Consider the following 487,587-nt stretch of genomic DNA (forward strand, 5'->3'; position numbering starts at 1 on the left):
TGTACCAGTAACAGAAAGAGAGATAAAAAGTTAAAACTTCAACTTTTAACAGTAAAAACTGAAAAAGAGAGGATGCCATTTGCGTTAGAATCTTTTTAAAAAAACCCAAAACTCAAATCTCCAGAACGACGTGAAAGGCCATACACTGAGGACTACAAAGCAGCGCTGAGAAATTGAAGGACTTGTAGCTGAATTGAGGAGATGCCTCATTTTGGATTAAAAGTCTCAAAGTTGTAAAAAGATGACAGTTATCTTCAAATTGATCTATAGATTTCATGCAGTCCCAGTAAAAATCCCCCCGAAATTTCTCCAGTTGAAATTGACGAGCTGATTCTAAAATGTATAGCCCCCCAACCCCCACTGGGGAGGAGCCAAGAATAACCAAGTCAAACGTGAAGAAAAAGAGTAAGCACGGAGGATTCACTGCCACATATCAAAGTATATGAAAAAGCTGCAGTAATTACACGTATTAGTGGAGGAATAGACAAATGGGCGATGGAACAAAATAAGGAGTCCAAAAAGGATGAACATAGGCAGAGCGATGGTAGACAGACAGACAGACAGACAAATTTGGTTTATGAAAAGGGTGACATTGCAGAGGGGACACTCTGGTCTTTTCAGTAAATGGTGGGTGCTGGTTAATTTCACACCCATCAGAAAAGAATGAATGTTGACCCATATCTCATACCATAAATAAAAATCAGTTCTGGTTGGACTGTAAAGCAATAAAAACTAAAACAGTAAAGGGTAAAACAATAAAGCGTCTGGGATTAAACAGGAGGCTACCTTCATGACCTTGGAATAGGCAAACGGTGCCTAAATGGAAAATTAAAACTGTACTGTGGGAAAACAGACACATCAGACATCAGAATAAAGACCGTCTCTTCATCAAAAGACACTGTTAAGAGAATGAAAGGCAAGTCCAGAAATCAGGACACTTACGCAGTAAACAAGAACAGAGGGCATGTCCCCAGAATGAGAACTCCTGCCCGCTAGAAAGGAAAGCAGCTCGATGTAAACAGGCAAAGGACGTGACATTAAGGGAGTTAAAGCTACGGTGAGAACTTCTGCAAACCCAGGAGAACGGTGAGAAGAAAAATGCTTTGAGTGCCCAGTCGAAAAGGACACAGAGCTACTGGTGGGGGTGGGAGTTGGTGCCCTGCTGGGGAAGATGGTCTTCTTGTCTCTCCTGAGCCCGAACATACAGGAACCTCTTGTTGCAGCCGCCGTAGGTGTCGCCTGCGTGTACCTAGGCCCAGCCTCGCACAGAGCACACAAATCTGTACGATGTCGATGAGAAGACGTGAACCAGAATGTTCACTGCAGTGCTGTCTGTGACAGGCAGTGTGCACACCACTACCCCAGCAGGAACACGTGAAGGCATCGTGATGTATTTGTGGGTTGGACTGTTACACGTTCTATGCGTGGATTCTCACTACATGCAGAGACATCAAGGATCCACTCAGACATCACAGCGGATGAAGCAAGCCGGACATGAAAGCGTCCTTCGTGACTTCATTCACAAAACCCTCAGAACCATCAAAACTAGTATCTGGTGTTAGAAGTCAGGACAGTGCACATTTTGGGGTCGGGGGTGTGAGGGGGGCCTTTGACTCTTGATCTGGGTGCTGGTGACAGGAGTGTAGTCCTTTTGTGAAAACAGATCCAGGTGAAGGCTTATGATTTGCACACACTTCTGGAGGTTTGCTAAATGTCATTGAAAAATTTACTTTGAAAAACACAAAGTGCCATATTAATGTTATTTTATTATCACCACAAATTGGGTTTTAGGACGTTTAATTGTGCTCCTGTTAAAGTCGACCTAAGCCCTTTCGAAAGGCGTCCTTAAATTCTTTGTTCCTCAGACAGTAGATCAGGGGGTTCAAAATAGGGGTGAGGACAGTGTTCACAGCAGAGATGAGCTTGTTGGAGGTGCGGGAGTCAATGGCCTGGGGCCGGACATACATGAAGATCATGGCCGTGTAGAAGATGGTGACCACGGTGAGGTGGGAGGCACAGGTGGAGAAGGCTCTCCACCGGCCGGTAGTCGAGGGCACACGCAGGACGGCCAGGGTGATGTGTCCGTAGGAGAACACGGTGACTGAGCGGGGACACCAGGATGATGAAGGCCAGGATGAAGTCAACCAGCTCCGCCGTCGAGAAGTCTGCAGGCCAGTTTGAGGATGGGGGAGATGTCACAGAAGAAGTGGTTCAGGACGTTGGAGCCACAGAACGTGGCGCTGGAGATGAAGCAGACCTTGATCACGGAGACGGAGAAGCCACTGACGAAGGAGAAGGCCACCAGCTGGACGCACAGCCCCGTGGTCACGATGACTCGGTAGCGCAGGGGGTGGCAGATGGCCACATAGCGGTCGTAGGCCATGCAGGCCAGGAGCACACACTCGGTGCACACCAGGGAGCTGAAGAAGTAGAGCTGAGTCATGCACCTGACGAAGGAGATGTGTCTGCGCTGCAGGAGGAAGCCGTCCAGCATCTTGGGGATGATGTCACACACGTACCAGATCTCCAGGGAGGACATGGTGCCCAGGAAGTAGTACATGGGCCGGCGGAGGGAGGGGCTGGCCCAGACGGTGAGGATGACGGCCAGGTTCTCCAGCAGCACAAAGAGGTAGGTGAGCAGGAAGAGCAGGTGCTGCAGCTGCGGGGCCGTGGGGAAGCCCGCCAGGACGAAGGCGCTGACCCTGCTCACGTTCTCGCCCCTCATCCTTCTGTGCCAGGAGCCCAGGGCTGCAGGACAAGTTCGTGCCAGGCGGGGGCGAGGGCGGCTGGGGAGAGGAAGCGGAGCTCAACCTGGGGGCGTTGTGGCCCAGGATGGGGCCCTGGCTCCACCAGCAGCAGGGGTTGGGGCAGAAAGTGTCTCCAAGTGAAGCCTTTACCGTCTGAATGTGGAGGTTAGGTCTCCTGGGGCCCGTGACTCTTAAGAGTGCCCACTGCCTCCCCCAGCTCTCCCACAGTGGTCCTGAAACTGCCCAGTTGCTTTTAGAACCTGGAATTTTCCAGGGACTCTAAGAGCAATGATGGACGAGCACAGCTCTGCACAACCAGGGCCGTCTGGTCCGTAGATAATCATCATTTTAATCACCTGGTTCCAGAGAGGACTTTATAAGAAGAAGGGACACCAGTCGGGCTCACGGGATGGTTGGGGGACGGGACCCAGGTTAGCCAGACCCCAGACCCAGGCTCTGCACGGGGCCGGAGGTGGGGCTGCAGGAGCCTCCAGGCTGAGAGAGGAGGTGGTCACATGTCTCCCTCTGTGACATCTCAAGTCCCCCTTAAAATAATCTAAAGGAGTGAAAAATTAAACCCCATAACAGCAAAAAGATCCGGAGGGGCTATCAGCAATGGGGCCGTCAACACAGTTCTGGAGGAGAGAAAAGAGAAGGCAGGGGGTGGCTAAGGCATCAGAGGAGGGTGTCTAGAATGTCCTCAAGGGGCCTGTAGCTGAGGGAGGGGCCAGGTGCCCCGCACGGGGCAGGTGTGAAGGAGACTGTGAGGGGGACATGAAAGCAGGGCTCCTGCGTGCAGTGTTTCCAGAACTGTGCTGCCCCGGCACACTCTCCATCCTGCGGGTGGGACCTTAGAGTCAGAAAGGACCACGTCGCCTTTATTCCGTGTCACGTGTACTCACATAAATCACTCCCTGTAGTCCTCACTGTGGCCCCGGGAAAACAAGGCTCACAGCTCCATTTCCAGATGAAAATCTGAGGCTCGCAGTGAAGGAGTCACGGACTTACCCAAGGTCACACGGGTCTTCAAACGCCGAGGCTGCGGCTCTTCCCGTGGGATGTCACCAAGAGAAAACATGAACCCATCTGGGTGTGGCTGGGAATTCGGAGTTCTTAGGGTGGGCAGAGTCTGTGGTTGCCCTCTGTCACTACCCTAACAGGTGACAAGAACAAAAGTCACAAAATAAACAGAATTACTGTGAAGAAAAGGCAGAGGTGTAGGCAGTGTTCACTTACGGCTTCATCATGCAGATGAGGAAGACCACGGCAGGAGCTTAGACCGCGACTGGAGGTAGGCACGTTAGAGCCTCAGAGTGACGACTTTCTGAGAAAACTGACACAGGAAGACAAGAAGCTCCACGTGACCGTGATGGGAGTACAGGGATGGTCGGAGTTGCTCCAGAGAAAGCCGGTGGCCCCCAGACACTTCACTGGCATGAGTCTTCCATTTCCATCACGTTTTGTAAACTGTCACAGAGCATGGAAATGTCTCCCCAGTTCATTTCACAAAGCGGCAAATTCCTTTGCGCAGAAGGGAGCTATATGCCAACGATCTATTTTTTTTTTTTCACTGTAGTTAGAAAGCTCAGGTAAAAGCAGCGGGCAGCACCCGCAGCACAGGAAGGGCATGTGCCACGTGCAAGCCTGGTTTATCTCGGGGGTCCAGGGGGTGGTCAGGCCAGTGGAGCTGCTAAAATGATCGCATGAGAGCCTAGCCGCTGTGGAAAAGGCTTTGGTTTAAAACGATTCCAATTTTTTGTACATTTTTCATCCCAAATAAGTGACTCATTTTAATATATAAATCTCTGACTCAGTCAACAGCCGGTAACAGCTCCACAGTTAATACCAGAGTCACTCCCAGCCACCGAGGTCAGGAGGAAGACGGGTCCCCTCTCGAAACCGCTGCTGTGTAACAACACTGCCCTCGACTACCTACTGCAAGATGGATAAAGAAACAGACAAAATTGTCATTATTTCCAGATAGCATGGCTTCTCATCTAGAAAATCTGGAATTACTATAACTGACTGTGGGATTTCAGATGGACGTGAACTCTGTAGTCTGCCTGTATTCCTGCAGTTAATAATTAGAATGTTCCTTGATGAAAAAAAGATACAGCAAAGCTGTCAGTATCTCCAAATAGATTTTAAAATTTAGCTCGATTATGGTTGAATCTCACCAAACTTTATTTTTCTTAAAACAATGCAATAATTCCTAAAATCGTCTGCAAGTATGAACAGATGGGAAGAGTGAAGAAAGCTCAGAAAAAAGAAAGCAGATTAATGAAGAGGAATGTGCCGTTTTGGAGACAGGAAACTGTGAAACCGATAGTTCAACAAATTAAGTATTAGGAATGACGAGGGCTGCCGTTTAATCAACGGCGCAGTGTGGAAGCAGTATAGGGAGCCCTAAGTCAGAGCTCCCCTGATACAATTAGGGAGGAAAGGGTGGATCGCTTAATCAGTGATGCACAGTCGTTGGTGAAACATTCGTTAAGAAAAAAAAAAGCCTCTTCTTCGTGTGTCACATCAGAAGACAAGGCTGCGACGGCCAAAGCGCCCGTGCGCGCGGGCCCCGCGGGGGGAGAAGAGTGAGAACTGAACGAGCCTGAGGGCCCCTCCCGGCCCCGCTCCGTTTTACGCCCCCGTCTCATCCTACATTTCATTTCAGAAAATTCTTTTTTTTTTTTTAACGGAGGCACTGGGGAGTTGAACCCGGGACCTTGTGCGCCCTGAGCATGCGCTCTACCGCTGCGCAGTCTCCTTCCTCACCCCAGAAAACTCTTTATAGCCTCACTTTGACCATCGTTTTGGAAAATCAGAACATTCCACACAGAAGCACAGATTTCCGGTTTCTCTTGAAAAAATGCAAGATCTGGGGCAACACAGGGGGGCGTCCCCGCGCACCCCGAGAGGCGGGCCCTTTGGACGCGGTGAGAACCGCTCCGGCTCCCCAGGCCGCCCCTCAGTTGGCCTGGCACCTGCCAACTCCTGTGTCACCTGGTTCCAGCTGTGGGTGCGGGGTCCCGCGGTGATGCGCCTCCTCCTCAGGCCCAGCCTCCCGCGCCGCTCCGGCCCCGCAGCCCCGCTTTTCTCCCCCTGTGTCTCCTCCCCGTTGCTGTTGGCTCCGCTGAGCCGTCATCCGTCTCTGAGACTGCGTCTTGCAAGCGAAGAGCAGTCTCCCCGTCAAGCCCTCCTCCGTCTCATCCTTAGAGAGACGCCCTCTCTCAGCCCCGCCCCTGGTCGCCGCCCCGCGGCCACGCCCCTGGCTCCTGACCCGCAGCCCCGCCCCCGGCTCTGCCCCACGCGCCTGGACCTGAGGTCCCGCAGACGCCCGTGACCAGCCCGTCACTAGTGCTTCAGTCCTTTGTCCACGTGCCTTTCCGCCACACTAGGTGCTGTGGCCCCAGCCTTCCGCTCTCACTGTCCTCACTCGGCAAAGGCACCCACCCCGAGTCTCCACCTGAGATGCCCCGTCCCCTCCTCGGCTCTCTGCGGGTCACGTGTCCAGCCAATGACAAGAGTCCTCCCCGCTGGCCGCGGAGCCCACGCCCTCCCGGTGTTCACCTCAGGCCAGGGCACCACTGTCCCCCCCGCTGCCCGGGCCAGGAGCCCGGCTCCGCCCTTCCCACCCCCTGGCTAAACAGCGGCTGGGTCCTGTGCCTTCCACGTCCTCCGCGTCTCCGGAATCAGCTCCCCGGTGTCCGTCCCCTCGGGCTTCTGCCCAGCCGCCCCTCGCTCAGGCTCAGGCTCAGGCTCAGGCTCAGGCTCCTCACTCCGGCGGTCCTCGCCTGCTGTTCCCCACTCCATCTGCTCCATCCTCCACGCAGCAGGGAACTGAGTGCAAATCCCTCTCCCAGCCCCATCCGCCTGCTGCCCTTAGCACAGACCCCCTGCTGCTCCTCACGCCTGTCCCCTTGTGAAGGACAGAACCCTGCCCGAGGAACCACCCGGCCCTGAGAGCACCTTGCTGAGCTCGGGTCACTGCCGCCCCATCACCGGCGGAACTCGGTCGTCCGTCAGGCCTCAGACGTGATGCCCCCCGAGGGCTCACTGAGCTCCCAGCACTGCTACGAGATGCCCCCCAAAGGGAGGTTTCAGGGCGTGGGTGCAGAGGTGAGAGCACGTCTGTGAGCGAGAGGAGGATGCGAGCTCTGGGATGTCCTGGGTCTGAGGGGAGACCCGGTGAACAAGGCCATGATGTCTGGGTCTCACGGAGGAGGCGGGGAGGGCTCCCCACTTACCCGCCCACCTGATCCGACGGAGTGCCCACCACCGGGCAGTCACTGCTTCAGGGCACTGGGGGTCAGTGGGAGAGAGAACAGCCCGAGACCCCGGCCCTCATGAAATCTAGGCTCTAGTGAAGGAGGGGGTTTGCGTCCAGTTCTCTGCTATGTGGAGGATGGAGCAGACAGAGTCGGGACGGCAGGTGAGGACCACTTGGAGCGCGGAGACGCAGCCTGGACGAGGGCTGTGGGGGATGTCTGCGAGGGTGGAGTCCAGGGAGCTGATTCTGGAGACACCGAGGATGTGGAAGGAACAGGACTCAATAGGAACAGGACAGAAAAGTGAACAACATTCATAACATGCAAGTAAACTCCCAGTATGTCTAGTGGCCGCATTGGGGGCCACGCTCCAGCCCCAGGCGTGAGCTGCGGGAGAGGGACGGGCCGGGGGGCGGAGGGACCCAGCACAAGGTGCAGCTGAGAACGTGTCCCCGCTCCAAATCACCAGACGCACAGAGTCCAGCCCAGACTGAAGGTGTGCAGCCCGGACCACCTGCTGGCGGGGGTGGATTTGGGTTCTGTCTGGGATTCGAGCCTGGTGTTGGAGATGTTAGAGCTTGGTCTTCGTAGTGTGGGCACCGTATGTGGCGGTTTGGGGCCACAGCTGCCCGGGGAGTCAGCTCAGGGGGACTGGTGGCACCAGGACTGGCTCTGAGAATGGACACCGCCCAGACCCCCCGTCCGCTGGGCTGGAGCAGTGTGATTAAGGCAAGTGACTCCCCGCGTTCCTGTGCGTTCCTTATAGCTCTCAAACTTCCCCGTTGTGAGGCAAGTGCGAGCTCATCTCTGGCCTCATCCAAGAGGGACTGAGTGGAAGTTTACACGAGGGAGGACAGAAGTGGAGCGCGGAGGATGGTGGAGGGGGGCGGTGGGGGCAGCCCTCCCCCCAGGCAGAGGCCCCTTTTGTTGAGCCTCGTGGGCACCCCCGATGGGGGTGTGGGCAAAGTGGGGGCGTCTGGAGGCAGCAGCAGCCTGTGCGCCCTTCTCCAGCTCCGGCTTTGCAGCAAACCGGGGCAGACACAGAAAAGCGCCGCATCTGAAAGGTCCATCCGCGCCCACTTGCGGAGACACCACGCGAGATGCAGGGCGCAGGGAGGGCGGGCAGCACCCTGAGAGCACCTTGGGGCAGAGAGCAGGGACAAGGGGACCTTCGGCAGGGGTCTCTCCCAGGTCCCCAGAGTCAGTGGGGGGCGGGGGCAGCTCCCTGGGGCAAAGCGGGTGGTGGGAGTCGTGCCTGAGCCCCCCGTAGGGAGCTTCAGAGCTCAGAGGGGGAGGATGCTGGACACGCGGATGGGAAGGAGGCGACGCTGAGGGAGGAAGTCCTCACCTGTGAGACCAGGGCCAGCAGACAGTGGTGGTGACGGGGCATCTCGATCCCGGCCTTGCTCCCACCATTCCCCTGGAGGGACCAGGTCCAGAGGCTGCAGGACCAGCCACTTCAGCCAAAGGAAGGGGGCCACGGGAACCTACCTGGTGAACTGCAGGCACTCCTGGCCTCTCGCAGGCCAGGAGCCCCTCCTCTCTGCCCACTGACCCCTGAGTGGCGGCCTCCGGGGTAGCCTGAGGGGTCCTGAGAGGTGGCCAGCCGAGCTTTGAGTGATGCTGGTTTAAAGGAGGCGCCGGGAAGAACGGCTGTTGGCTCCTTCCCCCTCGTGCACAGACGTGGGGCTCCAAGGTCCAATTATCACCCCCCAAGGAGCTGTAACTGCCAATTAGCAGGAATCTCCCTTCCAGTTACTCCCCTGCCCCCACGGAGCCGTGACTGCCCCACATTGCCAGTTTGAAGGGATCTCCTGTCCAGGGCCTCTGGGCCCTGCTGCTGACGCCTGGCTGAGGTTTCCCCGCTGACCATCTCCGTGCCCCGCCCAGGTGTCCAGGCTCTTCACCAAGCTTCCTCCCCTGTCCACTCAGTCTCCAGCCACACAGCACTGTCCCCATCATGACCCCTGCTACCCCGTTCCCTTTGGGGCCAGAGAGGGGCATGGCCCCTGCTGGGGGACAAGGGACTGTCACAGGTGGTCTGGTCCAGGGTGACGGACTTGGTGGGGACCCCGCTCTATCTCAGGGCTCCTGAATGTGGCTATGCACAAGGGGCAGGGAAATCCCAGTTTCTGGCACAAGATAACTTTTGCCCCATTTACAGTCAACGCGCACGCCTTTGTATGAGCCTCAGCCTAAGCAGATCCGCCTTGCAAACATTTCCAAAAGATGGTCTCTGTTGGCGGGAGGCGCACCACCTAGAGGCCTGTGCTGGCTGCGGGGGGGGCGCCCTGCTCCTGCTGGAAGAGTCGCTGTGTTTGGGGCCCGGGGGGGGGGGGAGAGGTGACGTGCAGCAGGGAGGTCGTCCTTCTTGTGCACAAGTACCCGGACCTGCCAGCATCTCTCCTGCTCTCGGGAAAGCCAGTGGAACGAACAAAGGATGCACTGATTACAACACGGGCAGGCAGACACTTCAGCAAAGGTAGAAGGATGTCCAAAAGCACAGAAAAGACAGGCAACACCACTCACCGTCGGGAAATGCAGTCAAACCATGATGAGGCAGCCCTGCACACTGGTCAGAACGGCTCAACTAAAAGCCAGTGACAAAGGGACTCACAGCCAGAAAACAAACTTATGGTGACCGGAGGGACGGAGGGGTAAACTGGGAGTTTGGGATTTGCAGATGCTAACTACTATACACAAAATAGATAAACAACAAGGCCTTATTGTCCAGCACAGGGAACTCTATTCGATACCTCGTAGTAACCTATAGTGAAAAACAATATACGTGTGTGTGCGCGCGCGCGCGCGTATAACCGAATGACTGTGCTGAGCACCAGACACTAATGCAACATTGTAAATGGACTATACCTCAGTTTAAAAACAAAAACAAAAACAAAAGCCAAAGCAAACCAGTGCCAACACTCAGTGCTGGCCGGGATGCAAGGAAACGGGACTCCGGGGCACTGTCAGTCACTCCAGAAAACAGCTCAGCAGTTGCTTACGAAGCTAAGTGTGTACTCACACAAAACCTGTGCGCGAACGTTTACAGCAGCTCTTGTCATAATTATAAAAGCTGGAAATGACTTGAGGGTCCTTCAGCGAGTGAACAGACAAGTCTACTGCAGGACATCTATACAACAGAATCTTATTCCACAATAAAAACCAGCCAACCGATGAACCTTGTGGATACAGCTCAGGGTTTTGTGTTCCCGCCCCTTTGGATATCTTCAGATGTTTTCAGTGGGCACCCCCCCCAGGTGCTGAAACAACCGGCCCCCGTTCATACACCTAGTGTCCAGTTGGCTCCTCCTTGAGAAGCAGCTATGTGACTCTTCTGTTTTTAATTGGACTTGCTGTCTTTCTTCCATTGATTCAAAATCTTTATTCATAACTCGAGGGGTTTTTTTTTTTTGTAATTTATATGTATTACAAGCTTTTCTCCACTCCTCCTCCTCCTCTCACTAATTTCTACTGATGAGCAGAATTGCTGGGCACCAACTCGTCTGGGTGTCCTCTCTTTCCCCGCTGAGTCCATGAGACTTGGGGCAAGACCAGCCACTCCTAACTCCCGGGGAGAGTGCTGACTGTGCAAACCCGTGTGCTAAGCGTGGCTCTCACACCCGTTTGCCCTCGGTAGACCACAGGACCCAGAATTCGGAGAACCAGCTCACAGTATTGCCCTGGAAGGAGTTCACGGTTCTGGGTAGACGGGTGACCTATGTTGGCCAGTCATGCTGATGGAAAGAGGTTCCCCCTTACTGACGGAGAGATGCCTCTATGCCGTTAGTCTCGTTGCGTCATTTCCCCTTAGGCTGGCACTGTTTAAGACGTGTTTGTTTTCTCAAAGTCACAAGGGGCGTCCCATGGCCTGAGTGGGAGGCTGTCTGCGCTTCCCTCCTTGCCAACCCCCGTTCTGCATTCCGTACCCTCGGGTGTTCTCTCTCTTTGTCTCCATTTGTTGTTGATTTCAGCCCAAATTGTGCCACCTTTGGAAGGGACATGAGCTTCAGCGCCGGCGCTGGTCCAAGAACCCTGGCCGGGACGCAGGGAAACAGGAGCCCCTGCATCCCGGCCGCAGTGCCGGTCCAGAGAGTGCCTCCCGCTCCGCCCACATAGCCCCCCGGGGCCGCACAGCCGCGATCCCCCCCACTCCAGTGTTTCCAGGTAGGAGGAGGCGTAATTCCTATCAACCCTCAGAAATCCTGGCCTGAGGGTTTAAAGCACGGTTATATTTTCTCGCTGAAGGGCTGGCTCTGCTTCCAACACCTGTGGTTGCAGCCCCGGTCCCAGGACCACTGCGCAGGACGAGGAAAGCTGAGATCTGTATCTACCCCATCCCCCCACCCCACCAGCAAAGAGGGGCTATTGAGGGAGGACCCTCTCTCGGCCTCCCTCCTGCTGGGTGTGAGCGCACGCCTGTGGAGGCCTGTGCGCCTGTCTCCCAGCACCGTAAGCCAGCGTTTCAACGGCCACTCCAATCCTGTCGAACCGCTACTCTGAGGATGAAATGCAGCAGCGATGCGTCCACTGGATGCGGCATCTCTGCGCCGATCGCGGGCTGTCGAGCAAGTTCCCCGGCTGGAAGGCCTGTGGCCGCGCGGCCCAGGCTGGCCCAGTGTCTCTACCCGGGCCTTTCACAGAATTTAAGCCTCCATGCCCCCTCCCTCCATCAGGTAGCAAAACCTAGTCCGGAGTGTCCATTCCCGTCGGGACCCTTTCACAGCCGCCCAGGTGCCGGGCAGTATGTGGTCTACCTGCCTGCTCTGTGCCGGGCCTCCCCCAGGGAACCTGTCCATAGCTGTCTGCGCTCTCCCTCTCCACTGGCTCAGAGGGGGCAGGGGGGACACGTCCGTGGTCACTCTGTCTCTGCACAGCTGCAGCCCCTCCGTCCACTCATTCCATGGACCCAGGTGGTCACCTCCTAGTGACATTCACCTGCAGGTTCACACCACCGTCTGATCCTGGAAGCGGCTCTTCTGATGGGCACTGAAGGGTCCCTTACCGGGCCCCCCAGGTCCCACAGTATTTCCCGTAGGACTGCGCCACAGACCAGCAGCCCTCTCACAGGCCAGGTTCCCTCTGCCGGTCTGCCCAGGCACAGAGCCAGGCTGTTGGCCCCCGAGGGAGTAAACACCCAAATCGAGGGGCCCGTCCGCCCACTTCATCCGCCACTGAGAAACGCAGCGCGCACGGCAGCCACGGAGCTGATTGGTTCTCGCCTCCTTCAGCCAGGGCTCTGCGTCAGCTGGTCACAGGGTGGGAGAACTTCCAAACAGGGTGCTGTGCGCCCACCTGGAGCTGCCCTTCCCAAACCAAGAAGCTATGGCTGGTCAGTCAAGAGCCGCTCCCAGGACACTGCCCACGTGGCAGTAGGATCTCCGCTCCGATGATGGTTCTGAAGTCAGCTGTAGAGGAGGAGCCCCGCGAGATGGTCCTCACCCCTGGCAGCGTGCCCCGGTGGCCGCTTTCGTGTTACCACGGAACTCCCTCCTTCTCACAGCGGCTTTCTGACATCGCCCACACATTATGGGTATTTCCAGTCTCAGGATGGTTTTATGCTGTCAGTCTTAGGGACCCTCGCAATCAATGCCCAACAGCAGCTCGTAATTGTCTCTCAGATGGCGTCCGCCGTCACCGCCAGGCCTGGGGACATCCTGGCCCCAAATCCCAGTGTTGGCCACCGGGTGGCACTCACGCGCTGTAGCCATGAGCCCTGGCCGCAAGAGTGTAACTCACAGGTTGAGTTTTCCAGAGTCACACTGGCATGCAGGCCATCAGGGCCAAGGGCAGGACAGAGCGACTGCTTTGTGCGATTCGGACACGGCCTGCTCTTGTTCAGCCCCATTCAAAGGCGGCCTTCTCTGGGGTACGGGTAGGAGCCAGCAGTATCCCTGACGTGCCGTTGGCATCCTCTGAACGGCCCAGCCGGGCACCGCGCTTCTCCTTAGTTTAGGGGATGGGCAAGGACTGCAGCTGACACGGTTTCCTGTGGGACGCCAAGGGTGGCTTCTGCCCCATCACCCCTAAGAAGTTCGCTGTCGGGGCGGGCCCTTCCGTCTCCTCTGGGTTCATCCACCAGCCTCTGTTGGTCACACGCACAGAACTGTGCTCAGGTCAGTCCCGGCTGCGCCTCAGCTTGTCGTGGCACTGTAACCAGCAGGACCCTGTGGGACCCTCCCGGAACATGTCCTCAGCTTGCCTCTTGTTTGGAGAAAAACTCTAGTCTCCTAGGCTCCCCCGAGTTCAAAAGAGCACATTTAACCAGAGAAGGGAGAAAGACGCAGAAAGAAAGGAAAACCGTCGAGCGAGACGTGTAATCACAGTTCGGCTGTTAAGCCGAGTCGAGGGCCTCCGGCTCCTCCGCAGGGGCTGTAGGTGATGCTCTGAGCCTCGTCCTTCCGGCCCCCACCAGGTGGAGATGCTAACTGTGCGGTCCCCACACGCAGGCGGACCCAGAGGGTCGGGACCGGAAGGTGGATGATGCCGACTCTCGATGACCTCACCACTAGCCCATCAGAAGAACGTCCACAGGCCGATCACAGGCCCCTCCCGCACCCTGAAAGCCATCAGGGAGTTGGGTCTTTCCCGTACCAGCTGCCTGGACTCCCTGCCGGGCGCGGCCCGGGGCGGGAGACCGGCCCCACTGCGCGCGGCCAGCGGACCGTGCCTGGTCGGGCGGCAGTGTCGGCCTAGTGCTTGTCACACTCGGCCCCTGCACCGAGTCCAGATCCTCTCACCCAGACTCCGACGGGCAGCGGGTGACTTCAGAGGACGCCGTGGCTGCGGTGAACGTGAACTGGGAGCCCTTCCACACGAAGACTGGCGCGGCGGGCTCCTCCCTGAGGCCGAGTTAAGGACCGAGTGCCCGTCCCCAGCCTGCTGTGTCACCTGCCGCCGGAGCCACGGCGCCAACCGCCTGCGCTGCTGGAGGCTTGGTGCTCCGCGTGGGTCCCCACAGCCATCGGCCTTCCTCACCGCCGCACAGGCCTGTTACATAGAAAGTTGTTTACCAGCGCTCCGGTGTCCACCGCGTTATTAATTAAAGTCATGGTTACTTTTGTCCACCCTTTTTGTCCAGCAGAGAATTTGTCCATAATTCTGCATGGTTTCAAATTAATGACCCGCATGGGCTCAGACATTCCGTGGTTCCCATGCAGCCCGTGCTGCTAATCGTGACCGGAGGGCGGCTCACGCGTCTTCTGCGCCAACACACCGAGGCAGGCGCGTGCTCCCCGGACACGCCTCCCCCGACAACCCTGTCAGGCGGAAGAGGTGCGGCCGCTCCAGTGAGGTCCACTCAGGCCTCCCGGTCTTCATCCACACTTTCACCTTAATCCAGTCCAGCTTCCAGTCCAGCTCCATGTCCTCCCCGTCTAACCGTGGCTGCCATTAAGGTTTACCAACAGATTTTGGAACCGCACTGGGCTCCCATGTCAAGGATTCCCAGAAAAGCTTCTTCCCTACTCTCTGGCCATTTTCCCCACACACATGCGTACAAATTTGGGTCCCCAACTAATGGTGGGGCCCGAAGACCATGACCCCTTGTCAATCCTCATCCCAAAGACGGAAAAATATTGAGAAGAGAAACACTGAATATTACAACACACTGCTGAAAGAAAATAACGAAAGTTAAATGGAGAGAGACATCACATTCATGGGTTAAAGCCATCAATGTTGTTAAGATCTTAATTCTCCCCAGGTTGATTCACAGATCCAATACAGTCACAGTCAAAAGCCCCGCAGGCTTTGGAAACTGTAAGCCTCACTCTAACATTTCCATAGAAAAGGGGAAGCCCTAGAGGAGCCCAAACGACTGAAAAAAGAAAACAGAATTGGAGGGCGTCTACTGCCCGGTCTCAGGGATTACTCTGAAGTTGCAGTAAACAAGTCGGTGTGAGATTGACACACAGTCCAATGGGACAGATTATCTGATAGCCCAGAAACTGACCACGTGTAAATGGTAAACTGGTCTTTGAGAAAAGTACCAGGTTGGGGAAGGATGGCCTTTTCAACAAATAATCCTGTCACAATGGAAATAAAAAGAAGTTAACTTAGAGTGAATGTGTGTGTGTTCGGGGGAAGCATGTAAACCTGACTTTATGGTTCTAGAATTTCCCTCTTTATTTCTTGAAACGCTTCCTGCTTTCAAGCAGCCTCACCGGGTACTAGTGCAGGCACACAAGGTTTCTTCTGGTTAATCTGACATGACCTTGATTTTCCCCTTACTGCTGCTTTCATCTTTTCTGTGTCCTTATGCTTATAGCATGTCTCTTGTAAGAAGTATACAGAGTTCTTTCCATAAACAAAACAAGAAGAAAACCTACAGAATGGGAGAAAATATTTGCAAATGATGAGGCCAACGAGAGATTAATTTCCAAAATATACAAACAGCTCATACAGCTTAATATAAAAAAAAGCAAATAATCAAAAAATGGGCAGAAGACTTAAGTAAACATTTCTTCAAAGAAGACATACAGACAGCCAGCAGGTTCATGAAATGCTCAGTATCGCTAATTATCAGAGAAATGCAAATCAAAGCTACAATGAGGTATCACCTCACACCAGTCAGAATGGCCATCACTAAAAAGTCCACAAAGGATAAATGCTGGAGAGGCTGTGGAGAAAAGGGAACCCTCCTACACTGCTGGTGGGAATGCAGTTTGGTACAGCCACTGTGGAAAATAGTATGGAGTTTCCTTAAAAAAATAAAAACAGACTTATCATATGATCCAGCAATCCCACTCCTGGGCATATATCTGGAGGGAACTCTAATTTGAAAAGACACATGCGCCCCAATGTTCACAGCAGCACTATTTACAGTAGCCAAGACATGGAAACAATCTAAATGTCCATTGACAGATGATTGGATAAAGAAGTTGTGGTATATTTATATAATGGAATATTACTCAGCCATAAAAATAATAAAATAACACCATTTGCAGCAACATAGACGGACCTGGAGATTGTCATTCTAAGTGAAGTAAGTCACACAGAGAAAGACAAATATCATATGTAATCACTTACACGTAGAATTGAAAAAAATGATATTAATGTACTTATTCACAAAACAAAAATAGATTTACAGCCACAGAAAACAAACTTGTGGTTAACAAAGGGGAAGGGGGATGGAGAGGGATAAATTAAAATAAATTAGGGATTAAAGATACACACTCCTACACATAAAATAGATAAACAACAAGGTCCTACTGTGCAGCACAGGAAACTATATTCAGTATCTTGTAATAACCTATAATGAAAAGGAATCTGAAAAAGAATATATATACACATGTGTAACTGCATCACTTGGCTGTACACCTGAAACGAACACAACATTATAAGTCAACTACATTTTAATAAAAATAAATAAGATAATACAAAAAAGTATATAGGGTTTTTTATTTAGACAATCTGATACTAGTCTTTTAAATAAAATATTTAGTCCATTAAAGTTTAATGTAAATGATAGATAATTTTATTGACATGTATTGCTTATATTTTTTTATTTGACCACTCTGTTTATATTTTTTATCTACCTGCAATTGAATGAAGCAATTCAAGTAATTTTTTTAGCTTTCTATTTTTCCTTTATTACATCATTACACATTTTAAACTATTATTTCCTTGTTATCTTATGAGAGACAACATGTTTTATTTTCTCCTTACAGTTTAAAGGGGACTATTGCTCTGTAACAGCTGTGACAACGCTAGATCTTTAAAACAGTTCAAATTCATTTACTCTCCCCTGACTTTTGCAAAATTCTACATAAATCTTAAAGTCCAGATGTCATTTCTCTTGCTGTTTATATAACCGATAGTAATTAGTCTTATTTATGCTTCAACCACTTTCCATTGATCTCTGTATCTCGATGTTTCCGTCTGGCACCATTTAGGGGAATTTGCTGTTCAGATTTGAACAGTATGCACACAGTTCATTTCTCTGTTTACTTAGGTCTGCTTCAGTTTCCCTTATCAAGGTTTTGTAGTTTTTAGTGCAGACATCTCACATGTCTTCTATTAAACTTATTCCTTATTTTTTTACTGACATTATTATAAATGGATTTTACCTTGTAAATTTTTCTGTTATTTGTGGCTATTATATAGAAAAAAAGTTCACTTTGTATATGATCTACAGCCTAATCAAGCCCACTTCCTAGACTGAGCAGCCACATTGGAGACTCCTGAGTACTTGATACGTAGAAGGTCATGTTATTTGTGAAGAAACAGCATCTTAGACTTTTTGTCCAGTCTCTGTGTCTTTTCCATATTTTCCTTGTCTTCCTGACCCGCTGAGACCTCCAGCAGGAAGTTAAAGTAGTAGCAGCAGGTGTCCCTGCCGGCTCTCGATCTTTGTTGAAAACATTCCATTTTTCACTGTCATGAGTGGTATTAGCTGTAAGTTTAGAGATGCCTTTTCTGGCTCAAGGACATTTTCTTAAATTCTCTTCCTACTTTCTCAAATATTAACTTTGAATGGTGATGGACTTTGTCAAGGTTTTCTTTTTTCTGCATTTATTGACTTGGTCATGTTTTTTTCTCTTTTATTCTATTAATATGGTGAATTTTAATACTGAGGTTTTGAACGTCCTCCATTCTGGAACTGACGGAATGAGCCCCACCTGGTCGTGATGTGGCACCGTTTCCACGTTGCTGAGTTATGTGGTTACTACTTGGAGACCTCCCCGACCGTGTCAGTGAGGAACGGGCTGCAGGCTTCTGATCTTGCACTGCCTGTGTTTTGAAAGCAGGGTTTTATTAGTTTCAACCACAAATTTTCCTGCAGTTTCTGTAAGATTGGTATTATTTTTCATTACATTTTAGTAGCAATTTCTGTGAAACTATATGGACCTAGAATTTTCTTTGTAGGAAGATTAGGTTTACAGATTCCATGTTTAATTGAAGTCTAGCTATAAGTGCTTCTTACTGTGCCTTGAAAAAGTGGATTTTTAATATGTGTAGATTTTTCATCTACATTGTCAAATTTGTGGACATAATACTGTTATAACTCCAGACATCTTCAAGAACACTTTTGTCATTGACAGAGTTAAAAAAATTTCTTCCACTTGTAAAAATTGCCTTAATTAAAGAAACCATATAACAATTTTTGCCACATCTGGAAACCGTGCTGCAGATGAGAGCAGTGTGATTGCTGATTATGAGCTAAAGCTGAGAGTTCACATCATGTCCTACAGGCAGATCACAGCTCGAGCCTTCCACTCTAATTGGACTAACAGTGAGCTCCCTGGAGAAGAATCAGTTCTGTGGTGGTTTGGGGAAGATTCTCCCACGAGAAAAGGAAAAAAAAAAGATATATTCTATATTGAAAGGCTAGGAGTGCAACCACAACAAAGACATGAAAAGTGGGGATTTGTTGGGTGATTTACGGAAGGACAGGCAGAGCAGGTGACCAGCTGGTCTCAGGGGTCCCGGGCCCCGGGCTCAGGGCCCGTCTTGCTCTTCCCAGGCTCTTGTTTCCCTTTGTTCATTGGCCATTTTGGCCCAGAAGGTCTTTCTCTGCACAGCAGAAGACCACAGTTTTTGTGTTCCATGTGCCCTGTTTCACCTCTTTGTTGGGGTTGTGAGCTGCTCTTCTGGTCAGATTGAAAATGCGCCCCACTTCTGTTGGGTGCCTTCTCCCGACCAGACCAGAGTGACCAAGATTCTGAACATGTAAGAAGGTGGCAGCATCCATTCGGGCCACACAGAGTCACAGAAGCACACACTTTCAGAAAGGTAAGGCATGCTAACAAAATCACAGGTAAGGGCCACGCACTGTCTGGGGCAGTTTCCTTGGAAAATACTGTCAGCTAACTTTAGATGTTGTTAGGTTCCCAGGACCTAGAAGAGGAGAGACTCTTACTGGGGCTTCCTTTCAAAGCAGCGTGATACCAGCAGTAGCCACGCAGGTCCCATTAGGTCGTTAGGCCTGGCCGTAGAGTCTTTGCGTTTTGGAGGTACTTGCAGAAGGAGAATTGTTTTTGACAATTCAGCCTGCGCTGGGCTGGGAATTTCACAGCCAGAGGTGTTTGGAGAACGTTCCTGCTTTACTGGGCCTGCACTCCCCCTTCTTCCTGGAAGAGGGAGAATGCTAACCTAGCATTCTTCAGTCTTCACAGTGGATATTTATTTGAGGAGAAATATGCTTGGTCCTATCTATTGGAGCTCAGGAAACCACTAAGGAAAGGAGGCTGGCCTCTGGGAATTCTTGGACAAGCATAGGGAAGCTGAGTGAACAGAACTTTCAGAAAATATCTGCCTTTTAAAAGCAAGGTGATTGATCTTAAAATTAGAACATGCTTTAAAAAGGTAACGGCTGCTCTCTGTCTTTTATTTGGAGGATTTACTTCATTTACACTTAATATAATCAATGACATGTTTTGCTTTAAGTCTCCCATATTAGCATCTGTCTTCCATCTGTTCCCTTTGTTCTTTGCTTCTCTGTTTCTGTTTCCTCTCCTCAACTGGGCAAATTATGTATTTTTAAATATTTCAGTTTATATTCCATTTTGAGATTTTAGCTGTACATCTTCGGTTAGTGTGGTAGGCAGAATAACAGCCTCCTCCCCGGCCAGTGGCATCCACATCCTAACTCCTGGAATCTGTGGACACTACCTCGCAGGCAAAGGGGCGTTGCAGACCTGAGATGGGGAGATTATCAGGGTGGGTCCGGGGTGATCACAGGAGTCCTTAAAAGGTAGAAGAGGGAAACAGAAGAGTCAGGGAAGGAGATGTGATGGAGGAAGCATGGGTCGGGGCGATGCAGCCTCTGAAAGCAGGAAACGGCGAGGAATTGATGCCTTGGGAGCTTCCACATGTGCAGCCACTCTTGCATCCTGGTTCAGCCTGGGTTCCCTCCACGAGGCCCAACTGGGCTCCTGTCATGAGGTAATAGTTCTGTGTTGTTTTGAGCCACTAATTTTGTGGTAATTTGTTACAGCAGTCGAAGGAAACAAATATGACTAGTTTGGGGGATTATTCTAGAAACTGAAATGTGCACCTCCTTCACTAAAGATCCAAGGCTGTTTCAGGCACGCATTTCCTTTCTGCTGGGAGGTCTTCTTTTAGAATTTCTCATAGTGCAGGTGTGCGAGCTCCAAATTATCTCCGTTTCTCTCTGCTTGAGAATGTGTTCACTTCTGCATTCATTTTGAGGAATATTTTTGCTGGATACGGAACTCTACATTTGGTGCAGCCATTATGGAAAACAGTATGGAGATTCCTTAAAAAACTAAAGATAGACTTACCATATGATCCAACAATCCTACTCCTGAGCATATATCCAGAGAGAATTTTAATTCAAAAAGATACATGCACCCCAATGTTCACAGCAGCACTATTTACAGTAGCCAAGACATGGAAGCAACCCAAATTTCCATTGACAGACGATTGGATAAAGATTTTGTGGTATATTTATATAATGGAATACTACTCAGCCATAAAAAAGAATAAAATAATGCCATTTGCAGCAACATGGATGGACCTGGATATTATCATACTAAGTGAAGTAAGCCAGAAAGAGAATAAAAATACTGTATGATATCACTTATATGTGGAATCTAAAAAAATAACACAAATGAACTTATTTACAAAACAGAAACGGACTTCACAGACAGAGAGAACAAACATGGTTATGGGTGGGGGAAGTATAAATCGGGAGTCTGGGATTTGCAGACACTGACTACCATATATAACACAGATAAACAGCAAGGCCCTACTGTAGAGCACAGGGAACTAGATTCAATATCTTGCAGTAACCTGTAATGAAAAAGACTATGAAAAGGAACATATATACATACACATGTATAACTGAATCACTTCGTTGTACACCAGAAGTTAACACAACATTGTAAACTGACTATACTTCAATTAAAAAAAGGAATTAATAACTCAAAAAAAGAATTCTGCATTGACAGTGTTTTCCTTTCAGTATCTTAGAGATGCTGTTCCATTGTCCTCTAGACGCCACTGCTCACAAGGAAAGGCAGATGCATTTTCAGTGTTATTCCAGCGCATGCCACGTGTCTTTTCTCAGGCTGCGGCTAAGGTTGCCTTGACTGTGCTGGGCTGAAGTGGGATTTCTTTGCACTGGGTGAGCACTGAGTCGGTCTGGCTGCAGCTGGGCTGCGTATGGCTCTGAGGCGGGTTAGTCTGATCCATTTCACCGCCAGCTTCAGGTGCTTGGAGTGGGGATGACTTCCTGCAGCAGCATCAAGGACCAGCATCCGTGAGCTCGCAGGGACCTGAAATTCGAGCCACCTCCTCGAGGAGCTGTGAGCGAGCGCTTCACGCTTGTACCTCGGCGCCCAGGACTCCAGGTAACGGGATCTGCTTTGCTCTCCAGCCACGTACCTGTTCTCTGTGCACAAGAGCTCTCTCGGCCCTGTTGCTTTCCACGCACCTGCACGGGAGGAACCGGCTTTCCTGGCACCTCCTCGGGTCCCTGGCTGGGTCTGAAAACTGAACTGACAAAGGCGGGATCAGGAGAAAAGCACACACATTTGACTGAACTTTTACATGAATCTGGGATCCTTCACAAGACTGAAGACGGAAAGAAGTAACCAGAGCAAGAAGCTATGTACCTTTTAGACAAAGAAACAGTAAATCTGGGACCAATTGACAGGATAGAGGGGTTTGGGCCGGGGGTGGTAAGTGAAGAAGTGACTTGGACGATAAGGTTTATCTGCACAGATTTCTGGCTCCGAACCCCCCGTCTCTGGTGATGAGAATGTCTCCCTCCTCCCGGGGCCGGGAGGCAGCTCTCGCGGCAGTGCCTGGGCCCTGTCTCAGGGAGAAGGGGTGAGGGAGGAGGGAGAAGGGGCCTTCCTGCTTCCCCTCATCTCAGACTCACTCGGCTTAAGACAGCCAGTGTGCCAAGGAGCCGTATCTTGGGGTAGCGAGTCCCGAACCCCACCAAGCCCGTTCTGTGAATGTCAGCTATGACTCGAGGGGTTTCTCAGTTTTCCTGCCCCGCCCGCAGGAAATACAGGATATCTGCAGGGCCTCTCTCAGTGTGGCTGCCACACTCTGAACCCTTTGTAGCCGAGAGCTGGGAGTGCCTCTGATGGATGTAACTCAGGTGCCCACACACACGGTGCATCTGCGCCCACGACCTAGGAGGGACCTCATTTGCCTCAACGGTGTCTCTGTCAACTCAGTCTCTGTCCACCCCTCCCCGGGGGCTCCTCCCCCCACACCAGGCGAGGATCGTGACTAAGGGGCACAATCCTGCCACCGTCTGGGGTCCTGCCAGGGTCCTGCCAGGGTCTACCGTCTCCTGCCAGCCAGGGAGATGGCTAACAGCTCAGTGAAGGTTTGCCCATTTGTCTTCTCTCCTCTCCTGCGGATCCTTTTCCTCGAGAAGTTACGTCAAGGATGGGGACAGCTGTGGGATGTTTTTATCCTATGAGACGTCTGGCACTTTCTAGAGCTCAGTTCATTTAGGTTGTGTTTTGTCCTCAAGCTCACTGACAACTTTTATAAATTAGATCTTTATTTTGAAATAGTCATAGGGTGACATGTGGTTGTAGAAACAATACAGAGCTTTACAGGTTTACATTTTACACTGAAGTCCACGATCCATTTGTGTTAATTTTTATGTAAGGTGCGAAATTTAGGCTGAAGCTTTGTTTTTCGTAGGCTTTGCAATAAAGGCTGTTTAAATAGCAGCACAATTGCCCTTACTCATAATAAATGCGAACATCTGGTTGAAAAAAAATGTGCTTTTTCAAAGGTTTCTCTGTTATTCTTGCAGCTTTTCTCTCTGTGACTGACGTCTGAGTTTACACAGCCTGTAAAATCCCGGGTGTTTCGGCCCCAGGAAATGATGGGATTTGGCTAAACGAGCTTTCGGGTATTTCCAGGCGCTCTGACTCTGGTCCCACGAGACAGTGCGTTGCCCAGAGCCCGGAGCTCCGAGGCTCAGACCCGCGAGGCGCCGTGCGAGGACCTGGGCGTGCGGGGCGCGGCTGCGCAGGTGCTGGTTTGGCAGCGAGACCCCCCGAGGAGGCAGCTGGCCAGGCTGGCCCCCCGGAGGCTGGGTGGGAAGCCCTGCTCGTCACCACGCGCTGCCTGGGAGCTGGAGGCGAGCCGGCCTGGCTCCCTAGGGTTCCCCAGTCAAGGCTGAGGCCTCGGGGGTGTGCGCCCTGCGCTCCCGGTGCCGCAGCCCCCGGTCTCCAGGGGCCCTTCCCGCGCCGAACTCACCCGTGTTTGATTAGCTCATTAGAAACTTTTTAATGAGGCAAGAGCTGCAGGCCTGTCAGCAGCGAGTTAGTCCGAAGGCAGAGCCCAGGGGAGCACTTGACTTCAGGGCCGGGAAAGCAGGCTCCGGCGTTACCAGTGAGCAGCCCCGGGGGACGCGAGCGCGGCGACAGCGCCGGGCGACAGCGCGCAGGGAAGGGCCGCCCCCGCGGGAGCTGGCGCCGGGCTCGCGTCCCAGCGCAGCCGCTAGCAGGGGGCTCTCTAAAAAGACGCTGAACGCTGCGGAGCACTGTTCATATTTGCCTCGCAGTGTTGTCACAATGTATTTAAGTAAGCACGTGAATGCATTTTAGCTGCACAGCGTAGCGTAAGAACGGGGTGATTAACGTTATCATATTGAAATACGCATTTGAGTATAGAACGTAAAACACATGGCAGCCGTGTGCTCAGAAATTCTTACATACTTCTTTTATCCTTTGAATCTTTTTTGAACCTCTTCTTTATTGGATAAAATTAATTTGAAAGTTTATAAAAATTCATAATAAAAATCCAAATACATAGGTGTCACTTATTACATTGTCATACAAATTAGATGTGGTATGTATGTTTTATATATATATAATACATCTACACAATGGAATACTACTCAGCCTTGAAAAAGAATGGAATAATGCCATTTGCAGCAACATGGATAGACCTAGAGATGACCATACTAAGTGAAATAGAGAAAGATATATTATATGATGTCACTTATGTGTGAAATCTAAAAAATAGCACAAATTAACTTATTTATAAAAAAGAAACAGACTCCCAGGCATAGAAAACAAACTTATGGTTACCAAAGGGGAAGGGGTGGGGAGGTTAAACTGGGAGTATGGGATTGACAGAAGCACACGACCATATATAAAACAAATAAACAACAGGATCTCCTGTGCAGCACAGGAAACTGTATTCAATATCTTGTAATAAGCTATAGTGGCAAAGAATTTTAAAAGAATATATACACATATATGTATAAATGAATCACTTTGCGGTACACCTGAAACCAACACAACATTGTGAATCAACTGTACTTCAATTAAAAAAAAACCAATATTGGATCAATATGGCTGACTAAGCACATCTGCCTTTTCTCTTGTCCACTCCTGATTCCATTAAGTGTTGGAAAAGATAGTTCCTGAAATGTAAAACTCCATAGGAATTTGGAAAATCAGAAGCAATGTCATCAGTGAGCAGACATTTTTAAAGAACACTTCAGAAAGGAAAGATCTGTGGAATAACTAATGCGGTGCAGATCAAACCCGCCAAGTCCGCAGGAGGAGAGCTCTAGCGGGGAGCGTGGTCGGTGCTCCAGCAATGAGGCAAGAAGCAGAGACTCAGAGGCCCCAGGGCTTTGCCCAGTGATTGACTTGGGAGCTACTTTTGAACCAGTCTACACCAACCAGTTCCTCCCCAGTTTTCTTAGGGTGCACAGTAGGGCATTTGTGCACAGGTTAAAATTGCTATTTGTGGAAATTGGAACCAAAGTGGTCCGGCCCTGTATAGGGAGCCACAGACCCCAAAAGGCGGGATTCCGGCACATCCTGCTTATTAAGTAGACGAGACAGTTGTGTATGAGGTACTGCAGCAAAGTAAGTGGCTTAAAATTAGAAAGATAAGGCATGAAAGAAATCGCGGTGAAATATAAAAATGTAAAATGTATTTTTAAGCCTCATGTCTTTTGATACAGATGTAATGCAATGTTTACTTTTTAAATACAATTTGGTTTCAAAGTGTTAAAGGATGTTAATGTTAGAGTGGGGGTTATAGGGAAGACCATGCGAATGTTCTTGGCTTCTTGAGGAAGGAGATTCTGACTCACTCTGGGCATCAATACAAGATATATGTTTAATGTATGTATTGAAAATATAAGAGTAGAAATAAATGTGAAATTTCTAAAATGCTGAGTAAAAAGTGGAAGAAAAAAACCAATAATTTGTACAACAGATAGATAAAAGGTAAGAAAAATGGCCCAATTTTAAATGGCAAAATAACAGAAAATACATGGGTTATAAATTTAAACATATCAAGACTTACAACAAAGGAAAAAGTAATAAATTAAACTTTTCAGAGAAAATTGCTCTTACAATGATAAGAGAAAAACCTGCATTTTTTTGATGCTTTATACATAAGCTACATCTTAAAAAAAGGCAGAGGTAGATCAAAGGGGAAACACTAGATGGGAGAAAATATTTGCAAATGGTATGACCGATACGGGTTAATATCCAAAATAAATAAACAGCCCATACAACTCAACATCAAAAAAACAAACAACTCAATTAAAGAATGGGCAGAAGAGCTGAACAGACATTTTTCCAAAGAAGACATACAGATGGCCAATAGCCACATGAGAAGATGCTCCACATTGCCAGTCATCAGGGAAATGCAAATCAAAACCACCTCACACCTGTCAGAATGTCTATCATCAAAAAGAACACAAACAACAATTATTAGTGAGGATGTGGTGAAAAGGGAACCCTCGTGCACTGTTGGTGGGAATGTAATTTGGTACAGCCACTGTGGAAAATAGGATGAAAGTTTCTCAAAAAAACTAAAAATAGAACTGCCATATGACCCAGAAATTCCACTCCTCAGTATATATCCCCCCAAAACACAAAACACTAATTCAAACAGATCATGTACCCCAATATTCATAGCAGCATTATCAAAATTGCCAAGATATGGAAGCAATCTAAGTGTCCATCAACAGATGAATGGATTATGGTGTTGGGAAAACTGGACAGCAGCATGTAAATCAGTGAAGCTAGAACACTCCCTTACACCATACACAAAAATAAACTCAAAATGGATCAAAGGCTTAAACATAAGACAAGATACAATAAATCTTCTAGAAGAAAACATAGGCAAAACATTATTTCACATACATCTCAAAAATGTTCTCCTAGGGCAGTCTACCCAAGCAATAGAAATAAAAGCAAGAATAAACAAATGGGACCTAATGAAATTTACAAGCTTCTGCACAGCAAAGGAAACCACCAGCAATACAAAATGACAACCTACGGAATGGGAGAAAATTTTGCAAAACATAAAACCAACAATCTTGATCTCCAGAATATATAAGCAGCTCATATGACTTTACAAGAAAAAAACAAACAACCCAATCCAAAAATGGGCAGAAGACCTAAAACAAGCAATTCTCCAAGGAAGAAACACAAATGATTAATAAGCACATGAAAAAATGCTCAGTATCACTAATTATCAGAGAAATGCAAATCAAAACTACAATGAGGTGTCACCTCACACCAGTCAGAATGGCCATCATTCTAAAGTCCACAAATTACAAATGCTGGAGAGGCTGTGGAGAAAGGGGAACCCTCCCACACTGCTGGTGGGAATGCAGTTTGGTGCAGCCACTGTGGAAAACCGTATGGAGATTCCTCAAAAGACTAGGAACAGACTTACCATATGACCCAGTCATCCCACTCCTGGGCATATATCCAGAAGGAACCCTACTTCAAAATGACACCTGCACCCCAATGTTCATAGCAGCACTATTTACAATAGCCAAAACATGGAAACAGCTTAAATGTCCATTGACAGATGACTGGATAAAGAAGATGTGGTATATTTATACAATGGAATATTATTCAGCCACAAAATGACAACATAATGCCATTTGCAGCAACATGGATGTCCCTGGAGAATGTCATTCTAAGTGAAGTAAGCCAGAAAAAGAAAAATACCATATGAGATTGCTCATATGTGGAATCTAAAAAAAAAAAAAAAAAAAAAAAAAGAACATAAATGCAAAACAGAAATAGACTCATAGACATAGAATACAAACTTGTGGTTGCCAGAGGGGAGTGGGGTGGGAAGGGACAGACTGGGAGTTCAAAATTTGTAGATACTGACAGGCATATGCAAAATAGATAAACAAGACTATACTGTATAGCACAGGGAAATATATACAAGATCTTGTGGTAGCTCACAGTGAAAAAGAATGTGAAAATAAATATATTCGTGTATAACTGAAAAATTGAGCTCTACACTGGAAATTGACACAACATTGTAAGCTGACTATAACTCAATAAAAAAAAGCATTACATTGAATATCAAAAAAAACAAGTGAATGGATAAAGAAGATATGGCATACATATGCAATGGACTACTACTCAGCCATGAAAGGATGGAATTTTGCCACTTACAACAACATAAATGGACTTGGGGGCTATTATGCTAAGAGAAATAAGTCAGACAGAGAAAGATAAATACTGTATGATATCACTTAAAACATAAAATAAACTAGAATATAAAAAAAAAGAAACAGACACAGATATAGAGAACAAACTAGTGGTTACCAGTGGGGAGAGGGAAAGGGGAGGGGCACTATAGGGGCAGGAGATTAAGAGTTATGCACTATTACATATAAGCTAAGCTACAAGGACAAATTGTACAGCACAGGGAATAGAGCCAATATTTTATAATAACTAAATAGAGCATAATCTTTAAAAATTGTGAATCACTATATTGTACACCTGTAACTTATGTAATATTGCATATCAACTACAATCAACTATACTTCAATTAAAAAAAGATTTTGTTTGTTCATAGAATGCTCCAAAAGTAGATCTTGGCTAGGCCATAAATTGAAATCTTTATAAGTTTAAAAAACAGGTTTTTTTTTCAATGAGACTCTTTCGTCATATACAATAAAATTTAAAATGTTTATTAAAAGGGATAAAAATCCAAACTTCGGAGATTTGGAAACATATTTCTAAATGTGCTTTACATAGGTCAAAGAGAAAATTAAAAAAAGAATTGCAAATTACATGGAAAGTAATAAAATAAAATCTTCTACTAACTCTGGGCTTAGTTTGGTCTTTTTCTAGTTCCTTGAAGTATATAGTTAGGTTGTTTATTTTAGGTCATTCTTATTTCTTAATATAGGGGTACGTTATCATAAACTTCCCTCTTAAAACTGCTTTTGCTGCACCTCACAAGCTTTGCTATGCTGTATTTTCATTTGGCTCAATATACTTTTTTATTTTTCTCTTGATTTCTTCTTTGATCAGTTGGTTGTTCAGTAGCATGGTGTTTAATCTCCATATACTTGTGAATTATCCAGTTTTCTACTCATATTTGATTTTTACTTTCATACTATTGTGGTCAGAATAAATATTTGACATGATTTCAATCTTTTTAAATTTATTAAGTCTTGTTTCGTGACCTAATGTATAATCTATCCTGGAGAGCATTTCATGTGTGCTTGAGAAGAATTCTGCTGCTGTTGGATGGAATGTTTAGCAAATGTCTAAGTTCATCTGGTCTAATATGTAATTTAAGTCTGATATTTCCTTACTGACTTTCTGCCTGGATAATTTATTCATTGTTGAAAGTGGAGCATTGAAATCCCTTACTACTGTATTGTCTGTTTCTCCCTTCAGGACTGTTAATATTTATTTTATATATTTCGGTGAACCTATGTTCGGTGCATAAATACTTAAAAATGTCATATCCTCTTGTTAGATTGATTCCTTTATCATTATTTAATGACCTTCTTTGTCTCTTATTATAATCTTTAACTTAAAGTCTATTTTGTCTGAAATAAGTAAAGCTATTGCTTTCTTTCAGTTTGCATTTGCATGAAATAACTTCTGTCCCTTCGCTTTCAGTCTGTGTGTGCCTTTACGTGTTGTGTTTCTTTTTTGAAATTAAAAAAATTGTTTGTGTGGAGGAGGTAATTAGGTGTTTGTTTGGTTTTTTGTTTGTTTGTTTGTTTTAATGGAGCTACTGGGGATTGAATCCAGGACTTTGTGCATGCTGGGCATGCATTCTACCACTGAGCTATACCGTCCCCTGTAAGTGAGTCTTTTATAGGCAGCACATTGTTATGTCTTAAAAAAAAAAATCCATTCAGCCACTCTGTTCTTTTGATTAAAGAATTTAGTCCATTTACATTTAGAGATATTATTTTAGGTAGGACTTACCACTGTGATTTTTTTAATTGTGTTCTGGCTATTTTGTAATTCATTGGTTTAATAATCTTTATCTTTTGTGTATCTACTATGGATTTTTGCCTTGTAGTTATGATGAGGATTACATAAAACATCTTATATTTACAATAGTTTATTTTAAGCTGATAACAATCTAACTTCAAATACGTACTAATGTTCTACATTTTTACTCTCCTCCTCCCTACATTTTATGGTTTTGATGTCATAATTTGCATATTTTTATCTTGTGTATCCATTAACAAATTATTTTAAAGTTTTAAAAATACTGTTGGCTTTTAACCTTCATACTAGATTTATAAGTGACTTACCCATCACCATGACTCCATTAGGGTATCCTGAATTTAGTTGTATATTTACCTTTACCAGTGAGATTCATACTTTCATGTTTTCCTCTTGCTAATTAGCATACTTTAATTTCAGTTTGAAGAGGGCTCTTTGACACCTCTTGTAAGGCTGATCTAGTGGTAATGAGTTCTTTCAGCTGTTGTTTGTCTGTAAAGCTCATTATCTGTTCCTCAGTTCTGAAGGACAGCTTTCCCAGGTGGAGTACTCTTGGTTGGATTTTTTTTCTTTCAGCTCTTTGACTATATCGTGCCACTCTCTTCTGGCCTGCAAAGGTTCTGCTGAAAAATCTGCTGGTAGTTTTATTGGCAGTCCCTTGTGTGTAACAAGTTGTTTTTCTCTTGCTGCTTTTAGGATTCTCTCTTTGCCCTTAACTTTTGACAATTTAATTGTAACGTGTCTCTGTGTAGGTCTCTTTGGATCCATCTTATTTGAAATTTATAGGCATTCTGGGTCTGTATGTCTGTTTCTTTCCCCAGGTTAGGAAAGTTTTCAGCCATTATTTCTTTGAATAAGCCTTCTGTCCTCTTTCTCTGTTCTTCTTCTAGGGCCTCCATAATGCAAATATTGGTCTGCTTGATGGTGTTGCATTAGTCTCTTACACTATCTTCACTCTTTTTTCCTTCTTTTTTCTCTTTGCTTCTCTAATTGATTGAATTCCACTGTTCTGTCTTCAAGTTCACTGACCCTTCTTCCACTTGATCTGGTCTGCTGCTGAACCCCTCTATTGAATTTTTCAGTTCAGTAACCGTAGTCTTTGGCTCTGTGATTTCTGTTTGATACTCTCATATACCTTCTATCACTTTGCTGAAGTTCCCACTTTATGCATTGTTCTTCAGACCTTGGTGATCAGCTTTATTACCATTATTTTGACCATTCATTTTATTAAGGTCTGTTTCTGGAGTTTTATCTTGTTCTTTTGCTTAGAACATACTCTTTTGTTTCTTCATTTTCCTTGACCTTCTGTGTTGGTTTCTGTGCATTAGATGAACCAACTATCTCTCCTCCCAGACTTGACGCGGTGCTTTTATGTAGGAGATGAAACTTTTTTAGCCTGGCCTGAGTTCTTGATTGTCCCTCAGCTCTAGTGACAGCCTAAACTGCCTTCTTTGTTCTTAATGGCTCCCAAAGCTTGAGTATGTGCCAGTGTCCCAAAGGGGGGAACCTCAGTCAGCACAAGATGCGGGCTAATTGTAAATCAGACCCTCAGAAAACAGCTTCTAAAGTATGCAAATAGGCTTTTTTCAGGGAAAGATTGAGAGATGGACATTTCTCTCTGCTCCCTCTGCACTGAGCCCTAGGGGAAGAGCTGGTTAAGAACTGTTTCTTTATTTGCTACAATCCTATGGGACCTGAAAACACAAGACCTACTGGCCACTAGAACCAGGCAATCAAGAGGTGCATGTGCTGGGGGCACCCACAAAAGCCAGAGTGTCAGATGTGTGTACAAGCTCCTTCTGGGGGCGATGTTGGCAAGTGGAGGTGGCTACAGGGAGAATGCAGCAATGGCATCTGCTGCTTCCCTGTATCTAGGGATGATTGCAGCCATCCCTTTGATGTGTGCTGGGACACCTGACCCTTGAGTAGCAGCTTTTAAGGTATACAAATAGGTCTCTTTCACAGGAAGACTGGGAAATGGGTATTTTGTCTGTTCCCCCTCTGCTGAGGCCTGGAAGAATAGCCACAGTGAGTTCTTGTGAGTCCACTGAGAACTGATTCTTTGTTGACTGTCGTCTTGTGGGTCTTGTGTCTGCAAGCCCATTTGGCTTTCAGAGCTAGGTGTTTTGAGGGACCCATCTCTCAGGTGAAGTCTTAAAGGCTGGGGTGCTACAGGTTGGGTCCAAGTTGTTTGTTCCTAAGGGAGAAGCTGGGAATTGTGAGTCTCCACTTAATCATTACGTTGCTACGCCCGGAGTAGGGGTGGATTTATGGTGAGACTGTGTTTCAGCCTTCCCTACCCATTTAATGTGGTGTTTTCTCATTTACCCAGTGTGTAGGAGTTGCTCAGCTAGTTATGGATTTCTTTCAGAAGAATTTATTCCATGTGTAGCTATAGACTTTGTGTGTCTGTGGGAAGAGGTGAGTTTTAGAATTTCTTATGTCACCAAGGAAAGAAAATTACAGGCTAATATTTCTGATGAACATGGATGCAATATCCTTAAAAATATTAGAAAACCAAATTCAAAAATACATAAGAAGGATCATACACCATGATCAAGTGGAATTTAAGATAGTTCAACATCCACAAATCAATCAATACAATATAGCACATTAACTAAATAAAGGATAAAAATCATACAATTATCTCAGTAGATGCAGAAAAATTTGACAAAATTCAACTCCCATTCGTGATAAAAAAAAAAGTCTTGACAAACGGGATATAGAGGGAGTGTATCTCAACATAATAAAGGCCATGTGTGACAAGCCCAGAGTTAACACCATATTCAATAAAAATTTGAAAGCTGTTCCTCTAATATCAGGAAAAAGACAGGATGCCAACTCTTGCTACTTTTATTCAACATAGTACTGAAATTCCTAGAAAGAGAAATTAGTCAGGAAAAGAAACAAAAGGCATCCAAATAAGAAAGGAATAAGTAAGAACTTTCTATATACAGAGGACAAAAATCTCATACACAGAAGGCCCTGATATTACCCCCCAAATGGTTAAAACTAATAAAGGAATTTAGTAAATTTGCAGAATACAAAATCAGTAAACAAAAATCAGTTGCATTTCTATACACTAATAATGGACTAACAGAAAGAGAAATTAAGAAAACAATTTCATTTACAAATGCATCCAAAGAATAAAATACCTAGGAATAAATTTAAGCAAAGAGGTTAAAGATCTCTGCACTGAAAACTACAAAGATACAAATAAATGGAAAGACACCCTCTGCTAATGGATTGGAAGGATTAATATTGTTAAAGTGTCCACACTACCTGCAGAAATTCAATTCAACTCCTAATAAAATTCCAATGACACTTTTTCACAAAAATAGAAAAAAAATCCTTCGATTCGTATGAAGCCACAAAAGAGACTAAATAACTGAAGCAATATTGAAAAAGAAGAACAAATTTGGAGACATCACACTTTCTTATTTCAAACTATATTACAAAGCTGTAGCACTCAAAGCAGTGTGATATTGGCATAAAAACACACACAGATCAATGGAACAGAACAGAGAATCCAGAAATAAACGTACACATATATGGTCAATTCATTTACAGCAGAGGAACCTAGACTTAAATGTCATTAAATAGATGTTAATAAATAATAAAACTAAAAAAATCTTAAATATCTGGAAATATAAGACAGATTCTTGTAAGTAACTCACAGATTAAAAAAAAAGAAATAATAATGAAAAGTTGAGTAGGTATAACCGAATGATACTAAAACTTTGCATATCAAAACTTGGTAATGCAGCTAAAGCAGTATTTATATGACATTTTATGGCAATGTTCTCACTTGATGAAATGCATCTATTAGCATTCTATAGTAAACAATGCGTTTGATATTAAAATATTGATGTAGTTCTCACTAAAGATTTAATATTGTTAAAATGTCTATACCACCTAAAGCGATCTACAGATTCAACATAATCTCTTATCACAATCTCAAAGGTATTTTTTTTTTACAGAAATAGAAAAAGCAATTCTAAAATTTATTTTAGAAACCACAAAGGACTATGAATAGCCAAATCAATCTAAGAAAGAAGAACAAAGCTGGAAATAATACACTTCCTGGTTTCAAAATATATTAGAGAGCTACAATAATCAAAACAGTATGATGTTTAGCAAAACTTATCAAATTGTGCATCTGGAATATGTGTGGTTTTCTGCACAGGAACCATACCATAATAAAGGTGTCAAACACAAAACAAAACAAAACAAAACAAAACAAAAGGATGATGCTGGCATACACACAGATACACAGATCAGTGGTGCAGAACAGGGAGCCCAGAAGTAAATCCATGCATGTATGTCCACTGACCTTTGACAAGAGCGCCAAGAACACACAGTCTCTTCAACAAGTAGCAGTGGAAAAATCGTGTGTCCACGTGCAAACGGATGAAACTGGCCCCTTATACCACGTGCAAAATCAACTCAAAATAGATTAAAGGCTCAAACATAGACCTGAAACAGTGAAACTCCTGGAAGAAAATATAAGCGAAAAGCTTCAAGGCTTTGGTCTTGGCACAGACAACAAAAGCAAAAATAAACAAGTGGGACTTTATCAAACTAAAAAGCTCCTGCATAGGAAAGGAAACACCCAACAGGGTAGACAGTAATTGGGATAGAATAGTTTCAAACAATATATCCGATAAAGGGTTTATCTCCAAGTGTATGAGGAGTTCCTACAACTCAAATGTTTAAGAAAATTAAAATGGCTTAAGGACTTGAATAGACAATTCTCCAAAGAAGATACACAAATGGTATATTAAAAAAATGCTCAGTGTCACTAATCATCAGGGAAATGCAAGTCAAAACCACAATGAGATACCACCTCATGCCTGTCAGAATGGCTATTTTCAAAAAATGAAAAATAAAAGACAAGTGTTGTTGAGGATGTGGAGAAACTGGAACACTTGTGCGCTGTTGGTGGGAATGCAAAATGATGCAGCTCTATTGAAAAAGTACAGAAGTTTCTCAAAAAATTAAAAATAGAACTACCATATGATCCAGCAATCCCATTTCTGAGTACTTATCCCAAGGAATCAAAATGAGGATCTCAAAGAGATATTAGTACTCCTGTGTTCACTGATGCACTATTCATAATAGTTCAGATGTGGGAACAACCCAACTGTCCATTGACAGGTGAATGACTGAAGAAACTGTGGTCTATACATACAGTGGAATACTATACAGCCTTTAAAAAGAAGGAGATTTTGCAATATGCAAAAACATGGGTGAACCTGGAGTCCATTATGCTAAGTGAAATAAGCCGATCACAGATAGACAAAAAAAATGTAGGATTCCACTCATATGAGGTATCTAAAGGAGTCAAATTCTTAGACTCAAACAGTGGAATGGTGGTTGCCAGGGCTGAGCACAGTTATTAATTAACAAGGATAAAGTTTTAGTCAAACGAGATGAATACTTTCTTCTGCTGCACAATGCTGTACCTACAGTCAGCACTTTATAGTTTGTTACACAGTAGGTCTCATGTTAAATGGTCTTTTCATAACAAAAATTGTAATGCAATAGCCTAAATATCCATTTACATAGAGTTAAATGAATGAATTACGTATTCCCATACATTGGAGACATTGGAAGTCTGGCTTTACAACACTTACACAGTATTTAGTTAAAAGAAAATTGCAAACCTGGTGTAGAATGTGATCGTGTTTTTGTGAGGAAAAATCAGATTAAAATGCACATGCACACCAGTGCCTCCTCCCGTGACAGCCTCCTCCCAAAGTGCCGGCAGAGGTCGGGTCGGTGACGGGTAAGCGCAGGGCACCCTCACGGTGGGCTCCGAGCGCCTCCTGTTTGCTTGCCGTTGTCTGCGTTGTCTGCGCTTCACCCGACCCCGTCCTCCTCCGGGGACGGCAGCATGCTTCTGGTGGTCGTCTCTCACTCATAAGTGACCCGCGCAAGGTCAGGACCTGCCGGGGGGAGGGCCAGGAGGAGCACGGCCGGGGGGGGGGGGGAGGCAGAGCAGGACTCGCCTCGCCGCCCGCGCCCCCTCTGCGCGCGCGCCCCGCGGGCAAGGCTGTCCGCGGGGAGGGGAGGGGAGGGGAGGGGAGGGCAGCGCTGCGAGGCCCTCGCGGGCGGGAGACGCTGCTGGGAGGGAGCTTGGTGGACGGCAACACCAAAGGAGCGGCATTTTAACAATTTAACAGGGTTTTATTGCTAATGTGAATAAAGTAATGATGCTGCTGTAAAACAGAATTGTGTATTAAGTTTAAAATATTCCCACTCGGCTCCGTTAATAAGAAACAGAGATGACTGACACACGTGACGGTGTTTATTTAACCTCGCTCAAAATTTTAAAATGCAAATCAAAATAAAAAGATACGACTTTTCACCTATCAGACTAAAAACGTCGTAAGTTTTGCAACTTCTATTGTCAGCGAGAGTGCGGAGGAGCGAGGCAGCTGCATGTGCTTTTGCAGAAGGTGTGAGGCGGCGGACAGGCTACTGCTGAAGGCGCCGTGGCAGGGCCGGTCACCGCGTTGAGAGCGCCGGCGGTCTCCGCAGTAAGCCCGCGCTTCAGCGGGCGCCTGCAGGCACACTCACAGGCCCGCGCAGAGACGGAGGCCCGGGGACACGCACCGCAGTGCTGCCGTTAATAATAGTGACACCGGGGCCAGCAAGCGTCACTCAGCAAGCCAGCAGTCTGCATTCTGGTGTGTCCTTCTGAGTGCATAGTTCGTATGACAAACATGACGCGTTAGAGCGATGACGCTGTTCCACGTGACGCTGCAGCGGCGGCTGCGTGTCGGCTGCACACGCCAGACCCCTGGCGTGCACGCCACGAGCAGCGAGCCCGGTGGGAGCCCCAGCACCAGCCAGCAGGGCGTCCGTGCGGGGTGACGGGGAGGCGTACTTCCTGCCGCACTGTTTAACAAACCTAGTAAGAAAGCTAATCATTGCTCTAAATAATGAACCATGTTAATTTCTTTAAACACCCACCGTGATGTGACGCGACATGCTGGAGGGACAGTGTGATCTGCTAATTCATTTTAAATGTCTGTTGAGCATGAACCTGGTGCCGGGCACCATTCCGGCGCTGGGGACGGAGCAGCGAGCAGACACGGATGGAAGCCTGTCCTCGCGGAGACGCCCGCTAGCGAAGGAGACAGAATAAGCCAACAGACACACAAGACGGACGTATCACGTGGGGGGAAGCGCCGAGCAGGAGAATGAAGTGCAGACCAAGGAAAGGGGAGGAGGGAGCAGGCGCCCTCTTGTCCGGAGGACAGCGGTTCGCACGCTCGCACGTTTGCACGCTGACTTAGAAGTGACTTCCCTTTCCTTTCCTGAGACGGAGCTCCAGGGGCTCCGCGCAGGGGCTGGGCGGGGGGTCGCACGAGGGCTGGTGGAGGCAGTTGGAGAGGAGCTGCCATGACAAAATTACCGACGCTATTAGCAATAACACCAGCAAAGTGAGCCAGAGAGGGGCGTGCGACCTGTGCGCAGTCTCACGGCAGCTCGCGGGAGATGGTCACAGTGAGGCCTTTTCTCTCCTGCATGCTTGCAGGGCTGCTGAAGCTTGCTGCCTTGTTCATTTGTTGTTTCATTGTTTAAAGTTAACAGACGATAATCTGAGTTACTGCTTTTCTCATCATTCTGCCTTCCTGTGTTGAGAAGCCATAATTACAAATAAAGGTAATTACAGAGAGGTCACAGTATTCAGCAAACTCTGACTTCCTACTTGGGAAAAAAACTACCACCCACTGCACAGAACAGACACACATTCTCAATGTGTGAACAGCGTCCCTTCTTTGTTCTTAGAGCCCTGTGAGAGATGGTCACTTCGAATTTTTTTAAGTGAAGAATTTTAAACATGTTTATTGGCAACAAAAAATGTAAAAAGAAACTTGGAGATGATCTTGATTAATTGTCTGATACATTATATTACAAGGAGAGAGGGATCTGCGCAAAGTCACGGGCCTCTAGGAAGGAGGGCCTGGACGGGAGGGAGGGGCCCACTTCCCCGGCGGGACTGTCTCCCACGAGGTCACTTCTCAACCGGAATCGAATCGGGGGAATGCGGCCGAGGGGCCCGTTAGGAGGGGGGCCTGTGGGCCAGGCTGTGGCGAGCGCTGCCCCGGGAGGCACAGTCCACTGCCGGCCGTGGGGTCTGCTGTTGCCTTATGCACGTACCCCCTGTTCGTCCCTCTGCGGATCAGAGAAATTATGGGCTTTGGTCCCCAGCCCTGCAGGTGAGCGGGCATCAGAAAGAGGGTGGCCACAGGAGATACAGTGGAAGGGAAGTCCCAGTGCAGCTCGGGATCAGATCACAAACAGCCTCACCTAATTGGCCATTCGAGGCCCAGGTCCTGCTGTGCCAGGGGAGAGAGCTCCCTGGCAGTGTGACCCCAAGGCACAGGCACCTCGACGTGCTGCCTGACCAGTGGACAGCGTGGAGGGGCAGGTGAGCTGGGTTTTTTCCCTCCTCTGCTTCCATCAGGACCCAGGACCTCCTGCTGCCAGAACCAGGGCCCCCCCCATCCCCTCCCCACTCCCACTTCACTGCACAGGGAACCAGCTGACCCAGAGAGAGAGGGTGTCCTCCATGCCCCTGGTCATCATCGGCACAGACAGGGTCAGGAGCCCGGCCCCCCTGGAGCACCGGGTCTCGGGTGAGCCGTGCCCCTCATGGCGTCACAGGAGCAGCGCAGTCGTCACCCAGCAGGACGCGGGGCAGTGATCCCCGCCAGGCGAGTCCTGGGCGCCGGGAGCCTGAGCGCACCCCCCGCCCCACTGCACTGGGCCCGGGCCAGTTAGGGCCGCAGGTCCGAGCTCTCGTGAGAGTAGAACTAATCAGGGGGTCTCGTATGAATGTGGGTTTAAACTCAGCGGCCTGAGACACCGCGCGTCTGACTCCCCCGGGTGGTGCTGCTGCTGGGGGGGCCTCAGACCGCGCTTGACTAGTGAGCTCGCTGTCAGTGAGAGGACGCAGGACGCGCTCAGGAGGCTCGCAGACAGCCAGGGCTCTCCTGCCTCACCCGGGGAGGGATTGCTCGGGCTCAACTCGAACGCAGGTTTGCGGAAGCCGCCGCCATAGACCCGCTGGGTCTCAACAAGGCAGAGGTGAGGTGAGTTTGTTTTTCAAAAACCAAACCAGGAGCTGGGCTCCCCAGATGAAAATGCCGATCGCACCTCAGGTGTCCCCAAGGCCTCCTGGGGGAAGAGCTGTGATGACCCAAGACCCCAGGCGGGTGGAAGAGGGTGTTCTGTCCCGGGAAACAAACAGAAACATGAAGCTGGGAACCCACTGAGGCACAGGAGCAAGGACGGCCAGCCTGGGGGCGGGGGGTGGAGGATGACACCCTGGTCACGGTGGCTCCCTGCGTGCAGGGGCAGTGGGTGGGCAGAGATGGTCGGCTGCGGCGTGGCCATCATGAATGTGAGTACGTGCAGGACCGGGCTGGGGGCACAGGGGTGGGAGGCCAAGTAGGGCAGGGCAGCTCCCTGACTCCACCCTCAGCACCCAGCTCCAACCCAGAATTGGAGGGCACCCACCTGGGCATCCCAGGTCAGACTGTCCCCCTCTGCTGTCACGTGAGGGTTGGAGTCAGTCTCCCAGGAGAGGAGGGCTGGATTACCTCCACTGCCATCCACCCGCTCTTCTGTTGGAAAGTGTGAGCTCTCAGAGACCAGCCTCTAAGAGAAACTCAGGCTGAGAGGTAGCATGGGTCATCGCTCCTGCCCGTGCACCACCGAGCAAGCAGCCTCTGCCTGCACACCTCCAGCCCCTCCAAAGACAGCCAGCCCCATCACGTCCCAGATCTGACCTCTAGGAACCATGGAATCTGCTCTGAAACCAGCTTCCTCCTTCCCACGAACCCTCCTTCCCTTCCTGGGAAGCCCTGTGGTTCGGTGCCACCTTCCTACACCCTGCGCCCCCATCAGGCAGGGCCTCCCCAGGTCGTTCCTCTGGGCATCCCACAGCTGGTTCCCACGTTCCACGTTTGCGTGATGGTCAGTCCTCCTCGTGGCTGACAAGTGAGGTCTGGGCAGTGATGGGACCAGAAAGCAGCACCCAACAACAAGACCAGGACATTGAGGAAGAAGAGACAGCGTTAGGGGCTCCCTTTGCTCAAAGAGGTCACCCCACAGGGTATGATGAGCGGGGCAAGGAAGCAAGAGCGGGGAGGACATGCGGCGCCACAGCCCCTGTCCTGCTGCTTCTCAGACCATGGAGATGGACTGTCCCTTCTCCGTGAATTGCCCAACATCTGGACACTGGCAGGAAGCCCCCTGAGAGCCTCAAGGAGGCAGAGCTGGTCCAGGCCCAGACAGGAAGACGATGAGGTGGGGCTGAGCACGTGAGGGAGACAGACAGGACACGCTCACAGCAGCCTGGTGAGGGCTGCTCCCCGCTCCGCTGCCGGCCTCGCCTGGCAGGGCACCATCACGAGGTCAGTCCTGAAACAGAAAGTGCTTAATGGTGTTTCTGAGGCTGACAAATTAGTAAAATAAGGCGCAGAAAGGGCCGGAGTAGGGATCTGAGCACGGCGTGAAACGGACAGCCCAAGAGCAGTCCCGTGTGGGGGAACTACCTCCTTGAAAGGAGGGACGGGGGCTGCATGGCTGCTCTGCACGGGAGGCTCTGAGCTCAGGGAGACCCTGCCATCGGCCCCCGGAGGCCTGGCGACAACCCCTGCAGCGGGATGCTCTGTGCGCACTGACGAGTCAGCGCCTCGCGGGAAACGCTGCCGCCGCAGGGCAGCCGGAGCTCATCTGGGAGGAGGACTGGGCGGCGGCTGGTCTCCGGGTCAGTGGGCAGCAAGGCGCTGACACGTCCCTGTGCTCCAAGGGAGGACGACCTTGCGACCTTGACCTGCTCCCTCTCTCTGCCTCCCAGCTGCCCTCTGCCCCTGTCACCCAGCCCAGAGCCATGCCGCCCCACGGAGCTGGAAACCTGTCAGCGATGCCGTGGCAGGAGTTTGTGCTGGAGGGGTTCCAGGGTGGCCTGCAGACCCAGGCCCTGCTCTCTGCGCTGTTCCTGGCTCTGTACGTGGCGGCCGTCCTGGGCAACCTCACCATGATCGTGGTCATCACCCTGGATGCCCGTCTGCACTCCCCAATGTACTTCTTCCTCAAGAACCTGTCCCTCCTGGACCTGTGCTACACAAGCGTCATCTACCCCAAGGCCCTGGCCACCTTCCTGTCCTCGTCCAGGGTCATCACCCTTGCAGGTTGTACCTCTCAGTTCTTCTTCTTCTCCCTACTAATCACCACTGAGGGATTCCTCCTGGCTGTGATGGCCTATGACCGCTTCACGGCCATCTGCAGCCCCCTGCACTACCCCGTCACCATGTGCCCCTCGGCCTGTGCCCGCCTGGTGCTGGGCTCCTACTGTGGAGGCTGCCTCAACTCCATCGTGCAGACCAGCCTCACTTTCAGCCTCCCGTTCTGCGGCTCCAACCACATCAACCATTTCTTCTGTGATGTGCCTCCCCTGCTCCGGCTTGCCTGCACCAACACGGCCATCAATGAACTCCTCTTGTTCGGCATCTGTGGCCTCATCATCGTGGGCACCACACTTCTGGTCCTCATCTCCTACGGCTACATCACAGTGACCATCCTGAGGATGCGCTCAGGAGCAGGGAGACACAAGCTCTTCTCCACCTGTGGCTCCCACATGACAGCCGTGTCCCTCTTTTATGGGACAGTCTTTGTCATGTATGCCCAGCCGGGAGCTGTGGAGTCCCTGCAGCAGGGCAAGGTGGTCTCTGTGTTCTACACCCTGGTCATCCCCATGCTCAACCCCCTCATCTACAGTCTGAGGAACAAGGACGTGCAGGAGGCCCTGCGGACGCTGGGCCAGAAGCTCAGAGCCACGTGAAGGAGGGTGGCCAGAGAGACAGAGGGCTAGATGGGGAGCTCAGAGATACAGTGGACAATGGGGAGCCCCTCAAACCTCTTCCGCTTCCAAATGGAATGGGATACGTTGAGGACGCACTTATCTGTTGGTCAATCATTGCCTGATGGCATTTCTGAACCACACATTCACTAAGTGTGAGATGCAGAGATGAACAAGGATATTCTGCACCCAGATTTCTAAAGTGTTCAAAGGAGCAATGGCTCAAATTAATGAAAACTGACTGAACAGAGCATAAGGCAAGGGTGGGTCTGCTGCCTCTTATGTATCATGGTTCTCTGGGTCATTCTATGGGTTTTAGTTGCAAAGAAGTCAGATATTTGTGCATTAATCAAACTTGGAAGAAAAAAACGTTTACATGCAATGTACAGCCATCCTTCCTGACCCTACCCAGATGCAGCGCCTTGACATCTCCTGTCGGCAATACGTGAGCATCATCTGACAGGGCCCCCTGCCTACACTTTGCCCCTTTTCAGCTCATCTTCAACACCATCACCAAAGTCATCTGTTCAAAATGATCATTTGAACACAGGGCCAAAGCATTCCCCATAGTGAGTCTGGTGTCAGTAGGAACTGGCTTGGCTTGAGTGGCTCAGGTCTGACAAACAGTGCCTCTCAGGGAGGATTCAGGTCAGTGGTCTGATGCGAATATGGTGGTTCCACTGGGAGCAGAAGCAACTTTGGGCTCTTGCTCCGTCACACCAAGGGCAGGGATGACGCCACAAGAGAAGATGACCCAGACTTCCAGTCACAGCATCCACTGTCCAGGTCACAGGATAGAAGACACAAAGTATAAACATACAGATATAATTTCTAAGTACCTACAGAAAAAATACTCAAATCATATCCATTCAGGCAGTTCATCACCACTCAGGTCAAGAATGAGAAACCCACCCAGTTTCCACGATACCCCCTTCCCTCATTCTAGCCATTGCCTTCCAAGGCTAACCCACACCCTGCTTCTAACTCAAAGATTAGTTTTTCCTGCTATAAACTTGCAATGCATAGAACCAGTTTGTGCTTTTTTTTTTTTTTTGCTAACATTGTGTTTGTGAGACCAATCCATGTGATTCCATAAAATAGTAGTTTTAATTTTTTCAAGATTAAAAAAAATTTTAATGGAGATACTGGGGCTTGAACCCAGGACCCCATGCATTCTAGGCATGTGCCCTACCACTGAGCTATTCCCCACCCCCAATAATAGTTTAAAATTCCTCATCACTATGTAAGATTCCATTACATTAAGATACCATAATTTATCCATCCTTCCATCGATAGACATTCGGGTTGTTTCCAGTTATTGGCTTTTATAATAATGCTTCTGTAAAATTTTTTTACACATCTTTTGCTGCGTGAATTCCTGTTGGCATTCTTAAGAGCTGGATTGTTCTCTTTTTGGTTGATTCTAAACAGTTTGACCAAAATGCAACAGCAATTTTTGCTCTCACAAGCAGCGCGTGGGAGTTCCCATTGCTGCATGGTGTCGTGAACAAGCCGTGGTATCTGTTTCACCCACTTCAGCTGCTCCGGTGGGTATGCAGTCATGTGTCGCTCCGACTCTCGTTTTTCTTTCTCTAATGGCTTAATGAGTTTGGCCGTATCTTCACATACTTAGCAGCAATCTGAATGTTCTTCTTGGGGAAGTATATATGTTTTGCCTTTTTTCTTTTCTTTTTCACATTGATCATAGAAATTCTTCATGTATTTTGGATACATGCCCCTTGTTGGTTATATGATTTGCAAATATCTTCTCCTACTCTGTGGCTTCCACATTTACACTTGTATTGACCTTTTTTTTTTTTTTAATTGACAGAAGTTCTTAAACTTAATAAGGTTAGTTATTAGTCACTTCCTCCATGGCTACTTCATTCTTTGGCATAAAAGAAACACTGCCTATGCTAGATCCAAAAATATTTCTTTAATGTTATCTTGCAGAAGTATTTTTTTAGTCTTTTATGTTAGAATCTGTAATTCTATAGAATTAGTTTTGTGACATTTTGATGTATGATGGATTGTTTCATTTTTTCTGTATGGTTATCTTACTGACCATTTAAAAAAATATTTTTCCCCTACTTTATCATAAAGTAAGTGTCTCTGTATATGCAGGTCTGTCTCTAGTGTCTTATTCTGTCCCATTTGGCTGTTGTCTATTCTTGTGCTATTTTAGAATTATTATTGAATGTTTAAAAAGTGAAATACCATAATATAAACTCTTTTATATATATGAATAAATATAACAAATGATGTAAAATATCTTCAGAAGTATAATCTTAAATGTTATTGAAAGGCATAAAAGGAGAACTGAAAAAAATGCAGAGATATACCACATTCATGGATGGAAAGTTTTAAAATTATAAAAATCCTTATGCAACACAGGCAACACACTCAGTGCTATCTCAATCCTAACAAGAATTTTTATAGTGCTGTACAAATGATTCTAAAATCTCTATGTAGAAGTCAGTTATAATAATCAAAACATGAAAAATTAGAAAAAGAGAAGGAATGTGCCCTTCTTAGCTGGAATACTCTAACTGAAGAGCACACCAGTTTGGATGATAAATGGACACCAGCCAGAGCCCTGATATTTCTGGCCTCAACATCCCCTTGGTCTGTTCCAAGCTCCCACTGACCACTGCGCCTGCCACTGACCAGGGAGTTTATCAAAGCCCCCGGAAGACTGCTAACTGTGCCTCTTCTTAGGCTCAGATGAGATAACCCTTATGGTGAGGCTTGTAAGATCAAGCCAAGAGAAGTCTGGCTTCCTCTTGGTCCCTCCCTTGTCCTAGAAAGCCAGCGTTCCTCTTGTAACAAGTCTACCATCATGTCCAGAGTGAATCTCTTCATAAAGCTTGCTGGCTGCACCTCTGTCATATACCCCTCTCCTCTCCTCCAGTACATTCCAGGTGTCAGTCCCAGGACAGATCTACGTACTCTTCTAGCACGCCTTTCCTCCACTGTGGATGCGTTTACTAAAGCATTTCCCACGTTACAATGATGGCAGGTGTGTGTGTGTGTGTGTGTGTGTGTGTGTGTCTCAAGGACAGACTGCATCTCAGTTATCTCTGTAGCCTCAGCTCACGGCACCTAGTGGCTGCTGAATATATACTGAATTTAACTAAGTCACCCGAACTGTTTCACTGATCTGCAAACCAGCTTATCGTGAACTTCAGTAAAGACACCAGACAGAAATGCCTTCACCTTCTTGCCCCCATGGCACTCTCATCTTTACCTGCTTCCTTCCAGCCTCACAAGATGAATCATCCCCATCACACTTAAGACTGAACGGGACTCTGCGCTCGGAATCCCACCACGTCCATTCCCCCGGGCCCCTCCAGAACTCCCTGCGAACAAGGACCCTCTCATTGAATCCGCCCTTTCTCTTCCCTAACCTGTTGTCTTCAGCCTTCAAGCGTCCCTCATCCCTCCCCTTCGCTCAGACACCTCTGCAGCCTCTTTATTCCTCTCGTGTCTCGTGAAGCTTTATTAAACCCGTGCTTGCCACTCGCCGTCTCTGCTGGTGCTGCGCGCCAGCCCTTGGCAATCACGCCTCTGCGCCCATCACTGGAGATTGCTGCTCATGCTGGTGCCACCAAGTCTATTGGACACTTTCCAGTTCTCATCAGTGATGCCTTCTGAGTGGATCTGACCGCCGCCAGCCCTTTCCTCTATGACAGCTCCTCCTCCTTTACTATCTGGGACCTTTGGCAAACCCTGTTCTTTTCCTGTTCTGATCGTTCCTACCCAGACACTTTTGGTGGCCGGTACTCCCTAGGGGACTGTTCTTGTCCTTCATCTCTCTTAGTCTATTTGCCCTCCCTCAGTGACCTGCAAGGTCACTATCTCCATGTGAGATCCTCCAATTCCACTCGTCCCCATCCATAATGCACAAATACTAAGTGTGCAGCTCCATGACTTTCATATATGAAAATCCCCATGAAACTGCCACTCACATCAAGATTGAAAACATTTTCAGAACCACAGAAGGCCCACTTGTGTTCCTTTCCCAGGGTGACAACTACTCTGATGTCTAATAACATATATTAGTTTTGTCTGCTTTTGAAAGTTATAAAAATGGAATTATATAATGTGTACATTTTTGTCTGACTTATTTGTCTCAACACAGTGCCTCTGAAAGTCATCCATGCTGTTGCAAGTAGCAGTGGTCCATTCTTTTCCATGCTGCCTAGTATTCTATCACATAAATATACCACAATCATTTATTCTCTCTACTGTTGATGGTCACTTGAGTTGTTCCACTTTGCGGGCTATTATAACACAAGTTGCTATGAACAATCTTTTGCATAGTTTTTGATGGTCATAAGCACTGATTTATATTGCAAATATACCAAGTAAACTAAAAGTGCTGGGTCACATTTTTAAATTTAGTAGATAATGCCAGCTAAGAAGACTTCATGATTGTACAGAAAGTTTCAAAGAATCTACAAAATATCTCTTAAAACAATGAATAAGCTTATCAAGGTTTCAGGATACAAAGTAGACATACAAAATTAATAGTATTTCTATATACTAGCAATAAACAGTGGAAATTGACATTTTAAAAGTATCATTTACAACAGCACCAAAGAAATAAAAAGCTTTGGTATGAATCTAACAAAATAAGCACAAGACAGATCTGTGTAAAAGTATGAACACTGATTTTTAAAATTAAAGAAAGCCTGAATAAACGGAGAGATAAACTTTGGTCATGAATTTGAATATTCTATACTGCTAAGGTATCAATTCACCCTAATTTGATCAAACCCAATCAAAATCCCAATAGGCTTTTTTTGTACATATGAATGAGCTAATTCTGAAATGTACATGGAAAGACAAAGGAATTAGAATAGTTCTAGTAGTTATCTATTACTGATTAATAAATTATTAATAAATTAATAAACGAGAGGCTAAAAAGTCAAAAACAAAACAAAAAACAAAACACTTACCACCTCAGTTTCTGTGGATCAGCAATGTGGAAGCAGCTTAGCAGTCATTCTGGCTCAAGGTCTCTCTTGAGGCAGAAATTAGTATCATTCTGAGCTGTGGTCACCTAAAAGCTCAACTGGAAGAGTATCCACTCCCAAGGTCATTCATGTGTCCACAGGTGGGACTCAAAAGATCTACTTCCAAACTCATTTTTGCATCTTTTCCACAGCACTGACCAACAACATTATAGCTGACTTCCTCCAGAATCAGCAGTTAGAGACAGAGACAGAGACAGAAAGAGATGGGACAGGGAGGAGAAAACCCCAAGATGGAAGCCAGAGTTGTTCTATAATCTAATCGCAGAAAAACACCCCATTTTTGTATTCTATTCATTGGATTCATTTCTATCCCACATGAATAATACACTCCTCATTCCTTCCCAATGTTCCCCAAAATTTCATCCAATTAGTGCATCAGCTCAAAGTGTAGAATCTTATCACTTTTATCAGGCTCAAGTGTGGATGAGGCCCCTTGGGTACAGTTCCTTGAGTATTTTACTTTGGGAGTGGTAATGTAAATGGTACTATGTTTTAAATTTCAAATTACACTTGGTCATTGCTGATATGTAGGGGAGAGATTTTTCTTTTGAATATTAACCTTTTATCCTGCAACTTGCTACAATTACTTTTTAGTTCCAAGATGTTTGATGATTCTTTTGAGTTTTCCACATGGACAATCTTGTCATCTGTGAACAAAGACATTTTTATTTCTTCTTCCCAATCTATATATCTTTTTTTTTTTTTTTTTTTTGGTCTTACTGCAGTAGCTAGGACTTCTAGTATGACGCTGAAAAGGAGTTGTAAGTGGGACATCCTTGCCTTGTAACTTCTCTCAGTGAGGAAGCTTCAAGTTTCTCACCACTAAATATGATGTTAACTCTAAGTTTTTTTATACATTCTCTATCAAGTTAAGGAAGTGTCCCTCTACTCCTGGGTTGGTTTTTATTTTTTTCCCCGTGAATGAATGCTAGATTTTTTCAAATGCTTTTTCTGCATCTATTGATACAATCATGTGGTTTCTCGTTTTTAGTCTATGTAAGTAATGAATTACACAAACTGATTTTTTAATGTTTAGCCAGCTTTGCATACCTAAGATATATCTCCCCTAGTTGTAGTGTTTCTTTTTATACATTGTTGGATTCAGTTTGCTAAGAGCCAAAACAATTTTGAGAAAGGAAAATAGGGCTACAGTAATATCAAGACATTGAAATATCTGCCTAAGAATATACATATAGATCAATAAAGCAGAGTAGACAGCCCAGAGGTAAACCTATCCATACTTGGTGAGATGACTTTTTTAAAAGGTGCTAAGAAATTTCAATGGGAAAGGAGACGAGATTCTTTTCAACAAATAAATGGTGCTGGTCAAACTGGATATCCATGTAGAAATATAAAATGATCCTCAACCCTTGCCCTTACTGTGCATAAATATTAATCTGAAATGGATCATTGATGTAAAACTATAAAACTTCCAGGAAAAATTATAGAAGAAAATCTTCACAACTTTGCAGTAGGCAAAGATTATAAAAACCCAAAATACCAACCAAAACAGGGGAAAGAATAAAAAATAGACTCCATCAAATTTTAAAACTTCTGTTCCTCCAAAGACACTGTTAAGAAAATAGAAAGGCAAGCCACAGACTGGAAGAAGATATTTGCACCACGCACATCTGACAAAGGGCTTGCACGAAACTAGATGAAGAACTCTCAGAACTCAAGACAAGCAACTCCCCCACCGCACCCCCCCCTCCATGGGCCAACACTGTAATAGACAGTGCACCAAAGAAGATGCACAGAAGGTCAAGGAACAAGCAAGACACGCAACATCACAAGTCGTCAGGGAAACACATTAATGCTGCAATGTGACACCCCCTCTGACAACATGAACGCTGGAGAATGTGTGGAGCTGCTGGAACTTGGCCTTTACCACTGGAGCTGTGCACTTACGCAATCACCCTGGAAAAGTGCTTACCAGGTTTTTGGAAAGTCAGACATACACTTCCAATATGACCCAGCAATTCTAAAGTATTTAACCAAGAGAGATGAAAACATGTTTGCAAAAAGACTTGTACATAATGTCCATACCAACTTTATACGTAGTATCCAAAACCTGAAAACCATTCAAATGTCCTTGGCAGATGAGTGGCTAAAAACTTGAGGGGTGAGGGTAGAGCTCAGTGGTAGAGTACATGCTTAGCACGCACAAGGTCCTGGGTTCCATCCCAGTACCTCTATTACAATAAACAAACAAACAAAGCTAATCACCCAACAAACATTTTTTTAATTAGACATTAAAATAAAAACTGATATATCCATAAAATGACATAGTGCTCAGCAACAGAAAAGAACCAGCTATTGATCGCTGAACCACTGATTAGTAAAAAAGAATGTACTGTACTGATTAATGACTGTATCATGGTTGAATATTAAAAACACTCTCTCAGCAAAATACGCCAGATGCAAAAGGCTACGATCTCATTTGTATGAGATGCTAGAACAGCAGAACTATGCTACGTTCCACAGAGGTCAGAGGCTGCGGGCGGGGAGGCCTGGCTGCAAAGGAACAGGAGGGCGTGTTTTGGGTCTGAGGGGAAGGGAAATGTCCAATGCCTTGTATGTGACAGAAGTCACATGGATGCCTGTATCTGTCAACACATCGCCTGCACACTTGAAATGAGCACTGCATGTAAACTACACCTTGATAAAGTCAGTTAAAAAGAAATAGCCTCTTGAAAATCCTGTTTTTCTGCCTTGTGAACAGAGCAAGAGAAGCTTTTCCCTCAATTAGGTTGTTGAATATGCACATCTGGAGCAGGACAAAATTATAACTCTATCCGCTTTATTTTTCCTTAAATATCCAAATTTTTCCATAGATCACAATCTCAGGTTTTAACAACGCTTTTGCCTTTTGTTTCCAGGCGTGAGAGCCAGAAGTTCCCAGACCAAGCATGCCTGGGCTACCACCCTTCCTCTCGTCTATGACTGGGGACAATGCCCTTTATTAGCAACTAGACTTTGGAACCAAAGTGCACGCAGAGGCTAACTCATCGATGAAGTGCTCCTCCCTGCCGCAGGCACTTCATCTCAGTACGAGCTAGGGCCCACACACGTTACTGGTTAACAGTCCCCAAAAGTGTAGTCAAAGCCACATGGCCATACGCTCCAAGTAACAAAACAAAAAACCTGGCAGTGAAAAGCTAGCTGGGAGGACAGTGGCCAGCCCCCGCATGGGTGGGGCTCCAGCTCAGACCTGCACCTCATTTTACCACTTACTTCTTCCAACCACTCAGCACGGCAGGTGTTACTATATTTTTCTTTTTAAAACTCTTTTGGACTGAACTTTGCACCACCACCCCCAATTCATATACTGAAGTCCTAACCCCCACGGTGACTGTATGTGGAGACGGGGACTTGAAGGAAGAAATTAAGGCTAAATGAAGTCATTAGGGTGGGGCCCTAATGCAATAGGACGGTGTCCCTTTAAGAGGAGGAGACACCAGGGGAACATGCACAGGGAAGAGGTCCCGTGAGGACACGGAGAGAAGACGGTCTGCGAGCCAAGGGGAGCAGTCTCAGCAGAAACCAGCCCTGCCAGCACCTGGTCCTGGACTCCCAGCCTCCACAAGTGTGAGAACACTAACCTCTGTTGTTTAAGTCCTCCAGCGTGTGGTTGTCTGCTACAGCAGCCCGAGCAGAACTAACTTTTCTTTTTAAGAACTGTATTGAGGTACAATTTACATACAACCAGACGCACAGATCCTAAGTGCTCACTCTGAAGAGTGCTGACAGTTAAGGGCAACCATGTGACTATCAACCACAGACGAGACAGGAAAATCCATCACCCCAGAAGTTCCTTCCTCACTTCCAGTCAATTCCACCTGCTACGCACCTCCACTTTCTGACTTGCATCCCCCGGCGGAGCTTCGTCTGCACTCGGACTTCACATAAATGCAACCATAATCATGGGCTCTCGTGTCTGGGCGATCTCTTTCAGCACTACGGTTTCAAGATGCACCCACGCTGCTGTGTGCGCCTGTACCCCATGTCATCCTGCCGGCACAACACAGCTTGTTCCCTCTCCACTGGGGGCACTTGGGTCAGAGGCCAGTTTGAGGCTGTTATAGAGGCGGCTGTTAAATGTTCTTGTACAAGTGTTTTTGTTTGGGGGTTTTGGGTTTTTTCTGTTTCGGTGCACACGCATTCCCTTTACTTAGGCAAATACCTAAAAGCGGAATTTGCAAGAGAATGATCTATAAGAAAGACGTAGGCTGAACTTTTTAAGACACTGCCCACTTGTTTCCCGTGGTGGGCAGCCCCTACTGCCCCACCCCAGAGGAGGTTCCAGAGGAGGCTCCACAACCTAGAGGGCATCTTCTGTCTGTAGTTTGACTCTAGACACTGGTCATCAATTCCATGAGAAATGACACCGCGTGTCATCTCCCTGATGGCCGAGTATCTTGCCAGGCGCTCGCTGGCCATCTGCAGGTCTCCGTGTACAAACTTTCCACTCCCATCGTTTGCCCATATCTTCATTAGACTGCCTGTGTTGTGCTGCTGATTTGTAGTTCTCTACATTTTCTGAATGAAGCCTTTGCAGCCACGTGTACCGTGACACGCCTCCGTCCACAGCTTGACTTGTCCTCAAAGGCACCTTTGCTGAGCAGACATTTTTCATTTTTTCTTGATTTGGGTTTCTTTGTAAACTTTATCTGTGCAGATGGGAAATGGAGGCAGGGATGTTATCTGTTGACGAAAATTCAACTCTCAAGAAGAAAAAGGGGAATTTTATTCAAGGCAAACTGAGGATTCTAAGCCCGGAAGCAGATTCTCAGAAAGCTCTGGGACTGGTCCACCTGTCAGAAGCTGAAGGCACAGCCGCACACATTTCTGAGACAAGGGTCGTACATCAAAACAACACAATGACATTTTACACAGAGGTCCCCGCACACACAGTCCAGGTGAGCAGTGCAGGGCGAGCAGCAAGCAGCCAGGCCCCTTCAGCTGGGAGAGAACACTATTTCTTAAAAAAGTTACGTTGCTCGCATCACAGGAAAGAAAAAAAGTGCTGTTTATGGTGGAGCAGGCCTTCCCAGCCTTGAGTTCTCGCCAACGTGACACAGAACCACGTGAACGCTAGGGGGAGGGGAGGAGGCCCAGACAGATGTTATGGTTACTTTTTTCTTGTCCTGCCTTAAAATATATATTTTATTTCATCAAATCAAAATTCCTGCGGGTCACACATCTTAGAAGGTAGAACCGTGAACTGGGCCCGAGTGTCCTCAGCAAGGACTCCAGGACAAAGGCTGCCCCGCCCACCCTCGGAGGGTCAGTCCGGGCAGGTCCTGTCACCCCTGTGACCCTCAGCTTACTCATCTGCAAACCAAGCATGCTACTCACCGCTCTGGAACATCCTGAGGGCTCGGTGGGATATAAATGCTGGGCTCAAAGCTGTCTTTCAATCAAAGGCATCTTTTGGGATTATGATGATGATCAGCAGGATGCTAAGTAAAGAAAAATACAGCCAACTGTTCCAAATGTTCTTTTCATAGCAGGTTTCGTGGTTTTCCCACCTCAGCAAGGGTTCCAGCAGGTTCTTTCAACATTTATTTAACTGCACTGGGCACAGCTGGGGACAGAAGTGAGCCTTCCAAGTGACAGGATAAATTAAGTCTCAGCAAAATTAATTTTAAAATTCAAAGAGTCAAAGGAAAAAAACAAAGCAAAACAAAACGAACAGCACCGTCCAGGGACTGTCAGCGGGAGCGGTCACCCTGGGTCCCACACAGGCCCCTCCCCAGGAAGACTCAGCCCACTGACCCCAGTGACCCTCGGATGGTATGGAGTCCTCTCTTAACTGTCACGACGAGGCCAACCCTCAGCTGAGCAGGAAACCGGCCCGGCAGGCAGGCTCCAGCTGCAGACAGACGCCCCCTCTGATGGCCTAGCAGGCCTCCCTCCAGGCAGACGCCTGCCCAGTCGCAGGGCTCGGCCAGGCCCTCTGCTGACAGGCTCTCCCAGCTCAGGGCTTCAGCCAGGGAATCAGTGTCTCCTTTAGAATTAATGGCCCTTGACCTTGAAGGCCAGGCCTTCCCTCTCTGCTTCAGCTGCAAACGGGGAACCAAAGAAAACTGAACAAGGCCTAAGCTTGGGGCAGACCCAGGAGTCTGGAAGGAAAGCCTGAGCGCGGCCCTCCACCCCAGCACCCCCTCACTGCTGCTGGGGACCCCCTCGCCCACCCTGCTGGCCACCCACCCTCCTCCCACCTCCGGGCCCTGCACACCCTGGGCCGCATCCCTCCCCCAACCCATGCTCCTTCTCCTACACTGAAGGCACTCACCTCCACAGCTGCCTCCAGACTGGGGCTCCCCCGGCCTGCCAGCCCCACGCCCGCCAGCGTCCTCTTGTTCTGCCCAGTTCCCAGTCGTCATCCACGCCGCATTGTTTTCAGAAAGACCGAGACATCCCACGGTGACCCCCTCCCCACGGGCAGTCTTTCTTTCTTAAAGCTTTGCCCTCCAGTGAGTCAAGCGCTGTCCTGACGCTGTGACTGACACTTGATCAACTTCCTGATTCTGAGCACATGCGAGCACCTCCTGGACACCTGCACTGGCTCTGGGAACCGTCCCTTCAGTACCCTGTGTCCACCATTGTCCACGTGTCGCTTCTTGTACCACTTTGCGGAAGTTCTCAACACTGGCAAATACTAATCCTTCAGCTTTCTGTCTGCGACCCAGGTGTCCCGCACTCCTTCCAAACCTGCCACTTGCCTCCCGGCTTTGTTCATGGCCCCTGAGAGAACGCAGCCCTTGACCAAGGACCAGGGGCTGCGCCTCCCTGCCTCCCAGATGCTGAGTGACCTGGGGCAGATCTCTTGTGCAATGAGAGGGCAGTGTCTCCCCAAGGACAGGAACTGAAGGAAGCGGAGACAGCCAAGTGCAGAGGACACGGCGTTGCTGGGACTCCTGACGCACACACCCCTCCAGCAGCCGGCGTGCAGAGCGCTGCGCTGCGGTGTGCAGGGCCGTCCTGAATTAACCAGCTGACTCCCCTCCCACCCAAGGGGAAGGTGTCAGTGCCACCCCGCCTCACAGGCTCTGACTTCAGGAGCCCCCAAGACCACCCGAGGGAACTCAAGCTCCAGGGACCCCGCTCATCACGGCCCTGAATGGAGAGCTCCCTCTCCCCCACCTCTCCCTCTCTCCGTCTCGTTTAGGCCCATGTGCAGTCGGGATGTTTGGGGGGGGTGGTCTTATTCTGTGCGGCCTGTCTGGCCCAGGGGAGGCCTGGCCTGTCCGCTTCTGGGGTCTCTGAACTGAGGGTCTCCCAGGGCAGCATCTCTCTGGCCAGGTGCGACCCAAGAACAAATCGCAGCAGAGTCCCCGCCTTTCCCTGGGCGACTCCTGAGACCCGGGCCCTCCCCACCCAGCCAGCCTGCCTTCGAGGCCCCAGGCCCCCGCCTGAGATGCCTGGAGCCGCGAGGCACGCGGTGTGGGGCCCTGGCTGGTGCTCAGCACCTCTCGGGCTGGCCTTCTCCCCTCCCAGCAGCACCACGTCGGATACACCGTCGTCTGTTTGCATTTAACACACTGAGTGCCTCCCGTGTGGCAGACACTCTGCCCGACTGCGGAGACAAAGGGACCGGCTGTCCCTCTGGTGCGGTCATCCTGCAGGTCAGCTGACTGTCCTGGATGTCACCACCCCGCCCCTCCAGAGGACACGCTCTCTGACTACGGAGCACTCACTGTTTCCACAGAATCGCAGTCCCTCAGACGTTACACAGCAGGGGTAAAAGCCACTAAAGCCACCCTCACGAGCAGTCTGCTCTGTGACCTGCCAGAGTACGATTCACACAGCACCCGGGCACCTGAAAGACCCCTCAGCGCCCTCGGTGCGGCTGTGGCCACTCAGGGCTGGCCTGGGCTCGGCGCCAGGGGCGGACGGGGACCCCGAGGCCTCAGGATGCCGGCGAAGAAGCCGCCCGCCCCATGAGCCTGTCCCGGGAGGGGCTCGGGCCGCTGCTCTGCGCTGGGACCTGATCCCCTGAGACCCCTTGGGCTCCAGGAGCCAGAGGGAAGGCCCGGCCCCGGGAGGCCCGCCTCTGGCGTCCTGAGAGACAAAGGGGCTTTCACTTCAACACCCCTTTCAGCGCTTTCTCTTCCTGGCTCCACTCAGAGGCCAGTGTTGCTTCCCTAAAAATGCGGTTTGTTTTGGAAGCGCCCCTAGCCCAGCTGCCCAGGGTTTGTCCAAGAATCCAGAGGCCTGCCTCCTCTCCTGAGCAGTTTCCTGAGCCCCAGTGAAGGCTGCAAGCACCTTTCTGCTCAAACAGGCGGCCAGTGCAAAGACTGCCCATGAGATGAGTGCCTTCCCTGTCCAGGAAGTCGAAATCCAAGGGCAGGAAAGGAGACAGTTCCTTCAAAGGCCTGGACTGAAGTCCTCAAACACAGCTCAAAACATCTCAAGAGTTTTATTCCAGTTATCTCCCCAAACCCAAAAACTCAAGAGCCAAACCCCATGTGACCCACGTGCTTGATCACATGGTTAGAAAGGGCTCCTCCCTTCGTTAGGGTCTCACTTCCAAGAACCAGCAGCCTAACAAGGACCCAAGCACCTCAGCCTGGCAGGCGGCAGACAACACTCTCCGAGCCCCCATCAAGGCCACCAAGCTGTAGTCGTCCACCTCTTTGTGCCTTCCTCTTTGTAGAAAAGGTCCCTCCCCAACTCTGTGAGGTTTGAGCGAACACTGCTGATGGCTCCTGGTGACGGGCTGAATGCAAGGACAATGTGGGTCCACCGCCCGTCAGAGCTGTAGCCATGCCCTTCACATCGCAGTGCAGGAGCCGCGGGGCTCTATTACTGTAAACCCCAGCTGTCGATGGCTGCAGGTAACCACCTGATCGCTCAAGAATTCACCCTAGTGCCTAGCTGTTCCCCATGGAATCTCCTGGGCCTGGTCTGAGGAACCCTGAGGAAACCGTAAAAACTAGTCATAATTTAACCTCGAACACCAGCGGGGAGGAACGCCGCTCTCTGAAGTCGGCCAGTGCGCAGCTCGCCTGCTGCAGGGCCTGTCACCGGCCTGCTGACCTGAGCTGAGTATGACACAGAAGCAGCCTCGACCCCCACCCAGGACAGAGCTTCAGACGTTTACCCTAACCTGGGCTTCCCAGGGATGCTGCCTCGTTTCAGCCCCCCAGAACCCGCTGGTCCTCCCTCCCAGGGCCGAGCTCCGTCAGGACAGGTGCAGTGCGAGGCTACCGGACACCTACTTGGCACTCACAAGAAAACAGGCCAAGGTGATGTCTCATTCTGTTTAAAATCTCACCTGGTTCAGTGAAGACGTCTTTCAGACAGGCCACCATGGCGCTCCGCTCAGCGAGCTCTCACGGTGGAGTCGCACATCCCGATTCATCGACCAAGTGGCTCTCCTTAACTCCGACCTAGGGATGGCTGACGTCACCGGCCTGGGCCCTTCCTGGCAGAGGAACATCCTTCACTTTGAGATGGACATGCAAGAGTAATCTTAATGTTTACAGTCATTATCAACTGCTGAGCTGGACCAGTAAGAAACTTAAAAAAACCTTAGGGGAGGAAGGTACAGCTCAGTGGTAGAGTGCATGCCTAGTATGTTTAAGATCCTGGGTTAAATCCTCAGTACCTCCATCAAATAAATAAATAAATAAACAAACAAACCCTTCTCTTTCAGGTGTCATACTCTCCCTGGAAATGGATAAACGTACACATTTCTCAGGTAGAAGGCATCTCTTTCAGAGTCATTATCAAGTTGCCGGGACCCTCTGAGCCTCAGCTGTTGGGACAGCGGCTGCTCTGACTTCGGGCAGGAGAAGAACACAAGGCCCCACGACGGGGGGGACACCTGTGCCCTGGGGGAGTGATGGGATCAAGGTAAGGTCTCACAGGCGCTCCCAGGATGCCCACCTGCACGATGCATGCTGCTTCCTGGTCTAAGACAAACACCGCCGTAGCAAACCGTGAGCCGTCAGTTACTTAAGGCCACACGTCGCAAAGAGTGCACCAGGCGTGTCCACGTGGGACGTGTTTCTCTTGGCACACCAGCACACGTGCAGCACAGGCACACAGAGACCTCTCGGGATTGTAAAAGCCACTCAAAAATGCAAGAATTAAAGTCACCCTGCAAGTGATGACATCACTTTTCTTTAATTGAAGTTAAGGACAGAGGCTGGTCATGTTCAGAGAGCAACAGGCCCACCCAGATGTTAAAATTGTCCTCCTCTTTCTTGGTCAGCCATCTCCTAACTTCAAGTCATTTCCACAAGTTCTCTGGAACCATCTGAAACTGTCCTTTGAGGAGATCCACCACATCACCAGGGGACAAGGGCTTGACCAGACGCACGGCCGGACACACGTCACTGGATGTCATCATCATCAAAGAGGTCTTCAAAATCTACAAAAGTGCACAAACCAGAGACTGGTAGGGCGCATGGGGCAAGCAGCTGAGGAAAAGCTTTAAAATGAGTTACTTGGTCATTCGAGGGAAAATTAAAGAAAAAACAGTGAAGGACTTTTCCCAGGACTCAATTCTAACCAACTGGAGCTCATGCAGTCCAAGGGGACAGAGGAGCCTAGAGTCCACCTGTAATCTTGTTCCTACTTTGATGACAATCTTGAGACAATGCATGAAGGAGCACTCTGGAGCACGTGGGCAAGCCCCTCAGAGCCGTGCCCGCCCCCTCTCCCGCCCACGCCCACGTGGAGGTGAGGCTACAGCCTCATGGCTGGCAGCAGTGGTGAGGATAAAAAGGCAGATGGTGGGCAGGAGAAAGGTGGTGAGGGTGGAGCCATGTGAGGATGACTCGCTCTAAGGGAGTCTGACCACCAGCTAAGACTGCAAAACAGCCTGAGCCCCTTTCCCACTGGAAGGAGTTCACGGTACACTGTCTCCTGCGAGGTGGGGGGTCAAAGCCAAACTCACGGTCATTTTGTCCTTCTGTTTACTTCTTTGCATATTTTCTAAATTCCCACCGCGGGCATGTGTTACTTGCACAGTGGGAAAAGGAAAACTAAAAATCTGTTCATGCGTACTGTGCACTGAGAGCGTGCGGAGTAAACAATGAACCAGAAAGAGGACAGGCCGGCCACAGGGGGCAGCAGCCCCGCTCACGCCCCCGTCCCTGCTTTGCCCCAGGCACCTTCTGCCCTGCACAGGGCCCTGGCTCCCCCGCCCCATGCCTGTCCCACCAGGGCCAGCCTTCTCTGGCCGCTTGGCCTCGCCTGCAGCCTGAAGCTTGGCCCCCCTCTCCCCAGCTAACACCCCTCACCTGCAGGGCCAGCTCCTGAGATCTCCCCTCTGATGCGCCCGAGAATAACATGCCCACCTGTCAGCCACCCCGTCTAATGCTCCACTGTTTTGCAAAACAGTGAGTGAAGAGAGGGGCCTGGCTCAGGGCTAGCACCCCACTGCCCAGGGGACAACAGGCCATGGAACCTATCTGTTCAGTGAGTAAGAAGGACTCGGGAGAAGCCATGATCAAAAGCCACAGGCTCTCTCGCAGGAACAGCTCCCCACACGCGTGGGCTGTCACAACCTGCCGGACGCAGAGGGAGAAGCTCAGTGCTCACCTGGCAGAGCAGCCTGGGCCCCTCTCACAGACGCTTTGTCAGAATGACAGGGTTGCTGTTGGAAATCACCCTAGACCATGGCCAGCTGTCTCTAAGCCCACAGGCTGACAGAGGATAAGTGGGGCTTCCAAGGAGAGCGTCAAAGTGTAAGTGGATGGTGCAGGGTTAGGGCCGCAGGGCCGCCCGGGTCAGCGGGCACCTCTGTACACTGTTGTCCCCTAGAGAACTGAAGAAACGCTACCAGTGCCCAGGGCTCAACCGTCACCTCCCTCGGTTCTGTCCACGTTGGCAGCAGCCAGGACACCACCTGGGGAGCATGGCTGGGCCCGGGGACTGCTCCTCAGCAAGCAGCCTGGCCTCTTTTCAGGCAACGACTGGCTGATGAGAAGCCAGATAAACATCAGGGGCTCGGATTTCAGTGGGGTTTGGGTTCATTAAACCCAACGCGGCAAGATAACATCCTCGCTGCCACTAATGAGTGACAGAAGTTCTCTGTAGTGGCAGGCCCCTGGGTGAAAGAGGATGGCAAAGCAGAAAGCACCACTTACTTCTCCCAAGAAAACCATCCTGTGTTTCTACCTAGGATGTAACCCATGGTAAGGATTAATCTGATCTGCCGGAACAAGGCCCTGAGAAATCAGACGGGAACAAGGGAAATATCCCCTCATATATGTATGAAAATTTCCTCTACAGTTAGTTTTTCACCGTTGATGTGGCAGAACTCCACCCATGTTCTTGTAATTAGCATTAAACTCTGAAACACGAATGGTTCCTGGCTTCAGAGAGAAGACCAGATCTGCTACAGTCTCAGGTGTGCAGGTGCGAGTCCACCGCTCACATTCAAAAACCGAAATGAAAACTGGGAGCTTTTCCCTCCTCAAAGACAGGGCTGCCCATTTACACAGACTGCACCGCGTTCCAAGAACAGCACGGGATTCGGGCTTCGGGCTTCAATGGCCTAAGATCCAAGTCATTCATGTCACAAAGCTGCTCCACTGCATAACTTGTGGAGGAAACACAGATTGAAACCAGCACCCCTAATCCTGGCATCCTTACCATTAAAAAAGTCTGCATGAACTGCCTTTTCATTGGCTGCCAAGTCCATCAGGAGCCCGGTGCTGCCTCCTGCCTGGGGAAGGAAAGTAAGGTTACGTCAGTCAGCTGTGTTTCTGGAGAGAACCAGGCTCCACACCGCTCCCCAGCAGAAGTGTCAGGTCAGAGACAAACTTTAGTTCCAGGGGAAGGAAGTGGGTGGGAGTAGGAATAGGGAGGCAGCATTCTAAGGAATTATTTTGAAGTTCTTCTCAGGTCTCATGTTCTTAGATTCCTCCCTGCCTTTTAAACAGAACCCTGTCATCGCCGAGAACAGCACCACTTCTCCATGAACCTTGAGAAGAGGCTCCAATTCCCTGCTGGGCGTTGACACAGAGGCCCCCAAACACATGCAAGACTGAGCCTGATGACCTCTCTGCTCTGGGCTGCTCCCTACTTCTAAGGATTAAACCATTTCCCTTAACAAACTGACCTGCTGACCTGGGGTTCTGGTGGGGGTGCCAGCACAGGGCTTCCCACAGCCACAACTCTACCACAATGCCACCGCCCAAGCTGGGCAACCTGATGAAGTCTGAGTCTCTCAGAATCACTCGGTGACGGCTCAGTGAAGGCTTGATGACGCTGCCTCTGGTGGCAGCGCCCTGGACAGCTGGCCACAGGTCCTGCTGCTACTCTGTCTCCCAACATCCCCGCAGCCCTCTCTGCTCACACCGTTGATCACCTCCTGCGCCCTTTCACGACTGCTCTTAGTAAGCAGGATCCTGGGACCCCTCTTCTTTTCAGACTCCCTCCCCTCTCCCCATCCCCACAGTGAGCCATTGGGATTCCACCGGCAACACACTGGGTGGAGACATACTGAGTGGAGTTTGTCACTACTCCCACCTGTAGGTGCTGCCTTCACTCAGACCCTCTTCAAGTCTCCTGTTGCCCTGTTCCACTCTCTCACCCCCAAACCCTCCACAGTGACCTGCTAGGAGCCAGTCAGAGCCCATCACTGCCGCTGTAAAGCCCTCCAGTGACCCCACACTTGCCAGAGACGGCAGGGCTGTAGCCCAGGACTGAGAAGCGGGGGTGAGTGGAGTGCCTCAGGAGTGGGGTGCACAGAGCCCACCGGTCCCAGCACCGCCACAGGCCGCTTGATGCCTGCCCTGCCACGCCACCGTCTCCAGCTCCATCCCCCCCGCCCCGTTGGTCAGGCACCTTCAAGCCCGCGGTGTCGACCCACAGATCCCCTTCATGAAGGACTCGCTCCTGGCAGGCCTTCCCTCTGCCCCACCCTGTCCACCTGGCAGACGCCAGCTCTGCCTTCGGCACCTGGCTGCAGTCAGCTGCTTCAAGCCTCTGCTGGGCCGCCCCGAAGCCCAGAGGGCTTCTATCAACTCGCACGGCCAACCTCCTACTACACTCGTATCTGCAACCAGCCGCTCCCGGCTACAGCACGATCTCCACGGCCCTCGGACCGGGTCTGAGCCCAGCTCTGAGGAGACGAGGAGGCCCTGATTCGGGGGGCTGGCCAGGCACTCCCGCCTGGCCGGGGGGTTACCAGCCCACAGACCCAACAGCTGGCAGGGCCGCCCTGTGACCGCAGGGCGGAGGGAGACAAGACGCCGGGCGGCTCCCCGCCGCCGTCCCCCCGCGGGGGAGAAGCCGACACCCGGCCCCCCGGCCGGCCGCCGCTCCTCTCCCCGCTGCCGTCTGTCGGCCGGTGTCGTCCCCCCTCCTCCCAGAGAGGTGCTTTACGACCCCCACAGCCCGGCAGCTCGCGGCCCAGGGCGGGGCCCATTGCCTCCGCGTCGCCTGACGCGAGCTCAGCCCGGCCCGGGGTCCCCCGCGCTCCGCCGCGGGCGCGGCCTCTACCCGGGGAGAGACACCGCCCTCCCGAGCCGCCCGCCCTGCAGGCCGCGGGCACCGAGGCTCACGCGACCCCGGCCCGCAGGCACCCGGCGTCACCTCGCCGGGTCTGAGCCCCCGTTCCCTCTCCTCAGGCAGGAGTCGCCGCGAGGGCGCGCAGGGCCGCGCAGGCCGCCGCCCTCTCCCGCCCCACACCCGGCGCGCGCCCGAGAGCTGCCCTGGCTCCGCTCCCGCCAGGCCCGCGGCCACCCGCCTACCTCGTCCAGGTCCACGTAGGGCCCGGCGCCCTCCGGGAACATCTCGTCCACCGCCGGCTTCATCTCTGCCTGAGGCCCCGGCGTCCCCGACCCACTTCCGGCCCGCCGACCGCCTCTTCCGGTGCACGCCCCGCTGTGGCAAATCTAGACGCGGGAGGACGGCCGACTCTATGGTTTCCTCTTCGCCCTCTCGCCGGTCTAGACTCCGGAGGACCTCCAACTCTATGGTCCCCTCCGGCTATTAGTAGGCGGGCAGGAGCCCGCGGTTCTGACTGTCCTGATCCTGGCTGCCCCCGGTCCTGGGTGCCCCCGGTCCTGACAGTCCCCGGTCCTGGCTGTTCCCGGTCCTGGCTGCCCCTGGTCCTGACTGTTCCCGGTCCTGGCTGCCCCCGGTCCTGGCTGCCCCCAGTACTGACTGCCCCCGGTCCTGGCTGCCCCCAGTACTGACTGACCCCGGTCCTGGCTGGGGTGGACAGCCTCTCCGCCTGCCTGTCAACACGCAAGGGAAGCTGTTCGCTGACTTCATTGTGACTGGCCCTAAGGACCTGGCACAGACAGGTGCCCAAGAAATACCCAATAAAGAATGTTAGCAGTCAACAGAGTGAAAAGGCAACCCACAGAATGGGAGAAAATATTTGAAAATCATATATCTGATAAGGGGTTAATATCCAGAATGCGTAGATAATCCTAAAAATCAACAGCAAAAACCAAGCAGCCTAATTTAAAAAATCAGCAAAGGACTTGAGTAGACATTTCTCAAAACAGTTATATAAATGGCCAGTAAACCCATGAAAAGATGCTCAACGTCACCGATCTTTAGAAAAATGCAAACCACACCACCAGGAGCTACCACGGCACACCCATCAGGGTGGCCACCACCAAAACCTCCGGTTAGTAGCAAATGTTGGTGGGGAGACCGGAACTCTTGTGCACTGTTGGTCGGAAGGTAAAGCGGTGCAGCTGTTGTTGAAAACAGCACAGAAGTTCCTTAAAATTAAACGTGGACTTACTGTGTGATCTGGTAAATCCACTTCTGGGCATGTATCCAAAGGAACTGAAAGCAGGGTCTCGAGGACATATTTGTATACTTACGTTCACAGCAACATTTGTCACAACAGCCAAAATGTAGAAGCGATTCAGGTAGACATCCGGCAACATCTGAATAGTTAAGCCAAATGTGGTCCATCCATACAATCGAGTATTATTCTGCCTTTAGAAGGAAGGAAGTCTGACACTGGCTACAAAATGGATCAACTTTGAAGACATGCTTAGTGAAATGAGCTAGTCACAAAAGGAGAAACACTGCATGCGTCCACTTACATGAGGTTCTTGGGGTGGTCAAACTCAGAGACAGAAAGTCGAATGGGCCTGGGGAGTGGGGATGAGGAGCTAGTGTTTTAACGGGCACGTTGGGGAAGATGGCAGAGTCTGGATCGGCTACGTCACGGATTGTGCATTGATACATCACAATGGTTGCATTACAATGTGAATGCACTTAATGCCTCTTAAAAATAGTTAAGATAGTAAATTCATGTTATATGTATTTTATCATAAGTTTTCCAAAAAGAATGTGAATGAGGGAGAAGGGAGGGCAGGAAGGAGGGGGAAAGAAGGGTGGGGAAGGAAAGCATGAGACAGCTGAGCTAGACTGTTAGGAGTAGGTAGGCTTGGAGGCTGGGCTGCTATAGAAATGGAGGGGGGGAGGGGGCTCCAGGGAGACCGGGATTGAGCCGAGATGGAGCATGAACTGTGGCCTGGGTCAGGTGCGGGTGGACAGTGCAGGGCCCAGGAAGAAGGGAAAAGTAAGCCTCCGACGTCACCAAGACACGAGTCACCCAGCTGCCTGGGTGAAAGTCAGACCAATGAAAGCAGAGTCCATGGCACCGACAGGCTCCTCTTCTGCGCGGTTTCAAAACATGGGGCCCCTGTCCTCGTGGAGGGGAGAGCAGGGAGCAGGGCCAGCCCCAGGGGACACTGATGTTTATGGAGGAGGAGAGCCAGGGACGGCGATGTCACAGAGGTGACAGGACAGGGTGGATCGGGGGTGCCCTTGAGAGCGCCGGGGGGTTGGGGTTGTCACCGGGTGGTCACATCCAGGCCACGTCCTTTGAGAGTGAAAGGGCCCTATTCGTGACTGCGCCGGTACAGGTGTAGACGAGGAATGTCACCTGCCATCTCAGTAAACAAAGGACGCTGAGGCCATCAAGCCATCAGCCACTGCAGCCCTGGACTGCGCCCCCTGAGGGGACCCAGGATGGAGAAGGCAGGACACTGGCCCCAAGCAGCTAAGGTGCACGTGGAAGGAATGATTCAGTGAGTCCAGACTCTTGCATCTTCCTACACATAGAAAATTGCTAAGTTCACGTCTGATTTTCTTTAATTAGCAGTAATCTTTAATGTTCCAGCTACCTGGGGTGTTTTTGCAAAAATTCCTGTGTACCCCAGTTCCTTCCTTGCCTCTCCGGAGCTGAGAGGCTGTGTCCCGGGAGTCAGCCCTCAGTGAGTCCGCCAGGTGGAGCGGAATGCTCAACTCTTAGCTCGTGCTTTTCTCTCTTTCTTTTTTTTTTTTTCAGTTGACTCAGGCATCGGCTGCTGGGCACCGTGGGCGTGTGGTCCCCCAGGCCACCCCTGACCAAGGCCGGGAGGAGAAGACCTTGGCTGTGGGTGATGCTTGCTGGACTCCAGGGAGGAGGGCTGAGGGGCGAAGGGGCTGAGGATGTGGACGGGAGGTGGAGGGGTCCCCCACCAGGTCTGACTTTGAGGGGAAACCAGGAGGGGGTGCACAGCAGAGAACTGAGGCTGTGTGTACGGAGGTGAACGGGGTGGGTGACGGCCAAGTCGGAGTCCTGAACACGGAGTGAGGCGTCCCTGGGGCCACGGGGCAGGCAGGGCGTCTGCGGACGGCTGCTTGGGGCGGGCATTTCTTCTGAGAAAAGAGGGGGGACGACTGGGCCTGTGAAGACACCGAGTGCAGCTGTGTGTCCCTGGCAGCTGTGAGAGTCACTGAGGGGACAGAGTTCTGGCCAGGACTCCCTGGGGCTTCCCCTGAAGGCATGCAGGGTTGCGGTCCCCTGAGCAGCCTGTGGGGAAGCTGGGCTGTCCATTCTCTGATGCTTGATGTAACTTGGGTTGTGAAAAGCCAAGTGGCGTGTAAATGTCCACACACACACACTCACAGGGCAACACCATGGAAACCTGCGGTCCAGGTAGTGAGGGAGCCTTTGGTCTGACACCTTCGGCTGAGGCCCAGCTGCCCGCCGTGGGCCTGTGTGAGACAGGACCTTTTAGGTTTGGTTGTTACACAGTGAATTTACAGAAGCAAATTCAAACTAGCTCAAGGGGAAAGGAGACAACGAATGCAGTGGTTTTCCCCAAAGCGACTGGCTAAGCCAGCGGAGTCTTCCTCTTGAGAATCTGAGCTGGGACATGGGGAGGGACCTGCCCGTTGGCCACAGGAGGTGGAGGTGAGGGCGGAGGGCTGGAGCCAGGGGGCGGCCATGGGGGCCACTGAGGTCAGTGCCTGGACGCTCAGGCCCTCCGCCTCCCCGGGTCCCTCCCAGCCCGGCCGGGTGTCTGTGCCGGGGTCCCAGGAGGGTACCCCCCGACCCCTCCCGTCGCTCTGAGAGCCCTCAGAATAACCCCTTGTGGCTTGACACCTGCGAGGCCGGCCTGCAGGCCCTCGGGACCGGCCGCAGGACGAGCGCCAGCCCCTCCCGGGTCCCCAGCACGCAACACGCCGCACCCGAGTTCCACAAAGCCGTGCACGCTTCTTGCCCGGCGTGACAGTTTCTGTCGTTCGGTGTCAGGGCAACTATTAGTGTCTCTAGTTAAATAGGGAGCGTTTCTATCATTTTATTTTTAAAGAAAAGCTGGCTGCGGCCCCTGGAACCGATTTCGTCACCATGTGCCGGGGTGTGAGCTGCAGCCGGCAGAGCGCGGTCCCAGGGAGGAAGGACAGTCCCCGAGACCCCGTCCGGCTCCCTGCCATCCTTCACCTCCCACGGGCCGGGGCGGGCAGCCCCCCCCCCCCAAGTCCCCGAACCCGCAGCGCTGGCAGGCGTGTTCCCGGGACCGTCAGCCTGCAGACCCCGCACCCAGGGCCCCGGCGTCCTCACCGCCGGCTCTGACCCTGCTGTGCACTGACTCGGGAGGGCACCGGGGGTGAGGGGTGGTGCCTCCAGCCCAGGGTGGCTGCTGTGGGTCTGGCTGCTGCCCAGCCAGGTGGCCAAGGGTGGGGGCTCCGGGACACGGCTGCCTGGACAGGGTCCAGGTCCCCTCAACAAGCCGGGCAGTTCCCTGGTGTCTGTTTCCCCCACCTACACGCCGGGGCGCCCTCCTAGGCTCGGTGTGAGGATTAGAGGGGAGGGCAGCTGGTGCCCTGTGGACAGAAGTCGCACACAAGCCTGTCCAGGAAGCGTTCCCTGACAGTCATGGGGGCCAGGCTGACTCGCAAATGAGAGAGTAAATACAGCTTCTGGAAAGAAAACCAGGGTGTGTGTCATGCACTTGAGTCAGGAGTTTATTGAGTGCGAGGCTGGCCTGGCTCCCCCGGGGTGGGGGCTCTGCCCGCCCGGGACCTCACTCCTCCCGGTAGGGGACGTGGAAGCCCAGGGTGGTCCCCAGGGGGAAGTGGGCGAAGAAGGTGCGGGCCATGTCCTCCAGCTGGGGGTAGGCCCCCAGGGCCTGGAGTTGCTGCACGTAGTTCCAGAAGTCGGAGGTGGAGAAAGGCCAGTAGGGCATGGCCGGCAGCTCCGCGTAGGGGTCTGGAGGGCAGGACAGCCTGGCTCAGGGGCTGGGCCATCCCGTCGCATCCCGCCCGGAGGCACCTGAGCCTGGTCATCTGAGATACAGTGGGGGTAACCCAGGCCCTGCCCCTCAGGACCCCTGGTCTGGGGGACAAAGAGGGGAGAAGGAGGGGAGTCTGGCCCCTGGCCTGGGGATACTGAGCTGGGAAACACCCTGGTGGGGATGTGGGGGCATCCAGGTGGGATTTCAGAGGAGACCACAGCTCCCAGCCTTGGAGTCTGATGCTCTGCACTGAGGTGGGGCTAGGGGTCTGCGCAGGGGAATGCCCCAGGTCCTCGGAGGCTCAGGGGGCCCTTCCTGCCCCATATGTCCCCCGTGGCTGGAGGACGGGGCCCAGGGAAGAGGCTCCAATCCCTCTGCCTGTGTGGCTCCTGGTGCCGCCCAACCCCTCCCCTTCCCCACTCCCACCCCACCCTGGACATGCGCAAGACCAGAAGTGGGAGAGCAGTTCGTACCTCCTTCCTCCTGCACAGGCTTGGCCCCTGCGACAGAAGGGGAGAGCAGTCACCCCAGAGGGCCCCCAGGGCAGGACCCCCCTGCCCAGTGGTGCCCCAGTGCCCCGGGGGATGATGGGAGAGCAACAGGAACAGCACAGGTGGACAGAGCAGCCCCTCACCTGCCAGAGGCCCCAGCAGGAGGCAGAGGGCCAGCCCAGGCACCAGGCAGGACCTCATCTTCCCAGGCCTGTCCCCCACTGACCGACGGCACTCAGGTCCACCTGCAGCAGGAGGAACCCAGACAGGCGAGACCACCCAGCCCTCAGGTCCCCAGCTTCTTCCCGCCATGCCTCAGTGGGCAGCTCCCGGGAAAACAGCCCGAGCAGCAGACAAGTTCTTAGTGTTTTTATGGCAACGTCGACTTCAGTGGCGTCAAACCATCCTTCTGAGGCTAAACCCACAATTCAGTTGGCCTTGTTTAATGTCACTATTTTTAAGGGACGTCCCCGGCATCTGCCCGAGGGTACAGTCTGCCCGCCCCGAGGTTACCTGCAGCTCCGGCCCCTCAGCCTCCTCTGGGCAGCCTGATGGACGTCTGCTGCCAACACACGGGCGCCTCTTTTATAACAGGCCGGGGACGGGGGCGGGGGGAGCAGGGTACCACCTCTGTGAACTGTCACACTGAATGTTTCATCCCCAGCCAGAGGACTGAGGACTTCTGTGACCCTGCTGGCAGCAGGCAACCACTTCTGGGAATCTGATCCAAAGATCAAATGAAGAGAAAAACATCTTTGCACAGGCCTAAGGTTTTTAGGACTGAATTCAACACTGGCACTCAAAATAAACCCGCTTTCCTGTTCACCGGGAGAGGCTGTTTCTGGCAAAGAAGACCCAGCAGAATGTAGGGCTTCGGACCTCAGCTCCACCAGGACCTGCTCACGTGTCCGCACCCAGGTGACGAGGGCTGCTCTTCCCTGAAAATGCCCTGACCTCCAGGGAGGGTCCCTGCGAGGTCATCTGTCCACCCACGCTGCTGCCCCGTGCCAGATTGAATGTTGGGTTTTATTTTCGGAAATCTGGATCCTATGCCTACAAAAGGCAAATTACTTTAAGGGAGCTGTACTGGGGTCCTCAGGTGGGCACTGGGTAACTGTGTCAGGGTCCCCAAGACCACTGGGGCTCGATTCACTCGGGGCCCCCAGGACCCAGCGGAGGCCGCACTCAGGCTGCGTTCAGGACGGAGAGCGGGAACAAGGCAGCCTCAGTGACAGGAAGAGGAGCACGGCGGGGCGGGCGGGGGGAGAAGTCGGGGACCAGGCTGAGCTTCCAGAGCCCCCTCCCCGCACACGACACGCTCAGTGCCCGCCACCAGCTGTGTGACACGGGAGGTGCCGTCCACCCCGCAGGGCCCCGGGGCTGTCCTGGGGGTGGTCCCGGGCACCCGTGCCTGGTGGGGACCCACTCCCAGGAGGAAGCGGCTCTCACACGAGCCACAGTTGCACCAACCTTTAGGGGCAGCCGGGCGCTCCCAGCCCCCCCCCCCCCCCGGCCCCGGCCAGCCTCGCGGGCCAGCCTTTCTGAGGGGGCAGGCGGGCCTGCTCGCTAACCCTCTTCTGCACAGCCTAGAACTTTCTGGTTTCTTATCTGCTCCCGGGCTGGAAATTTTAAGCTCCGAGCACATCATTTTCTTTTCCCAAATTCTCCAGCGCTTTTTGAAAACCGCCAAGCAAGCCCGCAGTCCTTACCCCTTGTTTCCACTAGAGGGGGCTGTGGCAGCGGCTGCCTGGTCTCCCGCAGCTGCACCTCCTGTCGGCGCTTGGCTTCGGGGCTGGAGTTTGCTCTCGCTGCTGCGGCCGACGCAGGCCCTTGAGCCCTGCAAATGGCACCACTGATGTCAGGCCTGAGAACCGGTTCCCGATGCCATCCTGACGGCTGAAATCCCCCGGGCCCCTCCCGGCTCCCACGCCCTACCCAGCGGGGCCGCTAGGTGTGCTACGGGACGCAGGGCGCGCGGTCTGTGTGGGACCAGACCGTATGCAGTGGAGGAGGCCGGGGCGGAGCAGAGGCAGTGAATTCCGGCCGCGGCGAAGGACCCCTGCGTGGGTCTCCAGCCTGCACGGTGCGGCCCAGCGTCCCGGTGTCCTGCAGGGGGGGTGCGGCGCTGGGCCGGGCACCGGGCGGCGAGGACCAGCCGGGCCCCGCCCCCACCGGGACCGCGCAGCGCGCGCTGTGAGCGACTCCACGTCGGAGGACGATGTGCCCACGTTCCTACGGTGACAGGAACAGCGACGTGAAGTCACAAGTGCTGTGTCTTTCTATTTACTTACCAAAAACACTACATGGAGAAGAACCTACAGGCGATGAGCAGTAACGGTGTTGGGGTGGGGCTGTGGGCACGTATGTTTCTCCTTCTTTCTGGTTATAGATTTTCCGTAATTTATGACTTTCATGTAGGGGAAAATCTTTTTTAAAAATAGCACCATAGCTCCCTGTCACTTAGCATTCTGACGGCTGTCCGGGGTCAGCCTCCTGGACCTTTCACCCGCGCACCTCCCCACCCCCACGTCCACCCCCGCACCCCCCGCACCTCTTCTCTCTTCCTGAGTTCTTCAGGCCGCTCTCCCTGCTGGCCTGCACACAGACTCTCCTGGGCCCCACCTGGAGGGCTCTGCCTGGAGGGACCCCACCTGGGGAACCTCCCCTGGGGAAGTGCACCAGGAGAGTCCCATCACCTGGGCCCAGTCCTTGCCCCTGGGAGCACGGCCCCTGGCCCTGCAGTGACCCCTGCTGGGGCCCCGCACAGCCGGCCTCGTCTCGTTCCTGTCCCGTGAGGCCCCAGAGCAGCGGCTCTCACACTCTGGACAGATGGCCCAGGGGTCCCATTTCTGCAGTTCTGGCTGAGCAGGCTGCGGGCAGAGCCTAGGGTTCTGCACTCCCCGCAAGCCCCCAGGCGCTGTCTGCCCTGTGGCCCAGAACACACTAGGGTAGTGAGGCATGTCTCCCCCTGGGCAGTGTCAGAATCACCCGTGGGGCAGGTCAGAATGCAGGCCCTGGGCCCCCACCTCTCAGAATCCTGATCCAGGAGCTCAGGGGTGGAGCCAGGACTCTGCCTTTCCATCCTGTTACCAGGAGTGCTGAGCAGATCCGGGGCAAGGCTGTGAGAGCTGCTGCCCAAAGACATTCTGAACCCTGGGAGCACGTGGGGGCACCTGCAGGGCTTCGGAGCAGTGGGGGGTCCAGCCCCGCCTCTAACACAGGGCTCCAAGGTGATGGGTCAGGGGTGGGACCCAGGTTGGTGTTTGTGTGTCTCCTGGGCAACTCCGATCTGAAGTCTGGTTGACGGCCACCCCGTCTGGTGGGTCAGGACCCCTCGCCCCTGCTTTGCACAGGACCCTCCCTGTGGACACATCCGAGGCCTCTGAAGGCCCCGCCTTCCCGTGGTGAGAAGCCCTGGTTGCACAAGACGGGTCTTGGTGACAAGTGGACAAGAGCTGCCTGTCTGCCTCGGGTGCTAACTGTGCGGAGGGCAGTAGCCGGCTGCGGGGTCCTGCCAGCCGCGCGGGAAGGGGGAGCCGGGCGGCTGACCCGGGGAGCTTCCCTGCTGCTCCCCCTGCACCAGGTGAGGCCTAGGGCCTGTCCTCCCCGGCCTGGGCCGCAGATGCTCCCATTAGGAGGTCTCAGGGCGCCCCCTGCTGCCAGCTCAGGAACACCAAGCATAGCCTCTGGCTAAGGTGGCTGAGCCCTGCACACACCCGGCCCGCGGCCCGTGCCCTGAGGACGAGTGCCCCGCACACCTCGCGTCTCCTGGAAGGGTGGGCGGACGCTCAGGTCACAGCCCTTCCAGCTGTCCCATCACAAGCCAGACCTTTGTTCACAACTAAGTCCTAAAGCCACAGGTCCTCCCGGACACGGGCTGCCCTGTACTGTGCTCCCTGGAGGGTCCTCCTCCCTGAACCCCTCCCAAGGCCACCATCAGTCCAGGCCCCCACCGGTGGTCTTGATCGCACTGCTCAGCCAGTCCAGCCTGGAAGCCTCACCCCGGCCGCTGGCTGGCTCCCAGGGACCCTCTGGCCAGCTCGCCTTTGGGCATCTGGACTGTGCCCGCTGCTTGAGCGCTGGGGGCCTTACTCACGGCCCCCTCCCCTCCTCTCTCCTCCTCTGGAGCCTTCGCCGTCTCCCATCCATGGTCACTTTGTCCCACATCTGCACTCCCAGCAGGTGACCCTGCCCTCCTGCTTGGCCACTTCCTTTCTGAGCTCAAAGCTCACCTGGAACAGCTCCAGGCCCGGGTGGGTGGGGCTGGCTGAGAGCGGACTCAACACCTGCGCACGGGCAGTGGGTCCACCTCGTTAGTGTGAGAGCCGCGTCCTGCCAGCCGTGTTCCACAGCTGGGATCTTGGGCGGCACATCCTGGGAATGGGCTGCAGGGGGCGCCGCTCTCGCTGAAATGCAAGGCTGGACAGCCGGTCAAAGCCGCCAAGGCACAGCTTAGATCTGAAGTTAAGTGCCTAGGGCCCATGTGATTCTTCTCAAAAGTCTTTCCTTCCTTTCGCCGATTTGTGAGAATTTCTGTCCAGGTCCTGGGTCGGTCCACGAGAAGGCGTCTCCTGAGCCGAGGGACCCTGGCCTGGGGTGGACTGAGGCCGCGGCAGTGGGGACCCACCCAGAGCCCGGGGTGGACAGATGAAGTGCAGGACACCCGGAAGCTGCAAAGTAGTCACTGGCTACTTGAAGCCCTAACCTAGCCAGGCCTGTGTTTGTCCTTGTAACTGTCAGTCCCGCGCAGCCAGAGCCCTGTGGCCCTGCCTGGCCCCTGGCGCCGAGCGCAGGCCCTGGCCATGAGCCAAGGTTTTGGGCTCAGGCGGGAAGTGAGAGGGGGCTCCAGCCCCGGAGGTGGAGCAGACACAAGAGGGGCTTTTCCGAGATGCTTCCCCCTGGAGCATCACAAGGTTCGTGGTCACCATGAGGGCCGGGCTGGTGCGCTGCAGCCCTGAGCTCCCCCATCAGCAAAGCTCCAGCCTAGCACACTGGTGTCTGAGCAGCTGGCTAGAGCTGGCCCTGCTGAGCTCGTCACAGAGCGAGCCGGACAGAGCTGGAGAGCTGGGGCGGACTGTGCTGGCCGAGTCCCCCTTCTCTCAAGCTTGGGGCCTGGGGGCCTCAGGGCTGGGATGGGGACATGGGGAGGCCATGCCCCAAAGTCCCAGGACTCCAGGCAGGAGAAGCACTGGTGTTAGACGTGAGCTGTGACAGTGCCAGGACTTCTGACGTGCCCACACGGTTCAGGCTGTGCCCCCAGGTGCCACAGACTCCTGTGCACCAGGTCATTCTACTGGAAATACTGCCTCAGAAGGCAGCCTGGGGCCTCAGCACCATGGTGGTACAGGAATCGTGTCCAGGCCGTAGGTGGGGCCCCAGCTGGGTGGGAGGAAAGGGACCTGGAGGGAGAGACCCGTGGTCCCCAACCATGAGAGCAAAAGGAAGCAGAGAGCGTGGGGGCCGCCCAGTCCTCCTCCTCCATGGGCTCACACCCCAACACCGCAGGGCACCGTCAGCGTTGCCTTAGGGTGGGTGAGCGCCAGCACGCTGTCTGGGACGTGGTCCCACGGAGCCCAGTGGGAGTCTGGGCGGAGCTGTGAACAGCAGGGGGGCAGATGCAGGAACAGGTATGTACTGCTGCCCACCCGGGGGGCTTCCGAGACCCCAGACCAGAGGAGGCGCTGATCTGTGGTCTTCTGTGTGCACTGGTTGGGGGTTATCCTTGGGGGATGACTTCCCCAATTCCAGGTGTGGAGGGCCCCTTGGGCTCCTGCAGGCGTCAGAGCTGGGGTCTCCGAGAAGCTTGGGGAGCGGGGAGCAGGGGGAGGGCGCTGCAGGGCAGGTGAGGCCTGGACAGAGCTCGGCGCTGTGGCTGAGGCTGAGCCGGGGGTGGGAGGGGCGCAGTGGGCTGGGGCCGCCCCAGACCTTCAATTCCCCCAGCACGCATGTCCCCTGAGGACACGGCGCAGTGCCCCAAGGCCTGACCAGAGCTGAGTCTGGGTCCGAACTCCACCTGTGTCAGAGCCAGACTCAGTGATCTGGGTGCAGGAAGGCACGGTGAGCCTCAGTGGGCAAGCAGCTCACCTCTATGATAAAACACTGCGACACTCAGGTGACGCCATTCCTGGGGGTGTCTTCCTTCCGGCTTCATCTGCTAAGGGCTTGGCGTGGTCGCAGTGTTCTCCGTGCCAGACCCTCTGTGGACCATCCACCGAGATCCTCCGCTCCTGGTGCGGTGGGATCGGCTCCTATTGCCCAACTCACTGGGGAGAAAACCAAGGCTATCAGGGTTGGAGACCAGCCGGAGCCGACAGTAAACAGTGGCAGCGCGGCCACTCTCCTTCCTGTGCCATCACACACCATGACCCCGTGTGCACACCTGCCCCCTCTGCAGTCTCATTCAGAAGGCCCTGCCCTGGAGCCTCAGCATTCCAAACGCATTTCCGGGCATCACCATGTGGCTGGTTTGCTGAGGGCCCCTGGGTTGCAAGAAGCTGATGTGTCCAGTGGCTGCCCAGACAGAACCGTCTGGCCTGTCCCAGGAGCCACGTGCTCCCAGGTTCTGCCGCAGATTCACTGCTGTGGCTCGAGGCCAGCCCGGCCAGGTCTCTGTCCTCAAGAAGCCCAGAGGACTTTTTAAACTGTGGCTTTTTGAAGACAGCCCACGGGCTCCTGAGACTGACCGGAGCAGAAGGACAGCAGCTTACTGGACAGTTGCCTACGTTTAAATGTGTCCAGCACTGTGGGGTCCAGGCCACAGGGCTAGCATGCCTGCTTCAGGCCGGCCTCTCTGAGGGGAGGAGCCAGCGAGGTCCTGGGTCAGAGAGGATGCCCTCCCCTCTGGCCTGGCTCAGATGCCCCAGCCCACTCCCCAGCCCTCTTCTTCCAGGCTCTCTCGCAGCAAAGCCAAAGGAAGGGGCTCCCTGACACCCCTCAGGGTGGATCCAGCCAGGATGTGCAGCCCTCAAAGGTAAGTATTTTCTTTCATTGGATTTGGGCATCTGGGGGTCGGGGGTGCAGGCAGGCTCCAGTCCTCTGCAGGCCGCATGTGCCCAGCCCTCCCGTGCCCTCCAAGGTCTGAGATTTGCATTGCCCACTGGCCTCCACAGGCGGGTGAATGGAGTGTGGGGTCCTGCCTTCCCGATGCTGGAGGAAAGAAGGATTTCCCCAGGAACTCAGGGCTCAGGGCTGCCGTCTCAGTGGCCCAGGTGGGGGCTGGGCAGGAGGAGGAGGCGGGGCAGGGCACTAGAGAGCAGTGTGGTCAGAAGCAGGCTGGGGTCCGTGTGCAAAGCTGGGGAAAGTGGGGATGGGGGACAGGACAAGATGACCCTGGGGGACTCAGCCAGGGGGCCTGGAGTCTGGGGCGTGGGGACAGTCCGGGTCAGTAGACAGGCATCTGCTCAGCCCCTTTCCAGTGGGCAGGGTCTGCCAGCTACTTGGGGTCACTTGGGGCAGGGGCACTTCCATGGTGTGCCCTGGGTCTCTGCTCTCCAGGCCTCCTGCCCTCGACAGGGGTGCACGGGTGGGCCTGGGGCCTGTGCTGGCAGGTCCGGCAGGGGGCGCCGAGAGTGAGTGGGAGCCCAGGGCCATCCTCTAGGCCTGGGCCGTGGGGGGATTGTGGTGGGGGTGAGCTGGAGGGTGGTCAAGGGAAACAGCGGGGGCCCTGGGGAGCCGGCGGAGGACAGTGAGCTCTGAGCCTCCTGTGGAATGTGGGATCCCCCCCCGGCCCCGGGACATAGACTAATCGACCAGTATTACAAAGTGGAGGACTTCAGAACTCCGCTGTTCTGTTTCGTTAACTCTGATTGGGGCAAAGCACACCTGTCTCTGGGACGCGGCTCACTGACTTCACGTGTGCACCCACGTGGCAGGGGGGCCGTGCCCAGTGCCCGAGGTCCCCGGTGCCAGCACCGCACGTGTCCTCCAAACACCCCAAGGGCAGGGCCTTCCTTGGTCGTGCGAGTCTGCCTTCTGTGTCCAGGGAGGGCCAGTGTCCTCGGTCACGGGGCCCTGGCTGAAGGAGACTCCTCCTTCCTCCCCGTGGTCTGCTGGGGAAAGCAGGGCCGGCAGGAGAGGTCCATCCGGGGGCGGAGGCAGGGTGTGAGGCTTGGGGGCGCATGCGCGGGGCGCCCTCCCGCCCCTGCACCCCAGGTTCAGGCCCTGGGAGGCAGGTGGCCTGCATTGCCCAGGCCCGCTGTGCAGCCCGGGCGGCCCACCCTGACTGTTCCTGCTTTGAAATGGGAAACGGAGGCTCAGAGGGGTGAGAAGCTGCTCAGGAGGAGAGCTCTGTCCAGAGCCTGCCTGTCCCTCCCTCTTGGGGAGGTGCCCTGTCCTGCTCTGACCAAAGACATCAAACCCGCCCCCACCAGGCCCCTCTCACAAGGTTGCTCGTCCAGCCCCTGAAGAATTACTTGTCTCCTTCTTTCCAGACCTGTTCCAGTTCAGGATCTTGGGGGTGAGACTGGCTCCTTGGGGGATCTTAGGTCACCCCTGCCCAGGTCACATCGCCCCTGGCACCCAGGGCTGCAGCCTGGAAGGCTGCAGGCCTACCTCCAAGACCCAGGAAGGGCCGAAGGGTCCTTGGGCTGGGGCCCCCTCCAGCCCCAGCCGGTCCTTCCAGGCTCAGGGGCTGGGACGTCTGACCCTGGGCAGGTCCCAGGTCACAGCTGTCTCCTAAAGGTGAGAGCATCTGGGCTTCCAGCCCTGCCCCTTATTAGCCGTGGGACCCTGGGCACTTACTTAGCACCTGTGTGCCTCAGTTTCTTCATCTGTAAAATGGCGACTCAGGCACTGATGTCGTAAGGCTGTAAGGGGCCCGAGGGGGAAGGGTCCCTCCACTCAGGGGGCTCTAACCTACACCAGCTTCCCTCTCACCTGAGCCTCAGGTCACGGCCCCCGCCACCCCCGGACAGTGACTGCCGGCGCTGAGCACGGGCAGCTGGTCCTCCCCAGCTCTGTGATGCTCCCCACAGGGGTCAGTGCCACCGCCCGGAGGTCTGCATGCTTCTGTACAGGCCCATGGCTCAGCCCCTGCGCCCCTCCAGGCTGGCTGGAAGGACTTGTGCTCAGGAGAGGCAGGGAACAGGCCTCAGGGAGAGGTGGCTCAGGGAGAACCATCCATCCTGCCAAACAGGTGTGCAGGAGCGAGGGGCTCCGTCTCCCTGGCTGGCCCCTGCCTGAGGCAGGGTGGCTCCGTGGTCAGGGCTCAGGCTCGGAGGGGATCCCACCACCTGAGTCTGGCCTGACCTCTGACAGACTATGAGCTGGGGCTGGGCACACACCCTCTCTGTGCCTCAGTTTCTCATCTGAGAAATGGGCAAAACAGCGGGGAAGCACGCTTCTGGCATTTGATGACAGCAGTGACTGACATTAGCAGTATCGAAGGTGTGAGCCTAAATTCAAGGGAGCAGGAAAGAAAAAAAAGGCTTCAAACACTAGTATTATTAGCGCTAGATGAGATACTGCGTCCATGAAACAAAATGGGACGTCCCAGCGAAAGCAGCACTCTGAAAACAGGAAGCATCACTGGCAATTAAAAAATATCAGTTGAAATTTTTGAAAATCAACAGAAATGTAGGAGTTTTGAGTAATGAAACTCTCCCATAAAATAGAACAGAAAGACAGAAACATAGGAAATAGCGGAGGGAAGACGGGACAGGAGAGGACTGAGCTGGGGGTCAGACCTGAAGGACAGCGGTGCTGATGCAAGACCGTGTCCCAGGGGGAGGACGAGAGCCTCCAGGCCTCGGCCCCACTGGCTCCGTGGAGGAGGGGGCCCCACGCAGCACAGCTTTGGATATTTCAGCGCTGGAGTCGGGGAGGAGAGCCCACCAGTTTCCAAGCTGTAAGGGCAAATCGCGTAAAAAGAATCGGATCTCTCTGGCCACACTGGAAGCTGGGAGACACAGAAAGATGCCCCCGGCCTTCAGAGGGGAACCAGGACATCGCACCTGAAAGATCAGGTCAGTCACCGCTGGGAGAGAACACGGGCATTCTGGACCCACACGGACTCAGCGTCTTATCTTCCAGCTCCCTTTTGTGCGTCCTGGAGTTGTGGGATACGAGGAACTGTAGGACACGGGAAACTGGTCGCACACCTCCAAAGGGAGGTGAAGGGAAGCCTCTAGGTGACAGGTGGGCTGCAGGCCCGGGGAACAGGACTCCAGGGATCGGACGAGATTGTCAGAAAGAAAGGAAAGTGGAAACAGGAGATTATCTGACGCACATGAAGATTCCGTCAGAGCACGGGAGTTAAGCAGGTACACTGCGGCCACTTTTTAATTTATTTTTTCATATATAGAGCAAATTTCTTTTCATTTACAAGTCTCTTTTTTATTTTTTTTTTGTTGAAGTACAGTCAGTTTACAGTGTCGTGTCAGTTTCTGGTGTAGCGCATCATGTCTCAGTCGTACATATATGTACATACATTTGTTTTCATATTCTTTTTCCTTACGGGTTACTAAAAGATATCGAATGTAGTTCCCTGTGCTCTACAGTAGAAATCCGTTGTTTATCTATTTTATATATAGTAGTGTGTATCTGCAAATCTCAAGCTCCCAGTTTATCCCTCCCCCACCTCCCTTTCCCCTGGTAACCATAAGTTTGTTTTCTATGTCTGTGAGTCTGTTTCTGTTTTGTAAATAAGTTCATTTGTGTCAGGTTTTTTAGATTCCACGTATAAGTGATAATCATATGACATTTTTCTTTCTTTTTCTGACTTACTTCACTCAGTATGACAATCTCCAGGTCTATCCATGTTGCTGTAAATGGCATTATTTTATTCTTTTTATGGCTGAGTAGTATTCCATCATATAAATATACCATATCTTTATCTAGTCATTGTTGGTGGACATTTAGGTTGTTTCAATGTCTTGGTTCCCCTCACCTTTAGTTAGTTAGTTAGTTAGTTAGTTAGTTAGTTAGTAAGTTATGGTGTCGAGGTCCCTCTGCCATATCTGTCCCGTCTGATGTCCTCACCTAGGGGGTGCCGGGGGTACTAGGGGCAGGGTGATGAAAGTCTGGAGAACATTCACTCTGCAGGGATACTCGCCTGGGGGAGGGAGGCCTGGGGTGGGGGTCCTGGGCCACCTTGGACCGTGTCGGGAGTGGGGAGGGAGGGCTGTTATATAAAAGTGTGCAACTAGCACCACTGGCCTTACTGAGCTCGCACACAGGGTCCACCCTGGGGGTGAGCTAAGCAAGGCAATGAGGTGGTTCCTGAGATGTCTGGGGGGTGGGCTTGCTTCCGCAGGAGTGGAGGGGTCGGGCAGAGGTTGGGCACCACGTGAGAGAGGGCAGTGGATGGGGGCAGCTGGGGGACACCGCCCAGGGCCAAAGGCCGCCTCTGTGCTCTCGGAGATAGGGCGATGGGGTGGTGACCACCAGCCGGGGCTGCCAGCAGCACTTCCTCCCGTGGTTGGGGAGGGGGCCCTGCCAGCAGCAGACCCCAGGGGATGGCGGCATCTCCTCCCCCAAACCCAAGCAGGGCCTGTCTTTGTGAGGCTCACACACCAGCCAGGGATTCCAGGACCCACCATGCTGAGGCTCCTAATTGCAGGAGGGGGACTCAGGCTGGGCCAGTTTCTCTGCGGCCGAAAATAGATCCATTGTTTACCCCATTCATTGCCACATAAAAGCCAGATTTATGGGAACCGGGGCCCGGCGTGTTTCTCAGCCGGGCTGAGGCGCCCGGGCAGCACAGCCTGGTCCTGCCGCCGTCGGGGGGCTCCCGGGCGCTGCTGCCTTTTAGGGTCTCTGCCGGGAGCTGCGCCCCAGCCGTCCTGCTCCCCGGGACGCCGCCCACCGGCCTCCTCCCTCTGCCCTTTTGGCTTTTCCTTCCTTGATGTTGGTGGAAACAGGTTGATAAAAGAGCAGGTTGCCCTAGATTCGCTGATTCACCCGCGGAGCGAGCGCTGCGAGCCGGCACCGCGGGCGGCTGCGCCGCCGGACAGCGGGCCTCGGAATTAAAGGGCTGGAGGCGCCTTTGGAAGCGGCTAAATCCGGCTCCTCGGCCGGCCGGAGGCCGCCTGCGGGCCTTGAAAGCAAAGCCTCCCCTCCTGCTTTGCGCCCAGGGAGGCGCCGGCCCGGGCCACCAGACTGGCCGAACAATGGGCGCGGCCGCGCACAGAGAAGCGCTTTCAAAGTGAGAGCGAGCCGAGGCGCCGCGCCCCGCCTCCCCGCTCCGAGCCAGCCCGCGAGCCGGCGCCCGGCCTGGGCAGGCCCGCCCCCGGGCCCGGGGCGTGTCCCGCTGCACGGCAGGCTCGGACGCCCCCCCCCCGCCCCCCGCCGCACCCTCCCTCTGCGCGAGGCGCCGGGGCCTCGGCCAGCTCTCCCTGTATCAGACTCCTCCGTTCTTTCCAGCAGCTGCTCATGCTCCAGCGCGGAGCGCCCCGGCCTCGCCCCGCGGACGCTGCGGTGGAATAGCTCTCCGCGCGAGGCCGTCCTGTGCCCTGTGGGACGGTGTGCAGCGTCCCTGGCCTCCACCCGGTGGGTGCCGGTGGCATCCCCCGGCAAGACAAGCCCAAATGTCTCCAGGCATCGTCGCAAGTCCCTGGGGGCAGACTTGCCTGAGAGACCCTTGGTCCCCTGTCTCCTGGAGCCACATCTGGCCAGCGGTTCCCTGGGTTCCAGGACCTTACCCTGCCCCCAGCGATGCAGGAGGCACCGTGAGCTGCATCCTGTACTCATGATTTTACTTTACATGGATGATTCCCCAAACAGGATTTGCCTCCAGAGGCAAACTTACTTGAATTCATGCAACTCAGGCATCAGAACTTGCGTGAACCTGTTCCGAAGCTCTGAAAAGCCCCAGCACTGGGTTCATAGCTTCCCAGTGTTTTGTAAATTTTGCGAAAAACAAACAACCAGCAGAACTCCGATATTTTACCAACAGCCAGTGAAGCCTGTGTCCAGGGTCGGGGTGGCCGTGGGCCCTTGGGGACACAGAGGGGCAGGCATGCAGCCTGGGTCTCGGGGTACACGGTCATGGGTCTGCCGCCCCTGAGCCGTCCTGGGGTGGAGGGAGCTTAAAGCAGCAGTCCTGCCGCCACCGCCGCTTCGCCTGGAATCGTGGCAGCAAGGGGCGTTTGAGGCAGGGATGCTGTTCTCAGCGATTCCCAGGCGGGACGCAGGTCCTCTCCTGCCACGGGGCGGCTGTTGGCTCAGCAAGGGAGCCCAGAGGGCCGGCGCCGTTCTTCCCAGCAGCGCACCTGCGAGGGTGTCTCAGGAGAGATTAGCATTTGAATCACGGGGCACTGAATAAAGGCGCCTTCATCCACGTGGGCGGCATCAGAACAAAAAAGCGGAGGAGGGGGGATTTGCTCTCTTCTGGAGCAGGGCCACCCATCTCCTCCTGCCCTTGGACGTCGGTGCCCCTGGGTCTGCGGCTTTGCACTCAGACTGAACTGACTGATACTGCGGCACACAGTTACAAACTCCCGATGCGCTTTTTTCTTTATTGAAAAATGTGCAATATACAATTTCAGAATCCCTGTCTCAGAGCAGCTTACAGCAGGCACTCTGGAGGCACAGACAGCGGTGCACGAGGCTGCTCGTGGGGGGCACCCCTCCCGTGGCACCCCATCCTGGCCTGTCTGACACGTCTTGTCCCGAATGGGTCTGGTGGTTCCAGCGGCAGGTGAGAGAGGATGCGGAGTTCACCCAGGGATGAGGTGGGGCTCCTGGTCAGGCCGCACCTCCAATAACCCATCTTGGAAAAGGCATCTCGGAAAGAGGCTGCCCCCAAATCCGTCTGCCTCTGTCCCCCTGCTGCACCCCTGCACAGAGAAGCCGCCCTCCCGTGTACCTGGAGAGCCGGCTTCTGACTCCAGGCCTCCCATCAATGCCACTAACACTCCCGCCCCGCGCTGAGCCCCTCCACCTCTGCCCTGCCCGCCCCTCCAGCCTCCGGGTGCCTCCTAGGCTCTGTAGATTTCAGACCCCAAGAGCTTCTATCCGAAGCAGACTTTTTGAGAGGTTGAGGGAGCTCGCGCAGGGTTCCGATCTCCGCCCCTGGTGCATGTCAGGAGCCCAGCCCCATCCCGACAGGGCTACGCTCACCAGCGCCAGGAGGGTCACTGTCCTGCCCAAAGACACCCGCCGGGTCATGGGACACGGGGAGGGAGCTTAAGTGAAGGCAGTTTGGGGGTGTTTGGTAATAAGTTGTGCAGAATACTTCGGGTTGATTTGTGATTTTGTGTGAGATATTGTCCATAATATGTTGCATGTGTACCTAAGTCATCCTGTCTGACTCAGGATGAAGTGGTGTCCACTGGCCTCAGTGGTGAGAGTGTCCACAGCGGGTTCTTCCCTGGAGGGAGCCGGGGGCAGAGGAGGCCCCTCCTGGCTCTCCCCCGCCCTCAAGCCCCCGGGGCACCAGTCCTACCCAAGTCACGAGTTCTTCCCAGTTCTTCCAGTTCACAGTTGTGATTCTACTTACTTCATTTTATGAGAGCATCTCTTGTCTTTTATGGAGAATCTTGCTTTTCAGTGTTAACGTAATCACTCATCTGGCTTCTCCTGCAACACACACCCAGCGGCGTCCACCAGCAGTACTGATGTTCTTACCAGCACTACAGGCAGTGACCGGCTCTCGGCCTCACCCCCACCCCCTCTGGGCCACCTCCCTGCCTGGCCCTGCTCCACGCCCAGAGGCACGGATGGGAGGCGTCTCTTCCTGCTTTCCCCACCCTACCCCAGGCCCCTGCCCGGCGGCCAGCCTCCCTCCCTCTTGGCCGGTCCTCTTCCCGGGGCAGGGGTTGGCGGGGGGCGCTCAGCTTCGTACCAGGCCCCAGCTTCCTGCTGTTGGATGTGCCTCCACGTTCTAGGCTCCTCCAGCCTGCTCACCACCCTGTGCTGGGCTGGTCTCTTCCTTGTCCCCCGGAATAACCACCCCCCACCCCCACCCTCACATCTGTCCACACTGCGTCCACCTCTCCAGGCCCAGGTTAACTCTTCGTCTGCCAGGCACCTCTCACTTCTCCGCAGACCCTCCTGTTCCCTCCTGGGGATGTCTTCCCCCGGCAGGCGGGCAGTCAGGCAGGCGGGCAGGCAGGCGGGTAGGCGGGCAGCGGCAAGGGCTGTGCAGCTGGGTGGGCGAGTGAGAGTGCCTTTCTCCCCGGTCCCCAGAGCCCCGGCATGAGGAGTGCGCCCCGGCCCTGTGCCGTCAACCCCATCCCACATGTGAGCCTGGGACGCTGGCTCGTGGCTGGTTACTTGTCCAGACACACACCTTTCCCCAGCCCTGGAGCCGGTGGGGAGAGCCACCTGAGCAGGCCATCACCTGCAGGTCACAATGAATGAGGCTAACGATGGCGCAGCAGAACACCGTGCGTCCTGGTTCCTGTGGGCTGGACCATTTTAATACGTCACAGTCATACGTTTGCCCAAGGACAAGGCTCCTAAGCCTTCACTAAAGCCGGCGTGTTAACTGACCCCACATCTTTGCAAAGTGCGGAGCCGGGACGTGCAGAGACAGTTTGGGATGAGGACAGGTTATCCTTCCGTGGTTTTGTGGACAAAAGCACTTAGAGCAGACACTCACAGTGGGCGGTAACACTGCAAACGGGTGGGGCCTGGGGCCGCTAACTGACCCTGAGGGCGAGGGCCCTGCTGTGTCCGGCCCCCTGTGGCTGGAGGGGCCCAGCCTGGACACCAGCAGCCTGCTTTCATCTGGGAGGCTGCTTCTCAGACGGGGCCCCACTAGTGTCTCTGGGCCTGGCCAGTGGGGGCGCTCCCATCCTTGCTCTCTCCTTGTGGGGCTGTCACAGGCCTGGACAGGACCCCTCAGGTGCCTCCTGCTCTAAGGCTGTAAGAAAACCCCAGGGCTGAGCTGGGCCGGGGGCTGAGGGGCCGGGGGCTGAGGAGCCGGCGGCGTGGGAAGGGGCCTGACGCGGGCAGGGCGGAGGCAGGGACCCCGGTGTCCTGATCCAGGGCTCAGAGCTCTGGTCTGGAGGCCGCTCCCCACCCCCAGCACCCAGCCCACAGCCGCTGCAGGAGTGGCTGGCCCTCCCTCCAGCTGGGCCGGCCCCACAGGTGCCTGCGTGTAGAGCAGAACAGCCCCCGGCCAGCGGCCTCCTCCAGGCTGGCATCACTCCTGCTCTAAGAGGAGGCCTGGGTTCGCTTCCTTGGACCTTCGAACTCAGAGGCTTAAAACAATACATCTATTATCTCACAGTTTGAGGGTTCAGAAGTCTGACTCGGGGCTTCCGGGCTAAATCAGGATGCAGACGAGGCAAGATCCTGCAGGAGGCCCTGGGGAAGTGCTTCACGGAGCTTCTGGAAGACCCGGCACTTGGCCCGGGACCCCTCACCCACTTCAAAGAAGTGATGTCCAGTGAGTCCTCACTGTGTCCCTGACCTGCTTCCCTCGTCACGTCTCCTCTGACTCCTACTCCTGTCGCCCCTCCCTCATCCAAGGACCTCGTAAGGACGTCGGGCCCCCGAACAATCCAGGATAGCCCCCCTCTACCGGCCTTAACTTAATCGCAGTGGCGAAGCCCCTTGGCCATGTCACCCATGCAGTCTCAGTTCCCAAGGGTCAGGACGCGCACATCCCAGGGCCGTTATCCCGACCACAGGGCCCGACTCTGTGCCAGGGTGGCTTCAAGATTCAGATACGATGCAGACAGAGTGGGGCTGGGGGTACACGGAGGGAGGCCGCTGGCCTTGGCTGGAAGGTGCTGTGGTCAGCTCAGCTGGGTCCTGGATTTGGGGATGGGGTATCGGCCTGTAGGGAGGGGATGAAGGATGAGAAGGGCAGGGCCAGCCCAGGAGGAGCCCCTGAGGACACGGCAGCAGGGGTCAGCTGTGGGTGGAGTGGGCGATGGGAGGAGGAGCAGCCGGCTGGCCACCCTGGGGGGCCTCTCGAGGCGGTGGGGGGGCACATCTCTGGATGAGGTTTCCAGGAGGAAAGCAGAGGTGGGCCAACCAGAGCAGTCAGGAGGGAGATGGGCTTCCCTGGGTGGGGGGCTTCCAGAGGGGCCTGGGGAGGGGGTCAAAGTGGAGGGGAGGGGAGCTGGGGGTGGACATGGTGCTCGGACCACCAGGAGATGGAGGGTTTGGGGTTGATGGGCTCAGGAGGGAAGTGCTGTGTGTTGTTTCAGGGTGGGGGGGCCACTGGGGTTGACCCAGGGAAGGGCTGTGACTTGGGCTGGGGTGGGAGGGGTGGGGATGCACGGGCGGGGTGTGACCTTCTGTGGAGAGATGGGAGAGAGGTGCACGTAGGGGAGGACAGCACCTTCCCGGACGGGCTGGGGGCCTCGAGGATCCCAGGAGCCTCCTCCTGGGAGTGAGGTCAGCGTTACTGAGGGCCTGAGCCTCCCCAGCGCCCCTGCTGCAAGCAAGCCCGTCCTCGGAGCACACACGGGCCAGCGCAGAGCCTTTCCGCTGTGTGTGTGTGTGTGTGTGTGTGTGCTCTCTCTGCCTCCTGTCCCCCATCCACCCCCACCCCGTCCCCATCTGCGGGAGAGTTTGGTGGCTCTCAGCCATCAATCGCTTACTTGGCCATCAGCAAATTGCCTTTCAGGGAATTGATTTTTGGTGAATTTACCTAAAGTGGTCAGGTGGCATGGTGACTGATGGCCTCATTTCTGGATGAAGCCTGAGCCTGGCCTTCTTCCTGGAGTGACCAGGCCGGGGTGGGGGTGGGGGTCTGGGATGGGGCATCGTGTCTGGAGGATCTCTGCCTAGCTGCCATCAGCACCATCTTCCCCACCCATCTAGTGATTCTGGGCATCTGTCCCAATGTGAGTCACAGATGGTCCACCACGGAATTCAGGATGGGGGCTCGGAGCCAGAGGGGCTGCTGAGGGCCAAGGCCGGGTCCCAGAGGAGCTGCAGAGCAGAGAGGGTGGGCGCCGGAGACAGGAGAGAGTTCGCAGAGATGGCTCCTGGAGTTTAAGGCGCCTGAGGCCAAAACTCCTGGGCACTGCCGTGGGGCGGGGCAGCAGAGAGGGGCCTGCTGCTGGGAGACCGGATTCGTAGGGCAGGAGGCCGGCTTCGGAGGGCGAGGGCCAGAGCAGACCCTGGTGGAAGACGGGCACAGAGGGGGTGGGGCGCTGCCTGACCCTGTAGAGTGGCCGTGTCCCCGAGGCCCCTGGCAGGAGGGCAGGGCCTCCCTGTTAGGAGTTGAATTGTGTCTCCCAGAAAGATATGTTGCGATCCTAGCCCCCAGGACCCCAGCGTGCGACTTTACTCGGGAAGAACGTTGTCACAGATGTGATCAGTTAAGCCGAGGGGAGGTCACGCTGGAGGAGGAGGGGCCCAGAGGGAACACGACTGGTGTCCTTACAAGAAGAGGGGTGTTTGGACTTGACACACAGGGGAGGGGCCGTGTGGAGCCGGAGGCAGAGATGGGAGGGGTGGGGCCACAGCCACGGGCCACCTGGGCCACCAGGAGCTGGAACAGGCAGGCAGGACACCCCCACCGCCCAGCCTTCGGAAGAAGCATGCTCTTGCCAGCACCTCGATTTCGTACTTCTGGCCTCAGAACTGTGAGCTGCGAGCTCAGGCTGGGGCCCCAGGAGACGGAGCACCCCAGTTCCTCAGGGGGCCTGTGTTTAGGAGAGCTGCATGGCCCTGGGGGTGGGGGCCTCTCAAGGTGACTGAGATGGGCCACTTTCTCGGAGATGCCAGATGCGGCTTGGTGCCTGGCCATCTCAGCAGGAACGGAGTGCGTCCAGCAATCAGGCAGCAATCAGGCTGCTGCTTCCACCTGCTCTGAGGGGAGGGGGACAGGGTTCCCACAGTGACTGTCCCCGGGACCCTCCTCGGCCTCCCTGGCCCTTGGGAACTCTGGTCCAGACACCCCAGCCCTGGAGGCTCTTCCCCCTTGCCTCCCCCCACCCCCTCCCACCCCCTAAATTCCAGCCGCCCAGGGACACGGCAGCACCTGGGTGGCCACGGCCTTCCGAGGAGCCACGCTGCTCCCTCCGTCCCTGGTGCTACGGCCACACAAGCTGTCCTCCTGAAAGACCGCTGCCCCCTCGAGAGTCACTCAAGCTTCCTCCTCTAAGAACCTCCTGCCCCTCCTCCGGCTGAATCTGAAACTGCTTTGCATCAAAATGAGCAGCAGCGGATGAGAACTCCTGGAGAGACAGGAAACCACAGGCCCGGCGCGACATGCGTTCGGGAGGCCGCGGCGAGCCTGCGAGGACAGGGCCCCGGCCGCAGCTTCACAGCCTCTCCTGCAGCGCGTGCTTTCGCTGCGTAAGGAAAAGCGCGGTTACACAGACACTTGACCGTTCGGAAGCCCCCCGGACGCCAGCTCGGTCAGCAACCGAAGTGCACGGCATCAGTGACGGGAGAGCCAGAGCCAGGCGCCCGCCGACGGCACACAGCTGAGGACGGGCGGGCCCGTGGGGGACCGGCCCCAGCGCGGCGCCGGGCCCGCCGCCGGGAGGAAACGCAGATGAGCCCACGCGGGGGGCGGCTTCGGTGAGCCTGCCTGTGCCCGGAAAGCAGCAAGGTCACCAAGTCCAGACAAGACGGAGAAGCTCGGGTGGAAGGAGACTCGAGACATGACAGCTGGACGCAGCCCATGACGTGACGGGGTCCTTGGGCTGTGGGGACATCTGGGGACAGCAGCAAACTGAATAGTGGGAGTTTGGGTGGCAGCAACGTGCCAATGTAATAGCCCTGGCCAGGTGGCTCCCATGGTGATGTCCTCTGGCTGTACCGTTGTCCTGAGGGGACTGCCAGTGCCCGTCTGCCGTGGGATGGTGGCCAGCAAACCCGCAGAGACACAAAGTGAACAGAGGAGCCTGGACCGCGAGGCAGGAGGCGGGCTTCCAGGATGGCTGTGTCCCCACTGGCTGGCCTTCCGGGGCCCCTTTCAAAAGTGTGCTGGTTGGGGGGTTAACTGTGTGCTGTCCCGAGACCCTGGGCACTTGGGACATGGAATTTAACCTTGACGGACTGGTGAGGACCTGCTGTGGGGAGCGAGGAGTGAAGCCAGCTGCCTCCCCCGTTCCTGCCCTCCTCGCCCTCCCCTCGTGCCCGGGGTTGGAAATTCCACCTCCTCCCAGGCGAGCTCTGCCCTCTCAGAGGGGCGGTGGGCTCCAAGCTGGCAGCAGAGGGGACGAGCTGTCCGGGCTGTCTGCGGCCCAGCTCTGTCGACGACCTGTCTGCCGGGGCCATGTGCCTTCTGCTCGGAGAAGAGATGCTGAGCAATCACAGAGACTTTCTGAAGAGGCAGAATGCTCAGTTTTCTTCAGCCTCAAGTGGCAAGTGGTTAAAAATATGATTACAGGATTGTTTATTAAATTGAGGTTTATTTTTCTGCTTTATTAAGTCAACACTATTGAGTCAACTGAGAATTTGATCTTCAGGGCTGACGCAGAAGCTTGTTTATGTAACTAAGTTGATCATGAAAGAAGTGAATCAGTTATCCACATGTGTTCATTCACTTACTTTTGGTTAATAGATTAATGATTCAGCTGTGATCAAATTTCGTTTTGGTTGCTGGTGGCAGTTCCCTTAATCTCACCTCGATAAATCAAATAATGGAACCTCATATGGGTTCTGAAGAGAAAATGATGTTCTTAATTGTGCATGAAGTGGTAAGTCCTCTTTTATTCAGCAGAGGGTGACTGGGGCAGGTGTCTGTCCTGTGCGAACCACACGCATGGCCAGCCAATCCCAGTTGCCACGCTGATGGCTGGAAGTGTTGCCTGAAGGAAAAGCTGAGAGTTATGTCTGGTTTGGTGGGCTTTCTGAGGACTGGAGCCTGGGATAACAGCCTCTCAGATCGCTCTGAGGGACGGCTCCGAAGGTGCGGGGGAGGAGCCAGGATGGACTGGGGTCTTTCCAACAGAGACCAGGTAGTTGGAACATCAGAAGATGACTGTTAATTAAAGGAAACCAGGCATCTCGTCAGGGAACTGAGCGCTTCCCTGCGTCTGGGAAGGTGCAAAGGTCTGGGTTCACTGAAGTCATTCCTTTGATGTGCACCTTGGCTCTGCAGGGCCAGTGTCCTGTCCTCCACACCCCGAGTCCCCTCAGGGGGCAACACCAGGGGTGGCAGCTGAGGCAGGGCCGAGTGCTTGTCTGCATCTGACTTCGCTCGGCTCTCTGTCAGGGTTGGGAGCAGCGGCTGATGGCTCGGTGGCTGCAGATCCTTTGTTACTGACATGGCTGGCAATACTTCTCATTCACAGAAGCAAGGAACAGTTCCAGCCACACTCAAGGGGAGGGAATTCTGCAAAGGTGTGACTCACTGGGAGTCACATTAGGCTGTGTGACACCCAGGAAGGGAGATGGGTTGAGTAAAGGGATGTTTCTGGCCAGGAGGGCAGGTAGATTCCACACCAGCGAGGAGGGCGTTGGGGCGGCCAGGAGCTTGAGGGCAGGAGGCCTGGGGACAGCGGTGAGTGAGGCTGAAAACATGACGGTGCCAGGCTGAGGAAGCCTGGCTTCATCCCATAAAGAGTGGGAGCGAGTCATGTCTAGAACTTTCCTGTGAAGGTGTGTAGACAATGGGAGGGGGCCAGTAACCCGGCTTCCCCATGTTCTGGAACCTCCAAAGGGTGAGCCCCCCACCCCTGCCCATGGAGTCCAGCTGGCCCAAAGCGGCCTGAGAAGCCCCCTGGCCTGGCCTGGCCACCCTCTCGCAGTAGTCATGCTGGGCAGGACCCCTGGCTTCAGGTGACTTCCCCGGCACACCCAGACCTCAGGGAAGGGAGCTAGCGAGAGCCCGGCGGCACCCGCGTGTTCCGGCCCCCCTTGGATGGGTTCTATCATTTACCCGATGAGGTTTCCATCCCACATGGCAGTGTTTAGGTTCATGGCACATCAAGGAGCTCCCGTCACCCTGGGGTCTACTGCCTTGTGCCCTCTGTGCCCGCCCCCGACAGGCTTCGCTCCCAAGGACAGCAGCCGTCAGCCACACACGCCTGCGGCAGAGAGATGCCCTTGGGCGACGCTGTTCTCCTGGCCGCGGCGGGAAGGGAGCGGGCTTTCCTCCTGGTCCCAAGTGTATCTTTGGCGCACACCTTCATCCACTGGCCAGCCAAACGCACGCCAGCATTTGGAGAGGTGGGGTAAGCTGAGGTGATGTCAGTGCTTATTTTTTAAGCGTCCCTAAAATGAAAAAAAAAAAAAGAGAGAGAGGTCTTAGGAACAAAAACAAGAATCTTCTAGTTCTTTGTTTATTCTTACAAGTTGCCTACTTGGAATATTTAGAAGGTCCAGAATGGCTGAAAACATGCCCTTCCTCTTGTTCATTCTTGGTGATAAATACTACATATGCTTGACCAAAAACATGGTCAAACTTTACAGAAGTGAATATAACATAAAACAGTGCAATTCCTCCACCATTCCACCCTTACCTACTTAACCACAATGAACAACTGTCCATATGTTCTTTTGTGTAAGTGTAATTCGTTTTACATATATATATATATATTTCATTTTATTAATTGAAATACAGTCAGTTACAATGTGACAGCCTCTGGGGTAAAGCACAATTTCCCAGTCGTGCATGTACATGCATATATTCGTTTTCATGTTCTTTTTCGTTAAAGGTTATTACAAGATACCAACCATAGCTCCCTGTTCTCTACAGAAAAAAACTTTATCTGTTTTTATATAAAGCAGTTAATATTTTATAAAATTAAAATCCTCTCTGCATATATTCTGCAAACTACTTAACTTACTTCCTGTATCTTGGACATCTTTCTACATGCAGAGATGGCATTTTAAATTTCCATTTTGGCATTAACTAAACTTGGAGCTGAAATAAAACTTAGGAAAGTGGATTTCTACCTGATGATGGGAAATTTTTCCTTTAGATTTTATTTCCTCTTGTTGTTCAGAATTCTGAGAAACAGAGGATACAGGTTGACTGCAAATGAATGAATATAACTCATAGGATATTAGTGGGCGCCATGGGTGAGAGTGTGTGTGTGTGTGTGTGTGTGTGTGTGTGTGTGTGTGTGTGTTGGGGGAGGTGGAGGGTGTTGATTTTATTTTTCACTTATTTATTTATTCGGAGTTTTTTGTGTGTGAGGGGGAATAATTAGATTTTATTTTACTTATTAATTGATTACTTTTTTAAATGGAAACACTGCGGATTAACCCAGGACCTTGTGTATGCTAAGCATGCAGTCTACCACTGAGCTATACCCTCCCCCCAGAGGGTGTTGATTTTAAATAGGACGGCCAGAGAAAGCCTGTGAGTGGCCACATTTGAGCCAAGACCTAGGAGGCTGTGGTGATGAGAGAGTGAGACAGTGGGCTCTGGGAGAAAAGGACCCCAGACATAGGAAAGAGCACGAGCAAAGGCCCTGAGGCCAAAATACAGCAAACAGTCCTCTGTGGTCGGGGTGAGCGAGGGGCAGAGTTGAAGGAGTTAAGGTCAAAGGGTAAATGGAAGACAGGTCACATAGGGTCTTAAGGGCAATTTCTGACATATAATAAACTCATAACTTGCAAAATCATCACCACAATTAAGAGACAGACATATCCTTCCTCCACCTCCCCAGGGCCCCCTGGAACCACCCAGCGGACCCACCGATGGCTCCTTCGCTCCCCTCCCCGCACCGCCCTGGTCCAGGCTCTTAGCTGTTGGTGCCACCTGTGAGCTGACCCTGATGGAATCCCTGCCGGGGGTGGGGGGGAGGCGTGGGCACCTGGGAGTGTGGCGGGGATGCGACCCTGTGGAGGGAGGCACGCTGTGGCCCCAGGACGCTGGTGCTCACCGCCCTCTCTTCTGCTCTCATCCTTGTGACCGTGGGAAGCCATCCCACCTCCCTGAGCCTCGGCCCCCTTGCCTGTCATGTGGGGTAGGCACACCCCCTCCTGGCCTCCTTATCTTTCTCATGAAGGCTCTCTGAATCTGCCTGATGCCGGCACATTTAGGAGACTCAGTCTGAAGTGCTTTCCTCAGTGGGAGTGGCTCTTACTTAGGGCCTTCATGCCTGCAGAGGAGGGTGAGCGGGGAAGGGCTGGGCGGTGGGGGGCAGGCATCCCCTGGGAGCAGGGCAGGGTCTGGGCGGGGCTGCAGCCTGAGGCCCCGGTCCCAGGCTCACATGGGTGGCCCCCCCGGACCAGGTGCTCTGCTCCACCAAGCGGGGACTGTTCTTTCCAGCCTGAGGCCTTGCCAGAAACGGTGTTTTTCATGGTGTGTTATTTCAAGTGGACTCACATGTGTGCAGCAGACAAGAAGTTGGGTCTAGAATTCCAGCACACACGTGGGGCCTCTGGGCTGTGGGCACCCTGGGTGGTTGCCCCGGGGCCCCGAGGAGGAGCTCAGGGATGCAGCTGCTCAGGGGGCTCGGGGTGGGGGTACGGATGCACTTCTCCTCCTCGAGGCCGAGCGCTCAGCCTGGGTGTCAGTGCTCCCCTCCCAGAAGGCAGTCAAGCCCGGCCCCTGTGCCCTCCACCAAGTCCCAGGAGCCCTGAGCACTTACCCCCGAGACAGCCACTCCTTCAGCCTCCATCCCCAGGGGGCTCAGGGGAGGCACTCATAAAAGGCTGAAAATGCGATTTTTTTCTCTCTTTCTCACTCCTCAGGGCTACAACACCTCTGAGGGCAGCTTGGAGGTCTGGTTGGTGAACAAGGAGTCCCGGTGCTGTGGCTGCATTTGGGGTCTGATGGGCGGGTGGGAGTGGCATCTGTGCACTCTCTTCTGTCAATCAGCTCTGCCTGGGCTGCCCTCCACCCCCTCCCCCCGCCCCCTGCCCCACCCAGTGGGCTGCATCTGCGCAGGGCAAGCCAGCGCATCACATCCCTCTGCATTCTGGCCCATCCTAAGTCTAAACTCTGCCTGCAAAGGAGAGCCCAGCGCTGTGCCCTGGGGCTGCAGAGGAGACCTTAGAGGACAGCTTCCACACCAAGGTGATGTGTCCAGAAGCAGAGGGGCGGCCCCCAGGCTGGGAGAGGTCGGGAGGACCCTCAGATCGACTGGGGCAGGGGCTGAGGGAGGGGAGGGGTGGAGGAGACGGAAAGCAGACTGGGCCCCGAGGACAGGCCCTGCGGGGCGGCGCGCGGAGCCTCGAGACACGTGCTGAATCGCTGCTGTGACCTGAGCGGCTGCTCCGCGGGGCGGCGGCTGCCAGGCGGTTCCCTGTCGCTGGTGTGGTCCCCGCTGTGTTTTCACAGGTTTAATCAAGTCTCCCCAGGGTCCGGACTTGTCAAGCGCTCCTCGGAACGACCTGGCAGGTCTTCCCCGGCGGATGCCGCCCTGATTGAAAGGGAAAGTGAACATCTTCGCACCTCCCGCCGCAGGGCAGTGGAGACCGCCAGCCCTGGAAGTCTTCCAGCTTGAACTTGGGCAGAGCCCCACGTCCCACAGCCTTTCACAGGGCGGGCCCTGCGGGTGGAGGTGGGGGGGGGGCAAGGGCCGCCTGCTGACAGGCAGGAGCCTTGAGCCCGTGTCCGTCTTCCCCGGGCAGGGTGACGCCGCACACCCGAGGTGTCCGGGGCCCTCTGTGCCCGCAGCCTGCGTCGGCCTTGTCAACGCCAGTCCCTCAGTAAGTCGGCCGGGGTTGAGGGTTTTCTCAGTTACGAACTGTTTAAATCGTGGTGAGATGCTCTCTCTCAGCCTGCTCGGGCTGCTACGCCACCACCACAGGTGCTTCTCACAGTTCTTGAGGCTGGAAGTCCAAGATCCAGCTGGACAGACTCCCCTGTCCGGGAGCCCCACTCCCTGGTTCTCGGTCTGGGGCCTCCCATGGGGGAGGGGAGAGGGAGGGGGCCCCCTGGGGTCTGGGTTTCAAGGGCACTAGTTTCCTTCGTGGGCTCCGCCCTCAGGACTAGCCACCTCCCAGAGACCCCGCCTCCTGACACCGCCAGCCTGAGGGTTGGGTGCAAACGGGTGAACTTAGAGGCGTGGAAACGTTTAGTTCACAGTGTGCGCGTAACGTACCGTTTGCCACTTTTAGCATTTCTAAGTGCAGTTCAGCAGAGTGAAGCACATTCGCACTGCTGTGCGGCCGTCACCGCCGTCCCCCTGCGGGACTCCGTCCATCTCCCCAGGCTGACACTCTGTCCCCATTAAACACTGCCCGCCCCCAGCCCCTTCTGCTCTGGGTCTCTGGGAGGCTGACTCCTCTAGTACCTCACATGAGTGGAACCATTTGTGCTCTCATGGCTGGCTTATTCCACTGAGCAGTGTCCTCAAGGTTCGCCCGTGTTGTAGCCTGCGTCGGGATTTCCTTCTCCTTAAGGCTGACTGGTGTCCCCATGTGTGGATGGACCACATGTGGCTCGCCCACTTTTTCTGCCACTGGACACTTGGGTGGCTCCCACCTCTTGGCTACTGTGAACACTGCTGCTGTGAACCACGGGGAGCAAATACCCGCTCCAGACCCTGCTTTCTCACTTCCTCTGGGTGCATGCCCAGAAGAGGGGTTGCTGGATCCTGTGATCAACCTATGGCTATTTTTCGCGGAGCCGCCATGCTGTTTTCCACAGTGGCTGAACCATTCATTTTCCCACCAGCAGCGCACAAGGGCTCCCATTTCTCCACATCCTTGCTCAGTTCTTTGTTTGTTTGACAGTAGCCACCCTAATGGGTGTGATGCAGGAAAACGTACGTGGGGCACGAGGAGGGCCGTGTCCCAGGTCTCGGCCGAGCCCCTGGGACGTGCCCCGCCAAGTGTGGGTCCTCGGCTTCGCGCAGGAAAGAATTCAAGAGCGGCCACAGTTCAGTGAAGGTAGATTTATTCAGATACTTTGAAAGGCAAGAGAAAGGCTGCGAGATATGGGGTTAGGTGCTCAGATTAAAAGTAGGTACACACTCCATAGACAGAGTGCGGGCCCAGCGGTCTCCGAAGAGGGAGAGAGACGGGGGAAGCAGCCAAGCGCCGTGTTGCTGGTTTTTATGGGCTTGGTGGCTTCATACGCTAATAAGTGGAAGGACCAGTCTAAGGGGAAGGGGCTGGGGCTCCCAGGAAGCTGGCCATTTCCCACCCTTTGACCTTCTGTGGCCAGCCTCGGGACGGCCCTGGTGCCTGTGGGCGTGTCATTCACCACGTTAATATGTCACAATGGGCGTGTAATGAAGCTCTAGATCTGCTGGAAGTTAAATCTCCCACCGTCCTGAGCCCCAAGGCCTCCTGGGGGTTGAACCTTTCACCATGTTGATGTTAATTGCTGTGGCATTCCTAGAGTGGCTGTGCCCCGCCGCCTTCCTGTCTCAGGTGTGTTGAAGTTCTGACATGTCTTGGGGCAGGTGTCCCTAAAGCAGAGCCTGAGATGGTGTTCTTGTGATTCTGCAGAGACGGGGAGCGAGGGAAGCGGAAGGGACAGAAGGGGCTGAGCAGGAGGTGGTCCCGGCAGGCGTCCGCCCCTCGCTGACCCCTCCCGGGCAGCTCCAGAGCATGAGCAGCACGCGCAGTCACTTCCATCGCGAGGCAGGGCCTGGCCTGGCAGTCGAGCCTCCACGCCGTAGTCACTGAGCCCAGCCGGCCCGGGCGAGGTGGTGTCTGCTGGGCCTCAGGTGATTCTCTGGGGAAGAGGCTCCTGTGAGTTGTCGGCCAGTGCGGGCTGCAGCCAGGGGGTCAGTAAAGGGGCCCTGGGCTGGGACCACAGTGGCTGCTGCAGTTCAGAGTTCTGTGATGCCGGGCGGAGGGTGCACCTGCACCCCCACGACGCATCCGCCGTGGGACCTGCTGTCCCCTGAGCATCTGTTCAAGTCTTCTGTCCACGTTCAGATTTGTTCTTTACATATTCTCTGCATTGTAACTGTTCCACACAGTGCAAACATCTTCTTCCCGCTTTGGCTTGGTACTGGCTTCTAACCTGCAGGCCGGATCCGTCTCATTATTAAAGGCGCCCTCCCCTTTCTTTCCTGGAACCAAGGAGGGGATGTGGAGCCCCCAATCTCCTTCTGCGTCCATGTCCATGGAGCAAACAGAGCCTTTCCGTCAGCACATTCACTCCAATATTATGAATTCTGATTACAATAAGAAGGGAGAAAACATTTTCCACAAGACTTTCGGCTGGAAAATCATTGTTAAAGTAATTGAGTGTGAGGCAGATTCAATTAAGATTGGATTGCTCGTACTGGAAATGGTATTAGTATTCAGCATTTGGCCTTTTGGAAACTCACTGAATGGGACAGTTAAAATTTAGGGGATGCAGAATGATTTTGGGGGGCTTTGTTTTGCAGGGCTAGGCTGTCATGTGGCTATTAATTTGATAAATTTCAGAAGTTATTTGCATCCCCTCTGAGTTTCTGCTTTCACCATGTCAGTGGAGGGAGGAACCTCCCCCTTCACGGAGCTGCTGGCTGGAGCATCCCGAGAGCAGGGGGCTGGGCGGACCCCTCGGCCAGGCCTTGGCCTGCTTTTTAGCTTGCCCAGGCCCCTGGCTCCTGGGCCTCTCTCTGCTCCAAACGCTGAAGCCCTGAGGCCAAGCTTGCTGCCCAGAGCCCTGCCCAGGCCTTGGCCACAGAGTGGGGTGCAGGCTTCCCCCTCACCAAGCTCACGGTCCCCAGAATTCTCACGAGAATATATGTTGGGAAGGTCCAGGCAGGTGCACTCCCTGTGGCACCTCTGTCCCGGGGTGTGTGGTTTTCCTGATCACAGCCTTTGGCCGTTCAGGGAACGTGACCACAAAACAGCATCATCCGTGGAGGATTCCCCGCTCACTTCTAAGCCAGGCCGGCTTTGCCCAGTTGTAAAGGGTTGGTTCTCAACCTTGGGTGGCGCCTGGAGTCACAACTCGGGGGAGGGTGTTTGGCGTAGTGTGCAGGGGCCAGGGGTGCACAGGACAGCCCCCAAGGCAAGAACAGTACGCCCAGGAGGCCATGGGCTCAGGTGGGGAGGCCCGCTCCAGGCCTGTCACAGCCACCCAGACTCTGGCGGCTGCTTCTTGCCCTGGCCACCCCCCACCCCCTGGACTCATGGCCACAAGCCTCTGTGAAGTGTTCCCAGAGCCAGAGGGGTTTTCTAGGCTTTTCCCCTCTCCCCATCCTAGACTGAACCGGCAGGTAAAAAGGAGCCACGTGGGGGCCCGGCGGCTGGCAAAGCTGGACAATTGATGCGGCTTGAATCTAGGGACTCCTGCCGCACCCCAAGTCTCCACCTTGGGACCCTTGTGGGGAGAGCTGGGGCGCTGGTGCAGACTCTAAGTGGCGGCCACGTGGCCACATTCCAGGGACTCTCACGGTTCCCCTGAGAGCAGTGGGCGTGCAGTGGCGGGCCATGGCTTTACAGTCATGTAACTAGGGGACCCTAACTTTAACGGGGTGGGGGAGGGGCACGAGAGCCTTCTCCCCCAGAACAAAACTAGTCTTTTCTGCTGAAGAGAAGGGGCCCCTCCTCCCTCCCACCTTCTTCCATTCTCCCGTGCATGTGAACACATAAGTCAAACTAATAAAATTTAAGCCGTGGCTTTAGTCAGGTTCCACCCATCCCCGAGACCTTGTCTGAGCCCACATCGTTACCCCACCTGGCTTCTGATCACACGGCACAGAGTCCGTATCACATCAGGAAAGACGTCTTCATATCCTGCTTGTCATGAGAAGTTTTGCCACCCACAGCTGCTGTGGGTTAAAGTGTGTCTGCACCTTCTCCGAGACAAGACTCCCCCCGGGTGTGTGGGCTGCCCCGGGTCCACACCCACCCAGTAGCGACCAGCAAAGTGGAGGGGAGTCCCGCGCAGGTGGTTGTAAGAACTGCGTGTGGCTGCAGACCCCCGCCAGCGCCCTCCCTTCCCCCCAGCCCCTCAGCCCCTTGTGCTGGGAGGAGCCTTCCTTTCCTATGGAAAGGCCTGCCCAGTCAAGAACTGAGGGTGGCCTCTGGCCGACAGCCCACGAGGCCCGCCAGCAACCACGAGAGTGAGCTGGGACGTGGGTCCTCCCCGTTGACTCTTCAAATGAGAACGCAGCCCAGCAGCAGCCTTGTGAGACTTTGAGGCCGGGGCACCTGCTGAGCTACGCCAGGTCCTGACCACAGAAGCTGTGAGATAATGAAAACCTCTGGTATTAAGCTGCTAAGTTGTGGGGTGACTCGCTACACAGCCACTGATAACTGATACCGCTGTCCAGTATCACCGAATGCCTTTGGCACATCTGTATAAAATATCCTTTTCTTTCCTTTATGCTATTAATGCAATGAGGGGTTCCCCCATATTTCCTGGACTGAAGGCTGTTTTGCACGGACGAGCTTCGGGTCCTAAAGGGCCCACTTTCATCGGGGCACTCTGTCCCTGTCATCGCCCACCTGGTCACGTGCATCTTCACCAGCTCCAGTGGGGGAGGGGCCACACCCTCGTCCGAAGGCCAAGCCTCACTGGCAAGAGTGGGTCACAGGCCAGCCCTAACCGCACGGGACACAGGAAGGCAGGCTGGCAGGGGCCGAGGAAAGCCAGGACTGGGAGATGCAGGCTCTGGTGAGACCAGCGGCCCCCGACCACCCCTCCCCACCAGCTGGCTCCCCGCTGCCCTCTCTCAGCCCCGTCGCAGATGCTGGTTCCACAGCAGCACTGTTGCGTGTCCCACGTCAGGCACCATCCACTGCCACTTCACTCGGGAAGCTGCAGGTTTGGCCACGTGGGGCCCCCTGCCCTCCCCGACCCCCGCCGAGTTACACCGCGGTTGTCTCCATTCCGCACTCACCGTCCATGCTGCGACCGCCGTGTAAATGTTCTTCACCGCTGACCCACGGGCCGAATCGGGGTTCCGCAGCCTTTCTGGGCTTGCTGGCTTAGTTTTCGACACTTCTCTGTTTCACAAATGCTTCCCCAGCTCAGACAGACCCTTATACCCCCTCCTAAGGGCCCATCAGAGATGCGCCGGTTCCACGTTACGGTTTTCCTGGCCCATCTGCCCTCCCGTCCAGCTGGTCTCTAGAGCCACCGCCCTGGGCCACCGTCATCCCAGGAAGCCTCTCCACGTTCGTCCGAGATGCCGCGAGCCCTCGTTTCCATGGTGTCCGTTTTCCTCTTGGATTGTTCCTCCATTTGGCGACGTGTGCTCTGCCCAAAAAGGGATAAAAGAAGCTATTTTATGTCGTCGACTGCATGGTCATGTCCCTTGGCCATATATTCTGATGGGTTTTCACAACTTTTCTTCTAACCTTGTAATTCTGTATCAGTTTGTGTTTTGTAGTAGAATCTTTCCCCATCTTGCTGTGTCTTCTTGAGCTTCTTTCTAACGCCTTGGACAGTACTGAATTTTAAATGCAGTCAAACTTGTGCATTAAAAAATACTTTCTGGCCTTTTTATGCTAAGAAGACTTTCTCCCTTCACCGTTACACTACATAACATTACTTCTATGAATGTTCAAAATAGAGAAATCTTTTATCCACTTGAAACGAATTTTTATGAGGGAGCAAACCTTTTTCTTTTAACTTCTCAAGCCATAAAATACAGCCAATAAACATGTGAAAACATTACCATCTCATAATAATTTAAAAACTCACACTGAGGTAACGAGCAGACACTTCTGCCACCCAGATGGGCCCACATGACAGAAGCTGGTGTCATCTGACGCTGACAAGGCGAGAGGCCCCACAAGCCTTGCACGATGGACGGAAACAGGACCTGACAGTGCCCATCAAGCTTTAATTTATGCATGTTCTTGACCCAGCAATGCCACTGCCAGAAGTGTTATCTCTAGAAACATTCGCACAAGAACACAAAGGTGCTCCTTGTTGCATTATTTTTGATTTTAAGTAGAACCAAGCCACGCGTCCATCAAAAGAAAGCCGATTAAAGAAACCACTGCACACTCACAGTGGAATGCAGCTCTTCAAATGGGTGGAAACACATGATACGCGTGTGCGTTTGCATATATATTACACAGAGCGTGTGTTTGCAAAAGCACCACACATAATACATTTTACATGGTGTAAATATACCTATAGTATCTATTTGATAAACGTATATGACTTCCTTTATGATTTAGCAACGTGGAAAACTATCCAAGCTGTTTCTGTGCAAACATGAGTTGATAAGCTAGTGCCAGTGACAAAGCCCCATTCCTCCAAACGACGATGCCTCCGTGCCGCAGCGCGGGGTCGAAAAGGAGACACGGCAGCCTCTGCTCTCTGGCGGGTGGCATTTCTGCTGATTTTTCCCCTTTTATTCTTACACTTTCTGAATTTGCAACTTTTAAAGCATTGTGATGAGCAAGGTTCTTTTTCCAAATAAAAGTAACACAGCTTTCTCAACGGAGCCGTTAAATTTTAAATCAGAGAAACAAGAGACGCGACAGACACCGAGTAAGCAGGCTTTCTCCACCTCATGGAGAAGCTGCATCCTGGCAGAGGAGGAAAGGGGGACTGTGCCCGGCGCTGTCTCTCCAGCTGTGCTGGGTCCCCTCGCCTCCCAGAGGACGCTGACCTCCGGACCTCCGTCCCTCTGTCCCTCGGGACCGCTGCTGTGGTCAGGGACGTCTGAGAACAGGAGGTTGGGGGTGGAGCCATCCACACTCACTGAGGCCACTTCCCTCACATGCGTCCACATCCCGAGTCCATCCATCATTTGCCTTCACCAGGCCTCTGAGGAAGAGATGGGCCCCTCCACTCAATAGCCATTCACCAAGGGCCAGCACCGTGCAGGCAGGGACCCGCAGCTGCCCGGAGAGGCGTGGCCGCCTGGTGGGGAGAGATCAGGGGAGAGGCGTGGTCGGGGGGTGCAGTGAGGACACCTGCGGGCTTTGGGGGTGCAGGGCCGGCGTGGGCCTGCGCTGGGGTCAGCAGAGCTTTCAGGGGTGGGGGTGTGGCAGGTGAATTAAGTCGGGGGTGGAGCAGGTGGGCGAGATCAAGGCGCGTGAGAGTCGCGGGGTGGGGTGCTCCTGCTCGCCACTAGGGTGTGCTGCTCAGCAAGCCCGCCCCCTGTGCAGGGACCCAGTGACTGCCGGGGTGTGTGTGGCGGGGGGGGGGGAGGGGGCGGGGGGCGGCACAGGACTCACCCCCCCACCCTCGCTGAGCCGATGTGCCGGGGACAGACGCCCAGCACCTGGGTGACCTTGGGCGGCTGCAGGTGAGGGGTGTCCACCCTGGGCACAGAGAAGGCCTGAAGCAGGAGCACAACCCTGGCAGGTGCCGAGGGTCCCAGGCAGCTGTCCGTCTCCGCCCCCCAGCCCATGTGGTCCACGAGGATGTGAGGACTGGCAGGACATCTGGAGGGAGGGTGTGGAGAGGCTGCGAGAGCCTGGAGAAGCATGTCGGGGAATCTTAATGAACCACATTGCGAACTGCTATTAATTACACATAATTAGATTGGTGGTAACTCGGGCAGAAACTTTCATTTGACACCTCTGCTGGCTCCCCACTAAGGAGCTGCCTGGTTCTTAATGAGCACAAGGGTTCTGCTCTGTCCTTGGTCCTCGCTGTCCCAGCTCACTGCTCTGGCTCTGCCCAGGTCTTAGCTCCCTCAGGGCCCCCGGGCTCACTTGCCCTGAAGAGTGAGGTCAGAAACCTGCCAATTCAAAGTCCAGCCAAATTTGGAAATCCCAGAACATCAAAGGACGACATCCAAGCTGCGGACGAGGTGGGACAGAAGCGTGGCTCAGCGGGGGCCATGGCGTGGATGGCGCTTGGAGGTCTCTGAAATACTTACCATTTGGAGCTGCCCTGCCTCGGGCCAGCCTGGGTCTTGGAAATTGGTTTACACTTGGGGGGACTTCTGGAATATTCCCTAACATGGTGCCCTGAGGGGCAGGTGGGGCTGCAGGGTTACAGGACGGCCTGCCCGGCTCCAGCAGTGGACGCAGGAACTCCTCCCTCCACACCTGGCGGTGGACACTGCTCCTCAGAGGGCACTCAACACGCAAGCCGGTGTTGCCTCCTGCCTGGAAGGAAGGCGCTTCCTCACCGGGACAGCGTCTCCGCTGTGTTGTGCGAGGCGGGGCGGGGCGGTGCTCTCCCCTGTGCTGGATGCGGTCCTGGCCCAGAGACGGGTGGTGTGGGGGGTGAGGGGGAGAGAGGTGGGAGGAGGGAAGGGAATGGGGGAGGGAGGGAGACGAAGACAGAAGCAGAGGAGGGAGGGTCAGAGGGAGGGAGGGACGGAGCACCGGCTACACGGGACACCTGTCGTTTAGCCCGGGTCGTCCTCCTTCTCCTTCATGTGAACAGCTTGTGAACCAGCATCTCTGCTTCTACAAACCCAGAGGGGACCCCAGGCTGCACCAAAGTGGCGGTAATGCCCTGTGGCTCCGCACGCCCGCCGCAGGCGCAGAGCGGGCCAGGCGGGAGACAGCCCACAGCCCACCGCCGCCCCCGCGCCGCCCCGCCCCGGCATGCACGCACGCCCAGTCTGTGCGCCCAGGCGCGGGAGGGACTCCGTGGGGGGAGACCACGTTGTCCAGGGGCCACGCTGGCGTCACAGTGGCGGGGCACAGCCAGTCACTGCTCAGAGCAAAGGCGGCTCCCAGCCAGGAGGGGCTCGCTGGCAGTCTTGAAGTTAAAAATTTCCACCCACCGTTTTCATTTTGGATTCTGCATGTAAATGATGTGATAAGGTATTTGTTTCTCCTCTGGCTGACTTCACTTAGGACAGCGATCTCCAGGCCCATCCATGTTGCTGCAAATGGCATAATTTTATTCTTTTTTATGGCTGAGTAGTGTTCCATTGTATACATATGCCATAACTTCTTTATCCAGTCATCTGTCGAATCTTGAAAAAAAAAAACCACAACGACCTTACTTACAAAATAGACACAGACTCACTGACAGAAAACAAACTCAGAGTCACCAGGGGAGAAAGGGGGTGAGAAGGGAAAAATTGGGAGTTTGAGATTTGCAGATACAAACTATTACATAGAAAATAAATAAACAAGTTTCTTCTGTACAGCACAGGCAACTATATTCAATACCCTGTGGTAACCTATAATGAAATGAATATGAAAGCGAATATATGTACGTATATGTATGACTGAGACATGATGCGCTACGCCAGAAACTGACACAACACTATAAACTGAGGGTACTTCAATAAAATAAATAAATATTTTTAAAAGAAAAAAAGTGCCCACCCCTTTAGGAGGATAAATTTACCATCCACAATGAGGACTGTCCATACAGCATCAGAGAGTGCCACCCCAGTGTGATTGTTCCCAAACGTCAGGCAAGGTGAACCGCTCTTTACCATGGGAGAAATGGCAGGGCTCGGATGGTCGTGTCAGGTTAATGTGCATTGAAAGAAGGAAAAAAAAAGCATTCAACAGGGTAAGAGGTCACTTTATAATGACCAAGATTACAATCCATTTCAAAACTATTATTCACAAGCAAAATACAACAAATTAATGGCATTAAGCTATAAAAACAGCTGGAAGCTATACAAAGAAAACCCAACAAAACTCCAGTAGGAATGAGAGGTGTCTCTCAGTCTTTTAACAAATCAAGCAGATTAAAAATAATGAGGAATTTGGAATATGAGCATAATACAATTAATGAGAAATAAATGTCTTGTGTTAAGTATGCATCCCGAATTCAGAAAAAAAACACTCACTTAAGTACCCAGGAAATATTCAGGAAAACCGATCGTGTGTGCACCAGTGGTGTCTAAACATTCTCCATCATGCTCCCCATCAATAAAAACCTTTTCATCATGCACCTCGATATATGGCTCCCTATGCCTTCTTTCTAAATTATAAGTCATAGTGTGTGATATGGAAATGTAACACATCATGTCCATTATAAAACACACAGAAAAGCAGATATTGTGCAAAGCTGTGATAATAATGTATGTAAGTAGAAGTTTCCGTATTTCCACCCTCCTGTGGATTGACATGTGCACCTGGTGGGACAGAAACACCTCACCTTGGAGGTTTATATCACAGACAGAGCCTCAAAATCAGCAATGATAAAGTGTGCATACCTTGATCACTGTGTAAAAATTAAACAAAACAACAAACTGGAAATCACTGACAAAATTAGAACCAACTAATAAAAATAATATCAAAGTCTGGAAGAAAAAAATGCTTAGAAATTTTTTGATGTTCGTTGAAACCAACACGGGGTCACAATGAATGACAAATTACAAAAGAGCCAGAAAACACGAATTATAAAACCACCACCTAGGAAAACCTCAGAGGCGGAGCTGAAGTAGTGAGACTCTGATGGGGTCCATTCCATACGTGACTGTGAACAAAAAGAATAATCACAATAAATAAACTCAAACTTCTAGCTCAAGAAGTTAAAAAAAGAGCAACAAAACGATGTTAAAGAAAACTGGAAAACTGAAGTTATACAATCAGAAAGTAATGAATTAGAAGCATGCATCTGAATTGATAACGAAATCTAGGTGCTAATTCATTGAAAAAATTAGTAAAATAGATAAACCACTTTTTTTTTGCAGGCAGCACAACACTGTTGTAAAAGCTTTTAAGCACATGATGGAAAAAGAAATACTATGGACTTTTAATACAACCACTGTAAACAAAATAATAGGAAGTAGAATTTATTGGCACAGTGAGAAACACAGGACCCGTGTTATTCACTCTGAGAATGCAAGGATGGCTTGATGCTAAGACATCTATTAATTTCACATATTAATAGATAAAAAGAGAAAATCATGTTTGTTGCAGCACTCTGTACAATGGGGAAAAATTGGACATGAACGAAACACCCATCAAAGGTAGACTGGCTGAATAAATCATAGGCCATCCTCACAACGGCCTGCCTTGTAACCATCTAGAAGGATTAGATAAATCCGCATGTCCTGGGTGGAAAGAATTGCAACATAAATTATTAAGTGAAAATAGAAAGTAGAAAAGCTGTGTGAGTCTATTAATATATTAGTACATGAAGCATAAATATGGAAAAAACACTTTCTGTATTTATATAGAAATGTGATGTATAATTTACATATAAATCGTGTGTGTGTAATTCACAACCAGTTGATATAAAATATGAGACATAATTTACATGCATAATTTACATATACATATACAGGTTTATATTCCAGGCATCAATAGCCTGGGAATAAAAGAGAAATCTGCATTTAGTGCTGTACACAAACTATGATTGATCCCCGGGGCCCCTGCAGGATGCCTTCCCTGGCAAGCTGCCCTCCCACCTTGTCCAAGACATCCCAGGCCACTTGGTGAGCACTGTGGATTGAGTTCCTAGGGTTTCTGCTGTCCGGCTCTGCAGCCTCTGAGCAGAGCTTGGCTCTCAGTGGTGGGGGTGGGGGACCTGCTCCTGCCCAGCTGGTCTTCGTGGTCCCTGCACCTGCCCTGCTGGAAGGGCTGGCTTGCAGGGAGCCCCCTGGAGGTGGCAGCTCAACCCTGCTGCAGCGCAGGGTCCACCCTCTGCTTTTCTGTCCTGCCACCAGGATGCAGGTTCCTCTGGCCCGCCTCACGGGGACAGGGCAGACCACACCCATCCCTGGGGCCAGCCAAGGCTTTGCCGGAGTTCTCCGCAGCCCAGAGGAAGGAGGAAGTTTGTCTATTAATTGAAAGGCATTCATGGGGCCCCCCTCAGATGTTGTTTCCACCTGGGCCTGCATCTGTGTGTGTGAGCCACGCCTCTCCTGCCTTCCTGCAGCTCCCAACAGCCCCCACAGAGCTAAGGACACAATGACCGCTGAGTCACAATAGAAAGGCCTCCTGGAGGGGCGAGGAGACCTGTGCTTGGAGCAGCCCCTCAGGTGCAGCCAGGGGCAGCGGTCAGACTGCCAGACCACCTGGCCAAGCTCAGGGCACAAGCTGGGAGCTGGTGGCCCGGCTTGGGCTCCTTCCTGCAGCCAGCTGCCCAGCAGGGCCCTGCTCCTGGATCTCCATCAGCTGAGACATGAACACCTGTGCCAGAGGGAAACCCCAAGTCCCCAAGGCTGCACTGCCCACCTGCCACCAGCGAGTCTCAGAGCAAGCCAGCTTCCCCACTGGGCATGCTGGAGCTGGTGGCTTTGGCCAGGGTGGTCAGCACAGCCCGGCCAGGCCCGCGAGCGCACGCACTGGCCTGCTCTCCCTCCTGCAGCCCTCGCCTGCCCAGGGCCCATTCGTGTCAGCAGGTGACTATTTAGGACCAGCCCCATGGGGACCCAAGAAGGACAGTACATGCAAAGCAGAGAGCACTTCCTTCTGGAATGCACCAAGGTGTCCAATGGGGGCCTCAGAAGCACCCACACTCCTCTCCTCAAAGGGCTGCATCTGTGAGCAACACTCCTTGGCAGGAGTGGGGCCAGCACCCGGCACTGTGCCCACAGGGGAGACCCAGCAGGGCAGCAGGGTGGAGGGAGACGGCTGGGGTGGAGGGGCTCCTGGATGATCTTAGGGGGAGGTGGAAGTTGTCAAACTGGCGGTTTTGAGAAGACCCTGCCAACAGAAAGTCAGAGGTCAGGGGTCAGGCAGGTTTGGGATGTGAAGAAGGCCAGGCCAGGACAAGGGGAGACAGGCTGCTGGGCCAGGGGATCTGAGCAGAGATGGAGGCTTTAGGCAAAGGCAGCCCCTACCCGACAAAGATGGGGCCTGGGTGGAGCTGGGGAGGAGTGGGGGTAGGTAGGCCAGGAGACGGCTCCGGCCCAGGGCTCACTTCCAGCTGCAAACAGGTGATCTGGAGGGATGGGGTTGTGCTGTGGGTACTCACGCCCCTGAGGTCTGGCAGCACCGGGGGATGGCCACAAGTGGCTTCCATGGGTCGCCTCGCTCCGTGGTGCCTGGGCACGTGCAGCTGCCCTGTCCAGGCACAGAATCTTGTCCCCCACGCCTTGCTGGTGGGGGGTGTCCCCGATCCCAGCCCTAGGACAGTGGCTGTGCAGCTGCCGCCCCAGTGGGAGGGGCCCTCAGTGAGGAAGGAAGCAGCTTTCTTTGCAGGAGTCTCGTGGGAGTCTCTGCCTGGCCAGCCCGCAGACCCTCGCAGAGCCCTCCCTGACCCCATCGCCTGCTGTGCGTCCTCAGTCACGTGGGCTGCGGTGGTGGACACCACGGCCTGAGGGCTCAACCCGCAGACGTCGATTTCTCACCGTGGGAGGCTGGGAGCCCGAGATGAGGGCACCAGCAGAGTCCGCTCCTGGCGGGAGCCCTCCTCCTGGCGCGCGGACGGCTGCTTTCTGGCTGTGTCTGCACGTGGTGGAGGCACTTGACAGAGCAGAGGGCTCTGGTCTCGTCCCGTAGGGCACTAATCCCATCCCAGCCCCTAAGGGCCCCCTAACCACAGCCTCCTCGCAAAGGCCGCCCCTCCAGATACCGTCCCGTGGGGAGACTGGGACCTCAGCGATTGGGGTGCGCACGCCCCGAGCTCCCAGCAATCCCGGGGACTCAGCTCTCCCCGCCGGCCTCTCGGGGTTGCGGCCAGAGCTGGAGGCCAGGTGCTCCGAGCCCCCACCCCCTCCATCATCCACGCCCCTCCCACCCCCTCCATCATCCACGCCCCTCCCACCCCCTCCATCATCCACGCCCCTCCCACCCCCTCCATCATCCATGCCCCTCACCGGAGGCAGGACCGGCTGCCTCCGCTCTTCCCACCACGAGCAGAGCCTCCCGGCAAGGGCTTCGGGCGGCTGCCCTGGGTGCCGAGCTCTGAAGGACAGGCGGGAAGGGCCCAGCACAGCAGGCCGGGGACGGCCAGGACACCGGGCCACCTGACTCCGTCTGGACGGCTGCCCGCGCGTCAGGGGTTCTCTCCTCTTGTCAAGGGTCTCGCAGCCAGGGCTCCGTGGGCGGGGGCATCTATTCCTGGACCGCCTTTGGCATCTCAGGACCTCCGGAAAGGGGTCAGAATCCCCATGGGGTGTTATCACTGCCTGAAGATCCTACCAGATTTTGAGAACACAGGCAACACTGCAGGACAGCATATGGCCCTTGAGATAAAACGACTTCAGAGGAGAGACGCCAACAGCCCCCTGCCGGGGCCAGACCCTGGTGGGAGGGGCAGGAAGGCTTCGAGGCGACCCCCCCCCCCCCGCCCCTGCCCCTGCTGCGCTGGACCGGGAGGCAGAGGCGGGGCCAGGACCACCTGTCCTGCGGGCGCCACCCCCAGAGCCGGCCGCGGCGCGTGGGGAGGAGACCGCCCTCCTCTCCCCACAGCTGACCAGTCGGGGCTGCGGGGGCGGGCGCTGCGCGGGAACCCGTGCCCGCAGCGGAGTCTGCGCAGGGAGGGCCGGAGCAGGCCTGGCGCCAGGCAGAGGGGAGGCGAGGGGCAGGCTCCCTCCTGGAAGTCACGGCCGGCCGGCCTGTCAGCTTCCCAGCCATCCCTGCGATGCCCCCGCGGAGGGCCGGGGCTGGCGCGGGGCTGCGGAGTCCTGCGGGCCCCATTCCAGGACGAGTGGGGTCTGATTCCAGGTAAAGGAGTGCTGGCTGAGGCCCCACGAGACATCCCTAGCAAGAGGGCGCACAACTGTGCCTTGTTGTAGAGCCAGAGCGGCAGCAGACCTCATCCTTTGCCAATTTTTATCCGCCCGAGGGGCCGCCTGTGTGCTGGGCTGGGCTGCGTTCAGACCCAGAAGAGACCCGCCCCTGGACGATTAGTGATGTCTGGCGTGGGCACACGTTGGGGGTCTGAGAGAGGCGATTTTGCCCTCTGCCCAGATGAATACTTGGGGCACCTGTCAGGTGGTTCTGCCGCAGCTGCAGCTTTGCCAAGATTTGTGAGCCCCCAGCATGGCCGGGGAGGGGGGCTTCCACAGGTGCTGCGCACCTTCACCTGAGAGCAGGTGCGCCCCCCGTGGTCCCACGTGGCGGCGCTTCCAGACCTTTCTGTGTGCTCACCTCTACCCTCTTCTGTTGAAAACACACCTTGGAGAACCCAGGAATGAGGTCCCCTGATTTTCACAGTGGAGAATAAATGGGTAAATTACTACCTCCACAAAACACACACAGTCAGAGCAGTCTTTCTCTAATTTTTCTTTTAATCCTGGACAAGCGAAACAATGCTGCCTGGAAGACCTCACCCTCCTGGGAAGGGCAGTCGTGGCTTCAGGTGAATCTGTGTCTACTCAGCGTGGTTTACTTCCGACGCCAGCAGGGGAGGCAGGGGGTGGTTTGCAGCCAGACAGGCCTAGTTCAAAGGTCTTTTTCTGTCCCTCACTAACCACAAAACTTCAGGTGAGTCCTGAATCCTCTCTGAGCCTGTCTCCTCCACAACAAACTAGGAGTCATTCGTCCATTCATTCATTCATTCATTCAGTGACTGGGCTTTTCCTAGGCGTGTTTGTTAAGCCCACTCAGCAGATTAAACAAGAAAGTATGTACCACCCTGAGCACTGGGCCCCCTCCTCCTCTCCCCACCCCACACCCCCCGACACTCTGCCCTAGAACTTTCTGCCTTCTGTCAGGAAGTCTGGTCTCCCTGCAGAGCATCCCAGAGATGTTCAGACAGCCCAGCCTCCAGCTTCCACTAGGACATGGTCTCTAAGATACCCCAACTCCTTCCAGCCAAGGCTGCTGCCCTCCCACTGGAGGCCCAGAGCCCCTCCCCTCCTCTTTGTTCTTAAACCAAGTGCACACTGGGCTGAATGTCCAAGAAAAAAGTGGCATTTATTGGTATTTTTTCTTCCACTGTGTGGGTGAACCACAATGCATCAGCCGATGGCCACTTGGGTTGTTTCCACTTTCTGACTGTTGGAAGTGAGGCCACTGTGAGCGTTCGTGGCCCAGCTTCCACATGGACGCGTGTCTTCATTTCTCTCGGGCCCTGGCAGTGGGATGGTTGGGTCACGTGGTAGCAGGGCTGCGTCCCTGCGGCGAGTCTCTGGTCACTCTCCCCAGGGCTGGGGCGGTTTTACGTCCCACCAGCAGGCCTCGCCAACACTTGCACTATCTGACCATCAATTCTAGCCATCCTGCAAGATGCGAGGTGGAAAGCTGGCTGCCTCTGGCACCTTTCACTGTAGGGGTCCCCCAGCGGGGGAGGGGGCTGCTCCGGGACCCCTCAGAGCCGTCTTTGATCTCCCGACCCCCTTTTCTCAGGGACGACTTCTCCCACTGTGAGGATGTCGCTGTGATCTCCTCACCCGTGTTCCTTGTGGTTGTGGGTTCACGCCTCCTGCGATCTCTTCACTACCATTTCAGCGGGGCTCCAGAGCGAGCAAGAGTGGAAAGGGCCAGGGTTCCGTCCCAGAAGCCCCCATTCTTACAGCCAGTTTCCTTCAAGACAAATCTCTCCACATCTCTTCCACGTGGTCAGGAAAAAATTCCACTTGGGCACCCACCTTCCTCACGACGTGGACTTTATGGCCTCTCTGGCATCAGACCAGAGAGACCCCCACTCATACCCTGAGCCATGTGCGCTCCTTTCCCGCGGCCTGTGATGCCCACTCCTCGTTGTCTGGCCGGTTCCTTCCAGTCCGTACAACTCAGCTCGAGCAACCCCTCCGTGACGACATCCAAGACCCCCGGCCAGATTTAGACCCCCCTCCTCATTGGTCCCCAAACACCATAGCTTCGGCCACGTGGCTCCGCAATCTCTCAGTTACGTGTCTGCTCTGCAGACAGAGCTCAGCACATAGTAGGTGCTCAAGAAATCTTTGCCAAATGAATAAATATATAAATGAAGAATAAAGAAATCTGTAAAATGGGGACTCCAGAGAGCATTTGCTGAGTTTCTGCTGTGTGCAAAACATCATGTGATTATTGACAGGAGGGGTGAAACTCTAGGGGCCTGTCTCTGGACTCCAGCAGGTCCACACCCATGTCCCAGCTGCGTCTCTGCTGCTTGTGGGCAGGAGTGTCTCTGGAGCTTCTCTTTGGGATGAGCACACAGTAGGACCTCAATAAACGTGGTCAGCGACGAAGAGGAAGACGAGCTGTCCAGCTGCTCTGCCTCTGCACGTACCACTGGGCAATAACTGTACCCCTTTCAAAGGAAGGAAATGGAAACATGGATGCTCTCTTGTTCTTTCTTTCTTATTTTATTGAATCCTTCAAAAATTCCAAAAATTCAAATAATACAGCAGTGGATGAAGAAAAAGGCAGCAATAAACTTCTCCCTGCCCCCCAGCCTCTCCAGGAATAACCAGAGTTTATTTTTGCTGCTCATCTGTCCTCACCTTGAATTTTGTTCATACAAAATTCACATACGTATTTCCTATTTGGCTTCACTATTTATCAGCAAAGAACCACTCTGAACACGTGAGCTGGCCCCTTACCATAAAAGCACTTTTGGAATGTTAAAAATTCTCTCTACACCTGAGGAATTATTACCTTTCCAAATCTGAGGACCTTCCTGTTGCCGTTAGCAATATCTGCTTGCAATGTGTAAAAATAAATAGTGAGAAATTCGGGCTCCAGAATGGAAGGAAGGATGTGTTCTTGCTATAAACCCCAGCACAACTCTGTATCACCACTCAGAAAGCCCGCGAATAAACCTGGAACCTTGACTACCAAATACCTTTCTGACCACTCAGAACTAGATTCTGTTCAAGGCATGATCATGTGTTTACCAACTGAGATTCCTAAGAAATCCTTAAAAGTTGAAATCATGTGCACCTGCTGGACTTGCTGAGGTGAGGCTGGGGTGCTGGACCCTGCCTAAGTGCGGAGTCCCGCCGGCCCCTCCTGTGCGTGCTCAGGAAACCCAGTGTCTAACTGTTATCAGCCCAGGATGCGCTCGCATCTGGCCAGCCTGGGACGTCTGCTGGCGACCTCTTCCCCGCGTGCCCTCCTGAGGCTCCGCGGGGCCCTGACACCCCTGTGCTGACCGCCCTGCACAGACCCGACCAACCTGCTGTGATGCCCCGGGGTTTGGGACCAAGCAGGTGAGGAGCCTCCCAACAGGGCCGTGGGCACATCCCATGCCCGCACAAGGAGCAGAATCTCATGCAAACAGGCTGCCTCAGAGGCAGGACCCACGACCATCCTCGCACCTGCTCCAGCTCACCGGGAATTAGGTGGGGGTGGGGACAGGTATCCTCAGTGCCAGGCGCTGCTCTATTCTCCCACCTGAACATCTCCCGTGCGGGTCAAAACTGCCCAAGTGCCAGCATGGGGCTCACCGGAGCTCCAGCCAGGAGGGAGGGTGCAAAGGGCAGGGGGCCAGGATGAGGGTCCCTCTGTGATGGGACCCCCGTGCTACTCCAACCCTCACATCCCTTCCCGGGGCATGGAATTGCTCGTGGAAACAGCTCAGGGGTGGATGAGGGACCAGGTGTCAGTTACCGGAGCTGGGTCTGCTCGGGTCAGGGGGATTCTAAGCAGCAAAAGCAAAGGCTTTATCTCAAACCAGATGTACTGGCTGAGCGTCTCACATGATCAATAGATAAGCTAAAAATTCCAGTCTCGCCAGATTATTTCCAAGAGCATTGATGCCAGAACAAGGGAGGATGGTGGCCCCTGAACAGATGGTCTGGGGGAAAGGGGGTGTGGCCTTGGCTCCTGCCCCGCTGGCCCCCAGCCTCTGCCCAAACCACAGAGCCCTGGAGGCTCTGTTCAAAGGAGCTTTCCCCCAGGTCTCACCTGCACCTCCTCATCCCAGACCTGGGAACCAGAGTGTCCCCAACACCCCCACATGGAGACCACAAGTTCATGGAGAGCTGGAAGGCCATCAGGGGTCAACAGGACACTCCTCCTAGAGGGACAGGCGTCCCCAAGGCCACAGAGCTGGTGAGACGGAAGTGTACTGAGGTCCTCCCCTCAGACCCTGTCCTGCTGCTCCCTGAGGGTCTCCGGGAGCACTTCCCCAGGTGTGCACATTTCCCAGGTGTGCACGTTTCCCCAGGTGCACATGTCTAGAGGAGCTTCATCCTGCAACCACAACAGCCAGCAGTGATTCTTCCCGCTTTGTCTCGTGGCAGCATGGGGCCCGCTGGTCCTGGGGCACGGGTACAGCTGACTGGTGGTGAGTGGTTCCTCTCTGCAGGGCTGCAAAGGACCTTGTTTTGAATGGAGGCCGATCAAGGTGCTGGGAAGTGGCCTCCGGAGGAGGCCACCTGCACTGACCTGAAAACCAGCCCTGGAGGATGGATGGCTTCCTTGGTCCTGCTGGGCTGGGCTGGGTGGCAGCAGCTGGCTCCCTCTCCTCTCTGACAGCCCGTCTGACAGGGCCTGGGAAGAGCCTGGGTCCCCGCCTCCGGCTCCAACACAGCACCTGCCACCAACCCACGCAGGAGGTGTAGGTCCAGGGAGGTGGACAGCATGGGTTAGCTCAGGGGGCACCCTGCTTCCAACATGACCCAGATTCCTGTCTGGGGAGGAGCGAGGCTGGGCCACAGCAGCACAGAATGCTGCTGGGGGCGCGGTATGAGGCCTGTGAGGTTCTGCACACTCAGGGAGGGGATCCTGACAAAGCAGGTCCTCCCCGAGCCTGGACTGTGTGCTGGGCCAGACCTGGAGCGGTCGCCTCTGGCCCCTGACAGCCACGCACGGGAGCTGGGCGGGAGCACAGGCCCCGCACACCAGTGCCTGGGTGGGCGAGGAGCAGTCAGCACGCGGAAGCAGCGTCCTCCGCGCCCCGGCCAGCCGTGCAGCGGGGCTGTGCGCCCTGGCCGGCGCCGAGACAGTGTCAGGCTGTCAGCGTGCTGACTCTGCAGGGCCGCTCCAGGCTGCTGGCGGGGCGGGGAGGGCACACGGCGCCCACGCCCTCGCTCTCCCCGGTGCTTCACGGAGCCGCAGCCAGACAGATGCTGCTGGACCGGAGCCTCCAGCCGGAGCGCAGCGGGCAACGGAGGCAGAAGAGCAGGCTGCGCCAGGACCTGCTCAGACGGCGGAGGGCGGGCGGAGGGCCGCACCACGGGGGAGCGGGGCCACGGGGGGTGAGCTCGGCTTCAGCACAGGAGGCTGAAGCTCCGCAGTGTGATACCAGCTGGATCCGCAAGACACACGCAGACAGACGGCGATGCCCAGGCTGCCCCATCCCCAGGGAAGGAGGGAGACAGGGAGGGGCCCCCACGGAGGAGCAGTGGGCGCAGTGAGACGCTTCCTGAGACCTGTGGGGGAGACAAGGGAGCTGGAGGGGTGGTCTCTGCAGCCCCCACCCTCCTCTGAGCCGTGCCCACTGCCCGTCATGGTCCAGCTGGATATAGACACAGAGAGATAAAAGGGAACTGTTCTCGGGGGCGTGGGGTGCGGCTCATCAGGTAGATGGGGTGATGCTGGTGGGGTCTCACCACTCAGCCTGCTGAGCACGGCGGTCACATCCCTGGGGCCCCGTGCTCCCCCTCCAGGCAGCTTCGTTCCAGCTTTACAGGAGGCCGTGGGCTCTGAGGGGCTGCCTGATTCACCCAAGGCCCCACAGGGAGGAGGGTGGGCCCCAGGAGCAGAACGTGATGTTTTTCACCAGTAGTGAGGCTGCAAATCAGGGCCACAGGGTGCAGGCTCCTCCAGCAGAGGTGCTGGTCCAGACCCACTCCCTGAGCCGTGTCTCCAGACTGGGAGCCCCCAAGGTTCCAAGAGGCAGCTGCAGACCCAGGCAACGGCCGCCCCCCGCCCCACAGAGCTCCCCCTGCGTGGAGGGGTCATCGGGCTTCGTGGGCGGGCTGCAGCGTGGGGGCGGGCTCGGGGCTGGGGCGGCTGAGGCTGCTGCTCCTGGTGGCCTGTGCAGTGGCACCGCCCCAGGGCCAGATGGTGCCCCTACAGCCGACTTCTCAGGGAGGAGCTGACACTTGTCAAGGGACTTGTCATGGGGAAGAGATGAAAGGTGTGGATGGGGGGGTGCCAGGCAGGGCTGAGGCCCGTCAGGACACACTCGCTCCTCCCACCCCCTCTCCTGTGTCTCCACGGAGCAGAGCTGGGAAGCGACAGGGACACCACCATGTACAGATATTCAACCTTTTCAAAAGGAGCCCTTTAGGGAAATTTTTCTTCCATTATGAAAGTCATATATATTCATTATTAAATAGATACCAAGCAGGAAACTTTTGAAAAGAAAGCAGTCATCAAGCAGTGCCCACCCCCTGCACAGAGCCTTTTTTATGTTGTATTTCCTGACAGTAGTGTGTATATATATTTTTTCTTTTTACAAAAAGCTGGGATAAGTAAATTCACTCAACAAGAGTTAAACTGAGCTATTCAGCGCTGAAGCTGCCTGTGCCAGGGGGTTGGAAATGCCCAAGCCAGGGCTGAGCTCCCTTCTCTGGGTTCGAGCACTTGCCCGGGTCTTCCTGGTGCTCAGTCATCCGTGTCCAGGGCTGACGGGCCAGGAGGCTTGTGTGAAAGGAAATGTGTAGTGTCCCCCAGAACTGACCTCAGACTTTTTAGCCAAAAATCAGTGTCTGGCACCAGCCACAGGACATCTCTGTCTCAGTGAACGGGGTCCCCCACAGTTCTGCTTTGGCAGGGGAACAGAGGACCAGAGGCTTTTGAAAGTCCTGCTGAGTTATGTGGGGCACTGGGTTGGGGTAGGGGGTGGGTGAGGGGAACAGGGAGGAGCTGGGAATGAGCCTGGCTCCTGGCTCGGGGACGTGGGGACCGTGCCGCTCCATCCGCCGGGGATGGGACGGGTGGTTCAGCCTTGGACTGTTCTACACGCCTGAGGGATACCCGGGTGAGGGCAGGGCAGGCAGTGAGCAGAGGATGGCCTGGATCGCAGGGGACAGTTAGAGACGGGACTAGACACTTGGGAGTTTCCACCATTAGGTGGTAACAGAAGCTGTAAGACTGAGTGAGAGCCACCTCCTCCCAGCTCCACCTCAGGAAGTTTGCAAGGAGGAAAGAAGAAATGAAGAGAAGAAAAGGGAAGAGGGACTGATTATAGGACCCAGAGTGGCATGTGGCAATGGAGGGTCTACAGGAAGACAAGTCCACCACGGGCCTGAGAAGGAGAAGTCATATTTGAAAGAAGATTTGTCATTTTCAACATTTTCAAAATCAGAGAGTGATACAGTAAGGCAAGAGTGGAAATTGCCCATTGAATTTATTCACTTTTATAGGAAATTATAAAATCTGTCAACAGAGAAGAAGTACAGCTTTTTGTTTTTATGGAACAGGCCCGTGTACTCACACCCAGATTCAATGTGTCATTAAGATTTTGCCATATTAGCCACAGACCTTTGTGTGAAATAAAACACCAAATACATGACTGCAGAAAGCGTCTCTGTGCTTGTTGCCTGCACCTGTGTGTGGGGTCGAGGCCTTGAAGCAGAAGTGCTGGGTTTGCCCCCAGACACCCTCACCACCACCGCAAGGGAACTGGAAGGGAGCTTGAGTGCTAGGTGTCTGAAAATCAGATGAGAGTATCTTCACCCACCAGCTCAGAGGTGCAATATGCATTCTCATCTCCACCTGGACTCTCCTGGTGGAAAAATTCTCTCCTGAAAAGTCAGACTCCAGGCCTGTACCATGAACATTTCAGGAGACCTAGATTTATACCACATGGAGTTCTATCTAAGACAACAAGTTAACAGTTATCCATCCCAGAGCCAATCCTGGGTGTCTGGCATGAACAAAAGGGGAACCGCGCCCGGGGCACGCTCCCACAGCCAGATTCCAGTACATGTGTGCGTGTAGGTGGGCCTTCTGCGTGTGAGCTCAGGCAGTCAGCATCGCCCAAACCGGGAGGATTAGCACTCCTAAGAAATCCATGTCCTGAAACAGCCTGAAAGTAAATACAAAAGTTTTAAATGAATACTTTTTTTAAATGAAAAAACTGAAATTCTAAGTAGAGAAAAAGATTTAGAAAAGAACCCAAACAAACTCCTAGAAATGACTCTCTAGGTATTTGGAATTTAAACTTAATGAAACAGTTACAAGGCAAATTATATTCAGCCACAGAGAGAATTCATGAACTGGAAGACAGATGTTATAGGTTGAGCTGCAGCCTCACAAAATTCCCATGTTCGTGTCTTAACTCCCAGGAACTCAGGGTGTGACTGTATTTTGAAGTAGGGTCTTTAGCTAGCTCACTATGTCAAAACAAGTTCACTAGGTTGGGTCCTAGTCCAGTAAGACCTGTCTTTACAAGAGGAGGCATTTGGAGACAGACGCACACACAGGAATAACCATGTGAAGACACGGGGAGGGGACGTCGTCTGCAAGCCCAGCAGAGAGGCCTCCACAGAAGCCAACCCTGCCAGTCCCTTGGTCCTGGAGCTCCCGCCTCCGGGACTGTGAGCAAATAAGTGTCTGTTGTCCAAGCCGCCTGGTCTGAGGTGCTCTGTTACGGCAGCCATGATACACTAATTACCCAGAAGACAACAGAGAACGATGACGAGACAGGAAAAAAAAAGAATAAAGAAAAGTAAAGCAGACAGAACTAAGAACAAGAAGGCCCAACATACAAACAATAGCCTCCCAGAGGGAGGGGAAATGTGTACGGCAGGAACGTGAACCAATGCTCCAGAAATGGTCCATGTGAGTCCTCAGACTTCAGAGGCATAAAAGACCCAGAGAAGAATACGTAAACCTCAGTCCCCAGCTGGACACACCGTGGTGACTGCACGTGCCAGACACCGTAAATTACCCTGGGGAGCATCTGTTCTAACTTCCGCCAGGTTTCCTTCCTCCATCTGACCTGCGCACAAGTGGGCACGAGGAACCAGTGCAGAGATGTTTGCCGCAGGCGTGTGCACCGGCTCACTCTGGCTCTGTGGTGTTCTATTTCACAGTAAAGAAACATCCACGGCCAGTTCGGCAAGATGTTAGCTCGCCTTCCTCCATCATGTCCTCCCTTGAAGGCGGGGTACAGCCGTGGGGTCTGGATTCCCCCGAGGTTGCTCCTTCTGTTTCCTGGATGCAGAGCAGGCAACGTGGGTGGCGGCTGCAGGCGGAGGAGAGTTGGGGACTTGTGACAGCTGACCAGAAGAGGTGTCGCCGACTCCTCAGGGGTGGCCCCTGGGCCACCAGCTCGAGGGCGACCAGGGCAAAGGCAGGAAGGGCAAAGAAGCGCCGCCACAACAGCGCGTTTTTACAGCGAAGCCACTGGAAGGCCCTAGGGCAGGGCCCTGAGGGAAGAAAACACAGGGCTGAGGGAGCAAGGGGGGGGGGGGTCAGTTGATGGGCCGCGGGCTGCTCTGGGAGGAAGTCACGTAGACGCAGCTGATGGGCCAGAAACACAGCCAGAGAGCAGCCAGGATCTGGGTTTCCCAGGCAGAGGCCGGACGTTTCAGCAACAGGCACTTCTAGGTGGCAGCAGGGTCCAGGGTGCCAGAGCAGGACTGAGAGAGGAAAGTGGCTGGGGTTCAGGGGGTCGGCACGTCATGTCCTCAGGGAAACCGCAGCCACTCAGGGTGATGGGGGAGCTAGGGTGCACAGAAAGACTAAACGCCCAGACCCCGGAGCCCAGGGAAGGGGCAGCGATGCACAGAGTCAGAAAGTGTAGGCTTAGAGGGTGAGTATGACTTAGCCAGAGGGAGCGGCTGCTGAGACGGGGCGATGAGGAGCCTTGGGGGCAAGGAGGACCCCTCCCCATCCCGAATTCTGTGGGGTGTGAGAGAGGGGCTGCACTTGTAGCAGGAGGCAGAAGCTGGGTCAGAGGGAAGGCAGCACATCTCCATGGAAACCACATCCCTGGGGCATCCAGAGGAAGTGTGGGGGATGCTGACAGGAGGTCATGCTCTGCTCAGAGACCCAGGGTGGATAAGGGAGCAGTGGGAGCCTGGATGCTGGCATGGTGGGGGCATGGTGGGGTTGGCTGCTAGTGGCCAACATGGATCCCAGAGGAGCCCCCATGGAAAGGGGATCTCTGTGGAAGGAGCCCACTCCACTCTGGGTGGTTGGGCCTCTGGAAACATCCCTGGCTCTAAGACTAGAGGAATTTTAGTAAAAAGAGATACCTACTCCTTATTGAAAGAATAAAAATCAAAATGCAGAAGGAAATATTTTATATTATGATAAGGAATATGCCCTTAAAATAACACCCTCCCATAATATGAAATGGTCCTTAAAATCAGACAGTAAAAATGGTTGTTTGCCAACTGCATCATTATCCAATCGTCTGAGGGTTTGTCAATGCAGTCATGACTGGCAAAGAAGAGGCCCGCCTAGAAGGGAGAAGGTCACAAAACTATCAGTATTTGGAGGAAAAGTATTACTATTTAAAACCTGAAAAGAATCAGTAAAACATTCAGGGCCATAAGAAGTTCCAATGACAAAGTAGGATATGAAAAAAATCCGATAATCAAAGATGTCCCCATCGGCTGTCATAGCGAGTGGACCACATTATTAGACAAAAAGCTGTCACTCACAACGGCATCAAGAACCCCAAAATGCCCAGGAGCAAACCAAACCCCGAATAATCAGGACTGCATAAAACTCTGCCCAGAGGGTTTCACTTTCAAGTGAATAAATGAAGATAAACATCAAGTCCCCGGATGGCAAGACTAAATATTGCAAAGTTGCTCATTCTTTGCAAATTAATTTACATATTTGACATGTTACCAAAAATTCTTCAGAAGGAAATGTTTTAGAATCAAATAATTCTAAAATTTATTTGAAAAAAATTACAAGAATACCTTATGACACAGGGAGAAACAGCTAAGTTTAACACATAGACTAAAACCAAAAGAATTAAACTCAGCACAACACTGATATACTAACAGAAAGACCAATGAGACGACACAGCCCAGAGAGCTTCTGGTGCATAAAACCTTCATGAAAAACAAAGGCGGCGGCGCCTCACCTCCAGCGGGGCGCGGAGGCGGTGGTCCAATTCATGTGCTAAATCCGTTGATTAGCTTTTGGAAGACAGACTAATTTAGATCTTTATTCCATGTCATACAACAAAAGTATTAAAATAAATTAAGTATAAACTATTAAACAAAATATAGAATGAACAAGTACTAGTATTTATCTGGATTTGGATGGGGGCAGATTTCCTACATGCGAAAAACTGGTGCCAAAAGAAAAATCTAGTAATACATTGAAAGATGTCGTGTGTACATATAAGTACATATACGTCGAAATGAACAGGACACATAAAACAGGAGAAAGTATCTGGTGATACTACACATAGGAAATCCTAAAGACACCACCAAAACCCGCTAGAGCTCATCAAAGAATTCGGTAAAGTTGCAGGACACAAAATTAATACACAGAAATCTGTTGCATTTCTATACACTAACAAGGAACTATCAGAAATTCAGAAATTAAGAGAACATAACCTCATCAAAAGAATAAAATACCTGAGAATAAATCTACCTAAGAGGTAAAAGACCTGTTCTTGGAAAACTCCAAGACAGGGATGAAAGAAATTGAAGATGAAACAAACAAATGGAAAGACATATCATGCTCATGGATTGGAGGAATCAATACTCTTAAAATGACCGCACTACCCAAGCTAATCTACAGATTCAGTGCAATCCCTATCAAGATACCAATGGCATTTTTCACAGAACTAGAACAAATAATTCTAAAATTTGTATGGAAACACAAAAGACCCTGAATAGCCAAAGCAATTGTATAAGAAGGACCAAGCTGGAGGCACCACACTCCCTGATTTCAAATTAAACTAAAAAGCTGCTGTAACCAGAACAGTCTGGTACTGACACAAAAGAGACACACAGACCAAAGGAACAGAACAGAGGTCTCAGCAGTGAGCGCACACTTTTACGGGCAATTAATCTGCGGCCAAAGAGGCAGGACTAGACATCGGGGGAAAAACAGCTTCCTCGGTAAATGGTGTCGGGAAAACTGGACAGCTACGTGCGAAAGACTCAAACTGGACGAATTTCTCACACCATATACAGAAGCAAACGCTAAGTGGATTAAAGAAAAACTTAAGACCTGAAGCCATAAGGCTTCTGGGAGAAAACGTAGGCATACAGTCTTTGGCATCAGTCTTAGAAGTGTTTTGTTGGATCTGTCTCCTCAGGCAAGGGCAACAAAAGCAGAAACAAACAAATGGGACGACATCAAACTAAAAAGCTTTTGCACAGTGAAGGGAACCAAAACAAAAAGGCCACCCACTGAATGGGGATGTTTGCCAACAATATACCTGCTAAGGGGTTAACACCCAAAACATGCAAAGAACTCGTACAACTCAACATCAAAGAAACAAACCACCTGATTACACAGTGGGCAGAGGGTCTGAGTAGACATTTTCTCAAGACACACAGGTGGCCAACATGCACATGAGAAGACGCTCAACATCATGGATCATCAGGAAGATGCCAACCAAAGCCACAGTGAGGTGTCACCTCACACCTGAGAGTCAGAGCAGCCGTCATCAAAACAACAGCAGTACTGGTGAGGATGTGGAGTAAAGGGGACCCTTGTGCACTGCTGGGGGAAGGTAAATTGGCTCACCTGCTGTGGAAATCAGTCTGGAGTTTCCTCAAAAAGTTGAAAATAGAATTACCATATGATCCAGCAATTCCACTTCTGAGTATACACATGAATAAAATGAAAACACGAATTTGAAACGATATATGCATGCCTATGCTCAGTGCAGCATTATTTACAGTAGCCAAGACACGGAAGCAACCTAAGTGCTCATCAACAGACGAACGGATAAAGAAGATGTGGTAGATGTTACTGAGATATAAAAAAGTAAAATTTTGCAATTTGCAACAATATGGATGGACCTAGAGGGTGTTATGCTAAGTGAAATAAGTCAGACGGAGAAAGACAAATACTATATGGTTTCACTTATATGTGGAATCTATAAAACAAAACAAATGAACCAACATAACAAAACAGAAACAGAGTCATAGATGCAGAGAACAAGCAGGCGGTGGGTGGGGGTGGGGGGAGAAACAGATGAGGGAGATGAAGACGTACCAACCTCCAGTTGCAAAATAAATGAGTCACGGGCATGAAAGGTACAGTGTGGGGAACTTAGTAATTATGTAACATCCTCATGTGCTGGCGGGTGACAAGCAGACTTACCGTGGTGACCATTTTGAAATGTATAGAAATATCAAATCACTATGTTGTGCACCTGGAACTAACATAGTGTTGTAGGTCAACTGTACTTCAAAGACAAGCAAACACACAAACTCAGAAGAGATCAGATTTGTGGTTAGGCAAATGACAAACGCTGGAGAGGGTGTGGAGAAAAGCAAATCCTCCTACACTGTTGGTGGAATGAAGTTTGGTGCAGCCATTATGGAAAACAGTATGGAGCTTCCTCAAAAAACTAAAAATAGACTTACCCTATGATCCCACAGTCCCACTCCTGGGCATGTATCCTTAAGGAACTCTAATTTGAAAAGATAACTTGCACCCCAGTGCTCACAGCAGCACTGTTTACAACAGCCAAGACATGGAAGCAACCTAAATGCCAGTCAACAGAAGACTGCATAAAGAAGTTGTGGTGTATTTATACAATGGAATGCTGCTCAGCTGTAAGAAAGAATAAAATAATGCCATTTGCAGCAACATGGATGGAACTGGAGATCGTCATTCTAAGTGAAATAAGCCAGAAAGAGAAAAAATTACCATATGACATCACTCATATATGGAATCTAAAAAAAGAAAAAAGAAGACACTAATGAACTTATCCATAAAACAGAGACAAACTGACAGGCATAGTAAACAATCATGGTTACCAGGAGGAAAGGGAGTGGGAAGGGATAAACTGGGAGTTTGAGATTTACAAATATTAGCTAGTATATATAGAATAAGCCACAAGTTTCTACTGTAGAGCACAGGGAACTATATTCAATATCTTGTAGTAACCCATAGTGAAAAAGAATATGAAAAGGAATATCTGTATGTATGTGTATGACTGAGACATGATGCTGTGCACCAGAAATTGACACAACATTGTAAACTGACTGTACATCAATTAAAAATAAAAAAGACCAGCAAATAATACATCAAAACTATTTAAAGGGTGAGTGCTCTTGAGTGCAGGCATTGGGTCCGGGTTAGAAAAAAAAAAAAGAAAACTATTTTAAAAAAAAAAAAAGATTTGTGGCTCCCAGAGGCAGGGAATGAGGGGAGGGGGCATTGAATGAAGGTGGTCAATAGGTACAAATGTCCAGCTATAAGATAAATAAATACTAGAGATGCAATGAACAACATGATACAGGTAATTAACACTGCTGTATGTTACATATGACGAGTAAGAGAGTAAATCCTATGAGTTTTCATTGCAAGGAAAAAATATTTTTTCTATTTCTTTAATGTTCTATCTATATGAGATGATGAATGTTCACTAAAATTATTGTGGTCATTTCACGACGTACGTCAGTCGCATCATTAGCTCTACACCTTTAACTCACACAGTGCTGTGTGTCAATTATATCTCAATAAAAGTGGAAGAAGAGAAAGGAAGGTGCTGCCTGTCTATGTTTATATACATCAAAATGAGCAGGACTTAGAACATATTTACTGCACCTGCTAAATGAAAAAAGGTTATGAGTAGACCAGTAATAAATGAAGAAATGCAACTGGTTAATCTGTATTTGAAAAAAATAGTTCAGCCACCCCATAAGGCCCAGTTTTATAAAATATATACTAATTTGCGAGGAGGAGACATCAAAGATTTATAAAAATCAGAATCCTTGAAACTAGTGAGGATGAGATGAAACACGTACCTTCCTAAGAGCCCATGGGGGTATAAAATGCATGTTCACTTGGGGAAGGAATTGCATTAAGGCATAACTCCTGGGAACTTATCCGAAAGAAATAGTTACGAGGGCACGCCAGGAAATGAGGGTAGGAACGCATCACCATTTACAACAGGGAAAAATTAAGGGAATTTAAGGGATCGTGGAATGCATCCTGTGGCTGAATGTGATACAGGCATTAAAATGCAGTTTATGAGGAGAATGTAATGATAGAAAAATGCTGCCTAAGTTCTTGAAATATGGGGCAAATGCCGTGCACACCTCGGTCAGTTGCAACCAGCTTGCCCGACCGCACGTCCGGCATCAGCTTGCGGCCAGGATTTAGGGGGTCTTCCAGGCTCAGCGCCGTCCTGCGTGGTAATACCGCCACGTCCCTGCCACGTGTGCGGGTTTATTCTAATGTCAGAAAAAACGCACATTCCGAAGGTCAATAATTCAGTCCAACGTCAGGCGAAGACCTCGTGGTGTCAGAGCTTTTCACAGCCTGTTCTGATGGACGAGGGCCCCGACCCGCACCCCTCCGGCTGCTGCAGCAAGGTCAGTGGGCGCGAGCCCCCAGGCAGGCTGGGAGGACAGAGCCGCAGACCAGACGGGGCGCAGCCCCCTACCGCACACGACAGCGTTCCTTCCAGCCTTCTCCCAGCACGTGGGGCCTCTCTGGGTCCAGGGGGCCCCGAGTTTCCGGGTGGTGCCCCGTACCCAGTGCGACGCGCCGCCACTTTGTGATCACGCCTGTCAGCGCAGCGCGCGTGGCCGGTGCTGGCAGCTCTGCTACGCCCGGACCGTGCGGACAGGGAGCGCTGTCCCTCCCGCCTCTGAAGCTCACCGAAGCTTCTGTGCTATTTGACGCGCGAGGCCCGGAGGAGGGTGTTTTCCTGCCACTGATGAGCCTGGCGGCCTCCATCGGGGCCCCCGGAGAGGACCGGCTCTCCCGCCTGGCGGCGGCCGGAGCGAGGCCCGAGCGAGGCCTCGTCTGCGCAGCCGCGAGCCTCCCTCTAGCGCCGCTCCCCCAGGGCGAGTCCACACCTGGCGCCCTGCTCGGGCCTGCCCGCCGGCTTCCTAGCGACGTGGCCGGGTGTCCAAGCAGCTCCCGGGGGCCCTGGGCCTCATGCAGGACGCACTGCTCCTCCTGCGACACTGAGCGGTTTCTACTGTTTGCCCCAAATCGGCCCGATTACCTTGCACACGTCTGGGCGTCCGTGGGGCAGTGCCTCCGGAGCCCGCCGCCCAGCGGCGCCAGACCAGCCCCTCCTGGGGAACAGCCCCCCACCCTGGTGGGCCAGTTTGCTTCAGAGCCGGAGTCCTGCTCCGGGAGAGGAGCTGGGTCTGGAAGGCGCCCAGGGCAGGCTCCGTCCTCGGACCTCACGCCCAGCGTCCTGGGCCGCCTCCTGGCATCCCCTCCTGCTCTGATTCCAGACCGCAGGGCCTTTCTCCGGGGTCTGCACGTCCGTCCCGGGTGCGGGGCTCCGGTGGCCTCTGAATCCCGGACGCGACGGGGCGGGGAGGTGGGACGCCGGGCTCCTCCTCCCCCGGCTCCGCACAGCAGGGGGCGCTCGAGCTCAAGAAAGCCCCGGCGTCGGGTACCGCGGCCTCAACGACGGTGGGGACCGTCCCTGTGCCCGCTCGAGGCCGCGGCTTGCTTGCCTGACTGGCCTGGGTCTGACGGGGGCGGTGCCAGCTCAGGCCTTCCGTCGGCCTGAGCAGCGGAGAAGTGCCCGGGTCCCCACTCGCAGGGCCCCCTTCCCGGAGTTGCGCCCCTCCAGCCAGGAGCCCTTGCGGGAGGGAGGCCCACCTCCGCGGCTGCACCGGCCGCCCTGCGCAATGGCGACACTGTGGCCGCCGGCGGGCCTGAGCGCAGAAGGGGACCTCTTGTCCAGAGGCCACGGAAGGAGCCGTTGTGCGTTAACAGAGCGACTTCGGGCGTGAAGCAAAGGCGGGCATCCGGGACCGAAGGTGTCCCGCTGGGCACTGGCCCCTGGCGGCCCCACCCGCCCAAGGGTTGGGGACCCATGCGGGCACCCCAGGCGACTCTGCCACTCTGCCCTCAAGTGGCTCCCCGTGGCGCCCGCCAGCCTCCCCAGCCTCCCTGCGCTCCCATCATGTGGGCCTGGGGAGGGCAGAGCACGGACCGGAGCTGCTGAGCCCAGGTGCCACCGCCCTGTGCCCCCATCTCGCGGTGCCCTCGCCTACCTCTTGGCTCAGTGGGTCGCACGGGAGGCAGCTGAACCCTGCAGGGGCTTTGAGACCAGCTGAGGTCACAGCCCAGCAGTGGCAGAGCGGGGACCCAGACCTGGGCTGTCCCGAGGACGCGAGCTCCCTACCTCCCTGCTCCTCTGAGAGCTCCAGTCAGCTGGGGAGGCAGGGACTGCGTTCTCTCTAAGGAAAGCTGCCACCTGGCGGGGTCCAGCTTCCCCTCCCTTGCGAAGCCATTTTAGACAGGGAGGGTGGAAGTGCAAATACTTTGCAAAATGTGAGCTGTTGGAAATGAGTGAGCTGTGAGTTACCACCTAACATGCCCACCTCTCACGTGATTCCCACAGGACACAGGCCTCTTGTGCCTCTGAGCGGGCTGGTTCATGATCGTTGCTGGCTCGCCCACCCATACCCCCCGGAAGTGGTCACCAGTCCCCCCACTGAACTGCCATGCAGGGTGCCAAGCCTGAACTCAGACGTCTTGGATTCCCTAACACGCAAGGGAATTCCATGTGGCCCTACAGCCTCCTGAGAGCTTCGTGGTTCAGTTTGTTTTCCCCAGGATGGCTTTGAAGCTGGGAGCCCACCTGTGGGTCCCTGCCAGGCACAGAGCATTGCCCCCCCCCCCACCAGACACGGAGCGTCAGAGACAGACAGACGCGGAAGGAGGAGGCTGAGGAGACGGTTGGGGTGCATGAGGGAGGCAGGTCTGGCTGTGTCCTCAGGCGGCAGACGCCACGCAGAGCTCTCTCCCCACCCCTCCTGCCCCCCGGCCTGCAGGTTATAATAAATATGCCACCTTCACCTCCAGGGCCTGGCACACACCCCATGGACTGGCTCCTGGGAACCAGTTCTGGGAGGGCAGGAGGGGGGCAGGGCTGGTGGGGTGTCAGCCCCAGGGTCAGGCCTTCCCGTCACCCTACTAGCTGTGCCGTGGCCGAGCACTGGCTCTCCCCTTGCAGTGGGTCCCTGTGAAGGTGGCATGACCCCTGACAAGGTCACCATGCCTGCCTGGCCCCAGCTGCCACCTGCCTCCAGCGGAGCTAAAAACAGGTCCTGCTGCTGGACGCCGGGCAGCCAGCCTGGGAGGCCGCTCTGAGGCCGGCTCTGGGCCAGGCAAGGGTGTGGCCTGGGCCCCCAGCGCTCAGCGCTGCTCCCCTGACCCTGGGGCACAGCCGGCCTCCCCCACTCCCGCCAGCAGCGCGGCACTCACTGCCCCGCCCCAGAATAACGCTGTCATGTGCATAAAATGAAATGCAGGAGACTCACACATTCAAAGCCAGACGTGCACTGGACGTTTTTATTGACACACGGTGTAGAAAGTTCTGTCCCTGCATTCTCAGTGATGCTGGGCCTGCCTGGCTTTGTGATTCTGGCCACAGCTGTGACAGGCAGAAACGATGGCCTCGTTGCCCCCCTGTCACTTTCCACCACGCTCAGAACAAAAGGAAATGTCTGGTCAGAGCTGAGTGACGGGGAGGTGTCATTTCTTGCCCAGGGAGTTCATTTCCAGCCATGCATGTCCAGGTGAGAACCCCATCTGAGCTGCCCCCTGCTCCAGGCCCTCCACCCATTCCTCTTGCTCACTGTGGCCCTGAGCCAGTTCCGACTGGGCCACTCATGGCTGGAAGCCTCAGGGTCTCATCCCAGCCACTTGGCCCCCCAACAAGGATTCACCTGCCCCAGGTCTGCCTTCCAGCCTAGCCCTGTGCCTCTAGCCAGCTGGGCCCTTGCTGGGCTGACACCGCCTTCCTCCTCCCCTACAGAGACCTGGCCCTTCCTAAGCCAATCTCCCTTCCACGAAGCCTCCCCAGTCCCTCGCCCAGGCCCCCGGGGGACACCTGCGACACTTACTCTCCCCCCAGATTATTCAGTCATTCTTGAGTCTCACCCCCACCTCCCTGCAGGGTCTGGTCCATCCCAGCTCCCGGGCCGTCCGTAGTCCCGCCTGCTGGAGTGAGGAGCCCGTTTTAGCCCTGTGAGTGCACTGGGCCCTGGGCTTGGCTCATCCATCTGTTGGGGGGGGGAGGGCTGTGGAGAGGGGGCTGGGAGGGAAAAGAGCTCCAAGCAGGCCTGGCTGTCCTGGGACTGAAGGGCTGCTGACAGGAGGCATCTGGTTTCCAGTGACAGCCGCGGTCAGGGGCGATGGCACCTGTCAGCATTTCTGCCTTTCAGGCTGAGCTGAGGAAGTGGCTGCGGGTCTGGGAGGAACTGGCCAGGCCCTTCCCCGCTGGGCTGCAGGAATCTGCCTGCATGGACCTGCAGCCCGGGGCCAGGGCCTCCCAGGGCCAGGTCCCGCGGTCTCATCCAAACAGACGGGCCTTGGAGCTGGGGGTCCCCTTGTTCCCATGCCAGTCGGGGGCCTGCAGACACAGAGTGTGGTCTGCACACTCAGCATGCAGGAACACAGGGTCTGACATGTGTCCCCTCGGGGTTCACGGGCTGTGGGGCCTCGGCCAAGTCACCTGCCCTCCTGATCCTGTCTCCACGTCTGGAAAATAAGAGCGATGGTGTGGATGAGAAGCTCTCGGCACTTGGCTTCCCAGGGAGTGAGTGCACCTCCCTCTCTCCCTCCCTCCCTCCCTCCCTTCACTTCCTCCCTTCCAGCCCCCCCACCCCATTCCTCCCATTCCTTCCACTCCACTGTGCGGGGTCCCAGCCCCTTGCAGGCGCCCTGATCCCACTGGGGCCCCACAGGGGCTGCACCATCACCAGGCCAGGCCAGGCTGGGTTCGGGGACGGGCGCTGAGGACCAGCCTGAGGGTCTGGCCTGCAGGGAGGCTGGGCAGCATCCCAGCCTCAGCGGGGACCCCTGGGCCAGGAGCCCAGAGAGAGCTCCCAGCTCCTCCTGGACACACTCCGTGTCTGCTGTGCCCTCGCTCACTCCCCTCGGAAGCCCCGGGAAGGACCTCAGAGCCAGCCTGGAGCCACCAGCTGCACACTCGGCCGGCAGAGGCCAGTGTCCTCGCCGGCCTGCTTCTCAGTGCCAGGCCAGCCCTGGGACTGTCCCACTTCCTGCCTTCTGCCCCTCGGAGAGGATTCAGATAAATCTGTGTGTGTGGTGGCGGCGGGGTGGGGAGGAGTCCTGTAATCATCTTTGCTTCCCATCTGGGAAGAGCATAGTCCCTTACTTTCTCCTTCTGCTAGTCTGTTTTCATGGGAAACCTTTTTAAAGATTTTTTTTGTCCTTAGAATACACCTCACTGAGAGTCCACACTCAGAGCACCACGTTTTTAAAGCTACGTGAAGACTCCTTGCCACCAGCTTGCTCACGGGGCTCACTGCTCCTGCTCGTGTCTGAGTGGTGGGAAGCCTTCCTTATCCTTCACAGTCTCGTGTAGCAAAGCGCCTGCGTGGCTGCGGAGCGGGGACCCCCAGGGCAGCCCAGCCCCCGCTGGCAGCCATTCCTATCAGCCTGGGGTTGCCCGGGCGCTGGTCCTTGGAGGAGATACAAGCCGCTCGCACGTGCCTCCCTACAGACCCTCCCCAGCCGTCTCTGGACGCTCTCCGCCCCTGCCGTCGCCCACACCGCGCTGCGAGGGTCCCCAGCCCTCCCCCGCCCGCCCCCCGCGGAGGCGTCACCCGGCAGCCTCCCGTGACGGCCGGCCGTCACCAAGAGCAACCTGCGTGTCGCCGTCCGTTTCCCACCTGGGCGAGGGTTCTAGAAGCCAGCCGGCGGGGGGGGGGGGGGGGGGGCTAGGGCCAGCTGCGCGCGTGAGCCGCCCGCGAGCTCCCGGCGCCCTCGTCAGGACCCGCAGCGTTTGCTTTCCCACCCGCGACCCGCGCGCGGACGCGTCCCCGCAGCCCCACCGGCGCGCGCGGTTAGCCTTCGGCTCTTGGCCAGCCTGACGAGCGAGGCGTGGAGCCTCCGCGTGGTTTCGGCTCGCGTTTCTCTCACAAGAGCACGACTGGCACCTTCTCACGCGTTTGCGACGTCTGCATTTTTTCTCTGACGAACAGCTTGTTGCTCTCTGTGCGCGTTTTCCCACCGGTCGTTGGACTGTTTCTTTGTTACCGGTGGCTTTAGCCCTGCATCTGTGCTGTTCATTGCAAATTCTCTGTGCATCTTTCGACCTTGCTTATGGTGTGTTTTGCCGAACAAACATTTTAACTTTACGTCGGCAAATTTGTCCGTCTTTGGTTCATTGCTTTGGGACTTTGAGTCGTGGTTATAAACGCTTTCCTCTGTTCTGGGTTATAGAGAAAGTCACCCCGTTTTTCTTTCCCAGCATTTGTGTGGCTTCATCTCGGACCCACGCGGCGTCCGTTGTAAGACAGCATCCAGTTTTAGCTTTCTCCACGCGGATCTCCGGGTGTCTCCATGCCGTTGGGTAGAGTTCATCCTCTCCGACTCCCTGATGAGCCACCTTGACCATGATCTGCATGTCCCTGGGCCCAGTTCTGAGTTCCCTTCTCTACCGCACTGGTCTGTTGGTCTGTAGATGAACTGACGCCACACTGTCTTCATCAGAGAAGCTTCATAACATGGATTACATCTGGTCACCTCCCCCGCACGTCTTTCCTAGGGATTTCCTGGCTGTTCCTGCTTGTTCCTTCTTCCCTGTGAAGGAAAAGCATTTACAGTGCCCAGTCCTACTAGGCGAAACCCAAGTGCCCCCGCGTCTTCACGTCTGCACGTGCGCCCTCCTCTGCCCAGGAAACTCTTCTTGTTTGAGAAGCAGCACAAACGTTCCCGTCCCTCCAGGCACGCAGACCTTTCCTCCGTCCCTCCAACAAGCCAGGCCTGTTCCTGCCTTTGGCCTCTGCACATGTCGGCTCTGCTGCCTGGAGTCCCCGCCCTAGACCTCCCCTTGGATGACACCCTCAGTCAGTCCTCAGCCCGCGCACTCCCCTGGAGAAGTCACCCCCGGCTGCCAGTGTGCTCCTCCCATCACTCTGGTTTATCTTCCTCGTGGTGCTTATCTGCATCTAGAATTATTTTATGTTATACACACCAGAGGGTAAGACCTGTGAGAGAAGAGACTTCATTTGCTTTATTCTCTGGTGAATTCTGAGCAGCAAGAGCAGTGTGGGTGAAGGAGCTCCATAACCAGTGTGGATGGATGGATGGATGAGCAGAAGGGCAGATGGATGGATGGATTGGCTGGTGGGTAGATAGATGGCTGGCTGGCTGGCTGGATGGATGGATGGATGCATGGATGAATAGATGGTTGGATGGATGAGTGGATGGATAGATGCATGGATGGATGAGTGGATGGATAGATGGGTGGATGGGTGAGTGGATGGATAGATGGGTGGATGGGTGAGTGGATGAGTGGATGGATAGATGGGTGGATGGGGGAGTGGATGGATAGATGCATGGATGGATGAGTGGATGGGTGAGTGGATGAGTGGATGGATAGATGGGTGGATGGGTGAGTGGATAAGTGGATGGATAGATGGGTGGATAGATGGATGGATGAGTGGATGGATAGATGGGTGGATGAGTGAGTGGATGAGTGGAGGGATAGATGGGTGGATGGGTGAGTGGATGAGTGGGCAGATGGGTGAAGAGATCAGCAGGTGGAGCCAGCCCCAGGCAGAGTTAGTCCCCCCTTCCTCTGTGCTCCCAGAGCATTCTGAACAGCTCTCCCTCAGAGCCTGTGAAAGGCGTTTAGTGCCTGTCCCCACCCTGTTTCTGTGTGAGCTCTGTGAGGACAGGAGCTGGGCCATATTGTCTCTGTCTCAGCCCAAAGGAGATGATCAGTGATGAACAGAGGAGAAGTGGTGACAAGGCCAGATCCCACAGGACAGCGCAGCATCTTGCGCTCAAGTCTTTGGAGGGCATTAGTGATGCGTAGAAAACTACAGGGTTTTGTATGGGACCCCAGGGCCCGAAGCCTGACACGGTCCAGCTCTGCGGAGCCTGTGGTCCCGGCCTGCCCTGTCTGGAGCCCTGCGATGTCCCTTCACAGTGACTGTGGCAGGGGGCGCGCGTCTGCTGAGCCTGGGTCCTGGCATCTCCTTCCCCATCCCGACGCCAGCAGCTGCTGACACGGAAGGAGAAGGGTAGGGGGGCTGAGAGGTCGAACAGATCTGCGCCTCACAGGCCAGCAGCTGTGAGCTTTGAGACTGCACCTCTCTGGGCACCGAGATGGGAATTACAGTGACTTCGTGACGCTCGCCCTTAGAGGGTGGTGAGGACTGAAAGCTCGAATCTAAGTAACCCCCTGGCTCATGTCTGGGGTGCAGTGGGGGCTCAACAGTGGGTGTCACCTCCCTTCCCTCAGCTTCCCTCTCTCCCTGTGTGCTTTTATTTCGTATTTTTGTATATTGTAACAACTGACGATATAATTCACATACTATCCATTTCACCCCTTCCATGGATGCAGTTCAGTGGTCTGGACTCCGTTCACAGAGTCGTGCCACCAGCACCACAATCAATTTCAGAGCACTCTCATCACCCCAAAAGGACCACGTCCTGTTAACACTGCTCTTCATCCCCGCCTTCCCGCCAGCCCTGGGCAGCCACTTTCTGTCTCCATAGATTCGCCTGTTCTGGACGTCGCGTACAAACGAGGTCATGCAACAAGCGGGCTTTTGTGACTGTCCTCTCTCACCCACTGTGATGTTTCCAAGGCTCGTCCTGGTGAGATCGGGACTTCACCCCAGTAAGATACTGTCCCAAACAGTGCACCGTGTGACTCCACATTTTATTACTCATTCATCAGTCGGTGGACAATTGAGTTGCAAAGAAAAACATATTTCTTAAAATAGGGTGGAATTACTGGATTAAATATTAAGAAATATTATGTTTCTCGACATAATACTGTTTAAAATAGTTTTACTAACACACCCTACTACAATGGATAATTTTTTAAAATTAAAACCACCACCATAATAACGTTTTCTTTAACTCGGCTCTATGACTATTTTATGATAGCTTTCTATATGTTTATTAGTAAGTTGTAGGCTCTTAATATAAACTGTGTCTCAGGGTTCATGTACTCATTTGGGTTGTGATGGCACTGCCAGTGGCTACTGGTTAGTTATTACAGCCGTCTGATATCACACAGAATATTTTCCTTAATCTGATTTTTGACTTTTGCTTTGGTTATTGTATTGCTAACGAACTTCAAGAAATCTTCAATTTACATCCAGTTGTATCTATTTGGTTTTGGGTTTTTTTTTCAGTTTTTCCCTTTGCTTTTAAAATAGGAAAATTTTCCCCCTCAAAAGATGTAATATCTATGTCTGCATTCTTCAAGACTTTTATCGTTTGCTTTTTTTTATTGAAGTATAGTTGCTTTACAATATTGTGTTTAGTTTCAGGTGTACAGCACAGTTAGGCATGTATATGTTCTTTTTCAGATCCTTTTCTATCATAGCTTACTACAGGACACCAAGTACAATTCTCCATGCTACGTACACAGTTCACCTATTTTATGTATAGTAGTTTGTGTCTGTTAATCCCAAACTCCTAATTTATCCTTCCCCTTTGGTAACCACAGGTTTGTTTTCTGTGTCTGTGGTATGTTTCTGTTTTGTAAATAAGTTCATTGGGATCATTTTTTGAGTCCGCACGTGAGTGACATTCTATGACATTTGTCTTTCTCTGTCTGACTTGCGTCACTTAGGATAATCTCTGAGTCACCTCATTTTTATTACATCTAGCTCTTTAATCCTTCTGCAATTTACTTTGAAATATTATGTTTTTGTCATTTTATTTCCTCCTCCAAAAATGTCTCATATGATTATTTATCAAATATTCTTTCTCTTTGCTGCTGCCTTACCATATTTGGTGCAGTTGCATTTGAAAATGCTTGTGTGTAGTGAAGTCTCTTCTCTCCATCCGTCTGTCTGTCCTTGTGTGCGCACCACACTGCACCATTATACAAATATACGTAATACATTTATATTATTACATTTATTATATTTATATTATATTATATTTAAATTATATTATTAAATTCACATATTAAACATGTGAATCTTGCTAGTGTGCCTGCTTTTTAAATATGTTTATGCTTTGAGTAGGTAATGGGCAAATGGCACAGAAATTAATGGACAAATGCCTTGTGTGATGGACCCATCACCCCACCGCATCCCAGTCCTTTTCTTCCTTGCGTATCAGAGAGTCTCCCTGGTTAGTGTTCTAACCTCCTGGAGGATTAGCCCTCCCTTCTTTGTTAGCTTTTTGTTTGCTTTTGGTTCTTGCTATTTCTAGATAGGTATCTTTCCACATTAACTTAGAATTATTTTATCAAGTCCTTACTTCTCCCAGTTCCACTTGGAATGGAATCCAGCCAATGCGGTAACCTTCCCTCCCTTGGCGGCATCTCCTCGTGGCCACGTGGTGCGTCTCCCTCTCTGTGCAAACCTCTCTTTACAGCTCATGGTAGCGTTTTCCTCATAAAGTTTAAGAATTTTCCAGCTAAGGTTTTTCTCAGGTGACTTGTTTTTATGCTGTTGAAAGAAAAAAAATGCACAGCCTAAAAGTTGAGAATGATGTTTTGTTCAGCAGCCTTGCTGAGGTTTCCAGCCTGGGAGGCAGGCTCTCAGCTCTGAGGGACGGCTCTGAAGAGGCTGGGGAGGAGCCAGGATGTACAGGAGTTTTGCAACAAAGACCAGGTAGTAGGACCATCGAAAGATGACTGGTAAAGAAAACCAGACATCTCAAGTTAATAAACTCAGCACTTTTCTGCATATGGGGAGATGCAGAGTCGTGGCTCACTGCAGTCATTCTTCTGACGTCCACCTGAGCTCTCTAGGGCCAGCGCCTTGCTTTTCTCCATCCTGGGTCCCCTCAGGGGGTGCAGTCAGGATAAGAAGGGAGGCGGTGGGGGTGGTCAGGGTGGGGAGGGACAGGGAAGAGAGGACAGCACGCTGCACAGGCCATCGGCCACCTGGAGAGGAGGAGAGTAAGAGGGAGAGGGATAAGGAAGGGGGAGGGGAAGTGGGGGAGGGGAGGGGAGGGCCCGGCCCCTCCCGGGCAGAGGACCCTGACCACACCCTGGGGCCTCGTGCAGCTCCTGCTGGGATCTCCCCAGCCCCGTCACCCGAGTCAGCCCCTCTTCTCGTGAGCAGAGGGAAGAAGGGGTGCAGGGAGGGAACCGAAGTGTTTGGTGCCACAGGGCCACTCCTGGGCACAGGTGGACGTCCCCGTCCTGTCTGTGAAGGCAGCAGAACACGATGCCCCCAGTGGAGGTTCGAGAAGAGGCCCAGGGCCCCTGGGCTGCAAGCAACCTTTCCTGTCACCCCTGACTGTGAGCAGGGCCCCTTAGGCCCACCCGAGGGGCCATGTGATGTGTCCACTTCACAACAGTGGACACGGCAGGTCTCTGAGCCAGAGGGCCGAGGGTGGCCAGCAGTCAGGAGGCCGGACAAGGCCAGCGCTGGCGCCCCGAGCAGCTGGTGGCCTGGGGCCGCCTCCTCCTGGGCTTCAGGGCGAGGCCGGGCCTGCTGGCAAGCCCAGCTCTGCGGGGTCAGCGCCTGGCACCACATGGCCATCTGACATGCCTGGACCGCCGGTCCGCGGCCCTCAGGGAGGAGCAGGCTCTGGACCCGACCGTGAGGACAGGGCTGGTCTCAACTGTTTCACCCCTAACCACAGTCCCTCCCCCCGAGGGGCCTCCGTCTGAGCCCAAGGCCAGTGGTGAGCGAGGACCCTGCCCCTCCCCGTGGGGAGACCCACTGAGTGTCTCCAGATGGCACAAGCCTGGAGGCGATGAGGGTTGAGGGGGTAGCACGAAAGGTAAGGAACACAAGAGAGAAGGGGGTGGGAGGAAACCCTGGAGAGCTGCCTAGAAGAGGTGGCATGTAACAGCCTGGTGGATGGGCTAGATTTCAACAGCTGGTTGTTGAGAACAGAACATCCCTGGCTCCCCCTGACCTTCCCTCTGGGGCCCCTCCCCAGGCCTGAGCCCTTTGCCCCCATCCCCTGACCCCACTGGGGCTCCGCATGTCTTCCTGCTGGAGGTTGACTGGACCCAGCTCTGGACTTGCTGCACTCTTGGGGCTCAGTTCGTCTGCTTCCATTATGGTGTAAGAGTTTCGAGAAAATTCAAACCATCCCATGTGGTTTCACTTAGTTGTTGGCACCGAAGGCAGCTCTGTGTTTACAGATTCCAGAGGAAACCCAGCCCAGAGAAGATCAGAGAGGGACCCCACCTGGGAGCACGGCCACTGTCTTGGAGAGGCTACAGACTTGGGGGAGGGGATGCTCTGATGCCCAGACAGTCAGGGGAGGGCTCAGGGCCACTTCTGGGTTCCGGGTGGTCAGCCTCCAGCCCCGAGGCCCCGCTGTCCATCTGCACAGGGACGGCTGGGCTCCCCAGCTCTGCCTCTGCTGTGGGCAGATGGGTCCTGCAGGGTCCATTCCTCCTGGAGGCTCCAAGGCTGGCTCCAGGCCATCTCTCCAGACCCTCTGTCTGTCCTTTCACGAGAATGGAGACGCTGATTTTTGGCACACTGCCCCGAGGCGTGCCTCTTTGGGCCTCTGAGAAGCTGGACGATCCCCAAGGGGGAGCCTGGGCTCGGTGCCCACGGGGCGGGCCCGGTTCCCCTATGAATGCCCCTCCTCGGGGGGGAAGCCCCCCAGGATCACTGCTGGGGGCGGGGGTCGTGCTGGCTGCTTGGCGGGGGCCCAGCCTGCTGCCTGGAAGCAGGCCACAGCGGCAGGGGCTTCAAAGCAGAGGGGAGGGAAGCCCAGGGCTTCCGTGGGGCCCCGCCTCCCACCGCCCACTGCCCCGCCCCTCCCCGGAGGGCGCCCCGCCCGGCCAGCCCCGGGCCAAGAGCCTGTGATCGCAGGGCCCCAGGCCAGGGCTCTGCCTGGCCTCGGGGGTCCTCCCTTTCTTCCCGACAGACCTACTCGGAGGGCCACCCCAGGGCAGCTGACATCTCAGCTCCAGGACTGTGCCCCCTAGCCCCCTAGTCCCCCAGGCTCTACTCTGTGGCACCTTCACCACCACCCACCACGATGCCCCCGAGCAAGGAGCACTCTCTTGGGTGTTCAGAGCCCTTGGGGCCTGGACAGTCACTCGCCCCTTGAGCACACGGGGCTGGAGAAACAGCCCTGGCCGTGTCACCGCGGGAGTCCATCCCGCCCCCATAGAGGCTGGCCTGCCATTTCTCCCCACAAATCTATTCCTCTTGCCCACTTCCTGCCCCAGTGGGGTGTCGGGTGTGTGGACTGGGGAGGGGCCTGGGAGGGGCTGACAGGGGTGCTGGGCCACCTGGAGGCCAGGGCGGGAGCGTGCCAGCCAGCGTCTGCCACCTCCAGTGTCTTCCTGCAGGAACCCCAGGCCCTGGGACACCAGCCTGGGACACTCATCTCACACCTCAGAGGACCCCCTCAGAGGCCCCCCCCCCCAGGTGTGGAGGGGAGGGGTTGGCCCATTTTCCTCAACAGCACCCAGTGACAACAAAGACCCTTACTCGTCTGCCTGGTGCACTGTGCTGAGCTGCCCACGTGTTTCCTGCCATCCTCAGCACAAGCCAGGGGGTCGGGGGCGCCCTTATGCCCAGGTGACGGGGGGCAGGCCAGCGAGGGCAGGGCCAGGCTCTAACACTCGTCTGTCTGACACTGAAGCCCACATGTGTTAGTTGTTGACACCACAGAACAAAGCACCTCAATCTTGGTGGTGCCACGTAACAGACACTGACTATCCCATGGTGTCCTGAGACCACGGGGTCCCACCGGGCCGTGGTCCAGGCTGTGTTCCCGTCTGGAGGCTGGACTGGGGGAGACTGCTTCCAGCTCCCTCAGGTGGGTGCAGAGTTCAGACCTATGGCGGCAGGACTGAGGGCCCTGGGTTTCTGCTGGCTTTTGCCTGGAGGCCTCAGATTGGGGAGCCCCACCCCTCTCCCACACACACACAGTCCCTGCCACGTGGTGTCTCCACTAGATATATGGGAATGCAGTCACCGGAGTGACGCCCATCACCTGTGCATGTTCTCTTGGCTGGAAGCAAGTCCACCTTCTGCCCATCCCCAGCCCAAGGGGAGGGGGCAACCTAGGGGGTGGGCCCTAGGAGGGTTGTGGGGGCCACCCCAGGTCTGTCTGCCACACCATGACTGTGGTGCTGCCTCCTCTGTGACACAGACTCCCTTTTCCAGACCCAACTGCGGTCTTGGCCTGCTTTACGATCATGGCACCTTTTCTGGGCCCAGCAGTGGGTCTGCAGAGAGGACCTCCCGCCCCGAGGCCACTCCAGGCGGCACTCTCGCTGTGACTTCAGGTGGCCCCACCAGGCACAGAGCCCCTCCCTCTGCTGCACGAATCCTGGGCAGGTCCCCCCAGTGAAAGTCTGCCGGGGCCCCCGCCCCGCCGCAGCCTGGCTCAGCTGACCTGGCCCAGAGGGTCTCTCCCTCTGGCTTCACCTGTGCTTTTCGGAAGACCTTCCCCACCCCCGGCACCCCCTCCTCACGCCCCTGACCTCCCAGCGGGGACTGGGGCCACCTCTCCCACACTGAATGCACTACTGTCTCCACGTTTGGTCTGTGAGCCGAGACAGAGCCAGACGCCAGACGGGGCCGGGGCGGGAGCAGAAGCGGGTTCCTGTTTCCTCTCGGCCCCTCACCAGCCTCCCGCACCGTCGGTGAACCGGTGGTTGGAGCAGGTTTTCTCTGGAGGCAGGTCCAGATCCCGCCTCCAGGGATTCCAGGCAGTTTCTGGTAGCCTGGCCCCACTCCTCGGACCTCCAGGTGGGGAGAGGTCTTGGACAGTGACACCTGAGTGTTCTGGCTGGGGCGCCTCGCCACCTGCCCTCCCCCACGGGAGGGCCGCTGCCTGTCACTCACGCCGCCCTGCCCGCCCTCCTCCCGCAGGGCTGGCCAATCAGACGATGCCACCTCCCTCCCAGGGGTGGAGTCCGCCGCAGTAGGGGAATCCGTGAGATGTGGTGCTGGGACATTGATGAGGACCTGAGCAGAGGAGCGTGAGGTCTTGCCTCTGCCAGGGAGACCTGCAGAGACAAGGACCCTCAGCAGCCTGGGCCCTCTCCGCCTTGGCATGAAGGAGCTTTCCTGGGAAGGGGGGAGGAAGCCAACGGGAGGGAGGAAGACCCGGGAGAGGCGACGGAGGGCCCCGAGGTGGGACGGGGCCTGGAAAGCCTCCATCAGTGCCTGGCCACTCGGTATTTCGGGCATGAGGATGGTGAGGGGGGGCCTTACCTCCAGCATCTCCTGGAGTGCGGTTGGATTACAGTGGCCAGGGGCACAGCCAATGAGAAGTGAGGCTCCACAGAGCTGGGGACAAGGAGCCACAGACTGATGGAGCCCGGCTTCAAGGGGGTGGAGGAACTCGGGCCAAGGGTGGGCCTGTGGAAGAGGCGGGACCCACCGCCCAGAGAGGAAGGCACCGTGCAGCTCAGTCTGGTCCTGAAGCCCCTCCGGCCACACTGCGCTCCCTTCCTGATGCCTCCACCATGGGTGGCCCCGTGCCTGGTGGAGTCGGGTGGCAAGTACCCGCAAGCACCCTGCTAAGGGGCCCTCCCAGTGCACAACAGCCATGCGCAGACCTCCCCTCTCCCCTCTGTCTTTCTGGGGAGAGTGGCTGGAGACAACGCCCTCTCTCTGTACCCACAGAGGGCTTCAAGAGAGAGCTCCCCGCCCCAGAGGCCAAGACGCTCCTGAAGAAGAGGTAGCAGGGGCCTGGCTGGACCCCAGGACGCCCCCACGCACTAAGGGCCAGCAAGCTGTGGCACCCAGGTCCAACCCGCAGTGCCTCTGGGTTGGTGACAGCTTACGCTCAGCCATGGAGGGAGGGTCGGCCAGCCTGTGACCACGAATCCCATGGCCACGCTGTCCCTAGGGTCACAGGGAGATCTGAGTCCCAGGCAGGGTCAGCAGCACCTTTGTGCCGTGTCTGGTGGCCCTGCCCCCTTGGAGCGGCCTGGGAGGCTATCCCCAGCACCCTCATCCGGCACAGAAGGAAACTAAGGCCCCAGTGGGGGCTCAGCTCGCCCTCCCGACATCCCAGCTCCCAGAATAGCCTGCCCTTCTGCCTCCCTCCCACGAGCATCTGGTCCAGGGCAGAGTGGGTGGCCGGCCCAGCAGGCTGGGGGCTACACTTCTGCTGGCCCTGACTCACACTCACCATGAGCAAGCCCCTCCCTGGCCTGGCTGCCATCCCTAAGACTGGTGGGTAAGGGGGCCATGCCCGGGGTGGGAGGGGCCATGGTGACCCTGCAGGGAGAGCACTTGTAAACTGTGAAGCCCTGTGGTCCAGTGGGGACAGTTGGCCTGAGACCAGGGCCACAGGGTCAGAGATGGGGGGCCTTCGCTGCCCTCCCTGTCCTGAGCCCCCTCCCCCTCCCACTTTTCCTGGTTTAAAAGTGGAGGCTGCTGAGCCAGACAGGATTAACTCTAAGAAAAGAGGCAGCTTCTCTGTCCTCTCCCCCCAGCCTGGATCCAGCCCCCCAGGATGGTGGGCTGGCTCTGGGAGTGCGACAGGCTGCCAGGAATTCTCAGCTGGCTGGCTCCTGACTGCCTGCTCAGCCTGGGCCTGCCCCAGCACGGAGCCTGGGCTCTGTAGAACTTCCTAGGAGGACTGTCAGAGTTAGGTGCTGTCCACTCCATTCATCGTAACTGGGTGAGTTAAAAAGGAAGAAACACGGCTCATCAAAGATTCAATTATAATTAGCAGCTGACAGCACTTGGTGAGTCAGTGACCCGAGTGGGCGTCAGTTCACACTTCTCTGTTCAGGATGCGTGAGAATGAAGGCCTCCCAAGAAGGCTGGGGGTGCGCAGGGGCTGCAGGAAGAGGGCCGAGCTGGCCCCGAGGGCGACGCAGAGGGCGCGGTCTGCAGCCGCAGCCCGCAGCTGGGCCAGCCTCATGGCTCGCTGCCTGTCTGGCCCCTCGGCCACCCGCAGACGGGCCCGGCAGGCGGGCGCACTGCTGTCCGCCCCGGGGGGGCCCCAGTGCTCTTTACCAAGGTCCCACGTTCTCATTTGGCCCCTGACTCACCCGGCATGCGTGGTCCAGGCCCGCACCGTGCAGGGAACGTGCCCTTTGGTGTCCCCTGGCTCCCCATGCGGGACCCACGGAAGTGAGGGTCTGGCCTCTGCCCTCGGTGGTCTGGATGGGAGACACTGAGAGGGGCGGGGAAGCCCCTAGGGCTGGATGAACCCCAAGCTAGAATGGGGTGATGGCCAGGGCTATGTCGTTAGAGCCACTTGCTTGGGGGTTGGGGAGAGGTTCCTAGACCAGAGGGGCTCCCTGGGGCCTGACATTGACCAATAAAGGTGGCCTTATGGTCACCCAGGGAGTGGGTGCAGGAGCCGCAGGGACAGCCGGAGGCTGTGGGTGAGCCCTGCGGCAAGGCCTCCCCACGGCAGCCACAAGCACCCTGAGACTCTGGAGATGAAGAAAGGGCCTGCGTCAGTGTCCTGGGGCAGCCGGAGCAAATGGCCACAAACAGTGAACTAAACAGTCCTGGAGGCCAGAAGTTGGAATCAAGATGTGGGCAGGACCACGCTGTCTCCAGAAGTTCTAGGGGAGGGTCCTTCCTGCCTCTTCAGCTTCTGGGCTCCGGGTCCCCTTGGCTTGTGGCCACCTCCCTTCAGGTCTCTGCCTCCATCTTCACGTGGCCTCTCCCCCGTGTGCCTGTGAGTCAGACTGCCTCTCCTTTCTCATAAGGACACCAGTCCCTGGATTCAGGGCCCACCTAAATCCAGGATCATCACAGCTTGAGATCTTCAGCGTAATTGCTGACTCAGTTCAGCAAATAAGGTCACTTGCACAGGTCCCAGGGGTTACAACCCAGAGCCATGTGGCGTGTCAAGTCACTGCCCTTCTCTGAGTCTAGTCTTACTCGTCCCTGAGCTCCCTCAGAGGGATGCTGGGTGGACCACAGGAGCCCCACGCCCACCACAGCACCTGTCCCTGTGTGTAGGCATCCCCTGCACAGAGATGCCAGGGCGGGCTGGCTTCTGAGAGCCAGGAGGCAGAATTCAGACGAAGAGTTCAGATCAGTTGGGTGGGAACAGGAGCTGCCCAGCGTCACCAGGGACTTGATAGCACGCAAAGCGTGCCAGGGGCACTCTGGGCAGAAGCAGCCTGTCCGCCCCAGCAAAGCACGGCCTCCCTCTCCCCCTGGAGGGAGGCTGGACAAGGTCACATCCAAGGATGCTTCCAGGTTTCAAACCAAGATGCCCTCTCTTTCCTGCACCTCCATCCAAGCTGAAAGAGATCACAAACCAAATTAGCCAAAGATTTAACAAGAATTGATTTTAATTTAAAGCCCTTTGAGTGCTTCCTCCCCCCCTAGATGAAAGGGGAGTGGAATGAAATGATTGCCCCAATCACTCTATCTGATCTAATTTTCTGCGCCGCGCGTCTCCTCCTGATGAGGTCAGCTTTTCTTATTGTCTCGTGGTGATTACTGCGCTTAACCTCCAAACTGCAAAGGAAATCTAATTTCTCCTTTTATTCCCGTCTTGTGCTTCTCACACAGGCTAATAAATATCCCCCTGCACTCACATTCTTCAGTCCAGGCCATTCGCAGCAGGTCCTGGAACAGGGGCCCGTGTTCAACCATTTGCCCTTCTAGGAGGAGTGATGAGGGTGTCTCCAACTCAGACATTTCCTCAAGGAGCGAGCCAGCCCTGGTTTTGGAAGAGGGCACAATTTCGACTGTGAGGAGGTCTTGGAATCAAAAGTGTGTTTGGGGAGCGCCCAGAGCGGGGTGCCGCAGCGCTTCAGCGGCAGCCTGAGTCTCGAGGCTCCCCCGCTCCCCAGGGTGCCCTCCTTGGTCCTCAGCCTCAAATCCCATTGACCAGTGGAGATGTGCCAGGAACCACCCCCACCCCACCCCGCCCCAGACCCAGGCCCTGTAAGTGGCAGGTCTGTCTCTTCATCCCTGTCTCCCCCGCCCTGTACGTCCGGCAGCTGCAGGCTGATGCTCCCTCCAGAGCCCGGCCCTCAGCGGTGCTCAGAATCCCCCCCCTTACCCACAGTCTCGGCTCCCACCTGACTGGGAAAATCAAGGCCCAGCTGCACGTGCACCACCTTCCCCAGGGGGCGGAAGAGGGGTCCATCCTCCCAACAGGGCCTATTCCCCACCCCCCACCCCACCCCCGTCACAGCCGCACTCCTGTGTCCCCGCCCTGCCCTTGTCCTGGGTTCCCCTGCCCTCGGCATTTCAGCTGCCCCAGGCGTCTCCTCTCTCAGCGCCGTCCCTCAGCCCGCGTCCCCGCTGGCCGTCTTCCCCCACCCCCAGCTCTCAAGGGCCAGCTGTCTGTGTTTGCTGCCCCTTTTTTCTTCCCACCTGGTGACCACTTGCTGAGGCCACTCGAGGCCAAGCAATCCACCCTCACCATCCTCTCTGGGACTCCCACCTGTTTGATTCCCTGTTCAAGAAACACCATTTTCTCTGCTCCCAGACTGGAGTCTGAAGTTTGGAAGCCTGGCTTTTAGAAATTATTATAAAGTGTGTATTCTGTCTGATCCAAGAGTTTCAGCTGATCATCTTGCGCCTGGAACTTAGGACCATAAAATGTTGATCTGGAAGCACCTGCCAGGATCACCTGGCCCCAAATGCTGTGGCACATGCTGTCTGTGCAGCAAGAGGGGATGGTGGCGGCTGTGATTACAAAAGCTCAAACTGGGGCCCAGAGAGGGAGAGCAACTTGCAAAGACACACAGCGCCCATGGTCCTGACCCCAGATCAGCTCTGTCCTCCTACTGTCCTTGTGTCCACAAACCTCAGCCTGTGTCCATGACAGAGGCCCACTTTCTCGTCCTTACGACCCCCAGGTGCCCAGGACCAGAGCAGTGTTTGCTGCTGCATTTACAACATCAAAAGAAAGGAGATTTTAAGGATATTTAAGTCTCTTTAGTTGGTGGCTCCCGCAGCCTGTGATGGAAGAGCCTTGACTTCCTCCCAGAGAGAGCGTCTGTGCGTACCTGGAATTGTACACGTTCCTTTTGATCGTGTTTCTTAGCAAGTCCCCTTCTGAGATCAAAGCTGGCGAGGGGGACAGGCCCTTTGAAGTTGACTGGGTCTTTCTGAGGCACAGGTCCTGGCGGACACTGTGTTTTGCTCCAAACGAGGAGGTTGGCAGGTGGAGCCCTAGGGCCTCTGAGCAGGGCTTCTATCTTTGTAAATGCTCCCTCTGAGGAGCATTCGCTGGCCACCCCTGGGATGACCACATGTAGAGGGCATGTGTGGTATCTGCACACCCACCCTTATTCCCCAGATTTGCTCTGAAAATGACCCTCTCCCCAGTCCAGCGATCCCATTGGGACTGTAAGTGTGGCAGTGGACACGTGACTCAGGCCAGCCAGTCAGCATCACCTGTCCTCTGAGACACTGACTAGCCGGGGTGGGCACGTGACCCAGCCCGGCCAATCAGGATTACCCAGCCCCTGAGACACTGACTAGCCCCGAGGTGGACAAATGACCCAGGCCACCCATTTGAGTCCTTTGGGAGATTTAGAAGTTTATTGAAAAGAAAGTTGCTTTATGCCTGGAGCTTTCCATGGCCATCTTTGCTCACTTGGAGAGACAGTCTACCTGAGGATAATGCTACACAAGGGAAAGGAGGGCAGAGGGGGGCAAGGTGGTTCTAATAACTTTGTCTAAGCTCCTGGATCTAGCTATGCCTGAAGCTCATCCACCCTTACATTTTCCAATTCTGTAATCCAGTCAGTCATCAAATTTCCTTGATCAAGGTGTCCATCACTTGCACACAAACGCTGCCTGACCGCTAGGCATGGCTTCTCACGGAGGCCAGACTGGGAGTTGGGAAGCTGGCTCTCTGGCCTCCTGGTAATGAAGCAGCACGTGGCAGGAACTGCTCCTCTAGGCTGTCAGAAGCTCCCTCTGCCCCTCCTGGGAGGGCTGCTGCATGACCGGCAATGTCCACCGAGGGGTCCTGGTGCTACAGGGAGCACCTCAGGTGGGCCGCCTCCAGGAAGGGAAACCCGCCTGCTGAAATGAGGTGCGCCATGAGGAGCCGCCCACCGTCCCCCAGCCTGACCCCTGGCCCCTGAACTAGCCCGTGAAGCAGTGCGGTGGTGCTGGGGTCCGTGTGTCCTGAACCTGGGAACAGGCCACAGCTTTCATGGGGTATTTTCATCAGGGGGTCTTTGAGGTCCGCAGGAGAGCCAGATGTGTGCGAGGGGCAGCTTGGCTACGCTGGCCGCAGGGCGTCTGGCCAGCTGTAACCAGCACGGAGGCCCCTAAGATGCTGACCAGACCCTCCCTGGCCAGCTCCAGTCACACCCGAATCAGCCTTCGCAGGTGAACCCGCTTCCTGCTCACCGACGTGTGAACACCCGGTCCAGGCTGGCGGGGTTCCGTGTCCACGCAGCGCAGTCACATGCTTCCCTCCCTGCCCACCTCCCCACCACGTCCAGCTGCAAATATTATTCGACCACACGGCCCTGGGGTTTGAGAGTCAAAGAGCCTGGAAATAGCGTGCGGACGGAGGAGAAGTCACGTTCCCGGGGGCCGGAGCAGAAGGTGTGGTGAGGCAGCCAACGCCCCCGTGAGGGCCCAGGGCTCGCGCTGGCCTATTTTAGAAGCAAACGCTCTCTGAACTCATCCCTCCCTGCCCCTCTCTCCACCTCCCCTGTGAAATCTATTTTAAAAGATCAGAATTTTCTTTACATCCACCTCTGAGATGTGCCACAGGAGGTAAGTGGGCCATAAACAGACGGGCGGGGGAGGGGCGGTGGGCCAAGCTGGAGGACGCGCTGTCCCCGGCTGGGGGGCTCTGATCAGTCACAGCCCCCAGGTTCACGGAAGCCTCCAGTGCCCCAGGATGCGGGTGGGGAGACGGCAAAGAAGCAGCGTTCTGGGGGTCCAGGCCCCATGGCAGCCTCAGGGCCCCCACACCTGTCTCCCCCACACACAAGTCGGCCTTCGTCAGGAGCTGGAGCTGTGGGTGGTGGCGCCCCGTATGCCAGCGGTGGGAGCCGGCATATGTGTGTCTCTGCCCTGCATCGGGGCCCCTGCCAGGTTCACTCCAAAGCCAGCTGAGCAGGCCTGTGGGGGTGACCGTCGGGGTGACTGGGCACCCACCTGGGCTCTCCATCTGGGCCTGGAGTCTGAAATCCTGACTGATGTGACCTCAAACCCCAGCCCGGCCATTGCCCCGCTGGCCACCCTTCAGGGCTGGAACCCCATTCCTTCAGTCGGAAGAACCCTAGCCTAGGCCTGGGGGGAATGGCCAGCAGGCTTTGGGGCTCAGAGAATCTACAGAAGGCTGTCGAAGTCAGCCTTGGGGGGCCAGCGGGGAGGAACACGGCCCAGGGCAGCTTCGCCCAGAGGACTGGGTGACTGCACAGTGGGGTCTCCTGGGAGGGTCTCCTTGTCCCTCCACCTGAGAGTCCTATTCAGGTCCCACCTTCTGGTCCAGCTGGCACCTCATGACCCACCTCTTGGCCAGGGAGTCCCTGATGCAGCCCCCACCCCTCCACCCATTCATCCCATCCAATGGAAGCCCGAACAGAACTCGGGTGCTGGAGGGAGGGCCGAAGGGGCCAGAGTCCTCCCACAACCCGGCACTGGTCACCTCAGCTAATTCGGGCAGGGGTCTGCCCAGGCCTGGCCAAGTCCTGTTCAGACCTCACAGGTCAAAGGGCTGACAGCCCAGTGCAGGGGTGCACTGAGATCCCCCTCGAAACCCTCACTGCTCCTCCTCCTCAAAGGAGGCCCTGGGGCAGCGAGGGGGCGGGGTGGCCACCCTTTCCCCACAGACCTGCTCCTCCAAGCTGACCGCCCGCAGACCGGCGGCCCCTGCAGGCTCGGCCTGTGGGATGTGGTGCCAACCCAGTTCGAGGTGGACAGTGCCTGCAGGCTAGGGGACAGTGCTGAGATCCGGAGCGTCCGGCTGCATTCCGGACTTCTGTAGTCAGCAGAGCCCTGGCAGCGCCCGGCCCCGCCACGTGGCTCCGTCCCTGCGTCTGCTGCCTGTTTCCTGCAGGTACAAGACCCTGGCCTTGGCCTACCCCAGGGGCCCCGGGCCCCTAACCCTGCCAGGTCCTGAGTCTCAGGGGACCTTGCTGAGCTGGATGCCTGGTTGGCTGAATCGCCATCTTGGCTGCTTCCTCCCTGGGCCCACCTCTTTCAGGAAGCCCTCCAGGATAATTCCCCCACACTGTAGTATCTCCCTGTGAACTCAGGAACTAGGGCTGATCACACCCGCTTGGACTCTCTCTGTCCCCTGCACACAAACACACGCACACACACACACAGCGCTTTCCCGCCTCCTAACTACAGTCACTGCTGTGTGTGAGTGGTGACTCTTCCCGAGCCACACTCGTGCTGACAGCTGGCACAGGAAGGAGGCTCCAGCACCCCCCAGCTAGCCTCTCAGGGCCCCAAACCCGCCCCGCCACGCACTGCCTCCCAAAACCCAGCCCCTGCACCCCCAGGATAGTCCCCGGGTGAGTCCAGCTCCTGGCAGGCACCAGTCCCCTGCCCCTCCGCGAGTCCAGGCGCACAGTAGGGATGCGCTTGGAACTTGGTGAGTGAGCCCCCCGCCTTGGGGCTGTCTGGAAAACCCACACAAGAGACGGGACACTGGAGAGTGGACGGGCCAGCGGGACAGGGAATGGCCGTGCAGGCAAAGTGGGTGGGCACGTTCCTGTGTTCTCCTGCCATGTGGCCACGCTGGTCCCAGCGCCCCAAAGACCAATCAAGCATCCTGCTTTTAAGAACTGCAGTCTACCCTCCCACTTCGTTGCTTCAGTTGGGGGGCTCTGAACCCACAAGGTGCCTGTCTGAGGCCTGGAGAGAGCAGAGTATGCCCTGGGCTGGGTGCTCTGGGCACTGAACCAGAGTCTTCACCAGCCAGAGCCGGGCAGCCTCCTCAGGGGACACCTCCTGGGTCCATCCTGAGCACCCTGGCTGTGGTCACTGCCCAGGAGAACCTCCCAAAACCTCCTGGCTTTTGTGAGCAGAGGGACAGCCCTGCCAGCGGGGCTGGAGGGTCAGATGCGGCCCACCTGGTCTCGCCCCTGCCCTGGGCCTGTGCTTACAGGCTGGCAAGCCGGGCAGCAGCAGCAGACGTGCAGTGTCCTGTGTCCTGAGCTCAGTCAGTTCTGGGGTGATTCGGGGACAGCGAGAGCCTGCAGTGTGTGTGTGTGTGTGTGTTTGTGTGTGTGTGTGTGTGTGTGCGCGTGTAGCAGCGTGGGACGGCGGGAAGGCCAGCGGCCGGGGCCTGTGAGTCACCCTGACAGTCCAGGCGCGAAGTGACAGGACGAAGGCCAGCTTAGCGGAGCCCCAGACTCTCCCACAAAGGGGCACCTGCTGCTCCAGGAGCCGACCCTCCCTGCCACCACCTCAAGTGCCTGACCGGCGTGCTAGCCAGCGTCGGGCCAGGAGAGCCCGGGCCAAGCCTGCCGCGTGGACCACTCATGCTGGGGCCTCAGCCCTGAGGCCCAGCACACATTGGGACCTGGGTCCGCAAAGCTCCAGGAGGTGAATGTGGGGCCTCCACAGCCCTCACACCCTGAGACCCCATGGGAGGGCCAGCAGGGAGGGTCCAGCACCCCCTTGCCGGGCCGCCTTTTGTCTCCTGATGAAAAGGTGGCATCTGAGTGGGCGGAGGCAGGAGGGAGGGCCAGGTTGTGCTCCGGCCACGCGGCAGCACCAGCCCCTCCAAGGCCAAGGGCAGACAGCCGCCTGGCCCAGCCCCACGCCGGGGCCCTTCTGGGAGACGGAGACGCGGTCTATTTTTGCTCTCTGACAGCACAGCAAGGGAAGTGCTGTGACTTATGTCTGCTGCCCACGGCGCGGCCGCAGAGGCAGCTCTGTGCCCTTGGACTCTGCGCCACCCCCACAGTCCCAACTTGAGACGAGGGTGGGCGGGGCAGGGGCTTCAACAAGGCCGCCCCCTCGGTGGACCCAGGCACCCAAGTCGACACCCCTCAGAAAGCCCCCGGGGACCGCTGCCAGCTGGCCTCCTGAGCCTGACAAAGCCCGACGCCCCCCGAGGTGGTTCTCACACGCCCCCTTGGGGCCCTCGCTTCCTCAGGCAGCATCACCCTGTTATGCGGGGACCCCCAAGGCCGCCCCAGCACTCCCCAGCCCCAGGAAGGGCCAGCCTTGCAGGCACTGCTGCCCCAGCTTCATCCCCACCCCACATCAGGGCCCGAACCGCGCACTGGCCTGGGCCCACTGCCCCCCAAGGCCTGAGCAGAAGTGAGTTTGCCAGCAAGTGAACACGAGCAGAGACATGAGGGCTTGGCGGAGGGGCAGACCTTGAAAGACCCAGCCAGTGCAGGGCGGTGACGGCCACTGGGCTGGTGGCTGTGACAGCTGGCCCGGGGCCAGCGCCGTCCCCCTAGGCCTCCTGTGCCAGGTAGTAGCCCCCTTGTGGCCATGGCTCAGGCCTGCCGGAACCCTCACAGAGCCCCAGGAGACGGCCAGCCACCCTCCTTGAATGACATGTCGCTGTCCCCACGGCTGGCCAGGAGCCGTGCTCCTGCCACACCGGGCGGGGCCGAGGACACACACCGAAGCCCCCATGACCCTGGGTGACCCCGAGGACCCCAGCTGAGGTCTCCGAGGGTTGGTCTACTGCCGCTTCCTGCTTGGAGTGTCCCAGGCTTGTCCCAGGGGCTGCCCCACGGAAGCCCCCACTGGGGTCATCGGTGGATAGCACGGCCACGTCTGGGCCACGTGGCCCGGGCAGCCTGCAGCTGTGTTCCCACAAGGGCTCTGCAGCAAAGGCCCCCTCTGCCCATCAGACCAAAGCCTGACCCAGGGCTCATCTCCAGACCCCTCCTCCGGTCCAGGGCAAGGGGTGACCCTTGCTGGTTTGCAATGGCCACCTACTAAATCGGGCCACAGGCAGGATGGCACACTTCACATCTGGCACCCGTTCAAGGTTTCCAGAAACAGAAAGGCAGCCACGTGTCTGTGTTTATCATTTTCCACCACCAGCAACCTGAATGTGGAAAAGGCAGCTCCCACTCCGGTCACCAGAGGTTTCCTGGGGCTGGCGACACACACTGTGGCAAATCCAGACACTGGCGTGTTCGTCTGTGATTGAAACCGGTGCCTGGGAGTAAGCTGACTGCCAGGTCCCGACATGACAAGTGCTCTCAATATATCAAAGAGGGACCAGGTCAAGTTACAGGACACTATATATACACGGGTGACCTCAACTCCATCACTTTGCTGGAAGTAACTTTTACACAGGGCATAATTTATGCACGTTCAGTGCAGTTTGATGAGGCTTAAGAACTGAATGTCCCTCCATGACCACCTCCATAGCCAAGACAAGGAGCAAGTCCATGGCTCCAGAAGGTTCTCTCAGGTCCCACCCCTACCAGCAACCCTGACTGATTTCTGTCACCATCCATTAGTTTTGCCTCTTCTTGGACTTAATACACACAGAATTATACAGGAGGCACTATTTTCTCTTTTTTCACTTAACAAATTCTGAGTGCACGCCCCTTTTCATGGCCAAGTAATATTCCACCGCATGGCTACAGCACTGCCTTGCTGATCCAGTCTCCTGCTGAAGGATATTTGAGGGCTTTTTGTTTTTCAGTTTTTAGCTATTATTCACAAAGCTTCTATAAAAATTCTTCTACAAGTCTTTTTCTGGACATGTATATTCCTTTCTCTTGAGGAAATGGAATTTCTGGGTCATAGAGTAGATGTATGTTTACTCTTATAAGAAGCAGTCCAAGTTTTCCCGAATGGCTCTGAATTCTACACCCCAGTGGTGCTGGAGTGTTCCAGCTGCTCCACATGCTCACCCATGTTAGGTGGTGCCAGTGTGTTTTCATAACTCAGCCGCCTGGTGTCTGAGAAATGCCGGGTGGCTGTCCCTGAAAATTAGTGATGCCTAGTGATTCCTATTTTTGTTATTGACTAGTAGGGATCTTTATATATTTAAGGTGACACTCCTGTGTTAAGTGTAGTTTCTGTGAATCTTTTCCCCTAGTCTGTAGGTTGCATCTTTAGTAAGATTGCATTTTTAACCGTCTCTTTGCATGAGCAGATGTTAATAATTTCAGTGACGACTAATTGATCCATTTTTGGTCCTTTGGGGCATACTGCCCTTTGTGTCCTCTCTGAGAAATCCATCTCCTCTGTTTTCTTTTACAAGTTTTATAGTTTAAGCTTTTTACAGTGTAAGGGTCTATGATCCAGCTCAAAATTTTTTATGCAGTGTGAAGTGAGGGTTGAGGTTCATTTTTTTTTTCTCCATTTCTCCATTTGTTCCAATCATTTGCTGAGAAGAGTCTCCTTCCCTGAGTGCACAGACCCTGCTAGAAAATCAATTAGCTGTGGTGGTTTCCCAACACCGTAATGCATGAAATGTCGCTTAATCGTACACTTGGAAAATGGTCCATTCCACCTCATGTGAATTTCATCTCAGTTTGAGAAAACAATAACCACCTATCTGTGTAGCCTCAGATCCGGGCACGCACTGTTTGCAGAGGTGGTGAGGACGTGCATCCTTGCGTTACTCCTGACGTTAGTAAACCACCCAATGTTTAATATTTGTAGTGAAGTTGTGTGCTTCTGCAGACGCCTCTGTCGGACTGAAGGCTTCCCCTCTCCTGGCAAGTCTGTGAAATTGTGACCACACGTGGATGTTGGGTGCTGTCAGATGCTTTCTCTATGTCTATTAAGGGGAACGTATTTTTTCCTTTTGTCTGTTAATGTGCTGAATTGCACGATTGGGTTTTGATGGTAAATTAACCTTACGTTCTTGTGCTAAAGCTCACCAGGTCCTGATATATTACTCTTTTTATGTATTCCTGGATTTGATTTTCTGATTTTTAAAAAGTAATTTTGCATCTGTGTTCCTGAGGATATCGGCCTGTGATCGTCAGCTCTCCTCATGTCCTTGTAAGTTTGGTTTTAGGATCTTCCTGGCCTCATAAAGTAAGTTTAATGTGGTCCCTCCTCTTCAATTTTCTGAAAGAGTTTATTTTTTTTTCTTTACTGCTTGGTAAAATTTAACCATGAAGTCATCAGGGCCTGGAATTTTCTTTGTGGAAAGGTTTTTGATGACATATTCAATTTCCTTAATATATACAGGGATATTCACGTTTCCCATGTCTTCTAAATGTCTGTATTGGTAAAGCAAGTCTTTGACGGGATTGTTCACGTCACCTGACTTTGTGGATAGAGAATCTGGGTTTGACAGTTTTGCTTTCAATACTTTGAAAATGTGGTTCCGTTGTCTTCTGGCTCCCGCTGTCTCTGGTAAGAAGTTGACCATCATGTGTGTTATTTCCCCCTGAATGTTATGCGGTTTTTCTCTGGCTGCATTCAAGTCTCCTTTTATCGTTAGTTTTCAGCAATTTCATGATGGTGTGTCTGCAAGTGATCTTCTTTGCATTTATCCAGTTTAAAGTTCTTTGATCCTGAATCTATAAATCTGTGTCTGTGGCGTTTTTTTTTCCCCCCACCAAATTTAAGGGAGTTTCTGGCTTCTTTTTCCTATATTTTGTCTACCTCGTTCTCTATTTTCTTTCTTTTGTAACTCCCATTACAAGTCTATTAGTCTGCTTGACAGTATCCCACCGGTCACTGAGGCACCATTATTTTAATTTTTCTCTTTCTTTAAGTTTGGTCATTTTTAAAAAATCTGTCCTCAAGTTTACTTATGTTTTCTTTTGCCATCTTCAATCTTTTGTTATGCCTATCCATTAAAATCTTTCATCATATATATATATAAAACATCTCAGTGCTAAAATACCTAGTTGGTTGTTTTTATAGATTCTCTTTTTTGTTGAGATGTCTTCCATCTGTTCACTCACTATGATCAATCGTCCCATAATTCCTTGAACATATTAATAGCAGTACTTTAAAGTGTTCTTCTGCTAATTCCAACATCTGAGGCAAATTGGGCGTATTTATATCACTGGCTTGTTGTTTGGTCCATGTTACTGCATGTTATTGATGATACATTGTTCAGACTCTGTGTTCTGTTATCTTTCTCTGAAGATGATTTTCTTTCTAATAAGCAGTTAACTTACTAGACCACCACCTTGAACTCCCAGAGGCTTCACTTAAGCTCCTTTGGGGTGAATCTATTTTTACTTTTCCTTTGGTTTTAGGGAAAGTTCTTAGTCCTGGGACGTAGTCTTTGCTCTTTAGTTGTGACCCTCCTGGGATTTCAATGAAAAGTGCAAGGTTTTTGCTGAGCCCCTGTAACTGCACAGGATTTCAGCTCCAGATTCTGGCTCTTCTAGGGTGGGCAGCAGCTGAAAAGTCTACTCAGGTCTTCCAATTATAATTTCCCACCAAACTCCTTCAAGTCTGCCCTACTTGTGTCACCAGGATTGAGAGGAGTTATACAAGATTTGGGTCCACCCTCTGTGGCTCTCCATTCTTTTGGACTTCCCTGCATGTTAGGGTGCAATTTATAATTAGAGACTCATCTTCCAGACAGGTCTTTCCCAATTCTTCTTTCCATTTTGGATGTGCGGAAGCTGAGTTTCAAGGACGTCCCTGTCTTGCCTGAGGTAGCTCTCAGCCCCTCTTCCTCATCACCTCCCCAGCTGGGTCCCACCCCCACCCCACCCCCACCTGGGAGCACAAGTCAGACACAGGGATGTAGAGAGCTCAGAGGTTGAGAGCAGAAAATTTAACACTTGGTCAGCTTTGGAGAGGCCGAGAGTAGGTAATACAATGAGGGAAATGTTTTAATGCAGTGATGTGATTTAATACACTTGGCTCGGTGGGTGGCTCTGACTGTATTCCCCAAGACACAGCAGACAGATTTTCTCAAACACCTATGAATCATTTAATTACATCTACCTGGGAGACTTGGTTTGGGGCATTAAAACAGATCCTGGACCAAAAAGAACATCTTGAAAATTAAATTTTTTTTAAACGTTGAAATCATTCAGGCCAGGTTCTTTGACTAATAAAATTAGAAGTTGATCACCAAAAGAGGAAAACAGAACAATGCCAAACCATTTGGGAGCTGTCAGAAACCCTTAACTCTTTGCTCAAAGAAGAAATTAAAACCTGTAACAAAACTGATAAAGTCATGAAAGCTGCAAGGCCACAGACCAGAGCTCATGGGATGAGGCTGAGATTGTGATTAGAAAGAAATGGAGGTAACTGAGTACGAAGCATAGGGATGTCAGTTTAATAAGTAACGAGAAAGCAAGAGAATATAGCCAGCAAAGACAGAAGCAGGTATTACTAAAACAGAGACTGAAGATAAATGGTAGAACTGATACACAAATCCAAGAGCAGATGCTTTAAAAATAAATGGAATAAAAAATAAAAGAGATAAAACCATGACAAGACTGGTAAGTAAAGAAAAAGACTGAAAACATAAATCTACCTTATTGGGGAAGGTAACAGTTTTAACCAGATACAGAAGAGATTTGTTTTTTTTAATTCTAAGAGAAAGTTGTGTACAACTTTGTAAAAAGCAATCTGATAATATCCACAAACTACGTGATTTTCTGGGAAAATATGAATGACCAAAAATGACTGCTGAACAGATAAGACACCCATAAAGATGGATAATCTTAAAATGTGGAGTTATTGAAAAAGTTCCCCCAAAAGACTCCCTGTCCAGTCACAGGTATGTCTGTGATTTCAGATCAAATGTACTCATAATACCAAACCAGGCAGAATACAAAAAATTAAACTGAAAACATATTTCCTATGAAGAAGTCTAAAATTTTCAAGTCAAAATTCATCAGTTTATTAAAATAATTAAGTACTCTGAACAAGTTATAAGAATCCTGTGAATTGACTGTACATATACATTTAAATTAACAATCACACCTCGAGGGAGCTAGAAAAGGAATGCTGAGTGGGGACCTCCGAGAGGGGTGCGACCCTCCCTCCGTCAGAGGCTCGGCTGTGGAACCCGTTCCCCGGCCCCGCCCGAGCTCCCCGGTCCCCACAGGGCGGGGCTGCTTTTACTTTAAGTTATTGAATCCACGAATCCAGGGACCCTTTCTCTCGTTGACCAGATGGTTAAACTGAAGCACTGATTTTCATCTCAAGCCCCCGGCGAAGGGTCGGCAGTTCCTTCCGAAGACTGGGAGCCGCGGAAGCCCCCGGCACTGCCTCATCGGTGTTTCACACACAGACACGTGGGAAAATGAGGTGCTGACTAACGTGCACAATTTAGCTAGCTCGCTTCCTGCCAGTGAAGAGCATTTTCTTAATTAGGTGATGGATCACTTTGGCTTTGGCGTTTGTGGCTTTTATTCGTCCATAAAAGTCCGCCTTCATTCTGTGAGCGGCTCCGTGGCACGCGTCCCGTGCAGGAGGCCGGGCGGGCTGACCAGGCGGGCTGAGAGGGGAGCCTCCGTCCGGGGGTCCCAGGAGCAGACGGGCAGCCCTGCCCCGCGGACTGGAGGAGAACCTCCGCTCTAGTGGGTCAGGGTGCGGGAAGGGACCCAGTGGACTCAGGTTTGTGAGGACCGGGGGCCCGTCCTCTCTGAACTGGAGGGCACATGGAGGGTCCGTGTGGGACGGTGGCTACCTCGCTGGCACTGGGTCCTCAGGTCCAGGAGGTGATGTGTGCAGCCCGAGCCCCAGGTATGCCCAACCCCCTGCCTGCCGGCCCAGGACAGGCTCTCGGGCTCTCCCGGGGCCTCACACGCACTGCCTGGCCCTCATGAGCTGGGGGCCTCTGGGCACCTCTGCTGGGGCGAGTGTTACAGGGTGACCTGGCTGGTAATCCAGAGGTCCCCTGAAGTGGGTCCAGCAAGCTCTGTAGAAAAAATGTCTGTACAGGAGCTGCACCAGGTGTAGCACCCCTCCCAGGGGTGGGGCTCAGGTCGAGGACCAGGTCTGACCTACCCCTACCCTCTCCATGAGCCCCAAAGGGGTAGGCTCCCAGTCCAGTGCTCCAGGGCGGGCGACAGGCCTCCCCACTCTTCCAGGCCCTGTCTCCCGGACCCGTCTCTTCCTGCAGGCATCCAGGTGAGGGAGGGCTTCCCCTTCGAGCCCCCCCAGCACCACGCCCCCGTGTCCGGGGTCCATCCTGGCTCCTCCGAGCGCAGACGACAAACTCAGGAAACTCAGTTTACCATCCTCAGCTGCTCGGAGCCTGGCGCTGGGACGGGGGACTGGGTCCTCCCACGCAGACGGCATGTCAGGCCTGGGGCCGGGATTAGGGCACCTCACTCCAGGGGATGACGACCTCGGGTGAGAACTGTGGCTGGGAATCTAGCTCCGCCGCGTAGTGTGACTGGGACGGCGGGCTGACTGCATGGCTGAAGGCAGGATGCACGAATGAACGAACGACCACCTCCCTCCGCAAGGTCGCGTCTGGAGGCACCTGAGCCTGGTCCTGGGTCAGAGCGCACAGGGAGGGAGCAGAGAGGACCTGAGGGCGCAGGTGCCCCCCACCAAGAAGAGGAGGGAAGGGCCAAGCCCAGGACTGTCCACGAGGGCACAGGCGACCTCTCTGAGAATTCTGTGACCTTGGGGGCAGGTGACCTGTTGCCACGAGCCCCACAGACCAGTGACTCCGAGGGAATCACTGACCGACCGCGGCCTCCTGCGTATTAACACCTTCGGGGCTGAGGAGCACCTGCGGGTGAAGATTCCTGGTGAAGACGGGCGATGGGGCAAGAGAGGAGGCACCTGCGACAGACCCCGCGCACAAAGACCAGCATCCAGGAGACACGGACTCCCTCAGATCCCCGGGACGGAGTCTCAGAAGGAAGAGCGACCAGCGGGGCAGGAGGCTGGGAGCGGGAGGAAGGCCGGCGCCCAGGACCTCCGGGAGGATATGCTGAACGCCGCAGGCCCGGGGCAGCGCGGGGACGCAGCCAGAGCCGCCAGCCCGGCCGGGGTTGGCCGGCGTGTAGACGACCGGCGTCACAGGCGTGCGGGCAGGTATCCCCGGCTCAGAGCCCAGTGCAGAGCCGTGAAGAGGCAACGTGACAGCTTCTACCCAACTCAGCACGGACCTGCCTTCCACCTCGAGGTTCCACTTTAGGGATGCGAACAAGCTTGCTCACCACTGTGCCTGGTGTCTGTGACATGTCGGGACTGTGCCCACACTGGGGACATGGCTGTGAGCGAAGCAGACAGAGTCCCCAGCCCCGGGGGACGTGACCTGGACAGACAGCTAGAGTCAGAGGAGCTGGTGGGCGTTAAGTCAAGACGCAGTTCCCAACCAGGCCTCCCAGACGATGACATGCAGATGTCACCATAGACATGGCAGGGACAGTGCATCTGCGCACCGGACACGAGGGAGGGAGGGCTGCCCTGACGCAGAGACCACCGAGATGGGCATCACATACAAGCAGCCAGCGTGCGCGTGTTGTGCGACTGGTGAACTAAGACCATATTGCGCACTAACATCCTCAAATTCGTCCTTGCAGCAGAGTGAGGACACCCTGGGAAGACAGCGGGGCTGGGAGGGGCCGGCAGGTGCCGCGGGTTTCTGTCTGTGCACCTTGCACAGACGGACTTTCGCAGTGAGCGCGTGTCCCTCTCGCTCGGGTGTCCCTGAGCCCGCAGGCCTGGCGCTGAGATCCAGGGCTTGACCTGAACACTGGGCCGCAGCCTGGGCTGCAGGGGCCTGGCCACCCCCGCCCTTCGAGGCAGCCCACAGGCTTCCCCTGCGTTCTGATCGCTCGCCTGGAAGCCCCTGAGACAGGTCTGCGCCCCTGCTTTGCCTCTCACTGGGGGCCTCGCCCTCCGGGGCCCACCTGCTGGCCCTGGGGGACAGCGCTCCGACCCCCTCCAGGCCACAGGCTGCTGCTCAGGAGCCCCTGCGCCGACTTCCCCTCCTGGCTGTGTCCCTGCTCTAGACGTGAAACACCCGCCAACTCCGAACGGGAAGCCTGCTCCGCTGAATCGCGCAGACCCTCGCCCGCAGCCTCCCCCGCCACCCCCCATTCCCTTGGAAGCCGCGATTCTGCCCGGCTTCCCACGCGAGCCCCTCGCCGGGGCCCGCCCCCCACCCCGGCTCGCCGGGCTTCCCCACGGAAGGAGCCGCTTTGACCTGAGTTTTTGTTGTTCTGCAGAGTGAAAACGCTCCGTTTCACTGAAAGTCTGTGTCCTCAGCAGAATTCTCCATCAAAGTGACTATCACTGGCCACCTCTTTTATTTAAAGAAAGTTGCGGCAGGGGGTTGGGGGTACATGTTCTGGACTAGTTTGTTTCGGGGCCCTCCTCCCCCACCCTCTCTCTCGGGCGGTGCAGGGGTGGGACGGGCTCCCTCCTGCAGACCCTGTCCTGCCGCAGCCTGGACCCACCATTCATGGGGGCGGAAACAGGCCCAGGCAGTGGAGGGACTTCCCAGAGGCGACTCCAGCCGGAGAAGGGTGCCCAGCACCTGCCAGGCGAGGTTCCCAGCCAGCTCGCCGGCTCCCTGTCTCTCCGTCTGTCTGTCCCGCTCTCTCCTTCCCTTCTTCTCTCATTTCCTGAGTTCCTTGGGACTGGGCTGCAAGGACTCCTAGATGAACGGACCCAGGCCAGGCCTCAAAAAAGCCCCAGCCCATGCGGACTCAGGCCAGGGTCTGCCTGGGGGGGCACAGGCTTCGCCTCAGACACCAGGACCAGGTGCTCCAGCGAGGACCCACTGGGACCTGCAGGGGGGGTGGGGAGTGTCCAGGCTGGGGAGCAGCACTGGGGCTGGGGGCCCAGAGGCTGGAGCTGCAGGTCTGTGGCCCCTCTTTCAAGAACCCCCTCTTTTTTTAGCTACCTTGAGCTCTCATGTCATTAACACATGGAAGGTGATCAGTTATGGTGGGAACTGCTTTTAACCAGAACAGTTGAACTCAGCAGAGACTGCTATGCGGTAGGTTGGTCAAAATTCAAACCCCCTTGGATTTGTGGCCACGATTAACAGAAGAGGGAAGGTGAGAGGCCGCAGCAAGCCTCTGGTGGAAGCTGGGCCTCAGCCCGTCCAAACCAAGCCCCTGCTGTTCCCTGAGCTCCCACCACCCATGGGCTCCAGAAACCACACTTCTTTCTAGCATCTTCGACACACATAAATGTCCCTTCTTTGGGTCGTTTGTGGCCTCTGCATCGCATGGCTTCACGCCCCGAGCACCCTGCTGGGGGAAGTGAGTGCACTTTTGGCGAGTGCCGTCCAGCTCTGTGCACCTCTCAGTGTGCAAAGCAGCTGAGATGCTGGCCCCGGGCCAGCGGGTGACTCTGGCCCAGTGGCCCTTTGGCCAGCAGTGCTCAGGGTGGCTGGCCCTGCAGGGCTGCGGTGTGCGCCTGGGGCCTTTGCAAGGAAGGGGAGAGGAGGAGGAGTCCCCTTCCCGGAGTCTGTCCTTCTGGCCCTCCTGGGCGGGCTGTGCCGGGGGACAGCTGTGGCCACCAGGACTGCAGTCCCCAGAAGCAGCTGCGGCCAGTGGGGGAGATGCCTCCAATTGCGTATCATCAGCCCGGCTGCCCAGGGAGGCAGGAGTTCCACCAGGGCACTGGCCCCCCCGGAAAGGGCCGGGGCAGACCAGACTGAGTCATGGTGGCCCTGAGCTGTGTGGCTGTGGCCAGGGAGGCCCTGGGCAGCTTTGTTCTCCAGCGACCTGAGCTTTGGACCTGGAGCCAGACTGTCCTGAGCAGGTCTGTCTGCAGCGTCCGGCAGTCGGTTCTGGAACTTGGGTGTGGAGGCGAGTTCTCGGGGGAGGGCCCTCTGTCCCGCTGCCTGGGCCTTGGCCAGGCAAGAGCTCCTCACGTGGGGAGTGGGGAGGGGATGTAGGGGGTGCACCTGGCAGCAACTTTGGGAAACGAGCCTGTTTTTTGCATTCCTTGTGTTGGCTGCCACGGTGCCGGCTGTGGCTTTTGTCCAGGGCTCCGGCCTGCGAGTCTGGGTGGCAGCAAGGTCTGCTGCCTGGGAACACACGCTGTCTCCAAGGCTCTGGCTGGAAACCAGAGACTGTGGCAGGTGCGGTGTGCTGGGGGCAGACAGCGACGTCCCCAGGGACCAGCGCACAAATCCCCATGGCCCCAGCCCCTCCCCCACCACCCTCCCCAGGGACTTTGGGGAGCTTTCTGGAAAGATCCAGAGAGCCACACGGCCCCGCCAGGCTTTGAGGGGCAAGCCCGGGGGGCGCATTCTCATTTTCAAAGCCGGGAGAACTCCCATAGCCTCGGGCAGGTCGGGTTTCCTCCCAAGTGGAGCTAGCTGGGCAGCCCGGCCTGATAAGGACGTGGTGCTGGGGCTGCAGAGCCCAGCCGGGTCTGGTTTCTCCCCGGAGATAGACGCCCATTGTGGCTGGCTCTCCCACGGCGTCTCCCAGGGAAAGCCGGGGCCTCTGGGGGCCGGGACACCCCCTTCCAGCCGGGGGAGCCCCTGGGGCCTCAGAAAGATGAGTCAACTGGGGCAGATCTGGTTTGACTCGGGGCTGTGAATGCAGTAAAGGGGCCCTTGGTGGCTTCTGGAAGCAGAGCAGGAGGCGGGGCCGAGGGCACCGCTGGGTGCCAGCGTGCTCCTGGTCTTCATGGCCTCCTCCGGCCTCCCACCTGCACAGCCCGGCGCAGGCTGGACAAGGGGTCTCAGCAAATATTGACTAAGGGGCAGATTTATTTAAAATAATTCTTGCATTCTTAAGGGCACGGTTCAGTGGCATTAAAAACAGTCACAATGTTGTGCAAACACCGCCACTAAAACCTAAAACTTTCTCGTCCCCCTCAGCTGAAACTGTGTGTCCAGTAAACAGTAACGGCCCTGCGCCAGCCCCGGGCACCTCCCGTGAGTGGAGCCGTGTAGTATCAGTCCTTCTGTGTCCGGCTCCTCTCACTTAGCGCCGCGTCCTCCAGGTTCGCCCGCCCTGCGGCTCCTGTCGGAGCTTCACGACCTGCTACGGCTGCATGATGCTCCCCGCGGGGGGGACCACGTTTTCTTCACTCTTTATCGGTCAGTGGACACTTGGGCGGCCTCCACCTGCCGGCGGTTGTCACCAGGGGGGTGGACACCGCTCTTTGAGCCCCTGCCTCTGGTTCGTTAGGGTGCGCGCCCGCAAGTGCAGTTGCCGGATCACACGCTCACGCTACGTTTTACTTTTCGAGGAACGGCCGAACTGTTCTCCACAGCGGCCGCACCACCTTATCTCCCCGCCCGCCGCCCAGAACTCTTCAGCCTCTCCACGTCTTCATCAGCGTGTGCTGTTTCTGGTTTTTGTTTCTCAATAGCGGCCGTCCTAGTGGAGGAGAGGCAGCGTCTCCTCGTGGCTCCGAGGTGCCCTCGTGACTGATGATGTCGAGTGTCTTTCATCGGCTCATTGGCCATTTGTTCCCTTTAGAGAAATGTCTGTTCCAGTCCTTTGAAGTGGCAGGTTCTTCCTGACTCAAAAAATCTGACTGACCTGGAGCCAGTGTGGACACTGCCCAGCCCCAACGGTGGCCAGACTGTCCCCACCCTCCAGGGCCACTGTCGGGAACTTGGCCAAGGACCAGGGGGGTGGGGGGCTCGGCCCCCAGGTTCCCTGGCTTCTCGGTGGCGGCGGCAGCGGCGAGAACCCGCGGGCGGCACTTTCTCACGGTTCAGGTTACAGCCGAGCGGCCGGTGCTCGGATTAATTGGACGGATCAGAAATTACCCTTCTCTGTTTCTGCTTTTCACCTTGCTCTCTGGCAAGCACCTACTTCAGAGCCGTGAAGGACTCCCTCTGCCCCTCCCGGGACGGCGCCTTCTCACAGCTACTGAACGCCAATTAATTCGTCTCATTTACATGAGAAAGTGCAGAAGATGTCTTTCTACGTAATTAACTATATTTTGCAAGTCATTAAAATTCTGAAGCCCTGCCCACAATAGCACCCTATTCACCAGCAGAGACCAGTGCGTCTCTGGGGAGGGGTGGTGGGACGGGGAGGAACCAGGGGGGCAGGCCCCGCTGATGCATATTCATGAAAGGGGCCGCCGGCTGTCATCCTGCAGGTCCCTCTGGTTTCCCGCTGTATGCAAAGATTTGTTCATGGCTGCCCTGCCGGGTGGGGGTGGGGAAGCTGCAAGGAGGACTTCAGTGGGGCCACGCCCCCATCAAGAGCTCTGGGCGGGGTCTCACTGCTGGGGCAGCCCCTCCCTCCGCAGGCCTGTGAGAAAACGCATCCCTTGCCTTCTAGAACCATCTATGGGTGCCCAGTGACGTACGGGTGCCCAGTGCAGAGAACAGAGCCCAGGGCCTCACAGTGGGGAGGGGGCCAACTGCATTTCTGCCCCCTCCCTTCCCACCCCCTCCTGTCCCGAAGGAGCTGCCTCTGTGCCATTCCAAGAAAGGGGGGCTTGGCCCACAGGGAAAACTCCCCACTCCTGCTGGGGTCCAGTCTGCAGTTGGGGGACATCTGGGGCCTGGTGGGGGCGGTATATCCCAGCACCTATGCCCTGTCCTGCACTGTGCCCGCCAGCACCCTCTTCCCGCCAGGCACAGGTCCTGCCATGCAGAGGGTCACCAGGGAGTTTGGCGGGTGACAGTCAGGGAGGCAGGGCTCCTGGGGTTGGGGACATCGGGCAGAACAGCCCAAAGGGGAGCAACGAAGGGCTGTGCTCCCCAAGAAGGGAGGATGACACCTGCCGCGGGGTCAGGGCTCAAGGCCCGGACACTGCCCCTTGACCCCAAGGACCTTCATTCCGGACGAACTGATTGCTGAGGTTCACCCAGGAAATCTCATGAGCACCCTGGGGCTGGGGGCGGGGGTTCCTGCCACGAGCACGCCCCTCAGCTCTGGATCCCAGAAAGCTGTGTCTTTGGGCACTTCTAATTCACTTAATTAAATTGTCCTGCCCAGAGGGAGGCTTTCTCAAGCCAGAAAAAAAAGGGAATTGAAATTCAGCCCAGCGACAGTGAATATGGAAAAAATGCTCAGCTTTACCCAGAATTACAGAGACAGGAGTCGGGGTGACAATGCCCCTTGCTCCTGGCAAAGTGAACCAGTTGGAGACACCAGCCCTGTGGCCACAGGAATGGCCTCTGAGCACAGCCTCTGGGAGGGTCATCCGAGCAATCTGGCCCCCTCTGAGTGGACAGTGCACCTGCCCTCTGACCCGGAAACGTGGCCACCAAAACCTCTTAAGCAGAAGAAGGTGGAGAGACAGGCGGGGATGCTGCCTGGCGGCTCACCATCACTGCTGCGGTTTTGTTATGCAAATGCTTTCCTGGAGCTGTTCTCCAAGGGGTTTGGTTTCATAAATGATGATGCCCCTCCTGCAGGTCTTGAGGACCAGTGTGTGCTGCCGTGGAGGACCTGCCCAGATGCAGAACATGCGCAGAAAGTTTCCACAAGACCGATTTCAAAAAGCTCTAAGTGTTCACGTGCACCGCTAGATCAGCACTGGGCGCCGGCAGGCTGGAGCTCCCCCTGCTCTGGAAGGCACGCAGAGCTGTTGGCAGATGGGGGGGTGCTGAACAGCGCCCGAGGAGGGTTCACCCGTGCATTTCCTAGTCTTAGTTCCTCCCTTCCTCCCTCCCCTCCCTCCTTCCTTCTTACTTTCCACCGCATCCATACTCCCCCCTCACTAAATCCGAAGGTAAGGTGGGCTGGCGAGGAGAGCGCACAGCTCCCAGGGAGGCGGCCTTCAGGGGAGGCGAAGGAGCCCGGCCCTGCTGTCCCAGACCCTGCCACCTCGCCCAGCACCCAACCCAACCTCCTCACACGTTCAAGAGTCACCTACCTGCTCACTCGCCTTTTCAACAGGCCCTGATGTGGGCCTCCGGCAGGGCTGAGGGGCAGGACCCCAAGGTTGTCTCGCCAAGGTGACCAGGAGTCCAGTGGGGAGAGGGGGTCCTGGGAGGAGACCTGCCCCCTGCTTCTCCTCACTCCCCCGTCCCGGGGAAAGGCGTCTACGTCCTCGGGTGCAAACACCATGGGCCCGTGCCCTCATTCCTCACCTGTCCCCGGCCCCTGCAGGTCACTCTTAAGTCTGCTGAGACCACTGCTCCGCTAGGCAATGCAGATGGCCTTGCCAAGGGAGGGCTGCTGCTGGTCACTTGAGAGGGCCCCTGAGTCCGGGTCTGTTGGCCATCATGGCCTCCAAGCCCGATTTCAAGCATTCTTTCCAAGCAGGAAGCAGGAATTTCACATGTGACATCATCCACTTGCAGCTGAGATACTCCGTCCCAGGTTCATTGTGTCCCTTCTTCCCTAGGCTGTCCTGCTGTCTCATCAGGGATTCAAGTCAAGAGCCTGGGGCTCTTGAGAATGACCAACTGCTTCCACTGCCCTCGCCCCACCGGAGCGCAGCATCCCATGGGCCAGGTCCTCTGCCCTCACTCCGTCAGCGCGGCATCCATGCATGGACCAGCTCCGCTGCCCTCGACCTCCTACTCTGTTAACGTGGGGCGGGGCGGGCAGCTCTGAGGGCTGTCGGAATTCACATCGTAACTAATTTCAAGAAACTACTGCTTGCCAAGTTATAGTGATGTCAAAGAACAATAACCATAATTATCTGAAAAAAGCGAATAAAAATGCTCGTCTTCTTTCCAACTGCACACCTGTGTGAGGCCAGATTTTCTTCATACACTTCAGCCCAGGGGATACATTGCAACAGACTGAATGCAGGGGGTGGGAAAACCCAGCTGTGCTCCGTAAGCCGCGCGCCACACAGACCTTGCACACACACACTGTAAGCTCCCTCCCTCCCTTGCTTTTGTTTTGGGAAATATAGTTATTTTCCATCAAAAGTATTATTTGTGGTGACATGTAATGGTGGTGTTATGATTAATTTTTGATAAACTGAGAAATAAATATTTAAGTTTTTCCTACTCTGATTTTTGATGCTGTGAATACGTTAGCCATAGCCCACACGACCCGGAGAGGGTCCTGATGTGACCTGAAAGTCAGCTGAGAACTCTTCTGAGAACTGCTGACCTAGAACCGTGACTCACTGGCTTCCAAACCAGCAAGTACTTGCGTCCTGCCCACAGGCTGCTCGGCCGCATCTGGCAACGGCCAGGGCGTCGTCCCCACGTTGGAATGAATCCAGGCCATTGTCCCTTTCTTATAATTGCGGGTACTCATGACTCGTAAGTTTCAGTGTTCATTCCCACCAGCCAAGACCCTTTAAAAATGGGTTTTTCCACTTTCAAAGAGACGCAGCATCTTTATAGAAAATTTGGAGAACACATAAAAGCAATCAAGAACAAAACTCCACTGGCGGGAAGCCGTCCGAGGCTCGCCTGCCTCTGACTCAGGCGGCGTCAGCCTGCGGCTGGGCTGTGGCTAGTCTCCATGCCCCCTCCGCTAAAGCCAAACCCCCGACTGCCTCTGAATGGTCTCGGCGCCCCGGAACCACGGGCTGTGACGTCGCACACCCTGTGGCCTCTTTCCACTGCTGGAGGCACAGGGGCCCCAAGGCAATGCTCCCTTGTCTCCGAGGTTTCTGGGACGACCTCCCCACGGGACATCTCTGGACGACTAGGGACGCTCCTGCCTGGAAGCTGTCCGTCCAGCGTGCGGTCAGCCCAGCCTGCGCTGGCCGCCGTCCTGCAGAGGCCGAGGGTGTCTCCTAGAGGGCTCTCGACTGGTCCCGGTGTCCTGGCTACACTAATCCCCTCCGCTGACCTGGGGGATCTGGGGGACCTGCAGACCTTCCCGACCAGCTGTCAGGAGCAGACAGGCTGGTGAGGGTCAGTGTGGGGACACAGCTGTATCCTAGGAGTCATAACACACAGCCGTAGCCTGGGGGCCTACGACCACACAACGTCCCCCTCTCACGTGCAGCAGTGGAAGTCCGAGATCAAGGTGGCGGCAGGGTTGGTCCTTCTGTGGCCTGGAGGGAGAGTCCGTTCCAGGCCGCCCTCCTGCTCCCGGCAGCTGCAGGCCTCACGGGCTCTCCTCGGCAGGGAGGTGCCTCCCGCCAGCCCTGCTCCGTCCTCACACGGCCTCTCCCCTGTGCGTGTCTGTGTGTCTGTCTCCTTCTCTATAAAGACCCAGCCGCTGGATGAGGGCCCATCCTGGTCCAGCATGACCTCATCCTAACTCAACCCATCACATCTGCCAAGGTCCTGTTTCCAAATAAGGTCACATTCTGAGGCTCTGGGTGGACACAAATGAGGGGGGACACTGTTCAGCCCACTGGGAGGGGAACAGCTTTCTCCCCATCCCGAGCCGCCTCCTTCGTCTCCAGCCCTTGGATCTACTGGTCTCATCAGGACCCCAGCCCTTTCCCCTCCCCCGCACACCCCCCTCCCCAAGAGCCGAGCAAGGATTCCTCTACCAAAGGGGCCTTGGGAAGGATCTGGAACCGTGGCTCTGGGTTCCGGTCCCGGAGGCCTCCCTGCCGGGTGGGTGTGCGAAGCAGGCTTGGGCTCTGACTCTTGCTGGTTAACTGCTCTCCAGATCCAGACCTGCGCACAGGGGGCCCCCATTTTGGCCAGTCGGGGTGAAGGCGGGCGGGGAACCGCAGGCCTGGTTCTGGCCTCAGGGTTGTGCCGTGCCCTCCAGTCTAGGGGCTGAGACAAACTGGCTGTGTTGGCCGCTGCCTCCCCAACCCTGGGTCCGTGTCTCATCCTGTTCACCCTGTGAGGCGGGGTGGGGGTCCCTGATGTGGGAACCCCTCACACAGGAGACAGGAAAGTTCCAGACTGCTTGCTGGTGCTCTTTGCTGAAGCTGGAGGAATTGTGGTGGGGGTGGACGGGACCCCAACGTGCTTTGGGGCAGCCCTCCCCGGGCTCTGAACTTCCTACTTCTCCGGGTCTACCGAACGCCCGGCTGCAGTCTGCCATACAGGGCCAAACCCGGCCACGGCAGAGGAGGGGGGCGCAGAGCCTTTCCCAGCCCCCAGCCCCGTCTGAGCACGTTGGGGACCTTGGGCTGTGGATTGCCGCCATGTGTGCCCAGCTGGCTCACAGCACCTACCCCTCCCTGGGCCTGAGCATCGCTCCCACGGCCACTTGCAACAGCATCCTCTTCCCGGAGCCAAGGCCAGGTTAACACAGTTTACTCATCTGCATTCTGACAACGGCCCTGCCCTGTCCAGCCCCGTCCAGCCCCGCCTGCTGGAGCCCCAGGTCAGCCCAGCGCCCACCGCGCCCTGGGCTCCTCCCCACACCGACCACAAAGGGAACTGTTCCTTGATGTTAGAGTCTAGCCTACGCATCCATGCCCGGGGAGTCAGGGGAGCGGCATGGGTGACAGGTGTTGACAAACGGTCCTGTCGCAGGAGCAGGAAGACAAACACACGTCGATCCAGAGACGGACGTGGATGCAAATGAACGTCTTTAAAACAAAGGGATCAAGAAATACTGGGGCCGAGCAGCTTGACAGACGTGACAGCCAGCGGGAGGGGCCACCACCCTCTTCTTCGATCGCGATGCTTCTGACGTCACCGTCTCCTTCCCAGGGCCACGCTAAGAGTCACTTTGAGACGAATTAAAGACAAATATGAAAGGAAAAGCTAAAACTGTTTTGGGAAACAGTGTGGGAGACTATCTTTATGGTTTGGGGGCGGCAGGACGTTCTTGGGAAACCCCAGCAGTGCTGAGAGCAGCGTCCCTGAGGAAGCGGCCCTGCGCTGGGCAGGCTGACTCACTTCCGGGAGGGGCGGGCTGCTGATTTAGACCGACCGTGCCGCTGAAAACCACTGGAGAACCCGGACAATCCACAGGAACTCAAGTGTCTGGGGACCTTGGAGAGAACTGCTGAGTCAGCGAGGAGCCGAGGGACCGATTCCAGCCAAGAGGGCATTCGAAGGACCACCCAGCTCCTGCGCCTCGCCCCTTCCCGCGCGAGGCTGAGGCCCCAGGCCTGCGCAGAGCCCCGCAGCGGGCAGGGCTCGTCCGGCACGCAACCTCGGCGGGGCTCTGCAGAAGCACGAGTGCGCCACGGGACACAGATACATCGGGCCTTTCAAAGATGAAAGCCCACTTCGGCCTGCAGTGCGCCTGTGCCAGGGTGATCTGCGCGGAGCGAGCCCCAGTGTCTGTCGAAGCAGACGTAAATCTTGTCTGCACAGAGGTAAAACCACCCAGGGTCTCAACTAAACTCAGTAACTTTAAAAACAGGGTGTCCAGGGTGGAGTGTGTGCTTAGCATGCACGAGGACCTGGGCTCAATCCCCAGCACCCCCATTAAATACATAAATAAACCTAATTGCCTCCCCTGCAAAAAAAATTAAAGACAAAAGCATGGTGTCTGGCATTTAATTAAAAACCACTAGCGAAATCAGAAGACAAGATCATCTGACAGCAACCAACAGAAAAATACGTATATTACGACCAGAACCACAGGCGGTCTAGAGACCGGATTTGTCAGATACAAAATTTTAAATAACTGTGATCAACACAGTCAGGAAGACAGGTGACAAGACAGAGAATTTTACCCAAGAGCTGGGATGTGTTTTCAAGGAATCAAGTGGAAATTCTAGAACTGAAATGTGTATAATTGAAATAAAGTAAATAGACAAACGGGTTCCGCAGCCAGTTAGACGCACAGAGTTTCTGGGCGTGGCCCCTCCAGGTTCGGGGAGGACCCAACTGGCCCTGGAAGGGGGCGCCGCCCCAGCCTCGCCCCATCCCGCCCCAGCCCTGCCCAAGCAGACCGTGTGCCCCAGAGCAGGGACCACAACCGGGGACCGTCCTCTCCGCGTCCCCACACCCAGCGTGGGGCCACACGTAGAACAAGCACCCAGCAAATGTTTGCTGAACCGAAAAAAGAACCCCCATCGCTCCAGAGCCGCACACAGGCGACACCCACTGGAGCTACGCTAAGTGACAGGAAGGGGTCTGAAGACGGGGACCCTGGGCTGGACCCCTTCCCTAGCCTCTCGTCTCATCTAAATCTCCTTATAGGGTTTCCAGCAGCACCACCCGACCCCGGACTCTGCCCTCCTGCCGGGAGTGGGGAGGGCGTCCAGCTGCCAGTGACGGCCCAGGGAGGGGCAGCCGGATGCTGCGGTCAGGCTTCAGGAATGTTCAGCTGCCTCAGCGTGGCCGAACACAGAGGAGCTGCTGTCTGTCTGCTTTAGGCAGCTCTGGGCCTGTCCGCGTCACAGGACCGAGTAGCCCCCACACCCCTCGGAAGGCCCGGAACTGGCTCGTGACTGGCACCCGCACCCCCGGGAGGACGCGCTCTACCTGTGGCGTCGAGCGGCGCCTCCTTGCCTGGCAGCACGTGCCCCGGCTGCATCCTAGAGAGCCCTTTCTCTCCGCCTCCTTCCAGCACCAGGGCGGGTGGAGGCGTGCCCCGTCCGTGAGGCCCTGCATCCACCCCAAATCAGTGACTGTGGCCCCAGAGGAGCGCAGGGAAGACTCTGCGAGCAGGAGTCCCCAGAAAGGTCTCGAGGGGCAAGCAGGTGAGAGCACACGCGGGGAGGGGGCACCAAAAGGGACTAGAGCATGGACGTCAGGGGTCTGCCAGGTCTGCAGGGTCGTCTTGGTAAGTGGAAAGCCCCCTTTCTCTGGCTCAGCGGAGCCACGTCGACCTGCAAAGAGCTGATGCCTCCCCATCGGGTTTTCGTCTCCTCTGGGCCGTCTGGATTCTCGGGGACGTGCCCCGCCCCTCCCTGCTGCTGCCCCCAGCCCCCAGCCTTACAGACCCCCCTGGAGCCCCAGCTCATCCTGCACGTCCTCCATCGGGGGCGCTCATCCAAGAGGGGTGACTAAAGTCCAGCACCTGGGGGTGGGCTGCTGGGGGTCAGGTGTGGCCCCCTGACATAGAAGATCCTACAAAGTCCCTGAGTGGAGGCCTTCCCGTGGGACAGACTCTCTGAGCCCCAGGGATCAGTGTCCATTCTCAGCTGCCACTCGACCCTCGGGACCGCGGCAGCCGAGAATGGTCCTGCCACCAGCTGTTTCCCAAAGACGTCCTTTGGCAGATTTAGCGTGTGAATCAGCGTTCAGGTGAGAAACGAGGAGACGGGCAGGGGTCTGCTGGTTTATCCCAGAAACCCCACATCTAAGACTCTCTCCAGCAGACAGGCGCTCCCACACGCCGAAGGCGCGCACCCGAGAATGCTCACTGCAGCGCTGAGGGCGCTTGTGAAAAACGGGCACAGCCTGAACGCCCCCGGCGAGGAGCCGCTCATCAGGGATCCCTCCAAGGAGCTGCTGAGTGGGAGAAGCGAGTTGGAAAACCGTTGCTGAGATGTGATTAAGTTCATAAAATTTGAAGCCATACACACACGCGCCCAGACGTGCCCACGGCGGAGGCCTCTGCGGGGACAGCGAGATGGCCCGAGGGGAGGTGCAGGCGCCACTCAGCCCTCTGGTTGGACTCCCACGGGAGGGTGTCTGTGCCTGCCTCGTGAGGGGGGAAGGCAGGGGGCGCCTGTGGGGAGACTCTCACCCTGTCCTGCTGGAAACGGCAGCCAGAGGTGTGTCCCCGTTCCCAAAGGGGGAAGAAGACACCGCTGGCTCTTGTTTCTTTGCGATCTGTTTCAGGTAGGTGTCCAGCCAACAGCAGCGAAGAGGCTTCCCCCGACGCGGGTAACTCGCTGTGCTTGGTGACTGTGTCTCCTCGACCCCGCACACCCCGGGGAGACAAACACCTGATCAGTGACCTGGACGGCACCAGGGTAGGAAGACGGGCCACCACCGGCCCAGCAAGCGAGGGTGAGAAGGTGCGAGACGCCACACGCCACTCGGGGTGCCACCTCCTCCCAAAGCCCCCAGATCCAGCAGGGCCGCTCCTCCCAGTGCAAGGGGGCTGCCCCAGCCGGTCCCCTCGTGAGCGAGAGCTTGTGCTGTTTTTAAGTCGGACGGCCTAGCGAGACGGCACACCCTTGACTTAGGGGCACGGCAGCCTGGAATCAGACCAGCCAGGCCAAACCGCAGCCTCGCCCTTTAGGTACAAGCCTGTGAGCGTGTCGCCCGGACCACTCTGTGAACAGAGCAGTTGAGGGCCGCCGAGCCTGGGTGTCCACACCAGCAAGGTGTGATGGGGGGTGGCTTTTTAAACAAGACAGCCTTCTCCACAGAGAGTGGGGCAGAGGGAGCTTCGTGGGTGTGCAACCTCAGCAGTTGGTCTGGGTGCTGACGGAGAGGCGGCAGTGGGGTCTGCACCGCCCAGAGGGGGCATGGCCAGGAGAGCCCGCCCACCTGCAGGAGCCCGGGGAGGCTCTGGCCGGCCGGAGGCAGGAGGGAGGCGCGCACCGGGCATGTGTGGACTGACCGACTGCCCCGCCCGGAGCAGGGGCACCGCCCACAGCGCCAGGGACCTTCCCGTGTCCGTCGAGGATGGAGGAATAAAGGCCCTTTCCGACTGCCTGCTCGGCCTCCTAAAAAGTTACACCAGAATGGGCAGCAAAGGGGGGGGGGGTAGCTCAAGTGACAGTGCGTGCTGAGCATGCGTGAGGTCCTGGGTTCCGTTAAAAAAATCATCACGATTAAACAAATAAACCGAACTAACCTCCAACCACCCTCCCCCCAAAATACCCTAAACTCAAAATTAAAAAAAAAGAAAAAGAATGAGCAGTAAAACAAGGGGAATCGGGAGAGAAGGCGGCGCGGGGCCCAGGACGCCCGCGAGGAGAGCCGGCGGCCCCAGCGCCCCAGAGGGGGGCCTGAAACAGGGGCCCTGAGGAGACGCCTGAGTGCGGGGAGACTGGAAAACCTCCATCTCAGGGTAAGGCGGACGGTGCTAAACCAAAGGCGGAGCGCAGCCGACCTGAACGTCCAGAAAAGACCGGAAAGCCTTCTGCTCCTCGCTTCCTCTGCGACTAGCGCTGACCGAAACCCCAGGACGTACACAGGTCGCTCACTTTCAACTTTAGGATCATCTCGTTATAAAATAAACAGACTGAACTTGGGTTCCCGACAGGAGATAAATGTTTCACGCCTTCCTATGCAAAAGTAAATTTCAGAGGAGGACAAAGCAAATTAGGAGACGGAGGAAGAGGCCGGGGGAAGACTCAAAGGCAGAACGGCCTCGTCAGTGGAGCCGACATCCCCCCCGCTGACAGCCGACGCAGGGGGAGCCCAGCCCGCCTGCCCAGGGCGCGTCCAGTGCGGGGCTCACTGCCGCGACGGCTACAGGAGGAGGGGGCTGACTCGGTCTCACTGGAGGGAGGGAAAGGCGGCAGCGAGCCCAGGCCAGCTAATTCTCACGCACGGTGACTGGTCACGGGGGAGGTGGTGGGACAAGGGGCTGGGCTCCCCAGAAAGGCTCCAGGGGCTGCAGGTGGCTTTTGGAGGGGGTTCCCAAGGACCACACTGGAGGGAGCTGGGGGAGCTGGGGGAGCTGAGGGGGCCGAGGGGAAAGCTGAGATGGGATGGCACATCACATCAGACTCAGCCGATCCCTGGGGAGCTCTGACCCGAGCCTGCCCTCCAGAGGACTCCCAGCTGAGGCCGGGGCAGTGTCCGGACCCCTGCGGGGACTAGTCATTGGATGGGAGCTCCCCCAGGGAGGGGCGTAAACCCGGGGGAGGTGGCCCCTCTGGGCAGAGGAGATTCCCAGGCGGAATCTGAGCTCCCTGAGCCACCAGAGCCAATGCTCCCAGGCCCGGAGTCTGGGGGCAGCGGGCAGTGTGTCCCCTCGTGGCCCAGATCCACAAAATCACACACTAGTCCTGCCCTGTGGGGGAAGCTCCTCCAGGCCCCCGCCGGGCTCTTCCTGGGAGACTGGCAGTGGGAAGCGTCCTGGGACAAGCACAGCGGTGCTCACCACGCCCTCCCTGCTACCCTCCCAGATTCCCGGCTCCCTTGGGCAGTGCCCCTTCCGGCAGGTGGCTCACCTGGAGGGGTGCCCCAGCGCTCATGCGCCCGCCTCCCCCAGGTCGTGAATGCTCCCAGACATCCGGACACCACGTTTCATTCTTTCTGCCCCATCCCCTGCTGGTGACCAGTCCCCTATCAGTCTCTCGGCTTAAGGAGTGACCAGTGGCAGCAGGAGGCTCCCGCTGTGTCCCCCGTGGAGGCATAACTGCTCTGAGAACCCACGAAGAACCCACGTGCAGACCCACGAAGCACAGCGCTTTGGGGACAAGACGGAAGAGTGCATCGAAGAGAGTGACTGGGGGGAAAAGGGGGACCCTTGGGTCCGTGTACTCTAGGGGCTGGGGATGCAGCATCGCAAAGGACCGCTGGCTAGCGGGGGCTCTGTGTGCTGAGCGGGGCAGGCGCTATCACCCGGGGGTCGCTTGGCAACCCCCAGCAGTCCTGTCACTGAAATGGTGCGACAGGAACGCGGGTCCTGCGAGGGCACAGCAAGGGCTGAGGAGACAGCAGGGGGGGCCTCTGTCACTGTAACTGTTGGGAAGTGGGGCTGCCTGCATTGTCCTACCGGGGAGGGGGCCCCAGACTGACCCTCTCTGGAGAAGAACCTTCCTGGCTCGGTGACGGGGTGTTGGCGTGAAGCCTCTTGGCCCTGGTGACAAAGTGACTCGTGGGTCGACTCCCCCTGCTCCCCGCCACCCCACCCCCGCAGCAGGAGCTTCCCTGTCAGGGCTTCACGTTCCAGAAGCCAGATACTCTTAAAACCTTCCTCGGTTGGCACATCGATCCCTGCCTGTTTTCCATTAGCCCATCCTCGGGCAAGGCTCCCTCCAGCCCAGCCCAAATCCTGCCATCGCAAGTGGCCCCTCGCTCCTGGGAGCCACCCAGTCCCTGGCCCCGCTGCCCTATGGCCGCGTCCTCCCCTCTGACAGCAGTGCTGCATTTATCACGGGGCCTTGAAAGCGGCCAAGCGCTCTGTCCTCCCTGCCAAAGGCGGTGAGAATGACTTCTCCCCTGGCCCAGCCTCCTGCCCACAGGCCCAGGGCTGCGCAAAGTGGACAGGTGACAGTCAGAGCTCAGCCCACCCGCGCGGACTGGGAGCCACGACTAGTAATCCAAACCCTGGCGTGCCCGGAGCGGGTGCGCAGGGGCAGGAAAGGCTTCGGTGCTCGCGTCCATTGAATTATCAGGTTCCATACCCACCCCGACTGTCCTCCACGCTCCTCCACACCCAGGCTGGACCCCAGACCAGTGGAGACCCTGATGCACTCAGCATGCCCGTTCTGTGCCTGGGAGGCAGGGCTGCCTGAGGTGGGAAGAGATAAACCTCTTGGAGTTAGGGCTCTCTGCATGGCCAGTGCGCACAGGGGATGGCATCCCTGTCTGTGTCCAAGCACGTGAGTGGCGACTGATCGGCCCCCACAAGACCCCTCGGTGCCCCCCCCCGGGCCCCCATGGAGTCAGGCACTGACCCCCAGCCACCCTCCTCCCCTGCTCCGACCACGACAGCTATCACAGTGGCCGCACCAGGGACCAGGCACCTTCTAGATGAGGTTCAGGTGTTCACGCACCAGGCGACTGGCACCTCGTAGGAATCTCTGTTTGTTTTCAGAGCGTGCTTGTGAAACCCGGCCTCGAAGAGAGGCCCCAGCAGGGCCCGCGGTGGGTCCCCCGTTCTGCACCACGGAGCTCCGGGCTGGGGCTGGGGGGAGCCCCCGCAGACTCCGGGGCTGGAGCCGTGGAACCCTGTGGCAAGAGGCCAGGCCCCCATGCAGGAGAGAACTGGGGTCCCGGGGATGCGCTGGGGCTGTGGGGCCTGTCACGTTCCAGCAGCTTCGTCTTTGATGTTGCTTTTAAGATGGTGACATTTCTGCTTCTAGTGCATAAGATGAAAGCAAAGGTTTGGGCATAAATTAAACATTCTGAAGGCTAGCAACGCGACTGGGGCCGGGAGGGGGCTGGGAGGGGGCCAGGAGAAGGCTGATATTTAACAAACTAATTAGCTAGGAGCTGGGGTAAAGGGAAAGGAAGCTAACTGGCCCAAGTGCCTCTCTTACGGAAGTTTCCATCAGCCTGACAGTAAAGGCAGAGAAAACCAAGCTGGCAGGCATTTCTCAACTTTGCTTCTTCATTTGAATGTGACAGAGATTGCCTTTTTTGTGTGTGCATGCATGTATTTAAGAGGATCTCGTGTTCTTTACCAAAGAAAACCAGGCAACGTGAATCAGCCGGAAGAGCAATCTTCGCCCCCCGGCCCAGCAGGGGCTGCGTTCTTGGGTGGGGATCTCTGTAAGGGGGTGGGACGTAGCGCTGGGGGGCCCGTGTCAGCCCCTCGCCGGTCTGAGCCCGCGCCCCGGGGAGGAGGGTGCTGTGTAACAGTCCTCCCCCGCCTTTGCACAGTTCCTCAGCAGAACTGACGGTAAGCGAGCAACTGAAGGGAAAACGGTTACTTCCCTCATGTTCATACTTCCTTGCTGTTTTCGTGAGGTCTCTCTCCATCTGCAGAGAAGCACTGCCGTTCACTCTGGGCATTTACTCTGGTGTGCTAGCCTCCAGGGCTGCCGTACAAACGACCACAGAGTGGGTGGTGGAACCCAACAGGAGTGCATTCCGCCGGGGTCTAAGCCTTTCCCCTGGAAGCAGGGGCACCCCAGGCTGCCCAGCGCCTCTCCAAGGTCACCCTCCATGGCCCCGTCACATCATGAATCTGCCCCGTGAGTCTCCTGGTTCCCAAGCAATCACTTGGTCTTTCTCGACTTGGAAAATCTGAGCCTCTACGCATCCAACATCATGAATTTGCTACTGAGGTTTTCCAGTTTTGTAGTGACAGGAAGTGGATAGGACAAAGCCTGCGGATGTGGCGGAGAGACACGGGAGCTGGACCCTGAGGCTCAGCCCAGCTGCTGGCCCCTGAGATTTCACTCTGCCCGGAGCAGCCGTTTGGGGCAGGACTGGCACATGGGACGCTCCCCCACTCAGGGCATGTGGGGGTCCAGGCACAGCTGGCCGGGCACCCTGAGCCTCTCAGCACATCCTGCAAAGTCCAGGCTGGGCTGCCCGTGGCTCCTGAATTTCCTGTATTGTTCAGTCACTGACGCCCCCGACATGCAGAACAGAAGACGGGTGAATATATACAAAGAAAATCCGCCGTCTTCATGGCTTTCCACCCTCATTAACACTTTCCTCTGGACTCAGCCTGGTGGCTAGTCTGCCAGACAGGGGCCGGGGGGTCCACATCAAGGGCCATCAAAACAGGAGAGGGGCAGAAGGGGGCCAGACCCGGGGCACATCGCCCCCCTCGTTGTCATAGCAACCCTGGGAGGTGCGGCATCTCGGCTGCAGCTCACATGGGAGGCTGAACAGCCGGCCAGAGTAACAGTCCTAGACAGCCAGGGCAAACATCCAGACAGCAGGGGGATGGAAGCTTCAGGAACTCTGAAAGAAAGGTCACTCGACAGAAACCAGGATCAGCCTGGCACCAAACTTCTCATCAGTACCCAGATCACAGAAGACGGGGAACAGCACCTGCCACCTGCTGGAGGAAAGTCATCCTGAACCTGGAGTTCTATACCCAGCGAAACTGCAGGCCCCACGCGGAGCAGCAGCACCCATTCCCGGAAGCCTGCCATCCGGCGTGAAAACGCTGCCTGGGGGGCTGTCTCCATTATTCTAAAAGAGACAGTTGTATGTAATACATATCAACCCTAACTCCCCACTAATTCCTTAAAATTAAATGAAACATGAGAGACCCCTCTCTAGGGACAAACTCTGTTTGAATATAAAATGTTAAACGCCACGTCCTGATGGGAAACAGACTGCCCATGCCACGCAGTTGCCAAGAAAGCCGGCCCGTGTCTCAGAGGTGTGACGTCCACGCCTTGTACCCCTCTGCCGAAACTGACATCTGTTGCTCAGAGGGCTATTCAGGTGTGGTTTTGCTTAAAACATTGCACTGCATTCTGAGGGTAGTAATGCAGCTTTGTCCATACGAACAAACATCAGCTGAAGACTTTATGATGAGAGATACCGCCATGCTATCAATTTGTTGTTGAGAGCCAAGAGGCATTTACCAGGAAAATGTTAGAGGGAGTCTGGAAAGTATGCTCCATACAGCAATCAATCAGTCAATCAACAGACAAATGTGAGTGGAGAACACAGGCATTTTCAGATACATGAGGTCTCAGAGTGTTCTTCCCAGGTTCTCTTTGAAAAAGAAATCACACAAGGATGTGGGTTTTTTAAACTATTCTTGAGATACAATTGATATTTTAGGAGGGAGGGTACAGCTCAATGGCAGAGTGCTTGCTTAGCATACATGAGGTCCTGAGTTCAATCCCCGGTGCCTCCATTAAATCAATCAATCAATCAAATTCTCTCCCCCCCAACAACAACAAAAAACAATAAAACAAACCAAAAAACCCGATTTACATGCTATAAAGTCCTATGTTTAAAGTGCACAGTTGAGTGGCTATTAGTATGTTCACCAGGTTGTGCGACCACCATCAGCACCTAATTTCAGACCCTTTCATCATCCGGAAATGAAACCCCTGGTGCCCACAAGCTCCCACTCCCATGCCTCTTGTCCCTCAGCCCCTGACAACCCTTCATCTGCTTCCTGTTTCTAAGGGTTGTGGGGCCTGCTTGGACATTTCAGATGAACGGAACCGTATGGTGTGTGGCCTTTGTGGGTGTCCTTTTTTCAGTTAGCATGTTCTAAAGTGTTGTCCAAATTGCAGCATGTGTGAGCCATTTCTTTTTAATGGCTGACTAATATTCCATTTTATAAATATGCCACATTTTGTTTATCCCTTCATCTGTTGATAGACATTTGGGTTGTTTCCACTTTTTGGTTATTATAAAGATTGTTTTTGTGAACATGGGTGTACAAGTTTCTGTGTGGACATCTGTCTTCAATTCTCTCAGGCATGTGTCTAAGAATAGAATTGCCAGGACCTGTGGTAATTCTATATTTACATTTTTGAGGAACTACCAGACTGTTGTCTAAAGTAATGGTACCATTTTACATTCCTGTCAGCAGTGTATGAGGGTTCTGATTTCTCCATGTCTCCACTAACACTTTTTATCTGACATGTTGATTCTAATTATCCTGGTGGATATGAGGTGGCATCTCATTATGGTTTTAATTTGCCTTCCTCTGATTATTAATGATGTTGAGGATCTTTTCATGTATTTATTAGCCATTCATATATCTTCCTTGGAGAAAGGTCTGTTTAGATCCTTTGCCATTTTTAATCAGATCATCTTTTCACTGTTAAGCTGTAAGAGTTCCTCATATATCTTAGACACTGAACCCTTATCGGGTACATGATTTGCAAATATTTCCTCCTATTCTGTAGGTTGTCTTTTCACTTTATTGATAGTGTCCTTGGGCACACAAAAGTTTTTAATTTTGGTGAAGTCTAATTTATCTATTTTTTTCTTTGAGCACTTGCATTAATGATGTGTTCTTGGAAAATGGAAAAGTCAAATGCAACAGAGACAGGTAAAATCCAGATCATACAGGTTCCACCCAGGGGAGAAAAGGTGAAGGAGGCAGGACCACAGCTGGGCAGCCTTCTAGCAAGCAGCCCCCTGAGACTGGGGTGAGCACAGACAGGCTCCGGGAGGAAACATTGTGAGAAAGGGGATTTCAAAGATCAGGTACCAAACTTGAGATTCTTATACAACTCACTGAGCAACAACGACAGACACGTTGGGGGGGGGGGGGTATGAGGCAGTTAATAACTCCAGGAAAAACAAATAGCTGGACCATGAAGGAGGTGGTATCATGGCTCTGAAACAAACAATAGAACAAAGTTCCAAATGAATAATATAAACAAATTTTCTGGCTTTAAGATAAATAGTACTTACGAAGTCACAGTAAGGTAAACACTTGTTTTTAAATTTTAGGTTTTAAACCTTTGGGCAAAGTAGAGAAGACTTGATTATGATTTAAGAACAGAATGCAAACGTCAGGGTGAAAGTAAAATGTCAGAGTGGGGGAGGGGAAAGATGTGGAAGGGCAGGCGCTACACTTTTCATACAGAATGGGAACAGGAGACACACCAGGGGCATAGCTAGTGGTGATGAGAGTGAAGATGGCCGATGGAAGAACCAAGCACCGGGACACGAGGATGGGGCCGTGGGAGGAGCCGGGTTCTCCACCGCCACAGCAGGAAGAGAAACGGCAGTGTGGGCATCTCATTCCAAATCCCAGACGTGCCCCGGGGATCCCGGAGGTAACCAGCAGGCAGACAAGGACCAGGAGTTCAATGAGTGAAAAGTAATCATCCTGGGATCAAAATGAGGGCACTTGTGAACCAAAGTCGGGTTCAATGTGCCCATTAATACATCCTAACTATGTGAATATACTGATTTAAAAGTAAATACTTTTTTACAACACTAGGATTTCAATAGAAAAAAGTGGACAAATAAAACAAAAAAGCTCACAGTAAAAGAACTATAAATGGTTATTAGACATATTTCTAAAATATATTTAAATTAAATGTTAATCAATAGAATTTAAACCAAAGAGCAAAATAGCATGTTTTGTCTATCAAATTTGCCAAGACTTTCAGAAACGATAGTGCTGGTGAGCTTACAGTGAGACGCGAACGAATATTTTGCCAACTAAAGGGCAAATCAATATGGTATTTCTAGAGAGTGAGCTGGCAGAGCTGAGGGCGAGCACAAGTTGTTTATATGCTCTGTCCCAGAAATTCCACTTCCAGAAATTAATTTAAATAAATAATATGGAATTCAAATACATATACACAAAGATAATCATTCACATTACTGTGTGAAACAACACAAACGCAACCAGTATGTCCATCATCAGGGTGGGCGGGACAAAACACGGCAGATCTGGGCACCGACGTGTCCTCAGGCCACGAAAAACGGGTTCAAGAACTTGAATGAAATGGGAAAGGCTCTGAAGTAAGGCGCACAAGGGGAAAGGCACAGCTCTGAACTCCCTGTAAGTCACACTCTGAAGCCCGTCCACACACACACACTCAGACACCGGCAGAAATACCATGTATCATCGGGAGGCTGGGTGATGTCTCAGCAGCACGTGACACCGGATCCCAGTGGCTTGCCACAGGCAAGAGTCATTTGTGATTCATGCCATGCGTCCCCCACGGATCAGCGGACAGTCTGGTTCCCGTCACCAGCCTGGGGCAGCCGCCTCCACCGGAAACATGGCCAGTCTTGGAGGACAGGAGGAAAGGGACCTGGCATGGTTCTTAAACATCTCTCAGAAGTGACCAGGATTCTGCTCAAGTTTTGTTGTCCAAAGAAGTCACATGGCACCTTCAAAGTGGACAGCCCAGGATGTATGATCCTGCCCCAGGAAGACAGCAGAGGTGGCAAATGTGAAAATGGACGGACAATAAAACAGTCACGTCCTCCGCCTCCATGCTGTGTCTGATGGGGGAAGGGCAGCCCGCAGAGGTCGCTGGCTGTGTCCACATGCTCTCTCCCCTTCCCACCTTGGGAACTAAGTGCCCATCAGCTAGCGCGTGGCCACCCAGAACAAACACTAGCTTTCCAGTGCCCCTGCTGCTGCTGGCATGGCCATGTGACTGTCCCGTCGCAGGGGATGTGAGCACAAGTGGACGCGAATGGTCCAGAGTGTGCCCTCCCAGAGAAGGGGCGCGCCCTCCACCCCCTCCTTCCTGCAGCTGGAGCACCCCCGCGTGGCGGTGCGGGGGTGGGAGCCAGCCGACTCAGGCCACGTGGGCGGAGGCAGCGCCCGCGGCGGCGAAGGAGCGAGGTGGAGTTCCCGAGGAGCCGCCGTGTCCCCGGGCTGCCCGTGCAGCCGTGAGCTGCTGCCTTGTCTGAGACCCTGCAACTGGGTATCGTTGTGAGGGCCACCAAGTTTAAATTGGAATGACTTAAAACTGGCAAATATGATTTGGGGGCATCTTACCCAAGGCTCAACATGCACCGAGGCCTCCGCCAGCCCAGGCACGGAGACTTGGGGCCGCCTGCAGAGGAGAGCCGTTAGCACTGCCCTGGTTTTTAGGACAAACAGCCAGATGTGTGGGTGAAAGGAGAGCTGGGCACTAAGGGGCCCTGAGGTTGGAGGAGCCAGCGCCCCCCGCTGGCTGGAACGGCGCTGGGGGCACGCAGCGCTCGGCGGCACCACCAGGTAAGCGCCGCCCTGAGGCGCCAAGGAGCGCGGCGGCGCTTTGCGGGGCCGGGAGGCGGCTCTGCTCGCCGCTCCGCAGGCCCGTGGGTTTCCGCGTGCTCACCCGTCTCCTGCACTTCCCAAACGCGCTGAAGCTCAGGTAGTCCCACCCTTGGCCGTGGGAGGCTCTCCAGGCGAGCACCGGGGTCCCCGCGACCTGGCCCAGGCGGCCGTGGGAGCAGCCGTGCTGCGCCACCGGGCGGTCCGGGCCAGAGCCGGACGTGTCCGCGCTCAGGCTCAGAGCCCTTGCTTCTCCCAGCGCTTCAAGGCTGCCCGCGCCCTCCGCCCGCTTCTGACAACGGGGCGGCGCGGTCACAGCCTGTCCCACCACGCACGACGCCCTCGCCCTTTCCACGCTCGCCGAGCTTCAGCTCCACGGCTAACAGCTCGTTTAAACTCACCGCCAGTCCTGCCGGCGATGTCTTTCTGACAACGCGACCCCCGCTTTCTGAGAAGGTTTCTCAGAAAGGCCTCATGAGAGAAACACCCCACGAGTTCCTGCATCGCAACTCCGCTTGGTGCCCTTTGTGACTGAAAGTCAGCAGCACCGGACAGAAGATCTTCGGTTTATGTTTTCTTTCCGTAAGAGTGGGTTTGAGCCTCTCGCTCTGCGTTGTCCAGCATCAAGAGTTGTTGTCCGAATAACTCATGTCTTCCCTCCTGCGATCTACAGTGTGGGCTCCCCTGGCTCAGCTGCCAAACATTTACTTTCCTTTCCTTTCAAATCAGCAGCCCTGCTAGAGCCCGGCCTGCGTCCCGGCGGAGCGGCCTCAGGCCGCGGCGCGCCCCCCTGTGACAGCGCGCCCCCCTGTGACAGCGCGCAGACGCTTGTCTTTCTACCTCAGGGACGTTCTCTGGGGTGCTGCTTTCAGCGTCGTTAAGGTTCTGTCCTGCGTCTGTTGCTGTTTGATTTCAGGGCCGCCCGTCACCCAAGCCTGGACCGCCCTCACCCGTCTGCCATACTTGCCAGTTTCTCTCAGATCTTTGTCCACATGTTTTTCAAAAGTTTTAAGTTGTTCTTACTTTTCACCTTTGTTCCCCTTAAATCACAGTTTGTTGTGTTTATTCACTCTTCTGTTTCTTCCAGTTTGGACTTTATTTCTGAAAGGATTTTTCTTTCTCTTAGGTCTAATTTTGCCTTGAGTTACGTCACCTCACGTCCGAGTTTTTCTCACTGTGACTCAGGTAGATCTTTCCAGTTTTGAACCAGCCTCCGAGTGTCTTTCAGCGCACTTTTGAACCGAAGGCTGCAGTCTGCACCCGCCTGACGGGACTGCCTCTCGGTTGTGTTTTCATTGCCGGGAGCACTACCTTCTTTTCATTATCATTTTCTTCTGTTGGAGCCTTACAGTGTTCGAGATATGGCGGCCGCCTCCTGAGACTCCCAGGCCCGGCTCCTGCGTCCTGCCTCTCTGCGGCCTCCGTCCCGCCAGCCGCCTCCACCCCAGTGCTTTCTCCGCCGCCCTGGTGGCTGCTTCCAAGAACTCCTAGCGGCCAGGCGCCCGGTGTCTTCGAGCCTTATCTTTGACAGCGATGCCGGAGGGTTTCCAAGCCGTGCACAGGGTGCGTTTAATTCTGATCACCCTCAAAAAGTCACCCACAGCACAGCAAAGAGGCAAACCCAGAAGGATGAAGGGAACGGGGGCAGAGGCCCAGCAGACAAGAGACCAAACACGGAAACCAAAAAGTAGACAGGGAGAATGCCTGCCTCACGGTCAGTAGAACCCAAGAAGGGGCTTGTGGTGGCCAGGCCGGGAGCAGGCGGGCAGAGAGCCGGGAGAAAATGGGCACCTTGTGCCTCAGAGCATCAGGAAAGCCCAGGAATGAGAGGCAGCAGGTCCCAAGGTGGGCACAGGCAGGACTGGCCCAGGGCTGGCTTGTATAGGGTGGGTAGGAACCAGAAGCAGCGAGACCCCTGGATCCCCCATCGTAAGTCGCCACGGCTACCCCGTGCCCCCAGCGCATGGCCAGAGAATCTGCTCTGGAGTCGCCGGGTCAGAGGAACTCAGGACTGAGGAGAGACCCTGTGCACAGCCCAGGGCTCAGGCGTCACGGCCAAAACGAGTGTCTGGTGAAAGAAACACACACGGTACGTACGTAAGATCTAAGAGGGACGGCTGGCCTCCCTTCCCTCGCCGGCGGAGGCGGAGGTGCTCGCGGATCCAGCTGACGGGCTTACCGCGGGTCTGAGGGAGCCAAGCGGGTGCGGGGCTGACGCCTGCCAGGTACAGGCGGCCACCGGGGGCTCACCTGGTCTGGTCCACCACGGAGCCCTGGGGCAAGACTGCGTCTGGACTGTCACGTTTTAAATCTTTGGGGGCCACGCTAGCTGCCTGGGATGCTAAAAGGGGCAATTTTCTGAAAAACTCAGTGTTCTGGGGCTATAGAGAAGCCCACGGAGCAGGGCCGGCTCTGGGAGGAGGGACCAGGCAGGGGGGACGTGCTCTGGCTGCGTCCCCGTCTTCAGCACAGCTGTGGGCTGGGAACATCAGGACGGGGGCTTGCAGCGGAGGGGTCAGAGGGGGTCCTTATTTGGTCCATTCTAGCTCAGGAAGAGCTGATTCCAGAGACAGATGAGAGGGAATAACCAGCCAAGAGAAGAACTTTAAACCGTACCTGGGAGAAGCCCTACTGGCCTGCCCACCACAGGCCAGCGCGGGTCCCAGCCGGGGCCACACGGGCACAGGGCCGGGCAGAGGGGGGAGGATGTCCGCCGTCCAGGGCCGAGGGCTGTTGTCTCACAGGGGACGGACGGGAACCTAGGTGCACAGTGCAGGCACCTCTGCCCCGCTTCCCAGGCCCGGCTGCAGAGATGCACGTGGCTGTCTTGGCTCCCGCCTGCCTCCCCTGACCTGCCCAGGGCCCGGGGCCCCCACACAGCAAGCACCTCCATCCGTTCCACGGGGACGGGAGCCTGGGAGTGAGCACGGTGGTACCTGATGTCTGACGCTGCAAACTCTTGGCCTGAGACCCCCCAGGCGGGGGGCGGAGGGTGCTTTTCCAAATAAGGGCACGCTCACAGCTTCTGGTGCTGTGGACTGAGACATACACATTTGGGGGCCGCAGTTCAACCTGCCACCCACACACACTGGTGGCCAGGCCCTGACTCACCCTCTGCCTGCCTGAGCTTCGTCTCCCAGGTGTAAACTGCGGGGAAGGAGGCGGGTGACTTCCTCTGACCTGCCCACGGCAAGCCCCCCCACCCCCGCTGTCCTGACGGCCCTGCCCGTGTCTGCGCTGAAGACAAGGATGCAGCCGAAACTTCTCCTTGAGCAGAGCAGGAGCCCTGCCAGGATGCCTGAGCGGCGCTCGGACACTAGGCTCCCTGCCATCAGCCCCCCTCTTTCTCAGGAGTGGGCAGTGCTGCTCCCAGCCAGGCTTTCCGACACGGTGCCCTGCCCACTTTGTCCCTCCCCTCTGGCCCACACAGCTTCTGATCCCAGAGGCAAGGCCGTGGTGGGCCCTGAGCACTCCGGGGAAGGGCGAGCACCAGTTCTGGCAGCATGCCCCCACTGTGGTCTGGTTAAAGGGACCTTGTCATCAGCTGCCCTCTGGGAGGGAGGCTGGGCGCTGTGGTGAGATGGCCTTTCCCGGGTGGCTGCCCGGCCGTCAGAGCTGTGCACAGGATGAATGGGACTCTGTGTGCAGGGAGAGGACCTGGGGACGGCCCCTGTGGCTGCAGCGGGCCGGGCCTCCCTCCTGCTGTCCATGCTCAAAGGAGAAGGTGACCTTTCGGAGCTCTCTGTCCCCAGGGAGGAGGAGCCTTTCCCCCAGAGCGAGACCAGTGCCAGGCCGACAGCGGGACAATGTTTGCAGTCTCCCTCCACCCCAGGCCTCCCCGGGGGCAGGCAGGTGGGACCTGGGACCTGGGACGTGGGGCCTGGTGCTGGAGGCCCCGGTGGCTGTCCCTCATGCCCACTGTTGGATCTGGCTTTCAAGGACAGGGCGAGCACCCCTCTGCAAGTCAGCCCAGGGAAGAGGGGGCTTTCTGCCATCAGGGCAGGGCGGGTCCCCATCCTGGGCCACACCCAGCCTCTCTCAAGCACCAAGCACTGCGTGTTTCAGGGCAGGATGGCTCCAGATGAGCACCACACCAGACGGAGGCCAGACGAGGGATTCCCTGTCCTCCGTCAGGTGGAGGAGCAGATGGGAGAGGTGGCTCAGGGGTTAGGACCAGAGCTCGGCTGGACAGAGGAGGGTGGACCCAGGGAAGGCCCCGTCCTCTGTACACTGGTCTTCCTGACTCCCTGAAGCCACTTGCCTCCATCCCAGGCAGGCAGACAGGACCCCAGCACGGTTCAAGTCTCCCTGCAGCCCCGAGCCACGTTGTGAGACCCGCGCTGGGTCCCTGAGGCAGAGTTCTCACTGCCCGTGTGACAGAGACACGGGGCAGGGGACAGAGCAGGGGTCCCCCGTGCCGAGGCCCACCTCTCGTCACCTCCCCCTAGTCACTGCTTAAATGTCTAATTATTAAGACAACTCTGAGCCCCAGGTTCATGGACTTGCTTCCCCAAACAGCCCTCCAGGCACAGGCGTCTCTGGGTGCCAGGCCAGAGGGGCTCCCACACTGGAGCCAGGTCCCCATCCCTGTTGAGGACTGGCCGCAAGTCCAGCTCGGGAGCCCTGGGAGGTGGGAGGGGCAGCAGTGGGGGGAGGATGCCGCGTTCCTCCCTCCTGCCCGCCCCTCCTGCAGTTCTTACTCCCAGCCCCATGGGGCTGCCCACCCTGACGCTGGCCAGCAAGGTCTGGCCCCACAGACCCTCCATCCAGGAGCCACTAGGTCCAGGTGAGTGCAGCCCCCGGGCCGCTCGGGCTCTGACCCTAGGACCCCTCCATGAGCCCCTCTTGCATTGAGGCCTGACAAGTTCCCTTACCTAATTTGGGTTTGTAATTTTGTTTCTTTTTTCTGAGACAGGGCCCCCTACATTAAGGTGAGGCCTCTCAAAAGCCAGTCGGATCCCTGCCCTGAACATCCTTCAAAGGGGTGACGCTCCCAGATCACCAGAAGGAAGCGAGGTTGTCAGCCAGGGCGCTGGGTGTGGCAAGTCATGGAAACCATGGCTCCAAAGGGCTGAAGCAATTTGGAAATGGCTGACTCATGCTGCTGAAACTTCCAGTAGTAGAGAAGGCTTCAGGTCAGGGTTGTCCAGGGCTCTTTCTAGGTTTCTCTGCTGTCCTCTCTGTTCTGTTCTTCACGTGGTGACACTTCCATTTCCTGGGAATGAGATAAGCCCTCATCTCCCCCGTCCCCGTGGAAAGCTGTCCCTTCCACTACGGTAGTCATTGGCTTCACTGGCTGCTAAACCCTTGAAATGTGGCTTGTTGATTAAACGTGAGATGTGTGGAAAATAAACTCCACACCTGATTTTGAAGATCTAGTGAAAAAATGGGAAGGATTTTAGTAGTCATTTTGAAATTGAATACCTGTTGAAATAATAATATTGGGGGTACACTGAGTTAAATAAAATATTAAAATCAACTTTATCCTGTCTTTTTACTTGTTTTAGCGTGACTACCAGAAAATGTTAAATTACCCATGTGGCTTTTATTGTATTTCTTGGTCAGCCCTGGTCTGAGGTGAGAGAAGGAGGGCTTCACCTCTCTGGGTGTAAACACAGACAGATCATGCACCCCACATTCTAACCTCAGCCAATTATCCTGGCTGGAGGAATTACAGGATGTGACCAGCTTAGGCCTGTTGCCCATCCCTGACCCAGTCACTATGGCAGGGGTGTAAACTCTGCTGGGCTGACTTATGCCAGTCAAAGCGCACACCTGGAATTGAGTGGGCCCCCACTCAACCTGCATGAGGGCTACCCAGTGGGGCAAGGGGTGGCCTCGGACGCAGGCTGGGAGTGTAGCGGATTCAAGATAACTGCTAATTCTCTGATGCTCCCCTACACAACCCACGCCGTCCTTCGTCGCCTGCATGACCAAGAGAACGCACCAGAAGGGATGGCCTGGGACTGCAGCTTCCACCCTGGACTCTGGGGACATTCTTTCTGGGAGCCCACCCACCCCGAGACCGCCGTGCTGGGAGGCCGCACGTAGGTGGTGGTCAGTAGGCTCAGTGAGCCCCGCCCTCCTCTCTGGACGAGGCACCAGACACGCAGTGAAGCCACCTCGGACGCACAGACCCAGCTGAGCCTTCTCACCGCTCCGGCCCCCGTGCTGTGTGGACACAGCCGCACAAGAAGACAAGGGCGAGCCGGACCACATTAGCCCGCAGACTGTGTGAGATAATAAGATACTGTGGCTTTAAGCCACCAAATTTTCTTTCCAATTTTTTTATTGTGGTAAAACACACATGACAAAACGTAGCGCATCTTAACCTTTTCCGCGTGTGCGGTTCGGTAGCAGGGAGTCCACCCAGCTGTGCAGCCATCGCCACCCCGCGTCTCCAGAGCGCGCTTCACCTCGGAAAGGGCACCTCCACTTCCAGGAAACAACAGCCCGCCCCGCCCCTCCCAGCCCCCAGCCCCGCCCCATCCCGCCCCTGGCCCGGCCATGCCCCGCCCCCAGTTCAGCCCCGCCCCGCCCCAGCCCCGCCCCACTTCCGCCTCCAGGATGTTGTCCACCCCGAGTGCCTCGAGGAAGTGGGGTCACACGGTGTTCGTCTTTTCTGTGATTGGCTAATTCCACTGAGCAAAGGGTCCTCACGGGTCGTCCACGTCGAAGTACGTGTCAGGATTCCCTTCCTTTTAAGGCTGAACAATGTTCCCTGTGTGTGCGGACCGCATTGCGCTCACCCGCTCGTCACCCACTCGTCACCCACCAGCACGCGGGCTGCCTCCGTGCTTCAGCTGTTGTGAGCAATGCTGTCCCGACCACGGGTGCACAGAAACCTCTTTGAGACCGTGCTTTGCATTGTTTTGGCTGTTACTCAGAAGCTGGATCATATGGTAATTCTGTTTTTAATTTTGGGGGGAGCCACCATGCTGTTTTTTACACCAGACACACCGTTTAACATTCCCACCAACAGGGCACGGGGTTCCGGTCTCTCCCTGTGCTCTGCCTCTCGAGGGTAGCAGCCACGTTGGTGCGTGTGAGGCGTAGCCAGTCGTATTTACATTTCCCTAACGATCAGCGAAGTGGAGCATCTTCTCATGTGCTTCCTGGCCATCTGTATACAAATGTCTGTTCCAGCCCTTTGTCCGTTTTTTGGACTGAGTTGTTTGTTTCTGTTGTTGTTCTGTTTTAGGAGTTCTCCACATATTCTGCATATTAGCTCTTTATCTGATATATGATTTGCAAATATTTTCTCCTGTTCTGTGGGTTACTTTTTTACTCTGTTTATATTATCTTTTGATGCACATAATTTTTTTTTATTAAAGTGTAGTCAGTTTACTGTGTTGTGTCAACTTCATGTTTCAGTAATGCATATAAATACACATTCCTTTTCATATTCTTTTTTCATTGTAGGTTACTAGAACATACTGAATATATAGTTCCCTGTGCTACACAGTATACACTTGCTGATTATCTATTTTATATACAGTAGTTAGTATCTGCAAATCTCGAACTCCCCATTTATCCCCTCCCACTCCCTTCCCCCATGGTAACCATAAGTTTGCTTTCTGTCTGTGAGTTTGTCTCTCTTTTGTAAATAAGTTCACTTGTGTCATTTTTTTGCACATACAAGTGATATCACGTGGTATTTTTCTTTCTCTTTCTGGCTTACTTCACTTAAAATGACAACCTCCAGGTCCATCCATGTTGCTGTAAATGGCATTATTTCATTCTTTTTTATGGCTGAGTAGTATTCCATTGTATAAGTACACCACAACTTCTTTATCCAGTCATCTGTCGGTGGACATTTAGATTGTTTCCATGTCTTGGGTATTGTAAATAGTGCTGCTATGAATATGCGGGTGCAGGTCCCTTTTTGAATTAGAATTTCCTCTGGATCTATGCCCAGAGTGGGATTGCTGGGTCATAAGGTAATTCTCTTTTCAGTTTTTTAAGGAATCTCCATACTGTTATTGTATTAGCACATGAATACATTCTCACTAGAAAGAAACTAAATACAGAAATACAAACTACATCTTCTTTTTGAAGCAGAAATGAAATCTGAGTGTGTTTATTGTTATGCAGCTTGCCACCCTTACTTCACACCACCACAGTTCTTTCCATTTTTTTTCTTTTTCAGTTTTATTAGGTAGAATTATTACAGTTTGACTGCACATGTACATTATATGAACTGCAACTGCCTTTTGTGTGTTGACTTTGTATTCTGTTACTTTGCAAAATTCACTTAATGACTCAAACAGGTTTTTGTGGAATATTTAGCGTTTTCTACATATAAAACCATATCATCTGTGAACAGTTTTAATTTTACGTCTTCTTTTTCAATTTGGATGGCTTTTGTTTCTTTTCCTTTCTTTGTCTTGCCTGTTGGCTCTAACTCTTCTAGTGGTGTGTTGGGTAGAAGTGGCAAAAACGGGCGTCCTTGCCTTGCTCCTGACCTCAGAGGACATGCTTTCAGGTCTCCACCACTCGGTAGATGACCGCTGTGGGCTTTTCACTTGCAGCTTTTATTCTGCTGAGGCAGTTTCCTCCTAGTCCTAGTTTGCTGAGTGTTTTATCATGAAAGGGTGTTGGATTTTTCGTCAGATGTTTCTCTGCATCAATTAGGGTGATCATGTGGGGTTTCCCCCTGCGTTCTGTTAATGTGGTGTGTTGCATTGACTTTCATACGCTGAAGTACCCTCACGTTGCAGGCAACACCCGTCTGGTCGGGCTGTGTGCTCATAACCTGCTGCTGAGTTCAGTTCCCTAGTATTCTTTGAGGATTTTTGCATCAGTGCTCGTAAGGGATACCGGTCTGCAGTTTTCTTTTCTTACAGTGTCCTCTGTCTGGCTTTGGTATCAGGGTAATGCTGGTCTCACAGAATGAGTTAGAAGCATTTCCTCCTTTTCAATATTTTGGGAAAATTTGAGAAGGATCGGTATCAGTTCTTTAAATGTTTGGCAAATTCAACACTGCAGCCTTCAGGTCCGGGGATTCCTTTGCCGGGAGACGTCTGGTCACGGGCAGACCTGGTTTCGCCGCGCTCCACTTTAGTACACCTCACACTTCTTGCATCTACTTTTACAAATTAAATGTTTGTGGCAACCCTGTGCTCAGCAAGTTTATCGGTAGCATTTTTCCAGCAGCATTTGCACATTTTGTGTCTCTGTGTCACATTTTGATAATCCTTGCAATACTTCAAACTTTTCCTTTCTTATTACATTTGTTATGGTGATGTGTGATCAGTGACCTTGGATGTTGCTATTGTAACTGCAGATGTGACGGAACCATCGCGAGAACTAGGATTAGCGTGGAGCCTGGAGACGGGACTGAATTGCTACAATCTCATGATACAACTTGAACAGATGAGAAGTTACTTCTATGGATGAACAAAGAAAATGATTTTTGAGGTGGAGTCTGCTCCTGATAGAGATGCCGTGAAGACTGTCGAAATGACGACCACAGATTTAGAATATTCCCCACACTTCGCTGGTAAAGGAGCCGCACAGTTTGAGAGGACTGACTCCAGCTTTGAAAGAAGCCCTACTGCTGTGGGCGACGTGCTAGCAAGCGGCACCGCGTGCTGCAGAGGGGTCTCTCGTGAAAGGAAGACTCAGGAGATGTGGCGAATTTCACTGCTGTCTTGTTTAAGTTGTCGTAGTCACCCAAACCACGGCGACGCTCCACCAGCAACGAGACTACGACTCACTGAAGGCTCAGGTGATGGAGAGCAGTTTTTAGCAATTAACTACGCACATTTTTTAGCCATAATGCTATCGCGCACTTAAAAGGCAACCGTATGCTATAAACACAACGTTTATACGCACTGGGAGACCAGACGTCTTGCCCCACCCCCACTGCGGTGCCGTTTGCTCTACTGCGCTGGTCTGGCCTGAGCCCGCAGCGTCTCTGGGCTGTGCGTGCACCGATTCAGCCTCCTTGTTGGCGACAGGGCGGCCTGGGTTCTCTCCCTCTTTGCGAATTAGTCTGGTTAGACTTTGTGCTTCCAGAGCATTTCCACTGCATCTAAGTTGTCCAGTTTGTGGGTGTGCAGCTGCTCATCGTTCTTTCTTACAATTCTTTTTGTCCCTGTAGAGTCCGAAGTAACGTCCCTGTTTTCATGTTTGACTTCAGTAACGTGAGCCTTCTTTCCTTTTTTTAAATTAGCTTTGAAAAGAACCAACCTTTGATTCACTGATTCTCTCTGCATTTTTCTGTTCTCTGTCTCATTCATGAGAGCTTTATTGTTGCCTCACTTCTGTTAGCTTTGGGTTCAGTTTGTTCTTTTTCTAGTTCCTAGAGTTGTAAAGTTGGGTTGTCGATTTGACATCTTTCTGGTTTTTTTCCAGTTGAGTTGAGGTGTCACTGGCCTATGCCATTGTGTCTGTTTAAGGCATACAGCATCCTAATTTGCTATATGCGTGTAAAGAGACACAGTCACCACAGTCACCACGGTCAGCTTAGTCAGCACCCCTCACCTCACATGGTCACAGTTTTTTTCTTGTGATGAGAACTTTTAATACCTACTGTCTTGGTGACTCTCAGATATACAACATGGTGCTGCTAACTACAGCCACCACGCTGTGCGTGACACCTCCAGAACTGATTTGTCTTATAATTGAAAGTTTGCCCTTTTTGACCACCTTCATCATTTTCCCCACTCCCACCTCCTGCCTTTGGCAACCACCAATCTGTTCTCTGTATCGAGTCCACATATTAATGAGATCATACAGTACTTGTCTTTCTCTGTCTGGTGTATTTCACTTAGCTTGATGCCCTCAAGGTCCATTCACGCTGGTGCAAATAGCAAGATTTCCTTCTTTTTAATTGCTGAGTAACATTCCGTTGTGCACACACAGCACACTGTCCTTATCCAGCCGTCCACTGGGTGGGCACCTGGGTTGCCTCCACGTCTTGGCTGTTGTGACTATTGCTGCAGTGAACATGGACGTACAGACGTCTCTTTGAGACAGTGACTTGGTCCCCTTTGGACATATGCCCATAAGCTGTACTGCTGGATCACGTGGTGGTTCCGTTGTTGATGTTTTGAGGAGCCTCCATGCTGTTTCATAGTGGCTGCACCACCTCATGCTCCCACCGGCAGTGCGTAAGGGTTCCCTCTTCCCCACGTGCTTGCAAGCCTTGTTGCCACCGCCTTTTAAACGGTGCCCACCCTCACCGGCGTGCGGCGACGGCCCGCTGTGCTCTGCCTTGCGTCTCCCTGGCAACTCGTGATGCTGAGCTCTCTCCTGTTTTTAATGCAAGAGTTTACAGCCGTAAACGTCCCCTTCAGCACAGCTTTTGCCACATCCCATGGGTTTTGTCATGTCATGTTTTCATTTTCATTCGTCTGTAAGTATTTTCTAATTTCACTTGAGATTTCTTCTTTGATCCACCGGTTGTTTAAAAATGTGCCATTTACCTTCCACGGTTTTGTGGATTTTCCAGTTCACCTGCTGTTTCCGACTTCTAACTTCATCCCGTTGTGGTCAGAGGAGATATTTCGTGTGCTGTCTGTCTTTTAAAATCTACTGATTCTTAATTTGTGGCCTCACATACGGCCTGTCTTGGAGGGTACCCCACGCGCACTTGAGAAGCGTGTGTGTTCGGGGTGGGGAGCGCTCGGCACTGTCCGCTGGGGCCGGTGGGCTCGCGGTAAGTCCTCCCTTCCCTGGCTCTCCTGCCCAGCTGTGCCGTCCGTGATTGAGAGCAGGGCGCTGAAGTCTCCAGCTGTTATCGTATGCTTATTTCTCCCTTTGAATCTCTTTGCATCTTGTGTTTTGATGGTCTGTCATTGCTTATAACTGTTTATAATTGTTACATCATCTTTCTGTATTGAACCTTTATTAACGTACAATGTCCTTCCTTCTCTCTTGTAAGCTTTTTTGATTTAAAGTTTATTTTGTCTGGTGCTAGCAGAGCCACTCCTGCCCTCTTTTGCTTACTACTCGCGTGGAAGATCTTTTTCCATCCTTTTACTTTTGATCTATTTGTGTCTTTAGACCTCAGGTGAGTCTCTTACAGGCGGCACGTAACTGAATCGCGTGTTTTCATTCTGCCAGTCTCTGCCTTTTGATGAGAAGTCTCATCCATTTACAGTTAAAGTAATTCCTGATAAGAGAGAGACTTACCATTTTGCTGTTTATTTTCTACGTGCCTTGGAGCTTTTTTCTGTCCCTTGTTTCCTGCATCACTGTGTTTAGTCGTTTTTTGTAGTGAAACATTTAAACTCCTTCTTCATTTCTGAATGTTCCATTCTCAGCTCTGGCTTCAGCAGAACCTCATACATGAAGGGCAGCACCATGGCAGGTGCATGTGAGTCACAGAGATCAGGCTGGGGGCTCTCCCAGCAACTGCCAGGGCTTGGGGGTACACCCCAGGTCCCGGACACTCCACTAAGGGCACTGCGTCAATGTTGGTAATGACTGAATGAGCACAGGGATGCATCTTATGACCAGGGAATCTCACAATACCAAAACCCACGTCAGGCCCATAGCTGCAAAGAATCCAGTGTGCACATCGCCCAAACCTACTATGGCTGGCAGAATAATGGCCCCTGCAAAGACGTGCACGCCCAATCCCCAGGACCTGTGTATATGTGACCTTATGCGACGAAGGACTCGGCTGATGTGATCAGAGGTAAGGATCTTTAGATCTGAATTACCCAGGTGAGCCCAATGTGATCACAAGGATCCTTATGAGGGAAAGAGGGAAGAGTCAGAGGTGTGAAGATGGTAGCAGAGGAGAGAGAGTGGGGGATGCCGTGCTGCTGGCCTTGCTGGTGATGGAAGGAGCCTCAAGCCTAGGGAGGCGGGCACCCCTGGAAGCTGGAAAAGGCAAGGAAATGGATTCTCCATTAGTACCTGCCAAAGGAAGGCAGCCCACTGACAACTTGATTTGAGGACTTCTGACCCCAGAACTGTGAGGTAACACACTTGGGTTGTTTCAGGCCCCTGCATTTGTGGCGATCTGTTACAGCAGTCAGGAAACTTACATGTGATGGGTACCCATGCAGGTCACCTGCAGGTGCTGGCACCTCAGGAAAACGGGTACAGGGATCGTCTTTGAAATTCTGCTGGAGCTGGAGCTGCACACGGTCTCTTGGCCGCACTTCCTGTGAGCACACGGCAGTGAGAGCTAGATGCACTGGGACCTTCCCGTGCTTCCACATCAGGACATGCAAGCATCCCCATGTGCTCCTAGTGCGGACGCATTTGTTTTGAATTACTTTTGTAAAAAAAAAAAAAAAATATGCGGGGGCTGTGGCATGTTAATAGTAGCTTACAATTGAGATCTTTTTAGTCCATGCATCACTTTGGAAAAAATGAACTGCAGCAGCTCGAGGACGGCGCTCAGAGGCCGTCTGTGCACTCGGACTCCCCTCGCTGTCTGCAGACAGGCCTGTCATCACGTGCCACCATTTGCGAGACGTTATGTCAAGCACCTCCCATTGATGGTTGTGTGCGAGCTGTTTGCATCTTGTTAGAATCTGATCCTGCTTGGATTTCTTTCCCCAAAGCCCTTGATGAAGACAAGCCACTTCTGTTTCGTGTCAGCTGCTGTCTCTCTGCTGAAATTGGCTCCTTCTGTGCCCAACATCTCTCCCCTCTGCGTGTTTGCCGTGGCTGCTTTGTGGCCGAGCACACGCAGATTGCCGAGCCCACCGGTGAGCCCACAGCTCTGGGAGGGGGAGGCCAGAGGCAGGGAGCTGTCCCCAGTGGCCGCATGGGTCTCCCCTGTGGGTCTTAGGTGGCGAGCAGGAGCTCGTGGGGGAGGCTCTGCTCCTTTGAAGTGCCAGGATGAAACAGAGCGAAGAGGATTTACGTCGAAATGCAATCCAAGAGGTGTCACTCCGCTGCCATCGGTCAACGCCTGCTGTGTGGGGGCTAAATTCAGAAGCCTTGTCACCAACAAGGGGTCTGGCCTGGGGATTAGTGATCAGCAGCCCCCAGCTCTTTAGAACAGGCTTTCTTACCTCCTGGCTTCCTGTCCCTCCTCTGTAAGTCTCCGAGACGAGCGTGCGAATCCTGCTGGCAGCTGGTTTCCAGATGAGGCTGGTGAAGCAAACCACAGCACCGAGGAGCGACTCGTGGGGCTCCCAGGGGCCAGTGCAGGGCATCACCGTAACAGGGCTCGTCCTTTGTGAAGAAGTGAGTCTGCTGACAGAGAAGTTATGCAAGCAAAGGTGAGAAGCCCCCTTGGATCCCGCAGGGGCTGCCGGGGGCGGTCGGCCGGAGCCCGCTGCCCACGCTCTGTGGCCGACAGGTACGGCCCTGTCCTGGCCTTTGGCTGGCAGGCTGACCCCTCAGCGCCGAGGGCCAAAGGCATCGTCACATTCACAGCGCATGGCCGGCGCCGAGACGCACGGGTGCACGTCTCCCTTTGTCTCTGTGCCATCGTGCTGTTTAATGTTTTCAATGTTGCGAGTGGACTGTGCAGCTGCTCAACCGGGTCGCCGCCGTGCCTGGCATCTAATTCAGCGTTAAGGTCCCCTCAGATTCTCTCCTTGCTTATGAGACTTTCAGAAAAACATCGAGGTCGGTAAATGTCCTTCAAACCAAATCTGTGTCCTTGCTTTATGACAGCTTAAAAAAATTGACCATTTTTCTGTTCTCAAGCCAGAAAGAATTTTTTTTAATTGATCATAGGACTAGCACAGGAGTCTTCAAGCATCACCTTTGAAAGCACGTGGGTCTCCCAGGTGAGCTGAAGGAGCCCACTGTCAACACATTCTAGGTAACTTGCCTGCCAGACGCTGCGTGGTGCCTGTGGGTTCTGGAGACGTGGGCTCACGCACAGGCGGGAGTCTCCCAGGGTCCGGAAGAGGAAGAAGAGACTGAGGGCCTGGGGGGTCCCCGTGCTTGTGCCCAGTGTGAAGCCGTATGCGGTGGCCTCCAGCTCTTGGTCCAGTGTGCACTGAAGGCCTCAGCACAGACAGGGGTGCTGCATGGACAGCCAGAGTCAGGGTAGTGTCCTGTGTCCTAGCGGAGCATACTTGGGACAAACAGGACCGCCAGCCTCCCTTTCTGGGTGGTGCCTGGCTCTCTGAACAGGGCACGTCTGGTGTCCCTCAGGCTTGATTAGCATGTGTGCCCAGCGCATTCCAAGCTGGTGGCAGAGCCGCAGGTGCTCAGAGCACCAGCTTTGACCTCAGGCAGACCTGCTTAGTGATTTAGTAGCTGGGAGACTTCGGGGAGCCACCCCGTGGTCCCCATCCTCAGTTTCCCCAAGTGTCAATTGGATGTGCAAGTCCAGATGGGATATGTGTTCCCTGGCAGCTGTGAGTTGTCAGTGTGAGCCCAGCACCGTCCCTCCCCTGTGCCAGGCAAGCAGGGGTCCACCTGCTCCTCATTCCGGCAGGCTTGACCACAGGCCAGAGGCCAAGGGGAGGCTGGGCTGGTCCTTCTGCGGCCATCCGCGGCCAGCCCGGCCATGAGCCCGCCCAGGGCAGAGCTGCCTGGGGATATTCTCTGAGTGGTGTGCGGCCAGCAGCAATGTCCTGGCCCTGGACAGCAGAGAGGAGACTCCCCTGTCTCCTCTGCCCTCGTCCCTGGGGGCTGCTCTGCAGTTTTAGGCACAGACTCTGGTCTTTTCGATCCCAGATCAAACACACAGCATTCTGCCCAAGGCCCTATATGCTGAGACCCCCTTCACATGTGGAGCCATGATGCCGCCACCCGGTCAGCATGGTTCTGGCCCTCCCCGGAAACCTCCTCCATGGGCGTCCTCTGGGGTGACTGCCCGCCTGATGTCCCTGACCCTCCCGAACCCACTGGCAGCCTGGGGCCACGACCAGCCTCCTCTGGGGTCTGCATGGTGCTGTGAGCGATCCCTCATCCCGGAAACCCTCCCCACGTGGCTCGGCAGGGAGCGCTCCCATCCTTGACTCTGCAGCTGATCGGAATCTCTGTCCCGAGTCTGGGAACTGGGGGAGGGAGGTCGGTGTGAATTCCCAAGACAGCTGGAGCTTTCCGTGCTGACTCATAGAGGTCAGAGATGAGACGGTCTGGAAGGACTGAGGGGGAATCAGCAGCTGGTTTGGCATCGAGAGTTGAGGAGAGACGCCAAAAATCATCCATGAACCTACTTTCAAATCCAACAAAAGATGACAGAACGTTCCCAAGTTTCCCTCCCAGGATGCTGGGTTTGCTTTTAGAGACAGTAATGGGTGCTCCAGGCAGATCTGAAAGCCTTTAAGGAGCCACTTCCAGGCTGGCCTTGCTGACTGTCCCCTGCAAACTCAGGGTTGTGGCTGGTCCCCGCCCGTCCGGAGGACCGTCTCTCCGTCTGCAGATCCCGCAGGCCTCAGCCCGCTGTCCGTGGGAGTGGCGTCAGTGCAGGCATCACACAGCGTCTCACACAGGATGGGTAGAATCTGACAAGCTACCAGCTCCCTCCCCAACTTGACCTTTGATGCTTTGAAGCAGAACCGCCACAAACCTGAGAGGCCGGGGCAGAAGGGCCGGATCCAAGAGCAGGTGGGACCTGGGGCAGGAGAGGATGTCCCGCGCCCAGAGAGAAGCGAAGCCACGGCAGCTGTGGCCCTGGGGACAGGGCAGCGCAGGTGGGCACGGGGCCGGGTCCAGCCAGGAAGCAGCCAGCAACTTGCCCCAACTCATCTTCCTCCACACCCCCTGCGGCCAGGCAGCAGCCCCGCCACTGGGTGCCCATTTCCACCCTCGCCCCACGGGAGTGTAAATGCGCAAGGGGAGAGACGGGACACAACACACCCCGCCCAGCCACCCAGAGGCAGCAGGCGGGCTGACAAGCGCCATCCAGGAGAGGAGGGAGGCCTGGCAGCGGGGACAGGGCTGTGCTGGGCCCGGAAGCAGCCGTTACGCGGTGAACTTGATGCCTGGGCTTGATAAAGCAGTGAACACCCTTCGGGAGGTCAGGTCGAGAAACACCCCAGGGGCGTCGGGAAGGGGCAGAGATTTGAGGTGGAAAAACACAGAGGAAGGTTAGGAGATAGAAAGTAGAGATCCGGGGTCGACAGCTAAGAGGCAGAGGTCACAGAGGCAGAGAGGAGCGGAGACAGGTACGTGTTTCTAGACTCAGACCTCGCCGTCTTGCCCTCGTCTTAAAGAAAGATGAGAGGCCTCGGGCTGAAGGGGCAGCAGGAGACACACACCCACGGATGAGAAAGATGGAGCCCACGGCAGAGAGGTCCAGACGGTCTCGGAGAGCGCTGTCAGCCTCTGAGCACGCCGGTATCAGCTCGCCAGACCGCCCAGCGCAGTTCTGAGAACCAGAAGAGAGCAAGTGTTTTCTGGGGATTGAGAAGGCTCATTTTGAACCTGCAATTCCAAGTTCAGCGAAACCAGCACCTGAATGTGACGTGTGCAGCCTCGGGGGACCCCAATGTCTGCCTTGAGAACAGCACCCTGGGGACCAGGGAGCGGCCAGCGTGCTGAGTCCAGTGAGCAGAGCGCCCCATGGCCTGACATCAGGGGACCACAAAGACGGGACAGCCGTGACCCGGGATGAAAGCTGCAGAGTCACCGCGGGGTTAGGGGGCGGGTAGGGCCGAGGCGCCACCCGCCCTGACTCAGGGAAGGCGGCAGCCAGCGCATGGAGGGGAAGGCTCCTGCCGGGACCAAGGCGGTGGAGGAAGCTTAGACGTTTCTGGAGGCCGTGTCACCTCTCCAGCACTTCTAAACATCAAATTGAAGCCACGTGAATCCCCTCTGAGTCCTGCGCTGGGGAAAATGAGGAAGCAGGTGTTGGGGGGGGGTGCTGAGGCTTAATTCTGCTCCGTGGACGTGACGTTTGACAGCAGATATTAAAGGTCTTTAAAGGTTGAATGCTCTTTGCCCCATAAATTCCACCTTTAGGAATTCATTGTGAGCACATACCACAAGAACTGGGCAAAGATGCGTGTCCAAGGCTGTCTTCCCCAGGCCCGTGCTCCCGGTGGGCAGTTATCAGCGACAGGCTCGACCCCCCATGACAGCCAGCCCGTGCCACGCGGCCATTGAAGGGCAGTGCCTACGGGCACAGTGACACAGAAAGATGCCCAGGTACCACGCCGGTGAAAAAGTCAGGCCACAAAACAGTGTGTGGGATCTGGCTGCATTTTTATGCGCACATCTGGATGCAGGGAGCAGGGAGAGGCCAGGAGGGAGGCGACGAGACCCGGGCAGGCGCTGCTGCCAGCTTCGTGTGTCCCTGGACTCTCTGCATTGGCTAAAATAGGCAAGTGCTACTTTCATAAATGGGAAAAACGCCTTTCCTATTACAAAAAATTTTTTTAGTGGCCTGGAAGGTGTCCTTGGTAATTTTGGCAAGGGTGTCAGCAAGACCATATTCCAAATGCTTTGAGTCCGGGGTCCCTCGTGAGTACAGAACACGGTCCACACAGGTGTCAGGAAGGGCTCACCCTGAGTGTCCGTCCCTGTCACCCTCAACTGGGGAAACGGGGGCCGAGAAGCACGAGACCACCTCCCCAAAGCCACGAAAAGTTAAGGACAAACCTGACTGTCAAGTTTCCTCCCTCCCAGGTGGAGATGACGTCATTTCATTCGATGAAGGAGTTTGGGGGGCACCCCTCCAGCTCTGCTGGGTAAATTCAAAGATTTGAATCCAAAAGTCAACCCCAGCTATCCATGGAGCCCGGGGCCCCACGCAGGGAAGCCGTCCGAGGAAAGACAGGGCTAGGATGCGCACCCCTGGTCCCGCGGCCCCTCCTCTGCCGGGGGCTCCCCTCCCCGCCCCCCGGGAGCCAGACCACGAAGGTGGATCCGTGGGAGCCAGCGCCTCTCCCTGTACTGTCTCCAAAGATGGGGAACATCTCCTATGCGGCTGTGGGGGGGCTTCAGAGACTGTCACCCCACACCGCATTGTTCTTGGGGGCGATCCAGGCTGGCTCAGCACTGGCCATGGCTGGGCTGCCGCACCGGCTTCCCCCAGCCCGGGGACCTTCTGTGCCACCAGCAAGAACCTCTCACAGTCGTCTTGCTGTTGAGATGCCGCCCTTGGTGGCCTAGAGCTGTCACTTTGATTACCCAGAAGCAGGGCGTCAGGGGACCCCCATGAGTAACAAGAAACCAAGAGTCAGTGTGTCGGGAGAATGGCCCCCTGGGAACTGACAGGAAGAGGGTCCAGTCCCATCTGCCCGCCTTCTTGAAAGGACCGAGGGTCTGGCTCAGGCCTGCGACTCTGGGTTAAATGCCCGATGTCACCACCCTTCCTGGCCTTCTGAAGGGTCAGAGAGGCCTGGGCAGTCACGGGGACAAGAGCAGCCTGTTTGTCACCACCATCTGTCCCAGCAGCCAGTGCAGCTACATCCTGGCTCTCCTGGGACTGTCCCCAAGGGCAGGACCCTGAGCCAGGTCCCCTGGCACGACAGACCAGGGTGTGACCCTGATGGGACAAGGAGGGGCCCTGGGACGGCTTGGGCCGACTTGGGGAGTCTCCAGGGGTGGAGCCTGCCAGGACTGCATGGACCCCTGTCCTCTCGGGGCCATCCCCGCAGCTCCCGGAGTCCCCAGGGAGAGGCTGAGCCTGTCACGTAGGACCCGCCTTGAACTGGACCTGGGCCCCGGGAGGCCCCTCCTGGAGAGGGCTGGGGAGGTGGCCCCCAGCGTCCGTCCAGAGCCCAGGTGGTGGCCTGAGGGGGAATGGACTTGGGGTTTTCAGGGGCTTCCAGCCACACCTGAGGAACAGCAGGGCAAGAGCGCCACTGTTTTTAATAACCTTAAGCCGGTTGATAAGTGTCCTGCTGAGGGGCTGTGGGAAGCATGCAGTGGGTGGGGCTGCCACAGCCCTGCAGGCTCCTGTCACCGTCCCAGGGGCCCCAGGCCCTGCACCCTGCTTGGGGTGTGTTGGGGGGTTGCCATTACGAAGCCAGGCAAGGCCCAGACCCCTCTGTGTCTCACAGACTCTTCTGGAGGGTGAGACGTCATACTGCCCCCTCCGCAGGCGCAGCCTGGGTGGGGCCCCTTTAAGGCCCTGTCTTGTGCCAGTTCAGCAGGGGTCCCACTCAGCGTACCCCAGGCCCCAGCTATGGCGGAGGGGAGGCACAGGCTGGTGAGTAATCACCTCCCTCTGCCAGAGGGAGCGCTGTAGAAAGCAGGCTGTTTCCCATATGTGTGTTTAGGGTGGGGGACCTGGGGTCCTGCCCCGGGGTCCCTCATCCGTCCATCCATCCATCCGTTCATTCATTCCCCCGCGATTCCTGAGGCCCGTCTGCCCCTGGTCCTGTGCTGGGCACGGGGACCTATAGAGGTGACGGGGCAGACAGTCCCTGGCCTTCCAAGGCTGCTTGGCCAGAGCAGGCGGTGATGGGGTGAAGCCTGAACTCACAGAGGCCGGCTGGGCGGGCATCACTGTGACAGAACAGAGACTAGACAGGGCTCAGCAAGGGGGCTTTGGGGGCGGGCTTTGGGGGCGGGGAAAGAGAGGGGTGGCAGAGGCCCTCGTGAGGAGGTGACTCCAGGCAGGAGACGGCAGCAGCCTGGACTGGGCACGGGCGCTGGGCAGGGAGGTGGCCCAGTCTGAGAAGTGGGCAGTGGAGCAGACCGCTGGCTGCCCCCAGCTTCCCTGCTCCTGGAGGGCTCCTTGTGCAGGGGGAGAGGGGGCCAAGGAGAGGGCGTCCCTCGGTTTCCAGGCCACCCGAGGCCAGGGTGCCGGGGGTCCAGAGGACATCCCTCAGAGGGAACTCCTACCCCTTGTTCATGGAAGATGTGCACAAATTGTGTTTTCTGGGTTTCCACAGACGTGCAGAGCCCTGTGCCAGGGGATGCCAGGTCTCTGAAGCTCAGAAAGGACATGACACGGCTCTGGTAAGAACTGTCTCAGGAAATCCCAAAGGTAAAATGTGCTGCCTCAGTCAACATTTAAGCTTCTCATGTTTCCCAGGAGTAGAAATGCCTCATGCATGCATGTTGTTTGCTTACATGGTCCTAGTGATTGTGACTCCCCGAGGATAAACTGGGAGGACGCACAATTTAAAACCTGCCACAGGAAGTGTGTGATGGAACCGGCGCCCGGGCCGGTTGCGTCGCGGGCGGCAGGCCGGTGGGCGCCGCCGTGCACAGCGGCTTCCCGGGCCGCCCGCCCCGTACACGCGTGGTTCCACAGCCCCGCCTGGTAAGCGCGGCGCTGGGGAGGCACGCCTGCCGGCCTGCGGGAGGAGCGGCACCTGCTCACGGGCGCAGCGGCTGCTGCGTGTGACCAGGCTTTCAAGGCACTCCTTTCTCTTTGTCCCAAGTTATAATGAAAGTGCCTCCATGTAGAAAGCAGCGGTGACAGCCCACAGCAGTGACCAGAGACAGCAAAGTGCGAAAACAAAACTTCAACAGCACTGGAGAGCAGTGGAGGCAGTGAGGGTGCAGGCAGCGGGGACTGGAGGTCTGGAGAAGGGACAGTGGCAGCCCCGCCCCTGCCCGGACCGAGCTGACTCCCGGACAGACTGGGGACCCCGCCAACCCCCACCCCCAGGGATTTTCCTGGGAGAAAGAGGAAGAGCAAGGCTCTCGGCACTCATGAGAGGCTGGGAGGAAATTTAAAGGACCCCAAACACGCTGACTGGCTCCCCAAGCAACATAGCTGGTTTTGGAGGCAACAAAACAGTGTTTTCCCAAAAACCAAGCACGCTTTGAGCTCAGATTATGTCCAGGAATCTCGCCACTGTCATGACCAGCAACTGGGCCCTACTGAGCCATACGCACACCTGCCTGCAGGGATTTGCAGGCAGCAGAGGTCAGGAGAGGCTCCAGGCAGGACGTCAGTCAGGTGCTAAATGAAGCATCAGGGTCCTGGAGGAGGGAAACTTAACCGTGGCGGCCAGCTGCTGGTCCAGACCCCCTCTGGCCAACCAGGGACAGAGGCACATGGGGGCGGGGCCTGAGCAGGGTCACAGAGGACAGACACGGGGGCAAGGAGTGAGCTTGCGCTCAGCTCCCCTGAGATGCCCCGCTCTGCTGTTTGCTTTCTGTGTAACCTTGGGGTTTACAAATAACTGGAAATTGATTTTCTTTTACTTTGTGGTCCTTAGATTTCAAAAGGTCTAGATTCAGAGGGTAGCTGGAGCTCCCAGCCAGCCCACCTCCCCACCTCCCTCCCCAGCCCCCAGCAAAGGGCTGGCACACAGCAGGTCCCGCTGGCACAGGATTAATTGAGTTCCCAAACCCTGAGTCCCTTGCGAGTGCTCATCAGGGGAGACGTCCCCAGCTGGCTCCCACTGCTTTGGGGAGAGAGAGCATGCTCGTTAGCTGGGACTCTGAGGTGCAGCCCCACCTCGTCCACACCAGCACATCCAGTGGAGTGATTCAGGTCCGTGCCCCGTGCCGCGGTGGGCACTCAGAGCTGCTGGCCCCGTGGGAGGCCGGGGGGCATGTCTAGTTGAACTGTCTTCCTGCCTCAAAGCAAAGCACTGCTGTCCCCCAGTGCACCCATGCATGCCCCGCTCTGGCTCTTGTAGCCCAGCTCCCTCCTTCCACCTGAGTGAACGCCCTCTCTTTACTGTCCACGAGCCCGGCTGGGACAGGCCGCAAGGGGCACAGGTTGCCCTAACTGCAGCCCGCTGGGCCGAGCACCTCCCCACCAGCTCAGGAAGACCTTGCAGCATCTCCGGAGGTGGGAACTCACCCCGAGTGCAAAGGGGACGTTGTCTCAGAGAGGCTGAGTGACTCTCCCAGCCTGGCACAACTGGTAGGTGGGGGAGCAGCACCCCTGCCCTGCTCCACCTGCTCCCAGAGGCCTCGCTGGCAACCTTGACTGGGCTTGAGTCTCCCCCAACAGCCACGCCCGCTCAGCCTCCGATCCCCCAAGCCACCCTTGCCCCCAAGAGCACTTGTCCCCGGCTCCCACGCTCTGTGCCCCTGCGGACACGGCTGAAGGATCCGGAGGGTGGGGTTGACCTCCCACTCCCAGGCTGCCCTGTGCCAGCCCCGACCGCCCTACGGGCCCCTCCTGCCAGCTTGCAGCAAAGCCAGGATCCCCGGCGAGGCAGCCTGCGGTCGGAACAGAACAGTTTGGGCAGCTCCCAAGGCTCCGAGGCTCATCAGGCTGTAATCGGATCGGACGAAGCTCCCCAGGGAGGAGGAGCACAAGCCGGGCACCGGGAGCCAGAGGCGGGGCGGCCCCGCTGCTGCGGGGGGCCTGGGCTGCGCCACGCTCTCCACACGGCCCCAGTGCCCCTCTCTGTAGGACTCAACAAGAACTCTGGTCCCCCCCTTCCCCCACCCCCAAAAGTCCCCGGGCCACCAGCTCTCAACTCCCTTCTCCTGGGGAGCTGGACACAGTCAATTTGGGGAAACGGAAAGAGGAGCCCGGCCCTCCCGAGACGGTCACTTCCCGAGGCTCCTGCTCTGTAGCCTCTGTCTGCGCAGGAACAAGGGACCAGGAGGCCACGAGCACCGGTTCACCGTGTCCTGCCCTGCGTGCCTCGGCGGGGACCCAGCCCTGAAGGAACTCCCTCCCGGCCCCCTCCCCTCCCTCCTCAGCGTGGCTGTCGGGACACACATCAGCCTGTGGGAAGGGCAGCCCCCTCCTCACCTCTTCGACAGCGCACAGATGTCCCGGCAGGGCGGGGGCTTCAGGGAGACGCCGGGTCAGGAGGCCCCCCGGAGCAGTGGCGTCTCGGGCCAGGCCTGCAGAATCTGGGTTGCAACCCACAGCTTCACTTTATTATTTCGAGTCTGCGGATTTGGGTTGGCCGGAGCATAAAGGAGACTTTCTTGGCTGTGCGCTGCCTTCTGCCTTCTCCTCTGTGGGTTGGACAGGCTCCGGACTGGCCTGGCTTCGGGGCAGCCCTTGCTAGGCTCCCCTCCCGCCAGCCGAGCCTCGGAGGGCGCTGGGTCTGGGGGAAGCGCCCCCCACCCTCCAAGGGCAGAGGAGGGCCTACCCTGCTGGGCTGCTCTGCGCTGGCCCTCAGCCCTCTTCCTTCACTGATGTCTGGGGCTGAGCTCTGAGTGTTTCTGGAAACTGGATCCACTTTGGTCTCTTAGGGGCTGGTTCCAGCCCTAAACAAGGACCTCCGTGGGAACTGGGGCCCTCTCACCCCAACACCCCCATCCGTAAGACCCAGCAGCACCGACCCCAGGCCCAAGGACGTGCCTATTGGCTTTGGCCCCGGCCTCAGACCACCCTCACCCCCGGTCTAAGTTCATGGGGCCCCTCTCACTGCCGCCCAAACCCTGGAACCCTCCCCACCCTGAGCTGGCCACACTGCCGGACTCTAGACTCTCCACCTCAGGCCCACAAAGAGGTCCAGACAGCGGCCAGAGGAGAACCAGGCTGCCCCTGCCCAGAGGGCCCAACTGGGAAAACACGGCCCCCTCAGCTGCCAGGGTCCTGGGAAGATGTCCAGGGTCCTTCGGTCTGAACTCAGGCCTCTTGCAGCAGGAAACAAGAGGCTCCAGCAATCCTGCACCCCACACAGCCAGGACCCCGCAGGGCCGGACATCCCTCCTCCCCCAAACCCCCGGGGCCACGAAGGGGAACCAAACCCAGACATGACCCCCACCCTGGTCTTCAGAAGGGAAGGGTAACCGTGGCCTCGGCCTGGGGGCACATGTGTCTGCGTGCGAGAGTTTCCTCTCTGCTTCCTCCTCTCACCTCCCCAAGGCCACGGGGTACTGGGGGCCCCGAGAGCATCCGTGGTGGACACTGGAGCCCCTGTGGGATCCTCTGTCCAGCAGGTTGGCCGGGTGTGGAGAGCGGACGCCCCAGGAGTCAGGCTGTCTTCCCTGGGCTGCTCTGGAGCTCCGGCCAGCCAACGGCAGAGACCCCAGGGGCTGCAGGAGGGTGAGGGAGGAGGGCAGGAGCCGGGCTGGCTGGGGGCAGCCCAAGTGGCTAGCCACAGGTGAGCTGACCCTCCACCCGGGAAGGATGGAGACATGGCCCTGGGCAGGGTTCTCTGCCCCCACCCAGGGGGCCTCATTGACAGAAGACCTGGGGAGGAGGGAAGGCCAGCGCTGCTCATGTCCCAAACGCGGCCCAACCCAGGGAGCCTGGTCGGAGGAGGGGCAGGGGCGTCCTGAGGCCAGGACGTGTCCCCAACACACGCAGGCACACATACGTGCATGTAGGCCCAGGCATGTTCATGTACGCGCACGCGGTGCACATGGTGCCCGCGCACACAGGCACACATGGACACACGCTCCCAGCAGCGGGGACCCAGCCCACACTGCGCTGGAGGAAGGGAGGTGATGAGAATCATATAGAAATGAAAATACAGCATTAAAGTCACCTGGGGGTTCTCACCAAAAAGATCCCAAACCCTGGCTTCTGCCCAAGCCAAGAGGAGGGGGTCTGATGGCACGGGGGGGACGGAGGGCTGGGAGGGCACTTCGGTCACCAGCCCTGAGTCTGGCTCCTCAGGGACCCGCCTCCTACTGGTCTTGCAGACCCCACGATGGGCGCTGGGAGCTGTGGCCCCAGACAAAGCTCTGTCTCCTGGGTTTGTGCCCCCGGCACCCAGCCACCCATCTGGTCCCAGCCCCTCAACTCTGCTTTGGAGCACCGATGCCCCCCACCTCGATGGCAGTCTTGATAAGCAGGTGCCCAGCCCTGCGCAGCCCCGCAGCTGGGCCTCCCCCAGGCCCTCCTCCTGAGGGTGCCACATACTCCTCCAGCAGAAGACCCCCGGGAGGGTTTCCACCACTCCCACCACCAGACCCTTCCCAGAGGAGCCGGATCTGCCCGGGACCTGGGTGTGTCGGCCCTCGGTGGACCACGACCGTCCAGTCCCAGAGCCCTCCCCACGCTGCACCTGGGTAGTTGGGTCTCTTGGTGGGGGGGCAGGGTGGGCCCAGAGATGCCCAAGGGCATGAAGCCAGTGTGCCAGGAAGCCCCAGAACTGTGTCCCCACTGTCCTCCACCCCAGGGCCCTGCCCCAGGGGAGCCCCAGCCACCTGGCTAACCCCTGGCCCCTGCCAGCTGTTGCCGCCTTGGACCAGGGTCGCGCCAGAGTGTCGGCAGGGCTGCCCCCCGGTTTCAGCATTATCTCGCAGCTCCAAGGCTTGGGCAGGAGCCCAGTGCTCCTCACCGCTGTGCTGGTCAGGGCTTGGACATAGGGTTTGGGAGCCAGCCAGCCCACGTACCCAGCCAGGCAAAGGACACGTGGCCAGCTTTTCCAAGCAGCAGGCCCTCGCTGACCCTGACCACCTCCCCTGGGGACAGACTGAGGCTGTGGGAGAACCTTCCAGAGCCCTATCTGCCAGAGGGATAGGGTATGCTGGGGAGCCAGGCTGCCAGGGCACAGAGCAGCAGCTGGCCAGGAACGTGGCCACTCCTCCCCTCCTGAGGACACAGCACAGCCCAGCCCACCCTGCCCAGACTGGCTGTGCCCTGGAGGGGTTCTGGGGACAGGACAGATGCATGACAGGAGGGGAACCGTCCCTTCCCCTGACCAGACTCCCTAGAGCTCAGGGGGGTTGGGAGCAGCAAGGCTGGGGGGCTGAGCTCAAGCTCCCAAAATAGCCCAGGGTGCAGCCAGCGGCCGAGGATGGGCAGCTGACTTCACGCCACAAGCATCCCGGGAAGCCCAGCTGTCTGCGGCCGGCCGCACCTGCCGGGCCCCAGAGCCGGGAGCAGCCCAGCAACCGGCGAGCAGGGCGGCGGGGCCACCCACAGCACTGGCAGCCTGGCCACGCAGAGCCCGGCCTCTCTCCAGCTCCCAGAAAGGGCCTGCGGTGCCTGGGTGGGCGCTGGGTCCCCGCCCCTCCACTGACCTTGGGCCAGACTCAACCTGGCGGGCCAGGCTGCTCATCTATAAGTGAGTCTAGCCCAACACCTGGGAGGGGGGCCCCGGGGGCTCTGTCACCACCTGGAGTGGGCCCGCAGCAGCGGGGAGGGGTGGCCTTGGTAGGAGACCCACTAAACTTAGTAAAACCTGAAGTCAGAACAGAGTGGGTGATGAATTTCTATTTCTCTCCTGTCATTCATGTTTCTCCACAGGTTTCTAAGCCTCGCAGGGCTACCGGCCACGCAGAGCCTGGCAGGTGGGAGCCAGGAGCCAGGAGGCCCAGGGGACCCTGCGGCCTAGCCCGCAGCACCGCCACAGCCTTCTGCAGCTCTCAGGACACCCCCGCACACCCCTGGGCCCGGGAGGGAGGTGGTGCCAGAGTCCCTGGCTGGCAACCCCGAGGATTTCCTGCAGGCCGCTGTGTGCGGGGGCGAGGGAGGACCTGGGCCGGGGGGTCTAGGGGACTCTAAGCTCGAGGCTGGGGGGAGTGGGGTGGAGGCCCCCTCGGGCCTTTGAAATCCTGGGCTCACCTACCCCGAGGCCTGAGGTGGCCCAGATGCCGGGCGCAGCCTCCCACAGAGGTTTCTTGCCCCTGGGGGTGGGGCATGGAGGCAAGAGAGGAGAAAAGAGAGAAGGCGGGGATCCGGGCAAAGGGGGGGTGAGAAGGGGGTGCTGCAGAGGCCCCCAGAGCTGCCCTCAGCTCTCAACCCCCTGAGGGACACTGAGGCCTCCTCTTGGCCAGACCCTTCCCTTCCCCTCGAACTAGGGTCCTCGAGGACAGTGTGCGTCCCCGGACCATTGGGTCTCAGGAGTCTGCTCCCCCTCCCCTCCACAGCCAACCTCATGCTCAGCCCAAGTCCGAGCTCCCCTCTCCCTCCTCTGGGTTCCTCTAGCAAAAGCCTGCCCAGCCGCCGGGCCATGTGCCCAGGTTCCCTTGGGACCGGGCCCTTCACGGAAGCTGCAGGGAGTCCTCTGTGACCAGTTCCAGCTGGTCGCTCCCGTCTGGAGTCACCAAGGGACTCCTCCCACCCAGTGTTCACGCTCAGGCCCTGGGCTGGGCACCGGGGAACTGGGGACTAGGATTGAGAAGGGGGTGGTCTCGGAAGCCACCCCAGGCCAGGCCTCCAAGGAAGAAAGAACAGGGAGTCACAGGGACAGAGCCTCAGGGGCGGGCCTGCAGATGCTCCGGCCACGTGGTCCCACCTGGCCCGGGAGAGCAGGTCCTGTCCACGTCCACCCCGAAGGCGTGAGGCGGGCTGTGCGTGTCCGGGCCCCTCACCTCCCGCTGGCCAGGTCTGCCCTCATCCCGGCGTGACGAGCACGAACAGCAGAGAAACACAGTCGCTGGGTCACACCTTCAGCTTAGTTGTGCACAGGCACAAACGGAGTTCATAGAGCATTTGCTACATTTTAACAAAATAATAGACCTCTGTCATAGGGCTTGAGAAACACAATAAAAACTATCCGTCAAGCAGAAGAGTTCAGCCTAAGGAGGCTGTGAATAGATTTCTGGAGGTCTTCACACTTGAGCAAAGAAAGGAAAACAACACATTTTTATCTGTACTGGCCTCCCAGGCCCTCCTAGAAGGGGGCACGGCTGCGGGCACCTTACACGCACCCCCCACACTCACATGCACACGCACAGTCACACACGCGCACAACCTGGACCGTCGCAGCGGCTGGACGTGCTGATCCCACCGCCCGACTCCCAGAGAGGCCTCTCTTGGCCACATCTCCAAGGCCCCACGGCAAAGGCCCTCTAACCCCAGTGCCTGCTCCAGGAAGCCTCCGAGACGGGCCCCAGGCCAGGGACCTCCGCCCCAGCCCCATCCCTGGTTCTGGCCCATATGGGGCTCTGACCAGGCCAAGGCCAGGCCTCCAGGCTGCAGACACAGGGGCCCCTGGGGCGGGCTCCACACAGCCACTCTGGCCCCTCCCCATCCTGGGACCCTGAGGAGATGGCTCACCCTGCCTGACCCGCCCTGGCCCGCCTCGTGGTCAGGAACTCCTCTGGGCCCAAGACTCTTGGCTGAGTGCAAAGCTGACCAGGAGGCCATTGCCCTGCACTGTCCAGCAGGCGTCCAGAGGTGGCCAGGCCCCAGTGATGTCACGTGGAAGACGCTCCCCGCAGCCCAGCTACCCCATGCTTGGGCCATCTGTGCAAGAGCAGCCGTCGGCCCTCCCCCAGGACCAGGACCAGAGAAGGAGGAAGGAGAGGAGGCTTGGCCCAGGGGGTCCTCTGATGCCAGCCAGGCCACGAGGTCTGGGGCCACGCGGGCTGAGTCGCATTCCTGAGGAATGATGCAGCCGCCTGCTCATTGCAGGCTGTCATTAGGGGAAGCCTCGATGCAGACGTCCATCTGACAGATGGGCCCTTGGACACACACGGGCCCTGCACCAGGCCCCCAAGCACCCGGGAGGGGCCGGGGTCCCAGGAGAGGAAGCGCCAGGTGCCAGAACACCGGGCATTGAGTTGGGTCTGGTGTGGCCGTCACGGTCAGCCGCGTCCAGGCCCAGGCTCAGCTCAGGGGCTGTGGAGGTGACAGCCATGTTCCCTCCCTGCAGCGTGAGGCCCAGTGACCCCTTGGGCCCCTAAGAACCCCATCTTTCTAGGAGCGCCCTTGCTGTCCTCAGCGACCCCGGCCCTGCCCAGAGAGAGAGCCCGGGAACCACTCCCACGGGCCCCTTTAAGGGACACGCAGTTCCCGCTGTTCCAAGGCTGACTTAGCTCAAGTGTGTTGTACTATTAAACATATTTGAATGTCAAACGAGACGTTTGCAAACTAAACGAGAACAATCACACGAAGCCAATAAAGCTACCGCTGACATCGCCAGCGGGATGCCGCCGTCTGGCTGAGACGCGCTTCCCTGGGTCTCTGGAAGCCGGCGGGCCGAGCTCTCAGCTGTGGGATGACGGCTGCTCCCCCTGCTCTGCCCGGGACCCGGAGGAGCTGCAGAGCCTCCCCAGCAGGGCCCGGGGCGCCGACAGCGGAGGGACGTGCCCGTCTCCGCTGCCCGGGCCGCCCGCGCGCCCGTGGTCGTGGACGCAGGGCGTCTCCGCCGCACTCTGACGCCTACAGCACGCGCTCCGTGTCTCCGCTGTGCTCCCGACGGCCGTCAGGCCCCATCCGGTCTCTGGCTGTTGGGAACAAGCCCTCTCTGACCACCTGGTGCCTTCACTCACAGCCCGCTTCCCTGGGGTGCGTGTTGGGGGCGAAGCTGCCAGGTCAGCGGGTCTGCAACTTCAGGCTAGGACTCGACGCTGTGGGAACATCCCCCACATTGACCTCACGGGTGTGCTCTCAGTGCCTGCAAGTCCCCGGTCCCCCAGCCTCGCCCACGCCGCCTCTCTGCCCACCTGGCAGCTGGCCCGGCGCGCACCTCGCTGATTACCACGAGCCGGCCGCGTCCGCAGAAGGTTTCCTCTTCGTGAAACGCCCGTCTGCCGGCTCGGCTGCTTCTCCGTGTGGCGCCTGCCGTTTCGCACTTGCTCTGTGAGAGCTCTGTATGTGTTCTGGACACAAAGTCTCGTCAGCTGTGTGTGTTGCAAGTATCTGTCTCCATTCTGCGGCTTGCCTTCCTCCGGATCTGGGGGCTTGTCCAGCCCTGTTCGCTTAGTCAGCACGTCCAGACGTTCGGGGCCTGGTGCTGAGTGGAGAGGACAGGGCCTCCCCTGCCCCTCAGACTCCACCAAGCCGAGGAGAGTGGTGATGGGGCCGAGCCAGGTGCGGATGGGGGAGGCCCATCAGCCCGCCCGGGGGCACTTCACGGGGGAGCGAGCCTCCGAGCGGGAGAGCACGGAGCAGAGGGAGGGAAGGTTTCCCCCCGTGAGCAGCTGGCGAGCAGAGCGCGGGTGCACGACAGGGCCTCGGGGCCAGCAGCTCCCGCCTGGCTCTGGCCTCTAGGAAGGAGCCTTGGAGACGTGAAAATGCTGGGAATAGATTAACGGGCAAATTCAACAGCACGCCTCTTCTCTGGAAGATCAAAACAGCCAAAATCAGCAGATGGCAATCAGAAAATTGGGAAAGCAATGCAAATGGAGTGGGTGGTTCACTCCCCTGGAGATCCCAGCCCTGGCTCCCAAGGACCTGCAGCTGCGAGTGGACAGAGGGACCCTCGCAGAGGGAGCAGGCGGAAGCACCCTGGGGAAGAGGAGGATGGGGTGGGCCCGGGGGCAGGAGGAGCCATGCGACACCCCAGGGAGAGGGCAGGGCCCAGGGGAACAGCCAACCCCACACCCACGGGCAGTTCCAGTGGCCTCTCCTGGGAAACGTGGAGACCCCTAGGCCGAGTGGACCTGGACCCCTCGTGTGGGGACACAGCAGAGGTTCTGGGCAGGGAGAGACCTTGGGGACCTTGAATGACCAGGCCAGCCCAGGGAGGTGACCAGTGATGCCGGGGAGGCTGGGTCCCAACCAGCAACAACCTTCAAATTAAGTAGAAACAAAGTGACGTTCTCACACCTGGGTTTTGTCTCCCCGCCAATATAAAAGGTTTCACTAAGGAAATGTAACACAGCTGATGACATGCATGTACTAATATAAAGTGTTACAGTGTCACATATTCATTTCAGACGTATGATCCGTACGGAGCTCTACAAACAGTGAAAACACCTTCTTTGCCATCAGAGTTTTTTAACATAATCATGTATTAGGCCCCCCCACACACACACAGCTGCCCTGCGACCAGCGTCCCGCAGCAGGGCGGCACGTCCCCCGCTGATGGACCGCACTGATACGTCCTCGCCACCCAGGGTCCGTGGTCTGGGCGGGGGCTCACCCGTGATGCTGTGTGTTCCGTGGGTTTGGGCAAGCGTGTAATGACGCGTGTTCACCGCTGTAGGGTCGCACGGACTCTTTTCACTGCCCTAGAGGTCCCCGCGCTCCACCTCTCCCACCTCCCCCTCCCCGACCCCGACAGGTCCTCATCGGTCTGCCTTTCCCAGGATGCCATCCAGCTGGAATCACACAATGAAGCCTTCTCAGCTTGGCATCCCTCACTTGGTCATGTGCTTAGGGTTCCTCCATGTCTCTCATGGCTTGACGGCTCGCTTCTCCTCAGTGCTGAGTGATACTCCATTGTCTGGACGTGTCACAGTTTATTGACCCATCACTGAAGGACATCTCGGCTGCTTCCAGTTTTGGCAATTATGAAAAAAGCTGCTATAAACATCTGTGTCCAGAGACTTTTTTTTTTAATGGGCAAAAGTCTTGGAAAGGCCCTCACCAAACAGTAAACAAGTGGAAAAAAGTGCTCAACATCATTAGTCATCATGGAAATGCAAGATTAAAACCACAGTGATCGCCAGAATGGTGGAAATGAAAAGGACAGATGAAACCAAGGGTCCCGTCGAGGCAGAGCGAGGGAGGCCCTCCTGTGCTCTCGGTGAGAGTGTAAGCGGGTGTTGTCACTGCAGAGAGCTGTTGGCAGTATCTCCCAAGGCTGGAAACACTCGTATCTAACGGCCCGATGAGTCCATTCACAGAAGGGCTTGCGTGTGTCCATGAAAGGACATGCGCAAGGAGACAGGGCAGCAGAATTCATCACAGCCCTGAGCTATAAACCTGACAGTCCACAGACAGCGCCGTGGCGAAGCACGTTCAGACAGTGCTGTGGCGAAGCACGTTCAGACAGTGCTATGGTCATCCAGCTGAACACAGCAGTGAAAAAAGGCCGACCTTCCGTCTCTGATCACCTGGATGAATCTCACAAACACAACTTGAGCAAAAGAAGCCAGACACAGAAGGGCAGGCACAGTACGATTTCATTTATTCCAAGTTCAAACCCAGATAAAACTCACTGAGGGAAATGGAACTCGGAGTCGCAGTTCCTTTGAGGGGCTCAGTGCGGTGGGGGCGGGAGGGGCTCACATTCCGGGCCTCCGTCTGGGTGGTGGCTTCGTGGGTGTGTTCACTTTTTAAATGCATCAAGCTGCACATTTACAATTTCTGAACTTCCCTGTCTGTATGTTATTCTTCAGAGAAAAGCTCACTCAGAAGAACCTTGCCCGTGAAGACGTTCGCGCAGCCTTTGAAGCTGAGTGTAACCTGCTCACTGCAGGCCCCGCCTCGTCCGCAGCAAGGCTGCCAACAGCTGGACCCAGAACTGACTTGCCACCGGAAGAGGCAGCCTCTCCAAACCCTCTGGGGTCCCCACGGCCCAGGGCTGCCTGTGACTGAAGCCAGTGCTCCCCAGCGTACCCTCTCCAGGTCCTCAGAGACAAGAGAATGGAAAGGCCCGGAAGATCCTACACGCTGTTCTCAGCTTTTCAGAGTTGCAGTTCCTCTCCCCCGTGAAGTGAGGTGTGGGAAGCAAACTTCGCCCTCCAATGTGGACCCGCCTTGGCTCCAGGCTCTGACGGCCCACCTGGAGATCCAGGCGTCTGCATACAAGACGTGGTTCTCGGAGCCCACGTGCTGGAGCAGCTCACCGCCGGCTCCCGGGCCGGATGCTGGGAGCGCACTTCCCGGTGGAGAAGCAGAGCGGCTGGGACAACAGGGCTTAGAAGCAGTGGGGGGCGTAGGTGAGCACAGGGCGGCCAGACTGCCCGAGGAAGGCAGCCCTTAGCAGGCTCTGGGCACGCCCCTCCCCCGGCCGGGCTCCCTGGGTGGCTGGCCCCACCGCAGGCCTGGGGTCTGTCGGCCTCGGACCCTCCCAGCCCAGTCTCTCGGGCACTGTCCAGGCCTTCTCACGGCCAATCCCCGCCTGTCGTCAGAAAAGTGAGGCTCCCCGCACACATCTGAGTTCCTCCTCCCTTCAGCTCAGACTCCAAGGCCCCCCCCCCCGCCAACTGAGGCTCCCAAGCTCACCTCCAGAAAGCCACGCGGACGTGCGGCAGCACGGCTGGCCGGCCAGACGGCGTCCAGGAGAGACTGGCTGCCAGGAAGAGACCTCACTCAGATGGCGCAGGTCAAGGGGCCTCGAAGGCGAGGGTGCCAGGAATGTCCACTGTCCCAGGAGAAGGTCTCTGTGTCCAGGCCTGGAAGATCGTACGCCCTTCCTCCCCAGCCCTGGCCGGCTGCCCCGAACACGCTGACTGTCTTTTTGTCCCTTCTTTTTTCTTTCCTGTTTATGTCTCTCCATCTAACCGTGAGTCCCTGAGGGCACAGACCGTCTGCCCCACCCCACCCCCGGGCCCAGCGCCTGCCAGAGCACAGTGCTCCCTGGGCATTCCCACACGGAAGGATGGAGGGGTGAGGGGACTAGTGAGTGAATGAACCGGCCCCCTGGGTCTGGCAGCCCCATCCCACCCGCCCTGCCCTGCAGGCTGCCCTGTGCGGTGCTCATAGGTGGGTCTCAGAGTCTCCCAGGCCCCAGCATGGAGACCAGCACTGACGGGCGTGGGACCAGGTCCCGGAGGCATGGCTGCTCCGGCAGGGAGGCCCTCCCTCAGGGCCCAGGACCCAGCTTGCAGCAGGTCAGTCCCACTCAAGGGCGTGGCCAGTGCCCACGGCGGAGGGAGCCCTTGGGGCCAGCGCCTGCCTCCGTTAGGTGCATCCTCCCCCCACTCCAGCACGCCCTGCAGCCTGCAGGGACCAGGGCCATCATTCCTGGGGGAGCACCGAGTCCACCCTAGTTTTTGTTCAATCAGCGATGTGCTCATAAGTGCTTAACAGGGGACTCTCAGAAGGCAACGGGATGCTTTGCCCCATTTGCCAGTCTCCGTGATGTAAACACTCCCACCGTGGCAGGTGTGGAGGCAGAGGAGACGCACGCAGAGGGCAGTGCTGAGGGCAGTGCTGGGCTTGGGGTTACGACCAGAAACCTATAATTCTCTGCACATCCCGCCGCCAGCTCGTCCAGCACCTGGGCCCCTACAGGGAGCGGCACTGACACCGAGTCACGCCTCCCACTCTGGGTTTCTGGGGTTCTCTCTGGGGCAGGTCCCTCAGCTGCACAGCCTGGCAAGTCCTCTCAGCTCCACCTTGCCCCCACGTGCACTTCCCCAGATGTTCCAATCCACACAGCACGTCCTGCTGTAGGAGATGTCCAGGACGTGGGCTGGGCTAGCTTGGGCTGGGCTGGGCTGGGCTGAGCTGGCCTGGGCTGGACTGGGCTGGGCTGGGCTGGGCTGAGCTTGGCTGGGCTGGGCTGGGCTGGGCTGGGCTGCGCTGGGCTGAGCTGGGCTGGGCTGGGCTGAGATGGGCTGGGCTGAGCTGGACTGGGCTGGACTGGACTGGGCTGGGCTGGACTGGGCTGGGCTGAGCTGGACTGGGCTGAACTGGGCTGAGCTGGGCTGGACTGAGCTGGACTGGGCTGAGCTGGACTGGGCTGGGCTGGGCTGGGCTGGGCTGAGCTGGACTGGCCTGGCTGGCCTGGGGCCCGGCGGAGGGCACAGGAATGGGGTGGCACTCAGTCCCTTCCCTACAAGCTATGGGGGACAAGGCCAGCCCAGAGGCAAGGGGATCAAGAACTTGACCCCATCCCTGGAAAGAGAAGCAGCAAAGGAGCCCTTAGAAGAACTGGCGGAGAGGGGGCATCTTTGAAAACAATCCCCTGCATGTTCCATATGCTCAGGGAAAGCAGCCCAGACTCGAAGGCCACGTGCTGCGTGATTCCACTGACTGGCACATCCGGAACTGGCACACGTGCAGAGACAGAGAACATGTGGGTGGTGCCCGGGGGCTGGGGCTGGAGGAGGGGGCGAGAGTGATGCTGCCAGTCATGGAGGCACCTTTCTGGGGTGAGGGAGATGTTCTGGAATTAGACAGTGGGGAAGATGGCACAATTCTGTGAACACACTTAAAAGCCATTGAACTGTACACGTTACAGGAGCGGGTTACGTGGCACGTGAATCCCATCTCAGCAAAGCTGTTATTTAAAACAACTCCGCAAACACTTTCCTGCCCCAGAGCTGGACTCGGCCACTTCGCCGAAGATCCCTGGGGGTTGCTGTCAGTGGGGTGCTGTCCAGACTCCCGTGACATCTGCTGTCACGACTTCTCACCGTTTCTGGACAGTGACCTGAGACATACAAACATGTGTTTGAAAAGATAACTGGACTAGTTCATCCTGATACAGTCCAAGCTGGACAGCAACAGGTTTTAATCAGCTTCTCTTCTCCTTGCATCTCTTATCTTTTGCACTAAAAATCCTACTCACGGAGCCACTCCTCTGCACACTTACGTCCCCAGCAGAAATATGACACACACACACGTGACCGTTAGCACACGACAAACTACTTCTAACAATTAAACTACTCTAAGATTTCTGTGCAGCTCTGTTATCCCCAGAGCAGTCAAACGATTTGACATCACAGACGAAGGCAATCTCAGGATTCCGATCAGGACATTCGCATCGCAGGCGCGTCTGGATAAGGGTGGTAACAGAGCCTGCGCGTCAGCTCGTGCACTTTGAGGCTAAGGAATCACAGGACTTTAAAGCTGCCGAGTCGTGTGATCTCAGATGGCTGAGCCATAAATCGGCAGTTCCTCAGTCATCTTCAACTGCTGAGCCAGGTGACCCCAGTCCCAGAACCCCCGAGTTGGCAGGGGCCCCAGAAGCCTTCTCCTCTGAAGACAGCTTGTACAGAGGCCTCTGGCCAAGGCAGCCCCCACCCTCCTGTGGCTGTGGCCCGACGGGAGGGCCTGCTCACAGACAGAGCCTTGAGAGACACCTCCTGACGCACCGTGTCCAGGCTCCTCTGCAGCCGCAGGGGCCCTAGGCACTGTGCCCATTTTGAACACACAAGAGGAGGCTTCATCAGGCTCAGGGAAAGATGGGGGAGGGCGTGAGTCCTGGAGGGCAGCGGCAGCTGTTCGGCCTGTGGGATGTGGGCCCTCCCAGCAGGGGCTGTGGCCGCCCGCCCCTTCACACCCTCTCAGCCAGCCCACGGGCGGTCCTCCCCAGGAGGGAAGACTTGACCAAAGAAGCAGGCCTGTAGACCTTCCACAGACCAAATCCCGGCACAGCCAGCACCATCTGCCCTGATGGCACCTCACAAAACAGGCCTCTGGCCTCCTGGATGTATATACAGGGAAATGGAGGCTGGCAGATGGTCCGACTCACCCAGACCTCCTGCGGGGACATCAGAGCCAGGGCCTGGAAGCAAGTGTCTGCCAGCGAGCTCAGCCCCCAGCAAGGTGCCCAGAGGAGTGACCTGGCCACCACAACTCCAAACTAGAATGTGGAGCATCACCTGGCCGTAGGCAGCAGAAAGGCAAGCCCCTCAGGGGCCCTGCGTGTCCACAAAGCCTCTCACCGGGGATGGGAATGACCTCATTAGGAGGTCAGGCTATGCCGGCCCAGGTTGTGAGGGGTCCATGCGGGCTCCACCCTGAGAGTGGCCCAGGCCCAGAACCCACCACCTGCATTTTGGGGGGACCTGTCTGGCTGCAGCCTGGGGAGGGCCTGGGGCCAGGCCAGTGTGGGGGCTGAGCAGTGAGCAGAGAAAGATGACCAGGCCTATATAAGGAAAGAGCTGAGGCTGGACGGGAGGGGAGTCTCTAAGGCAGGAGGGGAGGAGGGCTCCACCGGGGTCCAGGGATGCGACTCCAGTGCCCTGAGGGAATCTGGGGGGATATCCCAGAAGCCGCCGGGGAGGTACGTGGGCAGGAGGGACGGCTGGGGGTCCTTGGCACCATGCCATCCCGGAGGCCGTGGAGGAGGGGTGGACCTGTCAGGAGATGGGGCCTCAAGGGACCAAGTGTGTCCCAGGAGCCAGGCCTGGTGGTCTGCTGGCCATGGGCAGTGGGGCTACAGAGGTCTCTGTGTGGTCGGACCAGCATCCTGCAGACCCCAGGGGTTGCAGAGCCCCCCACTTCCTCGGGGGCCCCCCAAGGCAGGGAGCTTGGAGGGCAGGCCCTCTAGTTTTATAAGAGTTGGATGGGGAGACCTGACTGGAATGGCCCAACTCTGCGGGGTCTGAGCCCCCGTCCAGGAGGCCTCCCGCATTCTCCTAATTTGGTCTGATGTTGGGGAGTTGCTCGGGCAGCCTTGGGTGGGGCCCGAAGCACAGCTGCACTGAACCGTGTCTGGGGTGGGGACCGTGGCCACGGGGGTGCTGAGCAGAGCAGGGCCCGATGCGTCACCAGGGAGGCTCTGAGCGTCCACCCGCAGCCCGCCCAGTGTCCGGGTGCAGGGGGAAGGGCCAGCAGGCCAGCACAGCCTCCTCAGGGAGACAGGTTCTCGGTGTCCAGCACAAGCTTGAGCATCTGCAGGGACTTTTCAGAAGCTTAAGTCTTCCCAGCTGGGGCCAGCCCAGGGAGAGCCTGAGTGTCCAGCTCCTTGCTCAGGGCCCTCACCCGGGCAGAAGCCACAAGGCAGCATCGCCACAACCAGAAGCTGCCACATAAAAGGCAAAGCCTTCAGCGTTTGGGCTCACTGCCATGCGTTTCTGAATATCCGAAGCTGACATCCTGCAGGCGGAATGTGCTTTATCCAGGTGCTTAGTCGTGAGCAGCCTAATGGATCTGAGAGTTAGACTGCAGAGCCTGAGACTGCAAGGTGGAGAAGTGCCGTTTCCCCTTCAGGGAGCCCACCGAGGTTGCAAGACACTCCAGGACCTTGAGGTGTTAGGGGAGGGGCTCCCTGGGGCCAGGCTGGTGCTGGGGGGAGAGGGTCTCTGACAAGCCCCTCCCCCGGCCAGTCTGTGGGCCAGTGGGGTCTGTGCTGGACGTGGGGTGGGCCCTGGGCCATGCAGAATCCGTGCTGAGTAGCTCACCTCTCCCCACAACACTGGCTTCTGTAGCCTCGGCAACTATGGGTGATGCGCTGAGGGGCCCCAACGCGGGTCTCAGGTCTTCTGACCCTTGGCACCGCCATAGGGACACATCAGGGTGAACTGGGCAGTTCACTGACGGGATGGCATCCTCCACCGCACAAAAGTGACACACGCCCTGTGCAGAGAATCAAGAGGGCCCGCCACCCCAGCCTCCTGGGGACGGGCAGCCAGTGGTGTCCAGGCACATCTGGCCCTGCAGCAGACTACATGAGGCCCACTGTGGTAAACACTGAGTGTGCTTCAGAGGCCCCTTAGGACCTGGGGGGGAGGGGGGAAGGGAGGCACCCCCCATCTCAATCCCCCGGCCCAGAGCTCCCCACTGGGGACAGCAGGTGGTCTCCTTGGGAGAGGCCCTTCCCTGGTCAGGGCCCACCCCTGCCCACTCATCCACCTCTGCCTGAGGAGGCCGCAGAACCGCAGAGCCCCGGGCCGCTCCCTGCACATGCCGCTCCCACCCTCCCCCGTGCCCCCCGGCTCCTCCCCTCCCCCGCCCCTCCCCTCCCCCCCCAGCCCCCTGCCCTTCACTCAGTCAGCACTAGCTGAGCCAGGCCATCTACCAGGCCCCCGGCTCTGCGTCACACGGACACGCGGACACGCGGACACACAGACACACGTATGGTGGGGCAGGAAGGTGGCAGGAGGGACCCGCACCTCCGGGCTCATCCCAAGTAAGCGGGGCCGGGGGCCTGCGAGCTCCTTGCACAGAAAGGAAGCAGTGGGCACAGTAACACAGGGACCAGGGCGGGCGGTGTGCAGCAGGGTGGAGAGACGCTGGCCTCTAGACCCAAGACCCCAGGGCCCAGGAGGAGTGGCCACCGGTGGGGGGGCGGTGCAGAACGCAGAAACCGAACGAGAAGGCCTGACCTAGGCCAGTGGTGAGGGCAGCGCCAGCGCCTCCCTCTGGGCGGCCCAGGGGCAAGGTCTCCGAGCAGCCTCCCTCTGGGCGGCCCTTTCATCTGCCTCCCACACCAGCGGCAGCCAACCTTCCCAGCTGCAGAGCTGAACACGCCTGTTCCCTGCTGGGCCTCGGGGCTCCCAGGCTTCCAGAACCAACGCTGAGCTCCCCGGCCCCTTCCCCACGGCCACCTCGCCTGACTCCAGGCCTCACACCTTGTCACCCACCACCCAGATGCTGACCTCTGACCTCGGCTACAGCGAGAGAGCCTTGAGCCCCTGTGCTTGGGTGGGAGCCCTTGAGCTAGGGGTCCAGGTTTCCAGGTGAAGGCCTGGTCTCCAGGCTTCCCTCTGGCTCCCAGCAAGTTACGGTCTCACTGCCCTGGTTCAGCCCTAAACCAGCCTGAGGTCACACAAGGTACCGGGCCTTAGAGAGCGGGCTTCCAGCTCAGCCGGCAGGTGGCTCTCCTTCACACGTGACGGTCATTCTGGATCCCTGAGCCCCTCTGAGAAGGATTTCTGTCTTCCCGGCAAGCCCCACACAGACAGACAGACAGACGTGCTGCCGGGGACCAGGGCACTGACAGGCTTCTGCCCGGGCGGGAACCTCCGTGCCCTGCGGGCCTCCCCAACTTCCAGGACAGGCCCCTCACCCCGCAGGCACCCCCGCCTCAAGGTGCCCCTCCAGAGGACACTGAAGTGCGCAGCGCCGGCCGGGGCTGGGCACTGTGGCCAGACGGCATTCTGACTCTGGCTTCTCCTCACCTGTTCTGTCTTCCGCCCTTTCTCCTGCCACGGTGAGCAGCCAGGGGAGTGGGAGCCACGCTCTTTTATCCTGAAGTCCTCACTTGGGAAAGGACCAAGGGGGAGGGGTGTGGAGGGCGGGCCAGGACCAGGGTCACGGCCACACAGGCCCATCAGGACCCAGTCCCGGCCCCGCGGGCGGTGAGACTCTGTGGGGCTCCGCCCCCGCCCCCGCCTGCCCACAGCACTGTGCCTCCTGCCGCGCCTGCCCGCCTGGTCTGCTCACAGGCCTGGCTCCCTCCGTGGAGAGGGCCCCACCTTTGTGAACGCATCGGCTCAGGGCAGGGCACCCCGTGCGGGTAACTACTGACCGTGCCCAGCACAAGGCGGGTTTGCTGAGCTGCAGCAAATGAGGGGCAGCTTCTGGAAGGATGTCTGGAGGGCACGGCCCTCTCCTGGCCACCCTTTCCTCCACTCAGCAGCTGCAAAGATGACCAGTCAGGTACATGTGCAGGACTCCGCAGCGTCCCAGGGCCAGCACCCCTCCCTGCCTGGGTCGGGGTGACGGGCAGGGGGGCAGGTGTGGAATCAGACAGACTCCCGGAGAGACCCAGGTGCAGTCAGGTCTGGGAAGTCACCCCCATAGGCCCCAGGAGGCTGGCCAGAAGGGACCGCAGTCCTGTGGGGCTCCCTGCACACAGGCCCGTACTGGGGAAGCAGGTCCTCAGCAGCCAGACAGGCTCGGTGGTCCCTCCACCCACACCCACGGCCCATCCTTTGTTTTCACGTCTTCAAAGTGAGCACAGGAAATGCCGGCCCAGCGTCCGTCCCTAATCCCCTGGACATCTTGAACCACTTGGAGGAGTCCAGCCTCATCGCCCACGTCCACTCCCTGAAGTCCCAGCTCCCCAGGGGACAGCTAAAAATAGGGCGTGACCAGCTGGACCCGGCTGGGCCCGGGGCTCCATCCACTGCCGCTGCGGAAGGGGGCTGATCACGCCCGTCACGGATGGGTGCAGAATAGAGGTGTCTCATCCGGGCGCTGGGCAGGCCGGGAGTAAACACCCACGAGGCCGGGCCTGCGTGCCAGGCTGCTTGTTTCCCCTTGTCTTTTCCAGACGTAGCCACGTTTGAACCACTGTTCCAACAGACAGGACTCTAGAAACACGAACAAAGACTGCAGCCCTCAAGAGGCACCCACAGCGGCCCCGGGGAGAGCGGGGCCCTCGGGGGGGCCTGGTGCCCAGCAGGAGGTGGGTGGTGGAACCTCGGGAGCGTGGGCCAGCTCTCCCAAGGGACGTCGAGGAGCTGGGGCAGGAAGGCAGCTTCCACGAGGCCGGGCCAGCCAGGGCCAGGGCACTGCCCACATCACCTAGTTCCCGTGGGCTCCATGGGCAGCTCAGGAGGGCGAGCAGGCCAGGTGGGCCCCGCCCCCACATTTGCATCCAAATGCCCTCCAGCCCAGGCCCTCACAAAGCCCTAAGTGACCCAGGCACTGTCCTCCAGACCCCCCACTCTGCCTCTGGGATCTGGGAGCTCCAGTAGGTCCCTACTCCTCGGAAGGAGGCGTTCCCTGGACACAGAGGGGGAGACAGCCACGAGCAGAGGTCCTGAGAGCCGACCTCTCCTGATGCCCACCCCCCCCACCGGCAGGGCAACCCCCCACGGGCAGGGCAGCAGGCGGCCTGTGCACCCCAGCCCTGGCTGGAGCCCAGCTGGAGAGGCAGCCCCGGCCAATGTCGCCTCCAAGCCTGCAGAGTGGTGGGAACAGCCAGACTTGGGACTCTGCTGGGAGGCCCTCTTCACAGCCATGGTCAACGTGGGCAGAGGGGGCAGGCAGGGCTACAGCGAGAGCTGGCTGTGGGGTCAGGCTGGCTGGGGTGGTGCTGGCCCTCTCTGAACCTCGTCTCTGGGATGCCGCTGACAATGCCAGCTGGCTTTCGGGATCCTGTGAGGACTGTATACAAAGCCTCGCTCCCCCAGCACCCATGGCCCCAGGAAGCCTCCACGCTGGCAGGTGGCACCCACGACATCCCTGGGAGTCCCGACAGCCCACCACGCCTGGTGCTGTGCCGGGCGCTCCCCAGGTGGTAAAAGCATCAGTACAGACAGTGCTCACTGCTCCCCCACGTCCACGCTCCCTCCACCCTCAGGACAGGACTCTGACTTTACGGAGCAGCAGTGCAGCCTTTCCCGGCCTCCTCGCAGCTCCAAGGAGCCAACAGACGAAAGCAGGAGTCATGCCAAAGAGCTCCCCGGAGAGCCCCCAAGAGAAAGCCGACTCAGCTTGGAAGGTCCCCATTGCCCTGGGCCTGTCCCCTTCCTCCCACCCGGAATGTAGATGTGAAGGAGGGAGCCCCAGCAACCATTTTTGACCATGGGACAGCCATGAGCTTGGGAACTGTGCTGAAGATGGCAGAGCAGCCACACAGGAGGGCCCCAGCCCCTGATGAGAGACTGGAGCTGCCGCACGGCCCCCAAACTGCTGCTTGAGAAAATCAGCCGGAATGCTTTTGAGTCGCTGCAGTCAGAGCTCCGTTACTAGCAGTGCAGCTTCTAATGGATCCGTTAGCTGAAAAGCCCTGACCAAGGCTGGCCTCATGGGCTGGGAAGGAGGAAGGCGTGACGGGAAGGACCAGGGCTTCTGTCCCCCAGGTGAGGCCAGAAAGGTGCCAGATAGGGAGCCGGAGAGCCCTGCCCCGGGCCCCCTGACACTTTGCACACATGGCTTCCCTGCTCTGGCTCAGTCTCTCCACCTGAGGACTGAGGGCCGTGGGTGGAGGGACCCGAGAGCAAGAGAGAGAAGCGTCTGAACTGGGAGAGGGGCAGCCTGAGGCCAGGAGCCCAGCCCTGGTCCCTGCATCTGCTGCATCCGCACCCCTGCCCTCTGGACCCGCAGCCCGGAAGGTGGGGCTGTGGCACCTGCCCAGACAGGGCCCAACCTGGCTAGCCCGGGGCGCAGACATCAAAGGAGTCAGGCTGCTGGCAAAGGGAGACAGGCCGGGGCACGAAGACCACGCTCCTCTGCAAGGGTTTTCTCGTTGCCAGGCGACCAGCCTGCCCCAAAGAGGGAGGGCTTCCCAGCCCCGGAGCCGCCCCAGCACCAGCCCTGGTAAGAGCCCCAGGCCTGTAGGAGGCGCAGAGGCCCTCTTGGGCAGGGGACGCCACCTCAGGGTGCCGGGCTGCTGCTGAATTTCCTGTCCGGGAGCTCACACAGGTGCTCAAGCACGCGTTTCAGGGCGTGGCCACGGTGCCATGCACTTGCCCCAGAGACGCCCGTGTGTATAGACCTGGCCCCCCAGCCATGAGCCTCCCACTGCCCCTCACTCTGTAGACAAGGACCCAAGGTGGCCGGGGTCCCTGGCTGGGGAGTCCTTTGTCCTCTGACTGCCCAGGGCAGGGCCATCACCTGCAATCTGGACGCCTAGCCTCATGCCCAGCAGGCAGGCCAGAGTCTCACCCTGAGGCGTGAGGAGGGAGGAGACACCGGGAGGGGCAGAGGCCTGGTCAGCAGCATGTCTGGGCGACACAGTCTTTGAGCCCCCGAGAGGTCAAGACCAGGAAGCTGAACGCACAGGCCTCTGATCCAGCAGTTCCCCCCAGGGTGTCCCCAGCGGACCGTAGCACACATGTCCCCCATGCGGGGGCAAGAATGTTCTCAGTGGCAGTACTGGTAGCGGCCCCAAGGACGACCAAATATTGCCCCGAGATGTCCCCGTCCTGAGCCCAGGACTACAACTCCGCCCTTGACTGGAGAAAGGGACTTTGCAGCGGGGTTAAGCGGAGGACGCGGGAAACGTTAAGTGCGGAGCTGAATGCTGCTCTTCCTCTGCGCAGACGGCCCGAGGGCAGGGGAGCCTGCAGAGCCGGGCGCGTGGAGGCAGCGCCGAGAGCGTGAACCCCGATGTGCACGACCACCGCTGGGACGCGGACGCAGCGGGCATCTCAGAGCGAGAGGACCCGGACCGTGGTCCCCCAATGTGCTGTGCAGTTCCACCCAGAATGTGGATGCAGGTGGTGCGTCCCAGCCACACAGGAGCCACGCCCTGAGCTGAAACAATTTTTCTGAACACCGACCGTCTTCAAGGAATATTAGAATGAAAGCTGTTTCCCAAACACACAAAGTCAAAGTAACCCTGAGTAACTGAAGGGTCTGAGATATGGGGAACTGCTCCACGCACCAAAGACTCAAAAAATTCAAGAAGAGATTTACAAAATGTGTTCATACCCGATGTATTTTACTGTGTTTTACCATGAACCTGCTTTTTTCTATGAGATCCCGTGTTTTAGCTGTGTAACAAGGTAACCGAACTTCCGCTTGCAGGTGTCCACGCCTGCTGCTCCAGCCAGGGCGCCCTGCCATCCTGGCAGCTCCCACACACCGAGAGGTGCGACGGGCTCTCGGAGGACTTCTGGAAACACGCGTCCCAAGTTAAAAAGGTCTCAAGACCTTTGACTCTGCATTTCTGAGAAACTTTCTCTGAGGACATAATTGTGCAAAGATACATGTGCCAGGAGCGTTTGTCGTCGTGGTGAAAAACCAGCAAAAGAGCATCAGAACCGGGCTGGTGGGGGGAGTAAGCGGCCTCCCCTCAGGTAGGATGAGGCTTGGTCCACGCACGTCGCCGCGGAAAGCTGCCCCCCGGCTGATGAAGTGGGAACAGAAAGGAGGGTCCAGAAGAGACAGCAAGATCTCGGCTGTCAGGATGTAAGTGCAGCCCTCAGCCAGGACAGGACCCACCCGGCCCCGGGACACGGCCGCGTCTGGAGACCACCGTGGCTGTCATGCCCTGGGGAGTTCCTGGCAGAGAGCGGGGGTGCTGCTCCCCATCCTACAAGGCACAGGACAGGCCCCACAGAGAACGGCCGCAGTGCCAAGGGTGGGAGCCCCGGAGCTTGGACCCCTGAGCACGTGCGAGTCTGCCCGCCACTCTGTTACCAGAGTGTAAATCTGAGCTGCACAGATGAGGGGGGCACCGCAGTGAGGCTTGTTCACTGTATATTGTTTGAATCTTCGATAAATTATTTTTTTAATGATACAAACTTTGTCTCAAAAAAAAAATGCTTTGAGCCCATTTCCCTCAGGGTTCCTAGTCGGGCACAGCATACTTTGTTTTAAAAGACCCCTTACATCCTCAGTCCCACTCCTGGGCATGTAACTGGAGGTAACTCTAATCAGAAAAGATACACGCACCCCCATGTTCATAGTAGCACTATTGACAACAGCCAAGACATGGAAGCAGCCTAAATGTCCACTGACAGAGGACAGGACAAAGAAGCTGTGGTATATGTTTACACAAGGGAATATTACTCAGCCATAAAAAATGAAATAATGCCATTTGCAGCTACATGGATGGACCCGGAGATCATCATTCTAAGTAAAGTAGACCAGAAAGAGAAAGGAAAATACCACATGGTACCACTTATATTTGGAATCAAAAAAAAAAAAAGACAAACACGGTATTTACAAAATAGAAACAGACTCAACAGACGTAGAAGACAAACTTCTCACATCAGACACGTCCATCTACTTCTTTAAACAGGAACTTTACAGGGGCGCGGGCACTTGGCTGCGGCCCCGCGGTCCCAGCGAGGAGGCGGCGCTTGGCGAGAGGCTGCTGAAAGCCCCTCGCAGCTTCCTTGTCGAGCTCTACACAGTTAACTGTGCGGAAACCAGGTAACATCATTTACCAAAACCAACTAGGGAGGGGCGAGATCTGAACAGAGCAGGTGACAGGAGAAAAAGAGAAACCGTCACGCAGCTTTGTTCCAGGCAGTGCTGGACCCACAGTGTGATCAACGGGGTCTGCCCAGTGCCCTCCAAAACGGATCATTTCAACACCAGTCAAAGTTTTAGAGTGTAGACACAGGGCGTTTCTGATCTTGTACAAAGTAAACATGAAACTGAGGTCCAAATTCAACACATATTGTACACGAAGACGGGCCTCTTCGTGAAGATCCATGCCAATTTCCTAAATAAAATCTTAGCCAAAGGTTCTAGCCTCTTTGCACGTTTGGAGGAGCCCACCCCGTGAGAAGTGGGCTGATTTCAGGGGGCCGCTACAGGCACGATTCATGGATTTGAAGAAGACATTGGATGAAATGCAACATTCACTCTCATTAAAGTTTAAAACGTAATGAAACAGAAACAGCTGGGAGCCTCCCCCGCGTGGCGAGGATGCCGACTGCCATCTCACATCTGCTTGAGGGGGAAACGTGGTCCCTGAGACCAGAGCAGAGACGTTCACGCCCGCACTACTGTCAGCGTCACTGCAGAGGTGAGAAGAAAGAAACCGGGGGCGTCCAAACCGAAACAAGAAAGGTAAAATTGGCAGTGTTTTCAGATTACATGATGCACACCTGGAAGAGCAAAGCAAATCAACCAAATGTTGTTGCAGGCCAGGATAACTGAGCACAAGAACACACAGAAACCTGCAGCTTCCGTAAATACCCGGAGTAACAAATTGTAGAAGAGAAAATGGAAGGTCTCATTTGAAACTGCAACAAAACTGATAAAATCCTGACGAATAAATTTAACAAGACACATAAAAATTCTACATGAAGAAAAATTTTAAATACGTCTCAGACCCAGAGACGTTTTGAACAAATTAGAAGCCGGGCCCTGATGTTCAACACTGTGAACATGTCAGTGCTCTGCAGCTGAACCCGAAACACTGATGTGATTCCAATAAAAGCATCAATAAAACATTTTAAACAGAAGAGGAAATGTTTAAACTAAAGCACATCGTGAAGCATCGTAATTAAAATCATGTGGTACCATCACGTGTGTCTGCAGACAAATGCTGGATGAGGCAGCCCGGGTACCAGCCCAATCACGTGTGACTGCACCGAGTGTGTTGGTGACACTCAGACAACCAGAGCCTATCTCACCTTTGACACCAAGAAGTCAAAGATTTAACACAATGGAAGCATCAATGTTCAAAGGTCCCAAGGGAGAATGTGACACACCCACACCTCAGAGTGAGGAAGTCCTTCTACGCATCACAGAACCCAGAAGCCACAGAAAATGTGCAAATCAACCACTTAGAGGGACTCCTGCTTCTGTTTATGACAAAGTGACAAGAGAATGTCACTCCCGTGCTGATGGAACAAGTCTTCAGAATGATAATTGTTGAGCCGTTGGGGAGCAGAGGTGGGAAGACAGCCCAGTGGACTGAGATCCAGTGGTGGCAGCCCCCACCACCGCAGCCCCAGGGGGGGCAGGACACACAGTTTTCCCCTTTGGCAGAGCAGTGGACCTGGGAAGCAGAAATGGCTGGCATTTTTACAAGTTCTGAGGACCTGTTGGGGCTGGCCTGGCAGGTTGGAAGCCCCAGGAATCCAGACACAGAGGAGCACGCATTTGCAGTCACACCTGCCAGGGCCCCGCCAAGTGCATGGGGCACGGGGCACCCAGCCAGCTGGGGCAGGGGGCAGGGGGCAGGTGGATCAGCAGACCACCTGTGCCCCTGGTTCTGCCAGATACCAGGCAGGTGTCCTCTGAGGCAGGGGACAGGGGCCTGCCTGCTGTCAGGGAGCCAGGAATGAGGCTGGGGGTGCTACCTTTGGGAGTCGGGTGGGGTTGCAGGTAAACCCTGCACTGGGTACCGTGGAGGGGGACAGGCAGGTGGACAGAGAGGACCCAGGAGGCCCAGCATGGAACTCCCATCTCAGGGAACATGCCATGTGTCTGTAGTTTAGCCAGTAAGATCAACCACGGCTCAGTGTCAGTTGCGACAAAGGCACTGTACTTCTGTGGCACGTTAGCACTGAGGGCAGCGGGGTGAAGGTCCTTCAGCAAGTCAGAAATTGTTTCAAGACGAAAAAGTGAAAAAACTGGATAAAGAAGTTGTGGTGTATTTATACAATGGAATACTACTCAGCCATAAGAATAACAAAATAATGCCATTTGCAGCAACATGGATGGACCTGGAGAATGTCATTCTAAATGAAGTAAGCCAGAAAGAGAAAGAAAAATACCGTATGACATCACTTACATGTGGAATCTAAAAAACAGACAAATGAGCTTATTTACAAAACAGAAACAGACTCACAGACATAGAAAACAAACTTATGGTTACTGGGCGGGGTAGGGGGAAGGAGGTGGGAAAGGATAAATTGGGACTTCAAGATTTGCAGATACAAACCACTACATACAAAATAAACAAGTTTCCACTGCAGAGCACAGGGAAGTACAGTCAACATCTTGCCTTTAACGAGAAAGAGTATGAAAATGAATCTACACATGTGTATGACTGACTATTACGCTGTGCACCAGAAATGGATGCAACACCGAAAACTGACTACACTTCAATTAAAAAAAAACAAAATGTTGAAAAGCGACAGCGGTAGAGCAGTTTGCGCGCCATTGCCTCCCTGCCTTCTCGCTGGGCAGCGGCGGGGGGCGGCCCCGCAAGAAGAGCCCCTGCTGCTCCCACCTTGGCCTCCTTTTAAGCGGGGGAGGGGCCCCAAAATACATAAGCTGCACAAAGCAATTCTGCGTGGAAAGCGCCACCCAAATAAAGTAAAAACTGCGGGAGGCCCCTCTCCCCTCAGCTCACGCAGCTGAGCGGGACCGCGGGCAGCGGCAGAGCTTCCCCAGGCGGAGGGAGACCCGCAGCGCCGCGGGAGACGCCCGGGTCCGGCCCCGCGCCCACGCCAGCACCACCACCCCCCGGAGAGCGCCGAGCAGGAGCCCCCGGCCCCCGCGACGCTGCGCTGCTTCCCTTCGGCCGCGCCATGGGGATTCGGGGGGGGGGGGGGGGCGGTGCCCGGGCCTGGTCAGGGGCGTCACTGGGGAAACTTCGGCCCAAAGTCACACCCTGCCTGTCGGGAGGGAATCCTACAGCCAGGCCTGCGGGCCTGTGAAATGACCCCGGGACACGCACTCTGCCCCCAAAACACCGGGAGCACCCGCGTGTCCTCCGCGCCGGCCGCAGCGGGAACCCATGCGCCTGCGCACAGGCCACGGCACGAAAGCGCTGGGGCCCGGGGGTGGCGAGCCGGGCAGCCCCGCGCGTGGGTGCGCGGTGCGTGTGCGCGGAGGGTGGGGACCGCGCGTGTGCACGGCTCAGCACGCCTGTGTGCTCGCTGCAGGTCCAGGTCTAGGCAGCCTGCTGCAGGTGTGCCACCCCTCCGGAGGCCTCCAGGAGGAGGGGCGCGGGCGGGGAGGGGACGCCGCCTGCCCACCCCTCAGCGCCCCTGAAATCCGTTTATTCAGACAGTAACTAACTGTAAACGTTTCAAATAGTAATCAGAGGTTTCCAGGAGGCCGGGTTTGAGTTGTGAGAGGCCCTTGGGGTTCACAGCACCTGACACACAGCAGGTGTCAGATGACACTGAATGAAGGAAGGAAGGAAGGAGGGAAGGGGGAACCAAAAAAGGAACGAGGGCATGTTTCCTCTCCTTCCCCATCCAGCTCCCCCACTTGCCTCCTGCCCCCTGCCCGCTTCTGCAGTCCATCCTGTTCCGAGCACCTCACCGGCACCCCCAGGGCAGGGACCAGCCAGCCCCAGCTCTCCTCACTTCTGGAGACAGAGCGGAACTCTCCCACCCACTCCTTCCTTCCCTGCAGGCTGGACAGCTCCCTTGGGCCTGGCTGGCCCTGGGGCCACATGCACGCTCTGCCCTTGGACTTGGGAACCTCAGCCCCTCTCAGCTGTGGGAAGCAGAGACTGGGGAACCGGGACCCCAGTTCTGTCCAAGCCATCCCCACAGGCCCCCGTGACCCTGCCAGGCTGCCAGGTGCACCTGAAAGGCCCGTTAGCGGAGCTGGCGTCTCCCCACCAGGACCCTCCTGCAGAAGAGGGAAGGGCAAGAGGGTGCCTGAGCCGCTGGCAGGACTGGGGGTGCTCAGACGCTGTCCCACGCAGGGGAGGGGGCCCAGTCATCTCTGGAAACACAGTAAGGGCCGTGGCTACGGGAGACGAAGGGGACAGCACTGCTCACCTGTGGACACCTGTGCAACAGCTGGGTGATGGGACACTCACCCTGCCCGCTGGCCCTCAGCTCCTCAAGGGCACTAGCTTCCATGACCCCCAGCCCCTGGCCCCACCCCACTGCCTAACCTGGCAGCTGGATTGGGGGGCCTCCTGGGACCGTTCTGGCCTGTGAGCCCCTGGATCCACCCAGAGAGAGACCTTCTCCGCAGACCCCTAGTGCAGCTGTGCCTGGGCTGGCCCCCATCCATACCCAGGACAAAGAGAGGGGGTCCTTCCGAGGGGGGAGGGCAGGCCAGACATGGGAAGGACAAAGGGCCCCCTGGCCTGCCCTGCAAGCCTGCGGCCTGTTCAGGCCAGGCTAATCCTGGCACAGGAGGGGATGGGTGCTGGGCACTGAGTCCCCTCCTGGGGGCCGCTGGCCTCCGTGGGGCCACAGTAGGACCATGGCCTCCCCGACCCTCCAGTGCAGCTATGCATCCGCACGTCATCCTGTAGCACCCCACGGAGGCAACCTGCCCTCCTGCCTTTCTGCCCTATCCCACCCCTCCCTGAAACCTGACAGGGAAGCCAACCTGCCTAACCAGGGCTCCTCCTGGGCTGGCCCCTCAGCCAGGACCCCGGACGCCCCAGCCCACTGTCATTGCCGGTCATTTATGGCGGCTGCGCCTTCCCCCAGGTCTCAGGCGGGGGAGGGGAGGGGAGCAGGTGGGAAGACCACGTGGCTGGTGGGAGGAGGGGAGGGGGTCTGCTGCAGCTGCACCCATCCCCTGAACAGGGCTGCTGCTGGTGCCCACCCAGCTCAGGAATCCAGGCTGGGGCGGGGCTGGGGCTTACAGACTCAGAGGCCTGGACCCCCCCACCCCCCCACCCCCGGCCTTGCAGGCCCCATGCTGGGAAGACACGGGGCTGGCCTTTGGGTTTGATTGAGAGGCAGCTGGAGGATGAGGGGTGGGCCGGGCTGGGATCCCCTCCCCGAAGGCTTCTTCCAGCTACTCTGACGGCAGAGAAGGACAGGCCCACCGGACAGGCCTCCCGGGCCCTGGAGCAGCTGGGCCACCTGGGGGCTGGGGCACCTGGCTGGCCTGGGAGGCGTCTGCTGTGGAGCTGGCCAGGCTCTGCCACCAGACCCCCCACCTTGAGCCAGGCAGTTTGCTGGTACCAGTTCAGAACCTAGCCTGGCTCAGGCTGGAGGCCAGAGTCCTACCTCCCGGGCTGCAGTCAGCTCGACCCTGAGCCTCAGCCCATCCCTGACTGCACAGCCACAGTGTGCAGCCCAGCCCCACACAGGCTCCTAAAGGCCTGGCGCGTTTGCCTCCCCCCGCCGGACCCCCCACCTCCGTCTCCCAGCGCAGCCACCCCCCTGGCTCCCCCTCAGGGTGTGGCCGTCACTCCCCTGGCCTGAGTGTGTGGGGTGGGGCGAGCTTACCTCACAGACCCTCCAGGATTCAGAGCCCTGCTGTCGCTGTCACTGAGCTCCCAAGGGCCACCTGTCCCGGGTGCCACGAGGCTGCAGTGGTCACCCCCGGGGACCTCAGACTTGCAGGCTCTCTGTGCTCCTCCTGCAGACTTGCCACTTCCCTCCAAGGGTAGAGCCACAGAGGGGTGAGGCCCCGGAGAATCCCAGGGAGAGGCCGAGGCCAGGCTTAGGACACCCTGGGGGTGGCTGCCAGGGGCCCAAGAGGGGAGAGGGACGGGCACACAGGAGCATCAGCAGAGCTCGGCTCCCACGTGCCGTCGGCAGGGAGGGTGGCAGCCGGAAGGACACTGGACCAGCCGTGTGGCTGGGCAGTGGCCTCACGTGGAAGGTAAGCGACACACAGGCCTCTGGATTCACCGCACCTCCACACATGGGCAGATTTCAAGGCTTAAAGTCCTCTGCAGGCCACGGGCCTCTGGGTCCAGGTGGGGGTGGGGGTGGGCCCCACGACGCTCCACCATGCCAGGGAGAGGCTGTGGAGATGCGCTCTGGGGTCACGGGGCCTTGCGTGTACTTGTGCCCTTACCCTTCTCTCTGCACCCTCCTTCACTGCTGTGCACAAGGAGCTGCTCCCCAGGGTGAGGGCTGAGGCTCCTGGATGAAGACCAGGTGGGGCAAGAGTCCCAGTCCACTCCTGGACAGAGCCCTGCTCGAGCGCAAGGACAGAGTCTGCCACCCCACCCCCCAGCCCCGCCACCGTGCTGAGGGCCAGGCAACCAGGGTCACCGTGGGTGTGGAGAGCAGAGGCACCTGCAGGTGGATCCTGTGCTCTGAAGCCTGGGCGTCCAGGGGCTCAGTGTACGTGACCGCTCGGCCAGGCTTCGGCCCACGGCGATTCGGTCCAAGACTAAGCCAGGTGCCGCTGGGCAGGTGTTTGCAGACGGGGCTGCCACCCACAGCCAGCGGGCTTCAGGGTCGGAGCTGAGCCCCGGGACATGAGGGGCCCCCAGGCATCGCCTTACTGATGACAAGATGTGCTCTCGGCTCCATTTGTTTTTGTTTATTATTGAAGTAGAGGCGGTTTACAGTGTTGGGGCAGTTCCGGGGCGCGGCCTAATGTCCCAGTCACACGTGTGCACACACATCCCTTTCCATGTTCTTCTTCGCCGCAGGTTACAGCAACACACTGAGCACAGTCCCCTGTGCTCTACGGAAGAAGCTGGCTTACCTATTTTACATGAACTAGTTAGTATCTGAGAATCTCAAACCCCTAATTTATCCCTTCCCACCCCCTTCCCCCACCGGTAACCGTAAGTTTGTTTTCTGTGTCTGTGAGTCTGTTTCTGTTTTGAAAATAAGTTCATTTTTGTCTTTTTTTAGAGTCCACACGTGACTGATAGCCCGTGGTATTTTTCTTTCTCTTTCTGGCTTCCTTCTCTTAGGATGCCGAGCACCAGGTCCATCCATGTTGCTTGGGTCTGTTTCTGGCACAGCAGGGCTGCAAGGGTGGGGTGAGGGCCCCCTTCCCCGCGAGAGCCCAGAGAGCTTCGGGCTTGTCCATTTTATGGACTGTTCAGAGTCCAGGTAAGTTATTCTTTTAAATAAATATTTTCTGCTAGAAATAAAGTTTGCAGACCACTGTTGGAGCCAAACCTCGTCAGTGCTCAGAAGGAGGCACTGCGGCCGAGGGAGGGAGAGGCCGAGCTGGTCGTGGGCAAAGCCAGGTGGAGGCCCTGCACGCCCTCCAGACCCAGCCTCTCCCTGTCCGGGCCGCGTGTGGAGGCAGCTGGGCTGTGCTGCGGGCTGGGGTGGGGGAGGCACCTGGCAGGGAGCCCCTGCAGCCTCGCCAGGCAGCCCCACCCCTCTCCCTGCACTGATGGCTGGCAGGCAGCCCCAGGTCTGTCATCAATCACCCAAGGTGACGGAGTCTCACTTCCAGAAGATTCCAGAATGGCCTGCTTCGCTGCTCCCTCTCTTCCTCAAGAGCTGCTGGCGGCCTCCTCTTCCTGCGACCCACGCTGACCTGGGAGGGGCTGCAGGCCATCCTGCTGGGGCTGAGCCCCCAAATTCATCCTCAGTTGCACATTTGGGACCCTGGGGAGAAGCACTGGGTGGCGGCCCAAGGGCTTCAGGGATGCTGCCTGCCTGCCCACCTCACTGAGGCAGAACTGGGCACTCCCCGGCCAGCCCTAAAGACAGGCCGACCCCACGTCTGGCCGAGACGCACGGGGCTTTGCAGCCCGCAGGACACATACCCCAAGGGGCCCGCCTCCCATCCGCTCTCTGCTCCCCACTCCCCATCCAGGGAAACCCTTGGAGGGCGACCTCAGAGAGGGCTTGGGTGACAACGGGGAAACAAACCCAGGCAGCAGAGAAACCTCAGGAGAAAGCGTGCTGCTCCCTACAGGAGCCCCCCAGACGTACCAGGGCAGGCCCGCGCAGCAGAGTGACCGCGCCCCGGACGGTGGCTGGCCACTGCCCCCAGCTTCTGGGAGGTGACCTCTGAGCTTCGGGAAGGTCCTGCCTGGTAGGTGCCTTTGTTCACCTGGGGACCTCAGGCCACGCCAAATAGTGACAAGGTGATTTGGGGGTGCAGTCTTGGGGTCACGTGGAATCAGTTGCCCTCAGGAGGGGCTGGAGGCTGAGGGCAGCCACTTGGACAATCGGTCAGTCAGTCAGTCGTGCTTATGCTTCCTGCAGAGCCCCAGGATAACTGGACGCCTCCAGGGCGCCCGCTGGTCGCTGTGCTCGGGGTGCACGGTCTCATGTGGATGCCGGGAGGCACGTGGCCCCATCTCCATGTGAGGACGGTGCAAGGCTCTTGTCCAGCGTTTCTCCAGGGCTCTGCCCTGAGTTTCTCCCTGGGGTTGCCTTTAAGCTGCCTCCTTTCCTGGGAAAAACCGTAACCCTGTGTGTAGCAGCTTTGCTGAGTGAATTGCAGAACCTGAGGGTGGTCTCGTGTGGGTCGTTCCCTCCAACTTGTACCAGGCAGACCCTGGAGCCCACCTCCCAGAGCTGCCGCAGGGAGACTTGTCCTGCTGTCCCAGGGGGTCCCAGACACGGGGGCAGAGGAGCAGGAGACCATCCACTTGCTTCTCTGAACATTGAGGTCTGCACTGGCGGGGGCGGTGTGAAGGTGAGTGGGTCCGTGGATGTCTCAGTGAGCTCCGGCCGTTGCCCCTCTGGGACTCGGCTCCCTTAGCTGGAGAATGCCGCGGTCAGGAGGGCCGTGGGTGGGATCCTCCTACCTAGGCCGCCTCCCAGGGCCACTGCGGTCACACTGGGGGGCCTGGCCCAAGGCTCCGCCCCTGCCAGGCTCGCCTTCAGGGCCAGCTGCACAGACCTCGAATTCCAAACAGAATCAAAGGCTTTTTAGAGTTTGGGCAAAAATCTTGTGATTTTTTTTTCAAATAGTTTGGGCTTGGCAAGTCCCAAACTATACTTTGCCAAGTGCTCCTTCCTCCTATAATTTAAAGGGGGAAAAAAAAAAAAAAACCAAGAAACAAAACCACTGCGCATTTCAAGGGAAACGGTCTTCTGGCCGCCGCTCCCGCCGCAGTCATCAAAACCACAGTTCGGAGAATCTGCGTCGTGTCCAACGAGCCTCGCAGAGCCTCTCCCCGAGTTTTGTAATTTTCTATTTCTTTTTATTTTTAATCCATCAGTGAGGCTTTGTCCCTGCAGGGAGTTAGGAGCCGGCCAGGCCACAGGTGGCCAGGTGAGCCCTGCCAAGAAGCCCTCCTCAGGGCTGACAGGCTTTAGGGCCGGTACCCAGGAGCCAGGGCGCCGGGCCAGACCCCTGCTGTGGGCAGAGAGAGGACGGCCTGCGAGGGGTCCTGGGTTGTGCACCGTTGCCCTCCGCCCTGCTGGTCCACTGCAGAGGTCAAGGATCCCTCTGTGTGCCGGGACAGACGCAGACGAGCCAACACCGCCCACAGGGCCCAAAGGGCCTTGGTGGGTTCTGCTCAGTGCTGGGGGGGCTACTAGGGAGGCGCAGGGAGGATGAAGGCCTTGGGGTCACAGCCAATGTTTGACTTGTGTCTTTTCCCTGAGAAAACAAAGGCTCAAAGGCCGGCCTCCCGGGCGAGCAGGCCCCAGCGGGGTGGGGGGGCGCCCTGGAGGGCCTGACCCCCGGCTGAGCTCTTGGGACAGGCAGGTGGGGTCCGGAGGCCACCTCCTGCTGCCCAGTCCACGTGCCTTGTTCTGCCAGGGCTCCGCCCCATTTTGCCCCGCGTGTCCTGCGTTCCCGGGTTTCCTGCAGCCCTCTGGGAGGAGGGCACCCCTGCAGGGCCCACACCATCTGCAGATGGGCGTCACAGCACCCCAGGGAGCCGCCGAGCCACACGCTGGCCTGTAATAACAGGGCGCCAGCCCTCCCGGGGCCGGGAGCCAAGCACCCACAGCCGGCAGCAGCGGTTGCTGCTCGGATGAAGGGGTGAGTGTCTTCGTTGCCGCCATGTGTCCCGTTCTGCAGATCTGCTCGGGGCACCAGCCTGCTGGGCTCCCAGGCCCAGGACAGCTGAGCGCAGGCCAGCACCCAGACCTCATGGGGGAGGCTTCTGCCCCCAGCCCTCAGGCATCGCTCCGCCATGCACCTCCCAGGGCGGTGTTCCAGAGGAACAACTGCACCAAGATGTGCGAGCGGAGAGTGCAGGCCCCCTGGGTTGCAGCTGCGGGACAGGCAGGGCGGCATGAGGGCATGACCCTGCCCATCTGGGACACACAAGACACAGGACGCCCAAGGCTCTCAGGTGGGCCCTGCTCGCGTGACTCCCTCACGCAGGGTTCCTCCTCCGGAGCAGCTGAGGACGTGCAGCCCCTCCTGGAGACCCCCACCATTTCCAGGTAACGCTGAGAAAGGCCATGCCACCAGGGTCCCTGAGGCAGGCTGGTGGCGTCATGAGCACCGGCGATGCTGATGGACACCAAGCAGGCCACGGGAAGCCCAGGGACAGGGTGGAAGGGGCCGGGGCTCCACAGGGAACTTGCCAGGCAGGCCAGCAGTCCAGGACACACTGCACCAGCAGCTAAGGCAGGCCAGGCCCAACAGGTGCTGCCCCCACACCTGGCTGAACAGCAGCCAGAAGCCGGCGGTGGGGCCACTGGTGCCTGCCAGGCCCTCCTCCCCTGCAGGTGCAGTGGCAGGGATGTGGCCACCACCCCAAGCCGGCTGGGAGCCCCAGGGCAGGAGGAGTCAGCCGGCCTGTCAGAACCAGAGGCCCTGGGGGCTGACCTCAGCAAACCACAGCCAGGACGGGGCTGAAAATGCCTTCCTTTCGTGTGGGGTTTAATTCCAGGTATAGGGATGCGTCAGCATCAGAAAATCAACAAACATAATCCATTACGTTGAGAAGCGAGAAGAGGGGCGGGGGCAGCTCAGGGGCAGAGCACGTGCCCAGCAAGCATGAGGTCCTGGGTCCGATCCCCAGCACCTCCACTAAAATAAATAAATCTAATTGCCTCCCCTCAAAAAACAAAATAAACAAATAAAAAAAACCCCAAAACCACCCCAAAAATAGAAACAAAGTGAAAACAAGTGACAAGAAAAAAATATGATCATCCAAACAGGTGTTGAAAAACTTCCGAACCCTTTCCCACTAAAGCTTTAAAAACAAACTTCTTGGCAAGAAGGGAATAGAAGCTAACTTCCCCAACTTGATCCAATTTCTTCTAGAACCTCCAGCCAACACCATGATTAACGGTAGAACTTTAACAGCATCCCCCTGAGTGTCAGAAGAAAAGCCCAGTGTCTCCATCGTTACAAATATTTTATAACATTTCATGTCTTATCAGTGTCACACCAGAGAGCCTAGCCAAGGCAACGATGTAGGTTTTTAACAAGAAATAAAAGGCATAAATATTTGAAAACGAAAAGATCAAGCTATGAGTAATTACAGGTGCCACCTGGAAATCAGAAGGGGGCCGACTGAACAGCTGTTAGAACAAGTTAGATAATTTAGTCAAGTTGTGAGATGAACAAGCAACACTCAATAGTCACTGACAAGTAACGACTGATGAAAACGCATTGTCCAAAATGCTGCTCACAGGAGCCAAAACCGTCTGAAAGTAAATCCAAGACTGTAAAAGGCCTAGATGATAAAAATTATAAAACTTCGCTGAAAAGCAATTTTTAAAAAGCTGAAGAAAGGGGAAAACGTGAAAGACAGCGGGTTCTCAGTTCTGAGAAAAAAAATTAGTTCTCCCAAAACTAACCTACAAATTAAGGGCAATTCCTGAGACGTAACAGGCAGAGCCCGAGTTCTTACGCAGGAGAACTTTTGAAAGAATAGCCAAGAAAGTTTGAAAATAAAGAAACACATGTCCCATGAAAGTACGGTGTTCGCGTGAGGTCTTGGTGCAGACAGACACATGCAGGGCGGGAGGGGGCTTGCGGAGACGCGCCCCCGTGGGCCGGGTTCTTGTGGACTCGCGTGGTCGGGGGCCCGGGGGGCGGAGCGTCTGCAACAGAGACTCCAGGCAGCAGGCCGCTCCGTGATCCACAGACAGCCGCTCGAAACCCAGCATGAGACGACCAGCAGCGCGGGTGGGCAACGGCCGAGGACGCGGACCGTCGGGCCCGGGAAGCGCACCGGGTGCTGTGGATTTGCAAGAGCGCCTCAGCCTCGCAGCCCTCGCGGAGCAGAACCGCCCGTCCCCCGGGGCGGCACAGGGCGGGGGCCCTCGCCCGCCCGCTGTTCTGGGAGGACAGTTCAGCCGGCAGTGCTTGCGAGGACGTCAGAAGGCACAGCCCATCCCCAGCAGGTGTGCTTCCCCTCCCCTGCTCCACAGAGGAACTCGCGTGTGCTCACTTGGACACCTGGTGGAGTCTTAACATCACTTTGTTTGAAATAATAAAACTGTTAAGCAGAGATGCGGGTAAACGAGGGAGAACGCAGCCATTTCTCGGAACATGGGCACCAGGCTGAAGGGAACAAGGGAGATCTGGACAGACAGACCTGGAAAGACCGCCAGGACTTAGGCTTCGGTTCAAAAGCTGCCCGACAATGAACTACGTGGTCTCCCGGGGCTCCCAGGTGATACCCAGAGACAGTTCCGGAACGGCATCCTGCAGCGTTAACCTCAGTGCTCAGGGTGGAGGGTGTGGTTTGGGGACTTTTTTTCAAGTTGTGACCGTCACACACACGTCATTACTAGAATGCATCTTACAGCTCTTAGGGAGCTTTAAATCCCGGGGGCTGGTCGTGCAACCGGATCTCACCTGAGAGCAGGAGCCTTCCGCCCCTCCGGGGGGCTGCAGCAAACACCGCCCCTGCCCGAGGCCCCGCAGCACACCCTCCGGGGTGGGCAGTCGCACCCGGTGTCCCAAGGTCGCAGCCCCTCCTGCTAAGCTGACACAACAGCACCCCGGGTGCCGGTGCCCTCAAACCAGGTCCTCCCTGGGCCCGGGGCGGGGGTGGGGGGGCTGGCCAGCAGGCAAGGTCTCTGTGTGTGAAGCACCTTTTCCACAACTGCAATTAAGTTAAAATACCCAACCTGGACAGCCTGGGGCACAGGTGTAGAAGTGGCCATTTGGTGAGAACGGCTCCTTCCAGAAAAGCTGCAGGCAGCCTGAGGCTGGGGTCTTTCTGCGGCAACGAGAGCACCAGCAAGCAGGCTGGCCGTGACCACTGCTCCGCGCCTCCTGCTGCCAGCCCTGAGGGCTGTGGCCCGGCCGTACACCACAGGCCTGGGGGCAGAAGCAGCAGGGCGTCTGGGGTCTTCGGGGCAAGGAGCAGAACCCGGGCAGGCCCACCGGCCTGGACCAGGACAGGAGGGAGGTGTGCAGCGGGGAACGCTCAGGGGAAGCCAGCCTGTGCTGAGTGGGGCTGAGTCAGAGGCCAGGGCAGGGGTGACTGTCCCCGCTGGGAGCTCCCCCGGGCTAAGGAGACAGAGGTGGGGGGCAGGGAAAGGCCTCGCTCACCTGCGGCTGCCACAGTGTCCGGCCTGGAAGGATGGGTGAAGGAGCCATACACCAGCTCCTCTCGGAGTGCACCTCAGCCTGCTGTGCCCACAACACACCGAGTAGCCTCTGTGGCGACTGGACGCCGCGACATCGCTCTCGTCTGGCACACAGGTGTCCGTGGGATGGAAAACGTAAAACTCTGAGTCTGAGAAGCTCTTCTCTCGCCGGGCCCTTCCCGCCCTCCTTTCCTCCCTCCCAGGGGACCTGCCTTCCAGGGGCAGGAGGAGCTCGCATCCAGTGACAAACACAGGTCCCCGTCAGGGGCTGGAGGTACAGTGGCGGCACACTGCCTTTCTCCCGGGACTCCAGTGTCCCTCGCTGTCCCCACTCTGGAGGGTGCTTATTGCAGAAGCCATGAGAACCTCCCAGAAGGATCGCTCACGCCAGGTGTGCTCTCAGGTGTTCCACGAATGAATCAAACTCACACTTCATGACAACCCAGGTCTGTTTTTTTAAGTAAAATCAACATAAAATAAACCCTGTTGAAGTGTACAGCTCAGTGGCATTTGGTACCTTCACAATGTTGTGCAGCCACCCCCTCTGTCTGGTTCTAGAACATCTTCCTCACCCCAGAAAGAAGCCTCACACCCACTGCAGTCACTCTGCACTTCCCCCAGCCCCGGCCCCGGGCCACCAGCACCTGCTTTCGGTCTCTCTTTCCCTGTTCGCAACACTTCACGTGACTGGGACCAGACAACATGGGCCCTTTGTGACTGCCTCCTTCGCTGAGCCTCGGGTGTGGAGGTCCACCCGCGCTGCGGCAGGTGGCAGTGTCCGCTCCTCCTTACGGCTGAGCACCCCCCCCCCATCGTGTGGACAGACCATGCTGTGTCTGTCCATGCGTAGGTCGGTGGCCATTTTGCTGGTTTCCACCTGTGAATGGTGCTGCCGTGAACATCCAGGTACAAGTTTTTGTCTGACTACCTGTGTCAGAGGACTACAACAGCTAGTTCACATGGCAATTCCACTTTTTTTCAAGGACCCACCGAATTGTTTTCCCGAGCGGCTGCACCATCTTGCATTCCCGTCAGCAACCTCTGGCAGTTCCACGTGCCCCACATCCCAGCCAGCACTCGTCACCGCCCAGCTCTCTCATCACATCCACCCTCGCGGTGGATGTGGCACTCGCGGTGGCTTCGACGTGCGTTTCCCTAATGGCCGATGAGGCTGAGCTTCTTTTCATGTAACTTTTGGTCATTGGCCCAGTTTCTTTGGAAAAACACCACTCAAGTCCTCTGCTCATTTTTTAATTGGGTTGTTTGACCGCCTGTGGTTGGGCGGTAACAGTCCGTGTTCTACACACACGCTCACACACGCACACGCACTAGATACCAGCTCTTTACCGGGGACACGGCCTGCAAACACTTGCCCCGCCTGCAGGTTGTCCTCGCACTGTCTTGACTGCGCCCCTTGATGCACAGAGGTTTTTAACTTTGACGACGTCGAACGTCTCCAGTTTTCTCTTCTGTTGCCTGTGCCTTTGGTGTCATGTTTAAAACCTATCACCAAATCAAAGGTCCTGAAGATCTACCCATTTTCTTCCAAGAGCATTGCAGCTTCAGCTCTTCCGAGGGCCTCCGACCCGTTGTGAGTTCCCCCCTGTGCGTGGTGTGAGGCGCGGGGGTCTAACTGCAGGTGGCCCAGGACCATCTGCTGAAGGGACTGCTCCCTCTCATGCGGAATGCTCTCCGCGCCCTGTCGGAAACCAGCAGGGAGTGCCTCCAGGTGTTGCCTCACCCGGGTTCTGGGACGCCTGGGGCTCAGGCTCGGCACAGTGGGCACATGCCCCCGGCTCCAGCCCTGGCCTCGGGCCCGGGGAGCACTTTGGTCTGGGGCCGTCCCCTTCCCTGGGACACCTTTGCCAGACTCTCACTGAAGGGCTGGCACCGAGGAGACAGGCAAGCTGGTCGGTGTCACCACCCAGTCTAAGCTACCAACTGCCTCTAGGGAGGGGTGACTCCACCTCCAGGGCCCCCTGCACCCCCAGCAGCAGTGGGCCACGGCCACATCCTGCTCATCTAGAACTGATCTGGGGCTGGGGGCTCAGGCTGAGCTTGGCTGGCCAGGTCATGGCTGCACACTGTGGTCACAGCCTCCCCTTTCTCACCCAATTCCTCAGCTTCATCATTTCAGCCCGGTGCCTCCTTTATCCATGGGGTCATCCCTGCTGTGCTGGGAGACAGGGGGGCTGCAGCCTCCTGTGAGCAGTGCCGGGGCTGGAACCATCCCTCACCTGGGCCTGCACCCAAGGCTGCAGGGAAGATGGGGCCGAGCCGATCCCCACCCCTGCCTCCCCTGAGACCAGCAGCCCACCCCTGAGTCTCGAAGCAGCCTGCGCTTTGGCCAGCCCTCCCTCCCTCCCTCAGGCCTCAGGGCCTCCACCTCCTGCTTTCAGCCTGTTTCCCTGGGGGGGGGGGGGGTCCCTAACCCAGGTTCAGATGTCCCCCCCGCCTAGGAGGGGTTTACTCTTGCACAGAGAGTCAGCCCCGCGCAGTCTCACCAGCGGGCCAAAGAGGGCTGGAAATGCTCTCGACCTCGCCCTGCCAGTGCCTCCCCTCGGGGTCCAGAAGAGCCCTCTGTTCCCACCCTGGGACTCAGCCCACCTGCCGGGCTGCAAAAGCCTGCTATTTGACCCTGCAGGGCCCCCTCAGGAGGAGGCCCTGCCCGTGAACCCACATCCCCACCCGCCCTGGGCTCTGCCCTCCCTCCAGCTTCACACAGCCCAGGCTGGTCCGAGCGGTGGGAGGCTGCACTGGGCCCACCCTGCCCCCAGCCCATAGGCCACCCACACGGTCACCACCATCTTCCCACTAGCAGGTCTGTGGCTCCCGGCTCCAAACAGGGGTACAGATACCGGCCGCACAGCTCCTTGCTCCCTTGGGGCTGGCTGACAAGGGTCTCCAGCCTGGCACCTCCCCTATCCTCCGTGCCCACCCAGCCCCTTCTCTCTGGTCTCCCTGGGGGTGACGGCCCTGCACCCCGGGCACCTTCCTCAGGAGCAGCAAAGCTTGGGACTGCCAGTCGGAGAGAGACCTGTTCCTGGAGCACCACTCAACGGCTGCGTAGTCCAGTGGGGTCGCCACGTCCTGGGCGCGCTGGGAGCTTGACCCACGAGGTGAACGGGTTCCCCACCTGCGGGAGCTCAGGACGCAGCCGGGTGAGTGAGCAAGGCCGCATCGAGGAGCAAGGTGACGGCTTGCTTCAGATGCTGATTTTCTCTTCCTGAGAAAGACAACTGGAATCCGGGTCCTCCTCCAGCCACATGGTGGACCCTGGCAGCAGCGGCGTGGGCGGGACAGCGCCCAGCAAGTGGGCAGCGCCCGTCCTTCCGGGCCGGCTCCACCCAGGGGCGAGTCCTCCGGGGGTTCCCAGAGGACGGCTTGAACTTGGCCAAGCCCTGGAAACAGCTCTTTGTTCGGGGGACCCAGCAATCCCCTGAGGGCGGCCGCACCCCCCGGGTGAGGGTGACAAAGGGGAGACTGGCTTCCCTCAAGGTCGCGGGTGTCGCTTCTGCATGAACACGCAAGCCCTTGGCTCCAAACCTCCGGGGCTGCCCGAAGATTAGAGGAAGGTTCCAGGTGTGAAGCAGGGGCGTCTGAGGAAGGGGCGGTAGCCTGGTTTGTTTAATGACGGTCAGCGAGAGACAGGCGCCAGCGAGGCGTCCTGCAGGCGGAGCCTTTGCAGGCTTTGACTGAACCTGGTTTGGGACGATCAGCCTGGCCGTGCAGATTGGAGAAGGAGAAGATAGAGGCCGGTGACAGTCCAGGAGGGAGGAGGTGCAGGGAGGGCAGGCAGGCGCCTCGCAGTGAGGGAAGCTGGCAGGCCCAGCTGGAAAGCAGCAAGCTCCCAGTGTCCCGGGAGCCTCTGTGCCAGCATGTCAGACCCAGGTCCACGCCGAGCCCTCCCTCCAGGGACCGGCCAAGGAGCCAAGGCGAGGACGTCAGCCCAGGGAAGGCTGCGCCAGGCCGGCCCAGGGCTGAGTGTGGGGCCATCTCCTCCAGCCGGCGCGCGGACCCCAGGCACAGGTGCCCGCTGTGGAAGGGGCCGCCCCACCTGCCCGCAGCTCCTCCCCAGGCCCGCGCTGAGCCAGCTTCCCCTCTGCTGCGGGCAGGCTGCCCGGGCTGCTGGCTGATCAAAGGGCCCGGCAGAGCCGAGCAGGCTGCCAAAAAGCCCCCCTTGAAGTCTATGCCCCCACAGGGGTTTGGAGAGAGGTGGCAGGGTGGCCCTTCCAGAATGACAGTATCCACATTTTGTCTGACCCGCAAACCCCGTGCTTAGCATGGGCCTCCTCCACTCGCCCCTGCTCCCCAGTGGCAGCCCCTAACTACCCCCGGCCCCATCCCAGCTAGGGGAGCAGCAGAGCAGACTCAGAACCCAGTCGATCTTCTGGGGGTTGGGGACGAGGCCCAGCACTTCAGAGACTCACACTGGAGCAACCCTAGGAGTGGTCTTGGGCCAAGACCCTTTATAAGGCCAAGAGATTGGCTTCCTGAGCTGATGAGAGAGACTGTGTTTTCCCAGGGAGCTGGAATAAACTGGAGGCACCCACAAGCCCCAGAGGGCAGCTCCCCTCCCCACTTACGAGGCCCTGTGAGCTCAACCAGGGACCCTGATTACCGTCTGCAGGACGGCCTGCCCGGCCAAGCCTCTGTGCAGCCACCTCCCCCTCCATCAGCCACACCTGCGGGTCCACTTCCTCTATTACCCTGCAGCCCAGGGGCCCCTAATGCCTTACGGAAGTGGGGGGCCCTATGTTCCCCACTGCCCCCCCAGGGCATCACAACACTTCTGGGGCCCAAGGGGGTCAGGGTGTGGCAGCCTAGCTGCCCTGGGCCCAGTGCCCTCTGGCCCTGGGCCTTTCTGCCGCAGGATGGGGGCCCAGTGAGGGGCATGGCTGGCAGTGACACTGGGGAGCAGACCCCCAGTCTATTTGAAAATTCGCTCTGGGGGTTTCCAAAAGACCCAACAGAACACAAAGCCCGTCACTCCTAATGGCTGGGGAAGGGGGACACCGGCCTCCAGGATTCCAGAGCAGGAGGCCCCCAGGCCGCAGCCCTCCGGTCGGTCTGGATCCGGCCACCCACTCCCTCCCCCGCAGGCCCTGACCCCTCCCTGGCCAGAGGCAGGAAGTGGGGGGCAGGGTGCTGCCCTCCTGGACTCAGGGTCACTCCTCAAGAAGACTTAACCGTGGGAGAGCACAGGCCTCCTTCCGAGACGGCTCTAAATGGTCCCTTTCTTCTCAGCCCTCGAGGGCGAATCCGGCTCTGTGACACGCCTACTCCTTCAGGGACAACGCTGATTCCCTTTCCGTGTGAGTGACAAAGCGCTCACTCCCTCCTTCCTTGCCTCCTTCCATCGCATGCCTGTCAGTGCCCACACGGTCTGAGCAGACCGGGAAGCAGGAGGCAGGGGTCTGCGTCAGAGCCCCAGCAGCCATCAGTGGGTCCATGTGGCCCTTCCCAGTGTAACCCAGCTCCCTAGGACCCAGGCTGTGCCCCTGGCTGGGCAAAAGGCATGGGCCACCCTGGGCTGTTCCGGACAGGTGCTGAATCTGAACACAGGGCCAAGGCATCAGGTGCGGGCCCAGCCGAGGCAGCTGTGTCTTGGGAACAGGGAAATTCCAGCAGCTGGCACCGGGGCAGCTCCTCTGGGCTTCACGGCCTGGGATGGGGCCCCTTTCCTTGCTCAGTAATGATGTCCGTGTCTGTAAGATGTAAGCACACCTCTTGCACAGGGGAGCAAAGGTAGAGGCTCTGGGGGCCAGAAAACTGGAGGGAAGAGAGGAGAGGGCAGCTGGGGTGAGGACAGCATCCTCCCTCCTGGCCCCCAGAGGCCAGTCCCCTGGCAGCCTTCAACAGAGCCGCCTTGAGCCATGACCACCGGAGGTCAGCTGCCCCCACACCTGGCCTCCCTGCTCCTTGTCACCAAGGCCTTCTGGCAGGTGCCGGCCCATCCAGAGCCAGGACGGTCCCGCCTGCCATCCCTCTGGGCCACAGGCCGACACCGGGCAGGGTCCGCACCACTGCCTCCTCCCGGCCCGAGGATGGGCCTCCTCGGAGCTGGGTCCACGCCGGATCACTGCAGCGGCACGTACTGCGCACAAGCATGGCCAGACGTCTCTCCCAGAACCTCACAGGGGAGCTCAGGAAACTAAGCCGTGTACCATGTGCAGAATCACACGGCTGACAAACGATGGGGCTGGGATTTGACCTCAGGGCTGCTCCTTCCAAGCCGGGCCGCACCAGGGAGCCGCCTAGCACCAGCGCCCATCCACGCATTTGCTCTCTTCACGCTGGATTTCTGTCACTTTCGACCAGGTGCCCGGATGATGGAAAACAGAAAGCAACTGCACCTGGCGGGGGGCACGGGTGTGCCCAGGGAAGAAGTGCAGGCCCCCAAAGACCCCTCACCAGCCCGAACCCAGGCCCTGGAGGCTGAGCACCGCGAAGCCACTCAACACAGAGGAGGCCAAGAGGAACACGGCAGAGCCCCACACCCGGTGGGGGGCTGCCTTTCCCAGGTCTCCTCGCAGTCCATCTCCAGAGGGATGCCACAGTCCTCATGGACCCAGCTCCCCTCGACATGGCCACGAGAGCTCAGGATCTGACCCAGACATGTCTCCTCTCTAGGGGACGGGCCCTAGCTGCGAGGATCAGGACCTCTAAAAGGGAATGACACAGGGACCTTACAGACAGTCATAAGGTTTCTCTGGGGCATGGAGTCACCATACACCTGGGAGCGGCCTGGCCCGGGGCCGTGACCGTGACCGTGACCACCACATCCTGGAAACCTTCCATGTGAGCTTGGCACGTGGACATCCTGGCCACACTGCTGTCTGAAGGCCCGGAAATGCGCTGGACACTGACCCCACCCTGAGGAATCTCCCAGTCTGGCCGGATTAAGAGGAGGCAACGGATCCTGATAACATCAGTGAGGGTGGGCGACTCCATCAAGCCCCAGCCTGGCTCCTGCCTGATCCGGAAGCACATGACTGGAGGTGAGCTCCTAAAGAGAGGGTGGGGGCGGGGGCCAGGTGTCCCGAGCCAGGCAGGCACGGGGGAGGTGTCCAGGCAGCCAAGCCAGGCACAGGCGGGCAGGAGCAGGCCCGCCTGAGCACTGCACAGGGGTCTGAGTCAGTGCGTGACGAGGCAGCAGGTGCGTGGGGAGGGCCAGAGGTCTGCACACTGGGGTTGGGTCCAACAGCCTCCCTCTCCCACAATGACTCCGTGTCTCTGGGTGAGGGGAGATGCCTCCTCGGGGAGGCAGGGTAGGAGACCCCAAGCCCCCTCACAGCAGAAAAGCTCCCCCTACATACACTGCCATTTCCCTGTTGTGAGGTGAAATCACAGTCCCCCAGGTTCGAGGTCCGGGCACCCCTACTGGCACATGGAGGTCATCTTGGGGTCCTCTTCCAAAGGTGCCAGCTTATTTGCCTGTTTGCCATTTCAGCCAATCAGGCATCTGGGCTCACGGTGGTCTCTGGGGCCCTTACTCACAACGGCAGGAGAGCAGGAGTGGGGGCTGGGTGGGCAGGGAGCAGCAGCCGGGAAGGAAGAAACAGAGCTCTCCAGACACCAGTGCCCTCAGCTTCTCACCTACACAGAGCCCCCCGCCCCCGCAGCTGTCCGACCACCCGCGCTGGCCCTGGCCGGCCTCACTCAGCTAGCTCTCCCGTCCTGCGCTCTGTCTCGCTCTCCTCACCCCCCAGCAATCTGACCTGTTGTTGGCCCGACCCCATCCCTTCTCCAAGAAGTCACCTGCCACCGCCCGGCGGCCCAAGGCAACAGACAAGCTTCTGCCCCCCTCACTCGCTTCTCGAGCATCCAAAGAATCACGTGGAGATAAAACACCGGCCGACGATGTCCAACAACCAGGTCGTCGGTTGCCTCTATACAGGGCGGGGAGAGGGTGGGGTCTAGTCTCTTGGCTAGTTTCCCGCGTAACGCCCCCTATCCTGCCCTCCACGCACAAAAATCAGGTGTGAGCTGGAGCCGTGGGAGACGCGGCTGAAATGGGCGTGAGAGTGAGGGGCCAGGAACGGTGTGCAGGTTAAGCGCGGGCGCTTGGCCGAGGGGACCGAGGCTGCGGGAGCGGACGCGCGGGGCGCGCTGCCAGGGTGCGGGAAGGCAGGGCTGGAGCGGAGCAGAGGGAAGATGGGAGGGATGCCGATTTCGGCTGGGGGCGGGGAAGCCCCTGATAGGCGCGCGGAAGGCGTGATGTCACGTCCGGCGGGGGAAGCCCTGCCTCAGCACCCCCCGCCCCCGCCCCCACAGGTGGTGCCGCCGCCCCGGGCGCTGGGCGTGGGGGGCCCGCCTTCGGGGACCTCAGACGCGGTCCGCGCGCTCCCGGCCACCGCGCTTCCCTCCAGCAGGCGACAGATCCGCGCGAGCTGGGCGGCCCCCCAGGCCCGGGGAACCGGAGGGGCGACCGGTGCGCCTCGGATCGCGCCCCCGCGCCGCGCCCCGCCCCTGCGCGCCCCTCCCCGCCCCTCCCCGCCCCTCTCCCGGGCCGCCGAGGGGCCGGGCCGGGACTGCGCGCTCGCCTGCCGCGCTCTGGGCCGCCGGAGCGAGCGGCCGGACCTCGCGCCCCGCGCGCCCTGCGCCCCGCCGCAGCCGGCTTTTGTTGTCTCCGCCTCCCCTGCCGCCGGCGCCTCCGGACCGCGAGCCGAGTGCGCCGGGACCTTGGCTCTGCCCTTCGCGGGCGGGGGCTGCGCGGGCTCGGCCGGGGGTGCTGCCGGCCCCGCCATGGAGCTCCGGGCCCGAGGCTGGTGGCTGCTGTGCGCGGCCGCCGCGCTGGCCGCCTGCGCCCTCGGGGACCCTGCCACCAAGAGTCGGAGCTGCGGCGAAGTCCGCCAGATCTACGGAGCCAAGGGCTTCAGCCTGAGCGACGTGCCCCAGGCGGAGATCTCGGGTGAGTGACCTGGAGCCCCCGGGTCTCCCCTGAGCCCCCTTCCTCTCCCGCTCAGCCCTGGCCTGCCCTGCGCCTCCGCACCCCGCGCCGCCCTCCCTCCGTCCGGCTCTCCTCCACTCTGCTCTGTCGGCCCCCAGCCCCCAACACGCTCACCGACCCCTTCCCCGCGGAGCTGTCCTCGCCGGGCGGTGGAGCGGGCAGTCCCCGGGTGGGTGCGTCCTCCGGGGCAGGCAGGGCTGAGCTTCGGGGCCAGCTGTCGGGGCTCAGCTGATGGTGGCCATAGGCTAGGGACTCCCACCGACGTGCCGGCCTCTCCGGGAGGCGCCTCGGGTCGGGCCGGGGGTCCCCGGCAAAGGCAACCGAGGGTCCCCGCCAGGTAGGGAGCGAGCTGTAAGCTTGGGGAGGGGCGGGGATGAGGGTGGAGAGGCGCGACCTCTGCCACCCGGCGCTGAAAGCTTTCTCCCAAGGACTCCTACCCGGGGAACTTGCGCTGCCCGGCACTCTGGGCCGCCTCGGGCGGGGAGTCCAGCTGCAGGTGGTCGGCGCCTTGGATCCCGCCCAGGGCCGTGTCATTGCTTTGTAAGAGCATCGCCGTCCCTGGCGGCCTCAGCCCTGCAGCTGCCCGCAGCCCTGCCCGCACCTCCCTGCAGGCCTCTGAGCTTTAGGGACAGAAGTGGGGGTGGGGCGGAGCACAGCGTCCTAAGGATTTCTCAGAACCCCCAGGCTTCCCCTCAAACTGCAAGTGTGTCCAGAGCCGCCATGGGTCTGTGCGTCTGCAGGACACCTGGGACATAGCGCACAGGAGCAGAGCAGACCAGGCTCCTGCCCTGGGGAACTCCTCCCAAACTGGGACAGAGGGTGGGGGCAGGGCCACACTCAAGTGGTGACACCGGGGTCATGGAATGACCACAGCCACAGGAATTCTGAATGAGAGAGGAGTGTGAGGGGTGGGTCCTTGGCCTGGCCTTGCTGGGGAATGAGAGGGGCAGCCAGGCCCTGGACCCCTGCCCCAGGAGGGCAGAACCCTTGGAAGGCTGCCTTGAGATGTTCCGTGACAGCCCCCTGCTCTGGGTTCTGGAGAAGCCCCCGCTCAAGTCCCCCAGGGCAGGCCTTCCTGGGCCTCTCTCTGCTGATGGAGCCCTGTCATTGTCAGAGCTGCCTCCCTCCCCAGGGGACAGGTTTGCCGAGCATATTGGGGGGGGGCTGGGGCCAGCACAAGGACCCCTGCACAGTTTAGTTCATGCTCTGGGCCCCCACCCCCACCAGCCCCCCGCACACAGATGCATTCTGCCTGGGCATCCCTGGCCTTTGGGTTAAACCCTCCTTGGATACCAGGGTCTCAGGGTGGCTGAGCTGCAGCTCCCACCCCAGCCTCGATCCTGGACAGCCCTCCTCCAAGATCCCCTCGACCCCACAGCCTTCCTCCACACATCCACTCCTGCTCGGCCATCGTGTCCTTGGGGACCATCTTAAACTTCATGGCGTCCACAGGCCTCTGTCCCAGTTTGGCTGAGAGACAGAGTGGGAGAGTTTCGGCAGCCGCCAAGGGCTGGAGAGAGCAGGGCAGGCTAGAGAAGGTGAGGTGGGGTGGCCGGGGCACTGGGTCTTGGCCCCCAGGGGTTGGGAGTGCAGTGGGTTAGGGCCCAGGACAACAAAGGGTTTTGCTGTGAGTATGATGGGAGGTAGCAGGGTGCTGTCCATCCACTGGAGGAGTCTGGCCGCCTAGCAGCTGTCCTGGCAGCCTGTCAGCCGAGGCTTCAGGTGCTGCCCTCCCCTGGGCCTGAACTGCCCCCTCTTCCCGCCAGTGCCTCACGGCTCCTCCATCCCAGCTCCAAGGGTTTCTGGGGAGCTGCTCTCCCTGGACCTCCTGTGGCTGCACCCCACCCCCATGAGTGCCTGGACTCAAGAGTGCCCTGCAGGGCCCAGGCACCGTGGAGGGTGCCAGCGCCACGTGGGGTGAAGGAAGCAGGGTGACCTCCCAAGGCAGTAGCCAGTCCTGTCCCCTCCTGCTCAGAGCAACTTGGCCTCACCTCTGCGGACCGGGCGCCCTCTGGTGGCCCTGCGGCGACACACCGCTCTCCAGGGGCCCTGCCTTCCGACCCTGTCAGCCAGACTTCTTTGGGGTGGGGGCCCCTGGGAGTGGACGCCTGTTGAGTCTGGCCTGGCCCAGCTGGACCCGGCCAGGGTGAGTGGAGACAGTGCCTCATAGTGGTTGGAAAGGACAGAGTGCAGCCCTGGGTCTTTGGGTGGCCTTTCCAGCCTCTGCTTGCCCGGGGAGCAGAAGTGGTGTGGGCTTAGAAAGACGGGTCATCAGAGCACGTGGGGCTCCCGTCCGTGACTTTGACTTTGTAGTTTTTGGATGGTCAGTCCCAGAAGTGGTGAGAAAGGGGGCCCGGGGAGGCTCCACCAGGAAGGTCCCAGGGCTGCACGTCTCAGGTAGCCCTCCCCCTGGCCAGAGCACTGCACAGAAAGTGGGGGCCGGAGCCTGTTCCCGGGGAGAAGCCCAGCCCCGGGCTGCATCTCACACGTGCACACGCAGACGCGCGCACACACACGGAAGCGCATACACACGGAAGCGCATACACACATGCACACCCACACACGCATGCACACACGGATGCACGCACACGCACACACACGTACACACACGCGCCGGTGGTTTTTCTGCATCTGCCTGTGGGGTTGCTTCTGGTCCCCAGGTGTTTCCTGAGCACCTGCCCGGCCTTCTGACACTTGGCACTATTTTCCGTGACTCTGACCCTTTGCTGGGGTCTCTGGGGCAGAGACCACCTCCGTCTGTACCATCCTCTGTTGTAGCCACAGAACCTGGCCCAGTTCCTGCCACAAAGTAGGTTTTTGGTCAACACTTGCTGGCGACCCGCATGTGTCCTGCTTTATGACAGGCTGGAGTGGGAGTGGGGGATGGACGGCCTGGGCAGAGGAGGAGGGGCCTGGGCGCCTGGCATCAGGGCACGGAGGTCAGAGGGGGCGCAGGGCTGTCAGCACAGCAAGAACTGGCCAGCGGCTCCTCCGCACCAACACCAGCTGGCGTGGAGTCCTCTCCGAGGGCCACCACTCAGACCTGTCAGCAGAAGTCTTTGCTTCCCTGTGCCATCCTGCCCAAGGCTGGGAGGACCCCCTGTGGTCCTCAGACACAGACAGCTGGGGTCCGGGGTCCGGGTACCCTGTCCTATCGGGAGGCAGGAGCCCCAAGTGCCTGGCCTGTCCCGAGGTTTCATCATCCCCGACACGAGAGCAGGGCTGGGGGTCGGGGGAGAGGCACGGGGAGCGGGTGGGCCCTGGGGAGCCAGGAGCCAGCAGGGCCGCCGGCATGATGCAGCGGCCTGGGCCCCTCGCTGGAGCCTTGGTGCGGGACACGTTGTGCTCCTCCGTGGGGCGGGGCGCCCTCCGTGGGCCTGGGCTCAAATGCCAGCCCTGCCGCGCCACCTCCCCCGCCCCTGCCTCTCTGGGCCTTGCGCCTCACCCGTGGCCATGGGAGCAGTCATGAGCACCCCGAAGGCTGCAGGAGGGGGAGGTGGCCATGCCGGGTGCTGCAAGGGCTGCCTCCCCTTTGCACCACAGCTCTGGAGGCCCCTTCAGGGAATGGGGTCTGGTACATGGGGACCCTCATCATGACCCAGGTTCCGTGCCAGTCGCTTCCCTTGACTGTCTAGTTGATGCAGCGGATGAGGAAGCTTTTTCTCCCCCCCTTAAAGGAGGCACTGGGGATTGAACCCAGGACCTCGTGCACGCCCAGCATGTGCTCTACCACTGAGCTCTACCCCCACCCAAGGAGGGTCTTTATGGACCTAATTTACAGATGAGTAAACCAAGGCACGGAGAAGCTGCACAACTTTCTTCAGGGCACTCAGCCCAGCTCTGTGGAGCGCTGAGGTCTAGAGTCCAGTTGATTGTCCGGCCTGTGGCATTAATGGCTGAACTGTCCCAGGCTCCATGTTTTCTGGAAGCCTCGTGCCATCTCAGCCTCGAGGCCTGAAATGGGACCTCCAGGCCCAGGCCCCAATGGGCCACCAACTGCCTTCCCCTGTCAGCTCTCCTGGTCCCGGGACCCATTTCTTCAGAGCCCTCCTCCGCGGCCTCTCTGCCCTACCCTGGCAGCGCTGCCCGTGAGTCAGCCTTCCATGGAGCTGGGCCTCCCCCACGGCCTGGTCCTGGGTGCCTGTCTGGTGAAGGCAGCCATTCCTGCCCTGCTCAGGAGGGCGGTCCCCAGGCACCAGGGGCACGAGTCAGATGACCCCAGGGTGTACACAAAGGATGGATGGCCCAGCTGTATGCTGCTGGCTGGCCCAAGGAGCAGCCCTTGGCGTGTCCCAGGCCATGCTGATTCATGACCCCCAGGAGTCATGGACCGGTGCCCTGTCCAGGGGCAGGCAAGCCCAGAAGACAAGACAGATTGGTCTGTAGGGGAACTGGCTCCATGCTGGCCCAGATTAGGAAAAGTGTGAGCCCGTGGTCAACAGCCTGCAGGGCCACAGAGGCCGCCCGGGAGAGGCACTGGGGGCACACAGGCTGGGTGGCAGGTGGGCTGCAGGGCCCAGAGGAGTGCACAGAGCGTGTGGGAGCTAGGCCGCCCACACGCACGGGCGCAGGTGTCAGCCCGGCTGGTCCTGGGCAGGGAGACAGGCCAGGTGAGGGGCTTGCCCGAGGCCACGCCTGAATCAAGTCGGGCCCAGGCCCAGGCCTGGACTTGCTCTTGGGCTGAGAGGTTGGACACTTCCCCTGTAAGCCAGACCCCCCTCCCCCGAGGCCTAGCTTGGTTCAGGATGATTTCAGACCAAGACTCAGGACCTGTGTCGGGGACCAGAGGGCCCTGTGGCCTGAGCCCAGGCCCTGCCTGTCTTAACAGCTTGTTGCCTGGTGCCAGCACCAGCCGTGCCCAGCCGTTAGCACAGCCCCGTGGGGCCAGGTCACTGCCCGCATTCGGGAGAGGACAGGCCGGGCAGGGTGGGGGCTGCAGCCCGCGGCCTCCCACCCTGTGCCGCCGCCTTCTTGCCGCCCGCGTCTAGGAGCAGGCCTGGGCAGCTGCTCTGAGCTGCCTGAAGTCTGGGCGGGGACGGCCCAGCGGGACGGGGTGGGGTGGGGGGCTGTGGTCCTCCCCAGCTCTAGGCTCTGCTCCGCCTCTGCAACTGGAGTAGGGGCTGGCCTGGCCTCTAGCTTCCTGGGCTGTTCTTGGTCCGGCCGTGGGTGCCGGGAAGCTCTGGGTGTGAGCAGTGCAGACCTGCCCTCCCAGGCGCAGTCCTGGGGTCCTGAGCAGGTCTAGGAGCCCCAGGGTGGGGCCAGGCCAGCCTCGTCCCATCCCCTCATCTGCCTGTGGCCTCAGCGTCATCTCCCACCAGCTCCTGGCTGGCTCACCTCCTCGGCCAGGTGGGTCCTCCCCATGCCCACCCGCAGCACACGCCGGGCGCCGTCCTTCCTCGGGGACTCGGCCCCGCGGCTCGCCTTCCCAGGCATCCCGCACACACCCACACCGTGGCTCTCCCGTTTCCCGGGCACTCCCCGAATCCGGGCAGGCCCCAGCAGCAAGTGCTCCTGCGCTGCCCAGCCGCCAGGCCTGGGCTGGGAGCCGGGCGCCAGGCGTGTGTCAGCTCCCTAGGGCGGCGTCCCCGACGCCGCAGACCGGGCGGCCTGCGGGACGGGTTTCTCATCTCGGAGCTCCGAGGCTGCAAGTCGGAGAGCAAGGTGCTGGCCTGGCTGGCTCCTCCGGAGGCTGCGAGGGAGAAGCCAGCGCCCCAGGCCTCGCCCGCTCAGGGGGTAGCCGGCGGTCCCCAGCGCGCTGTCTCCGGCTTCTGCTGTACGCGGCGGCGCCTCTCTGCTTGCTGGCCTCCAGACTCCACCTGTGGAGATAAGGACTCCCGCCAAGTGCGGGGCCCACACCCGGTCCCAGCCACAAAGCCCCGCATTCAGACGAGGTCACCTCCTGGGGTCCGGGACTCTGACGTGAGAACGGGGCGACCAGGTTCAGCCTGTAGTGTGGGTGGCCCCCCCACCTGCCCCTCCCTCTAGGGCGCTTCTCTTCTGGGGTGGCGGCGTTCCTGGGCTCTGGGTGTTCCGTGAAGGTGGCTCCTCAGGACAGGGCCTCAGCTCAGCCACGCGCCAGGGCCTTGGTGATGATGGAGTGAGGGTGTCAGACACCCCCGGCCTGCTCCTCACCCCCAACCAGCCCGCAAGTTTCGAAGAAAACAGTCCTGATCTCGGCAGGCTTAGGTGACCTTAGGTCGGGGCCCCTGCATTGCTTGTGAGCGTGTGGTCCCCACCACCTCAGCTAGGCCCCTGCCCGCCATGGGCCTTAACTTCTCCATCCAAGTCACGGAAGAGCCACGGGCCACACGTTCTGATGTTCGGAGTCTACTGACTCCTGTCCCACCAGCACATCTCCCTGTGGCACATCTCAGAACCTGGTGGGCAGTGAGGGGGCTGGCCTGAAAACCCTCGTGGTGCTCCGGGGGGCATCTGGATGTGAGAGTCCTGACTCGGTGGCACCAGTGTGCCTTGGACGGTCTCAGGGTCCCCACCTGCAAGTGGGAGGACCCCTGAGCAGGGGACACAGGGTGCGGGGCAGGCTGTGGAGAGGCGGAGGGAGACAGGCGGCTGGCTCCTGGCTCCAGGGCCCAGCTGAGGACTCTAGGTGCTCATTTGTGCTAAATGCTCCCTGGGTTCTGGAGGGTTGGCTGGATGACAGGGCAGCCCCTGGGGGCTCCATCAATCCTGCTCCCTTACGGTCCGCCCGGACCTCAGCCCCCCAGCGGCCCAGGTCCCTTTCCGCTGCCCCTGCTGCGTCTGGGAGAAGGAGCGTTGGCTCAGGCTCCAGCAGGGGGACCCCTGGCAGTTTGCAGACCACCCCGAGGCTGGGGCTTCAGGCAGGGAAGAGACAGAAAACTGAGGCATGGGGAGACTGGTGCTAGGTGAGGACCAGCCAGCACACCGCGAGGCAGGCCACCCATCAGCCAGGGATGTCTGGTGTGGCTGAGCCCCAGGGCCCTGCAGATGGAGAGGGTGGACAGGGTGGCCACAGCCAGGCCTGGGGCCAAGGGGAAGCCCTGCAGGAGCCCTGGCTCTGAGCCCCTGCCTTCCTCACCTCTCCTTCCCACCTGCTGAAGTGCCCAAGAGCCAGCCAAGGCCTCAGCCCAAGGCCCTGCCTCCTTCAGCCACGCCCTGGCCCCTGCCAGCGCATTGCCTGGCTGTCCCTCCCAGATTCCCAGCGTGGGCTGGACGGGGTGCCTGGCCGAGCACCATCTGGTCCAACCATTTAGTGTGCAGATGGGGAAGCTGGGTCCCAGAAAGTGGTCCCCAGTGCTCAGAGACCTGTCCCTCAAGTGACTTCTCGTCCGTGGCCACGCTGCCCTGGCCCAGGTTTGCCCCAGGTGTCTCGTGTGAGCACCGACTAGTGGTGCCAGCCACGGAGAGGGGTGCCCGGGAGAGGAGCAGGTCGGGGCTGGGCTGTGTGAGCCTGCCTCCTTGGGGCACTGGGTGGGGGCGGGGAGGGGGCGTCCCTGTGGCCCTGTCCACAGGCACTGGGCATGTGTTCCAAGCTGCAGGGGTGAGATTGGCCAGAGGACAGAGCTGAGGTCAAGGCTCAAAGCACAGGTGCAAGGAAAGACGGGCCCTGGCAGGCTGCAGAGGGCGGAGGGGTGCCAAGGCTGGGCCCCGCAGAAGAGCCTCGAGGGGGTGAGGGGCCGGGCAGAGGAGCAGACCTGGGACCCTGCAGGCCTGGGCAAGGCCCGAGTGAGGATCAGAAGGTCAGGCTCAGCTTAACTCTAGCCTAGGCTCAGCCAGCCCACCACCCCCAGGACGGCCTCCTGAGATCAGAGGCCCTGACGATGGGCGCTGAGTGCCACAGCCCCGTTGCCCTGGCTACGTGGAAGGGACGAGGAAGGGCTGGCCAGGCAGGGGGCCAGGACCCTCACCCTCCCATCCGTCCGCTGTGTGTTCACCCTTTGCTAGTTTCTGGGACACAAAGATGAAAAGCCCTGGGTCCCACCCCAGAAGTCTGGGGTCTCCTGAGAGGTGCAGTTGGGGCGGCCGGGCCCTCCTGAACCCCGTGGTCCAGAGCCCGGCAGGCACTGGCTACATCCTGATCCTCGCCTGTGCCTTAGCTGTTGGCTCTGGGACGGTGGATTTGGCTGGAGCCCTGCCAGCACCCCAAGGGATAGGCCAGCACATCTCCCTCCCAGACGAGCAGCCAGGCCCTGGACAGGTGCAGCTGGCAGTGACGCCCTGTGCCTCCCTGGCGGGGACACTTCCTGAGCTCACTGTCAGCACTGGACACTATGGAGGTCTGTGGCCTGTGCACACCTTCAGACAGCATCCCCAACACTGAGGACCACTGTCTGAACCTGAGGGTGGCCTCAGGCGCATCCTTGTCACCTCGGGCCACCTGTGGCCATTTGGTCCCCTGTGGTGAACCACCTGTGACGTCCAAGTGCGTCCTCAAGCGTCTGGGGCCCTAAGTGCCCATCCCCAGCTCTGGGGCCACAGTACGCACACCCCACCCACCTGTGACCGTCTGCAGGCCCTGGGGAGACACGATGCCACTGCCACAGAGTTGGCTCAGGCATTCATTCCTGCCTCCTGTTGCCATGGACCTTGGGACATGCTGGACCCACACAGGTATTTTAAAGGGATGAGGCTGTTAAAAAATTTAGCCCCACCATCCCCGATCCTTTCCCCCAGCATGGTGGGCTCCAGGCACCTTGGCATCCTCCCTTCGGGTGACCTAACACCCAAGGACTGCTGCCTCCCTGTCACTGTTCATTTGGGGGCTGAGGGACCTCGTGGGGTGGCTGCAGGTCAGATACACACAGCTAACACTCCCCAGGGGCAGTTCCCCAGGCCCATTTTTGGTTGTCAGAGTGTTAAGGGGAGGGGTCAGGGAGGCCAGGGGCCCTGAAGTGCCGGACAGTCCTGACCAGGTAGGAGGCGGCTTCCAGAAATGCTGCCCCTCGAGAAGCACTTGAACCGAAGCTTTAGGCAGGACTGAACCTGCCCAAAGGAGTGGAGAGGAGGGGGCGGGGCCAGGGCAGCCTTGCGGGTGGGTGGTGGATCCGGCTCTAGAAGGATGGACAGACCGTGTTGGACAGACGTGGGTGTGAAGACAGGTCATTCAAGGCTGGGGCCCTTGACCGGGGCGCACAGGAGAGGTCCAGGTTTAGACATCAGAGAGTTCATGAACTTGGCTAAGGAAGAAATTACATCTCCTTTTTCTGCTAACTTTTAACCAAAATTCAGTGTTTCTTGTTACTGTGAACAAGGCAATGATCGTGTTCTAGAGTCTGGAGCAGTAGAAATTGCTGATTCGTTTCATGTCCCTTTACCTTTGTAGCGTATTACCTCGAAGTGCCACCCCCACTCACCACAGCCGTGAGGCTCTGGCAAGCATCGGACCCGCTGCCGGGCCTGCAGAGGTGCGCAGAGGGGCTCACGGCAGCGGCGCGCGCCTGGTGCGGGGTGTTCCCGCGGCCGCTGGCTGCCTTGGGCGTCCTCTGTCTTGTTTTACTTCATAAACGTTACTGTGAGAAGGGGTCTGCAGGCTTCAGCCAGCTGCTGAGGGGACCCAGGGCACAGAGGAAAGAAGGCCTTTGGGCGCGAGCTGGGCTCCTGAGCCAAATGGGAGGGCTGGTGGAACCCAGCGTCTGCACCCCGGGGAGCCTGCAGGCCAGGAGCTGGGAGCACTGGCGCGGAGCAGCGGCCTGTCCAGCTGCCCGCAGGTTGGGGTGATGGGGACACGGGGACCAGGCTCTCTGAGGCACTCGGTCATGTTCCTCGAGCTCCTACTGTGTGTCGGTCACTGTCCTTGGTGCTGAGATGCAGCCACAGTGCCGTCTGTGCCGGGGCCTCACAGGCATCATGTCTCACGTGAGCCGCGGCATCGCTGGCCTCCATGACCACTTTGTGTAAATTGCAAGTAAAGAAAAATAACGTGTGGGTTTAGACATGTGCATACGATGTGCAACCACATGCCCCACCTAACTGTAGAGCAAAGACCCCTCCCAGCCCGGGGTGACCTGGGTCCCAAACGCCACTCAGCCACTCTCGCCCTGAGCCAAGGCCTCCTCGCTCCATCCTCACTGGGGGTCGAGATGCCTGCTTGGCCGGAGCTCCCCTCCTGGCCCGAGGTTCTGCACTGCCCCTGCAGGACTCCTGCCTTGGGTAGACCCCCACCCTAAGTGATCCCCAACCCCAGGAGCCCAGCCCCCAGCTCCTTTGCTATCTAGAGTTTGCAGCCTGAAGCCAAGGGTCCTGGAGCACTTCGTGCATACAGTCAAGGAAGGGAGACCAGGAGGCTGGGCGCCCAGAGGGCGGGGCTGGGAGTGCCACTCTGAGGAGGCAGGGAGGGAGGGCACTGACCACGGGGCCCCGAGGGAGGCGACCTGCTAAGCTATGGGGCAAGGGCACTCCCCTAGCCCAGGGCCAGCGTCCTTTGAATCCAGTGGCCATTCCCAGTGGCAGATGTCTTAGGAAAGAGGTGGGGCCCTAGAGGAAGCCAAAACCTGGTCTCCCAGGCCCAGCCTCCTGCCAGGGTTTGAGTCCGGCTCCACGGTCACTCACTGTGTGACCTTGGGCCACTTACTGGACCTCTCTGCCCCTCGGAGTCCTTTTCTGTAAATGGGGATGGGAGCAACGCCTGCCACATGGAGTGGTTGTGCACATGGGTTCTCGTGTGGAGTGCTCAGCGTGGGGCGGCCAGAGTTCACGCTTTGTGGGGCGATCACCAGTTCAGGGGAGGCCTGTTGGAGAGACAGGCCCATCCTTTCTCCAAGCCTCTCTTCCAGAGACAGCTGTGGGGAAGGGTGCCCCCTGTGGGGAGAGAGGCCAGCCTGCGACGGGCAGGTCCAGGAGCCACGCTGGGGGTCAGAGGGGCCCATGCTGGAGGAGAGGGACTCCTTCATGACTACCCCCGCTTCCTGGGTGTCAGTGCCACGTGGTGCCCGGCGCCTGCGTGGCTGGCCCTAGTCCTAGGAGGCTGGGAATTCCAAGAAGAGTCAGCTGCAGGTCCCATCTGGAAGGGCAGCTCACAATGGAGGAGCGCTGCCCCCCAGCACGGGGCCATGCGGCCAGCCCTGGAGGGTGGCAGCCATTTTTCAGAATGGAGTCCCAAGCGGAGGCCCAGATGGCACTGCAGGCTATGTAGAGAGGTCGGAGGAGGGCAGGAGACAGTGCCAGCAAAGACCATGCCAGCAGGACCCCACATGTGGTCAGCCCATGGCCCAGCCTGGGGGCTGGCTGTCTGCATCAGAAGCGGCCTCTCCTTGCCCAGGTCATATGGGGCCTGTCCCTGTCCCTCTGGCCCCACTCTGGGGATGGGGCCGTCTGCTCCAGGAATCTGACTGCCCCGGGCGGGACCATCCCACGTCCGTGCCCTGTGTCTGCAGGACATGGCTGGACAGGGCGGGGGCCCAGCCACTGGGTGCCTGGGGAAGCGGAATTCCGTGCCACTCTAGAGACCTGGCCCTGCTCTGACAGAGTCTTCTGCTTGACCATCCTGAGAATCTGAGCTGGGGAAGTCGAGAAACAGGATGGTTCCTGCATTCCCACCTGCTCCCAAGAGGTCAGGGTCCGCCTTTGGGGAGCTGGACAAATGCCGAGGTCACCTGGCTGGCCCCAGGGTGGGAGCCCTCTGTGCTCAGCAGGACCGGGGGGGGGCCTTTCTGGTGGGCCTGTGCTACTGGCAGGACTGTGCGGGCTGGTGTCCCTCCCTGACGTGGGGTGGCCCCCTGGCCCTGCGGGCTCCTGCCCCGCTGCCTGAGGGTATCCTAGGTCACGGCAGCTCCCGACCACTGATGGGATGGTGCAGGCCAGCGTGGTGGCCCAGGCCTGGCTCTGGCGAGGCCCACTCTGCCCTCATCTTCCAGGAGGCTTCACCTCCATACCTGGGGCCTCTGGGCTCCGGGTGGGCCCTGGGTGCTGCAGGATTTTCATTTCCTCCCCTTCAGTGAGGATAGGGAGGCACTCAGGCCAGTAGAAGGAGACCAGCATTAGGCAACAGGTCTGGGACAGTGAGTAAGTCACATAATTCTCCCAGCCTCAGTCTTCCCATCTGCAAGGTGGGGATAATCGTGTGCTCCTGTTTGCTGGGATAATGAGGTCCATCGTTCTCCAAGGAGGCTGGGGGCTGTGGGAAGGCGAACTCCCACCTGACATTCAGCTCCCCCTCCTGTTGCTGGGCTGGCCAGGGTCTGAGGCCCTCGGTCAGGGTGCCTTGGAGACCAGTGTGCATGTGTGCACGCCCACGTGTGGTGGGGAGTTGCAGGCGGGGAACCTGTGTGACTTCCACACCCCACAAAGGGCCACCAGATTTAGCAGATAAAACTACAGGAGACCCAGTTAAACCGATATTTCAGATAGTTAATCATTTTGCAGCATAAGGATGTTCTGAATATTTTAATTTCAAACAAACTACAAGTAAGTTTTTAGTTATTTGGTTAGGATGCTTCACACATTTAATATAAGTGTGTCCCAAATGCTGGGATGGGGGACTGTGTGCTCTTTTTGTGGTAAAACATGCATGGTAAAATTTGCCATTTTAACGATTTTGAAGTGCGCAGTTCAGCGGCATTAAGTACATTCACACTGCGTGCAGCCATCTCCAGCATCCGCGTGCAGGACTCTGTCACCCTCCCAGCTGCAACTTGGAACCCGTTAAACACGGACTCCCAGGTCCCCCCTCTTCAGTCCCTGGTACCACCATTCTGCTTTGCCTCTATGAATTTGACTCCTCTGGGGACCCCATTTTAGTGGAATCGTAACAGTGTTTATTGTTTCAAGGCTGGCTTCTTGCACTCAGCACAGTATTCTCAAGATTCATCCACACCGCAGCGAAGTCATCGCGTCTTCGTTCCTCCTTCAGGCTGAATCGTACCCGCTGTGTGGGTGTGCCGTTCTGTTTATCCCTTTATCTGCCAGCCAGTGGGCACTTGGGTTGTTTCCACCTTTTGGCTGTTGTGAATAATGCTCTGTGAACAGAGGTGGACAAGAGTCTTCAAGTCCCTATGTTCAGTTCTTTGGGGCCAGATACTTCTATGCTAAAAAATAATGTATTGTTTATCTGAAATGCACATTTTATTGTGTCCTGAACTGGACTTGCAGCCCCCCCCCCCCAAATCGTGCCTGAGGGCTGGGCTCAGAGGCTCCCTGCTCAGCGCCCACACACCTGGCAACTGGTGTGTGTGCTGGAGGCCGAGGTGCTGCCTGGGCGGCCGTGCTGAGTCAGCGGCCCAGGAACATCCACCTGAGACCGCCCAGGGCCCCGGGCGGCCGTCTGCAGCCGGCCTGGTGGCAGGGCATGTCTGCTCCTGCTCTGGCCTCGCCTTCCTGCTCAGGAATTCCCCTGGGACTGCGATCCAGGCAGGGCTTGCGATGGGAGAGGCGGGGGTGGCCCGGATTCTTCCGTGTCCCTCGCAGCACTCCAAGGTGAGTGGCCTCAGCATGTCACTCCCTGTGTGGCTCCGTCAACTGTAGAATGGGAGAGAAGTGTTGTGAAGGTTTGATGATTCTAAAACCCAGAAATGGCTGCGATCCTTGCAAGCACCTAGAGATGCTCCAGCTCAGCAGGGAGGTGGCTGGGGCCTTGCCCAGAGTAGGGGTGCCCTTGAGGGCTGTGAAGTCACCCCGTAGGCCCCCGGCCCCAGCACACAGCCACACAGTCGGCCACCCCTGGGGAGGGGTCAGGTCAGGGAGGTGCTGGCTTTCCAGGGTAGGGGAGGTCTGAGACTGCAGCTCTGGGGCCATGATGGTGTTAAGTCTTGTTTCCATGGATGCCAGCAATGCACAGAGATTCTCTGTACCGTTTTTTATGCATACTTGGTGCTGGGCAGAGAGGCAAGGGAAGGGCAGCTCTCCTGCTGCTGGGAAGTCTGGCCCAGCAGGAAGGCCCCCTGGGAGGGCCAGCCATGCTCAGGGAAGTCAGAGGTGCTCTGGCCCAGAGCGACCTGGAAGGCTTCCTGGAGGAAGGTAGAGGTGATTGGACCTTGAAAGAGGGCAGGACAATGGGGAAGAGGGTGTGAGATCAAAGGCTTAGTGGAAGCAGCAGGTCAGAGCTGGACGCCAGCCTGCACGGCCATGACCTTGGAGATGGCTGCCAGGCTTCGTTGGGAGTGGCTGGGCCTGGGTGAGCAGCCAAGCCCTTCTGCTCAGTCCTCAGGATTTATAGAGCCCAAGCTGGGTGTGGGCCTGGGACTCCACCTGCCCCCTTGGGCTCCTTCAGTGCCACCCAGGAGTCTGCTCTGTGTCTGTCCCAGCTGAGGGTCTGTGCCCTCAGCCTGGTCGGCATTCATGGGGTGGACGGATGGGCCCACCTTAGGTCTTGGTGGGGAGCACAGCTGAGAGGACTCCTGGGCTGCAGCATCCCCTTCTGCTGTTCCAGGAGCTCCCCGGTGGACACAGCAGGGGTAGGCAGCACCAGTCCAGCTCCTGGGCCTCCTCGGCTGCCCCCCTGCCCCAGAGGTTGGGTGGACAGGCAAGCTAGATCGGAGAGCGGTGCAGAGCCCAGGGGCTCCCACCCCTCGCTGCCCGGCCACTGTCCGGGGTGGGCATGTGGGGTCCGGACTGCGTGCCCTCTGCAGCTTGGCCTGCTGGGTGAGACTTGTGGGCAGCACCTCACTCCCAGGCCCCAGCAGAGAGCTCCCTGCGCTGCATCCAAAACCTGGGGTCACAGGTGCAACAGATGCAAACCCAGGGAGAGGGAGAGGGAGGGCCCTCTTCAGCCCTACTTTGTTCTGAGGCCACTGCATGAGCTGTGAACCCTGAAGCACCATGGGGAGGCCAGTTGGAGGGGGCCTGGCCTCTCAACCAGAGCTGTTTCCAGCCCCACATCCCATGGGGCCTACCGCCTTGCCAGGCACCCGGAAACCTGGTGCCCACGGCCAGGGCAGCCTTCTCAGGGGGTCCCCGAGCGGGAACCAGGCAGCAGAGAGCAGACTTGTGAGTTACCTGGTGAAACCCCCTTCTTTGGGGGCCTTGTGGTCTTGGAGAGGGCACTTTGCTCAAGAGCTGCCTGTCCAGCAAGTGTCTCCATGTCCCCAAGTGCAGGCTGGCCAAGGGGGTGCACAGGATTGCTGCACAGCAGGAGGGTGGCCTGAGTGGGTTGGTTTTCTCCAGTGGGGTCTGGCAGGCACGTTGGAGGCAAGGGCCAGAGCTGGGGCTACAGGGAGTCGAGGGACACCCATGATGTCCTAGGAGGGAAGGGAGGGGTAGGGTGTTGGAGTGGTTTGATGCTTGTTCGGGGAGGCAGATCAGGACATTAGGATGGAGGCCTAGGTCACCGAGATGAGAGTCTGGGGGATGGGGGGGTTGGAGGAGGAAGGTAGAGGATACGGGGTGACTGATGGTAGCCTCTCAGTGCCCAGACAGCAAGAAGGATCTGGTCACCGGGAGAGGGGACTCTCAGGCAGTAGGCTGCCACTCTCCATCAGGGGGAAGATCTGACACCCCTCCCATCAGCATTCTGGGATGGGCCCTGGCTCCCCTGCGCACCGAGCTCCAGGCCTGTCCTCTTGCCCTTGGAGAAGGGGCCTGCACCTCGCAGGACAGTGCGGAAGGAGCCGGCCGGGCACTGGGTGGGCATTGGCCAGCGTTGGGGCTGAGTGCCTGAGTGCCGCAGGAGCTGTCGAGCTGGTGGGAGGGGGGCGGGGGGAGGAAGGCCCCCGCCGTTTCCTGGGAGACGGGGGCGGTGCCGAGCGCGGAAGGGCGGGGTCTGCAGGAGGAGATGCGTCCCCCGCGCTGGGAGCCGCCGCCCTCCGCCACGCGCGCCAGTGCAGCTGCGGCGCTGCCTGGGGCAGCGCGCTGGGGTCCGCCGGCACGTCCTGCCCGGCTTTTACCCGCCTCGCCTCTTCCAAGCCCTTCCAGCCCGATTCTACTCCTCTGCCTTTACCTGGCCGGACCCCTAGACCCCCACGCACCTGCACCCGGAGTCCCGCGCCGCCCGCCCGGACTGTCACTGCCTGCGCCACCACCGCAGCGGGGGACGCCACCGCTGGAGCCTCTTCCGAGAAGGGGTTTCGGGCTGCGTACGGCCCGTGCGGCGTCCGCGGTGCTGGGATCCAAGCCGCCTGGGCCCAGCCTGCGGTCCGCCCCACATCCATCTCATCTCCTCCGTCCCATCGCGTCCCCATCCTCGGCTCACCACCCTTACCGCACTCCCTCCTCCTGGCCATCCTCATCTCCAACCCCGTCGTCTCCATCACCACCGCCAAAGTCCCACCTTCCGCGCATCCTGTCCCGACCCTTATTTTCACCACAAGCCCTCATGTTTACTCATCCATTTCTCTATCCGCCCTTACCATCAGGAGCGCCGTCCCAGTGTCCGTGTCCACCGCATCGATCTCCCCATCCTCAGCGCACCCCATCGCCGATCCACCTCTCCTCCCCGTCAGCCCCCCACCTTCACCCCATTTCCACGGCCCTCTCCAGCTGTATCCCCTAAGCCTTCCTGCCACCCCTCCACACCCCCATCTCTTCTGCTGCCCCTCGCCTGCCGCAGCCCCCCTTCCTCTTCCATCAAACCCATCCCCCTCCTCTTCACTTGCCGCAGCCCCTCGAGCCCCCTCTCCTGCCACCCCCACCCATGCCTGCCGCACCCACTGCGGCAAGCCCCTTCCCCGCCAATCGCGTCGCCCTCCTCCCCTCCCCGCTAGCCTGCCGCAGCCCCCTGAGGCGCGGCCCCCCTCCCGTCCGCGCCGCCACGCCCACTGCACCAGCGCCCCCTCCTCGCTGCGCCAGGAGCGCAGCCGCATCTCCAGACCCTCGCGCGCCGGCTCCGGCTCCGCGGCGTGCGGTCCTCCGTCCCTGGCCGGCAGCGACTGGGGACTGGAGCCCGGGCACACGGCCTTTGTCCCGCCGCCTGCGACGCAGCCCCGGCCAGTCTTGCCGTGTCGCCCCCCCGGCAGAGGGACCTCCTGCGGGCTTGGGGGGCGGACCCCTCCTGCTGAACGCAGAGGTGTCGCAGCCGACACCCCTCGGTTTCGGGTCCCCCTGCGTGAAGGAGGCTCTGCGGCAGCTGCAAGGGGGCGCTTTGGTGACGCCGTCATGTACCGGCAGTGGTGGAGGGGCTTAGGGCCGTCGGTGAGGTTGCCCGGGAGGGGGAGGGAAGCGCGCCGGGAGCGGGGCCGGAGGGGGTGTGAGTCCTGCTGCCTTAGTGAGGAGGAGGGTGGCAGTCGGAATGCGCTGTCTAAAGTGGGTCTGAGGCTGTTCCCTTGGCTGGGCTCGAGGCGCTCCGGGCGAAGCTGTGACAGAGACCGGCCAGGATCAGAGGCTTCTTGGTTGAGGGGCGGGGGTAGTGGTGAGATGAGAAGACGTCTGGAGCTGGGCTGTGGGCAGTGCCCAGCCCCTCCTACCCGACTGCAGGCTGGGGGGGCATATGGAGAGGGTCCTGCAGCCTGCTGGAGCTGGATGGGGTCCCCGAACAGGAGTGGGCGTGGCTGCCCAGAGAAGGGTCTACAGCTTGGGGGAGGCCTTCTGCATACCTCCCGCGCCTCCCCCCTCCCCCTGCCGGCAGGTCTGCTAGGGTCCAGAACTGAGTAGCAGGGTGGGGAAGCAGCCCCCTTCCTGCTCTTCCAGACCTGGGCCTGTCCCTGGTGTTTTGGTGACCCTGGTGCCTGACAGTGTCCACATAGCCACGCTCCAGCCCAGGCCAGGAAGGCCGGTGGGGCTAACTGTCTGCCCTCGAATTAGCAGGAGTATTCCGGGGGCAGCTGAATCAGCTGGTGCAAAGCATCTGGGGTGTGGCTTTGAAGGCAAGTTGAGCAGGCAGTCTGTGGACTCCTGTGTGAGCAGCAGAAGCTTCTGGAGAGATGGGCTTGGCATGGCGCCATATTCCCTCTGCAGTCTCCTTGGGAGGGCTCTAGGGCTACCAGTCACAGGCGGCTGCCAGGTTGGGCCTGGACAGATGCGGTCCGTGTCCAGCATCAGAGATGGTGATCACCGTTGGAGTGAGGGTCTTGGGCTAACGCGTTGGGGTGACAGCTGGTGGGGTGGCTGCTGGGTGGGGAGGCCATTAGGAGGTTACTTGTACCCTCAGGAGGGCAGGGAGCTCTGGTTGTGTCAGCAGGCAACAGGCGGTGTGAGCCTCAGAGATGTTTAAGCCATAGACTGGTGGGGCTTGGTGAGGGAAAGTGGAGTGACCCCAGGAGGTCTGAATATGGAGCGGAGAAGATGGACACGCAGGCCACCGCCCAGCAAGAGGAGGGGCTACTCTGGGGTGCAGGGGTTTTAACCTGAGAGGCCGGAGCAGAGGGCGGCTGGGGGTTCGGGGGCAGGGCCCAGAGGAGAGGCTCTAAAGGGACTGGGGGTGGGAGAGCAGGCCTGCCGCAAAGCAGCCCTCGCCTCTTCCCCCCCCAAAGTCCTGGGGTCTCAGGAGGAAAAGGTGCCCCAAAGGCGGAGGGAAGAGAGAGTTCTGGAAGGATGTGGGCAGCTGTCAAAAAAGCAACAACTGACCAAGGAAGAGAGGAGGGAGTCCCTGGCCAGCTGGGGGAGCAGCCTCAGTGCAGCCGGGAGGAGTCAGTGGGAAGAGGGGACAGGCTGACTCCTCGCAGTGGGGAGGGGAAAGGCAGGGGTGGGGGTGAAGAGAGGGGTGGGCTTGGCAGCTCTGAGATGGCTGGGGGATGTGGGACATTCCTTCCTGCCTGGCCTGGTTGTTCCCTTTTCTCCACCCACTTAGCTGAAGAGGTGGGGGCGTGGGGTGGGTCTGACATGACCAGAGGGGGAATACTGTTAGTCTGCCTTGCACACTTCCAGGGCCAGGGAGCTCATCCTCTCTCCTGACAGACGTCCCCCAGCTGTTCGGCTCAGATCAGGGGAGCAGAGGGAGCAGGGATGCTTTTCAGGAAGTGTGGGGATGCCCTGCAGGGCACACCTCTGCCCGGCTGATACCCAGGACCGACATATGACGTGCAGGCCCAGGCTGTGCTGGGCCAGTGCCGGGCTGAGGGGAAGCGGGAGGCCTCTGTGCCTTGACCACCGACTAGCACCGGCCAGCACATCTGCCCTGCAGCGGGCTCAGGGAGCCTCGGCCCAGCCTGCCCGGGGCCTCAGGCCGGCGCCCGGGCTCTGGCTCCGTGTCTTCACTCCCGTGTATGTCCGAGAAGGGAGGGAGGGACGGGGGCTGTGCTGGGGCGGCCGGAACAGTACAGGTCACCGGGCTGGCTGGCCGAGGTGGCCAGGAAGGGCTGAGGGGGTTCTGCAGGCAGGCTGCGGGGGGGTGGCTGTCACGAGGCCAGTGGGGTGGGGCCACCTCACAGCTGTGAGCAATGGATGGGCCAACAGTGCCAAGGAACCCAATGAGAGCCTGCCCGAGGGGAGCTCCCTGTGTCCCCTGGGTGTTTTGTCTTCTCCTCTCTCCCGTCTGCATGAATGGCAGGATGGGAGAGGGGTAGGGTCCACTAGGGGACCTGAAGGGTTCGGGAGGGTGGGCAGCCAGCCGAGGAAGCTGTCCTCCCCTGTGGCCTACAGGTGCTTACACCCTGGCAGCCCACACCCACCTGAAGAACTGTGTCTGCCCAGGATAGCCTGCACCCTCCTGCCTGCCCACCGCTGCCCTGTGACCCAGCCAGCCTGGCCTGGTGCCCATCACAGCTGAGCCCATGGCGTTACCTGGAAGCCCCAGGCTGGCACCTGTGGCCCCTCACCCCCAGGACACCCCCCAGCTCACCCCAAGCCCAGCCCCAGCACCACCACGAGCCTGGTGGTCCCGAGCAGCAGGGAAGGGTCCTCGCCGAAGTTCTCCTGGCCTGATGTTAGAGGGGAGGCTGGCGGGGGTTGGGGCTCAGACCTCTCCTGGCTAGGTGTTCACAGCCCCATGGCACTGCCTCCACCATCTGGGAGACAGTCGATTGTCTGCCCTGCTCTGCCAGCTAGGACCCCGGGGAGAGGACCCTCGTCCTGCTGTGTCCTGCCCCCTGCTGGCAACGGTCTGGGGCCACAGGCAGCAAAGGCAGCTGAGAGGAAGAATGGTCTCCAGGGACATCCTCATGTCCCAGCTCTCCCTGTCTGGAGGTGCCTGCCCACACCCCCCGTGAAGGAAAGGAGACAGGGACGGGGGTACCTCCTCTCTACCAGGCCCAGGGAGCCAGGTTCTGTCCCTCCACCCTAGCTAGTTCCCATGAGACCCACACTGGCCGGAAAGGCCTGACTCACCCCAAGGGGTCAGGCCTCAGACCCCTGATCCCCGCCCCCTGCAGGCCTGAGGCTCTCCAAGGCGGGGCACACAAGTTTTGATCCATCTACCCCAAGGTCAGCCCTGTCCCAAGATGGGGGCCACGGCACCCCTCAGACGAGCATGCTAGTCACTTCCAAGGCCTGGGAGCAGGGGTGGTGGTTGGTGTCTGGGAGCAGAGGGCACCTGGGGCCCTGGGGAATGCGACTGCTGGGCAGGTCTGGGGGGCTGTCTTCTCTGCCCCTGCCCTCCGCCCACCTCCCTCCGGTCCTACCCAGGTGCCCAGTGGCCTGCCTCTCCCCCTGTGCCTGTGGCTCTGCCAGCCTCTCCTCACTGTCACACTGATGGGCACAGAGCCACCAACGGGCCACACTGCGGCTCTCCCCACTTGTCTCTGCTTCCCGGGGAGCTGTGCACAGGGGGTGCAGGAGTGCGACCGTCACTCCCACCCCCACACACAGGCCCAGAGGCCGCTCCGTCCTGAGGTCCAGGTGTGAGCTGAGCTGCTCAGGGGCACCTGGGACAGCCCTCCTCACATGCAGGGTGGGGCTGGGAGGAGCTGAGTGGGGACAGCACCCCACATCGCTGCCCTGGGGCTCAGCCTTCTGCACCCCTGCTCCTCTGTCCTGCCCCAGCCCTCACCTGCCTTCACTTAGGCAGCCCACCTAAGCTGTGCCACCTCCTGGGGTCTGCCCCCCACCCACCGAGCTGCAAGAGGCCCATTCTGCTGGTCCCCAACGCTGTCTCGGCTCAGGTCCATAACCCCTAGCCTCCATGTCCCTCCTCTCCCTCACGCCAGCCCCTCCCAACAGGTGAGCACCTGCGGATCTGCCCCCAGGGCTACACCTGCTGCACCAGCGAGATGGAGGAGAACCTGGCCAATCGCAGCCGGGCCGAGCTGGAGGCCGCCCTCCTGGACAGTGGCCGCGCCCTGCAGACCACACTCGCCACCCAGCTGCGGGGCTTTGACGGTGAGTGGGCTCGGGGACTGCAGGACACTGATGGGGGAAGCTGGGCACTTGGGGACCTCTCCCTGTAAGGCAGGGTCAGGAAGCTGGGTAGACCCCAGGATTTGGGGGACAGAGCAGGAGGCTGCTCACATGCAGCGGCCCGAGCAGGGAGTCCATGAACTTAAGAGGGGCCCTCTGCCCTCCAGGTGGCTTCCTGTCACCTGGAGCTCTCCTGAGCTCCTGCCAGGGACAGGCCTTGTGCTGGCTACCACGTGGCCTGGAGCCAGCTCAGTGCGAGCATTGAGATTAGGGGCTGGGGCTGGAGAATGAGGCTGCAGGGTGCTAGGGGGGTGGGGGCGGGAGTTTGGGGCCCCTGGTGTGGCCCTTGAACCTCGAGGGCAGCTGTGTGTTTGAGTCATTTACTCCCAGCCCCTCACAGGCTCTGTTATCCAGTCTGCACCCTAAACAGGGGTGGTGGGATGACACAGTGACGTCTATAGTGGGCACCTCGGAAGGGGTGGGCGGGTGCCGGCGGGAGGGTCCCCCAGGAAGTGACTGAACTGACATCGAAGCCCAAGGTCTCTGGTGGAGGGAGAAGGCCCCCCGCTGAGCTGATGGAGGAGCAGGGAGCCAGAGCGGAGAGAAGGGGGAGGGTGGGCATCTGAGGCCGACAGGCAGCCCCGGTGTGGCCTCCTTCCATCGGAGGCCCGTGGATCTCAGCTCCTGGACTCCTGCCCACGGGGCTCACCTCACAGGCTCCCAGGGAAGGGGAGACCTCAGCTCGTTGGCACCTACCCTGTCCCTGTTGGGTCAGCTGCACCATCCCTGTATCTCCGGTGACGACACTCAAGCCGTCCCAGCTGCCCGGGCAGGGTGGGTGGGACATGAGCAGCCCCTCTGATGTCACCCAGTACCCCCAGGTCCGTCCCGTGTGTGGAGACCCCACACCACCCCCCCACATCCGGAGGCTCCCTGCCGTCACTGAGACCTGCAGCCCTGAACTTACTTGCTCCCGTCACACCTCCTGGTCCCATTTGCATCCGGTCAGGTCACCCGCAGCCTGTCCCTTCGCCTCTCTCCTGCTCCGTCTCACCACCATCCTGCCCCCTCCCTGCTGCGAGGCGGCCCATGCGCCCCTCCTCTCTGAGGCCCAGCATGAGGTCTCTGCCCTGCAGCCGGCCCCTCCACTGCCCTCCAGAGGGCCCCAGCCTTCTAACGTCCGTGCCTTCCCGTCTGGTGTGCAAACACAGACACCCGTCTGAGACATTGATTTGTACGAAAGGTGATCCTCAGCCCCCCCACACCATGGTGCCTGGTCAGGCCCCTCCATACCTGGGGAGCAGCCCTCGCTGGGGCCACCAGCCTTGGTCAGAAGCACCTCTGGAGCCCATGTCTAGCTGGGCCTCGGGCGGCTGGGATCCAGGACCCTGGGCCCAGGTCCCTCAGCACACCCACCACAGCCCCCGGCTCTGCAGCCTCAGGGCCAGCTGCCCAGGGCCTGGCTCAGAGCAGGACCCTGGTCAAGGGGTGGGGCCGGGAGCTGGGCATGGGTGTGCAGGCCTCCTGACCACCCCATGTGCTGCTGGGTTAACGATTCAACTACAAACTACCCATCTGGAGGAGAGGCCGGGGTTGAGGAACCAGAGTCCCACGGTGGGAGCCGGGACAGGAACTTGGACCATCCGCTCCCCACCACACGCCTGCAGCCAGGCCCCGGAGCCGCCCAGCTCCCTCCCAAGGGGCACGGCCGGAGCCACGGAAGGTCTCCTGCCCCAGCCAGCCCATCAGCCCGAGGCCTTGGGTGGGGTGGGTGTGGGTGCTGGCCCTCCGGCCCTGAGCCTGATGACCCCATGCCTCAGAGCAAAGCCGACCTGGCCCTGTGTCCTTGGGACGCAGAGTTTGGGCCTGTGTGGGGAGGGGTGGCCATAGCTCTTGAGGACGGCCTGTGCGGTTATGACTCCACAGTCTCCCTGCTAAAAGGGGTGGACGATGTCTGGGGCCCCGTTCTCAGCACTCAGGGCACAGGGGCACTTCCCCAGCCACAGGGGTCTTCTGCCAGTGCTCACAGCCCACCTCGCTGCGTCCTCGTCGACACGCCCTCGGGACCCTGGGCGCATCCCAAGGGCTGTGGGAGGTCCGCTGCAGGCCCTCAGGCAGGCTGGCTTCCGGAACCAGAGGGAGGTGCCCAAGAGACAGAGGCAGAAAGGCAGGGGGCCGCGGGAGCCTCAGAGACGGGCAGAGTGGAGAGGGGACAGACGCCCCTGGGTGACAGGCATGGGGGAGGTGGAGGGAAGAAAGGAGAGCTGCCGAGAGGGAAGGCAGGTGAGGGTCGCCCTGGGCCTTCTCCCCATAGTGGTCCCAGACCTGGCTCAGAGGACCCTCCTGCCCCCTCCACAGCAGCCCCTCCCAGGCGACTGGGTGGAGCACTGGGGCTCCGTCTGTCCTCCGCCCGAGGCCCAGCTCGGAAACGAGTACTGGATGCCAGGAGGGGGAGGTCTCAGGGGCCTCACGGGGGCACCCTGGCTGCCCAGCCTCTGCTGCCTGGGGCTGGGCTCCGACGACTCCTGGAGCAGCGGGTCCCGCCGAACCCCCTGAACGTGGGTCCAGCTGCCCCAGCAGGCGGGGTGGGCGGGGCGGGCGGGGCCCCTCCAGGGAGCCTCACACCCGCCTCCCCGCGCCCAGATCACTTCCAGCGCCTGCTGAACGACTCGGAGCGGGCGCTGCAGGAGGCCTTCCCGGGCGTCTTCGGGGAGCTGTACACACAGAATGCCAGGGCCTTCCGGGACCTGTACGCCGAGCTGCGCCTCTACTACCGCGGCGCCAGCCTGCACCTGGAGGAGAGCCTGGCCGAGTTCTGGGCCCGCCTGCTCGAGCGCCTCTTCCGGCAGCTGCACCCACAGCTGCTGCTGCCCGACGACTACCTGGACTGCCTGGGCAAGCAGGCCGAGGCGCTGCGGCCCTTCGGGGAGGCCCCCCGCGAGCTGCGCCTGCGCGCCGCCCGCGCCTTCGTGGCCGCGCGCTCCTTCGTGCAGGGCCTGGGCGTGGCCGGCGACGTGGTCCGGAAGGTGGCCCAGGTGCGCGCGGCCCCGGTCCCCTGGGCTGACCACAGGATGTGAGCTCTGCTCCCAGCAGGCACCGCCAGGCCGGGTCTGGGCTGAGCAGCCCCGGGGCGAGGGTCGGAGTGGGGGGGTCTCCTCCCATAAGGCAGCTCCTGTCAGGTGTGGGAGGGCATCAGCCTCAGACCCCTGCAGCCTGGGTGTGAGCCACCTCCCCTCCGACTGGGGTCCTTGGCCAGGCCCCCCCAGCCCCCACCGAGTCATCTGGGAACAGACGGGACCCCGAGAAGGGCTGGCGTGGGGCCGAGGTCGCACTGGTTGGGGCGGAGTCCCAGCCGGGCCCCCTCGCGGGCAGCACGCTGCTGCGACGTTGGGCTTAGGCTGCCTTGGCCCCCCAGGTGCCCCTGGGCCTGGAGTGCTCGCGGGCCGTCATGAAGCTGGTCTACTGCGCCCACTGCTTGGGCGTGCCTGGTGCCCGGCCCTGTCCCGACTACTGCCGCAACGTACTCAAGGGCTGCCTGGCCAACCAGGCCGACCTGGACGCCGAGTGGAGGAACCTTCTGGGTGAGCCCCCGCTGCCGCCACCACCTGCAGGAGGGGCTAGGAGCCAGGCCCGTCCACTCTGGGGCGGGTAGTCCCTGGGGCTAAGGGACAGGATTCCTTCTAAATGTCCTAGTGGAGTGTGACTGGGGCAGCTGCCTGGGAGGGAGCCCTGTGGGGTCACAGTTCCTGTCCTTTCCCGCTGAGCCGGTGCTTCAGATGTGTGTGCCGTGCAGCAGGCCAGCACGTGCCAGCACTAACATGTGTGTTATGTGTATACATGAATGTATGTAAGCGCCAACATGTGGGCCACCAGGCTTACATGCCAGCAGATGTGTGACGCGTGGGCCAGCCCTCGTCCAGGCCGGCTGGCCTGTGCACATGCTGATGTGTGTGTCAGCGAGCATGTACGCTGACACACGTGTGCTCGCGTGTCCATCTGCTGAGTGGACGTGAGCCAGCGTGCATCCCCGTCGGCACCTGGGAGGTGACGTGCACGTGCTGGCGAGGGGCTGGCGTGCCAATGTGCACGAGCACTAACACGTGCTGACGCCACACACACGTGCTGAAACACGTGCTGACGAGGGCACGCGGTGGCATGAGGCGAGCCCAGGTGAAAAGTCACACGTGAGGGGACGTGTGTGGTGGGCCAGATGATACACATGTAAGCTTAACGCACGCATGCGGTCTGCACACACGCGTGCCAACACGCCGAGCTGACTGCACGTGGGCTGCCCTAAAGGAAGCCGACGTGTGGCTCATGGTAGACTAGCACGCGTGCGTGTTGGGCCGTGTGCGCCTGTGTGCACTCGTGCAGCATGCCCTGTGTGTGCTCTCGCCCGTGCCAGACTCCATGGTGCTCATCACAGACAAGTTCTGGGGCCCGGCGGGCGCGGAGAGCATCATGGGCAGCGTGCACCTGTGGCTGGCAGAGGCCATCAGTGCCCTCCAGGACAACAGGGACACGCTCACGGCCAAGGTCATCCAGGGCTGCGGGAACCCCAAGGTGAACCCCCAGGGCTCCGGGCCTGAGGAGAGGCGGCGCCGGGGCAAGCTGGCGCTGCCAGAGAAGCCGCCCACAGGCGTGCTGGAGAAGCTGGTGAGTGGCCCCTCGGCTGGTCAGGCGCTGGCGGGGGGGAGGGCAGGGCAGGCCGAGCCGGGGTGCCTGGTGGCCTGACTGCTGCCCCACAGGTCTCTGAGGCCAAGGCCCAGCTCCGAGATGCCCAGGACTTCTGGATCAGCCTCCCAGGGACGCTGTGCAGTGAGAAGCTGGCCACGAGCACGGCCAGTGATGACCGCTGCTGGAATGGCATGGCCAAGGGCCGGTAGGTGCCTCCTGGTTGACCACAGGCCATCTCATCTCCATGGTCACGGCTAGGTCCCTTCTCTAGGGCCATGTGCACAGGACCGTGCCTGACGTGGGACACACAGCAGGACACAAGCCGCAGTGAGGGCCAAAACCTCACCCTGGGCCACCTACCCCCGACAGCACACCCCGTGCTTGGTGCCTCCAAGCCCCACTGCTGCGGTGCTTGCATGGGCTCCCATCAGCCCCTGAAGGCCACTGGGGGTCCTAGGCTTGGCACTGCCTTGACAGGAGGAGAGGGTGGGAGGGCGTGCTGGGGCAGTACCCCTTGGCCGAGAGCAGGGCAGTGACCCAGGGCCTGCCTTCCTGGCCTCCAGGTACCTCCCCGAGGTGATGGGCGACGGCCTGGCCAACCAGATCAACAACCCCGAGGTGGAGGTTGATATCACCAAGCCCGACATGACCATCCGCCAGCAGATCATGCAGCTGAAGATCATGACCAACCGTCTGCGCAGCGCCTACAACGGCAACGACGTGGACTTCCAGGACGCCAGTGAGAGCGGGTGCTGGGGGCTGGAGCTAGGGGCCAGAGATGGGGACCACGGGGCTGGTGCAGGAGTGTCGCGGGGCCCCACGCAGCTGGGGAAGGAAGCATCCAGGGAGGGGCCCTCCCAGCCCCTGGGCCCCGACAGTGGCCCTGAGGGCACTGCTGATGCCCAAGTGTGGTCACCAAGTCCCTCTCTCCCTTGTCCCCAGCACAGTGGAGACTTGGCCAGGAGGTCCCTCCAGCCTCGGCTGACCCAGGGGGTCAGGGTGCGGTGGTCAGGGTGGAGCTGGCATTGCCAGCAGGGGAAGCCTCCGGAGAGACGCTGCCTGTGGGGTCCCCAGGTGGGTGGGCCTGCCACGGTCTCCTGTTCTCTCCAGGTGACGATGGCAGTGGCTCAGGCAGCGGCGACGGCTGCCCAGACGACATCTGCGGCCGGAGGGTCGGCAAGAAGAATTCCAGCTCCCGGACCACCCTGACCCACGCCCTTCCCGGCCTGTCGGAGCAGGAGGGCCAGAAGACCTCGGCCGCGGGCTGCCCCCAGCCTTGCCCGTCCCTCCTGCTCCTCCCCGCCCTCACCCTGCTCCTCTCAGCAGCCAGGCCCCGGTGGCGGTAACTGCCCCGGCCCCAGGGACCGAGGCCAAGGACTGACTTTGCCAAAACTCGAAACAGACAATATTTAACTCTCGGCCTAGAGGCCCCGGGGCGGGACAGGAAGGGACAGCAAAGGACCAGGGCTCTGTGCCTGTCCTGGGGCGGGGCAGGTGGCGCTGGCCCCCTAGGCCGCCCTGCTTTCAGTTTTGTATGAGGCCCTCAGGTCAGCCGGGAGCAATGCCCCCAAAAGCCATGCATTTCAGGGACCTCGGGCATGCGGTGGCCGTCTCTCCTCACGGCAGCAGCCCCGAGGCCTGTGAGGAAGCAGCCCTGAGCACAGTCCCGCTGGAGCGTGTGTGCGAGCCTGTGCCTTCCCCTCCCACCTCCCCCGCTGAGCACTCAGGGCTCCAGGTGTCAGAAAGCAGGGCCACCCCTCAGTGCCCAAGAATCCCCGAGGGGGCATCAGGGCTCCCGCTGTCAGGGGTCTTGCACAGCCTCTTGAGATTCTGCACGGACCCTGGCCCCCCGGGCCCCCCAGCATCAGGGCGAGCCTGGCTGGCGAGGCTGGCCCTAGGAAGGCACCGTCACTGATGGGTCTGTCCAGATGTCATCGTCACCAGAGAGCAGCTGCGAGGCTGCTTGGACGCACAGCCACGTCACCTCTGGGCTCTGTTCTCAGCCGCGTCTCGGTGGCACTGGGCCGTGGTCCCGGCCGTCCTCGCGGGGCCGGCAGCTCCTCCTGTCCCCACCCAGGCCCAGGGCCAGGTCCCAGCTCAGGGCAGCACAGGCCAGGGTGGCAGGTGACCCATGGCTGCCAACACTGGCCACACGGGTGCCTGATGAAACTTCAGCTCAGGGCCAGCGAGACCCAGCACTGCAGGCTGGAGGGACGCCTGGGTCCCTTCCCTGACCCCGTGCACTGCAGGGGGCCCAGGCAGCGTGGACAGTCGAGGGCTTTTCCAGCCGCGCGTACTCTGCAAGCGTTTCCCCCTTTTCTCTGAGAGCTGCTTTCTCAGCTTCTCGCAAGTAGCTTCTGAAGGACCCAGCAGCCTTCCGCAGCCTGGGACCTGGGCGCACTCCGGCCCATGCAGATGCTCGAGGCCCCTCCCCAGGACTGGGGGCCCTCCCCCCTGGGCCCTCCCCTCTGCAGGCCCTGGGGAGGGGGCTGGGGCCCTGCCAGAGAGGGGCTCAGGTTGGGGAGGGTGGGCCTCGAGGGCCTGGGGGACACAGAGCCACGGGGCCGGGGAGAGTGGTCCTGACCAGCACTGGGGCCTGAAGAAGCCTGCTTAGCGCTGCTTTGCTTCTCCTCATGGGGTTGGGAGGCCCCACGGCCGCTGGTCAGGGCCCCTTGGACGTGTTGGGTCCAGGGCCCCGAGCCTGCACTTCACCAGGCAGCCCAGTCCCGCAGGCACACCTGCCCCCTCTTCACCCTGTCAGTGCTGGGGTGGGGGCCTGGGCCTGGAGCCTCCTCTGCAGGTGAGCACCAGCTGGACTCAGGGGCTAGAGTGGGGAGTGGCTGCCCGTGTGACATGTGGTCAGCCCCAGTGGGGCCTGCACTCGGGCCCTGCCCCACATGCATCTCTGGAAAGGGCGGCCCTGCCACGTCACTGGCCAGGCCGCAGCCAGGCCAGGCCTGCTGTCAGTAGACGATGTGTGTTCTTTGAGTCCTCGTATGAATAAAAGGCTGGAGACCGCGCGTGGCTGCTCTGACCCCCTTGCCCAGCCCGGCAGCGAGTGCATGCTGTGGGCTGTGCACAGCAGGCTGCGACTTCGGGCCTGCTGGGAGGTAGGGAGGGGCTCGGACACGCGTGGCATCTGGCAGTGTGGCCCACAGCTGCAGGGTACATGTACCGCCCCAGGCTGGGCCCCCCTGCTGTCCACCCCTCCCGTGCTCTGGACACACTTGTTCCAGGTTCCAGTTCCTGCCAAGCAGCCTTAGGGACGCCCAGGAGGCCAGAACATGGGTACTAGCATTGTCCCGAGGCTGGGCCTGGCAGGACATCCTGATGGTCCAGCTGGGACAGTGCAAGAGAGAGCCCGGCCTGGCATCGCTCACCAGAGCAGGAACCCCTGCCCTCGCCACCCTGCCTCCCCAGGCTGAGTCCTGCAGGATCCTTGGGTGAAGCTGCCAGCCCCAGTCGAGCCCCCAAGCCCCCTGCATGCCGGCCGGGGCACCGGCCTCCCCAGCACCGCGCCGTGCACAGGGCCCAGCGCCGGCATGCTCGTACAGAGGCTGCAACACAGAGGCGTGAGCCACTGCGGGTCAGTTTATTTGGGTGTCACAGCCCACGCTGGTCTGTCAGGCAAACATTCAACAAAGCCTCTGTCACCCGTGGCCACTTAGGGCCTAGCGGCTGGGACCCCAGGCCCCGTGAGTGTGAGGAGCAGGGTCCCCAGCACAGGGGGGCCTCCTGCAGGGCCCAGACACCTGCCAGCAGCAGCTGCATGCTCACCCACCTGTCCCTCCGTGAGTCCTGGGGTGGGCTCCGTGCCCCTCCCAGGAGGGGAGGGCTGGGGTGGTGGCCTTCTTCCCTGGGCAGGCAGGCGGCAACCTCAGGCTCACGGAGTCCTGCGTGGGCAGGTGGGTCGCCAGACGCTCACTCTTGGTTGTAGGTGGAATACGAGCATTTCAGCCTGTGTGGCAGCTTAAGCGTCTCGGTCTTCTGGCCTGGCACGTTTCCCAGATGCTTCAAAGGTTTCTTCCTTGTCAGCAGACCTGAATACATTCTCCCTGTCGGGGGGAAGGAGAGCGCAGGTGATGCAGGCACCTGGCACAGGACAGCCAGCGGGCCGGGAGCAGGAAGGGAGGGGCCGCCCCGGGGTTCTCTCGGCCTTGTCTTTGGAGCCCTGGGCCCCACCTGCCCTGGGCTGGCCCTGGACCACCCTTGAGCTCCCAAGCCCTGCCCACCCCAGGCCAGGTGCCGGTCAGTGCGAGGCCCCTCCTTGGCTCCTGTCCCCATTCCTTCCTCATGGGAATTCAGGAAGCCACAGACATCCTGACCGACCACACTGACAGACAGCAGCCAGCTCCTCAAGGAGCCGCCGGCGTGGGCGCCCACGGTGCACGTGCACACACACTCATGCACATACGCATGGAGTCACACCAGTGTTTGCGCACGCATACAGGAGTGCTCGCTCTGCGCCCCCCGGGTGACGCTAAGCGTTCCTTTACCCAGAGACGACAACTCTGTCTAGAAATGCTGTTTATAATCAAAGCCCTAGTCAAGTTCAGGACGGAGAACTGACTCCCCCAAACCCAAAGTCCCTAGTGAACGATGGAAAGGTTAGAACCAGGGTGTCTGTGTCCCACCTAGAAACTGAAGACACGGGCGAGTCACATGTCAGAGCCGTCAGAGATGGGGCAGAGTCTGTGAGAGGGGGCGGGACACTTGGGTGGGGTCCCAGGAGGCCCCAGCAGACCCTCTGCGCAGCAGGGACTTCCCAGGCAGGACCTCCCGCTCTAAAGTGAAACCTCAGTGACTAAACATTTCCCTCCTTCCTTTGACCTGAAAACATGGACAGGAACCTTCACAGTGTCTAGCATAAACCCGCCTCTGTACCCCACTGGGAAAGCAGAGAAACACCAGCAAGAAGCTCACTGGAGACCTCAGATGAACAGCATTATTGACCTGGGGGCTCAGACCCCTGTCCCGGCATGAAAATTGCCAGAAACAGGAGGAAACGGTAGGAAATGTTTACTTTGAAGAAGTCATAGCAGCATGGTAGCCTCGGCTGAAACAACCCACTTCCTGTCAGACACATCAAAACGCTGGGCAAAATTGAAGTATTTATGAAGTCAACAGCTGCCTGAGGTCACAGGAGGGATAAGTCCCATGAACTGTAAAAAAAGAAAAGGCCCTCTGTGTCTGCAGTGAGTGGGTGCGTGGTTCCTAGATGCAGAAATATCCCCTCCAGGGCATCAAAGGTGAGCGGACAGGCGTGGGGCCGGCACCTGGAACCGGCAGCCTCGTGTGGCCTGGACTGTGGAAGGAGCAGAGAGCTCCCCCTGCTGGCTGCCGGGGGCCATGAGAGCTTTGCTGCCGGGGCTCTGAGCAGGAGCATCTCCAGGAGCACTGGAGTCCCACTGGTCCTCGGCTGACAACCGACAGGAGCAGATACAAAAGCACCGAAGAGCTCGCCCACCACGAGGCAGGCTGTGATTCCCTCAGGGAGAGAGGGGCTAGTGAATCCTCAGTTATGGGAGCTCAAATTTAAAACCTGCAATGTGCCAAGAAATGCCCACCACCGAGAGCCAGCATCCCGAGAATGCTGGCTAAAAGGGAAACAGGAATTGTCTGTAAAGTAAGTGTCGTGTGTGGTGGCCCCAGAGCATCACAGAAGATGTGGCCATGGTCACTTAGGCCCAGCTGCCCCACCAAAGCCCCTGGGCACACGCAGATGGCAAAGGGAGGCTCCCACACAGGGACATGCCTTCTGGACCAGGAGAGGTGACTGTTTCGCACAATTTCATAGAGACAAACAGAGAAAATCAAACAAAATGGGGAGACAGAGGAATGTTCCAAACAAAAGAACAAGTTAAAACCCCAGGCCAAAAAAAATAATAAACCCTAATGAAACAGAGGTAAGTAATTTACCTAATAAAAGGTTCAGAGCAGAGGTCCAGAATAACGCTCAGCAAACTAGGGGAAAGAACAGTGGAACACAGTGAGAACGTCGACAAAGAATTAGACATTCTAAAAAATCAGAGCTGAAGAGCACAGTGAAATGAAAACCACGCCAGAGGGGCTGAGCAGCGGGCGAGCTTACACAGAAGCACCGTGAGCTCCGTGGAGGACACAGGGGAAGCGACCCGACCGGAGCAGCAGAAAGAAAGCACAGTTTAAAACGAGGACAGGCTGGGGCTTGGGAAAAGCCCTTGGCGATGTGCGCGGCCAGGCCATTACGCCGAGCACCTCAGACTTGCTCAGTGCTCGTGTTGCTTACACCTCAGTAAAACTGGAAGGAGAAAAGAGGACAGTTTAAGGGACCTCTGAGGAAACACCACGCATACTAACATTTGCATTACAGGGGGCCCAGAAGGAGAGGAGGGAGAAAAAGGGGCAGAAAATGTACTTGATGAAATAGTGGTTGAAAACTTCCCTGAGCGGAAGAAGGAAAAGATACCGGCTACAGGAGTCACAGAGGGTCCCAAACAAGGTGAACCCAGAGAGACACACACCGAAACACAGCATAATTAAAATGGCAAAAAGTAGAGATAAAGAATTTTAAAAAGAAAAAAAAAGAAAAATCTTTAAAAGGCAGCAAGAGCCACAAACAAGGGAACCCTGTAAAGCTGTCAGCTGACTTGGCGGCAGGAGCTCCGGGGGCAGGAGGCGGCGGCCCCGTGCATTTGCAGTGCTAGAGGGAAGAGCCTGCCGCCAGGGGCACTCCACCCAGAAGACTGTCACTCAGAGCTGAAGGAGAGAGAGGGCTTCCCAGGCAAGCAAAAACTAAAGGTTTGCTACAAGCAAACCAGCCTTACAAGAGATGGTAAAGGATCCTCTCTGAGCAAAAGCAAAAGTAAAAGTAACGAGTAACAAGAAAACACACGAAGGAAGAAAGCCATGCTGGTAAAGGCAGACACGCAGCAAAGGCGGTGGGTCGGCCACGGGAAGTGAGGCCAGCATGGAGGTTCAGGGGCAGAAGGCACAGAGTTAGCTGTAATGCAATAAAGCATTAAGAGACACACGTACAGGTGTAAGCTATGGCGTCAAAAACACAGAACATGGAGTAGGGGATAAAAATGTCAGAATGCATTCGGTCTTAATGACTCAATTTAAAACAAATCAGATGATGGATAGACAGATACAGAGACATGCAGACACCCAGAGATGGAGATAAACACAGTCACAGATACACAGAGACACATAAATATGAGTCTCATGGAACCACAAACCAAAACCTACAGCAGATACACACACACGAAAGAGAGAGGAACCCAAACGTAACATTACAGAAAGTCGTCAGACCAAGGGGCAGGAGAGGGACTGCAGAAAGAACAAAGAAGAACAAAAGCAACCAGAAAACAGTAGCAAAATGGAATGAGCACATAGCTCCCAACAGCCACTCTCTGTGCAGATGGCGTCACCGCTTCAATGAAGGGCCACCGCATGGCTGAATGGATGGGAAAAAAGGCCTGTCCACATGCTGCCGACAGGAGACTCACTTCAGAAATAAAGAGCACACGACCGAAAGTGAAAGAAAGGAAAACAATGTTCCATGCAAACGGAAACAAAAAGAAAGCTGGGGCGGTAACACTCATGCCAGACAACACGGAATTTACAGCAAAGGCTCCAGCAAAAGACAAAGAAGGGCACTGCACAGCGATAAAGTGACTAATCCAAGAAGAGGCTGTAACATTTATTAGCATCTATGCGCCTAATGTTGGAGCTCCCAAATGTGTAAGCGAATAGTAAGACATAAAGGGAGAAACTGGCACCAATGCAGTAACAGTAGAGGATCTGAACACCCCACTAGGTTGACGGGCAGAAAAGCAACAAGGAAACACTGGCCTTAAACGACGCATTAGACCAGAGGGATGCAGAGATCTCTCCAGAACATGCCATCCAGAGCAGCAGAACACACGTTCTGCTCACATGCACGCGGAACCCTCTCCAGGATGGAGCACATGCTAGGCCACACAGAAGACGTCCCAGCAAATGCATGGAGACTGAAGTCCTATCAAGCATCCTTCCTGACCACAATGGTATGAAACTAGCGACCAGTTGTGGGAAGAAAACTGGGAAGAAGCACAAGCTTGCAGAGGATAAACAGCATGCAGCTCTTACAAACACGAGTCTAGGGAGAAATCAAAGAGGAGAACAGAAAGCACCTGGGACTGACGTGAACAGAGACACACGTCTCAAAAGCCCCCGGGACAGACGCAGCCAAGGCAGCCCTTGGTTGGGGGGGGAGGGGGTTGACAGTGACGCGGCCAACGGCAAGAAACCAGAAAGCTCTCAACAAACGGTCCAACTGTCCGCCAGGAGACTAGAAAAAGAAGCCCAAAGGCCAACACCAGTGGGAGGGAGGCTGTAACAGAGACCAGACTGGAATAAGGGAAGTAGAGACCAAAAAAAATCAATAAAAATGGAAGCTAGTTTTTGAAAAGATAAACACAATGATAAACTTTTAGCCAGACTCATCAGGGGGAAAAAAAAAAGAGCAAACCCAAATTAAAAAAAAATTTAGAAACAAAAGAAGAGATGTTACGATCTACGTCGCAGACATACAGATGAGCATAAGAGAACACGGCAGTTACACACCAAGCCAGACGGCGCAGAGGACGTGGCTAAACTCCTAGGAACAGACAACCTTCCAAGACTGAATCAGGGAGAAACAGAAAATCTGAGCAGACTGATTGCTAGTAATGAAAGTAAATCAGTAATCAAGAAAGTCCCAAAAAACAAAATTTAAAAAAATTTCCAGTGTTGCACCAGGTCAGATCCAGGTTTTATAGGGCCTTGAAACTCGGGGTGGGGGCACAAAAAGACAAGAGCACAAACCACAGCCAAAACTGAGCTGGGAGCCCCAGCCTGTGCAGGAAGCCCCTCCAGGCTCACGCCGGCTCCAGACCCTGCGGAGGAGGGACAGCGCGGGGTTGGGGGGGGGCGCCCAGCTCCCCTGGCCCCAAGGATGAGCCGAGGGGCCTGCCTGCTCTGTGGCCTGGATTGAAACCTGCAGCTTCAGGCACCGAGTTTTCTGCATCCTTCCTGGGGCCCGCCCTGGCCGCCCCTCCCCCACCTGCCTCCCCAGAGAACACAGAACACTGGCTCCTGGGCAGAACCGGCGCTGTGAATTCCAGTCCCTTTGTCCCGCCCACCGTCACCGCCCCTTCCCCATCCCGAGGCCTCCTGCCTGGCTGTGCCCCTCTCGGGCTCCTGGACACTGCCTGCTCCCAGCTTCCTGGCCGTGTCCTCTCTAGGCTCCCCTGCCCCTACCAGGCCACCCCTCAGGCCATTGCCTGTTCTCCCCAGAGAGGTGGCAGCAACCAGACTGCCGCCCTTCTCCCGGGCTCCGGCCCTCCCCTCTGCCCTGAGGACGTAGGCTTCCCTCAGAAGCATCCTCTCCGAGCCTGTTCCCCAGCCCCCATGGGCTTCCCTGCTCTAAGTGGGGCCCCTCCACCCACTCCTTCCACCTCCCACACTTGCTCCCTGGTCCTTTTCCCACTGCCCCCCAACCTGCTGCTCTTCCACCCTTGCTCCGAAGTCACCCATGGTCACCCTGGCACACCTCTGCCATCCTGCCCTCCACCTGCCCCACCTCAACTGACCCTGGTGTGGCCTCGGGCTAGGCAGGCAGCAGGTCGTCTCTTTCCCAGCCTGAGAGAGGACCCCAGAGTCCAGGTGGGTGACTGAGAGGAGACTGGAGGGGTGGGACGACGGGAGGGAGGGTCACACGGGACAGCGTGAGCCAGGTGGCCACCTGGGCACAGTCTCTGACCAGTGGAGGGTGGGAGTGGCGAGGCTGGGGAGACGGCGGGGGGCGGGGGGCTGGTCTTGGACTACCCTCAGCAAACTGACCCCTCAAAGCTGCCTGGCTAGACAGCCCTGGGGAACCCAGCCCTCCAGCTAGCGGGCAGTTACGCCTCTAAACACACACACAGACACACACACACACACACAGACACACACAGACACACACACACACACACACCCCGCCACCGCTGAATGAAGCAGAAGAAAATTCCACCCCTGGCTTCCCCTCTCTGCTTCTGGGGGTGGCCCCTTCTCAGCCCTTCCCCCAGCTTCTCCAGACTCACAGGATGTGGCCCTGAGGCCCCCCCCACCCCCAAGGTCAGTCTCCCAACCCCCGCGGCCACCCACGGCTGCCGGCGTCTACCTTGAGGGCTCTGCCCTGTCTTCCCTGAGCTGATGTGACATCTCGGCAGCCCCACCTCACTCAGGTGCCCACCAGGGCTTCTACTGGGAACCCCTGCACCCAGTCCCCCCGACCTCACCCTGCCCACTCGTGGTCTTGGCCCCACACACCCCAGCACAGCGGCCCTGAGCTCCTGCCCCGGCGACCTGGCACATTCCCCTCTGACGGTCCCAGCGAGGCCGTGACCTCCCATGTGGGGGTGGGCCCGCCGAGGAGGAGCCCTCAGTTCCTCTAGGTCCAAGCCGGTGGGAAGACAGGTGGGGCCTGGAGTGGGGCCTGGGCACAGGGCCTCCCTGGCCTGCTGGGACCCCCACCCTGCAGTGGGGCCTAAGTGACCAGAACTCCGAGTTCTCAGAGCCGAGGCACTGGAGGTCAGCACGCATGCTGGCCGGGAAGAGGAGAGGTGGGGCTTTGGGGCACATCCTCCTGCTCAGGGAACAGAAGCAGGCAGGGGTGGGGGGAGCGGGTCACCAACATCACAGAACTTTCCGGGGAGGGAGCTTTGCTTTGCAAGAGTCCAAGGACAGGTGACCCAGGAGACCCCTTTGATTCCACACAAGCTGGCAGTGCCAGGCCCTTCACTGCTTTGAGCAGAAAGTGCCTGGTCTGTCAAGGGGAGAGCTGACCTCAGGGACAGCTAAGAGCCTGCACTGTCCCTGAGTCTGAAAACCTGAACGGTTGCCTGAGGCCCTCGGGACCTGAGGGAGTGGCCGTTGGCGTGGCTGCATCCCCGCTCTGACCAGTCCCCGTGGACAGCAGGTGGGAGGGAGGGGAACGGCCAGCACTGAGGACCCACCACGAATCAGGCTGAGCCAGCCTCCCTACAGCCTTGGTCCAGAGCTTGGCACAGAGTAGGGACCGAGGAGGCACACCCGCCCCAGACACCGAGCGACCACCAAGGGCAAGAGGAGGGGCGGCGGGTTCCCATCTGATCTGAAGACGGACGCAGCCGGACCTCCTGATGAGCGGGATGTTCCAGGGAGAGAGGGACGGAGAGGACAGGGCCGGGTCTGCGGCCTGAGCACGGTGAGGATGAAGGGGCTGGTCCGGACTTGCCACTAAGTAAAAATACACAAAGGCACAGCATGCACTGAATCGATGATCAGCCAGCTGGGGTGGAGCCCACGGAAAGGTACAGGTTTACGCTGGAACAGCTAACTTCAGTGCAACAACCGTCACGTGGGACGCCGCGGGTCCTTTTAAGAAATCCGTGGCTGCAGTGCCAGCCGGTGAGCGGTGAGCGGGGACGGGCCCCCGGACACCGGGAGGGGATGGACTCGGGCATCGCTCTGCAGAGCCCGGAGCCGACAGCCCCGACAGCCCCGACAGCCGGGGACGAGCGGACAGCCCGTCTCATTGACAGTGTGGGCAGAGATCACGGAATTGCCTGGCACGCGTGAGACGAGCCCGTGGGACCTGCCGGCTGGGTGCCCCCACCCCCACCCCGGATGGCACTCAGGCACTGCGGTAGCAGCTGCGGTTCTGCCGTGAACACAGTTCCTGCCCCCGGGGCGACGGCAGCAAGGGCCCTTCTCCACACAGGAGCTCTCCCATCCAGAGTGTAGGCCTCCACAGGGCAGGGACCCATTCCCTGGTGTTCGAAGGTGTTCTGGGGGCCCGGGTAAGCACTCAGTGCATGTGTCGACCCAGAGAGGGGTGGACACCGCAGCACCCACCTGGGGGCGGGGGGAGGGATGAGCCACAGTTAGGGGAGGGCTGGAGCCATGCACCCGGCTGGTGGGCGGTGGGGGCGGGAGGCGGGGCCAGAGCAGCAAGGCCCTGGAAGGGCTGCGGGGATGGAGCAGCACAGCTGGAGCCTCTGGCCACCCTGGAGCCCGGGTGGCCGCGGGGAGGGAGAGAGTCTCTGGAAGTGGCCGTGTTGGGCCGTACTTAGAAGGCGACACTGAGTGGACCTTCAGAAGACTGGATGAGGTGTGAAAGCCGTTGACGGTGATTCCTGAGTAAAGGAAACTGTCAGACTCAACCGTAATGTATCGTTGCCTAGAAAACCACACACGAAAGATGCCAACTGTCCCCCAAACTAAACATTGAAAATAATTACAAAGTCCCAACAAGATACTCTTGAACCTGACAAACAGTTTACAATCCATCTGAGTTGAGTACAAAGCCAGTGTGTCTCAGAGGGGAAAGGGCCCGGGAGGGGCAGTCCCAGGGGCAGGTCGAGCCCGCAGCCCGGGCATCCAGGACCACGTGCACACGGGCGGCAGCCAGAAGTGGATACTCCACCTCCGCCTGCCCTGCGGGGAAAGCGCCAGCTGGCTGGCCCGCGGGCCCCCCACAAAAATTAATTCTAGGCTGATGATAAGATTGCAGGTAAAATCGTAATGCAAGAAAGTCGTCTTTTAAATCTGTGCATATCCTTGTGTGATCCCATCTGGGGGACGCCTCAGGGCCTGGAGGGCAGGGCAGCTGGAGTGGACAACAGAGTAAAAAGTCCACATGGCCAAGTTCGGCTCGGGAGAAGGCCCTTTCCACGGCAGGCAGGAGAGAGGGGAGGTGCTTTAGAGGGAGTCCTCACAAGTCGGGGAGACCAGGCGGCTCCAGTGATAAGATGGCGAGAGGACAGACAAATGTGGGGTCACTGCGTGGAAGGGAGGCTGCTCGGACTTGTGCGCGAGTCCCCAGGGGACGGGACGGCGGACACCGCCAGCACTGTGACTGGTGAGGCGCAGTGCAGGGAGACACGCGGTGACCTCCCAGGGGGTACACTGCAAATGCAAAACTGAAAAAGTGAAAAGTTAACCTCTGTGAATTTAGCCAAATATGCAGCATCCTTTCAGGAGTGAACAGTGAACCCAAACACCCGGCCCAGGGGCATCGGCAGACCTGCTGGGGCTCCTGTGCCACACACGGTGCCCTAGAGGACAGGCTGAGGTCTCACCATTAGCCTGTTCTAATTAAAATAAGTACACAGTGGCGGGGAGGGAGCAGCTCAGAGACACAGCGCGTGCTCAGCTTGTACAAAGTCCTGGGCTCAATCCCCAGCCCCTCTTCTAAAACTAAGTAAACCTAATTACCGCCCTCCCCACAATAAATAAATACGCGGTGCGTGAAAAAGCACACGTGTGCACAAGGGGCTCAGAGCCGTACACGCATGTGTGTGCACATATGTGCAGATTAAAACCTAAAGATGTGTCCAGGATATTTATCCTCAAGCAGACTGGGGTGTTTCACACTGACTTCATCTTGGGGCGTTTAAAGTAAGCATATATTGCACATATAACCAGAATAAAAAATAAACCCATTTTCATTTGAGGAAAATTACGTTGCAGAAAAACATTTAGTGTAGAAAGATGTTCATGGCCTAGTTTAGAATACAGTCCTGCCCCCTCTTTAGAAATGCGTGTGCGCAGTGTGTGGTGTGTGCGTTTGCACAGACACACAGGGACTGGAAGGACACACGGCAGAGCGCCCACCGCGGTGACTGCTGGGTGCTGGGACAATGGCCACGCAGCGTTCCTTGTGTGTGTGTAGTCCCTCTTCCACCACAAAGTGAGAAGTCCTCTCGAGGAAGGTTTTCCTTCATGACAGATGCAGTGGAGGCGCCCCCACCTCTTCTTGGGGTCTCTGCCCCGGCCTCCCCTCCCCAGGAAGGCCCCCCGCAGCCAGGGCGTGAGTCCCCTGGGGCTGGACTGCAGGCAGAACTAGGCTGGTGCTGGGACGAAGCCTGAGTCCTCAGCCTCCCGGGGAAGCCCCCTGAGAAGCCAGCCCGGCTCCAGAGCAGCGCACAGGGGCCTTTCTCCCCTGCCCCCACACCTGCCTCAGCCCCTCAGGGGACCATCACCCAGGACCAGCTCCCAGCGAACTTCCCGCACAGGGAGCCCCAGCTTCGACAAGAGACTAAGGAAATCAGGCAGAGCACGGTGGCAGGCCGGCCGCCCTCCCAGCAGAAAGCCTGCCCGGTTGGGGTCCTGACCTGCAGGGCTCCAGCCCCCACTTCCTTTCCCCCTACCCCGCCCCCCACCACTCTGCTCTCAGCATCAAGACCCCCTTCTACCGCCTCCTTCCTGGAAGCACCCACCATCTCCTTGCTCTGAAGATGTGGTCTCCAGCCCTTATCCTCATCACCCCTTCCTGCCCCCCCCCAGGAAAGCAGACCCCCCCCACTGGCAGGCCCACCCTCCTTGTGCCATGGCGTGGCTCCCGGTTAGCCTCTAGTTCCTTCTCCATCTCAGTGATGGGCGATTTCCACATGCACAGGCCCCCCACAGTGCCCCCCGCCATGCACTCAGTAAATGTACGTGGAAGAAATGAACGTCCTGGACGCCAGCAGTGAGCCTGGAGCCTGCGGGAAGGAACGTGGGGCGCCGGCCCATCCCTTTCGAGCAGGGGACGGAGAGCAGGGGCTGTGGGTTCCTGGGAAGCCCCCAAATGCGCCCCAGACTCACGGGCGTGACCTTCAGGCAGTAATCTCTAGATTGTGCTCCAGTCCTGACCCTCATCCATCCGGCCTCCCTCCTCTCCTTACAGAAAGCCGAGGACCAAGGTGGGCCCTGGAGATCACAAGTGTGAATGTGGAGGCCCTCAGAAGCTCTGCGCCAGCCCAGGCAGGGGCAGAGGGTCCAAAACGCCCCCAGTGGGGCCACTTTATTTTGGGGTCCGGAGGGAGACATTGCTATGCAGCGCCCTGCAGGTGCAGACGCCCCGAGTTAGTGTCCTCGGGGCCAGCAGCTCAGATGTGACCCCAAGGTGCAGGTGCCAGCAGGTGAGAACGGGGGCAGCCCCGCCCTCCCCAGCCTCGGCACCGCGCTGCTCCTTTACGGAGATCCTTCCACCCTCCAGCACGCGTCCTCCAGGTGGGCCTCTGGACAAGGAACTGGCGGGAAGGAGGAGGTGAGGGGTCTGGCCATCCCCCAGGAGGTGGGGCTCAGGCCACCGCAGGAGACAGGCTCTGAGCCCACGTGCCCCTTGCGGCCAGGTCGTGTGCTCCCCAGGCCCCGGCTTCCCCTGCAGCACGGCTGACCAGAGCCCCATGGAGGGGAGGGTGCACAGGCAGGGGTGTACCACAAGAACTGAGTGCATTTCCCTGGTCCCCAACAGGGCCCGGCGGAGGGGCCAAGTCCCGCCACAGCCCTGCACACAGCCTGGCTGGTCACCGGCCACGCCCAGAGCCCCCCGGGGTCTGATGCCGAGTCCCTGCCCACAGGCCCTCAGCTCCTCCCCGTCTCACCCAGGAGAGGGGAGGGGAGGGCGGGAGGGGAGGTGTCTCTAGCGGCCGACCCCTGCTGCAGGAGACACCTGAGGGGGCAGGCTAGGGAGAGCCTCTCAGAAACGCCCTGTGGTCCGGGGGAACCAGTGTCTGCCTGGGCCCTCCTGGGTCAGGGGAACCCCCAGGTGTCCAGCGGAGCAGCCCCTCCCCCGGTGTCATGTCCCACCACCCGGAGGCCACCAGCACACGGCGCCCTCCCTGTTCCCACAACAGGCCGGCCATGGAATCCCACTGTGCCGCCCCTGGGAATCCTGCCCAGCGGCCTGAATGGAGAGATCTCGGGGATGACGGGGCGCCCCCGTCTGCTACCCTGCAGGCCGGTGCCTGCGTCCCAGGAGCAGCAGGCCCCAGGCCCGCCCGCCCGCCCAGCCCTGGACTCACGGATGGCCGTCAGGGCGCCGCAGGCCCTCCTGTGGAAGTCGGCCCAGGCTCTGGTCCTGCAGTGCTTGCCGCAGGTCAGGACCCCGTAGCAGCGGGTGCAGGGCGAGAGGCAAACCCCGACCGAGCGGCCGCACTGGCAGCAGAACTTGAAGAAGGGGATCCTGCAGGAGGCCCGGCGGGCAGTCAGGGGGTGCCGGGCCTCAGGGCCCGACCGCCCTGAGCCCCACGGCCTGCCCGGCCGTCCTCTGCACCGGGCCACCGGCACCGGGCGGATGCTCACAGCCGGACAGAAGACCTCAAGTCCCCTCGGGCGGACTGGGCAGGAGGCCACACCATACTGTTCAGGGACCCTCAGGTCACCGCGGCAGGGGAGGTGGGGGAGGTTCTTCCACTGCGGCCAGAGTCTGCAGTGGGAGGAGCAGGCTCTGAGCAGGCCTGCCGTGGGGCTGTGGGTGAGCCTGGCCCACCTGCCCCGGGAGGACCCCTGCCCGCCCCACCCAACACCCACTCCCCATCCAGCAGGGTTTCCTGGGTGGGTGCCATCCAGGATGCCCACGGGGTAACAAGGCGCCCGGGCATGTAGAGACTGTTCCAGAATAGCAGGGTGGGTGCAGAGCCATGCCCCCACAGAGGGGCCGGCAGTGGAGCGGGAGGAGAGGTGTGAGGGCACAGGGCAGCATGTCCACTGTGACGGGGGATGTCTTCGAGAAGCAGAGCCTGGGCTCAAACCCCACCCAGCCACCCCCGGGGACGTGGAGCCCTGAGCTGACCTGCCGGGAGGAGCCCAGGCCACTTCACCAGTGTGCCTAGCAACCCCCACCTGCCACCCCCGTCGTGGCTCGAGCCCACCACCCACAAGCAGGGCCAGGACTCTCAAGACAGATGCTGTCCCGGGCAGGGGAGCTCGGGACAGGCCCAGCAGCTCCGTGCAGCCCACTGCCACCCTCAGCCAGCCACTTACAGCTCCTGATCCTCCAAGTCCAGCCCCTTGGGCAGGCTGGGGCTCTTCCTCTTCAGCCGGAGACTGGGGGCCAACTCCACTGCACCAAGAGAGACCCACGTTAGCCTCCGTGGGCCCGCTGTGATGCTGGCTGCCCCCACCCCAACCACCGTCCTGCGGTAAGCCCACCCCTGGCCCGGCAGGCAGAGCAGGTGGGGCCCCAAGTCCTCGGCAGCCCCAGAGCAGGTCCAAGGGGTCAGGGTGGGGCTCGGCGCTGGAGGCGTCTGAGAGTCAGTCCACAGCCTCCCTCTGCTCCTGCATCCTTGCCCTCCCATATGCAACCTCCTGGCCACCCTGCCTCTGCGCCATTGACCCCAGCTCTGTGTCCCCTCACCATGCCGCTAAAAGGCCACCAGGCAGCACCAGGTTCTCTCTGGCCTTGCCCAGCTCACGCCCCTCTCTGGAGTGGAGACTCGGCTCTGCTTTCCGGCCACGGGTGGCTACGGGCAGAGGGCAGCGAGCCTGAGGCTCAGCCGCGTCCCTCTGCCTTCCTGTCTGTGAACAGTTTATCATCCCCCCCAGAAAGGTTGCCTAACCTCCACTTTCCCACCACCCCTTGAGATGCAGGAACCTCACAAAGAAACACCTGCTGGCCGAGAAAGTAGGAGCCCCTCCTTCCTCCCCACCACTGTGCCCCCAACCCTGGCTCCCAGGGCCACCCCCTGCTGCAGTGGGGACTAGGTCACGGGCCAGAAAACCAGCTCTGTGTGGCGGCACCAAAGTGTCTGCCATGAAGTCTACGTGGCACCAGGGAGGTGCTTCCGCTAGAGGTGACGATAAAGCAGAACTTAAAAGTGGATCTGACGGGGCCACAGGCTCCCAGACCACCTCTTTCACAGGAAACAGAAATGACCACAGGGCGTGTCTGTTTGCTGGAGCGCTGGGACTCTTCCGAACAACTTCGTTGAGACATAACTCACGTCCCATCCAACACACCCATTTAAAGTGCACAGTCCAGTGGCTTTTAGTACGTTCACAGGTGCGCAACCATCACCGCAGTCATCTTAGAGCATTCTCGTCACTCCAGGTGGAGCCCCACCCCTGACAGCTACCATGCTCTGGGCCCCCAGCCCTCCAGCCCCCAGCTCTAAGCAGCCACTGGTCTACTTTGTCTCTGTATTTTCCTACTGGCATTTCATATAAATGGAGTCATATCACATGTGGTCTTTGGTGACTAGACTACTTTGCCTCATATAATGTTCTTAAAGTTCACCATGTTGTAGCATGTTTCAGTACTTCATTCCTTTTTACAGGTGAATAATATTCCACTGTCTGATAGACCACAATTTGTTTATCCGCTTATCAGTTGATGGGTATTTGGGGTGTTCCCATTCGTCAGCTTTTATGAATCGTGCTGCTGTAAATATTCCAGTACAACTTTCGTGTGGACGTATGTTTTCATTTCTCTTGAGCATATACCTAGGAGTGACATCGCTGGGTCCTGTGGTGACTCTATGTTTAACTTTCAAGGAACTGTTAAGCTGTTCTCCACAGCAGCTGCACTCTTCCACATTCCCACCAGCAGTGCACGAGGACGCCCCTTCTCCACACCCTCAGCAGCACGTGTTGACTTTGGATTATCGCCATCCTGGTGCGCGTGAAGTGACCTTTCAGTGTGCTTTGACTTGCGTCTCCCTGATGAAGAATGAGGCTGGGCGCCTTCTCATGTGCCCGTTGGCCATCTGTATTAGTAGAAATTTCTATTTGTATTCTTTGTCCATTTCTTAATTTGGCTATTTGTCTTTATTATTAAGTTGTAAGATGTTTTAATTTATTTTACACACAAGTCTCTTAGGAGATACGTGACTTTCAATTATATCTCCCATACTGTGGGTTATCTTTTCATTTTCTTCATAGTATCCCTGGAGGCACAGTTTTTAATTTTGATGATGTCCATTTTATCTATTTTTTCTTTCATTGCTTTATATCTAGAAATCCACTGCCAAATCCAAGGATATGAAGATGTACCCCTATATTTTCTTCTGAGTTTCACAGTTTAAGCTCTTACATCTAGATCTTCAATCCAGATTGAATTAATTTTTGTATGTGGTGTGAGGTAGGGTCAAATTTCACCCTTTTGTGTGTGGATAATCAGTAGTCCCAGCACCGACTGTTGAACAGACTGCCCTCACTTCCATTCAGAAGTCCTGACACTCTTGCTGGGAAGCAGCTGGCACAGACACACGGGTTTACTTCGGGAATCTATTCTCCTCCGCTGGTCTACATGTCTGTCTTCAGGCCAATCCCACATTACCTCGACTACCACTGTTTGGCGGTAAGTTTGAAATTAGGAAGTGAAAGGCCTTCAACTTCGTCCTTTTCCAAGATGGTTATGGCTGTTCTGGGACCCTTGTGATTCCATGCGAATTTTAGAGTCAGCTTTGCAGTTTGTACAGAGAGGTTACCTAGGATTCTGATAGAGATTTGTTCCATTTACTGAGGTCTCCTTTAATTGCTTCAGCAATGTTTTGCAGTTTTCAGAGAATAAATTTTACACTGCTTTTGTAATATATATTCATAAATATTTTATTCTTATTGATGCTATTGTAAATGCAATTGTTTTTAAATTTCATTTTTGGTTTGTTCACTACAGCTGTATAGAAAAACTACTGGGTTTTGTGTCTTGATCTTATACCCTGCAATCTTACTGAATGTTTATTATTATTAGTTTTAATAGTGTAGTAGTTTTATATTTAGATTAATAGTAATATTTATATATTTAGTTAAAATCATTTAATATTAGTTTTAGTCAGTTTTAAAAGTGGATTCCTAGGATTTTCAGTCTGTAAGATGATATGTACAAACAGAGTTTTAACATTTTCCTTGCATCAGAATGCCTTTTAAAATTTTTCTTGCCTAATTACACTGGCTAACAACTCCAGTACAATATTAAACAGAAATGGTGAGAGAGGAACTTCTCCTCTTCCTGATCTTAGGGAGAAAGTGTCTGGTCTTTCACCACTGAGCTTGATGTTAGCTGTGAGGTTGTTTTTGCAGGGTCCCTTTATCAGGTTAAGGAAGTAGCCTTCTATTGTCCGTTGTGCGTTTTCATCATGACGGCATTGGATTTTGTCAAAAGTTTTGTGTACATCAATTGAAATAATCATGTGGGTTTTTTCCCCTTCATTTTAATAATGTAGCGTATTACACTGATTTTTGTTGCTATTGTTATTAAGCCATTCTTGCATTTCTAGGGTAAATCCCACTTGGTCATGGCAGACAGTTCTTTTGACATGATGCTGAATTTTGTTTGCTAGTATTTTGTGGAAGATTTTTACATCTAGATTCATAAAGGATATCTGTCTGTAATTTTCTTATGATGTCATTGGCTTAAGAATTAGTAATGCTGGCTTCATAAAATACATTAGGAAGTATTCCCTTTACTCTAACTTTTGAAAGAATTTGAAAAGGGTTGGTGTCAATTCTGCTTTAAATGTTTGGTGTAATTTACCACTGGAGCCATCTGTGCTTGGGCTTTTTTTAAAGAGGTTTTTTGTTTGTTTGTTTGTTTGTTTGTTTGTTTTTTAATATATTCAATCTCTTTAGCTGTTATGTCCGTTCAGGTGTTTTTATTTCCTCTTTAACCAGTTTTGGTAGATTGTGTGTTTTCATCAATTTGTCCATTTCATCTAGATGATCCAATTTGTTGGTATACAATTATTCATAGTATCATCACGTAATCCTTTTTATTTCTGTAAGGTTGGTAGTAATGTCCCCTTTTTCACTTCTGATTTTAGTAATTTGGTCAGTTTAGCCAAATATGTCAGTTTTGCTGATTTTTTCCCAATGAACCAACTTTCGGTTTTATTGATTTTTCTCTGTTGTTTTTCCATTCTCTATTCCATTAATGTTTGCTCTGACATACATACAGACATTTATCTAGCTGGATAACTAGCTTCATTTAGGTTTGTGTGCTCTTCTTTTGCGAGTGCTTTAAGGAGGAGGGTTAGATTGCTGACTGAGATATTCCTTTTAATATAAGCATTTACAGCTATACAATTCCCTTAATCACTGCTTTAGCTGCATCCCGTATGTTTTGGCATGTTATGTCTTCTTTTGAATTTATATCAAAGTATTTTCTAATTTACCTTTTGATTTTTTCTTTGACACACTTATTATTTAAGAGTGTGTTATTTTATGTGATTTCCCCAAACTTCTTTCTGTTATTCACTTCTAATTTCATTTCACTGTGGTCAGAGTATATAATTTGTATTATTTCTATCCTTATAAATTTATGAAGAGTTTTGCAGAGTTTTTCATGACCTAACATACGGTCTGTCCTGGAGAATGCCCCCAAGTACACTTGAGAAGAATATATATTCTGTTGTTGGGTAGAGTGTTCTATAAATATGTTAGGTCTAGTAGTCTTACAGTATTGTTCAACCTTCTATTTCCTTATGACCTCCTGCCTAGTTTTTCTATCAATTATTGAAAATGGGGAATTGACATCTCCAACTATTATTGTTGAATTATCTATTTCTTCTTTCATTTCTGTCTGTTTTTGCTTTGTGTATTTGGCTGTCCACAGTTAGGTGCATACAGGTTTATAATTATTTTATTATAAATAAAATAATTAATTGACTCCTATCATTTTAAATGTTTCCCTTTAGCATCAGTAATATTTTTTATTTGTTTGGTTGGTTGGTTTGGGGTGCGTGGGGTAATTAGGTTTGTTTATTTATTTATTTATTTTAACAGGTACTGGGGCTTGAACCCAGGACCTCCTCATGCCTGCTAAGCCTGCACTCTACCACTCAGCTACACGTTCCCCCTAATACTTTTTGTTTTAAAGTCCACTTTTTCTAATATAAGTTTAGCCATTCCAGCTTCTTGCGGTTGCTATTTTCATGATATATGACTTTCTTTTACTTCCAAGCTATCTGTATCTTTGAATATAAACTATGTCTCCTAGAGACAGCATATAGATGGATCTTATATTTTTATTCAGTCTGACAATTTCTGCCTCTTGACTGGATTTAGTCCATTCACACTTAATGTTATTATTGATACAGTTGGCTTTACATCTGTCATTTCACATTTTGTTTTCTATGCGTCTCCTAATATTTTTTGTTCCTCTGTTCCTCCTTTACTTACTCCTTTTGCATTAGGTGAATACTTTTGAAATGCAACTTTTAATTTCTTTAATAATTTTTAACTATATTTTTGTTATTTCCTTAGTGGTTGATTTAGGGTTCACCATATGAATCTTATCAAAATTCAGCTTCCAACCTGTATTATTAAGTTTATTCCAATGAGATACAAAAAAGTAACTCCTACATAGCTCTATTCTCTTTCCCCATTTGTGATATTATCGCTATACATATTACATCTATAAATGTTACAAACTCAATATTGCAATGTTTTGATTATATAATGTTGTGTATTCTAAAGAAGCCGTAAAAAGCATGCATTTATAGCTTTTGTTATATTAAACTTATTATTTATCATTTCTGGGTCTCTTTATTTCTTCTTCTCAATATGACCTGCCATCTGGAGTCATTTCTTGCCACGATAACACCTTCTTGCTGCCTATCTCCTTTGTACTATTATTGACAAATATATTACATTTCTGTATGTTATAGGCTCAATAATACACACACATGCACACACACATATAAATACATGTAATGTATACGCACATGTTATATATAAATAAAATGCACATGCATGTAAATACGTATACATTTATACTAATTTTTATATAAATTATTATGCAAATTGATTTTTAAATCTGTTGAGAAAGAAAATACGCATTTACACTTTTATACTTGCCTTTGCCAGTGTTCTCTGTTCGTGTGGATTTGATTTCCATCTGGAGTCACTTGCGTTAGTGTTTCTTGTGAAGCAGGACTACTACTCACAAATTTTGTTTTTCTGGGAATCTCTATTTCACCATCAGTTTTTAAGTTAGCTTTGGCTGACAGTGTATCTCGTTGAGCACTTTGAATATGACATCCCACTGCCTCCTGGCCTCCACTGCTTCTGATGAGAGGTCAACTTCCAGTCTCATTGGTGTTTCTTTTAAGTAATGGATTGTCTGGCTGTCAGCCTTTTAACTACGGCACGTCTGTTTGTGGGTCTCTTTGTGTTTATCCTATTGGGAACTCATTAAGCTTCTTGGATATACAGATTGATGTTTTTCATTAAATCTGACACATTTTCATCTGTGATGTCTTTTACTGTTTTTCCTTCTCCGCTCCCTCCCATCTCTGCTTCTGGTACTCCAATTATGCGCGTACTGATGTACTCAGTGATGCCCACTTTTCTCTGGGGACCGGTTCATTTCTCATCATTCTTATCCCTCTCTGGGGCTGGTTATTGTTATTTGTTTGTTTTTTAGTGGCCAGCTAGGTCAATTTTGTGAAGTCTATTTCCCCCTCCAGTGTGGAGCTTCTGATACTGCCCCACATCGGGTGCAGCTATGTGGGTGCCTGTGGTCACCAGGGCAGTGATTTGGGCAGGGCTCTGGCTGTCTCCATTAACCGCTCACTCTTCTGTTTTTTCAGCTATGCTCTGGGGCATAAATTGCTCCGTAGACTGGTTCAGTGAGGTCCAGGCTCACTGAAGGGATAGTTCCCAAGGTCTGTATTTGAGATTTGTTCTGACCACAGGAGGGCCCCTCCTGTCTGTCTCCTTCCTGGTTTTCTTTGGCAATAGGCATATTATAGGTTAGTCTTTATCTCTAATGAATCTACCAATCTCCTCACAGCTGCCTTCACCACAGCCTGCACTGATTCTGATAGTGCCATAGGCTTAAACTGCTCCATGCTCTATTGCCAGTGAAGTAATTTCCTTTGAGATGAGGTTCGGAGTGCTCTGTTTTATGGTGTTTCTCTCCCTTGAATAAAACTCTGAGCCGTGGCTCTGGAACTGTGGTGGGGACAATGGCACACTTCCCTCTTAGTGACATGACCACCTTAGGATCTGAGCACTCAGGGGAGAGGGGTAACAGCTCAGGTCCCCTCAGCTTGCCTCTCCCAGCAAGGGGCCTCTGCCTGACTATCTGGATCAGAGCCCCAGCATCCTCAGTGGCACCGCACTGTAAGTTAAACCTCTGTCCCACAAATGGTGACTGAGCATAAGAATGAAGCCTCACCCTACTCTGCCACACCAAAGTCAGGCAGCTGAGGGCAGGGTGAGTATTGCTGGCATCTACCCTCCCCAGGAAGACAGCCCTCATAGTAAGAGCCGGGGAAGGAGTGAGATCTTGTTCTAGGCTGCACCAGTCTGCTGAGGAGTGTCTGCCCTGCTGAGCTGAGTGGGTGAAGGGAGAGAGCAGGTTTTGGTTTAATACCGTGGGCTCTCTTCTTACTGAATTTAAAAGATTTTCTTGAATAAATGTTTACTTGTAAATTTTATGATATTTGGACCATTTACTGAGACTTTAAATAGTTGGATGTTCAAATTATCACAATTTCCAACAGTCTTGCTGGGAAATGGGTCCATGGACCATCTCATGCGGTCATGCCAGGGGTAGAAACTGTACATGTTGTTTTATACAATTGCTACTTTAATAAGATAAGAAAAAAGGGAAAATACTCATTTATACTGTCTTTTATGATAAACTTTGCTGGTGCTCTGCATTCCTGTAAACTCAGGCTTTCACCTTATCACTTGTTTTCAGGGTGCCTTTAGTGTCTCTTGCAAGGCAAGGCCACTGGCAGGTTTTGTTTATCTGAGGATGTCTTTCTTTCATCTTCATCTTTGAAAGTTACTTTTTCTGGATACAGGATTCTCTGTTGGCTGCTTTCAACCTGAAGATCTTCCTTTAGAATCTCTTTCAAAGCAGGTCTGCTAGCAATAAATTCTCTCCGCTTTTAGGTTTATCTGGGAATGTTTTTATTTTGCCTTCATTTTTTGAAGCTAGTTTTGCTGGATATAAGAATTTTGGTTGAGATTTTTTTTTAACACATAGGAAGTTATCTTGCTATCTTCCAGTCTCTAAATCAGTGATTAATCTTGTTGGGTTTTCTAGTATGTATTGAGAGACATCTTTCTCTAGTTGCTCTCAAGATTAGCTTGTGGGCCCTGGATTTCTGCTGTTTCACTTGTGGAAATAAAATTCTTACGATTTTAATGTGGCTGTGGATTTCTTTGCACTTTTCCTATTTGGAATTCTTTTGTCTTCTAAGATGTATAGATCAACATTTTCAGCACAGTTGTGAAGTTTTCAGCCAGTATTTCTTCAGACACTGTTCAGTCCCTCCCCCTCCCACTCTGATAATCCCGCCACACATGTGGACAATGCTCCGGGCTGGCCCGCGTTCCCTGAGGCCCTGCTCGTTTTTTTCATTCTTTGTCCCCTCTCTTCTTCCAATCTTCAGCTTTGCTATGTCCTTCTCTGCCACCGCTCTGCCCTTCTGGTGCGTGTTTCAGTTTGCTGACTGCTGGCTTTGAATTCCATACCTTCCATTTGGCTCCTTTTAAAATGATTTCTACCTACCTCTTAATTAGTGTTCTCCACCCCAGGAGACATTGTCATCACACCTTCCTGACTTCTTTAACTATGGCTTCCTTTAGTTCTTTGAACCTATTTTAAATGGCTCCTTTGAAGACTTTCTCTGTTAAATGTGACATCTGCCTGCTCTCACTGGCATTTTCTGTTGTTCGTTTGTTTTTTCATCCCTCCAGTGTATGTGTCACATCTTCCTGTTTCTTTGCATGTCTCATAGTTACTTGTGTGCCCACCTCCTTGGAGGACAGAACATAAGGGTCAGGTGGGCGCTGGCCCAGCGGGCCGCCTGGGCAGCAGCAGGAACGCCTCTCTTGTGCCCCTTCCTGGCCCACCCCCCCCCCACAGCCTCCTGGAGCCCAGACTTCGGGGAGCATAGCCCCTTCCAGGAGGCGTAAATCCTGATATATGTACCTGGGCCGAGCCAGGACTCCAGGTGGGCTCAGAGCTGCCTTAGGAGCCGCGAGCAGCCCCCGCCCACCGCCCCGCCCCTCCCCTCCCCTCCCCTCCCCTCCCCTCCCCTCCCCGCCGTCCCGCCCGCAGCCGCTTCTCCCCGCAGCCCCGCCCCCTCCCCGCAGCCCCGCCCGCGGCCCCGCCCCGCCCCAGCGCCCACCTCTCTTGCTCAGATGCAGCACCTTCGGATCCCACTGGCTCTCCTTGGCGAGGACAGCTCGCCGCAGCTGGAGGCCCATGTATTCCAGGAGTTTCTTCCGGGCCAGAAACATCTCCCGCTCCGCCGGCATCAGCGTGTGGAAGGGGCAGTGGGCGATCTTCCGGTCCTGCAACCCAGCCCAGGTCACCACCAGTGACCCCAGGGCACCGGCCCCCCACCCCTCGGAGGGCAGACCCCAGCCCTGGCCCACCACTGTCACTGTGTGGGGAGCACATTCTGCTCAGAGCGATCATTGTGAGGGCAAATCGGGCCTAACACTCAGACAGCTGGTGCCCAGGCAGCCACACTGGCCGCGCACGCTCATTGCCTGAATCTTCTCTTCCAGGGGCTGGCTTCAGTCAGAGGCATGAAGGACCTTTAGCCCGGTTCTGCCCAAGAGATGCTAAAGTCCCCAGCTTCACCCCTGTCACCAACGGGAGACAAACCGCACCTGGTAGAATCTGAAATATCCATAGTCGACGGCCGTGCCCACGGCTACCTTGTCCCCCTGCACGAGCGTCACAGGGTTCAGGATGTCAGCCCCATGGTTAATGAGCCGGTCAACCTGTGGAGAACAGAGGCTGCGTCAAAGGCAGAGGCCGCGTCAAAGGCTCACAGACGTCCCAGCCACCAGGAGGTGGGACCCAACCGACGCTGCGATCAGAGTCCCCTGAGGTCATGGCCCCCGGCAGGAGAGGCTATTGTCACCTGCATCACCTAGAGAGGCCACCTCCCAGGTGTGTGGAAAGTCAGCGAGACAAGACAGACCTGCCAGCCTCACGACAACCATCACCACGATGTCAAGGCCGGGGGCTGGGTGGCTCCTCGGCAGCCCCCAACTCCCAGGGCACCATGGAGTCGCACCCTGTTGAGGGCTGGTTCCGCCCCCTGGACTGTGACAGGGACGAGGGCAAATCCCAGGCCTGTCTGTTCGCCATCGCACCACACACACCCAGGGGCGCTCCTGAGACTGGATGTGTGTGGCTGCAGTGTGCACCCGTGTGTGCGTGGATGTGTACGTGTGTACATGCGTGTGTCCGTGACTTCCAGCATGCACCACAGCCAGGTCCTCCTCTGGGTCAGGATTTACCACCAGTTCCATTCACAGCAAACGGCATCTAACAGATGCTCCCCCCGCCAACCCCAACGAGGGAGGAGGCAGGTTCTAGAAAGAGGTGCTATGGTTTTTTAGATTTTATGAGGAATTCCAACAAAACCACAAAACCACAGGGCTCAGAGCACCCAACGTAACAGAAGAAAACCAGGCTGTCACCCGCAGGACAGTCACCCATACCCCCTCATCCAGGACACAGCCTGAGAGGACCCCAAAAAGCACATCCCAGCCCCAGGATTGCAAAGCAAACCTTTTCCAGTTTAGAGTCTATTTCAGACAGGACAGCATCTCAGGATAAAGGTAGGATCCTTAAAATAGTGTCCAGAACAGGACCTCAGGGGAAAGGACGCCTGGTTCTTTTCATGTGAATTTAACCCATATGAAGTCAAACAGCCTCCAGGACGCGGGACCCTCACTCCCTGCCCCCTGGCTCTCTTCCCCTCCCCTCCCTCACCATACACGCAGCAGCCACAGTGGGCACCGCGGCGGAACAAGGGCGGCGAGGAGCCCACCCAGCGCCTCACCCGCCGAGGTGGGGGGCTTGGACAACAGCACACGGTGGGAGGGTGCCCAGAGCCGAGCGGCCACGGAGGGAACCTGAGCCCTGGGTGGGTGTCAGGAGGAAGACATGCAGGAAGGGACACGCTCAGGAGACACAGGGACCTCTGAGGGCAGAAGGAGTCTACAGACCATGGCCAGGAGTCTCCACAGGGCACACCTTCCGCACACCTGAGCCCACCTGGAGCAAGCAGCACCTGGACATCCAGCCTCCAGCACAAGAAAGCACCCCCGCCCAGGACGCACACCCCCGACCCCCACCCAGGACACGGCGCCCTCAGACCCCCGCCCAGGACGCACACCCCCGACCCCCACCCAGGACACGGCGCCCTCAGACCCCCGCCCAGGACGCACACCCCCGACCCCCACCCAGGACACGGCGCCCTCAGACCCCCGCCCAGGACGCACACCCCCGACCCCCACCCAGGACACGGCGCCCTCAGACCCCCGCCCAGGACGCACACCCCCGATCCCCACCCAGGACACGGCGCCCTCAGACCCCCGCCCAGGACGCACACCCCCGATCCCCACCCAGGACACCCTCAGGTCCCCACCCATCAGGTTCCTTGACCAGGATCCATGGCCAAGGCCCACTCTACATTGAAAACTCTAGAATCCTGCAGCCAGACCAAACCTATGGCCTATTTCTTGAGACAAATCAGGGACTTCTGTCTGGCTTTTGAGTGGGTCTGCCACTCACAGAGTGTATGCCTATAAATTATAAAGGCAGGAATGGTTTGTGCTTCTCTAGTGTTTGGAACATCAAGTCTTGAAGAACGTCGACCAAGGTCCCATGAAGCCCCACCTGCTGCAAATGAGGGCCAGACCAAGGCTCCAGGGCATAGCCTGGACCCTACACTGCAGGGCCGGCCCCCTCCTCCATCACCCTCTCCTCCTCACCCCCTCCTCCATCGCCCCCTCCTCCGTCACCCCCTCCTCCGTCACCCCCTCCTCCTCACCCCCTCCTCCATCACCCCCTCCACCTCACCCCCTCCTCCATCGCCCCCTCCTTCTCACCCCCTCCTCCATCACCCCCTCCTCCTCACCCCATCCTCCATTGCCCCCTCCACCTCACCTCCTCCCTAGGCTGGCCCCCTCCACACTCACCAGGGCCAGCCTGCTGTCCACACTCCTCTGGCTCTCATAAGTAAGGTCGCAGGCGACACACAGGGCGCTGCCCAAGCCCCTAGTCAGGAGTAGGTTGGGGTCAGCTCCGTGGGACAGAAGCTCCTTCACAATCTGACACAGACAGGACAGTCAGAGCCCACAGTACCCTCCCCTGCCATGGGAGGAAGCACCCGGGCAAGGCCACAGCCAGACTCAGCCCAGATGGCCACAGTGGGCACTTTCTATGCAGCCCATCCACAGGTCCCACTGCTGCCCCAGCCCCGGCTTGGAGGACGATGCTGCAGAGCGGGAGGGGGCACGTGGTGATTCCGTGGCGAGGGCTGCAAGTCCAGCCAGGCAGCCCGGGTCCAGCACTTTCTCAGACCACCATGCGAGTGCTCTGAGGCGGTCCTGGCTCCTGTCTTGTCTTCCAGTGCAGGGGCACAGCGGAGTCCTGCCACTGGTCTCCCACCAGCCCAGGGCTGGGTGCATGTCCCGACAGTCCCTCATCCCGGGACAGGTCTGCCTCTGCCCCCGGGCCCCTGGGTCACTGTGATCGCCTGACCACATGCAGAGTATGGGGCTCACTTGTTCCCTGCTGTGCCCAGCTGCTAGCCTAGGTGCCCCTCAGGAAGCCAGGAGTGAGAGCAGCTGCAGCCGGACACGAGGGCACCAGAGCTTGCTCTGTCCCTCAGAGTGGAGCTGTCTGCAGGCTGTGCCCCACCAGTGAGGGCCAGGCACTGAGCAGGCGCCCAGACAACTTGCTGACTGATGACTGGATGCAGGAGGGAAGGAAGGAAGGGGAGGGGCCGCTCAGAGGGACCACAGAAGCCCCACGCATGTCAACAACGCCTTCGCGTCCTCTGGCCCTGCTGAGTGTCACCTCACCAGAGAAGCCTCCTGGCCACCAGGCGAAGTAGCCTCCGCCTCCATCCTCTACAGCCTCATCCATCTTTATTTTCTTCTCAAACAAATCATTGCCTGAAGCCATGCTACACACCAGCTGGTGGCCCACCCCCAGCCAGAACATAGGGCCCTGGGGACTTCTGCTCTACTCAACACCCCTTGCCTAGGGGCCTGCCTGGCATACAGCAGATGCTCAAAAAATAACAGTTAAACGAAAGGATGAATGGGGGGTGGATTATAGTGGGGAGGACAGAAGGAAGGGTGGATGATGAATGAAAAAGTGGAGGAGTGGAAGGATGGATGATTGGATGTGTGCGTAGGTGTGTGGATGGATGGACGGATGCATGGATGGATGAATGATGGGAGGAAGGGAAAATGGAGGATTGGGTGGATGGAAGAGTGGGTAGGTGGATGGATGGACGGATGAGCAGCTGGATGGATGACAAATAAGCACATCCCCTGGCACCAGCAGGAGGAGGAGAGGCCACTGTGCCTCTGCCAGTGCACTGGGGAGGCGGCACCACAGTGCTGGTGGACAGGATATCGGTCAGGGCTTGTCATCCAGGCCCCGTGAGGGAGAACCCACCCATCTGAACCCTCATCCTCAGTGCTCACTTTCCTTTCTACACCCTTTTCTCTCTGGGGCGCTCCACCCACGTGGGAGGGGGGTCCTCCACACCCATCACACCACGCCGCCTTCGTGCCCCGCCAACAGCAGCAGGTCCCAGTGCTGCGCTGGGTGGGGGCCCTCGAGGCAGGAACTCTGCAGGCGCACTGTCAGGGGTGCAGAACTTGCTCACCAGGTCATTGCCGCTGGCGATGGACAGGGAGAGTGGGGAGTGGCCACTCCACAGGGTGTTGGGATTCGCTCCATGGGAGAGGAGGAGCCTGACGATGTCCCTGGCACACTGGGTGGGGAGAAGGGCAGAGGACAGCAGGAGCTGTCAGGAGCGCGACAGCGATCATGAACTCAAACGCTGCAAAATCAGCTTAGTCACAGTTGCCACGTCCCCCGTCCCGGCACTTTGTCTGGCACACAGACTGCACTCTAAATTTGGGGAAGATGGATCCTCAAACTGAGAAGTTGTTTTCTAAACAATCACCATTTCCAACAGAGACAGGAGGGACAAGTGACACGTAAATGGACTTAGAGCTGTGCTTGAAGGAAAGGGAAGCGTCAGGACCACGTGACCATCACAGCAGGGCCAGGCTCGGGCTGGTGAGCCAGAGGGACATGCCCGTCCCCGGGGCTCAGGGACCCTACAGGCACAGAGGGAGAAGGAAGCCCAGCCCGCGAGGAGGAGCACCTTCTGCCCTTCCCCCGGGGAGCCCCCCAGCTTCCTCCTCTCCCTGGAGGGCCCACGGGCTGTTGCCCTGGGGTCTCCACTCCCCCCACCGTGAGGGGCCCTCTGCTGAACCTGCGCCCGCTCTGTGGACGTGCAGGCCCTGTGGGCTGGCTGGGAGCCCCTCCAAGGCCGCGCCCTCCCCCCCCCCCCCCCGCCTCACTGGCCAGGCCGAGCAAGGGCCGGCAGCAGTCCGCTGAGAGGCTCCGGGGAACGCTTCCCTCCCCTTCCTCTCTCTGCTGGAGCACAGGCGTGATGGCTGGACCGCTGCGGCCCCCACCTCTCAGCATGGGACTTTACTCGGGTGATCTGTCCTTGACCTGATGACCAGGGTCTCCTAACTTTGTCTGTCCATAACTTTTCCAAATCTAAAAGTCAGTACAAAGGACACAGGTGTGTCAGTTGGGAAGCGCCATGTTCAGAGCCCAGGCCTCAATCGTCCTGAGCGGGGGCCTTGGCCAGCCTGCCACCTCAGAGCTTGGCCGTCCCTAGTCCCAGCTCGGGCCTGTGGCACCCCTCGGGTCAGCATGATGACCAGCCCAAGGACACGGTGACAAGACAGGGATATTCTCAAGCAGGGAGGTGCTCCCACCGCCCCCCCAGCACTGCCAGGCGCCCACCCCCACGCAGGTCCTCAGTCTCCCATCAGGCACATGCCGTCCTCACCCTGTGCCATGGGGCCGCTGTCATTTTCCTGTTACAGGTGGGTAAACTGAGGCTCAGTTTATTGCGTGCTCAGTTGCTCACTGGCCCAGGCCATGCTGGTCACTACACTGCAAAGCAGGGGCTTGGCTCCCCAGTTGCCCTCAGGCCCACCCCGGCCATCCGGCCTCTGCTGAGGGGTTCCCATGCTCGCCTTGCTGGGAATTAATCCCCGAGGCAGACAGGAGGCAGCAGCTGCAGGGCCAGAGGGACCGGGGCTCTGCAAGACAGGGTCGTCCCCAGGGGTCCAAGTCAGAGACGATGACTGATGGGGCGAGGGGCCCAGGCCAGCTGCACCCAAACGTGTTTGACCAGGTCCCACAGTGAGAACATGACGCACATGACGGTCCAGGCCCCCCTCCAACGCACATATAGGCCCGTGTGTGGATGTGTGTCCCCAAAGCGTGCTCTGAAATGACACTTCAAAGCACATGAGTTACAGGACAGTTTCTGCTCTAACACAGGGCATTCTACTTCTCTGTGGACCTGACCCAGCCCACTGATTCTGAACCCTGAACCATTCAGGGAGGAAGGCCTGGACCGCGGCAGCCAGGACCCCTGCGGGGCATAGCTGACACTCCAAGGTCTGCCCCCTTAGCCACTGGGCCCAAGGCCTGGCCACCCCCTACCAACACACACACGTACGCGCATGCTCACGTGCACAGAGACTCATACACATGCTGACCTATGAGCTCACACACAGGTGTGCCTGCCGGCGCACAGGTCCGTGCCCAGCTGCACACGCTCACACACACGCCCCTGAAGCACTCAGACACGTGCGCAGGTGCACTGCACACACACGGCTGCTGTCCCGCCCTGTTGGAAGGCCCGGCTCACCCTGTGGTTGTCCTCCCGCTCGCAGGCCACGTGCAGAGCCGTCCGGCCCCCCTCGTCCGTGGCGGAGCTGCGCTCTCCGTAGTAGGTGCTGGGAGGGCCTGCTTCGTTGTTGAGCTTCAGGCTCGAAGGCAGCAGGTCTATCTGTGAGCAGACGGAGGGGTCAGGTGTGACCCCGAGCCTCTCCCCCGAGTGCTCAGACACCTGCCACCTGCCTGACCAGGCCCAGCCACCAGCCCCGGCAGGTACAAGCTGACACGCAGGTGTGCTCCCAGGAGCAGCGGGAGCGAGAGCCTTCCTCCCCAGCATCCCGAGAGACCCTCTTGAATGCTGAGGTGCACTGTGAGCTATCCTGTCCTGACGTGGGTCAGAGCCGTCCTGCCCTCCCCTCCCGGCCCCCACACACCCACACGGGCTGGGAGCTTGATGTGGCTCTGTGTGGATATGCAGAAGGAGACACAGCGCTACTGCCCCCTCGATGGGCTCTGCAGGGGCCACCATCGCACAGCCGACCGTGGGGGTGACCGAGGCACACCCTCATCAGGGACCAGCGGATGACGGTGCAGAGGGACCTGCCCTCCCACGGTGGACACACACCTTGTTCTGCCTGTACACGTCGTCCTGGTCGGCCGCCCTGGCGTCCACGTCGGTGATGGCGTGGAGCAGCAGCTCCGTGATCTTGACGCCCTCCTCCCCAGGGAGAGCGGCCGCGATGTGGAGGGGGGTCAGGGCCCCCAGCTGCAGAGGAAACGCAGGCACCATGAGGGCGTGGCAGTGGCTCCCAAGCCAGTGACACCCCACAGCCCGAGGGTGGAAGCTCCACGTAAACAAAGCCCGTGAGGCCCGTCGGGGCAGAAGCCTGTCCGAGGTTCCCATGGCACCACCTTCTCATCAGCCCTGCAATGCTCAGGACAAGAGGCCGGCTCCCAATGGACCACAGACCCACCCCACGACCCGCACGCGTCTGTACTGATCCACGAGGTGCTTCTGTCTCCAGGGCGACACACAGGAACGCCAACCCAGGGACCCAGTGTCCCCAGCTTCCTCTGTGGAAAGCCCACCCTCCCTGCCAGCCCTCATTCAGATGCCACCACACTCATGGCCACACAGCTCCTGACTCCGTAATGACCCAGGCCTCTGGCCAGCAGGCAATGGAGGACTGTCTCTGGGCCGCTCAGAGGAGGTCGGGGGACCTGGCCCTGGAAGGGGCACAGCCAGCTGGGAGAGTCTGGCCAGGAGCACGCAGCACACCTCCATCAGGGTGGGGCCCTCATCAGTCTGCTCCTCCCAACACAAACCCTTGAAGCAAGACCCCACGGAAACAGGAAGTGCGCCTGGAGAAGGCGGGAAGGACGCTCAGAACCCACAGCTGTGAGCCCGCTGCTGCGGGCCGGCGCACGGGCAGGAGCGGCTCTCCTAGCACCTGTCTCTTGCTGCCTATGCCAGCCCCGCACAGAGAAAGCTTCTGTGTCAAAGATCAGCACATTCTCGACCAGGGGTGAGTGAATGGATGGATGGACAAAGAAGGAAGAAATGAGAAAGCGAGAGACGTCTGTGCTGAGGTTAAAGGCGGCAGCCTTAGTTTCAAAGGAGTCCAACCCGTAAACCTAAGGTGTTAGCATGAAATTATCCTGAAAACCCTCCTCCCCCACATGGCTGCACCTCACACTCCAGGGAAGGAAGTAAGTGGCCTGGCCAAGGACCCTGGGAGGCGAGCAGGTCACAGCGGGTGCCAAGCAGAGAGTGTCACCCCCTAAACACAACAGGCACCGGGTCACCATCTGGACGCATGTCTGTGCAACCAGGGCAGAGCAGCAGCTGCTCCAAGTCCGTCCCAGAGCCCGGCACCCGCCTCCCAGCACCGGCCGGCCCTACCTCGGGCGGGAACTGGATGTCGGTCCTGGCCCCGCTCTCCAGCAGCAGCCTCACGCCGTCCACATCGGCGGCCTTCACGGCGAAGAACAGGGCCTGCATGGGCACGCGGCTCAGGTTGGGGTCCGCGCCGCGCTGCAGCAGGAGCCTGATGGTCAGCCACCGGTTTCTGCGTCTGGAAGGAGCGGCAGGCAGTCGCGGGCTGGCAGCTTCCTGGACCGGGGCCGCGGGTGGAGGGTGCTGGCGTGCGCGCTGGTCTCCTGATGCCCTGAGCCCCAGGGTCCTGCCTTGCCAAGACCCCTGGCCCCTGCCCAGGGGCCAAGGCCACCCACCCAGAGAAGGGCCAGCCCAGCCCAGCTCAGATCCAGCTGCAGCCCGGCCCCGTGGTCACCTAGCTCTCTGAGTTCACCTGTGAGGTGGGGACCCACCCTCCTCCTGGGGTGGCTGTGAGGGGCTGACATAGAGCCCTGGACCTCATGGGGCCCAAGGTTGTATCGCACACACCACACACACACAAACACACACACACACAAACACACACACAAACACACAACACATACACCACATACACCACGCACACATGCACACACACACTGGCACGCACATCTCTCACGAGGAGCACAGTGGCAGCACCCACAGCGCCCTGCGGGGACGCCCTTCGAAGCCTGGGCCTGGAGACGCTGGGTGGGAGGAGTGGGGGCGGTGGGAGGGGTGAGGCAGGGAGGAGGGAAGGGAGGGTCGGGGGGAAGGAGCAGAGTGGCCGGTGGAGGGTCTGCTAGTCCCGCGGACCCTGCAGAGCACGGGCAGGCGGCAGGAGGGCAGCAGAGAGGCCGGGTCAGTCTAGAGCAAAGGTTCTCAGCCGTCCTGCTCGCCGGACCCCTGTGGACTCATTAAGTCTCTGAGGGCCCCCAGGAGCTTGTCTGCATGGACTCCATCCGTCCCGTCTGCTGCGCTTCCCATTACAGTTGCGAGACGGTTTTAAATACTTACTAATGCATTTTAAAAGTGACACTAACAAGCACATTGCATATTCACATAAATGACATGTTTTTATGAAAAATGTCCACTTGGCCACACCAGAACCCCTCACTGCGAGGGGAGTGAACCCCTGTGTTACACGTGTGTGGGGAATGTGTGTGCACACGTGTGCATGCTGTGTCTGTGTGTGTCTGAGGGGGGCTGTGTGGTGAGGCCAGTCTCACTGCCCCCGAGAGACTGGGTGATGTCAGGACTTGGCTGTGCAGAAAGAGCTGCTTCAGTGAGCTTCCTGGTGTTGACACGTGTGTATGTGTGCGGGGAGGGGGGTCATGGGGGACTGTGTGTGGGGGTGAGTGAGTGTGAGCTCCTGTGCGTGCCTCTCCGGTGCCAGCCCCTCCAACGCTGTCACCAGTGCCCAGAGAGAGGGCACACAGCCCCCGGGCATCCTCGCAGGCCAGCGGGTGTGGGGCCACGGGGACACTGTCTAGAGACACCCTCCCAGGGGAAAGGGGCAGTGAGGCTGGTCCAGCGGGCACGCGGCCCCCCGGAAACCCCCCCAGGCCCGCGGCCCGGCCCCGATACCTACTGGACCATGGACAGTGCCATCCTCCTCACGGTGCCCTTGTCGGAGCCGGTGGGGGCGGCGGGGGCCTTCAGCTGGCCGTGCGCCTGGGCGCCCCTCTCCAGCAGCTCCTGCGACGGCTTGATGCAGAAGTTGCGCATGCACCGGTTGGACTTGAAGTCCGTCTCAGTGCTGCAGGGGGTGCACCGGTCCAGGGCCCCCGATGCTGCGTCCTGTGCCTTCCCTAATTCACTGGCGCTGCTCCTCAGGTCCCCGTCCTCAGACGGCTGGCTGCCCTCCTCGCTGCCCGACCTGGCAGAAAGTGGCTTCGGTTCCTGGCCGCCCGAGGCCGGTACCAGCTCCTCCTGGAACACTGGCTCCGTGGCCGCTTCCGATAATGAGAAGGAGCGGTTGGGAGTCATTAGGGTTTTTACAGCTTCCTTTGGAAAGTAGCAAACAAATGTCGTTAGGGGAAAGGAGCAGTCGGAGTGCTGACCCACCAGGCCGCCTTCTTTAGCAAAAGCCTCGGCCCTGCCACCAGCCGCCCTCACCACACCTGGGCTGACTGACCGCGGTGCCGCCCGGGGCCTCTCTGGGATCCCGCAGAGAGGGACACAGGCGCCCGCAGAGGCCAGAGCCACAGGGGCAGCTAAGCGCACAAACCCTGGCCCATCCAGAACCAGGGCAGCGTAAGCGGGAAGAGACCGGGAAACGAGTGCCAAATGTCTCCCTGAGCATCACTATCCCCATTACACACTGAAATGATGAGTTTTGGACACACGTGTTACACTATATTGTTAAAATGAACTCCACCTGCCTTTCACGTGGCGCCCAGGAACATTCCGATCGCACACGCGCTGGCCTCACACTCTGCCGCCTGGCGCTGCTCCAGCCCCACTCACAGCCCGTGTCCCAGTGTGGTCCCTGCACCAAAGCGGCCCCACCCCAGACCCCGGGGCGGAAACGCTGGGGCTGGGCCCCGACAGCATAACAGACTTTCTCAGTAAAGGGCCCAGAGGTGAACAGTTACACTTTGTGGACCTCGTGGTCTCTGTCATGGCTACACGAGTGACACGTGAGAGGACGGCGTGGCTCCAACACCTCACCTCCGAGGGCAGCGGGGCCCTGCGTGCTCTCCAGGGAGCGCGCAACCCCGGAGGACAGACAGCCCAGTCTCCTCAACAGTGAAGGAGGAGCCCAGCCCGGGAGAGAGGGAGGGGCACTGCCACAGACTGAAGGCAGTGCAGCCTTACCACCACGTGCAGCATGTGAGTCTGCGTCATGGAAGTCTGGCCCCAAAGGGTAATTACGGGGGAATTGGGGAAACGGAACACCGATGGGTTATCAGAGGACGCTGAGAAATTTAATTTTTAGGTGAGATAACAGTGTTTGTGATTATGTGAAAAAAAAAGAAGAAAGAGAAGAACGTGTCTTCAGCTGGTGGAGATGCACACGGAAGTCTTTAAGGCTGTAGTGATGGATGATGGACGATGGATGATGGACGGTGAATTTACTCTAAAGTGGGCACAGCTGGGGTTTGGGTGGGGTGTGGATGGGGAAAGAAGAGGCACACGTTGGTAACTTTATCTGGGTGACGGGTCCATGGAAGTTCATCGCACTGTGTTCTTTTGTGTGTGTGCCATATCTTTCAGAATAAAAAGTTTCTAAAAAGTCAAGGAGAGATTTTTGTAAGGATTTTAAAATATAATTAAAAGGCTTTATGGGGCCCCGACTCCTTCATCAGCATTTAAGTCACTCAGTGGAATGGGGATTCTTCCATGTTCGCTGTCCTGGGGACGCTCAGCCCCCAAACCTCCCCCACCCCGACCCAGGAGGGGTGCTCCTCAACTGCCCCCACCCCGCACCTTCACTCAGGCTCCACTGAGCCCGCCCCCGCCCCCCACCCTTCTGGGCTTGGCGGGGCTGCGGAAACAGAACCAGCTCCTGCCCGGAAGGGAGACAGAGCACAAGGACCCAAGCGGCCCCCACCTCTGTTCACAAGATCACCCTTGAACTTGAAGTTATTGTACGTGAACAACTTCCAAGAAAAACAGAGCATACACACACATTACACTGAGTCAATGCCGCTATAAAAACACAGCGAAAGGAGGGGAGGATGCAGCTCAGTGGGAGAGAGCCTGCCTAGCACGCTCAAGGGCTGTGGGCCTCCATGAAAACAAACAAACAAACAAACCTAGTTATCTCCCCCCACAAAAAATTTTTAACAAAATAAAGTAAAATCTCAAAAAAAAAAAAAAAAGAAAAACAAAAATTGCAAAGATTGTCGGTTTTCAGAGCCACCCCTGCCGACTTGCTGTAGCTTCTCGTCAGCCCCTGAGCAGAGCACCCGGCACAGGCCTGCAGCACGTGCCCCTCGGGGAGGCTCCGGACGCCTGAGCCAGGAGGAAACACGTCCGGGACCATAGGCAGGCCCTCTGGATGGACAGACGGATGGACAGACGGACACCTTCCCCTACCGCCCAGGGCAGCTGGGGCCCCCTCCCCACAGGCACCTGTCCACCACGACGTCAGGCTGGCGGCTCCGAGCTCCCACCCAGTCCTGCGGCCACACAACAGAGAACGGGAGGCAACAGGTGAGGACCCGACTTGAGAAGCAGGAGCAGGCTCAGCAGCCCAGGGACTCTGCCCCTCTGGGGCGCGCACAGGGCTCAGCCTTCTCTCAAGAAAGATTCCAGAGCGGGGGAGGAGGTGGGTGCGGAGCAGTGGCCCACCCCACCAAAGGGAAGTTTTCCAGCTGGAAGTCACCGCCCCAGCACCCTTCCCTCCCTGCAGAAGGCCCCGACCACCAACAGGGGAAGCGCTCAGCCCCTCGGAGGGCCTTCGTGGTGGACATCACCCCAGGTCCAGCCTGGCCTCGCATGGCTGACCATTAGGGTCCAGGGGCAGCTTCCTGAGGGGCGGGAACACCCCCTGCAGGGGCCGCCCCCCTGCCTGTGCCCAGGAGACACAGACACTACGTCTGCCCTGCACCCAGAGAGCTGGAACCCAGCTAGCCGCCCACCCTGGGCTGCGACTTGTCCTCGAGCCCACACTGGAATAGGGGGGTGTGAAAGGGCACAGCCACCAGGCAGGGACAGTTCAGAGCGTCCTCAACAAGTTACACACAGGACTCTGGTGCAGCCCAGCAACTCCACTTCTGGGCACACGCCCCAGACAACTGGAGCCGGCGGCCGGCAGTGCGCAGGGCCATACAGCAGCGCTGCCCACGGCAGGCAAGAGGGGGCCTGGCTCCCGAATCCCCAGGGCGCCTTCCCTCCCCCTCCCAGGGGCCTCCTTTCCTGAGGCCCCAAACTGTTGGGCATGTGGCTTGTGAGGGACCCTGACCCTCGGTGTCCTGGCAACGAGCTCAGGACACCTCAGTGACTGTTAAGGCTTCATCCCCGCTTCCCCACCCACCCACCTCATTGTCAGTTCACCCCATCTGAAGCTGGTCTATGTGAGGAGGGGGAGGCTGGTGGGCAGCTGAGGAGAGAGAAGAGTGGATGGACAGACTGGTGGACAAGAGATGGGGACTGAGGGACAGGTGGATGGGGTGTTGGACTAGGGGACAGGAGACAGACAGTGGAATGGGAGGTAGGGGACGAGGGCTAGGGAAAGGGGCACAGGTGGGTGGGTGGACAGGTGGATGGGGTGTCGGACTGGGGGAATGGGGGACAGGGGACAGGCAGACAGTGGAATGGGAGGTAGGGAACAAGGGCTAGGGAAAGGGGGACAGGTAGTCAGTGGACAGGGGACAGGTGGACGGGGGATGGGGGAAAGGGGGACAGGCGGATGGGGGATGGGGGCGAGGATGGGGTGGTGCAGACACTGAGCCAAGCCGCAGGGGCCAAGGAGCGGACCTGGGGCTCGGGCATAGTCCTCTCCGCGATGTTGGACTTAAAGGACCCGGTCGGGTAGTACAGGAGGAAGCACATGCTGAGGGGCGTGAGGCCTTCATCCGTGCACCTGTTCACATCCGCCCCGTTATCCAGCAGGAGGTTGACAATGTCAATGTGACAGTGAACCTGGAGGGAGGTGGCCAGTGTAGTGAGGACAGCAGACGCCCTCGGCCAGGGCCGGGAGCCTGGTGAGGCCTCACACCGACACCTGCCCAGAGACGGGGACACCGGCTCCCGGCTGCACCTGGCGGAGGCTCAAGGTCAGGCTGTGGCCCCAGCGTGGGAAGGTCACCGCACCCCCACCCTTCTTTTCCACCTGACCCTGTACGTCCACCCCACTAAGGGGCTTCAAGGAGGGGAGAGGGAGGCAGGACAGCTCCACCCACACAAGGGTGATGTCGCCTGGGACCCCCCCAGGTCAGTGCTCCAGCAAGGTGACCCTGCAGGCAAACACAGCCCCTGCTGGGGAGCAAGGGGGCTCACAGCGGCCGCGGCGAGCACGGTGTAGCCCGTCGCGTCGGCCACGTCGGGGCTGGCAAGGTTGTCCCTCAGGATGCCATACACCCAGTCGTAATTCCCCTCCTGGGCCTTCAGGATCATCTCCTTGGAAAGACGCTCCTTGGGCCCATGGTGCGCAAAGCCGCCTCGGTTCCCGTCCAGAATGGCACCCATGTTCCAGCTGGTGTGAGCCTTCTTGTTCCTGGGAACACGGGCGCTTCAGTGCTGTGAGACCAGCTCTGGACTCAAGGCCTCCCTCCAAAGGGGCCCGCCCCCCCCACCTCCTCCCTCAGCCCCCACTGCCCCAGCCCTCTTCCCCCTCGCAGACCACTTCTTGGGCACCCGGTGCCCTGGGCCTGCCCTGCTGCAGCCACTGTGGGACACGCCGCCCACGGCAAAGACGCTCAGCCTAAGCCCCTGCCCTGAGAAGGAACGGCTGTGAGGAGACCCCGTGCCGCCCCAACTCCTCTAGCCCCCCACCCCCCCACACTCTGGGGAAGGGGCCCTGGGTGGGACGGGGCCAGGCACACGCACAGGTCCAGCACACGGCCCCAAGCACCCACATCCCATCTCTGCTCATCCACTTTCTATCTGAGTAGAGGACATGCAAGTCCCATGACCCATTCACCACACACACTGGGCCTCCTGCGTGCACACAACAAGAGCCTGCGGACTTCTGGTGCTTCTGTACTCGACAATCATCAACGATTGTAGACTAGCTGATGTTTGCATGATGGATGGATGGGTGGATGGGTGAATGGATGAATGAATGGGTGGATGGGTGGATGGATGCATGCATAAGTAGACACTTGTGCTCACAAAACATGCATTCCAAAATAGTTTAGAGATTTCTGAGGACAAAGTTTAAGAAAGGGATTGAAACATTCTTGAAAATTGTAACTTATAAAATCAGTTTTCCTCAAGTGACTGCTAACTTTCCCAGGGCTGCTGGGACGGGAATGGGGGTGATTTTTGGAACCCAGCAGAAAAGCTCTGTCTTTTCCCGGCCTTCTTTGGAGAAGCCAGAGGCCCAGCCAGCCCGCCAGGCCCCACCCACCCTGCTCCCCAACAGCCCCCCGCACCCCGGCAATGCGCTGGGGCTCCCAGGCACAGGCTCCCTACTCCCCTTTCATCACTGGGCTGCATCAGCCAGTCAGACAAGACAAGCATGACAAATAACCCGAAAGCTACTGGGCGCCAGAGGCCTTGAGGAACCCAGGCCTGAGCACACCTGTCAGAGGAGCAGAGGGCCTTGCAGGCGTCGGGTGAGGAGGAAGGTGGGTCTGATTACCTGAACCTGTAAGCTTGCTTCTGGATTTTGACCATCAAGGGGGTCTCGTTTTTGATAAACCAGGGTTCTCCATCCTCCACAAACGGGGGGATATCGTTGAGGAAGATGCGGGCATCTAAGTCTTTGCGGAAGGAAGAGGTCATGGGCAGGTGGCCGCTGTCGGTCGAGTAGACATGCATTTCTGGAGGCAGCATGAGGCTGTCGTTCAGAAGAAACCGCTTGTAGTCATAGAAGAAGGGGTCCTGCCCCTCCTGCAGGGGCCACTCCATTTTCTCCTCGTCCGCGAGGCTGATTCGGGCAGGCGTGTGCGAGAGGAAGCCTGAGAACTCGGGGTAGCTGCGGATGGAGAAGCCGCCGGGTGCCGGCTCGCACAGCTTGACGAGGTGCGCGCGGAACCACAGCCCCACGTCCTGGCTGCCGTCCGGGTAGGTCTCGATGCCCGGCCCGAACCGCTCGTCCGCTTTGTACAGCCCCTGCAGCTCAGAGGGCAAAAGAGGTGATTCGTCAGGGCCGTGCACCTTGCGCGGCCAGTTTCTTAAAATCAAAGTAAGAAAAGATCTTCCTGAGAAATGCATTCACTCAATAAAAACGCAGGGAGGCTGCACCAGACAGAGGGACCCGAAGCACAGGTGTAAGCAAGGATGCTTCGAGGACAAAGGTGTGACCCCTGGTGGTAGACGGCGGGGCCGCGAAGCGGGCCTCGCGGTGGAAGCCTGCCCCGGGTGCCACGTCCTGGCTCGCTGCAGGGAACCCCCTGCTCCTCTGCCACTGTGGCTCAGCCCAGGCGCCCCTCGGGTAGAGGTGCCAGGCACCGAGTCAGACAGACCCCAGCAGATGCGGGCCGAGGAGGAGGAGGAGGAGGAGGAACAGGCTCCCCACGAACCCAGCAGAGTGCAGCCATGTCCGGCCTTTCCCACGCTTCCGCTGGGTGGGTGTGTCCATGCTGGGCGGGGGGTGTGGGGGAGGGGAGACCCAGGGTGCCTCTGGGGAGGAACAGGGAGCAGCAGAGCCTCCCTGGTGATGAGGGAACCTGGCACAAGAGTTCCAGCACCGGGAGCGCCGAGGAAGACCTGGCTTCGCTGCAGGGGGTAGGGGGCTGCACGTTCCCTGCGGCGGCGCTGAAGGCTGCCTGCAGGTCTCCGGGAGGGCCGAGGAATCTGCCCAGGCAGAGGCACAGGGGCCTGAGGAGGGCCCTCCTCTGCGAACCGGGAATGGCAGCCCTGTTCTCAGAGACCTGCGTCCACTCAACACGGCCCTCTAAGCATCTCGGGCTGCGAGCCTGAGGCTGGGCACAGCGGACCTGAGGCTCCGAGACGCACAGCCCCCGCCCACAGGAAGCTCGCAGTCTAGAACAGGAAGCAGCAAGTGAAGTGAACGGGCGAGATGCTTAAGGGTGACTTCACCACGCAAAGACCCGAGCTGTGGAGCGGCAGTGGGTTGTGAAGTGCCGCCAGGGCCTGCCCTGGAAGCGCTGGGGTGTCCCTGAGGAGGAGCGAGCCTGGAGGAAGGACGCGGGGCAGGCGCGGGAAGGGGGCATGGGCCGGGAGGCAGGCGGCGGGAGAGGTCTGCAGGGCCCGAAGGAGCTCCCACCCCTGACCCAGGGGCGCCACGTCCAAGAGGCTGTGTCAGGAGGTAATCCCAGGGGCACCAAAGCCGTGCTCTCAGGTGCATTCTCAACAGTTACGTGAACAGCAAACAGTAATGCCGGGAACCTCCGCGGTTAAATAAAGGAGGCTTTGTCTGCAGGAGGCAACATGCCACGGCTTTTAAAATTCTGTTGTTAACAAGCATTTTATTTTCTGACCAAATAATCCCACTTCTAGGAATGGGATTCACGGATCACCAGCGAAAACACGGGATCCAGGACAGGTGCCCAGGGCGGCCCCGCAGAGAGGAGCGGGCACACGTATCTGCCCGCCATTTGTAAACGCAAAGACAAAATTACAAAGACACCACCACAGACAGGGAGGGGTCAAGAGGGAAGAGGGGGTGGAGGCCGGACCTCTCAGGAGGGACCCTGTTTGCTCGATTTGACCTGCATAATTACAAAACAAAAGTAATATTTAAAAAATAGAATCCTAAAATCGTGAAGGCCAAATAAAGCAAGCAAATGCAGCTCTACACCCGGGCGGTGGATGAACCGCACTGAGAGGGGTTCTTCCGTCTGATTTGATTCCACATCCCTGGTGGGACAGGCCCCAGGGACAGAGAGCTGGTGAAGGGGACTTGAACAGCTTTCGCTGATCATAATGGTGGTAATAATACTACTGCTATCCTGAAACCATTTCACATCTGTTATGAGATAAAGCAACTCAGAGATGATGTTATGGTTAGAAACCAAGATGTTTGAGACTAAGAGAAAAGACAGGCAAACACAGCCTCAGAGCTGTTGGGTGAATCCCTGTCCTGAGCTGGAACTAGAGCGAGCAGTCAAACTGATGTTGTCTTTTCTCACGTGAATAAGTGTGCTTTCTAGATCTGCTACTGAAAAGGCCGAAAAATAAGAACCAGCCAGCATGGCAGTAATGAGCACCCAAATTGTGGTTTCTGAATATCACGTTCCACTGAAGGAGCCAGAAGCGACAGGTGAGCAGTGATTCTGGGTCCAGGGCAGGAAGTGTCCGAATGAGCCTGGGACTCCTTGCAGAGCAGAAAGCAAGACAGCTACCAAAGAATCAGGACGGCAAGAGCTAAATGAAATAGGCTCTCCCTGACCACAGACGGGCCGCGGCACCAGAGCCATGCTGACTGCAACGGGCAGAGACACATCACGTCCATGAGCTTCCATGAGTTTGTAAAGACACTAAAAAAACAAAAACAAAAACAACCTCACCCCCACTGATCACCACTGAGGACTGTTAGGAAATCAATCCATTACTCTGAAAACTGGTACAGAAAGGGGAAACAATCATGCGTCACCTTGCCTTTCCCGTATAAACTACCTCAAGGCAACCAAACGGTTGATAAAGGATTTTTTAAATAAAAGAATTCTAGTTAATAAAGGAAGAAGGAATAAGAGAATTAAATGTCGCTGTCTTGTGTACTCTGATGAAATAACAGCTCTGGACAGTGGTCACCCAGCAGCACTCAGAAACCACGAGAAGGGTGACGGGGTCGTCGCAACGGAAGGAACGAGGCGCCTGGCATCCACGTCCACGACAACCAGACGCGTGTCTCCAGATGTGGTTCTGGACAAAGATGCAAAGGCCAGGCGGTGAAAATGAGTCTCTTCAACAAATGGAGCTGGAACGATCAGATGTGAAGGAGGAGGGAGCCTCACTCCACGAGAAATGGAGAAGTCAGCTCATAGTAGGTCACAGACCTACACAGAAGAGCTAAAACCTTCCACAAAGAAGAAAACACACGTGAAAATCTCAGTGACCTGGGTTAAACAGGACATTGGGGGAAAAAAAGCAAGAACTCAGAAAGACAAAGTGGTAAGTTGGACCACATCACAAGTTTTAAAAATCTGCTTTTCAAAATGCACTAAGTCTTTTTATTCACCATAGGATTACTGAATTTCAATAGTGGGCATACAAAGAAATACAATTTAACACAGTCCTGGTTTTAGCAGGTCACTAATATTCAGCAGAATTAAATAAAATATACTTTAGAACCACCTAAAAAAAAAAAAAGACACTGTTAAGAAAACAAAAAGAAAGCCACTACTGGGGGAAAATATATAACCGTAAAAATATACAACTGATTTATCAGTAAATCATACAACTGATAAAGTCTGTGTCTGGAATACAGACAAGGAACTTACTCTATAGTAAGAACACAAACAACCCAATTAAAAACAATGAGAAAACATACGGACAAGCACTTCACCTTGGAAGAGACACCGATGGCAAATAGGAACATGAAAGGACGCTCAGCACCAAGCATCACTAGGGTCCTGCAACTTCAAACCACAGTGAGATACCACACACACCCATAGCAATGGTCAAAGTTTTTAAAACTGACAATACCAAGTGTCGACAAAGATGTGGAGCAGCAGGAACTTTGATATCTGATGGCTGAAGTGGAAAACGGTCCAGCTGCTTAGAAAACCGTTTGACAGTTCCTTATAAAATTTACCATAATGGTGAGGGAGGGTACAGCTCCGTGGCAGAGCGCCAGCCCAGCATGCACGAGGTCCTGGGTTCAACCCCCAATACGTCCATTAAAAGCAAGCAAATAAACAAATAAACCTATTTACCTCCCCTCACCAAAAAAAAAGCTAAAGTGAGATTGAGACTGGTAAAAAGCTCTTAGGTAAAAAAGTGTTTTTAATTTACCGGAACAGAACACAGGACTGCTACCCCACTCACAGGTATTTACCCAAGTGAAAATACAGACACATGTGCACATGAAGACTCGTAATCAAATATTCTTAGCAGAATCAAATCTTCATAATAACCAAAACCTTGAAAGAACTCAAGTGAGCAGCTACTGGTGAACCAACAAAAACTTTGTGTTCTGTGCACGCACTGGGACACGACTCCTTAGGGAGAAAGAAATGGACTAGTGAAGTATGCAAAACAGGTATGAATCTCAAAGGGACCACGCCCTCAGCCAAAGAGATCAACAGCAAACACAACATACTGTGTGACTGCATGCGCATGAGATTACAGGCAAGGGGACACCACAGTGATTAAAAACAGACTAGGGGCTGCCAAAGGGCTAGCGGGTGAGGTGAGGCTGACTCCGCAGGGCAGCAGGGAACCGGGAAGATGTTTACACACGTGCACACACACACTCACAAACCCACATATGATAGAGATGTTTACAGCTTTATTCACAATCGCCAAAAACGGCAGACAACCCAAATGCCTGTCAGCTGGGAAAGGACAGGCTGTGGTGGAGATGTGCGATGGAAAAGCTCCCAGCAAGAAGAAAGAAGCAGGTCTGGCTTCACACAGCTACACAGATGACTCTCAGACGCACTTTGCTAAGTGGAAGACACCAGACTCAAAAGCCTACCTGACATCTGATTCCATGAATACAGCCTCCTTGCAAAGGCAAACTCACCCACAAAAACGGGTCAGCCAGGCACTGGGGGTGGGAGCGGAGACCTGTGACCAGGGGCACAGGGCAACGTTTTGGGGTGAGGGAACTGTCCCGAATCTCGACTGTGGTAGTGGTGACACGACTCTGTGCTTGTCAGAACTTTCAGAACTCTGTACTAAAGCGGGCGGATTTTACTGTAAATTGCACTGCTGTGAAATAAGGGGGTGAGGGTAGCTCAGTTTACAAAACCAGGAGTATTCTCCAGGAAAGGAAAAAGACGGCTTTCAAACAATATGCACGCAGTGATCCAGCCTGTGTGTAAAGAGGTAAATATTCTCAGAGAGTGTACTGTCTGATGGAGACACGACAACTTGCCAGCAGCCCAACCCTGCTCTGGGGAGCGGAGCGATGAAGAGCCTTCATCTTCTTCTTGCTTTGCGCTCATTCGCTTTTCAGATAACTTGTTACTGTATTTTATTATCGCTACTATTATAATCATTAAAAATAAGAACTCTCTAGGGGGAGGGTGTAGCTCAGCAGTAGAGCACATGCTTAGCATGCACGAGGTCCTGGGTTCAATCCCCAGTACCTCCATTAAAAAAATAACAATCAATAAACCAAGTACTTCCCCTCCTCCCATAAAAATAAGAAGAAGAAAAAAAAAGAAAGCTACTTCTTGTGGAACAAACCTCCCCCAAACCTAAACATCGTTGCCCAGCAGCCTGAGCACACAGGGGCCTGTCCCTCACCTGGAAGAGCCTCGTCTTCCGGTACATGGTGCCGTAGCCTTCCCGGCAGCTCAGGTAGAACATGCCCGTGAAACTGGAACCTTCCGGCCACGTGTAGGTGCCCAGGCCGTGGCGGTGGTCCCGGTAGAACTGCCCGCGGTAGGACTGCGAACAGAGCTGGGTCACTGGCGGCGCCTGAGGCTCCGCCCCTCCCCACGCAGGACCTGATTGGACGCCCCCCCACCCCACCCCCCCGCCTGGTCAGCGGTGAACAGGGGCTGTTGGGGCTGCGCTGGGCTCACGGGGCGTCTGGCCACCCGGCCCCCTTTAAATCCTGGCGGTCACACAGATCACACAGAGCACGTGCCGGGCAGCTGGCCTCCCGATGGTCACGCTGCCTCCTGCCCTGGCTTAGGTCCGGGGCTTGGGGAGGCATCAGAACTGCCTGAGTTTGGGCGGGACCTGTCTCTCCTCACCCTGCCCGGCCCCTCTTGGGTCCACAGGCAGCAGGCTGGCCCAGGGAGTTGGGGCCCACTAGCCCTGGGGACACAAGTGTGGCCCAGGGGACAGGCTGTGGGCCTTGGCAGGGGACATGGGTGTGGTTTTGACTGAAGACGCCTCACTTTGAGGCCGTGGATGTGGGCCTCTGTCTGTGCTCTTGTCCTGAGCCCAAGGCTGGGTCTGTCAGAGGTGCCCCTCCACTGCGGCCCCAGAGGGAAAAGGAATGCGAATGTGACATCTGTTCCAAGGACTTTTCAGTCACCGATGCTCACGCATGTTAGACGGCCGCCTTCCACACCAGAAGCGGGTGGGGTCGGGCACTCAGGTGGCCTTCTGTGCTCACAGACCAGGACCCCACATGGCCCCTGAGAAGTGTGCCAGCCAATGCCTGCCTCTCAGAAGGGTTTCAGTGCCAGGTGTCCTGCCCTCTGGATCCCCTGAGCTCCCCCAAATGCACACCCCCCCCATGTTGCCTCCAGACAGTTTTTGTCATTTGCAGGAAAAGATGCACTTAAGTCTCAGCTGAACCACACAGCATCAGGCAGGCAGGGCAGAATCCTTCCCCAGCGCAGGTGCAGCTGGTGGGGATGCAACCCCTAGTTGGGAAGCCTTCAGAACCCAGCTTCCCACTGGGGGAGGTGCTTTAAGCCCCCGAGACTCAGCCCACACCCAGCTTAGCCGCCCACACTGCCAGGGACGCAAGGTGGTGCAAACAGCTTCTGCTACAGGCCCCTTGGGGTCCCCACTGAGTCCTGACTGAGCCTGCTGTGGGCCCTGAAAATTGGTCTTTAAGAAGATCCATTTCTTCCGTTTGACCTTAAATATAAGGTAATTTCACCAACAGAAACATACCTCTCACTATAGTAATTTCCAATTTTAAAACACTGGCCAAGAATAAGAATTTATCTTAAGTCACAGGTTCCAGAGCTGCAGCCTGTGGACACCAGGAACCTTGGGCAGGGTCTTGGAAGTCTCTCTGGGCGTTTCTCAAATAGGAGAGACATTTGCCTGGCATCCTTCCTGCTGGTGGATCTATGAGTTCACAGCACACGCTTCTCAGGAGAGAGACAGGCCATGACTGGCCGAGCCCAGAGGAGGAGGGAAGCACGTGAAGCCAGTTACCTCGCCCGTGGGCCAGGAGAATTCACCGCATCCCAGCTTCATGTCCAGCCCGAACTCTCCTCGGTAGACGCAGCCGTCCTGCCACTCCTGCACACCCCGGACAAGCTGGGTGTAGACCTCCTTCAGGCCCTGCTCCCTAAGGGGGCCCCTGGACTCCTCTTCCTCCTCCGGGGCCTCCCGGACAAACCTAGGAAGAAGAAGAGCAGGGGGAGGGGAGACTGATGCTGGCTGAAGTCTTAAGGGCCACTGAGTGCTGAGAACCTTTTTCATCCAACCACCCCCAAGGCCGACTGTGGGGCTACCCCATTCTCCAGAGAGGAAAACTGAGGCATGGGGGGGTGTAGTGACTGCCCAGGGTCACGCAGGAGTGGGAAATGCAGTAAGTGTGCAGCCGTATCTTCTGAGGGTAAGGGTGTAGGACCAGGCAGCCCTCTCAGCCCAGGCCAGCTCCACTGCCTGGAACCAGAGGCTGCCCCACTCCAACTGTTCACTAGGGGAACCTTGTCCCCTTCCCCAGCCCAGAGTGCCCCCACCCAGGACAGGGTCTTCTCTTGAGAGCCGGCAGCGCCCACCCAGAATGGGGGCAGGAGACAGACATTCCATTTAGACAAGGAGAGGGGTCTTCGGGCCAGAGGGGATGAGAGGGCAGCTTGAGGGACAGCAAGCTGACTAATAAGATAGATAGATGGATGGAAGGACGCAGGGATGGGTGGGTGCCCAGCAGGGGGTAGGGCGTGCACCAGGACAGGTTTGCTTCACTCCTGTTCTTGCTGTCTGAAGGCCCATATCCCGACTTAGAGTGGGCCCACCCCCGGTGCCCAGCACACACACCACCATCTCCCTCCCAGCTCCAGAGGGCTCTTTGGAGGATGCTGCGTGTGGGTATCTCTGGTCTACAGACTTGTGCCGCTATCAGGCGGATGCCTGGCTGGGCTGCTCATGGCATGGGAACCCTCAGACTCTGAGCCCCTCCACCAGCTGGCCCTCAGATGCCAGCCATGAGCCACAGAGGCTTAACCAACACCCGACCAGTGAGGAACAATCTGGCTGCTGCAAACACAAAAAGCTCTCTATGCCATGTTGTTACTTGTCTGTAGAAAGAAGCCAGAAAGGATAGAGACCCACATGCAACAACAATAAAGTCGGGGGCTCAGAACTGTTTTTTTTTTCTTTTTCTTACCTGTGGTTATCACTTGAATTGTGTTCCCCTTCTCCCCCCGGTATGTTGGAGTCCTAAATCCCAGTCCCTCACCGTGTGGCTGTATTTGGAGACAGCGCCTTCACAGAGGTAATCAAGCTAAGGTGAGGTCATTAGAGTGGGCCCTGACCCATGTGACTGTAGTCCTTATCGAAGGGGAAGTTTGGACACAGAAAAAGTCAGAGAGAAGACGATGTCAAGACAGAGAGAAGACAGTCATCTACAAGCCAAGGAAAGAGGCCGGCACACACACCCTCTGAAGGAACAACCTTTTGGTGCCGAGCCTGGGGTTCTCCAGGGTCCCGACGGCACCAGGTTCGCTGCCCGTCTCGTCTGTCTGGTCCTCACAGCTGCTAACATCTGGGCTTTCGTAGTATAAGGTTGAGGAATAATAACCTTCCATGTCTCTCCTCTTCGAACCTGAAACCAAGGTCAGGGACCCACAATATTCGCTCTCAGGTTTACCGGGGAGGGTGCCCAAGTGCCCGCCCACAGCACCACGTGCCCTAGAGAAACACGGTGGATGCCCGGATCCTGTTGGAACCCCCTAGGAAAGCCTTCACGAACGCCCCAGGGTGTCCCGTTACGGTTCCAGGAACCACAGGAAGCACCATTTGGGCCACCCGACCACGACCTTAAATTAGGGCCACGTTTTGGGGCCAGAGACAGCGGGCTCCTCCTTCCCCCGCGGGCCGCTGGAGCCAGGGCGGCGAGGACACTGTCCCCGCGCAACCCCACACTCACAGCCTCTCGCGCACGTCGGGTCTCAAATCTCCTTTCCGCCCCATCCAGGGAGATCAGCCGGCCAGGCCCCGGGGCGCGGGGCCCACGCACAGGCTCCCCACCGCCTACTCCGCGGAGCTGGGGGATGCCCCCCACTCACTTCCCCTGCCGCCGGGCCGCACCGAACCTCAGAGAGCACGCACCGACCGCACAGGGTCCGCCCAGGGCTGCGGCCGATGCCGCGCAGCCGGCTCTCCAGCCTCCACTCCGCCGGAGAGTCAGGTTGCCGTGGAGACCTGCCCGCCGCCCACGTGCTCGCTGCGGCTCTGGGTCTCCGCCAATCCCGGCGCCCGGCCGCGCCCGGACACGCCCCGGACACGCCCTCCGCGGCCGGCCCAGCCCTGCTCAGGCCTGGTCACGCCCACGGCCACACCCCCTGGAATCCCAGGTCCGGCCGGGGCTTCCCTCTGTGACCTCACAGGGCCCCCGGCGGTGGTCCCCGCCCTCTGCCCCACCCGGTGCCCAGCCGGGACCCTCGCACCTGGCTTGCGGAGCCCCAGCCGGCCGTATCCGCCTCGGACACCGATCTGGAAATCAAGCCGAGGACGGCGGGTCAGCCTCTGGGTCAAGTTCCCCGCCCGGGGGACATAGCGCTAAAAGCCCCCAACGACCCCGTGAAGGGCGCGGGGGGCCCGTGAGACACCTGAGGAAACTGAGGCACGAGGAAGTGAATTGCCTTGCCCACGGTCACGCGATGGGTGAGGTACGGCCAATATCTGACCGAGCCGGGTTTTGTTCGTTCAGTGTATGTTTGTGGGAGGCTCAGCGCGGGAGCTCCCGGTCTGGTGGGGGAGCAGGTTGAGGGAGGAGCCCGGGGTCACTGGGAGGGAGGGATTCGCTGTCTGGCCTGGGGGGTCACTGGGGAAGCCTCCTGGGGAGAAGATTCCTACGCAGGGTTTCGGAGGATGAGTGCGAGCTCTCGAAACAGAAAAGAGCACATTTCAGGGGCTGGCATGCGCGAAGACGCAGGGTGGGAAGCAGCACAAGGGCCTTCCGCACCTGAAGCAGCTGGGGCTCCCTGGAGGCACGGGGGTTGGGGCTCTCCACCGAGACCGCCCCTTAGAAAAGAGGAAAGGGTAAGAAAAGCTGACGCCCAGGCCCTCCCCTGCCGGCTGGGGTGGCAGGGCTACTGCAGCCGTGCTGGGATTCCCAGGTTCCAGGGGCGTTTCCTCCACCCTGAAACTTGCCCCATTCACGTCTTTCTTCTCCCTTGCTCTCCTCTCAGCCCCGCCCCCCTGGGTTCCTGGGTACCCCCTCTACCTCTTTTCCTTCCCCTGCAGGTCTTCTCTCTTGCAGCTTGGGAAGCTGAGCAGAGACAAACTGAGCTCCCTTAAAAATTCATTTGTGAAAAGATAAAAAACAGTCAACTAAAACTTTTCATTAAACCACACCACCACCTGACGTGGGCTGAGAGGTGTCTTCCTGAAAGATAAGCTTAAGTCATGACGCTTGGTATCTGTGAGTGATCTTACTTGGAAATAGTGTCTTTGCAGATATGATCAAGTGAAGAGTTCATACTGGATTAGGGTGTGCTCCAAACCAAAAACCTACTGTCCTTAAAAGGAGAGGGAGATTTGGAGACACAAACATGGAGGGAAGAATAAACTTCTGTGGTTTCAAGCCAGCAAGTCTGCTGTGATGCTCTGTTATAGCGACTCTAGGAAACCAACAAGCCACCCAACATGAAAGACTAAACAGCAGCTCAACTACTTTCAGCAAATTTGACAAATCTGACGATTTGGTGAGACAGGCAAAACAATTCTAAGTACCAAAATGTGGCCAAAAAAGGAAACGTGTTCTGGAAACTTCTATAAACTGGAAAAAAATGCAATATGAAATGCTGAAATTTTGCTTATGTTCCTAAGAATATATGCACCGATATTTAAAAAAAAAAAAAGGCATACAAAGATAAGAAAGCCCTATTTCCAAAAACTGATACAAGTCCTACAATGACACTAAAGACCATACCCAAAAAGAATGTTTTCATAAGAAAAATGTTAATATGTATTGCCAATATTCAAGAATATTCATTTTTAACGTTTTCAATGAAAGGTAAGCTTGTTAAATTCAGCAAAACAGTAATTTAGCAAACTGACCTCTTTAGGATGACTGGCTTTCAGCAAGTTAGCTGCTCGTATTACCAGTCATGGTGTTTGCAAATCTCAAAATTCTGGCTGAACCTGCTATTATGGTTATGAAGTTTAATGAAATATGGCTGATGAAGTGTGCTTTGGAAAGAAGAGTGACATTTCTATCAAAATTCAGTTGAAGGCTTTGAAAAGTCAACAGAAGTCACTTAAAAATTGCAACCAAATTGGATGCATGAGAGACATTGTAAAAGACTGGGGGGGAAAATCTTTGAAAAAGTTCCAAAAGGATTCCACTGCAGATTGCTTTTCAAGTGCTTTTAAGTTCACGTGAGGAAAGGAAGGGAAACTGGGAGGCACAGCCAGGCACTGGGCACTACCAGAGCACCGCCTCAGCTGGCCCACAAAGGGAGTGAGTGGGTGGTCATGACCGTCACCTGTCAGAGGACGGTGAGTGGATATGTATAATGCATTAGGTCAAAACACAATCTTTAAGCTGAGTGGATTAAAAAAAATGGGGGGCTCTCCTGCTTTAAATGACTTTTTAGATTGACTAAGTGATGGGTACAGATTTTATCTCGACTCAGAATCACATGGAGGGCGTGGTAGCACACAGCTTCCTGCATCCCATCCAAGAGCTTCTGATCCAGCAGGTCCGGAGAGGGTGGGCCTGAGAATGTGCATTCCTACCATGTTCCCCAATGATGCTGATGCTGCTGAAATTTGGACCAGACTGTGAGAAACACTGGGCCACGGAGTGGTGGGTAGGTGGGAACAGAGGGAAGGATGACAGACAGACAGGACAAGGCAGGAGGGACCTTGAATGCCACATTAAAGACAGAAAATGCAAGACATTTTTAAACAGGATGGCAGTGCAGTCAGATGTGTCCTTTGTATTCAAAGGTTTCAAGACTTTCTGCCTGGCTCCTACTGTAATACCCCATTTCATAGCATGATCCAGGACAAACATAACTCAAAAAATTTCCAGGAAAAACTCTGCTACATTCATGCACTCTAGTATTTTCAGGTAGTCTATTGTTTTCTATGCCATTTTGCTAAAAAAAATAAATTATGGCTCATGACCCACAAAACTGATTTCACAACCCACTAATGGATCACTACTTGCTGAGTCAGGGCCAACACTCAGAAAAGCACTACATCAGAGAGCATATTTAACTACAGCAAGGAAGGCTGGAAGGCTCCCCTCGGGAGGCTGGTGCCAAGCCCAGAAGAGGGTGGCCCAAACTAAACATGGCAATCGAGGTGGACAGAATGGATCTGAGATGCTTACCGATTCATGAACTCAGTGGGATGAGAGAGCACGAGGCATCAGTTAAGAGGCCTTGGAACAGAAAACCCGCCTCAAACATCCAACAATAAAGGGCAGTTGGCTTGTTGAGGAAACCAAACAGTCCAGAAGTTGGAGGGTCTTCATGTTAGGTGATTCGGTGGCCAACAAAGTCACCAGGTACCCAGTTCCTTCCATCTCTGCTTTCATCCAAGGCTGACTTTCCTTTGTGGTCATATGGAGGACAGAGGTTTCTAAGCCCCTCTTTCCCCTGGTTCGTATGACAGCCGAAGCCCTTTCCTGAAGCAATCATGGGAGTACAGGCTTCACTGGCTGGCTGGAGGTAATCAGAAGCCCGATTCTGGAGCTGAGGTACATGGAATCTCCACCTAGCTGGACGGCTCCCAGCTTTAGAATCCTTCTTTAGAGCACATAGTGGGAAACAGATGTTGGGAAGGCCTCCACATAGGTGAAGTCTGGATCTGCAGCCAGAAAAGACCTGACTACAGACTGATATTTGAGTCTTTAGCTCAAGAGAAAGCCCTAGATAGCAGAAAAGATCTGACAGTTACCAGCGGTTGGTGGCTTCGGCTGGAATGTTCATTTTGTCAGATTTATCTAGTACGGGGGGGGGGTGTATACTGGAGAGTAATGTCTGGTAGAACGCACTGCAAATTTTTAAATGATGGAGATGAATCAGAATAAAAAAATTTTACTACTGGAATAGAATTGAAACTGCGATAACGCAGGCAGGACTGCAACAGTTACTTCCCATTGAAACAGCTCCCTGAGACACTGGGCATCAGAAAAATCTATTGAAAGCATCTCCTTAATGTCAACTGTGTAAACATTAAATGATACTAATTTTTGAAAGTTACAGTAATGACACAAAAAATAATTAAGAAAAATTTAAAAAAAAACAAAAATTAGTGGTCTATGAAGAAATGGTGAAAAACTAATGGTGCATAGCTTTATTTTTTATGAACCGTGTTTTACAAAAAAAAAGGGAAAGAAAATGCAAAAGTTACACAGACTGATTAATTAGGAAGCTGATAACAAAAAGGAATTAACATAAAGCTGTCCTAAAGGGTACTTCAGCTGGCAATGTAGTTATAAGAGATGTAGTTATCAAGGGTACACGAAACCAGGCGGCCTACAACAAAACGATGGGGAGGATACTGGTCAGTGACCAGGTGATAATCTGTGACGGGGTCCCTTGCTCGTCTGCACGTCAGCTGCAGCTTAGGAAGCCCACCTCCCTGAGCCCGCTAGAACACCGCCATCCACCCAGCTGCAAGCCTCCCGGGTCGTAGGGACAGGAACCTGCAACTCAGACATCTCAATTTACAATGGGCGGGGAAGCCCATTCACCCAGCAACCCGGCCCCGCCCACCCCAGCGCGGCCAATCCCTCTGCCGATGGCCACGAGGTCAGCCAATGGCCGCACCCGAAGCCAATCAGAAGAGGCCCCCGGACTCGGCCCAACCAATGGGAGGCGGCCAGGGATTTTTGGGCGTGCCTCGCTCGTGCACAGCCACGACGGGGCTCGCCCCAGGCAGCCGTCGGAGGCCTCTAGGACCCGGGGGCGCCCGGCCGGCCGCCCGATGGCCCAAAATAGACCCCTGGGCTGGGGACCCGAGCGCTGGTCATGGACCCGGAACAAGCCGGACGCCGCGGAGCCGCTGAGGCCGCCCCGCCGCCGTTCGTGCGCGTCGCCCCCTCGCTCTTCCTCGGGAGCGTGCGCGCCGTGGCCTCGCCGGAGCTGCTGGCGCGCGCGGGCGTCACCCTGTGCGTCAACGTCTCGCGCCAGCAGCCCGGCCCGCGTGCGCCCGGCGTGGCCGAGATGCGCGTGCCCGTGTTCGACGACCCGGCTGAGGACCTGCTGGCGCACCTGGAGCCCACCTGCGCCGCCATGGAAGCCGCGGTGCGCGCCGGTGGCGCCTGTCTCGTCTACTGCAAGAACGGCCGCAGCCGCTCGGCCACTATCTGCACCGCCTACCTTATGCGTCACCGCGGCCTCAGCCTGGCGCGGGCCTTCCAGGTGGGGCGGGACTTCCGGGCGGGACAGACTTCCGGCGAGATGAGGCGGGGCCTTCCGGGAAGGGGGTCCTTCGAGATCAGCGGAGACTGCTGGGCGGGGCGCGGCTCCGTGAGGGGGCGGGGCCTCTGGGAGGGGCGGGCCCGCACTCGGGGGCGGGGCCTCCGGGCTCTGGAGGCGTCTGCGGAACCGGCAGCGAGCGCTGCGCGGTGTCTAGCCGGACCCTCTCGCTTGCAGACCGTGAAGAGCGCCCGCCCAGTGGCCGAGCCCAACCCGGGTTTCTGGTCGCAGCTCCAGAAGTACGAGGAGGCCCTGCAGTCCCGGTCCTGCCAGCTCGGGGAGCTCTCGGGCCCGAGTGAGTCCTAGTCGGTCCGCCCTCGAGGACGCCCAGCCTCAAGAAGGGCGCTTGGAGTTTCCTGCCGCCTCGGGGTGGAAAGAGGTACACAGACGAGAGGGTGGTCTTTCCTCTCCTGCCGCACGCCGCACGCACGGAGTTTTCATTTTCTGCAACTTCCCGAAGGCCTCTGTCCCCTCTTGACGTTTGTCAAGTGCAAGGGTGTGTCCACCGAGAACTGGGAACCGTTCCTCCCCTGGTCAGCAAATTTATTAGAAAGGACTTGGTCGAGAAGGTGAAAACCACCTGGGGAATTGTAGCCAGAAAGACACCTAACTACAGAGAGATGGAGGCCGGGGAGCCAACGTCAGCAGATGGGGAAGTACAGCAATCACGGAGACCCGCCGCCCTGAGCCCGGCTGCCTTCAGCTCTGATGCGGGCGGCGCTGGGAGGACACCTACGGCTGCTGGCAGAACGTCGCGCCTGCCACCTGCTCGAACCATAGTGGCTTTCCCAAAGCTCACACAGGCCCCCTTACAGAAACCAACACGGGCTCCAGCCAGCGAGGGCCCAGTTTCTAGACTTAAACCTGCTGCAGACACGCAGGTGAGGTCGCGAGGCTGTGACAGATCACCCAGCATGGACACCCTTGGGGCTGTCAGAGTCTGTACCCACCTTACTGACCTCCCAGTCTCAACCACAGCACTGAGCCCCGGCCTAACAGCCTGCAGCCACGGGCATGCCAGCGATGCACTAACCACGGTGTGTCTGAGTATGCTGACCCCTCTTGTGGTTCAGAGGCAGCTCATCTGGACATCCTACAGCCTAAAGACTATCCTAGAAAATTAATCACAGTCAACACTCCTTAAATAAGATGTGGAGAAACTAGGTAATATGTGAGTTACAGATAATACAGTCCCTGGTTAATATATACAAATACACACGTAACAAGATAATGAATAAAACACTGTAGTTGGTGTTTATCATCTGCCTTTACCCGCAGCCAGTGCCTCGGGTCCTCTTGGTCTCTCTTGCCGGGCTGACCACCCTGCACCCTGAAGCGTGGCCCTGCCTGCACTGGTGCTGTGACCTCCGTGACCCCCGCACACAACCCGGGAGTGCTGGCAGTAATGAGGAAAATGTCCTAGCTTCCACACACTCCTCCTGGCCCCGCTGAGCAGCGGCAAAGCCCCGCTGCCCCTTAGGAGTCAGGGTCAGTCACCCCATCCAACAGAGCAACCCCTGACTTGCCTGAAGCTGAGGGGCCTGAGGAGTCCCAGATAAATGGCATCGCAGCCTCCCATCCAGGTGGGAGTGAGGCCCTCTGACCCAGTAGAGCCCAAAGTTGTGGGGATGGGAATTTCACACTTGGTGAGGCACTGGGGTGGTTGTGAAAGGACCTCCTCCTCCCCAACCCTCTTGCTCCTGCACCTTGGTTTCCAGCTGGGATGGGAATGACACCATCCATTGGTCCCTGGCTCAGAGCATAAACACCTTGTCGGTCAGCACCCAGCCCTGTGCAATGTCACCAGTCAGCAATCCCCATCCCCAAGAGCCCCAGCCCTGCTCATAACTCGACCGCAGCTCATAGTGGCTAACCCAGCTTTTACCACCTTACCCCTGGTAGCACGTGTCACTTTTTCATCAACCCCATGAGTGAGCTGCTGCCAGTGTCTCTCCACTTGGCAGGTGAGGCTCCAGTGGCTCCATCTGTAACCTCAGGTGAGCTGAGCAGTTGGCCCAGCTAGGAGGTCAGGAGCCAGGACCAAAGCCCAGATTTCTGCCATGCATGCTCACAGCACCTTTGCTGGCACACCCCTGACCTGCTGACCTGGTCCTGGGTGGCAAATGTGCAAGGATGGCAGAGCCTCGGCCAGGGTGAAAGACATCTGTGGGTCACATCAGCTTTTTATCCCACCAGCTCCCTTCTGAGAACCATCCAATTTCGGTTCCCACCAGAGGCCCAGGTATACCTAGGACCTCTGTCCCAGAGACAACACAGTACCTACCTGAACTCCATGGGCTTCCGGGAAGCCCTCCTGCCTCTGTGCCCGCCTGCTAGCAGGTGAGGCCAGGGACCCACTCCCCTCCCTGGTGTCAGCCCACTTGAATAGGGCCACCCAGTCCACGTGCATCAGGGGGAGGCTGGGGTGTCAGCTGCACCAGGCCAGCCAGGATTTGATCATCGAGAGGCTGGAGTGTGAAATTCCTTTGGGAGAAATCCCAGCCTCTGGCAGTCTCGACCCTCAGGGTCCTCTCCCCTAGGTAGACTGGCGCCAGGAGAGAGAAGGACAACCCTGCCCGTACATCCGCCCTGGACCTCTGTCAGCAAGACAGCGCCCACCACCCCCCCAACACTGAAGGCACTGTCCTTGACAGGGACCAGGTGGAGAGTGGAGACAACCACTGTGGGCTTCACAGTTCACAATGCTTTGGCAGGCTGGCTCTGACACTGAGAACAGATCTCTTTGCTCCTTCAACATTGGCTTGTGTTGGTCCTTTATAAAAATGTGGGGTGGAAGACAGCGGCACCCCAGGGGGAAAGTGGCAACAGCTTCTCTGGACCTGCAAGACTGCCCTTCTCCACCCCTCTGGTGTGCAGAGCTGGCCACTGGGAGATGCCCAGGGCCCTCCAGGGGAGAAGGGATGAGACCCAACCCCTGCTCCCCCAAGTCCCAGAGACCAGGAGGGCAAGAAGCCCTTGATGTTAACCTACCCTGAGTGTGCAGGCAGCTGGTAGACCGCTTGAGGGTGGCTAGGGCAGGCCAGTGTGGGTGCCCACATGCAGTCCAGACAGTGTTCTTCCAGCCTGAGCCCCACTGGCAGGGGGCAGGGGAAGGCTCTAAAAGGCTGGTCAAACTGAGAATGCCATCTAAAACACTCGGCCTGTGGCACCTGGGCAGGTACTGGGCTACCCAAAGCCATCAAGGACTTATCAGACCCTAGCTCTCTCCTCTCTCGAGTCCTGGATGCAGCACTGAGCTCCCTCCTCCAGTTTGGGATAGGGGTCATAGGGAAAACTGAAGAGATGCTTCAGTGCACATGCTCCACCCGAATCAATGAACACGCGTCCTCCCACTTAGCCATCCTTCCCACCCCGCCCCGAACCCACGGAGGAGGGCAATCAGGGTCACATGGATTACAGATGGGGATACTTAGTCCAGAAGGCCTAAACAGTACTCAGGGATGACACAGAAGTCAAGTGCAGGGTGACTCCTGCCCCATACTCTACCAGACAGTGATTAAGCAGTGAGAGGAGTGTGTGGGGTTACAGGCCAAAAGCCCCTTCTCCCTGAGGACCCGAATTCTCATATGATGATGACAGCAACATCTCGGTGGCCCCTCTCATGCCATGGCTTTGATATCCACCTGAAGCTAGCTCTTTGGACATCCTCACTGGTCTGCAGCCACCCTCTCTGGGCCCAGGTCTCTGGACAGGCCTGGGTGAGTGGGCTGGGGTCAGGCAGGCCAAGTCTAATTACTGCCCAGCACTCTCCTCCTACACCATCTTCCTCCAGGGCCCTGCCAGCCCTTAAGGCAGCACAGTCCCGCAGAACTTTCTACTATGGGAGGATATCTGCTCCTGTTGAATATGGTTGCCAGTAGCCAGACACTACCGTCCAAACACACATGGAGGCTTTGAAATACGGCTAGTGCAACTGAGGAGCTGCGCTAATTCTATTTGAATCTAAGCAGCCACACTTATCTTAAGGCTCCCGAGCGCCAGCACGCCCTATTCGGCATATAACACAGACCACTGCTCTCACAGGGGAGTGGGTGGGGTATATGGAAAGCATTCCCAGGGCCTGAGGCTCCCGAATGGGCTAGTAACATTGAATTCCCTACGCCACACTTCCCAGCTTCCCTGCCCCAGGCGCCCCAGCAGTCGCTGCCCCAGGAACCTGGCCTGTAGCATCCCTGGGGGATCCGTCATCCCGACTTCTGGGCTCTCCCGAGTGCGGGCCACCTGGGTAGGAAGCACACAGGGCTGCGGAGACCTCTCGGCCACGCACACCCCGGCCGCAGTGCGCCCCCAGACCCTGCGCACAACAGCCCCCGGGCTCCTGCCTCCCCGACCCCCACCCCCCCACCCCCAGCACAGCACCGGGGGCCACCTGCACACAGTAACTCCGGCCGCGCACCCCGGCTCCCCTTCCCAGCCTAACTCACACCGCCCCGGTCCCGCTCAGAGCTCCCCCAGCTCCCACCCTGCCAGCACAGCGTCCCCCGGGTCCCCTGTCTCCGGGCCCCGCACAGCGCCCCGGGCTCGCGCTCCCAACCCGACTCGCAGCGTCCCCGGCTCCCCGGGGCCCCGGTCTCCCCGCTCACCGCGCCCCCGGCTCTCCGGCCTCCCGGCGCACAGCGCCCCCGGCGGCGGCCGCGCGGAGCCCGAGCGGGGCGGCGCACAGCGCGGGGCCGGGCCGGGCGGCTCCCGGCGCGACTTCCTGTTGTGCCCGCGCCCCGTCGCCGCCGCCGCCGCCGCCGCCGCCTCCCGGCGCCCCTCGCCCCGCTGCCCGCGGCCCGGCGCGGCCGCCGCTCATGGATTTCACCTAGCGCGGCCGGCCATGGCGGCGCAGTGCTGCTGCCGCAAGGCGCCCGGCGCCGAGGCCGCGCCCGCCCGCCCGCCGCCCGAGCCGCCGCCCGCCCTGGACGTGGCCTCGGCCTCCAGCGCGCAGCTCTTCCGCCTCCGCCACCTGCAGCTGGGCCTGGAGCTGCGGCCCGAGGCGCGCGAGCTGGCCGGCTGCCTGGTGCTCGAGCTGTGCGCGCTGCGGCCCGCGCCCCGCGCGCTCGTGCTCGACGCGCACCCGGCCCTGCGCCTGCACTCGGCCGCCTTCCGCCGCGCCTCCGCCGCCGCCGCCGCCGCCGCCGCCGCCGCCGCCGCCGCCACCACCGCCGAGCCGCCCTGCGCCTTCGCCTTCTCCGCCCCCGGGCCGGGATCCGCGCCGCCGCCCCCGCTGCCCGCCTTCCCCGAGGCGCCGGGCGCGGAGCCCGCCTGCTGCCCGCTGGCCTTCAGGGTGGACCCGTTCACTGACTACGGCTCCTCGCTCACCGTCACGCTGCCGCCTGAACTGCAGGCGCACCAGCCCTTCCAGGTCATCCTGCGCTACACCTCGACCGACGCCCCCGCCGTGAGTCCGACCCGGGTGGGCGTCGGGGCGGTGAGCCGGTCGTGGTGTCGTTTCTAGGCGGCCTCTCTCTGAGTTGCCAGGATAGGGGGCATTCATGTGGGCTCTGCGCCTGAGGCAGGCGACCTGAGCCTGGGGCACCTGCCGAGAGGGTGGAGCCAGCCTGGCCTCTCCCCGGCATTCCCCCACCTGTCCCTGGAGTCCTGTCCAGGTGCTTTCAGTGGTTCCCTTCTGGTGCCTGGGGAGCCCTTAGGAGCCTTGGACCCACTGCGAGCCTGGGGGCTGGCCACAGGACAGGGAACACTGTGCCACTGCAGGAGGCCTCTCAGGTGTGCAGCAACCGTCCCTGCCTGGGGATGAGGGTAGTGTCTGGTGAGCACAGGCCGAGCCACACACTTGCTGGAGCCTGGCACTGAGAGACGGGCCAGGCAGTGCCAGATGTGGAAGGGCCTCTGTGTGACCTGGACCTTCAGAGAACTGGTGGGCCCCAGGTCTGTTCCCTGGAGGTGGCATGAGGGACATACCTGACAGAGCCGGCAGCAGGGAGGGCTGGGTTGGTTCTAATGCTTGGGGCCCCCTGGGCAAGGACTGGCGGATGCTGTCACTGGGTGGCCCCGTGTTCCCAACACAGACACACATGTTGGCTCTGCAGGGCTTTGGGCAGGGGGCACCTGCTGCCCCAGGGGCTCAGCAGAAAGGCTGGGTGAGCCAGGCTGGGCGCTGTGGCCGCAGCACCTCTCCACCATGGATGGAGCAGGGCCTTTCCTTTCATTCCCACAGTGTGGGATTTGCTGGGTTCCCAAGGGGACAACATACGTATGACACTACCTCCCCCCGCACTCCCCCCCACACACAACATACTCCAGCTCTGGGAGGCCCAGGAGGTCCCATCAGTCACTGTCCATGGCATGTAAATGGACAGGGTGATGGACAGGTGGCATAGAGGCCAGGAGCCATCAGGGTGACATGTGGACAGGAAGAGCCTACGGGCTTCCTAGGATTCCCAGGAGCCCTCAGCAGGCCCTGCCACTTCATCTCCTTTGTGAGCTTCTGTGTGTTCTGGCCCGGCCACTGGCCTGCTGGGTTGGCCCCTGCTGCCTACTGGGGGTAGTCTGGGGTTCTGACACCTGACATATACACCTCCGGCCACACTAGTGAGAACAGAGGGACGTGGTGCTCCCTGACCTTGATCTGTGAACTTGGAGCCCACGCACGGTCTACCCAGGTCAGGCAGAGTGGCCCGCAGAGGGGGGCTAGGGCCTGTTACAGGCCACCCTTGCTGGCCTGACCCTATCCCCAGCAGCCTGACCATGAGGGCCTGTCCCCAATGTGAACCAAGGACCAGCTGCAGCGGGATCCACTGCAGGGAGCCTCCTTAATGCAGATTCCAGGGTCCCAGCCCTAGGAAGCTCTGTGGTGGGGCCCAAGAGTCTGTATTTTTTAACAGACTCCCCAGACAGGCCTTCTGAACATCTTTTCTGCACAGCCCCGGGGGGCCGCAGAAAAGAAGGACACCCCTGCAGGCTCCCTGTGGTGAGGGGCAGAGACGGCGGCCTAAAGGAAGTTTGGAAGGAGTTTCTGAGCACTGCCAGCGGTCCGGCTGGGTCTGCAGGACCGGGATAGGCAGCCCCTCTGGGCCTGGGATCTGCGGTTTGTGGAGGAGGGAGTGCCATCTGGGCCTGGGATCTGCAGGAGAGGCAGCCCCACCAGGTCTGGGGTCTCGGCAGCTGTGGTAGCTGTCAGCTGTGGAGTCCCTGACCTGCCACTTGTGGAGGACTGGGGTCCTTCCATAACGGCCCTAGGAGGACCTCTATGTGCTTGGTCACTGAAGTGGACAAGGAACGACCCAGTTTCCTTCAGTGATCATGTTTTGGCAGAGGGAAGGTGGGGAAAACAGAGTCGGGACCCCGAAAAACAGCTGCAGTCAGGTTGGGGGAGCCCCTCCCAGGCTCTGTGCTGACCTTTCTGGAGATGCCAGAAAGCTTGGGCGGAGATGAAAAGTGGTGTGTGGAAGTGGCGGTGGGCCAGGCTGCAGGCGTGGTCCTAGGCAGAGCTGGTGGCCGGGGTGGGCAGGAGGGCACGAGGAGGGGCTCCCTGGGGGGGGTCGGGCCTGGCCTCAGGCTCTAGGGGAGGTTGGCCAAGAGGGCCACAGTGTCCGGCGGCCATGGAGGTGGTTGGCAGCACCAGCACCTGGGGACACTGGCTGGCTGCAGAGAGGTCAGACAAGCACCCCCGCCATGGGCCCCGCTGCAACTTGGGAGTCCTCTGACCCCTCCTCCCAGCACCCTTCCTGGCTGAGGCCTGGGAGAACTGGGACTCGGGTGCTCTGACTGTGTCTCGATTTCCCCTGGGAAGCGGATGAGGGGCACAGGCTGGGAGACGGCCTCCTGTCTGGAGGGAGACTGGCCTGCCTGCCCGGGGGCTGCTGTTGGCCCTGGATGAGCCCAGTCGGCACAGCCCCTCTGGACCCTCACTCCCTTCCTCTCCAGCTGCTGCCCCCAGCGGCTCCGGGCCTGGAAGCCTGGACAGTGGGGTTGGGGCTGCTTCCTACAGCCTTGCCCTCTAGGGGAACTCTGCCCAGCTGTCAGGAATGAAGGCCAGGCTGGCAGGCGTATCCTGGCATCCCCATGTGCCGCTCTCTGTGGGACAGGGTCCCAAGTCCCCCTGGTCCTCAGGTGCCCCCGCCTCACTGGGACGAGGAGGGCCGTCCGCCAGCAGCTGTGGTCTCCACGAGGCCTTGGCTCACTGTGTCGGGGAGGGTGTGACTGCCAGAGCCCGGGACCATGGGTGACGCCTGCCCCCACCCGCTGCAGATCTGGTGGCTGGACCCGGAGCTGACCTACGGCAGCGCCAAGCCCTTCGTCTTCACCCAGGGCCACTCCGTCTGCAACCGCTCCTTCTTCCCTTGCTTCGACACGCCCGCCGTCAAGTGCACCTACTCAGCCGTCGTCAAGGTTGGTGCCCGCCGGCAGCCCTCCTCCTCACTTCCTGCCACTGGGACCGCTGTCCTGGGAGCCCACCCTCCCTGATAGGGTCGGAGTCCGAGACCCAGCATGGGCCCCAGGACCCCAAGGAGGGGCGGCTCAGTTGGAGCTGCTGGGTCCCAGGGCCCCTGGCCTGAGCGTGGCAGCACCCCCGCCCCACTTCTACCCCCGGCTTGGGCAGGCGGTGTGCAGACCAGGAGCTCGGGGCTCCCCAAAGAGCGTGGGGGTCCCTGATGGGGATGAGGGGGTCCCTGACAGCATAGCTGCCTGGCCCAGGTTGTAGGGCTTCCCGTCGGGGACGTGGGTGTGGGGCTTTCTAACTGAGGACGAGGGGTGGCCTGACAGGGCGCACAGGGTTCCCCATCACAGACAGGGGTGCCCTGATGGGTGGGGCCTCCTCGAACACAGGCCCCGTCGGGGGTGCAGGTGCTGATGAGTGCCACCCAGAGCACCTATGTGGAGGAGGAGGGCGTCTACCGCTTCCACATGGAGCACCCTGTGCCTGCCTACCTCGTGGCCCTCGTGGCCGGGGACCTCCAGCCGGCAGACATCGGGCCCAGGTAGGGCTGCCTCTTGCTTCCCCCAGCTGCTCCCGCCACCTGGGGTCTAGGCCTCAGGGTGATCTTGCCGTGGACTGGGTGTCCGACCTGCGCAGCGGCTGCCGTGTTGCTGGCACGCTGTGCGGCCAGCTCTGCCCTGCCTTACTGCCACTGCCCAGGGCCATCCCTGCCAGGCTCCTCTCACTCCCCTGTACCCCCTGGCCTGGAGGCCAGGCTCCCGGCCTCATCAGCACCCTCCCCAACCTGGTCCTCCTGCAAGACCATGCTGCAGCCTGACACACCCTCACTCTTGTGTGGGCTCTGTCAACTCAGAGACAGAAGGAGCCAGCAGTCCCTCGGCGTGTGGCCTGGCCCTGGCTGTGGGAAGGGGCTGCATGGTGGCAGTGAGTGAGGTGGGGCGGTGGGCAGCAAGCAGCGGGCCAGACTAGGTGCAGGTGTTATTTCAGCCCAGAAGCCCAGAGGGAAGGCCTGGTGGGGTAAGCGGGGCGGGGGCTAGTTGGCCCCGGCCCACCCTCTCCCCTGTGACAGGAGCCGTGTGTGGGCCGAGCCATGCCTCCTGCCCACGGCCACTAGCAAGCTGTCAGGCGCGGTGGAGCAGTGGCTGAGTGCCGCCGAGCGTCTGTACGGGCCATACATGTGGGGCAGGTACGTTCGGGGGCGCCTGGGAGCCCTGGCTGGCTGCAGGAGGGGTCCGAGGACTCCCAGGGAACAGCGGGCTCCATGATGGGGGCCTCGTCTGACGCCTGGCGGGGGAAGTGATGCTCGCTGCCCAGGCCCCAGCTGTCTAACGGTCACCCGTGCTCCCCATCCCCGGGCAGGTATGACATCGTCTTCCTGCCCCCCTCCTTCCCCATCGTGGCCATGGAGAACCCCTGCCTCACTTTCATCATCTCCTCCATCCTGGAGAGTGACGAGTTCCTGGTCATTGACGTCATCCATGAGGTGGCCCACAGCTGGTTTGGCAACGCCGTCACCAACGCCACGTGGGAGGAGATGTGGCTGAGCGAGGGCCTGGCTACCTATGCCCAGCGCCGCATCACCACGGAGACCTATGGTACTGGGCTGGGGAGGGGCGGGGGTGGCGCCACCATGGCCTCGTGCTGGCTGGCGCCACCAGGGCTGTCCTGGGCACCACGCAAGGGGCTGAGAGCCCAGCCTGGTCCCAGGGTGTGGCCCCTCTGCCATGCGTGTCCAGCCACAAGGCTCAGGGCAGGGAGCATCCACACCTGCCCCAGGTGCTCAGGCTGGCCTCCCGCCTCCCCCTACCTCCCTGCCCCCGTCCAGGTGCTGCCTTCACCTGTCTGGAGACAGCCTTCCGCCTGGACGCCCTGCACAGGCAGATGAAGCTTCTTGGAGAGGACAGCCCGGTCAGCAAGCTGCAGGTCAAGCTGGAGCCAGGTGCCTACTCCCACCAGGACCTGGCCTGGGCCTGCAGACGTCACCTGCAGGGCCTTCTTGCCCACTGCTTGCTTCCTCTGGCTGGGTGTCCCTGTCTTCCAGCATGGCATCCCTGCAAAGGCCAGGTCAGGCCCTCCCAGCCCCAGGAAGGCCTTCCCTAGGCTCCCTCAGCCTGCCACCACCTCTCACAGGCTCTGAGCACCCATCACTGTGGTGTGTGGACCCTCGGTCTCCCCTTAGGCCCCCCCCCCCGGGACAAGCAGGCCCAATCACTGCACCCCCAGGGCATCCGGACGTGAGGGAAGGTGGCCCTCAGCTCTTCCCCCTGCACAGCCCCTGACCCCTGTCCGGCCGCCATCCCTTGGGACACAGGAGGGTCAGGGCACCACCCAGAGCCCAGGGTGTTCCCCTTGCAGGGGTGAACCCTAGCCACCTGATGAACCTGTTCACCTACGAGAAGGGCTACTGCTTCGTGTACTACCTGTCCCAGCTCTGCGGGGACCCCCAGCGCTTCGATGACTTCCTCCGAGTGAGCAGCCCCTCCCGGGACAGGCCCCGCCTCTCCTACCCCATCCACACCCGCCCCGCCCTCGGGGCTGTGCCCTTCTCCCCCAGGCGCGGTGGGGGCGGGGGCGGGGGCGGGGCTGTGGGTGGAGCTGGGACCTGCCCGCCTCTCTCAGGGGCAGTGCCTGGGGGGGCAGCGCCTGGGTGCTGCCTCCTGTCTTTCCCACCCTCCCACGCGTGGCCGCTTGGCAGGGCCAATGAGGCAGCAGTGGTGTCTCTGCACCCGCCCTGGGCTTGCACACCCCTCTGTGCAGACCCCTCGGGGCGGGGCCTCTTCTAGCCGGCCATGCTGTACAGGTCCCAGCTCTGGGGGGGCGATATGTGCCCAGCTCCCAGGCCTGCTGAGCCCTGCCCCCGCCCTTGCAGGCCTACGTGGAGAAGTACAAGTTCACCAGCGTGGTGGCCCAGGACCTGCTGGACTCCTTCCTGACCTTCTTCCCGGAGCTGAAGGAGCAGAGCGTGGACTGCCGGGCAGGTGAGGTCCACCGCCCACCACATGTCCTCACGCAGCGAGCCCACGGCCTGCCAGGGTGGGTGTGGGGCTCTCCCTCACACGATGCCACGTCTGCCTGAGGAGAGCCCCTTGGGTTCACCCGTCCTTCCTGCAGCCAACCCTCGCTAGGCTGGATACCATAGGAGTAGAGAGGAGGGTGTGCTTCCCAGCCTGATGGGACCCTGGGGGCTTCCCAGAGGAGGCTGCACTTAAGCCAGGCAGACTTGATTAGGCAGTCCCAGAAAGAGAGCCATGGAAAGTGTGTGCAAAGGGCCTGGGGCAGGATCTGCAGGGCAGAGGGAGGTTTGTCTCAGAGCTGGCTGAAGCCAGCTGGCCTGCTTGCATGACGCTCGTGAGGGTGTCTCTCGGGGTCCGAGGGCTTGGGGGCCAAAGAAGAAACAGAAGGGGTCTGCTGTCTAGGGAGAGGCCAGGGTTTGCTAGAAGGCGGTGAGGTATGGCTGGGAGGTCTGGGCATGGGGGCCCTGTGCTTCGAAAGGGGCAGTAAGCGCGCTCAGGGTTCTGGGGCTTAGAGGGTGGGTAGAACTTGTTCCCTCCGCGGCCGCCTCTTGGGCTTTAGAGCAGGAACACCCCTTTACCAGTGCGTTGCTACCCGCCCTGTCACGGTGCAGTGCCCCCCTCCGATCTCCCTGCCACGGGGTTAAAGTGCCTCACTGTCTTCCACTCAGGAGAGACCTGGAGGGGTGGGGGTCCCTCAGTCACCAACCCAAGTCTTCTGCCTCCCTGTGCCCCTTCACAAAAGCCACTCCAGTGGCCTGCAGGGCAGGGGCTGGAGCTGACCCCAGCCTCCCCAAACTTCCCCACTCTTGGGGCTGCCGGGCCCTGGGATGGTCACACCCAGGAACACCCTCAGGGTCAGGAGTCTCCTGTACAGGCCTGCTCAGGCAGCCACTCTCCAGCCCAGGAGGAGGCCCCAGGATCTCGTGTCCCCTGCAGGGCTGGAGTTCGAGCGCTGGCTTAATGCCACGGGCCCCCCGCTGGCTGAGCCAGACCTGTCTCAGGGGTCTAGCCTGACCCGGCCGGTGGAGGCCCTCTTCCAGCTGTGGACTGCGGAGCCCCTGGACCAGGCGGCCGCCTCTGCCAGCACCATCGACATCTCCAAGTGGAAGACCTTCCAGACTGCACTCTTCCTGGACCGGCTCCTGGATGGGTCCCCGCTGCCCCAGGGTGAGTCCCTCAGCTGCCTGGGTGGCTGGGGAGGGGTGCGCCTGCAGGGCCCTGACCTGCCCGCCACCCCGCAGAGGTGGTGATGAGCCTGTCCAACTGCTACTCCTCCCTGCTGGACTCCATGAACGCCGAGATCCGCATCCGCTGGCTGCAGATCGTGGTCCGGAACGACTACTACCCCGACCTCCACAGGGTCCGGCGCTTCCTCGAGAGCCAGGTGTGACTGGCCCGCACGGGCCTCCTCCCCTAGCCGCTGCACCCCCCACGGCCCCCTGGTCTGACCGCTCACGCTGGGCACCCCAGAGAATGGTGCGGGGAAGACGCACGATCTAAGGTGGCAGTTGGGGGAAGAGACCAGACACCGCCAGACCCTGGGAGGCTGTGCCCGGAGGGGCCAAGCTGGGAGCAGAGACCGGGCCTGGACACCGGGGCATCTGAGCTCCTCAGAGGTCCCAGTGGTCCCACAGGGGCCCTGGCCTCCCCACTCCCCCACCTATCCCCTGTCAGCACCCTCAGCCCAAGCTCCCTGGAGACGGGGCCTCTGTAGAAGGCCTGTGAGTGACAGGGTGAGGGCAGAGGGGTCCCGCTGTGGCCGTGTGGGGGCGGCCAATTCTCCTGAGTGCCCTGCACCCCGCCCCCTCCCCCCACAGATGTCCCGCATGTACACCATCCCGCTGTACGAGGACCTGTGCACCGGCGCCCTCAAGTCCTTCGCCCTGGAGGTCTTCTACCAGACGCAGGGCCGGCTGCACCCCAACCTGCGCAGGACCATCCAGCAGATCCTGTCCCAGGGCCTGGGCCCCGGTGCCGAGCCCAGCGTGGAGCAGGGCAGTGCCGGAGCGGACTCAGAGGCGGATGCGGACACACCAGCCCTGCTGCTCGGGGACGAGGCCCCCAGCAGCGCCATCTCTCTCAGGGACGTCAATGTGTCTGCCTAGCCCTGACCTCCAGACACCACGATTGTGCCTTCTGTGGCCCGGGCCTGCCATGACTGTGCCACGGCTCTGGCCGTGAGCTCTGCCCGGGCCCACGTGCCCCACTCACGGGCTTTCCCAGGGACCTGCCCAGGGCCAGCCGAGGCCAGTGGACCCGGTCCCCCAGCTCTCTTGCACTGCAGGCCCCAGAATGGCCAGCACATGCCACGCCCTCCTGTCTCAACACTGACTGCCAGATGCTGCCCCGGGTTGACAGCCACCGCCACACTGTGCCTTAAGTCTGCTGGGAGGCCTGGCTGTGCTGTCCCCATAGCGAGCCTCGCCCTGCAGAGCCCTGCACCCCGCCCCGGGGGCTGGTAGTCTCCATTGTCCCTGGCAGAGGGACAAGGACATAGACATGCCCTCAGTGTGGGGGCAGGGGACACTAAGGAGAGGGTGGATGTCCCTGGGGAGGGGCCCCCCCAAAAGCCTTAGCTCCTCAGGGAACATGGGGTCCCAGGCCCCCGGGGGGAGTGGGACAGGACCGTCTGTCTTGTGGCTGCCTACGGCGAGAGCAGCAGTAACACAGATGGGGGCAGGTGGTACTGGTGCTCTTAGGCCCACCCTGCTGGCAGAGGCCTGGGGACCCCGGTTAAAGCTGGGCCACCTGGGGGACCCCTGCAATAGGGTCACCATGATTGTCCCATTAAACCTCCACTCTGCAAACTACCTCCCAACTTGTTGGTCCCAACTCTTTTCCTTCATGTGTGCCCAGCTGCCGCGAGGCAGGGTCTAGAGCTGGTCAGCCCTGTCCTCAGACACAGGCTCCCGGCCAGAGGCAGGGAGATGCTGGATAGGGCTGCGGGCCTTCCTAAGCACCCAGCCACTCCTGACCATTGGCTCTGCCCTCAGGCCCCAGATCCTGCCCTGCAGCCCCGGGGGTCTGAGCAGCAGCCACGGGCTGCCCCCACCCTCCCCGACCCCCTGTCCAGGCCTCTGCCACCCCCCTTTCCTGGACCTAGCACACCGATATAATGGAGGTCACTTGTCACCACCCTCGCTGTGAGCCTTTCTCAGTGGTGCTCCCCTGCCCCAAACTGGAGTAAAGGAAAAGGTGAGTGCAATCTTGGAAGATGGAGACTGAGGGGCTGCGGATGTCCACCGGCACAGGCACAGTGTGGCTGCAGGTGAGGGGGGAGTTCAGGAGAGGAAACAGGGCGGGGACCCCATGGGGGCCTCTCCACGAAGCATGGCTGTGCTGTGGGTGCAGGAGTGATGCGGCTACTGGGGCCAAGGGCAGGGTCCCGCTCAGCGTGTCGGGGTCTCCCATGGGATTACTGACACGCCTCTGTTCGTGGGTCTCTGTGCCAGGCAGCACTGCAAGCTCTCCCACCAGGATTACATGCTCTGGTCCCAAAGTGACATGTCACCTGACCAACTGGCCAGACCCAGTCCCAGAGCCCACCCTACACAAGGGGCCAGGATGCAGGAGGATGAGGAACGGTTCAGGCAGGGCCGGCCACACTGGCCCTGCCACATCCAGCCCCCAGGTCACCAAATATCCTGCTGACTCTCCTTCCTGCAGTCAAGATCCACCACCCACCCTGGCCGGAAGATGACCTGGTCCCGTCCAGTCACAGTACAGGATCTCGGGTGGCCTCCATGAATGAGGGTCTGTGTGCATCCCTGCTCCAGGACCAGGTGGGGCTCTGCTCAACCCACAGACTTGTGAGCTGGAGGGCCAGACACCTACCCCACAGGGAATGGGGTGGGGCCACAGCAGCAATGTCCCTGCGGAAGGAGGGACACAGGGGTCCCCCAGCGCAGGGTCCTCTGTGGCCCTTGGCGCTGCCCTTGGAAGGGTCCGTCCTCTTCCTGTCTTCTCAGCCTCCTCTCAGCCAAAGCCATTCTCAAGTCTCTAGGCACCAACCTCTCCGTCCCAGGCCCTTGGTTCCTTGGGTAGTTCAACTCAAAAGCACCGTAGTCTCCCCAGCCCTTGACTCCAGCCCCAAAGGCCTGCGGTGCTGCTGAGATGCGCTTCGCTCCCCACCGGCCCGGCGCCGCCCCGCCTGCCGCTCTCCCGACTTTACAAAGCTCAGAAGCAGCCCTCTACCGTCACAGCTAGGGTGGCGCCCATCTCCTTGGCCTGTCCTGGCTCTGACCTGCCCTCGGATGAGCGGGAGGCCTCTCGACCCTGCGAGTCCCTGCGTCTCTGCCTTTCTTGACTCCTCCTTCCAGCTTGCAAACCCGGAATGGCTTTCAGCCTCTCTCCCCGTTGGGTATCTTGCCAGACACAGCCTGTGATAATACGTGCTGCCAGTGTTTCCCAACCTCTTCCCCCAGACCTGCGACTTATTTTGGACATCACTTGCCTCGTGAGTCATACAGTTGAGTTTTACCAAATGTTTCGCCGCTGCGTAACAGCTGCCAGCATTCCAGCTTCCGTGACGGGCCATGGCCAGCCCCGAGCCTCTCCTCGGGCCGACCATGCTCCGGCAGCGAGCGGCCTAAAACACCGACATTTTAAACAACAAAGGGTTATTCTCACTTGTGCCACGTGTCAACTTTCGGCGGGCAGGGTGGGGGCTTCCTGTCACCGTGGTTCTTCAGGGACCCCTGACGGAGGAGAGGAGGTCGCGAACATCCCACGTGCCTTCCCCAGGATAAAGGAGAGCTGAGAAGGGGCTCACACCAGCAATCAGACGTGCCGGGGCCACACACCACTTCTGCTCCCAGCGTTCCCGGGGGCCCCACACGGCCCCTCCTGCCACGTGCACGGAGCTGGGGGTTCACAAATGACCGTGATGACCACCATAAGGTCTGAGGGCAGAATGCTGGGAGACAGCTGCGTTCTGGGGACAGAGAAGGGAGTAGCCAGGCAGGCAGGAGAGCAGTGTCATGGAGCCAAGGGGGTGATGCCCAGAATGGGGATGGAAGTGGCTGTGAGCATCAGATCTGGGGCCAAGGAAGGCGGGGCCGTGAGGAGGGACGCCATGTTGGAGAGCTGAGGGTGAGGAAGGGTGTGAGGAAGGCAGGTTGTGCACGGAGAGCCCCACGCTGCACGGAGCCTCTCTGGAGTCCGGGCCGGGGTGTCCGAGCCCCTCAGGCTGTGTCCTGTGCAGCCCAGACTTGTCCTGGGGGTGCTTCTCTCCCCCGCCGTCCCCCTCTCCTAGGCCAAATGCTTTGGGGGGAACTTCAGATCTAAAGACACGACTCAACCAAGCACCCACCCAGGAGGGCACTGACCACGTGCAAGAGGTCATTGCACTCCCCAGCCCAGACTGGCCCCCGAGGAACAGAGCTGGCAGAGCGATCAAGAGGACTTCACAACCGTAGGATTAACATCACAGCCCCATAATGGGGTGGGGGTGGGGGGGGCGTGAAATAAACCGCCAGACAGGAATAGGCACTGAGACAGCCGGGAGTTAGGAAAAAGAACTGGAGGCCTTGGAAATTTTTTTAAGGGACAATTACTAAAAACGAAAGCTGAGAAGCATGGTCACAAGGAAGACGGGGCTCATGAGCTGGAACATCAGAGGCGCTCCTGGGGTCGGCAGAGGGACGCACGAAGGCAGAGCAGATGGGGGAGGCCACGCCGCAGAGCTCCCTGCGCCCGGGGTCGCGGAGACAGCGCCAGGCAAAGACACACCAACTGATCCTCGCTCTCAGCGCGGCTGGGACCCGGGCCTCCTTTCCTTAGCCACTGCCTCCCGCTCCGCCCCCCAGCATCAGACCTCCGCAGCCAGGCGGAGCCACCCGGGGCCGCCCCGCCCTGGGTGCCTTACCTAAGCCGCACACCCAGCCAGGTGTGTTCCCTAACACAGACTGCCCTTTCACTGACAGGAATCCGATGTCAGCTCTTAAGCTTTGTTTGTTTTCCCACTTTCTCTCTGAATAACCACTGGCCAGGCCTTGGGAGGATGAAGCCCGGAGCAGGGCAATGACCTCTGGTCCCGGCCCAGCGTCTGAGTGGGGCTGACGGCCATGGGCAGGGCACGAAGATCGCCGCCGCCCACCCAGCCAGGCCTGGACAAACCTCCCTTGTTCAAAAACGAATGAGCAAGCAGAGGAAGAGTTTCCACAATCTGAAGTGAATGCGACCCCCACAGGGCAGAGAATACCCCGCGTCACTGGGAGACTGAAGTCGGGGGCGCGGCGGCCTGCGTCCTGCTTGCAACAAAGTCTAACGCCTGATGACTGAGGAACAGCGGGCAGGGGCAGAGCTCCTGTGAGGAACATGCGTTGTTTTGTATAATGAGGCTTAAAAAAAACTTCATCTAAAAGATCAGCCTTCCAAAGAGCCCAGTCCCCTGCGAGCACGCAGTGAACTCGGTCTGCATGATTTCGGAGCGCTGGCTCCGTCCCACTTACAGCCCAGGGTCCCGGGCTGCCACCTCCTCCCTTTGAAGCCCAAGTTCTTTGCTGTGAAACAGGGCAGCGGCGGCACCCACCTCTGGGCTCTGTGAGGGTCATACAAGCTCTGCGTCTCCTCACTTTCAAACAAGTTTGACCCGTTGAGCCCTTAGGGGTGGGACCCGCCTCTCTTCTGTTGGAGAACTGACCTTGGGTTGCAGGAAGGACAGAGATGGCTTTGTTCCAGCCCTGCCTGGCAAGTTACCTTCAGCTGGAGCCTCGAGGCAGGGGCAGGAAAGAGACCCAAGCTTCCAAAACCCACTCCCACTCCGTCCCGCTGTAATCACCCCACGGAGGAGCAGTCCACATTGGTGGCCCTCAATGGCTGTCCCCTGGGCCCAGGCCCACCACAGTCTCGTCTCATCCTCAGACCGCCCTGGGCCCTCTGCAGCACGGGAGCTGTAGTTGGAGACAGGGGCCCAGGGAGCCCCCTGGTTACACCTGTCCAGCGGGGCCAGGTTTCCAGCAGTTCTTGACCAGGTGACTTCAGGGTGTTCCTGGCTCTGGGCCCAGGCTCCTGCTCTCCACGCCTCCTGGCCCCACTGGGGTGGGTTACCTGGGCTCCCACCATCTCTAGACGCTCCCAGGGCAGTTAGCCCTGGGGTGTGCGTGATGGAGGCTGGGTCCGCAGGCCCAGGGCCTTGCCAAGTTGGGGACCTCCCACCTGTCCTGTCCTCTCATGGGGAGAATCCCAACTGAAGGCCTTACTCAGAGGGACAGGCACCCCACTGCCTGCAGGCCCAGGACACTGGCCCTGGGGGCGGGGCATAGGGCCTGCACTGTTTTGTGGGCCTGAAACTGCCTTGGATTCAGACCTGTCAGTATAACCGAGAGCATGTCTAACCCAGGTCCTCCACTCGAGGCGTTTTTCCCAAATCAGGTCCTTCTCCTCCAGTCCCACCAGCTTCCTAACCTGAGGACCCAAGGCCAGTCCTTCCAACTCCACGGGCCTCCCGCTGTCTCACCTGTATCTCTGGCCTGCGGCACCTGCCGTCTCTGACTCACGTGAGGAGTTACCAAGTGCCTTCAAAGGCACTCAGTGTCTTCCTCCACTCCTGGCCCAAATCTGGGCCTCTGAGCCAACTCACTCAGCCCCACCTGAAGGACCTACTTCTGAGCCCGCTGCACTGCGAGCGATGTTGTGAAGCGCAAACGTGCTGTCTGCCCCCTCCTAAAACCTCGCCGCTTTCTCACCGCTGGCCCACCCTGGAGGGTCTTAACACAAGTCTACGAACTCTGATTCGCCTCCCTCCACAGGGGCGGAACGCCCCGCCCCTGCACATGGGCTGGACTTCGTCACTCACTTGCCTAAACAGAAGGCTACAGAAACCAGGGAGCTGAGGTGGGTGTAAACACACTGCAGCTTCCATCTTCCTCTTCGCTTGCATTACCCGCTCTGGGAGGAACCAGCTGCCATGCTGGGAGGACACTCGAGCAGCTCCATGGAGGTCCACGGGACGAGGAGCGGAGCCTCCCTGAGCTTGACCCTCCAGCCCCAGCCGACCTCCAGATGACTTCAGTCCAGGTGACATCTGGACTGTAAATTTCAAGAGACCCTGAGCCAGAACCACCAGAGTCGCTGCCACATTCTTATTTATTTATTTTATTTATTTATTTATTTCAATGGGGTACTGCAGACTGAACCCAGGACCTCGTGTATGCTAAGCATGTGCTCTACCGCTGAGCTGCACCCTCCCCTGCTGCCACATTCTTGACCCACAGAAACTCTGACATAATGCCTGTTGTGTTAAGTCACTAAATTTGGGGGCAATCTGTAACACAATAATAGACAATCAACGCAAGGTCTCCACTCAGTGCTTGTGAAGCTGAAACAAAAGATCCAGCTCAAAATTACTCAAAAGGTAAACCTGCACCTACCATCTCCTGTGACCAGAAGTGACCCTAGGACTGGCCAGCCTGGGGACTCAGGGGCATCACCAGAGATCCAGGTTATTTCTCTTTCTGCTCTGGCTTCTAGGCACACTGGCTTTTGTCCTGTGGCTCGTCCCCCTGTGGTCACAAGCCGGCTGCAGCTGTTTCTGATGCCACATCCTCACACGCCGTTATCCAAAGTCTGCCTGCGAGAGAACACTCCATCCTTGGGCCTTCTGTGGACTGGAGAACTTGCCCAGCAGCCCCCAGAAGACTGCTCCTTGCACCCCACTGCCCAGAGCTGGGGCACACGGCTCTTTCTAAAACTTATGGCTCTGGAGCTGGGGAGAGGTCCAGAAGCCCCATCTGCCAGCAGATGTGCAGAATCAGAACCAGGGTTCCCGGTGAGGCAGGAGCAGCTGTGCAGTGGGGCCCCGTGGAACGTGGCTATCAGCCAAGCCAGGGCTGTGCCCTCTGGCCAGCACACCTCCCCTTCTTCCCCACAAACTACTGCTGCCTGTCCCTTCACCTGGGGCATCCCAGCTCCCCCCGCCCCGACTCCCCGAACTCTGGCTGATTTGTGGGCAGAACACTAGTTTCTAATCTATCCTCGTAAGAATGCAGTGCCCAGTTATTGCCCAATGAACAAACTGGGGAGAGATGTGGGGGTTCAGGAGAGAGAGAGAGAGACCCCTCCTGGCTGGGAAGTTAGGGAACATCCCTTAAAGACCACAGCAGTCACCTAGGCAGAGCACGTGTGAGCAAAGCCATAGAGAGCAGACTCCAGAGGCGACAACCTGGGGGCTTGGGGCACTATGAATTCCACCCATGGGCTTGGGAAAGGAAGAGGTCAGATGCATGTGGTACACAGCCCACCAGCTGGCAGTGTGGTCAGTGGGCAGACTGATCCTGCCTGAGGGCTGGGGGGACATTCATCCTCATCCTCCTGGAACCTTCAAACAGCACTGTGTGCCTGCCTTACAGTGAGGGCCGTGAGGCCAGACTTTAAGTAGCCGCCCATCCCAGGGTCCGCAGTTGTGGAAGCTGTGGTCGTGAACTAGCTGCTTCCAGAGTACTTCCTCGTCTCAACACCCCAGGCTGCTTCCCACTCCTCCTGACACCCACGCACCAGAGGCCCCACTCTGCACAGCACTCAGGGGTGGGCCCCAGAGGGAGAGGCGAATGCACTACTCATTGGCCAGGGGAGCTTCTCTGTACCCAGGGTGGGGGATGGGACCACAGGCAGGGCAAGTGAGGGTAAGGTGGCCCAGGAGGAGCTGTCCCAGGCAGGCCACAGGAGAGCTGCCTTAGTGCTATCTCAGTGTTGGTCACAGACCCATTCCTGCAGATCTGGGCTGCTGCCTACCCAGCACCCACTGTCTCCTGGCCCCTTCTCTGGGCATTGGCCCAGCCCTGGACACTGATATGTCCATAGGAAGCTGCCTGCTCTCCAGAGCTTGCAAGCCTGGGCAAGCAGCCCGGCATAAGTCCCCACTCTAAGTCCAGATCTTGGGCTGGCCCCAGCTCTGCTGCTCACCAACCCTATGAGTTACCTGGGGCAGACCAGTTACCCAACACCCCAGGACAGGGAAGGAATTTCTCTTACTCCTTCAGAACTTCCACATGAGGCAGAAACCAGGCCCTTTCTGATTCTTTTCAGCTACACTGCAGTCTCCAGCCTGCCAAGGAATCAAAACCATCTTCTGGGAGAGTTAGCACCATGTGGGTGCTGAATGGTCCTGAACTAAGCACCCCAAACAGAGATGGCAGAAGATGCAGCCAGTCCCTCTTCTAGAACCTCAGGAGAGATGAGTACCCTAGGCCCTCAAACCAGGGGGGTGGGGCCGGGTGGGGTCAAGACAGCACAACCTCATGTCAGCACCAGCACCTGCTACCCCTGCAGGCCCTGCCCGACCTTTCAGAGGAAGAGACTGCAGCTGTTATAGCAACCCTGGACTCCAGAGCAAGAAGGTCAGGGCACGGTCTCTTAAATCAGGGTGTTTCTCATCAGCAGTAGGACTTTTTGGATTTGACTGCAGAAGGGCTTCGATCTGGTGGCCCTTCATAACTGGAAGGCCAGCTAAAAGCGGCTGGCGGATGCAAAATCTGTGACGCTCTAGTAGGTGGCAGAGAGCTTCCTAGAAGGGTTGAGGACCCTTCTCCTCCACCGTGCGACCCTCTGTGGAGGCTCTGGCCGCAGTGAGGCAGGCTTGGAAGAGCAGTCGGTGAAAAAGGCTCTGACTGGCTGCCGTCCTTCCTTCCCGGGAACGGGGGTGGGGACGGGCAGGTTCCCCACCTGCAGCAAAGGTGAATCGCGGGGCAGATCCCGAATCACTGTCCTCACCAATCCGCAGCACTGAGCGGCCATGAACTACAACCGCAAGTCCAGCGGGTCACTGTCCGGCCCACGAGGACCAGAGAGGCCCGGCCATCCGGGGACCAGGAGGGCGCTCCAGCCTCATCGCCTGCCCCGCTCAGGATCCAGCGTCTGGTCCCAGACGGCCTGGGAAGGCCGTCCCCGGGGCGCTAACATTCCCCAGGACCCCAGCACACAACCACACCAGTAGCAGACGCCACAGCGGCCCGGGCGGCTCAGAGCCCGCCGTGCCAAGCGCCGGCCACCGGAGGCCCGATCAGCAGGCGGCCGGACCGCCGCCCCGCGCCGGAAGAAGCGCGTTCTGGGAGGCGGCGCTGCACGCGGGGACCCGTAGTTCGCGGCCCGACCTCGGCCCAGGCGGCCTCTCCGGTCCCTTCAGCCCCAGTCCAGGTGGCCCCGTCGCCCCGACGCGAGCCGCACGGGCCCGAGGAGAAGACGCCCTCCAGCCTCCCAGGTGTGAATCTCGGCTGGGACAGTTCGCAGCTCCCGGCTCCGCAAGGAGAAGTGCAGCCGGGGCGACGGCGCGGCCTCGCGAGAGCCCAGCCGGGAACCACACCCCCTGGGCTGGGGCTCTGGCTTGGACTTGCTTCCCAACGCTTGAATACGATTGGGCCGCTCCGTCATGTGGCCAGGAGCCCCGCGCCTGATTGGCTGTCGCCTAGGACGGCGGTTACCGGGGCGACGGAGCGGGCGGACACCCCGGCTGGTGGGATCGTGGGTCCCGCGGGGCAGGTGGGACCGCGGCCGGCTCGCTCTCCCTTCGGGGCCGCAAGCCCCCTCGGCTGCGCTCGGCGCCGGGGCGCGGCCCGCAGATGGGAGCCCGGGGCGCCCAAGATGCGGGAGCCGGCCAGGGAGCTCTTCCGGGACGCCGCGTTCCCGGCCTCGGACTCCTCGCTCTTCTCCAGCTTCTCCACGCCGCTGGCCCAGTTCCGGGAGGAAATCACGTGGAGGCGGCCCCAGGTGGGGCGAGGGGCGCGCGGGTCTCGCGCCGGACCTCTCGGGGCTGCCTCCTGCCGGGGTGCGAGCGCGGAGGCCGGGCGGGAGCGGTGGCCGGGGTCGGCCGGGCTGGGCACACAGCGGCTGGCAGGGTCTGCTGCTGCCGCGGCCGCCGCCGTCCTCAGGAGTGCGTCCCGGCTCCCTCTCCAGCGCGCTCGGGGTATGCTGGACCCGAGCTCACGGCCCCACCTGCCAGCGCTCTATTCAGTAGGCGGTTCGAAGTGTTTTCTCAGGCACAGATTGAGCCCCGCCTGCCTCCGCTCTGATGGGCTCCTGGTCTGCGTGGCTCTTCTGCCACAAGCGGTCTTGTTCTGCTGCTTGAGTGCGCTACTCTCCTGCTCTTCCGGAGGGGCCAGACCGAGCCTACAAAGCAAAGCCGTTTTGCTCCCAAACTCCTGTTTTGGACTTTGTGCACTTGCTCTTTCAGATGTAGACGTTTTAAGGTGGCAGTTTAGAGGGATGCTCCTGGCTAGTGCTATGTTGATAATCTTTAGAAATGGTGTATTGGCTGAGTAAGACTGCCCAAGGGGCAGCCCTGCACTCTGAGTGTATATACAGCCTTAGCGGAGACATCTGCGTGGCACCAGCTCTGGAACAAAGCCAGAATCGTTTGGCTCTGGCAACAGTTACTTTCCTTGGGCAACACTGTTTGTTATGGAGGTGGCCAGGGCCAAAGAACCTGATCGGCCATGCCAGTGGAATTTGGGTTAAAAAAAGGGTTTTAGGTGCATTAGGAGGCCATTAGACTGTTTTTAGTGGAAGAGTAGTTCAACTAGATTTGTGTTTTTAACTTTTTTGGTGGAGCTACTGGAGGTGGAACGCAGGACTTAGAGCGTGCTCAGCATGCGCTCCACCACTGAGCTCTACCCTCCCCGCTGGATTTGTTTTAGGAAGTGCCCTCTCACTGCCAGGTGAAATGGATTGTTGGGCAAGAATACAGGTGGCTGTTGCAGTGGTCTTGGCAAAAGACGAAGGGGCTTAGATTAGCGTGACGGCCATTAGGATGGTGCTTTGGAGCAGGTGGATTTGAGAAGTACTTTGAAGAGGGGGTTGATTGGTCTCAGTGACTGACAGGAAGCAGAAGGTGAGGATGAAGGCGAGATCAGGGACGACTTCCAGGTTCCCAGCCTGGGCCCCCGCGTGGACGGTGGTCCTGTGTGACATGCTAGGGAGAACTGGGGGTGGAGGAGGGGTAGGGTGGAAATCTAGGCCTGGGTTTTGGTCTCACATGTTCAAGCAGAGCTGACAGTAGGCAAGTGGATGTGAGAGTTGGGAGCTCAGGAAGATCTGGGCCAGATGCTGGGCATTGGCTCAGTAACAGATGGCTAACTGTCCAGGGTCTGGAAGAGTATTTGAGGAGAAAGCATGGACAGAGAAGAGAGGGCTTGGAAATGAGCCTTGGGGAACCCCAGGTACCTTAACAGGTAGACTTGAGTAGCAGCAGGCAGTTAGGTGGAAGGAGCCAAAAGTACGTGGAATCATGGAAGCCAAGAGGGGACTGCTAGGGGAGGGGCAGCCACTGCTCCAGTGCTGCAAGTGTTGAGAAAGATGAGGACACAGAGATGACATTGAAAAGAAGCAGCTTGAGGGCCATGACTGGCTCAGCAGGCTGGCCTTGCAAGTGACCAAGTGACCGGAAGGGAGGAAGCAGGGATAGCAGCTGCTTCGAGAAGTTTGTCAGTGAAGGGCCAAGAGGGGAACCGTGCCCACGGATGGTCTCAGAGAAGACGAGACATTCTCTCTTGTGCCCTACGCAGGTGGGATTCTGTGTAGAGGTGGGAGAAGAAGGGAGTCATGGGAAGAATTCAGGCACGTAGGGCAGGAGAGGGGGTCAGGTCAGGTAGCTCCTGAGGAAGCGTCGGGTCATGAGGTCACCTGCTCCAAGGGACGTGGGTGCTTTGAGAAAAGGAGGAAGGAGAAGGTGTACACTAGCCTGGCATGTGGATATTGAGCCTCTGAGAGAATTAGTGCAGGGAGCCCACCTGAGACTTGCCGTCATGAGCAAGGTGTCTGGAGGGGAGGGGAAGATTCATCCCGAGTTGGGGGGTTAGCCAATTGAGGAATGTGGACACAGACAGGGACCCCAGAATCTAAGCTGGACAGGGGGCTCTGAAGCAGGAGGGGCAGGTGGATAATGCCTGCAAGAAGCCAGCTGTTTTGCCGCCTCCCCCCACCCAGTTGGACAATGTGGATGACCAGAAAAGCTCCTCCTCAGCTGCCATCACATAGATCCTGTGTTCTTAGTTTTAAAGACTAGCCATCAGGCATGGTGTAATTCTGGACACTTTTTTTTCTTTCAGGAAATCTGTGCCACACCCCGGCTGTTTGCAGATAACCCGCAGGAAGGACAGGTGAAGCAAGGGCTGCTGGGGGACTGCTGGTTCCTGTGCGCCTGCGCCGCCCTGCAGAAGAGCCAGCACCTGCGGGACCAGGTGCCTGCAGCCGCGCGGGTTCCTCCCTGCTCTTTCTCCCTGTCTGCATGCGCAGGAGGGAAGTGGGGACAGCTAACCTGTTGCTCTGCGGGGCTCTGCCGCGACTGCCCAGCATGGTTAGTGGACAGTGAGAGCCGGGCTGTCAGACCGTGGGTCCTCCGGGCTCAGGTGCAGAGACAACCCCCTCCTGCAGGCGTCCAGCTGGGGTGCTTTCTGCCCTGCTCAGCCTTGCGTTCCCATGTAGTCAGCCGTGCAACTGGAATAAAGACAAGAGTGCCAGCCCAGGGAGGGGAAGGGTCAGCTGAGGGATCCCGTGCTCCTGGCAGGGAGTGAGTCTCTGGCTTGTCGGGGTTTTTACAGGGTCTGTATCGGTTGGCAGAAGGTGATGAGAACAGTTCCTGATGCTAGGCAGTAGGGCAGGTAGAGACGGCCTCTCGGACACCCTCCTCAGGGTCGTCACGCTTGGCTGGTGCTGAGAGTCACTGATGAGCTCAGCTTCGTTGACACTGGTGACCGGGTCCCGTGCTAACAAGCGCACTGTGGTGCTGGCTGTCATTCTTGCAGGCCTTGCCGGCCTTGGCCCTTTCTCACAAATTAGGGCGCTAAAACCATTGTCATTGTCTTGCTAAGGGGCAGAGCCAGGACCAAATGAGGCTGCCTGGGCGCAGAGCCCTCCTGCCTCTCCACACGGGGCCGGGATCGCAGACCCAGCAGTGAACGGCAGTGGGCCGGGCGCTGGCAGAGTTCCTGAGGCCCGGGCTCCAGCAGGGAAGGGGGTGGGTGCTGTGCCCCTGGGGACCTGCCACCTCAGCCACTCAGTCAAGAATGGGGTCACTCAGGCCTGCAAAGTCAAGTTTGCTTAGATTCAGGTCAGGTGCTTGTTTGGGACAGTGGGACATACTAGTTGACTTTCAGCTTCAGGAGACACTTGGCTTGCTCAGTGTGGTCCTAGCATGTTTAATTGAAAGGTCTGTTGGTCTTCTGTCCAGCGACTGGGTTTTCCATGAGCACTGGCAGCTGGGCGTGGGGTAGGGTGGAGTCCTTTGCACAGCAGCACGGTCCCGCTCTGGTCTGGGTGCTTGGAAAGCACACTTGATGCCCTTCTCTCACGGCCTCCTTTTGCCTCCCCCCGCACGTGGCAGGTCTTCCCTCCGGGACAGCCGAGCTGGCTCGAGCGGACGTACCGTGGCTCCTTCACCTGTCGAGTTTGGCAGTTTGGACACTGGGTGGAGGTGACCATAGATGACCGTCTGCCTTGTCTTGCAGGGAGACTCTGCTTCTCCCGGTGCCAGAGAGAGGATGTGTTCTGGCTTCCCTTACTGGAGAAGGTCTACGCCAAGTACGCGCGCCAGGGGCCTGGAGGGCCGGGCGGGGTGGGCTCGGGCCCCCGGGAGGCACGTCCGCTCCCCCTGGGCTGCCGCACCCTGGTCAGCACCGAGGGTCTGGCGGCCAGTCCTGGGATGGGGCCAAGCTGTCCAGCAGCAAAACTCTGAGACTTGGCCTGTGGTTTGCCCTCCCCGCTGCCCACTCCTCTCCCTGCCCTCGTTCAGAGTCAGTCGTGAAGTCCAGAGAGAGGGTGTGTGTTTTCTCCTTTCTCTTTCCTTAAACCTGAACAAGAAAAAGGTCTCCACCATTTGTTTGTCACCGCTGAGGACAGGCGGCCTCTCTGCCAGTTGCTGGGGAGGAATGAGGCCACTGAGGTGTCAGTGCTTGTTTGTCGTGGCCCCGAGTGAGACCAGGGCCCTCACCTGAGTCTGAACTGAAGAACTTCTCTCAGGACGCACTTACCGTCCTGCTGAAAGAGGCTGGACTGCTAGGCAGGCCTTCGGGCAGAGAAACTGAAAAAGTGAGGGGCCTGCTGGCAGCATCTGTGTGAGTGAGCCCACCGTCCCACACTGCTGTCCGGGCCGTGGGCTTGGTCGTGGGAACCAGAGGAGTGGGCGGAGGCAGCAGGGTGTACGGGACCCTGTGCGTCACCCACTGGGGGCAAGATTGTGTCTGGATTTGGTGAGGACAAGGTGGGAGTGAAGGGGGAGGAAGGAGAAGCGATTGAAGTAGGTCAGAAGATGGACCGCGGGGGACAGAAGAGGGGCTGGGGGCCCAGGGCCTTCGCCTCACCCGCTCCTGGCTGTCTCCCTAGGGTCCATGGCTCCTATGAGCACCTGTGGGCAGGGCAGGTGGCGGATGCCCTGGTGGACCTAACGGGTGGCCTGGCAGAAAGGTGGAACCTGAAGGACTTGGCGAGAACTAGTGGCCACCAGGACAGGCCCGTGGCCACGGAGTGCCGGACCTGCCGGCAGCTGCTCGGCCTGAAGGACCGCTGTCTGCTAAGCTGCTCGGTGCTCAGCCCCAGAACAGGTGAAGCGGGAGGCCGGTGGTGGTGGGCCTGCGCACCCCCGCCCCTCGCCGCCTCCCGCCAGCACACGAGTGTGCGTTACGGTGGTCCTGTCGGGACTCAGTAGAGAATAGGACCCCTGTCCTTCGGAGCTGGTGTCTGGGGGTTTGACCGTCTCTTCCTGACTGCCCTTCTCCAGAAAAAGTGTCCCTTTTCCCTTGGCCAGGACTTCCCACTGGGGCGAGGCAGGAGCCCATCTCAGGGTCCCTGGGAGGCAGGTCGCGGCACATCTCCGGCCCGGCTGGTGACCTGGCAGAGGGAGCGCTCAGGTCCGCTTAGTAACACGTGTGCTCATCGAGCAGCGTGTGCTGAGGAGAGAAGTCACTCAGACTCGACTGCTTCGGGCTTGAGCGCCCTTTCTCAGTGTTTCTCATAAGCACTCGTGTGCTTTACGTTCTGTGTTTACCCCCTTCCTGCGTTGCTGCGTAGACGTGGCCGGCACCACGTTTCCTGCGTGTCTGCCTGGTTTTCCTCGCTCCCTCCTCGGTGCTGGGGTTTTAAGTTCTTCCCAGCTTTATGCTGTTGGAAGTAACACTGCAGTGAACGTCTTTGGGCAGAACTGTTTTCCTGTTTAAGATTATTTTCATGATCAGGTTTTTGACCAAAGAACATGAACCTGAAGATAAACTGCCACGTGCTGACCGTCACACTGCCTGGCGTGTGCGGGCTGGCACAGCCCTGGTCTGGGTTCCCCGCAGGCAGAGCTCAGGATGGCGTTGGGGAGCACCCTGGGGGTGAGGGGCTGAGGCTCTGACACAGGTGGGGGCTGGCCTGTTTGGCATCAGCTGTCCAGGCAGGGGTAGGGCTAATTCTTGGCACTTCAGGCTCTGGGGGAACCCCTAGGCAGAGATGGAGAAGAGGCAAGGGGCTGGGGACATGGGTGGGACACCCAGAGTGGTGGCTGCGGTGCCTTCCTGAGTAAACCCTTGAAGACATTCCAGGAGTTTCTCGTCTTCTGTCTGGACCGCCACCCCAGCTTCCAGGTGGGGCAGCATCCTCTGCTTGGTGCCTCCACTTCTATACCCGTTTGTCCCAAGGTCTCCGGCCAGGTGGAGCCCTTTTACACTTCTGGGCCCCTGGGCCTCCCGCTGGTTTCGGGTCAATCCCTGATGTCCCCAGTCTCCCTAGCGGGCCTCCCCGAGAGGAGGTTTCTCTTCTCTCTGGCGTCATTGGCCCACCAGTGACAGTGATGGTAGCAGCCTGTGTGAGAACCACCCCCATCCAGCAGGCGAGGACCGAGGCCCACAGAAGGAATAGTTGCCAGGACTGGTGGCAACCAAGCCGGAGTCCAGACCCAGGCCCCTGGCTGTGGCTGTACGCTTGGTCAGGCTCCTCCCACGCGGGCCTGTCCACAACTGGTCAAGAGAGGAGCCCCTGGTGGCCCTTGGAGATCCAGGGGTCTGTGCGGCCATGGCTGGGTGGGCTGGAGCGGCCCGGGCAAGGAGACAGAGCTGTGTGTCTGCTCACCGTGGGGCCTTCCGGGCCATGACGAGCCGTTCCCACCCAGGTTCCGGGGCGCTGGGGTCATTCCACGCTTTCATTGTCTCTGATCTGCGAGAGCTGCGGGGTCGGGCTGGCCAGAGCATCCTGCTGCTGCGGATCCAGAACCCTTGGGGTCGGCGGTGTTGGCAGGGGCCCTGGAGAGAGGGGTGAGTGTGGGCGCTGTGGGTCACCGTGCTGCTGTTGGGAAGGGGCGTGGGGCCCAGGGCAGCCAGGAGCCATACTGACCATGTGTGTGCCTGCTGCCCGTGGCTTGGTCCACAGTCAGAACAGCATTTGGTTGGTCTCCGCGCAGCCCACTGGGCACCTGTTCCTGGGCCCCCATGCTCACAAGGCTGGCCTAGTGCCGGGCACTGGGACTCAGGCCGTGCTGGGGCCTGAGCCTGTCTTGAGGGAACCCAAGGAATGCTGGCTGCCCCGCCGGGCTGCAGGTGACAGGCCTGCAGCAGTGTCCCGGCTCAGCTTTGAGTCCTGGCCTGGGACGGCTCCCCCCGGGGGCCTGGGGCTGGGGGCGGGACCGGGCCGCTCCCTCCCCAGCCGAGGCTCTACCTGGGGTGTGGCAGCTCCACCTGGAGCGACGAGGCCAGCGTGCCCCTCGCACCTACCCGGCCTGGTGAGGGCCCTGGGAGAGGGGAGGGGGCCCGAGGCGGCTGGCAGTCCTGCCGCAGGGCCCCTGTGGTCCCCACTGCCCCGCTCCTCAGCGCCAGCTGCCGGCAGCTCTGGGGCGAGAAGCCCCACTGAAGAGAGGTTCCTTCCAGGGGCGAAGGGTGGAGCCAGGTGGACGCAGCCGACAGGTCCGAGTTGCTGTCCCAGCTCCAGGAAGGGGAGTTCTGGGTGGAGGAGGAGGAGTTCCTGCGGGAGTTTGACGAGGTCACCATCGGCTACCCAGTCACAGAGGCCGGCCACCTGCAGAGCCTCTACTCAGGTGAGGGAGGGCCCTCGTGGGGGCGCAGCGGCCCCGATGGGCTCTGCCTGCTGCAGTCAGAGGGCAGGGCCCGTGCCCTGTCCCCCTGTGGGGGTGCCAGGGCACAGCTCTGGCCCTACTGGCTTCCTTTCAGGGCGGAGAGATGGTTCTTTCCCCTCCCGTCCGGGTGGAGAGGTAGCCGGGTGCGGGGCCCTTGGCGGTGCTGGCTTCCTGGTGCTGTAGGGGGGTGAGGGCGAGACGGCTGTCCCCGCAGCTGACACGTGTGCTCCTGCCCAGGAAAGGCTCTGTGCCACACTCAGGCGCTGCCTGGGGCCTGGGTCAAGGGCCAGTCGGCAGGAGGCTGCCGGAACAACAGTGGCTTCCCCAGCAACCCCAAGTTCTGGCTGCGGGTCTCAGAGCCGAGCGAGGTGTACGTCGCCCTCCTGCAGAGACGCGGGGCGGATGGGGTGGCCCGGGTCCGGGCACCGGTGGGGGGCCCCACGAGCTTCCCCGGCAAGGACTACCAGGCCGTGGGCCTGCACGTCTGGAAGGTAACTGCCCCAGGCCTGGCCCCCGCCCAGTGGGGGGTGGGGACAGGGATGGTCCCAGGAGCCCCACGTCCTCCCCCGAGCTGTCCTCCTACAGACCCAGCTCCAACCTGAGTCCATGGGACTTGCTCCCCGCCTTGCCCACTGGGGGTCTGGCCAAAGGGAGGGGAGCAGAAGTGGCCACTGGCACAGCTGGCAGGGGGCACCCAGCTGTAGGCTTTGGGGTGGGAGGGGCTCTTCAGTGAGCAGAGGTGTCAGGAGGGCTGCTGAGGACCCGCCCGGACGGTCACTTCACCTCCCAGCCTCCCTCAGTCTCCTCCCTACAAAACCTGGTGGTAATGTTCTGGCCTCGTGGGGCTGTCTGAGGATCACCGTGGAGACACCTGTCCTGCTCTCCCCAGGGGATGGGAGGGTGGCTGGCGCAGGACGACGCAGCCTGTTCGCTCACCCAGGCGCTTGGCTTTTAATTTTGTACTTCCTGCTGGGGGCTGACAGCCTGTCCCTGTGGGCGCGTGGCCTACAGCGTGTCCCCTTCAAAGGAAGTCCCTAGCAAGCCTTTCGTCCCACAGTCCCCAGCTTGCATTAGCCACATGCCATTTGGGGCACAACCCTGTCTAGATTTGCCTGTTTGCTCCCAGAGCAGGAGGACTTGCAGGCTCACGTCTGGGACAGAGCCACTGACCCCACGACAGAGCCTGAGTTCATGGGCATTTTCAGCCAACTCCTGAGAGGCTGGGGGAGACCCGCAGGCATGGGTGCTTTGACAAGGACCCCTCTGCTGGGAGCGGGGTGGGGGCCAGGCTCCGGTCTCTGTGGCTTCTGCATGCCGGCCTCCCTCTGCAGGTGGAGAAGCGGCGGGTCAGCCTGCCCAGGGCCCTGTCGGCGCCCCCCGTGGCTGGCACCGTGTGCCATGCGTACGACCGGGAGGTCCACCTCCGCTGTGAGCTCGCCCCGGGCTACTACCTGGCCGTCCCCAGCACCTTCCTGAAGGATGTGCCGGGGCGGTTTCTGCTTCGGGTCTTCTCCAGCGGGAGAGTCTCCCTCAGGTGAGGGGCGGGCAGGGTCTCGGGCTCAGGAGGGGGAGCGGCCCGGGCGGTTTCCGCAGGGTTTATGTGCTCACGCCTGTGATGGGGCCGGATGGTGTGCCAGCCGCCTCCTGTGCTTGTCTCTCCCGGCAGTGCCATCAAGCCGGCGGCCCAGAGCCCTGCCCACCGGGAGGCCCCGCCCGCGGGTGAGTGGGAGACTGTGCGGCTGCGGGGCTCCTGGAGAGTCGGCCGGACAGCGGGGGGCAGCCGCAACTTTGCCTCCTACCCCACCAACCCCTGCTTCCCGCTGTCGGTGCCTGAGGGCACAGGCCCCCGCTGTGTCCGCATCACTCTGCGCCAGCACTGCCAGGACAGCAAGTGCCACCCCATCGGCTTCCACGTCTTCCAGGCAGGCTCCCCATGCTCCTGGGGGTCAGGCGCAGTGCGGCAGGACGGGGAGAGGGTGGGGGGTAGGCCCCTCCAGTTCTGTCCATGTCCTCTGGGCTCAGTGTCTGGGCCAGCTGGGCACAGGCAAGACTCATTTCTAGGTTTTACGGAGTCTGTAGTTCACTGGAGGTCACAGGTCAGCTCAGGCGGCCCCTTGTCCACTTGCCCTGGCTCAAAGCAGCTGTGTCCTGAGCTGTCCCCAGAGCTGTGCCTCCAGCCAGGAGTCCCCACTGGGTGCATGGGGAGCAGTTCTCCAGCAGGAGCCGCTCTGAAGCCACATGAACCCCACCCTCCCCAGGGCCCAAGTCTGGGAGTCTGGAATAAAAGACGGCCTGGGCTCGCGGGAACCAGCAGGAGAGGGAGGGAGGGGAGGCCCGCATTCAGTGAGACAGTCTGGTTGGATGCTGCACCTAGTGAGGGTCTTTAGATTAGAAAGAAAAGACAGAGCTGGGGGCGAGGGGCTCAGAGTGAGGCCGCAGTGGGTCAGCAGTGTGGGGTGGCCTGAATCCTGGACGACAGAAGGGAGGGGTGGCTTCCAGGAACTCCACTGGAAAGTGTGACTTATCTCCAGCCCCGCGTGGGCGTGAGCCAGGGGACCCCGCAGAGGGCGTCCCCAGGGGCCGGGTGGGGCCCGGCTGGTAGGAGGTTGTATGGCGGCTGTGCGAGAGCCAGGGAGTCACAGGTGCCACCCAGAGCGCCTTCTCCGGCCTTGGGCTGCTCTTCCCCTCCCGAATTGTAGGCAGGATGCGCTTAGAACACCTGTAGTAGGAGGAAGGGGAAGAGGTGAATTGTCAGAGGTCAGAGGTCACAGATTCAGATTCCAGGGTGACCGTGTGGCTCCCCTGCTCCTTCTGGGGGCCCCGCTTCAGGACGGGCTGGTGCACCAGCAGGTGCCCTGAGGAGGCATGGCTGGAGGGTGACCCCGAGCTGCGCTGTCACCGGGCCCGCGTGGGGGTGGTCACGCCTAGCCTGGGGTACAGGCAGGGGAGGAGAGGGTTTCCTCTGACTGGGGAGGTTCTGGACCCTTGGGAGGCAGAGCTGCTGTGCCCCCCAACAGCTGAAGGCAGACTCTGGAGCCTCGCTCAACCCCAGCCCGCCCACGGGGCACCCCGAACCTTCAAAAAATCATGGGTGTCAGGGCCAGTGAGGTGACTCCCAGGGCAGGGCTGGGCAGTGGTGACTCTGGTGTCCCCAGGCGTGGGCACTGGTGTTGCGGCCTCAGTGAACGGTGAGCCCAGCTCTGCAGCCTGGCGCGTATGGCGAGACTACACAGGTTGCCCCAGCGTCCCCAGCCCAAGGAGGGAGCGAGGCCCAGGGCTGTGAGGAGGGGAGCGTTCACCACTGGCCCCCAGCCTGAGCCTGTGCCTCCCCCAGGTTCCTGCAGATGGCGGGGGCCTGGGTGCGCCCTCCCTGCTGCTCCAGGAGCCTCTGCTAAGCTGTGTGCCGCACTGCTACACCCAGGAGGTGAGCCGGCTCTGCCACCTGTCTGCAGGGACCTACAGGATTGTGCCCTCCACCTACCTGCCAGACACAGAGGGGGCTTTCACGGTGACCGTGGAGACCAGGATAGACAGGTGGGCTCCGGGTGTGAGTGTGTGTGCGTGTGTCCGGGGGGCTGTGGTCCTTAGCATCTCCCCGGGCTTCTCTCCCCTTCGCCCCCCACACCCCAGCTCTTCCCTGTCCTGGCAGAGCCCAGGGGCCTGTGGGACAAGAGTGGCACCGTCTAGAGAGTGGGTGGGCCTGGAGTGTGGCCACCCTGCCAGATGTGCAAGGGGCGGGGGGACCCAGAGGGATGACCATGGTGTCCTTCCCCACAGGCGCTCCATTCACAGCCAGGAAATGCTGGGGCAGCTTCTCCAGGAGGTACGTGTGGGGCTGTGTGGAGCCCCTCCCAGCAGCCGCCTTGCAGGCTAGACTGTGCCCCGGGGCGCGAGGTGCCCTTGTCTCTCCCCACGAGAGCCCCAGGCAGAGCTTCCCAGGGGTCAAGAAGTGGGGGCTATGGTGACAGCTTCTGGAGGGCAGGAGGGGTGCTGCAGCCCAGGGCAGCACTGCCCAGACCCCGCCATCTCTCCCGCAGGCCTCCTTCATGGCAGTCATGAAGAAGACCTAACGACAACCACGCGTGGTAGCTCTACTGACCAGTGACCTACATGCCAGTGCTGCAGCGGCCGGGCCCGAGCAGGGTGGCAGCGTGAGCTTGGGGTCCTGGTGAAGAGCCCCGTCCTGGAGAGCCGCAGCCCGGGGTCCAGCAGGTGCTGCTGGAAGGGCAAGAAAAGCTCGGGGTGGGCCTGCGTGCCAAGACGCAGAAATTCTCCACGCTGTCTCTCCTTGGCCCCGGAGAGGCCTCACAGCAGACGGAAGTACATTGTGATGGATCTTGTTTAAAATTATTTATTTGAAACATTTTTAGGACACAACTTTATAAATAAACATTAACACTGAGCAGCTTCCATCTGAGTCTGGGTTCAGGTAGCTGGGGGCTGCGTCAGCCCTCGCTGCGGGGGCGGGTGGGGGGCTCCTGCCCGCTGCTCAGACACTGGAGGTGACCAGCTGGCCCGCGTCTCCTCCCGTCTGCACACCCGTCTGCTTCCTGCCACCTGGTCTACCGGCCTGCAGTGCTTGGGCATGGGGGACGCTACCACAGGCACCCAGGGGTCTCGAGCTTCCTTCTGGGAGGTGCTGGGCACAGGCCTTTGCTCTCGATGTGGCAAGGGACTTCTCGCAGGCCTCCGACCCCTGGGCCCCTGAGCCCCTAACCATCTTCTGTGCCGCAGCCCCAGTCTCGGCCCGGTGCAGCTCCTGCCGTCTCTTGCTCCCCCGACCCAGCATCGTGTCGTCATGATTGGGCGTCCTTGCCCCGTGTGACGGCAGAGGTCCTGGGGAAGGCTGCCGGTGTCTGTCCTGCTCCATGCTCCACGCGGGTGAGAGCTGTTCTGACCTCTGACCTAGTCTGTCACGCCCGCACTCCTGTGCCTGAGGCCTGAGTGGTCTGCCCCCCCGGGCTGCCCTCGGTGAGCGGGAGTCGACCTCCAGGAGCCCCTGGTCCTGAGTCAGGTGGAGATGGGATGGGACCATCACCCCGCACCTTCTGAGCCTCGAGGGGGGCCCTCATCTCCACTCGCCCTTGGCCTTCCTGCCTGGTGTCTCTGACCCCAGGGAGCAGGTACCAGCCCCAGTCATGTGCCAGGAGACCAGGAGGGGACGCCATCGCTCTGTGAGCCTGTCCTGCCAAGACTCCGCTGTCCACAGCCTGTGTGTGTCCAGCTCTGGTGGGGCCCACAAGGATGCCCAGGGGCCCATGTCAACTCAGAACTCGAATGCCCAGTGGTTCTTGGATGTCCCCTCCCTCTCCCTGTGTACAGCCACGGAGTAGAGAGACTAGTGGGGCAGGTGGGTGGGGGGCGTCTGCCAAGCACACTTGCTGTGGGGAGGGTCCTGCCTCTTGGGGCTGGGCCATCTCTTCAATGGGCCCCAGGCCTGCCTGTCTCCACCCTGCAGCTGAGCTGCTCTGCTAGTGACCAGAGGCCTCCTCACACCTGACCTCCAGCTGCCCGCTCTGTGCCCTTGAGCTCCTGTCCGCATACCTCAACACCCCCGTCCCTTCCCCCAGCAGCTTCCAACTCAACACCAAATTGGACTTAAAACTTGGCCAGGACCGGACCACCGCCTGTGCCAAGGGCCACCGTCTCCCTGCCATCAGACAGGCCCCTGTGCCAGTAGGCAGCGAGTGACCAGCTCCAAACCCCGTACTATCGACTCCTGGACCAGGGTGGTATCCTGCAGAGGCCGACACCGAAACAGATTTGGGGAGCAAGACGCTCAGGGGGAGGAGGAGCCTGGCGCAGCGTGTCCCGAGCCCCACGTGGCGCTCGGATGCCGGGTGTTGACACCCTGCGCGGCTCAGTCTCCCGGGCAGGGACCCCTCGGGCGTCCTTCGAAGAGGCCCCAGAGCTTCATGCGCGACAGCGATAAGGCAGCCGTCTGCAGCCAGGACCAGGGCCTTTGCTAGGAAGCGAGCTTGCCAGCGCCTTGACCTTAGACTTCCAGCTTCCCAAATTGTGAGAAGTCAATGTCTGCTGTTTCGCCCCCAGCCTGCAGTGTTTGTCCCGGCAGCCAGGACTGACTGAGACCCGCTGCTCCTGCTTTCCGAGCAGGTGGCCGCGCACGCGCTTCCTTGGAGTGGAATTTCTCTCTCGGCCTCCACTCACGGGCACTTTGCTGCTGCCGCTGCCTTGAAGAGCTCTTTCCCAAGACGGGCTGGAGGAAAGGCCATCTCGACCCACACGTCCCCACCCGGCCTCAGAGCCGCTCTGCTGTGGCCAGTTCGCCCGGCCCTAGGGGTCAGCAATCACGTGCATCTCGCCAGCGTCACCGCCAGCCGGCCGCAGGCAGGACGTCCCTCCCTCCGGGCAGCTGGAGGCTGCCGGTACCCCTGGGTTGCGAGGAGGCCTCCGGGGGGCGCACTTGAGTAGCATCTCCACGTCTCAGCCTGTCTGTCTTCCCTCCCCACCTGCTTTGTCTTCTGGGCAGAGACAGAGAAAGCCGACGATTTGTCTCACCCGTTAGGGTCCGGGCCTGGGCCCTGCAGAGAGCCACCTTCCAAAGGAGGCCCGAAAAGTAAAATGCTGCCAACTGCCCCATCATCATCAGCCTCCTGCCCTGAACTCCAGAAGGCAGGGTGCTGCCAGCTTCTCCCAAGAGCCCATGGGGCGACCCACCTTCGCTGGGCTGGCCAGCCCCCTTGCCAGGCCGCATCTGGACAGAATCCTGGTCCCTCACTGGGTGACAGGGAGCGTTTGCTCAGGTCCCTCTCTGGGATCAGGTGGAGAGCAGAGAAGGGAAGGCCAGGCTGTGTGGCCACCGCAGACGGGAAGGCGTCTGCTGCCCGGCTTCCAGGCCGTAGCGAGGGCAGCAGGCCCTGCATGTCTGCTGAGCCCAAGAAACAGCCTGGGTGCTGAGGGGCAGGGCGCCCGCTGCAGGGCGTGGTCCCTTCACAAGAGGCACCTACCGGCTGAGCTACAGGGGCCCTTCCCCGGCCCACCGCAGTAGCCAGGCGGGCCCAGTTCTACTCGGTGCATCTCCTCCTGGCTGGGCCTTCGCAGAACAGCTTGTGTGCTCTGGACACCAGGGTCCCTGCTGAAAACGTGTCCGGGCTCTGGCCACACTCACAGGGTGTCCTGGGTCCAGGCTCTGGCCCTGTGTTTTGCCCTGGGGACCTTGTCTGCAGTGTCTGTTGGGATGGGGTCCAGCTCGGCTCAGGTCTGCTGACGAGAGAAGAGGGAAGGGGACCTGCTCTCCAGGCTCTTCTAGGGTCTGAGCCCACCCAGCAGGGTGGCCGTGCCCCTCCCACCCCATGGTGGGACTCCTGATGCGTTAGAAGGCTCCTGCCTCAGTCTGTATGCTCCTGTCTGATACCAGCCCCCAAGCCCCGAGCAGGATCCCCCAGCAGAAAGCAAGGCCCTGGCTGGCTCTGGGAGGACCCAGGACCCCAGGGCAGGCGCACCACTGCCGCAGCCATATATTGACTGACACAGACGGGTGCCTCATCCTGGGCCCTGCCTGGCTCACGGAACCCAGCAGCAGGGTCTAGCCATGCCAAGCTGTGTCCAGGGCCTGGCTGCGCCTGGGGTCCCCGTCCTGTGGACCTGCTAGTGGGCGAAGGCCGCCTCCCTCCATGCGCTGTGTCCCTGGCCGACCCTGACAGGCGGGTCTGGGTGTGCAGGTGAGAACGCCTCCTTTCCCGGGCTTCCTCAGCAGACTTTGCCCCGAACCGCCTGGCTGCGCTTCCTTCTGTTCATCGCTTCCTGCTCCAGGGCAGTGTGCACGGCCTTCTCAGTGGGAGCCGAGTCTGACCTGGTCCTGGCCCCGGGCCTTCTCTCTCAAGGCCCTCCCTCGTCCTGGTCGGCCTTGGGGGCAGCAGAGCATCTGGGGTGAGTATTGAAGTCCTGGTGCCTTGAAGCCCCATGTTGGGGAGAGAGACCAGCGGGGCAGGGCTGCCGGGGCAGGAGGCAGGATGGGGCGGAGTGAGCCAGACAGAGCCAGCCAGGCCAGGGCCAAGGCTGTGCGATGCTCCAGGCCCTTTTCTCTCGGCCTCTGTCTCTCTTCGTTCGTAAGCATGCCTTGTCAGGGTCCCATGTCTGCCTTGTTGCTTTGGCTGGACTTCCCCCCTAATGTTTAACAGAAGTGAACTAGCTTTTGCTGCCTTGAAATGAATGGGGGAGCCCTTTGTTCCTGGGACTTTGGGTTTTTGACCCCAACATGTGGCCTGGGACATGGGTCTTTCCTAGTTTCGAGGACAGGCTTTGAGGGGCAGGCTGGGCCCACAGTCCCCAGGAGCGGTCAGCTCTGCAGCTCTGAGGCCCCATCCGGCCCAGGGGCTTCCTCCTTTGCCTTGTTAATGTAGTGCCTTGTAGTGATTGCTGTTCCAGTGTTAAAATATCCCTCATAACCCTGCGCTGTGTGTCCACGCTGGATTACTGGCTCCATACCTTGCTGGATTCAGTTAGCTAAGTTCATCAAGGACTTTGCGTCTGTGGTCACGCATGGTGTTGACCTATAGGTTTCCTGTAGTAGTGAGTTTGTCTAGTTTTGGTCTGAGGGCAAAGCGTGTCTTCAAAAATGAGTAGGGAAAGGTTCCTCCTTATTTCTTTTCAGAATATGTTTAAGATTGGTATTATTTCATTCTTAAATGTTTGATAGAACTCCCCAGCGACACCATCTAGGTCAGGAGTCTTCTTTGTGGAAAGGTCTTTCATTATGAATTCAACAACGTTCATAGACACAGGCTATTCAAATTTGATATTCCTTGTGTGAATTTTGGCAAGTTATGGCTTCTAAGATATTTGTGTATTTCAACTGAGTTGTCAGATGTCTTTGCATAAATTTATTAATAATGTCCCTTTGTTACTCCAATGTCTGTAGGATCTAAGTGCTATGTTTTCAGTCCTGATACTAGTATTTGTGGATTTTTTTCTTGATCCATTTAGCCAGAGGTTTATCAACTGCATTGATCATTTCAAAGAACCAGGTTTCATTTTATTGATTTTTCCCTATTGTCATTTTTCTACAATATTAAATTTTCTCTTATTTCCTTCCTTCCACTTACTTGGGCTTGATTTGCTGTTGTTTGACCTTCCCAGAGTGGAATCTCTGGTCGATGATTTCAGGCCTTTTCTCTGTCCTGAGACAAACACCTGCAGCACACGTTTCCCGCTAACACTGCGTCAGCTTCATCTCGCAAATGCTGGTAAGTTGTGTTTCCATGACCGTGTAGCCTCAAAATGCTTTCCAGTTTCCCTTTGATTACTTATTTGACTCTTGAGTTTATTATGTTATTTAATTTCCAAATATTTGGGCATTCTTTCGATATCTTGTATCTTTTTGTTACTGATTTCTCATTTAGTTGTGTGGTATCTGAAGAACATACTCTGTATGATTTAAATCATCTTTCTTGTGCTGAGGCCTGCTGTATGGCCCAGTGTGTGGCCTATTTTGGACTGTTCACATGTGCACTTGAAAAGAATGTGTGTTTGCTCTTGTTACACATGCTGCTCTGCGAGCATCAGTGCGGGCAGCGGCTTGGTGATGTTCAAGTCTACCCTTGCTAAGTTCTTAGTCACTGGAGGGGGGGTCAGAACAGCCTGTCAGAGCCGCGAGTCTGTCTAATCACTTCCGAGTTAGTCCTTTCATTGTATGAAATGTCCCTTGCGTCTCCGGTGCAGCTCCCTGTGCTGAAGTCCACTTTGACATTAATACCCCATCCAGCTTTGCCATGACTGGTGTTTTCATTTTATATCTTTTTTCATTCTTTCACTTTGTTTTCACTTTTCACTTTTAACCTCTCTTTATGTTTAAAGTGTGTGTCATTTAGACAGCATATTGTCACTTCCTGCTTTTGTAATCCAGTTTGACAGTCTTTGACTTTTGATCGGAGTATTTAGGCCAGTTACGTTTAGTGTGGTTAGTGACAGGGTCGGGTTAGATCTGCCACCTTCCTACTGCTTCCTATTTGTCTCATCTATTCTTTGTCCCTTTCTCTTCCCTCTTTTGGATTAATTGAGTCTTTTGTTTTATACTCCATTTATCTCCTCTGTTGGCTTATTTATTTAAAAAGCCTCTTTGTTTTACTTTTTCAATGGTTGCTGTTGGGTTTACAATATACATATTTAACTTACTGATGACTGGATGTAGGAGAAGGGGGGGAAATTGTGGCCTGGGCAACAAGCGGGATCATACTCTAGATGGGGGACTTTGAAGGATGATTACAGTGCAGGTGGTGGGTGGTGGTGAAGGGGCTTGATCATGTGGTCAGTTCTGGTCAAGTGCACTTAAAATGCATATTAGATGTCCGAGAGAAGGTTCCTGGCGGGGAGTCCCATGTGTGGTCCAGAGGTCTGGGCTGAAGCGGGCACTGGGGTCATGGGCACAGGGGTGATTCTTAGGTCAGCAGGACTGGTTGAGTCTGGTATGGAGAGTGTGATGGGGCAAGAAAGGGCCCAGGACCAAGCCCCAGTGGACCCCAAGTTAGGGCCCTGCATGGAGAACAACAAGGGTGTGCGAGGAGAGGCCAGAGAGGAAGGGGTGAAATGGGGCAAGTGCCACGTCTCAGAACCAGAAAGGCAGTGGCCCAGCGGCCGCCCCCAGGTGCTGCCACCAAGGGCTTCTGCATCTGGGCAGCATGCAAGGGGGCCTCGAAGGCCCCCTGAGGCCCTCCCCCTTCCCTGTGCACACGCGCCTGGCGTGCATTTAGACCTCGTCAACGTTTCACTGAAACACTTAAAAACAAAGAGCTAGGGACGGTTCAGCTGTGCCAAAAGCTGCTGGGGAGGGGAGTAAGGCGAAGCCTGTCAGATGCCCGCTGGGGTCTGCGACTCAGTGGCCGAAGGGCCCTCGGGGGGAGACGTGTCTGTGGGCTGGCCGCGTGGGACCTGGGTCCCAGTGGTGGAGCACCAAGGGTTGGGGGGAGCAGACGCCGTGTGTGAGGCCATCTTTCCAGAGAGCGTGTGGGACCAGAGCCATCGCATGGTCCTCTAGCCGGGCTCTGCAGGGGCAGTCAGCCAAATCCAGGGCCAGGCTTCTCCAGGGGGTGGGGGTAGGGGGGCAGGGCCAGCAGGGTTGGGCATTGCAGGGCCAGGGCCAACAAGGGGGGCTTCTTGCAGCTCACCCCCCACCCCCCGCTGCCCAAGGCAGATTCCCCCGTCCCCACCCTCTCCTGGGACACTACCTAAACAGTGCCAGACCCCGGCTTTCTGCAGCCCTGCAACCTGACCGATCTGCCTCAATCAGTGTCGACCTCCTGGAAGAGCAGGCCCATCACAACTGAAGCTGTGCGGACTGTCCCTGACTTAGAGCAGGAGACTGGCCCACTCGGCTCGGGACCAGCCAGAGGGGTCTCAGCAAACAGTGGGAAGCAGTGAGCAGATGGAGAGGGGGCGGCGAGCCTGCCGCGAGGGACCCAGGACAGGCAGGTGGCGGAGGTGAGGGGTGAGAGCAGAGGTCGGTGGCCCAGGTGAGGGTAGGGCCCATGGAACAGCCCTGAACTCTGTGTGTGTGCACGTGTGTGTGTGTGTTTGTGCCCGTGCATGTTTCTGGAAAAAGACTCTTCGGGTTTTTTAAGTGAACAAGCACAAAGTGAAAAGTCAAGCCTTGCTCCCTGACCCCTCGTGTGGGCCTTGGCCTGGCGCTGCCCCTCACCTCGCCCTCACCCACTCCAGTCCAGCCCTAACTGCAGCCGCGGAGGGAGCCCCCCGTCCCACTCCCCCTTCCCATCGCGCCCACACCCCTGCCGTCCGTCGTCCCCACACACCCGTGGCCCTCTTCCCCCACAGTCCCCGGCATCGGAGGGCCAGCTCGGGGCCAGGCTGCTCCGCCCCCTGCCCTTTGGTACCAGGTGCTCGCTCTCAACATCGTGCCGGGAAGGAGCCTGCCAGGGCATTCCAGCTCTCTCCTCCAGGGGCTCCTGGCATCCCCGAGCCATCCCAGCCCTTCCTGGACTGTGGTTTCCCATCTGTGCAGTGGCGCTGGGGGCTGGGGGTGCAGAGGCTGGCGCCCGAGTGGGCGGTAGAGGCAGCCCAGCCCCCAGTTTTGAGGAGACCCTTGCTTTCCAGGCAGAGCAGAGGGCCCTGAACTCCCGGGTTCCTTCTACCTCCACATGCAGTGAGTGTCGCCTCCCAAATGGTGGGTGTTTCCCCGTGGTCCGGTCTTTGCGGGTGAGGCCCAGTGGGGAAGAGCCAAGCGGGAGCACGCTGGGCCTGGGACCTCTGTCCTCCTAGCTCAGTCTGCCTCCCACCCAAGAGCCCTCCCATAGATGTAGGTCAGCAGAGGGGTGTGTGTGTGCACGTGCGTATACGTGCACACACGTGTGCTAATAGTGTAGATCTGTACACGTGTGTGCACGCCTTTCTCTCCCTCTGGCGTGAGGTGAATAAAAGCTGGATTGTGCACTTTGGCTCCGCTCCTAACCTTGGCACCAGCAGCTGAGTGGGATCCAGATCCAGGGAGCACCCTCCGCTGCCCGACTGTCGCCCAGTCTCCCCCGCCCCCCCCGACTCCTGGCTTGGGTGCCTGGCCCTGTGGAGTGGCCCCCGGCCCGGGTGTGGGGGTGTCCCTGACTGTGCTCTGTGCTTGCTCCTGCTCCGGTTTCGGGCGGCGGCCTCTGGACGCTCGTCAGACTCAGGTGCGACGTCTGGTTCTGGTGAGACCACTTCAGGAAGTGGCTGCTTTTGTTTTCTCTCTAAGTATAGTTGCAAATTCACGGATGTAAACTTGTTTGTGTTTCAAGTTGAAGTTATTCTCCTGCAGATTTTAAATCAGCCCATCTCTGGTCCCCAGAAGCGAGCTTGCGTTGACTCTTGTGTCCCTCTGTCGGCGGCCTGTGGTCCCGAGCCGCTTGGCTCTCTGGGGTGAAAAGCCGTTCTGGGCACATCCTACGTGGTTCCTAACCCAGACCTGAAAGCCCCCACTGCCCTCTGTAGCCTCCTCCTCTTCGTGAGAAAGCACAGCTGGAGACCACGGCCTGGGTGTCGGGGGTGTGGGACGTGGGCCTTGTCGGTGGGCAGGACCAAAAGCTTTGCTTTCAAGGTAAGCCACAGCACAGGTCCACGCTGCTGCTTCTCACTGAAACCCAGGCCTGCTTGGTCTTCACTTAACCGTGTGGATAACACGCCTGCATGGTTCCGCCGGTGGGGTTACTGGGTCAAAGGGCAGTGCGTGCCTGATTTTGCTGGATCTTGCCAAATGTCCCTTCAAGGGCAGGGTGGGGGGTGCGGTTGTGCCATGTGGAATATCAGTGGGTGACATCTGAGGCTGTCTCCCCCAGGGACTGTGGCCAACCTCCTGGACCTGGTCCAACTGACAGGGGCGAAATCACACTGCAGAGCACTTTAAATTTGTGGTTCTCTTTTTGAGTCATGGGGTGTCTTTCCTGTCTTTAACGAGCCACTTACATCTCCTTTTCAGGGAACTGTCTGTTCCTATCAGTTGGCCTTTTGCCCGAGCTGCAGAGGAAATGTCTTGGAAGGCCAGCAGCCTGGGGAGGGCACGGTAACCCTCAGCAGAGCACTTCTCAGGGGAAGTTGAAGTTGAGGACCGCCCGCCTTGGTGTCTCTCAGGCTGCTGGTGAAGCGGCCACTCCTTGGGCCCAGCAGACCGACTGGCTCAGATCAGCCAGAGCCGAGGGGAGGGGAAGGGGAGGGAAAATCCCCTTTCAAGGGTGACGCCCTCTCCTGTTCTGAATACAGCTGCTGGACATCACAATTGATTTTAAAGCAGGATGAGATGCTCTGGGCACATACTTGGCTCCCATGAGGGTCCCCTCTGCCAGGCAGGCGACTCAGCCTAAGGTCCAGCCAGAGAGTCGGGGTCAGGAGGAGGCACCTGCAGCCCTCACGCGGGGTGATGGCCGTCTGGAGGAGGAGGCAGGAGGAGGCAGGAGGAGGGAGCGGTAGGGCGCCCAGTGGGCTGGGGTGGGTGTCTCTGCTCTGCTGGGAAGGGAGGCCCGAGACCACCACGGAGGGCAGCCAGCGGTTGGAGGGTCAGGCAGGAAGCGTCTCCAGGAGGGGACCTGGCGTGGGGCCAGCAGCCAGCCTTCCAGTCAGAGAAGCCTCAGGCAGAGAAAGGGGAAGGAGGCCCTGGAGGAGCAGGAACCTGCGGCCGCACCAGCACCAGGGCCTGGGCGGGAGGGAGGGCTCAGCGCAGGAGGCAGCGGAACCGTAGCCCCCCACCCCCACCCCCGGCGGCGGTAGGGGGGTGCCCAGGAGGCCGGGGGAGCTGTCCAGGGCTGAAGGAGCATCGCCTGCCCTCCGCCCAGCCCGCCTCCTCCAGCCCTGCACAGCGGAGCCGTGCACCTCTGGGGTCCGCCTGCCCCAGGAGCCTCAGGCTGGGGGCCACAGCGCTGCCTCAGGAGGAGGAGGCCAGCTGTTGCAGGAGGGCCTCTGCCCCTGTGCAGGGTCCCCGGGTGTCCGAGGGCAGGGCTGTGCTGACTGGGAGGAGATGGGAGTGGGGGTCGGGAAGGCGGCGCCCTGGGCGCTCCCCTGCTGGCCTGTGTGTCAGATCTGTGGGGTGTGGGCGGGGCCGAGCCGGGACACCTGTCCGCCCTGGGCCTGCCTGCTGCTCCATGACCTGACCCAGGACGCACCCTGGGCAGCAGCCCAGACAGGCCAGCAGTGCCTCGGGGCCCCTCAGGACCCCCTGGAAGCCCTCGCAGTCCCCTAGTGCCCTTGTTGTCCTGTGGTGGCTCCTCCCTCCTGGCACAGGCCACCTTGCTGGGAAAGGGCCGGACGCGCCGGTGGGCAGGGCCGTCTGTCAGATGCTGCGCTGTCTGAGCGAAGGGCTGCAGGAGGGGCCCCAGAAAAGTGGCTACGGCCAGGTTTGTCTTGGGGCACAAGGATGGTCACAGTGGGGGCACGGGGGAGAGACAGGCAGTCCAGGCGCAGGGGCCCCAGAATGGCCTGCCACCCTAGGGCCCCAGGCCAGAGGGCACGGCCCAGACACATGGCCTCTGCGCATCGGGACTCTGGCGTGTGCCAGTGGTCACAGGCGGAGTGACAGCTCCAGAGCCTGGAGGCCGTCTGATCAGAGGACCGAAGGCTTTGCCATCCCGGGTGTGCCGCCAGCTTCTGGAGACAGGACAGCCATCCTTGGGCGCCCCCTCAACCCCCGCCCCTCCTGCCCCCCCGCCCCTCCTGCCCCCCTGCCACTCAGCCACATTTGCTGAATGAATGATGAATGAATGAACGTGCGAGCGAGCACGGTGAGGCCTCGGAGGCCACGTGGAGGCAGTTGTGTGGGGACAGAGGAGGTTTCTGAGTTTGAGAGGTGGCAGCTGCAAGCTCGGTGCTGGAAGGCCTCCTACAGGAGGGCCCTCGGTGGCCTTGGCGGCACCTGCCGCTGTGCCAGGTGGGGTGGCAGGTGGCCGGTAGGGGGTGGGGACCAGGGATGGGGTGTTTCTCACAGGAGGGGGCAGAGCGCTGGGCGCCCTGTCCCCTGCCCCCCGCCCACATGGGTCAAGGCCTTGGCTCTCCTTGCACCGCACGCCACTTCCATGACGCAGTCCCCCTCTGCAGTGCTGGGGGGCAGTGCACGGAGATGAGCCCCAGGTCACACCCGAGGCCTCGCGGTGGTGGCAGGGTGAGAGCCGGGCCTGGGACAGAGCAGGTCCTGGTTGAGGGCACCTTGAGCCAGAGAGCTGGACCCGCACAGCCAGCCCCTCCCCGTCCGTGCCCCCGCTGCCTGGCCACCGCTTCTGCCCGCCTAATCCAAATCCTTCCATGGCCACACAAGTGCTTCTCTATTTTTATACACTTTTTATTATGGAAAATTACAAATATGTACCAAAGCAGGGCGTCCAGCACAGAGAACGCCATGTCTCCTGCCCAGCCATGGTCAGCTCCCCCGACTCCTGTTTCACCGGCAGCCCTCACCCTGCGGGGTCTTCCCTGCCACCTCGCCCGAGGACACCGGCGCGTGGGCTTCCAGCAGACGAGAGCCTGTTGAGACCAGCCATAGTGCCACCTGGCACCCAAGGAGCGAGGGCTGATTCCTGACCTGGTCCCCGTGCTGGCCAGCCCCCCCGTCGTCCACAGAAGGAAGCCTTTCCCAGGTGGCTCTGCAGTGGGGGACTGCCTCTCTGTCCCTCTGGGCTGCGGCTCCCACCCCTGGGTCCCCTGCGGGGCTGAGAGGCTCGGGGTGGAGCTGATGGCCTGGGCTCATCCAACTGCCCCTTCGAGAGGTGGGAAGGACAAGGGAGGGGGCCACGGGCCCAGCAAAGAGAGGGCTCCCTGGAGGCAGAGCAGCTGCAGGGTGGGGTGACAGGGCAGCCTGGCCAAGAAGGGGTCCCGTCCCCTGCCTCTCCCTCCCTTCCTCTGGGGAGCTGAGGCCAGTCTGACCGCTCAGGTGAGCCCCAGGCCCAGGGCCTCTGGGGGAGAAGCAGCCCTCCCAGGGTGAACTGTGCGGAGGTAGGTGTAGGTTTGGGGTGGAGCTCAAGGGTGTTTCCTCATGATGGGCCTGTGAGGTTTTCCTGTGAGGTGGGAGGGACAGGGGCCTGCGAAGAGTGAGCAGGAGCTGGCGTGGGGAGGAGGCTGGAGGGGCTGGGGGACTGTGAGAGAAGGACCCAGAGGCCAAGAGCCAGCCAGCGGGCACAGGGCAGGGCTGCCCAGCCAGCAGGGGAGGAAGGCGGGTGGATGCCCTGGGACCCACCCGCACCAGTCACCTCCTCTCCCTGCCCCCCAGGGACCTCCCCCTCCCCTGCCCCTCCCCTCCCCCATCGGTCTCGGTTGTCCCCCTACCCCCGCAGTGGTGTCCTCGTCATTCCCCCTTCAGTACAGTGACGACAGGGGCAGATAATGGCCCCCCGGCTGGCTTTTGGCCAGACCAGTGGGATGGGGAGAGTTGCTTCCCAGACCTGGACTCTGTGAAGAGGGTCCAGAGAGTGTGGCAGGAGCAGAAGCCCGTGTCCTCAGCTTCCCGGGGTGCCAGCCCAAGGCTGGGCCCAGGCCCAGAGGCCTCTGGTTCCAGGGGTGCCCTGGGTCCCAGCCCCCAGCAGGCGCTTGGGGCAGGGCTGGCACCAGGGTGAGGCAAGGGAGGCCCTGGCCTCGCACAGCAAGTAAGAGCCCCCAAACTCAGCTGTCAGGGCGGACAGTACTTCACTGCGGTACTGTAACACGGCAGGGGTCACACAAAATCCACGGCGAATCAGCATGTCAGATAAAGGCGGGGTGGAGGGACGGGCAGTCCTTTGCTGCAGGCTGCAGGCTGCAGGTCGAAGGCAGACTGGCCCCTGCCCAGCCCCCAGTCGGGCTCTGAAGGCGCCGCAGCGCCGCCTCGCAGGGCCAGGGGGCTCCCCTCCACCCGCCGCTCAGATGGCCACGTCTCCCTGTGGACAGTCAAGCCCCCTTCCCACCCAGCTGCTGCGGGCAGAGGCCTGTGCTGGGGATTGTGAAAGAGAGGTTGCCAGCTCCCTCCCACCCGCCTGCTCCGCCTCCAGCCTCTGCTTCCCACAGGCCCGCCCATCTTCCAGGAAGCCCATCCCCATCTCTGCCTCCTCCCGCCTCCCAGGGCCAGCTCAGTGCCACCTCCTTCTAGAAGCCTCCCGGTCCTGACCTGCCCTCCGCGAAGCCCCACGCTGTGAGTGCCTGCCCCCCATGTGCCGGGCGAGCCCACCCGGCCACCTCGCCCGCCCAGCTGTGTCCAGCAGGGTGGGCATGGAAGAGGGGCAGACCGTGGTGTAGAGTGAGGTGGCGTGGGCGCAGAGCAGCCTGGGGAGGAGAGCCCGGGGTGGGAAAGGCCCTCGGCCAGTGGCCGCACTGCCCAGCCAGGGACACCCCGCCTGATGTCCTCAGGGTCCTGAGCCCCCACTCCCAGGGCTGTGCTCCCTTCTGGACCCTGAGGGCGGGGGCATTGCTCCCACCCCAGGTGAAGGGCTGGGGGCAGGTGGAGCTCCTGGAATCTGCCAGGTTCCTGGGCCACATCCAGCAGCCGCCTTTGGAGTGACCCCGCCTCCCGGGCCCTTCCCTCGGGGGCTCATCCAGACAGCACAGCGATTCGCACCTCACATGTGTCTGTGGCTTCCCCTCAACCCCAACTGCTCAGAGGGATGGAGGGTCAGGAGGAGGGGGCAGGAAGGGTCCTCCTTCAGACCAGCGCCTGGACCCCCGCCACCCGCAGGCCTGCCGTGCTGCTCTCCTGGGCCAGCAGGTGCGAGGCAGGAGAGGAGGGTGCGGGGACTGAGGGAGTGGGGTGGTGTGGGGCGATGTGAGAGGACGCCTCGCAGGTGGAGCTCTGCCTGGGCCCCAGGCTGTGGGGCTCCACCATGGGTGCCGGCCGTGGGGCCGCGGGGCCCTGGTCACTCCTTCTCCGAGGAGGGTCGTTTATGGTTCTGAGGCGGCCCAGCAGCGAGACTGGGCCTAGTCTGGAATCTGAGGCCTGCCCGGTGGGCCAGGCCTCTCGGACCCCCAGGATTCAGTGGACCTCGAGGAGAGGACCCGGCCCTGAACTGGGAGGGAGGCATGCCTGGCAGAGGGAAGGGCTGCGGGGTCGCGGGGTGGGGGTGGGAGGCACCCCACCCCGCTCCGGGAGGCCCAGAGCTTCAGCCACAGTGTTTACAGAGCGCTGTTGTGCGCCAGGAGTCTGCTTATGGCTCGGGGACGCTGGCCACCCAGTTGGATTCTCCAGTTGGGGCTGCTGCTGATGGGGGGGACAGGATTTATTCAGGCCCTACTCTGTGTGGGAACAGCTGGGGTCCCAGCCACAGGCAAGTTCTAAGGACACAGAAGGGCTACTTTCATTCCGGAGTTCAGGGGAGGAAACCAGACAGGGAGGGGCTCGAAGCCATTCAGCGAGAGGAGGTTGGGGAGGCTGGGGGCAGGAGGAGGGGGCTGGACAGAGAGGCAGCGAGAGGCAGGAGGCAAGGCAGAGGACGGGCCCATGGTGGGGACTGTCAGGCCTGGATCCGGATGGTGGAGACCAGGCCCCCCTCAGGGGCCTCTGGGTAGGGTCCCTGGTCTCAGGGTCAGGAGGCCTGGGCCAGCCGCTCCCCTTCTCTGGGACTCACTTTCCGCCTGTGAAATGGGCAGGGGCCGGGTGGGAGCTCTCCCCAGCCCCTTGCAGTGTGTGCGGAGAGAGGTGCTGCGGAGCCCAAGCTGAGGGCACAAGGCCCTGCCCTCAGGCGTGTGGGGCTGGGGGGGCTGGTCTGCAGGGGAGGGATAGCCCCTCTGCGCAGGGTCTCCCCGCCCTGAGCTCAGAGTGGAGAGGCCTGCCGAAGAGCATGTCCCCTGTGGGCCTGGAGGAGCTGGGCAGGAGAACGTTCTAGATTGGGGAAGGGGTGGTCTGGAAGACAGGCTTCTCAGGAGGTGGGCGTGAGGAGGCAGCTGGTGGAGGGGCAGGCAGAGCAGGGCAGGGCGGCAGGAAGTGGGCCGGGCACCTGCGTCCACACATGCTGGGGGTCGCCCGGTCGGCGTGGGTGCGGTGTGTGTGAAGGTGCCTTCCCGCGAGCGTGCTGGGCAGGAGCCAGGCCAGAGGCACTGACCGCAGCCACTGGGAGCTCAGCCCCGGGAAAGGCTCAGGACTCTCCAGAGTCAGTCGGGGAGAGGACGCCTTCCTCCCGGGGAGGGCTCTGGTCTTTCTAGCGCAGGTTGTTTTCAGAACAAATGCTCTGTGTCAGCGAGCACGCTGGTTCTCTGGAGGTGTTGAAGCTGGCGGCCACTGGCACCCCGCTTCCTCTCCCAGAAATTCCCTCAGGCAGCCCTGGGCTGGGGGCTGGCACAGGCGATGGGGAGTCCCGTCACACCCGCTCTGCTGTCATCACCCACCACCACCTCCCTGCCTTAAGGACGGGTGGCCCAGGGGGCTGGCTCACTCCAGCCCAGCTTCTCCACCACTTTTCAGGCAGCCCCTGCACAGGCTTCTGCAGGTCAGGGGGCAGACAGCTCCTCTGGGGAAACTGAGGCTGACTGCAGGTCTGTGCCAACTGTGGGTCCAGGGGTCTCAGCAGGGAGGGCTGTGAGGGGGGTTTTGCACCCCAGCAGAGTGTCCTGATGGACATGAGTGTGGTCACAGTGCAGAGGAACTTGGGGTGTCTCCTGGGGCCTGGGCCCCCTCCTCCTTCGTCTCCGAAGTCTCTCCATGGGCTGCGACCAGCACTTGAAGCTGGAGGAGGGAGTGTCTGAGCGCTGCATTCCTAGCACAGTGAGCGCTGCTCTGGGAAACTCGCTTCACTCACACACCCCTGTCCTGGATCCTGGGCGATTTCAAAAGTGGGGTCCCAGCTCTGGAGGTCTTTATGGTGCCTGGGCGACGAGTCTGCACCCCACTCTGCCTCAGATCCCATTTAGGGAGTCTGCTGGGTTCCCAGGGAGCGGGGTACAGGCAGGGCCGACCAGACAGCAGAGGGCTGGCTGGAGACTGCCGTGTGCTCGCATCTCCCAAAGGCGACCGGATGTCTCTCCAGCTGATGGTATGGTTATCTCAGTGCGGAATCAGAGGGTGGCTTCCTACCTCCGCTTGAGACAGCAGACTGATCTCACCATCAGCAGGAAGCGGTGCCCCTGAGGTGCTGCTACCCCTCCAGGGACAGCCTCCCCGACAGGAAGCGGCCCCTGGCAGCTGAGTGCTCTGAGCACTGGCCGGGCTGCAGGGGGCCCCAGGCAGCCTAGAGCAATTCTGCAGAGCAAATGTTGGAGTTGACGGGTCTGCACACCTGAGCAGGATGCTGTTGGGCTCCGTGTCCTGGATACGGGACCCCGTGCCAGTGCCCGGCACTGGCAGGGACCTGAGCTGGTTGCCGTGGCTTCTGGGGACCCCCTGCTATTTGATAAGGACCTTGGGATTTGGCTTCCCAAACACTTTTGGGAGGCACCCCAAAGGACAGAGGTGAGACCCCAAGGACGGGTATCACTTCAAAGTCTCCTGAGCCACCTTAAGATGCGTGCAAATTGGGTGCCCTTCTCCCTGATAATTAGGAGTTTGTTTTATTATAAAAGGAAATTTTAAAGACTGCAGTTAGTTTTTTTAACTTTCCCTCACAAAATATCAAGCCACACTGAAGCTAGACTGTAAGTTGCCCCCCTGGGGGTTGGGGACCAGGGCCCAGCCCCAACACAGCTGGCTGGGTAGGGGGCATTAGGGGAGGGGCCAGGCCTGCTGCTCATGCAGAAGGGGCTGCGGTTGTCCACTGTCGCGGGCACCGCTGACCAGGGCAGTGAGGGGCCGTGTGGGTGCTTCTGACCAGGACATGGTGGAGGACGCCCAGTTCCACCCCGAGGCCGGCTCTGAGCCATTGGTCTGGGCCTGGAGGGGTGGGGCTGCCCTCATGGTTCTGACCATCGGGAGCACAAGAGGCACTCCTGGCCCCAGATGGGGCTCAGGCCAGTTTAAGTGGGACCTCAGGGCAGAGGACTGTGGTAGCCATGCTCTCTGAGGGAGAGAGTGAGGCAGGCCAGTGCCCGGAGGGGCCCCAGCCACCCCTCCTCAGGAGGGGGTGACGGGCAGCTCTCAGCCCGGCAGTGGGGGGAGGCAGGAGGGAGACCAGAGTTCTGCACTTTCCCGGAGGGCGGGCTGGCTGAGCCACAACCCCTGCTGTCCTGGACCGCAGCAGCCAGTGGCCAGGTGGGGGAGAGGCCAACGCCTGCTGAGGTATGGGTGTGGGTCAGACGCAGGCACCTCCTGTAGCCGGTTTGGGGACGGGGTGGAGGGGGCCACGGGCCGCCCTGGGCTTTGTCCTGAGCCTCTGAGCCCTCCCTGGTGAGGATGGCACTGGGGCTGGTGTGAGACTGGCCACCCTCTGGGCCACCTGTCCCGAGAGATGGTGGAGTTGGCGCAGCGGGGCCTGGAGGTGGACAGTGAGCACCTGCCTTGCTTTCTGACCAGCAGCAAACAGATCCCTGGAGAGGAGGGCTGGGGGAGGGACGGGGATCTGGTTCCAGTCCAGGGCTGGCTCACTGCCTCCTTGCCTCCGCAGGCCTCTGAAGGCCTTGGTTTTCCCACCGTCCAGCAGGCAGGGCAGGGTGGCCTGGAGGGTGACTCGGGGCTCCCGGCAATTTCCGTGACTTCTCAGGGAAGGTGGAGTTTGGGCTCCCGAATGTGGGTGGGGCGCACCTCTTGCATCCCTGGCCAGAGGCGGGCGGGGCCTGGCCGCCCAGGCTCCCCTCGCTGCCCGCCGCCTCACGCCCGCCCCCTCCTGCAGCCCCAGGACCATGGACAACAGAACCTGCGGCCAGGAGAAGCCTGGCAGCGCCCAGGTCCTCTACACCTACACGGGCGCGCTCCTCGTGCTGGGCCTGCTGCTCAACGGCTGGGCACTCTGGGTGCTGTGCCACCGCCTGCAGCGGTGGACGGAGACCCGCATCTACATGGCCAACCTGGCCGTGGCCGACCTCTGCCTGCTCTGCGCCCTGCCCTTCTTCCTGCACTCCCTGAAGAGGAAGAGCCCCACGGACACGCTGCTCTGCCAGCTCTCCCAGGGCGTCTACCTGGTCAACAGGTACATGAGCATCAGCCTGGTGATGGCCATCGCCCTGGACCGCTATGTGGCCGTGCGGCACCCGCTGCGCGCCCGTGCGCTCCGCTCCCCGCGGCGGGCCGTGGCCGTGTGCGCGGCACTCTGGGCGCTGGTGGTCAGCTCCCTGGTGCTTCGCTGGTTCCTGGGGAGGCAGGAGGGCGGCTTCTGCTTCTCCAACAGCTCCCGGCAGAGCTCCTACACCACCATCTTCTCGCTGCTGGGCTTCTACCTGCCACTGGCCGTGCTGGTCTTCTGCTCCCTGCAGGTGGTGGCCACCCTGGCCCCGAAGCCAGCGGCTGACACAGGCCAGGTGGAGTCCACCCAGAAGGCCGCCCGCATGGTCTGGGCGAACCTGGTGGTGTTCGTGGTCTGCTTCCTGCCCTTTCACGTGGTGCTGACCGTGCAGGTGGCCACGGGCCTGCACTCCTGCGCCCTCCACCTCGCCCTTGACGTCACTAGCAAACTCTCGAATGCCAACTGCTGCCTGGACGCTGTCTGCTACTACTACATGGCCAAGGAGTTCCAGGAGGCGTCTGCGCTGGCCGTGCCCCCCAGTGCCAAGGCCCATAAGAGCCAGGATTCTCTGTGTGTGACCCTGGCCTAGGAGAGGAGCCACGGGCTCCCGGGAAGTGCTGCCCACCGGGGGAGCCTGTGGCCAGCAACAAGGAGCCCCGGGATCAGCCCTGACCTCACTGTGGGCTGTGGGCACTCTCAGGAGTCCCATGTGGTCAGGACAATCCAGGCGTGGAGCTTGGGGAGGTGACACCCCCACCCCTGGGGTAGAGAAGGGACAGCGATAAGGGCAGGAGGACTGGGGCCTGAGCACGGCCAACCCTAGGGACCCCTGGACGGGGCTGCACACCTGTTGTGCCTAGAACTGGGTTCACCTGCGGCACAGGGGCGGGTGCCTGCTGGGGGCCGTGAGACCCACAGGGCCAGAATAAAGCTCTTCTCCTGGGCTGTGTGCAGGCCACTCACGCTCTCATGATGTGTGTGTGGGGAGGGCCTGGGGCCATCTTCCCTGGTGGCTTTCTAGGGCTTTCCACCTGGGGGCTCTCCTTGGGCACTCCCATCTGCTCTCCACCCCTGCCCCACTCCCCGTCCATCTGGAGTTTAGATGGGGGCTGTCTGCAGCACCTGGAAGGGCCATGCTGGAGGCCACGACCCACTTTCTTCCTCCAGAGCCCCTCGGCCCCTCAGTGTCTGCAGAGCTGTCCTGGGGGCGGGGGGCAGGGAGGGGTGGCCGGGGGCACGTGCTTTGGTGCTTCCTCCGGGGGCGGGGGAAGCTGGAAGTCCTGCCGGGGGACACCCAGGCTGGCGCGCTGAGCCACCTCTTTGCCTCCCTGTGTGGGGCCGGGCGTCCAGACTCGAGCTGGAGCAAGCAGAGCTTTTCAGAGCCTCAGCGGGCGCTGTCCACGTGCGCCTGGGTCAACCCCAGCTCTGTCTCCCCTTACCTGCGTGTCCTCCGGCCCCGAGGCACCTCCCTGCCCTGTTCTCCCATCCATGCGATTGCCCGGGCATGGCAGCCGAGTCCCGGCAGGGCCAGCCTCTCAGGCCTGTGGTCACGCAGTCCCACGAGGCCCCGGGCTCAGGGCGACCTCACTCAGAGAGATGCACTCAAAAGAGTCCATGTGAGGGGGTCCTGAGCAAAAGGGGTCTTGCTCAGTGGGGTCCATGCTCAGGGGCGTCCTGCTCAGAGGGTCTGTACTCAGGGGGTTCCAGGCCTGGAAAGGGTCCATTCTCGGGAGGGGGGTCCGTGCTTAGGGGTCCACACTCTGGGGTTCCAACTCACAGGGCCCCTGCAACTTCAACGGGCTGCCGTCTTACCGCAGATCAGTTGGAGTTTTGAGGGAGAGGCCCGCACTCACTTCTGGGCATGCACGTCGGGTCGGGGCGGCCCTGCTCTAGTTCTGGGAGCTTCCTGTGTGTTGGCAGGTGGCTCTGGGCTCTGGAGACCTCAGGCTTCCCTCGGTCAGCACGTGGGCCTCCCCAAGGCACCTGCCGCAGACAGAACAGCCCCGTCTCTGACTCCTCAGCACCAGGAGCCTCAGGCAGAAGTGGGCGCAGAGCCACTCAGGGCGCTGAGTGCAGGAGTCTCCAGCCCAGCCCCTCCGTCTGCGTCCCAACTGCCCGCGCTCAGCCCCTGGCCCTCCCCTGGGCCAGACCTTTCCAGCACTTTGATGATCTGGCCGTCCAACACCTGCCCCACCCCGTCCACCACCACGGACCAGGGTCCCAGCCTCTACAACCAGGCCCCCCCAGCCAGGCCTCGGACCCCTCCGCCTTTGTCCAGCATCAGTGGAGCCGCTGCCCACTTGCCAGCCCAGGCACTCGGCCCCACCTTCTCACCCCTCCTCAGGCTGCCTCTCGCCCCCAGGCCCTCCAACTAGGCCGTCCTCAAAGGGGCCCCGCTCATTTTCTCTTCTCAGGACCCAAGCCTGTGGTCACCTCTGCCCACCCATGTGCCCCGGGCAGGGCTGGCTGCATTTGTCCTGGGAAGGCACGAGGGGGGCCAGGCACGTACGGTGGAGCAGGGACTGGGTGAACGCAGGTGTGAGGTGGCAGGTGGACCCCAGAGGCAGGTGTGCACCCTCTCCTCCCTCCACCCTGCCTCCTCCCTCGACCTCAGGACACCCCCGGGGCCCCCAGACACGGGCACCAGCCTTGGGACCAGGCCCCCCCAACTAATCCAGTGCTCCCTGTGACTCTCCCCACCCTCTGTCCCCAACAGTGGTCTCCATGATGCCCACTCCCTTCACCCAGCCGGTGCGGCCCCCACACATGTCCCATACAGTCCTGCCCACGTGTCTGCACCCCTCCTGGTCCTCCAGCTCCCCCTCCAAACCCTGCCTGCTGTCATCCCAACCACACCCTGCTGAAGGGGGCGCGGCCAAGCTGACACTTTCCAGTCCCTGACATCTGTCACCCTGACCCTGCAGGGTTTTCGTTTTCCGAGGGACCAGGAGTATTCTTATCCTAGGGTGGACATCCAGTCCTGTTCTTGACCAGACTTGAGAATCCAGGGAGAAAGGCGGAATCGGGCCTGGGGCTTGGCTCCAGTCCTGCTGCCCACCCCGCTGAGTGCTGTGGGAGCCAGGACAGGGGTGCCCAGATGGCCAGTGTAGAGTGGCAGCAGAAAGGACTTTTCACAGGAAGGTTAGCTCTCACCAGGTGGTTGTAGCTTCCTAGAGCCCGGTGTTAAGAAGGATTCTGAGGCTCCCTCTGAGCTCAGAGGCTCAGTGCGCTGTGAAGCCTGCACAGGTCAAGGCAGAGCTGTCCCTCCACTGCCCACGGGTGCCCCTCACCGGACAAGCGTCCCAAGAATTGACTTCTGAGCCCTGATCACAACCCACGGACTGGGCATCTCACACCAGGCCGGCATCTGAGCCAGGACAGGCCAAGTCTGCACCCAGACCCCCCTCAGGGGCTTAGGGGCCGTGCGGCACATCAGTCAGTGTGGGTTCACCACGAACGAGCAAGGAACAGGCATCGGGGAAAAAAGCTGGTTCGTTTAGAGGCCGCATCACCAGGAGAGTGGGGCCCAGCACGTGGGGACACAAGCTTGTTCCCCCTCTGCTCGACCACACCTGGGGCAGTGTGTCTGGCTGGGGCGCTGCTCTGTGCGTGGCCACGGTCCCCCTGGGGGGGTCTGAAGCGGGCTGGCTGTGGGGGGCTTGGGAAGGGCCTGAGGAAGTGTGAGCACTCAGGAGCAGCCAGCTGAAGGTGAGGAACCTCCGGGGAAGCGGTGGCCATCTGGAACCCCTGAGGAGCCACCAGGGCTGGGTGGCTGCCGAGGACGGACCCAGAGAACCGCCTAGAACCCCACTGCTTCTGCTCAGACCTGGGTTTGAGGCAGCATCTAAGTGGCCGGCGGCTTTCACGCAGAGACCGAGGGCGCTGCTGGGAAGCCCCACCCTGCTCGACTCCTGACCGTTTTTATTTTTAAGTTCATCTTAAGAGGAGAGGGCTACACTCTTTTTCCCAGTATTAGCAGGAACCTTCCTTGCATCCTTCCCACTTCGCAGACGATGACTGTGCTCTGACAAAGCCTATCTTACAGCAGTAAGCATCCATCTCCATCCTGAGCACACGGAGGACGAATGTGACGTGGGGTCCACAGCCGAGGGTAACGGGGTCGCAGTGCGGCGGGGGCCCTGAACACCCTTGTCTAGGTCACTGCCATCACTCAGGGCACGGGGGAAGACAAGGGGCAGGAAGGGCAGGCCTGCCGGCAAACCAGCTTCCTCACGTGATGCGACCACTGGGGCTGGCGTGCTGCGGGGCGGACGTGACGTGAAAGGAGACAGTTTGTGACCTGAAAGCTTCAACAGGGTCATTCTACTCAGGACTGACAGGAGGAAGGCTGGATTTGGACAGAGAAAGTGGATACAAATCTTAGCTAGCTATTGCTCCTTTCTTTAAAGAAAAAGAAAAGAAAGAAAAGGAAAGGAGGCAGCTGCCCCAGCAGCGTTCCTGTGACGCCTGCGCAGGACGGGTCTGGTGACGCCCCTGAGAGCGCACGGCCACGGGGGGCGGGCCGGCCCTGGCAGGGCCTCCTGGCCGCTGCATCTGACAGCCTCCCACCTCAGAGGCCGTGTCTCCCCTTCAAAGTGTATTTCCACATGAAAAGAGCAAGCTGTCGGTCTGGCGGGGCCTGGCGTCCGTCCGTGGGTCTCTCCATCTGGGGCAGCTGGCTTCTCCATGAAGGCCTGTCCTGCCCCGCTGGGGCTTTAAGCCTGGCTGCAGCTGCTCTCAGGAGGACGGTGGGCTGAGGGGGGAGAGCCTGTCCTGCCCCCACCCGGCAGGCCGTCAGCTGCCTCGTCAGTCCAGGGGCGGGGCGGGGCGGCCGGAGGTGAGGGTTGTATGGAGGCAAGGACGGGGAAGGGAGGGCGACAGCAGAGGCTGGGGGATAGGGACAAAAGTCCTGGGCCGAGCAAAAGCCTCTGATGGTGAGGCCTAGAAAGGACCCCCCACAAAGCCCCCCACCGGGTCGGACGCCACTGGTCCATGCCCGGGCTCAGGGCCGAGGGCAGGGGCCCCCGTCCCCCTGGGCAGGGCGGGGAGGTGGTGGGTCCACATTCTGGAGGGGCCCTCGGTGGAACCCCCCGAGGTCAGGAGAGGGAAAACCTTGTCCCAGATTGTGCGGGAGCCCTGGTGCTGGCACTGGAAGTGGGGGAGAGAGAGGGAGAGAAAGATGGAGGTGGCTGCAGCCTTTGTCCCTGGTGGTGACATGCTCTGACAGTGCCCTGAGGACTGAAGGACATCTGGGCGCCCATGACCGGGTCAAGCCCCAAGGCAGCCCTACCTGACCCGACGGCAGTGGTGAGAGGGGCTGAGCGCGCAGGGTTGCCAGTGGCCAAGGTCAAGTCGTGCAGGGGGCCTCAGTGGGCCTGTGTCTCTGGCTGGCCCTGCCCCCGCGGAGCTCTGACCTGCCCCCCAGCCCTCAGATCCTACTGTCACCGGGTGTGGCCAGGGAGCAGGTGAGGGCTTGGATGTCTGAGGTCCTTTCCAAACCCAGGACCAGACTTGCGAGCAGGGGAGGGAGCCAGCGGTCCTGGAACATCTCTGTCAACTCCCCACCTTGCCTGGGGCAGGCCTGGCTGCAGGGGTGGGTGTGACCTGCGGCCCCTGCTCCGGGCACCTGGGCCATTTCTCGGCAGGTTAGGACTGTCTCCCTGCAGAGCTCGGGGGAGATTAGCGGGAGGAGAGTGAGCCCGCGGTGCCCGGGGTCACAGCAGAGGTCAGGCCCCCCTGGACCGGCCCGGGGCCCCGTCTCCCTGCAGGAACCCCCACGTGGGCTCGGGGACCCGGGTCTGAGTGCTGCTCGTCGGGGTCAGAGTGGGGGTGGGGGGGAGGGTCCCACCGGGAAACCAGCTGGGAGGCCGGGCTGCCTCTCGAGGAGAAGTCCCGCCTGAGCAGGTGGCCTGCGTGCGCAGCTGGGCGCGGGCGCGGGAGGAGGCGGGGGCGGCGGCCCCGCGGGCAGGTCTCCCGAGCCCCGAACACGCGCCGCTCGTGGGGGTTTACGTAGCGGGCGTCTTGGCAGGGGCCCCCAGGTGCTTTTAAGTCCAAAGTTAGTCGAGCCTGTTGGTCCTGCGACCAGAGTAAATCCATCTCTCGGTTCCCCCGGAAGTTCCTGTTCTGGGGCCTGGAGGGCTGGCCGCCCCCAAACCCCGTCTGTCCCCGTGCAGGACCGCGGGGAGGGACCGTCCGCTCAGGAAGGCCGTGTCCACGTGAGCTCCGTGGACAGATCGCCGTCCTCAGAGTTACAGTCCAGCTTCAGTGTGAGCGACTGCGTGACCACTTGGCCACAGCAGTGAAACCCAACGAGAGAAAGTTCAAAGTCGCTGTATGTGAGAGACCAAGGGCCCTCCCGCAGGAGGCGCCCTGTGACCCGCACGACAGGAGTGCTCGGCCTGCGCCACGTGGAAACCCGGCGTGGCGGGCACTGAGTCAGACAAGGCTCCCACGTACAGAACGTGCATTTATGAACCAGTGCCCTAAAAACCACACTTCCGCCAGGCCCCCCCGTCTGAGACGCTGTGTGGCCACTCAGCCAACAGCAGTAAAACCAAGAGAAAAACATCAGAATTACTTGAGACAGCAAAGCAGGGTCCCTGTTGTGGTTCTGGATTGTTTTATTTATTTGCAACAGCGAGGGTCTGTGCTTACACTTCCCACGAGTGGGATAGAACGGACGCACGCACCTTCTAAGGGGACATCAGCGTGACGCTGGTGGAGGGGAGTGCCCCCTCGGCCCCGCGCGGAAGCTCACGGGGAGGTTGGGGCGACTCGAAGGCGACTCGCTTCTGGGACTCCTTGACTGGGAGCTTGATGCCAAGACCTTGGGGGAAGTGCCAGGAGAAGCCACAGTGGGCTCGAGAGCGTCGGGGTCACGGAGGTGACGAGGTGGGGGTTTGGGTGAAGGTCGGGGTGTTTGCACAGATTTCACCCGAGGTGTCCGCATCTGCTCCGCTGAACGCTCCGTGGGGACAACGCGGCGTCTGCCGGGGACGCTCCCCCTCCAGCGCCCTGTAACACGGGAGGCCTGCGGACCCAGCCTCCAGCCCACGCGGACCGGGCATTCTAAACGGAGATCAGCAAGGCGGTCCAGCCCGCAGAGGTTCTTACTTTGAAAGAGTATCAGGCACCTGGTGGACACAAGGGATTTCCACCGTAACTAATGTCCCGCTAGAAGCTGGAGGGCAGTAAGGCCGAATTGAGCCAGAAGGCACAAAGGGCTACTGCCCAGCGTGGAGCACAGACTGGGCCTCACGGCAAACGTCAGTGAGCGCCACCCAGCGGCCACCACTGGGATGCTGGAGCAGCACATTTCCACCTGAGAGACAGTCAGCCTGCTACTGGGCTTGGATGGAGAACGTGGCTGTGACCCAGGGACACAGAGTAATCCTGAAACCTGCAACACTCACGACAGCTTAAGTGACGCCCAAGAAACTGCCCGTGGGGACGTCGGTGATGGAAGAGCTCCAGAACCAGACGGACGTTTATTTACTTACTCATGCAGTTGCGTGCTACCAGGGGACGCCAGTAGGAGCCTTTTATCCCTTGGCACTGACCTGGGACTGTCCCCTGACCGCGGGGACATGTCCTAGAAGCAGGCCTCGATGGGCAGAGGGCTGCCCGGCTTGTGGACGGCAGTCCCGAGGGGAGTGGGCAGCGTCCTGCTTGGATGGTCACCGTCTGATCGAAGAAGGTGAAAACAAATCAGCTCAGAGGGCTGAGCTGCAGGCTGTCTGCCTCGATGCTGGGCTTCTACGGACTCGTGGGTGTGGCCAGTGGCCAGGCTGTATGACCAGGAGGCTAGTCAGTGGAACACTCCCCTACTAAGGAGATGGTCTCATGCAAACCACTGTGGAAATCTGAGGGGGATATTAAACTGGGAACTTCTGATGCCCATCAGAAGTCCCTTCCAGGGTCAGAGGGTGACTGGAGTTGGCAAACGGCTAACCTGGTGACCTGGGCCCATGACATGAGTGGATGGGGTGCTGCAACTTTGCAGAGATGGACTGAATCTGGACATGGTCCTCCCGCACCTGCTGAGGCATTGAATGCCAACAAGAGCCGTTGTGTTCATCAGCAGCAGCAAGGAGACGGCAGACGGCAGACGGCTGGGGCAGAGGCCCCGGGAAGGCCCCGCACAGGGCTGAGGGGCAGACCGATGCCCCGTAGGCCCGGAGGCCAGAAGCAGGTCCCGACGGGCCGGCCGACTCTGGCCGGGGCTTTGCCGACGCAGCGGTAGATGCGGGTGCTCAGAGCGCCATGGAAGAGCTGGGACGGGAGGTCTGCTCCGGCTTGGGTGACCGAGTTTCGCTCCTTCAGACCCGAGAAGACACTTCTGTCTTCAGAGTGACGGCGGGCCAGGGTGCTGGAAGAGGCGGTTGAAACACCGTTTGTCTGGACCATGGCAAGATTGGGTGTGAAAGGCCGGTGTGTGTTCACTCTCCACGTGAGTGGCCGTGGGCAGCTCCCTCGGTCCTTCTGGGGACCCGAGAAGAGGGTGGGGGAGAAGCTCGGACAACTACACTCGGCTAGAAGGCTCTGTATCCATGGAAACGGGGAAGGATTCCAGGGCCTGCACGGCTTGGCGCAGGCGCATTGATGACTGCTGCCTCTTGGCGCATTAACCCCTTTATCACTGTGCAGGGTCTCGCGCTGCCCCGGCGATGTCTCTGCTCGGAGTCCGCATCCGCTACGAGTGCGGCCACTCGGACCTCAGGGTCCACGTGCTGTGTCTTCCCGTCCGCTCACTTCCAGCCCATGTGAAGGCCGCTGAAGGGCGCTTCTCGGCGGCGGCCTGGTCAGTGCCTCCCGTCCACTCTGCCGGCTCTCACCCCGGCGGGTCTGACCCGCTTGCATTTCACGTGGGCACTGATAGGAAAAGGCCCCCTCCCTCACCGCAGCCTGGATGAGTGGGGGTGTACTGGAGAAGGGAAGGGACAGCAGGCCAGAGACGGACAGCCCTTTCTGGAGCCAACCTGGACGTCCAGCCTGGCGTCTGGAGTGCAGGGAACCACAGGTGAGTGCAGGGCAGCCCTGCTCAGCCCACCCCCAGGCCCCAGAGCCCTCCAAACACCACCCTGATCACTTCCTGCCTCCAAAATGGGCAGGTTAGCCCATCAGAGGGGGTGGGGGAGTAGATGGGGCAAAGAAAGTTCCAGGGCTGTGCCTGGAGGCCTCAGCAGAGGGCAGCCCCTCTCCACCTGTAGCCAGGTGACAGTTAACGCCACCGCCCATGGCAGGCTCTCCTGTCTCCGGCATCTACGCACCGCAGGCCCCAGCAGGCACCTGTCCTGCAGCCCATGCCTGGGGGGGCTCCCCAAGGAGAAGCAGGGCACTCCCTAAGGCCTTCTTCCACTGCCCACTGGACCCTCTGGCCTCCCAAAGTTCTCTTTCCTATTGTGCCCTCCCTGGAGGCCCTGGGCTGAGGGGGGCACCGCGTGATCAGTCAGTCTCTCCCCCACCCCCGGCACAGGGGAAAGGCCCTCGGAGCACGTCAGTGGCATCTGATCCCTAAGTGGCCAGCACAGGGACAGGGTGAGGCTGTAACCGGCACCTGTCAGGACAATGAGCGGTGCTGCTCCTCTGTCACAGAAGCAGATGTCCAGGCCGCTCAGTACACGTCATAACAGGTGCCTGCTGAGGGCCAGGGAGCCTGGGCCCAGACCCCAAGGAACTAAGTCCCCCTGGGCCGACCAGCTGCTGGAGGGCCCTCCTGGGGGCTCTGCCCTGAGCCGCATGTGTAAACACGTGTGTGAGCGCACGTGCACGCACCTCCGTGCTGGCTCATCCTGCCTCTTCTGTGACTGGCGTCCTGGAGTCCAGGCCGGTGGACAGCCCAGTCCCCGGACGGGCTCCAGGTGGTGCCCCGTCCCCCCATCCCTGCACGTCTTGTGAAGTAAAATTGGAGCAGAGGCCTTGTTCGATTTGGGCTGCACATGCTTGGCAGAAGGACTTCAGAGGTGACAGGCTCTCCGGAGAGCAGCCCCCGGGACAGAACGGGCCTCGGGCCTCTGTCCTGTTTCGGCGCAGCCGCCCCAGAGGCCCTGCAGTACCATGAACAGGCACCAGGGGGAGCACGAGATTCCAGAAAAGAGCCCAGCCCCTCTCCCTCTCGCGCACAATCCCTGAAAAGTTGCATCTTCCAAAAATGGTCTCAGGGGCCCCTTGAATGCGAGCCAGCCGACTGGCGAGGGCCTCACCCTGCACAAAGCCAGTCTGTAAAGACGGAGAGGTGGCGATTTTTTAACAATTCTTTTTTTTTTTTATTGAAGTGTAGCCGATTTACAGTGGTAGTTTCAGGCGAAGTGATGCAGTTACACACACATGTATTTTTTCAAATTCTTTTCCATTCCAGTTCTTTACAAGAACCTGAGTGTAGTTCCCTGTGCCACAGCGCAGGTAGGTGGCTGGTTCTGAAATGCATACACTTCAGCAAAAGAATTCACAGGTTTTCCTCTCGGCGCGTGGGGAGCCCTTTAATCAGAGGGGCCCTGCGTCGCCAGCGTCCACTCGGACGCCCGGTTTTCAAGGCACTCTTTGTTTACAGCAGCTCCTCCCACTGCCCTGCTCCTCCGCGCGGGTTTCCTCGCCTTTTTTCAGACGGGATTTGCATGTAATCCTGTCCTTGCCCACATCCTGGCTGCGTGCCCTGAATTGAAATTCTTTGCTGCTGCCAGATAGACCACTTTGCTGGTAAATCACTGGCTGTTTGATTGTTTTATGTGAACTTGGTGTGAAAACTTGGCGTGATTTTTATATAACACAATAAGTCGCGCTTTATTAGTGAGAAGTCTTGATTGATCGTGCGAGTTTCCAGTCTCCCTTTCCTGCGAATTCATTAATTAGGGAATCAAAATTTATACGTTCAGCAACTTCGTTTTCAGCTAGTCTAACTGAAAGCAGAACTGGTCACTCTGGGCAGATGCAGGGTTACAGATCGTTTTTGGCAACTTTCCACTTTGAGGAGGATCTTCCTGCTGACGAAACCGTGGCTGGGACTGTTCGGGGTGTTGGCGGGCTGTGATGACACTGCGATACTTTCTAAGCATTTTGAAAGGTGTATTTTAGGACATTTGAGCTGATGACTCCTTCAGAGCAATTTTTTTAAAAAGATTTAACTCTTCATATAAGTGAGTTTTGTGAAAGTTTGAATTTAAATGTAAATCTATAGTGTCATTCTAATATTTCCTGTAACTTGCAGAGATCATGTAAGAAACTGAGTCGTGATTTGCACATCGTTTCCAGGACTTCTTTGTGCATTTATCACTGTATCTTCAATTATACTGAAAAATTAATTTTTAAGTTACCTCCCATGTTAGTAGTAATTGGTTCATCAAAGCTTCATATGAAAGTTTTCTTTTCTGCCTAATGTGGCGTTCCTTAAATTTAATTTTTGTTTCCAAGCCTGTGGATTTTGCTTTGCAATGCTGAAGTTTTCCAAAATCAAAATTCTAAACTCCTAGAATAATTTTAATAACTTGCTGATACGCTTTATTGCAATGTCCACGTATTTGCTTTTCTTGAACTGATTTGCTGATAAAATTTACTGCCCAGGCACCAGCATTCCTGCCCTGGGAGCATTTGTGCAGAGGCTGCAGGGACGTTCTGTGGGGACAGATGTGCTGCCCCCCCAGGTCCTGGTGCTGCCCAGTGGGGAGCCCCTCTTTCTACCCGGGGTTACGACCTCTCTGACCTTTGCTGCGATGGTGACCGGCCCGCAGTGCTGGCCGTGGCCCATTGCACACAGAGCCCCCTGTGAGAAGTGCTGGTTGGCCCCTTTCCATCATCCTCCGTGTGCACCGTTCTCTCTCTGGAAGCCGCACAGGGCTGGCTCTCAGGCCCGCTCCCACGGAGGCCTTGGGAAGCCTGGGCCTGCTCGCCCCTCCCAGGTGGCCACTCCATGGAGGGGAGGAGGAGACTGGGGCTCACACAGAGCAGCCTCACTGCCAGGCTGCACTGGGGGGCAGATTTAAGGGGGGCGAAGAGGTGGCCACAGGAAGCGGGGTGGGGAGCCTTCCTTCTCTCCCGCCCCCGGGGAGCTGGTGCAGGAAGACACAGCCTCCACATGGCGTCCCCTGGCAAAGGCTGCCCAGGGCCTCCCTGCCAGCCTTGCTCTCTGGATGGGTCTCCAGGAACCCCCAGCCGAGGGGGCTTTGTTCTCTTGGGGAGGAAGATTCCAGATCAGCTCTGGTCTTTGGGGAGAAAATGGCTGGGGCTCGTCTTAGCCCGGCGGGGAGCCCGGGAGTTCTGCAGTGAGGGCCCCAGTGCCTGGCTGTGGGGACCTGCGGGTCTGGGCGCTGGCGGATGGTGGGATTGGGTGCCCTGTGTCCAGCCCACTCCCCTGCAGCCTTGGGCTCCAGCCACACCGTTCCAAGGAGGTCTCCGGGTGTGGTGGCCGCTCAGGCCCCCCGGGCTGGGGGTGCTGGGGCGCCTCCAGGCCAGGTGGGCACGTCTGTGGGATGTCCTACCCTTGGGCCTTCTCGGGACTGGGTTGGCTCACCCTGGACCTCCAGCCTGTCCCCCTAGTTCTCAGCTTCGATTCTGACTCCACAAAGAGGAGGCGAAAGAGGCCCTGTGGGAAGATGGAGGCCCAGCCTCCAGGGGGTGCCTGCCTCACCCCGCCTGCCCTCAGACGCCTGTCGGGCCCAGGGAGACGGCAGGGCTTGGGGTGGTTTACTGACAAATGGTTTCTGGGGAGGAAGGGGGTGTGGGTTGGGTCCCCTCTCAGCTCAGGGAGGTCCCAGGGTCCAGCCAGGGCCGGATGCTCACGTGATGCTCACAGGGACCCTCCTGGCTCAGTGGGGGCTCAGCGGCTGCCGCCCACCCCATGCCGCCCGAGCCCCTGCCCCCTGCACCCCTCCGCAGGTCTCTGGGTGTCTCCAGGCCCTTGGGCAGGCTTCACTCTGGGGATTCGGTACTTGTTCTTCTGACTGTAGAACAGGTTCCTCTGGAAAAGGCGTGGGAGGCGGCCGTGATACAGCAGGACAGCCAGGACCATCCCTGCAGGAGGCCGGCATCAGACCACAGGGCGGGGGCTCACTGCGCCCAGGACTGGGTGGGGCCCTTACCTGGACCCTGGTCTGGCCCTTCCCGCCACCCCTCCCCTAGCTTACCCCTTGGAGACGGGACAGGCCACGGGAACCGTGTGCACCTCCTCCAGACTGTGCTCTGGGGACCTGGCTCCGCACCCTGCACAGATGCCCCGAGTCTCAGCCTTTCTTCCCAGGGCTGCCTCCTGAGGGTGACCCGTCACCGATGGGGGTGGCTCTTTTGGGCAGGATGGGTGAGTGTGGGGTGGGGAAGAGCCACATGTGGGCGGGGCCTGGGGCGGGGCCTGGCTGACCCCCTGGTTCTGGCCGGAACTCCTGGAGCGGAGGGCCCCGAATCCCCACCCGGCTGTCCGGGTCACAGGGAAGGTGAGTTTGCCAAGGCAGGAGAGGAAAACATGTCTTTTTCACGTTTGATGCAAATCCTTGAAGGAATAAACTCTGGTGTGTGGGCCCCTCTAGCACGCTTGCTTGGCCCTGCAAAGGTCAGTGCAGCCTGGCCAACACTGGCCTCCGTGGGCAGCTCCAGCCACCATGGCTCCAGAGAATGGCCCTGCGCCCACACCCCTCAGCTGCACCTCCTCGAATCCTCCGGCGGAAGCTGGGCCCACGCTGCTGTGGAGGAGGGCAGGCCCAGAGAGGAGGAGCGATGGCCCAGGGCCGCCAGCACAGGTGCGGGGTGCAAGTCCCGCCCAGCGAGCGCCCCCACTTCCTGCCCGGCACCACTGTGGTGCTGCCCCCAGCCTCGTGTCCTCGGGGCACATTCTCCCTGAAGTTCGGGGTAAGATGATAAACGGAACACATGACTGTTGTTTCCTAGAACTGCTCTGACATGGCTGAAAGATTTTGTAACCGTGTCAGCCCACCAAGGTGGGAGGGGAGGGGACGGCAGCTGCAAAGCAAGTGGAGGGCACATGCTAACAGCCTCAGTGCAGCAGGCGCCCCCCGCAATGCAGGGAGCCGGGGCGCTGCCGAGTCTCAGTGGGCATGGGCTCACTGGAGATGGGCTCACCTGGGGCCAGCCTGGGAGGAGGGGAGGGCAAGTCCGCGTGAGAAGTGCTGGGTCCCCAGGCGGGTCCTGCGGGAACAGCCTTGGACGCCGGCCCCACCCTCATCGGGGAGAGGGTGTGTGCACTCAGGACAGCCGAGCCCTGGAGGGGATGCCCCCACCCCCGGGAATGAAGTGGGCTTTGCACATGCGGTGCTCAACCCCCAGCCTCCTCCCCACAGCCCGAAGGCTCCTGAGGGGGTCCAGGGACCCCCAGGAGTGACAGCAGCACAGAGCCGGGGAGTCAGGGACCCTCAGGCTTCAGAGAGAGTGAGTGCCCCCCCGAGCGTGGCTCCTGGGCCGAGTGCGCCTGAGCCGTGGAAGGCGAGATGGAATTTACGGACAGTAGCAAGGACGTCTCCTCATCCCAGGGACGCGTGTCGGCCTGGGAGTCCCACCCCCTCGGGCTTGCTTCTCCCCGCGCCCCCTTCCTGGGAAGCTGGGCCGTGCTCCCTGCGTGCACCCCGAGTTCCACTGGACCCCAGTTACCCATCTGACAAGGGTGTGGAGAGCTCAGTGGGGTCAAGGGCTGCAACCAGGAGCAGGAGAGGGTGTGACCTCCACCCGGGGCCTCAGACTCCCTGAGGCCAGGGTCCCCGGCTCCACTGCTGCGGCCTGCGGCCAAGGGCACAGGTGCGGGGGAGGGAGGGCCCCACGGCGGGGGGGGGGGCGAGGGGCACCAGCTTCAGGGAGTCCCAGGGCAGCTCACCCAGGAGCCGCAGAGGACGGCCACTGCCGCGTCCACAGCCCCCTGAGAGGCCTGTCCGTCTTCCTGCCCCACTCGGCCCACTCTCCCCTGTGGCTCCGCAGTCACCAGGCCCAGTGGGTGCCTGGTCAGGGGATCCTGGCTCAGGGTCTGTGAGGGCGCCGTGCAGGGGGCACAGGAGCCGGACACAGGGATCCTCCATGACAGGCACCATCCGTCTGTCTGCCCAGCACCCTCGGATGGTCTGCGTCTCCCCCACCCCTGCCGCCTTCCTCCCTGGCTCCTGCCCCTCTGTGTGATGCCCAAACCAAGATGAGCCGCTCACATCACCTCGCCCCTCCAGGGTGGTTAGGGAGGGGCACGTGACTCCGGGAGTCACTTTCCTTCAGGGTCTATCACTGGGGCCAAGGAGGAGCCCCCATGTCTCCGTCACAGAGGGGAGCCCGGGATTGCTCCCCGGCCCTATCCCCGCCCCACAGGACCCACTGTGGGAAGCGCTCTGGACACCAGGGGCCCCTAAATTGATCCCCCCCAGCGAGCTGGGTCCCACAGGCATGTCCACCCTGGATGCTTCGTGTGTTGTTCCTGTCCCCCATGGGAGCCACCACCCAGGGCTGGCCTTGTCCATCCGTCACCAGGGACTCCCAGAGCCCCAGGGGCCCCTCTGCCCTTACCTGTCAGAGGGCCCAGCCAGTACACCTGGGCGTATTGCACCAAGGTGTGCCCCGAGCAGTGAAAGGTGACCGAGGCAGCCAGGGTGGGGTTGAAGAAGGCGGACGTGAGGGGCCCAGCTGCAGGGGGAGCATAGACAGGCCTCGTCCCGGTCCTGCCTGCAGCCACCTTTCCAACGGGCCCGACCCACCCCCAAATCCCCGCTGAGGGTCCTGCTGGGCCCAGGCCTGGACTTGGCAGGCTCCTGGCACACAGGCCGGGAGCTCAGCCCATCCTCACCCCTTGTAGACGGGCACCCCAGGAGGGCTGCTCAGCCAGGCCGAAGGTCACGGGGCCAAGGAGCAGCTGGAGCAGCAGTCTCTCCAGGCACGTCCGACGCCCGTTCCAACCTCTCGCCCTGGGTGACTCGGCTGCCCCATCACTTTCCGCCCCGCTCCCCCCGTGGGAGGTTGTCTCTGAGAGACAGAGAGATGAGAGAAGGAGACGCAGAGATGGAGAGAGATGGAGGCAGTGAGCGGGGGGTGGGGGAACAGAGAGACGGACGCAGCCTGACGGAGAGACAACAGGACAGAGGACTGGACGGGGCCGGCGAGGGGACATGTGAGGAGCGCCAGTGTCCCTCAGCCCCAGGCCAGGCTGACCACGGCCTGTGGGCAGGGACCTCCCCTGGGCAGGGCCAGAGCAGGCTCTGGGCTTTGGGAAGAACCCAGGGCAGCTTCCACAGGGGTGCAGGGTCCCATGAGAGCTTGGTCAACAGGCCCGACCCCAGACAAGGAGGGGATGGGGGGGTGGGAGGAGCTGCCCTCTGGGGTGATATGTGGGGCCCAGTGTGGTGGGGTTGAGGAAGAAAGAAACAACACGCCTGGGCACTCTAAGAGGGGGCGACAGAGGATGTAGGGACTTCCAGGCCAGAGCCTGGGCCGGGCCCTGAATAATCTGCACCGGCCGCCCCACCTGCCCCAGGTGTAGACCTTCTGGGATGAATAGGAGAGCCGGGGGTATGGACAGACAGAGCCAGGAAGGGCAGCCCTGACAGGGCCCAGGGGTCCCAGCCCAGCACACTGTGTCCAGCCTAGCTGGTCACCATCCCACCAGTGCCTGGGCCGCCCCGAGTCTCTGTGGCCCCTCGGCCAGCATCCCCACCCCTGGGCGTCCAGAGGTGCCAGTGTGCAGGCTGGCCACCCAGAGGCCGGAGACAGGCCGCCAGGTCTCACCTGCACAGGCCATGACGGTGACCAGCAGGGCCACGGCCGGCACCCTGTAGACAGGGAGGGTGTTTCGGAGGTGGAGGAAGGTCAGGTGGAAGAAGAAGGCCCCGGAGCCCTCCACCAGCGCGCCGTGGGGCACGGCCGTGCGCAGGGCCGAGCTGCAGTGCAGGTCCATGAGGTTCTGCAGAACGTGCATGTCACTGAGCTCCCAGGCCCAGAAGAGCCGTGTCAGTGCGCCGGCCGCCTGCATGCCCAGCGCCTGGGCCGCCAGCTTCAGCAGTGTGCTGGGCAGAGAGGCCTCAACCAGGAGGAACTCCTGCAGGGACACGGTGGGATTGGCCGAGGCCCCGTCCAGGGTGGCCCTGTGCCCCAGGAAGAGCAGGAAGAGCAGGGTCAGCAGCAGATCAGGGCTGAAGCCCCCCGCCCAGGGGCCGATCTCCACCAACACGCGCATCTCCAGGCAGCAGGCCCCCAGCTGGGCCGCGCCCGCCGCCTCCCGGACAAAGTGGGCGTAGGCGCCCCTGGGGAGCAGGGCCTTGGACGCCCTCCTGGCCGCCTGGCAGAGGGCGAATGTAGCAAAGAAGAAGGAGAGGGACACGTTCAGACCGGCCATCGCCCAGAGGTTCCCGGGAGCCGGGCTGAGCCGGGAGCTGAGCTGACGTGTCGGGGGCTGGCCGGCGGCCCCAAGGGCAGCGAGCTGTGGGAGAGTCCACCTGGGCCGCCTGCCACCGTGGGAGCGCCACACCTGTGCCCTGACTGCCAGCCCCACCCCTGCGGCCCAGGAGCCCAACTGGGTGGCGCCTCCCCGAGCGGGTGGCACCTCCCCGATCAGGTGGCATTTAATGTGGGGGCTTGACAGCCAAGCCTCCGTTCGTCCCACCAGAGACAGTCTTGCTGCGCAGACGGGCTGAGTCACCTGATGCCCCGTCTCCACCCCTGGCAGGTCCTCTTGTCTGAGTTTCCCACCCAAGCGTCCGTCCCTCCCAGCGTCCGTCCCTCCCCTGATCTTTGGAAGCTCAGAGTATGTCTCAAAGTCGGGGAGGGAGTCCTATGACTTTGTTCTCTCCAGTACTGTGTTGGCCCTTCTGTCTCTGGCTGGGACGTACACATTTCAGACTCAGTTTGTCAGCATCTGACTGGCGTCCTGGCAGTTTGACTGGGGACGGCTTGAGTCTGTAGATCCAACCAGGAAACCTCACATCGTCCCAGCAGTGAGTCTGCAATCGGTGACCGCAGACTGCCTCCCCATTTACTCACCTCTTTGATTCCGTGCATCGGAATCTTGTAGTTTTCTAATAATAACATATTTTGCTTGATTTTTACCTACATTTTTACTTCTCTCCTTTTTTGGGGAGATGTTACTATAAATGGTGTTTTTAAAATTTCAGATTCTAGCTGTTCATCTCTGGTGTGCAGGGAAGCCATCAACGTCCGTGTGTGGACTTCGCGTCCTGTGACCTTGCTATAATCACTTTCTAGTTCCAGGAAGGATTTCTTTTTTCTTTTTCTTCCGGATTTTCTTCATAGACAGTCTTGCCATCTGCAAACACAGTTTCATTTCTTCCTTCCCACTCTGTGTACCTAGTACTTCCTCTTCTTGTCTCGTTGCACTTAGAATTCCCAGCACGGTTTGGACGGGGCTGGTGAGAGAGGCCCCTTGTCTAGTTCTCAGTCTTGGGCGGGGGCCCCCGTGTGTCACCATCAGGTGCAGTGTCGGCTGCAGGATTTCAGGGAGTCCCCCTGAGTCCTGGTTTGCCCCTCCCCAGCCCGCACGCCAGAGGACTCTGTTATGGATAAAGCTCTGGGCAGATTTCGATTGGATTTGTCTTCCTCACCCCCTGGTAGAAACATAAGGGAGTTTTCTTTGCTTTTCACCAGGAGAACTTGGTGGGGCTCCTGGTGGTAAAATCCACGAGAGAGTGAGGTCCCTCGAGGCCCGAGGCCCAAGGAGTTTCTCTGTCTGCCTCTAGCCTGCGCTCAGCCTCCAGCAAGGCATCCCCACTGCCATGTAGGGGTTCCTGCCCATCTGCGCCCGCTCCGGCCCCACTCCGGCCAGCAGACCCTGCCGTGGCTCTGCTGTCGCTCCAGGTTTGGGGGCAGCGGCCGGCCCTGAGGCCTCGGTTCTGAACTCGCTGGCTTTCCGTTATACTCAGCTTTTTCTTGTTGGAGCGGGCATCGTGACCGCCAAGCGCCTTAAGATCTGAGGTGAGGGGTCATCTAAAGCGTTTAACTTTTTTGAAAAACCAGAATCCATGAAAGGTTTCCTAAGTTTCTTTAATCTGCTCCCCCCACTCTAAAAATCCTTTTCTTCGGACTGGATGGTGTGCTGTCTCGTCAGAGTTTCGGGAGTTCTGTGTCCCGATCAGCCCACGTCTTGTCTGTTCATTTTATTAAGTGTTTTCAAAAATGAGAAAATTTTCATTTTGATGAAGTCTGATTTCTCTGATTTTTCTTTTAGGGGTCGTGGTTTTGTTTCGTATTTGCGAAATCTCCGACAACCTCAAGGTCACAAAGCTTCTCCCCCAGGAGTTTACAGGGTTTGGATTCACATGCAGATCGATGACCCATTTTGAATTAATTTGGGGTACGGTGCGAGGTGTATTTTTTCCATATGGATGTTCCAACACCATTTAAAAAACTGTCTTTTTTTTTGAGATGCTTTAAAAAACTTTAATTTTTAAAATTATCATGGAGTGATAATTGACTTATTTTTTCCGTCAATGTACAGGTCCATGAATTTTAAAACATGTGTATATTCACGTCACCACCACTGCTACTAGGGTGCCAAACAGTTCCATCACCCCCAAAACTCTCTTGCGCGAACACAGTCCCCAACCATAACCCCTGGGGACCCCTACTCTGTTCTCCCATCACCGCTGTGTCTTCCGGAGAATGCCGTATAAATGGAGTCACACAGAACGTAGCCTTTGCAGATTAGTTCTTTCACTCGGGGTAACGCCTTTGCGAGTCACCTAAGTTTCTGCATGCTTCGGTCCCATGCTTCGATTGCTAAACAGATTTCCGTGGTGTGGACGGACCACATCCTGTCTGACCACCCGCCTGCTGAAAGGCGCGTGAATTGCTTCCATTTGGAGGCAATTATGAGTAGAGCTGCTTTCAACATACGCACATCAGTTTCTCTCGCGCAGAGTTTCCATTCCTCCAGGGTAGACATCCCGCAGTGGGGCTGCTGAGTCCGATGGAAGGGCACGCTTCACTTCCTAAGAAATTCCCAAACCCACTTCCAGAGCAGCTGTACCTTTCACATTTTTACAAACTGTGGAGGAGAGTTCCAGTCCCTCCATCTGCTCAGCAACACTTGATACGGTCAGCGTTCTGGTGGTGGTTTTTCATCGTAACCTTTGTAACGTGTGTAGCGGCATCTTTTACCATTTTCAGATTGGTTGCTTGATTTCTTACCACTGAGTTTTGAGAATTCTTAATGTGTCCTGGAGACAAGTCCAACGTCAGATATGTGACTTGTGAGTGTCTCCGTGTCTGGCTGGTCTTCATTTTCTTGACAGAGCAGGGGTTTTTCACGGTCGTGAAGTTCAGTGCTGAGTTTCTTTTCTTTTGTGGGCAGAGCTTTTGGTGGCACGTCTGACAACACTTGTCCTAGCTTTTCATCTTGGGGACTTCCTTGTCTACTGTCTCCCAGAAGGTGTGTGGATTTAGGTTTTACATAACATTCTGAGTTACTTTTTGTATAAAGTATAAGGTTTAGGTTGATGTTCATTTTTAAAAACATACCTGTGAAAACATAACAATCAATTAACATATCAACTAAAACACGTCAATGTTACTTGTGGGAAAGGCCACCCTTTCTCCACTGGCTGCTTTTACACCTTTGTAAAAAAAATCAGTTGGCTGTATTTGTGTGGGTCTGTTTCTGGATTCTCTCTTGGTTGATCCACACCTGTCCCTTCGCCACCCCACACTGTCCTGATTGCTGTAGCTTTTTAGTAATTTTAAACTGGGTGTTGTGATTCTTCTGACTTTATTCTTCAGTTTCAAGTTTGTTCTAGCATTTCTAGTTCCTTTATTTTTCATGTAACTTTTAGAATCAGGTAGCTGATACGTCAGGACGCTTGACTGAGGTCATGCTGAATCTACAGGCCAGTCTGGGGAGGGAGGTCATCTTAACAAATGCCAAACCTCCCGGTTACGAACATGACGTAGCTCCTCGTTTCACTTAGGTCTTCTTTGATTTCTCTCATCCGTGTTTTGTAACTTTCAGCATATTGACTTCTCTTATTTTTTGATTTTTACCTATGTAGTTCACATTTTGCCATTATAAATGGTAGTTTTTTAAACTCAGATTTTCAACTGCTTATTGCTAGTGTATAGAGATGAAATTAGTGTTTGTGTATTGCTTTGGTATTCTGCAGCCTTGCGTAACTCAGTTAATTCTAGTAGCTTTGGGGTATATTCTAGACTTGCTACCGACGCAGCTCTGCCTTTCTTCCGCTCTGGTCTGGGGCCTTTGCTCTCTTTGCCTCGCCTCGTTGCTCGGGTTAGAACCTCCAGCACCACGTTGAGGAGGGGTGACAGACGGCAGGGGTGAGCTTGTCTTGTTCTGGGTCTTAAGGGTTAAGCATCCACTTTCTGCTATTAAGTATGATGTTAGCTATAGATTTATTGTAGACATCCTTTATCAGGTTAAGGAAGTGGTCTTCTATTTAAAGTTTTGATTAGCAATGGATTTTGGACTTTTGTTAATTTTTTTCTACATCCATAAAAACGATAACATGATTTTTTTCTTGTTAGTTTAATTTAGTGAATTACATTGATTTTTGAACCAACCTTGCATTCCTGGGATAAACCGAATTTGGTCATGAGGTATTAACCTTTTTACACACTATTAGATCCAATTCGGTAAAATGTTATTGAGGATACTTGTTTCTATGTTGATGAAGAATATTGGACTGCAGTTTTATTTTCTTGTAGCGTCTTTGTCTGGTTTTGGTATGAAGTAAAGCTGACACATGAAATGACCGGAGGTTGCCTGGGCGTGAGGCTGGCAGTACAGGGCTGGCACTGCCAAGAGCGCCTGGGGCTGTTCAGACAGGCACCAGGTACTGAGGGAAGCAGGTGGACGCTCCCACGATACACACCCTCTGTACCTCCCACCCCTCGCGGTGCTCCCCTCTCTGCTTTGCTGCGGGGAGGTGCGTGCTATCTCCAGACAGTGCTGGACACTTGGCCCTGTGGCCATTTAGGGCCCCAGCAAACAGACCCAGCGCGCAAATAAAGCCACAGCAGAGCCCCGCGCGTCTGGTGCTGCATAAAGAGCCATGTTTATTTCGTAACTGGACAGAGCCTGAAGCGCACACGCACGCACAGGGGCCTAGAGCCTAGCACGCGGGTTTCGGACACTGGGAGCGGGAGTCGCTACGTCGGGTGGCGGTCACGGTGCGGGGGCCGGGGTGTGCCGCACAACCACGTATGTACAAGCCACAGGGGAACTCGGGACGGCTGGCACGGGAAGCACGGGCCTGGGAGAAGCTGCAGCCTCTTGTCGCTGGGAGGAGGCCTGGCCTGGCCCCAGGGGCAAAGGAGGGCGCCTCAGGGCCCCTGCTGGGGGGGCTGATGGACAGCCAGTGTGGTGCCCTGCTCACTCCTGCCGCTCCAGCCACATTTAGGGATCCTCTCTGAGCACCTTGCCACGCCCGCCTCAGAGGTGCCAAGGGGGGACCAGGATTGAGTGGGGGCCACCTCCGCTGGCGGGGTGTGTGTGTGTGTGCGCGTGTGTGTGCGCGCGCGTGCACGCAGTGTCAGGGAACCAGAGCAGGGAGGCCTTGAACTTATGAGCCTCTCCACACCCACCCCTGGGCACCAGCTGCCCTGGGGCCCAGCATCTCCCTCCCTGGGGCTCCTCTCACAGCAGAAGGAGCTCACCCCACCCTGGAGGGGACAGAGAGCCCTCTCCGGCGGGGCGAGAACGGCAGTCCCTCTAACAAAATAAGGCTGCAGCCTGAGCGGCATCGTTAACACAGAACAGTCTGAACTGCCTCCCGGGTCTTCCTCTCCACCCCCAGCCAGGCCTGCCTTCCTTATCTGCACTCCGTGACCCTTGGACCCGCAGGGGCATCCAGACCAGCCTCCTACATCACAGATGTGGGAACTGAGTCCCAAACCACTTCCCCAGGGCTGATGTGACACCAGGCATGAGCGAGCAGTGTTCCCAACTCATATTGGAATTCTCTCCCCAGCAGCCCCAGGTGTCTGGGCTCTGATCTAGGACCCCTCTCCGGAGCGGGCCTGAGAGGGGGAGTGATGACAAATGGGGTCATCAGGTGGGCCACACCTGGCTCTTAGTCCCTGCCAAGATGGCACCAGGCCACGATGGAACAGCCCCGGGGCCTCCATGGCTGTGGAGGCTCCTGAATTCGGGGCGACTCCCAGAAATCCTCCCACGGGCCCCCTTCCCTTGGCCTTGCCCGACTCAGCAGGTGCCCTGCGGGTTGGCTGGCCCCAGACACCTGCACCCTGCGCGAGAGGGCCTCGGACTCCTCTCCCCCGAGGCCGTGGCCTCAGGCTGGTTGGCCTGAGTGGGCCATGGCCGGGGCCCTGCACCTCCAGTCTCCCTGCGGGAAGGCGGGGCTCTCAGAACCGACTCATGCTAGAAGAGCTCACCTGACCCGTCCCTCCTCCCTGCCCTCAAAGCCTTCAACAAGCCAGAGGAAGTGCTCCTTCCAGACAGTCCTGTCACCCCAGCTCTCTGCGGCTCAGCCTCTACCCCCTGAGGAGCACCTTGCGGGCAGCACAGGCCTCCTGGTTTCCAGACAACGTTTGATTTTAGTCCAGGACGTCAGCCCTCATCTGCTCTTGGGGGCCATGGAGGGGACGGGTCTCGTGGTGTGGTTGCTGTTTTCCTTCAAGCTAAAAAGAGGCCAAGTGTGCCTCTGGGTGCAGGAACAGGTCACTGAAGACCCCAGGCCCGTGGTTCCTCTGAAAGGTTCATGGCCTGGGCATGACACAAACCAGACTCTCGGCCCAGGCTGACTCTTACCTCATCCTGGGCAACCATCAGATGTGGGGTCTGCAGAGGGGACGAAGTGGCTATTGGCATGAGAAGTCAGAACAAGACAAGGCGACACTCTCAGACACAGGAGGAGAAATCCCCCTTGATGGCAGACGACCTCAGCGCTGGCCACCCTCCCCCGAGCCCCTTGCATCTTCTCACTGGACCCACAGAAACTCTCCTCTCCTGGGACAAAGAGGGGAGGTCACCGGTTTCCTCCCTGGAGCAACCTGGAGTTCACCCCACATCTCACAGCAGCTGGAGATGCTGCACCAAAAGCCCCTCGCGGCCTGGACCACCTGTAAACAGCCCCTGCACCCAGCTGGCCTGGACACACGACATAGGCCAGTGGAATCCTGACCCTTCTGCCTCCTGGACCCCACAAGGACGGCGCCACAGCCAGGCACCTGTCTGCCTCACCTTCCACACGCGCCCAGGTGAGACGTGGACCCTGCCTCCTGCTAGAAGTAACACGCACCACCTTCTACACTGCTCGGACTTCAGACATCCGCTCCCCTGGCGTGCGCACGCGTGCGCACACACACACACCCCCCCAGGACCGGGCGGCCCCATTTGCAGCTGGGGAGAAGCCTCAGCTCTGGCCCGGCAGGAGCACCCCCTTGGTGCTAACCAGGAGGCGCCAGCCCGTCCAGGCACCTCCTCACCGTGGCCTTCCGAGGCGGCTGCCCCGCCCTGCCCGTCCCTAAGAGGCTGGGGAAGTGCGCGTGGGAACGACTTGGGGTGGGTCCAGCTGAACCCTACACGTCTATGGGAAGGCGTTAGATATAAATGCTTATAAATAGATCACAGTCTTGTAGTTAATTTCTGACTGGACTGTTCCAACGTCACTAGCTAAGGTGTATTAACTATAAGTCTGTCTATGCTTAAAAAAATATTAGAACGGCATCGACGCCCCGGGACCATGCCCTCCGACGTTGGGGTTCTCCCGGCCCTTCCCACCCGGGGCGCCTTCTGAAAGAAAGGACAGCAGACGCGGCCTCTGCTGGGAGCGCGACAGGTCGTGTGCAGGTCCCTGGCCAGAGGTGGTTCGTGGGGCCCAGCGCGCCGTTCCCAGGACGAGGGGCACGCCGGCTGTCGGGCGGGGCGGGGCTGGGTGGGGGGACAACACGAGGAAGACGGGGGCGGGGCCGGGCCTGCTTCCTGTCCCGGGAGGGCTCCACTCAGACCCTCATCTGGGCAGACCTCCTTCTGGAGAGCTTGGACCTGCGGAGGGTTGGGAGAGGAGCAGTGGTCAGGGCCGGCGGGCAGCCGGGGTCAGGATGCCGGCACCGGGGCCCTGTGCCGACTCTGGTTCCCTTGTCACCAGAGAGACTCACTCTCTGTCTCCTGCCCACGTGACTCGGTGGGAGCAGCCCCCCGCCCCCTCCCCAGCCTCCTTCAGTAAGTCACAGAGGCTCCCGGCCACCGGGGGCCTGGCCATTGCCCAGCCTGGCTGTGCGCAGTAGCTTCCCTACATGAAGGCCCGCCCTCCCCGGCCGAACGTAAAATCTAGGCGTGCTGGGCTTTACCGGATGGTCCCGGCCAGGAGCGGGTTGAAAGCGTACAGCCAGTCGTGCATGTCCTTGTCGCTGTTGGCCTGCAGCAGGATGCCGCGGTGCTCCGTGCACACCGCAAACGTGTTGGGGGTCTGCGAGGGGGGCTGCCGTGAGAGGGGCCAGACCCGCCTCGGCCAGCTCAGTCAGCTCCACTGGGGCTGGGGCGGGCGGGGCCGGGGGAGCACCAGGGACGAAGCAGCGGAAGAGGAGACCCGGGCTGGGTCACACGTCCTCACACACGTCCAGGGCCACCGCGTGCTCGGGGAGGAGCAGGGCAAAGCCGGAGGATAGGAGGCTGCCTCCTGGGCCCAGGGCACCACGGGCTAGGGGCTCGGGGACCCCCAGTGTGGCGTCCCCCAGAGGACGGACTATGTCATTAGCCACCAGAAGGCAGAGGATTTCTGCCCGCCCCAGCCATCGCTGCCCGATGTCACCAGGACTCGGAGCCCCAGGAGTGACCGCGGGACACAAGGGGCAGAGGGACAGTGGGGCTGACCCTTACGTCCCCGCCTGTGAGACAGGACTGGGTGGCCGCAGCGGGCAGTGAGTGGACACAGGAATCGCACCCTCCCCGGCCCTGCCGGGGCCTGCCAGCCCGCGGCCGAGTCCGCACCTTGAGCATTGCCTGCTGGTCTTCGCTGTACTCGACCTGGGCGGTGGAGAGGTTGAGCACAAACCTCTCCACGGCGTCCTTGTCGCTGTTGTACATGTAGGCGTAGGGCCGCCGCACCACCACAAAACGCTTGGCCCAGCCGGCTGTGTGCGGCTCCAGGAAGTGCAGGTACCCCTTCTTGGACACGATCGGGCTGTGGGGCGGGGACGCATTAAAACCGTCTTTCCGCAACTGCCCGCCAGGTCCCCGTCCCGGCCCACGCCCGGGCTCCGGTCCACCCGACCCTTTACGTCTGCTCATTCTCACCCGCTCCTAGGTTGAGAGAACGAGGGCCTGCCTGACCCCCTGACACAGAGTTGTCCCCTGTCCTGGGTCTGGGGGCCTGCCCATCTCTGCGATGCTCAGAGGGCCCCGTCTGGGGCAGCCCCACGCACCTGACCCGGATCTCCTGGATGTCAGGAACCAGCAGGCGCTGGGGCTCCTTGTCGGCCTCTGCGGCCCGGGCTGGGGAGGGGAGCTTCTTAGAATCTGCCTCCGGCAGGGGCTCCGGCTCTGGGCTGGCCGGCCGGGAGCAGGGCTGTGGGGTCCTGGGAAAGCACAGAGAATCCGTGGCACTCCTGCCGGGGAGCTCCTCGCTGGCCCAGGATCTGCCTCCCCCGGAATTCCCCGACAGCCAGTGTCACCCCTCAGAGCGCTGTGGGCACCTTCCTCCCGTGTCCGCCAGGCCCGCTTGGAGCTCAGCCCACTGGCCTGAGTCCAGCCAGGGCTGTGCGGGCGCTGCAGGCAGGGTCCCCACGGACATGGCGCATCCTGCCTCCCCACCCCCACCCGCTGTGAGCGGCTCTAGCATCTCTCTCCAGGATCAAACTGAGGGACGTGACTTCCTCAGGGACCGTCTACATGGAGGGAGCAGTTGTCCTGTGGCAGCCACCAGGCCTGGAGCCACGGACCTGGTGGCCAGGGAGGCCTGTCCCAGCCCAGAGGGCCTCACGCCTTTTTGTTTCTTTCTGTTCTTTGATGAAGCAGCTTTGGACCCCCTGAGGTGTTATGAAATGTGATGGGCCCAACACAGGTGGGGTCAGCAACAGGGGCGGTCTGTCCCAAACACCCTGCTCAGCAGGCGCCCGGTGGCCCCCGCCCCCGACCGTGGGCTTAGCGGTCCTCTAAGCTCATCTTTGTCACGTTTTCCCCACTCAGTGTTTTACGAGTGCTGCCCGTGAAAGGGGCTATTGTTTAGTGTTTTGAACCGATTCTGGTTTTATTCACAACTGCATTTTAAATTTATGCTTTAGCAGGAAATGACCTCGGAATGGGCCACGCCAGCCGCACAGGCAGATACTTCCACGTGGCCTGGCCCTGCCCTGGACGTGCATGGCCGCCCCAGACCCCTGGCCCCTTGTGCCCAGCTCTGCCCTGTGCCTGTCACGGCTGCTGTCTTCGGTCAGCTCGGGGAGGCGGAAGTTTCTTGGGGAGCCTGGAGCCCACTTACCTCAGGTCAGCAGCTCCGTACCGCCCTTCGACCAGAGAGGGACAGGTGGAGGAGGGGGTGAGCGTGGCCGCCCCCAGAGGGGACATGGATGGGTCCCGGAGCAGGGTGACAGACATCTCTGAGAGCTGCGGAGGACAGAGGGCCTGATCAGGGACCGCCTGGGGGCCTCTGCAGGTGGGGCCCTGCACGTTTGCTTGCGTTTCACCTCCGTTTAAGGTGATCTCCATCCCAACTGCAGGCCAGCCCCTCCTCCCCAGCCCCTCCCAGCCCCTCCTCACCCCTGACCGCCCCTCCCAGGGCTTTGGGCTCTGCCCTGCCTAAGGAGGGATTTGAGGCTGCAGGGCGGCAAAGATGGAGTGGGGACCAGTGGGTGGGGGGTCAAGGAAAGTGTAGCCTCTGAGCCCCACCCTCAGGACATGCAGCCTGACAGCCTCGGGCAGAGGGCGAGGCCAGCACAGAGGACAGAGGCCAGGCATGGGGGTCTACAGGGATGAGAGACTGGTGAGGGGCCAGGGAGCCGGGAGGGAAGTCCGGGTGTGGGAAGCCTGGAGCAGCCGGCAGAGGCTCCGTGGAGGGCGGCACACAGGCTGCCAGCTTTGGGACAGGGTACGAGGCTGCAGACCAGGACGGGCCCCCAGGTGAAGAAAGGACAGCCAAGGGGAGGGGGCTTGACCAGCCCTGGATAGTGGCAGCTGGGCGAGGGCCAGGCCAGGCAGGACAAGGGACTGGGATGAGTGGGAGCCAGGGAGGATCCGGGGCAGGACTGGACCCAGCCAGCCCCTCACTCCTCGCATGGCAGGGACCCCAACACAGGCCTGGCTCACAGCCTCAGGCCTGGGAAACCCGCCCTTGGCTCTGAGGCACCCCTCTAGGCTGTGAGAGGTGTGCTTCTAAGAAAACCCTTATTTCCTTCTCCAGACTGGGATGGGGGCTTCTGTCGGCCACAAGGGCCCCGACGGCGGCCCCCCGCCCACCTTGCTCTCGCTGGCGCTGATGCAGACGTGGCTGTGGGTGTACTCTCTGTTGAAGGAGTGGGTGAGGAGCCGTAAGCACTGCGGGGAGAGCGAACGCCCGGTCAGGAGCCTCCCAGGACCTGGCTCTGCCCCAGACACGGGCGACTGGCCCAGGGGCCCGGGCACCCAGGTGAAGGTGGGCCGTACCTCCACCCTCCCAGGTTAAAGGGCCGAGTGTGGAAGCCTCCCAGGGCAGGCCTGAGGCCTGAACAAGGGTAGGGGTGGGGGCAGCATCACTCGAAGTGCGGGAGGCCTTCCCCGTGGCCCACCCAGCAGCAGAGAGGGCCAGTTCTGGATGCAGGTGGTGAGCTCCCCATCAGCACAGGTATTCAAGAGAGGGCACGTCACTGCTTGGGGAGCTGGCTGTAAAAGGGTGGGGTAGGGGCGAGGGGCAAGGTGACTCCGTGGACCCTCGTGCTTCCCAGGCCCAGGGGTCGGCACGGGTCACTGGCAGCAGTAAAGGGCCCGGAGGGTGGCTGCCTGCCTGCCTGCAGCCCACCTTAACGGCCAGTTCCCGCTGCCTCTCGTTGGGAGCCTCCAGGGACGATGGCCGGCCCTCAGCTGTGAGCGGGGAGGAGGCGCTGGACGAGCTGCGGGCCTCGGAGTCCTCGCTGCAGGCGGGGGACGGCGCCTCGGGGCCGGGCCGCTGGGCAGCCTCCAGCTTCTCTCGCAGCAGCAGGTAGTGCCTGGTCTTCTCCACCTGCGCGGCAGAGCAGGGGCGTGGCCTCACCTCTGCACTCTCCCCGAGTGGCGGGCCCGTCGGGACCCTGCAGCCCGCCTCACCCGTGGGCCGCGGAGTGTGAAATGGAGCCGGCAGACCTGAGAGTCGTGTCGGTCTCTGGCCTCACGCGCCCCATGTGCCCACAGTGAGCAGATGGACACAGGCCCCCAATCCCTGATGGGGCCCTGAGCTCTGCAGCCATGGCCTTGGGAGGGACCCTGAGGGTGGACCCAGGCCTCCAATGCAGTCTTCCCACATGCGTCCTGGGCCAGCGGTCAGCCCCGGCGGCCAGACGCTGGCTTCCCTGACCATTTTCTTTCCAGGTTCCTTTCTCATCCCGTCTACATGCCCGAGAGTCTGTGGTTGGGTTGGAAGTAAACCTTCCGCTCTCCAGAGGCCGTGCTGTCATGAGCCCCTCGCCCTGTGACAGGCAGTCTGAGGGTCACGTGCACCATCCCAGTAGCGCCTGGCGGGCTTGGACACACTCACCTCCTGCAGGAGACTCAGCTTCTCCAGCTCCCACTGGTGGTCCAGGATGAGGCTGTCACTCCGCGGCCTCCAGCCTGCCAGGTTCTCCTCGCCTCGGACGTAGGCCACAGACGTATCCAGCACCCGCCGGCGCCGGCGCTGCATCCCTGGAAGGGATGCCCAGGAATACGTGCCCCACTGTGGGCTCACCCACCAGAGACAGCGGGCCCCACCCGGCCCCAAGAGCCAGGCCGGCCTCGACCCGGGAGCTAAACGGCAGGCGTCCGCCAGGTCACCTGCCACCTCCTCCCCCTTCCTCTCTCACTCGCCGTGTCCTCCAGCCTCAACAGCTCCGGAGGTCGCAGGTGAGGGACCCCCCGAGTGTCGTCAGGGGACCAGATTCCCTGACTCCCAACGAAGCGCCCCACCCCACGCCCAGGCCAGGGGGCAGTGCAGGTGCCTACCTGGGCTGCCTGCATCGGCCACGCGGCACAGGCCGAGCTCATACACGCCCGTCACGCGGTTGCTGCGGGGGGGGAGGGGGCCGTGTCAGCCGGGCTCCGACTCTCACCACAAACAGGTGTGCACTGGGCACGAGTCCCATGGCCGCCCAGGCGGCCTTGTGCAGGGTGACTGGGTGCCAGGGTCCCTGTGATGCAGTCCCTGTGCTGAAGTCCCCATCCCAGCCTTCCTCTAGGCCCCCCTTTTCCGGGGACTGATGCTTCCAAGGGCACCCCACTAACGCTCTCATGGAGAGCGGCCTGCACTCACCAGGTGACCTCCTGGACGAGAGGGTCACAGCCAGCCCAGGGCCATTCAGTCCTGACCTCACACTCCTTTCTCCCAGAGTAGCCTGGACACGGGCCCATGAGACAGCGTGTGGGGAGCCTCACTGAGTTGACCAGTGATGACCCGGCACCCTCGGCGGGCCCTGCTGCTGGGGCAGGGCCCCTCCTCCCTGCCTCGACATTCTCAGCCATTCCTCCCCACCCCCCAGGAAGGTCCGACCCCTCCCCCCCAAGTGCTGCGAGCCTCCAGGAGGCGCTGGCTCAGCACATGCCCTTCGGGAAGCTCTGTCCAGAGCCCCCTTCCCACCCAGCCCCGCATCACCCAGTTTCTCTAACTGTGCTGGGGTGAGCAGTCCCAGCTGCACAGATCCTGTGGCCCTGGGGAGGAAGGTCACCCTGCAACGGGTGAGCGTGACTCCAAGGCCACCCACGAGGCCCCAGAGTGGACACCTCAGGCCTCCCGCTGCTCCCTGTGGGCGGATCCCGGCTCTCTCATGCTCGTCCACCATGACATCGGTGTCCCCACCAGTGCCCCGTGGCCTCCACTGACCCCGACATCAGGGCCGAGGGAGAGGGACCCGAGGGCAAGGGGCTGGTCAGGAACGGGGCAGGTCCACCTTCCCGTGGGGCCAGCCAGCCCAGAGCGCGTCACCCGACAGGCTGCCCAGTGCAGAGCCTAGCCTGGTTCTCACCGTGGCCTGGGCACCAGATGAGGCAGCCCCTCTGCCCACCCGTCGGGCTCACCTCTCTGAGGCCCGCAGGCTCCCACTGCCAAACAGGTTGCGGATGGAGCGCGAAGCGGGCAGCTTGGCGTCGCGGGAGTAGAAGACCATGCAGAAGTCCTTGGTGATGACGGCCGGCTGCGCGCAGTTCTCCATCTGCGGGGGCCAGGTCGGGGGGGGGGGGCTCAGACACAGGATGCCCCAGGGTGCCTGGCCCAGCCCGCCCCCGGCCCCTGCCCCACCCCCACCCCACGGCACAAGAGACACCGCACTGAACCCCAGCCCCAGACCTTCTGGGGCCCCAGGTGGGGAGGGTCGCCACTCCCGCCTCAAGCCAACTCCCCCCAGAAAGAAAGCCACACACCGAGCTGCCGGGGGTCCGGACATCCGTGCAGGGGCCCCAAGCATCCCAGACATGGGCCTCGGCTGCCTCACCATGAAATTGGGGTGACACCCCCCCGACACCTGTGAGGGTCTGACGGGGTCCTGTCTGTGCACCCTGGGTTTGACTCTAAAATGCCACAGGAATGACTTCACAGCAAACGCGGTGCCGTCTTAAACCACAGGTGCTTTGTCCTGAGGCTCGGGGGTTACTGCTGACGAAACTGATGTGTCCTGGGGCTCAGCGTTCTTGGGGCCTGAGCACATCTCATCCCCTGGGGCAGCACATGGGTCCCCATGTTACAGCCAGAGTAATTAGGCTCTGGGGGCAGGGGTGGATGGCTTTGCCTCAACCGTCCTGCTGGCTGCGGACCCCAAACATCCAGATTCCTCACTACTCTGCACCACTTGAAACGCCCGCGCTCCCAGCCTCGTCCTGCACTTTGAGGGGAGGTCATAGCCTGGGACCCTGGCGAGAGGGAAGGGGAAGCTTCTGCTTTTATGTTGCCTGGAACATAGACGCAATGTCTGGTGGTTCTGCAGCCATCTTGCAACCCCAAGGACAAACCCATACACTAAAGATAGCAGAACAGAGTTGGTTAATTGTGAGCACTGCCGTTAAAATTACACAGACTTAACTCAAGGGCTTCAGAAGTCCTCTGAGAAGATAACAGGGGTGACTGGGGTTGTCCAGGGCTAACAAGCACCCTCATTGTCCCTTGGCAGGCAGCTGAGGTCTGGGGACAGGTGATTCTGGTGGCATGCCCTGGGCATAGGTTTCTTGCCTCAATGTAAGCAGAGAGGGTCATGTAGATCTTCTCTCGGTAAGGGGTGACCCGGTTCAGCAGGAGGGAGTTGTGCATGGAGCTGTCCCACGCAGCCTCGAACTGGTAGAAGGTCCTAGAAGGAAGCAGAGACGAGGTAAAAGATAACGGCATGTGGGCTGCTCTCAGCAGGGATGGGGACATGCAGACACACAGACACAGACAGACAGACACGCGTGGGCCACCCGCAGGGAGAGCCGCTGGGGCCGTAGGCACGGAAGCCCAGGTGTCGGTGTCCAGGGAGGACAGACCCCTCCTTACTCAGGACCAGGCCTAGGAGGGGACTCCAGCCACCACCAGGAGAGCCTCAGAGCTCTCAGCTCCACCCTGGGCAGAGGGTGGGAGGTTTCAGCCCCTGGCTCTGGAGCTGAGGCCAGGATAAGAGGATGGGGAAGAGGAGGCAGGAAGGGCGGAGAGGAGAGATAAGGGATGGAGGAGCAAAGGGAGCTGTGATGATGGGAGCAGACAGAGCAGAGACAAGGTGGTGGGGAGACGGTGGGAGGGGGTGGCCGGCTCCACCTGGCCTCGACCGGAGTTAGGAGGTGCCCCGGCCTCTCCCTGGACCTGAAGGAGCCTGCCCCGGTTTGCCAAAACTCTCCAGGGCCATCTCCTCCGCCAACCGACTCGCCCTCGGGAGGAGGATGCTAGGGGTGGAAACCGGGGTGGTCCCTTGCGGACCTCATGGCCTCTGCCCACCACGGGCAGGCCCCGTGGGAGGTGGGTCCCACACAGCACAGAGCAGGCAGTGGTCAATTCTTTCCCTGCTCCCTAACCTGGAAGGCAATGACCCAAGTGTAAGCCAGTGGCCTGGCCTGAAGACCCCTGAGGGTAGCTCGAGCAGCCCCGGGGCCAGGGTGCTGGCACCACAGATGGCCTGGTGGCCTCCGCTCCGGGGCAGGCTCCCTGCTGTTTCAACTTCCCACTGCAGAGCTCCTAAACCCTCACCTTAGGCCAGGCGCAGCTTTGTTTAGGACTGCCATATTTGAGGTGGGAATTTGCCTCAATCCACCACGTGGCTGCATCACCGGGGCCCATCGGGCAGCCCCCAGCCTCGCCTGGTTCCCATCCAAGCATCCTCACAAAGACAGCTGGGAAACATGACCACACCAGCAGCCATGCCGCGGCACACGCCCCGACACGGCCGGGTCCCTTTGGAGGACCCAGCCCCACCCAGGAGTGCAGAGGGCGGAGGAGAGGGGCCGCGTTGGGGCGGACAGCTCCATGGCCACCCGTCTCTCCAGGGCGTGGTCCAGGGCGCAGGAGAAGCAGCGGGACAGGGCAGGGCAGCTATGGGACACGTCACCGAGGACAGGGAGACAGAGGAAGGACGTGAGGACAGTGGGGTGACCAGAGGATGGGCAGAGAGCACAGGGAGACATCGGGAGGAGAAAGGGAACTGAAAATCAGAAGAGGACAGGCCACGCACGTGAGCGCGGAGGAGAAAAGGGAGCTGTACCTAGTGTCACTTCCGAACGAAACGCTAACGGCGAGGCGGCCAGGACAAACACGTACACACACAGAAGAAATTCACGTCAGAACACGCGCCATCACCCGGCCAGAGACCAGCTAACTGACGGAGCAGGCGGGCGCCATGCCGACCCAGCCACGAGGCTGCTGACCGCTGTCCCCCGGGGCCCAGACGTGGCCCACGGGGGTGGGGGGCTCAAGGAGGGCACAGCCCACTCCGAGCCCCCAGCCCAGGCCCTGCAGGCACCCCTTTCCCCCATATCCGCAGCAAGAGCCTTGGTATCCCAGCAGGACCAGGCAAGCGTCCCTGGAGACACAACCCTGACCCAGAGGGATGCCCTCTGTCCCCGGGTCCCCAAATGCCCCAGCTCTGAGAGGCCAGGCCTGCGGACAGAGCCCAAGGCCCACTGTAGCTCAGCTCAGAACAAACACCCCCCCGACAGCCCAGCTCCAAATGCCTCGGCCTATCATCGGACACCTGTGCCCTGCCTGCTGGACGGACGATGGGCAGTCACTGTCTCTGCCGCCTCGAGAAGTCCTTCGGGTTAAGGGAGCTAGTGCAGAGCTGAGAACAGGACCTGGGCAGCACCACGGTTATCATGAGCCCTCACCCCAGGAGGCCCGACGGCGTGCTGGGCCCAGCCTGAGCACCCCGCTTCCCGTAGGCCCGCCCCAAATCCTCCTGCTGGCCCAGGGCATGGCTCAGTGCTGCCCCCTCCACCCGCCTGCCTCCAACATAGCTAAAGAACACTGCTGGCTTGCTTCCCCCTGCAAGTGCCCTGAGTGGAGCCCGCCTCAGCAGGGTGGCCGAGTGGCAGCCCCCCATGTGGGACTCAGGTAGCCACGTGGGAGGCCCTGAACTTGCAGGGTGTGGGAGGCCCTGACTGATACCCCTCGATCATGCGGCAGGACTCAGCAGGGCTGAGATGGAGCCCCTGTGCCTGCAGGATGTGCCTGGGAGGTATGGCGACCACACCAGGACCCCTGAGCATGAAGGACCCTCTTGGGGTCTTTCTGGGCATGAGGTCACCCAGGGAGGGCACCTCCGCCCCCTGCAGTGAGGCTCACTCTGCCCGAGTGACAATCAGGCAGCCCCCAAAATAATCTGAGAGGAAGTTGTGGCCCAGACATGGGGTCCCTGGACCCCAGCACCCGCACTGGGAACTTGTCAGAAAGGCAGGTCCTCAGGCCCCCACCCACGAAGGTAGGAATTCGGGGGTGGGGTCGCCTCCCGAGCAGAGCAGCCAAGCTTCCCCATCGGCTCAGCCCGTCACCCCACGGACTCTCTGGATTCAGCCCACTCCGGGGAAACAGGTCTGGAACAGGGGCGGCCCCGTGCCTCCCTCCAGCGAGGCCGTCCCAGGCCCCTGCCCGGGACTTCCAGTCCTTTGCCCTTCAATCTGTGTGCTGTCCTCTGGGACCCTGTTTCAGAGAAAGGGGCAGTGGGCGGGCCAGGCTGCGTGCACAACGGAGCTGTGGGGGGGTCCTGTAGGTCCCTGCTGGACAGAAGATGCCTGTAAGCACAGCCCTTCTGGGGCGGGGGAGCCCAGGAGCCAGGGGCCCCTCTTCTCAGGACCCGCTGGTCCACATCCAGAGCCTCCAGCTGACTTCCTGACTCGGACCACCTCAAGCCAGGCAGGGACGTGGTCCTGGACAAGGAGGCCTCCTGGTGGCTCTCCTCCAGCCAAAGGGCTTGGGCAGCAGGAGCTCGGAAACAGGGCTGCCCCCATCGCAGCTCCAGGACATAAAGCTCGGCCCTCAAACACGCGAGGACGTGCGGGGGTAAACTGGAAACTCACTTAAAAAGTTTTGTTGACAAAGAAAATGTCATATGCTGTAAAACGTTTTTCCCATCTCGATTCTTGCTCACAAGGGCTGAGACTGCGTGGGCGGGCAGCGGCCCAGCCACCAGCAGGCCACGGGTCGTGGGCGGGTGCTCCGTTTCCTCTCGGCTTCGTGGAATGGGAGCCCGCGTTCGCCCCACCTGCGCACAATGTGCAGGCTGCAGGGGGCCTGGGGGCTGGTCCTCATCTCAGCTGGGCTGCCGTGGACTCTCCAGGCTCCCACCACAAGCGCCTGGTTACTCTGTATGTGACTGTCCCTCACCTGCTGCCGAGGGCCCATCCGAGCACATTCAGACAAGACAAGTGTCACAGCCACTGTGCGCCAACAGGCAGCCACGGTGGGCGTCCTGATGCGGACGGGCCTGCTGAGAATCCGAAAATTAAATCTCATGCTCAAGGTTTCAACCAGAAGCTCGTTACGCTCTGGGAAGTACGTTTCTCGAAAGAGTGTCACTGTCAGGAGTGGCTCAGGTTCTCGGGGAAAATGACCTGACGGGAAGGCTGCCAGGGCCGAGCCCCCGGGCTGCAGCCAGGACAGCCCCCTGTCCAGTGGGGGCGTGACCCCGGAGTGCGGGCACGCAGCTAAGAGCAGGGGAGGCCCCCAACCTCAGCCTCGGAATTCTGCTCAGCGTCTGGACCAGACACATGCATGGCCGGAGGAAGGAGACCAGAGGGCACAAGTGAAGTCCCAGGCCAGGCTCTGCGCTTCCTGGGGACAGACCATTCCTGGCTTAGGCCTGAATTCCCCTTCCTGACTCCTGGAAGGATGCGGCTCACACGTGACGGGTGAGTGGGTGGGTGAGTGGGTGAGGGGCACTGTGGCCCCGTAGACGGCACAGCCTGGCAGGACAGAAGGGGAAACGCAACAAGAAACCATATCTGGACCCTTCCCAGGGGGCTGTGGCACCCCTTGGGGCACCTGGGCACCATTTGGAGCATCCAACCCTGTGCCTGGTGGAATGGGTGGGGGGTCACCGTGGGCTGCTCTGCTCCCTAGCCCCTCCTCCACAGTCCACACTTTCGAGGGGCTGGCGGATCCTTTCTACTCTGGGAGCTGGAACCCTGCAGCCCAGGCAGGAGCGTGAGCCTGGAAGGATGCGCAGAAAGGTGGCAAGTGTGACCCGACTCTTCGCAGACCGTGGGTTTTGTCACAAACCCCCTCCTCGCCTCCACGTGTCTTGGGCAGCTCTGAGCTGTGCGTGTGAGACTCTCGTATCTTAGTGGGGCTCCTTTGGCAAAATGGGAGTGGTTAGTACAAACAGTGGGCTTTCTGCTCAGGAGCCATGTGCTTTAAATTAATTAGGAGTGTTTTCAATTAAATGCTGACAAGGTCATGAACAGAGTTGCAGAAGCGAGGCCCCTGCGAGAGCTTTTTGTGCATCACCTCATTTAACCTCACAACCTCCTCAGGCAAGGCCCAACAGACTCCCCATTAACAGGGAGGAAGAAAACAAGGTTCCAGAACATTCTGCACTTGCCCATATTCACACAGCCAGCCAAGGGCACATCCAGGCCTCCCCAGCCCAGTCGGTGCAGCCCCGGGTCCCCACTCAGCCCAAGAGTCTGGGACAAGACCCTTCGTCCATCACCGCTTGTCCCATCTGCTCAAGTTCCTAGGGTGGACCCGATGTAGGGGCACCCAGCACAGGGGCTTCCTGCCCTGCAGAACGGGGCCCGGGAAGGAGGCACCAGCCAGTCTCAGGGCTCTGACCCCTCCTCCCTCTCAGCGCCCCGAGCCTGCTCTGCAAAGCAGGGCCCGGGAAGGAGGCACTAGTTAGCCCATCTCGGGGCTCCTCCTCCCTCTCAGCACCCCGAGCCCCCTCTGGGAGGCCAAGTCCACTGGGGGCCAGTGAGCCCACCTCTGAAATTGGGGACGGGGGCCTCCTGCTCAGGGGCAGGGGTGAGGTCCTCGTGAAGTCTGGGGCTGGCGAAGGAGGCCCTGCTGAGAAGGGAAACAGGACCCCCTCCTTCCCTGGTGCCATGTCTCCACTTGGCCACAGGGTATGTTTCCATTTTACCCAGAACCTTCCTGGAGGGGCAAGATATTTGTAGGGGGGCGTCCAAGACCAGCCAAAGCACACCTCTATCGTGCTGGCCGTTGTAGAGATGCAAACTTGAACAAAATGTCCACACACACCCCCGACCGTGCAGTCGTACTGATGGGCTTGGAAGTTTCCACTCATCAGGGAAACAGGCGCTAAACCGGGTCCACCCCAGGGATGAACATGAGCAGATGGGATCCCACCCCAGAGACTTCCTAGGCAGGCTGCAGCCGCCTCAGCCAGCCCCGTTCCCCTCCAGGACCAGCAAGCAGGTCACCACCTCCAGGGAGCCTTCCAGACTGCCCCAGAGAGCCAGGTCCCTGCTCTCGATCCTGCAGGGCTGTGACCCTCCTCCGGTGCAGCCACCACTGCAGTTTCCCTTGACAGGGTCTCTGCCTCACCAAGCTGGTGTCCCCGGGGAGGGCCTGCAGCTGCCTTTGCAAAAGATCTGCTCCTGGAGAAGACGCCTGTGTGTGCGCGCCCTCGGGGACACACCAATGGAACCACAGCCTGCTCGCGGCCCCGCGGGGCCTCTGCTGCGACTGCCCGGGGCACGTGTGCAGGGACCGTCTGTGCTGACCACCACAGCCGTGACCCACAAGGAAACTAGCCCCAGAAGGGCCTGTTGTGCCCCCACCCTGGCCTGGGGCTCTGTCCAGGAAAGGGCAGGCACCACCCTGCCCCCTCCCTGCAGCTTGAAGACTCAGACGCTCCTGTGGGGGCCTCCCTGCTGCTCCTTTCAGCGTTCAAAACAGGGACCCACAGCACCCCCCACAGGGACCCCGAAGGCGACAGCCCTGCCCCTTCACCAGGAACAGACTAGAGTCTCACGGACAAGCCTGGATTAGGGACCGTGACGTCCATCCCTAGGGTCTTCCAGACCCTGCACCTGGCCGCCGTGGGCCAGGGCCTCACTCAAGGCGGGGAGGGATCCCCGGTCCCTGGCCCAGGAGCCCGTGCCTCTGAGTGACTCCAAAGCCTGGGCTCTTGACGACTTTACCCCCCCCCCCCCCACTTCTAAAAGGGCGTGTGGCAGCCACACCAGGAGCATGGCTGGAGTCGCCCACCTGGCCGGGCGAGGGGCTCACACCCAGGGTGGGAGGTGCAGTGTGGAGGTCTCCAGCCGGGCTGTTCCTGTCTGCCCCTGGTCCTGCACCCGCCACGGCCCCTTCCCCGTCTGTTCTCTTTCACTTTGCAGGGAGTGGGGCGGGGGCAGCGGAGGCAGCCTGGCCGCCAGCCAGGCCCACATGCAAGACCCCTGCTCCCGCTCTTCCGGGAGGGGGAGGGGAGGGGCGGGCAGGGCTGGGGTCGGGGAGCGGGAGGCCAGCCAGCGTCTAAGGGAAGGCAGGGGACTACCAAAGCAGCAAAATCAAGAGTGGGGCGGGGGCTCAGCCAAGGGAAGGTGAGGAGAAGAAAGCCGTAAAGAATTATAAACAAAGAAGTGTTCCAAGGAAATAAACTAACAAGGAAGGTGGGAGGAACAGGAGGGAGAGGGGAGCAAGTGTGGAAGGGATCCAGAAAGCTGAAATGAAATTTCAGGGCCGTGGGAACGGGGAGGAGAGGCTGAAATAAAACCAAGGGGCACAAATGGTACCTAGGCATGTCCGAATCAAGAAACTGCCTGCAAAACACAAACAATCACAGGTTAGTGAGGGCAGGGCCGGGCGCCGGGCAGCGGGGCAGCGGGGCAGCGCGGAGAGAAGCCGTCCGCGGCGGCAGGCCCACTCTGAGCCGGGGAAGGCGGCAAGCGTGGGGCCTTGGAGCGGGAGGAGGCCAAGGCCGCAGCAAAGCCGGTGGGCAGCCCGAGGCTCTGAGGCCCGAGCCAGGCCTGGGTCTCAGAGGCTCTGTGCCTGCGGGGGAGGAGGGCCTGCCTGATCGCCGTCAGACCAGACGGGCCCATCGCAGCTCCGAGGATGCCAGCCGTGGTCCAGGGAAGAGGAGGGCCCTGGGGAGCCTCAGAACAGAGCCTGCCTGGGGACAACCACTAAGAGGTCCCTGAGGCTGCTCCGGGCAGGGCTGGGGTGGGGTTGTGCTGGCCTGTGCAGCATGGCAGGAGCCAAGCGGGGCCAAAGCGGCTGCAGGCAAGGTCCCCGGCCCCGCCCGTGTGCGTGCTTCTCCACCCCTGGGCCTGAGGGTCTGGGCCTCACTCCCCACAGCCCCGAGGCCGCAGGATGGAAGCCCTTCAGTGGCGAGTCCTCGGGCCTCCAGGAACGGGGCGAAGCTGTTTAGCCAAAGCCCCACTGAGCCCAGGTCCAGCGCAGTCTCCTAAGCTGCCAAGGACTGCGCCTGGGACGTGGCCCCCACGTGCCCCGAGCAGCCGTGCTGGCCGGAGGATGGGAACCCAGAAACACTTCAGCGCAGAGGGACAGTGCAGGGCAGAGGCCCAAAGCCACCCCCCACCACCTTTGTCACCCCAAGAATCTAGGAGTTTCCAGGGGAAAGGAAGAGTCAGAGGTCGGGGGGATGCTGAGCGCATCCTCCAGCTCAAAGTGGACTCAGCATGGCAGACATTCCCCTCCCTGTGGCACAGGCCCTGCCGGGCCCACCTTCCCCGGGGTCCCCGCCCCTGAAGGCCCAGGCACAGCCCATGTCCCTCAGGGCAGCCTGCGTGGGGGCGCCAGGCCCTCTCTGCAGTGTCCCCAGGGTGTGTTCTCACGGCGTCAGGCCCACCCACACTGTGTCTCACCCCCCCCCCCCGTAAGCCCAGCCAGCCTGCCAGGGCGCCGCTGCATGCAGGAACACCCCTAGCACTCTTCACCTCAGCCCCTCCCTCCTCCGGGCATACGCACAGGGTGACTTCCTTCTGGAAAGTTTCCGAGCAAGGCTAGAACCAGAGCCACGCCTGCCCCTGCTGGGGTCTCTGCCCTTGCCCCCCAGCTGCCCACACTGCAGAATGGTTTCCTTATGCCCACCCTCCGGGGAGCCTATGAAGACGCGCTCCACCTGGGCCCAGGACCCTCTGTCCTTAGGATCTGGCTCTCCTTGCAAGGCTGGGGTCCCCCACCCCGCTCCAAGCACATCCAGCCCTCAAGACGCAGGGCTGTGGGTCCACCCGCAGTTCGCGCTCAGGACCAGCTCTCGGCCTCTGCCTCAGGGGCCAGGTCAAGCCCTCGGGTCTCAGGGGCATCCTCCCCATGTCCCCAGACCCCTAGGAAAGCAGCATCTGAGACACAGCCAAGCCTGCCAACGTCCCCCCAAGAGGGCTGCTCTCAGCAGCCGGGAGCTGCCCACCCCTGCTCGGCCCCCAGATGCCTCCTCCTCGAGCCTGCCCAGCCTAGCAAACAGGACAGGGCTGGTATGTCATGGATGGCTGGGGGGCCCCAGGGGCTCCTGCGCCCCATCCGCTGCCCCAGGTGCGGTTGAGCTCAGGTTGCCCAGCTGCGGACACTGTGGCCATTACCAGGGCGCTTGGAAAGGAACAGCCCGGTGACAAGGAGCGTGTGCCAAGCCATGCCAGTGGGCACGCCCCCACCCCGGGACGCCAGATTGCCAACCCAGTGCAGCTCTGAACTCCTCCAAGACCCCCGCCTGAGGACCCCTGCAGAGGGTACAGACTTGCCCGCAGCAGTGCGGTTGGGAAACCCAGGCCTGTTTGTCCACCCACTGCCCCTTGCTGCCCACCCGCCCACGATACCCCCGAGGGCAGGACCCAACTCATCCACCAGCAACGCCCACGCAGCCCCTCCATCAGATGACCGAATGAGCTGGCCGGGTGAATGCATGAGCCGGTGACAGGACAGTGTGCAGACCATCTCGCTGGGGACTTCAAGGCCATGAGCCCCCCCCCCCGGCACCCATTCCTGGACATGTGTGGAAGGGGGTCCTTGAAGGCTTTGGGGCCGGACATGGCCTGTGTGGCTGGACCCCACGTGGCCAGGTGGGCGGACTGAGAACACACCCTGGTCCTGACTCGGACCGTCTCCAGGGAGTTGGGAACAGACGTGCTGCCGCCCCCCAGGGGGACTCACCGGTCGTCCTGGGCCGGGTAGATGTAACCAGACGAGAGGATGTTGAGAGACAGGATGTTGGGGTCGATCAGAGACTCGTCTGTTTCCGGGGTGTTTCGGATGCGACCTACAGGAAAGGGCAACTGCCTGGACCGGAGCCTCGAACCCAAGGCCACATCAGGGAACTGGCTCCCCGTGGCCACAAGCGCACCTGGCAAGAGGCCCCCACAGGGCCGGCAGCTGGCCAGGGTGCCGGCTTCTGCCACCTTCCCGGCAGCTTAAGTTCTGAGTTTCTTGGTTTCTCAGTCACAAATGACCCCCTCACTGTCTCCCTCGGCCCCAACGGACAGAGTCCAGTCACTCACCCTAGAACTCACAGGCCCTGCTACCTGCTGGACAAGGAAACCTGAGCAAGACGAGGGGAAAGCGCTCCCTCCTCTCCTTGTGCTTAGAGAAGAAAGAAAGACGGGAAGCACTGTCTGCGGCGTGAGCCTCTCCCGCGGGGGCGTTTCCCGCAGGGCCCCCCTCCTGCCGCCCGCTGCCCACGCTGGGCGCGCGGCGGCTGCTCCGTCCGCAAAGGCGCCGGAACCACTGCCAGCCGGGGCTCCCGCCTGGCGGCCCCGCTCCTCACGTCTTGCTCTGGTGGTGATGGTTAAGCTGGCCGCTCTGCTTCCTCGAGGAACAAGCACTAGCTAACTTTCTCTGTTAAGCCAGAAAGGAATCACCGAGCCTCCCCTCCAGGAGACAAAGCAAAGCCCAATGCTCGGCCGGGGTTCTGTGTCTGCGGCCAGGGCTGCCTGCTCCGCTTCCTGGAAACTTCCTGCAACATTTGAGTTCTGGGAGGAGGCGGGTGGGAGTTTCCTAAAAAGTGTCCCCCCAGCAGTGTGTCCCCGCGGCTGGAGGCTGAGGGGGGCGGGCCCCCACCACCCCACTGCCCACAATCCCACACTTCGGGCTGCAGGACAATGGGTCCCTCATCACTGCCCTGCTGCTACACCCTCAGAGCCGCCTCTGCGAGTCCCAGGGACACTGCCCGTGAGCCGCGGCCCACTGGACACAGAAACACCCGACACATGGCCTCCGGGGACCCGCAGCTCCAGGGAAGGGCGGGGCGGTGGCCTCAAGCCGATGACACACGGGAGTGGACAGCTGTCCCTGTCCTTGAATGGAATGCGGGCAAGCTCTTCACAGCTTGGCGAAGGAAGCATTTCTGGTAGATGAAATAGTTCGCGACGTAAGCCGCCAGAACCACAGCAGGGTACGTTTCTGTTGTTTTAAGCCACCCAGTTCGTGATGCTTTGTTACAACAGCCCTAGCAAACTAATGCGGTGATTAAATAGGGATGTAGGGTCATCACCTGGGTCCAGGCCCTTCTTTTCAGGGGAGGGACTGAGGCACAGAGAGGCTAAGTGACTCAGCCAAAGTCACACAGCACTGGGAGAAGAGCTGCAGTCAGAACTCAGGCGTCTGGCCCGGGGGCTGGGGGTGGGGGTGGGGTCTGTGCTCTTCCCACCAACCCTGCCCAGCCCCCAAGGCAGCCCCCACCCGCCTCACTCACCCACAACCAGCTCGCGCACTTCCTTCCAGTGGATGTGGCTGCCTGTCTCGTGCAGCAGGGTCACAGTTATCCGTCTCTGGATGCCCTGCCAGGCACCGGGAGAGAGGACACGGTCAGATGGTCTGGGGACCACGCAGGGTCGAGGAGGGAACGGGGGGCAGGCAAGGGCAAGGGCAGAAAGGGCTTCGCACCTGGTGGAGCAGGAAGGTCCCCATGCAAGGCATCCCGCCACGGTGGTCCACCACTGCAGGGATGTAACTGGGAGAGAGACAGGAGAGGTGAGGGCCCCACCCACAGCACAGGCACCCGTGCCGAGGAGCAAAAAGGGTGAGAACAGGAAAAAATCAGCTGCTCCCCCTGGTGACGGTGGGTGGCCCAGACCACGGAGACCAGAGTCAGCTGGGCCACCCTGACCAGCCCCAGCCCTCCCCACGACCCCAGGGGAAGCCAGCCCGTCCCCAGCACGGGCCGCCCAGGCGCTGGGACTCACTCGCCATTGGCCTCCAGCTCACAGATCTCAAAGTAGACGAGCAGGTCGTACTTGCAGTGGCAGGGCCCTGGGCAGGGCCGCGTCAGTGTGCTGAGCTTGGTGGCGGGCACTGGGGTGACAGGAGACAGGCAAGCACTGATGGGAAACTGACCCATCACGTGCCGAGGGCACATTCAGCAGCAGCGAGGGCATCTCCCTCCAAGAGAAGCCATTCGCAGACCCCCACCCACACCCCAGACGCCCCACGCTGGGCGCAGTCGGGCCTTGGTGACCACCCCGGGGAACAGATGTGGCTGCCGGCTTCTCTGTGCCCGGGGAGGGGGGCACGTGGCCACATGCACCTGGGCACAGGCCCCTGAAGAGCGGGCAGAGGCTCGAGACCCCACAGCCACACTCAGTCGGAGGCCCCAGCACCCGCCCCAAAGACCAGCGCTGCGCAACCTTCAGCCGCAGCCTGCTTCAGCTCCCAAACACCTGCTTCCAGCACAGAGGCCCTGCCTCACTGAGGCCCCCGGTGCCTCTCTGCCTGCTGCTGGCAGCCTCACGGGGGCACAGGGCAGGCACCCGACCTGCACCCTGCTGCCCTGTGCATACCAAGGGGTAAAGGACATAGCGGCGTCCCTGTGCCTTCCCCCTGCGCCCCCCACTCCACGGGGACCCTGCGAGGCCCAGTAGGTGCAGGGTGGCCCCAGGAGCATGGAGAGCACAGAGCCATCACCAGAACTGTGCTCAGCTGTGGAGGGCCTGCCCACCCGGCACCCACCCAGCACCTGCCCACTCACCTGGGGGTGCACGCAGGAAAGCCCCACCTACCTGGCTTGGACAGTGGCATGACACGTGGGAAATGGCGCCGTGAGGGCCTCAGGGGGCTGTGGAGACAGAAGCGCCAGTGTGAGGAGACAGAGAGGCTGTGTCCACGGGACCCTGAGCTGCAGCGGGGAGCAGAGGGCAGGAGCTGGCAGAGGGGACCGGCAGCACTCCTGACCCCAAGCAAGGGCCTGCTCCCTCCCCGCTCCCTCCCACAGGGCCTTTCACAGGCCCCGAACCAGCTTGGATGGGGGAGGAGGACCCCTCAGACCCTGCCCAAGAGGCCCTCTGAGGCCAGGAGAACTGGGTGAGGTCAGACTCTGGTTCTTGGTCCAGGGGCTCCTAGGACACAGCCCCCTTGGCACTCCCGAGCACAGACGAGGCTTCTGGGGTCAAACGCCACAAAACCAGCTCCTCTCAGGGCCCTTCTCTTTCCCCAACACCCTGGATGCTTCACACTGGTTCCTCCTGTCAGCTGAGAGCTCAGGGAGGCGTGGGAGGCAATAGAGGGTCCCAGTGCCCCTGACGCCCATCCTCGGTTCTCGCCTGACTCTGGGTGGGGTGGGGTGGTTGTGACCCACCCTCCGAGCCCCCAGCAGGTTGCAGCAACGAGGGAACAGGACGAATGTCCCTTTTTCAGTCTAAGGTGTTGAGGACTCCGGGAGACGGAACACCTGGGCCCCTTCACCAGAGTTCTGAGTGGGCAGCAGAGGCCGCCTCCTCTGTGGGCCACCCTGGCTTCCTCCAGCCCCGCGCCTGGCTTTCCTCGGCCCCAGGACACTGCCCACGGCCAACCGAGGCAAGGTGCTGACAGTGACCTCTTTAGGAAACCCCTCTTCAGTCCTGAGGGGCCTGTGGCCCGCTCTGGGTCCTGTCGACCTGGGAAACTGGCCCCCTGTTCATTGATGGGGAGGTGGGCGTTAGGAGGCACATGGCTCTGCTGACGCCACCAGGCCTGTCTGGGGTGAGGGCCGGCCCTGCTGGCCAGGAAGTGGAGGGGCCCTGACCCCCACGACCCCTGTGATGACCCCCATGGCCCCCATGATGACCCCCATGATCCCCACGACCCCTGTGATGACCCCCACGGCCCCCACGATGACCCCCATGATCCCCACAACCCCCACGATGACCCCCACGACCCCCACGGCCCCCACGATGACCCCCGCGGCCCCCGTGCCCAGGCGGCTGACCTGAGCACGTCCTTGCAGAGGGGCGGGAACGGGTGCTGCTGGTAGTGGCCGAAGACCTCGAAGACGATGGGCTGACTCCTGACGTACTCGACGAAGGACCGGGTTACCTCCACCGCAATCTGGGGGTGAAGCAGGCAGGAGTGGGGGCACGGCCATGTGTGGTCAGGAGCAGAGAGGAGAGTCACAGAGACCCCGGCACTCCAGGCCCAGATCGGAGACCCCGGCCTGGCCAACCTCTGCCCACACGACAGCACGGGGCGCCTCTCCTCCCGTCTCACACCCAGTGGGCACACCACCGGGCAGCGGCCCTGAGGCTCCCTCCCCGAGACGGCGGGCCTGGGGGCCACAGGCGCAGCCGCTCTTTCAAAACGCAGAGCTGGGGAAGGGCCTCGGCAGTCTGATCTCACCCTTCTCGGGCCCTCGCCCACCCACCAAGAGTTACGGGGTGAGCTGTGTCCGCCCCCAGGTCCATTTGTTGAAGTCCCAACCCCAGGACACATGTTTAGGGACAAGGCCTTTACAGAGGCAATCAAGTTAGAATGAGGTCATTGGTATGAGCCCAGTCCAACGTGACTGGTGTCCTTGTAAGATGGGGACGCAGGGCACAGGCTCGCACAGAGGGAAGATGACATGAGGACCTGAGGCGAAGACGGCGTCTACAGCCAAGGCCAGAGGCGGGAGCAGACTCTCCCTCCCGGCCTCGGAAGGAGCAGCCCTGCCCACTGGGTCTCGGGCCTCCGGCCCCCAGAGCTGAGAGGCAGCAGCTTTCTGTGTCAGAGCCCCAGGGTGCGGGGCCTTATAGGGCAGCCCAGGAAATGGCTCCAAGCACACCTTCAGACCTGGCCTGGATTCCCTGGATTAGAAACCACTGGGAGCTCCCCTCCACCAGGGGTCAGGACAGTCCACATCCGCAGGGCCCTCGGAGCAAGGCCTCTGGGACGTCTCTGACCACACACCCACAAGCTGGGCTGCTCAGAGTCAAACGCACTCCCCAGCCTGGCCCTCAAGGGCTTGCCACCCAGCAGTATCCATCATGGCCCCGTTTTCCAGCCTCACACCAAAAAAATCCCCTGCCCTCCCGATGGCCTGGCTCGGGCCAGGACCCTGCACTCCCCGGCCTGGAGCTTTCCTGGCCTCTCCAGGTTGTCCCTGCAGCTGTCTGTGTGCCCTGCCTCTGCCTCGCCGAGCACCCCGGCCTCAACGCAAACCCCAGCCACCTCAGACACATCCCATCCACGTCTTCCCAGGGCTCGCTGCAGAGAGCTCTCAGGGTCTCTGATCTGCCTTACACCCACCAAGGCCTCCCACTGCCTAGCAATAGCCCACAGGCCCCCGCCGGGCACCGGAGACCCGGTGTCCTCACTCCTAGCACAAGGCTGTGCGCAGAAGAGGGCCGAGAGCACGAATGAAGCTCAGCTGTCTCAGGGGGGCTGTGCAAAGCCAGAGACCCAGGGAGGGGCCCATCGGCCGCAAAAGGAGAAGGGGGCTCTGAGGACGTACATTTTGGACGTGGTAGAAGCCGAGTGGGGGCCCCCGCCCTGTGTTCTTCAGGGGCTCCGTAGAAAAGGCCTCGTCGTGGCGATGGATAAAGCTGTGAAGCAAGAGGAGACGTTTGGCAGGTGCGGAGACCAGGGACGGGAACCCACGGCCACCAGGGGTCGCCAGGGTGCCCCCGCACGGCCTGCTCCTTGCCAAGGCCCACCCGCACAGCCCGGCCCGGGGAGAGGCTCACTTGAACTGGCAGAAGATGTCGGCATATTCAGCAGAAATGCTGGACGCCTGCAGGACAGTCACACGGAAGGTGAAGGTGGTGCCCAGGCTGAGATGGTCCAGGGTGGCGTCCAGGGGCCCGTCCAGGGCGGCTTTCTCCGGACTGTCCAGGAGGCCCTCCGGGGTTACGGCTGCTGGGAGCCAAAACCAGAGGGGCATGAGCCCGGGCTCAGGGCTGGTTGGCACCACGTGTGCCTCCAGGCCAGGGGGCGTCACCCTGGAGCCCGTCGGGCAGCGGCGGTGACCCACCCGAGCACGTGTTGTTGTTGACCTCGTCGGCCGAGGGCCCCAAGTCTGCGCCCTGGCCCTGGCCTTCCACGATCCGCAGCTCCTCCTGGGAGGTCCCGGAGCGCGACATCCCCACCACGGGGCAGGACTCAGACTGGAACTGCAGACGGGGAACCAGAGTCAGATGGAGCCAGCCGGATGTGGCCAACACAGCCCCACTGAGGACCCCAGAGCCTAGCCCCTGGCCCGCCCCTGCCGCGGACAGGCACCCGCCTCCCTGGGCCTCGTTTCTTGTGTGTCATGGCTTGTGTTAGTCTGCAAAGCAGGAAAGGAGGCTGGGAAACGGTCTCTGGCCTTCAGTTCTGCCCCCTCACCCCAGCCAGGACTGCCCGCTCCCCTGAGCTCCCTGGCCAGGGACCCTGCCACCAGGTGCCCACACAGCCTCCTGCTGCCCCCTCCGTGCACCCCAGCACTGACGACCCCTCCAAGAGAGTCGGTGTTGGGGAGCTCTGGGCTCAGGGCTGCAGGAGCACTGCGGTTCAGGGTGGGGGTCAGAGGGGGTCGGGTTAGTAAACAGTGTAAGGAGGAGAGAGGAGGAACCACCCAGTCTGGGGGCAGAGTGGGACCCTCCTCTGCCACCCTCTCGCCAGAGAGCAGAAAGGGACGCCCTGGTGGAAGGCAGTGTCCCGTCAGGTGAGGACCAGAAGGGGCAGCACCTCGTCCTTCGGCACCAAAGCAGAGCCACCCCAGCACCTGCGGTGGGGACTGTGGAGGGGGGCCTGACTGGGGGCCTTCCTAGTTCTCACTGGGATGTCAGGGGTGGGGGGGTAAAGACAGTGGTGGAAACTTGGGGTCCTGGGGGAGCCCCCAGGGGAGGGAGCCTGCGAGAAGGGGAACCAGAGGGGGAGGAGTCTTGGAGTCTGTTCCGGAAGCTTGTATTGCACCCCTGCTCTGTGCCCCTGCCTGGGCCAAGGGCCGGGTGGGGATAGCAGGTATGAGACACGGAGACGCTGGAGGTGGGGAGATGGACCCGGTGGGTCAGAGCAGGTCAGACGTGGGGACAGGGCACCGCGAGGCTCGGCTTGGGAAGGCAGGCGACAGCCCCGGGGGAGCCCGCGCCCGCGGCAGGCCCGGAGCGCCAGAGTTGGGCTGGAGGCCTGTCTTCCAGTGTCGATGGCTGAGCCACGCTCGCATGGTACCTTCTCAAAGTGCTGGTCATCAAAGGAAATTCTGGCAGTTCCCGACTGGCGGACACCGGAGCCATAATCAGGGGCCTCTTCATCAGCTGAAATGGAAACCAAGTGGGCAGTCAGGGCCTGGCTCATCCCCAGGGGGGAGTGGGCGGTCGGGGCCTGGCTCGTCCCCAGGGGGGAGTGGGCGGTCGGGGCCTGGCTCGTCCCCAGGAGCAGTGGCAGAGCCAGGCAGAGCCACTGGGATGGGCGGAGCACACAGGAACCTCAACAGGCAGAGCCTGCCCACCAGGTCCTCCTGGTTACACCTGGGAATCACACCTGTCCCTCTGCCACCGTTGTCACCCATCTGGACACTCAGTGCCCAGCGCACTCTTAAACCTTCTTTGAACGTTCAAGGTTCCCCTCTGTGCTTGGGACAGAACCCAAACCCTTCTCCTGCTGCCTAAGGACCCCCAGATCTGGCTTCTGACAGCCTCCCCGACCCCTGGCTCCAGCCACGCTGGCTGGATGCCACCCCAGGCGGCCTCAGACCTGAGCGGCTCCAGTGTTCCGTTCTGCAGCCTTGCAGGGACGCTAACGCCACTGTGCTCTCCACCCTGGCCGCCCCAGGGCACGAAGCCCTGTCCCACCGCGGCCCAGGGAAGGGCCCAGTGCTGGGAGCCTAGACCAGCTGACCTTTGCCATGGTGGGCGCAGGGGCAGGTGTGGCTTCTGAAACCACTGAAGCAGGGATCAGTGGCTTTTTTAAGTTCCATCTCCTCCCCCATGGCCACTAGGCAGGAAGTGTCAGGTGTGGTCCAAACACCGCATAGACAGCAGGCGGTTTAGCAGCTTGGCCAGGGCGGCGCTGACAGGAGGGGCCGTGGAAGAGTCCGGGGAGGACAGAGCCCCTGGAGACGAGGGGCAGGGTCCCCCCGAGGAACGAGGGTGGCACTAGGCGTTCCCAGCGTCCCTGTCACCTGGCTCTTCTCTAGAGCCGCCCTCACTCCCCGTCCCAGCTGGGTCCCCAGGGGTCTCAGCACCACCTGACATGACTGGGAGTCACAGACAAGTGAGAATTTGGCACAGGGTCCTAAGGGTGGACTCCAAACCACCTGAAGTGGCCAGGCTACCCAGGCAGAGGGGGATCAGCTGGGGTGGCCCGAGACAGCCGTGGGAGTGCAGGCCACCCAGGCTGCTCACACCCCACGCCAGGCCTGTCTCGGCCACAGCTGCTCTGCAGCTGGCTCTCTCTGATCGTCCGTCCGTCCTCTCCCCGAGGTGCCAGGGCAGCCGAGCCCTGGAGAGGAAAGGGGGTCCCGAGGAGGCACTAGCCCGAGGCCTTCCAGCGAGCACCAGGCCCTCGGGCCCCGCGCTCCCGCGTGTGTTCTCTAATGGCCTCTCCACCTTCCTGACGGTAGGCGGCGTCAGAGGGAGCGCCATTTTCAGGGGAGCAAACCCAGGCTCAAAGATGCCCTGCAGCTACCAGCCTTGGGGCCCCAGCCAGGAGGTGGGGGTCCAGGAAGGTGACTGGGCAGTGAGGGGGTGTCTGCCTCTGCAGAGAAGGGCCTGTATTCCCCAGCCCAAAGTGGAGGCTGGATCCGCAGCTTCCGGGCAGACAGGCCAGCACCTGGGAGGCCCAGGGGTCTGAAGAGGGACAACGCTGGGGCTGCGGCGGGAGGAGCTGGGGCCCAGGGTGGGAAGCCGGCGTGCCCGTCCTGGGGCTGAGGGCAGCCGGATGAGGGCGACTTTGTGCCAGGCTGGGTCTCCAGGACTGCCTGGGCTACCTGATGGGGGAACTGGAACCAGAGTGGGTTCAGTCCGCCCTGGGCTCAGCCTGCACAGCCCTGGCCACCCCAGCTGATCAGGAAGAGTCCAGAAGACCAGAGCCAAGAGCCGGGCAACCGGGGTTTCTCCCGCAGGCCCCATCTGGGAATCATCAGCCTGGCGGCCATCCGGGAAGCCACGAAAAGACAGAGGAGTGGGGGCCTGGGTGAGGCTGGCTCCCCGCCCAGGGGTCCCCACTGGTGAAGGGACAGAGCCAGCCCTGGCTGCCCGCACGCACCTGAGATGGCCTGGACGGCCACGCGGAGGAAGCCCTTCACCTCGCCCTTCTCGCTGACGATGGCCACACGGTGCACCAGGGGCACGGGGTACAGCAGGTTGCTCAGGTACACGAAGGCCCTGGGGGGAAGCAGAGGCTGCGGTCAGGGCCACCCTCGCAGTTGCGGTGAGTGGCGGTGGCGGCAGCACGGCCCGGGCTCACGACACAACACTGCAGAGCAGAGCGAAGCGGGGCGGCCAGGGCAGCAAGCAGCCGGGCGGGCAGGCAGGCAGGGGCTGGGAGGGGAGGCGAGGGGGGTCCACAGCGGCAGAGGAGACAAGAGGAGGCGGGGGACAGAGGAGGAGGAAGGTGTGCACGGTGGGGGCGGAGAGGAAGTGGCGAGAGGGGCTGGGCTCAGCGAAGCTGGTGGTCTGAGCAGAGAACAGTGGAGGAGGGAGGTTTCAGCCTGCTTCAAGGAGGAGGACCTGGGACCTCAAGCTCGTGCTGATGCCCTGGCAGCCCCCCGCCTCCCGCCTGTTTCCCAGTGGTGCCTGACGCTCTCAGATCCCAAGAGGGGCTTGGATGAAGGAATACAGCTCATGATTCTGAGCCCCTCCAAGAATACTGCAGGTGGGAGCTCCAAGGTGCCAGCTGAGACAGACGTCAGCCCCGCCCAGAGCCCAGGGGTTCGGCTGAACGGAGCCCTCAGGACACCCCAGACACCTTGGTGCTGCCCGGCATACCCCCGACAGCTACCCAGAGCGCCCAGAACCCTCGCTCTCCCAGGCAGCTCAACTGTGTGCCCAGCCAGTGCCAGGACAGGCCCGGCAGAGGCCACGTCACCCTGCTGGTGTCTCTCTCCCTGAGCTGGCCACCATGTGGGAGTCACACATGTGGTCAGGAGGACACAGAGGACCCTGAAAGACCCTGTAACGCCCAGCCAGACAGGCAGGCTGACGCAAGCACAGCTCCCCGCCCATCAGGGTGCCTCCTGGCAGGGATGCCCTGGCACAGGAAGGACCCACCCACACGCCCTGCCTCCCACCCTGCCCTGCCTCGCCTCCAGCAGGGGTGACCTGCAGCTCCTCCTGTAGCCCAGGGGCCCAGACTTCCAGAGCTCCCAGGGGACTGGGGGAGGGGCACAGCCTGCCCAAGGGTGGGCAGGATTTGGACACGGGACAGTGGGAGGTGTTGGGGAGGAAGTGCAGAAGGTGGGGGTGAGGGAGGCCCAAGGCCTCAGCCAGGAAGGGGGGCTGCAGAGGTGAGAGCAGCAGTGAAGGGGTGGGGGTGGGAGGGAAGGTTGACATCGGCTGCCGGGGGGGGGGGGGGGGCGCTGGTGTCGGGTGCACGACCAGCAGGGGTGGAGGGGAGCTGGGAGGATAGGAGGAGAGGTATGTCACCCCGGTCACCCCACCCTTCATGAGGCTGAGCCACCGGCACCACCCACAACCACGCTGAAGGGTCCCGTTCTGGACCCCTGGGGCAGAGGGACATGGGGAAGGGCTGCTCCTCGGGGCCCTGAGTCCAGGCCCCGGAGCTCCCTCTCAGGCAGGCTCCCTATCATTCCACCATCGCCCTCCCCGACAGAAGGTCAGAAACCTAAGTGCTGTCCTGGTTCCTGTCTCAAATCTACCAGCTCCACCTCAGAAGTCTCTCTGAAACCCTTCCAGCCAGGCCGTCCCCCCGGCCGCCACCCTCTCGCTTTCCCCGGGCCCCCCACAGTAGCCAGAGGAAACAGAGATGCGGCCAGACCCCACCCCTGGATGCCATCCAGGCTCTGTGCGGAAGCATCCCGGCCCGTCTCCTGCCTTCTGGGCAGCCCCTCCCCAGGTCAAGACAGGCCCTGGTCAGGGGGAAGGGTGTGCTGCCTCCTGGGGCCTCCTGGGGCCAGAGGAAGCCCATCTTCCCCAGCACGGTGCCGGCTCCGAGGACGCCCCAGAGCCCCTCCTTCCGGGAAGTCTGGGAGCAGTGTTCGGCGGACAGTGCAGGCATCTCTTGCTGACAGGGGGTGGGGGCTTGGGGTGGGGCTACACTGCCTCCGACCACCTGCTGAGGAGAAGCCAGCCCTGGCCCTGGTCCCAGGAGGACCCTGAGGCCCAGAGAGCGGAAGCCCTCGCTGAGGCCCAGAGGGCACCCCACAGGCGGGGACCGGCCAGGGCAGGCTGGTGGCCTCTGCCAGCACCCGCCTCACTATGGGCACAGCGGTGGCCTCCCCTAGCTGGCCACCTGGGGTCCTGGCCAAGGGCCTTTGACTGAAACCAGGGCTGGGAGGGGGGCTGCCACGAGTGAGTAAAGCCGCGAGCACACGGTCCCGATGGGGAAACGGGGCGGCCAGGACTCGGGGGGAGGGAACAGGCGTAGACCCTGCTCTGCCTCTCCCTGGAGGCCCGACCCCTGTTCGGGCACCGCCCAGCCACCCCACCGCAGCTGGAAGGGCTCAGGGGCCCGGGCAGGACAGCCCCAAGCCGCAGGGGCCAGTCAGCGCCCTGACTCGAGCCCCGCCTCCCCAGGCACTGCCCGCTGCGGAAAGCCCAGCGCCGGGTGGCAGAGAGGCACTGAGGAGGCTCCCAGGAGCCTGAGGCACAGGCATGGGGCCACAGCCTGCCCACCCCGCTCACACTCCGCGGGGGCCCCACAGGAGGGCAAGACACCTCTGGGTGTGGGCTGGGTGAGGGCGTGGGGCCGGGCACAAGGGTCCTCATTAGCACAGCCTCCCAGAAGGAAGGGTTAAGGGCTGTCCAGGGCCACCTGGCCAGGAGGGAAAGCCAGAATCAGGGCCCTCAAAGCCCCCTCCAGCCCAGGGCTGCCTTCCGGAAAGGCTCAGGGGCCAACCCCACGGGCTGGCTTTGAGCACCCAGAGTCCACTCACAGCACTAGGACCCCACTTCACAGAAGGAGACGTTCAGGAAGCCTCTGGGGGCTGGCAACAGAGCCCAGGCTGGGGTGCGACCTGCAGACTGGCTTCCTGGTAGATTTCAAAAGTGTGGACCCCACACTCCATGGCCCACCTGTTTAGTTAATGCAGCTCATTAATTAGGTAAATTGAATCTTTCAGGATTTCCTCACGTCAGAGGGGAAAGAAAAGCCAGACGCTTGCATGGAGAACGGTGATGCCCAAGCTTAAACCGTTAGACAAGATGCAGCCTAGATGTGCCCCAAGAGGAGGGGCCCTGGCTGGAGGCTGAGGTCACAGAACAAAAGCCCCCCTGGAGCCCATGGCCACCTGCTCCAAGGGGCACCAAGTAAGCTCACAGATCAAATGCTCTGGGGCTGGATGCTCCCAGAAAGCAAAGGAGGACTTGCTGGGTCCTTGCCCAGTCCGCCTGGTGACAATGATGGCCGCATTCGGCCAGAAGGGACCTCTGGGGCCCAGCAGCCGCTGCCCCCAGTGGCAGTACCAGCCTCTAGGGCTGAGAGGGCTGGAAGACCCCACACATGGTGCGGAGTCCACCCCGACCAGCAGCACCGGGACACGAGGGGACGGGGCCCGTGGTATAGAGGTGTGCCTCCCCCCTCCAGATGCCCAGACAACCTGACATCAGCACCCACCACCCTGGGGGCAAGAACCGCCCCGCCCCCCCCAGAGTGCCCTCCGGCCACGGCACCCCGACCCGCACACAGAGTGGTGCACAGCCTCGCTGGCAACGCCTCACGCCCAGTGGCTCGGCTCGCAGAGTGCGCCCGGCTGGGAGCAGATGGCACAGAGCAGACACGACGGGTCAGTGCTTTTCCACCCGAGTCCTGGACCCTCCCCTTGGCAGTCACCAGTCCCCTTTCCCAGGCACCCTCCGTCCCAGACAGTCAGCCCCTCGCCCTCCTCTCTCTGCCCCTCCCCTGCCCACCCACCTCTGAAAGCGATGGTCCAGGCAGGGAGGATCATCGGGGAAACTGAGCCCCAGGCCCACTGCTTCTGCCTGGGTCAGCCCACCCCACCTCCCAACTCACCAGCACCCCAGACCAGAGGGAGAGGCCCCCTGGGAGCTGCCCCTGCACCTGCGTGAGGAGCCCTGGGTCAGGACACGGGAGGCCCCCGTGGGGGGCCTTGTCCATGGAGGTGAGCGCACCTTGAAGCAGGCTGAAACCCGCCGGAGAGACAGGAGGCGGCAGAGACGCAGCCAGGGCTGAGTGTGGCGGGAGGGGAGGAGGCAGCGCTAACCACGAGATTGGTGAGGTGCAGACGCATGCTGGGGCCAGGAAAGCCTTTCCGAAAGGGGACAAGAGTGGGCGCCCCAATTTCGCTCAAGCTTTGGAGAGAGAGAGCCAGCAGCTACCGAAGGATAAGAGGAAACCAAAGACGGGGTCCTTCTCAGGGCCTGGGCCTGCACAGCTGCTGCGCGGGAAAAGCCAATTCTTGCCAAACCAAAAGGATCAGGATGTTTCCAAATGAAGCCCCTCACAGACGGCCCGCCGTGGCAGCCGGCCTCTCACTGACGGCTTTGGTTTGGTTTGGCTGTTTTGTAACACCCCAGATCCACAGAGAGGGGAAGTGTTGGAAGGACCCAGCTCTTTCCGGCCGAGACTGCGAGAGCCCACACCCGTTTCTCCCAGTGTCCTTGCTGCCCTGTGCCCTGTCCCCGCGCCTGCCTGACGCCCAGCGGCCCTGGCCCTCGCGGCCGGCCGGGCTTTCCCAGAGGCCTGCGTGGCGCCGGCCCTGGCGCTCGGCAGAGAGGGAAGCCCAGCCCCGGGGCGGCCTGGGGAGCGAGCCACATGGCTTTATCCCGCATACACTCAGAGAAGGCTAATCAAAACAAATCCGTGATGCGCCCGAGAGAGCCTGCTTCCCTCCAAGGGGAATCGGGGAGCTTTCAAGCCTTCACCTGCACCCAAGGGCTCCCAGTGCAACCCCGTTACTGGGGACCCGCCTTGGTCTTCAGCTCGCAGTGCTGGTGCTCCAAGGCCCAGACTTCCGGAAACTTCCACTGGCCCAGCCCAAGGAAGCAACCTCAAACTCCAAAAAAGGCTGATGATAAAACTATCTTACACCCCAATGGATAAGGAAAACGTGTGGATTTGGTCGTTCCATGAGCTAGGTTTCTAGGTCTTTCCTTCACCTGTCTTGCTTCCATTTCATGGCATAAAACATGTGGAGGGGAGCGGTATTTGCCCCATCTGCCTGCCCCTGGGTCTGGGCTTCCCCAAGGCCCCTGCTCCACCCCTGACCTTGGCCTTTCTCATCTGCCCAGGAAACTTAACGGCTGGCTCCTCTCTGCAAAGCGCACTTCCCTTGAGAGCAGAGGGCCTCGTGTGCCCAACCAGCTTTGATGGCCTGGAGGTCAGGAGGGACGGACCGTCCTCACCTTTAGACAGGGATCGGCTCAGAGCAAGGCAGGTCCACTTGGGCCCCAGGGATTCAGAGGGAGGCCCTGCCTTCTCTGCCCTCCCAGACGGCCTCCTCCAGCTCCTGCTCCTTTGCCCAGAGGGAGGGGAGCAGCACTGAGAGTAGCCAGGAGCCTTCATCTCTTTTGGAAAGCAGCAGAGGGAGGTCAGGCTGCCTCAGCTGGCAGTGGGCGTAAAGACGCACACCCCCATTCTTCCAAATGTGCCCCGAGGGCCCTGCACAGGGACCCTTCCCCAGGTTCCAGAGGCCTCTCTGCAAAAACAGTCCCACCTGCATGGAGCCAGGCCCCAGGGCACCCTGCTTCCTGCATCGCTGGGACCCGCCTCTCCCCTGCGGGGCACCCCCGGGGAGGCCAGGAGCCCTCGCGCTCCCTCGCACCCTCTGCCTGCCTCAGCCCGTGGGTCCGGGGAGCTGCCCCACACGCCGGGGTCACGCCCTGACGGCGGTCAAATCGTGCCCGCAGCAGTGCTCCTGTGCAAAAGAGCTGGTTCCTTCCCAGCATGCCGTCCTCGACCTCACCAACCTTCCTACTAAACTGAACAGGGGGGGCCGGTCGTAAAACGGGTCCCGGCCGTCGCACAGCACGTGCTCCGGAAAGACGTCGTCCTCCAGGTCCTCCTCCTCCTCCTCCTCCTCCTCCTCCTCCTCCCCCACGCTCTGCTCCTCGGCAGGCTCGGTGGCGTCGGAGTCGGGGCTCGAGAAGGTGGGGGAGGGGGTGAGAGCAGCCATGCGCTCGCTCATGCATGTGTTGAGAAGAGGGTAGCTGTTGCAGCCAGAGAGGGCTGAACTGAGTTAGTGCGACAAGACAGAGAGAAGTTAACACCAGCTACTTGAGGGGCGGGTGGGGCGGGGTTGGGGGTCTCCTGTTTAAAACCCAAACCAAACACACGACCATCAAGAATGCTGCCTTAAAAGACAAGAGAACCAAAAGTGCACCTGTCCCCAGGCTTGGAGGCGCTGCACACTTGGTTGGTGTAACGCTCCGGAAGGTTCCGGAGAACACAGGCAGGTGTGATCCTGGCCAGGTGCGGGCGAGGCTGTGTGAGGGCCTCAGAACACGCTGCCCCGGGGCGCAGGGGCTGCGCGCAGGCCCCCGACTGGGAGGCCGGGGCAGCAGGCGTGGGCTCTAAGCTCTGGGACGACACGGCCCTGCCTCCCCACTCACATCCCTACTGGTGACCCAGAAGGTCTGACCAAGCCTGGCGTTCACACACGTGGACAGCTGTCACCTGACGGCCACGGCCCCGAAGCGGGTGTGGGTGGCAATGCTGAGACGCCCTCCCTGGTCAGGGCCCGCTGGTGTGTGGAGAGGAATGGCTGGGGGTCCTCAGACCCAGGAAGGAGCAGGGCGGGGAATCCAGGTGGAGAAGAGCATCTGGCCAGCTCCCTCCCGTGTCAGGGCCAGGGCCCAGCCCCCCTCACGGCCCCCACTGCCTTCTCTCTCTCTCTCATCCCAGGGAGGGAGGGAGGCCCACCTGCCCACCAGCCGGAACCAGGGGAAGCGGTCGTAGAAGGGGTCTCCGCCGGTCACTACGTTGTCACAGTCCTCGATGACGCTGGAGGGCACCTCCGCCGCCCGGTCATACATCTCCCGCATCAGGTCCAGGCGCTGCCTGTGGGGCAGAGGTCAGAGTGGGCCCGGGCGGACCATCCTGGGGACAGCGGGCTCAGCTCAGCTCCAGCCGGAGTCCTGCCCAGGGCCACCCATGGCTCGAGCCGGTTTGCCAGAGAGATCCTCCGCGTCCTCGAAATCACCACACGTTCCTCTAAACTCCCACCAAGTGACAGCGGTGGGGCATCAGCAGCGAGAGGGCCGGGACCACAGGTGGGAGGGACGGGAAATCACGCTCGGAGCCCTGGAAGCTCCAGGAACGATGGGCAAGTTGATGACAGAAAACGAGATACTTTAGAAGGTATCACCCCCAGGAAACGGGCAGGTTGCGGGAGAAATGCAGCCGCCTGCCCCGAGGGCTCGGGTGTCACAGGAAGGACACAGGAGGGGCGATCATCCTCCCAGCACAGGACTGTGGCCCCCGGAGGCCGGGGAAGGGGCAGGCGGGCGTCCGTGTGCCTGAGCGTGGGGTGACCCACACAGGATGGAAGTGTCTGAGTGTCTGAGTGTGAGTGTATGAGCAGGACTGAGTGTATAAACGTGTGTGACTGCGTGTGCCTTCCATTTTCCTCTGAATCTCCTGATGTTCTGACATCTCTGGGGGCCTCGCTGGCTGCAGGAGGCCTCGCCCGGGCCAGCCCATCCGCGGGCAGGGGGCAGCCTGTGGGTGATTCCCCCCCCCACCACCTGCCTAAGCCACCCTAGGGGCAGGTAGCGGGCCACTCGGGGCAGCTCCCCACCCCCGCCCCAGAGCCTGCCAGCATTACTCTAACTGGCCCGTCCTCGCTGTCCACCCCGCCCTGCGTGCCCACAGAAATCTCACAGAGGCCTGGTGAGGCCCTCCCCGCACTCCTTTGCACCTGATGGCCCTGCACCTCCCCCGCGTGCGGACACACCTCTGGTTTCCAGGGCAACAGTAAACTTTTCTTTAGGGGCAACAGCCTTCACACATGAAGAGCCAGGCACACGTCACAGTGAGCGTGTGGGGACCTGGAGCAGCAGAGCTGTCGGACAGACACCTCACGGGATGCCTGGCTGTCCCCCCGCACCCCAGCTCGCCGGCGGCAAGGCGGAGGAGCCCGGCCCCGTGCGCCCGCCCTGCGAGCTTGGCTGGCTGCTGCTGCCGGGGGGGCTGCCCCGTCTCCCCGCGGCCGCCCTCTTCCACTAAGCGCACTGCACGCCCCCGCTGCGCTGGCCGAGGGCGACAGATTCTGTAACAAGGCTGGGTCCCTTCTACTTGTTTCTTCTGATTTCAAAAGAAATTGAAGCAGGAGAACAGCTGCTCAGACACGTGAGCCCGTCCTGCGCTCACCTCAGTTTCTAAGGCCTCGAGCCGGGCAGCAGCCCTGCCCCCACCGCCCACCCAGCTGCCCGCCCACCGCACCTGAGTTTCTCCAGCGTCCAGTAGTGGGTGGCCCCGTTCTTCTGGTCCTGGACCTCCACGGCCACAATGGTGCGGGGGAAGGGGCGAGTCTCTCGGTCTCTGGCAGCCTCTGGGGGCAGCAGGTCCGGGGGCAGGGGGGAGTATAGCGTGTCCGTGAGGAGGACAAACTGGAACTGGACCTGTGTCCGGGGAAGATGACCACACATCAGCCCCTTGGAGGGTGGGAGCCAGGCCCGGAAGGGCCTCCTTCCCAGCTCCTGGAGATCTGGCCACACGTCCCACAGCGGTTCTCTGGAGCCTTCCCACCAGCTGTGGCGAGGAAGCTCCGCCTGCTCCCAGGCCTGCCTGTGCCCATGTTGGTCAGTCCCTGGACCTCCCTCGAACCGCCCACCCTCCTGGGGTCCGGGTCAGGCAGGCCGCCCCACCCTCCCCCAGAAGCAGAGCAGCTGGGCACCGGGTCCCGGCCAGAAGCAGGACGGGTGGACGGCGACGCCCGCCTTCTGAGGCCACGGCGGCGGGGCCGGGGCCGGGGCCGGGTGGGGCGGGGCCGGGGCCCACCTTCTTCTTGAGCTCCACGCTGATGGCGTTGGCCTCCTTGAGGAAGATGGCGTTGCCCCACAGCAGGTCCCGCAGGGACGTGAACTGGTACCACTTCCACTTCCGGAAGGCCCACAGAGCCAGCTCACACTCCCGCTCCGTCCACTGGACTATGGGGAGAGGCACCCGTGGTCATCACGGAAATGCCGCCACCCCCACCGGGCTGGGGGCTTGGGGCTGGGTCCCCTGTTTCACACTAACAGTTCAGGGTGCTCAGGAAGGAAGTTGGCAGGAAGGCCTGCCTCAGGCCGTGGACCCCTGTGCCCCAAAGAAGCCGTCAGCTCCCACAGCATGAGTGGAGGGTCCCGAGAGTCAGGCTGGAGCTCAGCGAGGACTGGTGTTGGGGGGTGGGCAGCGCAGCGATAGCCGCTTGGCCACATGGGGACAACGGTGGAGGCAGGGGCAGGAGGGCAGGGAAGGTGATGAGTCCAGACAAGGGGAGGCCGAGCTGGACCTGAGTCCACACCCGACTCCACCCGTCTGCCCTGCCTGAGGGCCATCCTCGGCCCCTAGCCGTCCGTGGTCAGCCGCCCCAGCAAATGCTCTGAAAAGGGGACCCGAGGTGAGGAGCAGAGACTGTCCTGAGAGAAGCACCAGCCCCCCTGAGGCAGGACAGCGGTGAGTGGACACAGGACGCCTGCGTGGGAGCCCCCACAGAGCACCGCCCTCCTCATGCTCCAGGCCGCCCCACCAGTCTGCATGAGTACCACGTGTGCACCGCGTGTGCGTGCACGTACACAGACACTCTCCTGCTGCAGTACAGCCTCCCAAGTCCTGCCTCCCCGGGACAAGAAGGCCTCTCCCGAGGCACAGGCAGAAGTGCCAACCTCCAGGGGGTGCCTGCGGGCCGCCTCCTCACGGACAAGTTCCCTCACCTTCATCCTCTGGTTCCTCCTCCTCCTCGGTCACCTCCGGGTAGTACCTGGAGTCCATCTGCCTCTGCAGGGCCTCCAGCTTGCTCTCGTAGTCCTGGGCACAGAGGCCAGGGCTGAGGCTCCACGTGGAGACCGCCCGCCTAGCCCCCTCACTGGGCCTCGCCCCCGGCTTCCCGAGCCCCGTGGCAGGCGCTGGCCGCGGGGCTGCTCTCACCAGCCTCTGCTGCTCCAGCAGGTAGGTGGCCTCCTCGCGCTCCCGGCGGTACTGGTCCTCCAGCTCCTGGAGTCTGCAAGAGCGCGGGCGGTGAGCACGGGCGGGGACCAGCGCGGCAGGGGGAACCAGCGCGGCAGCGCCCCAGCCTCACCTCTGCTCCATCTCCTGCTTCATGTCGATGCCCTGCTTCTCGAGCAGCTCCCGCTGGGCGAAGGCCCAGTCCACGGGCTCGGCGGGCGTCTCGGCGCAGGGCGTGCGCTCACGCTCCTGCCGCGCCTGCTCGGGGTGGTTGAACCGGAACACGTGGCTCTTCCCCATGATGATGCGGTTTCCTGGGGATCGAGGGAGGCAAGGCCGGCACTGGTGGGCCTTTGGCCTTGGGTGGTCTCAGGGTGACGGGGGAGGCGGAGAGAAAGGGGAGGGCAGGGGCCTCCTCCAACTGGGGTCCCCGCATCGCCCACCCCAGGGAGGGCCCCCTAGCGTCGGGAGACGCCCCACCAGGTGCTCTGCCCTGTGTCACCTTCGTCCCCCAACAGGGCCTCCTCAGTCTCTCCCCAGGCCCACCCCTCGGCCCCGCCCCTTTCAGCGGCAGTGACTTTTGGGAAAGTCCTGGGGCTTCTCCCACGACCCCTCCTCTCCGAGGCCCACAGGGGCCACCCCCAGGCAGCCTGGCCTCCTGCTCCGGTGCCCTGGCCCTGAGCATGCCCCGCCACGAGGGCTGCTCTGGGGCCCCTCATGCAGGGGCCTTCCCTTCCCATCTACCCCACTGACAGAAGCAGGTCAGGGGGTCCGCATGTCCGCAGGGCCAGGGTCCACCCTGCCTGCAGGACCCTCCAGGACACACGTGTCCCACAGGGGCAGTGCCTGCTGTCTCGGGACAGTCCTGCCTGTGCGGGTCTCTTTGGACAACCTGGCTTCCTTCCAACTTTCTCCAGGAACCGCAGCCCTGCCTTGGGGCCTGCAAAGCCAGTTCAGCCCCTCTGCCCACAAGAGCCCCCGGGTCTGCAGGCTGTGCCTCCCCCGGCCTCCCATAGCTCCTCCCACAGTCCCCCGGCTCGGCGTCCCCTCCCAGCCCCGGCCCTGCTCTGGGCCTGCAGGCACCAGGCCCCATCCTGAAACCCAAGAGGGAAGGACTACTCTCCGTGGCCCTGGCCCAGCTCAACCACACCCTGTCCTCGCACTAGCTGATGGAAGGACACCAGCCACGGGTGGCCACGTGTGCAAATGAGTCCGGGATGTGCGTGTGGTGTGTCTCTCCCCCGAAGCATCCCTAGGGACCTGAAAGGCAGGACCCTGAGTCCTGGAAGCTAAAAGCAAGGCCTTTTGGGGCAGCTGGGAAGGTCTGGACTTCAGGTCGCTGGGTGTCACCTCCCAGGCCTCCCGTCCCCTCTGCACCCCTAGCTGGGGCAGAGGAAGTGGGGCTCCCTCATTCTTAGCAAGAGGTCACCCCTGCCAAAGGTGACGTGACGGTCAGTTTTGTGAGTTAGCTTGGCCAGACTGCAGAGCCCAGCGGTGCAGACACCAATGTCGAAGCTGCGAGGGGGTGTCTGTGGCTGGGGTGGCATCTAGAATTGTGTGACCTCAAGAAAGGAGACTGCCCACCATGGCGTGGGCAGGCCTCATCCCATCAGCTGAAAGGCCTTCAGAGCAAACCTGAGGCTTCCCTGAGGACAAAGTCCCTCATGGATTTCAGACTTGCCCGTCCAGTCCCCACGGTCTCATGGGCCAATTCCATGAAATAAACTTCTTGATAGATGGATAGCCAGGTGGACAAACAGACTGTACCTCCACGTGTGTCTTACAGCACGGGGCTGGCATCTGGGGGCAGGTGCAGCCCACCCCTTCTCTGGCTGCCCTGCCTCAGCCCCTCCTGCGTTCTGCCGCGCGCCTGGCACATGGGGGCTTCCCGGACGGGCCCCTGCCCTGGAACCCCACCTCAGCCTGCCCATAGCGCCAACTCAGTGCCACAGTGAGTGGCCTTCTCCCCCAGCCCGTGGGACCGCCCAGTGGCTGGGGGGGGTATGGGGCATCACATGGGCTGGCCAGGGGCCTGCAGCCCCTCTCAGAAAGCCCCACAGCCCAGCAGCAGGAGGGCCCCCCCGCCCCTGCCATACCTGACCGCAGGACACTGGGCTCCGTGACTTTCTTGCCGTTGACGTAGGTGTCCGCCCCCTCACAGGGCTCCAGGGTCACCACAGCTGCAGGACAGATGGGGGAACGGGGGGACAGCGGGGGACAGATGGGGGACAGACGGGGGACAGAGTGGGGCCGTGAGGGGCTGTCATCCTGGACATGCACCCCAAGCAGCAAGCCCCGCTTGGGCCTGACAGCCAGCAGTGCGGGGTGGGGGGTGGCTGGCAGCAGGGGCCGAAGGGTGGCCATACCTTCACTGCCCCCTCGGGAGTCGCTCCGGAAGACACAGTGCTCCTCCTTGATGAAGTGCCCGCTCAGCACGATGTCCTGTCTCTTCTCCGCGTCCTCCCGGCCCACTCTGTGTGAGTGCAGTGGGTCGTTAGCACTGGCCGGACCCAGCGCACCCACGACACACACACCTGCCCGCTCGGTCTCCCTGCAGCCTCCAGGGATGCCCAGCTCTTACAGGAAACGCCCAGAGTGCCCATGAGTGGGTTTACAGGGCGCACCCCCAAATGCAGCCCAGCCTGGGGGAGCCACACCCCCCAGCGTGGCCTGCAGCATCACACTGGTGACAAGCCAGGTGGGCAGCAACGTTCCAGCAGGTCCCCAGGCCCCTCAGTGCAGAAGCCTCCCCCCCACAGTGCCCCGCCGCCCCCACCTGGTGACACCATCCTTAATGTAGTAGAGGAGGCACTCGGACATCAGTGGGTCCTCGTTCAGGTTGACAAGATGTGGTGTCTGGGGAGACAAGAGGGTCACCTCTCTTGGGGGCGAGCAGGAGCCCAGACTTGCAGCCTGCTGGCCTCTCTCTTCCCTGGCCCCAGACCACCACCAGCCCCAGGCCTGGCCTCACAGGGCGTGGTGTCCTCCCAGCCTGGCAGAGAGGACAGGAGATGTGAAGGAAAAGAATCCCTGAGCCTTGAGGGACAGTGACTGGGTGCCACTTGAGGGAGCTGGGCTTCAGGAGGGGCTGGGGTCTGAGCTTTGAGCTCTTGGTGGGGGTTGCTCGGAGGCTGTGGCAGTCACTTGGATGTGCAAGGCACAGGCTGGGCCCTATGGGGTCTGGGCCTGGTCCTCCAGCTAAAACAGGGCTCCAAGACCTCATTCCAACTGCGGCACCCAGGAGATGAGGGTGGTGATCAGGACGCTGGCCAGGGAGGGCTCAGGCCCTGGGGCCGGGGAGCAGAGAGGCTGAGAGAGACGTCCTCCTGAACCACCCAGGTCAGACCCCCCAGGCCTCCCCTGACCACGAGTCTACCAATGCATGACCCAAGGTCAAGGTGACCACCTCCTGCCAGCTGCCCTGTCTGAGCACTGCCCTCAGCTCCCTGCCCCATGCTGTGCCCAGGGCAGCCACTGCAGCCTCCTCCCCCTGGGCCTGGGACCCTCGCCTTTTCACTTCCTCCACTGCTCTCACCCAGGGGTCTACGGGCCCCCAACATTTCCTGAGCTCAGGGCCACTGCCCCACGCCCGGTCCCTAGCAAGGGTTCTGCGATGTAGCGGAGGCTGGGACAGCTTCCTCAGTTTCCCACCTGGCATCCTGGGGCAAGCTGCCCCCACCCAGAGCTACAAACCCCACCATGCCCCTCCAACATCCCTGTGCAGGGCTGTGGCGATCTGGTCATCAGACACAGGACAAACCATCCCCAGCTGCCCCTTCCCCCAAGCAGGAAGGGTGTCCAGGCTGCGCTTGCCCAGTGGGGCCGATCAGGGCACCCAGCTGGCCCACACATTTCTCCTGAGTCCTGGGAACCCCACTGTTCTCCAGAGAAGGCGGCCAAGTGGTCCCTGGGGTTGTCCTCCTGCTCTCAAGCAGTGTCCAGACCCGGAGCAACCAGCAAATCCCTCTGCCACCAATGAAGCCAGAGGACAGCACCGCCAGGGTCCTGATGGCACCTGCAGCTCAGCTCTGCACACACCCGGCCCAACAACAACACAGCAGCTTAGGGACAATGTATTCCCAACAAAACCCAAAGGCCCATCCAGAGGGTGTGCAATAGCACGCCGCCGGGGCCCCACCTGCTCCCACCCCGCCGCAGCCCTCCCCACCGCCTCTGGGCCTCAGCACATGCTGCTCCCTGGCCGGGAACGCAAGGTGCAGAAGGAGCCCGAGGAGCCTGTCCCGCCGCAGGGGGCAGCCACCCTGGCTGACGGGCCCAGCGCACAGCTGCCCTGCGCTCCTCTTCCCTCAGGGCCCCAGTGGTACAGCGTGGGCTCCACGTGCCGCCAGCTTCAGGGACCGGCAAACACAGGAACCCTCTGCCGGGTGAAAAGCCAGCCAAGTGCTTCCTCAACCAACAAGGCAGCAGGGGCAGGGCCTGGAGAGTCTGTGCTGAGGTCAGAGCAGACTGCCACCACCTCCCAGAAGGCTTCCCAGCTTGAAGCTCGGCTCTTAGGGCTCCAGGGTCTTTCGGGTGAGGGGGTGGGTCTGGGTCCAGGACCACAGAGACTTCCTCCCTAATGCTTGCCTCATCTGAGCTCCTGAATGGGGTGCTGTGGGGCGCTCTGCTCCATCTGAGAGCCAGGCTGTGGGCAAGCCAGGCCTTGGTGGGAGAAGAGGGGTCCCGGCGGGGACAAACAGATCCCGCTTTAGCTAACCTCACAGCCCGTGTCTAGCCAGGCCCGGCCCACGAGTGATGCAGGCTGGAGGTGGGGGAAGGAATGGCTGTGGGCGAGTGTGGCCAGTGCCTGGACCTGACCCCCTGCTCCCAGGAGGAACCACCACCCCCCCAGAGGAGCTGACATCCCACGAAGGGCCGCAGGTCCCCCAGCCCTGTCTACATCGGGGCAGCCCCAGGGAATGGGCAGGCTCCTACCTTCTTGGGGGAGAACACCCCCAAGGTGCCGCCATCCTCTCTCATGGCCACGCCCATCTCGGCCAGCAGCGCCTCCCTGGGGGACAGAGCAGGGCTTAGCGCCCAGCAGGGCTTCACCTGGGCAGTGAGCTAAAGTCCTGCCTGGAGGGACTGGTCACCTGATCAGGGATCAGGTCAGTGGGGCCACTGGTGACGGGGCGAGGTCACTGGATGACAGGTGGCAGCTGTGTCCTGTGCTAGACAGGGCCACCCCTGGGTGCAGGCACCCTTGGCTGGGGCACCGGGCTGCTGCTGGTCCCCATCCCCAGTGCCCACCTCTCCATCCTAATGGCTTCCGTCCGCCGCAGCTTCTCCTCCCAGGTCTCGTTGAGCTCAGCTATGATCTTCTCCGTCTCCTGGTGGGGTGAGACAGAGCAGAGGCCATGGCTGGGGGCAGGCCGTAGGCAGAGGCCTGGGTGCCAGGAAAAGGGGAGAGGAGTAGCCGGGTGTGTGGGGCCCGACAGCCCGACCTCCAGGTCCGCCAGGCAGCATGGAGTCTGAAAGGTCAAGGTGAAGGGCTGAGGGGTAGCAGGTACAAAGGACGTGTGTCTCTCCTGTGGACACACCCAGAAAACAGAGAAAGAGGTGTAATAAACCTGGAGGGAGGAACAAACACGTGGAGACGCGGAGACGCTGCTTCTGAGGCACGGAGTCCCTGCGCCGCGGCTCTCCCCTCTTCCTTCCCAGCCCCACTCGGTGAGACCCACACCCCCGGTGGCCCCCCACGCCTCAGGGAGCCCCTGTGCCCAGGTGGGACCCCACAGCACGCTGGGCCCTGTGCTCCCGGGTGACCTCACACCCCATCCCCACACCAGCCTGCGTCCGTCCCCTGAGCCCTGGTCTCTCCGTCCCTCAGTCTCCAGGATCTGGGCTCACCCTCCACCCCTCACACCCAGCACCCAACAGCCGTTTGCAGAAGAAACCTGGCAACCAAACACCCACAACCAGCCCACCCGGCCGGACCGGGTGGGGAGTACCGGAGAGCAGGTGTAACCACGGGGACCAGGAGGAGGCGCAGAGGCCCGGGGACCCCCACACGCCCTGTGAGCAGGCGGGGCCCCGGCGCTGGACCGAGAGTGCTGGTCACGTGGACGGGACGCCGGGGCTCAGACGCACTCTGCGCCCACCCGCACGGCCCACTGCTGCCTGCCTCAGTGCCGCCGGGCAGGAGGAGGGGCCTCGGCCTGGGCGCCCGCCCCTCCGAGCCCAGCCCAGCCTCACCTTCAGCCTTTCGATGGCCTCCTCACTGCCCGGGGCAAACAAGATGCGCTCGTGCAGGCTGGTCACGGAGGCAGCGCGGCTGGACAGGGCCGACAGCGAGGACGAGGGGCTCACGCCCACCAGGGCGTTGGTCACTGTGGAGAGATTGTCAGGGGCTTGACTCAACTCCGCCCCGCCACGGTTACGGTTATTGTTCTCAAGGTCGGACACGTCTACGGAGGAAGGGAAGAAGAGGGGAGGCGGGCAGACAGACAGGAGGAGAGAAAAAAAAGACTAAGTTGGGAAAAAGCAAAGGTGGGTGAAGAGAAGGCAGCAAGCAGGAGCCACGGCGAGCTGGGGGCCAGACCAGCGCATGCAAGGCCCTTCTGCTCCCCCTGGGGGGCCCCAGAGTCCTCTCCGCCCTCCTAGCCGGGGCCCTGCTTCCCCTGCACCCGCGCCAAGCCCGCAGCCACCTCCCAGCCCCTGCACCTGAGCTGCGTGGGCCCGTGGGCTCCACCAGCCTCCTGCCCTCCCTGCCCTCCTGCCTCCTCCTGGCACCGCCAGCGGCCCCCCTGCACCCAGGCCCTGACGCTCGTCCTCGTCCTGGCTGCCACCCCTCGCGCCCACCACCCACCCAGCTCACCATGCACCCCGAGCTGTGGAGGCTGGGCTGTGCTGACCATCCAACCCCTCTGGGATCCCGAGAGGAGCCCCCCTGCCTCCACCTCAAGGAGCTGCTCTGGGCCCAGAGACCCCCCCCACCTCACCCCGGGCTCCCTGCCCCCAAGGCCTGGGAGTTGGGGCTGCAGCACCCCCTGGTGGGGGAGGTCCCAGGCCCCTCCTGGCAGAAGCAGACACACCGCAGAGCAGCAGCAAGTGCAGGACAGCACAGGGCGGGGGGTGGGGACCGAGCCACCCTGCAGCCCGGGGCAGGAAGCCAGCCTAAGGCCAGCGGGCACACAGGCTGGGTGGGTCTGGCAGCATTCGGACTCCTGGCATTTCCAAGGGGAGGGGGCCTTGGGGTGCCTGGGGCCAGAGGGGTCCAGAACCAGGAGCCGGGACAGACCCAGCCCTCTGAGGGCCCTCCAAGCTGTCCCAGCCTCTGTGCTGATACGAGGAGCTTCCCAGGCCTCTAGGAGCACAGAGGGTCAGAGAGACTGGTCTCAGCCACGCTTGGTCTGAGAGGCCTTGGCTGCTCTGTGCCTCAGTTTCCCATACAGACACTGTGCGGAGGGGAGTGAACCGGGAACACGGGCTTGCGAGGCGCTGTGACCCTGTGTCTACCAGGGGCGCCGTGAGCGAAGGGGCCCTTGCCCACCAGCCCCAAAGAGGGGAAGGCAGGAGAGCAGCTGTACCCCCACCCCCGTGCTGCCCTACACCCCGCGGGCCAGGCGAAGCAGGGATGCGCAGAGAGCAGCAGGGGGATACACACATTTGGGTCCTCCGGGCACAGTGTTGGCTAAGGGGAGGGAAGCGTGGGGGAGAGACAGAAACAGAAGAACAGGTTTGTCTCCAGGGCACCCGCTGCGGCAGGCAGGGCGGCGGTGGTCTTTGGCAGGACACAGGACCGCCAAATCCCGGCACCGTGGACGCTGATGTGGCCTCCAGGAAAACCATCTCTGGCCTGCCTGGGCCAGCAGCAGACCCGAACCATGCAGCCCACCCAGGCCAAGGCCAGAACCCTGGCCTCCCACCCAGAGGCAGCTCCACCCCAAACCCAGAGCAGGGCCTGGGACGTGGGCCCTCAGGGACGGGAGGGCGGCTGGACCTGCCCCAGCCCAGCCGCAGCCTGCGGGGGTGGCCCCAGGAGGGAGGCCCCCGAGGACTGGAGGGCGCAGACACTCACTGTCAGCGATGTCGCCGAGCCCTTGGGCGCACAGCAGGTCCCGCAGCCGGGCGACCTCGTCCTGCAGCTCACGGATCAGCTTGTTGTTGGGGTCCTCATTGATGACGGCGTTGCAGCGGATCTGCTTGGCCCGGTCCGCATACCTAGGCAGCACAGCGAGCTGTGGGCTGGGCCGTGCCTGCGGGCCCACCGGCTCCCCGGGCCCTGCCAGCTCCCAGCTGCAGAGACATCTCACAGCCCAGGCCTGGACAGAGACAAGATCACCCCACGGGAGCCCCTGGGGCCACTGACCCACAGGTGGGCTCCCCAGGAGGGGGAGGCGCGGGGTAGTGTCTTCTCCCCACGGCGAGCCTTCGCACCTGGACCTGTGGCCCCAGGGTGGACGGAGCAAGTCTAACCTGCATTCCAAGGCCCTTGTGGTGCGAGGTCAAGAGACCAGAGCGCTGACCCAGGCCACCAAGTAGCCTCCCACAGGGCCACACTGCCCTGGCCACGGGGACCTTCAGACACATCTGTCCCCCTGCTCATTAAAGACCCCCAGTGGCTCTCATGGCCCACGGGCAGGTATAAACTGCTCAGCCCATGAGCACAGCTCTCCAGGTCTGAGGCCTGGGCTCTGGGCCACTTGTGGCCATAAAGTTCACCCCCAAGGGTGGTGGGAACGTGCCCTCGTCAGCCGTTTGGAGCCTCAAGGAGTCCAGGTGAGATGGCCCCCAAGGAGTCACCTTGAATTATCTACTCCCACCCCAGCCCGTGGGGGGACAGGGCCCACCCCCCCAGGAGCCAGCAGAGGCACAGGCTCCCCGCCAGGAACACGGCCCCCCCCAGGAGCACGGCCCTCCCCCAGGAGCACGGCCCCCCACTCCCACCCAGGACACACCTCAGGGTGCTCAGCGTCTCGTCGTAGTTAATGTCTGCGGGGCTCAGCGCGGCCACCATCGCTGTCCTCGAGTTCCCGCCTGCAGGGGAGACGCAGTCATCCCAGCAGGTGATGGGCCCGGCTGCCCCCACCCCCGCCACATACAGCTGGGGGGCACGTCTTCTAAGCAGAGTTTTCTCACGTGTGGGGTCACCGCACACCAAGCAGGCCCCCCACCCTGTCATGCAGGGGAAAGCTGGGGAGGGTTTTATGGCATTTACTACAAGATGAGAACTGTTTACATCCAGTAAAACTTTCACATTTATCCTTCCCGTTTGGAATATTTCTCCAGTATTTCAGCTCAGGTTCCCGCCCCGGGGCCCGCATGGGTCCTGGCAACCAACAGGTGGCACGCTGTTTAACCCAGTCGTGCTCGGGCTCCTAGCCCGGCAGAGGCAGGAACACTGGGCAGCGTGTCCTGTCGGGGTCAGGGGCCTCAGCAGCCCTCAGGACCACTGCCTGTCCTGTCCGTGCTGGGGGTTCAGACGGACAGACCTCAGGTGAACAGAGGAGGGGTAATTCATAGAAGCTCCCCGAAAGCCAGCCAGTAAGCAGGGCTCCCCAGAATCACCGAGTCCCAGGTCTCCATGGGGAAACTGAGGCCCCGAGAAGGGTGGCTACTGGTCTGGGTGTCACAGGCCTGAACCAGGAGCACTGATGAGGGTGGGTGCGTGTTCTGAGAGGTTCTCTGAGGGCCATCCTGGTCCTCCAGACTTGCTTCCTTAACCTACCACTGGCCACTGGCCCAGGCCTTCTGGAAGGAGCCCCCGGTTCACATCTCAGCCCAGAAAGGATGGGACCCATCCCAGGTGGGAAGACAGGGTGGCAGCTGGGGTGGGTGTCAGACCCCAGGACAGCAAGCCACGCATCCTCACCCAGGTTTTCCCGGAGGAGCCAGGTCAGCACTGAGTCCCGGTATGGAATGAAATCCGTCTTCTTCTTTTTCTTGTTCTGTGGAGGAGGAGCGTTCAAGGTCAACCTCAAGCCCACTGGAGAAGGGAGGCAGCGGGCGAGCACAGGCCTGCGGGGCGGGCCCCCAAAGCCAAGGCTGCCGGGGGGTCAGGGCTGGGCCTGTTGCCAAGGCCTCTCCCCACCGGAGCCCCGGGCGCTGCCACTCGGGCTGGAGTTAGGGACTGGCTAGCACATTCCTCAGCCGCCTCCCTGCCAGTCCCGCTGCGTCTCTGGGCCACACAGCCGGACTGAGCCCGGGCGGGGGCCGGCACCCCAGCACGCGTGTCCTGAGCTCCGGCAGAAGGGCCAGGCCAATCCCACCGCCCCGTCAAACCCCGTCAGCAGCCCCATGGACCACGAGGAGAAAGCCTCGCGGCTCACACGGCACCGCCGGCCTCCGCCGGCGCCCTCGGGCCACCTCTCCCCTTCCGCAAGACGCGCCTTCCTTCTCCTGGTGAGACCTCCCGCAGCCTTGGGGAGCCCGCTCACCAGCCCCCCAACAACCTGGTCTCCCGCCCCGCGGTGCGCAGCATCCTCACGCGCCTCCCTTCGTCCCTCTACTAAGGCAAACAGTGGTCACTCAGAACACGGAAGCGAGCAGGGGAACGGCTGCTGGGCCCCACTTCTCACACACGGGTGCTCCGAGGCCAACCCGGCCGCTCCACTAGTCCTGGCTGTTGAGCTGCTTTCCAGCATCTCCTCGTTCGTTCATGCACACGTTTGCTTAAGGAGCATCTGCTCAGCCCCCGCGGTGGCCGGACGACCTGCCCCCACCCAGCGCCCACCCTGGGGGACACACAGATGCCACCGCCAGGTGGCTGCTTCTCTGGGCACAGACACAGCGGCGACGCCCTTCGGAACGATCTCTGAGACCACCTGAAAGTTCTAGAGACACGCGGTCAGGTGGGTTCCCGAAATGCTGCGCTGGCGTCCCTGTGAGCAGATGTGAGAGCATCCGCCTGGCGACGGCTCCGCGGGACTGAGGGCTTTCTTTGTTCCCTTTGGAAACTCACCGCGTGAAAATCTTTCTTTCCACTTTGCTTCTGTTATTTAATTCCCGAGGATGCAGTTAAGTCTGCCATATTGTTTCCAAAGCACCATCGCTCCAGCCACGAGCACGAGCCGAGTCCCTTTGACCCGCTGCTCCCTCAGCACTGCTCACTCCCCACCAGGGCCCCTGAGGGGGAGGCCAGCTCCTCCCTGAACCACCACCACCGCCTCCCTCTCCTCCGCCCTCCCAGCCTCTGCCCTCTCACTCCTGGATCTTTGCCACACGGCCCTCCATTGTCCTGACAGCCAAACCGGCCACCCGTGCCCTCCCAGCCAGTCTCCACCGGCAGCCCGAGGGCATGTCCTGCGCTAAAGCAGCCTTCGTGAGACCCCCCCACTGCTCCCCCTCCACCACGACCAGCCGGATTCTGACCCGGGGCTCGAGGCCAGCTCAGGCCCTGCCCTCTCTGGCCTCAGCATCCTCATACCCCACCGGCTCCCCACTCCAGGCAGACCCTCAGCTCGCTCCTCGAGCTCCTCTCACTCGGGTCCTGCCAAGTCCCTCTCACAGCCCCTCGCCCAGACCCTTACACGTCTCCTCGCGCCCCTCAGGGCGTCACACCGGGACACACGTGGTCCCTCACACAGTGCCCTGCAGTCCCTGCCACCCCTGTGCACAGCTCCTCCCACAGCGCAGCGCGCAGCTCCCGCTGCTCACGGGGCTTCCTGCCCTTCCATCAGGTCTCCACAGCCCCGGGATTCCACACAGTTCCCAACACCTCCGCACACGGTCCGCATGGAGCTCCTCGCGCCCCGCACGCCCTCTTACACAGGGCCCTTCACAGGTCCCCCGCGGTCCCTCACGTGGCTCCCTGTCCCACCCCACGTGGCTCCGCACACCGCGTACGTTCCTCGCGGCTCCCCAGGCAGGTCCTCGGAGCCCCTCTCGTGCTCCGCGCCCTTCCTTCACAGCTCCTCAGAGCTCCTGCTCAGGCCTCCACCCCGGAGCTGCCACCCAGAGGCCCTCTGTCCAGGTCCCCTCACAGCCCAGGGCTGTCCTGGGGGAGGCACCTCCCAACCCGTAGTCATCTCCCCGCTCTCATCGTCACCCCTCTACCTCCCATGGCCAGCACCCCGGACACCCTCCCCCGAGGGAGGGTGCGCTTACCTTGTTGGGCCCCGAGTCCTGCAAAGGCAAAGACAAAGTGTCTGAGGCTGGAGAGAGCCTGGCATGTCCCCTCCTCACCAGTAAGGAGACTGAGACTCAGGAGTGACAGGATGGCTGCTCCCGGCTGGGACCCCCGCCTCTGGGCTTCTCCACAACCAAGCCCCGCGGGGACCGGCCAGCAGGAGGGCAGGTCGGGCACCCCCAACCCGCTGTCCATCCCACCATCCACCCCACCGTCCTCCCCACCATCGGCTGCAGCCGCCCAGGCCGCTCACCATCTCGGCCAGAGCAGAGATGACTTTCCCCAAGGTGGTCAGGGACTTGTTGATGTTGGCTCCCTCCTGTGTGGGGAGGACAGACGTCAGGGAGCCCCTCACCCCAGCGGTCCCGGGCCTGAACGCCCTCCCCTGCCTCTCCCCAAAACTGGGGCTCCCCCCTTCCTGCCACCCACCACTGAGCCCCATTCCCGCCGGCGTCTCAGTCTGTGTCCCCAGGGCCGTGGCACGGGCATCGGGCCCCGGCTGTGAGTCCAGCAGGTGCAGACCTTCCGGCCCCCCTACCTTGAGGCGCGTGCCCTTGGCCCCCGTGGAGTCGGCACGCTCGCTCCCGGCCAGGTCCACCAGGCTGACCTTGCTCACCTGCGACAGCAAACAGGCCCCATGCAGGAGACCGAGAGCCCGAGTGGGGATCCCATCTCCCCAGGCCAGCCTCGAGGAGCCACCAGAGGAGGGAAGGAGTGGGGCCTAGACCTCTCGACCCACAGGGCAGAGCCTCCTCTGCTCACAGCTCTCCCAAAGCCTCCTCCCCTGGGAGGCCGCCCACCCTGGTCCCCCAGCACCTGGCACTGCAGCCGAGCTGCTCTCTGTGCCAGGCACTCCTCACACGGGGTGTCCTGTCACTGTCGCCTGCTTCCGCAGTTGGGGCTCCTCGTCTGTGGCAGGACTCGAACCGAGCTCTGAAGAGCCCATAGCTTGGAGGCCTTGTGAGGGCTCAGCTGCACCTGGCACTGGCCTGGGCACCAGGCAGGGGCCCCACCAACACTCCCGCAGCCCAGGCCAGACGGCCACCTGCATCCGGGGGAGGCCCAGCCCCTCTTGCGCCACAGATGCTGCAGACAGGACTCACCCAGTGGGACCTCTTGGTGCCCCGAGCCCAAGGGTGGGGACAGCAGGCAGCCTGCCGCCAGGCTGACCCAGGCCCAGCTCCCCTTGCCACCCTCCCCAGCCTCCGAGTGACCCTGACATCCTCAGGGACTGAGTGGCCCTCACTGCCCCTAGCCCCTCTGTGGACCCCAGGGTGCTGCCCAGGAAAGCCCTGCCCACAGGAGGCAGCTGAGGTCCCCCAGGAGTGGGCCTGGAGGGCAGGGCAGGGGCGAGGGTCCATCGGAGAAAACACCACGTCTAGGGTCAGCGTGGTGGAGGGACAGGAAGCCTCGGCGCCCGCCCTGCTGCCCCTTCCCAGCGCCCACAGACAGGCGTCTGGATAAAGGCCCCAGCGGACGACACCCTGCCCGGGTCTGCTGACCAGGCAGAGGTGCAGGGGAAAGGCACCTGGGGCTCGGGCAGCGGGCGGGTGGCTCCCCCTCAACACAACCTCTCCTTTGTGCTTGCAGACGTCGGCGCCTCCCCTGTGGTGTAGCCCTGGAGACATCCTTCCTCCGCCCCTCCCTCCAGTCTCCACCGAAACTGCCTGGCAGGAGGCAGATCCGGGGGTCCACAGCCCCTCAGCTCAGCCCCTTCCATGCCCAGGTGGCACCAAACACCCAGACGAGGTAGCAGTGAAGACCTGGTCAACCTCTCGCTGAGGCCCAGACTGGGCAGGGGACAGTCCCCGCCCAATGCGAGGACGCTGCCCACGCCTCGTGGACCAGTGTTCGGCTTGGCCTCCTTGTCCCGCCTGACCAGCCTGACCCAGTCCCCAGCCCGGGCCCTGCCCACCAGGGCCTGGCCCACCTTCTCTGCGGTGATGTTGGTCTCTGCATCGTGGCGCTTCTGAGTGAAGATGATGTTGAAGACGGCGTGGGAGCGGCTGCTGGTCTCATTCATGTTCGTGGCCGCCACTGTCCTGGAGGAACAGAAGCCACACTCTGTCACCCACTGTCCTGTGGTCAGGCGTGAGGGTCACTGGTGGTGCCAGCCCGCCTGACCAGGTCATGAGAAATCAGCTCCCCGGGGTTCCAGGGGCAGCCCTGTCCGGCCTGGTGGCGACTGTGCCTCCTGTCAGAGTTTGAGCAGGGCCCCCTCGTCTGTCCACCACATCCATCGGGGCTCCAGCTGGAGCCTGGTGCTCAGGGCGCTGTGACCGGGCCCTCTCCCCACTCCCAGGGGCTCAGCAGAGTCCAGGCACTGCTCAGCCAGCTCCCCAGTAACAGCTCCTTGGCTGTGACGTGGAAAGGCCCCCAGAAAGAAAAGGGGGCACCACCGCCCATCCTAGTGTGGCCCTGGGGACAAGGCCAGGCTGCCTGAGTGGAGGCCAGTGGCTGGTCCTGATGCCACCGACGGGCAGAGCCCTCGGGAGCCCACAGGCTGGGCGACAGCTGCCTCCACAGGGGGGCCTTGTCAGAACAGCACCCACCCCCATGGGGCCACTGGTAAGGTAAAGGGTGTTGGAGACTGACCCGGGGATCCTCACCCTCCGGGAGTCCCCAGGTGGCCGACAGGGGACTGTGGCTGTGACAACCAGGGCAGACTCTCCAGGACAGGGAGGCCAAGGGCACCACGGCCATGGAGACTAATTGCTTACGGCTGGCAGTGCCTTGCAGATGACCCCCCATGCCCCCAGCCCCGTACCCTGCCCAGAGGGCCCTCTGCCCTCGGAGCAGACAAGGTTGTCCTCACAGTGTGGTCCCACTCAGGGCAGCCACCATCACCCCAGGGTGCCTGAACCCCCGGGAGGAGCAGACCCCATGGAGATGAATGATCTTAGGCCCATAAGGCCCCCACCCCATGGGGAGACCACCAGGGGCCCTAAGGACAGGGCCTCCCTCAGAGAGACGAGCAACTGCGCGTGGGGGAGGGTGGGCGTGTCACCCCGCACGCACCGGGCCTTGTTCCCCGAGTCCATGAGGTCCTGGATGTCATTGTAGGAGGTGACTGCCAGCTTGGAGAGGTCCTCCACGTAGGGCCCCAGCAGCGGGTGCTCCCTCACACGCAGGTTGCCCTTGTTCTTGGGGTTCAGGAGGTCACGGACACGCTCGCAGTAAATCTCCATGTAGCTGACCTGCAGGGCAGAGGTGACATGAGGGACCCCGGAAGTGGAGGGAGCAGCGGGCACACCACGGGCTCCCAGCCGCCGGTGGGGCCATGGCCCCTGGGTGAACGCGTACGTTGGGGGTGTCAGCCCACCCCTGCCTGCCTGGCTTTGTCCTACCCACCGCCATGCCGGGGCTCACCCGACGCGGTCACACCAGGGCCACCTTGCCCACAGCACAGCCCAGCTATGCAGCTCGGAGCAGAGAAGCTGCTCACTAAACATCACGGAGCAGAGAACCGCCCCCCGCACCGCGTGTCTGCCTCGTCCATGAGTGAGTGACAAACCACGGGCACAGACCCGTGGATCCTCGGGGGCTGACTTTAAATCAGTAGAGCCACACTCCCAGGGCTGGACGCAAGGAGAGCCCTACCTCCACGGAGTAGGACATGTTGTCATTGGTGGTGTCATTGATGCGGGAGAACAGGTCCTCGCAGAGCTGTGGGGACAGAGGACACACAAACTCTGGGCGGGGCTGTTCCCGGAGCTCCGCCCTCAAGGTGCTGTGGGCAGCCTGCAACCCAGGCTGGACATGCTCTCCCGGGCCCCTCTCACCCCATCCCAGTCCATCTTAAAGGCACTGAGAGGCCTGCAGCCAAGGAGTCCCTGTCTTCTGGTTAACTCAGGGAGAACCTCCCCTTTGGCTGATGTCCGACTCTCTCCTACGGACCGTCTGCCCCTCACACTTCTCTGCATGAGGTGGAGGGCCTACCGTGCTGCAGACCACCTGGCACCCTCCCTGTCCTGACCAGGTCAAGTACTGACCGGCTCAGATTTGGAGACCCACCCGGGGGGCTGCGATCCAAGCAGTTACCGAGGCATCCCTCAGCGGGCCACCAGTCCTCACGGCCCTCCCCGGGAAGGACTGCCCCAGTACCTTGTCTTATGGATGTGACCGCTGTGGGCACCGCCCAGGGCCGGGCCCTCCTGCAGCTAGCCACCCCCAGATCTGGGTCTCCAGCCTTTTCACAGCCGGTCTGCCCCTCGCTGCCCCTCCGGCCCTGCCCCCACCCTCCCCTCCGGCCCCTGCTCTCCAAGGCTGCTCTCCTGGGGCCCAGCAGGCGCTGCGCTCACAGGCCTCAGGCCACCGGCCCCGCTAGGCCCCGCCTCGCCCGGCCCTGCCCGGCCCCAACCCGCGTGCCTGCGGGATGATGCCCTGCTGGTCCTTCTCCTGCTTGCCCATCATGGTGTAGGACTTGCCGGCCCCGGTCTGCCCGTAGGCGAAGATGCAGACGTTGTAGCCCTCGAAGGCGTGCTGCAGCATCTCCTCACCGATGTCCCGGTACACCTGCTTCTGCGAGGCGTAGTTGATGTCTTCCGGCTGCAGGACAAGGAGGGGGTGTGGCTGCCAGAGACTGGGCTTGCAGACGCCTCAGCCCACCCTGCTCACTGAGCACCCACATGACGCCCAGGGCCTGGGGCACCAGGGCCAGCACAGTGGGGAGGGACGCCTGCCCCGCCCACCACTCACAGGTGACCTGGAAAACGGAGATAACCCTGAGGGGGTGGTGGGCCACTTCTGGAGGGAAGAGTGGGGGGATCTGGCCGGGCCAGGGTGGGACAGGGTGGAAAGAAGGACATTTCTGCAGAGGGAACAGCATATGTGAGGGCTCAGAGGTGGGAGCACATGACACGGTGCTCAAAATCAAGGCTCAGTGTGGCAGCGTGGGAGTGATGAGGTGGGGTAGGAGAGGTGGCAGGGCCCAGGGGCCCAGGGGCTCAGGGAGCCAGGCCGTAGTGCATGGACACGGTCCTGAAGACAGCCGGTTACTTTAGATGCGCCCGGGATTACTCTGGGGATAGGAGGAGGAGGGGCTGGACAGGGAGGTGACATGGGGAGCCCTGGGGCTGCTCTGGGGCCAGGCACTCAGACATATGACCTACAGTGGGCCCTGGCCCTGGGGCAGGGGGCCTGGACACCTTCAGGGTTCAGGAGGCTGGGGGATGGGCAGGACGGGGTGTGGGCTGGATGGCGGAGGCCTCCCAGGCTCCCAGGTGTAGTGGAGGGCGCGCAGGGGCTGGCGCCAGGTGGGCAGGTGAGTTTGGGATGTCTGGGGGAGGAGAAGCTGGCAAGCAAATGGACGTATGGCTCGGACCCTGGGAAACCGCCCACAGTGAGCTGACAGCCCCTTGGCCCCTGCCTCAGCTGTGGACAGTGCGTGTTGCAGCTCAGGGCGACCTTCCACACACAAGGCCTCTCAGGAGAGAAGGCCCCTCCCCCAGGCCTCAGCCCTCTGCCCCCCACCCGGGTCCCTGAGCCCCCTCACCCAGCTCAGAGAGGTCAAGGGACTGGCCAAGAGCCACAAAGCGAGCAGGGCTGAGCCAGCACCCACACCGCAGCAGCCCACCCCCCGGGTCCTAGTCCTGAACTTACGGAGGTGTGTGACCAGTAGGAATAGTCGAAGCTGAAGCTTTTTGGTGTCTCCTTGGGCTGCTTAGGGTTCACGATGGCTGCAGGAGGGGGATGAGCACAGGGGTTAGAGCTGCGGTGCGGGGTTAGAGCTGCGGTGCAGGGACAGGCTGCCCCTGGACATGCCCACCTGAGAGGGACCCCAAGGCAGGAAGGTGGAGTGCTCAGAGGCCTCTGGCCCTAGAAAAACCAGTCCCCGCAATGGGAAGGGACGAGGACCCCATTTCCAGGTAGGCAAGCCATCTCTGTGCCCACCTCTGTCTGCTGCCCACCAAGACAGCCCGGAGCTGTCCCTGTAGACACTGGGTCAGACCAGGAGCCTGCGGCCCACCCTCATCCCTCGGGTCCACACCCTGCTCACCTCCCCCCACCCAGGTCTATCTGCGTCTGCTCTGCATGCACGCACCCTAGGAGTGCCCAGAAGGCTGAGCACTCCGTCACAGTCACAGCCCGGTCTCCGCACACCACACCCGTGTGCTGGCCCGGGTGCCCGGGGCGTGCTGACTGTCCCTCTGCAGGGACACCACCCAGCGTATTCCTCCTCCTGCTGGTGCACCTGCAGGTCCCGGCTGGGTCTGCTCTCAGGGGCTCCAGGGACGGTCCTCTGCATAGATCTGTCCCTCCCCGCACCTCCCACTCCCAGCTACACCTCTGCTGGCCGGAAGCGGTGCTCTCGAAACGTCAGGTCATCAAAGGAAGAACGAAGACTTGGACTCGCAATGCTGCCTTGCCCACTGCCAGGGGGTGTCCCAGGATCCCCCAAGACTGCAGCACCCCAGTGTCTCCTGGCCCTGGACAGGTCATGGCTTGCGAGGCGTAGACCCAGCAGGCAGCGTGTCCTTGGTGGCTGGGCAGAAAGCCACTGCCCCATCAGACTGCCCTCCAGGACACTGTCTGCACCCCCGGTGTCTGTGTTGACACAGGACTCCAGGAGCTGGCTGGGGGCAGAAGCCTCTCTGGGTTTTCACGTCCACCGGGAGTGGGGTCGGCCCAGCACTAAGGGCTCCAGGCCACGTGGGAGGCCACTCCTCACCATGCCGTCCCACCTGAGCAGCCCAGACCCTCGCGCCAGCACCCCCATACCTGGAGGCAAAGGCCGTGTCTGCCCGCCCCTTGAACTGGCTTTCCTCAGCCGCAGGGGGCTGGGGGCCTCGTCTTCCCAGGCTCAGCCTCCAGGACCCCACACCCCTGCCCCATCAGCATGTGTCCAGGACGGCCTGCAGCTCCCACCAAGAGAACAAGCCCACCCTTGCTGTGGGTTGAATTACACCCCGCCAAAATTCACACATTGGAGTCCGAACCCCAAAGACATCAGAATGTGACCTTATTTGGAGCCTGGCTCCCTGCAGATGTAACTGGTAAGGATGAGGTCACACTGGACTAAGATGGGCCCTAATCCACCAGGACTGATGTCCTTATAAAAGAGGGAATTTAACACAGACGCCTACCCACATGGGGAGACGGCCCTGTGAGGACGGAGGCAGAGACTGGGGAGGGGCTTCTGCAAACAAGCCAAGGGACACCGAGTGTTGCCGTCAAACCACTGGAGGCTGGAGACAGGCAGAGGGGCTTCTCAGCCCCGACCTCAGGAGGAGCCAGCCCTGCGACACCCTGATCTCGTGCTTCCACCCTCCAGACCAGCGTCTAAGCCGCCAGGGCCACGGGGCTCTGCTGTGGTGCCGGGGGAGCTAAGCCCCAGCGGCCCAGCCAAGCTTCCACAGCCGCCCGGGCCCCGCAGTTTGCGGGCGGGCTCCTCGTTGTTTGCCCTGGCTAAACACCCTACTCACAGCACAGCTGTCCCTAGGAGCCTCGTCCCTGGGGCTGACCCCGCTTGGGGCCCCAGACCCCAGGCTTGAGGAGTTCTGGGGGACACGGCACCCTTGGGAAGCCAGCAGCAGGGAGCAGGTGACTGACCAGCGCAGCCCTTTCTTTGGAGCCCAGAAGGGGTCGTGTCCATGCTGCCTCCAGGAGCCAGGCTGAGAGGAGACCTGACTGCCCGGGTTCAGCTCCTGCTGGGACCGGGGACACGGCCGTCGGAAACCGAGAGCAGATCATGCCGGCGCCGTGGAGACAACAATCACAGTGCTGCCTGCACATCGCGGCCTGGGCCCAGCCTCAGACAGCTCGCCCTGCCAGCGCCCCCCCGTGCACCACGCCTCCTGCTCCCTGCCCCGCGGCCCGGGGTCCAGACAGGCCCGGCCCCGCCCCATCCAGCCTCTCACCGTTGTCAGCCAGGACACCTGCCCAGCCCAGGCGCCGACCTCGCTCTGACAGTGTCCGGGTTGGGGGCGTTTGCCCTACACGCTGTGTGGACCGTGAGCTCCCTGAGGTGGGAGCCCCCCCAGGGCCAGGGCTCGGACGTGCTGAAGGGGTACTGGGCAACAGCGAGGGTCTGTGAGCGGGGAGTGGACCACAAGGAGAGCCCGCCGCGGGGACTGCCAGGCAGAGCTGCCCTGACCCTCAGGATCTGCTGTCACCTGCCCCCTCCCCTCGAGCAGGGTCCCGGGTGTGGCTGGGACCCCTGGCCCTGGGGGTTCTGAGCTGCAGAGGGGTATGGCCTTCCCCAGAGTCCACCCCAGGCCTGCTCTCCACCAGTGCTTCCAAGGCCTCCCCAGAGCAAGCTGCCTGGGCAGAGGCTGGACAGGCAGCCACCTCAGCTCGCGGGTCTCTCCCTTTTGTGGGTCTGAGGAGAGGGGACGGGACCCCGGGCTGCTGAGTGGGGGACTCAGGCCTGCTCACTGGACAGCTCTGTGCCCTCACCCGTCTCTGGGCGAGCGGCCCGGCTCTGCAGGAGCACAGGGGACAAAGATGAGAGCCACGGGGGCGCCAGCTGGACAGGAGGCGGGAGCAGCAGAAAGGGGCTGAACAGGAAAAGCCGCTTCTCAGGGTCTGAGGCCCAAGAGCCCAGGAGCCGTCCTGGCTCCTCCCGGAGCTCGTGGTTCAGCGCGGAGGAGCTCTGCGGGTTGTGGTTAAACCCCTCGTGGCTTGAAACTGGCCACGGGGGCAGTATTTACACCACGGAAACTGGCACAGAGTCACGGGCGGGTGGGGAACGAGGCCACTGCCCAACACCTGCAGGATTTAGGAGGTGGCCTCGCTGAAACAGACACCGAAACATCAGGTCAGGGGTTTCGGGGGAGTTCGCTCAGAGTCGGGCTCCTGTCCGCCCTCACTACCCGTCAGCGAGGACGCTCGGCCGCACCCTCTCTGATGGCTGGGGCAGCTCCCCGCTGCTCTGACTTGGCTCGCACACCCCGCACCCCCAACAAGCGCCCACCCATCACCGCCGGCCTGATTCCGCGAGGCACGACCCCTGCCACCGGCCTGTCTACTTCCTCCTCCGCGTCCCCACTGGAGCGTCATCCCTGGGGGCAGTGAGGACGCTGTCCTGCTCCTTGGCCCCCTGCCAGGAGTGGGGCCTGGTGCAGGCTGGGCCTCAGGAACGTTCGCTCTGACAGTGAAGGGACCCCCACCTTCTCCTCCCTGCGGGGGCCAGCTCCGCCCCTCTGGGGCTCGGGGCAGCAGATGAGACCAGGCAACCCCTGCGAGTGGGGAGCCCAACACGACCCCCGTGGCAGCCCCCAGGGACAGGCAGCTCAAGCCGGCGAGCTGCCCCTGCACGGCGCTGGCAGGGAGCACCAAGGGCATCGAAGCCTGGAGCCGGCCAGTGACCACAGGCCCCCGGCACCCTTGCTGACCAGGGCCCCACCAGCCTCCAGGGACCCCCTCTGACACCACGCATCTTCAGTCATTTCTCTAGCAGAACCGCATCACTCTCTCCTGGCTACACTCAAGCTCCTTTCTGCGGTCCCCCATGCCTGGTCTCTTTCAATTTGGAGCCCGGAACATTCCAGAATAGTGTGGCAAAGGGGCTGACTTCTCTGATGAGCTAGGCTTTGAGACCGTAGAGAGGCTGCCGGCCAACAAGGGCCTTGTGGGAAAGACGGCAGCGAGCAAACAGCGGTGTCTGCGTGGGAGGAGGTCAGAAGGGTCCCAGTGGACTGTCCAGAACAGTGGTCCATTCCCTGGAGCACACACTGGCCCCAGCTGGCCGGGACTTAGTAGGAAGGCTGGAGGCAGGAAGGCCAGGCTGCGCATGAGCCCGCGGGGCCTGGGGGCGGGCGGCCGGCCCAAGAGCAGGGAGGCTCGGGGCTAAGTCCTCTCTGCGCCTCCGGCCGCCAGGTCCTGTGTGCTGCAGGGGCCTGGGGCTCTGCCTTCCGGACCTGCTCTCGTTCACGATTCCCTGTTCATTCTGTGGGCGCCAGGCCACCCACTTCTCAGAAACGCTTGAGATGACTTACAATTAGAAACAAAACAAAAGAGCAAACAAAGGAAAACGCTTCTAAACCAAGGGCACTGAAACAAGACGAGAAACTGGGAGCCTCGTGTCCTGGGTTGAAAAGCGTCCCCAGAACTCACATCCACCTGAACCTCAGAATGTGACCTTATTCAACAGGGTCTTTGAAGCTGTAGTTAGTTACTGAAGTGAGTTCAGGGCTGCTCCTAAATCCAACGGCCGGTGTCCTTATACGGCCACACAAAGACACAGACAAACAGGCAGGGAGGCCACCAATAACGAGGGGGCTGGGTGACACAGCGACAGGCCACCACCAGGAGCCGCCAGAGGCAGGACCTCAGGGGACGCAGCCCCATCACACCTTGAGTTTGGACTCGTGTCCACAGCTGTGCGAGAGTACGTTTCTGTTTGAAGCTGCCCAGTTTGTGGTCGTTTGTTACAGCAGCCCCGAAACCAACGCCCCATGTGGACGAGAAGGGACCCCGAGGCAGGCAGCCGCTGCGCCTGGAGGGGAGGCCCAGGGCCACGGCCCCGGGGACGGGCAGCCCCACCCACCCCACCCACCCCACCGCAGCCAACACTCACTGGTGGTGCTTCCTGACATCTGGATGATACACTTGGAGTCGCGGCTCATCTCACGGGAATTGAAGGGGCGGACGCGCACAGCCACCTTCACGGAGGCCCCGGCCATCTCTGCGGCCTGCGTGGGTCACTCCTAGCAGCGGTGGGAGCCCCGGCGAGTGCGGGAGACACCTTGGGGAAAAGAGAGACGTGAATTAGAAAGATACTCAGAAAAGGCAGAGCAGCTGTTTCTGGTTGCAATGGAACCCCTTCCCCTGCAACCCCGCAAAGACACCTGCTCAGAACACCTGCCCCCCAGGAGAGGCACAGAGCGGAGCAGCTGTGGGAGAGCAACGCCACGAACTGTAGGACAGAAAGCCAGCGGGGTGAGTGGGGCCTGGGAAAGCAGGAGCCCGGCGAGAAGCAGGCAGCCTGCTCCTGGGACCCAGGCACCCCAGGCGCCTCTGAAGGCCAGAGACGGGGTGGGGAGCAGACAGCCTTTTGTGGGATGCTAGCCCAGGGAGGCCCTGCGACGGGTTAAGTCACAAGCCCTGACATGCACGAGCTGGAGTCCTAGCCCCAAGGTGTCGAACGTGGCCTTATTTGGAGACAGGGGCCTCGCAGATGTGACTGGTTCAGATGAGGCCACACTGAGCTGGTGGACCCTAACCCAACGTGACCGGTGCCCTTACAAAGAGGAGACTTTTCCTTAATAGAAAAGAGACACACACAGAACAGCGTGTCATGTGCAGACAAACATAGAGACCTAGGTGATGGGTCTGCAGGCCAGGGACCCGGGCCAAACCGCCAAACGGCAGGCAGGCTGCAGGGGGAGCCAGCCCGCAGACTCCCCGACACAGGGGCCGCAGAGGGAGCCAGCCCACAGACTCCCTGATGCAGGCTGTCAGAGGAGGGCAGGGTTCCTTGATGGGCAGGACCATCTCCTCTAGCAAGAAATACAGAAACCAAAACAAACAGAAGAGGCACACAACAGAAAAACGCCAAGTAGGAAGAAAAGGAAAAGATTTAAATACCTTGTAATTAGTATCCTCAGAAGGAAAAGTTACCTGTGAACAAGTGAAGGTTGCTACTTTTAAAAGGACCATTTAATGAATAAGGAAGAGTTCTCAGAAATTAAGAATATGAAAACAATCTTTAAGAGTAAATTAAAAAGTTGGGGATACAACTAAGTAATTTTCCATGAGAGGAGGAGGAGAGAAATAAAATTTGCAGGTCAACGAAAAGACACCTTTAAAGAAGTAATTCAGGAGAGCTTCCTGGCACTCGTGGCCACGGGTTTCCAAATTCAAAGGGTGCAGCTGGCCCACCTACTGTAAAAGGTCGCACATCGCAGCAAACTGTGAAATCTCAGAAACTTGGGGCTAAAGGGGAGGTCCCAGCAGCTTCCAGAGAGGAAGGCAGACCACGAGAGATGGAGAATCAGAAGGGCCTCAGTGTCCCATGGACATCAGCTGAAGAGGCGCCTTCAGACTGCTGAGCTGCGCTGACACTCTTCCTAGAATTCCAAGCTCAGCCAAACTACAGCCGAGTGTGAGGGTGGACAGAAGACCCGGGAAGACTCCGGAAGGTGCCAGACCCCGGGCTCCAGCACGCGGGGGATTAAACGGGCCGTGGGTGGGGAAGGCCTGGGATCCAGCCCAGAGGATGGGGGAGAGGTCCCAGGAGGCCCCTGGGCTGCCTGGAGGAGGACACCCCCGCCGGAAACAATGGACACCCACCCGGAGAGAGGACGGGGCTGCAAGGCTGGAGGTGGCCGCGCCACACAGAGAAGCGCCCGTGAAAGGGTTTGATGAGGTGTTAGTGACAGGCCTGATCTGTCATCTATTCTGATAAAATGTCCTACAAGAGAGAAAACAACAGCAGAGGGCCGTCCTGGGAGCCGCGGTGTGAACGCAAAGTGCTACCCAAGCGCAGAGGCAACGTGGCGGGAAGCAGGGGAAGGCGTCGTGTGCAGTGGGGTCGTGGGTGGCGCGGCGGTGGGCAAAAGCTGACTGTGTCACTACGGGGATCCAAACGGATTCAGAGAAACAGAACCGGAGGGGCAGCAGTGGTTCAGGGGAGGGCGCAGAGGAGACGTGGGCAGAGCTGGGGGCTGTCGGCTGTGGGGGGGCCAGCCCCGATGGACTGGGACACCTCATCTCCAGGTGTCACCCTGGCAAAATTTTAAGAACAAGCAAAAGGGGAAAAAACGAAGGGGAACTGCCGCTGGGGAGGTGGACCCAAGGTGTGGCCGCAGCTCTGCAGGCCCACTCTGCAGCCTCTTGGGTGTGGGTGTGGAGCTGACCTTCACGTCCACCTGAAGGTCATGCCCACACGAGGAGGCAGCTCCCCCTGAGGACGCCGGCCAGGCGGGCTCCTAGCCAAGCCTGTGCCCACTCAGGAGGGCCGTCCCTCCCTGGGCTGGAAGCCCACAGGCCGGAGGGGAGCAGACAGAGCTGTGCCCAGGAGACGGGAGGGTGAGCAGGAGGGAGTCAGCTTCCCTGTGGGGGGGGGTCCCAGCCAAGGAGGTGGGGACTCGGGCATAAGCCAGGCCTGTGTAGGGCAAGGAGGGGCCCACATGACACCCCATCCTTCCCCTTGCAGGGTGTGGCCCCTGGGCATCCATCTGCCTACCCTACAGCTCCCAGGCTCCCGGGAGAGGGGCCCTGGGGAGAGGGGCCGGCTGAGGGGGCAGGCGCACTTGTTGGTGGCAGCCCTCTCCCTGCCTCGGGGCAGGACGGAGCACAGGATCCCAGCCCTCTCCCAACCCAGCTCCAGGCAGTTTCCAGTGAGGACAAGTGCGCTCCATCCAGGACAGCGGGCTGTGGTCAGCCCCCCATGAGCCAAGATGAGGGCAGGGCCGTGGCCTGGGGAGCCCTGGGAAGGCCGGGGCGGGGAGGCCTGTGCGTGCCGCCTCGGCCCCGAGGGGGGTCACTCGGGAGCTGAGTGTAGGGGAAGGTACCTGGTGCTGGGGCCTCCACCCCACCTGGCAGGAATGGAAACGGCATGGAGAGCCTTGTTCCCACCAAAGCTGCCACCGCTGAAGACCGGGTGACACACTGCCTGAGCTTCCACGGCCGACCTATGACCTACGACTTGAGACCTACAGAGGCAGAGCCCTCCTGACCCTGCCCAGCAGGGGTGGGGGTCTACTAAGAGGTACCTTCCCACCCACAGGCCCACGTCCCCGCGGGGCCCGTCTGGGGGTGTCTGGGGGTCCCCGGAACAGAACACTCCTCAAGCGTTTGTCTCCACAGGGAAGAGCCGTCAGGTGTGTCCCTGAAGCTGGGCCTCTTCAGAGGGGTTTTGGCTCCTCCCGGAGTACCTTGAGCCCCAGGGGCTCCCCAGCCCCAGGGCTGAGGCGCAGGCAGACCCAGCGGCACAGAAGGAAGAGGGAAGGGCAGCCCCGGGCCATCAGGGACCATTGCGGGTTGGGACCCTAGCGGGCCAGCCCCGAGCTGGGCGCCCAGCCTAGCCTCCAAACCGCCCTCAGACTCACACTCCGAGCCCCAGCCCAGCCATCAGCCCCGACACCCTGACCCAGAGCCGCACGTGGGTCCTCATCAGCGACAGACGCAGCAGTAAGCCGGGCTCTCTCTGTGAATGAAAACAAGACCCTCGTCGAGCCTGGCCCTCATGTCACCAGCCCATCCGGGACGTTCTAAAGTAGGATGTCCACACGCACCCTCCACCTGGGCTCTGGCTGGCGGCCGCGACCGGGAGCAGCGTGATCTCCTCCTGCCACCGAGGCAGCCAGCAGCACGGAGGCTGCGGGAGGTCTCTGAGACCCTTCCACGTGGAGGCGCCATGGCATCTCCACTTCTGAAAAGGGACTCTTCTGCCTCTGCCATCCCACCTGTGACTGCCACCCTCAGGAAAACCTGGCCAAACACCCTCTTCCAGGAGGGGGCAGGGACCTCCGGGTGTGGACCCCAAGACCAAGAGCAGGAGAGGGCAGAGACCTGGGGCCTCTCTGCAGATGGAGAGGAAGGCACGGCCAGGCTGGGGTCAACACTCTGCAGTCACAGGCCCTGCCCAGGGCCAGTTCCTCACTCAGAATCCCCAGAGCAGGCTGGACCCAGGGCAGACTGTCCCCTCAGGCAACACAGCTCTTCCTGGGGCTACAGGGAGAGAGGGAAGAGCCGACCAGCCAGCGACTGAAGGCCCACAAGTTCAGGACATGAGCAAAGCCCAGGGGGATGGGGAGCAGAATTCAGGGGCTGGAATCACGCTCAGCTACACCTCACAGCCCCCAGAAGCCCCAGTGTGCACCCTCATCTACACAGCAGAGTGTTGTTTCCAGCACTGTTTCAACTTCTTACACCCATGAATGACCAGCAGGTGGGTCTGGACGGCGCACCTCTCTGAGAATCCATGTTCCCTTGTGCTCGAAAATCTTTGCGCTTTTGAAATTGAGAAAAGTCTTAGGACATTCTGGCTGGAAAGGGTCATGAATTCCTGATGAGAATGCAAATCGGAATGAGAGTTCTAGCAAGCACTTAGCATCAGACCTTATGGCTTAAAAATAAAGGCTGTACCCTTTGAGCAAGCAATCCCAGGTGCTGAACTGGTAATAGTTAGAAACGAAGAAAATCCCTATGAAAGACATTCCGATTTGATATTGCACAACTGCCCGCTATCCCCAAATTCAGCTATGTTAATTCAGTGCAACTCCAATAAGCAAAGTATCCCAGCAGGATTTTCGGCGAAAGCTGGCGAGTGTTTGGAAGGGAGTTTTGAAGGATAAGAACAAAGAGCCTCCCCAGCAGCTCTCGCATTTGCTGTGAAGCCGCCACCGTCTCCCAGGTCCAGGACAGACATGGGGAAGAGCCCAACAGAAGGGACGGCCAGACAGGCGGACACACGCACAGACCGGCCCTGCAGGCGGCGGAGCAGCCCTGGAGGGCTTGGGGGCGACAACTGGCCGTCCCAGGCTGAAAAGCGGCTGGACCTCATCTTTGAAAGCGTTACGAGGACACGCTGGAGACGCCGCTCATGACCGCGGGGAGCAGCGATGCGCTAACGCTGAGCATGAAACACGAAGGAGCACCTGTGCGTCCAGGTGGCAGAAAGCGGCTCCCTTCAGCGGAGGGTGTTGCTCCCTCCCGCCACACACAACCCGGAGGAGCTGGACACGATTATTAAATCTGAAGCCGTGCAGACCGGCAGGCCGAGGCTGCAGGCACGGGCTGCCAGGCCCAGGACGTTAGCACCCCGGTCCCGGCCCAAGGCCGCGGCAGAGGGGAACGAAGCTGGGAGGCCGAGGTCCCAGAGAAAGCAGCAGGGAACGAAGCCAAACAAATGGTGCATTCTCCCCTTAAAGACGTGTGCCCAAGTCTGACCATATGAGGGGTGCAAGTTTAAAAACTCCAGCAGGGGCCCCTGGAAATCAAAGAGAAGTCTTCCGGGGTCTCAGGTGCCACGGAGACAGAGCCAGAGCACAGGGTCCGCAGGGAGGAGGCCCCTCTGCAGCCGCACCAGGCTCTGACCTGAAAGCCCCGAGAGGCACAGACTGGAAGGGCGGGACACAACCACAGGCAGGATTCGCCTTCCGACCTGCAATACTGCCCTGGTCCCTGACTGGGTGACGGACGCCCTCCCTCCGCCTGCCTGGAGCAGAACACCTGAGCCGGCCGGAGTCTCGCAGCTGCTCTCAGCGGCCACGTCTCAAAAGTTACAAGTCGTGAAAAGAGACAGGGCCATGTGACTCAGAACCACCTGGGAAAGAAAGGTAAAGAAAAACACAAAGAATAAAAAGAAACAGACCTGCACATGATCCAGAAGTCATCAAACAAGAACTTTAAACTAAGCACGACTTATACACTCAAGAGGGAAAGGATGGAGAAGATAAACGGGAAAACGGAACATTTTGCAAGAGGACTTGAAGTTACAAAAAAGAATCAAATGGAAATTCTAGAACTGAAAACACCATAACTGAAAGTAAGAACACAAGAGATTAGACGCAGCTGAAGATAGCATCCATGAACTGGAGAGCAGGTCAACAGAAAGTTAATGAACAGAGGAAACAAACAGAAGAAACCATGAAAATCAGCGTCAGGGAAACACAGGACACAGTGCAGTGGTCTAACATGCATGTGACTGAAATTTAAAAGAAGAAACAGAATGGGAGGGAAGCAACACTTCAAAAGATAAAGACCATTAATTGTCTAAAATTGCTACAGTCCATCCATCCAGACTCAAGAAGCTTTGCAAACACAAAGCAGGGCCTCAAACAAAACCACACCGAGACACACAGTAGTGAGACTGCCAAGCAAGGATGGAGAAGGAAATCTTAAAGGCGGCCAGAAAAAAAGACATACAACCTTCAGAGGGACAAAAGCAGGACTGACAACTGCCTTCTCAACAGAAATGATGGGAGTCAGAAGACGAGGTCCCAAGGCTTCAGCGTCACCACATCCGTGGAAAAGCAGTCGTTTATGTTGGATTGTCAAAGACACGTCTCAATTGCTAAAGTAATTGTTACAATAGCAGAAAAGGAATGCATAACTAAAAAGTTCATAGCAAGAAAAATGGGAAAAAATTCATATTTGTATTAATCCAATAGAAGGCGGTAAAGGCGGAAAAACAGAACAAAAAAGGTAAGTCAAATGGAGACCGGAACCTTCAGACCCCAGATAAATGCCCACATCAGTTTTGTGGACTAAATCCTGCAAGTCAAGTATCATAGTTGCCAGAACAGGTTTTTTTTTTAAATTACACTCTGTTGACAAGAGACAACTTTAAATAAAAAGACAGAGTGGCGGAAAATAAAAAGATAAAATCTTTTGGTTTGCTTATTCTGTCAGCTACTCATGTTCACCCTTTAAAAGTGCACGTGGAACATCCGCTAAAATTAGCCATGTGCTGGTCACAAAGCAAGTTCTAATGAATCTCAATGTAAAATCAAAATCATGAGGCATATGTCCTCCGCCCACAGGAGAATGAAGCTGTAAATCGATACCAAAAAGCAAGCAATCAAAAACCCTCCAGCCACCCCCCCCCAAATGTTTGGACATAAAGCAGTACGATTCTAACACCCCACGAGTCGAAGGAACAAACCTCACTGGCTAGTAGCAAACACGGGGAAGGGAGCAACACTGAGGGCACAGTGTACCGGAGCTGTGGGGGCCGCCCGCACAGCAAGCACAGGGGGGGCGTGTAGCTTCAAATCACGGGGGCGGGGCAGGGCACCTTCACAGCAGACGACCCGACCCCTGCGTCCCCCAGGGCTGCTGCGGCTTGCGGGCCAGGCCTCCGGGACTGGAAGGGCTGCCTCGAGAAGGACCGGGGTGGGTGAAGCAGCAGCGGAGGCTGCACAGAGCAGGGCTGTCGTCTTGCTCCCCAGTCACCCCAGCATCAGCAGGGCGGCGTGGAGAAGGCCAGGCGGTGGCTGGTCGTGTGCATGTGCAGAGGGGTTGGGGCAGGAAAAATGAGTCTGTCGCTTGTGAGCACTGACTCTCTGAGTCATGGGAATGGGTGAGATCAAGGAGGAAGAAGGGTTAGAAAGGAAGAAAGGCGGGGAAGGAGCTGGTGGGGAGAAGCCTGGGGAGTCTGACTGCTTCTCAAGCCGGCTTTGGACCTTCTCCCCGGGAAGGCTGGGGGCCCAGCTCCTGTGCCTCATGGGGACGTCCCTGGGCGGCTTCCCAGCTTCCCGCCTTGCATTCGGCTTCCCTGACTCTGCTGTCGGCTACCACGTGGGTTCTGCTCATCTTCCAAAATGCGATGCCTGTTCCTTCTCTTCTGTGCTTTCAATATCATGAAAACTGACATTGCTCAATGGATGGGGAGGGGAGGGGAATAGCAGCTCCCATTTCTGGGAATAGGATGCGCGAGATACCTTCTTGTTAGAACTCACCTAGAAATTTGGGATAAGCAAGGAGTGTCAGAAGAAGAGAGCTCTGAGAAGGAGGAAAAAGAGGAAGGAGGAGCTGAAATTAAAGTGGGAGCCCACCGCATAAGCCCACTCAGGAGGGAGCTGCAGGCGTGTGCCGACACCTGAAAGGCAGAGAATTGGGTTCCACCTGCTGAGTGGGGGATGGGAGGCACAGCCTCAAACACACACAAAGTCAGATCCTGCAAAGACAGAGCCCCAACGGAGTGGAAGGCTGGGAACAGCCACCTGCCATCAAAGGGACTTGGGAATTAGTCTGAATGGCTCTCAGCTCCACATGGCAAAAAAGCCTGTGCTTCTGAGAATCTGAGGCCACAGACCTGCCCTCATGCAGGTCTGGGTTTCAGGCTCACAATGCCTGCAGGATGAGCGAAGCCCAAGGTTGGGAAATTAGCTCAGAGACGGTCTCAGATGTTTGCACCCAAAGCACCCTGCAAAAGCAAATACAGATCCACCTTGGGTGCAGCTCCCTCCCCTCGGGCCCCAACATTCCCACAGGTGAAGACGAGTCACACATGAGCTCACGGTGAAGTATTACCCAGCGCTAGAGACACGGGGCACCGTGAGCCAGCGTCAGGAAGGGAAAGGAGAAGAAAGCGGCTTGGTTTCCCTGTGTGAGCTTTATTTTTAGTACAATGGTTAATATAAAAGTTGTGAATTAAATGTTTTCTCATCTCCTGCATCCAAGAGTGAATCCATGGAATTCTCAGCTAGTAATCCAAAACAATGTGTCCTATTCTTAAGAACAGTCGAAGTGCAAAGGGTCCAAATAGCCAGTCAGTCTGTGCTCTTAAAGAATGAATGAGTCCTGCCCGAATAAAACAATGAAAGAAAAAGAAAAAGAAAACTAACGGTGTGCAGTCTAACGTGTGAATGAACGAATATTGAAATAACGCACGTTGTGGGTGTACTTTAAGGCTTCATGCAGTTTTACCTGTTCTGCTTGTGCTGTGGTTAAGTCCAAGCCTAGAGTGCATGACTCTCTTCAAAGTATACCAAGTGTTGTGAATGCTTTGGTTCAGATGTGTCAAATCAGCATATACCAAAAAAAAAAAAGGAAAGAAAAGAAAACCAGAATTAGAGCCTCTGAAGGAGGACTTCAGCTGGTGCAACGGCCAGAAACAGATCATAAAATAAGTGTGTTTGAAACGTTTACAGAACTAAGCAGGGACGGGAAATAACGGGGTAGGATACAGGGGGTGAGAACCACACAGAACTCCCAGAAGTAACAGTGCAGTCCTTTACATTTTAAAGCTCAGCAGACATGTTAATCAGTAAATTAAATGGAGCTGAACAGAGAATTAATGAGCTAGAAAATATGTCAGAAAAAATTGCCCAGAATGGTCACAGGAGGACAAAATGATGAAGCCATAAAGCCAAGGTTAAAAGCCACGCAAGGCGGCACACTCCAGCAGCTTACCGGGGCCGGAGCTCTAACGCCCTCCCTGAGGACGGGCCACGCGGCGGGCGGCGACAAGGGCGCGGGGGACTTGGACAAGGCAGCACTCACGAACTGAGCAATGTGCGCTCTCGCCCTCAGGGATTAAAGCAGCACATCCTTCTCCAACACATGGGCACCATTTACATTATTTTACCAGGTAACAGGCACAAAGCAACTCCTAATAAATTTCAAAGACTTCGTGTCAAATGAATCACGTAATTTGAACACAGTTAAATTAAAAATTAATAAAAGATCATTAAATACCCATATGTTTAGGAATTTGAAAAATAAACTCCTAAATAACTAACACACAAAAGAAGAAATCACGATACAGATGTAAGTAGCCTTAGCAGTAGATGATCACGAAAACACCGCCGGCAAGATTTACAGCACCCCCGCGTCCAGCCGGCGGGGAGTCCAGGGACAGTACACAACCTCCCACTGTAAACAACAGCCAGCAAACGGGACAAAATACATGAAAATAACTGTTCAGACACAGCACGACAGGCCGTGCAGGGCGTGAGCGCTGAGAGAAGGGAGACACCCGGCGGGGAGCCCCGCAACCTCCTCCAGGTCCGCCTGCAGGCACTTACAGACCTCGGGTATGGCGAGGTGGACCCACGCAGCTCAGCAACTCTGACGAGCTGAGGAGATTAAGGTCAGAGTTTAGGCGGGTTGAAGCAGATGGAATCTGTGGGTCAGAGTTCTGGATAGGAAAGGCTTGCTCAGTCACAGAGCTCCGGAAATTTGCACAGGGGTCCCCGTGAGTCCGCAGACTACCAGTCCTCGCCCGGCTGGTCCAGGCAAAGGAGACTAGTGATCCCCAGTGAGAAGACATCTGCGTTCCCACCAACCAGAGTACCGTCTGCTCCCTGACCCCTCCACCCCGGCCCCGGACCTTCAACAGAGACCCCAGAGAAATCACATTTTGCTGTGAGCTTAACTGTCCCCAAAGTGACATCTGCCCTAGAGTAGACCGTCCTAGAGTAACTCTAGAGAAGCTTAAAAATCAAAACTTGAAGGATCAAGTTAGTCCTCGTGTAATTTAATTGCCTGCCAAAGCAAAGCCCAACCTTCCTTATAGGAAGAAAGCACAATTCAGACACATCTAGAATCCAACTTAAAAAAAAACTACTACTCATGCCAAGAAGCAGGAAAAGATGACCTAGAACCAGGAAAAACGTTTGTCAGTAGGAACTTGGATTTTCCTACAATCATCAAAGAATTGATTCAATAGTTTAAAAATCTACCCCCAAAAAGCAGCAGACTCAGACACGCTTTGTACATGATTCCACCATACACACAAAAAACAGGTATTTCCAATCTTACTCAGACTCTAAGAGAACAGGAAAAAGGCAGGGAATCCAAGGGAGGGGGGTTATTCCCCGACTCACTCAGCGCTGGTTGAGGCTAAAATGACGTTGGCATCAAATTAGACAAAGAACATGTGAAGAAATGAAGATTATAAACCGATTTCACTGATGAACATAGATGCAAAAGTCCAAAACATCAGCAAGAAGGTCCAGCAGAAAAAAAGAATAATAAAAAGGAGAATACAGTAGACTTACTCCAGAAATACCAACGTGGCGATCGATGTATGGCTTCACATTAGGCTGTCTATCAGTGCAACTCCCCACACACCACGTCAGAGGAGGAGGAGGCAAGACGAGGTCCTCCACGAAAACTGAAGATGCAGTCAAGAATTTTTAAAGCCTGTTTATTATAAAACTCTTGGCAATATGAGGATAAAAGAAAACCTCCTTAATCTCATAATAGAGACCTGCTTAAAACCCACCCAAACATCGCACTTAATGGTGAAGTTTTAGGAGGATTTTCTTTAAATTCAGGAGTGGGCTCCAGTTGCCTGCTACCACTTTTCCTTGATACTGCAGCAGAACTTGCCAGAGTGATAAGGCGGGAAAAAGGAAAAATAGTGACAAGATGTAGGTTGGAAAAGAATAAACCAAACTGTCATTATTTGCAGACTGTCTGCTTTCTACACAGAAAGCAAGAGGCTCTGCAGACAAATTACTTGAATTAGTGGGAAGGTTCAGCCAAGTTGCTAGAAACCAATCACTCAGTGTGCTAGAGACCAAGAGTTTAAAAGTTATTTTTAAGGTGCTATTTTTAAAATATCCAAAAGCATAAAGTACTTCTTTTAAAACATTTTTTATTGAGTTATAGTCATTTTACAATGTTGTGTCAAATTCCAGTGTAGAGCACAATTTTTCAGTTATACATGAACATACTTACTATATTCATTGTCACATTTCTTTTCACTGTGAGCTACCACAAGACCTTGTATATATTTCCCTGTGCTGTACAGTATAATCTTGTTTATCTATTCTGCATATGCCTGTCAGTATCTACAAATTTTGAATTCACAGCCTGTCCCTTCCCATCCCCCACCCCCTGGGCAACCACAAGTTTGTATTCTATGTCTGTGAGTCTGTTTCTGTTTTGTATTTATGTTCTTTTTTTTTAGATTCCACATATGAGTGATCTCATATGGTATTTTTCTTTCTCTTTCTGGCTTACTTCACTTAGAATGACATTCCCCAAGGACATCCATGTTGCTGCAAATGGCATTATGTTGTCGTTTTTATGGCTGAATAGTATTCCATTGTGTAAATATACCACTTCTTCTTTATCCAGTCATCTGTCACTGGACATTTAGGCTGTTTCCATGTCTTGGCTATTGTAAATAGTGCTGTTATGAACATAGGGTTCCTTCTGGATATATGACCAGGAGCGGGATTCCTGGGTCATATGGTAAGTCTATTCCTAGTCTTTTGAGGAATCTCAATACTGTTTTCCACAGTGGCTGCACCAAACTGCATTCCCACCAGCAGTGTAGGAGGGTTCCCTTTTCTCCGCAGCCCCTCCAGCATTTGTCATTTGTGGATTTTTGAATGATGGCCATTCTGACTGGTGTGAGGTGATACCTCATTGCAGTTTTGATTTGCATTTCTCTGATAATTAGTGATACTGAGCATTTTTTCATGTGCCCATTGATCAGTTGTATGTCTTCCTTGGAGAATTGCTTGTTTAGGTCTTTTGCCGATCTTTGGATTGGGTTGTTTGGTTGTCTCTTATTAAGTCGTATGAGCTGCTTATATATTCTGGAGATCAAGGCTTTGTCGGTTTCATATGCAAAAATTTTCTCCCATTCTGTAGGTTGTTGTTTTGTTTTGCTTATGGTTTCCTCTGCTGTGCAATTTTCATTAGGTCCCACTTGTTTATTCTTGCTTTTATTTCTATTGCTTGAGTAGACTTCCCTAGGAGAATCTTTTTGAGATGTATGTCAGATAATGTTTTGCCTATATTTTCTTCTAGGAGGTTTACTGTATCTTGTCTTATGTTTAAGTCTTTGATCCATTCTGAGTTTATTTTTGTGTATGGTGTAAGGGAGTGTTCTAGCTTCATTGATTTACATGCTTCTGTCCAGTTTTCCCAACACCATTTGCTGAAGAGACTGTCAAAGTATAAAGTACTTTTATAGGAAGAAATGTCACAAAGGATGCGTACAACTTTCACGAAGAAAAATTTTACACTTTACGAAAATATTATAGAAAAATCCAAATAAATGAAGAATTATAATCTGCTCATGAAAAAAGAAATTTCAGTGTCTTAAAAATGTTTATTTTCACCCAAATGAATCAAAACATTCAATGTAATTTCAAATGCAATCACAAACCAGTTTTTTTAATGAAACTGGACAAACTGCTTCTGAAGTTTTACATGGACGAGTAAGACACCACAAATGCCAAGAACCAGCTTAAGGAAACAAAGAGGGAGAAGGCAGCACGGCCCACGGATACCAAACCTCGATATAAAACTACAGCAACGAGCACGAGGTGCTTGGGACAGGTACGTAACGCCACTGTGACAGAAGGGACCCAGAAACCGCCCTTCTGATACTGAACAAAGAAGACTTTACAAGCCGACCAGAGAGCAAGGGCTGCTGGGCCAGCGATGCCAAGAAAACTGGTGTCATGGGCTGAATGTCTCTGATCCCCCGAAATTCCCATGTTGAAACCCCACCCCACCAAGTGTGATGGTGTTAGGAGGTGGGGCATTTGAGACGTTCCTCTGTCACAGGAATGGAGCCTCAGCAATGGGACGCGTGCCCTTATACAGGTCCCAAGAGAATGTGCCTCCTCTCTGCTCTCAGCCATCCGAGGACTCAATGAGCATTTGGCTGTCTACAAGCCACAAGGGGGCTCTCACTAGGACCCCGCCATGCTGGCACCCCGACCATGTTGGTACCCTGATCTTGGACTTCCAGCCTCGGAACTGAAAGAAGTAAGTTTCTGTTGTTTCTAAGCCACTCGGTCTGTAGTGTTGTTACTCTGGCCTGGACAGACTGAGACAACTGGACAGCCATATGGAAAAACACAAAATTAGATTTTCTACCAAAACAAATTCCACAAAGACTGAAGACTCAAATGTAAAAAACAAAGTTTTGGAAAAGAATGAAGAGGAGTGTTATCTCCATGCTCGCCTTTAAGAAGTTCTTAGCCTATGGAAGACACCAAAAGGAAAAATCCAGGCATCAAGAGACCATCAAAAGGGTGACGAACAGCCCACCCACCTGGAAATGTCTGCAGCTCACATGGTCGGTAAGGATCCACATGCAGAACACATGAAGAGCAGACAAAAATCAAAGAAGAGACACAAAAGAAAAAATGGGCAAGAAGATATGAACAGGCAAATTACAGGACAAGATACTCAACCACAGTAGTAATTAAGAAAGTGTTGTTTAAAACCGCAGCCATCAGATCACAACATTAAAACGTCTGGCAACACCATCAGGGCTAGGAACTTACGGATCACCAGGGAAAGTTGGTTGGTTCACCTGCTTTGAAAACAACACGGCAATTTCCAGTAAGGCTGTGGACCACCCGGCCAGCAGCCGTGCAACCAGAGAAGTGCACGCGCACCCGAGAGAGGCACCGAGCGTCTGCAGTGGAAGACGGGGCGGGGAGGAAGTGGCGCAGCCTGTGTCCCCCGCCTGGAGACCGGGTGCACCAGCTGCGGTCCCCTCACACAGGACCGCGGTCCAGGCGTGAAAGCGAATGGAGCGTCCTTGCGGGGATTCCACAAACGCACAGGCAGCACAGCGAGGTGCAGATGCACGTGGGGGGCGGGCGAGCAGAGCCTCACTCTCCCAGCAATGCTGCCGAGAGCCCGGGGTGAACACTGGGACTCTGACGCCCAGCTCGGGGATGGGAAAACCCCAGGCCGGGGGTCTAATCGACTGATGCCAGGGCCTTGAGGTTGACCTCTGTGATGTCAGCAAGGTGGATGGGACCTTGCAGGCCTCTGCGGCCCCGTCTGCAAAGTGGGTAAGACAGGCCCTCCCCCTCCTCCCTGAGGAGCCAGGGAGGGGTCAAGGGAACGGTGAACACTCCAAGTGCTGCGGACAGGGAGCACGTCGGAAAAGCCCTGTTTCTACAGCCGATGAGGGTACGTGGCTGCTTGTTGGAATATTCTGTACTCTTATTGTGTGTTCTGTGACATTATAACGTTTTTTAAAGATTTAACTTAGCAAGAAATCAGTCTGACCTGAGAGGGGACCTGTGACAGAAGGCAGAGCTGTAGATGGGGGTCTGAAAGGGGCTGGGAGTCCCTGGGCAGGACACATCACACGCTGGAGGGTGAGTGGAAGGGCGAGGTCCCCTCAGCAGCTACTGGGGCAGGAGGGGCGCGGTTTGAGAAGAGCATGACCAGTTCCCCGATCCCTGCGGGGTGGAGAAGCCTTGCGCTGCTGGCCCCGGGAAGGCAAGTACGCGGAGCTGTGACAGGCGATCACAGGCCCAGGAAGACAAGCAGAAAGACAGAGGTGCGGGGGCGCCAGCCAGAGCCCGAGAGCTGCAGGGGCCGCTCAAGAGGCTTCCTGTGCCAGTGGCAAGGAGTGTCTGCCCTGCGGGCTTCAGATGTGTGCGTCCAGTGGAGCAGGGAAGACGGTCACTGGGGAGGAGAAGGGGCCCAAGGGGCCAGGTGACAGTGGTCTTGCACATGGGTGGGGAAGTGACTGACAGTGACGACCACGGGACAGGGAGCCCGGAGCCGGGAGCTGGGGCCCCCTGGAAGGAGGGGAGTTGAGTCCCGCAGCGACAACATGCGAAGGGTCACTGCAGACACGGAGGAGGGACCACGCCCCCAAGGAACTCAGGTCTGTCTCCTTAGGGCTCTCAGAGCACTTCAGATTTCTGCCCCAGCCTGGGCCAGGAAGCACGAGGAGAAGCCTGATTGCTCCGGAAGCGCCTGCGAGGTGACGATGTAGGCGAGAGGCTGCCTCAGACCCAAGACGGCCCCTACGGCCAGTTATGGGGGCGACCATGGAGCAGAAGCAGACGTGCCTCCAGCTCAGGGGCCCGGCCCGCAGCCCCCAGGGAGGTGGACAGGCTGCTGACAGTGGCACCAAGGCGTCCCTGGCGGCTCTGCCTTGGGCGTCTGCTCGTCAGACCCACGGTTCATCCCAGGACATAGCATCAAACTGTACCCTCTGAAACCCTGATTTTTCTCGAAGAGCTTGGGAAGACAACAGAACCAGCTCTTCTTAGTATTACAACAGGTGTACATCAGAGTCCACGCCAGGCCCCGCCCCAGGCACCTCAGAAGGTAAGGGAGGTCCCTTGGGCTGGATACGCCAGGCACACTGGTTATGCTCAAGACCCCAAGAAATAAAGGGCAGAGGTCACTCTGAACCCCCAAGAGTAAAGGGTGTGGAATAGGCATCACCCCGACCTCAGGCCCCTAATAACCTTTCTGGAGGACAGAAGGGGGCCAGGAATGGCCCAGAGGGGCTGGCAGATCAGCGGGAGCCCTGGGGTGCCGAGGGGGAGGACTCATGGATCCAGCGGGGGTGGGCGGTGGGGAGTGAGGCTGAAGAGGGGCCTCGGGTGTGAGTCTGCCTGGAGAAACACCACATGGATGGGGGAGCCCTCTCCCTCCCCCTGCCCTTCTTCACAGTGGGCAGTGGCTGCCAGTACCTCAGGCAGACAGCAGAACATTCTTCTCCACAGGTAAGGAAGAAATCATCCTGCAAGAATGAGGTCCTCAGTTTGGAAGCCAGGCCCCACATTCTGGGGTTAGACGCAGATTGGCACCCAGCCCCCACCCCTTCGCCTAAAGCAAACCTGCCAACAGACACGCCCACCCCCCGCTTTGCCCCCCTCACACTCAGCTCTGGTAGGAATCCTGCCCAGATAGGGGGAACCCCAAAGCAGTGCACTCCCCTCCTCAGCAGACCTCCCTAACGAGAATGGACCAAGGCCTTCTGCGTAGGTGACTCCCGGATAGTAAGAAGCTTCAAAGTGAAAGACCTAAATAAGCCAGCAGAAAACAAGCGCCGTGAAAAACAGGTAAACCACAAGCAAAAACAAGCATATGAAAAAAAACCTCTGTAGACTTGCTCAGAATGCTTCAAGAAGACACTACATTTTTGAAACAAGAACAGGATGCTATGAAATGGGAACACTTAGAGACAAAGAAGACAGCTCTGAGACAAAAAGGAAAAAAATGTAAATGCTGAAATTTACATACAAAATACCCAAAATGAACTAAAAAATGAAGTCCAAAGTGTTAAGAAGGTAGAACACAAACAAGGAGACAGAATGAGAGGGGAGACAGGAACACAGAAGACCAATGCATGAACTCAAAGAAGCAGACAGAAGAAAAGAAAGGGGAGAAACTTGTGAACAGATGAAAGAGACTGTCTTCAGTTGAAAGGCCCCACTGAGCACCAATAAGTGCGTAAACCCACACCTAACCCATCCACATGGATGGTCAGGACCCCACAGATGAAGAAAGGATCCTCAGAGATTCCAGAGAGGAAAGACAAGTTGCTGACAAACACTTCTTACAGGCGACTGTATGCGGAAGATGATGGTGCCAATGCCTTCAGCACAGCCAGGAAGTGCCCCAGACAAAGCATCTACCCAGCATGAGGACGAGCAAGGACTGGACACCATTCATAGAAGTCACACAAGGATGTGCTCCAGCAAAACAAGACAGGAAACCAAGAAAGCAGCAGCTCTGAGGCCCAACGAATAGAGACTCCAACCCGGGGGATGCAGTGAGCAGCAGGTGACAGACGGGAGGAGGTGGCTTCCAGGGGTGAGGGTGCCAGGGAAGAGGGGACTCAGCAGGAGACAGAGTGAGTGAGAGCTGGGGAAAGTGAGGACGAAAGAAATGAATTCAGTATAAGAAGGAGACAGCTGAGCTCTAGGGGAAATAAAACACCTGCCTGGGCTCGCAGTAAGACCAAAGGGACTCCTCCTCCGATCCGGGCCTGGCCCACCACATCACCGCTCTTCTCGGAGCCGCCGCCCTCCCAGGCACCGGGGCCCCAGAAGCAGGTAGAGAGTGAGAACCAGATGACACTGCCCCAGCCCCACGACAGCCCCCTAGAAGCATGGTCCCCACTGACCCACAGGACCTGGGCCTCGATGACCACTAGCCCCGACGCCCACCCTCCTGGCCTCTGGTGAGACAGATGAGGAGAGAAACTGAGGCCCACCTGGCAACCCCAGCCCCGACAGAGTGGCAGCTGCTTGCCCTGGGCCCACAGGAAGTGGACTCCTTGGGCCAGAGCAACTGGCTCAACAAGGAAACAGCACCTGCCGAGTGCCCACTGTGTACAAGGCACTGTGCCGGCACGGGGCGCTGTGCAGACGGGTAGGGGCAGAACGCACTAAAAGGTCTGTGGAGTCAGAGGCAGTGGGGGCAGAATCTCAGGTCCTCTCTGACACGTCACGTGCCTTCTCAGGAGCCTCAGCCTCCGAACCTGAGAAACGGGGACAAGACCCTGCCTGTTGGGGTCTTGGGAGCATCAGGCGAGGGGCGCACTGAGGTGCACGACACAGTCTGCGCCTGATCAGTGTTCCTTCCTTCCTCCCTGACCCGCAAGCTACAGTGGGTGACACCGGGGTGCTTACGGAGGGCTCCAAGGTGGGAGCTGGAACCTCGGTGTGGGGCGCTGCGGGAGGAGGGCCACAGCAGGTGGGAGCTGCAGAGACGCGAGTGTGAGTGCATGCCTGAGCGTGGCAAAGAGCGTGTGAGTGCGCATCGGGGCAGTGGCTCCCGTCAGCCCAAGGGCAAACTGGGGAAGGGTGAGGTGTGAGAACAGGAGGCCTGGGCTGGGGGTCCTCCCCAGGCCCCAGGGGGCCCCGAAACCTGGGTAGAGCGAGGAGCACGGGGCCACTTCCCCGCCCACGAGCTTCAGAATGGGGGACGAGGTGGGGGCAGGGGAGCCAGGGCTTGTCCAGCCCAGACGCAGGACCAGGATTAGGAGATTAAATCCAGAGGAGGCTTCAGAGAGGCAGCAGGCCCTCCTGCTCAGAAACCACAGCCCAGCCAGCAGCCCAGCCAGCAGGCAGGAGGTCGGGCTCAATGCCGGGGTGGCACCTAGGAGGCTGCAAGGGGTGTGGTCTCCCCCAAGGGAGGGAGCTGGCTTGGGGTGCTGTGGGTGGGGGAACCAAAGCCTGCAGGATGGGCTGGGGGGGAACCCAGAGGCTCAGTTTCAGCTGACTGCTGACCTTGACTGTACCCTCCGTTCTTCCAACGTCCCCAATACAATGATCCCTTCATTGGGTCCCTGAGGCTGGGGGTGCTGGGGGAGCCTGGGGTCAGCCAGCACCCATCGGCCCAAGGCCAGGATCCTGGCAATGCTCAGGAGTGAAACAGCAAACCTGCTAAAACAGGCAGGGGTAATGAAGCACGCCCCCGGCCCCTGCCCCCTGTCCCCGCCCCGACCCCTCCCCTGGGCCGTGCCTGTGCCGGGTGAGGCAGGGCAGGAAGAGCTCATGAGCTAATGGGACAGAACAGAGGACTGAGCAGGCACCCCAGCCAAGCCAGGAGGTCCAGCATGCATGGTCCAGCCCCAGCAGGGCTCTCAGCGGGGCACCAGGGTATGGAGCGGGGAGGGAGACACCGAGTCCCCTGCAGCCACCTGGGTGGGGGGGTGAGCCAGGCCCTTTGGGCCTGAGGACACTAGATGGGGGGTGCCCTAGGGACACTAGGGACTGGGTAGGAGGGCAGCCATGTGCTCATCCTGGGGTCATGAGCTGCTGAGTGACTCCTGGCCACTCTCTGTCCCGGGGGAGGCAGCTCAGGCCCCTCCACCTCGCAGAAGTACGAGGTCTCAGGCCTGAAGGGCTTGGCAGGCCTGAGCCCATGCCCTGGTCAGTCAATCCTAAAGGCCAGGATGGGGCTCCCAGTGCGGGTGGCCCCTCCACGGCACCCAATCCGGTGGTAGCAGGACCCCGTCAGAGCACCCTCCCCGGCCGCCCCGAGCTCACCCACCTCGGCCAGCCGCAGGAGCTGAGTGGGCCCTTGGAGACTCCCCGACCCCCTCCAGGCCCATCTCCATCTCCCACCATGTCTCCCTACTCCCTGTCCCTCCCCCAGCTCCATCCCACCACCCTCCACAGAGCGCATGAGAGGACTTCCCTGCCCTGCTTCCGAAGACCACGGCCAGCCCTGGGTCAGCAGCGGTGACACCAGGGAGGACTGAGAGGGAACAAGGCTGGGTGGCTGGGCCCCCTCTGCCCAGTGAGTCTAGGTGTGAATCCCGGCTCCGCTGTGCGCCAGCTCTGGGCTTTCGACCGAGCCGCAGCCTCCACCTGGCCGTGGCTGGCCCAGAGAGAGGCCCCAGGACAGGCAGCCTGTGGGCCACTCCAGCAGGAGGCGGAAGGGGCACACCCAGTAGGGGAAGCACCCAGTGGGGGGGATGTACAGCAGGCATCTGGCAGGCCTTCATCACAGGGGCCTCCCTGGGAGCCTTGGGGTTGGGGGACTCTGATCCTACCTGATCCTAGCCTCTCTCTGCCCTGTGGACCACACCCCACAGACGACACTCTGCAGTCCTCAGGTCCCGGCATAGCCAGGGATGGAGTTACTAGTCCCTTCCCTACCTCAGACCCAGTACCCTCACCAGACTTCACATCCAGGGAGAGACTGTCCCCTCCACCCCGTCTGGGGCCCTTAGCCAGTGGCCTCCCTGCCACCATCAGCCCCAGAAGGTCCCTAGATCTTGACCTCAAAGAAGTGCAGACCTGAGATGTCGCCCTGGCCCTGGCAGCATCCCTCACCCCACTGCAGACACTGCACCCCACTGCAGGTGCCACACCTGCTTCACACCTGCCTAGCCCTATTCCACAGCCTCAGCTCAGGCGGATGGCCAACCACACCTGCAAAATGGCCGCCGCAGGTACAGCCCCAACCCCCCACTCCAGACCCCGGAGCTTCCCTTCAAACCGCAGCTGCCAGACCCAGAGGAGGATGGGCATGGTTACCCTTAGCCAGCTCTAGAGCAGGGAGAGAGGGTGGGTCGGGTGTGATTGTTCTGTAGACGAGCGTGATGGGTGTCGTGCTGGGTCCCCAGGGTTCGGACCAGGCCAGCCCGCCTCTCCGCACCTCCTCCTCTCCGCAACTCCTCCTCTCTGAACCTACTCTCCGCATCCGCAATCCGCAAGATCCAATCCTTTGCTATAACAGGCCTTTATCACAGCAATGCAGGCATCCCTTGGAGGGGGCGGCTTCTTGGGGAGGGGTCCGCGGGTGCCTGGAGGAAAGTCCCTATTCCTAGGAACGTGGGCGCGCATCGGGTCCGCGCCAGGGCGACGTCGCGCCCGCGCCCGGCAGGCCCCATGACTTGGCATTCCCTCCTTCCCCTCCCCCTCCCGCCCTTGCGGCCCGCTGTCCCCCAGCCCACCCAGTGCCAGGCAGGCTGCGGACCCTCCCTCCCCGCCGGGATGCTGCCCCGGCCCCACCCGAAGAGCGAGGGCTGCAAGGTGTGTTGAGAGGGGTAGTTAGGGCGAGAGGAAGCTTAAAGGACGAGCGAAAAGGGTCTAAGCTGCAGTGTCCCTGTCATCCGAGCCCAGGCGCCTGGGGAGCGCCGCCAGCCGAGACATCGCGGCCCGCAGCCCCCTCTCTGCCCGCCGCCAGGCCACACCTGTTACTGGGGCGCGGGCTGCGTGCACGCAGGCCTCGTTCGCTGGCGGCCCCTCCCAAGCCTTGGGTCTTTCTGGAAGGGAGAAGGGGTCTCTTGGGAAGAGGACGTGGCTTGGGGTGGGGTGATGGGCAGTCCCGGAGGTGCACACGAAGCCGCCCGCCCAGACATCCCGCCGCAACCCCCGCCCGCCCCTCCCGCCTGTTTTGCTCTCGGCTCCAGCATCCACCCTCCCCCACGGCGGGGACCAGGGCCTCTGCCCGCGCCCCGCCGCCCTGGGTGCGCTCCCCTCCCGCCTGGCCGCGGCAGCCGCGCCCCTCCCCGGTGCCTCATCCGCGTCCTCTCCCCTGCTCGCCATCCCTCCCTCCCCCGCCGGTCCAGGCGCAACCTCGGCCGCATCCCTGCTAATGGCTCCACTCCAGGAGAGGGAAGGATAGGGGAAGGGGGAAGGGTGTCTCGAGATGCCGCCGGCTGCCTGTGCCCTCCCCGTGGCGACCCCCGCCCATCCCAGCCGAGAGTCCCCCTGCATTGGTGGCCGCAAGTGAAGGGGCCTTTCCAGAGGGCCCTGCCCGGCAGCGAACGAAGGGCGGACGACTCCTGAATTTGCACCATTGTTCTCCGCGAGGACGGGGGAGGGTCGGGGGAAGGGAAGGGGCCGCACGGCGCCAGCGCCTCGGGCCGAGACTCGGACGCAGCCGCGGGGAGCAAGCTCACCACCCCGGGGCGCAGTCGATGCAGGTGCAGGACGCAGGATGCAGGCGCGGGATGCTGGGCGCGGGAGGCCCGGCGAGTGGCTGTCTTACCTCTCAGGCGTCACTGGCGTTGGCCCGGCATGGGCACGGGCATGGGCGCGGGTCCCCGAGCGCCGAGCTGCTGCCGCTCCTGGGCTGCGCTCGGCGCTGTGACGGCGGCACCGCGTGACGGCTGCGGGCCCCCAGCCTGGCCCGCCCCGCGCCCCTCCCGCCGCGCTGGTTGGCTGCGCGCGGCTCCCGAGCCCCAGCCGCCAGCTGGTTTGTCGCGCGGGGAGAGGGACGGGCGTCACGGCAGCCTCGGGGATGGGGTTGGGGCCGGAGGGGGCTGGGGCCGGGCTGTGACATCACCGCTGACACCGCAGCCCGCTTGATAGAGAGGTGGGGGACCACACGGCTCGGACGCGCCGCCCCCTCCCCGGGTG

General features: G+C 58.5%; 12 protein-coding genes, 3 long non-coding RNA genes and 1 other non-coding gene across 50 annotated transcripts; 7 read left to right on the forward strand and 9 right to left on the reverse strand.

The window, feature by feature from the left end:
• Positions 1–1,811: 1,811 nt before the first annotated feature.
• Positions 1,812–2,725, reverse strand: LOC105105390 (olfactory receptor 6B2). Its single transcript, XM_031452555.2, is given in 3 exon segments — positions 1,812–2,103; positions 2,105–2,167; positions 2,169–2,725. Coding segments are annotated over 3 exon segments (912 nt in total).
• A 37,326-nt stretch (positions 2,726–40,051) lies between these two features.
• On the forward strand, positions 40,052–41,083 carry LOC105105391 (olfactory receptor 9S13). The gene has a single exon (XM_010999185.3). It carries the CDS (start codon positions 40,133–40,135, stop codon positions 41,081–41,083), a length of 951 nt encoding a protein of 316 aa, XP_010997487.1. The 5' UTR covers positions 40,052–40,132.
• A 1,155-nt stretch (positions 41,084–42,238) lies between these two features.
• TRNAS-AGA (transfer RNA serine (anticodon AGA)) lies at positions 42,239–42,307 on the reverse strand. Its single transcript has one exon. It is a non-coding gene; the product is annotated as a tRNA-Ser (tRNA).
• A 6,055-nt stretch (positions 42,308–48,362) lies between these two features.
• Positions 48,363–55,417, reverse strand: LOC116153153 (uncharacterized). Its single transcript, XR_010380753.1, has 2 exons — positions 51,499–55,417; positions 48,363–50,810 (listed from the first exon to the last, which is right to left on the reverse strand). It is a non-coding gene; the product is annotated as an uncharacterized LOC116153153 (long non-coding RNA).
• An 841-nt stretch (positions 55,418–56,258) lies between these two features.
• COPS9 (COP9 signalosome subunit 9) lies at positions 56,259–61,004 on the reverse strand. The gene is made up of 3 exons (XM_031452557.2): positions 60,861–61,004; positions 58,756–58,828; positions 56,259–56,524 (listed from the first exon to the last, which is right to left on the reverse strand). Exons 1-3 carry the CDS (start codon positions 60,921–60,923, stop codon positions 56,487–56,489), a joined length of 174 nt encoding a protein of 57 aa, XP_031308417.1. The 5' UTR covers positions 60,924–61,004; the 3' UTR covers positions 56,259–56,486.
• A 4,361-nt stretch (positions 61,005–65,365) lies between these two features.
• Positions 65,366–68,339, reverse strand: OTOS (otospiralin). 2 transcript variants are annotated; one of them, XM_064485339.1, is made up of 5 exons: positions 68,075–68,339; positions 67,849–67,976; positions 66,283–66,384; positions 66,122–66,148; positions 65,366–65,623 (listed from the first exon to the last, which is right to left on the reverse strand). In XM_064485339.1, the coding sequence occupies exons 3-5, from the start codon at positions 66,338–66,340 to the stop codon at positions 65,439–65,441; spliced, it is 270 nt and encodes an 89-aa protein (XP_064341409.1). In that variant the 5' UTR covers positions 66,341–66,384; positions 67,849–67,976; positions 68,075–68,339; the 3' UTR covers positions 65,366–65,438. The 2 variants fall into 2 exon arrangements, with proteins under 2 accessions (XP_064341409.1, XP_031308419.1); XM_031452559.2 differs by lacking the exons at positions 67,849–67,976; positions 68,075–68,339 and adding an exon at positions 66,653–66,709.
• A 4,698-nt stretch (positions 68,340–73,037) lies between these two features.
• LOC135321239 (uncharacterized) lies at positions 73,038–89,717 on the forward strand. Of its 2 annotated transcripts, none has more exons than XR_010380800.1 (3): positions 73,038–73,109; positions 87,991–88,176; positions 89,620–89,717. It is a non-coding gene; the product is annotated as an uncharacterized LOC135321239 (long non-coding RNA). The 2 variants fall into 2 exon arrangements; XR_010380801.1 differs by lacking the exon at positions 73,038–73,109 and adding an exon at positions 85,511–86,697.
• Positions 89,718–246,160: 156,443 nt separating this feature from the next.
• Positions 246,161–275,405, forward strand: GPC1 (glypican 1). Of its 2 annotated transcripts, none has more exons than XM_031452567.2 (8): positions 246,161–246,555; positions 267,532–267,690; positions 270,352–270,743; positions 271,124–271,289; positions 272,114–272,364; positions 272,457–272,590; positions 272,949–273,124; positions 273,496–275,405. In XM_031452567.2, the coding sequence occupies exons 1-8, from the start codon at positions 246,390–246,392 to the stop codon at positions 273,729–273,731; spliced, it is 1,680 nt and encodes a 559-aa protein (XP_031308427.2). In that variant the 5' UTR covers positions 246,161–246,389; the 3' UTR covers positions 273,732–275,405. The 2 variants fall into 2 exon arrangements, with proteins under 2 accessions (XP_031308427.2, XP_064341415.1); XM_064485345.1 differs by lacking the exon at positions 246,161–246,555 and adding an exon at positions 263,328–263,631.
• On the reverse strand, positions 258,949–262,130 carry LOC105105386 (uncharacterized). The gene is made up of 4 exons (XR_010380754.1): positions 262,045–262,130; positions 261,502–261,743; positions 259,724–260,025; positions 258,949–259,526 (listed from the first exon to the last, which is right to left on the reverse strand). It is a non-coding gene; the product is annotated as an uncharacterized LOC105105386 (long non-coding RNA).
• A 553-nt stretch (positions 275,406–275,958) lies between the features above and the next one.
• On the reverse strand, positions 275,959–328,950 carry ANKMY1 (ankyrin repeat and MYND domain containing 1). Of its 5 annotated transcripts, none has more exons than XM_064485340.1 (18): positions 328,667–328,950; positions 322,779–322,929; positions 321,312–321,498; positions 319,710–319,853; positions 313,969–314,441; positions 312,663–312,879; positions 312,141–312,305; positions 308,305–308,720; positions 306,744–306,915; positions 305,466–305,606; positions 304,872–305,012; positions 302,790–302,897; positions 301,084–301,215; positions 298,756–298,869; positions 298,266–298,431; positions 289,162–289,240; positions 288,201–288,361; positions 275,959–276,440 (listed from the first exon to the last, which is right to left on the reverse strand). In XM_064485340.1, the coding sequence occupies exons 2-18, from the start codon at positions 322,910–322,912 to the stop codon at positions 276,307–276,309; spliced, it is 3,084 nt and encodes a 1,027-aa protein (XP_064341410.1). In that variant the 5' UTR covers positions 322,913–322,929; positions 328,667–328,950; the 3' UTR covers positions 275,959–276,306. The 5 variants fall into 5 exon arrangements, with proteins under 5 accessions (XP_064341410.1, XP_064341411.1, XP_064341413.1 ...); XM_064485341.1 differs by lacking the exon at positions 328,667–328,950 and adding an exon at positions 323,436–323,507; XM_064485342.1 differs by lacking the exon at positions 275,959–276,440 and adding an exon at positions 287,165–287,426.
• DUSP28 (dual specificity phosphatase 28) lies at positions 328,195–330,005 on the forward strand. Its single transcript, XM_031452568.2, has 2 exons — positions 328,195–328,708; positions 328,943–330,005. The coding sequence occupies exons 1-2, from the start codon at positions 328,316–328,318 to the stop codon at positions 329,069–329,071; spliced, it is 522 nt and encodes a 173-aa protein (XP_031308428.1). The 5' UTR covers positions 328,195–328,315; the 3' UTR covers positions 329,072–330,005.
• A 3,585-nt stretch (positions 330,006–333,590) lies between these two features.
• On the forward strand, positions 333,591–342,993 carry RNPEPL1 (arginyl aminopeptidase like 1). The gene is made up of 11 exons (XM_031452570.2): positions 333,591–334,169; positions 336,980–337,120; positions 337,559–337,710; positions 338,239–338,355; positions 338,529–338,764; positions 338,995–339,108; positions 339,525–339,637; positions 340,039–340,147; positions 341,120–341,350; positions 341,425–341,567; positions 342,001–342,993. The coding sequence occupies exons 1-11, from the start codon at positions 333,606–333,608 to the stop codon at positions 342,286–342,288; spliced, it is 2,208 nt and encodes a 735-aa protein (XP_031308430.2). The 5' UTR covers positions 333,591–333,605; the 3' UTR covers positions 342,289–342,993.
• Positions 342,994–351,614: 8,621 nt separating this feature from the next.
• On the forward strand, positions 351,615–363,623 carry CAPN10 (calpain 10). 6 transcript variants are annotated; one of them, XM_064485349.1, is made up of 12 exons: positions 351,615–351,886; positions 354,223–354,354; positions 355,497–355,693; positions 356,495–356,712; positions 358,257–358,398; positions 359,008–359,174; positions 359,451–359,704; positions 360,545–360,747; positions 360,851–360,932; positions 362,548–362,747; positions 362,991–363,036; positions 363,251–363,623. In XM_064485349.1, the coding sequence occupies exons 1-12, from the start codon at positions 351,761–351,763 to the stop codon at positions 363,281–363,283; spliced, it is 1,800 nt and encodes a 599-aa protein (XP_064341419.1). In that variant the 5' UTR covers positions 351,615–351,760; the 3' UTR covers positions 363,284–363,623. The 6 variants fall into 6 exon arrangements, with proteins under 6 accessions (XP_064341419.1, XP_010998624.2, XP_064341417.1 ...); XM_011000322.3 differs by having other exon boundaries at positions 360,880–361,135; XM_064485347.1 differs by having other exon boundaries at positions 360,880–361,135; positions 362,596–362,747.
• Positions 363,624–367,014: 3,391 nt separating this feature from the next.
• GPR35 (G protein-coupled receptor 35) lies at positions 367,015–382,641 on the forward strand. Of its 4 annotated transcripts, XM_011000324.3 has the most exons (3): positions 367,015–367,103; positions 368,313–368,419; positions 381,350–382,641. In XM_011000324.3, the coding sequence occupies exon 3, from the start codon at positions 381,360–381,362 to the stop codon at positions 382,266–382,268; it is 909 nt and encodes a 302-aa protein (XP_010998626.3). In that variant the 5' UTR covers positions 367,015–367,103; positions 368,313–368,419; positions 381,350–381,359; the 3' UTR covers positions 382,269–382,641. The 4 variants fall into 4 exon arrangements, with proteins under 4 accessions (XP_010998626.3, XP_031308433.2, XP_010998625.3 ...); XM_031452573.2 differs by lacking the exons at positions 367,015–367,103; positions 368,313–368,419 and adding an exon at positions 376,622–376,794; XM_011000323.3 differs by lacking the exons at positions 367,015–367,103; positions 368,313–368,419 and adding an exon at positions 376,801–377,364.
• Positions 382,642–394,487: 11,846 nt separating this feature from the next.
• On the reverse strand, positions 394,488–398,975 carry LOC105106511 (aquaporin-12B). The gene is made up of 3 exons (XM_011000326.3): positions 398,369–398,975; positions 397,157–397,273; positions 394,488–394,681 (listed from the first exon to the last, which is right to left on the reverse strand). Exons 1-3 carry the CDS (start codon positions 398,973–398,975, stop codon positions 394,488–394,490), a joined length of 918 nt encoding a protein of 305 aa, XP_010998628.2.
• Positions 398,976–403,635: 4,660 nt separating this feature from the next.
• Positions 403,636–487,314, reverse strand: KIF1A (kinesin family member 1A). 20 transcript variants are annotated; one of them, XM_031452580.2, is made up of 50 exons: positions 487,217–487,314; positions 465,147–465,314; positions 460,229–460,305; positions 458,996–459,175; positions 458,228–458,293; positions 457,646–457,824; positions 456,558–456,669; positions 455,166–455,243; positions 454,881–454,946; positions 454,606–454,623; positions 452,372–452,447; positions 451,458–451,536; positions 450,578–450,720; positions 450,164–450,190; positions 448,753–448,886; positions 447,808–447,887; positions 447,493–447,568; positions 445,334–445,413; positions 444,924–445,030; positions 444,654–444,737; positions 442,691–442,871; positions 442,540–442,612; positions 442,326–442,419; positions 441,412–441,560; positions 440,854–441,032; positions 439,333–439,470; positions 438,381–438,644; positions 432,541–432,659; positions 430,504–430,589; positions 429,326–429,464; positions 429,039–429,210; positions 428,807–428,897; positions 427,307–427,425; positions 426,123–426,178; positions 425,310–425,418; positions 425,011–425,077; positions 424,820–424,904; positions 423,283–423,388; positions 420,909–420,935; positions 413,923–414,037; positions 412,779–412,912; positions 411,711–411,772; positions 411,268–411,413; positions 410,557–410,757; positions 410,019–410,096; positions 409,045–409,169; positions 407,990–408,142; positions 407,556–407,748; positions 406,916–407,034; positions 403,636–406,610 (listed from the first exon to the last, which is right to left on the reverse strand). In XM_031452580.2, the coding sequence occupies exons 2-50, from the start codon at positions 465,250–465,252 to the stop codon at positions 406,568–406,570; spliced, it is 5,391 nt and encodes a 1,796-aa protein (XP_031308440.2). In that variant the 5' UTR covers positions 465,253–465,314; positions 487,217–487,314; the 3' UTR covers positions 403,636–406,567. The 20 variants fall into 20 exon arrangements, with proteins under 20 accessions (XP_031308440.2, XP_031308437.2, XP_031308436.2 ...); XM_031452577.2 differs by having other exon boundaries at positions 438,381–438,620; positions 448,753–448,964; XM_031452576.2 differs by having other exon boundaries at positions 429,039–429,207; positions 448,753–448,964.
• Positions 487,315–487,587: the final 273 nt, after the last annotated feature.

The sequence above is a fragment of the Camelus dromedarius genome, chromosome 4 (assembly GCF_036321535.1).
Source record: "Camelus dromedarius isolate mCamDro1 chromosome 4, mCamDro1.pat, whole genome shotgun sequence".
Lineage (NCBI taxonomy): Eukaryota > Metazoa > Chordata > Mammalia > Artiodactyla > Camelidae > Camelus > Camelus dromedarius.

Excerpts from the sequence above, each read along its gene's own strand:
- GPC1 (XM_031452567.2), top strand. The coding sequence starts at position 246,390 with ATGGAGCTCCGGGCCCGAGGCTGGTGGCTGCTGTGCGCGGCCGCCGCG. Across the intron at positions 267,691-270,351 it reads CCAGCTGCGGGGCTTTGACG|ATCACTTCCAGCGCCTGCTG; the intron begins GTGAGTGGGCTC and ends CCCCGCGCCCAG. Across the intron at positions 271,290-272,113 it reads CGAGTGGAGGAACCTTCTGG|ACTCCATGGTGCTCATCACA; the intron begins GTGAGCCCCCGC and ends CGCCCGTGCCAG.
- RNPEPL1 (XM_031452570.2), top strand. The coding sequence starts at position 333,606 with ATGGCGGCGCAGTGCTGCTGCCGCAAGGCGCCCGGCGCCGAGGCCGCG. Across the intron at positions 334,170-336,979 it reads CCTCGACCGACGCCCCCGCC|ATCTGGTGGCTGGACCCGGA; the intron begins GTGAGTCCGACC and ends CACCCGCTGCAG. Across the intron at positions 338,356-338,528 it reads GGGCCATACATGTGGGGCAG|GTATGACATCGTCTTCCTGC; the intron begins GTACGTTCGGGG and ends ATCCCCGGGCAG.
- OTOS (XM_064485339.1), bottom strand. The coding sequence starts at position 66,340 with ATGAGGTCCTGCCTGGTGCCTGGGCTGGCCCTCTGCCTCCTGCTGGGG. Across the intron at positions 66,149-66,282 it reads CCTGCTGGGGCCTCTGGCAG|GGGCCAAGCCTGTGCAGGAG; the intron begins GTGAGGGGCTGC and ends CTTCTGTCGCAG. Across the intron at positions 65,624-66,121 it reads GCCTGTGCAGGAGGAAGGAG|ACCCCTACGCGGAGCTGCCG; the intron begins GTACGAACTGCT and ends CCTGCCCTCCAG.
- LOC105105391 (XM_010999185.3), top strand. The coding sequence starts at position 40,133 with ATGCCGCCCCACGGAGCTGGAAACCTGTCAGCGATGCCGTGGCAGGAG.
- COPS9 (XM_031452557.2), bottom strand. The coding sequence starts at position 60,923 with ATGAAGCCGGCGGTGGACGAGATGTTCCCGGAGGGCGCCGGGCCCTAC. Across the intron at positions 58,829-60,860 it reads CCTACGTGGACCTGGACGAG|GCAGGAGGCAGCACCGGGCT; the intron begins GTAGGCGGGTGG and ends TTCCTTCCCCAG. Across the intron at positions 56,525-58,755 it reads TCATGCAGACTTTTTTAATG|ATTTTGAAGACCTCTTTGAT; the intron begins GTAAGGATGCCA and ends GCACTTTTGTAG.
- ANKMY1 (XM_064485340.1), bottom strand. The coding sequence starts at position 322,912 with ATGGAAGGTTATTATTCCTCAACCTTATACTACGAAAGCCCAGATGTT. Across the intron at positions 306,916-308,304 it reads ATGGCACTGTCCATGGTCCA|ACGCAGAAACCGGTGGCTGA; the intron begins GTAGGTATCGGG and ends CGCTCCTTCCAG. Across the intron at positions 276,441-288,200 it reads CGGCGCCCTGACGGCCATCC|GGAGAATGTATTCAGGTCTG; the intron begins GTGAGTCCAGGG and ends TCCCCCCGACAG.
- DUSP28 (XM_031452568.2), top strand. The coding sequence starts at position 328,316 with ATGGACCCGGAACAAGCCGGACGCCGCGGAGCCGCTGAGGCCGCCCCG. Across the intron at positions 328,709-328,942 it reads GCCTGGCGCGGGCCTTCCAG|ACCGTGAAGAGCGCCCGCCC; the intron begins GTGGGGCGGGAC and ends TCTCGCTTGCAG.
- GPR35 (XM_011000323.3), top strand. The coding sequence starts at position 377,264 with ATGGAGGGTCAGGAGGAGGGGGCAGGAAGGGTCCTCCTTCAGACCAGC. Across the intron at positions 377,365-381,349 it reads CTGCTCTCCTGGGCCAGCAG|CCCCAGGACCATGGACAACA; the intron begins GTGCGAGGCAGG and ends CCCCTCCTGCAG.
- CAPN10 (XM_011000322.3), top strand. The coding sequence starts at position 351,761 with ATGCGGGAGCCGGCCAGGGAGCTCTTCCGGGACGCCGCGTTCCCGGCC. Across the intron at positions 356,713-358,256 it reads GGTGCTCAGCCCCAGAACAG|GTTCCGGGGCGCTGGGGTCA; the intron begins GTGAAGCGGGAG and ends GTTCCCACCCAG. Across the intron at positions 359,175-359,450 it reads CCTGCAGAGCCTCTACTCAG|GAAAGGCTCTGTGCCACACT; the intron begins GTGAGGGAGGGC and ends GCTCCTGCCCAG.
- LOC105106511 (XM_011000326.3), bottom strand. The coding sequence starts at position 398,975 with ATGGCCGGTCTGAACGTGTCCCTCTCCTTCTTCTTTGCTACATTCGCC. Across the intron at positions 397,274-398,368 it reads CACCGTCATGGCCTGTGCAG|CTGGGCCCCTCACGTCCGCC; the intron begins GTGAGACCTGGC and ends CTCCCCCTGCAG. Across the intron at positions 394,682-397,156 it reads CTGGCTGGGCCCTCTGACAG|GGATGGTCCTGGCTGTCCTG; the intron begins GTAAGGGCAGAG and ends GGCCTCCTGCAG.
- KIF1A (XM_031452575.2), bottom strand. The coding sequence starts at position 465,252 with ATGGCCGGGGCCTCCGTGAAGGTGGCTGTGCGCGTCCGCCCCTTCAAT. Across the intron at positions 445,031-445,333 it reads ATTAAGGATGGTGTCACCAG|AGTGGGCCGGGAGGACGCGG; the intron begins GTGGGGGCGGCG and ends GCACTCACACAG. Across the intron at positions 423,389-424,819 it reads AGTGCGCGAGCTGGTTGTGG|GTCGCATCCGAAACACCCCG; the intron begins GTGAGTGAGGCG and ends CCTTTCCTGTAG.